This window comes from Anguilla anguilla, chromosome 8, assembly GCF_013347855.1.
Source record: "Anguilla anguilla isolate fAngAng1 chromosome 8, fAngAng1.pri, whole genome shotgun sequence".
Lineage (NCBI taxonomy): Eukaryota > Metazoa > Chordata > Actinopteri > Anguilliformes > Anguillidae > Anguilla > Anguilla anguilla.
In genome coordinates this window covers 18,150,356-18,727,071 of record NC_049208.1, presented here as the reverse complement: position 1 = coordinate 18,727,071, position 576,716 = coordinate 18,150,356, and the positions used below count along the sequence as shown (strand labels likewise).

Below are 576,716 nucleotides of genomic sequence, written 5' to 3'. Positions count from 1 at the left end.
GCTAACAGTACGAATGGGGTCTTTGGATTGTGCCACTAGAAATCGTTACAGACAGACACACAGAAGGCGGTGAGTGACAGGGGGATGCATTGGGACACGCATACTTTTGGGAGGTTCATACCAAAGCCAGGTCAGGTGCAGATGTGCTGTACAGCTGAACCCAGTATTTAACCGGGATGAAATATATACTCTCTGCTGCTCTGCCCTATAAGGCCAAGGGCACGGCTACCCTGAACCCAACCCCCAATATCCCCAAACCCTACATGGGTGACCTACTGACTCCCCCTCCTCTTCAAGGACAGGCTATTGTCTCTCTCTGCTATTGTGCTGCTCTCCTCCCTCTCTCTCTTGGACCCCATTGTGACTGTCTGGGACATTAGCCAGGAATTACAAATATCTGTCTGGTGAGTCATGTACCAACACACACCCTATGCCCCCTGCCCTCCAGTCCTCAATTCTTTCTCTTTATGGATCATCCCTCTCATTTTCTCAACCCCTGTCCTTATCGCTCATGGCTAGACTGTGGAGGTAGAGGCCGCACATCATCACGGTCGAATACCTGTGTCCCTCCTTCCTTTAAATCTTTCCTCCGCTCTCCCCCTGCTTTCCGAGGAACACAAGGCCATTTTAGGCAGCATGCCCGTTGGCAGGGCCTTGGTATTAAACACCTAGCGCTGTTGTTTTTATCTTCTCATTAATGTTTATTTTTAACTGCTGTCAGTGCATAATTTCACACATTCTACCCTGTCTCAGCATTGCTAAACAGAAACACTGGCGTGTTAACACTAATAACAATGATGCTTGAGCAGAACTGAATGACCTTTCCATAACTTCCAATTAGCACTATCTTCGTGAATAGATCTTTAGAAATTATTCCAGTGCACTTGTGTGTTCTCATCATCTTTACATCCAGAGTTGTGATGTTTCTAAGTATAACTAGTTGTATGTGTTTTATGGTGCTGAGCATGTATGTTTCACAGTGGTAGTGAGGTAGTCCATTTGATTCCCTTTATGCAGTAAATAGCGACATAGCTCAGGAGGTAAGACCGATTGTCTGGCAGTCGGAGGGTTGCCGGTTCAAACCCCGCCCTGAGCATGTCGAAGTTTCCTTGAGCAAGACACCTAACCCCTAACTCCTAACTGCTCTGGCGAACGAGAGGCATCAATTGTAAAGCGCTTTGGATAAAAGCGCTATATAAATGCAGTCCATTTACCATTTACCATTTCATTGATTGTGTGAATGCCCTCTGGATGCTTAAGTGAATCCAATACAGGGAACCTGGGACTGTTCTGAAAAAACACATTAGTGCACTTTCAATGGCACATGTGCACCACACTTCAAAAATTGTTGTATTAAATTTGTTTCTTCAAAATAATTTTTCCAGCATGGGTATTATTTTGCATAAGCTTATGACGAGACTGTATTTCAGCATACAGAGCATATTTACCTATTGGGATTTTGTTCTCCAATGCCGAAAGTGCTGCCAGAGTATAAGGCCGCTGTCCACTGTTGAGCCAAAGCACAAGCTAATGCAAAAGTAGGCTGCTACAGGGCTTACAGGACTACAGGACTTCTGACCTTCCATTGCATCGCCAGGGAGAAGAATTGTGGCATAGGTCCCCTCAGTACCATTCCCTAAAATGTGCTTCCATATGGCTCCTGTGTACTTCTACCACGATGGTCCAGTCATTCTTATGTGCACATATCACCTACAACAACATGCAATTATACAGCAATTATGCAACTTGCACTACAGAAGGAAAGGTGTATAAGAATTGAATTGTATCCGGAGGTACCAAGCAGAGGTGCGTTCAACGGCCTAGTATAATTGTGTGCTTACGTACAGCGCTTGCTTGCCCACCAAGAAGTGAAGAGTTGAAGGGTCCACGGTCAGACTGTAGATAGTTCTCATCAGGACCCAGCCGTGCTTTGTTGTGTCTGGAACCAGAGGGTGGTGTTCTGAGGAGAGAGCTTTCAGCAATGATCTCATACACTCCACACTGTAAGGTGGGGACATTATCTGTGACATTTACATGAGTGATAAGGGCATCAGGGACAGTATTATGCCAGGAGTGTTTAGAGAAAATGACTGGTTCGGAAATGTGAACCTGGGTTTAGGTCCCAGGTGGGAGGTTGTTTTTGTTACATGGAGAAGACTACCTGGAATACCTGTATAAATGCCACATTAAACCATTGTTTCTGCTAAGCAAGTTAATAAGACTTATGATATTGAGCTCTGATATGAGCATTTTAATGAGGTTCACTCTGAAAACACAAGAAGCCATATCTCTGTGAAGGTAATTGTTGGTGACTTACTCTGGTTATACCAGCTAGGATGTTTGTTGTTGCATCTAATTGAGCATGATCTTGAGGAACTGCAACAAAAAAAAACCCTGAAGTTTACTCTGTTGTTTATCGTGAACTGTGGAATGCAATTACTGCTATACATAACCATTTGGAATTTCACCATATCAATTTAGTTTGTGACCTTTCAGTGTAAAAATTTTGCTAACTCTGAAAAATCAAACCTGTCCTGTTGTTGCATGTTGTGATCTGCGTAGCCAGTGCCGACCAGTCCCATCCAGAACACAAGCCAATGACCTTCAGAGCAACACAGCACACATTCTCTGGTGGGGCAATCTAGTCACTCATGCCAGAATACCATGAGCACCTTTGAGGTAATGTCACGCCAACATGCTTGTGAGAGTGTGTTAATCTTTGAACGAATGTGGTCTGACAGATCTAGTGTAGTGCTTTTATAAATCTTGGGTGACCAGACATCCTAGACCTTTCTTCTTTTTGGGACTGAAAATATCCATCCAGGTGAGATTCCTTATTCCTAAAAATGTCCTGTCCAGGTTTTGCTTTGTTCCATAGACTGTATATAAACAAATAAAAAGACTTATGTCCATAACGCCCACTCACCCCTGTCCTCTTTTTTGAAATTCAATATATGGTCACCCTAATAAAATACAACATATTTCTGATGATGTTCTGGGATTTATGGGTTCATAACAAATTATTGCTTGAATTTACTTGGAAAATGAATGTCAGATACAATGACCAGTTCAAGACAAAACTTCGATTGGCATCAACATGTCTCCAATGAGCTAAAGCTCAGAAAAGTTAGTTGTCTTGAATTAAGATATTAGCTCAGTGAGCTTAAGGCTTTGTCGAAGGCATGTTACTCAGACCCATTACATAGTAGCAAACTTAGAAAGAAGGTTTGTTTAAAAAGGATATCTAGGCCAACACAATGGAAAAACATTTGTAGTTATCACATTTGCATTCACCTAAATTAGAAAGTGTGCATCAGGGTTCATTATATCAGTTTGTACAAAATTGAAAAATAAAGAAAGCCAATTACGTCTGTGTTTTAGAATATGAGTGTACAGAGGAGACAGAGACTCACTAAGAGACAAGGAGGGCATGAGGGGATTAGGACCTGAGAGGCAGACATCAGACAGAGAAGCGTTGAGCTGCTCGTGACATTGTGGCTCAAGGGTCAACGAGGCGCCAGATTAATTTATCAGCCCCATGAGGGCGATGAAAGAGGCCGTGAGAATGACACTACTCTCCAGCTTGCGCCTTCTTCTGTCCCCCCCTCTCCCTCACTCTCCATTTTCCTCCCTCCGTCACAGTCAGGATTTCACTTCACATCAGGGGACAGAGGGAACCAAGGCTTCAGCTGACTGTCAGTAAGGTGGATGTATTAGGAAGTCCATTCCTGCACTAGAACAGTAAGCTATAGAGCCTGGAGTTCCTTCAGTGTCTGTACAGCTGTGCTGCAAAATATTACTTTTGTAAGATGGTACAAGATAAGAATGTGTGCCTAATAAACAAATAAATGACATTGCAGGTCTCCTCTGTGAAAAAAAAAAATCTTTACATTTCCATTGAGGGCATTGTAGGGCTCAAATGCTAAAGTACAGACAGCAGGACGGGCATTGTGCCTTACTGCAGTGGGATGGCTCGTGCCATTATTATGTTTGTATCACCCTTTAGTCTGGCACCAGCCTATGAGCACTCGGTGGCTATTTCAGTTTCACACAGCTGTCCCTGCTGTCAGTCAGGGCCTTCCTGGGGTGGGTGAGCTGTAAGCTCTAGTGCTTAAAGTCTCTCCAGAGACCAGGTGAGATCTCACGTCTCTGATCTGATGACTTTCAAACACTACAGTTGTGGTTTGTGCAATTAAAGTTATGACAATTAAAAAAAAAAAAAAACTTTACAGCCTACTCTGATTTAACTGCCTTGAAGACACATTTATTATAAATATTATATATAATGATTTTTCATTTAAAATCCTGGTTTTAGGATCCACACTGTTCAGGATTTAGAGACACATTCAGCCATTTGAGACCTCCTCTCTTGTATGTCTACTATGTTTGTGGTGTGTTCCTCTTGCAGCTGTGATAGCTGCTGTTCCATGGTCACTGACAAGCTGACAAATTGCACCACATTACCACCAGTTGGCTTAAAAAAACAGCTATGCTTACTACAAGTGTTAATTTGCGATTATCTTTGTGAAGCAGACACACCCTGTATTGAGCCCCATTTGCATAAAAATTGTCATTTATGGTGGTGAAATTTCTGTAGATAACAGTTTAAATATGCATGACCTAGAGAGCGCACACTGTTGCAGTTTCCCTGCTAGTGCAATTGTGTGCACTCTGGATGCTTTGTGATTCGTACAAAATATTTTTCTGGTACATGTGGTGCTTTAACAGGTGCGATCCTTCTGCTGAGTCCCCCATATAAATTCTATCCATTACCTGGTAATTAATATTACAGGAGTAGGACTATAAGCTGAAAGATACAAAGTAAGGCAAGTATAAAAGTAAGTATAAAACTGGATTAATGAAGATTTGTTTTTCCTCTCTGAAGTATAAAGAAAAGAGAACAAACCTCATCAAACTGTTTGGCAAACAAGTAGCATGCAATGCCAAAGCCATTATTTTGGATGCTGAATATTGCCACCATCCAGTTCCAGGTACTGACTGCGGTCAGCCATGTGATATTTCCATATCACTTCTATTTATATCACTCTTTATCTTCCCTGCAATACAATATCATTGTTGCTTTGTTCACATACTTGGGTATAAGACCTTTGATGTGTGTGTAAACCATATGTGATAGCCTGATGAGGTCTGAGTGTGTTGTACGAAAGCTAATTTTTATTTATTCTCAATTTATTTATGTAATGTTTTTTTTTCCATTTCTATTTTCAGATAATGTATGTGTAGGTTTATATATATATATATAATCCTGTCTGCATCAATAAACATTTCACTGGCATTGGAATTTAATTTGGACTACCACAATGGGCTAATAACTCAAAAAATGCAATTCAAAAAATTATTTTATTAATTTTAATGAAATGGGGGTCTCCTCCTTTCAAAAATGATCCATACTAAGAAACTACTAGAGCAGGAGTGTCCAATCCTATTCAAAAAATGGCGATAGTGCAGGTGCTGGGTTTTGTTTTAGCCCAGCACTAAGACACCAAAGTCTACTTTTCAAGGTCTTGACTCGAGACCATGTTCACCTGATTTGTTGAAACGGGTGCCATAGTGTTGGGCTAAAACAGGGCACTACTGTATTAGAGCAAGGCAGCTGAAATATTGCAACAATCCAGATCTCACAAGCAATGGTTACCCTAAATTTGGGGGGCTTCAGTTTCTCCATTAGAAAAAAAGGTAGCTACAGGAAAAACTTACAATCAATATTGAACAGAAAGTAAGAGATAGAGTTACTGATTTTAAATGTTTGTCCCAACAATTGAAGGAATAAAAAAAAATGGAGCTAATGCATTAGAAGTCTTCTGTAAGTAAAGACGCCAACAGATTAAAATAGACTCCAGAGCTTCAGACATTCAGCACATTTCACCCTTTTCCATGAGGCTCAGAAGAAATATTATTTGCATTGATTTAAAATCACTGCAGTTAATTAGAACTGAATACAAGAACCAGGCAAACTGAGGCAAAAATAAATTCACTTTCTAAATGTGAGAAATGTGTTCGACACATGGACCATTTACTGTGCTAGGGTTGAGTCAATGTGAGCACTGTCACCGCTTGGCTGAACACTTCAGTGTATGACGCTTTGGGAGCCTGCACACCATGACTGATTCCAGGGATCGGAAACAAAGATAAACGGATCAAGGACGGGTGCTGACAGAAAGACGAGGGCTAGGGGCAGGATCAGAGATAGAGCAGGAAAGAGATCCAGAAATGCCAGATATTTAAGGGTACAGCAGCTGACCAACCCATGGCATTGTGAACATTCTTAGGGACTGACACAATGGGGGGTCTGCAGTGACACACACACGCTGCAACAGGCAGACTTTTAAATCAATTGTTTTTATTGCCTTACCAAACACACATCTACTCTTGACTGAACTCACAACTCGCAATGATTCTGGCACATAAACAGTTGATAGTCTGAGCCCTAAATACTAAAACCATGTGTGAAAAGACCCCAGGGCTTTAGAGTCCTTTGATCCAGCCACTGGCATGTGGAACACCAGCTGATTCCACTTCCCAACCAACCAATAGCTCTTTTTTTAAAGTTACGACCAGAGAAGGAATGAAATTGAAATCAGAAACTGATTCTCTCCCTATGCTTGAAGTACTCTGGGTAAGGTTGGCATAAATATATAAAATCTGAAATATACTGGACAGTCCTCACTCTGAGAATAACAATAATTAAGTCCTAAACTTGCACAGGACACAGAAAATGCAAATGCATTTTTGCTGAATATAGTCAACTTAAAACATTCAAATAAATTCTTGAACAGATTAAGTTCCCCTTCAAACAGTTCAAGGAAACTGGTTTCCACAAACCATATGATTAAACAAATTTTTTGGTTTAGTGTGGAAGCTGTAACTAGAATAAGTAGTCTTGATAACTAGAATTCTCCAGTAATGACAGCAGTCATAGTGACAAATACACTGCTCTTTACAGGTAGTTTCTATGGCGGGGCTGCAGAAAAGGCATGGCCCCGCAATGCCAGAAGAGGAGCAGTCACAGAAACTGTGCACACAAACAGCAAGATCCCAACGGGAAACTGCCAGAAGGGGAGCTAGCCCAATCACCCATGATAACGTTAAATAACTGCGACTTGCAGTTCACCCCAATGGCCACATGGTGGAGACAAGATGCTTCCGTTGAAAAACTTGTTATTTACCCATATGGCCACATGATGAAGACAAATTCACGATCATCACTGGTTGTTCCTATACAGTTCCTATACAGTTCGACAGCACGAGCCAAACACAAGAGCCACAAGCCCACGGGTTTTGAACACAAAACATCCATACCCACCTTTTTACACAAGGTCTTTTTATTTTTTTTAATTTTTTTTCTAATTACAGATTTTTTTTAATGGGTTAAAAATAAAATAAAAATAAAAAAGCAAAACAAAACTTTTTTTTTTTTGTTCAAATCCTCTTGTCCCCACAGAAAAACAAAAAAACAAAACACACCTCACCGCAGCCTCCCAAATAAAGGCCCTGCTCCCTCGGTTTTAAATAACTGCTGCCTTCGCCCCTTCCCCGTCTCCCCAGTGAGCCCTCAGGCCTAGCCTGCTCTGAATGCAGAGACGCGAAGGGCCTCAAACCCTTCTCTGTGCCAGCCTGCCTCAATTAAAACGGCAGCCGTCTGCTTGGATCCCTATACAAAGGGATGCCCTATTCTCTATACAAACTGTGGTTGTTGTATGTCCTGTGGTTGCACCTTGTGAGTGTGTGTGTGTGTACGCGCGCCTGTGAGTGTGGATGTGTGTGTGTGTGTACGTGTGTGTGTGCGAGTGTGTGCCTGTGTCCGCGTGTGCACGAGCTCAGCGCTTGTGGTTATAGTAAACCCCCCCTGCTGTGGGGCGGTGGTCGCCCTGCCCCCCGGCCCCACCCCCCCACATTGACAGGATTGGGTGAGTGTGGACAGCGGGAGCAGAGAGGGCGAGAGGCGCTGCCGAGACAGTAGGGGGCACGGTCGCCACAGGAGAAGGGGGGGTGCTCAGCCTCCACTGGTCCTGAAACCTGAAACGACAAGAAGTGGTCTAATATCCAGAGAAAGAGAGATGGGGAAGAGGAGGACAGGTGCAACCGCAGTAGCAGAGGTTGGGGGGGGGGGGGGGGGGGGGGGGATCAAGCCGTGCATTTGAGGAAGGGGAGGGGGGGGGGGACACTTTCCAACTAAAGACAAAACATGGAGCATCTGAATCCAGTATGACCTGTGGGAACACTGAGGGTTCTGCTCACTGCCAGTGACAAGTGGGGGGGGGGGAAGAAAAAAATAAAAAACTGGAGGGATGGAAGGAGAAGAGTAAGGGAAAGAAACAAAAAGAGAGAACACTGGTTATAACTGTTCAGAGGGTGAAGTGGGGGGGGGGGGGGGGAGAGAAAGGTTGATTTCAAGAAAGATACAAAAACACTCCCAATACAAAATATTTCAAAAAATGTAAAATAAAAACAAAACATTTTTTCATATATATGTATATATATGCATGTATGTACCGTGTATACATACATACGTAGTACAGCTGCACATGAACTTTCTGTGGGCGGGGTGAGGGGAGCCGCAGCCAGACAAGGACCCACATCTGCAGCCTGACATTTCATCGTCCCCCGACACACCGGCAATCTGTACCTTACCAGGGAGACTGCACCAGCGAGCGAGCGACACACACCCACACACACCCACGCTACGGCCAGTCTGTCTGTCTGTCTGCCTGCCTGTCCACAAGCGCTGCGGGAGAGGGGTCTTTTATTGGTCTGTTTTATCCTCTTGTTTGTCTTCCCTTTTTTTTTTTTCTTTTTTTTTTTTTATTGGGGACAGAGTGGGGGGGTGGGTCAGGGATTAGTAAGGGGAATACCACGATGTCGTTCGGCCTCGGCCCCTGAAAAAGAGAGAGAGAAAAAGAGGGTGAGTTTTTTTTTGGTCGGCTAAGAGAAGACGGACACTAATTTCTTTGCAGGTGTGTGCGTGCGGTGTTGCCATCTGAAGTATACAAATTACAATATGAATCATCACATATAATAACATACGTGATTTACCTTTTCAAGTGGACTCTCCAAGTTAAACTTAAGGTTTTTTTAAGCTTATAGTAATTGTTTTGCTAGAACAGTTGGTAGTGAAATGTCTTTTTTGTATATAAAGTAATTATTCATTTGAAGTGGGTGGGGGGGGGGGGGCGGGGAGAGTGAAAACACCCTCTCCTTCCCTCTTTCTCTCTCTCCCTCTTTCTCTCTCCCTCATTGTGAGGCCAGCTCTCCTGAGGTCACTGCTGGGGAGAAACTGAAGATGGACATTCCCCCACCCCGCCCAGCCCTTCCCAGTAACATGCACATACACATTAGCAGATGTTGCTGTTGCCTTCCATTCTCAAACGTATGCACACCCTATGGCTCTCACGCACGCACAAATGCACAGATACACACATGAACCAGGCTCTCTATTCGGTCCAATGTCAGGCTGCAGGAATGAACCCTGTGCTCTGGAAGTGACGGCTGGTGAGAGCGTGAACTGCACTTTGGAACATAGTGGCCGCTTTGGAACACAACAGCCTGTTATGATTGGCTATAGCTTTGCAGAGCAGCCCAGCAGCACCACCTGCTGGCACAGTTTCAGTATGACAACGCACAGCCGGCTCGCCTCCCACCAGCACCTTTCAGCTGTGACGGTAAGAGCAGTGAAAAAGGAGCCCGGAGAGTAAGAGGAGTTCAGCAGGTAAGTAAAGGCTGCCTATCCATGTGCAGCATGAGCAGCAACTCAGACACACAGACCGGAATAACAGCTCCAGTTTCTCTGTCTCTAGGAGGCAGAGATCGGCCATGTCAGGCCAAATACTCAGCAGATAAAGTACCAATACCAGCACTTAGCACAGGAACATGTCAGGGTTACTCCTGTACAGAGACATGCAAATCTATACAACAGATGGACATAAGCATACAGTATCTATGCAACATATAAATAAATACATTTATTATAAAATATAATGGTCCTTCCCTCACATCCTCTGAATCGTGTTTCAGATCTTGCAATCAGGAAAACATTTATTAAAACAAGGAGAGCCTTCAATGGATTTTTAACAACATCAGTTTGCCTCATCAAGGACACGGAACACAATGCATTTTAGGGTTTCCTGATTTTAAGTAATTTCTGTATGTTCCATGTAACTTATGTATGGATGTTCTAACAAGAACTTCATAGCACTTACCAATTTGTAGTAAGTTACGTAATTTAGGAATCTCTAAATCCAGTTTCTGTCATTTTATTTCTTTATGTAATAATGCAAATTGTTAATTTTATTTCTTGTATGCTGGCTACTTCACCTGAAATTCCCTTGGGGAAAAATAAAGTTACTCTACTCCATTCTGTCATATCATCATATCCTCTTCCCCAAGGCATACAGACCAAGGCAGCCTCTCAGCCTCCAAAGTTTACAAACTGGCCATGGAACCCTTGCAAATTCATGTCAAATTCACAGAGGCTATGGCAGCTGTATGAGCAACAGAAAACACCTGTGCCTAAGCCCAGTATATACAAGTCAAAATGTCTGTCAACCAGGAACTTCTCTGCATCTCAAACCTGTCATTAGACAGATTAACCTAAATTGCACTGGACTTGATTGGCCACCCAGTGTTGGGCGCCAGCCTGTCTGTGTCCCATTAAAGTTTGCACAAATAAATACATTTACTCACCCTGCTTCAGGTGCGAGAGCTCCAGCATGAGGACATGACTGCATGCGAGAGCACACCAGCGCTCATCTGAACGCCAGCCTCATCTACCACAGGATGTGTACCTGCAGTCATACTCTGCAGGGTGTGTGTGTGTGTGTGTGTGTACGCATTTATGCACGTCCAAGACTCTCAGTACGTATATGTGTCTGTCCTCTGCATTAGTGCAAAGAGACAAAACAACTGAGCTCATTTGCTGTCGTGAGACTGAGCGTGAGCTCATTGGCCGGGGGAGACCGTGCAAGTGGGCTCATTGGCTGAGTGAGACAGTGCAAGTGGGCTAATTGGCTGCGAGAGTTTAAATGTGCGTGTGCAGCGCTCACCGGAAGGCCCGTCCTCTTCCTCTAGGGGGCGTGTAGCCACTGTAGTAGCGCGAACGGGAGGAGAAGTTTCCTCCCCTCGATCGGAAGCGAGCCCTGGGAAAGCCGCGGTCTGTGGTGCTGATGCCTGGCCTGTTCGTCCGCTTTGCTCCCACCTGAGAGGGGGAGGAGCCTGTTAGCCACGCCCCACACCACTTCTCACACACTTCAATCTAACCCTCCCCAAAACATCAGAAAGGCCGGTCCTTCCTGCAGGCACACACAAAAGCCCTGCCCCCGCCCTCACCTTGATCTGTCTCCCTCTGAACAGAGACTCGTCCAGGGCCATGGCTGTCCGTACAGACTCTTTGTCTGAAAACTCAATGTAAGCAAACCTGAAAAAGAAACCAACGAACATTCAACAATGCGATTATAGTAACTCAAGACCTCCCATGGACCTCCCTCCCCTGAATTTGGTTTTACATTCAAGACACCTGTGCTACACAATGACAAAATATTAGAATAATAGACGTTTCACACCATTTACAAACTTTGTGATTCATAAATCATGATTGCTGCTGACTGTACCATAAACCTTAAACCTACTAAAGGGGATGCAGGAATGAATGGAGCTCCAGGTCCAGAACTGTAATACTTTAACCCCCATGAAAATATTTTTTGTTAACTGAAGGCCACTTCACACATCTTTTTCCATTTATTCGTGTTTGTAAAATGATGCCCTTTCCATGCCAGTGTGTCACCCTTCAGAAGCAGAAAGCAGGAGGCTGTGAGCCCGTACCCTTTGGGGTGTCCGGTGAACTTGTCGCAGAGGATGGTGACTCTGTTGACCGAGCCGCAGCCGTGGAAATGAGCCTCCAGCTCCTCCGCCGTGGCGCCGTAGTCCACCTGAGGGAGGCACAGGTGACAACAGACCCGGAGACGCCCCCCTCTGCCCAACAGGTGCCTCAGCTAGCCGGGCTGCCGTATGGGGCTAGCCTTCATTAGCAGTGCTAATAAAGTACCGCCATGTGGCAGTGTGGCCAGAATGCATAGCTTGAGGCAGAAACTCATGACACTTCCATTTAAATCAATAATGAGGCTGTTTACTACAATGCTGGATGCCTCTGTGATGCAGCAAGGGTAATGATCACTGCAACCCATCACTGTCACTGCTGACTGGGAACTAATGGGGATGTTTAAATGGCATCGCAACAACAGTCAAACAACTTTGTAAAAGCTTCAATGCACTGTCCTGTTCACTTCATACATGATGGTATGAAAACCCTACGCTGCACCGGTCACAGCTAGCACATGCGTACGAGAGAGCCTGTGCAGAGAGGAGTACTCACGTTTCCTACGTAAATAGACCTGCCGTCAGCCTCCATCTTCTCCTCAAGGGACATGATGACAGGACCAGCTACAGGGAAAGCGGGGCATCCACAAAGCACAGCCATCAACAGACTGCATTTTTCAATCTTTGGCACAAGTCAAGCACCAATACAGCATTTCCCAGGTGTGCACTGATTAAGCTGCAGGGAAAATCCTCTGACTCACTCATCTTCATTCCGCTTCCTGGAGGGCTGCAGGGTCTGCTGGTTTTTGTTTGCCTTACTATTAGCAACCAAATTAAATGTGTAATCAACAGCTTTAACTGATCAATTAAGTGCAGAGTTAACATCAAAAGCCAGCAGACCCTGAGGCCAGACAGGACCAGGAATTAAGATCAGTGCTCCAGCTGCTGCAAAAAGAGAGTACCCACAGTAGAGGGAGAAGAGTTTACACCAACTTCCTCCCCTCATTTATACCACACAAACACCAAATTCACCCCAGACATACGAGTGTGCACACACACTTACCTCCATACACAGACACACACCAACCTCACCCCAGACCTATAAGTGCACACATACGCATACTCACACGTGCACATACGCGCGCACCTCAACCCAAGGTAAGCACATTACACCCCTTCCTCCACTCTTACCAGGCGGAGGGCTGAGATTCATCTGTTTCTCCACCTCGTTTTGGAGCTCCTTCAGCTTCTCTGCTTCCTCCTCCATCTCTCTCACCCGGGCTTTGATAGCCTCCAGCTCCTGCAGAACACACCTCATTTACACACAAACAGCAACACTTAAAGCACCGCAAAATACAGCCACATGGACCATCAGTTAGAGCTTTGCCAGAAAGAGTCAGTCTCCAGCCGCAAGCTTCAGATGGCCTGGAGAATACTGGTCAGTACCTGTGCATCAGCCAGTTGGACAACTGACATTGCAGAACGCGCTGGAGGGGACAGCGTAAAAATGCGGGACACTGAATGAATTTCTGCAGTCAACATGTAATAACTCTCTGGGTAACCTGTTGGGCTGTTGGTGGGCCCATACCGTTAGGACACTATATCGGTGTGTGACGCACCCCACAGCAGCACTATGGCATGCGTACACATACAGACAGGCAACAAATTAACGTAAAAAAACAACATGGTGTCTTGGTAAGGTGTTGGGCCACCACGAGCCACCAGAACAGCTTCAATGCTCCTTGGCATAGATTCTACAAGTCTCTGCAACTCTACTGGAGGGATGGAACCATTCTTCCAAAAGATATTCCCTCATCTGGTGTTTTGATGATGCTGGTGGAGTGCGCTGTCTAGCACGTTGATCCATAGGCATTCTCCCATAGAACTGGGTTGAGATCTGGTGACTATGAAGGCCATAGCATATGATCTACATCATTTTCATACTCATCAATCCATTCAGCGACCCCTTGTGCCCTGTAGATGGAGGAATGGCCATCCTGGAAGAGACCACTCCCATCAGGATAGAAATGTTTCATCCAAGGGTAAAGGTGATCACTCAGAATAACTTTGTATTGATTTGCAGTGGCCCTTCCCTCTAAGTGGACCCAAACCATCCCAGGAAAATGCCCCCCACAGCATAACACAGCCACTGGACCCCCTCACTGAAGGGTCAAGCATTCAGGCCTGTATTGTTCTCTTGATGTACATGACTTTAGAAAATTTTCAAAACTTTTTTAAATATTCAACTTTTTTTGTGGTCACTCCATAGAGGATCACTCATGGACATTTAATGCGATGCTTTAGTAGGACACATGCGCAGGTAGTCACTCATTTACAGACTTTTAGTAGGATGCACTTCCAACGACACAAGATTTTTAAGCACAGCTTTATCACCTAACGTTACTTTAGCTAACCGTAACCCTAAAATATTAGCGTTTCACCTACTTTAGTTAACCTAGTTAGCGCGTACGGATGCTATCCTGCACGCATGAGTAGGAGCTACGGACACACAGCTACAACCCGCGTACGGATGCTATCCAGCACGCATGACTAGGAGATAATGACACACAGCTACAACCACCGATACAGATGTAAGGAAACACGGATGCTACAACAACCGATACAGATGGACCACACGGAGGACCACAAATAACGTTACAGAGGTGAGGACATGCCATAGCTAGCTAGCTATATAGGTGCGCCATGGGTCTGGACGGTTTCGTGCTTCTTCTGAGCTATGCGCCCTCATTGAAACGCATTGAAGCTTGAGGACAGTGCCAGTTGGAATTTGAAGCAAGGCCAGTTCCTTCAGGAATTGTAACCTTTCTAGTTGTTATTGTTATTATCGCTATTGTTACGTATGCCAGGCGGAAGATGCTCAACTTATCTGTGCTTTGCATGGGAGGACAGCTGCCTATTTTAAACTTCCCCAGTCACAGAGAAATGTGTATATTGAGTGTAAACCTCCACCGTGTTCATACATTACACTAGTCATTTAGCAGCTGTTAAAGCAACTTAGAGAATAAATTTATGAAGCACAAGCTTTCATAAAATTCTCATAACATCTCTGTAGATGGTGCACGGTTGTTGCTGAACACGCTGTCAGGTCTACCAAGCAGGGCTATACGCCACACACATTGTGTTAGGTCTACTGCCTGTAAAGGATGATCCCTCGGTATGACTGAGGTGAACATATCCCACAAGCCCATCACACATCAGCCTGGGACAAGGCAGCTTAGCGGCTCCGCTCTACGTTTCGGGGTAATTCTATCTCCCTTTCTTTCTGCTGCAGTGTCCTCCATCAGTGCAGCAGAGCAGACACACACGCTCTTCTGAAGGGCGTGTTCAGGGCCTCTGCCGTCCAATCAGCTCTCCTGCGCAGATAGAGGAAGACTCCTTGCGTGATGGAACGGGACGTGAGGCTACTGCTGCTTACATTTGGCTTGGCAGACGCACAGTCAGTGTGGTAGCCCACGGGTCTCACCGCAGCCCTGTATTGGTGCTTTAAGAGGACAAGTCACTCGGCCCCTTGGGGCCTGCCTACCCTTCCCAATCCTTGCAGCACACACAAGCGTTTTCAACGCTCCACAGCATTGTCCCTGCGGAGGACTTGATTGACTTAATTAGCTCCACTCGGTTACGCCTGGGGACCTCACGCCCCTGAAGAGGATCCAGACTCGTTTTACAGAGCCGCACTGCAGAATACGGTCCGGCTACAGCTGCTGCCAAGCCCCATGCATAGCCTGAAGCGGCCAGGACTTGAATTGTGCGAAAAGTACCCAACCCGGTCACCCATTCAAGTAAAGATGAGAGTGGCTTTGAATTACACCAAAAAAAGGAAGGCCCAAGATGGAGAATGCAAAATTGAGCACAGGTTCATTTATGTACCTGTTGCACACACATCTGTCGTGCATCTGTTTCTCAATAAAACATGGTGCCTCAAACAACTGCATCCAACACACAACTGCAGCAACTACCCTACCTTACTGGTCCAATCCCCTGTCTGTAATGATAAACATTTTTATCAAATGCAAACCACGATCAGCAACTCAACCAATCAGTGTAACGTAGCCATTCGCATGCACACAGTTTATCACTGCAACGTTAGCGGTCCAACAACTGTTGACGGTTAGTTTCGACGTGACGTTTAACGCACAATTCCCTATCAGAACTCATAATTAACGAAAGAAGCAGTCTTTCGGTTGTGGACGTTGCTAGCCAACGCAGAATGGCTTTACTCCACATGTATCAATACGGTCGGACACCAGCAGCATGCCAGCACTATACGTGCAGCTACTCCCAATAAAAGCGCACACAGACCGTCTGCCCAAACGTTTACGACCACAATGAAAAAATAAAAAGAACCACAGAACAGTGAAATTGTCCCGTCCAACGCGCTGCAATCAACTCTCATCTCGCCACCATGCTAAAATATTTTGCGTACACCTTGAAAAACCAGCTCTGGCTAACGTTACAGGTTATGGTCGAAAGAGGAGCGGCATGATTACCGTAGGCTGTTGTCTGCAGCTGATAGTCTTTCACTGCGGCAGCGACTAATGGCGGCCTGTCCTATCCCCTATCCTCGCCAGTCTCTTACATTTTCATCTGAGAACATTTTTTGCGACCCCCCCCCCCCCCTCCCGGACGGCGCAGAGAAACTGGCGCCACTGCTGCTCCAACATGGCTGCCGACGCCACGCTCCGTGACTGCACGCGCTGCAGCACAGCTGGAGCCGTAATGGCTGAGGATTCAGAGTGGAGGTGATTGTAGCTGCATGCAGAGTAAAATCTATAAGGAAAACACCACAGCTAGGTGATCTAACGAATTTTATTCTACATTCAGACACAGCGCCACATAAAGCCTCCTAAAGTATGGTCCTTCCTTTTTCGCTACAGCTTTTTACAAACTTAGCCAATGGCTACATTAGCTTGTCGACACTCACCGGGTCCTCAATAGCTGCATCTCCTTCTTCTAGTCCAGGCTCGTCATCGCCCACGCCAGTGTCCTCTAACTCTGGATGTCCTGGGTCTGAGTCCAGCAGCGATTCCTCTGCTAGCCCGTTTCCGAACTCGGCCATTGCGCGACTCCCTCCTGTCCAACGCGCTTCGTGCCTACAGGCCCCAACTCACACAAGGAGACAGACGGGTGGCGGAAAGCTGTCCAACACCGCTAAAATGGGGCCTGTTTCGGTTTCAAAGCTGCAGAAAACGGTTACTCTACCTAGAAGAGGATTCGTCCTGACAGACTTGGTCTAGTTTCGGTGGACGTGCTTTGATCCAGAGAAATTATATTTTACTTAAGTGAAGACGACGTGCTATAAATATAAAAACGAGGTTTCTCCCCTCCAGCACCTTGTGTCCTGAAACAGAAATGGAAGTAAAGGGGCGGGACCTAACGTCACTGCGGCCGCAAAATAGAAATTTCATTGGTCTGTTGAACATTTCAGGGTGGGTCTTGTCCTAATCTTTACTACCTCATTGGATTGTGGGTTGCTATTTTCTCCCTTCTTGCCGATTTAGCCTTGCTGTGTACACAATGATTCGACCAGACGAATGTCAAACATAGAGGTCTTGGGCAAATTAACTTTTTCGTCGTACGTACGTGTTTTTCAGTTCGATCTGTATTGACTGCTCGCTTTTTATCAAACGTAATTGCATGTTATGTTTGTAAAAATTTAAACACTTTGGTGTTGAACATTTTTTTGTACTTTTAAAAATGTGTAATACTTAAAAACATGAAGTCATTACTCACATTTCATAAAATTCATAATCGTTATGTTTTTATTTTATTTATTCAATCACTGGTGGTCTCGACCACCAGTGCCATCAGGGGGTTAAAAAGAGATCTGCAGCTAAAGAAATTCGACTGCGGCGTCCTTTCAATGTTAAAGGGCTATGGAACTATCTACTTCTGTCACCGCGGGCGTAAACTCGCACTAGTTTTCTACACCGGAAGTGAATGCAACTTTAAAATGTATATTACTAAATATATTTGAACACAAACATGGATCAGTAAGCACGTAAATGTAACCTGAAAAAATGCTTTAAATTCCTCTGTCTGTACAAATTAAGGGATATAAGTTAAAACAGAATTTATTTTCTGTCTTATCTCTATTCTCTTCTATCTTATAGCCTACGTTTGGCCGTGTTGGTAGATACATTCAAATGAAGAATTTAAACAAGATAGTGGAATGTGTTTGTTTTAAAAGTTGATTAGTCATTCACGTTATGTGACATTACACTGGTATGCAGTACAGTAGAAATCATGGAGCGGATTAATTTTTTGTAAAATGGTAGGCTGGCTTAACAAGCACATACACGAAGGCTTACTAGGCTACGACAATGCAGGGGAATTTCCAGCCTCCTTTATGATGTGGGAGTGTTCAAGCGTCCTTCAATAACACAGACTACTCACAAGTATAAATACGCAAGCGTGTCATGCGAAATTAGTCAACTATTCAGACTTAATAAGGGTGCTAAACACCGAAGGTGCAAGGCACCATATTGCTACTGTACATTTTACATTTGCAAAGCACCATAGATGCTTGACACCCTACTTAGGTCTGAATAGTTTACTCTTTTTGCATGACACACTGAGTAGCCTGTGTTAAAGGGTTGATCACTTTTTTGAAACTTGGCATACTGATAGAAGGTAAAGCCATTATCCTTTTTCTCCCATTTTGGTTTGATCGGACCAAGCTTCTAGCACCACCATCAGGGCAATTTACCAATTTTCAAAGGGCTGGTTCTCCCACACCATGTGACACATACTGTTGTGAAACTGTTATCAGAAGAAGCAACTGGTCCTTGAGAACAAATTTAACTCAAAGACCCATAACTTCTGCTATGATGTATTTTCTGCCAAGCTGAGTTCTCTGAAAAACCTACTTTTTGAACCAGTCCTAGGTTGTTTGTCCAATATGGACCAAACTTTCTTTATTGGATTTCTTGGACTTAATTATTTTTTTTAAATCAGAAAAATTTAAACCAATACAGTTGACAGACTTATATGTAGCTGCAAAAACTGACATGAAAGTTAGTTCAGTCATACACTCTGAAGTTACACCAGGCTACACCCACTTGTTTGTAGTTTAACTTCATGAGGGAACTATACTATAAAAATGACATTGACTACTGGTCCTAAATGGTGTGTCTGATTGAACAAACCCAACTTTGTGACACTCGTGGCTCGGTTGGTTTTTATATAATGAAGTTCATTGTCCAAACAACATGGCGGACACAGGACAACAACTGTCCAATCAGGACAGTTTTAGGAATCTTAAGGCTGGGTTTAGTTGGGCCAATTTGAATGAAACTTCTATGACTGTAGAGTGCTTTGGGCCAACACCAACCAGAAATTTTTTGAGTCTGACCAGCCTTTGGAAGACACTACAGTAGTTGAAAGAACACTTTGATCTTCAGCAGTGCATATCTGACATCATTTGACCGAACATCATCAAATTGGAACTATCTATTGCATACTGTTTAGTATGTGGCATGCAGGATGCAAAAATATCCTCCATATCATCTTCCAACCAAAGCTGTGCATCATTTGGGACAAATATGTTTGTTTACTTCCTGAAAAGTACGCTCCCGAAAGTACTCAGCAAAAACCTGGAAGTAAGTATATCATCAAAACATTTTCAAGTTTTTGGAAGTAGGCCAAACCCTATGGCTGCCAGAGGTCAAAGAGTGCACAGGAATCAATGCATGCAAAGCAATCCTCTCAGACCATTTGTCCTATTTGAAACAAACCTAATGTTTCTGACTCTTTTGAAACTGCTGATCACTAATTATCAAAAACATTTTTATAAGGCCACACATAAAGGTTACCAGAAGTCAATGCCAGCTGTGACTTCTGTGTAGGCCGTATCTTCTCAATGCAATGACTGATCTTGTTCAAATCTGACCAGAGTTGGTACGGATCGCAGTTAAAGGGCATCCCTCTTGTGCAATTTCCTGTCGAAACAGGAAAAGGAGACCTCCTTAACGCTTTTGATGACTGCAATAAAACTTCAGATATGTGTTAGGGATCAAACACAGAGCATCTCAGCATGCTGTACTGGACCCTTCCATTAGCACTACCGTGTGGCCACATTTAGAAGCATGCACACTGCTTGCGCTTTTCCTTTACAGCCACGAAACCTCTACTAATGCATCGCTGCTGCTTCACCCAAGGTCCAACGCTAGCAGAACTTGGTTCCCCAGGGGCGCAGTTTTGTTTGGTGCCCATAGTCGCTGCTTGCAGTTATATTTTTTTCTCATTTGAAAATTTGATAGCATTAAACAATGGCACATTCCCTTTTACTGTGACATAAGGAAATTGAATTGGTCATAGACTTGAGAACCGGGCAATGTTTGAGAGGATAAGTAATGCTGAATGGATTATGTACAAGTTTCTCCAAAGCATGTCAGGCAAACAGCAACAAAAGTGTGCATGCAGCCAAATCCAAACATGTTAAAATGCTCAGTTAAACTGACAAACTGGCGGGAAAATAGGGTAAATGAACAAATCAGTTTTGTTTTTTTTGTTTTTTTTTTTCAAAAAAGTTACAGGTTTTATTAATTTCTCTGAAAACCAGAAACATAATGGAGATAAAACACTAAATAAAGTTTACAAGTGAGAAAAAAGAAGCTTAATCAATAGCCATACTGTTCCAGATATTGCCAACACTGTCACCATTATTGTGGATTTTCACATGCATGCCATTTTGTGCAAGATTGAAATTGCCACAGAATAAACTGGTGCAATGCAATAATAATTGTGGCAGTGATGATAATAACAACAGATAACAGTAAAAGAAGTAGTACAGTTATTATAATAGTGATAACAATCAAGTGACATTGGAAAAGAATTAAAAATATATAGACCTTCATTGCTCAAATCTGTCCTGGACAGTACACCGCCATAAGATCATTCCTTCAGTATAGCCCCAGTCCTGATTTTATTTTATTTTTTCCACATGAGCTACCATGCCCTGTACATAGTGACTGACAGATATAAGGATATTAGACAAAATATCATTAATATTTTAATCAAACTTTTAATTCAAACCTTCTTAGCATGTCTGTGGTTAATGGTTTTGAAAAAGAGTGACAAACTGCATGTCAAACAGTCAAATGCATTTGTAGCTCATGAATTAAATCCTGGACTGGCTCAAACTGTCAAGCTGTAGGAATTTATTTGCAGTACACATATTAAAAACATAATTTCTCTTTCTCATAATCTCTCTCCCCAATTGTTTTTGGTAAAAAAAAATTAATGACAGAAAGTAAATGGAAAAAAACAACTTTGGAATAACACTTCTCATAATATATTTTTTTTAGTTTATCTTTAAGGTTTGCTTTTTTCATTAATAGTAACAACAGCATTAATAACAATAATATACAACTTTTAAACCAAAAGAAAAAAAGCAAAAATATCTTTAGTATCTCTTGATTCCACAAAAGCGCGCTTCCCTGTACCCTTCACCACAAGTGCAGTGTCCAGTCGCACAAACTGTCCCCTTGGCTAGCTGACCTAATGCACGTCCGCTGCTCTGTGTTCCACTCCTTCAGTTTCTGCCTTGCACAACTCATCTCATTAAACAAGCAAAGAGAAAGAAAGTGCTTCACCGACCTCTATCCCACCACTTCCTGTCTCGGTTTACGTTACATTACAATTTTTAATTTTAGGTCTTTTTGAGTGGTGTCATAGGGCAAAAGATATAAGTTGAAGTTTGCTTATTTTTCTATTTAGGTTTGGACTAATAGAAAGAAAATAACAGGAAAATATTTGAGTAAAACTGTGGGCTGACCAAGTCATGACCAATTGACAGTTAGGTAGACAGTTGCCACCTGGTCAGCAAAGTGCAATGTGTGATATGCCACACGGTTTGCGAGTTTCGCAACCAGGGGTGGACCATAAAGCCAATACCAGTTAAATACATAAATACTTTCACATGAACATAAGCACAAATCAGGACACAAAACCAACCCACTATCAAATGAAAAAGTCTTGGCATGAACTGTCTGGATAAAACAAACCAATCTTGTACAGTGTGAACAGGTCACCAGTTTAGCCATTACAGTCTTATAAAATGGCCACAAAATATTTTTCAGCAAATAATTTCCTTTTTTCCCTTTTCCAAATTGTCACTCTAAAATCCATTTAGCTTAGGCACCACAATATTGCTCCTGATGTCTCCCCCTAGTTGCTTAAAGCCTAGCCCAGATTAAAACAAAATAAAATTAAGTGTCCCACTGCGCAACAGTAAGGCCAGGCTTACAATGTGCGGCACAGACCCTTGTACACAAACTACTGGCGGAAAAGAACAGAAAGGATAGAAACAAATACTTTTATTTAGGGTGACAATAAGGTGACATCACAGAACATATTTACTTAAATCCAGCACCTAATCCTTTCAATCTCGGTTTGTATTTTGTGCACAAAGGTCATAGCTAGTGAATGTATATCAGACCAAACAGAAGTGTAGTGGGAACTGGGGCCTCTGCGTCTTTCAGTCTCACCCTTACCTCTCCCTCTCTCTGAGATTGTCTTTCAGACCGAGCGTGTGCAAGAGAGAAAGAGCATTTCCCACATTTTGGTTAATGGCCCAGTTTTAGACATACAGTTGAGGCCAAAAGTTTACATACACTTAGGCTAAAGACATTCAAACTCAATTTTTCACAACTCCACACATTTCATGTTACCATACATTTCCTGTGTTAAGTCAATTAGGGTATCTAATTTATTTCTATAAGGGGTCATTTCAAAATAATAGCGAAGAGACAGATTTATTTAAGCTTTTATGTACAATATCAGATTTTCAGTGGGTCAAAAGTTTACATATACTTTGTTAGTATTTGGTGGCATAGCCTTTTAATTGCTTAACTTGAATCAAATGCTTGGGGTGGCCTTCCACAAGCTTCTCACAATACTTTGCTGGAATCTTTGCCCATTCCTCCTGACTGGTGTAACTCAGTCAGGTTTGTGGGCCTCCTTGCTCGGACATGCTTTTTCACTTCAGTCCACAAATTTTCTATGGGATTCAGGTCAGGGCTGGCCACTCCAGTACTTTCACTTTGTTGTCTTTAAGCCATTTTGTTACAACTTTGGAGGTATGCTTAGGATCACTGTCCTGCTGGAAGACCCAGTTGCGACCAAGTTTTAACTTTCTAGCTGATGTCTTGAGGCGTTGCTTCAGCATTTCTAGGTAATCCACCTTCCTCATGATGCCATCTATTTTCTGAAGTCCACCAGTCCCCTTTTCCAGCAAAACACCCCAGAACATGATGCTGCCACGCCCATGCTTCACAGTAGGGATGGCGTTCTTCAGATTAAAGCCTCACCCTTTTTCTTTCATACATAGCGCTGATCATTATGGCCAAACAGTTTTTGTTTCATCTGACCAGAGAACACTCCTCCAAAAGGCTAGGTCTTCGTCCTCTGATGTGAACAAAGTAGATGCCCTAATTGACCTGCCAAAAGAAATGTATAGTAACATGAAATGTGCGAAGTTGTGAAAAACTGAGTTTGAATATCTTAGCTGTATGTAAACTTTTGGCCTCAACTTTAGCAGGTTCTTCCCTCCTTGTTTTAATTCAGGCAGTTCACCTGTCCATCCCTCCAGTCCATTTATCTGTGTATTCATATTCTATAGTGCATAACCACACCAGCCCCCCACCAGCACCAAGCCAATCTTTCAGCTTTGAAAGGGCATCCTGTTGCAACATCAACAGCAGCCAGTCATCTCTCTTGATTCATGCCATTCAACCAAACTAAAACCTGTTCCTGTTGCAAGTCCTCCAGCTCTAATTCATTAATCTCAGAACAGAGGCCTTTTTTCTAACTGTCTGCAGTCCATTAACCGTCAAGCAAGCAGTGGGGGCAGGATCCAGTTTATATTCTTCCAGATTGTCTTGGGTCTGCTTATAATGTTGCAAGGGAAGAAGACCAGGAACAGATCATCCACATTTGACCCAAAATAAGAGATCCGGCTGCATTGGTGGAACTGATTACTATTAGAGTTTCTGTGTAGACATGAAGCCTTTTTGGAGGAGTGGAGATCATTAGGGAAGGTACTAATACAAGGAAGCTCACTTAGGGCCCAGGGCAGAGAGACTGCTGGTTGGAGGCAAAAAAGGAAAAGACAACCACTGCCTTGACCAGATTTAAAAAAAGGTCCAAGCATTTAATTCTAGTGTTGCTCTCTCTCATACACTCTTTATTACTGTTAGTGAAGCAGTTTTGTCATGTCTATTAAAATGGGCCCCATCCAGCACCAAAAAATCAAAAGTTCTACAGACACAGGCCACCTGATGCCCAATGAAAAAGAAAAAGGAGAAAAGTTCAGAAGATAAGAGGTTTATGGCCTCACCCATAAACTGTTAAAGAACGTCTGTTTAAAGAGATCGCAACTCAGAAACCTTTTTGTCCACTCAAAGTGAAGAGCCAGTGGGCCCAGTGTCCATGCCAGCACCTCCAGATATGAGCTTTTAGCTGCTGCTGCTGGCTGCACTGGGGGAAGACTGTGTTGCCACTCCTGAGCCTGCACCTGACCCAGTGGCAGAACCGCTGTTGACAAGCGAGGGCGGATGGCCAAAGTTAGTGGATCTCAGCGTGGCCAGGTGGTGAGGGGAGAAGACGTGGGTCCTCCCTGCAGCTCTGGACTCAAATGTAACGCTGCACGCATCACAGCGGCCCCTCAGGGTCTCGCGGCTCGCTGGTTGCCCGCTAGCGGGGGGTGTGGAGGGCTCAAGGACCGTCAGCTGAACCGGTTTTGGTAGAATGGGACGATTGGCTCTGAGTGCACTGTAGAGCAGAAAGCTTCCTGAGCTGGTGTCAACCTTCTTGAGAGAGTCCGTTGTACCAGGAGACTGTGAGGGGAGAAACACATGACACTCTTCAATATGGAATGATCTTGTGATTGATACACAAACATATACAACATTAATATGCAATGCAATTAATCTGCCATTGTGGGTAGTTGTCTATTTTATTCTACATTTTTCTATGCGTTCAGGGAAGATGTATGCCCCAATACAATATAACTAGGGCCACCAGTTTGTCTCCCCTTGTTTTCTCTCATGGTACTTCTGTCCAAGTTCATGATAGCCTCTTTGTCAAGCCACTACTCAAACAATTATCTCATTTGCACCACCTCAGTAATGTAAGTTGATAAAGTAATTGCCTTGCCACTAATTAAGCACTGACAATGATTGACAGCAATGTTTACAAGCAACACTCACAACGAAAGCTAGCAGGTCCGGCAGCTTTCCAGGACCAGTAGTGAAGACCAGCAAAGACATGCTTTTCACAGCATTTAAACTCCCATTCACATTCACTTTCCTTTCTGATTCTCCCACATTAGATCAACTGTTTTTATAAATGTCTCAATTAGAAACTCAATTGCATGAATTGTCACCTGACTGTGCCGTTGGCGTGCCACCTGGAGGATAACCATTGAGATGCAAGTTTAAATCCCTGAACGTCACATGGTGGAGACAAACTGGTGGTCCTCAGTATAACATAGTTGTTGCGGTGAAGCTTTAACACCTCCATTCATACTACTACACTACATGCTGTTCTGAATTTAAGTGATAAATTGAGTCGCAGTGGTAATACGGTATTTGTTAACAACTACATTTTTTGCATGAGATAAAATAAATTAAATTTAATCCACATTAATGTACTGGTTAAAGCATGCAGAAGGAAACTAATGGAGCACAGATATAGAATGAGGATCCATCTATGACTCTTCCTGACTCACCTGCTTCTGCTGCTGCAGGCGCCAGCGCTTCTCCTTGGCGCGGGTGTTCTGGAACCAGATCTGTACTACTTTGAGCGGCAGTCCCAGCTCTGTCCCTATCGTCTCACACTCCAGCGCATTGGGGTGAGGGCATGTCTCATAGCACGACTGCATGATGGACACCTGCAAGGATGTCAGGTGCGTCCGTGGTCGACGAGGGGTTGAGGAATGGTGCTGGTAGGCCCCTTCCTGGGGGCTAGATTTGGCACTCGAGGAGGTGGTGGTAGTACCAGAAGGCCGGGGTGTTGAGAGACCTAGTTGCTCCCTGGACAAAGTGTTGATCTTGAAGGAACTTTTGGGTGTCCAGTCATTCAGACCATTCCGCTTATGAGAGCCGGGGGAGACAGGCTTGTTAGTGGGTGTGGAGGATATCTTCGGCACCATACGGTTTGTGACTCCTGGCCCCATTGTTTCTCTGCTGCCAAACTCATCTTCCTCTTTCATCCTCACTTTTTCATCCCCTCCCCCACGCTTGCGTTTCTGTGAGGAGTAAGATGAGGGGGAAGGCAAGCGAGTCTTCATAACAGGAACCTCAGGGGTAGTGGCTGTGGCTATGGCTTTGCTGACTGGTCTGACTGACCCTCCTGGGCTCTGTGTCTCTGGCTTGGGCTTGAGATTAGGCATTCGCAAGATGCCAGGACTTGTGTTCAGGAAAGATGTGGAGCTGGAAGCACCACTGTCCTTTGGCCGACCCTCTTCTTTCACCTTCCCTTGTTCCGCCTCTGGTCTTATCTTTGGGGCTGCAGCCTTGGGACTAGCTCCAGCTGAGTCCCCAGTGGTTCCACTGCTGCTGAGGGGGCTGGAGTTTGGGCTGGGGCTGCTGGAGAAGACTGGCAGTGTCAGGGGCCAAGTGAACTTGATGAGTGGTTTTCCCATTGCAGCCAGAGTACCATCACTGATGAAGCGGACTTCCCCCTTGCGTTCACGGGCTCGCATGTTCTGGAACCAAATCTGGACCACCTTCTTAGGGAGGTGGACCCACTCTGAGATCTGCTGAAACTCATGCTTCCCAGGATTGGGGTCTTTGAAGTAGCAGCCATACAGCACGTCCAGCTGCTCTGTCTGGATAATGGTCCTGGAGCGCCTCATGTCCCTGAACCGTCGTGCTTTGGTGGGTTTCTGCTCCTTCTCCCGCTCCTTCTCCTTTTCTCTCACTCTAGCCTTTTCTCTCTCCCTCTCATGCTGTTTCTCTCGCTCCCTCTCCACCAAGGAGGCACTAACACGCTCTGCCGCCCTTATGTAGACAGTGCTTGTACGGGTGTTGTTATTGCTGGCAATGCTGTTATTTGCGGTCGGGATGGCAAGGGCGCCCTCAGGCTTCACCCGGACCACGATGAGCCCACCTGCCCCAGGGACCCCGAGTGCTGTGGGCCTTAGCCCAAGACCTTCTGCCGTGGGCTCGGCCTGCACCACCGTCCTGTCCCCTGTAGAAGTAGAGAAAGGGGAAGTGGAAGTGGAGCTGTGTTTTTTCCCCATGCTGAGATCCAGGGCGGACTCACAAATGCCACCGTTAGACAGGGACCAGACGGGGGACACGTGAGAAGCAGGGGGTGGGGTGCTGTGGGGGTCCGGAAAGGCCGCAGAGCAGTGGGTGATGGCAGCGGTGTTAGGGAAGGTAGAAGCTCTCCCCCTATCCCGGTCCCCCTCAGCTATCCCTAGCCCAATAGCAGATGGGGGTATCGAGAGAACATATGGGTTTATGAACTGAGTGGTAAAGGGAGTGAGAGAGATTGACAGAGGGAGAGAGTGCAGGACGTTGGGAAGACTCTGTTGGTCGACAGAGATTGGCACGGGGGGGTCGGCCTGAGCCTCCAGCTCCAAATCTACATCGGGGTCCAGTCTCTCCTTCTTCACATCCACCTCCTCCTGTTCCAGTTCTCTGTTTCTCTTCCTCTTCCTCACCCTTGGGATCCCACTCTCCCCCTCATCCTCCTCTTCATCTGTGTCTTCAGCATCCGAGAGAAAAACAGTGGAGGAGCGGAGCACCTTCCCTCCCCTGCCCTTTTCCTCCTGCTCGCCGGATACCTCCTCTCTTGCTGGGGTACCCAGGTCCTCTGTCGCAGGACCACTCTGGCTTTCCTCATCAGTCACAATGACGGAGGTGTAGAACCCGTCGCCTTCATTGTCTGAATCTGAGGTCAGGCAGGGCTCCCCAGGGCTCTCTTTCCCGAGTTCCCTTCCTTTCCCTCTACCTCTACCACGGGACAAATCGATAGCATGTCTCCCACTGGCTTCTGGGCTCTCCCCTTCTTCCGCCTCCACTATGGTGAGTACACCTTCCTCCATCTCATCCTCCTGAGTGACTCCGCCTTCCTCTGCCATCTTGGTTGTCATCCTGGTTGAGGCACCTTTTGGTCTCTCTCTGGGCTCTCTCCGTGCTTCCTCCAGCCACCTCCGTACCTGTTGCCCACTTAAGCCCACCTCCCTTCCCAGCGCTACACAGTCAGCCTGTGGAGGGTCAGCTGCGTCTGCCTCACTGCGAGACTCCAAGAATGCCCACAGCATCTGGGACTGGAACTCCGACAATATGGGGGGAGCCGAGGTGTGACTCTGGCCTTTCACATTTGCACCAGCAGGTAAGAAGTCATTAGAGTGTACACTGGGTTCAGAGTTCAAGCGGCATGGTTGTGTGGGACCAGGTTTGAGCATGACTGCACTGCTATTTGTGGCCATTTTGGAATCATTGGTATGGTTTGGATCAGTGTGAGGCTGAGGGCTGCTGCTTATGCAGCCAGTACCAATGAATGCTGTGGTTTCACCAGATACTGGTAAATCAGTTGTGTCAGGTTCACCATGTCCATCACAAAACTTTTCAGAAGAATGGCTAATTCCCTCTCCCTGAACCACACAGTTAGTCTCCCCCTCCATTGGACTGTCTTTCCCACTTTCCTCTTTCCCCTGAGCTCCCAAAGCGACTCTACTCGACTGTTTCTTTTCGCTCTTTAAGGTGCAGTTAAGCCCTGTCTCACCCGATTCCTCTGCATCTTCCCCCTTCATTACCAGTTTCTCCATAGCTTCAGATGTGATCCCTAGTGCCCGGTCTCCCTCCTGTGTGATCTCATCTCTTCCCTCCCCCTCCTCCCCTTCCTCCTTGTCAGACTCCTTTTTCACCCTCTCCACCCCACCACTGTTCTCCTCTTTCTCTTTCTCTGCTGTGCAGGTATGCTTTGTTTCTGGGAGTCCAGCCGCCAGCCAGGGAACCTGGTGCTGGGCTGCGCTGAGCCTCTGGGCCAGGAGAGCCTGCTGAGCGGCGCTGAGACCCAGCAGTGGGACGGCCTGGGTCAGGACGGTGCTGGCAGACTCTGGGTTGGATCCCTGGTTCTGGGCCTGCAGCCCATTTAGGAAGAGGGGCAGGAGAAGCTGCTGCTGGGCTATGAGCTCTAACTGTGGGACAGCCATGCCGGTTGCACCGCCGGCCCCAGCTGACAGGAGAGATGGCTGGACAGAGGGGGGCAGCGAGGACGAGCTGGAGGACGTGAGCAGGAAGGCAGAGACAGCCTGAGCAGAGGCCACGGGGGAGGAGAGCAGAGAGAGGCCCGGGGCTGAATGGGGGCAGGGTGAAGACGCGGCCTGTGCGCCGAGTGCACTTTGCTCTCCATCTTTGGTTGGCCCTGACAACAAAGTTAGGCTACCTAGACTGCCACCATTGCCGGTGGGTGAGGGGACAGCCGCCCTTCCAGGCTGCGTTGCACTACTTGAGTTTATGGCTGCGCTTGTGTTATTTCCCACATTAGCACTCCCTTTCTTACCAGAGCTCCCAGCCGCACTGCCGGCAGAATTAACAGTGTTCCTGCTGCGAGTCTGATGCAGAACAGACTTCAAGTGACTCTCTAGTGTGAACGCGTGGTTGTAAGAGACACGACACACAGCACACTGGTAGGGCTTGTTGGAGAAAAAGGGGCGTGACAGATATGGTGCAGGGGCTGAAGTGGCTGAGGAGGAGGTTTCCTTTTCGTCACTCTGCATTGAAGAACCAGTTCTCATTCGGTGCAGATGGGATGTGGAGCTGTAATGGACACTGAGGGCACTTTTGGAAGTAAATGACTCCAGGCATGCGTTGCACTTAAAAGGACGGGTTGGATCGAGAAATTTCTCCAGTGCTGGGTCTGCGTGTGTTTTGCTGGTGTTAGTGCTGTTTGCTGTACCATCATTGCCACTGTCCTTAGTGGCAATAAGCTGAAGAGACCCCTTTTGGGTTGCTGCTGTGGTTGATTCTGGAAGTTGACTTGATTCCTGACCTAGTTCTGGGTGGTCTCTGCCCACCCCCTGCTTTTTCTCTCCCTCACCCAGAATCTCCTCTTCTGGGCAGGAATGAACTTTGACCACTGATCTCAGCATGCATGCGGTAGCTATGTCCTGCTTGGCTCCTGTGGTGTTTTCTGGTAGATCAGAGAGGGCCCCATTTGTTTCAGAAGGCATCTGCTGAGAGGAGTGAGTGTCTCCTGGAAGAAAATAAAAAGAAAGAGGTTTCACACAACTTGATGGTAAAAAAAAAAGAAAAAAAGTACAGTTTCAACAGATTAATATAAAGTTTAATAGAAATTCTAAGCTTGCCTTCACCAAGGGCCATTAACCTGGTGTTATCGGCACAACCATTTAGAAATTATTTTCATAAAAAAAGAAATTCAAAGGATAAATAGTGACACTGTAAAGTTACTAGTGATGTTTCTGAAGAAATTGCCTCAGCCCAATTTTGTGTGAACTATTATTGACTGACTGAGGACTCCTTGGATCTGGACACGGTGCCCTGTCACTGAGACGCCCAGATGGACAGAAGGCAGGTTAGACTTCAGGTGACTCAAGGGAAACTGGGTCCTGCTTACCAGAGTCACATTGAGTGCTGGCGTTCTCTGCGTTGTCTCCGCAAACAACTTTTACTGGGGTGGCCTGAACCAAGGAAACACACAGTATACAGAAATTGTAAATGCAACAATCAAAGAAACATTCAAGCAACTACAGCTATAAAATAAATAGCCATACATTCACTGTGTAGACACTGCGAGGTCTATTTTGTCTACCACATCATGACAGACTCTATCATTTATTTTAGAATCTGAGACAGTCCAACAACAGTTGTACCATTGTTGGTCAGAGATTACAGAAACTGGACTTCTACAACATTTGAAAAATGTCCAACTGAAGCTAATGTCTTTCGGCTCAAGCTTACATCTGACATTTTATCAAAAGTCTATAAAATGCATAATGATAATAATAATAATACATTTGATTTATATAGCGCTTTTCATCATACAGAGATGATCTCAAAGTGCTTTACAGAAGACAACAATAAAACAAAGTTAAAAAAAATAATAATAATAATAATTCTGAATGCAAACATCATGAACAGGGCCAACAATTAGTCTCCACCATGCGACCTGCAGGTATTTAAACTTGTATTTCAATGGTTAACCTCCAGGGATCCCCATAAGCACCCCAATGGCACAGTCAAGTGATTAATCATAGTGACAATTGAGCGTCTAATTGAGACATTTATTTATTTATTTTTTTTAAATAATTTATCTAATTTGGGGAGAGTCAGGAAGGAAATTTAAATGCTGTGAAAAGCATGTCTTTGAGTCAGTGGTCCTCACTCCTGGTCCTAGAGAGCCAAAGGCTCCACTGGCATTCGTTACTCAGCACTTGAGCAGTACAGAAATTGATCAGTTAAATCAGTTGATTACACTGTTCATTTAGTTCATTTAATTTGCAGATTCTGTGGCTCTCCACAACCAGGATTCAGTATCGCATCCATATAAAGCTGGCTGAATGTTACATAACTACTATTGTTCTTAATTTGGGAATTTCCAAATACTTCTAACAAAGCCTAACATGCCCCAGTACAACATTTAAAAATAATGAAGCATATGCACGATAGTAAGTAATCAAACTGAATTCAGCATTAAGTGTTTCTTGTAAGTGTTGCCAGCCAGTCAACAGCCATACCACCATGCACCCTGCTCTTGCCAAAGGCTGAAGCTAAGCAAATGTGGGCTTGGTTAGTACTTGGATGGGAGACCACCTGGGAAAACTAGGTTGCTGCGGGAAGTGGCGTTGGTGGGCCAGCAGGGGGCAATCTTACCTCTGGTCAAATAAACCCCAATGCCCCAGTGCAGTGACGGGAACTCCGTGCTGTAGGAGATGCCGTCTTTTGGATGAGATGTTAAAACCGAAGTCCTGACTCACTGTGGTCATTAAAGACCCCATGACACTTGTGGCAAAGAGTAGGGCGTTCCCCGGTGTCCTGGCAAAATTCCCAGCCTGGCTCACTCAGACTTGCCACCTAATCATCCCCTGATTTAATTGGCTAAAAAATGTTCCCTCCCTCTCCACCTTAGCTAATGTGTGGTGAGTGTTCTGGTGCAAAATAGCTGCTGTGCATCACCCAGGTGGGTGCTACACATTGGTGGTGGGTGAGATGAGTTTCCACTCATCACTGTAAAGCACTTTGAGCGTTCATATAAGTTCTGTATAAAGGCAATGATTCATTCATGTTTGTAAACATCGCTGTCAATCAATGTCTGTGCTTAATTAATGCCAATTACTTTATCAACATAGATTACTGAGGTGGTGCAAATCTGATAATTCTTTGAGAAGTGATTTGACAAAAAGACTATTGTGACCTCTAGCTGGTGGAGGACTGAAGTACCATGTGAGAAATCAAGGGGAGACAAACTGGAGGCCCTTATCATGAAATTTACCCAACAATGTCCTAATTTAAATAACATAAGTCATTCATACAAATACATTTTACAATTATTGCCATTACTTTAAGTGGGTGGAGGGAAATTGGTAGCGTGCATGCACGTTCACTCACACACACACATGCACACACGCACAAACACACACTCACAGTATCCAGCAGTCTGTCCAGACAGGCAGGCAGTACACTATGTTTTTCAGTCAGGTGTTGAGCGAGTATATCTCTGTCTGGTCGCTCTTGTTGACACAGTGGGCATGGCCACACCAGCACACTGCTGTCTTGGCAAACAGCCTCTCCAGACTCCTCCTGAGACACAGAAACTGTCAGTTAACATTATCCACATAACCACAAACTTGCACACTGATTACATTATACCACAGTATTCCTCAATTTGATATCAAGCAAACACAGAAATGGATCACTGTGCATCTCAACAGTTTAAAACATACAGCAGTATGACTCAGTGTGTCAGTGTTGCAGGGTTAGTCTGCCATTCAAAATACATTTCACTGTCGTTTTTATCAATACCGGGCCATGGCCAGGATGACCAGCGCCAAGAATGGCATCTGCACCAAATTCCACATCTTGTTCTCTAATCACATTAAATGGCAATCCACTTTTGAAACCATACAACAAACTTTGTAAGACTCCTATCTGAAATCAACTCAACTGTGTGCATGCACTCGTCTATGCTTGTCAATATTTCTTATAGAAATCGAAGATGAAATCCTTTTTTGAGCTCAATGATGCCAGATGACAATGCAATCAATCAAATATTTCACGAAGTGTAATTTGTATCAATCTTATTATCCATCTATAGTACTGGTATCAAAATGGTCCCAAAGCAGAGGAAAATGTAGAATTAGGCAATGAATTGTGCCACACTTTAATGTACTATGTGCAGCTCAAAAGTAAATGCTCCCTCTGCTCCCATAAGTGAAAAAATGTATGGACTTAGACAAACAGTCCTGAATGATTTCATGACATCCATGTCTAAAACTGGTTCAAAAGAAAGTAAACCTCTGTTGAGTTCCCATACACGTTGCAAAGTTGGAAAATACAGAGTACTAGCAATGACGCTGCGAATTAGTAGCCTACAGCATTTTTGCCATATTGCCAAATGCTGGGAGAAACAAAGTGCGACAATGCAGATTGGAGAATGTGTTGGGATGAGGATTCAAGTACGGGTCAGTTGTTATAGGCCTCTGATGAAATGTTTGACGGCCCCTAGTCGCAAGAGTTGTTGCTGAGCTCTCCTTCCCCCGTTATGGTAACGTTGTCAGTGACAACAGGTACTTCACCAAAGACTGAAACCTGGCAATGTACATGTTGTACCAAAACAAATATTAAAGAAATAAAAACGGACACACGGTAGCCCAACCCTGTTTTATTACTTTAGTAGACCTTTGAACATGAAGCGTTTCTAACAACGTTCTGTTAAATTAAAGGAAGAAAAGCATGTTCTTTCTTTCCGTGACGGACCAAAGCAAAATGCACCGGTCTATCAATGCATTTGACCGGCAGACCTATGTTTCTATCGCGGCAACTGTCCGCTGATGTTTTTGAAGCTTCAAGCACTTTACAATTGCGTATGTTATTTCAATTGTTTCGCGAATGAGATCCATTATATAATGTTTTTAAAACATTGCCGCTTTTTAAGTTTTCCCTGATTTTCAAAAACTGAGCTTGACTGAATGATACAGTAGCCTACGCTATATACCACACTGTGAGTGCGGTGTTGTCATTGTATAGCTATGGGCTCTTAGGCTAGTTTGCAAAAAAAATGAAATAATAATTAGCCACAGACAGGGCAACCGACAAATTCAGAAAATCAATAGTAGCCTATAAATATTGTAATATTGTCCTCGAGTGATCGCGCCCATCAGAGAAACACACATTTTAATGAATCAGATATGAAGATCAAGGTGGGAAACTCTATCTGTCTTCAAGAGTCCCTTTTCAGCCCAGACAATTTAAGCGCCATATGGTCTACCTCACCAGTTCTTTTTTCTGGACCAAAATTTATTTTGTGAAGGTCAACAACCTTGAACAATTTTATGAACTCCACTCCGATGGTACTGACCTCCAGAGTAGCTAAACTACTATCTTTATTTTTGTGAACATTGACTTGATACTTTTAATTACCCTGGAAATTAATGCATTTAGTCACTGCAAGCTAAGCATATACCTCAAACAAGTATTTCTGAAACAAACGGCAATTATTGTAGCTAATTCTCAGATTTATAAGACTTGATAAGTGAAAATTTTGTTAACAAGTAGCCATTATTTGTAATCATTATTTTGGTTAGCCTACACAATATAAACAACATTGATTCGAAATTCAGTCACAACATATACAAAGCGGTCCACGTCATAAAAAGTAATAAAAATAAAATAACCACAAAAAAAGTCAGAACAGACATCTCTCCAATTATCGTAAATTATTAACGGAAAGCTTACATTTTAGCAAAACAACAGTGACTGCAAAGCTAAAAGCACACCTCACTCCGACAGATCAGAGGTAAATGGGATGTATGCACAACAAGCACGTACTGAAACTGTGGCGACCAAATCCTACTGCTCCAGTCCCGAGTTATTCAGCGTTATGGCTGACAGGAAGGCTGGCTGGCTCCCAATTAGTGTGGCTAGCTAATAGCTATTCTGTAGCTAGCAAGCTACATTTCCTATGACACAATCAAAGTTGTTAATTGGGCGTCTGGTTTTTCAAATATACAAAATGAACATCAACAGCATCTCATATACCGAATTTACACTGTTAAATCGACAAAAATACACTCTGTTTTGCCAATTAACCAACACGAATTAGCTGACCGGGTTGATCAATTAGCTAGCTAGCTACCAACCGAAATCGCACACACAAAATCGACAGCAGCTAGCAATAAATTACCAAATAGCTATGGATATCGCAACAAAACAGTTAGCTAGAGACGTAACTAGTGACAAGATATCTACCTAACGTTGGATACCTTAAATAACTCCGTTTGGTGATTGATTTGCTAAGAATATAACACTAAACAAAAGACACCACAGAACCAAATTTGGGATCTGTGTCAGAATTGGCACGGTGCTAGCTAATCTTAAACACTTAATAACTTCCGTTTCAAAAGCAGTCTGCCCAGTAACACATAAAATGACGACAGAGAACAATAGACAAAGTTAAATGATAGAAGAGAGTGCACGTACGAAAAAAATATTATGCTTGTGCGCTTTCCTCCAAGACCTCGGTCTCGCGTTTTTCTGCTACCCGCAGCCTGTGTGCATTCAGGCACAGAAACCATTTTACACCGACCGCTGCTTGGGCATCGGAGACAGAGGCCTGTAGTCGCTCAGGCTCCATGTAATTAATTAGGGCTCCTTTTACAGATGTGTTTTTGAAAGAAAAAGACACCACACTCGCCACCCTGCTCCAGCCACATACATCCCCCTGCATTAGCCATTTAATGATCCCCCACCACTGAAACCCATTATATTACATTTACGATACTTTCGAGTGGGTTTTTATTCGATTAATATACTAATTAATGGCAAAATAAGAGCACTACGCTATGAAGCATTCGGCATGCATAGCAAAGCCAACGACGAAAGGGGTGGTGGGGGCAGAGGACGACGGACACGGAAAAGTTTGAGATTTTAAAGGTACAAATTCTGAGAAAATAAAGCCACGTTACTAAAATGAACCTGCAAAATAACGCCATCCATACGAAACTATCAAATACGCAACGTTAGACGCACAAGATCACGTAATTAACCGGGAACCAATATCGTTTCGTCAGCAAGGAGAGAAGCATGCAGGCTATATAGCTAATTAGGACCATTTCAATTAACGCGTTTACCTGCATGGTCGCCGCTCCAGCGCACGCTTCCTCTCGCTCTTTAATAACCCACTGAAAAGTTTTGTCTCTCTCCCTGCTCGCTCGCCCTCTCTCTCTCGCTCTCTCGCTCTCTCCCTCCCTCTCTCTTTCCCCCTCTTCCCTCTGTCGTAGTAAACACACGGCTCCCCCACGGCTGGCTGCTGATCCCACAGCCAATAAGAACTAACGCGTAGGCCGCCCTTCAAAGTGAACAATGTAAAATATGTCATTTTGTAAATATAATATAGCCTCCACGTCCTGTACGCTGAGCACACAGGCTTGGTCATCAAAAAAAATAAATAAATAAATGCTGGGTCTGGTCACATGAGGTCATGTTAATGATACTCCCATCAAAACTAAATCTGCATGCCTAAAGTTAAATATGCAATAAGTTAAGTGTGGCACTCTCTATTAGTGTTGTGGGCGTCGGCTTTTCAGCTGGGAGTAGTGCAGAGAAAATGTTGCAATGCAAATAAATTAATTAAATAGTTCATCCTTTTTTCAGTTACACGGAAGAAAAAAGACACCACTACCACTGGAAAAAAAAGACCGGCCTGCACAAGAGGTATGTACAAGAATGCTTATCAATTTAAAAATGCTGAAATCCACACAATTTTGTTTGTATTTAACAGTAATGTTAAGGAAATAGCAATTTATAGAATCCACACACTGCTCTCAATGCACTCAACATACTGTAACATATTGTCATTAAAATTATTTGAGGCACTCAGAATACTGAGGGATTAACATTTTCAATACTGCATGCAAATAGCAACTGTGTGGACTTTACCGTGTTGTGATATTTTAATTGTGTACTTTCAAATGGATGTGCTTACTGTTTACAACATGACAGAAAGTACCACTCTGGTTAACCACCACATGTCCACTAAAGAAAATTTTGTTTGTCAAAGGCTGCCTTAAAGAGGAGACTACACCAGCATAACCTCTGACGGTTCACTGCAAGATGCAAACCACTAGTTAGCCTCAAGAACAATACAGCCAGGCTAGAAAGAAAGAAAGAAAGAAAGAAAGAAAGAAAGAAAGAAAGAAAGAAAGAAAGAAATATTTAAAAGCTGTAGAGTTATGGAACAAAGTCCCCTGGACAGATGAGAGGAGTATTAACCTGTACCAAAATGATGGGAAGAAGAAAGTGTGGAGAAAGAAAGGAACTGCTCAGTGCACCCCTCATCTGCAAAACATGGTGGAGGTAGTGTCATGGCTTGGGCATATAGCTGCCACTGGAATTGGTTCACTTGTCTTCATTGATAATGTGACTGCTGATGGCAGCAGAAGGGTGAATTCTTAAGCGTACAGAAACATCTTATCTGCTTAGATCCAACCAAATGTCTCAAAACTCATTGGATGGTGCTTCACCTTGCAACAGGCTAATGTCTGCAAAAATACTGCTAAAGAATCCAAGCAGTTTGTCTGGGCCAAAAAGTGGAATCCAACTGAATGTGTTTCACTCACTGAAGACAAGACTTAAAGCAAAATGCCCCAGAAACAAACAGGAACTGAAGGCTGTAGTACAGACCTGGCAGAGCTCCACTAGAAAAGATACCCAGCATCTGGTGATATCTATGCATTGCAAACTTCAGGCAGTCATCGAATGTAAAGGATTTGCAACCAAGTACTAAATATGATGACTTTATTTATGATTATAAATGGACGAATGGATGGATGGATAGTTTGTCTAATTACTTTTGCTCCCCTAAAATGGAGGGACTATGTATAAAAAGTGGTGTACTTCCTACATAGATCTCCCATATGGATGTAAATACCCTCTAATTAAAGCTGACAGCCTGCCCTTTAACCTCATATTCATTGTTTCCTTTCAAATCCAGTGTGCTGGAGTACAGACCGAAATCACTGTCCAAATACTTATTTACTGCACTGTGTGTGTATGTGTGTGTGTGTGTGTGGAACATGATACAATGATTACTATGCAGTCAAGTAGCAGCAGATTTGGTGCTCCAGTTAGCCTAAATACCCATGTTAGCATGAGTTTTCTATAGTTGCTGTACCCAGCTAACACCTCTTTGTCTTGGTTGGCTTTTTAAAATCAGATTATCACCTGAAAGGATATTTATTTGACCAGTCTCAATATATTATGCATAGTATCTAGCTATCCATTGCTCAAATTTTATAACATAGGTGTTAGGAGGGGAACTATCTAAATTAAATATTGTAAGAAAATATAGGGCAACTGGGCATTGGAAGGAATGGATGCTATCTTTAGATGGGAGGCAAACTGCACACATTTGAACTTGAAATTCATACCTCAGTCATGCATGTAGGAGCCAATTACTAGCAATCCTGGTGAGGGTAACATTGCTGCCACCTGCCCAACTGGAGTGGGATATGAAGCTAGGAGGAAGACAAACATTTATGTATATTTAACTGACTATTAACATATTTATATTTATTGTAAAAAAATATATAATAATTTTTTTAAACATTAATTTGAAAATTAATTATCATGGGTTCACAGTGATGTCACTTTTCCTTTCAAAGAAATGAATAATTTAGAAAAGATAGCAAATCCAACGTTAATCTAATAGTGTGAGGAACAGAAATTTGTGTTTTACTGTATATTTATCTGAGAGAAATATATCCAGGATATTCCCTCAATATCCCCTTTCAAATTAAATTTACGTAATATCTCTGCTACTCCACAGAGAGATGTCAAATTGTTAGCTTCTTGATGCCCTGTTTTGGCCCAGGGTTGCAGTTGGTGCCATTTTGGATATGAAGTCCTTTATCCCTTTATTGCCTATAAAACCCGGAAACGCATGAACCTGCCTGCTTGGTTAATGCCGTGGGTGAAGCGCAAGCGTTTTAAAAATTCAACCCATTTCAATCGAGTTGGTTTGGATTTGTCACATGGAGATTTTTTGCCAATTAAAAGAGAAAGCCGTTCTGTGGTGAAAGCGTAGACAATTACTATCCGGTTTCCGCTTTCAGGACGGGGCAGTGATCATGTGACAGCAGGGCATGAACTACCGACGTCAAGCGTGTACACCAGAGGTGTACACAACATCGCGTTTTGGGGTGGTAAATGATACCTAACGTTAGGTATTAATAAGCCGATAAGCAAGGACTTTGTTATCAGTAATATAACTGGCTATATTATGTACCAGTTTAGTAGATATCTGTAATGTTGTGTTTTTCCCGCCACCCTTGAGAAAAGTTTAGTTTTTATTGCGTTAGCTATAAGCTAACGAAACTATATTCGTAGTTAATTACAAGTTCATGCAACATCTGGAAAAACGGCGCTAAAACGTCAAGACAACTTTACCACGCCAAAGAAAACGGTAATTGCTTTGGTGTTTAGTTAGCTGTTTGTTTGCTAGTCCAGTTACTTGGATATTTAGCTAGCGTACGAGCTGTATAGTGACAGCGCAAATGTTAGCGTAGTGAGCCACGCTGTTGGCTTATTTAGTCAATCAGCTGGTTTACAACTATGAACGTTAAAGATTATCGATACTGTTTATTTTGACAAGTTTTGTTGACACATCATATTAGCTGGCAGACTTCTCACAGATTAGACGACTCGGAGGTAGTTAATATTTACTTCAGAATTTGTGAAGCAAGAGATCTATCAAGATGAAGTAGTGTAGAAAATGTACTCTTAAGAGATGCTCTATCAGAACGAAGACCGATGTCAGTCTTTAAAGGTGATGATTGACCTTCTTCACTATGTTTACAATAATTTATTTCACACATATAGGCATGTTTTAAAGATGATAATACCCCATACCCCAAGTCATAGCCAGGGGTGTAAAGTCAGAAAGTAGAAGTCCTGTCATGTGTTTCTTCCACCCATGAACTCCAGTTGATTTCACTAATTAGGCCTGACTCCTGGCTGAAGAATTGCGCTTATTGTATTAGCAAATCCAGGTGATTAGAACAAAATACTGGGGAGGACCTTTACTGGATTTTCCACTTCTGGTCATAGGTAATTTGTTTGATGAATGTGATGCTAATGTTATGGCAACACTTTGACTTCTCACTCAGTCACCAGATCTGAAAACAAATGCCTGATGCATTTGCATTTTCCACATTTTTAATTTTGCGTGAGTTGATTTATTGTGGAAGAGTGATGTAGGCCAATATTAATGTAATTTTACAATGTCTAAAGGTAGCAACGTTGGACTCATGACTTTGGCCATGGTCATACCTGTTAGCTCTACATCATATTAGGCCAGAAACATACCCTACGTAAGTATGCTTAACGCAAATAGCAATGCCAGGCCGATGCTCTGCAAACGCATGGCTCTGTTGTGCATACACTGACTGGTATATACTAAACGTGCATTCTTATGTCCCTGTGGTGGTAATAAACCCGAGGCCTCAAGGGGGCAATCCAGGACAGTTTGGAGCACAAAATGAAGGAGACTGGTTCATCCCGGTGTGCAGTGTGCATCTCAGTATTCGAAAATGTATCCTCCTTTGCTCCACTACCACCTCAGTCTTTCACATCACCTCCTTGAGGTGTCTGGTTTATAAGCTCTGCAGGGATATAAGAACGCACGCTGAGTATGTACCAATCAGTGGTATGTTCCACCAGGACGTGCGTTCGCAGTGCACTGGCCTGCCATTGTCATTTGCGTTCACATACTTACGCAGGGTATTTTTATGGCCTGACACTGCAACTCGTGCTTGCGTTGTGTTAAGAATTTCAGGTGACACATTTTAGAACGCAACAACGCATGAAACCGACTTTGCATGGCAAAGCGTCTGTTCGCATACTTACGTAGGGTCTGTTTTGTGGGGTGGGGAACCTACATTCTCGGGGGGTGCGAGGTCAGGCTTTAAAAATTTTTTTTTAAATAAAGCAATTAAATGTTTATTTCTGATGACCTTTGAGAACAGAATATACTTATTACTGTGGTTGTAAGCAGGTCACATGGTTCTTGTGAAAAATGATAATTAATGCAAAAACTTTTCCAATACACCCTGCAAAGTAAACTTGACTACCATATTTTCTTGACCAGACTGCTGTTCTATAACATAAGACACCTCCAGACGAAAAAAGCATAGCTCTGTCTGTATTATTAGCAGGAATTAATACAGTTCAGTTTACCAGTGAATTGTAGGAAAGTGTTGCAATCATTGTGGCAGCAAAGATATCTTTCATGCAGTGATTTTATTACATAGCCAACATATAACACAAAAAATGTAATATTTGCCTTAATAATGCTATTAGTCAATAACAATAACAATCCCCCCATAAACTAGAATTATTTAATCATAAACCGAATTACATCGATATCTCCCGCAACTTAGTTGTCTTTAAGGTTGTTTTTAAAAGAAATTCCCGAATGTCTGGGCCCTTCCTTTTCACTTGCTGCATTATTTTAAGTCAAGCCATGCAATGACTGAAAACACAAGTAGATGAGAATAATGAAGACGGAGGAATTAAAATTCATTCTACAGTTTTGTGAAACTATTTACAGATTTGTGAATCCATTCTACAGATTTGTGACTTTTGCTACAGAAATACCTCCTACTGCCTCTGCAAATTAATTAGTGTGATAAGTAGGCCTAGGGAGTCTAACGGACAACTGATCCCGAAGTTAATTTGTCGGACAGATGTGCTCTGTCTTTGGGGGATTGAGCTTCTCGTTAACATTTTAAAGTTACTCTCTGTATAGTAGGTGGGGGGTTATAACTGTCGTCTGATTTGAGATTTTGAGAATTTGTATTTCAAGTTTTGCGGCATCGGCACTTTACGGTTTGTCAACTTACTGCTTTATGGAAATAAGCTTGCGCACCTCCTACCTGCCTCACTGTAAAATCTGCATATTTTAACGTCAGGTGTTACGTTGTTAAAGTTTGTTGAGACTTCTGACGGAGTTGGTAGCTACAGTCCTCGGTCGGCAGGTAATTATTAAACGAGTGAAAATCAAGTTCGCGTAAACGTTAACGTTCTGGTGAGATATAGCCTATAGGCTAGTGTTAGAGATAACATTACCGATTTGTTGGAAATGTAAGACCAGAGTGCCCGGGTAGCTACTTAGCTCGCTGCCTTGCTATCGTCGCTATGCAAGCTGCTCAGCAGTTTCCTGGATTTTATTTTCATGCTATAGACCACGAAACACTGAACAAGCCACAGTAAAACCGGTAGGTCGTTAGAAGCGTAAGTAAGTATCTAAATCCTGTATCGCACACAAAAACGGTCTGGGCCAAACATACAGTAGCCTAAACTTAAATTATCGATATGGAAATTCAAGTTGTTTTGAAGAAGTGTTAGTGTGGTGGCTGCGTGGATAATTTAAAAAAAAAAAAAAAAATTGGCACAAAACTCATAGGCATTTGTTGAAATAGTTATATGATTTGCTTGAGCATTAGTCAGTAGGTGGTACTGGTTTTGGGCAGTATATATATATATATATATATATGTATATTCCCATCCTGTTGATTTATTCTTCATTTGTTACACACACCTGTCACTGTGAAAGATAATAGGTCCAGAACGCTCCATGGCTTTAAACATTAAATACGAAAGCTTAGTTACCCAAGTAGCAAAAAAAAAAAAGTTGATGAGTACTGTGGAACATGATGTTATTTGACCTAATACTCTTGCCTTTTTAGGCAAAGGTTAAAAAAAAAAAATGTAAAGAATGTAAAATAGATGGAATATGAATATTCTGCAATTGCATAACATTTTACATTGCAAAAGTTTGCTCATATTACAGGAATAGAATGTTCACCAATTCAATTTGAAAAGCCAGAAAAAAGTTCTGAGGATGCAGAGGACCTGTAATGAGTGTAATCAGTTGATATTTTCTGTGTCAAGATCTTGCTCTATGGGCTCTCGGTACAGTTCTGGGATGTCTGGTCGGGGTTTCAGTGGCAACCCAGGCCAGTCAGAATCAGGCAGACAGCAAGCAGAGGAAGATGACGAAGACGTATCTCAAGTTGTGACTTACTTACTTAGCAGGCAAGTGACAGGCAGCTACTGATTTGTTTTATGAAACTACTTCACTGACATGTTGTGTTGTCCTACCATTGTAAGACTAATACACTGTGTAGCCCTGTGTTTGCATTGCACTTCAGCATATAGTGAATTCACACGGTTTTAACACATCAGAACTACTTTATTATCTTGTAAGTGTGCTGATTAATGAAGTCTGTATGCCATATCTGTGTGCCACTCTGTGCGTCTGTGAGTCCCATAGAGCTTTCCCTGTAAATCTAACTTTGAACTGATGTAAATGGTACTGCTACATTGCTGTTATAGTTCTTACTGCTAAATTAAGATAACCCCCATAAAGCCTGATTCTGTTGCTGTAATGGGCAGAATGCATGCTCTGAGCTTTGTCTTCTGAGTGGTTTACTGCATGGAAGGGGATCCTTGTGTCCTCCAGATGAACTTCTGAATGTAATCCAACTATGCTGTGAAATATTGCAGTAATTAGACATTACAAGAGTTCACTTGGTTTATTGTACAGTATTTTGAACTAACACACTAATTCTTTCAGTGAGAACATACTGTTTGTACTTCATTCAGACAGTATACACTGTCATATATTATTGCTCATATGTGACAAATATGATGTTTTGCTGAATTCTGTTTAATTCAAGTGATTGTCCATCAATTTTCAAGTTTCATATGAGCAAAAATACACCTAAAAGCTGCTAAGAACATTCATCTAATTTCAGAAAATAATCTTCTTTCACCTCTTTCATCTCCTTATACAATGGGTGTTATTATTTATGTATAAATCATAATGTTGATTATTCTCATTTTGCTAACAAGTTGCAAGAATAGATGGTGGACCCAAGAAACTACCATTGGCTTTTCTCCAGGACTGTATTCCACACTTTCTGGTAATACCTGTCTCCCCTCTGTTTTGATTGAAGGGGCCAGGTGCGTCTGGTCAGTGGAGGTGGATCAACAGGGTTGCAGTTTGTCCAATCATATTCTAACTCTGATGATTCTGATGACAGTGATGAAACCTGGGAAGGTGACCATAGAAGTCGTTACAGTCCCCCTGGTAAGCAGCTTTAACTGTACTGCAGGAGCACTGTAGTGCTGTTTAAATGTGAATTAAGCTTTCTGCTGTGGTACAAGTTGGTGTTTATACAGTATGACTGAATAGAGTGTGCTTGAAAAATGTCTACCTTTGGCCATTAATCTGTCGGACAGACAGGTTGGATATATTCATGCCCGTGTTCATGTTTGTCTTTGAGCTTGTCCTTCACTGAACTCACAACTGATTCTGACCGACCTGCATATTTACACCTTCAGTGGACTCCGATCCGGACACTCGGGATCTGGATCAGAGTGAGATCCGAACTCAGATCCTCCAAGCCACTGCCTCCTCAGGGTCAAAGGGCAAACAAAGTTTTACTCAAATGCTGAAAGAGGTGAGGGGGATGTTGGGGAAAAGGGGGGGGGGGGCGGGGGGGGTCAGGTGTGCAGCTACTTACTGCTGCAGACTGAAGGGGGAGCTGCTCAATCCTCCCATTTCTTACTTAAAGGTTAACTGAAAATAAATGGGTTGATCCTTGCCTCTTCTAAGTATGTATCCATGCTAAAAAGCTCCTCCTTTAAGTTAACTGAAATACTTCTATTTTATTCTCTGAAATGTTCATTCATTTAAAGCTTCGTAACCTACAAGCATCATGCTAATAGGAGACTAGCATCATGCTGCATTTTATGAACTGGAGACAGATAGGTGCAGAGTGAAGGTTTTGACTAATTTAAGAAATTATTGGTCTCAAAAAAAAGAGTGTTTAATAACAGCCATGGCTACATTCTGTGAAGTTTCATATGGAAATAGGGAAAAACATTAATATATTTGATACAGGCATTTGTAAATAAAGTGCCTGTTTGTAGCTCATGCGTTAGTCAGGAGGAATCTTGTGCTGATATCAATGTATGAAAATTTTGTAAGGAAATTGGATTTCTCTGCTTTGAAATCAGTTCATTGTCTTTCATAATGTGAACCTACTGAACTGTGGAGTAAGAAATATAAAATGAGGGTATTTGTGAATGTTACCTTTTAAATTAGATGAACAAATGATTTGTGTGTAATTTCTGTTTTATATAAAGGTTACTTTTTTGGGACAAAAGTGAAAGCAGAAGGAATTTAATATTCTTTTATTTTTGTTGATGTGTCAGTAGTGAATGTCTGCAGTGTAGTGACAGCACGCTAGAGTGAAATTTATTGGGCTTGTAGTTGCTTTAGATTCCTGTGTGGTAGCCCTCTGGTCATGTGTTGGTTTGTGGATTGTATTGTGGTAATTGTTTGGTTTGTCTGATTTCAGAGAGAGTGGGGCCGCTGTCTGGGTACCAGTTTCTCTCACGGAGAGTGCAGCCGTATTCGCTCGCAGTGAGTGATCTGGAATACTGCCTGCAAACTCCCTTCCCTCAGCGCTGCACACTCCTTCTCCTCTGCACTGCACACTCCCTCCCCTCTACACTGTACACTCCCTCCCCTGTAGACTGCACACTCCCTCCCCTCTACACTGCACACTCCCTTCCCTGAAGTCTGCACACTTCTTCCCCTCTGCACTGCACACTCCCTCCCCTCTACACTGTACACTCCCTCCCCTGTAGACTGCACACTCCCTCCCCTCTACACTGCGCACTCCCTTCCCTGAAGTCTGCACACTTCTTCCCCTCTGCACTGCACACTCCCTCCCCTCTACACTGCGCACCCCTCCCCTCTACACTGCGCACTCCCTCCCCTCTACACTGCAAACTCCCTCCCCTCTGCACTGCACTGTCCTTCAACAGAGGAGATGACACCGCAAACCACAATCGCAATGACACTGTCTGTAAAATTAAGAAGAATGAACTTTGGGCATATTCTTTCACTGTGAATCATCCCTTTCAGACATCTTGCATAGGTATTAGCAGCAGTGGTTATGGTCCTCTCTGCTCAATAATTCCCAGTTCATTGTCTTACATGGCTAACATCCTTTTCCAGGGCAACCTGGAAACCTTCTTGCATTTGACATATATTCCATTTATAAGGCTGAATATTTTATTAAGAAAATATACTGAGGGCCTACCTCAGCGATACGACTTTCTATCAATCAAACCCATAAAATTCTGTCATTTGCTGCCCCTGCCCCCAGTTTCTTACCCAATCAGGTAACACACAAGGAGATCTACCAGCAGAAGGCATTCTGTGGGGTCTACAGCGAGGATGGTGACAGCTTCCTTTCAGCATGCCAAGGTGAGCACTTATCACTGTATTTTTTAAAATGTGAGTTTTATTTTCAATTTGTTTTTTAAATTGACTTGTTTTGCATTTATTCATATCTACCCGGAGTGTAGCAGTTGGATATTGTTGTCTGCAATGACATGCAAACTCTGACCTAGAACTGTAGATGTGACTCATGGTAAATGGTAAATGGATTGCATTTATATAGCGCTTTTATCCAAATCGCTTTACAATTGATGCCTCTCATTCACCAGAGCTGTTAGGGGTTAGGCGTCTTGCTCAGGGACACTTCGACACACCCAGGGTGGGGATCAAACCAGCAACCCTCTGACTGCCAGACAGCCGCTCTTACCGCCTGAGCTATGTCGCCCCCATAGCTGATGTTGAGTGAATATGAGTGCAATAGAAAATAGGTAGTTCATTTCCATTGATGCATCTTTATTTGTAATAACTAGGGCCACTAGTTGGTCTCCACCATGTGACCTGCAGGGATTTAAATTTGTATTTCAATGGTTAACCTCCAGGGGTCCCCATAGACACTGCAACAGCACAGTCAAATTACTGATCATGCAATTGAGTTTCTAATTGAGACAATTATAAAGAACAATTAGTTGATATAATATGGAAGAGTCAAGAAGGAAGATGAACATGGAGGGATGTTTAAATGCTACGAAAAGCATGTCTTTGAGCCAGTGGTCCTCACTCCTGGTCCCGGAGAGCCAAGGAGCACAGCAATCGATCGGTTAAACTCAGGTCACATGGTTTCTTGAATCTGAATCGGTCACTGATCTCAAGGTAAAGACAAAAACCAGTAGACTCTGTGGCTCTCCAGGACCAGGGTTGAGTATCGCTGGAGTAAAAATGCAACTATATAAAGCAGGAGAATTCAGGATTAAGTAATATATGTTTAATTTCTTAATCCATCAGTTTTAACAGTTAACACCCTTGTTTAATGTTCAGCCATTTGAATACCTAACGTGCATCAACAGTTAAAACACCTCACTTATCAAGCATGTTAAATAAATATTTTTTAATTAATTAATTAATTAATTAATTAATTAATTGTCATCCAGCATATCAATTATCAGTTAAATTGCCGAATTTGTTGATAGGCAGAGCAACCTTAGGAAGTAATCCAGCTCAGCTATTTAATACCTCTAAAAAACATGGAAGTTTACTTCTGTTTCCAACAACAGAGATGTTTGTGGACAAATAATTGTTAAATCCAGCCAGTCGAAATCTCCACCTTCAGGCAGAATATTTTCCATGTAACAAAACCAAATTGCACCGCTTCAGCAGTCAACGATCTCAGTTCAGTGTCACAGATTGCAATCTAACTTAAAACCAAAAGGAACGTTATCTTTGTGTGTCCTGTAGCCGCCCCATGCCTCTGGGCCCAAAAATAGTGTTCTGTGTCTCACCAGGAGTAGTTAGATGCTCAGGGAAAGGAGACACCATGACACCTGTTGAGGGGAGGGAGAGAAAAATAGACCCTTAGCATTACTCTAATTGCCCCAAGGATGTTTCCTTTGTGGTGGGGGGCAGCAGGGATAGAGAGAGTTCCTATGGTCGAAACAGAGCAAGCTACTCAATCACAAGTGACACTGCGTGGTCTATGAGCAAGTTTGACTGATTAAAAATTAAATTGCCTATCTCTCAAAGAGGATAATGAAAAAACCGTATTCTACTTAGTCTTGATTGAAGACCATGATTAGTTTTATTATGAATGAACTTTTTTGAGCAAGTTAAATGTTAAAAACTGCACTTATTTTTAATGTGGGCATTTCCCACTGCTTCTAACATATCATGCCCCTATTTAGAAATACTGCTGCGTGTCCAAGGTAGTATGCAATAAAACTGAATTTAACATGTGAATGTCGCTTGTCAATCATCGTCTGGGTTTAATTAGAAGAAATTACTTCATCAGCTTAGATTATTGAGGTGGTGCAAATGGGGTAATTGTTTGAGAAGGAGCTTGGGAAAGAGGCTATCGCTACCTCTAGCTGGCAGAGGACTGAAGTGCCATGCGAGAAAACAAGGGGAGACAAGCTAGTGGCCCTACGTATAACATATAACTCTATTGTGACATTGATTGGTTGTTTCTGCCTTAGATCATAACATCCGCCTTTATGACACCAGCAAGGGGCGCTTTGCTCTGAAGAACATGGTGAAGGCGCGGGACATGGGCTGGAGCGTGCTGGACGTCTGCTTCACCCCTGACTCGCATAGTGTGCTCTACTCCAGCTGGTCGGACTGCAGTAAGACAGAACTTTATCCTGGTTGATTTGCACAAGCAAAATCCGCCTGGTGTTGGGAGAGGGCGTGGCCTCACAGCCTGGCTCCACCCATTAGGGGTGAGGCTAACCATTGTTTTGAGTCTTTTGAAATAAGCCTGTGATTAGCAGCACATTAGCTTCGCCCAGTATGGAAGCCTGGCTACATGGAGCCTGAAAACAGCCACTAGGTTGTGGGGATGCTTTTTACCTGCTACATACAAATAAATTGTTGTTGAATTTATTCACTGAGCTGCTGTTACATCATCAGTTCAGTGTCCTTCCTGCACCTGTCCTTGCAGGCCTTGGTGCTCCTCACCCAAAACTTCAAACTTTCTCTCTCTCCCTCCCTCCCTCCCTCCCTCCCTCCATCCCTCTCTCTCTCTGTATCTCTTTCCCTCCCTACCTCTCCCACCCCCTGTGTGTAGTTCATGTCTGCAGCCTAGACAGCACCAGTCAGACCCACACTGCTCTGCAGCTAAAGTAAGTGTTAATCCCCCCCCCCCTCCAGTGATAAATGAATGAGTTTTCCTTCTGGTTTGGATACATTTATTTCAGTGATGTTCACTGGAGATCCAAACACAGGTTTTGCTTTTCATTATAAGTTTTGCCTGCCTGTTGATCTGGATGTCAGTCAGATGATTGACAGACATCTGATCAGCATTTCAAAGGCAATGCCATTAGTGTATCATGTAATAATGATGCATAATCCATAAAAAAGATAATATTGCCAAACATTGTTAAAGTCTTGGCCCCTGCTGCTTCGGATCACATGGTGTTAATGATGAAGCGGTGGGTGGTGTTATAGATGTCTAGTAGCTTCAGATATGTGCACGGTTAATGTAAACTCTCTCTCTCACACTCTCTCTTGCTCTCTCTCTCTCTCACACGCACACATAGACCAGATGAGAGGAGGTTCTGTGTGTTCTCTGTGGCCACATCTTCGGATGGAAAGGAGGTCTTGGGTGGGTGAGTGATGACTGTGCATATGGAACCGCACAAGCTGTGTTCAGTATCTCTGAGAGAGGGTACAAACTTTTTTATCATGATAAGAGTCAATGTCATATTTCAGCATTATGAACTCATAAAACTAACCTCTTATCACCTCCCTCTTTCAAACGAAGAATGTTCTCTTTCTCTCTCTCACACAGAGCGAACGACGGCTGTCTATACGTCTTTGATCGCGAGCAGAACAAGAGAACGCTGAAGGTCAGGTGTGTGTGAGGACGTGTGGATGTGTGCAGTGCTGTCTGGGCTGCAGGGGTTGCTGTTTTCCTGCTCTGCTACAATACACTGCCCTGCTACAATACGCTGCTCTGCTACAATACACTGCTCTGCTACATTACGCTGCTCTGCTACAATGCGCTGCTCTGCTACAATACACTGCCCTGCTACAATAGGCTGCTCTGCTACAATACACTGCTCTGCTACAATACGCTGCTCTGCTACAATACGCTGCTCTGCTACAATACACTGCCCTGCTACAATACACTGCTCTGCTACAATACACTGCTCTGCTACATTACACTGCCCTGCTACAATACACTGCTCTGCTACAATACACTGCCCTGCTACAATACACTGCCCTGCTACAATACGCTGCTCTGCTACAATACGCTGCTCTGCTACAATACGCTGCTCTGCTACAATACACTGCCCTGCTACAATACACTGCTCTGCTACAATACACTGCTCTGCTACATTACACTGCCCTGCTACAATACACTGCTCTGCTACAATACGCTGCCCTGCTACAATATGCTGCTCTGCTACATTACACTGCCCTGCTACAATACACTGCCCTGCTACAATACGCTGCTCTGCTACAATACGCTGCTCTGCTACAATACACTGCCCTGCTACATTACACTGCCCTGCTACAATACACTGCTCTGCTACAATACACTGCCCTGCTACAATACACTGCTCTGCTACATTACACTGCCCTGCTACAATACACTGCTCTGCTACATTACACTGCCCTGCTACAATACACTGCTCTGCTACAATACACTGCCCTGCTACAATACGCTGCTCTGCTACAATACGCTGCTCTGCTACAATACACTGCCCTGCTACAATACACTGCTCTGCTACAATACGCTGCTCTGCTACATTACACTGCCCTGCTACAATACACTGCCATTCAAACTACAGACCTCAACCTGCCTCCACCCACTGTCTGTTCTGCTCTAGCATTTATTACGTCTCTAGCCACCGAGACTTTTCAAATGAATACCAAAAAAAGGAAAAAACCAGTTTGTGGGATGAAAATGTGATGCCATCAAGGTTAAGATATTCACAGAAGGGTAAAAAGATGTTATTTACTGGAAATCCTATCTCTCTGGAGGTGCTCCTGTCTCTGTGCCTATCTATCTGCCTATGGCTATACATTTGAGCTGCCTTCATAACTTAGAAGATTCATATTTTATTTCAGAAATCATTTTTGTTATAAAAACATACAATAACCACACTCTCGGTGCCTTAGAAGCCACATTAAAATTGCTTTGTACTTGTTTTTGCCATTCGAATGCATTTAATCCTTTTGAAAATTGGTTCCTTGCTTGATCTGTCAGAGTTCATCCTGGGCAAAGGCTTCATACACTGTAAGCTCAATCTTTCTCAGAGTCAACCCTTCAGAGAGATTCAATTTCTCTCATTCTTTCTCTCCCTCAGATTTATGCGCACGATGATGACGTGAACGCGGTGACGTTCGCCGACCGGTCGTCCCAGCTGCTGTTCTCCGGGAGCGACGATGCCTTGTGCAAAGTGTGGGACAGACGGACTCTCAGGGAGGACAAGCCGGAGCCCGTGGGACAGCTCGCCGGCCACACAGACGGCGTCACGTTCATTCACAGCAAGGTACCTGTGCTCCAGTGGCCAGGCAGGCAGGCTTCTAGGCTACACTCTCAGTCAGGAAGAGCCATGTATTGCTTTCTTTAGCATAACTATGCAGTCGTTGATGAATTAATTGTGAAAGAAAACTGATGAAAAAGCCATATCTCTCTGCAGCAGAGAATTAGTCTCATGTGAAAGCGATTGACACTGCTCGTTAAACAGCTCTGTTCTGTTTTTATTGCCCCCCACCCTCCACCCCCGCACCCTGTCCGTCTGTCAGACAATGAAACTTGCAATGTCTCTGCATTTACAGCCCTTCAGTCCCGTTCAGAAACCCAACACTGATTTTTATTCTCAGCCCTTACCTGTAGATGGCAGTAAATTGGCGCAGGAAGCAGTCTGTGTTTAACTACCGAGATTGTCGCCACCAGAGTAGTTTCATGGTGCTTTATTTAACATTAACCACCTAGCTTCTGTGAGAGTAGTTTAGTTGGAATAATTGGCATATCAAGTTTTAAAACCTGATTTGTAACTGCACAGGTAAGGTTTATAAAATTAGTGGAATCTTTTGCATCTTACATAAATGCAAGCCAGTCATTTTTCAGATGAAAAGAAATAGTAAGCACCTAATTATCATCACATTAAGCCTCATGTCAATGGAAAAATGAAAATGCCTGAGCTAGTGATGACCATTGACTGCTATTCAGGCTGTTGTGGAAACGGTCTCTGACACCCTTGCTCTAGTACATCATCCATCAAATACTTCTGAAGCTCCCATGAAGCCACTCAAAGCCAGTGGTACCAGTTTAACTAAGTCAAGGGAGCTGACAAATAGTTTCTCATGCTTTGTTTTTCATGAGGTTTTCAGTCTCTCTCCCCATCTCTCTCTCTTCCCCCTGCGGTCAGGGTGACGCTCGCTACCTCATCAGTAACTCCAAAGATCAGTCCATCAAGCTGTGGGATGTGCGCCGCTTTTCTTCCGGGGAGGGGCTGGCAGCCTCCAGGCTGGCTGTCACTCAGCAGACCTGGGACTACCGCTGGCAGCTGGTCCCCCGGAGAGGTGCGTCCGGGGGCCGGGGGAAGGCTGAGTGGGGAGAGTCCCAGCTGTCATGGTAACAAGCAGGCAGCATTTAGGGATGAGGAAGGTCCAAACCTTAGGCGTTATATGTAATATGTCACGACTGTGATCATGTGACAGGTACTTAACATTGTGGGGTTTGGAGGCAGGCAGAAGGAACATGACCTACCACAGGGTACATCTAGAGGCAGACAGGGGTTTTACGTTCTACAGTTTGAGGTAAAAGACCACAGGGAAAGCTCTCAGGTGTTTTTTTGGAGAGCTTCTGTAAGTTTGTGGTGTTCGCCCTTCTCCCTCCCTCAGCCCTGAAGAGAGACAAGCTGACGGGAGACACGTCGGTGATGACGTACCGCGGCCATGGCGTGCTGCACACGCTCATTCGCTGCCGCTTCTCCCCCGAGTTCAGCACCGGTCAGAGGTTCATCTACACCGGCTGTTCAACAGGGAGAATCATCAGTGAGTTTGTGTGTGTGTGTGTGCGCGAGTGCGCGTGTGTGTGCGCGAGTGCGCGTGCGTGTGTGCGTGTGCGTGTTTTTTTTTGTGTGTGTGTGAGTTTGAGTGACTGAGTGAGACAATCAGTAGACAAGAGCCTTGCAATCTCCTTTAGGTCTCTTGATCTTGTCATAATCATCTTTCTGTCAGGTAACAGATACAGGTAACAGCAGTTTTTTAACCTGGCCTTTGTATCTAACAGATAATAATAACAGTGTACCAGTGTGTAACTGTCACAATAAAATTCAATAAAATGCTTTACTGGCATAAAGTACAATTGTAAATATTGCCAAAGCGTAAATAGAGAAATATAGAAACACATGGGAAACACGGATGTAAATTAATTAGAATAATTGCCATATCGAACTGTTGTGACAACAACAACATAAAAAACATAATATTATCATTATTATTATTATTATTCGGGGGAAAGGAAATGTAAATAAATTAATAGTAATATTAGTATATTTTGGTGATGAATCACTGTATGTTAGATCATGACAGGCAATGATGTACTTTGCTGCTATTGGAGCTATTGGCCCTTCTCCTAGCAGGATCTGTAGTTTTTTTGCTTAGGAATAGAAGTCTTTTATAGTTAGAGGTAATGTGTTCTGTGTTACTCTCTCTGTCTCTGTGTTTAAGTGATAACAGACACAGGTAATAATGTGTGTAACTCTCCCTGCCTCTGTGTCTAAGTGATAACAGACACAGGTAATAACTGTGTGTAACTCTCCCTGTCTCTGTGTCTAAGTGATAACAGACACAGGTAATAACTGTGTGTAACTCTCCCTGTCTCTGTGTCTAAGTGATAACAGACACAGGTAATAACTGTGTGTAACTCTCCCTGCCTCTGTGTCTAAGTGATAACAGACACAGGTAATAACTGTGTGTAACTCTCCCTGTCTCTGTGTCTAAGTGATAACAGACACAGGTAATAACTGTGTGTAACTCTCCATGCCTCTGTGTCTAAGTGATAACAGACACAGGTAATAACTGTGTGTAACTCTCCCTGCCTCTGTGTCTAAGTGATAACAGACACAGGTAATAATGTGTGTAACTCTCCCTGCCTCTGTGTCTAAGTGATAACAGACACAGGTAATAACTGTGTGTAACTCTCCCTGCTCCCACTCAGTCTATGATGTGCTGACGGGCCGCGTGGTCTCCAGACTCTCTGGACATAAGGCCTGTGTGAGAGACGCCAGCTGGCACCCCTATCAGGACTACATCGTCAGCAGCTCAGTGAGTCACTGTGTGTGTGTGTGTGTGTGTGTGTGTGTGCACGCGTGCGTTTATGTGTGCATGTGCGTGTGTGTGCGCATGTGCATGCGTGTGTGCGCATGTCTGCATATGTAGTGTGTGTGCGTGTGTGTAGTGTGTGCATATTTCAGTGTGTGCGTATGTGTTTGTCTGTGTGTGTTTGGGTTTGTATGCATGCTTGCTGTAATCTGTCTGTTAAGGTACCTGCTGTAATCTGTGTGTTAAGGTATCTGCTGTAATCTGTCTGTTTATGCACATTTAGTTTCATAACAGGTGACTCGAGATAGTGTTAGTTGATCAGTGTCAATAGCGTAATTGCCTTTATCCTTTCATGGCTGCTGTTTTGCTCTCTCCCCCCTCCTCTCAGTGGGACAAAGCAGTGTGCATGTGGGAGCACAGGAAGACGCACCTGTTGGATGAAGAGAGAGGGATCAGGCGCCTGACATGAAGAATGAGGGAAGCAAGTGGAAGCTGAAGGACAGCTTGTTTTTCAGGGAGAGGGAGAGAGAGAGAGAGAGAGAGGGGGAGAACACAGACACATGCTGAACTCCTTAAATATTTATGCTGGGAATTTTCTGTGTGGTTGTGAGGTGCTGGGCTGCAGTCTTCCTATTTACTTCCTGTTTTATGGAAGCCATTGTGTTAGCTGGCCTATAGTAACGAAGCTACTACAAATACAGCAAAGCTGCAGCTTGTTAAGGACAAACTCCACAGCAGCATACCCTTAATACATTTTGAAATGGACAATTTTACTGATTGTCAAAATAAATGTGACTATTATGTAGCAGAATACTGTGACCTGTTCACAATCTGTTTTGTTGTTTTGGACAAAACCACGCTCTTAAATTCCAAAGAATACTGAATTGGTATTATTAGTAGAAATGCACATAAACACATTTTGAAAGTTCTTCCATTTTATTAATGATGTTTTGCAAAATTGCTGTAAAAGTTTAACGTGACAATTTGTGAGGTTGAGGTGAAGGGCTTGTGAGTATATTGGTGTAAATATGTTGGCTTATGTGTGTGACAGTGAATGAATGAGTATTTTACAATGAAATAAATATCACAAATTTGCTGGTATGTCTGTATTTGATGTTCATCACTAAACAAGACATCCTTTCTTAAGGATGTGAAAAGTTTTTACATTTTAACAGATTAAATTACTTGTTTCATAGATTGTGACAGACTCGGCAGTAAGACCTCCAGGCCCCGCTGATGGGGATCATAACGCGACTGAGGGCAGATCTGAGGCAGAATGGGTTCACAGAGGGTAGAGGTAGGAAGGACCCTGGTGGGGTTCGGGTTAGAGCAGAAGTGGGCAACCAGGGACTTTTTCTGGTTTTCATGTCAACTTCTGGCCTTAATTAGTTAGCCAGAACATTTACATCATCTGACATTTTAGCTACATTTCTTCTTAAGTGAGTGCATGACAGCTGAAGACTGAAGTTCTTGTATCCCTAAATGAAATGTTTTACTGCGAGTGAAGCAGTGTTGGTGTATACAGCCAATTAGCTTTTTTAACCAGGGTAACTGGAGGAAACCAAAATCTGCATGTAAATCTGCTGGTCCCTCCAGGACCAGAATTGGCCACCCCTTGAGTTAGAAGAAGAGATAGGGAAAGGGAGACACCCAAGCAGGTAAAGCAGATATAAATAGGTGTTTTTTATGTAAATGCACAGGTTATGGAGCAAGCAGAAGCAAAGTAGGGAGTGGGTTCTGTAGAAGAAAAAGAGGCGAGGGGGGAAGAGACACCCCCCACTCAATGATTGACAGAGACAGGCCCTGACACTAAACAGCTGAGAGAGAAGCATGGAGATTATGACTAAAAATAGCAAAATGGAGAGCAGTTTATTTAGAATTCGTTTGACCTTACTACAGTACATGTGTCTCTCCCAGCTGTAAGAAAAATACATGGCAGTTGACTGCATTGCCGCAACATGCACTGGATAGTTTTACTTGGATGGAAATGTACTGATTAATATTGCCAGTCATAGTAACAAAGTGTCACCAATCTCTCTTTGAATGGTACTGGTATTTGAATGTGAGAATGTGCTCTCTCTTTTTAACCAGTTCAATGGCAGTACTCTACTGTACTGAGTGTTTGTGGTGTCTTTTCGGAAATCTGTATACATTAATCCTTCAATGAATATTGCTTGAAGGCCGCTGCTAAATGATGTTTAATAGTGTGAATAACAGTGGCCTTTATTGAAGGGTTTTCAGTGCAGTAGGTCCAACTTGTGCTCCATTGTGCAGACGAACGCAGGCAGCTGCGCCTTTATGTCACTAAGACGCAACCCTTCGCACATTCACCCACTCACCTTTGAACTTTGTGAATGTGGGAGACATGATGCCTGCAGAGGAAAGGATGTGTCAGGGCAGAGCATGTGTCTGTTTCTGTAACTCCCCGTGGGAGGTGGGGCCAGAGGGGGTGGGAGTGGAGGGGCAATAATAACCACTGAGACTGGATCGAGGTGTTCGCGCGAGACGGACAGAGAGAAAGGAGTGTGTGAAGGGCAGAGAGCTGCACAAACAGGGATCTGAATATTTGGGGGTGACCGCTGGAGTGAGTTGATTCCGGAGGATGGGAAGGTAAGAGGTGGGGAAAGGGGTGAGCGGATATGACAGATAAGTGGGCTACATGCTTGTGAGAGAGACCCCAGCAGCACAACGAGCACTGCGTTGCAGGACTGTTGTATCGCCTTGGATGACTAAAGAACTCACAGGACCACAGGATTACTGCCTCAGGATCATTAACATCTGTGAAATCTGGACCACTGAAGAGAACACTGTTTGAGAATCTTATAAATTCACTTCATTAGCAGGCACACTGAAGCACTGGATTGCTCCACTATCATATAGACAGTTATCTGGATTAATTGGCATATATACCTTCAGGATTACAACAGCACTGAATGGCTAAAACATCAACAGTGGATTGCTGAAAAACATTGCGGAGTCACTTGATTGTTACTAAAGGGACCTTTTGTATCTTTTTAATTATTTGGTCACAAAGTCATTGGAGTTTTGAATCTCCATACCCCCCAGCAGATTGTAATTATCAGATTAGTGTCACTGGATAAACAGAATTAGAGATCATCCTCTGGATCTCTGGATCACCCTATCACAGGCAGGTGGTCAGAGGCACAAGCTGTCCGTCGAGTGCGAGCGGGAGGTGAGATCGGATCCAGGCACAGATGTTTCTGAACTCGGTTCTTGTGGCGGTGACCAACCTCGCTGCCGGGCTCCTCGGCAATGCCTCCTTCCGGCGGCACTTCCACCTGCTGCTGTCGGCCGTGGTTCTGTTCGGGCCCGCTCTCAGTCTGTGGGGGAACCAGTACAGCATCTTTGCCAAGAAGAGCCACTTCCTGTACAGGTGAGGAGAGTGCCCCCTGGAATGTGTGGTTGGCCAACCATAGTCCTGGCGCTGGTTTTTGCTGCTTTAAAGCAGTTGGTTACATAGTTAAGTCATTTCACCTTGTTTCTTGGGTATAAAGTGGTTTCTGATTTAACAGTGAATACAGAACCAGGCATAGCATAGGCCACCCACGCTCTTGCATATCAGTGCCATTAGTGTTACACTGGTCTTCTGCTGTCATGGTGTGTGTGAATGAACAACCTGAAATGTTTTAGCCAACAGTAAGCAGCAATTTTGCCTTTTCTGTTTCTGCTCTGGCCAGGTCTGCTTGTGCATTGTGCCGATCTCCTTCCTAATTTCATCTGCTGACACTGCTTAATTCTGTGTAAAATTGTTTAATTTAGCGTATTCTCTACAGCTTATCGGAGTTTTTCCCTGTGCAAACTGTATCAGTCTCAACCACTGTGACTGTGTCTGTGGCCCCTCCCCTTCCTGTCAGGATGTTCTTACGCTCTGGCTGGGGGTGGACCTGTGTCTTCGCCGGGTCCTTCGTCTTCCTCCTGTCCTACACCGTGCGCCAGTCCTTCAGTCTCTCCCTGAGACACGTGTCCCGGCTGGCAGTGGCAGGGGGGCTGTGGATGGGGTTCCGACGGCTGCTGGCGCTGCTGGGGGACGCCACAGGGAGCTGTTACGAGCCCCTCACGGCCCCCCTGGAAGGCCAGGTGACCAAGGGCCTGGCCGAGCCGGGGCAACCCCTGCTGCTGCTGAGGGAAGACCTGACCAAGGCCGTCTGCCTCAACAAGGGCATGCTTTGGCGCGGGTACGAGGTCTCCGAGGATACCTTCCTGCTGTGCCTGTGCTGTCTGCTCCTGGTGGAGGAGGTAGCCATATTCGGCCCCTACTTGGCCCTGGGGGGCCCCTCGGGGGCCCCGCTGCGCCTGCTCTTCCTGTTCTGCGTCCTCCTCCTTGAGCTCTGGGTCTTCCTTCTGCTCTGTCTGCTGGCCTACTTCCCGCAGTTCCCCAGCCAGCTGCTAGGAGGTGCTCTGGGCTGTTTGAGCTGGAGGGCGCTGTACCAGGGCTGGTATCGTCAAGGGCCCAGCTGGTACTGCCCCGGTCGGCCTGGGGTAGGGCTGCTCACCACTCAGGGTCAGAAAGATGGTGTGAAGGACAATGGCAGGCCTGCAGCTAACGGGGTGGAGACCCATTAAAAAAGAGGAGCGCCGATAGAGAGGGAGAGCATGAGAGGAGAGTGGGGGGTAACGTATCTCTGTAGGGAGTGTAGTGGTGAGGAACCGACGCAAACCCGGAGTAAGAGAGTGTCACGGTCCATTATAGCCACACCAGCTCAACACAAAGAAAGGAATAAGTATTCTGCTAGGTTTTACCAAAAACTTTGCCTTGAATGCAAAATAATGAATTGGAATTGAAAGTAAAAATGGAACACTGTGACTGAACGGGGGTGTGGTGGGAAAAGAGTGTGTGTACAGCATGAGCTTGGTTGAGTTTTCTGGCTCCTGACTGGTTCTCATTCATACAGTCTTCTTGACCACTTCTTATGCCTTAGGTTCATACTGTTGAATCTAAGACCTGCTAAAGATCACAGCCAGTACTGTTAAATAATGCCAAAAGGTATCTAAAAATGTATCTATAACTACTGTCAAAACTACTGTAAAACATCCACTGGATATAGTTTCATAAATTCCCTAAATCTGAAACAGTGTAGCTGCATATTATGTTTCAACCCAACCGTAATTAGATCACTACACTAATACTGTGTCAGCATTTCTGTGCAAGTAAGACCACAGTTCAGATACTGTACACATCTACCATCAGTGTGGCAGTGCTTCAGATTCTGTGCACATATACCATCAGTGTGGCAGTGCTTCAGATTCTGTGCACATATACCATCAGTGTAAAGCAGTGCTTCAGATGCCGTGCACATCTACCATCAGTGTAGAGCAGTACTTCAGATTCCATGCACATCTACTATCAGTGTAGCAGTGCTTCAGATTCTGTGCACATCTACCATCAGTGTGGCAGTGCTTCAGATGCCGTGCACATCTACCATCAGTGTAGAGCAGTACTTCAGATTTCATGCACATCTACCATGAGTGTAGAGGAGTGCTTCAGGTACAGTATACATCTACCATCAGTGCAGAGGACTGTTTCCTGAATGATACAATAGCATAAATCTATCTCCTATTGGAGTACGGTAGCTTAAATGCAACCATTGTACCCACACAAATTGTTTGCTCACACCAAACTCAGTGATATATCCATCCATCCATCCATTGTCTATACCCGCTTATCCTGATCAGGGTTGCGGGGGGTGCTGGAGCCTATCCCAGGATGCATTGGACAAGAGTCAGGAAAACTCAGTGATATAAGTAATCTCATTGTTAAGATATCAAGTGCTAATAATGACCAGATTCTATGGCACACTGTGATGCATATGCACTATGGGACAATGGGCTAAGCATGGGGTGGGGGTGGGGTGCAAGACCTGACAGCCCTTTCCTCACTCAGGGCATTATTGACCTTGTTTCATTAATGTTAATTGCCTTGAGCTTTATCTTGGCCTCCTTAAGATGTAATCAGCTATTGATTACAGGATTATACACCCAACGTTTAACTGGAAAATCCATTCCATTTGCACAAATTGGTACCTGGTAATTAAGGATGCCCTGGAAATATAACTTAAATCTACCTTGTTATGATTTGACAGGGAAATCCATTGATGTAAACATGGCAGTAAGATAGGAATGGTGCTATATTCAGATGGAACTCAAACGAAAAATTGACAAATATGGGACTAATCTGTTTCTTTCGGCACTGTGAAACACTAGGTCCACACTTTGTTGTGTAATGTGAACTTTGTCACAGATGGGACACAATCACAAATAAAAACTACCTTACAAACTGATTAAATTTACTTTCGTGACTTTATTTTGTAAAAGTGGATGAAACATTTACACGGTAGGTCCTCCACAGTATATTTGAGCTTTTGTGTTGTGCATCAATGTGCTGTAGTGGTGTGTTAAGTCACTCAGTCTTGATCTTGTCATAATTCTTGATGATGTCATGCAAAACAGCCTGAAGGCAGAAAGACCACAATAAAGACAAAGGACAGAAATATGATCCTGTCAATCATGCTCAAAGCAGTGAGTAGGTGGAAGGTGACACCGCAGAGAGTGTGTGTACAGATTGTACCCAGCCTTCTGCTTCTAAGGGTAGCTAAAGTACGCATACAGCACTTTCATCAGAAGCACCTGTGAATGGGCAGCAACTTCTCTATGTTCCCCAGATTAAATGAAGGCCAGTAGTGTGGGGAAAAAAACAGAATCAACCAGCATGAAAATGATTGTTCCCAGGGGAGCATTATTATTATCATACATGGATCGGTCAAAAGGAGAATTATTATTATGGATTAACATGCAGTAATTACTCATGGATGACTGGGCTTACTGAGACTATTACTCTGTCCATTTTACTTTGAGATCCGTGTCTGTAATCCCTCTATCTTGGTGTGTGTGTTGGTCAGCAATTCAAACACCTTTTCCTGTAACACAATACTGCTGGATTTACACACACATCACAATCTCATGTAACACAGTGTACACAATTTACACTCCAGAAATATCCCCTTAAAACACTGCTACATATAGCTACACCAACACATGAAATGTGAGATCTTGGCACTGACTTCTGTGGCACTTCAAATCAGACCGTTATAAACTCTGATGAGTTTGTTACTGCTAAGAGCTCATTAGAACAGTGGCTCCCAAACGTGGTCCTGAGCCCCCCTGTGTATGCTGGTTTTCTTTACAACCACAATTACAATCCAAGATTTTAACAAGCCATTCATTTTTCTTCATTAGTTGCTGTTCATGTTCAGAGGGATTATTAACACACATTATGTCAGAAATAGCTATGCACGCCATGAAGAATAAAAGCCCAATGTTCACATTGTATATCTTGTGCTATATTGCAAGCAATTACAAAAAAAGAGGTAAAAATATATTTCTTACTGATCAAATTAAAGACAGATGTGAATAAACTGTCTCCTAACTGGTGAAAGTGTGAACACATGGCCATGAAAATGAACAATTTCATAGATAATGAGGAATTCAATGACAAAGCAAATGACAATGAACCAGTCTGCATTGTGTTAATCAGTTTAAGGAAAGAATTATGAAAGAACTTAAACACGTGTTCAACAACCTAATTTGGAGCCTATTGATTCACCTCAGTCTTTCATTTGAACAGGCTTTTAAAATTCTCTGATTGCAATTGTAGTTGGAACGAAAACTAGCATACACAGTAGTCTCCTAGGGCCGAGGCTGAGAACCACTTCACTAGACTGCATGGGTGTGATCCAAACTCTGCAGCCCCTCCCATTGGACTGACTGCAATGCTGATAAAAACTCACTAAACACTTACCCAGTCTAGCTCAGAGTAGCTCTTTTTTCATCCACACGAACCAGGATTTTTGTACATGGATTTTCCTTCAACAATTTCCCACTGATCAAAGAAAGGCAATTAGCAGAAAACATCAGCCTTCCCTACTTTGTATGGCATCGCAGTGTGCAACTGGAGCAGTACCACAGCGACCATGTGACAGTGACACAACAGCAGCGGTCAAGCAGAAAGATGCTGGCCATTTGCGGTGGCCCAGGGAAGGGCAAGTTGCATGTGTGCATCCTGTCATGCTGTCCATGTTTCTCACACAGTTCTGTACCAGAGGCGCGATGTGCCACAGCAGCTTTTACACCAGAGAGCTGCAGGTTTAAATCCCATAGGACTCTTCTGTTTAAGTTGAGCTGCCCCAGCACAAATCTAACTGTATACATGTCAAATAAACCAAATCTAAGCTATGAAAGATGGTCAGGATAAATGGGTCTGTAGATCAGCTGTGTGGTTTCTTAATTCATGATTAAGAGGCGGGGGGAGATTCATCACACATCAAAGACATACAGACAGACAGGCAGGCACATGTTCAAAATGCAGGGAAAAATCTTTAAGACAGGCAACTCAGAGTTCATCTTCTCCTATAGCGTCTAGGTATGTGGGTTAATTTCCTTCAGCAAACACTCAACCCTGTCATGGCAGGCAACTGGGCCACAGTTTGGACCGAACAGATAATATACCAATTATACTCCAATCTGAACTACAGATGCAAAGAAAAGCAATCTGTCAACTGTGAACATGCCACACAGCACTATTAAGGAGTGGCTTGAGCACAGCATCATCTTGTGGACAAAAGTCAAACTGCAGTCACAGAAAACAACCTGGCACTGGAAGGTATAGGGCTATGAAAACCAATCTAATAAAAAATTGCCCTTCACCCCTCTTATTCAACCATAATTCCAAATACACGAAGTAAAAATACACAAACGAATTTGCATAAATACAAGGGAAACAGGACTCCAAGAATCTAGTCGAGTTTTCTGAAAACAATTTGATTAGGTTATTTTACGGAATTAAAAAAAACAGCATGGATTTACATTCATTGCCATTTTGGAGTATTGTATATTCCATTTCGGAGTACTGAATTCTCCACTCCGGAATATTTTTAATTCTGTTTTTTTCCCCTGGAGAATTGACATTGCAAGTAGTAGCTTTATTTGATATAGCCTACATTTGCATTACAACCGCGTAGCGTAATATGGACCGCGCAGTGCAGATAGTTTGACCGAGCTTTTTATGCAAATGGCGTGCGCGTGGATGCTTTTAGGGATGTTAGGCCATTGTATGCATTTGCCTGTAATACATTTAGTTTTTCACTAAAATTCACAGCTTTAATTATAGGTCGCATCCACTGTCTGAGAAATTCTATACATTCAGCATTTGCAACGTAAATACATTTTATCTGCTACCTGTTTTCCTGGCTCACAACAGATTAATGGATGGATGGATGAATGGATGAATGAATGAATCTGCGCGCCACGGGCAGCTGAACTGTCCCCTGTCTCCAGTCTCCAGAAGAGTACCTATGTGACACGAAATATGTCACAGCCCCGACTGCAAAAAATATATTACCAGATTGACGGAATAAGTGACACCATTCAAAAAATTAAAATGAAAGTAAGATAACGATAAATAAAACTTAATTACAGGCGTTCTGATTGTAACAAGAAAGACTAACATTTCCTGCGGTACTGCGGGAATTATAGTTTGGCATTTGCAGTGGCTTGGCCTGTCTTATCGTCTGAGCAAGAGACCTCCGCTGTCCCCGATAAATTAGTTCAAAGTAGAAAGTACAGAACAACCACTTTATTGTTTTGTATATTTTTTTTTTACCAGGGTATAGAATTAATGGGATTCATAACACTTAAATCTGCATATTTAAATTAAATTAAAAAATATAAAATTAAGCCTGCATATAAAAACAAGCAGTAAGATATTATGCCTTTCTTCAAATACTTCAGATATTAAGTAAACATAACCTTAAAATATTCCCCAAAGTGTGGTTTGGCTAGAAAAAAAAGCTAGAGAGCTCCAGACCAAATGCTGCAAATATGCGATTTAACGATTGTCCACTAGATGACAGGATGGCGCTTTTCTGTCGATAGACGTAATAGCCTATACCAACTTATCCGCCATAGAAAAACAGCAACGTCTATATATGGCAGACCTACATGTCGTTACCAGTTCATAGCATTAGGGACAGCACCTTGATGGTTAAATTTCACCATTGGCGTGTTTGTTATTTGTTTGTTCTTTGTGTAACAGGTGGGTCGAAATCGAAGTCTGACTGCGCAACTCACAGGAGGTGGTTAGGCTTATCACTGTTTGGAAATTTGTTTTAGCAAGTGAGGAATTCGCCCAAATAACTTCGTGCATCACCCTCCAAACACACTTAAAAAATCACCTTTAAAAACTAATCTAATCCTAGCTATGAGGGAGAATGCCTAATATTTTAATAAAATATACAGTATATCTATTGGAAAGGTTGTAAAAAGTTGACCAAGCACTTTGTAAACCAATAGATTGGCCAAGATAATGAAGGCTATGATGATTGCTGCTTTTGTCTTCATAGAGTATTGGAGGTTCGCATGGTCCTATAATATAACTGGCATAGAAAACAACAGAGGAATGAAAAAAATGGAAAGTTCATCTGTAGAATACATTTTATATATTGTCCCTTTACTGAAAGGTGCTGAAATAATTCATCACTGAATCACTTGACTGGTCTTTAAGATCTGATAGTTTAGCTAATGCACTATTGCTGGTATGTGTCTGATCATCCGGAGTATATTATACTAAGTAGTTCCTCACAGATCTTGCACGGGTCTTTGTCTCTGGGTGACATAGACACTTTGACAACTTATTGGAGCTCCTCATTAGCAGGTTCGTATTTCTAACATGAAAGATGATAGGAAAAAGAACACCACATCCTTGAAGGTAAGTCACAGCATATCATACTGTATTCTTCAGAGCAGTTTCTCTTTAAATCTATTAAATAGATTTCTAACAACTGATGACTAACAGTAATGTCATGCACAATAAACATGTATATTTTTTAATGTAAAATGTATTTGAATCTCAGAAAAATGACTATTCCCACAGAGATGCAAATTGTCCAGGCCTGGAAAAATCCTAAATGAACGTTTGATTCTTTCATTTGATTGGTTCTTGTTTCATAAAGTGAACTCAATGAAAAATAATCTCTGACCCTGACACCATAAATCTCTGGTACAGTACAGAGTGAAAATGAGGACAGGGTCATTTTCGAAACTTTCAAACAAACAGGTATAGGCCTATCAGTGGTTTCATTCAAGGCCCTGTTTCCATACTGTCCCTTGCCTGCTATGAGACCAATGTTGATTCCTGACTTTTACCTGTTGAAACTGTCCTCCGAAAATACTGGATGAATTGGCTTCTCTACCCATCTCTACTGCATATTGTATTGCACTGTGCATGCGACAAAAGACCTAAACACATATGATACCACAGCATGGATTGACTTGTGTTGCCATGCACAGTTTGGTGAAAGGGTTTTATTCTTGACACCCAAGGCCTCTTTGTGACTACCTTGAGAAAAACAGAAGCTCTCCAGCGGATAAAACATAACAAATCGATCTTTAGAATAAAATGAACAAACAACCTATTGTGATTGGTCAGCACATCTAACAAGGACCTGGCTCTTACTGCATTCTGGCCTGACTAAACAAACACCGCTCAACACGGCATGATAACACTGAATACTTACAATGTATATGATAAGGTAGTTGCATATGTAAGGTATTTATGTATGTTTCTTTCTGAAATATATTGAAATATAGTTTGACAAACTGTTGTTTTGGCTCAGGGAACAAAAGATGTACCTTTACAAATGACTTTTTCTGCATAAATAGAAGGATGGGTTGGAACTTCAAATTTCCCAGGCTTGGTTTCACGGTTGTCTCTTATCACTACTATGATGCACGGATTGCTTCCTCAGCTGTGCAAAATATATACTTTAAACCTTTCAAATCTGTGTATCATTATGCACTGAATCCATGAAGGTCAAAGTTCATCTTCTGTACAAGGGCAGACTGCTCCACAAGTCTTTGGGCAATATTAAGAGGCCATGAAATCAAACCTGAGGTTGTGTTCAATTTGTGCCAGATCTGAGCCAGCAATCAAAGGTCTCCTTTGGAAGCATAGAAGGGCAGAGGATGGACAGCGAGACAGTGAGAGCTTGAAAAACAGACAGGAGAGGAAATGAAAGGACAGACAAAATAAAATCACAGACAAAAGTGAGTTCATAAATATGAGTGTTTCTGGGGTAATGTAAAAAAAAAAGGCTAAACTCTGAGAGGACAAGAGAGGGCAAGAGAAAAGTTGACTAAAGTTCATATCAGGTTAATTAATCACATATAAACCAGTTTCAACAGACCAGCTCAGTATTTGTCTATGGAAATTGAGCAACCTTTTGAATGTTCTGTTCTGTGTGCGTGTGCGTGTGTGTGTGCTGTTGTGTGTGTGTGTGTGTGTGTGTGCGTGCGCGTGTGCATTAAAGAAAGAGAAGGCAGGGAGTTTGTGTAACAGTAGGCTGTGTTTATATTAAGTTACATAGTATTATTATTCAAGGTTTCTATGCACTTGTTGATAGCTGGCTTCTTAAGAGAGACATTCAAATTGAGACACTAACACTCATCAGACATATACAATTTTTTTTATGTGATTCTTTCATAATGTGAGTAAATGTATGTAGAAGTATGTATGTACAGTATAACCTAACATTTGACCCATTTAAGGCCAATTTGTTTTGTCCTATGTTACTGCTGAGGAAAGAGCTTATTTGCATGCACCTTGAGTATACCTAAATCTACTACGCCATACGTGCATTTTGAGTATACAGTGAGTCAACTAAAAAATATCTCCTGATAATACCCTCTTTCTCTTGGTACAGCACATTGGATATAAACACAACATGTTCTACACACTTGTTTGACTGCTCTTCTTCTGGAACTACCACAGGAACGCAAGCTACTGTCACCCTGGCTAAACAGTCCTGATCTGAAAAACCACAGTACTTGGCAATCTCAAAAAATTTAAATGATTATCCTTCTGTGGGCATACTCATTTGGTAAAGATTCTAGTCTCTTCATAAAGACTGCTCCCAGGCCTATTTTCAGAATGCTGCTCTCCTCAAACTCATAATCATACAAATAAACAGCAGCATAAACATAGTGTTTGCGCTGCTGTTTTTCAGTTCTGCTGTGTATTACGTATAGTAAAATAAATAATGAATTCTCAAATAATGTGTGAAATGTATACAAGGAAAACACACAAAGGATACACAATCAAGCATTTGTCCACAAAATTTTAAAGTAAAACATAGGATGAACTTATTATTAGTTAACCATTAACAAATACATAGAGTTTTTTTTTTATTCCAATAAGAATTGGCATTAATTAAAGTAATTAACATGAATTAATGATGTGCAAAAATATTAACAAAACTGTACAGATTAACTTTTCAGTAGTTAGTAGTTAGCAACTGCATTAGTTAATGCAAATTCATGTCACCTTATTGTAAAGTGTTAGCAAAAATTTGAACCAGCATGATGAGAAAGCTAACATAATTAAAAACCAATAATGTGCAAACTGTAGTCTTTCTTTTTTGTCTTGTTTTTTGCTACTGGACTTGGTATCTACCCATAAAAAGTGGGCCAGTACTTGAGTCAGTGAGGGCCACATCTTCTTATCACAGTTTTGTAGTTGTAGATTTCATAAAGGAGAATGAAACATTTTCCAGAATTCACAGTCATGCTGTCATGCTCAACGTGCCCTATGTCTCATTCCATTATAACTGCCCCTTGTCAGGTGAGTACACTTAGGACGTTGTCTTTGTGATGGGATACATGTAAGATGGGTGATGTGCTGCAGTCTGACACTTAATTTCCGTTAATGTAGAAGTCATGCTTTTGCTGTCAAGGCCAGTTCTTAATTGGGAATACTGAATTCCAGACCTCCAGAACTGCAGGACACAGAGACTTGGATCATTGTGGTCTTACCCAGGGCAAAGGACATGGTTGGTGGGTGTTTATACAGAAGTTTCAATCGGGTAGTAATGTAAATGTGCGTACCTTGAAATTGTATGACATATAGCCAGGAATAAGTTCTTTATCATTTAATTACAGCCTAGACTGACCTGTTTTTGGCCACCAATATGACCTGGTAACTCTTGTTTTAAACATTCTACCATATCTCTTTACAAACTTACTTGAACCACATCATGTAGGTGAGGTTACAGTGGCCAAAACCCATGGTACACAAGACAAAAAGAAAAAAAAACCCTAGCCTACTGTAATGTGTGTGCCTTTTCAGTTATTCCAGATCTAGCTAATGTGCACAAAAGCCCCTATAATGGCCTGTACTGACAAACATTAAGAAAATCAAAAAGGGTCATCTTTGGTAGGGGGAGGAGCTTTCATATGGGGGGGGGGGGGGGGGGGGAATCGGTATCACTGTTGTGTGGCTGGTAAGAAAACATTTGAGCACATTAAGGCATATTTAAGTCTTTCTCGAGAAATGACAATTAAAGAACGGTGTTTATGAATGTGTGAATCTTCAATCTTCCAAATAAATTGTATTTTCCAGCTTTTCGTCGATTCTCTCTCGGTCCCTCAACAGAAACAGAGGAGGATATTTCAGAGATCCTCCTCTTCTTTGTTTTTCCACCATGCCGAAATGATTGGCGTTTGCGCTCCAGCTGTGCACAGCGCGTACGCTATTACAAACTTGGCTAAAGTAGTTTGTTTGGGTGACAAAAAATGACGTTAATTGCGCATCATCTGGTCGGCATTTAGTTCATGGAAAAGATTTCGCTCCACTTTACCGCGATGCTGCCAACTAGCCCCGGAGGTTGGATAGGATATCCTTCCGCAGGTAACCTCATCCCTGATAGAGGTGTAAATAACGCTGGACTCCGCCCCATTTAGAGACAGCAGTTTCCCATAAAGCTGCAGTACGGAGTCAGCGGAGTGTGCGCATCACCGGCGAGAGTTTCATTCATACAGGAACTACAATCCGCCTGTTGTCAGAAGAGTCAAAGTTCGGGTTGCGTGTTATAAAGAGCTAGGCAGAGGGAGGGAGTAACATCAGGGTCAGGGCAGCAACGGAGATGGAGGAGTAGTCGAATCGTCTGCGTTGTCTAATCGATCTTTTAATTTCAGTGAATGTTAATGTTAGTATGACAGTAATTCAAGAAGTTATTTAGCCAGAAGTTCTCTGAACAAAGTTTGCATGTGATTGCTATACGCATGCAGACGTAGCCTAGCTTTCTGAAGTAGCTAGCTGGCTAAGTAGCCTAATTACATTGCACAACCGATAGTTTTATATAAAATGAAGTGTTTAATCAGTACCTGCAGACATTTATTTTTTTCACATGGGAGAACTTTTTAGCATAATCCAAATAGCTAGAAACAGCACAGGAAAAGATCGCTTACTACACGTGCAATTTAATCTACACGAATTCTCGAATCAACTGTTTTAAACCGGCGAACGTCAAGGATAGATTTTTTTTTATCATTGTACTAAGTTATAATTGAGTAATTTTTTTTAAACGCTCAGGAAGTCATTCTTTTGGAAATATCCAACATTCCAGTATTTGAAAACTTGTCCACGCGTAAAGAGCAAGATGTCCTGCCTTTTTCTTGGAGTTTTAAGAAGGTGAGTGGCTTGCAAAGTTAGCTGTACTGCAACGTCCAGCTGGGTACCAAATCAATGTAATGTTGCATATTATTTGAACTGTCTTGATGGCGTGTTTGCATCAGTTAAGTGTCTTTTTTGTAGTGTAGGCCTGTATACTTCATATTAAATCTACAATACGGCCTGTGACCAATTTCAGTCACGACGAGGCATGCCAGCCGAAGTTGTATCAAATTAGGCATCTTTTGCATTTTAATGAGCTGACCCAACGTAAACGTTGAAAAGATTGGCTGAATGGGCGACGTGGATGAGTACTTGTGCTGTGAGCATGTAACAGAGCGCGACATACTCGGATAGTTTCTTCTGTAGATGTACTTTGGGGCTTGGATTTCACAGAAATGTTTTCAAATAAGTATACGGTTTTCAGGCGTAGCTGGTAACCTGAGCGCTGATCCTGCGTCCTTCTGCATCTATTGATGCAAACCAAGTTGTGTAAATTTACAGCAGCCTTCGGGAGTAATGCACATCTAAGAGTAAACATGTATGAGTGTGGTACAGTCACCGCCGGCAGTGATATGGGCTTGGGTCGAGCCGCTGACGCTGTGCCTCCGTAGAGTAACAGGCTGGTGGTTTTACTGTGGCGTGGGAGCTATCACAGTGTGTAACAGAGGGGAGAGGGTGTATCGAAACATTCTGCAGCGTCACTCTGAGAATTCTTGAGTTCGCTTGGGTGTTATGTCATGCCCAGTCACCAGAAAAATTGTTTTTTTATATATGGAAACTACCGATACACGTTTCATAAAGACAATATGCATTACCATATTATTTAATTATTAAATAATCAATATTGATTCACAATATTTCATGCATGTATATGACAGCTAGCTAAAACAAATAGTGAAGATTAAGATCACAGCGGGTTGGCTTGATCGTGATGTGTGTATGTATATATATATATTTTTTTTATTTTTATTTTTTTTGGGGGGGGGGCGGTATTTTATTTGTCAAGGATTGCACATTTCAGCAGATCGAGTCACTTTCTTGGTAGCTTTATAAACCATCATTGTAGAAGAGGATATCTGTAACACAGAATACGTTTAGGTTTCTCCACAAGACATCAGTACTTTGTGCCTGTCTTCGCATTGGTCTCCTGGAACGATGATGCAAGACTGAGTCTGTATTGCAGGTTGCTGCCTGACTGTGCTTTTAGCTGCATACCTCTCTTCCTCCCATGTGCCATTCTTCCTCCTCCCCTCCCTGACTTATTACTGTCTTTGAGCCCCCACGCCACTCTGTCTTTATGATCTTTGTGTTGGGATTCCCCCCCCCCCCCCCCCCCAAATGCTGGGTCAGTGGTTTATTCTGACAGTGGGTCCAGAGGTGAAAAGTCCTGGGATGAGAAAGTAAAAGTCCTGCCATGTCTTTTTTTCCACCCATGATGAACTGAGCCTGCTGCTTTCACTAATTAGTTTTATCTCCTGGCTGAAGAATTGTGCTACTTGGCAAATCCACATGATTGGAACAAAATACTGGGGAAGGCTTTTGCTTTCTGAAACTGGATTTTCCACCTCAAAATGTGTCTCAAATTACTGCGATGGACACAAACTGCTAGTAGCCTGTATTCAGCAGACAATTGCTTGTAATTACACTGTGTGGCAGTGGTGGGTGTCATTGCGCAGGATGATTTTAGTAAGGGCACTGAATGAAGACCTGTTGGACATGTCATTCCAGCTTTAGGTGCTGCTTTGCTGTTTGTCTATGTGCTAAGTGCTATGAACCTAGGTGAGTGAGTTGGCGCTCTTGCACATAGTGCAGCAATGCCTTTAGAACAGGATGGTAGTTTGGGTGATTAAGGAACTGGTACAAGTACTATTCAGGGCTGCCAGTAAAGACACTATTGATCTGATAAAAACCGGTGTAAGGAAAGCGGTAAGGTGGGAAGGCAGACTAAACAACATGGGAATGTGCATTCTAGCTCTCTGCTAGTGTGTCCTTCTGTCCATCCATCTGTCTGTATAAGTACCTATTTTGTGTGCATTTGCTGTTGTATACATGCACGCATCTTTGGACCATGTCTGTGTAGGCCTGTATTGGTTTGCAGTACTCAGATGCTACATGCACATATACACGTAGGCATGCATAGCTTTGTCAGCCTTATTGGCAAATTAACAAGGAACTTTGGGACCTGGGAGGGAAGTGCCCCAGTGGGCGTGACTACTGATGTTGCGCAGTGATTGGTCCTGTTCGAGGGGTGTGCCTTTGACCCCATGCATTATGCTGAAAAACAGGATAGAGTGCAAAGGTCTACAGGAACTGAGACAAAGCTCCAGGTAGCAGCAGTGTTATCACTGCACTCTCACCCCTGTCTGTCTCTTACTCTGACCCTATACTGACACTCTTCTTCGCTTAGGTCTGCATTCCCATACCATGTGACCTGCACAGTGAGGCCCAGTCACTAGCATGCGCACACATGTATGTGCACACACAAAACACACACAGGTGGGGTTTCAATAACAATGCTAAGTAGAGACAAGCTGGACTCAGCAGAACAGCACAATGTCTGGGGGTTAAAGGCAGGTTAATGGGGTAATGCTTTTCTACAGTGAGTAGTGAGAGAGATGGTGGATGTTGTGAATGGGGTCGTTGACAGGGGGAATTAATGTGAGAGTGAAGGTGTTGAAAATGGATTGAATGGTGAAGTAAAAAAAGGCTTTGAGCACAACTGAAACGGTGGTGGTGTGTGTGCACATTTCCATGTGCATGGCCCGTGCTCAGTTTCAGATATGGGCAGGAGCTGTGACCACTGAATGTAAAACCATGAGAGAAATGGATAAGCCCCAAACCCTTGGACCTTTGTTCTTGTTTTGCCAGTGCACTGTTTCCCCATATTTGACACTGGGCTAAAGTTCACTCCTCTCTCCAGTTTAGTCCTGAAAGACTGTTCATTCTCTAGCCTCATGCATCCTGTGTAGTTTGTGCACTGAAGAGTCATGTCAGCCTTTTTATATAGTTCTGTTATGCCATGGAGGATCTCTGGTTTCTGATTGTCTGTACTCTGGACTGGTGCTTGCTGCTCTTGCTTCAGAAGCAGGGTGGTGTAGAACAGATGTGGAAAGTCTACAAAGAACAGATTTTCCCTCTGGTGTGAGTTTTAGCTTGGGGCTCAAGTGTGGCACCAGGCTATAATGACTGTGTTCTATTCAAGGTTGCTGTCTTTGCATGTGTTCATGCTGTTTTGGCCTTTCAGCCATCCATATCTCCCTTTAATCCTTCCTCTGACTTGTTGAAGATGAAAAACCAAAGTCAGAACTGCTCACAAATCACCTTATTTCGTGTTGCATACATAGTAAGCACTCTAACCCTAAAATATAAAATGCCCCTTTAAGCCATTTCTTCAGGTTGGGCAGGTTCATGGCTTGGTGCCATTTTTGATGCCAACTGTTTTGATTGCCTTTCATGTTTTCAGGATAAGATAAGAATTCTTGTTTTATAACTCCTCTGTTCAATCTCTGGTTATGTAGGCCTATTCAATATAACACTGTTAGACTACGATTGATGTTAATCTGAGAATTTGAACACAGTATTTCATTTGTATATAAAATTACACCCTTGATTATATCTGTGTTTTTTGTGTATATATGTGTGTGTATGTATGTATAATAATAATAATAATAATAATAATTTATTATTATCATTCATTCATTCATTTATTTATTTTTTATCCAGAGAAAAAAGAAATGCATTTCCACACTGACTATGAAGATTTAGGGAAATTGCTAAGAAAATAATATTAAAATTTATATTAAAAACGAGCCTCAGTTTTCTATAAGTTTGTCTCATAGTTTTCATTTAACTACTGGCTGTGTGTGTTTGGCGGTTCAACTTCAGTCTGTTTTCAGGAAAAGCTGATAAAGCCTATGTAGAGATGCCCATACTGAAGCCAGTAGTCTTTTGCAGGTTTCTTGTGTGTTTCAGTTTTCACTCGATACTACTACTACATGTCAGATCAGGAACTTTTCTTTGCTTCATATTTTCCATCTGGCCTGGATCTCATTGGTTGCATTCAGGGTTAGGTGCTGTTGTAAAGTGTGTCTGCTTGAGGCTGTACAAGACTGGTTGCATTTTTGTTGATTGAGAAATAGTGGGTCCATTATACCAGGGGTTCCCAAACTCAGTCCTGCATTTAAAGTACCTAAGTAAGAAAAATGAGCACTTTGTTAAATTTATAGGATTATGATTGTGGTTGGAATGAAAACCAGCATACACGGGGGACCCAGGACCAAGTTTGGGAACCACTGCCTTATACTATGTTCTATGGCATCATTATGCAATGGCAGCATTGCAGCTTATGATATTATAATATTTTCCAAAGTCACAGTTATTTCTCATTGGTTATATATTAGCAGCTGGAATGTAGGCCTGGACCAAAATAACTATTCTGATGATCCCCCTACCCAAGGTCTTGCAGCATTTTGCTTATAACAGCTAATTTCACAGCAAGCCAGTGCATGTTGTGCAAAGAAGTGAGCTGAGCTCAGCATGCCTGACTGCAAAAATTAACATCAGAATAGTAGACTCATGCAATTTTTAGACCTCTTGGTCATTTCCTGGGAAGATCCGTTATCCTGATTTCTGTGGGTCATGTTTATTAATCGTCTGTACAGCTGGAATCTTAGGGGTAGTGCCCAGAAAACGGCCTTTTCCAAGGGGACAGCAGCAGTGTCACAAATTAAGGCTTGAAGCTTGACCTTAAGGTTAAGTGTTCAGATCCCTGTGCATTCCTGTGCATTGCATGCCTGACTGACTTTTACTCTATTGTCCGGCTCTGGTTGCCACGGTAGTAGAAATTGCATCAAATGCTTTGAATGACTGCTGGACTATCCTCTCAAAAAATGTACTTTACTCCACAGGTATCATTTAATTTGATTCAAACTTAACTGACGTATTTTGAAAAAGGGCTTTGTTGTATCATTGTATACTTGAGACATGCTACATGCCGTATTATGTTCTTGACTCTCCAACCATACACTTTCCCTGGATTTTCTTTTTGAATTATACACCCGGTGTGATAAATTTCAAGTATTTAATCTCCTGTCACTAGGCATGAGAGAAATTATTGTTGTATTGAATTAGTGATGTAAACCAAAGGCAATAAGAAATTTGTCCCTGTCTCATCTTTCACAAAATTAAATTGTGCTTCAGGCACTCCCGCATAACTGCCTCCCACATAATGCCCTACTGGATTATCCCACATTTAAGCGTTACCCCCAGTTTCTATTTGAGATTGGGCCCTGTCAGAATGCCAACTTTTACACCCATGCAGTCCCAGTCCATCTATGGAAGGGCCATACTTGTGCTCTCCAGGCTCGGACTGCCCGCCCCCCACGTGTGATTATCAGTGTTTACCGCCCTGCGAAAACAAGGGAAAAATGGGAACAAAATGGTTATTTGTTTTAATAGAAATTTGTGTATTGAAATTTTGAAATGGCCTCCATTGCCATTTTTGGTTTCATTTTTACCTGTTAATCCCTGCTTTCATGTAGGCAGCCAGCCAGATGGGTTTGGCCCTGGGGGCTCTCTCAGAAACTTTGAACATGTTCTTTTAATCTACAGAATTTTACATTTAGGTCGCCTTTCTTGACATCACTACTGTTGGAAATTCTGGTTATAGCAAGGAGGTTTATAACTGTGTCTGTTGCACCCTCACAGTCTAAACCCTGTCATCAGCTGGAATGAGCCTCTATTGTCAGTATATGACAGTTATGGTCTGTCAGCCAACCTCCATGTGGATGTTTATTATAGTTTTTTGTCTCTGATCAGACGGAGTGGTTTGGGGGCTGCCGTAGGGGTGCGCTCCCTCTCCTCCCTGCCCTCCCTGCCCCCTGCAGTGGAGGAGTTTGTCTCCGGGGCGGTGAAGGAGTGCAAGCCGGCCGCGGTGCACGTGGTGACCGGGACGCCCAAGGAGACTGCCGACATCCTGGCTGGCCTGGAGATGGATGGGATGGTCAAGCGTCTGCCGAAATACCAGAACTGGTGAGTGGGGCCGGCTCCTCCACGGGCCACCTGTGCATACCTGTGCACGTCTGTCACACGTGTGTTGCACGTCACTGCATTCAGTTCCTCTCTGTGGCCTCAGGCATCCTGGAGCTTTCACACCACACGTGACGTTCTATTCCTACAGCTCTCTCTGCTTATATGACATTCTATTCTTACAGCTCTCTCTGCTTGTATGTGACATTCTATTCCTACAGCTCTCTCTGCTTGTATGACATTCTATTCCTACAGCTCTCTCTGCTTGTATGTGACATTCTATTCCTACAGCTCTCTCTGCTTGTATGTGACATTCTATTCCTACACCTCTCGCTGTGCTTCTGTGACGTTCTATTCCTACAGCTCTTGCTGTGACAACGTCACACCTTACCATGTTCTAGCCGCAACACAAAACCCATCTGTGTATCTTGCAACGGGAAGGACCTGGATAACCTGTTAGGCTGAGAGTTATTCATGAGTTAATCTGCCCAAGGTCCCATAGTGTATTTGTACTGCTATCAGTTTAATGGAGTTTTGTTGCCTGATTTTCTGTAGTTTCCAGACCCTGTTGGTTGAAAATATACTTTGTGTTTTTCTGAGCTAATCTGTCCTCTTGTCTTTGTCTTTCTTTTTTTGCTTTGTTACCTCTGCCTTTCATCCTGTTTTCCTCCTTTGATCCCTCTGTTCTACCCCTCCCCCGTGCTCCAGCTGGCTGGCACGCACAGACCCCAAGGACGTGGCCCGAGTGGAGAGTAAGACCGTGATCGTGACCAGAGACCAGAGGGACACCATCCCCATCCCCAGCGGGGGGGCCAAGAGCCAGCTGGGGAGCTGGATGAGTGAGGGAGACTTCCAGAAGGCAAGGGAGGATCGCTTCCCTGGCTGCATGGCAGGTGCGTCTGTCAGTCTGTCCCCGTCGGCCCAGATCCCAGTCCAGTGTGGATTTAGGGCCTGTCCGTCACTCATGGTTCAGGAGAATAAGGCTTTTTGTGTATTTGTAAAGACACCAGATTGATAGGCTTACGTTAGCCACAGACCTTATTTTGGGCAGAAAACAAAATCCCTACGGGAAAAAAGCATTGGAAATCCGACGAGGGAACCCATGGCCAAAAACGCGAACTTACAAACTGTAACACTCTATAAAGGGGTGGGACCTGACAGAATGGCGGATGTTGTAATTTGAAGCAGGGCCGTATCTTGTGAACACACATTAACCATCAAGTGGACAGTGGATCATATTTTAATTCCACTTAACAGTACTGATTCAGACTCCTCATACTCCTGACTCAGACTACCAGGAAGGTATCTCCAAATGTGCATTTACTCATATCTCTGCTCCACACTTTCTGCCCCCCTCTGTCCTTCCATCCTGCCTCTTCTACCCCTCTTAAAGGCCGGAAGATGTATGTCATTCCCTTCAGCATGGGACCTGTGGGCTCCTCCCTGGCCAAACTCGGGGTGCAGGTGACGGACTCGCCGTACGTGGTTGCCAGCATGGGGATAATGACCCGCACCGGCAGTGCCGTGATGGACAAGCTGGCCCAGGGGGCGGAGTTTGTCCGCTGTCAGCACTCGTTAGGAAGACCGCTGCCCCTCAAAGGTGCGTTCCTTTCCTCCTGCTCGTCAGTCTGCCTGGTCCTTGCTGATTGGACAGTTATTCTAACTGTCACCTCTCCTCCTTAGTGAAAATATCCTTTTATTTGTGCCTTCTCTGCTTACTTTCTCATCCACTGTTTCTTTCCCTTTCTCTCACACCCTTTTCCTCCTCTCCCTCTGTTCCTCTCTGCTGTGCCTCCAGCTCCCCTGATCAGTAACTGGCCCTGCAATCCGGAGAAGGTTCTGATCTCACACCTCCCGGACTCCCGGCAGATCCTGTCTTTCGGCAGTGGATATGGGGGCAACTCGCTGCTGGGCAAGAAGTGCTTTGCCCTGAGAATTGCCTCGCGCATCGCTAAGGATGAAGGCTGGCTGGCTGAACACATGCTGGTGAGTGAGGGGGCGCTCTGAGACTGGCCCGGGACACCATTGTGCTCCACACTGCACACCACTGCACACCACCCTGGCTCTGCACGCCACTGCACACCACTGTACACCACACTGGCTCTGCATGCCACTGCACACCACCCTGGCTCTGCACGCCACTGCACACCACTGTACACCACACTGGCTCTGCACGCCACTGTACACCACTGCACACCACACTGGCTCTGCACATCTGCCGCCTGCCCTCTGGGTCCCGGTGGGAACACCTGCAGCCACGCAGAATGGAGGATCACATTCAGGGTTTTACATCAGGAGGTCCTAGTGATATGGAGCTTGGAGCACAATGGCTACTGAACAGTCAGGAGGTAGCTTAGATTACTGTGTCTCACTGACCTGATACATTTTGATAAATTGTGTGAGTGTCCTAAGCCCCCCTCTCTTCCCCTACTGGTCAGATTCTGGGAATCACCAACCCTCAGGGAGTGAAGCGCTATGTAGCTGCGGCGTTTCCCAGCGCCTGCGGGAAGACCAACCTGGCCATGATGAAGCCTGCTCTGCCTGGCTGGACAGTGGAGTGTGTCGGCGATGACATCGCCTGGATGAAGTTCGACAGTCAAGGTCAGAGGTCATACTGGGAAACTGGGTGGGCTACAGGAGGCAGAGACAGACACGAGGCACGTGGGTGTTTCCGTTGTGAAGTCTATCAGAGTCTGTAATTTTGTCAGTGGCCTCTCATATGGCAGGAATTATATCTTCTGCTGGGCTTTTCTGTTTCTCTTCAGCTTGAGGATGAAGCCCTTTATTCTGTGGTTCTGTTGAGGAAGGAGGCAGGTGCTAAATGTTTGTCATCTGGAGACCTGAACACTTCTACTTTCTCCTTCACTAGGGAAACTCAGGGCCATCAATCCAGAAAACGGCTTTTTCGGCGTTGCCCCTGGAACCTCAATGAAGACCAACCCCCATGCCATGGCAACAATCTCCAGCAACACTGTCTTCACCAATGTAGGAGAGACCAGCGATGGGGGGGTGTGGTGGGAGGGGTTAGACCCCCCTCCAGCTGGAATCACGCTCACAGACTGGCACGGGAAGTCCTGGAAGCCAGGTAAAATTACGTTCACTGTTGAATAACATTTTATTGGTTTAATATATTAACACATTGCACAGTGCAGTTGGATAATCCTGGAGTGTTCCAATCAAGGCTAGTTTCTGATGTCCATATTGCACTGCCCTGTACATTAGCACTTTTGCTGCTGTTCAAGTGCATCTACTTCGTTCATTTCTTGTCTCCGAGCTCTTATAATCTAATGTAATTACAGCCACAGATGTGGTACTAAGCACCATCTGTTGAAAATGTGCTGTAGTTTTTCAGACTTAGTCAGTCACCTCACCCCAGCTCTTGTGTTATACGCTTTCATAGTTTAGTGTCTTGTTACAAACCTGTTATAGTGTTAATATTCACAGTATTGATGTTGGTGCCTGTTATTATTGAAAGAGAAACACACAAAACTAAATAGACAGTGTTGCTGAAGGAGAACAGCTGTAGCCTGTGATTACACACAGTATGGCCATTATAAAATGTGTTTTCTATCCAGGTCTCGTTCTCTGTTTCTCTCTGTTTTATGCTCTTTCTGCATAATTTTCTTTCTCTCACGCACTCTCACTTTGCCCCCATCTCTCCGTCTCTGCAGGTGACCCCACCCCCTGCGCCCATCCAAACTCAAGGTTCTGTGCCCCGGCAGCTCAGTGCCCCATTATCGACCCGCAGTGGGAGAGTGAGGAGGGCGTGCCCATTGATGCCATCATCTTTGGGGGCAGAAGACCAGAGGGTGGGTACATTACTCATGCTACACATGCTATGGGAATAAGCCCATACCTGTACACAGCCAGCGACTGTTTGCTTTATTCACAGCACCTTATATACCCTAGAGCCTGGTTCTGCACCTTACATACAGTGCACCAGAGAGGTTCTGCTGCTTGTATATAGTCACCCGAGAGCCTGGTTCTGCATTCGGTTTAAGATGATGTGAATCTGTGGAACTTGTAATGATTCTAAATCTTCCATTTTGGCTTGATCTTGCTGAAACTACTCACACCCTGTAAAGATCAGTGACTCTGTGGATTAGAAACCGCAACCCCTTCCCTCTGTATATGTGAACCTAGCAGCACATTGACTAGAAAAGTACTGAATGATTAAGTTTGATGGCACGTGAGTTTTCTGGACTTAGTGTATTTGTCAATATTTAACAATTCAGCTGAATGTCGGGTTCTCATCGTGATATTGAAATTATTACATTGATTCTGAAGTAATAGTTGTCTGGATTCAGATCTATGCTATTACATTTGTTGGCAAATCCACTACTCTGTACACTAGGTCCTCTATAGAGTAGTAAGTGTTATCTCCGTGTATCGCTGCAGTGATGAAGTGCTGTTTTATATTTCAGACTGCGCCCAAGGGTACTAACCGCTGCCAAGAATAGTGTTGCCATTTCCTTTAAGAGTACATCATTGTGAGAGCGCTGTTATATTTTTGACGCTCACCCACGTTTATTTAAAAAAAAAAAAAAAAAAAAAAAACATCTTTCCTTTTCTAGGCGTCCCTCTGGTGTACGAGACCTTTAATTGGCGCCATGGTGTTTTTGTTGGGGCGGCCATGAGATCAGAGTCTACTGCTGCTGCTGAACACAAAGGTACTGACCTGCAGAGGTCCACAAGGTGGCGCTATAATTCAGCGATTGAATGGTTGTTTGACTGATTTCTCAGTTGAATCGATAATTTACATTGTAATGCACTGAAATGGCTGGATGTGTTCTGAAGCTGTTCACGTCGAATACGTGCCCCATGGGCTAATGCCTCACTCATTGCAGATGTTTTCATCACGCTTACGGCATAAATGAGGAAAGGGCAATTCAGGATTCTGGTTTTGAAAGTGTTTTTCTCTCTCTCTCTCACACTCTCTATCTCTCTCTCTGTCAGGTAAAGTCGTAATGCATGATCCCTTTGCCATGCGCCCCTTTTTCGGGTACAACTTCGGGGACTATCTGGCACACTGGCTCAGCATGGAGCAACGGAAGGGCCCCACGCAGCTGCCCAAGATCTTCCATGTCAACTGGTTCCGGAAGGACCCAAAGTCAGGGGCCTTCCTGTGGCCGGGCTTTGGGGACAACGCCCGCGTGCTGGAGTGGATCTTCAGACGGTGCGGGAGGCAGACGGAGGACGAGGCCGCAGACAGGAGCATGGTGGGATGGCTGCCCAAACAGGACGCCATCAACCTGCAGGGCCTCAGCCAGAAGGTGGACATGGGTGCTCTGTTCAGCCTGCCCAAGGCATTCTGGGAGAAGGAGACCCAAGAGCTCCGGGCCTACTTCACTCAGCAGGTTGGCGCTGACCTCCCCCCTCAGGTAGAAGGAGAGCTGAAGGCCCTGGAGGAGAGGGTGAGGGAGTAACTGAAAGAGGGATCGAAGGTAGAGGAAGGGGGAGGAGAGGAAAATGAGATGATGAAGAAAGGGGGGGTGGGTGTGAATGGACTGATTGATGTAGCCAGATATGGGGAATAGAGATGGAAAAACTCAGAAAATCTAAGCTGAATGAGACTGTCCACTACAGCACAGTCTGTGAGCGAGTGCAGTCTCAGCGATCTCTGTGAGCAAGCATTCTGAGTGCAGTCTCTGTGAACTAGCGCCGTCTGTGAGCATACCTTATCAACACTATGCAATGAAGTGTCTCATTAATGGAATGTTTACAAATTAAAGCACAACAAATCACTTTTTAAATAATTTTAACCAAAACGTGGGCCTGTTTTCCTTTTTGGAGTCTACTGACTTCACTTGAAACCCTGGGGATACTGCATCCACATGGACCTTGGAGAATACCAAAGAGTTTTGAAATGTGACTTTGTAATTTTTTAAGCTAATTAAAGTTCATTTAAAAATGCAGATTTATTTGTTTCTTAAAATATGGGACCAGAGCCAATATTTGTGTATGAGTTTAATGGAAGGATCTGGGACTGTAATTTTCTTTCCTTTATTAAAAATAGAAATGCAATGATGTTTTGGTGTTGAATGAATAAACATCTTTAACATTACTCTGGCCAAGTGTGACTATCAAGTTACTAGCTCTGCATCACATTGGTAATAACTTAAAAAGAGGGCCAGTTGGTGCAGCTCAAATAGCCTACCGAGAAAGAAAGTAAGACTTGAAATTCATGTTAGAACTTTTGAATGTTAGCTTCCTGCCAACAGCACAGTATGCCGTTATAATTTTACTTTTGTTTTGTTAGCTATTGGCTGAGCCTCGTTCTTTCAATTTCCAATGGCCAGTGTAGGAGAACCTGACTTTTCCACATTCTTTGTATTATTCTTTCAGCAGTGAGAAACATTCATTTTTATGTTCTGGAAAACCTGCGAAGGCAGATTTCCATCACAGGCTGTTGGCAAAGCTAACTGGGCTGGAATCAGGATGATGTCACAGGTTGTCATCTTGTCATCTAAAGGCTCAAAAACACTACTGACCCATTTAGCACTGTGTATCATTCACTTATGTGTGCAAATCTATGAAAGGATTTATTGTTATTCAAGGTTTACTCTTAAGATGATAATTAATACTAATGAATAATGACTCTGAAGCAAACATGGCTTTATTGAATAATAGTTTTATGTTAATTCTTCTGGGTTTGCAATACTGGCTAGCCAGTTTACAGAAATCTACAAAACAGCCAAATGTTAAGTTTTAATTTGGTTATTTGAACACAAATCAAGCAAAATTAACTATTTAAACTTTGTGGTTTCTGAAACTGTACTCAATCTTGTGCTTATGGCTGGCCACTGAAATGGTAGCCAGTCAAATCATATTTCATTCATATCGCCTCTCTCCCTTCCATCCTTGCCTTTTATCTTTTCTGTACTGGCATTCACATTTCCTCAGTACTTTTTATGGATTTGGTTTCTTAATCTCACTCCTTCCCAATCTTAACTTCTCTCTTTCACTCCCTTTCCTTTCCTCTTTCTCTGTTCTGTTCTTAATTGTTTTGGTTTTTTTTTCATCTCTCCCTCTCCTTTCATCATCCATCTTCTTTTTCTCTGCCTCCCACAGTGTGCTCTCTCTCCTCCATGCCTCCTCTAATTCACTTCTTTCCCTCTCCATGTCTTCCCTCTGCTTCTGTATCTTTCTCTCTATGAACTCCTCCTCCTGCTGCCATAATGCTCTCTGCTTTTCCCATATTTCCCCCAATCTCTTTCTCTGTCTCTCCCTCCCATCCCTCTCTCTCTGCCTCCTGTTCTCCACCTCTAATGTCTCCTCCCTCTCTTTCCTCCTCTCATCGTCCATACTCTCTTTCTCCCTCTGCCACAGGTCTCTCTCCCTCTTCCACTCGTCGTCTAGTTCCTTTTTCTTCTCACTCTCTTCCCCCTCTTTTCCCCTCTCTCTCATCCACAGTATCCTCTCCCTCCTCCACTGCCCAAACTCTCTCACGCACTGATCTGTCTCCCTCCTCCATGCCTCCCTCTGTTCTTCCTCACTCTTCATCCTCTCTTCCCTGGCTTTTCTCCGCCCCGTCTCAAAGATGGCATCCTGCTCTGCCCATAGCCTTTTCCACAGCGTGTGCACTTCCTGGTGTTCACAGTTCTCCTTCCTTCTCTCTCTCGCTTTTGTGTATATCTGTTCTTCCAACTGCCCCTTCTCCTCTTCCCATAGAGACTGCTCCTCTTGAAATGCCTCCTCTCTGCTACGCACCTCCTGTTCCCTAAGCTCCATCTCCTGCCTCATCACTTCTATCTTTTCCTCTCCATGCCTGGTGAACTGTTTTTAAAAGAATAAAATACAAACCCTTGATTGTCAACAAGAGTTATTCAGCTTCAAAAAGTGTCTACAGCCACTCCTGTCAGAAGAAAGTCGGCAGCAGTTTTGTCTGCATTTAGGCCTATTTGTGGGGGGTTAAGTGAGAAAATGAGGCAGGGTGGAGCAGCTATGACCTGCTGAACTCGCATTTCAACTCCTGATGCATTGTGATGACATTCTACCTTTACTGGCTACACAGATGAATGACAAAACACCATGACTGGTTGCATAATGTATGCATTTAAACTCTAAAGCCTAAGCTCTAGCACATCACAAAAGCATTTTGTACACAAGGAAACCAATCATTTGTAACCGTAGATAAGCATGTATAAATTCTGAGATGCACGTCTTAACATTCCAGAATTTGAGAATGGTGTACATATGAAAAGGAGGCTGAGAGGGTGTAAATTCAGGGGCAGGGGTGTGGGTGAAAGGGTGCGTTTGGGACTGAGCTGTGGTTTGTCCCATTTTCTCTCTGCTCTTCCCTGTTTGTGCCCCAGGGGCTTTCTTAAAAAATAGGATTTAGGAGTTTGCAGGAAAACCTTTTAGAAATGTTGGCATTTATTAAATTTGACAGAATGAAAAGTTGCTTCAAAATAGACTAGTTAGCCAATTTTATCTTAAATCCCTCTTTTCAGAAACTACCCCCTTGGAGGAATGCGGTTTATGATCCTCAAAACAAGTGAATCTGGATTTTTTGTTTTTTTGTTTTATAGAAGCCCAAGTATAGATCTGAAGCCCTTAATAGATGATATGCACAAACCACAGTGAGATGAGAACAAAGAGAAGGACGAGGGAGAGCACAGAACAACAACAGTTCCTTGTTTTTTCCTTATATTAGCCGTTCTAGGCCTTGCCAAGCACTGGGATTTTGAACTTTTAACAAATACATTGAGTTTTTAAACGCCAAATAAACCAAACTAATAAAGCACGTCAAAAGGGCAGTACAACAAGCATAAAATTTTTTCACGACTATTTTGTAACTTACCCTACAACAGAAATGATTTCGAAGACAGTCCATGCTGTCTCTCGTCTCAGTCGGAAAATGTTACCAGTAATTCAATCTGTAGCAGTGTTAAAATGTGCAGTCCTTATAGAATTAGAATGCGTGTCCTTTCTTTTCAGGTCACAGTGTCTGATTATGACAGTGTATCTGTTAGACGAAGAAATGCCTTATGATGAATAATGGTAAGTGAAGATCCAATAATCACAGATCCCTAATAAATTACATATCCCTTATGCAAGGGATAAGCCCCAACGAGGCGGTCAGCTATCGGGAAATAATGACGAAGAACCAGGCAGCTGACAGCCTCAAAGGGGATTATCCAGTTTATTACACTGCTAAATACATTATACAACGGTTACCAACAATGATTATATATTGTTCACTTCTACCTTTATTGACTTAAGAATTTTAATATTCTTCCATGGCGTTGTTAAGCAGAACTCTGGTTCTTGCACCGTAGTTAGGTAAAAACCTCAGGTCGTTAATTCTGCGATTACATGAAAACAATGATTCTATCAGGAAAAATAGTTCATTCTCCGTAATGCAATTAGCACCAATTTTGGTTATTTTTGTCATTACATTTATGGCGAGAAAACTGCCATAAATGCCTCTGTCTTCCTTTTTAACATGGTCACACAGTGGACAGAATGTAGGCCTATTTCTTGTCCCTCTCAATCGGGTTAGAATGCAAAATAACGTTAGTTCCCCGTCATTCACTCTATACAAATTCAGTTGGGTTTTAAGCCAAGGTCGTCTCACGGCATGGCTGCATATTTTCGGGAGAATTGGCTAGTCTAACGGGTATTGGAGCACGATACGTGGAAAGTTAACGGACTCTTTGTCATACATTTGTATAAAATTTAATAACTGACTCTCCTGACGTCAATGGCATAATGGTAACCAAAACGGATGAACACAGAACAGTGCTATATCGACAGCCGAAAGACGACTTTTTTTTTTTCTTTACTCAGCGGCATTCATTTCCTCCCGGCATCTGATTGAACCTCGCACCTCTTGTAAAACATCGTCAGTTTTCGCTTCGCTGTTGTAAATCAGACATAATATACTATAGCTACCATGAATCATACACTAATAACGATTAGATTTACTAGGCACAAGCACGTATGACAGCAGATTGACTGATCGTCGAATTAACAGCGGCGGAAGTAATTTAATTTAATGAATGCACACCCTTGGACCAATCTATTCGAGCAGGTCTTTTAACGCTGTATGGCAATCTATTTTTTACAGTCTCTGATCGCAATTCAAAAATGGAAAGCTTACTGAAATTCTGAAAATGCAGGAAAATAAACTACTCCCTTCAAGAAAAGGCTATATCCTATTAGCAGTATTTTGTTGGGGGTTTCACGGCACTTCATTCTATTCTATGCCTTCTTTTTGGTTTTCTGCACATCAAGAGGCCTACTCAGAAAGTTCCCCCTACAAAGTGGGGAACTTGGCAGTCGGTAGGTCGTAGGGCCTACTATTTTGTTAAATGAGTAGCCTATTACTTTCACTACAGAATACGATTTACAACATGTTCTTTTTACTATAAGATAGCGATAGCGGCTACAAGTGTGGTCAGGAAGACAAAAAAAAAAAAAAAAAACTAAAGCGGTTGATTTGTTTATTACAGAGCTACATTACAGAGTTATATTATTACATTAATAAGCAATATCTTTTGTCACCATTGCATTGGCAGTTCAGCTAGCCAGTAATAAATAATTAATTTCGTACAGTAATTGAAGACAACTCAATAAAATAAAATAGACAGTAACCATGTTTCTGTGCATTTTTAAAGTAAGTTTTCATACTAAGAGAAATTTCTATCGTATTAATCACTATTCAGCTATCAAATAATTATTCAATCAAAATGTATTTATTATGTGAATGTCCCCAATTAAACAGCCAAAAAGTTCTGAACAATGTATCCTCTTCTGACCCTAAGAAAATGATTTTGATTTAACATGGAATCTAACAAGTTGTGTCAAGCAGTAGATCTGAAGCTGCAGGTTTGTCATCATTAGATTTGGCATCAGCACCACTGGGTGCACTACGGGTTCTGACCTGGAGTATATCCCATCTCTTCAGCAGGAAGCTTTTTTCAAACAGCATAGATGTCACATAGGAAATCAGGATGTTAGCACAGAAGGACACTAGTACTGACAGGGTTCGACAGGGAAAGTGCTGGACATAGACCTCGCTGATTAGCCTACAACCGGGGAAGTGGATGGCAGGGGGCAAGTGCAGCAGAGGTTCCCCGCTCAGCACTCTCAGCGTCACTCCCAGGATGTAACCCCCCACAGCACCGTAACCGTTGGAGACAGGAAAGAAGAGAACGCAGATGAGCTGAGGCAAGACCAGGGTGTACATCACATCAGTAGCCAAGGCCCAGAAGGTCAGAACATTGTTCCCTAAGAAGGCCAGCCCCATTCCTACCAGCCCAGCCACTGTCACTGAGATCTTGACCACCCACTGCAGCTCTCTGTCAGAAGCCTGAAGCAGAAACACAACAAAAACAAAAAATGTTTCTTTGTGTGTTACAAGGATAGACATTAGTTTTAGGCTAAGTTTGCTTTTCTTGTGGTTTTGTACAGATCAACTCACCTGTTTTCTAATTAAGGTCTTGTAGATGTTATTGGTAAATAAGGAAGCAGAGGCCAGGAGACAAGAGTCCATGAATGACATCACTGCTGCCGCTATCGCCCCAGTCCCCAAGATGGAGATATAGTTGGGAGTGAGGTGCTGCAGAGCTATTGGGAGAATTTTAGCAGCTTCACCACGGTCATAGGGGGATGGAGAACCATAACTGGTCATGTTCCAGTCTGGAAAAAGGAGACTGTATTAACCACAGTAATCCATATCCCTCCATACACACATGTGCATGTACACATGCTCATATTCCATACATATGCACACACATACACACACAAAGCTGGAGCTGTTTAATCAACATATAAAGATTGGGTTGGTAAAGAGGCAGAGAGCGGAAGTTCTTCTGACCTGTTGATGCAGCTACCGCCCCAAGAAGGACTGAAGGAATGCCAAGGATAAAACTAAATCCTGCTGCAGCAAAACATATGACCTAGGCCTCTTTGGATGAAAAGCACCATTTCTTTTTTTTCTTTTTTTTTTAAAAATTGAAGCGACAGTCTGCACTTCTTTTTTATTTTACTGAGAGGGTGTTATATTGATTGGATTACAATGTGGAAACTGGTACGACATGGATTCAAACCACTGGCCATATTGGGCTATTTGTAGATGGGCTGACAGTGGGCCACCTTACACATTGCACCCGCTGTCTCCGCCAGAACTACCTTTTAACTCAAATGTTGCTGCTCAGAGCACTTTCATTCGCTACATGCTATACAAACATAATTGAGGCACTTCAACCAGCATAGGTATTCTTCAGGAAAACTATCATCCCCATTGAAAAGCCCTCTGGATATATTGTTTCATATTTATTTATAACTTGCCTGTTGAGACCATCCTTTTATCAAATACTGTTGATTTTTACAAATTCTATTCTTTGGCAATTGGCATACATGCAATTTGTTTGTTGAGCCATCTGCACATACCAGAACCAGGAATTCATCTATCCACAGCCCCACATCCTCTGGCTCCAGTGTTCCCACCCAAGGAGCTTGAAAGGTCCCATTGAAAGCTGTGAGCGTGATGTCAGTGGACGCTGGATTCAGCATCAGGAATGGAACACACGTCCACTATTACACACAAAACAAAAACCAGATGTTTTTTTTTTTTTTGCTTTCGTGAGCATATAAAATTATGCAAATATGACAGATAAGAACAGTAGTAGTAGACAAGCTCAGTCTATGGGCTCAGACTATATACAATACAATTTCCAGCCTGCATTCCAAATTAGCTAAAGCTAATGCCATTTTGTCTGGTAAATATTTCTTGAAAGGGTGCACCTTACCAAACTAAGAAGGATGAAGGTTAGCTGTATGACATCAGTGTACGCCACAGAGAACATTCCCCCGAGAAGCGTATAGATTATTGCCACAGCAGCTGAGATGCATATTGAGTAGAAAGATGATATAACCAGAATGATGCTCATGGTTCCTCCTGGAAAACAACCCATGAGAATCACACAAAGGCTAATTCCTTTAAATCCATCCTTTCAACAGTTGGCATTACACTCACACGTTTTCATAAGTTTCAAAGGGTGTGTATTGTGGTGGTAGTGTGCTGGGGGAAGTGCTGGAGAACGACCCACTGGGATTTTGACTGTTCTGACTCTGGGACCTCTGAGCTCAGGATAACCGCCTCTTTGTGATGTGAATATTTTAATATGTACTAGAGGCAAAGTGAGGATTAAGTGAAATATGTTTTCTGAACCCAGCTCTTATGGTGTGTTTATGGAGCTACAACATATTCATATTATTCAAATAAAAGCTTTGAGAACCATCAGTTTGGAGAGTTGGACCATCGTTCAGCCAGGGACGGTACAGCAGGATAAGAAGAGGAAAGGATTTACTGTTTAGTGATGTTAAGACAGCTTTTAAATCTGTGTGCTTACATGAGGTCTGAAGATACAGAAGTTAATGTTGGTAAATTAGTGAGTCTGTGGTCATGGTTGTTTCTGTGAGAAAATGTAACTTGGTTATTAAAATAAAAAAACACTGTAAAATACAGCAGAAATGACCGCCCTTCAGAACCAGAGATACCTTACCAAGATCTCTTAGTATCAGGTTTGTCTTTACCTCAGCTCCTCATGGTACATCTACCACACGTCAACCGTCAGTGCTGGAACTTGCCTAAACTTGCCATGATACATGCGACAAACAGCACTTCAGCAATTGCTGCAGGAATCAGCAGAGTGCAGGTCACAGCATCCCCATATTTCAGCTGGAAGGGATCCATCATAGTTACATATTTCTTATCCCTCATGTGCTTGGCAAAGAAAATAACAGCTGGAGAAAAGGAGAGAGAGGTCCAGGTGTACCAAATGAAGGGGTTTCACACCCACAAAAATCACCAGAAAACAAATATTAGCATGTAAGTGCATTTAATAAGCAGACACAATGGTATTCTGCCTGTATTAGTGAATAAACTAAATAAGTTCCCTACACTTATACGGAAATATTTATTTAAAATATTTGAAATAAAATTGCAGTTTATTAGTAGTTTAATTAGGAGAAAAGGAACAAAATCAATCATTTTTAAAATTCGTTCTAACCGGTTTAGGAACCTTATGTTGTGGACGGAACAAAAAAAAAGAAACCTTAAAATTCAGATTCTGCATAGAGCCAACAGATAGAAAAAAAATTCAGTTTTCAAGCCCTGTTACTACCATTACCACCACTACCACTACCACTACTACTAATAATAATAATTTTCAGTTTTTTTCAGTTATTTTTATTATACTTTTAATTATAATTTTTATTTTTATTTATTTTTATTATACATTTTTATGTTTTTTCAGTCACTTGAAATTTTGATTATGATTTTATACATGGAGTGCCGGAGGGCACTTTGTAAGCCAAAACAAAACACACTTACCAACAACAAAGTTAGTTACATATTCCAATTTTCATAGTATTTTTAGATTCTATGTTCATCTGTTCATCATAGGAGACAGTCAGCACACTCACCCGTCATTGTGAATATTCCCACAAAGATATTTATATTTCGACCAGCGACCAGGGCGACTTCTGTCCCTGTCCCAGTGCATTTCTTCTCCTCTTGCTTGGACTTCCGAGATGCCCATATTCCTGTTGCCAGAATGATCATGTAAAACACAGCTACAGCTATCAGCCCTGGGATGTTTGCAGCCATTGTTTTCCTCTTCTGCAGTGATGTGGGAGCCAAAAATTTGGCTGGCAGGTAGTAAGTTACAAATGGGTTATCCTGGAAAAAAATTTGTATTGAAATACATAGCCAACTTCCGAACATATCTCCCACAACGCTGACTTTATGTTCAGTTTTCAACTGTTTAGTTTTTGCTCTTTTGTGCACAAGCATGCAATTTCCAATCATTTCATCAATCAGCACTGTTTTTGTTGTTGCCGGTGGCGAGAGATACCATATTTTCTGTGTGTTGTAGAATAAGTTCATTTGAGCTACGTCAAATCCCCAGCTGATAACAGGCTACACTCGTACACAGGTTTTCCCACACCAAAGATCAGGATCTGGGCTGATCAATGAAAATGTAAAAACCGGTATCAACTTCATTAAACCAGATGACAACTTTGGGGTCGTGGGACCTGGGGTGATTGTCATCACAGGTAGCATTAAAATTAAATGAAAATTAAATTAACTCACCCTAGTCCCGTTCAAGAAGTCTATACGTTGGATGAACTGAAAAAATGAACAAACTCAGAGGCTCAAACCACAATCCATTCTCTAAGAAACTCAATAAAGTTGGCAGAAAACCAAGAGGCAGAGTCATGTAAATTATCCACCCCAAAAACCTTGTCAAAATAGGATGTTCTTCTTTCCCAGGTAAGCCGTTAGCATAGCTAGTCGTGACTTGTGATAGCATAGCATCCTATTTAATATTGGTAAAGGAGAGCTGTGTGAATCTTATGGCAGTGAGCTGATAGTTTTTACCACCACTATTACAGGTTATAGTTAGCAAAACACTGAATTCCATTTGATATCTGTAAGTCAAGATGCAGAGGAAAATCTCGTCATTCTTTAAAAAAAAAAAAAAAAACGACAGAAAGCTCCAGCCCTGTCCTCAGTCAGGAGGTTTATAGTGCAAGAGGTAGGTTATCTTTATATATAGTGATAGGCTATTTTTCCTTCAGGGAAATGTATGCAGATTTAATTGTGTGGAGGTGTGGTTACAGGTTATATGTACTTAGGCTAGTGGTGATTATGGATCTTTCAAGGAGACTGAGCAGTTTGGAAAACAGGTTACTACTGCTCAGTCTGAGCTTTTATATATGGAGCAAACACTGCTATGTGATGTCAGCACAGCCTCATCTGTACTCATGCTGCTTCCTATGCAACATAGCTCAGGAGGTAAGACCGATTGTCTGGCAGTCGGAGGGTTGCCGGTTCAAACCCCGCCCTGGGCGTGTTGAAGTGTCCTTGAGTAAAACCCCTAACCCCTAACTGCTCTGGCGAATGAGAGGCATCAATTGTAAAGCGCTTTGGATAAAAGCGCTATATAAATGCAGTCCATTTACCATTTACCATATGCATTGTGTTTGAAAATACAACTATTACCATGTTGGCAGGTTCCTTTCATCTGTGGCTTTGTTATCTATGTTCTCTAAATTAATTTGCATTGTGGATATAGTTTTTTATGCAAATTTATGCCCCTTAAAATTTTTGGGTGAAGCAGACAAGATTTAGCTCTTTTTAAAGGAAAGTGGCAGCAGTGTAGAAGCTAGTGTAAAAGTGAGTGAATAAATGAGTGTCATTTTCAATAACCATAACAGCACAAATAATTGAAATGAAAATCTCCAAATAAATATACAGTATTTACCCTAATATAAAGTGGGAGATTACTGAGCTGCAAAAACTTATTTAGTGACATAATATAAAATAAAATAATCCCTTTGAATATATATGTCAAACTGCAGAAAATTGTGTCATTATATTCTTTTTTTTTCTGGGGACGGACCCCCATGACCCCCGCTCTAATTGTGTCCCCCCCCCAGAATTTTGGCTTACATGACGCCCCTGATCGTAACTTATCTTCTTTGAAACTTTAAACTGTGCGCAGATTGAAGTTCTGTGCACAGTGAAATGTCTAGTCTCTAACCCATTATGCAAGCTTATTTGCTTACTAATAATTGCCTACAAATGTAAATATAGCTATTGCAACCGTATAATCCTTCCCGGAACTCATTTATATTCCTGAAATCCATTGGCTATCATTTCACTTACTAGCTTCACATAGTATCTTCTTAAATTCATGACTACAGATGAGTTTTGTTTGTCTCCCACAGGGCACAAGACCGAATGCAGAAGGGATCAAAATAGGTTGACATGTTTTGGCATAAACGCACTAGGTTAGCTATATTTACCACTAATTTGCCTATGTTTCGCCCTGATATAGCCCGTCTATGTCCTAGCCGGTTCAAAAACTGTCACAATTCAACCAAATCTAGCTGGTCTTTCACCAAATGACTGTATTATGTCATACCATTTAGGCGTTTGGTTAATCGATTTCAATGTGAAAGTTTTCTAGCCGGCTAGGATATAGTCAGGCCATATGCAAGTAGAACCTGAGCTGAATTATGGTTGAATTCAGCTAACCTAGTCCTTTATGTAAAAACATGTAAACCTAAATTTCCATCAATTTAGTGTACATTCCATCTATATTCAGGCTTGTACTTACTGGGCAACCTTCTTTAAAAGCTTGAGCAAATGACTGCTTTAAGGACTGTCTTCTTATTTCAAAGCTGTTCATGGACATTTAACTAAGTAGGTGTTTATAACTTAACCTTAAACTTTTTAACCCTGCCTTAATCAGCACCATAGCCTCATTTGAAACATAATTTAAGAGCAAATTAAATATAGCTATTCTCATTTTTTAAATTTATGTTGGCCTGATTATTTTTCATATGTGATTACTAGTTGTCATCATCAGCACCTGTGACGGTACGGGTGCTGGGACCCAGGCGCAGAGTGGAAAAAACACGAAACTCAAAAGGGAGAAAATTAACAAAGACTTTACTTACAGAAAGGCAAACACACAGGGAACAGAAGAGGACACGAAGGGCAAAAACACAAACTCAAAAAATCTAAATAAGGCAAACAAACAGGGAACAGAAAGGACACGAAGGGCAAAAACACAAACTCAAAAAATATCTAAATAAAACAGAAAACAAGAGGAACTCACAAACATGGGCAGGGTAGAACACAGGCAGGTAGAGGACAAGGGCAGGTCAAACAAAACAGGCAGGTATAATACGGTCAGGAAACAAACACAAACAGGTAAAAAACACAGGCAGGTATAATGGGTCTGAACATTCATAGGCAACAAACACAAGGCAGAACAAACGCAAGGAACCAGCACCCGAGTCAAGGGAACAGAGAACTTAAATAGACAGGGGTAACAAGACACAGGTGAACTCAAAAAACAATCAAACCAGAAGGAGGGGATAAGACAGGTGGGAACAATGATGGGATAACGAGACAATGAAACAATCATACAATTAACAGGGGGGGAGCAGGACACAAAACAGAAGTGCCGCCATCTGGCGGCCCAACAGGGGAAACACAGACAGGAACACAGGACCATGACAGTACCCCCCCCCCAAGGGACGGCTCCTGACGTCCCAGGAGGCCGACCCGGGGAGGGAGTCAACAGAGGGTGGGGCTGGAGACCGGATTCAGGACTGGACAAGACAAGAACAGGGACAGAACACAGGAACAAGACTCTGGACCGGACTCTGACGGGGGAACAGGACTCAGACAGGAACAGAGACTGGACACAGAACTGGGGCAGGAACAGGACAGGAACGGGACAGGACAAGACTCGGGGCAGGAACAGGACAGGAACGGAACAAGACAAGACTCGGGGCTGGACTGGACAGGAACGGAACAAGACAAGACTCGGGGCTGGACTGGACAGGAACGGAACAAGACAAGACTCGGGGCTGGACTGGACAGGAACGGAGCGGGACTCAGGACTGGAACGGGACGCAGGACTTGGGACTGGACTCGGACGGGGGAACAGGACTCGGGACTGGACTCGGACGGGGGAACAGGACTCGGGACTGGGCAGGACCCGGGCAACACAGGGAGACTCAGGGTTGGGCAGGACCCGGGCGACACGGGGAGACTCAGGGCTGGGCAGGACTCGGGCGACACGGGGAGACTCAGGGCTGGGCAGGACTCGGGGAAACTCAGGGCCCGCACATCGGGCGACACGGGGGAAACTCAGGGCCCGCACATCGGGCGACACGAGGGAAACTCAGGGCCCGCACTCCGGGCGACATGGGGAAATTCAGGGCCCGCACTCCGGGCGACACGGGGAAATTCAGGGCTCGCACTCCGGGCGACACGGGGAAATTCAGGGCTCGCACTCCGGGCGACACGGGGAAATTCAGGGCTCGCACTCCGGGCGACACAGGGAAATTCAGGCGGCTCTGGAGGCGGCTCTGGCAGACAGGCGGGCAAACACGTTGGCCGATGGGCTGACGGCTTGGGGGGCAGACAAACAGGCCAACAGACAAACAGGCGGGCAGACAATTAGACAGGGGGGCCGGGGAACACACGGACACACGGTTGGGAGGACGAACACCAAAGGGAGAATGGACACCAGGGGGAGCGACGAGACCGGGGGAGGGACGACCACTGGGGGGAGGACGGACTCCGGGGAAGAGACGATCACTGGGGGAAGGACCGACACCGGGGGAGAGACGACCACTGGGGGGAGGACAGACTCCGGGGAAGAGGCGACCACTGGGGGAAGCGACGACACCGGGGGAGAGACGAACACTGGGGGAAGGGCGAACACTAGGGGGAGCGAGAACACTAGGGGAAGCACGAACGCCAGGGGGCAAGGTGTGGACACTAGGGGGAGCGAGAACACTAGGGAAAGAACGGACACTGGGGGGCGTGAGAACACTAGGGGAAGCACAAACGCCAGGGGGGGCACGAACGCCAGGGGAAGCATGAACGCCAGAGGAAGCACGAACGCCAGGGGGCAAGGTGTGGACACTAGGGAGAGCAAGAACACTAGGGGAAGAACGGACACTGGGGGGCGCGAGAACACTAGGGGGAGCACGAACGCCAGGGGGCAAGGTGTGGACACTAGGGAGAGCAAGAACACTAGGGGAAGAACGGACACTGGGGGGCGCGAGAACACTAGGGGGAGCACGAACGCTAGGGGGAGAACGAACGCCAGGGGGAGCACGAACGCCAGGGGGAGCACGAACGCCAGGGGGAGCACGAACGCTAGGGGGCAAGGCAGGCGGCTTAGCCTGCGGGGCGGCCAGAGCAGTCTGCGGCGGCCCCTGCGGGACAACACATGGGACCGTTGTCCTCTCCGGGGCTCTGGACGGCTCTGGAGGCCTCTCCGGAGCTCTGGACGGCTCCGGAGGCCCCCCCGGGACTCGAGGCGGCTGCGGAGGCTCCCCTGGGGCTTGAGGCGGCTCCGGAGGCCCCCCCGGGGCTCGAGGCACAAGTACAGCCCGAAACTTGGGTGTAGCAGGCGGCCTCCGCGGAAGGGTCAGAGCAGGCGAGGCCTCCGGGGCTGGAGGCGGCTCTGGGAGACAGGCGGGGCTCGAGGCGGCTCTGGGGGCCTCTCCGGGGCTCGAGGCGGATCTGGGGGCCTCTCCGGGGCTCGAGGCGGATCTGGGGGCCTCTCCGGGGCTCGAGGCGGATCTGGGAGCCTCTCCGGGGCTCGAGGCGGATCTGGGAGCCTCTCCGGGACTTGAGGCAGAGCAGGCCGTGATGGCCGCTCCGGGACTTGAGGCAGAGCAGGCCGTGAAGGCCGCTCCGGGACTTGAGGCAGAGCAGGCCGTGAAGGCCGCTCCGGGACTTGAGGCAGAGCAGGCCGTGAAGGCCGCTCCGGGACTTGAGGCAGAGCAGGCCGTGAAGGCCGCTCCGGGACTTGAGGCAGAGCAGGCCGTGATGGCCGCTCCGGGACTTGAGGCAGAGCAGGCCGTGAAGGCCGCTCCGGGACTTGAGGCAGAGCAGGCCGTGAAGGCCGCTCCGGGACTTGAGGCAGAGCAGGCCGTGAAGGCCCCTCCGGCACTCGGGGCAGAGCAGGCCGTGAAGGTCCCTCCGGCACTCGGGGCAGAGCAGGCCGTGAAGGTCCCTCCGGCACTCGAGGCAGAGCAGGCCGTGAAGGCCCCTCCGGCACTCGGGGCAGAGCAGGCCGTGAAGGCCCCTCCGGCACTCGGGGCAGAGCAGGCCGTGAAGGTCCCTCCGGCACTCGGGGCAGAGCAGGCCGTGAAGGTCCCTCCGGCACTCGGGGCAGAGCAGGCCGTGAAGGTCCCTCCGGCACTCGGGGCAGAGCAGGCCGTGAAGGTCCCTCCGGCACTCGGGGCAGAGCAGGCCGTGAAGGTCCCTCTGGGACTTGGGGTGGAGCAGGCCGAGGGCCCTGCCATCTGGGCTGGGCAGGGGACAGGAACACAGACCACAGCTGTAGGGAACCCGGCTGGGCAGCCGGACGGGACCGGCGGGACCCCCGCGGGCCGGACCCTGGGAAGATTGCAAGCCGAGACCCCTCAAAAGGGTCAGGATCCGCCGGCTGATCAGCTGGAGGTCTGGCCGACCGGGAGGCAGCCCGACCACAGCGCCTCCGCGACCGCCCGTCCCAGGCACTGGGAGGTTGAAGCTCCCACCACCCCGATGGCATTTTAAACAAAAAAAAAAAAAAAACCTCTGCTGGGTCCCAAACTGGCTGGTTCCTTCTGTGACGGTACGGGTGCTGGGACCCAGGCGCAGAGTGGAAAAAACACGAAACTCAAAAGGGAGAAAATTAACAAAGACTTTACTTACAGAAAGGCAAACACACAGGGAACAGAAAAGGACACGAAGGGCAAAAACACAAACTCAAAAAATCTAAATAAGGCAAACAAACAGGGAACAGAAAGGACACGAAGGGCAAAAACACAAACTCAAAAAATATCTAAATAAAACAGAAAACAAGAGGAACTCACAAACATGGGCAGGGTAGAACACAGGCAGGTAGAGGACAAGGGCAGGTCAAACAAAACAGGCAGGTATAATACGGTCAGGAAACAAACACAAACAGGTAAAAAACACAGGCAGGTATAATGGGTCTGAACATTCATAGGCAACAAACACAAGGCAGAACAAACGCAAGGAACCAGCACCCGAGTCAAGGGAACAGAGAACTTAAATAGACAGGGGTAACAAGACACAGGTGAACTCAAAAAACAATCAAACCAGAAGGAGGGGATAAGACAGGTGGGAACAATGATGGGATAACGAGACAATGAAACAATCATACAATTAACAGGGGGGGAGCAGGACACAAAACAGAAGTGCCGCCATCTGGCGGCCCAACAGGGGAAACACAGACAGGAACACAGGACCATGACAAGCACCATCATCATGCTAAGACAGAAATACTACAACTAATAACATTTTAAAGATGTTAGGTTAGGGTATTAGTAGCAATATCATAATGAGAAAGTAGTCAAAATAATATGGTGGAATCAGCATAATAGCATCTTAATTTAAGAGCCACATATGCCGCTTTATTCATCACCGTGAACAATGAGCACAAAAAAATTAGTAATATTAATATATCAAAATATCAATGTAATCAAAACAATAATGACGGTAGATTCATGTTATCCTATGCCAAGGTTTAATTTTCTACACATTCTGATACAGTGGTTCTTTGCAGGCAACTCTCAGTTCAAGCCTTCAGCATTGATGAGTCAATCACAGCCCAAAAATTCATGCGCTGGTGTGTCAGTAAGAAGTTGAGCGCATTGTGACGTAAAACCATGCGGACCAGATCGGAATTAAAAATTCTTATATCTTCTTCTGAGGTTTAGAGCTTAAACGTATTGTTCAAATAATTTAATTTGGTCAAGGTAAATTCGAAGTTTTGAACGTACTTCAATGGGTAGTAAATTTGCCTTTTGGAACCAGAGCTCTACTAAACTGCAATACCGCGACTAACCACTGGAGTTAATGAACTTCACGGAGAATGCAATCCCTAAACCCCTAGTGTCCTGCACAAGAAGCATCATAACTCCGCCCAACCCGGAAGTGTCTGTGAAAATGTGCAGTGCTCGATGACGTGTACATCTAGCCGTCCAGAAGTCGCCTGAAATCCTACGCTTTTCAGATCTGAAGCACATTCGGATTTGAAGGTAAATAAATGCGTTTATTACATACCGACAGTGACACATAGTACCGAAATACATGTATTAAAGCCTGGGAGCGCGCAGGACGAGAGCGTGCTGTAGAAGAGAGTGAAATGGGGCCTGGGAGCCTGTGTCTGGCGAGCAAAACCGACCTTCTTAGGTGCAGCTCTAAGTTACTGTAGTCGCTGTTATCACTATGCTATGAGATGTTGTTGTTTACCCGGTACAACAAACTGTGGATATTTCAGTACTGATCTATGTGAGAGGCCAGCTCGGTACTTTGTCAGTATTAACGGTTGACAAGATAATTAACGTTAATTAAAGTGCGAATTATATTCAGCAAACGAATGGTCTGCAATTTGGTCGTGTTACCCGCAAAACCTGTCATACTGCATTCTCACCACTCACTGCCGAACTTTTTTCGAACTTGTTTGATTGTGTGCAGTTTTATTTACGTTTCAAAATCATTATAATACAGTTCGCGTATACATTTATCAATTTATTAGAATTGATGATCCAAACGCATGGGCGCTAAATAATCCGGCAAAGCAAATATCGCGGTCACTGTATGTTCATCATTTCGTCATTTAAAAGAATTTAATGCCTGTCCTCGGATTGTATAGCTATTTTTATTTGAAGTAGCTAAGTTATTGATCGTTGCCTGGCAGCATGTTTATTTTCCTGTAAATATTCTTCCTGTATTTGATTGACAGAGATTGTCATGAGGCAGGAAGCCCCCATGCAGAGGTGCTCTGGTGGTGTACTGTGGGTATGGGCCTTGGCTGTGGCTGTACTGCCCTGGACTGAAGGAGCAGTGAACTACAAGCTGGGGGATAAAGTGACGTTGTATGTGAACAAGGTTGGACCGTACCATAATCCACAGGAGACCTATCACTACTACACCTTACCTGTCTGCAGGCCAAAAGAGGTTAGTGAACTGGGTGTAGTTTGAATGTGCTTTTGTGCAAGATGGGGTTTTTTTCTTCCTGTCTCTGAACCTGAATGTGGTTTGGTTTCTGACAGAATATTGTGACCATGTTCCCGTGTGTCCTGTAGGTACGGCACAAGGCCCTGAGTCTGGGAGAGGTACTGGATGGAGACAGGATGGCGGAGTCGCTGTATGATATTCGCTTCCGGGAGAACACAGAGAGGCGGACTCTCTGCCAGCTGACTCTGACTGAAGCCGAGGTGCAGCCCAGACTCTGTGGGGGTGGGGGTGGGTTAGAGAGACTTAACACTTCAGCTACTGTATTGCTAACTCACACTTTAGCTGCTGCTAACACTAGGTGCTCAGAAAGAAATGTTTTATTTTGTGCAAGTTTGGGTTGATACACTTATGAAAAAGTTTCATTCGTTTGAAGTGAAGAAATAAAGGAGAATCTGTCTGTCTGTTTTGGTTTTGACTTTGTCATTCTCTTGCTTGCAGGTGGAACAGTTACGGGAAGCCATAGAGGAACTCTATTATTTTGAGTTTGTTCTGGATGATATTCCGATCTGGGGTTTTGTGGGATACATGGAGGAGAGTGGCTTTCTACCCCACAGTCACAAGGTATCTGTCTGCATGTCTGTTTGCCTGTCTGTCTGTGTTAGATCAGTGAAATCCGCTGTTCCCTTGGTGAACTGCAGAATGGCTGGTTTTCTGTTTTCACCATAAACATCAAAAATTCAGACTCAAGACACCACAGTGAATGTTTGGCTTAGGGTATGGTAGGCAACTGCTTTCATGTACATGAGGTGCTCAATACAACATAATGCACTTTTGTAAGTCACTTTGGCTAAAACTCTCTGCTAAATTACTGAATTCTTGAGTACAGTACAGATTACATTTCATTTGGCAGACACTTTTGTCCAAAGCAACATACAAAAAGTGCATACCAAAGGTCATTGGAAAAACAGTTCAGATATATACAGTTCTTATAAAGTCACAGCTATCCATAGTCATGAACATCAAGTGTAGTTCACACAGTAGAGCTAGAAGTAAGCTAGAAATAAGGCATGATGCAATAAAAGACACAAAGGAACTGCAAGATCAAGATACAAGTGCAACAGGAAAGTGCTAGAAGATCAAGATACAAGTGTTACATGAAAGTGCACCTGATTGGGTATAGCCTGGCAGAGGAGTAACTATGGTGGAAAATGGGCAGTGACTGAGCAGTTCGTAGAAGAATGGGGAGTTTGTTCCACCACTGGGGACCTAGAGTGGAGAAGCTCTGCAGTCGAGCGAAAACCATCCTCACTGAGGGCAGGCAGTGCAAGCTGCCCTGCTGCAGCAGAGCAGAGCGGTTGGACTGGCGTGTGGTGCTGAATTATGTCCTGTAGGTAGGAAGAGGCTGTACTGTTGGCTGCAGTGTAGGCCATAGTCAGGACTTTGAACTTGTAAATTGTAATGAAAACCTGCATACCCTTCAGCTTTCCAAAGTTACTTGTGTTTAAATAGCAAAAATATCAGATTATAGGTTATATCGCCATTAGCACATACACACACACGCACACATAAATCTTCCTCTGCATATTTATGTGATCCCTGACCCCCTTTGTTCTTCTCTCTCGATTCAGGTGGGGCTGTGGACTCACCTGGACTTCAACATCGAGTACAACGGCAAGTCTGTGATCTTCGCTAACGTGTCAGTGAAAGACGTGAAGCCCGTGCCCCTGGAGGGGGGTGGAGGGGCGGGTCCTGGGGCAGGGCTGTCGCTGACCCACTCTTACAGCGTGCGCTGGTTTGAGAGCCACCTGTCCTACGAGCGGCGGGCAGAGCGGCAGCAGGACCACTCCTTCTTCCCCAAAACCCTGGAGATCCACTGGCTGTCCATCATCAACTCCCTGGTGCTGGTGGTGCTGCTGCTGGGCTTCGTCATCATCATCCTCATGAGGGTGCTGAAGAACGACTTCGCAAGGTGATGGGTCAGAGGGCGGGGCAGTGATGGGGGGTGGATGAACGAGGGGCTGGGACTCGTGGTTGGACGGCTCATATTTACACGGGTATCACTCCCGCCTGCAGGTACAACGTGGAAGAGGACAGGGGGTGTGATGACCTGGACCAGGGGGATAACGGCTGGAAGATCATCCACACCGATGTCTTTCGGTTCCCCCCCTACAGGAGCCTGCTGTGTGCTATTCTGGGTGTGGGCGCTCAGTTCCTCACTCTGGCCACAGGTAAGCACCACACTACACATGTGCCACAGCACAGGCAGCTTTCACACAGGTAAGCACTGCACAGGCAGCTTCCACACTGGTAAGCACGGCACAGGCAAACACTGCACAGGCAAGGTCCACACATGTAAGCACCGCACAGGCGAACACTGTACAGGGAAGTTTCATCCAGGTATGCACTGCACAGGCAGCTTACACACAGGTAAGTACTACACAGGTAAACACTGCACAGGCAAGCACTGCATTGCACAGGTATGTACCTTTCACATTTTGTTTGCTGCTAGTTTTCACACTGAAGAAGGCAACATGCCGAAACGTTTGTGCATGAATCTGCATTAAAGAAAACTAATAAAAAATAAATAATGAAATTTTTTTGAAGCTTTGTAGCCAATTTTTTTGATTGCGAACCAATTTCTTTTCAATTGACAATATTTCTTTGGTTTCTACGCACCAAACAAATTAAAACGGGTGAGCGCGGTGATTTCTCTTGTTATGAACTGCTCCTAGTTTTCAGAAATTTAGTGTGGGGAATGCAGTCTGCAGGGAAGAGTTCATGTAAATTGAATCTTCTTTCTCAGTTAATTTGCTTCCCTGTAATACTGTACATATGATTACTGTACTATTATTAAGTTGTCTACTGTCCAGTGACTGGGAAAAGAGTGGACATTTGTCCCACTGTCTCCTCAAGACACCCAAATAAAAACTTTAAGCGTGGTGCCTGTTTATAAGCGATGAAGAAGGGGCTTCCTCACAGGTCACAGTGCTGATCTCGCTCCTCATGGCTCTGAAAGATGATGTCCATCCATCAGAAATTGTACCGCTTTCTATTGTAATTGACTTCTTACCGCTCTCTCCTTCCTTTGGTTACCACAGCGATCATCATCATGGCGTTGCTCGGTATGTTTAAAGTGCATCGCCATGGTGCCATAAACTCTGCGGCCATCGTGTTGTATGCGCTGACCAGCTGTGTGTCGGGGTACTGCTCCTGCCACTTCTACACCCAGATCCACGGCCAGCGCTGGGTCTGGAACATCATCCTCACTTCCTCTCTCTTCTCAGGTACCTGTATGTGTGTGTGTGTGTGTGTGTGTTTGTATGTGTATGTGTGCGTGTGTATCTATATGAATGTATATATACAGTGAGTGTCTATGCTTGGGACATAGACATATTTGTTCTTGATTTAGCTCTGTACTCCACAGTTTTAGATTTGTAATCAAACAATTCACATGTGGTTAAAATCGTTAAAGCACTGTAATAGAAGTGCTGTAATTACTACATCATGAAACCATAGTGTATAAAAATACCCTTAAATAATAGCTGAGCATGGGCACTTTAACCACATGTGAATTGTTCGAAGACAAATCTAAAATCTGGAGTACAGAGCCAAATCAAGGGGGGGAAGAAAATCTGTCTTTGTCTCAAACATTATGTGTCTCAAACATTAGCTCACTGTGTGTGTCTATTTTATTTGATTTTATTTGATTTTATTTGATTTGTGCCCACCCACATTTAAGCATGTGTGGCATTATTATCCGTTGGGTGGTTCTGTGCGATAATAAAATCCATGGAAAGTATTTTCTCAGCCAGACATCTTCATATGCATGCTTTTTACTTCCACACTAAACTGTCCTTGTTTCATTTCAAGTACTTAGAGTTTTATCCTGACATGACTAAAGTTGTTCCTACTTCCTGGTAAATATAGTTATGAAATGGTGTGTATGTGGTGCAGTACAGTTTGTTGAGAGCAGTCAGTCTTTAAGTTTCGGCGGTTGGCCCTCTCCGTGCCCTGTCCTCTCTGTGCAGGGCCCCTCTTCCTCACCTGGAGTGTGGTGAACTCTGTGCACTGGTGGAGCGGGTCGACCCAGGCGCTGCCCGTGTCCACGGTGCTGCTGCTGCTGGCTGTGTGGGGGCTGGTGGGCTTCCCCCTCACCGTCATCGGGGGCATCGTGGGCAAGAACAAGGCGGGCACCTTCCAGGCGCCCTGCCGCACCCGCAACATTGCCCGGCAGATCCCCTCGCAGCCCTGGTACAAGCACACCATCGTGCACATGGCCATCGGAGGCTTCCTGCCCTTCAGGTTTGTGGAGTGGTGGCATATTCTCAGTAACTCTCTGTCTGTCAGTGCAGTGTCAGTAACTCTCTGTCTGTCGGTGCAGTGTCAATAACTCTCTCTGTCTCTCGGTACAGTGTCAATAACTCTCTCTGTCTCTCAGTGCAGTGTCAGTAATTCTTTCTGTCTCTCAGTGCAGTGTCAGTAACTCTCTGTCTCTCAGTGTGCAGTGTCAATAACTCTCTCTGTCTCTCGGTACAGTGTCAATAACTCTCTGTCTCTCAGTGCAGTGTCAGTAATTCTTTCTGTCTCTCAGTGCAGTGTCAGTAACTCTCTGTCTCTCAGTGCAGTGTCAGTAATTCTCTCTGTCTCTCAGTGCAGTGTCAGTAACTCTCTCTGTCTCTCAGGGCAGTGTCAGTAATTCTCTCTGTCTCTCAGTGTGCAGTGTCAATAACTCTCTGTCTCTCGGTACAGTGTCAGTAACTCTCTCTGTCTCTCAGTGCAGTGTCAGTAATTTTTTCTGTCTCTCAGTGCAGTGTCAGTAACTCTCTCTGTCTCTCAGTGCAGTGTCAGTAATTCTCTCTGTCTCTCAGTGTGCAGTGTCAGTAACTCTCTCTCTGTCTCTCAGTGCAGTGCCAGTAACTCTCTCTCTGTCTCTCAGTGCAGTGCCAGTAACACTCTCTCTGTCTCTCAGTGCAGTGTCAATAACTCTCTCTGTCTCTCAGTGCAGTGTCAGTAATCCTCTCTCTCGTCTCTCAGTGCAGTGTCAGTAACTCTCTCTCTGTCTCTCAGTGCAGTGTCAGTAATCCCTTCTCTCATCTGTCAGTGCAGTGTCAGTAACTCTCTCTCTGACTCTCAGTGCAGTGTCAGTAACTCTCTCTCTGACTGTCAGTGCAGTGTCAGTAACTCTTTCTCTGTCTCTCAGTGCAGTGTCAGTAACTCTTTCTCTGTCTCTCAGTGCAGTATCAGTAACTCTCTCTCTGACTCTCAGTGCAGTGTCAGTAACTCTCTCTCTGACCCTCAGTGCAGTGTCAGTAACTCTTTCTCTGTCTCTCAGTGCAGTGTCAGTAACTCTCTCTCTGAGTCTCAGTGCAGTGTCAGTAACTCTCTCTCTGTCTCTCAGTGCCATCTCGGTGGAGCTGTACTACATCTTTGCCACGGTGTGGGGCAGGGAGCACTACACGCTGTACGGCATCCTGCTCTGCGTCTTCGCCATCCTGCTGTCGGTGGGCGCCTGCATCTCGGTGGCGCTCACCTACTTCCTGCTGTCGGGGGAGGACTACCGCTGGTGGTGGCGCAGCGTGCTGAGCACGGGCTCCACCGGCATCTTCATCTTCATCTACTCCGTCTTCTACTACAACAACCGCTCCAGCATGAGCGGGCTAGTGCAGAGCGTGGAGTTCTTCGGCTACACGATGCTCACCGCCTTCGTCTTCTCCCTCATGCTGGGCACCGTGTCCTTCTGCGCCTCCCTGGCCTTCATCCGCTACATCTACCGCAGCCTCAAGATGGACTGAGGAGGCGGGGCGGGGCGGGGCCAGGGGACAGGGGACAGGGGGCGGGGCTGACTGCTACTGCGTGTACCACAGCCTTAAGGGTTTGACTGAGGGAAGGTGAAGGGGTGGGGGTGGGGGTGGGGGTGGGAGTGGGGGTGGGGGTGGACCGCTGTTGGAACTGGAGATTGCGGCAGGCTGGCAGTGAGCCTTTGGGCGAAATGTCTGGCTGACCTTCTGCATCGCTGGTTCCTTGAGAAGCAGCCCACGGTCAGCGGCATCTCCGGACTGCATTTGAGCATCAGCTCATTCACATAGCAACCTCAGATCAGTTTCTCACGGAACTACTTCCTCAGAAAATGCTGGCGGTCTTTGCTGTATATTCTAAGATCACAGGTGCATCGTTGGAGACTTATTTCTTAATTACAATCAGAGTGAATATATATTTTATTCTTAATACAAGACAGGATTGCAGAATTAGTGTTGATAGTGTGGAAGAACCAGAAAACTAAAATGGCATACTTGTCAGTTGTGGTTGCTGGCACTTATTTTCCAGCTGTTATTTAGATGGTGAAATGCTGAGGAAAGGGAAATTGGTGACAGGAGTGCTGGAATTTATTGTACTTTATACATCTGAAGACACGGTGGGGAGAAAAAAAACAGAATTTCTTCTATTAGTAGTGAAAGGTGCAAGGTGTGTGTGTGTGTGTGTGTGTTTGTTTTTTTGTTTGTTTGTGTGTGCACATGTGTGAGTGCATGCGTTCTTGTGTGAGTATTTGTGCATGTGGGTGTGTGTGTGAGTGTGTGTACCTGCCTGTGTGGGTGTGTCTGTGGGTGAGTATGGACTGGCTGTGCAATCATTCTCCATTTACTGTAATTTCATTTCATATGTAAATATCTTTTCAATAAAATCTCTTTTTATTAAAACAGAGAAATTGTACTTTGCTAATGTATATCTATAGCTGCCTGTGCACAGACATCATTGAGTAGGTCTGCCAGTCGCTGGCACCTAACTGCAATTTTCACTGACAGTGCTGTCGTCTTCTAGAAGGGAGTTTTTTCCTCTTGATTCCTGCCAATATCATGTTCAAGACCATCATAGGGACATTCTGTTGTATTTTTTTGTGTTGATGGTGACAAAAATATCACCAAATGGTTTGCAAGTTCAGCAGAGTAAATGGTAACTATAAAATGGTACCTCTCAGATGGTTTACAAACACTGTAGATCTGAGTCTCAAACACCTGTGACATTGGTTTTTATCTGTGCCTCTGTGGAGGTGTGGTCAGGGGGACAAAAAAGATCTGCTCCTTTCTTGATTTCTGTGAGTTTATATTGTACCCAACAGGTTGATTTAGAAGTTGATTTAAAAGATCTTCCTTCTCTTGCTTAGCCTTGTAGACCAGACAAGAGTGTGGTAAGTAATGCTGCGATCTGCTAGGTACCGGAGGTAATTATTGTTGGAGTTATATTTAGACTGGCCAGCAGATGGCAGCAGTTTGCCACTGGACATGGAGATGCCGCTACATTACATTACAGGCATTTAGCAGACGCTCTTATCCAGGGCGACTTACACAACTTTTTTACATAGCATTTTACATTGTGTCCATTTATACAGCTGGATATATACTGGAGCAATTTCGGTTAAGTACCTTGCTCAAGGGTACAACGGCAGTGTCCTACCCGGGAATCGAACCTGTGACCTTTCGGTTACAAACAATACTGCACAGCGTGAAGCTGGCTGTCACTCTAAGGTGGGGGATAATTTCTATATCAGGGGATACTTGGTGCCTGTGGTTATTTCTCTGTGATATCGCTCTTGCTTAATTGTGGAGTTGTTTGCCTGAAGGACATGGATAAATAAAATCCACCTAGAGTGCACCAGGGGGCTGTATCACAAAGCAAGATTACCGAGTTAGTGTGATAACTGGACTGAGTTTAATCTGGAACAACTCTCTTTCACTTCAGTCTATGTAACAGATTTGGAAGGGTTCCAGGTTTTACTTGACAGTTATCCAGCTAATTTAGTAATCCTGCTCCGTGATACGGGCCCCAGCATCCCTTAAGCTTCAGTGAACAGGAGGTGTATGGAGAGTTAGATTTGCAGTTTATAATGTTTGTTTACTGTGTGTGGTTGTTAATTCACAAAGCTATGATTGTAATGTTTGTGGAATCCTATGTGTTGCGCAACAGTAAAATATTGATGACAATACAATTGAGACCCTATAAATGCTCTTGCAATCAATTTACAAGTGAAGTTCAGAGGGAAGGTTTCTGTCTTAAAATATGTAACAACATTAAAAGAGATACAACTTCTTATTATGCAAATATTATTTACAAATATATTCGTCCTAAAGTGAAAGATAAAGGGAACATCAGATAGAATTGTTATGGCTACGGAAATGATTATATAAATAAAAACTATATCCATTGACAAACTTGGCTCTTTGGCAGAGTTTTATTTGACAAACAAATAATGTAGCTCAATTTGTGTACACTTTATTGGTCCTCCGCTCCTGACGACGGCGCTGTACATTGCAATAAGGCAGCAGTAGTTTATTGTTACTACTGTAGCTTTAATTTTGGTGTCAGGAACTGACGGCAGCTTGCTGCTTCTATGGTTTCTGCCCGGCGTGGCAACATGTGAGAGGATCTGGGGCCGCAGAGAGACTCCCGATTCCAGCCGCGGATGAAGCGTGTCCCCCCGGCTGACAGACAAGTTGAAGTCAGGGCTTTCCTTGCTTGTACTGGTAATTTGCTAGGCAGGGAATAACAGAAGCACATTCGACTGTACGGTGCCTTCCATTTGCTTTGTTTTGCTTTTTATACAGGTGGAAAGTTTCTCATAAGCTTGTATTTAAAATCAAAGAATAAGCGAGTCATAATGACAGATGAACTGGAGCGCATTCTCACCCAGCTAACGCAGCCTGACAACGCCGTCATTCAGCAGGTAATCAGTCGGTTATTTCTCCAGCGCTGTGCCATCGCTGAAACGAAGTGTGGAGATCGGTCTGGCTATGCGAGACTAGCCGGTTATAGACATGTTGTTCTTCGTGGTTTAATGAACTCAACATGCTGTGGTCGGGGTTTGAGGAATTGTTCACTGGAGTTAACACTGGACAACTGGTTCAGATTGCTTCGACTTCGATGTGTTCATTCGACTCTGAAGTTAGCTATGGTGTGAAGTTAGTACCGAGCCTAGTTTAGGAAGTTTAACTAGCTCCAAGTAACCGTGAGAGACTGTTATTTCCACCTGAGCAGTCTATATCCATAAAGTTACACTGTGTAATCTTTGTGTAATTTGAGGGCCTTTTCTACATGTAAAAGTCAGCCGTTAACAGGCTTCATTGTCTTGCTGGATTCATGTGGGACAGAGGAACCTCAGCGTCATTTAACGTGTACTTGCATTCCGTTACAGGCCACGGCTCAGCTGAAGCTAGCTTTCAAAGACCCGGCGGTGATTCCTGCTCTGTGCGCGGTCATGACAGGCTCCCAAAACCCACAGGTGAAGACCGTGTCTCCCCTGTATAATACACAGTGTGATGTAAGGCTACCCACCTGGTCTATTGCAGTTACATCTCTCTCCCTCCCTCTGCTTCAGATCCGCCAGTCAGCTGCTGTGATGCTGAGGATGAGGGTGGTGAAGTGCTGGAAGAAGATCAGCCTGGAACACAGAGAGAGGTGAGGCCTGCATTGTGTTTATCATACAGACTTAAATTATTTGCTCATTTATACTAATACATGCTGTCTGTAAGTGTGGCATTCTGTAGCCTGTAACTTCTTTCTCATTTCTTAGTTTGAAAGCTGTGGTCCTACAAGCCTTCCTGCAGGAAACAGAGTGAGTATCTTTAGCTGTGGCTGTAGTGAAGATGGTTTCCCTTATATTTTCTGTATATCCAATGATAAAGGTTTGCATATGCTGCAGTGTTAGACTTTAAGGGACAATTGTTACTCAAGAACTTCGTCTTGTGTTTGAACCTTCTTTGTGGTGGGCGCATGGATACTTTAAAGTGAAGTGTTTTGAGTTAACATAATGGTAACCATTATGGTAGCTAGTAGGAAAAACTGTCTCTTATTTACCAAGCCTTTAATCATCTCGCATCCTTGTGAAAACACATCCCACTGCAATGTGCAATCCTTTTGTTCCTGCTTACATCCCTGTTGAGCTGAAACGTCAGGTTTGTGGCTGAACTTGAATGCAGAAATGGGCGTGACCGTTCTTCCTCTGGGCTGTTGACCGTGGCGTTCTGCCTGCTGATCTGTCCCCAGGCACACGGTGCGTTACTCACTTTCCCAGCTCAGCGCAGTGCTGGTCAAGCACGAAACGCCAGACCGCTGGCCTGCCCTGCTGACTCTACTCAACCAATCCACCAAGAGCGACAATCCTCAGGACCGTCAGGTACGCCTGCAGTCTGGCTGGGTAGCTGTAAAGCAACAGTTTGTGTTGACTGTGGTGAAAGGAAATGTAGGGACATGGAAAATTTGATGTGGCTGCTACGGTAACTGTTATGGGGTAGTTGTGTTTGAGACTCACACTGAGATGAATAGAGAAGGTTCTTTGTCATTCTTTCTTTTAGGTGGGCTTACTCCTCCTCAGTAAGGTGGTGGAAGCCAACCCAGAGGCCTTCAAGCCTTATTACCGACAGCTGCTGGAGCTCTTCGGCACGGTTCTGCAGGACCTGGGCAACCCCTCTGCCCTGTACTACAGTGTCCGCACCCTCACCTCCATCACGGCCTACACTGGCTCTGAAGAGATGGTGAGCAACACCAGGCTGTCTCCATAACATATCTTTGGTGTTTGGTAGGTGCCAGGTGTAGGCTTGTGTTGAATCTAGTGCAGTCAGTTCAAGCCATTGGAACCATTCCTTTTTTGAGGCAGTAGTTAGATGAGGCCCTGTCTCTGAGTGTATGTGCAATGTACAGGTATATTGATTTTGTGTCTGTTTCTAGAATTTGATGCGCTCCCTCATCCCGAAGCTAGTTGTTGCCATCAAGCAGCTCATTAAGGCAGACCAGGTGAGTACAGTCTCATGTGGTGTCAGGGTTGGGCTCATCGGTTTTGCACCGTGCCTTTGGAATGCACCACTAAACGCACAACTAAATGCGCCACTAAATGTTGAATTATGATATTAATATAGTGATGTATTAAAATGAAATATGCTGTGCTATTTTTAACTATTAACTAAGCCATCTTAATAAAGTCACATTTTTCACTAGCTTTTGATGTCAGTTGCAGTTTAGCTTTTTTTAGTTTTCAGAGAAGGTGAGAATGGCTGCTGTTTGCACATGACCCTGCAGCTGGCAGGGGGATTGCTAGGGTGTTTCCTCAAGAAAAATCAACATGAACAGGCACACACATTCAGTTTACGAACAGTTGTCATTCATCCTCTGATACACCTGGGATACACACAAAGTTGAAGGTCTGTGCATATTTCATGAATCCCATGTTGGTTTTAAGTGGGAACTTTTTTAAAGAACAAAAGTAAGAAGAATTTAAGAGTAGTTTTCAAAATAAGGTCAATTGTGTTCATGTGATGACATGCAGGACCAGGCCAGCGAGGCAATGGAGGTGTTTGATGAGCTGATGGAGAGTGAAGTGTCCATCATTGTCCCCCACATCTCTGAAATCGTCCACTTCTGTCTGGAGGTGGGTCAGAAGGCTATGTGTGTAATATTTTGAGCGGGTCCATGTTCTATTGCAACGCTTACCGCTTCATTTTGTTTATATAGCAGCTGTCGGCTCAAATGAACTATATGCTGCTTGTTTTTCATATGTTCATAGTGGTGAGTTAATTAGTTTATGAAGTGCTTATTTGTTTGTGTTTATCATGTTAGATCAGTGCAGACACGTCTCTTAGCGACTCCCTGAGAGTTAAGGCACTCTCCTGCATTGCTGTCCTCATCAGACTAAAGAGCAAGGTAATTACACTTCCTCTACCTCCCACTTACTTTCATTTCCTCCTCTTTCTATCACTGTCACTATCTGTCTTTCAGTGGACCTGCTGTATTTTGTTGTTGACCTGAATGTTTATATCTCACAGGTGGTTTTAAAGCAGAAGCTTTTAAGCCCTATCCTGCAGACAGTGTTTCCTGTACTCAGTGCAGCGCCCCCTCCTGGGCAGGAAGACCCAGAGGACCAGGAGCCAGATGATGATGATGATGATAGCGACAGTGAGAGCCCCAAACATTTTGCTGCTCAGGTAAAAAATGTTTCTGATTTCACCGGTGGTTCTCTCTCTCTTTCTATCTCTCTCTCTCTTTCTGTCTCTCTGCTCGCCAGTCGCTCTGCCCTTCGCCATCTTGCTGTGTACTTACTTTACATAACATTTCACTATTTCACTGTACCTAAGATTTCACTGCTATTCACACTTTCCCAGTGTGCAGGTTTTGCTCTAGATCAGTTGGTCAGTGTGCCCTGTCTGTGTTAGAATGTGCTGGTTCTGTCTGTACCTGCAGGTGATCGACACCATGGCTCTGCATATGCCTCCCGAGAAGCTCTTCCAGCAGCTGGTCAGTGAACTTTTCAGTCCTGATATCTCCAAACGCACTGTGCTGAAAATGTATAAACTGAGAACCTTACTGGCATCATACATAGTGTAAACTACTACTTTAGCATGTTAGGGTATAATGAATCGTGAAGCATTATAGGTAGTAAACTGTATGAACCTAGTCTCCGTCTCTCAGATGCCCCTGACGCAGGCGTGCCTGGCCAGTGAGAACCCGTATGAGAGGAAGGGGGGGCTGATGTGTTTAGCTGTGCTAGCAGAGGGCTGTGCAGACCACATCCGCACAAAGTGAGTAATCAAGCGCTGTGTAACGCCGCTGCTAGCCTGTTCACCCTGGAGTCTGTGTATGTGTGTGTATGTGTGTGTATGTGTGTGTGTGTGTGTGTGTGTGTGTGTGTGTGTGTGTGTTACAGAAAGCCAGTGTGTGACGCCTCTGCTGGCCTGTTCTCCATGGAGTCTGTGTGTATGTGTGTGTGTGTGTGTGTGTGTGTGTGTGTTACAGAAAGCCAGTGTGTGACGCCTCTGCTGGCCTGTTCTCCATGGGGTCTGTGTATGTGTATGTGTGTGTGTGTGTGTGTGTGTTACAGAAAGCCAGTGTGTGACGCCTCTGCTGGCCTGTTCTCCATGGGGTCTGTGTATGTGTATGTGTGTGTGTGTGTGTGTGTGTGTGTGTGTGTGTGTGTGTGTGTTACAGAAAGCCAGTGTGTGACGCCTCTGCTGGCCTGTTCTCCATGGAGCAGCGTTTCTCTGCGTGTGCGCTACAGTATCCCCGCTGTGTCTGTTCAGGATGCTGTCCTCCGTGCTGCAGACGGTGTGCAGGAGTCTGTCCGACAGCAATCAGGTGGTGCGCAGCGCCGGTCTCTTTGCCCTGGGGCAGTTCTCCGAGCACCTGCAGGTAGGTCTTTGTAGGAGCATCTTTAAAAATTAAAGTGCACATTTTTATTCATTAAAAAGTAAAAAAGACAAGAAATAAAGTTTTAAATCATTCACGTATACCCTAAATCAGTTAATAGAGATTGCTTGGTTGTTGGGACGGTATGTACCTACCTTGTTTCCTCTAGGGAAGACTAATGCTTGTAAGCAACAAAATAAATTTATTTCAGTGAAGATTTTAAATAAAAATATTTAAGCCTGTGGTCTGCCTCTTGGCTCATCGTGGCTACAGTTGTTTGTATATATTTCTGTTCTGAACAGTCTTTGTATGTGAATTATCATTATTCTTTAATTTATTTCTTTAGACCTATTTTTTTATGTCAGTATGTGCTTGTGTTGGGTGAGGCTCTTTGTGCCTCTGAACCTTTCTGATATCTGTGCCCTGCAGCCAGAGGTCAGTAAGTTCAGCAGTGAGCTGATGCCCTTGTTGCTTGGATACCTCTCTGGGCTGAACCACACCAAGACTGGACACGTCACAAAGGCCTTCTACGCTCTGGAGAACTTCCTGGAGAACCTGGGTTAGATTTCACTTTTAAAAAGTAAAAAAAAAGTGTGTGTATATATATATATATATATATATATATATATATATATATATATTGCTCTTAGGTATTTTTGCGGTGTTAGGTTGAACTGGTGGCAGACAATGCTCAGAACTACACCAGTGTAGTTATCTCCACACCGTCAATACCCATATTTTGATACAAGTAATTTAAAAGTTAAAAATAACTAAAAGTGCTTTTACAGAGCTTGTTATTAGATGAATATAAGCATATTGTATCATATTCACGCAATAGGCTAGTTAATATCAGATATAACCAGTTCACCTCTATTAGGTGATGTCAACATGGTAACAACATGACAAGCGTTCTGTCTCTCTCTCTCTGTCTGTCTGTTTCTCTCTCTTTGTATCCAATTAATTTTTATAGTTTTTATGTGAGCTGGCTAACTGTATCTATGGAAGGATGTTTTGCTTGCAGGTGATACTGTAAATTATTGACACAACCCATATACAACCCTGATAGACACTGTTATTGCTCTCTCTCTCTCTCTCTCTCTCTCTCTCTCACACAGATGAAGAGATCCAGCCATACCTCCCCACATTAATGGAGAGCATGCTGGCTGCTCTCACCACCTCAGACAACCTGAAGATCAAAGAGTTAGCGGTCAGCGCTATAGGAGCTATAGGTAACACTGCTAACCTTTTTAATTCACTACATTTACATAAATGTGCATTTAGCATTTAACATACGGTGTTCAGGGTCATCAGGGTCACTAGAAAAGACTGTAGGGTTGCTTTCTCTGCTTGTTTAGAAAAACGTGCACTTGTGCAGGATCTCTTGCTGACTGTCGTAGTGGGGTATCGGTAAGAATACACTGAGTCCAGACATTCAGTCTGATTATATGGTCCTGGTCTTGGTGATTTATGACAAGCATTGTAGGTAACATGGGTGATGTAGCTGATGGGTGATGGGGGATGGTCAGCACAGGGAACAGACAATGAGATCTCCAACATATGGCCCTTTTCTACAGTCACAACTGATAGTAGCAGTCAGTAGGTAATCTTACAACATAAAGATGGATGGCATAGTAGATGTAATGGGGAAATAGAGAGTGGTATATTATTTGGAAGTCATCTTAAGGAAGTCATTTTGTCAGACTATATTTGTGAGTGCATTTGTGCCAGTGTGTGTTTCAGTCCTCCTGTGTTCTGGACTTAACTCCGCCCCTTGTGTATTTCTCAGCCAATGCAGCGAAAGAGATGCTGGTACCGTACTTTCCCCCTGTGATTGACAGCCTGAAGGGCTTCCTGACGGACATTCGCGATGAAGTGCGATCACTCCAGACACAGGCTTTAGGTACAAACTCCAGCACCACGCTCTCTATTTGTAACCTGGCTGGGCACAACCTTTCCTTCTGAATGAGTGATCCCTCTTTCTGATGTCTCTCTCCCTCTCCCCCTCTCTGTAGACACACTGTCAGTGCTGGCTCGTACTGTGGGGAAAGACGCGTTCGGGCCTCTTGCAGCAGAATGTGTCCAGCTTGGTCTGAACCTCACTGATGCCGTGGATGACCCTGACCTCCGCCGCTGCACGTGAGGGCCCTGTCTGTTTGCGTGTCTTTCTGAGTGCGAGTGTGCGAGTGTGCAAGTGTGCGAGTGTGCGAGCGTGAGCGTGTGTGTGTGTATGAACGTGTGTGCGTGTGCGTGTGCGTGTGCGTGTGTGTGTGTATGTGTGTGTGTGTGTGTGTGTGTGTGTGTGTGTGTGTGAGAGTGAGTGTGTGTGTCTGTCTGAGGTTTTGCTCTCTGCTCCCTCAGGTACAGCCTGTTTTCTGCTGTGTCCACAGTCAGTCCAGAGTGTGTGAGTGTGTGTGAGCGTGTGCGCGTGCGCGTGTGTGTATGAGCATGTGTGTGTGTGCGTTTGCGCATGCGTGTGTGTCTGAGGTTTTGCTCTCTGCTCCTCAGGTACAGCCTGTTTTCTGCTGTGTCCACAGTCAGTCCAGAGTGTCTGACTCCCCACCTATCTGCCATCACCACCATCATGCTGCTGTCTCTCAAGTCCACAGAGGGAGTCACGGTCAGTCTGTTTAAACCAAGGCAGGCCTGGTCACCTTAGGGTGAATCAGTCCAGAGAGTCACAGTTAGGGTTGGGTTAGGTAGTCCAGAGAGAGTCACGGTTAGGGTTGGTTTGACCAGCCAGTCCAGAGCAAGTCATAGTTAGGCTGGGGTCAACCCGTTCATAGACAGTCACAGTTAGAGTTTTCCAGTTCAGAGAGAGTCACTGTTAGGGTAAGGTTTGCCAGTCCAGTGAGAGTCACTGTTAGGGTACAGTGAGCCAGTCCAGAGAGAGTCACTGTTAGGGTAAGGTTTGCCAGTCCAGGGAGAGTCACTGTTAGGGTACAGTGAGCCAGTCCAGAGAGAGTCACTGTTAGGGTTAGGTTTGCCAGTCCAGGGAGAGTCACTGTTAGGGTACAGTGAGCCAGTCCAGAGAGATTCACAGTTAGGGTACGGTGAGCCAGTCCAGGGAGAGTCACAGTTAGGATATGGTGAGCCAGTCCGGAGAGTGTTAGGTTAGGGTTAACCAGTTCTCAGTAGATATTGTGGGCAGTGTAGTTTCAGCCATGTGAGTGTTGAGAGTTTTGTGTGACACAAAATGTTTAAAATTTGTCTGTGTGGTATTATTCAGACCCACCTTGAGGAAGACAAGCAATTTGTCCTGCTTGATGATGATGATGAAGAAGATGATGAAGCAGTGGATACGGCTTTAGATGAAGATGGGGAGAAGGAGAGCGACGCCAGAGACATTGCTGGGTGCGTTCGTCTTCCTGTCTGCCTGGTCATGTGACTGTACCGCTTCCTGTCTGCTGGGTAAAGTGGGTAAACTGGGTAACTGCTCTGGCGAATGAGAGGCATCAATTGTAAAGCGCTTTGGATAAAAGCGCTATATAAATGCAGTCCAAGTGACGGTGTAGCTCTTTTTGTCTGCAGCATGGGGTCCTGATTGAGTGAAGCTCATCACTGACCCTCTGTACTTTGCCTCTGTCTCCCCCTGTAGGTTCAGTGTAGAGAACGCCTACATCGACGAGAAGGAGGATGCCTGCGATGCTTTGGGAGAGCTGGCCTTCAACACTGGGTACTGAGCCCCATTTAACTACCCACTGACCCCTTTAACATACAGACTACAGAGGTACTAGTGTACAGCATAGAATTGCTGCTCCCTGACTCTTGTGCTCTTTCTTTCTCTCTTTCAGCGTTGCCTTCCTGCCTTTCCTGGAGTCCAGCTTCCAGCAGGTGTTTGAGCTGCGTGATGTAAGTGTGGTGCTGAGGCTGTGGTTTGGGTTGTGTTGCTGTGGCAGGCCTGCAGTGCTGTGGTTCAGGGCGAGATGCTGTGGTTTGGGGTGTCTTGCTCTGATTGGCTCGCTCTGTCCCGCAGTTCCCCCATGAGGATGTCCGCAGAGCGTCCTTCGCAGCCATGGGCCAGTTCTGCAGAGCTCAGCACAAAGTGTGGCAGGAGAATCCTACAGAGGACAACTACCAGGGTACCTGCTTCTCTAATGCGGAGTGCTCTGTCTGTGGAGTGTGTGTGTGCAGTCTGTCCCTCTCTAATGCATGGTGATCTGTCTGTGGAGTGTGTGTGTGCAGTCTGTCCCTCTCTAATGCATGGTGATCTGTCTGTGGAGTGTGTGTGTGCAGTCTGTCCCTCTCTCTAATGCAGAGTGCTCGGTCTGTGGAGTGTGTGTGTGCAGTCTGTCCCTCTCTAATGCAGAGTGCTCTGTCTGTGGAGTGTGTGTGTGCAGTCTGTCCCTCTCTAATGCATGGTGATCTGTCTGTGGAGTGTGTGTGTGCAGTCTGTCCCTCTCTAATGCACAGTGCTCTGTCTGTGGAGTGTGTGTGTGCAGTCTGTCCCTCTCTAATGCAGAGTGCTCTGTCTGTGGAGTGTGTGTGTGCAGTCTGTCCCTCTCTAATGCATGGTGATCTGTCTGTGGAGTGTGTGTGTGCAGTCTGTCCCTCTCTAATGCACAGTGCTCTGTCTGTGGAGTGTGTGTGTGCAGTCTGGCCTTCTGTCCATATTGAACCCCATTTAAGATGCAGAAATGCCATCCTCTTAAGGTGTCCATGGTTTATTCCACACTGCACATGCATAAGCAGGTTTAATTTTCAGTGATTTCAATATATTGTTTCAGTTGCAGCAAGTCCAGTGGCCATTTCAAGCCAAGTTTAGAAATGTGTGGTCCAACCAAATACTTTAGCGGGGTTTAGGTTATTTTAGAGCCCCAGCAGGAGTCCCCTGTGTCTGAGGCTGTGTGGAGCTGAGCGGTGTGTGAGTGTGTTATGGCTGAGCGAGAGATTGAGCGGGGGATCTCTCTTCCTCCAGCCCTGCAGAAGCTGCTGTCGGTGGTGCTGCCCTGCTTCCTGGAGTCCGTGCGTAAGGAGCGCGAGAGGCACGTGGTCATGGCCGTGCTGGAGTCCATGAACGCCGTCATCAAGTCCTGCCAGGGGGAGGCGCTGCAGGCGCCCGGCAGGCTGGCGGAAATCAGCCACGCCATCCGCGACGTGCTCAAGAAGAAGGTGAGTCGCCAACGTCAAGGAGAGCGAAGGGCGGCCTGGGCTTCCCCGAAACGTGTTGTGCTGAGCTGCGTCCGACGCTCCTGCTCTGACCCAAATAAAAGAGGCTGTCCTGCCCCCCGCAGACGGTGTGTCAGGACGGAGGCGGTGATGAAGGCGACGATGAGGAGCAGCAGGTAGGACTCTCGCTTTAACACAGCGTTGGGCGTTTGTTAAAGGCAGGCTGCCTTAGTGACATTCTGTGCGTGTGTGTACGTGTGCGCGCATGTGTATATGTGTGTATGTGCTTGTGCGTGTATGTGTGTGTGTGCGCGTGCGTGTCTCTTGGCAGGCGGAGTACGACGCCATGCTGCAGGAGTTTGCAGGAGAGGGCATTCCTCTGCTGGCGTCGGCCGTTCCTGCAGACACCTTCTACCCCTTCCTGAACGAGCTGCTGCCCCTCATCATGAGCAAGGCTGTGAGTCTGTGTCCCTCCCACCTTCACGGTTCAGACTGCCCTCATCCATATCACTCCACCCCTAATTTTGTCCTTTATCGCTATCCGTAGAAATCCTCCTGCACCGTGGCTGACCGCTCCTTCTCTCTCGGCACACTGGCAGAAATTCTACAGTCACTCGGGGGTGTGGCCGGTGGCAGGGCGGTTGCCGGGCGGTTATCCAATCGGTTACTGCCTGTGCTAGTGGCCGGGGTGAGGGACAGTGACGCAGAAGTGCGCAATAACAGTGTTTTTGGACTGGGATCCCTGGCTCAGGCTGCTGGGCCAATCATCACACCGTATCCTCCCTAGTAACCAATCAAATGCTCAGGACATTACTGTGCGTGCATGTGTTGCGTTGCTCAAAGTGAGTGTGTTTTCCCTGCTGTTGTTGTCAATCTGACATCCCCTTGACTCCGTGTCTCAGAGACTATCCCATGATGCTCTCCTTGTTCTCATCCCTTATGACCAAAGAGTCGGACAGGAGGGTGATTGACAATGTGTGTGCTGCCCTGTGCAGAATGATCATGAGCAACACTGAGTGTGTGCCGCTGGAGCAGGTACTGTCTTTCTCACACGCACACACGCACACACACACACACACATACACGCACACACGCTCTGTGGGGCAGGGTGTGACCCTCTGTCTCTCCCAGGTCTTCCCTGCGCTCCTCTCCCGCCTCCCTCTCCAAGAAGACATGGAGGAGAATAAGACCGTGTTCAGCTGCCTGGCCTTCCTGTACTCTAACAAACCGGCAATGGTACAGCCGCCTTGACTATTACACTACCAGCTGTACCACAGTACAGCTATAGATGCATAATAACATCCCTGTACTAAACAACTACCCCAAATTACTGCAGCATCAGAGTACACCTCCATAAACTAGCCCAGATAACCACACTATTTGTGATCTGTAACTACCTAAGATTACTGTCCAGGATTTTCTTATGCAGATGATATGGCTCTTGCTTGCATAATGGACATATAGAAATGGTTTGCACAGCAAAGTAAAGGGATTTTAATGGTGTGAGTGAAGGCAGCTGTAGTTTTCTGGGCAACACAAAATGCTGCTGTGTTTTTAGGTTGTGAGCAACATGAAGGCCATAGTTTCTGCATGCAGTCAGACCCTGGGAGCCAAAGGCCTGGATACAGGTGAGTCTTAATCTGCGTACACTTCAGTTACATTGTTCACTCTGCACACGATTGCTGACTGTCTGTCATGACTGCTGTTTTTCAGATACCCAGAACACCATGCTCCAGTTGCTAAGAGATATTGCTCAACATCACACTCAGGAGTTTCAAGGAGCTGTGATGTCACTGCCAACGGAAAAGAGGGCCATTCTCACAGCAGCCGTCACTCAATCATAGTCCCTCCTCTCACAGCTTTCCTTGTCAGAGAAAGCCAGTGGTATTGAGGGGGAGGGGTTTTGTTTTTCCCTCATGGACAGAAGGACAAGGACACATCCACCGCAAGTGACTTCAATAGGCCACAGACATTTACACTTCAGCACTTCAAACATAATACTGCAACTCATTCTCTCCTATAGAACCTAAGACTAGTTATCTTCTTTTTTTTGCTCCAACTTCTATACTATTACTAATAATAATGATGATGATGATTATTATTATTATTATTAACAACCATTTGTAGTGTTCTGTGTAACCAGTGTTGACAGGTGTGGAGAATTGGCTGAAATGCAATAGAGGTGGGTGTGTTTGTGTTAATATTGCCCGAGTGTACTATTTGCCGACTCTGCACTTGGGGTTTCATAGTTATGGAGTCTCCAGGTTTGAGAGGAGCACTTGATTTGAGCACCAGTGAGCTTCACTCCAGTGAAATAAAGTCACTTGTGAGACTCTCCTTCAGGCTTGGATTGGTCTTTTTCTGTGGCTCAAACCCTGTTTTTTATGGGTAAGGGGGTTCTTGGTGACTTGTATGTGGGCAGTGGGTATGTTGTTCTTTTTATTCTGCTTTTTATACCTGCTCCTGGTGTGGTTTGGCTACATACAAAGTTTGAAAAAGTTGCAGTTTTTATTGCTTTGAGTTAAGCATCTGTTGCCTAATGCCTGTGTTTGTCACACTAATATAATTGGGGACAACTGCCATCTACACACTGCAGGTTTCAGTGTCTGGTCTCAGTCAGATGGTAGGGTTGTCCAGTGCATGAGTACATTTCAAACCAGCGGGCCATTGATTCTAGGCCCAAGACAGGACATTCTTGCCAAGGAATTTGATCTGAATTGCTCCTGATGTTTATCCGGCGCTTCTGGGGAAAAGGTAAACTGTCAAAGTCTCTCTGGATATGGGCTCCTGGTATTGGAACAAAATTAAATGGGTAATGCTGCAAATGGTGTCTGAAGCTGGTGCTTATACACATGTCAGGTAGGTCAAGATATGATTGAGCTGGTTAAATAATGAAGAGCAGAAGCTGGCACAAAATCCTGGAACGAGTGGGTCCTTCTTCTGCACCCTTGGTGTAATGGAAATCGTGGGAGCCTGGGTTTGCCTGCAGGCAGGGACCGATGTGACCAAACTTGAAAAAACAAAAAGGATAGTTTCAAAGAGTTTATTTATTCTGTGTGCTGTCCTAGCACATAGATTAGTTTGAATAAAGGGGTTTTCAGCTTTGGTTCTCTGTTAAGTCCCAGTAATGTTACATAACCAAGCAACAGATGTGTGTGAGTTCTAAATACCTGCACTGTTGTCAACCCACCCAATCCCATTCCTGACAGATTCCACTGATTGTATTCTGGATGGTTCTCTTTTACCATTAGCGTTTCTTCCAGAAACCATCAATATTTAAATGCAAGTGTTTCTGTAACTCACTTAAAAGCTTCGGCCCTTCTGATTTGTGTGCTCATCTGATCTGCTTCCACACAGGAATGTGAGCAATATTATAAATTAAATTAAAATAAAAAATATAGCTTAGTTAACAGGTAGGGCTCAGCCATTACAACTAGGTAACTGTAACCTAATTTGTTTATACAATATTGCAGATGTGCAATATTAAAATGGGACCCACTAAAACCACGGCACTGTACCGTGAAAGGTGAAGATAACCATCTGGATTAACAATGCAAAGCTAGACAATGGTCATGGGTTCATTCTTCAACCTCCTGCTGTTCTTCTGGCATCTCAATCTCAGGTTGTATTTCAATGTCCAAGGAGAGTGTCACCTCCACTGGCTGTGAGTCTGCGAGAGAGAGAGAGCGAGTAGGAGATTATACTGCAAGCATATTAACACTGCTCTGTGAAATAGGGCTCTGTACCTCTTGACTGACGGACACAGGCCCCAGTGTACTAGCACATTTGAGAGAGGGAAGGCGAGGTCTGAGGTCATTACATGCTCATATTAATGACTGAATGACAATCATGATCTCATTAATGGCTGCCAGGGAACAACTGCTGTGGGTTCGAGTTTGTGTTGGGATGATGGTGTGTGTTTGTGTAAGGGCACAGTGCGGTGGGTGATTGCGCAGTGTGTACTTGGTGAGTGAACAGTGTGTGCTGGGTGAGGATGCGTATTGCGTAGTGTGTACTTGGTGAGTGTTTTATCTGGCCTGACCTGGTATGTTTATCCAGGGCAGGACATCCAGAGAGCAGCGGCCGAAGGAGCGGTCGGAGTGGGTCTCGGTGGCGTACAGGACCTCCCGAAGGTCGGGGTTATCAGGCCGCTGGGCCTTCACCCGCACCTCCAGAAGCATGATCGCCTTCTCCTTGATCTTCCCTGAGCTGCTCTGCACCGTGGTCCGTCTGCTGTCCGCCCACAGCACCCTCTCCTGCACCTGTGTCCTGCACAAACCCCACACAGGCACAGCTATGAGCGGGACCCCTCAACACGCAAAAACCCCACTCTGTTCAGAGCGCAGTGGTTCTGCTGATACTACACACCACATCTACACTTCCACACTCCGCTCCGTAACATACCCTGACACCCTCATACATCTCTGACACATATATGAGACTCATCCTCACTCCAGTACAGATCTTACACTGCAGAAAACAGAAAATAAGTTTGTCTCAAGAAGTGTTTTACTCTTATATTTAGACTTAAAATCTTATTTCTATTAGGTTTTTTCTAAATAAGACCAAAATATTAAATATTGCCAATGAGGTGAGACAGTTTGACTAATTTCAAGATTTACCAATGGGGAAAATAAATTTCACTTGTCATGCAAGCAGTAACTCAAAACAAGTTAATATTATCTACTTGGAAAAAATATGATTTTAAGTCTCATTACAAGACTAAAGCACTTTAGACATACTTTTACTGTGTAATAGACCCACGCTGCTTTCTTTAACACCCCTCATACTGCAACACTACTTAACTGCAGATGGGCAGTATCACTGAACCGTATACACCATATCACAGTACTGTATCTAATGTAGCTTTATTCTTTTGCTGAGGTTGTATATTTAGCATTTATCTATAGATCCACACATGTGCACTCTCTCAGCCACTCAGACTCACGGTTCGATGCCCAGGTTAGCCAGTGTGGCTTCCAGGAAGGGGAAGGTCGTTTCGGCGCTCAGGATCTCGATGGGCAGAGGCACACACAGGGGTATGTCGTACCACAGCTCGCCACACCGTGTGTCGCCCTGGCGCTGAGAATCCACCGGTTCGTCCGTTGCTGGAGGCGTCTGTTCCTCTGACAGCTCCACCTCTCCCGGATCAGAATCTGTCTCTCCAACCGCCATTCTGACTGCCCAGGTTGGTTCAATTGCAGTCAGTCAGTCTTGTATTTCGTCTGTTTGTCTGTCGGGGTACTTCTTTCTGCCAGAACACGTCCCTGCTCCTCTTTGGGAATTCCTCCCCCGTCTTCCTTTCTAAGATGATTATTGTTGCAGTCCTAATCCTCTGCCACCTCCCCAAAAAGTAAAATCAAAGTAAAGCGATGGGGAGACCAGCAAGCATCTCTCCTCTTGTGTGAATCTGACGTGATGGCCAGACACTGGCGCCGTCTGCCTCTCTCTCCCCCTCTCCACACGGTGATATAAACCCTCGGTGGAAACGTGTGTAATCTGTCGCCCGGTTGTGAATTTATTAAAATGTCAACGTCTGATGAACGAACCTGACATGTTTGTATCCCAGGATTCTCCTGCCCTGGTGTGTGTTAGGATGTAGGTGGGGTTCCACTGGGAGGGGGTTACCCTCTACAGATCACTGTGCTAACAGGTTGGCAGTGGTTTGTGGGTAAAGACCTTAGAATTTCAACCAACCTTTCAGATTCCCAGCCAGTAAACTTTCACCTACTGTGCTCAGTATGAGGTGAAACTATCACCATGTTGTATACTTAAATCTCCACTTTATTGTTTATTAAACTACATGCTTGTCAGGGTTCTCATTGGAAAATGTATGCCTGTTTGGGGTCTGTATCAGTTGCAAGCTTTTAAATTATATCAAGTATTCTTAATATGCTTGTGCAAGTTATGTGGTACTGTTTAAATAGCTTTTCCTGTTACCTACTTGTCTTTGAACTGCTCTAGTAACTCACTATTTCTTAGTTGTGGAATTTAATGTTTGTGTGAGAGCAAGAAAAGTGCTTAAACTGTACACATGTGGTCCCATGTCCACTTTCTTCTCAGTAATCAGCAAAAAAAAAAAACAGGTGTGAGATGCTGCTCTCCGCAGGGACCCCTCTCCTTGTTTCCGCTGTCCTCAGGCTTGTCTGGTGGCAATGTGGTGCTACATTTTTTCTGGATAACTCAAACCACCCCCACCCACCACCCTCCACCCGACACCCGCTACCATGGTTTAATTGTATGAAGTTATTCAGCCGTGAGATCAGATAGAACATTTGCCAGAGAAGCACAATGATGTCAGAGAAGGCGGAGTGCTGCCTGTTGTCCCACAGGGCTGCTGACTTTGCTCTTTAATCTGCAATTTGTGCTTCCACAGCTGCCTCCTTGTGGCCAATCTGACTCACTAAACAAATCTTTTTTCTTGTAATGACCCTGAAGGATTTTCTTATTTTATTCCAAATGACCTCAAGACCTGTCTGGCTACTGCACAGGGAAGCCAATAAGAGTTGAATGTTGTCACTTTCCAGAGACTGGAAATGGGCCACTAAAATTCCATAGAGTAGTTATTGTCAGTACCAGTGCAATTGGTGCGTCAGATTCCTCATACTGTAGGAGCGGTTTTAATGAATGCCACACAAGTGCACTGTCATGCATCGTTCTTATCTCTGCTTGAAGTACAAAGTGTGTTGCCTATGCCATAAACATTGCTATTTATCTGTGTATATCCTGGCAACACTGAATCACACTGTCTGTGTGTCTAATATGCCTGCTGAATCTGAGCTTTGTCTGTGTGTCCAATGTAGGCCTACCTTCTGAAAACTCATTAAAATAGGTTTGATTTGATTGTGATCAGTTTGGAAACAGAGGTACAAGGAGAGGATAAAAAGTAATGATGGTATGTGTAAGGATGGTTTGTTTGCGATTAATCAATTCCTTGAGATTACAAGAAAGTGCTTGTGTACAACTGACAGTAATGACACAAAAGAAAATATGGTGTTACAGCTTGAGTTCACTGTAATGCCACTTCAATGACCTGCAAATTGCTTGACCCTGGTGAAGAAAAAAAAAATCCTAACTGCATACAAATACACACTCACACACGCCCGCCCACACACAAACTTGACCACATAACAATTCTTCCTTCATGTCTAATCGATTTGAAGACTACAAGGGGGGGGGGGGGGGGGGGGACTTTCTGAAGCCCCTTGCTCGAGCTAACCCCTTGCTCCAGTTCTTGGGCTGTTGCAAGTGGCAAGTGTTGGCAGAGCTCCCAAAAATGTGTTGACGTCTTAGTTCTGATGAGAATCACGAAAGTTGTGGGGAAATACACACCATACTCAACAGTAAACATAGAACGTGGGTGAGAAACTGAAGGAGTAAAGCTGAATATTTCGCATTCCAAGACGCCTTTAAGACAAAATCTAAAATGGCATATCAGGCGTACCAAAGCGCTCAGCACAACGCCCCACCGGATCAAAGTTTCCTGTGGAATATATTTCAGAGGTGAGTATTGTAAACAATATTACCAAGTTAACGCACATTTAGCGACTCACTTTCAAATGAGTCGCGAAATGCAGTGCTACTTTATTGCTTTCTGGTGAATAAAATAGGAAAAACGTTATTTTTTCCATAACGTTTAGTTAAATGTTGCTGTGATATTATTTGACATAGTTGCATAGTTTGAACACGAAATCGCGTTTTGGTGGCATACGTAGCCTTGCAGTCCTAGCATTATACAATAATGCAAAAAAAATTAATTGTGTGCCAGCGTGAAGTTGGCATTTATTTTTTATCAAGCTGACAAATCGACCTTGGACTTTTTAAATATCATATTTGATATTTAGCTGGCGAGCTAACAGTAGCCTACTGTGCTGGTTCAACGCGGATTCGAGCATTAACTCGAGATTTAAAAAATGTAAAAATACACCTTTAAGCTTGTAAGAGAAAGACCCCATGAAAGCAGCGTGCTGAAGTTTTATGTACCCCCACCCTCCTACCCCCGCCCCAATCTACAGAGTAGACAAAGACCACAGCGGTGCGATCTCGGACACAGAGCTTCAGCAAGCTTTATCAAACGGTACTGTGAACATGCACCTGCCGGTGTGGTATTCATGTGTGCTTCAGTGTCTGTGGTAAGAGGCGTCAGGCCAGCCTGTTCCTTGTGTCCATGTGGTTTCAGATTCCTGTTCTATTTTCAGCCAGAATTCCTGAGACCCCTGTGGGGGTGGGGTCAGTAGGGCTACCCCTGTCTGTTGGGAGGGTACACCACAGCGCCCTCCATGTACCTTTCCTGGTACTGCCCTTAACTCTGCACTTTATTCATGTGTGTTGGCAGAGCCAGATGCAGTGGTTAGGTATCTAAACTTGTAACTAGAACGTTGTCTGTTCAGATCCTTGGGTGGGGTACTGCTGAGTGTATACAAGCTCGGGCTAGAGGCCTCTTCTCACACAACCCTATTCACCTGTTCCAGTTTACCCAACCCTATTCACCTGGTCCAGTTTACCCAACCTTATTCACCGGTTCCAGTTTACCCAACCCTATTCACCTGTTCCAGTTTACCCAAGCCTGTTCTCCTGGTCCAGTTTACCCAACTCTATTCACCTCATCTAGTTTACTCAACCCTATCCACCTGGTCCAGTTTACCCAACCCTGTTCACCTGATCCAGTTCAGTTTTCTTGCTGAAAAGTGCTATTTCTGAGGGAAATCTGTCAGCAGGTGAAAATCTGGTCTGTCGGGGAGGCTGTGTGTTGGTTGTCAAGTTGGCCAGGCAACCAGAAGGATGTCGGTTTGAATCCTGGGAGGGGCCCTCAGCACAGGATCATGGATCTATAGGTTCAAAATAATTCAGCCTTTCTGAATTCAGATATTTTCATCAGCACCAGTAGCTAAAATGTGATTGCTTTCCAATCAAGATGACAGTCCATTATGAAGGGCAAGATTGTAAAATCAGATCAACCTAACAAACCCATGTCATTACTAATTTCTTCATCCCTACATGTCATTTAGTAATACATCTCTCTTATTTCTTATAGGTACCTGGACACCTTTTAATCCTGTAACTATTCGATCTATTATATGTGAGTCTTACATTTTACCAGTTTATATCTGCTGTATACAAGCTTTGCACATATTTGGCCAGGCTCTGAATTTACATGTTGCAGCTGGCAGCAGTTGGTCCAAGTATAGTGCCGTGAAAAAATATTTGTCCCTTTACTGATTTCCTCTATTATTGCATATTTGTCACACTGAATGGTTTCAGACAAAATGTAACATTAGACAAAGGGAACCCGAGTAAACACAAAACACATTTAATGATAAAAGTTATCAAACACCCATATCACCCATGTGAAAAAGTATTTGCCCCCTTAAACAAAATAACTGGTTGCTCCACCTTTAGTAGCAATATCTGCAACCAGACGCATCCTATCATGTGATAAGTCTTTCACATCGCTGTGGAGGAATTTTGGCCCACCCTTCTTTGCAGAACTGCTTTAATTTAGACAAATAGGTAGGTTTTTGAATGGTTAATTTCAGCTCTCTATTGAGTTCAACTCAGGACTTTGACTAGGCCACCCAAAACTTAAATTTTCTATCTTTTCAGCCATTCAAATATGGACTTGCTTTTGTGTTTTGGATCATTGTCCTGCTGCATAACCCAATTACACTTCAGCTTCAGCTTTTTCACGGCACTGTACATTGTATACCATGATCAGATAATTTAACCTGTCCATCTAAGGACTTAACCCATCTGGATTCATCAGAGTAGTTTACTCAATGGTTGGCTCATGCTCTTCGCTTTGTGTAGCTATGTTTGACAGAGACAACAAAGGTGGGGTGAACTTCCAAGAGTTTGGGGGAGTCTGGAAGTACATCACTGATTGGCAGAACATCTTCCACACCTACGACACGGACAACTCAGGCTTCATCGACAGGAATGAGCTGAAGCAGGCCCTGACATGCTTTGGTAAGCAGTGTATTCGCTCCTCTTAGGCCTCGTGTTTGTTCGTTCCTGTGTGTCTTCAGCCTCGTGTGTGTTCAGCTCTGAGTCTGTTCAGCCCTGTGTGTCTTCAGCCTCATGTGTGTTCATCCCCAAGTGTGTTCAGCCCTGCGTGACTTCAGCCTCATGTGTGTTCAGCCCTGTGTGACTTCAGCCTCATGTGTGTTCAGCCCTGTGTGTCTTCCGCCTCATGTGTGTTCAGCCCTGTGTGTCTTCCGCCTCATGTGTGTTCAGCCCTGTGTGTCTTCAGCCTCATGTGTGTTCAACCCCAAGTGTGTTCAGCCCTGTGTGACTTCAGCCTCATGTGTGTTCAGCCCTGAGTGTATGCCTGTGACCTGTGGGCACAATTTGGATACGGCACAATATCGATAAAATTAAAAGAAATTGTGAGACCATGAGTTCATCTGTAATTCTGCGTAGTGAATGTACTGCAACATAAATATCCCTCTTATCCTACAAAGAAAGTTGACAAAAAATGACACAAGGCAACTTGGTCACTTTTATTCTTGAATATTATACTCATGAGGAAAAACGGTTTTGTGCAGACATCTGAAAACTGAGTAAATCTCAGGGTTAGTAAAGCTTTCAGACGCTGTATGCCTACATGTCCACACTTCCAATATCACATTTTCTGTACAGACTTCTGCTTCAGGCTGTGTCTCACCAGCGCTGCTCTGTGCTCCAGCTTCGTTTGCATCGGTTCTGGGCTGTTGGTGTCTGTAACGAAAATGAAACATTAACCTAACGTGAAATCCCTTTTAGGGTACCGCCTGTCGGATCAGTTCTATAGCATCCTGATTGAGAGGTTTGACAGACAGAGGAAGGGTCAGGTGGCCTTTGATGACTTCATTCATTGTTGTATTGCGCTCCAGGTAAAGTGTCTCCCTGTCATTTACACTCATTGAAATTATGTGTTTCATTTATGGTGTCTTCCTCACGTAAAATGGGTATGGTGTGTAAATGGACATACTGATGTTGGTACTGTATCTTGCTGTAGTTAACAGTGAGTAGCATTAGAGCCAGCCATTGGTATGAGAGCACAAACTGTTCTCTGCCAGTCTGGGACAGTGACTAGAGCTCTGCAGTCTGCATGCAAAGACTGTGGGCTGGAATTATGGGCTACAGAAGGGTTAATGGTATAATCATCATATAGACGTGCTGGTAGTTTTGTTGGAATTTGTTATGGCAAAATGTTCAGTTTTAGTCTCCTGAATAGTCATCGCTGATGTGGCTATGTTCTTTCTTTCTTCTGGCCGGGCCTTATGTTGTCGCTCCGGTGATTTGCATCTGAATATTACTGGCAAATATAATGGTATCCTGTTAACTCCTTTTTGAGCTGCTGTTGTTCTTCCACAGAGACTAACGGACATGTTCAGACGATATGACACGGATCAGGACGGCTGGATCCAGGTCTCTTATGAGCAGTATTTGTCCATGATGTTCTGCGTTGTTTAATGACCCCGAAGTTTGCTTCCACTCTCTGGGACAAAAGTCAAAACCGCTGCACTTATTTTGCTGGTAAACGTAGCCAGACTTGCAGGATGGACACGTTGTTTTGAGAAAGCAGTCCATGTGAGAAACTGACAATAAACTCTTGAGTAAAATCAAGAGCAATGCAGTGTGTACGGATTTACACTGCGAAAGCAGTCTATAGGCACAGAGCCTACTGTTCAAATGACTGACATTTTAATTTAGCCATATTTGTGTTAACAAATATAGTTTATTTACAGTAGTATAAAATTAGAAATGTGTGGTCTTTGATTTTGCAAGGATATTATCAAATTCAGCTAATTTTGCCTCGCTGTTCCTTCTGGGCAAGTGCCTTGAACTGTACTTTATATTAAAAAAATATTTTATGAAGAAGAGATGGAAACTGTTTTGAAAACTGACCAGAATTTTTTATGCAGGCATGTGCTAGAGCAGACAACAGGTGGCGCCTTTGGACTACAGTAAAGATTTAACATATTTGGAAAATCAGTCTGGCACTGGGTAGGAATCACTTCTTTGTTGCTCAGGAAGATCAGAACTGTGTTTTATTTAACCAAAATTTATTTGTAATTACAAAGCTCTTCCTTAATCGTGTTGTTTTACTGATCATTTTTTGCATTCTGTAATATTATGCAATGAGTGGACTTTGCTATTCCTTCAACAGTGAGATAAAATTTGGGCAGAAATGATCTTCAAGGCCTCATGTTAAATCCGCAGTCACTTCAAATGGGAGGAGGTCTCCTATAGGAGTGTATAGTATGCTCAACATTGGAAAAATACATGCTGAAAAAGTTAATTAGCCTGCACAGACAGGCTGAGATATGAACACGGGCACGTTATATATAAAATAAGCTAGCTTGTCACCATGTGTCAGGCTGGCTTTATTCAGACAGCCTTGCTTAGATATGTGGCACTACTGCATCAAGTCCCTTAATGATGTAATGTGTATGCCCACTGTGCAGTGATTGGGTGAATTTTGTGCTGCGTGTTTGTGCATCTGTACAGGGGATGGCATTCACCAGGCACGTTGGTACGTTTCACACACACGTGCTCCAAGGCACAGAAGGAAAACAGGTTTTCCCCTGAGATGTAATATCCCATAAATCCGACAGCTGCTTTGCTGCTACGCACAAAACACACTTTTGCCACAATTTCTGCTGCAGTTACTGTACACTTCACTTGCAAGAATCAGTTGAACTTGCTAAGAGCCACAGATTTACTGCTCCTCATTTCCAGCTCAGTTAGCAGTGCTGGTGTTAAATAGTACCCTGCAGGCTGAGCCATGTTGAGCGGTTAATGACCGTGATCCTTTAAGATTAAGATCACTTTATTGCCCACTGGAATATCACTCCTGGATACACACATGCATGATCCTGCTACATACGTGCACTGTATCATCAGAGAGGTCAGAGCGCAGGGTCAGCCGCAGTGCCACGCCCCTGGAGCAGTTACGGGTTCAGTGCCTCACTTGAGGGCTCTTCGTCAGTGTTGATGGGCGCCGTAGATGTAACTAGTGCTAGCCTGCTAGTTGTCAGTCAAATTCTCTACCCCTGAGCCACCTGCTGCCCCAGTTGTTTATCATTACTTACATAATTACATAATCATCACTTTAGTGGAGTTGTGTGATTTTAGTGGAGTACTGATCTAAAACGTTAGTTTTATTAGTGGTAGGAAAATGGCGAGCATTTTTGGATTGTGTTGTGTTGTGTTATGGTATGTTATGTTATGTGTCTGGATTGGGCCATCCAGGACTACGGTATAGTGCGCTATGATATTCCCCCTCTGCAGGTGGTAACCCCTGAGCGATTATATCTTACAACATGCAGGGATGTCCAGACCCTTTGATGCTGAAGGGCATTCTGCAGTTAAAGGGACAGGTCACTCTAGAGAGTGGAAACAGGCATGTTATTTTGAATGAGCAAAATCAGACCCACCCCAACCCCCACTCTAGACAGAAAGCAGGCCCTTAGTCTTGATGTTGGGAAGTTTGCAGGCTGTGAGTTTGACACTGGTTAGAAACCCCCCCCCCCCCCCCCCCCCCTCCAAATTGGGAAGGACAGAGAGGGCCGGGGAGGAGGGTGTTTGGTGTGGTGTCTCCTCAGATTAGATGTGCACCGGCTGGTTTTGGTGCTCACCCCTAACAGACGGGCCCTGCCAGACACGGATTGCTTTGTCACATGATGCCGGAGGATCTGCTGAGATGGCCGAGGATGCAGGCAACGGGCTGCAGGCAGAGAAACCCAGACTCCACACTGCCCTTAGGGTCCTGTCTCTTCCAGCTGGAAGTGACATCACCCATGAGGTGCCACATTAGCATCACAGGACAGGATGTTCTGAACAGACTTGGCCTTTTGGCACTATTAGGATCATCGTAAATCAGAATGGTCCATTTGTGTGTGTGTGGGGGGGATCAGGTTGTTAGGGAGATGAAGCAGGGTGTGAGCAGCACTCTGTAGGGACCTGTGCAGAAGATATGAGGACCGGTCATGTGATCATGTTCTGTGGTCCATGTCCCAGTCTAGTAACCCTAAATCTCTTTATCAGGTAGATTTTCTGTGCCACAGCTAATGCATATTTATTTATACTAGCAATGGTAATAGAGGTAGCAGTAATTGTAATAATAGTAAAAGCAACATTAACAATAATGATTATTTGTTTTGAAAATAATCACTTGTATACGGTATCTTACTCGTATACAGTTGTAGCTTCACTTAATACTACATAAAATAGTCACTCTGAGAGATTAGTCCAACAGGAGAGCAGACTGCAAAATAGGGTAAGCCAGTTACCGATGTACAAACTAACTCTCACCCACTCACTCACACAGACCCACACACATGCACATATGCGCTTGCATACACATACACACACACACACACACTCGCTCTCTTATGCAAACACATGCGCACTCTCTCTTTTAGCTGGTAAGGAGTGTTTCCCAGCACAAAGAAGTGTCTTATTCCATCTGTTGATTCTTATTGTGAGAACAAATGTCAAATTCACACAGGCCGAACTCCAAACACTTAGCTAAGCAATCAGCACTGTGTCATGTGCTGGTAAATTTAGCCAGAGAGAAAAAGTGTATTTATTTTTAATAATTCTCTGCTTTGAGGGCTGAGCTATCATGGAGGTATGAACTGTGTGTTCTCTGTTAATTAGCAAAAAAAACAGCATCGATGGCAGATACCCTTCCCCCTTTGGCCAAACTGTAGATGAGATGCTCCTTTCATCAAAGTACCTCCCAATACTTCAAAGAACATGTTTGAGGGAAGAATGTGCCAGCAATAGTTTGAGATTAAATTCTGTATATAGAAATGTAAAAAAAGCAAATTTGTCAGTGATTTTGAAGAACACATGACTGTGCTTGCTACACAGTATTCATTCAGTTCAGCTCTCATTGCATCTGAGCTACGATTTACTTTTCCATTTTCTATGACGATGCCAGTAAAATGCATTGGTATCTCAGACTCACGTTTTTGGCTGGATGTAAACGCCTGTATGTGCTGTGTGTAAATGTAAAAGCTGTAATGGCTTAGAGAACTGTCTCAGTGATAGGCTGACTGATGCAGGATGAAGAAGTCAAAATATGGCTTGAATGGTTGGTTTGAAATGCAAGCCGGTCGATTCTGTTGGACCAGCTTTGAAAGAGGAAACACTTTTGTGTAAAATATCGGTGCATATCTGCAGGGTCTGCTCTTTAAATGGAGAGAGGGCCCAGCACTGACATGTCAGTAGAATCCACAGTGGTCTGTAACTCATGCCAGTGACAGTAGGAGCTCATTGCCTGGGGGGCACACACAACGTGCAGAACAAAGACCCTTTCATTCAGAAATGCTCACGCAACCACATATGTGCTCACATGATATTACAGACATGCACACACACGCTCACTCACAAACACAGACACACACACACACACACACACACTCACACTTTCACACTCACGCTCACGCTCACACACATGCACATGTGTATACACACGTACAGTACATGCACATACTGTATAAGCATTCGAGTACTAACTTGCATTCTATCTAAGACAGGTCTGCCTGTCTCAGCTGTCCACTCAGAGCACCTACCACCTGCACAACCAGAATGGTGCTCAGCTTAATACTGTGTTCAGAAAGACGTTCACCCTGCACAGCTCAATGCTGTGTTCAGAATGGTGCTCAGCTCAATGCTGTGTTCAGACAGGTATCTTCATCCACTCAGCTTCATTCAGCCTGTAAATCTGAAGCTGAAGTTTCCCAGCATGTTTGCAGTGCTGTCTGTCTGTCTGTCAGTCATGTTGTTGGGTACAGTCAGAGGCACTTACATGCATGCTGTGGACTCTGTAGGGGACATGGGCAGGTTTTAATGCCGCTGGGACACACGTCCTGCTTCAGTCACCTCTGGACATTCCTCCTACGGACATGGCCAGGACGGTAGCCGTGCCGCCACTGTCCAGGAGTCCCCCGACGCGGTTCCTCGTCTTTCCCAGAATCCCCTATGGCCTCGTCGCACGCAGGAGGAGACCGTTCCCGGCCTGCGCCGAGTCACTTGACCTCTGGTCTCAGAGACCACGGGAGAGGGAAACAATTTAGCCTGAGCCCAGAGGCAGAGGGCCTGAATGGGGTCTCTGTGAGGGCCCCCGAGGGTGGGCTCATGAGAGAGAGAGTGGGAATGCACAGGGTTTATAAATCAGCTTCACATGGGCCTGCTGACTGGATGTGGGCTTGTTTTGGTAAGTCTTGAAATGTTCTTTTTCCATTTAATGCTCCTGTTAGATATGCATTGTGATTGCAAGTTGTCATTGAAAGGTCAATCGCGTCCCAGTGCTGGAAGATCTTCCTCATGTGCACGGATATGGCGTTTTCTCAGGACCAATTCTGCAGGGTCCGGCTTATAGAAATCAAGCCATTATGATGGATTGTGTCTCCTAGGCCACCTCTGTCACTGCATACTAACTAATAGTTTCCCTACTCTGTGTTTGACCCACTTTTGTTTTGTGTCTGATTGGTGATTCCTACCTTACTGTGAGTACTGACATTCAGCACCGTAGCCAATACACAGGCTCAGTTGACTCAAGCCATTGCACAACGTTGTGCTTAGGCCACGCAGAGGCGTATGATGGTGGCTGTAAGAAGTGAACTGTGGGTAAACCTAAAGAGGTCTTTTAGGGGAATGTAGAGACAGCATTTTGGAGGCTGGTGATGCAGTGTGTGCAGTGTGTGGGAGGCTGGTGATGCAGTGCTATGCAGTGTGTGATAGGCTGGTGATGCAGTGCTGTGCAGTGTGTGATAGGCTGGTGATGCAGTGCTATGCAGTGTGTGATAGGCTGGTGATGCAGTGTGTACAGTGTGTGATAGGCTGGTGATGCAGTGCTATGCAGTGTGTGATAGGCTGGTGATGCAGTGCTGTGCAGTGTGTGATAGGCTGGTGATGCAGTGTGTGCAGTGTGTGATAAGCTGGTGATGCAGTGTGTGCAGCTTGTGATAGGCTGGTGATGCAGTGTGTGCAGCATGTGATAGGCTGGTGATGCAGTGTGTGCAGTGTGTGGGAGGCTGGTGATGCAGTGCTGTGCAGTGTGTGATAGGCTGGTGATGCAGTGTGTACAGTGTGTGGGAGGCCGGTGATGCAGTGTGTGATAGGCTGGTGATGCAGTGTGTGCAGTGTGTGATAGGCTGGTGATGCAGTGTGTGCAGTGTGTGATAGGATGGTGATGCAGTGTGTGCAGCTTGTGATAGGCTGGTGATGCAGTGTGTGCAGTGTGTGGGAGGCTGTGGGCCTCAGTCTAAAAGCAACAGCACCTGATTTCTCAGGTCAAAGGACGGTTCTGAAAATGCAAAACTTGAACCATGAAATGTTCTTAATTTCTCTCTGTTTCACAGGCACCTCTGAAAGTATTATGTGCACTTATCTTTCATCAGGAATAAGCATACAGCAATAAACAAACAGTGGCCCTGTTACAGACTGACCGCAATGTGTCTTGTCCCCTCTTCAAGTCACAAGGCATGTTGCAATGACTAGAATACTATTTTTTTCTTAGAGGTCTATGTTTTCTAAAACAGATACCTCTTTATTTTCCAAAGCAGTTTGTCACTAAATGACATATGGACTGAATGTTTGAATCAAATTCCCAGAACCTAGTAAGGCGATCTATTCTCTAAACATAAGCAAACAAAGAACAGAAAAGTTCACAAGATGACACTTCACTTTTCAATGACCCTACTGGCCATGATACTGAATACCAGTAACATGATGATAGCATTTAGGCAGGACACATTTACCTGTGCAAGTCTGTTGCACAAGAGACTGAAATGGTGGTGCAACGATTACCAGTTCAACAGGGATATGCGCATTATTTATACAATACACGGTCAAACACAGACAAACACAAATCACGGGCAGAGGAAAGGCAGCAAGTTGGCCAAGACAAATAATAAAAAAGTGTATTTATTTTGGGCATTTCATAAGCGTGATTGTGGTGTGACTGTATTATTTGCCTGCGCATTTGCATACAGAGCACAAGCCCGGAGAAACAGGGCAGCTACAGCTGAGAGACATGCAACAGGACTTATTACCGACACATACAGAGCAGCAGAAGGATCTCTCCGTGCACAGGGTTCTCTAGGGATAAATACAGTAAAGCTGGGTTTGTGTTAGTTCTGAAAACTCAGATGGTCTCTGCTTAAGAACAGTGTCACTTCCATAAACTATACTGTATATACACACTGTATGCATGCATACATGTGTACATACACAACACATACATTAAATTTGTATTTAAACAATGATTTTTAAATGATTTATATTGCCATTATGTTAGGTATACTTCTTTATAGTAATTATTATAATTTAATCTTTTTTGTTTTGGGGAAGTCATGATGCTACAGTGAGAATTCACAACATCCTGCTCTCATAATGGTGTATAATTTGTTTTTTTCAACCAGCAGAGGGCAGTATGGCACTTTCTTCAAAGGAGCTTCAAGTCTGTTAAATGCAGTTTTTACTGCAAACAGTAAATGGACAGTTTTCCATTTACTGTTGGCAGAAAATGAAAAATCAGTTATTTAAAAAAATTCTGCTGCACAAGCATGTGAAAATATAAATAATAAATATTGTGTGATACTATTTTTACTCATATAATTATTTTGACATTGATTTGATAGTTTTTAAATCTTGTGATTATTAAAGTATTAAAGGATTGCAAAGGAGTAATGTTTGAAAATAGTATAGGAATTAGTTTTGTATGAGTCATTCTAGACAATGCTTTACCAATGTCTGCACATTTCAATGAAATCCTTCGGAACTCGGGGCCCAAATTAATCTAACTGCTTAAAATATTTCTAATGAAAATTTTTTAAAATATTGTGTATTATTTTGTGATAAAGGTCTTGGTGCAACACAGGGTACAGCATATGAAAAAATACTTGAACTTGCACTTAAACAGCTTAAGAACATGTTTAACTATGCTACTGTAAGCACGTGCTCATAAGCTGGTTACTGCAGTTAGCAACAGAAATGAGAGCTGGTTACTGGAGTCAGAAACAGGAATGAAAGCTGTTTGCTGCAGTCATGTAGAGAGAAATGAAAGCTGGTTACTGCAGTGGAGAGGGATGAAAGCTGGTTACTGTGGTCAGGAAGAGGGGATGAAAGGTGGTTACTGTGGTTAGTAAGCGTGGAATAAAAGGTTGTTACTGAGGTCAGGTGGAGAGCAATGCAATCTGGTTACTGTGGTTAGTAAGAGAGGGATAAAAGCTAGTTAATGTGGCCAGGAAGAGATGGATGAAAGGTGGTTACTGTGATCTGGAAGAGAGGAATGAAAGCTGGTTAAGAACATGGATGAAAGCTGGTTACTGTGGTCAGTAAATCAGGGATGAGTGTGGGATGAATGGGATTACTGTGAAACAGGCTGATTGTCTGTCACCAATAGCGCTTTAAAAATGCGGCTGTATGTAAAGCTCTTTTCTGTGAGAACACGGAGCTTTGGTGGTCTTGTCTCAATCACTGACCTGGGAACAGACAGAACAGCAAATGTCTGAAAATGCAACCATTTTAAATATCTCCAGAACGACCCAATTCCTGCCAGGTGCACTTGACTGTGGTTGTGGTAAGAATGCATTAACATTCCCCTTGATGTTGAAATAAGTCATAGCACTGGCATTGGAGTGTGAGATTAGCTCTTTGGCACCAAATGATTATGCTGTCCATTTAGCACTAGCCGATCAGTTATTTCATGGGCATGCTTCTTTCTCCCCCTGTCACCATCTTTGGGTAAAACACAGCATTTGCCAAAGAGTGACAGGTGGGTTATCGGAGTGAGTATGGTGTGGGCACAGGACAGTGGAGAGATACGCACCCACCTCACTCCCCTCCCCCTCCCCCCTTCCTTGTGACAGTTACACCCACATTTTAGCGGCTCCTGACCCATAAACTAACACACATTCATTTGATCACATCAAAGTCAATGTCATTTCTGTTGATCTGAGGCACCAGTAGCTGTGTGTAATTATTGCTTTTAATTGGACATTGGAGCCCATCAGCACAGCCAGTGGACGGAGGTAGTGACAAACAACCGCCCCCCCCCCCCCCCCCCCCCCCCTCGCCTCCTTTGGGAAACTGGGCCTTGTATCCCATCAGAGCCGATTTGCAAATGTCAGTCACGGCCTCCCAGGGTCCTGGAGGCCTGGTTCATTTACAGGATGTGGGGATCAGACTGGTGTTAGGCAGCCAGGGTCATGTCTGTCAGTCTGAGGGGTGAAGTCTGTCAGTCTAAGAGAGCCTGAGAACCTTGGCCGGCCCACACAGACCAGTGGAGTCACAGCCCAGTCCTGGAGGGGCTGCTGTTCATATTTCCTTCTGCCTCCCCTGAATCTCTGTGCTGAATCTTGTAATCAGCCAAATTATTTACTCAGATTCTGAAATAATACACTACAGCTGAAGACATTGCGCTAACTAACTGGACAAACAAAACTTTTCCTTCAGAAACTGAATTTGACATCCCTGAGACAGGTTCTGGCTTATTAAAGACAACAGAGCAAATGACATTTTTCTGCATAACAGAGATCAGCACCTGCTTCATGGGCTGAGAAACATTTCACAGAGCCAGGAACATGGCTCTACAGTATATCACGGGAAATATGGACAATCATAACTCACTGAAAGTGCGATGGTGTGTCTATCGAAACCAAGCCATATTGGGTAATCTACAGTTAGGCCTTATAGCTAAACTGGGCCATAGTAATGTACAGTTACTTCCTTAGACTGAAAATTGAAACTCATTAGATTATAATCTGCTCTTAAATCTTAATAACTATCTTGAAGAATATGCTGTGATATGTTGCAGATGTTTTCTCATTGTTGGAGGCTGATATTAAATGTAATGACACAAATTCATTCTTCCAACAAGGTCCTGTCAGTAGTGGCAGGTGGAAATTGGTTTATATTTCTGACTGTTGGTCAGTTGGGCTATAGGGAGCATTTCTTTACACAGGGATGAAATGTGACAACAGGAGACCCTAGGGCCTGTCAGAGCTGTACTTGGGGCAGTGGCAGGGCCAGACAGGCTGGCCACTGCTGGCTGGTTTTTGCCATTTACTCACTTATGCATTTGTTTCTTCTCTCGCAGTGAGAACTCTCCCGCCTTCATCTTTCTACACGTCTGTGTGAAGCAGGCAACAGTGGCTGTCAGACTGATCTCATCCACACTGACATTGCTCTATTAAACTGTTTTCTAACAGTTTCTCTGTCTCACAGGAGGAGGGGGCGGTTGGTCAGGGGTGGGGTTTGCTGTGCAGAGGGGCGTGGGCTGGGGGTGGGGCGTGGGCCAGGGGAGGGGGGCTGCTGTCCCTGCTTTCCCTAGCCCTCTCTGGCGCGGCAGCGATTAGTAGAATCCTCCCATTAAGATGATGGTACCTCCTGTCAGGGATGTCATGTTGAGGGGAGGTGGATCTCTGAAGGCCAGTTTCCATAGCGTCCAGGCTGGGGCTCTGGCTGGCATATCCTGGAGAGTGATTAGAGCAATTGCCCATCAAAAGCCTGTCAGAGCCAATCATATCGCTCGCCCTATTGCGGCTGTGACTAACTGGCCCAGACCCACTGGGGAGGGGGGGTAGCTGGGAAGGTTTGGGGAGACTGTATTACCCTGCAGATTCAGGAGAGAGGATGCACCACTGACGTGATGCCTCTACCTCGGGCCACCTTTCCCAAACATTTTTGGTCAGGGAACCTTCAAATCATCCTCTGTGTCTCCCAGCCCACTAAACCCCGAACCCCAAACTCCTATCCTTATCCAAAGCACTACTCTTCCTGAGCCAGCAGTCACCTCAGCAGACCTCCAGCAAAGTGGTTTGTGTCTTTCTGCCAGGAGCATGTTTTCAGTTGGAGAAACTTGTGAGCCGAAAAGATAAACAAGTTATCCTTGAATCCTTTCGAGAGAGAGAGAGAGAAAAAGAGAGAGAGAGGGAGGGAGAGAAGGATTGACTGACCAACAGATAGACAGACAGACAGAAAGACTTACTGACTGACTAACTTCCTTCCTTCAAAACCAGCTGAAGTATTTAAGTAAAACCAGGAAACCTCTTCCTTTGTCCCTGCAATACATACACAGGGGAGTTTGCTCTTGAATGGCTTGATAAGTAAAAGCTGGCACAAATGTTGTCAGTAAAGTAAATACTTGATAAGTAACAATAGCACAAACTAAGCCCTGTAGTGGAGGCAACATCAGCTACTTTGCTCACCAGTCAGAAGATACTTTTGAATGCATACTACCCCATAAGATGCTCCAATGCACTTTGCTTGTCATTTACTGTCAGTTATGTGTAGTGTTTACAAAAACTTTTACATAGCAACAATGGGCTATGCATGGATTCACTCAGTAATTCTAGTTGTTAAACATTTGAGGTTTGTTTCATAAGCCAGAATATGTAATATTTAATCTTGTGGGATTTAATATGGCCCCTGTGGTGAACCTTATCCCCTTAATGGTAACATAGAAATTTAACTCAAACAGTTTTGACATTTATTTGCTTTACAATTTCTGTTTGTTTTTGTCTGTTTACATTAGGTCATGTAGTATCCATTAAAGGAGTCATTCTCATTTAAAAACACTAAAAACAGAGGCTAATATTCATATCATAATATTTAAGCTTGCCACATGAGTTGTTGTTAGCATAATGTAGAGACGTACGAAAGGCCATTTTCAATGACTGATGAAAAAAGTATGAAAAATAATATCAACATCTCATACATGACTTCGTATTATCTTTGCCAGGTGAACTCGTATTATTAAATCAGATATATCATTTGTGAAGTTTCCAATCTAGCTGTCAGTGGCCTGAGCAGGGCTGCCTGGGGGGTTATGAGTTCTGGGTGCTGTAGTCCATCTCATCCTTCCTGCACTGCCCATCTGTCTGTGTGTCCTCATGCAATAGCGCTGCCGTTGCTCTGAGCCATTGCTCTGCTGGAAAAGCCAATAATGTCTGTTCCAGAGCCATCCGTTCCATTTCCAGCCCATGAGCGCAGAGGAGTACCCGCAGGAGATGGGCAAGCCTCTCCTCATCCGTGTGACACTTACTGATTTACTTTGGTTTGTTTGGAAGGAGATAAATGAAGATATTTTATAAAGTGTGGAGACATTTTGAACAGAGAAAAAGACATTCCACGGCCCACGATGTATTGACGATATATATGTAGACTTACACTGTTGTGTGTGTGTGTGTGTGTGTGTGTGTGTGTGTGAGAGATCCATTGGTTGACTTGTTAGTGCTGCTGGAGTCACAGATCCCTCAGTCCAAACCCGTCAGATAAGTGCAGTCACTTGAGTTGGCCTATGCACGCATGGTCTGTCTATTGTGTTGCTTGCATTGCAGGTTACAGTTTGGCTGCTTTTGAAGACAGGGATGATCTTTGTGAACACACTCAATAGAAAGGGCTGGTGCTCATATTCCCTCACATTCTAAAGCACAGCGCTTACCCTTTTCACCTAGAAACTCAGATTCACAACACAGGTAACTGACACATCCCTTGAACACTGGAGACCAGCGACAAGCTCAGCTAGTATGATAAGCATGACGGTTGAATGCCTGTGCACTGTGGTAACTCAGTTTCCCTAGGGGCAAAAAGGTGTGCTGGGCATTACTGCTCAAGCTGAAGACAGCAAGAGGACAGAGGATAATGGCAGGCATCTGCAATATTCAGAAAAATATGTCTCTCATATTTGGAACTCTGACAGCATTCATGAATGCCTTAGAAATCAAAGCCCAATGTTATGAGAGTATCCAGTCCTTTGACAAGACATTCTAACAATGAACACCTGAGTATCACTGTGACATTCTTTTAGCACTGGAAACAAAACAGATTGTTCTAATACCTTTTTATGATCTGCCCCGCAGAAGGGTTGGGTGACTCACGTCAGCCACTACCAATACATAGCATACATACTCGGTGGCTATTTTGTATAAACACATATACCACTGTGTGGTATATGGACAATAGAACAGAGAGCAGGTCCTGTCACTTCTGAGTTGGTCTCTCTGATCATGTGGGTCACTGATTGTCTCTCACCATTACTTTAATTCTGAGCAGTGCTGCTTTTGGCCACAAGGTAAAACGTGAATAAAAATCTATATGAATGCAGGAAGGGTACCAAAACTATTATCTGGATCATTTCATATACATCTTGCACATTTAAAGAGAACATTACAGAAAATCTCTGATTCTCTCGTACATTGTTGCATACCGTCATATGATTTTATATTATATTTGCAGATCATTGTAAGGATGATCTGGTTTCTATGAGATCATGTTTTATATTGGTACACTATGCTAATTCTTATTAACCCTTTGAACGTTAGGTTTATTGATATGTTTTTTCTTCAGGATTCTAATTCAGTGTTATAGAACTGCATTGCTTTCAATTACAGTACCAGCAGTGATTGTTACTTCAGCATTAGAATGCTCTGTTCTGTTAATCACATATTTGTGACCTTATACCTTAAAGGGTCAAATTGTTTTTTATGTTTAACCCTTTTAGGTGTAAGATTCCAAATATGTGTCTTAGAATATTCTTAACTGAACATTCTAATCCCCATGTCACTACTGGTAATTGTAAATGGTAAATGGACCCTTTTATCCAAAGCGCTTTACAATTGATGCTACTCATTCACCCATTTACACACACACACACTCACACACCAACGATGAAAGGCTGCCATGCAAGGTACCAATCAGTCTAATTGTAAGCAATGAAGTTCTAGAACTTATTTTGAATTAAGTCAGAATTTTGAAGAAAACATTCCAAAAAATCCGCTCTTCAAAGGGTTAAATAATAAGGAGCAGTCTTTCCTTTGATTAGCAGTCAGGTGTTTTCTACACCAGGCAGTCTGAGGGATATAACCGAGCTCAAGTGTTCCCTCGGGAGCCGTTGAAAGAGTAGAGCTTCCCCCTTTTCCCCTGAGACATGGGGGAAATCGCTGACTGAACACAACAAGCTTCACCTCCCTTCCACTGCTCCCGTTAGAATTCTACAAGTCAAGGCAAATCATCAAATGTGCTGCTCCTCGATTGCAAAGCTGTGGGAAGGCGCATAATCTCAGAGGAAGGGGACTTAGCGTCCTGTAAATTAGGTCAGTCCCCAGACCCCGAGCGCTACGCTACACACTTCATATTTCATGCTACATTAGGCTGATTTTAAAACCTAATCTCCTTCCTTGAATGTTTTTACGGGTAATTTCGCAGAGGTACAGATTGGGCTGACAATGCAGAGATATGAAGGACACGACCAGAGGATGGGCTCTGAACGAGGGGGGCATCACGCCCTGTCTTTTACGCTTCATGTATCACTGTGCAAATAAAGCCTTTCTATTATAATAATTATAATGGACATGTGGTCTGTTCCGCTGATGCAGATCTGCGTTTCTGCCCTTTACCACTGCAGATTAATGTCCTTCATACTTTTACCACTGCAGCCTCATACAAAATGATGCTACAGTGTTTACTGGTTTTAAATCCCAGGCCATGAATGTGTATGGCCTTGTATATGTAAAACCATGAGATGCATTGTAAAACAGAGGCTCCTTAATGTCCTTCATCCTTCAGTTCAATTCAATTCAGTTTAATTTTATTTGTATAGCACAGTGTACAGAGACACTCAGAACTATGCTTTACAGAGGAAACAAAAAGTAAGATTTAAAAAACCAGTAGACACTAGCACCACCAAGGAATGCCAGTGTCTACTGGTTTTAAATCTGGCATGCATGAGTATTGTCTTATACATGCAAAACCATGAGATGTATTATAAAACCATCAGCTTCTGCTGATGCCTAGTGTTGTTGCATTCTTTTGATTTAACCACTTACACCTTTGTAGCAAAACCTGGCGCAGATGTAGTGCGTGTGTGTGTGTTTGTGTGTGTGTAAAATCCCTACTAATGAACTGGAAGGCCAAGGCATTGCTTCCTTAATCTGGCTTTTCAATCAAGTGCTCATGAAAGCGATTGCTTTGAGACATTATCTGCTAGACGTAGCTATGACCGGGTGCTTATTTAATCTCATTAGAGGAGACTGTATTGATGTCTTCTGTGCTAACCATGGCTAATTTACTGTGAAGCTCAACTGGAGCTCATGCTGTTTGGGGACTTCCCTAATGGTACTTGTGTGTGCACTGTGATGCGCTTTAGCCTTTTATTAACACTGAAACACATAGAGGCTGAACAGGTGATGCGATAATATCACAGCGCTAGACAACGGAGACATTTGAACCTTATGTAACACCCTTAAATTCTCTGTTAATGACTGGCTACAGCTACAGTATACAAGACATATGCTAGGCGTAAGGACTTCATTTTGCTTCGGGAGCACCTGTGCTATAACTGAGTTGTGTGATTATGCAGAGTTCGACTCCTAAATGGTTCATCAAATTGTGCTCACAGTTACTTTATCAGAAACATATACCTGAATATACTAGCCTCATGACTCATGAAAACCTTCAACTGAAAAGGAGAGGCAGAGTAATGCAGTGGTAGATTGGAATGACTTTCTCTGTTTTTACTGTTATTGTTTTCCTTCCTCCGACAACAAGAAAAAACGGATTGCCTTGAGGGAAGAAATTTTATTTTCTCTTCCTGTTTCATCCTTTGGCTTCATCTCATTTTTTAAGAGTTCCTGTCCCCCACCTTCACTTCATCGCTGAAGAGTCCCATCTCCTTTATTCCTGGTGCGGTGGGGTGTCTCGGCACATATGGACATCTCCTAGAATCCTACAGTCAGCACAAAGGTTCCCGCTGATTTTATTAACCTTGACTGCAGCATATTCCTTTCTGATGGAGCCCTGGTATGGATCACATGCACTCCTCTGAGTAAGACAAGGGCCATGTTTCAGTTCTTCCTTCACATATGACATGACAGCATTGTTTTCATGAACAGATAAATATAAGCAGCAGTGATTCCCCTCCCCCACTGTCTCTGACTGTCATCATCTCCGTGATGGGTACAGGTGGACTTCCGTGTGGGATTCTTACTGTGGCATAAAGCAACAGAAAATCAAGGGGAAAATAAGCAACGTGCATGGAATGCGCAGAGAAACTTCGATCAGGAAACTCTTGCTGCAGCCAACCATTGGTCAGACAACATGTTCTCATACTCAACCAATCACATACACATATCACTACATGTCCTCAACTCAACCTATCACATGCACACATCACTAATGGAGTGCATTTGGTAAACAGACAATCAGACTTCTCCAGTACTGCTCATTACCTGTGCTGCTCTTTGCACGCTCAGCTTCCTACTGCTCACAGAATTGCTCACCCTTCCACCACCCCAGCTTCCACCTGTCATTTGGATCTGGTTTTATTTACTGGGGGCTTCGGTATTTCTCCTGTTCAGCAAGGGAGATGTATCATGCACCCTGTTTGATAGATAGGCTGGTCTGTGCACAGAAGTACCTAAAGCAGATCCATTCAGTGCAAAACAAAAATAATTACATTGCATATTCACTAAAATATTTAATCTAAATACGTGAATTATCCTTACTGAAAGGGTATTGATTAATACCTTTAACCAAACTTGAGAGGTTGTAACAGGAAACAGGTATTGTATTGAAAAGTGGCTTATCTCCTGTGCTCATAGCGAATAGCTTATAGCTCATCATTGCTCATAGCTCACAGCTCATAGCTCATGGCTCATGGCTCATAGATCATAATTCATAGCCACATCATACTGCTCTCTAGTTAGCATACCCTCTGAACGTGTCCCCAGCTTACAGAAGTGGGACAGGCCTGATATTCCTCCGCAGACCAGGGAAAGAAAAAAAAATGAGCAAAAATGAGCTTTACAAAAAGGCAGACTAGGTCAGGCAACATATTTCCCAGTGCGCCCCAAGCACTCCCAGGATGCAGTTGGGCAGCTGCAGCCATCTGGGGGTGGCCCATCCAAACACTCTGATCCCAATGAGTGCATATAAATCAGTGTTATATTTTGTCATTAGAATAACGCATGCAGTGATAAATAGTCAATGATTCAACGTGTGCCTGTGCAGGAGATTCCTGGACTGCCAGGCAGGGCTTTCATTTAATTCATTTCTTCATTGTGCATAATTCATTTGAACTCTGCTGACAAACCGCTATGCTGGTTTTTACATTAACAAACAAATAAAACATCACCTGCATTAAGGTTTTTGGAAGGAGGCCACAGCACCAAGATGTGAGGTCATGAAACATTGCATAGAAAATAGATATTGTGCCCTGAAGACAGCTACAGCTACCAGTCCATTAAATATTTAATATTTATTCATATATATTTCACATTATGAGTGACTGCAGAATATTTGCTGTCCTCAAGTAGACTGTCAGGAATTATATGTATGAACCTCATTTTTATCCTTCCAACTGAGCAGCAGTACCAATGTAAATCTGCCCTGAAAGATTAATCAAGTTACTTATTTATGAATAAATCTAGCAGCGAGGAAAATGGCCGGAGGTTACAGATGAGCACAAATCATTGACAGGCTTACAGAGTTATATCACTGTTATATCAGTTAATACACTGATTCCCTCAAATCACCTCAAAGCATGTCCCATCTAGCAAGATGGAAGTACCCTATGATGGAAATTCAAGAAAAAAAAAAGAAATTCAGGAATATTTTAAGGAGGCGATGTTTGTTAACTGCACCATTTTGTGCTGTGAATTTAAAGGGTGTTTTACACAGTGATCCACTAGTGTTTCTCGCTGGTTTTGACGCTGTGCTGTCTCTTACACTGAACGGGGACACCTGTCCCTTTGAACTGCTGGCTGACAGAACAGAGGTATCCTACAGCACTGTTAGCGGAACTTACTGAGAAACCCTTGGAGAGCACCCTGCTGCTTCTCTGAACACAACCTGTCTGCTTAATATTCCAGCTTCAGGCAGGTGCATGTTAGTCTTCTGCCTGCATCTGCAGCAGAGCATTCAAAGTTACAGTATTAAAATTAGCCACAGCATCCTGGAACATTTCCCTTATTTGTATCCTGTGTTTCACATCCAAGGCTATAAAACACAAGTTGAAGCAAACTTCAATTTTTTTCATATTTTAATGTGCTTTCTGTGACTGTCTGTTGTGCATTATTGAAAGTGCATTTAGATTTGAGTGAGACAGAACAGCTCAAAAGTTCTCTGGGGAAGTTTGATGTGTGTATGATTTCAGAACTTTCCACAAACCCTAGCCCCTTTTTCATACACACACACATGCAGACACACACACACACACACTCACACACAGAGCGGTGAACAGCAGTGCTGAGGCTAATTCTCTTGGGGGGGGATGCAGTTCCCCTGTGCATTGTCTTGAGGTGCTTTGATGCCTCCCTCTTTCGGTTCTGATGTGGTTCTGGGAGAAGGCATAGCTTCATTCCCCATATCCCAAACCCTGAGGGGACAACGGGGCCTGCATTGTGAAGCCCTCAGGACCACTCATTTTGCACGGAGATCTGCAAAAATGAGAGAGTGCTGAGATTTCTTTTTCCAGTTGGTCATTAATGCAGGTCTGGCCCATTCCACCGTTAAATGTAACACTAAGACCTTACCATACATATCGTGCATGACAGTATTGCCAAAGAACTGTTGTGCAGGTTTTACTCTGCCTGTGACAAAGAACACTGCTCCCTCTCTTTTTTAAATAATTGCTTGGTTAGCATAAATATTCCAGATATGCTCCGCCAATTTTCACTTAATATGTAGTAATATATGTAATAAGTATGTTTAGTTGTTAAACTGGATATTCTGAGTTAGAGTTCAGATTAAGTAGCCTTAATTAACCTGGGATATGATAACGGTTCACTCCTTCAGGTTCCAATGTAATTTCTCTAATACTCTGCCTCAGTGCTGAAGGCGTGTTCTTCACTTTCTGATTTTTACGAAACATACAAGCTGCAGTACTTAGAGAAGACCCATGGGAAGATTTCCCTACAGGGACAGAAGAGCATTTTTAAAGCCTGGCTTTCCCCTGTAATGTTGATCCGTCTTCACAAACGAAGCGCAGTTGCCTGGGGGTTTTCTCCCAGGGCACGCCATTTCGCCCCCTTAGAAAATCTCCCAAAACATTTGAAAGACTGGCAGACAGAGATTATGACTGTGGAGATGCTTGTGCAGTCTAAAGGGATGGACTTCAGAGTTCAACATCAGCATACTAGCTTATGTCATATGAGCATGATATCACTGATATTAATATGTGGGCTCAGGAGGAAATCAAGTAATATGTTTTTGGGTTGTATTTTCGTTATAGTGTTTCCAAAGGATGTTACACATTCTTAACTGCATAATATCTGCATTTAACATCTGACATTGCAGTAATTAATAATGCAAATGAACTGGAGTTTGGAAATTTGTGTTGATCAAAGGTGTCCTGAAAAGGGCTGATGTGGGTGCAGGTTTTGTTTCAGCCCAGCTCGAAGATTCAACTAATGACCTAATCATGCAACGGTCTGGGCTAAACAAAACCTGCACCCATATCAGCCCTTTTTGGATTAGAATGGACACCCTGAAAAAAACAAGGACCTATATGTTGTGAGTTAAACTACCAGTTGTGGGAGAAACACAACTGTTAATCGTAGTTAGAGCACCATGAAACCAAGAATTTGCCTTTCATCAGTTTAGATGGAATAGTTTTTGTTCACCTGTTTATTAGGACATGGGAATGCAAAATGCTCAAGTAAATCACAGAAGTTTATCATAAAGGTGTGCTGTAAAAGCAAGATGTAGTAGTAGCTCCCAACAAGGAGCCAACCAATGAGAGTCTTTTGGCACATGCTCAATGCAGTTTCCAATTAGAGGACAGAGGCCTTTCTACACATGCTCAGTGCAGTTTTCCAGCAGCCTTCTCACGCTCTCATTGCATCTGAACATGAAAACATATGGAGGGAAAAACACAGGGATGGTTCTCTTTACAAAATAATCCCATGCTTATTTGTCATAAAGTCTGAATCCTTTCCCAGCAATGGAAACCTGCCATGTGAAAGTAAACACTAATGCCATACTACCTGATATTAAACTGGGTTCCATTATAACCCCTCTGTGTTCTTCTTATCCAGGGCTCAGTGCCCTGACTGCTGTCTGTCTGTTTCCTCTTCTCTTTTTTATTTCTTTGGATTTTTGGGGGGATATTTTTTATACAGCTGCATTCTTGTTAAGTATTTAAGGCATGCTTGCTTCTTAACTGCTTTAAATTAATTTTATTTACGGGGCAGATCATACAGTGTGTATTTACAAGGCAACCATAAACAAGGACTGTTTATTTACACATTGCCCGTATTAGCAGTACCTACTTCGGAGGCATTTTTCCGAGGTAGGACCTCTCCTGGTGAAATACAGTCAGTGCAGTTAACTGAGGGACGTCGCTGCTTCTCCTAGCCGAAATTCTAACCTTGTGATATCACAGATGTTGGCGAGTCTATTAACAGATGAGCTTATGAAGCCCAGTGAGAGATAAAAACACCGAATGATTAAAAAAAAAGAAGAAAAAAAAACAATAAACAAAAGCAAAACAACAACCAAGAAACACAGACTATGGACGTTCTGCAGCTTCCGGATTCGAGTTGCATTGCGCTTAGAGTGGGAAGGGGGAGTGGGATCCTGGCCGAAGGCCTAAGAGGCAAAGGGGGGAAAAATATCAAATTGTTTAAAATAAATAAAAAAGATAATAGTCATAAAACTGTATCGTGCTTGGTAAGGTGCATAATCTTTCTTGTCCAATGAGTGAATTGTTCAACTTTTGATATGATGTTAGGTTTCCAATCATTCACACTCATGGGGCTGGGATAATGTGTTGCAAACTAGACAGAACAACATTATACAGGTAGCAACCTTAGCGAGATGGCTAGTTAGAATGGAGTCACTGGCACCATGACAGCTGAACACACACTGATGGTTAGCGAGCTGGCTCCAGCAATGGAATCTCAGCACCACAACCACCGCTGTGATCCCCGACACCCACAGCGGTAGCACCCACTGCTGGGTCACGAAAGGGCTGCCTGCTGCCATGCCAGAACAGACACGCTGACTTCTCAGCTTCTGAACAACAAAACGAACATCAAACGGGAAGCTATTCAAAAAGCGTTTTAATGAAAGTGTGTCAAAAGCGAACCTGTGCTCGGCAAGTTACTTCACCCTCAAAGCGTGTTGCGTTTTGTCTGTCGTTTGCTCCATGTAGCTGCTGCATTACATCTGCAGAAACATCGCACCGATTTGCAAAATGATTTTGCTGAAGACATGGACAAAACAGAATAAGGAAAACCAAACTGCACGAACATTGCTTCAGGTAGCAGTAAGGAACGTGCATATAGTATTTCCTACTGTGGACATAGCCTTTCACATAACCACGACGTGTCAGTAATCAACGCTTCTGGAGAACACTCTTTGTCCAAAAGCACAATGGTTAAGAAAATCATACAATCCTTAATGAGACAAGATGGACAAAGTCACCAAATGCTGATGTCCCTGGAAAGTGACATTTTGGGCCTTGGATTTTAGTAACCTAGTCGACGACGTTTCTTCCCGGAACAACAGCTTTCTAAAGGTAGGCCTTGTCTTTATTATAAGCCTGCCTTTGGACCGGTGAATTAGCACTTTTCTTTATTGCATTGATTGATTTGGAGAGCCCATTCCTGTTGCACACTGTATTTTATTCTTTTATAAATTGTGTTTTATTGCATCTCTTTGTACGTGCCTTTTCCCCCTTTCTTCTTGTTTTATTATTATTATTATTATTATTATTGTTATTATTATTATTATTATTATTATATGCTTATTGCATGCTTGCGATCATAGTCTGAGCGGTGCTGCGTACATGCCCGGTCTTGTAAGTTATACTTATATACTTATACTTATGCATTGGTATTTCTGTTCTGTTTATCTTGCTGTTGGTTATTAGGAGCGCCCACTCCTTTGTTTTTTGACTTGGTAGGCTGACCGTCACTTGTGCTCATCTGCTTGTGGTGTGGTTTTGTGTTCATTTGTGTATTTCATAGACCTCTTTACATTACGTTCTGTGCCTTTTGTTGACACAGGCTGATAATAGTGCACGCTCTACCATTAGACAAAATGAAACGATGTGCTTCTGTAACATAAATCCTGTGAAGTGTGCTGCCTGCATTCATTCCATGATCGTGGAATCTTTAGGAATTTTGTGGAGATGTTTTTTTTAAACAATCTACGTGGAAAATAGTTGTACAGGTTGTCTTTTGGATGGGGGTGACCGTGATTGTGAGCAGGATGATGGGTTACAGGTTAGGCGGGTGGCGATGGCTAGCCCCGGGGCCCACTGTCATTTTAATGGGGGCTTGGATCATGCAGCCAGGAGTGGGAAGCTTGTAACTTTGCAAGATGGACTCATTACTTCTGGAATATGAACCTTTTTAACGATTTTAACAATTTGGAAATTTTACCTTTTCTACAAATATTTTTTGACCCAACGCATGAGTAAAATTTGCAGGGCAGAACAGCTTTGAACTCACGCATATTTTACATATTTTACTTCTATTTGCGTGTTAATTGTTTTTTTTGTACGATGTCTGTATTTCCAAGTTCACTGTACAAATCTGTGGATTAGCCGCTCATAGTCAATACACCTTCTAATTTCTGTGTCCCTGGGTGTGTCAGATCTTGAGTAGCACAGTGTTTCTGCTTCCTGTTGTTTCCTGCTCACAGGCAGCTTGCTGCTATCTCTGTTTCTCAGTGCTGCGTAATCTCTCTTCACTGCCTGATGAATGAAGAGCAGTTAACCTCAGGCCTCACTGATGACTCAGCTCATGCGTATAATGTTTCATAGTTTGCCAAAGAATTCCACACCTGTGGCAGTCCATTAATCTAAGTGCACCTGAGGTGCCACTGCTGCTGGTAATGGGGTCCAAGGCACAAACTGGTTAAAAGGAGACGTAGGTGCCAATAACCACCCACAAAATAGCTTTTATGAAAACATTAACCTCAGTGGCCCTCATGTAATCCACAGAAACGTTTTGCATTCATATTTCCTATCACAATTATGCTGTTTGGTTGCTTGAGAATGGCCTGTTCGATAAACGATTTAACTTTATTTGTTGTACATACACAGCAATATCTATATTTGCTTTCGGACTTGAATGGGAGGACTGCAAACTATCATTTTCTTTATTCGCACTATTGTTTTCCAAATTGACTTTTTTATGTGAAAGTGATATTTAGTTTTTAAAGCAATCTCCATTTGTTTTAGTGAGTTACTAATTAATTAGAAATGTGCACCTGAGGGTGGTTGTTTTTTAATTCAGAAATGGTGTAGGTTATGTTTATTTGTTAATGTTCCTGAATGCGCATGTAGGGCAACTGGTTGAGTCTAATTTTTTAATTGCTTACTGCTAACTTACATTTGGCATGTCGTACCAAATCAGGAGTCAAAATTTGAGTGTTAGAAATTCACAGTATTTTGGAAACTTTGCTATCGAATGGTTGACAGTGGCTGTGATAGCTAGAAAAAGAAAGCAAATACATTTATTTGAAGATGATGACAAAATGTATTGTATTTTGTTTGAAATCTGTCACTTTCATCTTTTCCTTTCCGCATTGGTGATGTTTTAGCATGGCTCCGAGTGAAAGGCTAGCGCTGAGCGCACAGGAGAATGAAGCGCAGTAATGCCTTTTGCCTTGTCCCTCCCTGAAGGTTCAGCGTAACTGATTACACCTCTCCACCTGCATCTACACTGATGCGTCCACGCCTTTCAGGCCTAGAGCATGGAATTAGTCTACAATTACATTCACTTTCATATATCTGCTCAGCACCGTTAAACAGGCATCGCGTGGCCAGGAGGTGATTTGTCTTCCCAAGCCATTACTCCATTGAACATCTTGATAACCAAAGGTTGCTCCAAGCCATGTTTAAGCATTAAATAGCTTATTATTATTTCACATTAATCAAGCTGAGATGTGAGGATTCATAAATTTTGCATCTCTTACAGGCAGAGTTTGAAACACTTTCCCAGCATGCTAGAATTTCAGAGCAAAGAAATTTTAGTCCCTCTGTGCAACGTGGTCAGAGCCCTTTGATTTAGCAATACTAGTCCACAGAGGTCCGTAAAAAATACCGCAACACAGGTATTACGGTATGTATTATATGGAGTCTGTATGTAAGATTACTCATTTCCCTGGAGATAGGCTAATTGCCAAAAATAAGGTGGACATATGCAAAATTTCTAACTTCCATTCTGGTTGTAACCTTGCATTCACTATCTGTTAGTTTAATGGATGAACCAGTGTTTCGATATAAAGTCTTAATATAACGGTGTACAGGTATAAAGAAGTCTGTTGATCTTTATGGTCAGCTTTTTCTCTCTCTTAGTCTCTCTCTCACACACTCTCTCTCCCTCTCTGTCTCTTTTTTCTTTCCCTCTTTCTCTCGCTCTGTCAATCTCTTCTCTCTGTCAAATTAAAGTAAATGCATTTTTCGTGAAAGCGGTACGTATGTCACATTACACATATCTAAAGAATCTCTCTTAACAAATTCCAGCAAACATAACATTTAGCGGTTTCTCTTCCCTCTTATCTTGCGCTTCCTCTCTGCCCTTTGGTGAAACGTTCTCCTGGCACGCGAATCCCTTTTACTTTGATTTCTCCTCCACCGAACTGCCCTCTGCCATGGTTTCCATTTTCAGGCACTTCTCTACATCTTCAGCAAATGCTGAAATTTGTGCAGAGGAGCCTACCAATGTTGAAAAACCTTGAAAAAAGAATGTTCCCCGTAGACAAGGATTATTTCCTCACTGTGCAAAAGGATTATTTAATAGGCTTTCTGAATGTGGAAAACATAAAATATGAATGAACAGTAAAATGGTTCATTTATTTCTAACCACTTTACAATTAGCTCATGATGTTACTGAATATTTTATAAGATTTTTGTAAAATCACATTATGATATGATGTGGAAGCCATTTCTAAATATTATATTATTTATATGATATTTATTGTTAATAAAGAGTATCTATGATGTAGATAACCTAAGAACATAAACCTTTAATAATCTCATATAATATAATGTATAGTATACCGTCACAACATTTTAAATATTATTATTCCATGTTTACTAAATTCTTGAACTACAGAACCTGTAATTTTAGAGATGGCTGTATGTCCTGACCCCACTCCCCCCACCACAGACCGAAAATGCGACTTCATTTTATGGGGGTGGTGGGGGTCTCTATAAAATAGCTTGAAAACAGGAAAACCAATAGTGGGAATAGGCCTAAAACTCAATTAATTTTGGAGCTATTAATGCTTAATGCTGGAGGAAGAATTCAAATCAGTTGCAGATTCCTTCCTGTTTGGTTTGCGTGACCGTAACCAATTACAACTGAACTCTGCCACGGCTTCACTTCCTGTACTACCTCAGAGAGAAAGAGAGAGAGCGAAAGAGAGAGAGAGAGATATTTTTACAGATAAGGGAAAAAAATTATTCAAGACGCAGTGTATGTAAGTAAGGCCGGTTACAGTAAGCTAAATATGTCTCTGTGTTATGTCAATCTCATACCTAATACTCTGTCAGACACCAGTGTGGAGCTCAATGAATTGAAAATGCAAACAATTAGTTCCAACCGCAGCATGTTGTTCTCACTCTGTGAACCACACTGTTATGGAATCTCTCACAAGGGGCAGAAGTGTACCCAGATGTTTTATTGTCATAGTTCAGGCATTGGACCAGAAAGCAGAAAAAGTTGCAGAAACTATTATTTTCCACACTGAAAATCATTTTAATGAAAATAGGTTAGAACATATAAGCTATGTGAGTTACCCAGGATAAAGAATGATCTGCTTATGAAATTAATAATGTAAAATATGTCTGTCTGGGCATCAAAGACATATCTGTCCTACATCACAAGAAATAAATTCAAAACAAATGGGTGCAAGCTTTGCCTTTAGCCTGGTTCTCCTTGCCTTCTCTTTGGACTGTCCTCTTGGTTTTGGCATTTTAATAACTTTCCGCCCCATATTGGTAACTGACTTCTACCCTAGAGGTGAGTCTAATTCACTTTTCAAATGATTGTTTATATTATGTGGAATTACAGTTAAGCACTGTGGGATCCTGCAGATGTGATTAAATGAGCGAGGGCACCATAAGAGAGATTCATTAATTCTGCTCTGCTCTCTTTGGTAATTGGGTCTGCGTGCTCCATGTTCTGAGAGCTATCGTAATGTACAGTAGCCCTTACACAACGTCCAATGGCAAATATTTTCAGCATACAGGTGATGTTTAAAGCTAGGTAATCAATATAGGTACTATTCCTGAAAAATAATATTTTTGTGGTTCTATTACATTCCTTTTGTCAGCTTCTTTGTGCAAAACCAGTTTCTTTGTATTTTAATCTTGACTAAATAATGATGACCTTAATGAATATGTGCTCTGTTATTCTACACTGTAGACACTGTAGTTATGCCACATTGCAGGGTGGAGAAGGTTTTCATACTTACAGTAAGGGATCATCATTTTAAAATCATGATCTACATTTCACGAATTAATTTACGTAGCTCTTCACTAAAGCAAATGATTGTCAAATTAACAAGTTCCTAATGAACTTGCAGAAAGTAAGAAAAATTATAAAAAATAAAATAAAATGTAACTTTATGTACATTTTGTATTATTTTTGGTAAAAGGGAAGGTTGCATTTAATAAACATTTTAAAAGTTTCTAGAAGCTACTAAAAAGCTGCATTTTATTCTCCCAACAGGTGTTTATTGTATGAATATCCTCAGTATAACCATCTAAGACTGGACACACTGTTGAGCTATCTAAGTGAATGATTGCATTCATTAAGACGAAAGGAAGGGACAAATAGTCACAGATTTTTTTTAGTTGTAATGTGCTTAGGCTGCGTTTGTAATAAGGAAAACAGGCCAATATACGGTCATCAATCAAAGCCCCAGCTTAGCCGCCCAGTTAGTTTTTCACAGATCTGATTAGAGGCTTCACAGTTTATCAGCCTTGGGCTGTAGCTTTAGCAGCCGGGCCTTTACAAATGCTCACTGCTGAGCATCCACTGTAATGTGGCTGGACAGTGGAACAGGAGCATCGGCTGATTATCATGAAGCACAAACACACAAACATGCCACACCGGGCTAGCTGTTCACACATTCTTAATGCATATGAAAAGCTTTGCCACCCTGAACTGTGGCAAAACTACTGTGTATGTAATATATATATATATATATATATATATATATATATTACTGGGAGCATTTATATGGTGCCAAAAATATTGACTTTTCTTGAATAAATTATCTCTGGCCAAATTCAATAAAGAATGTTTTTGTTGTCTATGACAATGGAAAACCTTTTCTAATACCTTTTCACAGATGTGAAACAAATCCTTCATATTATGGAACAAAAGGCACAGGGTTGCTGTTACATTTGCATTCAGGTATTTAGCGAATGTTCTTATCCTAGTTACACAGATTATAACTTTAGATACAATCCATTAAGTACAGCTGGATATTTACTGTATATTAAAGCAGATCAGGTTAAGGGCCTTACTGCACAGTACTGCACAGAAAGCAGGCACTGTTTTGGCTGTGGCTTGAGTTAAAGGGGGACTATATCACACCAGGAAGGTCTAGTGCTCCACAAAGCACCTTGAGTGAATGAATCCGTAAGGCCAGCACAGCTATTGCTATTTGTAACGTAATAGTGTCGATAAAGGCCTGGATCAAATGTGCATTTAACCTATGACTTTCAAAGTATGCAGATGGCTTCCCTTCACAAAATGCATTTTCACAACCTTAATGAGTTAGCATTAAAGACATGTATTGATTAAATTCAGGCCATAGTCTGGAATACAATACAAACCATGCATTTCTGTATAAAATCCATCAAATAATGAGCACATGTTTTCCATACATAAGAATCCTTGTGTGTATGTGTGTGTGTGTGTGTGTGTGTGTGTGTGTGTGTGTGTGTGTGTGTGTGTGTGTGTGTGCGCGTGCGCGCGCGTGTGTGTGCACATGTGTGCGTGCGTGGGCGGGTGTGTGAGGGGGCTAAGTTCCACCCTTCCAGTTTTTAAGCAAAGCGCAGAGATGTCACGCCATCCTTCTGTTTTGAATGTTTTGCCTACAGCTGTTAGAGAGGAAGCTGGTTTACTCACGCACCACAGAACCTGACAGCCTGCCGCCGTCCACACGGCCATTCTTCAAACATGGCGGAACTCTTAACTAAGGCTTATGCAACACATGCAGATCCTCGGAGTCATTCATTTGGCTACATGCACATGCACACGCACACAGGCTGCAGCCGCCTGATGCACCACATACCTGCCAGTCTAATGCCACTGCACTTTCAGGACAGACATTTCGTAACATCATGGACTCAGTAATTAGCAAAAGAAAAGAAAGCACAAATAAAACAATTTAAAATTAAATATAGTACAAACATTTGTAAAATATTAAAGAAAATACAATAATAATAAATTGATTGAAACACTCTGTAGTCAGTCGCTTTTCACATATTTTCGGCTCAAAGGAAAAATCCAGTTTATAACACCAGGCTTTGTTTTTGCGCAGTCTTTGGAAAAACAGAAACATATAATAATGATAAATATGTAATGAAGTTGGCATGAAATGCTGCCTTGTTTATCCAGTAGCAGGCACTGGACCTGATGACGCTGAAAGGGTTGGGGTGGAGAGTGGAACAGGCTGTGGCTAAACATGTCTACAAGCTGTTTCCAATAAACTGTTAAATTTGATAAAGAGGGTGCTATTATATTACAATGCCCGGAAGGCAATTGGTCTCTCCATATCATGAATACGTTTTGGCAGATAATGACATTGAAACTTATAATTGCTTCAAAAACCCAAAACAAAACAAACAATGCCCCCCCCCCCCATAAAAATGCACAGGTGTGAAATGTGTAAAACAATGGTCCAGTCATATTATATTTATGCTGTTAATTATTGTTAAGAGGTTGCAGAACTAACAGAATTTTTAAAAAAGGAAACCACAAAAGATGATCAGTGGGAGGTCTAAAACAAAACATGGTGCGCTGCTTTCAATATTTGCATTGTTGTTTGTTTTGTTAGTCCGTAAATAAAGTCAGTATAATTCATCACTTGGTTCTAACAATAACCAATTGTGCTCAGAGGAAGACTCTTTTATCATATGACCACATTTTCCATGTGGAACAAACAACTATTTATAAGATGACAGTTGTTTATTCAAAGAGAAATGCTCCCTTTCAAGCGCTCGATTTCAAACATTCAAGGAAACACAGAATAGAATATATAACTGATTAAAAAGTAGTCGTTATGCAAGATGAGCTATTTCTTGTTAGAGGCCTTTAACCAGTACTTGTATTCATTAATACAGCTGCATATTTACAGAACAAGATAAGATTCTAAGCTCAACACACAGTCATATTTGACATTTATAGGCATTTAGCAGATGCCAACAAACTACACAGCTTACATTCTTTTTTACATACAATCATTTTATAAAGCTGAATATTTTACTGAAGCAATTCAGGTTAAGTACGAAGATCACAACAGCAGTACCCCACTTGGGAATTGAGCCTTTATACTACATTATACTACACTGATGCCGAGTAGTTAGAGTGCAAGCTTATGTGCATCTGTCTGCAGTATAAGAGCGAGGTACTGTTTAAACCATATTTACCGGATCATTTTACACGAAAGCTCACATATAATGGATAATTAAAAAGTTACATGGTTACACGCATGCTTCTGAGATACACTAAATATATGAAATATGTCTGAGATTTTGTGCATTGCTTACAAGACTAAGGAGCAAATAAGTAATAAATCAATTAAGTCAATAACCAGGGCAAATTAGGGATATTTTTTTACTTTTCCATGGGTCAGAGATGAAATATGACAAGATCATGGGAATGCCAAGAAGATGGAAAAACAGACAAATATTCAGACGGCAAGAATCTCTTGTTTTTAGCCATTAAATTCAATAAATATCCAGAATGCGAAGCACACAGGACAACCTCTGTTTATCATTTGGTTTCTTTCTTGGCTGTTTTCAGTTAGGCCTGAGGGATGAACACAGGAGGAAAATACAGTTGTTCTGTTCGGCGAGTGTGTCTTTGTATCATGCATATGCTTCCCTCCAATCAAAGACCAAGAGCTTTTCACACGCATGTATTTGTTTCATTGAATTACCTTTCTTTGCATTTGATATTTTTCAAAATCTAAAAATGGCCTAGTACTGTGGAATTTGCATGTTTTATACATGTTAATGGGATTTGTCATTGTCGCATTTTATATTTATTCCCAATCAACTGTATATCACAATGCATAAAGAAAAAAAAAATCTATAAATGTGCAGTGATTAAATTACTGGTTGAATAAGTGAGTAAACACAATCATATACTGTGATTTGCTCACATTACTGCCATTGAACCAGCAATTATGAAGAATCAAATGGGAATATTAATTTAAGTTGCCTGTGTATAAAATGATCTATACTTCATTCAGTCCTTTTTTATTTTCTCAGTAACAAATAATCTTCCTAAGGGAGCTTGCAGTTCCTTATTCTTCATTGATCCATAATGAGACAGTTGTAATTTAGCAAAAGTTGCAAAAATTCAATATCATTTCCTGACACCGAAATCCCTTGGTATGTAATTACAGCGGTGGTTAGCCTTATTAAAAATTCATTCATTTTGCATTTTAAAGGAATGGCAGGACCTGTACCCTGTTTACAGCTTGTTTTATAAAAAATGATAACAGGATATGAATGACTTTTACTGTGAATATGTCCACCACTCAGGTCTTTGACCTCTTGAGTAACACCTGCAGCAGGTCACACAGCACCAACATGTAGCATTGCGCTATTTCACCTGAGCACCTGAGAGAAAGATTGAACTCAGTGGAGATTTCATCATCATACCCGTATGTGAAGGCATCAGTACGGAAAGTTCAGTGACTTTTTTCACTCTTCGTTTATAGATTGCCTTTATATTTTACTTCATTCAACATAAATTGCATATGTTGTGTAATTTAAGGTATGTCTGGTTTAAACATTCATACAGAACAGGGAAAGGCCTAAAACCCTATGTTCACACACTTTTTAATTGCCTGAATCCATTGCATCGATGATTGTGTTGGAAATTTGAATGATGAATAAAGGTCAACACCTTTTCAGTAGCGCTTTTGGTAATTCCAGACTATCGATGTTTTATACACAGTAGCTCCCTTATTTAGACATTCGCTTAAACAGCTGGATATTTACTGATGCAATTCCAGTAACCAGGAACTTGATTCAAGAGTACAAAAACTGTACATCAAATTGGGATTTGAACATTTGGGTTCCTACCATCTCTGTAGTGTTACAATATACATATTGTTGCCCATAGTCAAACCATGTACATATACTTATGACTAATTAAGCATCTAGGAGGGTAACATAAGTGTAGGCCTACCTCTCTACAATCACTGACCTTGTCCTCATCTTGCCTCCATAATCTTCTGTTTTACTTTAACTGGGACTGTGGATAATGACTGAGCTGGTTAACTCACTGTAAAACATGTCATGAGGGAGACCATCTGCAAACCTGCACTGGGGCAAAAACAGGCGTTTCACTTTAAGAATGGCAAATTGCCAGAATAAATCACGCCTGACATCAGTCAGCTGTAATGTATTATATCAGCTTTACAGTAAACCTCCCCATTTAACCCCGCAGTTAATGCCCCGCACTGACTCATTGGTTAATAAGGATATCAATAAAGGGCAAAGCACTCAACAACAGCTCCCAAGTTACAATCAGTATAATCTGTACAATCAACACAACACAAACGATCCTTTGGGATAGCGAGGGAAAAACCTCAGGCTGGTGATTTCCTGTGGGGCTAACCTGGGATGTCATTAAATCAACATTAAAGTGTTATGGGATTTATTCTACAAGATATACAGTCCCCTCCACACTGTAAAGATAAGAAAGGAAGGCTGTATGAAATAACAGTATCACGCACGTTTACCAGACGTTGTGATTTTCCCAACAGTCCTCCATGTGTCAGTGAGTGTGTGCCACCAGTATGAAGCTCACTGGTCTGTCGTACCCCTTTAATCCTCCGTGAGCTGGGGGAGAACTCCCCTCCTCATGGATCACATTATATGCCATGCTAGCGCACGAGGTCCTAATACAATTTGTGACCCCTGTTCCAGCAGAGAGACAGGCCTGCAGGGATACCTAGACTCGGTCCCTCTTCCAATATTTCTTCTTTATATATTGTGTAAAATGTCCCCTTTTGGGAAATTCTGCAGTAAAATGAGTGTTATTTATCATTACAGAGCTCTTTATCATTTAGTCAATAAAAAGCAGCCTTTCCACCTGGCACCCCCCCCTTTTTTTTTTGACAGGACTGGGGGCAATGGGGGGAGCGGGGAATGGGGTGGGGAGGGGGTAGAGGCAGGGTGTCAGAGGCTGAATCATGACCAGCCTGAGCTTTCTGACTAAAATGTGTTCAAAGGCCTAAGGTGAAAATGGTGCACCATCTTGTCTGAAAAATGTCCTTTATCTTTATCCCATAATACCCAAGACAGTTTGTCGCCAAAACTTGCACGTGCATGTATGATTAGTTATTTTCTGCATATATGTGTATATACAGTACATTATAGTAAGTATTACTATTTAAAAAACCTGTGGTTTTAAATAAAACTTAACATAGAGAGGAATTCAGTTAATATATAAAAATTAATTGAAAGACAAGCCAAAGTAAAAACATTTTATTTTCAATTTATACCTACAAAAACACAAAAAGATGAGAAATATACTGAGCTTTTGGTGCGGGGATAGCCATCAAAGATAGTAGGCTACTTGTTAATCATGAACATTTTTACTTGATTTACGTGTTTTAGTTGAAAACATAGAAGTGTTCAAATAACCCACAAACTAGATTTGGCAGAGTTAAACAGGCAGGGCTGGTTATGAAAAGAAAACTACTTTAAATGATTTCAATTAATGAAATGCTATAGCATACCACAGTTCACGGTTCACGGTTTAGCTATTGGCTAAATGGGTGCGCTATATTTATAACTATATTTACATACATGTATAGTTATGTATATATATCTATGTCTATTTGCAATTGAAATTCGATGATATACAGTATGTAATGTTACATTTAAGTTTCCATGTTCCAAATATAGACTGGTACCGAAAGACAGGAAGGCATTGACCATAGAGGATTAGAAGGTGAGCGATATGATGGCCTAATACTACAGATTTATTTGCCCCATCAACAGGTACTGTACTAGTACAGATTCATACACTGCAATGTACTGTGGACCACTGGTACTGATTTGTATTTCATGATATTGAATTGTGAAAATGTTATTTCTTTTAAGATTTGACAAATGTAATTATTCAGTTTCTAGCACCATAAAAAAAAATTCTACAGTGTTCCCAAAATTCTTTCTCGTTTTCTGACTTTTCACAGGGCCAATGTCGCTAACTCTCTTCACTACAGGATTAAAGATGACCAAAACTATATCTGTGCTCACAGTGATAGATACATCTCTGTCTGCCGCAGGTTGATAAATTCTGGCAAGGCTCTCAGAGAGCAGACATATTGATTTTTCAATGATTAATAAGTGGAAAATAATTGTATTTTATTAAGATGGATGAGGTTTCATTTAGGCTGGTTTCTCTTCATTGGGAATCAAATTTTAGAACCACTCCCTTGGCAGTCATGACAACAAGGCCTCTGGTGATGGTTCCTCTGTGTGTGTGTGTGTGAGAGAGAGAGAGAGAGAGAGAGAGGGAGAGAGAGGGGGTTGAAGAGTAAATGCAGGTGCTGGTGAGTCTGAGAGGGTGAGAGAAAGTATCTGTGTGTGTATGTGTGTGTGTGTGCATGTGTATGCGTGCGTGTGTGTCTGCGTGTGTATGTGCGTCTGTATTCGTAAGTGAACGTATGCGTGCGTGTGCATGCGCGTGCGTGTGTGCGTGTGTCTGCGTGTGTGTATGTGCGTTTGTGTGCATAAGTGTACGTATGCGTGCGTGCGCGCATGCATGTGTGCGTGCATGTGCGTGTGTGTGTGTGTAAATGCAGGTGCTGGTGTAAGTCTGAGTATCAGTTTCACTTTGTAAGGAATGCTTGCTCTAAAGCTGTACATGACTGCAAGATACGATGCGTGGGAATTTGTTTCCTAAACATGCTGACATTGTTAATGACAAAGAATGAATTTTGAACAATTATTATGGGGCGTTCTCCTGAAACTGACTCCCAGTACATTTTACAGTGAAAATGTGTCATATGAATTCATTATCAAATTAAATTTCAAAATCTATACAGACTAAAAAAAAACTTACAAATGGCTTTAGAAGGATGATGTTCAGTGCATGGTGAGTCCAACCTTACCCAAACTCAAAAACGCTTTTATAGTGCTTCTTTCAAAGAATGGCTAAACACTGGCCCTTGTAAGAACCTTCCCAGCTGCGACCCCCCACCTCCCTGCCCCCCATTTGGGAAAAGGCATTTACACTCTTTTACAATGCTGTCGCTCCATGGATTGGCCATACAATCACTTTCACGTGTCGTGTATCATTTTAATGCTTATTTAATGACCATGAACTTTCAAATGACATCCTTTCCAAGTTTCTGTCATGGCCCATCAAAAATCGTAATTGTAAATTGATTGATTGTCAGCTGAGGGTGTGAGCATGGGGTTCTGTGATAGGTAATTGGTAAGAGAGAACAGATTCTTTTAATGAATATATCAATAACAACTGACAGCTGAGAAAGCACCCGTGCAATTGCAAATAAGCATGAGCTCTGCTCAAGAATCACAGGCTTCTCTCTTTTTCCTTTGCTTTGACATACACTGAGCTGTGGATAAGTGGGCGGGCGAATCGGCACAATTACTCAGCTGGAAATTTTAAAATTTTGAATGAAAATAGAAATAGAAAAAATAGATGGAAAAATTATAGTGGTATAAAGTATAATTTACAGAATTTTTAAAGGTTTTATAATTCAATGATTCTTTCACAGCATTCAGTTGGAATGTCTTTGCTTTTGAGGAGTTATATTCTGTATGATGTCATATCAGGACAACTGAATGTTTTCAAGTTGATTGTGTTCTCTGCAGAAAGGTGATGTTTTGAGTAGGTGCTCAGACATACGGTTTCTAGGGCGGGCTCCATGTTTCCTTCAGCAATTTCCGAAATTCTCTCCCCTTGTACCAAAAACATAATTCTCACGGATGTAAGTCTGTTCTCATGGGTAGAAAATTGGCTTTTTTGTTTATTTATTTATGCAGAAATGTGGATGGCGACTTTTACCAACCCCAGTTTAAGGTCTTGTCGGAGGGACAGTAAACAGATGTACATTTCTTGTTTATAGCAATTTAGAATACATGATTGCACCAGACAGATGAATGCAATTATCGGAAAACAATTAACATTCCGACACTATCCATATCCTTTTGCTATGGTATGTTCTACAGATCAGAACCAAGATCTGTGCACAGACAGCATTAAAATAAATGTTTCTCCGCATTATATCCGGATCCAAAGGGATTAACCTTACTACAGAATCATGGCACAATATCACTGTTTTTCTTACTATAAACTTAGTTCAGTTTAAGTGATATACTTGAAAAATGTGATAAAGATATTAAATTAGTGAGAAGTGTGTTTAGACACTATAACCTAATAAAGAATGCTCTTTACTGACAGAATTACTCGTGCATGGTTGAAACAGTCACACCTGGGATTTTTTTCTAGTATATTGTATTTGAAAATGTTTTTTTTTTTTATGATGTGAGCATCAATGTTCTATACGTATTAATACACATTTACAGTATGCTGGGGTAGGAGTAGAATTTGCCAAATTAATGTTCATAATAATAAAACTTCCTTAGGAGAAACATTCAAGATTTTCAGATTTAATTTTCAGCAGAAATGAAAGGTGCTGCTCGTGCTCCCAATTAGTTTAAACTAAGTTAGTTTATAGATGTGCCGCTAACAGTATGGGACATATTTCAGAAAGAAAAAATACAACAGGCTTTTGATATGGGACATGCATCATGTTAGATATAGAGTGCTCATTGTTTTGTTTATTGGCTTGTTATTTGCATGCTAATTGAATTAGGCAGTGTAGTTTGTGGCAAGTATTTACCAAAGACATGTATTAATCAGCATCTCTAATGGAGTAATGCTGTAAATCTGGGAGCAATTATTTCCCCCCAGTACACACAGTACTTACATCAGTTATATACTAGCTCCTGCATTTAATCTTCACATCAGGACCTTGCTCATTTTAACCTCTTCCTTCCCCTCTGGTTTATTTGTCTTTGTCATGCACGGCCTCCACATGCTGGCCTTTCAGTGGACGATTTATATCCGCAAAAACACAGACTCTCCGGTCTGAGGCTGGCTCAGGTTTAGACTGGCGAAGCCGACAAGTACTGTCGATCACCGTCAGGGAGAGAGACCAGCACATCTCTCCCAGAGAGAGAGAGAGACCAGCACATCTCTCCCAGAGAGAGAGAGAGAGAGAGACCAGCACATCTCTCCCAGAGAGAGAGAGAGAGAGAGAGAGAGAGAGACCAGTGCATGACTGTAGATCTCCCCCAGGGAGAGAGACCAGCACATCTCCCCGAGCAAGAGTCACTTATTTCAGAATTTATGTTCTTGGCTGCATGGTTCAGAAATATGGCCAGCTGAGATTCTGCTGTCTGTAAAAGATGTGCAAAGGCTTTCAGGCTCAGTCGGTGGACTACTCGCAAACAGCTGAGGCCAGATAGTAAAGAATGCAATATAGTTGGTGAGCAATCCTGCTTTTAGACTAGCCGATTTGTGAAACACTGGCAGACCAACAGCTGGCAGCCTGGCACTGAGGGTGGTTTGATATATGATTGCTATGGCTTGGCAAGAAATGGCAAGAATATGGCTTGCTTTGAGGTTTGTATAGCCCAGCATCACATAGGAGAATATCTTGGGTGCTAAGCCATTCCAAAGAAGAACTTAGCCAGAGCTCAAACAGGAAAATGGAATCTGGCCCATCACTGATATTCCCCAGGTCTCCTTCACCAGTGCAGCATCATGTTTAATTAGGTCATCGCTCCAATGCTCAACACCAAACATGGATAAACTGAAGGGTAAATGCTCAAAGGTAGCACGGATGTTTTCAGAAGAGGCCAGGGACTCAGTTCAGTGTAACTCTAATCGAGACTGAATTCAATCTAACTATGATGGAGTTTGCATAAGAATTTAAACAAGCTTAATATTATACCCAGTCAAGAACAGATTGATGCCTTTGTATTGAATGATAAATATGATAATTCTTCCTAAAGCCGAAGTTAAAGGCAAAGCAGAAGTTGATAGGGTATGTTTGATTGTGGAATTCTGCTGTCCACCAAACCTCCGGTCCTCCGGCACTTGGATATGCAAAGAATTACCGCATTAGTTTAATCTATTTGTTTGTTTATATGGGTAAATCATAGATTTGACTTTAAAACAGGCGGTTTTCATTTTCTGTTTGCTGAGGACGCACCATGACAAGCTAATCAGATCCTGCTGAACCTCAAACCATCTTGACTTACTGAGTAATGGTTACAAGCTAAGAAAAACCACGTTGCCTGACAATACATCAATAGTCAGATTTTATCATGAAACCATGTCCTCCAAAGACATAGAATGATGGTTGTGCAGCCGGCCCTGCAGAAGAACAGCACAATCCCCCTTCATCCAGATGTCCATAGGAGGCACGCCCCTTTCTTAAATTTCAGGGCAATAAATTAAGCCACCCAGCTCAGCATACCTCTATCTTGGCGCCTGCACTTGTTCAGACGAGCACCATAGGCATTGCGCAATTGAAAATGTAATGAATAATGTAACAGCTGCCCATTCTGGCTTCATTATCTATTTACTCAATCAGTTCCTTAATCAGGTGCAACACATCTACCTGGCTGCATATGTACTGAGCCATTAAAGGAGAGGAACAGCTGGGCCATACTTGGGTAACAAACCTGCAGCCGTCTGGTTTAACGCCATCTTCCTTACCCACCATACCCGTAAAGCTAAATTATGTAAAGCAACGCATTTCCTACTAAACTAATGAAGCCCATGTCTGTTACTTCTGTCCTCTCTGCCTCACATCATGTGGTCTTAGAGTTCAGTAGCAAAACGGAGCGAGCTCTGTTCTGTCCTGGCCGCCTGACGATGTGCCTTTAGTCCAAACCCGAGCAAACGACGCCTCAACTGACCTCAGAAATATACATTTTCAATGTACTTTAGATTCATTTTTATTTAAGCCTGTCTGTTAAGAGCAGTGCTGTGTAGATCAAAAGGATTTTACTGGTTAGTGTTGGACAATGTACAGATGAATGTGAAACAATACGCATTTCTACTCTCCATTCATCTTTCAAGAGCTATTTAGCACTAAATCCGTTTGTTATGAGACTTAATTTGAGTCTAATTAGTGTCTTGACCTATGATACTGACCTTATCCTTAAAGACACAGAACACAAACAAGAAAAATCAGCTTAATTGCTCTAAAAACTCTTTTTGTAGCAAAGTAATTGGACCTCTGTGAAAGAAATGGATCCTCAGAGAATTCAGTGCAAACAGCAATCAGACACCGGCAGTCTGACCATTGGCCCCTATTAACATTGAGGAAACCCAAATAAAAGTTGCAGCCGAAGTACAAAGGGTACATAAATCCCTCACAAAAGAAATGCAATGTAAGTGTGTAGCAGGGTGATGCCAAACAATCGCTTATAATTCCTATAAAGAAATATTGCATTTCAGGCAAATACTTTTAATATCGGCCATGCTCTCTCTAACAGAAGACTCAATCTCAGCAAAAAATACAATTTAAACAATAATAAAAATAAACAATATAACAATAAAAATAAGGTTTAAATGAAAGTGTGTCTTTTCCCGTAAATCATGTTGTATTACACACAAGCCACTCTAGGTCACATTTTATTCTCGCTTTCTCTTATCCCCTGATGCATGCTTGCGGAAATCATTGTGGTGCAGATACACTCAGCCCCCCCCCCCTCCCCCTGACAGGGTTAACACTCAGTGACACCTTTGGGACAGAATGTAGCAAGCTGGGAAGTCATGAGCTGCCAATCAACAGGGAGTGTTTGACAAAAGCTGACAGCTTCACTTGTGATAATCCAGAATAACTAACGTAATTTATTCTGAGTCACTGTAGCCAAATTTATACTGTGGTGGTGGTTACGTATTGACTGTAGTCACTGCAGGCCTCCGCACTGCAGACAGTGCTCTGGTCTTGGGGTATTTCAGAGTGATGCAATCGGACCCTGTAATGAGAGAGTGACCTTTTCGTGACCTATTCGTGACCCCCTATTCTCAACGTTCTACACATTCAACCTTTTAAGGTGTTCATTGTGATATCTTTTTTCAGGTCCTCACTAACCTGCGGTCATGATGATTTTTTTGAGGTATCATTATAGCCTGGAAAATGAAGACCTTAAGAAGAACATTATGAGTTATTTAATTTTCACACAAGAGGGTATTAAAAGAGGCAATGAGTGTAGATCGTGCATCTTCTTGAATAGCTGTGTAATGGTATTTAATGCCATAAAGTCCGTTATCAGCCTGGCTGTGGCACATATAGGGGCTATTAAATATAGGAACTCATCTTGAATGGGTAAAATCATTCACTGACTTCAATGCTGAATTCTTCGTGTATATACTGTCCTCAGTGTTTTCCAGTATATTCCAGTACATTCCAGTGTATTCTAGTGTTTCCCAGTGTTTTCCAGTATGTTCAAGTACATTCCTTGCAGCCGAGCCAGGAAAACTCAAGCTAACATCCTCTGTATTTATCCTGTTCTCACACCTTTCCTTTACATCTTTTTCACATGTGCTCCAAGGGTGTAGTTAATAATGCTCTGAAAATTTGGCAGCATTTTTGTGACTATGCAAGAAACGATTGCCTAAAGTTCCATTTCCTGTCCACAATGGTTTGGGAATATTCAACTGCTCTAGTTACACAAATGGCTATTGTTCTGTGCAAGGGGCTTAGAAAAAAAGAGAAATGGTCAGTTTTGCCATATTCTTCTTTAGTCTTGAAAAAGATTAATTATTTACAGGGTTATTCATATATTAATATAAACTGTAATTACAGTTTGTATAAAAGATATGGGAACTACAAACCCAGACAAATCACAGTTTAGTCCTCCAGTCACAAGATGGCGGTAAAATGCAAAAACAATGGGACTTTCTTTTAAAGTCACCATACTCTGCTGTGATAGTGTAGTACAGAATGCAAGTTTATGAGGCTAGTTGACTGAACCAGGGTCAGAAACTGACCCAAATCTATGTTCTTTGGTATATATTGGAATGAGTCAGTTAGCCATGGCTTTCAGAGGAAAACCAGTAACTGTAGCAAAACAAATGAATTGAAAATTATTGTTGAGAATTGTGTATTTTTTTCTTTGTAATGCAGGTGTGTAATTTGATATAATGTACCATGACTATCTAACATCTGATCGCAAGGGAATCTTTCGCGGCTGCAACTCTCGGGGAGGGAGGAAGTGGCGAGCAGGAATTCGGTTAAGCCCTCCGAGAGAGTTTTAATAGGCCAATTATTCATTGATGGGATGGAATTCTTTTAGGATGACTAAATGCTGCCGGAGACCAGCTATCGAGGGATTGGGATGTCTGCTGCATGATGCTCTTGCTTCTCTGTCTGGACCAGCTTATGTTGGTAGGAGACACAAACCATTTCCTTTATTTAAAAAAAAGGAGTTGTGACACAAGTATGAGTAAGGTTCAGGCTGGCTTTCCAAAAGAATGAAGAATGAAGAGCAGTTAAACCCAACGAGTAAGCACAGTTATAGTAGTAAAGATAAGCTGCTAATAAGTAATATGGCAAGACAAAGGCACAACTTCTGTATTGCGCTGGTGCCAGCAATACTAGTGTAGCAATGCTGGCTCTTTCCATATTTAAATATGGCAAATAAGAGTTAAGGAGGGTATTTGTGATTATACGACTTTCTTTGGCAGTTTTATTTTTATGTCAGGGTTGGTCTTCAGCTGTGAACACATACAGTCTAATCAAATAATTTTACAGATGCGTATATTTAGAGTGAACAGCCACTGATATGCGCAACATGTGGATCTATTTTTTGATGATCATTTTCATTTCTCAAAGCTGCTGTGGTACAGCTCAGAATGCCATTGCAAGGCAAAGAAATATTCTGTATATAAAAGCTATTCTGATTGAATCATATGTTATCACTGCATCTACAAGAAGTTGAGTGAAGAGCTTTCACATTTATCGGTGGTGGTGCAGCTGGAAGACATGCAGTCTGTTCTGGTATTAAGAGGCCATTCTCTGCAAACTGTCAGTGGTGTGTCCCTCAGAGAGCTACACTTCCTGTCACAAGTTTTTGACTGGCTGAAACGGAATTATGTAAAGCATGGACTTTATCAAGAATGAATTGTGTGTTTTTTCTTCATTGCCTCATAAAAATGAATTTCCACTATTTGTGATAAATGCTCTGGATTTTTTTTATTGTAAAAAGGAATTTTGAGCCTTGTGTTTGGGAACTAAATTTCTGGGATATTCATGAGGAATTGCCAGTATGCGTTTAGATGGATCTGCGTTTTTTATGGCTGTACTTTAATCTTTAGAAACATGAGTATGTGCCTTTTTCAAATCAGAAGTCAAAGGTCATGTATAGAGCTCTAAGGCTTATTACACCAGAGATGAATCTGATATTTACCAGCGACAGTGAAATTCTCGTTTCAAAAATATTATTTGCCTGTGTTCATATGTTTTTAATTAGTATTAGGACGGACCATTGATACTGACAGGTAAACACAATTTACTCACTTCCTGACCAAAAACAACCACAAATCTCATTACTTGTGTCCTACTTAAAATTTCTTTAATAAATGCAATAAATGAGTTGTAAGCATGCAATGTTTTGTGTTTTGTGTGTTTTTAGGTACTAAGACTCTCTGAACTGGAAAGAGTTGCTCAGTAAATTCATGAAGGCAGTAATTGAATCAAGTGCTCTAAGGGTCTGATGCAGAATAAAACCTATTAGACCATGACATTCCCTGAGAGAGAGAGAGAGAGAGAGAGAGAGAGAGAGAGAGAGAGAGAGATGGACACACTGGTCTAACACTAGGCCAGTGCTACAGTACATTATTTATCATTTTGGATTTAATGTTCACAAGTTGACTGGATGTATGGATTGGCAGTAATAATGGGAAAATATGTCTTCGCAGGACATTTGGGGAACCGTACTTCCCCCTTGGATGAGTGATATTAGGATGAGAGGGAGAGAGACAGAATGAGTGATGTGTGAAATGTAATATAACCCATGACCGTAGACCTCTCCTAAAGGTAAAATGCAAAATGAGCTCTTAAATCCTTCTGCATGCCAGTATTGGCCTGTATTAATCTGCTGTGCAATATTCTGTGCGGCACATTGTAGCGGGGCGTGCAGAGGCACTGCAGTCGTATCTCACGTTCAGGGGCTCCTTCGCTCCCAGTCATTTCTCCATTCAGTGGCATCCATCATTATTATTCATCTATTTGCACGTGTCATTTTTTATGAGAAATTCACTGCTGAATTTTCATTCTTTTCACATGCTGCAGTGGTCATGTTTTGACTTACGCTGCACCTTCCGTGCCTTACGTGTACTGTAGAGGAATGTGGGTTAATTAGTTTCAACATTCATTTCTTAAATGAAATTGTAAGGTGGGGTTTGGTAGAACTGAATTTTATGAGAGTCTGCAGAATTTGTTTAATAAGCTCATGTAAGTGTTACAGTGTGGTTCCCTGTAATAGCCCTGAGTGCTAGCTACAGTTCCTAGCTTCTATGCCACTCAGATGTGAACAGATTATAGTACCATTAGATGTTAATACCTGTGATCATTTTTATACAAATGTATAAATCCTGATAGATTCTGTACAACACAAAACATAAGCTATCCCAGTGAATCAGCATCCCAGAATACTCCCCCCAAACTGGTCCTCCCCCACCCCAACTGGTTTTTAGTATGAAATAGGGCCTATACTATAAAATGTAATTTTTATGGCTTTAAATGAAAAAAACAAAATTATTGCAAAAAATGAATGCGCCATATGTAAATATTGTTAATGACACCCCAGTAGTTTATAACAAATATTTATTGACCTTAAGCAGTATCTCGGTTCTTCTTATCAGGGAGATCTCACATCTTTTGTACTTAAACAAATTCCCCCGAATAACCCAAATGCTGGTGCCTTATCTGCCATCTGTAATTACAGCCTTTGCCGGGAGTGGGCAAGCCTTAAGTGCTGCATGGACAGATCTCTTTAACCACTTTGGCCACTCGGGGAGAAAAGCATGATCTTTCCTTTCAGCCGCCTGAGTTCACAGTTCTTTTCTCTGGTGACAATACAGCCATTGTAGTGCCCACTGACCCCACCCTCTCTCCTCCCTCCCTCTTCTCGTCTCTCCCTCCTCCTCCCTTCTTCTGTCCCTATGAGGTATATTACTCTGACCCCAGCCCATCAATCTGTTTCCACTGGATAATGATCTGTAATCGCTGTCTTTCAGAGGGAGTCTATAAAACAGTGCATCCCTCCCTGGAGAACACCTTCTGTTCACTCCCATTAGATGTAATTCTGGCCCGTCCAGGGGGGGTGAACACCCAAATGCACGGCCCAGGCCATTCAGCCAGCAGCAGGCGCAGCTCAGCCGATTCTTCACGCTCCTCTTCTTCAAAAGGAGAGCTAAACGCTGTGCGGAGGCGCTCTGTGGGCGCTCTGTGGGGCGGCTTTCAGTGCCCACGCTACATTACGAGCGTCTGGCACTCATTAATACAGACCCGTCCTTACCTAATGCACACAGACCCCCCACCTGAGAGAAGAGCAGCGGCCTGAGAGAGAGAGGGGGGGGGGGGAGAGAGAGAGAGAGAGCGAGAGAGAGAGAGAGAGAGAAGATGATGATGCCAGTGATGATGATGAGAGGGTGTGGCACTTAGGAACTGTACCGTGTTGTTTAAATATTATTTAGAATTATCATATTATTTTTTAATAATAAAAATTATAGAATAAAGAGAGCGAGAGAATGAGAGGGGGAGAGAGATAATATATTGAGAGAGGGATTAAGAGATCTGAGAGACGAAGAGAGGCTCTACCAAGAGAAAGAGAGAAAGAAACAAAGAAGAGCGTGATAGAAAGAGTAAAAGACAAACTCATTTGACAATATTGCAATGGTCTTTCTGGATAAGAGGTATGTGAATTATATCTATGGGTGTTATGGTGTGCATGGGTTGCTAGAAGGAAAGAACTGATTTCAACCATTTCAGTGTGTAGTGTTTGGTGTAAAGGGTCAATCTATAAGACGCATGTGAACCACAAACAATAAGTTAGTTGATGGATAAGGTGACTGTTTGGCAGTCGGAGAAAGGCCTGTCTGGTCTGTTTTTAGCTACGCTCGTTCCACCGTGGGCTGAAGGCTTTTACGCGCTGAGCAGATGCCTACTGCAGGGTTGGCACCATGTATGGGCGGCCCAGATGGACGCCGTCCGCCCCTTAATGGGACAGGACAATGGGGAAAGGAAGCGGTGTTAAACGGGCTTGTCCCGTGCCATTCAGTCTCCACAAAAGAGGCTTGTAGGAGGGGAGTGCAGGGGAGGGGCGCTGTGACTGCAGGGATGTGCTACGGCTGTAAACCAATGGCCTGGTCCAGTCAGTCACCCTGTCAGTACAGCTTCTTAGTCACATAATGACACCAAATGTAAGTTCCCTGCCAGAACTGCCAGAAAGTAACACACTTATTTCAAACCAAGGTTTATAGCTAGTTTATGCAAAAAAAACATGCTTTGATGAGAGTGAATAGACCAGTCAGAGATTATGCTAAGAAATGGCAGACTGCTGTATGAACAAGCCTTTCCAACATGTCCTAAAACAAACAAAACACAACCGGAAACAAAAGGAATTTACTTGTTACTTCATGACATAATCTTGCTTATATTACGGACCAGCAGTTAAGTAATGCTCGTCATAGCCTGTATTTTATATTCTTTTGTAATTGTGAATAAATAAACGTAGTTAGAGAAATAAATGGTCAGATGGAGCAGGAGATGCTAAACAAACATCTTGAACAAGTGAGTGCAGAACTTCCAGTCAGTCTCAGTGGACCCAGCTTGTGCAGGACAGAGCCAGGTGCTGCACTGACATTAAACCACATGGACCCATATGTGCAGCAGGATTGGCTGATTACTGAAAAACACAGTTGGGCCATTTTCACAAAACCAGAACCTCTCTGAGTGTTCTTCTGTCCTCCACAGCTGGAGCTCCCAAGCTGAGCAATGAGTGTGTGTCACAAGCCAAGCTGTGACCTCTGACCCTGGTGACATCACCAGCTGAAGGTCATAATCCAGCCTCCTCTTGAGGTGACCTGACTAATAAAAAGCTCATTTCCTCCATCAATGAAGCTGTCACAGCAGCCTTCTAGTGGCATGACTGAGAGGGGTCCCTCACCTACAGAATCCTAACCTCACAAACTTCCTAGATTCATTTTTGTGTTTTTTTTCTAAGATGTTCAGTTGTGAAATACACCAGTTGAATTTCAAAACACTGTGGCAATGTTTGTAATTGTCTGGAATTGTCTGTATTTCATTGTCTTCAGAGAGCAGCTATTTCCCATGGCCTATATGAGTGTGAGTGCCGTACTTTACCTGTTCATATTCTGTGCTAATCGCCCATTTGAAGTTTACTAATGTAATCACAAACCAAAGTTTCTCTACTGTGTCTGCTGATTGGTGTCACACACATACAGAGACACAAAGCCCATCAAATATGGCCATGGTTTAATTCCCACAGTTATTTAAGCATGGACTCCTACAGTATTCCTACAGAGACCCCATAATGCTGAGGTACAGATGAGCCCAGATGAGCCTTTAATGTTTCTGACTGCAGAGGCTGCTGTCAGTGGCCTCCTGCTTCACAGTGCTTAGATGTGGGCAGACCAGAAAGCCAGCGGCTACACAGCAAACCACCAGAATACACTACAGGAATAAACTGCAGGAATAAACTACAGGAATAAACTGCAGGAATAAACCAGAGAAATAAACTGCAGGAATAAACCAGAGGAATAAACCGCAGGAATAAACCACTGAAATAAAATGCAGGAATAAACTGCAGATATAAACCGTAGGAATAAACTACAGGAATACACCACAATAATGAACCTTAGGAATAAACTACAGGAATAAGCCACAGGAATAAACCTTAGGAATAAACTACTGGAATAAATTTCAGGAATAAACTGTCGGAATAAATTGTAGGAATAAACCACAGGAATTGGCCACAGATGATCAGCAGTGAATCAACCTCACTGATCGGTGCTTGCTCATGCAGTAGCCAGACCAAAGGAGAGGCTGCAGGAACATCTTCTCTGAAAAGGGCGCTCTGCGTGTAACAGGAAGTTGGGTCACAGGTCAAAGGCCTCGGTTCAAATCCAAAGCAGCTGCCACTATGAGAGCATCTGTATCCTAGGGCTGTTATGCTACTGACCAGCAATGCAACAGCTAGTCAGTAGGTTTAGACAGATACACACTGCATCTCACCACAGAAAGACTTTCAGCTTTACACTACATATAACCACAAAAGCAGTTTCCCCTTAACACTGCACCTTACGACAAAAGTACTTTCTGCTTAACAGTGAAACCAATCACAAAAGCACTTCCTACTTAACACTGCATCTAACCACAAAAAGACTTTCAGCTTTACACTACTTCTAACCACAAAAACAGTTCTCCCCTAACACTGCATCTAACGACAAAAGTACTTTCTGCTTAACACTGCATCTAACCGCAAAGCATTTTCCTCTTAACTTTGAGTGATTTCACATTTTAGATGTTTATTTTTTTGTGCTGCTTTCCTGGTCAGGCCAACTGGGATGTGTAGAGAGTTCATATTTAGAGTGTATAGAGAGTGTGTGATAGAGTGTACAGAGTGATATGTTAAGAATTCCCTGATGTGATGTGTACAGGTAAAAATAAAAACGCCCAGCGTTGCATTTGTTACTGGAGTTGAACCTTCAATAATGATTAGATGAATGCTCTGGGCCCAAGGAAAGAGCCAGTTTGTCTGAAGCAATTTTTTAGATATAGATAAGTTTGAGATCTAAAAAATGACTAAATAAATTTATTTTAAGGAAAATGCAATAACTGCTTGAGGAAGCAGGCTTTGTTTATCTGCCATGCCAATACAATCACCCATTATGTAATGCAGCATTGTATGGTGCAAGCCGTGATCTCTGGGCTGATTAGCTGGATTTGGTCTGGCCTTCATCATGTATACAATTCTATTACAAGTAAACAACACCCAAGGCAGTCTGAGACCGTTCCAGTCATCCCTTTTGATGTGAAGAGAGAGCTTTGCATCTGAAACCAGATGTTTTAACTGCTAAACGAGACAGTGGAATAAACCATCAAAAATCTATCCTCCATCAGAACCAAATTATCGATAGGAGAAATATTGAACCAATCTAATGAGTAATTAGGAAAAAGCTTGGTTAAAAACAAGAAAACCAAATTCACAGAAAATATTTGATTAAAATAAAAAGCAGACATTTACTGTCAAGTTCTTCAAATAGTAAGCAACGTTCCAGTAGGCCAAAATTCAGTCCTCACAAAGTCAAAGGTACATTTACTCTGTACTGAAACTGATATTAGGTCATTAATTAAAATTAAATTACACTGAACTAAAATGACTATGGGTGAAAATCACTGCCTTAAAAATTATCTTAGGAAAAAAAATGACAGGGCCCCTTACATGAAAGAACTGTACTACAAAAACGTTTACAAAGTAAGTGTGTTTGTTTTCATTACGCGGCGAACAGTGAGAACTTAAAGTAGTGAGAAGTATGAAGCTTTATTTTAGGAAAAAAGAAAAATGATGTTCTTAACATACTACTGATTTCATTACATGCCGAATAATTCATGCCTTCCATTAATGATGTATAATTTCATTTTTTTAAACTAATGCACTCACACGGATGATAACATTAATAGTCAATTTTTCAGTGGCATATAATTATAAAGCTTATTGCAAGAAGTTTGCATGAATCTTGAATAAATGTGCATAAAATTGTGTAATAGTTATTAGTCTGTTTTGTATTTCATTTGCCTTGACAAATCCAATGTGACACTTTGATGTAAAAGTTTGATCATAACCAGCAACAGTGACCCTTTATAAAAATGTAAATTAAATTGACACCAAAAAGTGTGGCTAATATGATTTAATAAAATGAGTTTCCCTGCGCCTGATACAACACAATTTAGTTCAGGAGGTGATCCAGGCTGATCGAGCAAATGTCTTGAAATGAACGGCTTGTCAGAACTGTGTATTTTAAGAGCACAGCACAAAGTTAACAGATGATTTGAAATGGAAAATCCTGCACATCATTACTGCAAACCTACTAAAGTTTAAACTGCTGCAATAAACTGCCCGGTTAATAAAGCACAAACTGTTTAAGATTCTGGAGATGTGACTGGTCATATTTCAGAAAGGCCTTCTCCACTAGGGGGCGCTTAAATACAGCTGTCATTGCAGCCACCAGCCATTCACACTTAAAAATAAAACAAAAACAAAACTGAACCTAACCTGAAAGTTTGTGCTTGCTGTCCGCTCTCAGATTTTCCTGTTAGCATATCACAAGCACCACGGGTGCAAGAAGATAAGCAGCTTTACACGTTCCAAGAGAAAACTGAATAGTGTGCATCTCCAGGCTAGAAAGATGAGCTACTGCAGCAATTCTGCAATTGAATGATTATCTAGAGGAAGGAAACATATACCTCTCTCAGCCCTGAGTCAAAAGGAGAATTAGGTTTGTATATCATCTTTGTTTTTGATATCACTTTCCTCAAATTCAATATCATCCTGTTATGAAAGAGTTTTGGTTGGTTACTCAAAATGGAGTCTTGTTAATACTGTAATGTATATGTACATAGAGGCAAACATTCATTTTCAAACAAAGGTTTGGTGAAAGCTGAAAAATGCATACCGAATGAAGCAAGTCATGGAGTTGGCATTAACTCTGTATATAGAAACCATTGTATGTGTATTAATGCTGCCATTATAAATGGCATATGAACTGACACTGTATATCGGATGACTACGTGAGAAATTTCTGTGTCAAGTCAGGCATAGAAATAAATTAAGAATTGATGGTGTGTGAATTAAGATTATTCTCATCGATGTTAATGTCACAGGCTGTTGGTTGTATTTTGTATTAGTTTCATTTCAGTATGAAATGAGTTTGCAAATGTGAACTTCTCACATTTGTATAATTCATCTTTCAATCTACTGTACCTTTCATTACATCTTTAGTAAAAGTGACCCATAAAAGAGAGGATGGTTTAATCACAGAAGAATGATGTTGTGCTGTTGTTCCCAGCTGTTGTGATCGGAATATTGTGATTTGTGGAGTAAATTGATTTCCTGTTGGTTTATTCCATCTTTATTATAGTGCTGGAGTAAAACCTCATTCTCATTTCACTTTGCAATGCATTTAAATGGACAGACAGGTTGCTCAGCAACAAATAGCAGCTGCAGCAATGTTTGACAGACTTTATCCAGTTGAAACATATTTAACATGTTGGGGGTAAGGCTTGCCAGTCAGAGCCGGGAGAAACAACAGAATCCAGGGTGGTCTCATGAGGTCTGTCCCTGCATCTGCTAGAGGAGAGTGGCTCAGTGCATCTGCTCTGCTGGGGCAGAGGGCCTGGAGCAGTCACAACCCCCCTCCCCCACCAACCCCCCAACCCACCCCCCAACAAACAGGAATTTTCAGACTCAAGTCTGACTGTCACTTGAAAATCTAGCAAATGCCTAAATGGGTCTTCCATCATAAGTATGGGAGCCGTGTGACAAAACAGCCTCTTGTGCTTCACTCCAGTGCTTTGGGTTTGGCCAAGGCGTATGGTGCTTGTCAAAAACCAGCTGGATCCAGATGCTAAAAATGTGGTGCCACAATACCATTAGGAACCAGACTTCAAATTCCAAACAGGGTATGCGTGGTTGTTCTCTCGGATGCATACACGTGTTTCTCTGGTAAAGCTGTCACTTGTAATAACTTTTTAGATTCTTATTAATGTGTGGGGTTGAGTGTGTCGTAAAGTGCTGCCAGTCCGCATTGAGACAGATTGCATCTGTGCACATGGTTGGTACACAGTGTGGAATAGTTTTACAAAAGCTATATTTTTCAGAGCTGACAGAGCTGCTTCCCGAAGTAGCAAAATTTAGCACAAGGGATTGATTATGCTTCACTAATTTGACACTCTGTTCTACACTGTGACTTGTGTTTTATGATTTTGTCATATTTTAAATAGGGCTCAGCTGTGGTAATCAAATGGAATTGCATAACAAGGAATTTTAATTAGATTAATTCACTGTTGTATGTGGATCAAAGGGGACCATGACGGCTCTACAAAGGGGACCATGACGGCTCTGTATTAGTCATTCCACAGTCTGATTTCCTGCACAACAACTCCACAGAAAAGCAGAAAAGGAGAATTTGATCCAGTTTCCCATTCAAACCATTGGTGAGGAAATGTCTACATTAAAACAGTGAGTCACTGTTTAAGCCCTCCGCATTGTCACTGATGGCTACATGTACAGTAACTTCCATGGACAAATATCATCCAAATGATTTTATGCGTTCTCTCCTTTTGTTGTAATTTTTGAATGGATGAAAGGATGACTATATGTAACTGAGGATTTCCCCCAAAATCCAATATGATTTCATAATTCTTACATTTTCAAAAAAAAAATTTAATGAAACAATCACATATAAAACTTGAAACACAAATAAAGGCAATACTTACTCATTAGTCATTTGACATAAAAGAAAGGGAGAAAATGTCATATCCTGTTAAATACAAATATTCTGTGAGTGCAAACAATGCATGTCATATAAATAAAAAATATGTATCTAATTTTACATTTCATGTAATTACCTTCTTCTTGGTGATGCGTGCCAGTATTGCCTAATAACGTGTGTTATTACTACTGTATAAGGTCCAGACCCATCACTGCATACCCCTAATAAGCAGCCAATACCAAGCAGTACACACTGTATGGGCGCCGATAGGGAGAGAGGCTGCGTTTTGTCAGGCCGTTAGCCGAGTGTTGCGCGGACAGGGCTCCCCACCCGCATCTCTTCCTCCCAATAGAAGCTGATTGCCTACAGCTGGGGCCCATTTAAGGCATTTTAATATTACACAGAAGATCAGAGTAAACTACATTATTCTCCAATTACGGCTCATTTTGTCCAACTGATGCCTTAATTTCCTTCCTCTTTGTCGATTAGCCTAATGCGAAAATTGGAACGTACTTAGTGCTGCTGTTCCGATTGCTGCTCGGCCGACTGGTGCGTTGCTCCACCATTAAGCCGGCCTTTCCTGGTAACTGTACAGAAAGTGATTACAGGCGGCGAACCGCAGATTTAATTTCACCGATCTGTTTATCGACATTCTTCGAAGGTCCGAGCTTGCTATTCTCTCTGGAGTGATTTTAATTAAACCCCTGTCTGAAGCTGCATTACAGCAGTAAACCTCAACTGTACAGAGCTACTCTGTATAAATCATGTCAAACAAATAAACCAATTAGTTTTGAATGGAAATGAATGTCTATCCTACTGGTTCAGATCACCGAATCTCTCGTGCCAATTGATATGACACAATGAGTCCAGCATGATTTCCTTGATCATCTTCACAAGTGACTTGCATTTAAACCAGAATGGTAAAGTTTCTGGTGAAACTTTGAATTGAATGTTAAAACAGTTTTCATAGTGTCCAATTACAATATTCAAAACATGTTTAAAAGTGCCCACTTTTTGTTTATTAGATTGTACAGCATTGTACAGATATGAAATAAGATTGAAATGATATATTACGGCACTTTGTGTTCAGGATGAACATATTCCAGGTGATGAACAGAAAGGGTTATGTTGGTTATTTCACAGCTCAGAGTAATAGTGTTTTAATCACAGCAACAAATCAGTTTGCCCTACTTTTGGAAATGCAAGGATAGAAGGGATGTTCAGATGCATCAGAGTGGTCAGAAAAGTGTGACGGGAATGACTTTAATGATAACCTTATTTTCCTTGTTTCTGGATTCATGGCACGTTCAGTCAATATTTAGTTGCTCTTAATAACTAAGTGGCTCATGATAGTATTTATTGCCTTATCAGGCACTCTTTTCCAGGATAACTTGCCTTAAATGTAAAATGTTTTCCATTTACACAGCTAGATATTTGATGAAGTAATTTTGGCTTAGTACTTTACTCAAAGGCACAATTGCACCTGCAACCTTTTTGTTGCAAGCTTCTTATCTACTATTTCACATAACCGGTTATGGTAATCCACAGGAGTTCATTCTGTGCATATCTGGACAAGATATCTATATCTTTCCAACCATGAATGACTTAATTTTTTTCTTTGGGATGGGTAGATTGTTTTTCTTTCCTTTTCTTCTTTTTTCACTTCAGAACAGTCTGTTTGTGATATATTTATTTTCACATCTTTATTATGATATACACTGGAGCAGAATCAAATACATGTATCAAAAGATCTATGAACTTGATACATGCCATTATGTTTTTAGCTTTGAAAATGATAGGAAACTAAATGCAGTTTGTCAAAGTTGGACATAGAGAGTGAATGGAAAATGTAATTGTTGGAAACATATTTCTCTCCTCTCCCTCCCACCCAAGTGAGTTAAAACCATAAATGGACCATATTAGCAGATGCATATTGCATAGATTTTGCTGGAATGTTTCGCTCTATTGTGCTACATGATTGTGTGATTTATGGTAGAATGTACAAATTCTATTGATGACATTGCTTCAGGTTCTCACCTACATTATATACAATGGTTTACTGACACAAGCCAAGGTTGTGTGTTTCATTAAAAAGGCACTGATTGATCGATCATATGGCGGGTACACCCTTCAAGGTCCACATGACAACCTTTGGGTGTCTCATGGAAACATGTTTTATTTTGGATACTTCACGTTCAATAAGGATTGTGATAGGTGTTTAAAGTTGATATCAGTGCTGTTGATACAACACAATTTAGCTCGGAACCAAGTCTCAAATGCAGCCTTTGTGTTCATACGGTACTGCGGGGTCATTGGTGATCCTGTATAGGTGGTGCTGCAGTCTTTTATGCTCTTGGATACTGAACCCTCCTGCCTCGAGCAGTACCTTACATCACCGTGCAGAGAACAGCCATTAATCACACAGGTTAGACAGCCGCACCTCTCTGGCTTTCCAGGTGTTCTCGTCGAGCCCTGCCGCCATGAATGGGGCCTGTGGTTGGGTGGAAAACCGCGACTCAGACACTGGAAACGGGATCTGGAGACCGATGGCTTATCTGGAAGCACGTTCCCACGCAGCTCTCAAGATGTGGCCATGGTGTCCCACTAAACTGGTGGGACGCTGGCCATGGTGGCATTCTGGCACTACAAGCCTGTTTGTTTATTGAACGTGCTTAATGTATAGAGGCTTTACACATTCAACGCACTGCAAGCCTATTTGCTTATTGAACATGCTTGATGTATAGATACTTTACACATTCAACGCACTGCAAGCCTGTTCGCTTAATGAACATGGATGGTGCGTAGAGGCATCACACATTCAACGCACTGGCTTTTGGTGAGGACTGGACACCCAATACTCAGTGAAGTTTTTTAGAATTTTTTCAAAGTTTTCAAGATTTTAAAGATTTATTTTTTAATTTTTATCATTTAAAAATAATGTGATAATTATAAATAATATTTAAACAACACAGTACAGCTCCTGAGAGCCACACCCTTTCTCATCAACAGTGGAAGCATCATTTTTCGTAACACTCTTTACATTTTCTTTAATCCTTCTATGTCAAACTTTTCTGAAAGGTGAGCCTACCTTTGGCACCCTGGATTATAATTTGTTTTGTCATTCTGTCTTTTTAAGTTAACCTGAGATTTCCCAGAGGGGGGCTGAAGACTGCCATGCAGAACCGAAAAACTGTCTTGGCTGCATAACACACAGTGTTAATCAGGAGGATTGTGTGTGTGTGTTCAGGGTCTGTCCCACCCTGTCCAGGACTGAGAATATTTCCTGAGAATATGTCACCAGCCCCTCACAGCACTGCATGTGACTGATGATATCACTGGTAATGCCCATAAGGCCACAGGGTACGTAAGTTGCCAAGGAAACAAGGTGCCAGACTGCTTTTGTGGAAATGGAGGATGGGGATCCTTGACCTTGGGGAGCATCATGGTCTAGAGGCAGGTTTGGAGCACAGCTGGAGCTGGGGGTCTCGTTGTGAGGAGCTGGGGGCACTGGTCTGGGAGTGAGGAGCTGGGGGCACTGGTCTGGGTGTGAGGAGCTGGGGGCACTGGTCTGGGAGTGATTATGCAGATAAGCAGTGACGGCGAGATACAGGAAATGCTCCGATAATATGGGCAGGAAGAAGCAAATGGCCTGGAGAACACGCCCCCCTCTGACCTCTGGTCTGCCAAACTCTGCAGGATGAAAAGACCCAGAGCCTTTCTTCTCCTAATAGTTTCCTCAGTAATCAGGTCAGAGGAAGTCATTGTGCACATTGTGAGTAGCTGGAAAGTATTTTGTAGTCATTTGGGTTTCAAGAAGGGCCAGAATGAATGATAGCATCCCTGAACTGAGCAGTGCTGGACCAGTCTGTGCAGACGAGTCTCCCACAGAATAGGGTGTCTTTGCCTGGATCACGCCACTTCATGAGGGACCTGAACTTCTCTCAGATGATTTTGGATTAATTAAATTTAAATGACCTCCAGGTTCAATCCAACTGCAGGGCAACAGTGAAGCTAGTTTTTGTATGGATCTCCATATACATGCTGTAGTATGACAACCAGTGACATAATGGTAATATAAAATATATATTTCCTCTGGTAAATGTGAAATGATGTGACAGTTGGATTGAATCTTTGCCAGAGCTCTAAAATCCCCCATGATTCATGTATTTTTCTCGCTCTTTGGCTTGCAGGAATACAGCGCATAGAACGCATAGCTGAGACTATGGAAACTAGACCAAAGGTAGATCACAGGTGTCCTCCTGACTCATTGTCTGTTGTTTTTTTTACCCACTGTCCCTCTATAGTTTGCAGATGTTTTAGAGGTGCTCATAACCTAAATCAGACGGCCATCCTAATCCTCCGTTTGAGTACACAAGAATTTGCCCTTTTGATCTTTCTCTGCCGAACAAAGTTGTGCCAGAGCTCCTGTCTGTGACTCCTAATTTCAAGTATGCAGTATAGATTTTTTAAATCCAGGGAACCAATTACACTCTTGCCCTGACTGTAGAGGGTGGCATCACTTTTGGCAGGTTCTTTTCAGCTTCATAGGGAGGCTGATACTGTAGACAGACACCCAGAAGATGAGGATTAACATTCAGTGCACTAGATCTAGCTGTAAAAAATAAATATTATCTGTACTAACTAGATGATAGCATATACTTGGTATTGAAAGATGTGTCTCTGCAGATTTTACTGACTTTCAAACTGTTAGGAATTTCTGTCTCGTTATGAATATTCATGAAGCGTTAAAGACAGAACATTTATAGCTGAATTAGCAGTGCAGACAGGAATATAAATGGATAGTGAGAGGTCAGCTGATGTATATGTCTCTCTAATTATAATCAATAATTATAGTCAAATAAATGTGTGCAACAACCAGTAGCAAGAACAGAGACGTGAAGCAGGGCGATACAGATGAGACAGGCCTGGGAAAGAAGGAAGGGGATTTCTGCACTTGTACACTCACCTGTGGAATGTGAATGAAGAAGGAGCAGAGGTCATCTGACACCTTCTCAAAAGCTCAAAAGATGGAGGTATTGCGAGAGGAATTAAAAGGGGTCCTGGGGTGTCATGGGAATAGTATACCTGCCTTTAAAAAAAGTTAGAATCTCTGGAAACGATACTGCTGTATCTGATTCCTCAGCCCAGTGCACTCTCCTTATTTTAGACTGTATCCACTTACAGTTTCAACAATGGAGGCCCACGGTAGCGCAGTCACAGCTTATTAATGTCACTACCCAAGTATGTGAGAATAGGGACCTGTTTGACAGCATATAGAATGTTCTGGGATTTCCCCATCTCTTCACTGACATTGCTGGACTGGGCATTGACTCTGACACCTAAGCTCGCAATTATGACATTTTAACTCTTAATCTCATAATTACCTTAAGGGGAATAACATGGGTTAGTCACTACAACAGAATCACCTTTTCTGTGTCAGTACTGAAGTTAAGCTGGGCTGGACTTGGTTAGCACTGAACCTAAGCTCGGGTGGCTCTGGTTAGTACTGAAGCCTCAAAAGTTTATGAACTGGTTCGCTCAGTTTGCTCGCAGAATCATCCCCCAGTTTCATTGGTTTATTTTTATTAATAATAATAATAATAATAATAATAATAATAATAATAATAATAATAATAATGCATTTTCTATTTTCATGAGAATGCTCTTGCCTGTGACAACCCTGTCAGGAAACCCTCAGATCAGCTTTTATGTGATGAAGACCAACTGGGTTCGCTAGTGGGAAAAAGTGTGTCAAGTTGCAGACATTGGAAATTGAGTCATGCCTGTCTACAAATTCAGTTATTCTGGTTTTCACAATGTGAAAACACTGAAAAACAAAGAAACACATAGAAACCTTCCCAGAGTGTACAGAAGGAAATTTATTTGTAATGTACTTCATTATTTCCTGGACATTATTTCAACTACAGGAATATATATTTTTATTTTCTTCTTTTGCCTTGTTCAGCAATAAATAATCTTCTTAAAATGTAGGCCTGTTGACCTACTGACAGGCAGCAACCAGTCACAATGTTCTTAATGTGCCCCTTCCTCTTTTGCATTGTACAGGTAAATGAGTATCTAAATATACTGTTGGTCAAGAGAAGTTATTCACTTTCACATTTCTGACTAAAGCTAAGTGTACAGTATGCACTCATAAATTCTGTTTTTAGCGGGTTCTCTGAAATGTAGGATTTGTTTGACATGCTTTACCTGCTGGTGCTTATATACTATTTGTTTTTACACACAGTCTGAATAATTTCCACATGTCACATGGGAATGTTTTCTGTGATTTCATCGCTCGAGAGTCTTGGCCCAGATGTTTCTCATGACTTTCATTTTTCTCGCAGACTGGATCGGCTCAGTGGTTTAGCCATGTTCCCTCCTCTTTAATCATCTGAAAAACCACCCATTTCTCCACCCATGCAGGTGGAGCTGTTTCCAGGCTAACAGCTGCCGTAGAGAAACGAGACAGATTCGGTGAATCAAAACAAGCTGGGTTCCATTTGACTCCACCCTCTGTGAGAGAAAGGGGGAATTCCTCCTCAGATGACCTCGTAGGTCACCTCCGCCCTGGGCTGGTGTGGAAATTTAACACTTAGAGCCAAAGGGTTGGAATGGAGAGAGAAAAGGGGCAAAAACCTCAGAACTGTAGACCTGGCAGGTACACTAACAAGCCGTGACATAAGTGAGCTCTCGAGTGAAAGGAACCTCATTTACAAAGCCTCAGCCACATTGACTTTGTGTGATGTCAGTTCATATTATGGCATGTTTGCAGCATGTTTTGTATGTGCTGAAGACTGTCACTGGAGAACTGGCAGCCATAAAAATGAAGGTTATACCTAAAGACAGAATTTTCTCTGATATGATTATGTGGAATATTACAGTGCCCTTCAGCTGAGTATGTAAGTACACGGTGCTCTTCTAATTAAATAATGCCTCCTCTTTGCCCTTTATCTTACTGTGTTCTCTGATCATGACAGCCAAAACATGGCTAAGCTATTGGACTGTCTATGTGCATGTCCAAATGCCCTCGCTAAATCCCTGTACAGCACTGTACTTTATGTTCCTTTGTGTCCTAACTGTGAAATTACAGTTGAAACAGCCAGTTTCCTCCTGTGTGTTGTTTGGCTTGAATACATAAACAATTATCACTAAGCTCTTGGTGTTGGTGAGAACAGTAGCACTGGTAACCAAATTGGTTTAATGGGTTTATTTGATGGAAGATATCCCACTCAGGGAGTCTGTAGTAGGCTCTGGTGGGGTGTACAGGCAGGGTGACTCCTATTTCTGTACCTCCCAACATGACTGTATGGGGCCTGATTATTTTTATAATTTGCATAAATTGCTTCTTCAGATTGATTTCTAGATTTGAGAACTCAGTGGTTGAGATGGTGAATGTTGAGGTTATTACTAGTTTGTGTCTTTGTGCTAGTATCACACTTTTGTTGTTGTCACTGAGAGACTTGCCTCTCTGTTGATAGCAGGTTCTCCTGTGCAACTGTAGGACTTGTGCTGTGGCAATAGGAGTCACTGTCATTTCAGACCTACTTATGGAGGGAGTGCATGTCCTTCAGCTGCAGTGCTTTTTATGCAGGTGTGTTAATTGGCACAGCCAGCATTCCGAATGGGACCACCCCTTTTCTCCCAAATTTGGAAAGATTTTCTTTCATTTTTCTGAGCCAATACCCTTCTGTATCTGACTTATAAATATAAGCTGCCATTTCACATATTATCAGTTTAAACAGCTGCACATTTATGACAGAAATGTGAAGTTAGGGATCTCTCTCCAGGGTACAGCATCAACACCACACTTGGCAACCGTCTGGTTATAAACTAATTTCCATAACCACTGTGCTGCACTCTCGTCTCTTACCTACCCCACATCTCGTCAGGGAAATATTAAATTCATAGTTCCGTTTGAAACTGAAATGTGAGGAGTTTGGTGGTGTGTTCATACACGAAACTAAGAAGGAAACTGAAGGCACAAACAGATGGAGATCCCTAAGGCTGTAGCTCTAGATCTATGGATCTCTTGGGACCTCTCAGATTTTCCTTTTAAAAAGGCCCTAAATATTCATCCTTCCCTGCTTCGCTCCACCTTTTTCACCCTGACAGTTAGTGTTTGATGCCAGGGACCCTATGGTATGCTAATGATTCAGTGTGAATGCAGAAACATTGTGTTTGGGGGGAGCAGGGGGCCGTTACTACTGATCCTTTGTTTTCAGTGTTTTGAAACCAAACGCTGAGGCCATTTTATACCTGGCTTCACGTGTGCCTGGTCTTCCGCCTTTCATTCTGTTGGGAAATATACGTCAGCCAGTCTGCTGATGTCTCCTGGTTAAGGTACATCAGAGATTAAATGGAGATAACATGCATGACCTGAAGAGGCTGCTTAAACTGATGAAAGTTAGTTGATTTCATTTGTCAACACGGCTCTTGTATCCCCTTAGTAACATGCTTCAGGAGCACAGACAAGCATGTTCTGTTCTCCGAAACACTCTCTGCCAATCAGCATTGCCATTCGCTCTGCAGCCCACTGTGCAGCTGCTGCAATTGTTTTGTTTTTTATCATACAGTCTTGGCTTCTTGCTAGTTTGCAACACATTTACGTTTGTGTACACAAAGACATTCAGACCAAAATGCGTGCACACACATGCAGGCCCGCATGCACACACACTATCACACACACACACACACACACAGTGCCAACCCTTCCAATCCTCTGACCCCATATTTTCATATGCTCAACTTCTGTGTAACAAAAGGATAAATATGAAATAGATTAAAGATACCTGAAAACATTAACCTCACAAATGTCCCAGTCACTCAGACCAAACCCTGCTTCTGTGACACCCGGCATAACAAGTACTCTTTTTGTTCTGAATACAGTGTCAGGGGGAACTGAGATAGCATTTAGTTGCTGTGAGTAATGGAATACTGTTATTAGCACCGACAGGGGAAAAGTGCAGTTTCACAAGAATGGTACATCACCCTGGCAAGGAATAAATTTGGGAGTTGAGTGACAGCCCAGGTCATGTGACCTGCTTTAGATAGATGAGATGGTGTTGACGAGAATAGTCAATGTCCTATGAAACCTGATACCTTGAGAAACTTGTTACAAGAGCTTTTCCCCCTTATATATTTCTCTTTCTGTGACCAGTTTTTGAAATAGTTTTGAGAGAAGGAGAGTGGAAGGGGAATGAAGGAAATGAAAAGGGAACAGGGGAATGGAATAGAAATAGAATAAAAGAGAATGGCTGGAATTAAAGGGGAATGGGGGATTGGAATGAAAGTGAATGGGGGAATGAAGGAATGGAATGAAAGTGGAATAAAAGGGAATGGGGCAATGAAAGGGGCATGGGGGAATGTAAACGGAATGATAGGGTAATGGAGTATTGGAATGAAAGGGGAATGGGGGAATGGAAATGGAATTAAATGGAATGAGGGAATGAAAGGGGAACGGGGGAATGGAAATGTAATAAAAGGGGAATGGGTGAATGGAAGGAAAGGGGTATGTGGGAATGAAAGGGGAATGAGAAGATGGAATAATTGTGAATCATCAGCTTTGCCCCATCAAAGTTAATGCCTTGGCCTGCGTCCATTGCTGCTGCCTTTTAGCCTGTGGCTCTGTGAATTTGAGCTGGAAGACTTTGTGTAAGAATTAAACCAAGGAAATGTCACACCCATATCAGCTTAAGAAAAGGTTAAAAGTTTCACCAAGCCCTTCGATTGGGGTTTCCTTTGCAGCCATCAGATAGTGCCCTGCTAGAATTAATCCTTTGGTGAAAGGAGCAAACGCTGAATGTTGGCACTCTTCTAAGCACGATTCCTCCTGCCTACAGTGATGTATGAGGATATGACACATGAGGATGTACTGTGTGCTAGTGTGTGTGTGTGTGTGTGTGTGTGTGTCTGTGTCTGTGTGTATGTGCGTGTGTGTAATATATACAGTACATGTAATTTTTCAGTGCTTGTCAGCTATTCACAGATTTCCTTCCTGAAAGCACAGGAATTATGCAGTAATTAACGGAGAATGGATTTTTATCTTGTGTTTTCATTTTCTTGATTATGTGATCCTTTCAGAAATACCTGGTGACAGAGCAAGAGACGCTGATTGTCAGCGGTTTGGATAAACAGGCCGTACGCTAGCAGAAGCGACAGAATGACAGCCTGGTTTTGGCAAAGGGGCTAGTTTACCGCTCTTTTTGCCGTTGCGTGTGAGCAGTGACCAGGAGAGGGCAGGCGGGGTGTTGAATTGCACGTGTAAGAGCACACACACTGCAGTATGATGCATGCGTGAGTGAAAGGTCTGGTCTGAGCAGGGTGGAGAGCAGCAGCAGCTCAGTTGCATCTGCATCTGTCTGGCAGGACTTCATAGAATCAGCAATTCAAAGTTCTGGATGACGGCTGACAGTTGGCTTTTTGTTTTTAATTTTTGTTTTTTGCAGAAGCTGTGGTGCTGTTGCTATAAGAACGCAGCTGCTACTGCTTTGCAGGAATAATTCAATCTAACTGCAATGCTGCAGTTTGTCCTTCGCTTAACCCTTATCTAGGAAAACTAACATAACATACCCTAAAGCTTGCTTTTTTATATGCTATCCATTCTTTTTGGCTACATATTTAAGTTAATTACTTTTCCCAATGGTTCAATGGGAGTGCCGCACCTGGGAACTGAACCTGCCGCCTTCGGGCTTCAAACCCAGTGCATTCACTGCAGCCTTGGGGCAGGTGTGCCTGGGGGGCAGACGAAAGTGAGTACTCCGCTTTCTGTACCAGATCTGCGCTTATGTGTGAACACACCCTGAACTCACAATATCCACACCAAAAAAACCTCATTTTATTTACATCTGTTGGACAACATGCTTCCTTTATTCACAGTATAATATTACTAGTATTTTAGGAAATTAAAAACATTAAGTACTCATTGTTAAATAAAGCAGAGATGAATAGTGCCCATCCATGGCACTTGGTTATAGTCTCAAGACTCACTTCCAATGGCTGTTCCTGAAGTTCACACTCACTTTGGCAAGAAGGCCTTTGTGTATTCTGTACTCTCTGCCTGGAATAGCCTTCAGAAAGAGCTGAAGCGTCAGGCCTTTGTCACTCTCAGTCAATTTAAAGCTATTGTAAAGAGGTTGGAAATAGATTCTGTTGGAAATGGTTTTAGCCGTGGTTTGAATGCTTTTGCGCCTGATTGAATTTTTGCACATTTTGCTTTTCCTTGTTCTTTTTGCATGTTTTTATGTTGTATTGTGTAAAATTAAATGCGTTGGCCTTCTTGGCCAGGTCTCTCGTAAAAAAGATTTTATTCACAATGCGACTAACCTGGTAAAATAAAGCTTAAATAAAAAAGGGAGTGCAGTCTTTTCTCCAGTAGAACTATAATTCTATATAACTGTTTACTGTAGAATATACAACAGCTTCATCTACTTCCTCTTGGCTGCATACATCTTATACATTTTTTATATGTGAGGAATTGGTTGGATGGTATAGACAATTTTTTTGAGGTCTTCTTCTGCACTGCCATTTAGTTAGAGGGGTTTGTTAATGTCACCTCTGTCTATCATTTCGATGACAAATCAGTGTTAAGTGAATTAGAAAGGACAGTGTGCAGGTTCTAGAGCCTCGCCACACTTACCCCACACCCTCATCCTCTCTCCTTCTCTCCTTCTCTGTGTAAAACAGCCGATGTTTCAGCCCTGCTCTCAGAACCATGTTTTTACACATTCCCTTTGTTCTCTCTCCTTCCCCCTCTCCTGCTCATGGGGCCGTCCATGCATCTGTGGGTGCTGCGCATTGCTTTGGGCAAGTGTGTTAGAGGAGAAGAGGACGATTCGCTGGGGAGAAAAAGGGCTTTGAGCTCATACAGTAGAAATTGGGGAGGGGGTGCGAGGGGGGTGGTGAGGCTTTGGAGAACTATGAGGGGAAAATTAAAGAAAATAAATATTATGTAAATAGTTTAACGCAGTCATTACAAGACCCTGCTTTTTCCTCATTTTGCTTTCTAGTACCACCTAGCCCCCTCTACAGCCCCACCCCCCCACTAAAAGCTTCAGCTTAAAGCCTGAGGGATGGTTTGATTTGCAGTGATATCATAAAATGGCCTCATGGTGCTAACAGGTTTAAGCTGAGCCTCTTTCTGTCTATCTGTCTGTCTTTTGGGAGGATGGGATGGTTGCCAGGTAACAGGACATGGCTCCTGTTTGATGCAGAAAGGTTGCCTTTATGACCTCTGCCCTAAGGCAGCAGCTTAACTGGCACAGGACTCGGACACCGGTGTGCCAGCCAAGGCCGTTGTCACACTGTGTATTATTGATGCGATTCAAACGCTGTTGTTGGATATATTCATAAATCCTTTTTTGCTGGTTCAGTTTAATTATCATTTTAATAGCATAGTCTCCTCATGAAATGAATTATTAATGAGATAATATATTGCCATGTTTAACACTCCAATTATAGTCGAGCTTTATGGTCACTAGAGTTCAGCTGGCCAGTCAAGATTAGCACAGCACCTTGATGCTGTGGTATAAAGCCAAGAATATAATGTAAAGTGCCATCTTCATTTTTTTCCTTTACTGAAAATAAATATATAAATTAAAATTCTGAAATAAATCAATAAAAACACAAGCAAATGTTCTGCACGGACCACTCCTGCACATCAGTATTTTTCCAGAATTTTCTCTCAGCTTTTTTAACAATCCCCATTCCTAATTTGACAACTGGCAAACAAAAACAGCACATGTCCAGAAATACTCTTGTTAAAGCTCGTTCCACAGTAAAATGCGCAGGTTCGTGGGTTAATAAAGCCATGGATTTAGTGGAGTCTGTGCATGTGTGTGAAAGCTTTGTGGCCCTGCTTGGATCCCCCACTCTCGCATGTTAGGCGGAGTTGAAGTCTGGGGGGCTGCAGATGCACAGAGATGCCAAGCTGAGGAATCAGGCAGGGGTTGATCCAGTTTAACTACCGTCACCTTGCTCACAGAATCCATTTTAAATTATCCTAGTGTGACTGCATAGTAAATGTAATCAGTTTGTTGCTATTTTGCTTGTAATGACTGCGTTATTTATTCTTCTTAATTCAAATTTCCCATTTCAAAGTTAACTTTAGAAATAAGAAAACTCGCCAAACTGAATATGTGGCCATGTACTGTGCACAGTGTGCCGCTTCTGCTGTTTGCCAGTGATTCTGAGGCTTTGGCTGAGGGTCCAAGAGGATTAAGCGAGAGGAAGGTCTTTACTTACCTCTGGGAATTCACCATTATGTTTAATCTTGTGGCTAATTGGCAACATCAGCGTCCTCCCTCCACAATACTGTACAGTAGCAGCTCATCCATATTTAACGCACTGCGCGTTGGGGGGGGATATCATGCTTCCCTGATGGCGTCCTTGGGGAATTCTCTCGTTCCAGCCCAAAGTGTGCACACACTTCTGGGGTCCAGCAGACCTCCAACCGCACCTTTGAGACGGGTCAAATAACTGAATCCATGCGGTAAATTTGAGAGGGTTCATTCATAACCTCATTGGTGTAAAATCTAATTTGGCAAGACAAGACTTGAGTGCATCCCTTTGAATTATAAATGATAAGTGTGAATTTAATTATGCAGCAGGGAATGTAAGACTTCATTCAGATAGTTACACACTTAATTTAACACTTGGTGTTAACTGCTAAGTAACGGCTTGGCTGTCAAAACAAAACAGGGTTCATATATGGTTCAGTTTATCCCCAGTCTTAGCAGTGCCAAAACCCCTATATTAAACTCCACATACAGCCAATATACAATATATATGCATATGTACATAGACATGTCATTGTTATGAGCTGAGATTGGTTTGTCATAAATGGCAGATATTCTTTTCAAAATTGTTGTGGCATTTATTTCCTTATAATCTCAGCTATGCATCAATACACACACACACACACACACACAGACATATATATATATATATATATATATATATATATATATATATATATATAGATAGATAGATAGATAGATAGAGAGATGACCAGTCAGAGAGAGTGATGATCCTTATTGACACATGTTGACACATTTTTTATCCTGAATTAGATGAGAAAGATGAATCCTAGTCTAATTGTCTAATATACTATTATTTTGATGTTTTAATAGTCTATTACTGTACTTAAAAACTGATACCAGCAGAAGCATACAACCTCATTGTCCGAATCTGTGGTGCTAAATGATTGTTCTTATCCTCACAGGGGTTTTCCGTTAGAAGCTCATTGGTGAGAAGGAACCGTTCATACTATTCAAAGGGTCATTCATCTGAACCAGAATGGAGAAACAGGCTGGGATAAGAGCCTGGGGTAACAGTCTGGGGTAACAGGAGCCACAGCATATCTGCCATTAAGTCATATTGAGGCGATGATCTGTTCACTGACTGATAATAATCAGCCACTTGGGCGTGTCTCAATAGCCCACACCCAGTCTAACTATACACCCCACCCCCACTGAGTGAAACCCTGGTATGCACCTATGACCACCCCACCCCCAGCCCAGCTTTATCCCCCTGCTTCCATCCAGCACCACCCTCTCCTACCACCTCCCCCATTCATTTCCATATCGTAAATATAACATTTGCATAAATTATGCAGATTGCAAGATATTTACCTTGGTTTATGTCACGGTCAAATAACTGCTGATCTTCCATTACATTGCAGTACACAGGAAAAGGTTGTTAATTCAACCCTAGCACACAGAGTTTACAGTGGTGTGAAAAAGTATTTTCCCCCTTCATGAATACCTCTATTATTGCATATTTGTCTCACTGAATGGTTTCCGATCTTTAGACAAAATGTAATATTAGACAGATGGAAAATGGGTACATTTTTTGATTATTTCATTTGAAAAAAGTTATCAAGCACCTGTATCACCCTTGTGAAAAAGTATTGCCCCTGTAGTTATTCAAGCAACCAAGTAATTGAAATTTAATTGATAATTAGATTCAGCTGATTGATCACAGCCAGGCTTGATTCCAGCCAGCCCTGCTGAATATAAACCTCATTCATATTGAATCTTATCATCAAAGTGAGGTAGTCACCACAAAGTTTCTACAAGCACAAAATCAAAGTTAATTCCATGAGATGACAAAAAACGTTGAAATATATCAGTCTGGAAATGGTTTCAAAGCCATTTCTAAAGCTCCCAGACTCCACCGAAACAGTGAGAGCTATTATTTCCAAATGGAGAACACTTAGAACAGTGGGGAATCTTCCCAGGAGTGCCCAACCTGCCATAATTTCTCCAAGGACACATGGAGAACTCATCCAGGAAGTCACAAAAGATCCCAGAAGGACATCCAAAGAACTACTGGTTTCTCTAGCCTCAAGTAAGGTCAATGCTCATGACTCCTCAATAAGAAAGATACCAGGCAAAAAATGGGATTTGTGGGAGGGTAGCAAGGCGGAAACCACTGCTAACAAAGTGAAGTATCAATGCTGGTCTCACATTTACAAAAAAAGCACCTGGATGATCCCCAAGCCCTTTGGCATTATGTTCTATGGACAGATGAGCCAAAAGTGGAACATTTAGGACAACACAGGTCCCATTATATCTGGTATATAGCACATATAGCATTTCACAGTAAGAACCTCATACCAACAGTCAAACATGGTGGTGGTAGTGTGATCGTATGGGGATGCATTGCTGCCTCAAGACCTGGATGGCATTATTGAAGGAATCATGAATTCTGTACGCTGTACCAGAAAATTCTTAGGGAGAATGTCTGGTCATATGTCAATGAGCTGAAGCATTCTTTGTGTAACGAAACAAAATGAAAATGGTGGAGTAGCCTGAAGTCAAAGTCCTGAGTTGAACCAAACCCAATAGAGATGCTGTGCCGAGACCTGAAGCAATAATTTGGGATTTCAGGATGGGGAAAATGATTTCCGCCCATACTCTATAGGAGTAAATTGACTCTATAGGAGTAAATTGACTCTATAGGAGTAAATTGACTCTATAGGAGTAAAATTTACATTGAATATTTTCCTATATAAGTGTTTAAATTCACTTTTGTTCAGGCATTCACGCAGGTATTATTATGTTGCTTTCCAATGTGCCTATGCCACAGTTCATGCACAATGTACAGTAGCTCTAAGACTTCTAACAATGCTGGAAAATCATTTTTTTTTTTTTTTTTTTTTGCTGAGACTGTAAATCTGTGGTGTGGGCTTAAATAAATCCTGAAAGGGGCTTTTGAAATGTGGAATGAGCCAGCAGGGTTATATCCAGGGAGTTTTGCTGTTTAAAAACCCGTCATTAATGCCGTCCTTTGTTTTGCCAATTTATAAGTTGTGATCTGTGGATTAGGATGAGTGCAGAGGCCAGGATGGTTTCAAAATGCCTCTCAGCCACAAAGGGTCTGCTTGTGCACTGCAGCAATAAGCCTTAAAAACAGAGAGCAGGAAAGGTTGCCCACATTCGCGATATCGTGAGAACTTAATGAAACTTTTATAACTCTCGAAATGTTTATGACCCCCCCTGCACTCGCCAGCTTGTCTCTCCAGTTAGTGAATGATTACCAGGGCATGCTGGCTGCAGCTGGGTGGGGGGCATTCAGGCATGCAGGCTCCAGTCCTAATGCCAGTCCACAGTTTCTCTTTCCCACACTTAGCCATTCTGTTCTTCCTGTCACATCGCCATGCTCTGAGAAGGAACCACCAGCACTTGCTGTCTCTAAGTTGTGCTCTGCAACAAAAAACCTCCATTCTCCACTTTTAAAAATATACGTTCTGTGGATGTATTTCATAATATTTTTAAAAGTGTATTGCTTGCAAATGCATAACATTAAGTTCTTTTAGTGTAAACCCAATTTCTGTGATGGTGGCTTCTTGTGTCCTGAGATTTTTGTGGAATGGTCTGTAACTTCCCATTAGGTCAAAAGACCAGAATGAGCCTTAACGATCCTAATTTTTGACTGACCTATATATATTTCTGGGCTGACCTTTGACCTCTGCTTTCAGGTCCTCTCAAGCTATCATTTTCTGCCTGCTCCCCCCACCCACTGCCATGTGTAACTGTGATCGCATTGTCTAGCTATTTGTCTCTCCGTGGGAGATTAATGTGGCTAATAAAGTCTACTTGAGTTCAGTTAATGAGATGCATTCCCCATGGGCCAGTGAAGAAACACCACAAACAGACTGTTGGCGTGTGAATATGGTTAGTGTGGAGAGGGCCTGACCCTGCTCAATCTGCATCACAGAGGATGGATGAGGCTTCCCTTTCCCGCTTTACACAGAAAAGTTGTTTTTTTCTGTCAATGTTTTCCCCTAGGAAAGGAAATAAGGAACTCCTGTGGACATTCCATTCCTGATTGGCAGGTGGCAGTTTCATTTCTGCTCTGCTGATGCTGAAAGATCACTTGCAAAATATCAGCATGCGTGAATGAGGCCAAGCGTATTGCTCGTTCTCTCTTTCTTTACAAGTGGGTGTCATTCTTTCTGAAATGAATCCCTCTTTTGTTTTCTTTCACTCCCTGTCTCCGTCTTTTTATTTCCCCCACTTTCAAGTTTAGGAATATTTTTGTTTGCATAGCATGAATTTATTTTTATTTGACAGTCAGGGTACAGAATGTGAGTGTATTTTTCACTGGCTAGCAATATCCCGGGCAGTAAAAAATCAGAATCTGCCTGCAAATCAAACATAAATTAAGATCATGCAAAAACAGAATGCAGAAGATCAGAAAAAAACTATGAGCTTTCTTACAGCCAAGAAAATGGCGATCTTATCCATTCATATCTATGTGAATATTCCAAACCAATGTTGAAAAGAGCAAGATTTTAATTAGAACAGAGATTTTAAAAAGATTGTAAATGTGTCATCTTCAAAAAACAAAATATTCCCATTTTAAAGGCATGTCTCTTTGTCATTTTATATAATCATATTTATTAGAATCTTTTTAAAAAATTAATAGAGGTAAACACATTTGTGTAAATGCCCAAGAAGGCTGCATTCACAATAATATTCCATCTATATATATCTGGAATCATGTTATCATTTGCATAACAATGTTAATATTACTGGAAACCCAGTTATGGAGGAAAACCTTGTCAGATAATTAGCACACTTTGGCAAAGGCAAGGCAGCCTTGCATTAATGAAAAGTGTATCATCACAACATTATATCACATGGTTTATATTATTCATGACTCTGATACAAATCAAATGTAAATACATAATAAAACATAATAATACATAATGCCAAGGTACTTCCTGCGCAGGTTATTGCTGTGATTATTATTTGCCATATTATTAATGTAATAACTATAATTATCAGTACATGATTAGTATTGACAATGCGGGCACTATGTCACTTTCTAGATTAATCATTTAACCAAATTAGGTAATGTTTTTATGACAAAAATTTTTTTATCACTCTTTTGTGTGGGCCAATGAGGAAGCGGGCACCACATCACAAATTCAAGATGGGGGACTGGTGGGTTCACAGTTTTGTGTTTTTAGCATGTGTTTTTTTTAGGATAAAGCTTATGTAATTCCTAAACCCAGAGAAAGGCACTCACGCCTCGGCTCCGATAAGGCCGGACCTGATGCAGCATATCAGGCCCTGTGAGGGTATTTAACACTACCCTGTGAGGGTATTTAACACTACCCTGTGAGGGTATTTAACACTACCCTGTGCGGGTATTTAACACTACCCTGTGAGGGTATTTAATACTACCCTGTGCGGGTATTTAACACTACCCTGTGAGAGTATTTAACACTACCCTGTGCGGGTATTTAACACTACCTTGTGAGGGTATTTAACACAACCCTGTGCGGGTATTTAACACTACCCTGTGAGGGTATTTAACACTACCCTGTGCGGGTATTTAACACTACCCTGTGAGGGTATTTAATACTACCCTGTGCGGGTATTTAACACTACCCTGTGAGAGTATTTAACACTACCCTGTGCGGGTATTTAACACTACCTTGTGAGGGTATTTAACACAACCCTGTGCGGGTATTTAACACTACCCTGTGAGGGTATTTAACACTACCCTGTGAGAGTATTTAACACTACCTTGTGAGGGTATTTAACACAACCCTGTGCGGGTATTTAACACTACCCTGTGAGGGTATTTAACACTACCCTGTGCGGGTATTTAACACTACCTTGTGAGGGTATTTAACACTACCCTGTGAGGGTATTTAACACTACCCTGTGAGAGTATTTAAACCAGGATAGTGGACGACTGCAGCACAAGCTTGTGTTGTGTTTCAGTGGTTTTCCCATTGGCCAATGTGATTTACTATACACTTTTATTTTCTTTTGTAATGTGTTTGTTATTGTGGTGAGTTTCTACATTGTTCTGACTTTGACTCAATGGAAAGATGCGTTGATCCCTAACAATTCAAGTGGCCAAGCTGTATTAATAATAGTAATATGAAGCATTTCTGTTATAAAGGAGGGTTCCATTGAAACAGCAAAGCATGTAAACTGAGGAGAATGGAAACTGTTGAATGCTGTGTGATGTAGAGGTACAGCAAGGTCTCGAAAAGATGACAGACTACGTCAGAGAAGTCCCTCTTCCCCACATGTTCAAATTTGCAGTCCTTCTGTTCCTGTGTTTTGGCTATCTCACCAGATAAATTATGTTACGTGGTCATAATAGTCTACAACCCGCAGTTCTGCAAAAACATCACTTACAGGCATCATGACTCTATGGAAAGTCTGGCCGGTGAATCATAAGATGGAAAGCTCTTGTTGTTTCATATAACAACGAGAGCATCTTTTGCATCTTTTTATCCGCACAGTTGTATGTTGTTTTTCTGCCTTGGTGACTTAAAACAGGGCATGTGCACAAACAAAAGACTCATGCTGCCTGGTTTTGCGGAGAACTGCATGGGCACAGCACGGCACAGCTTGCATATGCACTGTGTAGGCCGGCTGCATGCTGAGGCTGAGTTAATGTACTTCAATCCCCAGCATGGCGCTGTGGTGTGAACCAGCCGCCTGAGAGACGAGCAGTCTCAGCCTTGCAGCCACCGACTCATTTATCTCTGCCTGTTTCAAATACAGATCCGGTTCACCACAGTGACTGCCAGAAATCACAACCAAATTTCTCTGGGCACATCAATGCAGAACACCAGTTTTCCCACCTGTGAGCTTAAAGCTGGGATCGTGCCACAGTCTGGAGCCCCTTCGTGTTCAGTTAGGCCAGCTGGGAGCAAGCTCACATGATGCAAATAATATGTTAACATGGCCTCCAAATGCACCACACCTTCTGCACACAAACCTGTCTGTACAAGCAACCTGTCTGTGCTGTGAGCTCTAAATCAAAATAAGCAAATCCTTGTGAGATCAAAGAGATATCACAGTTTAGTTACGTCACGCTGATTAATCAATCAATCCTACTCTAGGTGATCCCTCATTTTAAAATTTGCGCTCTTGGAAAAACACATCAATATATCACTCAGTGAAATCCAAAATGCATGTCATTTCCATGTAATATATATTAAAATATACAGCATGAGTTAAAAGAACATTGTGCATGCAATTGTATATGCAATTTATTTTCTGTATATATTGTAGCGCATATTGCATTGGTAAACTGCATTGAATTTCATACATCAAGTTCCAGAATTGTCTTTTGTAAATTGAATACTACCCCAGTTTGGGTCAGCAGTTTACAACTATTATTGTGGCTCACATTTCTAAGAAGTAGAGGTCAAACTGTCAGTGGCTTATGAGCAGTGGCTTATCTGCATGATCCTGTACAAAGTGAGTAATGAAATGCCTGAACTTAGAACTCCTAAGTCTCCACAGTACTGTACATTTACATCTGGGAAGCAGTCTGCAGGTTTTGAATTAAAGGCAAATGTAGCAAATTTTGACGCAAATCATATTAACGGCATGTCAAAGATAATGAACATCAATAAGCACCAGGGACATCAAGCTCTCGGGTCTGTTATAGCTGTTAAAAATATATATCGCAGTGTGTGCTTAAAAGAGCCATCTGGTGTCCAGTATTTCCAGACCAGAATATCTGGTTTTGAAGGATGGGTTTTCAAGATACAGAGACAGGTGCAATTATGCTTCCCCCAACACCTGACAGTCCAAACACCAAGTGAAATGTGATATAGAGTAATGGTGTTGTGATGGATTATTAATAAACAAGCAATATCAATTCATATCATTGCTGCTAGATACTGCCATTATCACAGCTTGTGTAGGTAAACTACGGGCATCCAAGCAACACGAGGGGTCATCAGTGTGTAATAGGACAGGTGGCCCTGGACGAGACCATGGTCTCACAAATGATGTTACTGTTTTTCTTATACATTTACTTAACTTATGTTGTTGTCCACAACAACTCATAAATGGCATTTTACATAGTATCCATTAATGTAGGCTGATATTTTAATGAAGCAGAAGATGTTGGTTCCTTTCTCATTGCACAAAGGTACAAACCTGCAATATTCTAGTTGCTGTGCCATGTGCCACTGCCCAGTCTTGCTCTAATGTTGAGTAAACTCTTCTTATGGTGTGTTAATTACTGCTTAATGTAGTTATAATGATGTACAGTACTGGCTTGTGCCCTAGTGTAGTCAGAGGAGTTAGGTAGTCCTGCTGGGACATGTTGCACATGCCAAACATACAGCACATGACCAGACAACCTGTCCCCTGTAAAGAGCTGTCATGTTACCATGGAGATGGCTACGCTCCCACTCAGCTTATACGGCTTATAGAATTCTACAGCATTCAATCACAGGAGAGAGATGTCCAGAGAACTTACAGATTCAAGTCAGACTCTTAGGTGACAGTAATGAAAGCTCATTTGTTGAACATCAGAAATGAATCAAATTGATTTAATTCAGAATTCCTTCCTGTCATGGGGGCAAAAATGAGTAAAAAAAGATATTTATTTTTCTTTAGTGCACAGTTATTTTTATAAATGTAATTACAGATTAAATTTGGCTATATCCTCACAATACTTGATTTGGGACATCAAAATCAAAGACTAACCCTTTAGTTATGCTTTCCTAAACATAACCCTAAACCCTAACCCTAACACTAATCATAATTCTAACCCTATTCAAGGGTTAATCCCTTGAAACCTGCTTTAGTATGTGCATTTTGGAAAATGATGGATGAAAAATGATCAGATATCGATTCAACCAAAGAACTGCAAGGAAATTAGTTTGAAGTAATTTCTTGTGAGAAATATATTTCAGAGAAATGTTTTTTTAAATGCGTAAGGCCATTGTCCTACAAACCAAAAAGAAATGTAGTCATCTTAGTCGTCATTATCATTTTCATGAACCTGAAATTGGGTGGAGATATGCTGTGCTGTTGAATTACTCACTGATTTGAACCAAATGATTCTGATAGGTTCATATAAATCGATATATAGTGATTGTCAGTGTGTGATGCTTCATTGTGGGGTTCATGAAACGTTATTCCTCACTCATCTTTATACTACTCTTCTATTAAGCAAAAGTGTTCTCAATTGCATGCATAGAATTTTATCACTTGTTTTTCAAGTGCTGTTAGCATGTCCCACCGCATCCATAAACGTGTTCTTTTATTTTACCCTGACAAACAATTTTGCCATTGTTTCCTTGCTACCATTGGTCGTTTATTGATACTTTTTCACCAAAACAGGATGCTCTACAGACTGGTAACGCTTATAATGAATAAAGATGTCCTTCTAGTCACATTCATCCTCTGGGTTAACTGGAAGATCCTGTTGGGCCGTGTGTTCTGTTGAGAGCGCTTTTTAAAACTGTCAGGACTGTACGTAATGCCATTTAAGCCTCTGTTCCCGCCTGTGAGTGTTGAGATGAAAGAAGCTCTTGGCAAGTGTCAGAGGAGTGACGAGTTCTGCGGAAGAAAGCTGCTTTCAGGATGTAAACTTAAAACAATAAGACGCGAGTTATATTTTCCATCCCCTGCAATGCAGTGAGAGAACGGAAATGGTGTCACAGATGCGCTATTTGTGATATTTGGTTTCAAAACTTGGTTTCAAATCATTTTTATTATTTGTCAGAATTTTGTGTAATATGTGGAAAATCTAAAAACTAAAATATTGTTTGGAAATGAATCCCAATAATTAGAATGTGGGATATTTCCTTAAGTCTCTAGCATCATGGGATCTGAAATATTTCAGATTTCAGTCCAGTCTACTGTTTATGGGAAATTCTACAGGACACAAACTCTTTAGAGCTATAAATGGGTCCGTGGTCTGTGTAAGTGCAGGTAATTTCTATGGACACGCACTCTCATCTTTCTCAAGTGCACAGTTTTATTTTTTAAATGTTTTTTTTGGGGGGGGGGGCAGGGGTGGTGAGCTGAATTTTGAGAATGTATTTAATAATTCATGATCATCTTTCTTTGCGTTTGATCTTGGATCGAAAGCACATGGAATGATCCAAACACGGCTGAGATGTGCTGCATTTTCTAGTTGTGCGGATTTTTCATCGCTCCACAGGCTTTCAACTCAAGTTCATACACGTACCGTTAAATGGAAATATGGACTCTCTCCATAACAAGTGTGAGAGTCATTTAGTGTAATTAAGGGGAAAGGGCATTTATGCTTTATGATGAAAATAAATGGGTTGCACTGTAAAAATGAATCATCAAACTGAAAGGATCATTTGATCGTATCTATAGATTTATGGTTCAGATATGCCTCCAAGAAAAATTTTGAACACTACAAAAGCTTTGAACGCAATTGTGTTTGGTTGTGGAGGTTAATATTCCCTCGCTTGTGGAATGTGCATACCGGAGTCAAGACCTGTCAGTCAGCTTGTCAGGTGTACCAGATCTAAGCTTTACTGTACATGCAAATCAAGGACGTGAACCAATAACAAGGTTGACATTGTGTACTCAAATTGCTTCTAATAATTAAGCAATGGCTGGCAGTGTACCCTGATGTTTTTCCTCTTTAAAGATGAAAGAATTTTATCTAATGTCTAACACAAGGCCGTTAACCATGTTCAACATTTGGGGGGGGGGGGGATGGAGTATTTTAAAAAGATACATTTTTAGAAGTTTTAAGTGAATCTTAGTGTTAATGAGAACATGTTTGCAGTAATACTACAAGAGTATTTATTTAATAATTTCTGTTGATTTAGATATATTCTTACTCTGTTGAAAAACATTCAGCTGGTAACTAGATGATGGTACCCATAGCAACTATGGCTTATAGCAATTTCATCTTACACTATATGAATCGTTTGCGTATGTTGGTTGCCTTGGTCTATCATAATAAAGTGTAATTGTATTCATGTGTATTTTATGCCCTTCAAGATAAGACAATTTTTGGAGTCCTTAGATTTCAGGATCTATGGCAAGCATGAATAAACGTGTCTCCTTAACTTTGACAGGTACATTTGAGAAAGCTTTTTTTGTCACAAATGTAATTTTGAAGATGGCTAAACTCACTGTGTGTAAAAAGAAGAACAAAAATTTGCATACAATCATAAGTCAATGTTGCCTCAGAAAGATGGACTGAATCAGTCCCTTTGCTTCCATGGTGTTATTCTTTTCTTATTGTATTTGTCCAAAAAGATTTTTCTCGTGGCTCATATATTTTCAGTATTGCATGCACCAAATGTGTTCAGACCTGTTCAAACAAAGCAACATTGCATCTCAGAGCTATAAAATCAAACAACAAAACAAATGTGCCTCAAGTTTTACTCAGACATAACGTTAAATATTCATTTGTTTTCCTGGAAAATTATTTTCCCCTTTGAGTAGAGCTGCGGCTCTGAGAATGAAGTTTCAATAGAAAATAGATCAATAAACAATTGATCAATAATTGATCAATAATCAATAAAAAGTGGGCTGATAAGCATTGGTGTTCTATGTGGAAGAACACCACTACACTCACGCATGCATGCACACACGCACATGCGCGCACACACACACATAAGCATCCTCGAAGGTTACGCTTACACTTGTCATACCACATGATGTCATCATTTTGGAAAGTATCAGTGGAAAAACAAAATATGAAGCATCAAATTGTCTCTGGTTGCCTCTGTCTACTTCCCAAACAGGAAGACAAGACTAATTAATAACACTTTATTTAACTAGGACTGAGAAAACAGCTAGCAGAGGGAGATGGTGCTTCTTGATCTGTAGTAATTATGAAAGAAGTCAGTTATTTGATTTTATAGTTTTGTCAGGGGTGGCATCACCAGGTGCAGACTATGTCAAACTTTGTGCCTGATTCAGAATTGGCATGATAGTTATTTTGCAGATGCAAACAAGACCATCAATATGCATAGATGCAAATAAGACCATCAATAGAGCCATAAATAAATTGCATGCTAAAATGTGAAACTGCTTTGCTCAGACAAAAAACATCTATTACAGCCAAATCATTGATACTCTGAACACATCCTCTGGTATATGATGCAAAAAACACATGTTAATAAGATCACAACCTGTAATTATGCAATGTGCTAAAACAGGAATGCTGTGATTTGTAGTTCATTACACCAAGCCCCAGAGACAAGGAAATTTTCAATACAAATCAAGCCACCTGCGTATCATCCCCATTAATGTGTGTCCAATATTCATACTTTATTGCTGCTTCTGACTTATGACCTTAGATTCTTCGTTCTACCCTTTCCATTTAGTTTGGGGCCGGCAGTAAATGTCTAATGACCAAAATGGAGTCACTTGCTTACCCCTCTTCAACAGACTCTTGCAGTCACATCTTGAAACCTGCAGCTATAACTGTTCATTCCACACATATAATGCTTTCATACCCTTTCATACAGACACGCCAAGCATTCCTGTGAAATGGTTTTCTCTGATTAATCCCTCATAAAATAAGTGAAAACAGTGGTTTTTCACCACCCCTTTAATCTTACTTGGTCATTTTCCTCTTATGTCATTTTTTATTGGTTCTGTTGCTCAGCACCAATATCTTTTTAATTCAATGTTTAGCTATACATTTTGAATTCTTTGTAAATTATGTTGAGAACTGCTTTATTTTCTGTGACTAATGTTGATCTGGTATTAAGAGTCGGTTATAAGTAGTTTGTGGTTCAGTCATTTATTATTTAAGGATTAGCATGTTGTTTTCATACATACAGCAAAGGCTACATCATGGTTGTCAGGTTTAGCCTATTTAGTTAGGATCTAACATCACAGATAAAAGGCATATAACTCATTTGATGTCAAACTCAGACACAACAGGATCCAGAGTGTTTCCTAGGTTTCTTTCAAGCTTCCTTTCAGATTTTCTTGTAAATTATGTCATTTACATTTCCTTGAAATGACTCATGATTAGATTAGCATTATTATTAACATTATTATATCATTGTGGTGTAGTGGTCACCCACAATTAAATTCTGCAAAAAGAAAATCTGATCTTGGGTGTTTCTGTATGTGTGTGGGGATGGGATGGAGATCACAAAAATTAAGGTAGTATAGGTTCTTTTGTCCAGATACAGCAGCACACTGCCACCTAGTGAAATAAAAACTCCCACCTACCCCTGCCAATTCCACCTTTAATTAGGCACCAACAAGGGTGTTCTCACAGCAACCAGGTCTCTCTCTGTACAATAAGGGAGGGGGTGTGGGAGAGAGAGGAGAGCAAGGGAGAGAGGGAGGCGCAGAGAGAGAGAGAGAAAGAGAGTGAGAGGGAGAGGGAGAGAGGGAGAGAGAGAGAGCGAGAAAGAGAGAGAGAGAGAGAGAGAGAGCGAGGGGGAGGCTGCATTGACTCAGATCCTCCCACACCACACAATTACCTCCCCATACAGTTCAGCTCCATTAACAATGAAACAGAAGCTGACAGGCTGGTTAACCTTGGAGGCAGCTGGCAGTAATCCCCTGTCATTTGCTGTGAACTTTACTAAAGGTTACCAAGCCACCACTTTGCTGAATCCACAGCCTCTGCTTGGGCTCGGTCTCTCAGAAGTTTGGTAAAGAACACAGATCCAAAAATATTACGTGTGAATTTAAGTTATGTGAGGAATAACCGATATTTCCATACAATTGTCAAAACATACTATACTGTACATACCGTAGGATACAGCAAGCCTCATACATATACAGTGAGCTCCATAATGTTTGGGATATATATATATATATATATATATATATACACACACCCTCACCGGCCACTTCATTAAGTGACAGGAGTGGCACCCAGTGTGGTCTTTTGCTGCTGTAGCCCATCTGCTTCAAGGTTTCACGTGGTGTGCGTTCAGAGATGCTCTTCAGCTCGAACCAGTCTGGCCATTCTCCTCTGACCTCTGCCATCAACAAGGCATTTTCGCCCAGAGAACTGCCGCTCACTGGATATTTTCTCTTTTTGGGACCATTCTCTAGAGATAGCTGTGTGTGAAAATCCCAGTAGATCAGCAGTTTCTGAAATACTCAAACCAGCCGGTCTGGCACCAACAACCATGCCACGTTCAAAGTCACTTAAATCACCTTTCTTCCCCATTCTGATGCTTGGTTTGAGCAGATCGTCTTGACCATGTCTACATGCCTAAATGCATTTAGTTGCTGCCACTTGATTGGCTGATTAGATATTTGCGCTAACGGATGCAGTTTGCAGTTGAACTGGTGGACCTAATGAAGTGGCCGGTGAGTATATATATATATATATATATATGGCTCTGTACTCCACAATTTTAGATTTGTAATCAAGTAATTTGTATTTGGTTAAAGTGTGGATTCTCAGGGGTATTTTTATACATTGGGATTTACTGTGTAATAACCCCCCCATTTCAGGGCACCATAATGTTTGGGATGAATTGCTTTACAGGTGTTTCTTATTAGACAGATGTTTTCAGTTGCTTCCTGAGAGCTGGCAGTATCTAGTCTTGATTCTAGGCTTTTGATTGCATTTGGAGTCTGTTAATAGCATTTTCAACATGGGGACCAGAGTTGTGCCAATGAAAGTCAAGGAAGCTATTATAAGGCTGAGAAATAAGAAAAAACAGCCAGAGACATAGGCCAAACCTTAGATTCACCAGTATCAATAGTTTGGAACATCATTAAGAAGATGAGAACTGGTAAGCTCAGTAATCACAAAGGGCTTGGTAGGCCAAGGGATATCTCTATGGTTGATGACCAAAGAATTCTGACCATAATTAAGAAAAACACATACCGGTCCAACAGATCAGAAACACTCTTCAGGAGGCAGGTGTGGATGTGTCCATGAATTCTGTCCACAGAAGACTTCGCACAAAGAACCATGGAAGTTGCACTACAAACCACTAGTTAATCACAAAAACAGAATGGCCTGGTTACAGTTTGCTATGACTGCCACAGATACTGGTTCACTTATCTTCATGTATGATGTAACTGCTGATAGCAGCAGTATGCATTCTGAAGTTTATAGAATCATCTGCTCAAATTCAACCAAATGCTTCCAAACTCATTGGATGGCACTTCATTCTACAGCAAGACAATGATCCAAGCATATTGCTAAAAAAATAAAGGAGTTTTTCAAAGCCAAAAACTGTTTTCCAATTGAGTATGCATTTCATATGCTGAAGAGAAAAATTACCGTAAGGCAACTAGCCTCCGAAACAAGCAGGAGCTGAAGATGGCTGCAGTACAGGCCTGGCAGGGCATCACTGGACAATGTTCAGCACCTGGTGATGTCTATGGGTCACAAACTAAAAGCAGTCATTACACGCAAAGGATATTCAACAATGTACTAAACATGGCTACTTTCACTTGTGTAACATTAATATGTCCCAAATGGGGGGTCTTTGTATAAAAATGTGCTGTCATTTCTAAATGGAGCAAACAACGTATATGCAAATGGCCGTATATACACTTGTGAATTGTTTGCAAATATAAAATTGTGAAGTACTGAGCCAAATGAGGAAAAATATGTCTTTGTCCAAAACATTATGAAGCCCACTGCATATATTTTCCTAAATGACATATACTGTGAAATATATTTACATGTTTCTGTATCATGATTTTTCATATGCTTTGACTTACGATCAAAATTTCCTTATATTTTGATCTTGTACTTTACTTTTTATTTATGTGTTTTTTGATGAGGGGAAACCAGTGGGACGGAACACACATTTCAGTTTTCTTTTTAGGCCTGTGACCGATTACATTTGTATATCAGGGGACCTTCCTTACATTTATGATAATGGATGTTACTGAAACTCACTCGCACGTGCAGTGAGAGAGAAAGAAAGAGAGACAGAGAGAGCAAGAACAAAACTGGTTTTATGTAAATTAATTTGAAGTAAGATGACAGAGCACCATGCGGGCCACTTTAAGGTCCCATGATCCCCCCTCCCAGAAAACCCCAACTGTGCTGTGCGGCAGCTGTGCTGAAGCGAGCGTGGCCGTTGAGGGCAAACAGACGGCAGAGACACTCTCCGTCAGGACGCCGGCAGGCTCGGGCAGGCAGGAATTCCGTCAGATGGGGAGCAGGGCTGCGTATGGGGTGAGTCACTCCTAGCCGAGCTAGAGGAGTGCCTTTCCCATGTCAAACACAACTCACTGTGTTATTTATTAGCTTAGCATACGCCCTCATTCCGTCTAATATCTGATGTACTATTCGTCCATACAAGTGGATATTTACTGTTACCACAAGTGTTGATTGGAAAATATCCTGTTTGAACAGGCAAGCAATTTTATGGAATTCATTAATGTTCAGTGACTGTATCACGGTCATGCAGAAGGTGTGCACAGTGCCTACTCAGGAGAAGGAGCACAGGAAAATAACTAATTATTAGAATCATCATTGAAACAATACTAGATGCCATGATATGTTTCCCGGGATACTTTTTGAAAGGCAATTCACTTGCTTGTGCACTTATACTTTTACATACCAGCTGGATCTTTACTGAAGAATTTCAGCTTTAGCATGTCGCTCAAGGATACAACTTTGGTATCTCATGTGGGATTAAGGTGTGAGGTTAACTACAGATCATTTTGCAAACAGCAGCCCAAGGTGCCATTTAGATTAAATGAGATGAGTTCTGGAGGCCAGCTTTATGCAACAGGAAGAGGAAGGAATAAAATATCTTGCCTACTGAGAGTGCTTCCCTTTCAGAGAATATCAGTTTGTCCGGTGTACGTTCCTCTCTGTTATTACTATTATATCAATGTACATTAATTTAAAAAAAATGTAAAATCAATTATTGGAACCTATAATGCTATTCTTTGCCTTACTGAACTGTGTAAATATCTGGTTCAGCATTGATAAATTTTTTGATTTGTTAGGATTAAAATAAAACCGTAATAGTAATCCACAGTGTATTCCATTATTATTATTGTTCATAATAATAATAATAATAATAATAATAGAATTCTGTAGAATAATCTTGTATAAATGATTGCTCTCTGCATAAATTCCATATAAACAGATAAGGGTATGTGAATTTTCAATTGAAAATATTCAATTTGATCTCTCTATTGCTAGGGGTGTTCATTCATCAAGGGACAACTCAATATTTTCCCTGCCTTCTCACTTTGCCAGTCTTGTCCAAAACACAGTGAGGATCTACTGAAGCTAAAGACAGAGAGGAGTTCTTCTGCAAAACACCTGGCTCCAGCTTTTGCGATTCAGCCTTTGTGTATTTTGACAGCGGCTGCACAAACCCAGGTCCTGTGCTTGGGCACAGAGCTTACCAGCAACAGCCATTTTCTCAGCACATTAACAGCCAGTGCATTTGTGTCTGTATGTCTATGTGAATATAGAGAAGTCAAAGCCACTCTAGGTATAATAGCTCAGTAGCCTGGTGTTCTGAACTACATTGTTCTGTCTCTTCATCGTTCAATAGAAGACCAAATATACTATCAACATCACTGTCACAGTCTGCTTGCTGACTGGTTGTGTTTTTCCAATTGTCCAAAATATAAAATATGGCTATCCCATCTGAAGCCCACCTTCACAAATTCACATTTCTGATCAATGTACACAGCACCGAGGAGAGTCACATTCAGTTCTCTCACACAGAATCATTTAAACATGAGCGAATAAAGGCGGCCCAAAATGTAATTAAAAAAGGGTAACCCTTCATCCCATCTGCAATGTGCACGTAGCCCTGGGCTTTTTATTTTCCATAAAGAGGTCACACGCTGTGCAGCAACTCTTCCCCACAGCCAATAGGAAACTGTTACCCACATCCTGCAAAGACTCCCTGCCCTACATTTACAGCTGTGAGCGGCTGCAGGATCATTACACTGGGCTGCTGCCCATTCAAACACATTCAAACACTGTGCATAGTGCTGACATACATCTGGTGTCATCTTTCACATTAAAAACACATACTCTGAATTCAATAAGGATCAGCAGCATTGTTATTGGTCATATAGTGCTTCTTAGTGTCAGTAGGAATATGTACATTGAAATACTCAGGGGTACATAATGTGTATACATTACATTATATTACACACATATGCACACACTCTATAGGGGGATATGTGTTCTCACTGTTATCCAATTAGGCCTATGTTTTATGTACCGAACTATTACTAAAAGGACTGAATGAATGATTAATATTTTTATAAGAGAAAAAATGAATATTTTCTTGGACTTGAACTTGAATAATTGTCAATAATTGTTAACAGGGTTTCGCTGAGAAAACTGGTAACCTAAATCTCAAAATACTCGCCAGCAACTATTCATAATTCTGCCACGTCCCTTCTAGTGTAGTTCAGAATTGTGACAGTTTTGCAGCCACTAGGAAGGTCAGACACAAATTCAAAGTCAACATGAAAGCACAAAAATCATCTCTGGCGAAAAAATCTATATAAAAATCTATACAGTTGCAGGGGCAGAGAGACTAGAATCTAAATAGTTCAATCTGCACCATAGTACTATTCTGCCACTATTGGGGACATACTATTGGAACCAATCCGTTACTTTTCTTCGAGAATGTACTAAAGATAACCCTTTCTTTGAAGGCTACTGTACAGTGCACCTTCGTAAGTATTTCATGAGCATTGATACACATTCCATAGACAGGGGTTCATCAGACTGAGATTCAGGGACCTCTGAGGGTCTATGAAGGAGTCCCAGGGGATGCCATTTTCCCAGTGAATTAACTGTTTGTGTTTTATTGTTTCATAGAGTACATATTTTAGACATACAGGATATAATATGATCATTCATATTATTTAAACGGTATATTGTCCTAAAAAGAAAAATGACTTGTATAGATCAATCTCACTGTTGGCTCTGTATAATGTGCTTTACAGCCTGAAGTTGCCGAATGTGTTCAAATATTAATAAGGATTTGTTTGCTAGTTACATCCATAAATGGTATTATTCATATGGGTTTTAATAATACTCAAAAACAACTTTAATATAACAGCATATTGACCACACTTATGAAAATGTACCAAGGCAATAGCAAATTCATACATTGCTTGATACCTATTGCTGCTTACAAATAAAAATAGGTTATACTGAGGGAAACCATCCAAAATAACGCCCTAATGTAACAGAAAAAAAGAATTAATCTGGCTCTAACACACACACACACGCACACACACACACATATAGCCTTGTGTTTTGCATTCTCCATTTTTTAAGACAGAGAAAGCTTCTGTTTAATGCGCAAGTTATTTTAACTGACACCGCATCCACTGCAAATGCAGCCAGAGGGGGAAGCCCAGTCCACACTCCCAATGCCTCGATAAACTCTGACAGGAGGAGCGGCAATGAGACAAACATCAGCTGACAGCCCCATTCTGATCACAACCTGGGCTCAAGGTCAAAGAGCCGCCCACAGCCATGGCCACATCCGCTCATGGGTGTGAAGCAAGGGATTCTGGGTAACAGGCTCTGCAGTAAAGAGATTATTGCTAAGATCTTGGAAGTGATGGGAGAAAGTCAGCTTACTGTGAATCTCCCTCATTCTCTTATCTATGTCATTTAAAACATTTATTAATGTAAAAACAGAGTGGGGTGATTCGTTTAAATATCAGTCATAGTGCGACAAGCCCAAATATCATGTCATGTTTATTTAATTTCTGTACTCTTCAGTTAACGGGAACAGCTAGTGTAAATGCGTTCCCAGTAAAGTCTGCGTGATCGGGGTGACAGAGAACTGCTGATAGACAGCTGTGCACTTTCAGGAGTCTGGGCCATATTTCTGTCTTATGCGCAGATGTGCATCATGCATGCGCTCCCATAAATGCATTTCAGAGTTCATGATCATGTCCGTGTTACAGATGTGGTGGCACATGTCCAGTCGCTCTCCCTGGAAACCACATAAGCTCAGATGAGCCCTCTCTCCTTTCCGCTTACACTGCACCCATAACACAGCCTCGTCCTCCACATCATCTGTCCCAATGCACCGCCCTGCTTTTTTTTCCATCTTTTCTTTGGCAAACTTAAACACATCAGAGTTTTTTTCTGAAACATGTTTTTCAGACAAACGGGCTGCTGGGCCGTTCTGCTGTCACGCACTGTTGCCCCCAAAGACTCGCGCCCGAAAGGAATTGCAGGAAATTCCTCTCTCTCCTGGGCCTGTCGGAAGAGTCATCAGCTGTGCTGACTCAGGTGAGTCTTCCCTCAGATCAGAGACAGGAGCAGCCTAATGAAATGGAACCTTGCAGAGCCTGTGCAGTCCACTGACCCCAGCGCTGGCGAAAATGCATCCGATTGGCTGGTGTCGGATCAGCTGTATGAATGCACAACAACTCCAGAGGGAGATTTAGCAGAAAAAATGCCCTCTCTCCTAGTAATGTCACTGCTTTTTTAAAAATAATTTACTGCTATATTATGACAGAACAATGACACAGCTGAAAATAAATTTCAATAATAATAATAATGTATTTCATTTTAGGCACTCCTATTGGTAAAAATAATTCAGCCTGCGAGACATTCAACCCCTTTGTCTCGGTATTGATAATAGTTTTACAGCTGAAATGTAAAAAATGCAATGTTTCCAGGGTTTCACTTTCTACTGGAAATCAGCTAAAGCGCTTTAGAAATAACATGGATTCAATATCAAGTACAGACCTGCATAAGCCCATAGGTTCATAATGATGCGCCAATAGAGAAATGAGGGCTTTAAGTTCCAAGCAGATCTATTTTGGGATGACTATAGGGTATAAGTAGGGTATAAAACATGAAAGTAACCATGGGAAACACTTGCCATTGGTTAAGACCTTAAATCTGGAATGACTGCAAGAAGGCATTGTCTTTATAAAGACATTTGCATGAGAAGTTGTTACACCTAATCTGGGTGCTCCTTCATCTTCATGTTCGTCATCATTTAAAACAATGTTACTACTTTTATTACTGCTACTCATCATCATCATAATCAGCATATGTTATTTTATTATTTAAAATACAGTAAAACAAAAACAATAAATTCATCATGGATTTCATTTAATTTCATATAGTTTATTTGGTAGGGACAATGGAAGTTAACATAGTACCACTTCAGCTCGTTACAAACAAGTTGATGTAACTGATGTACCGCATACAGTGATTATAGCTATTGCTAGTTTCCAACTCCTGTCCCTATTTAGGCTTTTAATAAGAAAAAAGAAATTCAAAAACATACAATTATAGAACATTATTTAAAGAAGAGGAAAAAAATCAAATCATGAAGTAATTAAACATGCATACAGCTCTGATTTTGCTTCAGCCAGCCTTTAACATTTTTATTAAAAACCTTAATATTTTGAGTTAATTTTATTTTGGGTGGCACCATGTTCCACAATTGAGAGCCCTTTATGGAAAAACCTGACTGCCCAAAGGAGGTCTTGCGGCATGCGATTTTACAATTGCCACTTGCTGTGCCCCTGGTGATCGTACTACTATTTTGCCTGCTTATAAACTTGCATAAAATATCTGGTGCTAAGTTTTGTAAACATTTAGAAAACCAATTTAACGTACAAAAATTTAAAGAAATTATCAAAACTGAGCAAATTATACTGCTTTATTTGCTCTTTCCAACTACAAAAGATCTTTCAATGTAATATTCCACTCTGAGACACAATAGCAATACTACAGGCAGCTGAGAGTTGAGTCACATTAATCAAAATGGCTGAGAGTGCTATTGATTTTCTCATGCATTTCCCTGTGCTGTTCACAGTGGCTCTGCAGTACTTCTGACCTATAAGAATGCTGAGAATGAAGCAATGGGAGGTGCCCGTAGAGTGACCTCTGACCCCCTCAGCTGACCCTTAAACGTGTGCAATGCCTCTATCTACATAGAGCAATTGAGGCTGTGGGAAAACCAGCACATGAGCCTTTTGCTGCACACTGCCCACTTTTTTAGCACCACTCTTCCAGAGTGAAGACTGGGCCTTCATAGGGGCTGATGGTTTTCACATGTTCTGCACAAGCTTCCTGTCCATGTCTAAGATGCTAAAGGATGAGCTTCCTCCTGTCTCTCAGCAAATGATAGAAGCCCTAGGAGACACAGGTGAGCACACCCACCTTTGTCTGATGCATTACATCATAACCAATTTTAGTCGGAAGTGATGAACGTACAGTAAGAAGAGCAGGAACAGCAGCTTGTTTCTTCTTAACACCTGCCAACTGATCTGGGATCAGATTTTACAGTGGTAATTCTGTCTGTTAACCATGATGTGAGGCTGATCCAGGGTCAGTGGCTGGGGGCAGTATCTGGGCGGAGCGTCACGCGCAGTAAGCGGGATGTAAACATGAGGGACAGGCAGGTGTTTCAGGTGTTTATCACTCAGTGAGTCAACAGACTGTGTGAATGGAATGAACAGATGCTCACTGACAAAATGTTTTTAAGATAACAAATTCCCAAAGCAATGAAAAAAATCTGTTTCCACAAAACCATACAAATAAAGCACACATTCCTTTTATCATTTCTAAGTAATTGGACTGTGTGTGTGAGGGAGAGGGAAAAAGAAAGTGGAAAAAAGTACGTATATGCACGTATGTATACACACAAAAGAAATCTAAACTTAAGCTTATTTTCAATTGGATTTAGATGATAAAAACTACTCAGATGTTCAAACTGAGGCTTCCCATGTTGACAAAGTGCATTTGCCTGTTTCTACATCAGTCTCTACACTCTGTAGAGCAAGTGTAAAGCTCACATTTTTGTGCTGAATCCTGGAATACAGCAACACAATCAGTTTCAAACGGTGAAAATATTTTGACATATATAGCATGCATTATTAATACAGTCCTTACATAGAACATGCAAACTTACACCACTGTGTATGCCAGCACATGGGTGTGGTATTCACGTGATCTTTCCTGGCTATGGGAGATCCTCTGTAAATACTGGGATCAATATTTCCTGTATTACATTAAGCAGCCTGGTCTGGCTGACAGAAAAATGGTTTACATTTGAACAGTTTGAAGTTCTATCCCAATAAAAAACTCGGCCCTTAAAACAATGAATAATCTTGTGTTTGTTTGATCTACGTATGCAGATTAAACATCATCTTTGAGGAGTTACTGTTTAATTCATATTACATTTCCTGGAGGCAAATCTGAGAGCTTCACTGGCACATTTAAATTCAGTGCCTTTTTCCCTGCATGTGCACACCATTACTGTCTAAGGCACACTTTCAGAACCCCTTTCAAGTGTGTTACGGCTTTGGAATTGCTGTGGTGAAAGCAAATTAAAACGTAACTTAGCGTGCCATCACTTTAATCCCGCATTATACTGTAGCACCCTTTCATCTTTCAGAAGACATTCTCTGTGTCCCCCCAAAATGAATGTTTTAATTGTGAATCTCCCAGTGACAGAATGACTTTTCGATGAGTTTTTTTTTTTTATTCCATCAAGCACAGGCCTTTAAAGGGCTTATCTGAGAGGATTCCCTTCCAATTATGCCAAACTTAAGTCACAAGTTTGCTTTAAGGGTCACAGTTCCCCTTTCTGAAGGAGAACTGCAGGGCTCTCCTTTAAAGGAAAACTTCCATGTTCATTAGAGCCTGCTCTGTAAGTAGACTCCATAATGTGCACCCCAAATCTGCTCTCCTCCACCCCACCTTCCCTGCTTCACAAAATTCTCGGACCCATCTTTGCTGTTTCTGTGACAGAGTGACTCTGGGCAGTGGTGCTTGTGTGTGTGGTGCTGGTGGAGGGGGGGACTGTGCCCCTCCCATCGTGTTGGGGGCTTACAGATCTGAGGTGTTGCTCTCATTGTATGGAGACTCCTGAAGCAGTGTACGCACAGTCTACCTGCACAGTCTACCTGCAGTGGTGACGTATCACCCACATCACATATACGAGGTGAGCACTGCTACTGCTGGTACGGAAATTGCTACAACTCTTTACTTCCTTGGCAGGCACTTCCTGGAGCTCTCTGTTCATGTTTATGCACAGTTCACAATACCAACGAAGTCACCGCTGGAGTCAGTATAACTGCATGTAAAAAATTGTAATGTGATGTAATCTTTGCTGGCTACACAATGTGCTGTACATTCTGATGCCAGACTGCTGAGAGATGGGAAAAATAAATAGTAACTAAATTAAAGTAACTAATAAAAACTAAAGTAAATATATGTTTTGAAAGTCTCTTCTCTATCAAAAAATATGTAAGAAATTAATTAGTGATGGGAATGGCCTATGAAGGTCATCATTTCTGCAATAAGGTTCGCTTTTTTCAGAAAATATATGATTTACCCTTACTTTCCTTCGTTAACCTGTCTTTTAGCATCTAACACAACCTATTATATTATTGAAAATGAACATCAACACCAACATTTTTAGTATGTTTATTAAAAGCTTGGCTGGACATACACAGTATGTGAGTTTCCATAAAGGCAAGGAAAGGTATTACCTCTCAAACACTAGCATTTATATTCTGAGATTGGGACAAAAACTGAGAATATGCTGCTTTAAATTAATTAACCACAAGTCTTTGAGCTAATCCACGATCTACACCTTACATATATTTATCTCCCAATGCATACAGGGTTTAGGCACGCAAGGTGTCCGTGAACATCCGTTTGGCTCGTTGTACGATGACTTGTTGGGACTTGTTATCTTGGAATGCTGGATCAGGCCTCTGAATCGGAAAGTGGGAGCAGGAATGAATGGCGCTGCCACTCATTTGGAAGTTAATGAAGAATGAAACCTCACCTCTTGCCTTGGCAGGGACTCGCACCCCCCATTCATGCTGTTTTGTGAGATACCGGGGCGCTAGTTTTCCTGTCATGTCAAATGTTAAATTGCCATGAAGCCTGAAAGCTCTTGCGCTACAGCTATTGAATTTGCTCCTCTCACCATCTCCCATTAAACAGCAATACAAGGACACTAAATTAAAGTAAATAAGTAAGTGAATTGTTTACTACGTATGCACCCCTATGTCTTCAGTGAATGTCACAGAAACACAGTTATGTCAAATTCAATCTGAACATTGGCAGGGTAAAAATAAGAATAAATGATTAAAATAATTTCACATTGAAACATGACAAGCAAGAGCACCATATTACCCCAAGCCATGTGTCTTAAATTAGCTAATTAATCCTTACACCAATTATGAGCAATAACTCATCAGGCAGGGCCCAGCCATCCAATATTCAGCCCATTCTAATTTCTTCTGTCGGGACTTTTCACAGTTTCCTACTGGAGCATCTGGAGGGAAAAACTAAGTGAATAAATCAACTGTGGAATGAAGATCTGCCAACTAACATATCACTTATGATCTGTATCTAACATAGCATGTGCAATATTGGTGAAATCCAGAGGCGCTTTCATTTGTGCCCTTGCTAAAAGGGCCACACAGCAACTGAAAGGCAGAAGTGGTGAAAAAATGACACAGACACGCTATAAAGGACATGGCATGACGGTGGCATAGATGCACTGTGACAATTATATAGGTATTTCCGAAATTGTCTTGGAAACTGTATTGCATCATATGTGCATTTTTCTTAGTCATGTGCATTGTGGAATATGGTTGTTTATTCAATATTATAATACATGAGTTGTTTCTTAAACTGTGAAATAAACACCCCACTGCAACTTATATGTTATATGTAACTTATATATATCTTCGTTATGTTCAGCTGTACAGAGCATTAGGAGCTTCGTTATGTTCAGCTGTACAGAGCATCAGGAGCTTCGTTATGTACACCTGTACAGAGCATTAGGAGCTTCGTTATGTACACCTGTACAGAGCATTAGAGCTTTGGTCACATACCGCTGTACAGGACACTGGATGATGTCATTGCACTGACATCAGCATTATCTGTGCTTGTTCCTTTAAATAAACCAAAAAATCTATACATAATAAATAATAATTCTGTTGAATAATTCTGTAGGAATGCTTACTGTGTGGTTGCCATGTACCTTCACCTCTAAACAGGGGCGACATAGCTCAGGAGGTAAGACCAATTGCCTGGCAGTCGGAGGGTTGCCGGTTCAAACCCCGCCCTGGGCATGTTGAAGTGTCCTTGAGCAAGACACCTAACCCCTAACTGCTCTGGCGAATGAGAGGCATCAATTGTAAAGCGCTTTGGATAAAAGCGCTATATAAATGCAGTCCATTTACCAAATATAGGAGAGATCATCTGGAAGCCTGTTAGGACAGACAGTAACATGTGACATTAACGCTTCGTAATTAACAAAGACATTATCACGCAATTCTACAAGCATACTTCAGTGAATTTGACATTTTTCCAGCACAGAAGAAATATGTTAGCTTTCATAATACATACGTAATCATAAACAAAAAGAATGACGTGATTCGATGTCTGAAGGCTAGAAAAAACATTTTGTTGTCATTAATAATCACACAATTTCCTGCCACTTTTCTTTCAGCTGAAAAGAGATCCACATGAAAGTCTCACAAAAAGAAAAAGACTGGATCTCTCTTGATAAGAAGGCAAATATAAAGGACACAGTGTGGCGGGGGAATTGGGTGCAGCAGCTCTTTGCTTTCTTCAGCTCTTCTCTCTGCAGTGGCATGGCAGTGCGGTCCTTCGGGAAGCCCGCTCTAAAGGCTGCAGGGCATGGACCAGCTATAATGTGAATTTTGCATACTGTACGGATCATTGCCCAGTTCAGGACAGTCACATTGAATCTGTGATCAACCGATTGTGCTTCACGAAACCGTCAACCTTCATTTACATCAGCCTGTCCCCCCCCCCACTTCGCTGCAAACGGTCTCCACTCTGCTCGGTCTGTCTGTCTGTCAGCTCGCAATGGTCACGTAGGCGGGGCAAATTCATGGCACTGGACTTCAATATAAAGTCACCTCTTCTGGCCTGCATTAACCTGAGTGGTTTTAGCCAGACAGATTGCTGGTGTGACGCAGAGTCCTGCTTTTCCCACTCAATTTCATGTTTCAGGCGCTGTCCTCCTTTGTGCTACAAATGGAATCCCAGCAGCCACTGCAAGAGCTGTACAAGATGCCCCCGCAACCCACCCCTGCCCCAAGCTCACGAGAAGGGGCAGAATTGAGAATACAATGACATTTAGCAAACACAATTAGCTAACTTTGCCTCAGGACTACTGGACAAAAAAACCCCACAATGGTTTTTTCCTGCTCAGAGGAAGGACATTAAAGGCACAAATATGTACTTTTGTGTAGCCAAACTCAGCAAGAGAGGGTGAGCCAGACAGGGCTGTTTCATCGCTGTTCTGTTGACCTTGGGAAACTCCTCTGGAACTGAAAGGCCTTTTTGTTTCATATCTTCAAAATATTCCACACTGTTACCCGCAAAGATCTGAGCCGACAGTGGAAAGATCTAAATGCGAAAGGTTCTGGGACAACTCTTGAGACACTGCACTCCATTCCGGACAGTGGACTCCAGCCCAGACCTACCATCAGGGTGATCTGGGTGTGCACCCTGGGGCCCAGCATTCCAAATGGACTTTGCATATGCAAGGAAAAATAAATTTTTTATTGGGAACAATAGTGAGTCATTTTGCAAATCTTCCTAACGAACAAACATGGCGTTATCCCATTATCAGGCAGTGCACATTCCACGTGGCAGCATAGCTATCGCAGATAATATTTAGATAATATTTAGCTAACACACACACACACACATACATGTAGTTAAATGGAAAGGTATTGGCACAGTGACACAATTTTTGCTGATTTTACAATCACATTGTAATTAATGTTTATGATTATTTTGAAGTAAAACTGATCTTTTTGTGTTATTGTAAGTAGAAACAGAGAATAAAGTTTGTACTTTTGTTTGTTATTCAATAAATGCACATAAATTAACTTTATTCCCTACCTACTTTGAAAAGATAAAAAAACACAAGTGGCCCAAAGCTTTGGGTTTGTACTGTACATCTCACAAGTATTCCTAACAAAATCGAAATCAAAGGCTAACACTTGCCCTCATTTTTTCTTCAACTTCTAAACATTACACTTAGCTTACCTGAACCCAAACAATTTCTGTATTCCTAACGCTAATCATAATTTTACCTCTATGTTTAGCCCAAGGAGTCATTAAGATGGAAAAATACAGTTTAAATGACATCAATTCATCAAAATATGCAAGGAAATTTTTCTATGTAATTTTTCATTAAAAATATATTTCACAAAGGATGTGTTAAAATGCGTGTTATATCCCAACAGTGAAAAAATATGGATCATCCAAAATCAAAGACTAATCCTTGCCTTAATCCCAAGATCCTAAACATCACTCTAATCTTGCTTCAGGCCTAACACTAACCACATTCCTAACCATAACCCTAATTTGAAGTCTAAATCCTATTTCTAGCCTGAGGGGTCATCTTCTACCTGATTTTTCCATTAAGATGTGTGAGAAACAATGTACATTTGATCAATTCAACCAAATAAATGCAAAGAAATTACTTTGAAGGCTATGGTGTTCGGCCCAAATAGTGAAGAAAATAGTGTTTTGCTTGTCCATATCAAAGAATAACTACTGAACAAATATTTTCCCATGCTCAGAACCATAACCGTAATCTTGCCTCAACCCTAACACTTTCTACCCCTAACCCTAACCCTAATCATAAGTCATAACCCTAACTCTAACCATATCTATAACCTTCACTTTCACCCTAACCAAAAACATAATGCTCAAATGAACATTAGCTCTAACACTAACCCTTCTGTAATCTTTTATTAGGACATATTTCCAGCTGTCCAGTCTATATTTCCAGTAAACATGCTCCCTTATAAAATTTTGGATAAAATTACTTTTTATATGTAATAGTCTTTCTACTGACAAGTAGAAACATGCTGTTCTCTTCGCTATCACGAAAGGTCAATCACACCTGAGTCTGGAGCTTCTACTGTCCTCAAGCAAAAATGAAAAGAACACATAATTGTACATAATAACTAAATGTACCATTTAAAAATACTATGGCTTCTATCCCTTGTCAGCTGAAGAAATTCCTGTGCTCTGTTTTTCTGTGCAGCTGTAATTACTTGTATGAGATTCTTGGAACCTCATGATGTATGTCCTTTGATATGTAGCGTGATATGTATCTATTTTATATGTGCGCACGTGTGTGTGTGTGGGTGTGGGTGTGTGTGTGTTCGTGTGGTGGTGAGGGGGTTTCAGTGTTGAATAGTGGTTGGGGAACTTGTTTGCAGCTTGTTTGTATTAAAAGCGCAGTTAGGACGCTGCTGTTGTAGCCTGGAGCAACTATTCCTTAGACCTTTACCTTTTGTTGTGGATTGTTTTGTTTATGCTTTCCAAGAAGGTGGTGCTATTTCTATGGCTGAATGCTTCTGTTTCTACTTAATTACCGAAGCTTCAGGCCAGGTCATTATTCACTTCCAACATACAGACATTCACCTTATTGATTTATGAGTGGTTGAGATGAGCAGAATATGGAGAGACTCCATAAGCGGAAGGGGAGAGAAGCAAAACCCAACAGAGAGCCTTTCTTTTTATGAACAGTTTCAGTGGCTCCACATGAAAGGAAATGCCACACTAGGTCTGTTAAATTGTCACAGTGAATTAGCCATATTTGTGCTGGAAGCTACTCAGTTAAGATTTAAGGGAATAATTAAAACAGAATAAAAACAGAGCTTTGATATGTATGCTAATTACCACAATGTTTAATGCATCTGATAAGCATGCAAACACCACAACTATGCCTTCAAATAATTATCGTGAAATACTCTTCACTAATAAAAACATCCAGGGAAGGCACTATTTAACTGCAGTAGGAGGCCGACTTTATTACAAAATTGTATGCAATTAAACTGCACACATTAAATAAGTAGCTGGAATGCCTACCTGCTGTTCTCTTAAATTTGGATTGCTTTTTGTCATGTTCCCAGGAGGTAGCATGTTGCTGAGGGTTCTTTTTCACATAGTATTTGGAGCAAATTATTGTTTTTGGATATGATCAGTGTTGCTAGCATGAGAGCAAAAAATTGATGGGAGGAAATGGTAGAAGGGCAAAGAGGGAAATAATTAATGATAAATTATTTACTTACACTACAAGTTAATTCACTATTATCGTTATAATGTGTAATTGCACCAGTCAGTACCTGTGTAATTGATAAGGTCACCTCCCAATGTAGCCATGCCACTTCAATCATCAACTACTTCAACATTTCACTTTAATAGCCATTGCACAGTAAGTAAACATTAATTATGTAGTACTTACAGTGTACTTACTAAAGATAAACTACTGATGTGAAAAACATTCTTCCAGAAACACTGAATCTGGTGTGTTTGATGTTTACCCTGTTTCCCTTTGTCTGATATTACATTTTGTCTAAATATCTGAAACCATTCAGTGTGACAAATATACAATAATAGAGGAAACCAGGAAGGAGGCAAAAACTTTTTTCACAGCACTGTACTGTACTGGACTCTCTCTCTCTCTCTCATATATATATATGTATGGGAGAGAGAGAGAGATGCTATCTTCCTGTTAATCAACTGTTACAATAATTTGTTTTTCAGTCATGAATGGTGCAAAAAGAAAATTATAATCTGTTCTGTGTTTTGATTTGGTTTTGATGCTGCAAACAGTATTTTATTTTTAGCTTGACAATGACAAAATTTATGCATGCTGGGAATTTTTTTCAAGCTGAAAAATATTCCATTGTGAGATTTCATGTATGACAGCTAATTATTTTTACTAACTTGAATTATTTTGGAGTCTTAATAAAATAAATTCATTTCTCATTGTAATATTTTCATTTATCATTATAAGCTACACTTTGGTTTCTCTTGTTTTAGCTTATCTTATATTTTGATATGATTACATTTTAATGATTTTTTCAAAAACGACCTTGTCATTAAGTACCATGTATGGTTTTAAAAAGCACTGCTTGTGAAAAATAAACCAATTACCCTTATGCTCATTTTGTGAAATACGCCAGTCATACAGATGTATGTGGCTGATAACATACTTCCTCTATTGAAGTACATCTGTCATTTCAAACTTGCTTAGTTGTTATTTGTCAGAGACAAAGCTAAACAGAGACATAAAGTATCAGCACCGCAACCCTGAAAGCACCCACCAGCTGGCATCACTGTTTGTATGCATAAACATCATTCATTATTCATATGGATCTCCGTGTGTTAAGACAGGCCTTCAAAAAGATTTTACCACGGTACACACAGGGAGAATCTTTATTGGAAAAAAAGGCTTTGTGTCTTGCTACATCAATTAGAATGATGTCGCTGCAATGGTAAGACTTTACATGAATTTGTCAACATCCATTATGTAGTTTGGCAATTTGTATAAAGGTTACTTCATACATTATGCAGAGTGCTCTTCAAGATAATGTACATGAACAAAACAGGTGGGACAGTGGAGTGGCTGTGCACAAAGTAGGTAGGCCCTGTGCCACAATGGCTGTGGGCCATTCCTTGTGCTTACTTCACAATGGATGTAGACCAGTGCTGTACTGGTTTTAAATAAAGGTGGGCATGCTCATTTTCCACCCTGGCGTACATGGCTGGCAGGTGAATCGGCTGGGCCCACCTTTACGCAGGCCCAGGGCTGGCATCAATCCCTTCTTCAGATCAATTCAGACCCTTGGCAGGATGTATTCATGTAACTTGTTTCCCATTAAATCTTTTATTATCAATTTACTCGAATAAATTCTGTTCATAACTGTTCCCTCAGTTCAGCCCCCTCTCATAACTAATTCCTTAATTCAATCTCTTTTCAATATCACTTTTCTCAATTAATAACGCCAATCCCCTAAATTATGTAGTCTCTGTATTCCATTTACATTGATAATACTAAGGGAAAATAATCTAAATACAGTATGAATATGAATATTGCAAGTAATCAATGACTAACAATTGATTTTTAAAAAATAATGATTTTATATGTTTCTGTCTGTAATGCAATGTTCACAATTTTTAATACAAAGTGAAATTGTCATTAGCATGCTAAATAATAACCAGTAAAATTAGTTTGAACAGCCCCTGAACTAATGCTAACCAAAAGTTTTTTTCCACAGAGGAACAGGTTTATATGTAACAAACTGCTACAGAAGAATCAAACATGCTTACAATTACCCAAGGACAACAGCAGGGGAATCGAAGGGTTCATACAGTCTTAACAGCACTGTCGTCAACTGTATTGATTTCAGCCACTACTTGTAGTGTTTAAATGGCTTGAGCAATTGCACTTTTGTTTATTTGGTCTTTCACACTGTGGTCATAGATCACGAATGGAAATACAGTATCTAGCAAGCTAGTTGGCTAGCTTAGCCACCAAGCTAGCACTGGCATCGGAACCTCCACTATGAACCACAGGTGAGAGAGCATATTTGTTCCATTGCATGTAACAGTCTATATATAGCCTAGTCTGCAGGCACATGAATGATGTATAGGGGAGAGTGGGGAAGTTAACATTTTTCGTGTTTGGCTCAATTCTGAAAATATTACTAGAGATAGGTTAATCCTTTTTAATACAAACAACCTGCATTGCTTCGCTATGACTGCACACCACAATGAAATTTCTGGGACATACCATTCCCTAACAATCTGACCGAAAGTGTTGGGAGTAAAATGTTAGGCTACATTTAACCCTGTGGGTGGGGTAATATATAGCCTATATATTATATTATTATAATCAATCCTTTGTTGGTTGCAAAAAATTTCACAACTTGTCTTGCATCACCTAAGTTGCGCCCCTTTTATGTAACAAGATCAGGTCAAAACCTAGTACATGGCTGGACCGGCCGACCAAAGGTGTAACTTCAGAACTCGGTCACAGACATTTGTGTTTGTAGGGGTGGCCCCGCTGTTGCGGTCCAGCCAAAAATGTAGGCTAAATGGTACGCAAACATCTGTGAAAAGCCTAACAACGGTGTATGCTATGTAGAAATTCACCTACAAGTGACAGTAGGCGACTTATTTCTGAGCAGTTTTTCACTAAACCAGTTTGAGAATTAGCTTGCATGATTGATTTTGGTTCTTCCTTCAGCCACTGTGTGACTCTGATCTCTGAAGACTAAAGACAATAAATTATCTAAATGTAAGCAACTGGCATATGCCTACGGGAATTTTTAGTATTTGCACTGTAGGCATTGCAAATACTATTTATGCCATTAAATAAATGATAAGAAATCGCTTATGTACTACTGTGCTAGAGCGGAAGCCCGTCAGACTGGTCTTTTGTGTGTTTCTTTCAATTCATTCAAAGTTCGAAGAACTCAAATGAACAAGATGAACTGAGTGTACTGAATGACTCAAATGATTCAAATGAACAAAATATACTGATTTTACGGAATAACTCAAATAACTGAAATGAACGAAATGTACTGAATGTACTAAATGACTCAAATGACTCAAATGAGCAAAATGTACTGAATGTACTGAAAGACTCAAATGACTGAAATGATGGCGCTGAATGAACGGAACAATTTAATTGGTATGAAAACTTGAAAAGTAGTCTACTGAAAGACTCGCCGAATGTATAGCATAGGCCTACTAATGGTAGTGCCTTATGCGAGCAGAAACAGGAAATGCTATATGTTCGGCGGAAGTGTTTAGATTTGTGATAATCACATGAATGTTTGAAATATTTATAACGACGTTAATGACAACCTTGATGACAACTTGAACTTTTTAAACAGTGCTCTGAGAGCATATTAGGATAATAGGAAAATAATCAAAATTTAAATACAAAACCCCCCTGGGACTGATAGCCTTTCATTCAACTTTCATGCTGTAGCTAGCAGTTAGCGGCACCCACCTACCCAGAAGCATAGGCAGCGCAGCAAGATGAAGACTGATATTGCAGAATCAATGTCGTTAAAGTTGCTAAAAATGTTCAAGTGTTGTAGTCGTAACATGTGCTTAGCAGTAGCTTCTGTTTAGATATTTATTGAACTAAGGGTGAATTCACACCATGCAAAGAGTTGGCTGTGTGTGGGAAAGACTTTGTTGCTCTGACTGGAGTTAGCAACTTCACTGATTATAAGGCATATGGTCCAATTAAACAGGCATCTTGACATAGTAGTATCTAGGTGGTAGAAAAGAAATATAGTTTCTCTGATCTGTTATGCTGCAATGTTGTGTGCACCTATGTTTTTCCAGGAGCTGTAAGTGTATAATCGGAGTTGGAGCTGGAGAGGGAGGACTAGAACGTGAATATGATATTCAGTAAGTGAGTGTTTTATTAACAGTGAAGTACAGTATACAAAAATGATTCGAAGAACTCGAAAACTCGATTCATTTTGATTTACTGACTTCCCAACACTACCTTGTGTTACATTTTGGACTGCAACAGCGGGGCCAGCCCTACAAACGCGAATGTCTGTGACTGAGTGATGAAGTTACACCATTGGTCGGCCGGATCACGTTTGTTAAGTCCAGCCATATACTAGGTTTTAACCAGGTCTTGTTATGTGGAGTTGTGGGGTACAATAACTTGTCGCTCTCTAACAATAGCATTAAATGATGTAGAAAAACTAGAAGAATGAAGCATTTGTGCAACTTTATGGAAAAAAGCAAAAGTGCGAATGGTTAATCAACACAAATAGGTGTTAATCAACACAAATAATCTTTTTAAAAAGGTGGAGAAATGGTATTTACATGCATTTACCCTCAACTACAGCCCTGATGCAGAACATTCCTTGTGATTACCTCACAATGGATGCCAGCCATTCCTTTTGCTACCTCATAATGAATGCAGGCCATTCCTTCTGATTACCTCACAATGAATGCAGGTCATTCCTTGTGCTTACCTCAGGTTGGATGTAGGATATTTCTTGTGCTACCTCATAGTGAATACAGGATAATAATTCAATTTAATTCAATTTTTGGCTGGACCGCAACTAGGTACTAGGTTTTGTTTTTTAGTATAGCGCCTTTTACAGAGAACTTTCACAAAGACACTACTAATACTAGTAGTAATAATAATAATAATTATAATAATAATAATCAATATCATCATCATCATCATCATAATAGATCATGCTGAACGAATGTCATGAGGTTGAGGCAACTTGCAGTCTGTTACATTTTTGAAAAATTTATTTGCTGAAAAATGTGTTGCTTTTTAAATATACAGTATTTAATTTTAATGATCTTTTAGCTCCCACAAAATAACAACCTGTTTTCATATTCTACATAATAATCTATTTGACACCTTAGACATTGCAGTTAATATACAAAAAAAATGCTCACAATTATTCACACCACTGGTGTTTAATCCAGGAAGTAGTCTTCCCAAGTAATGTTAAGCCATCAAACCTGATGGTCGTAATCATTTTACACCATTTTTAAATGGGGAGAATCTAGTCCTTTAATTGTATTTAATATAGTACAAAAATAATACAGACATCAAAATGCATATGCATAATTCAGCACCATGGCAGTACCTTCAATGAATCCCATTTCTCATTAAGCAGGTTTTATACTTGATCTAAATAAGACATCGTAAGATAAGGACTTTTCGATCTTCAGCTTCAGACATTCATGATGGTTTAAATGATTAAAAATAGACCTGATTTTCCAGTCTGATACATGGCTCATCCAATTAATTCTTTACACTGGCCTGATAGTGAATAATGATGTTATCTTACCTAATTAACCTGTGGTGGAGTTATACTCCATTGCTGGAAGGAATGAGCCCTCATCTTTATCACAACAGTCTATGTAGTCTTTATATTAACTAACCAGGGCTGCTATTCCACAGAAAAATATTGGCTCTTTGATTTAAATGAAAGTACAGGCTATTTTCAAATGACACAGCAAAGTCCCCACCCACTATGCACATATCTGAATTGTTTATTATAATTTATTTATCCAGCTTATTCCAGTCATTGAAATATGAAAGAACAATAATTGCAACATTAACATACACAACACACCTTGTTTAAATTAAGGGCAGCCACCAGTGCAATTAGAGGATTAATCTGTTCTATGTCAGATTGTTCTTCTTGTTGACAGACCCATCTCAAGGGAAGTGAGAGGCAATCAGATTAAGAGCTGTCCTGGTATAAAGTCACTACACTGTCTTTTTACTTAATCCATTATACAACAGGACTTTTGCCCATATCACATGGAATAGTCATCAGAATTGGAATTAATTGCATTTTAAATGATAGAACCTGCACTGGACTCTCCTCAGACTTGCGTCCGTTGTTAGAAGCTCTTCTTTTTGGTTCACTGGCCGATGGTGTTTACGTTGATAAGTAATTATGATGCGGTGTCGGATACTCTATGGTCTGTATGTAAATAGAGAGAACCAGGTACTCTAGGTTATAGGTCAGTGATGGGCATAGATGGCTGAACAGCTTGTTCTTGTCAGTATCTGTTCTTATGTGAGTCAGTATGTGCTCACTCAGTTATACTGTACATGTAGGATTTGAAGGTTCCTGTTTCACCAGGTTGCAGAGGCAGACATGTGGGCACTGTAAAAACAGGTGGAATGTCTCCTAAGCGGAAATAAAATATTGCAATATATTTAAAGGCAGAGAAGATAAATAAGCCTGCTGAAGAATTTAGAACTTTCATTGAAGATATCAACCATATTGCATGTGATAGGTGTGATAATATGCCTGTAAAAAGATTATGACTATCAGACACGGAAAGTCAAGGTTTGTTGACTGTAGAGGAAATTGTGCAAAGAAGTGGAATAATAACTTAAAAGCCAAAGATTATTAAAAATAAGCCTGGGGTCATCATTATGGCATTGGGATTTTTCACAAACTGGGTCACCTTCTTGCATGGCACTCCCACATTTCTTGACAAAGATGTGCGGCCATGTGTGTCTTCACAGAAGCTAAGTTTTCTATTATCTTATAATTCTGAAGGAAAAGAGTAAAAGGAAGGTTCTAGGTTTAAATTGTTCTGCTGACAATACTAAATTCTGTTATATTCTGCTAATACTAAATTTGCTATGCAAATTTCAGAGCAGAAAATGTGACGTTGATGCTGGGTATGTGCTTCTCTGCTTGGTTAAATGCCTTTGGCTTCAGTTTAGACTGCTTGACTGAGTGAGGCTCTTGTCCAGATGGTGGTGTTCACTTCAGTGATCCGGATTATTTAAACAGTGACTTATTAATGGAGTGCTCCTTTTTTAAAGGGGCTTTTGACTTTCATGAGAAGTTAGCGCATCAGCTAACTGCTCAGCTCACTGATGGCACGCACTGAAGTTGTGCAACAGTGATGTTATAAAATGGCTGTACACTGAAAGTATTTCCTTTTGAAAAAAGAATTGCAATATACCTTTCAGTCAGCTGCCACCCTGCAGAAACTGGTCTGAACTTGTGTTTTTAAAGGTAAATTTCATTTTCATTTAAACACTTCAGGAAGTGTCAACACTGTGTGCAAATATCTAGTATTTCACTCTCTGGCAAATTTACCAGAATATTCTTTTTGGACTGTGTTCAATAAGTCATGAATATGTATGTGCTAAGTACTGCATAAATAGTAAAGAAGAGAAATTAGCTTTATTGCCCCAAGGTCAAGGGATAGTGTCCCAGATTAAGGTGTTTCAAATCTACAAGTGCAGACAATAACAATAATAAGTTTGAGAATCCCATGACCAAAAAAGTAATATTGACAGTGTATGGGCTGTTCCCATTATGCACTCACTACAAAAAAGTCCATAGAACATAGTGATACCAGACATCACCATAAAGTGCAGTTACATTCGTGAAAAGGGGAGAATTGCAGCTATGGAAAATATTGCCAATCTTTAAACTGGATTTCTGTAGAGATGAATTCGCAGTGTATAAATGATGATGCTGAAGATCGAATGACATCAAAGTGCAGCAGAAATGAACAAGAAGAACGAGAAGATTGTGGAATGCATTTTGTAATGATAAGAAATGGAATGCTTCAAAAAGTGCAACGTTTCAAATAAAACAGGTACATATTTCTAATTTAAACAAGGCAGACAATATTTTCTACATTTCTAGAAATGTTAATGATCTTCATTCTTATAATTACAAAAAATACTTTTCTCTTCTCTCAATTAAGAGACCAAGAAGATTCAATTATTTGAATTTTACAAGTAGGGTATGGCACTGCACTATACTTTGCATTGAGACAGCGGAATTCTTTCTGAACATTAACTTGAATAGTGTGATGACTAATGTGTCTGCATTTTCCAAAAGAAAGACACGTAGAGACAGACAGAGAGAAAATTTAACAAATTTCAGTAAACAGCAAAGAATGTTGATACAAAAAAAATGTTGAAACTGTAAAATGCATGCAGCTGTCAGTTAAAGCCAGTCCATTCTTACGGCGAAAGATTTTTTTGCAGACGCCAGTTCAAGCATGACCTCTGTGATCACAACGCACTGTTTATGCACACACAAGAACAATGAGGTGACCTGGCAGTTTGCTGGTTATACATTCCTCAATCTTTCAGGGTATGCCATGCTTAAAATCCTGGCGTGCAGGAGGGGAGGCCCCTGTGTGGAGTAAGTGCTCGCTTTTGCAGTGGAAACTGAGATATGCACTTTTCCCCAGGACTCACTGTCTATGCAATGCTGGGCTAGAGAGGGAAGTCCTTCGTGTTGGTCTGACAGTGCTGTGAGATTCCCTGTGGTGTCCTCCGCAGGGACCAGGGAGAGGAGACACAGGACCAGCTGCATCAGTACTGCACCCAGCAGAGGAAGCAGTTTTGTAGGTAGAGTACCATTTCCCCAAGACCCTATGTGTGACCAAACTGCAGGCTCCATCTCCACTTGGCTAAGATATTTTTAAATGAATGTACCAAGGGAGTTCCAGTGATACTATTTCAGATGAGTGGTGGGTGGGATTACTGGTAACCATAGATGTGTTGCAGGTTAGTGTGTTTGGATGTTCCTCTGCACTGGAGGACTGTCCTGTAACAGCTGCCTGCTTTTATACACACACATCTCCTGCATTTACACACACACACGCACACGCACACACACACACACACCTGCTTTTACACATGGGAGTGTGAGCGAATGAAGGGGTGTTCTAGAAGCTTGGAACTGCAGGCTGAAACTATGGGAAGATCCTGAGACAAAATATAATAAAATATTACACCATCACACTATGCCTTTAACAAGACGGGTCATGATACTTATGAAAATTATGATTAATATTCCATCTTGTATTATGCAAATGCCTGTGCCTGACACACAAGATAAAAAACCTGATATTTCTAAGGAAAACAAATCAATGTGAGTGTGAGGGCTGTTATGCAATTATGCCTGCACACTTTTGACTAAAATATTTATACATCATGAGTATGCAAGCTTTTATCCCGAAAAGTGAATTAGTTTAAAACAAATAAATTTCAATACTTCGTCTTGAAGCTTCGATGTACTGTAAACTGAACTTTTTTGTGCATCATTTAATTTCTTAAGTTCAGAGCCACACTTAGAGCCATTTATATATATAAGTAATAAAGCGAACATACTGAGTTAATCCAGACCACACATTTTCACATGTAATTCATGCACACAGGTGGATAGTCATTGAAACAGTCAGTTTTTGCACTTTACTGAGATAGAAGTGCCCCAATTGGTTTTATACCTGCAGTCTCCCTGTTCAAAGCACATTCTCTAACCACCCCACCCACTGCCCCCTATGCATTCTGATTTGCAGAGTTTCTGTAAACAAAAAGAATCCTTTGGTATGTAGAAGATCTTCCATGGTTTTTGTTGGTCAGGGCGTGATTAAAAGGTTTCTATGCCCAAGGGACATTTCAACCTCCTCACCTGAAATTTTAAGCCCCCTCCTGAGGTGCCCAAGGCACCGTGAGCCCAGGCCATAACCTGTCTCATTCCTGGCAAGGGAGGATCTCCAAGGAACCAGAGGTCCCTGCAAAATGCCACCACCTCATCTTGTGCTCCATGACAACATAATATATAGCTCCTAACCTCACTATCTACCAGCAGCTGCCAAAACGTACGCTTCGTCTATTCATCATAATCTATATCCCTTAAGCTTCAGGCATCTATCACAGCAAATGTTCAGTGTCAAATCAACTCTACTGATAGAGTAGATTCTGCTCTGATAGAGTGCATTTGATGTTCTGTCAGGCTAAATTAACACTGGACATTTTTCTCTCTGCCTGATACTGCTGAGATGGGAGCCGGTCTGCGAAACATTAACATGTCAGTCTATGTGGCCACTGAAACCATAAGATTTGAGTGTTAATCTCTTCCTCTTTGGTCCCGGTAACAGTAAAACCTCCTTAATCACTTGCGGGACATGGAGGCTTGAGAAGGGCAGAGATGTAAATATGAGAGGTATGAGAACAGGGCCTGCATAGTGGCTACTTCCCCATACCAAACATACAGACTGTCGTGGAGGGGGAGGGGGGGTTCTGACATTTTCAGCTTCTTTGTTTTGGTAGCGCAGCATTAGGGGGAGTTGTGGGGTGGAGGGTTATACAGTCGCTGCGGGAGAGGTCTGCAGGGGGGTTTGGAAGAGCAGGGAATAAGGGTGGGGGGTTGTGTGGTGGAGAGTTATTCAGTCACTGGGGGAGAGGCCTGCCAGCAGGTATTTCTGCTACTGTTCCAGTCTCATGCCCTGTGGCTGAGCCAGCTGGAGCTCAACACTTGATTATGCTCTGGTTCCCCTTTGCCCCCCCCCCCCCCAATAACCCCCCATAGTCCCCACCCCTTCCCCGTATATATAGCTGCAGGTAAAACAGGGAGTCGGCCTTCTGTTTCACTGTCTGTGAAGCCTTTGTCCTGTCTTCTCTTAGCTGCATCAGGCTCAGCGCATTGCATTGTGGGTTGTTAGGGCTGCGGTACAGAGCAGACCCTCCCTGTGCTTTTGGGCTAATATCTGACAGCAGGCCTCTCTTCCCCTCTCAGACCCTGAGAGGATTCTGATTTCTCCTCCCGCCGGGCCCTGGGGACGGCCGCTAACTGAGCCAGGAGTCGCGGGAGTTGGGCCAATTACACTTTTGGGATAAATGTAACGCCATGCAAGGGATGGTGGTGCTTAACAGCCTACGTGAATCCAGCCTTCCCCGGTTATTCTAAATGGAAGGGAATTTAAAAACAGATTTATGGGTCAGTTAAATATAGTTGATAAAATGATATATTCCTTTTGAAAGGGTGGAACTTTCCCCTGGTGGAACATTTAGGCATAGACTGAAAATACCTGAGGGTCACTTCAGTGGCCCCTATATTTCCCCCCAAAACAATAGATTTCCTACAACGATAGATTAAGTGAAAGCTCAAATGAGTTTGAGCTAATGAATGATCGTAGCACCTGTGATGTGATTATATTTGAATCCAAGAGCAGCACACCTGCTTTCCTCTGATGTTCTGTTCCATTGCCGTGGAGCCTCTACATCACACAGGGCTTCAGGCTCTTCTGCTGGGATCCGGTGCTCTTTCTTTCTCTTTGCCTTCTCTGAAATAAATCCGTGGCTGACATCCAATTCCTAAGCTTCAAATAGGTCTCAGAGTGTGCTGCGATCTTTTCTCTTTTTTTAAACGCAGATCTTTTACAGTGCAGTTGTAAAACGTGTCAGGAGATCGGGGCTGTCATTAACTGTGTGGTTTAGTTTCTCCAGTCGGTGAGTGTTTGCTCTGGGATGACAGGAGTCATTTAGCAGTCCACAGCGCTGTTTGTTCAGCGCTTTGTGAATGGCCGTACATCCGACATGCTCTGTGGCATTCGACTGCTGGACGCGGTTCGGTCCGAACGCCGCTTGGGCGCACTGCTGGGCGCGGTTCGGTCCGAACGCCGCTTGGGCGCACTGCTGGGCGCGGTTCGGAATGCGGCGGCTCGCAGAGATCACTGGCCATCGCTCAGCGACCTCCGGCCCGGCTCTCCCTGCCGGGCCACGGTCACGATCCGGTTAAAGAGCGGCGAACGTTGCGAAATAGGGCACCGGAGCATATTTCAAGACAGTTGTCAGCCATGTTTGCGCTCATCTTTGCTCTCAGTTACACGCAAGTGCCGGGAGGCCTTTCATCTGACAGCACAAAGACAGGTAATTACAGAGAGATTTATGCTCCAGAGTTCATGTAGCAGTGCCAATATGTAAAGAAGATTCCTGTGTGTTGCCTGAGATGATTCATGCTTTCTTATTCCTCTTTTGTGGCGGCTACTCGTGACACTGGAGAATGTTTTTGTTGTTGTTTTGAATTACATTTGGAATTTCATCTATTATAATTTAGTATAAGCAGCGATACATTAATATATCAATAGCACCAATGATGGTACTACAAGACTAATGTGCAGTTCTGTCTCCTTTTCTATTTTATTTTTTAAAATCCTGTTTTCATTTTCAATGTGCTAGTATTAAGAGTGTATTTTCACATGAAAGTCAATAAGGTGAAAGGGTCTTTTGATAGATTTATTGTATATTCCAAATGAAAGTGTTCAGGAAATCTTTTTTTATTCAGCTGAACAAATAGTTCATAAGAAACTTTGACCTGTGATAGTCTTCAGTTTATAGGTTTTGTTTTCTATTTTGACACGATTTTTAAACAAAAGCAAATGCCAGACAATGGTAAACGAACCATCAATGTTAAGGCGTCACACATACATAAACTCACATATGGTGATATGACATAGTAGATTAAAAATATCTTGTGATAAAACCTCTTTCCTGCAGCAGCGCCATTATATTGAACTTGCTGGCGTCTTTAGTTTGGCAGCGATGGCCCTGTTTCCACTGAATGTGTAGAAATATGGAGCCAGAAGCCTCTGCCCTGAGGACCCAGAAGCGTGTTGCTTTAATCCTACCTCCGGCAAGCACGAAACAACACTGATGAAAATGATTTTAATTAACAGCGCTGGTCTGGAGCTACGTGGCCTGGAGCTCCTGCTTTCTACATTCTGACTGAAACGCTGGCAGGATGTACATAGATGCAGTCAAATATGAAGGAGCAAATATATCAATTCGACCTCTTTTTTTTTTTTGAGGGGTCCAACACACCTTGCACTATGTATGGCGAGCCGATTTGCCCCAGTGCACAGAAGTGACAAATATTTAGTTTTCCTTTTGTTCCACAATCACAGTGAGCAGAACAAGCTGCAATTAAATATTACATCAACTACTACACAAACCACTGCTCTCACCACTAGACTAGCCACTTCTCTAACTGCTATTGTGACTAGTACTCCAGTGGTTACATTAGCCACTACAACTGCTACACTAATCGCTACTCTAACCACTAATCACTACTCAAACCAGTACACTAACAACTACTCCAACCATTGACAAGAATGGAAAGTAGTGTAATACACTGAACAGAAAAGTTTTTAATTAAAAAACTGTCCAGTATAAATAAAAAGTTCATATCATTGCAATTAAAGGAATTATGCAGTGATCAAATAGACTCAAGTAAATATTGGTTCCTATGATCTTAAAGTGTTTGTTTCATTATAATGCAACTTGACAATTCTGCATTTATTTGAGAATATTATGGGATGCTTTATTTTGTTGTTGTGTTAGTCCTCTGGACCCTCAGGACAAACACTTTGGTCGTTGAACAGAGAATACTCTCTGAAAGGAAAACCGAAGCTGAAGACCGTCCGGTTCAGCCTGTCTGTGGGGAATGACCTGACCATCAGACTGTTCAGAGGGAGTTAGAGGTCTGAGCTGAGAGCCAAGCTAGGGACAACGTGTTGCCCTCAAAACATATTTTAAAGGAGCATGCAAAGGCGCAGTGCTCGCTCTTAGGAAACATAGATAATCTTTTCAATACTTAAAACGTTTTGGCCATGGCACCATGGCCTTCATCAGATTCATCATAGTCTATGTCTTCAGCTTACCGTGGGACCCTCCTACCAGAAACTCTAGCACTCAAGCATTTTCAATGTAAACCCTTAATCATGGCAGATATGATGTAGTTCAACAAGATTTCAAAAACTTGAATCCATCCTTGAGTACAGAATGTATTATTATTATTATTATTATTATTATCATTATTATCATTATTATCAGTAGTAGTATAAATCTTATGTGTGAGCTCAGTGAAAACCAGCCTAGGATTGCGCTGCACTATGTGTGGGAGGACACAGTGGGTTTGGTATTGAACATTACTCATCCTGTTTAATCACAGCGCACCTGGAGTAGAAGGCTGACCTGAGACAGTGCACAAAACAGGAAGTCAGAGGTTAGAACCAGCTGTCTGGTGACTCGTGCGTGACTGTGTTTTACCAACAGACTGGAACAGACTGGTATCATTTTATTTGTGTGTGTGTGCGTGTTGTGCGTGTTTGTGTGTGTTCTTCCTATCAGAATCTATCGAGCCCTGCAAAACACAAATCTGTGGAGATGTAAACATGTGGAAACGTGGGGAGTGAGTCCGTCACCTGTACCTGGCTGTACTGTGTGGTGTGTGTGTGCTCAGAATAAGGCTCTTGTGATTTCTGCAGGTGTGGCTCTGTAGTGCCAGAGATCATCTAGCTGTAAGTTTGCTCCTCCAAGCTAATTATCATTTTACAAACTAATGCTGACTATTATTATGTTTTCGTACATATACACCTTTTAATCTTTGCTCAAAAAAGAATCCCTTTTTTGCATGGTATATTCAGTGTTTTTTTATTTTTGTTAGTTTCATATTTTATAGAATCAGTGAAAAAACATACGTAAGCCATCTGTCCAAAAGCCATACATGTCATTCTTGTCTCGACTACATGGAAGCAAGTCATTAGTTCAGTTTATATGCCTGTAAGAGCATATTTCCCAAAAAAGAGGCTCATGCACAGTATTCATTCAGAGTCTACCTAAATACATTCCCAGTCATTCTTTGACTAGTTTTGCAAGCATGCAGCAATTAAACAGAACTCCATGTTAGTTCTACACATTGAAATGATTTGTGTGGGTTTACAAGGTGTGAAACAGGGCTGGTGATTAACAGTTAAGTTTATCAATTTTTCTGAATTCCTGCAAGCATTGAACATGAAGAGGCTGAAGTATGTGACTATCTGTGAGAGCTGGTATATGCAACTGCATTTCAGTCAACATTTAGGAGGATATTGTTGCTCATGATGATCACTGAGAGGTCTTTCTGTAATGCTGCCAAGACCACCTACACCAACCACCCCCCACCTCCCCCTCGCCTTGCCACTGGCACACTTTATGGGCACATCCCATCCCCTCCACTAATAAGATAGTATCCATCCTCTCTCAAACAGAGTACCACAGCCCCGCTGAATTTTACTGTGGTTGTTCAGTCTTTAATCTGAAGACCACCTTCATCATGGCTTCATTCTCTGAGGCTAATGGCTTCCTGAGCTGCAGGTGTAGGGATGATACTGTGAATAATGAAGGCTCATCATTTCTCTGACCGGAGCCTTTAATCCAAATGATGATATTAAAACTATAGTAGCTTTTTCTGGCATGCTTTATCATGTATCAGTGTATACTCTGTTTGTCCAAACTGCCCAGGGCTCAGGGTGACATTCTCTCTGGAGGAGACTGCAGTGCTTCAACAAGCATCCAATATGCCAAGGTGACAACTTACAGAGTAATGGCCTCTAGGAAATGGGCGATGAACCACGAGGAGCCACGCCTCCTGGGTTTCACCCCACCCCCACTCTCCAATGTCCCTACGGTCTCAATCCCACACTGACACACACAGACATACACACACATACAAACATATACACATACACACTACACACACATAAACACACAAGCACACACACAAATGCATGCAGGATGTGACAGATGAAGTGACTGATAAGGTTTGATGGGCGGGGCCTGTTGATGTGGGGGGGGGTCAAAGGGCAGTAGGACATGACTCACTCTCTCTCTCGCGCTCTGCAACACGACTGACTAGTGGAACAGGTTTTCCGTGCTCCCGTCGGCCTGGCAAAGCCGCTTAGCATGTCAAAGCCACTTCTGTGGAAACAGACGGGAGGGCCCACTGCGTGCCCCGACTCGCCAACAAGCCCCAAAATACCTGCGCCTTCGACCAGCGGGGATCACCAGCTCAGCTTTATACCGTATTCTAAACAGGCCATTCTAGAAGATTCCAAAATTCCCTCTTTTCTGTGTAGAAATGATTCATAAATTCAATAAACTCAATAAACCCCAGGAAACCCCCAAAACCCAATACCCAATCATGCACCTCCTCTGAGGTTCATAAAAAAACAAAATGTTTTGAAGAACTTTACATTTATTTTGAGCCTTTTTCAGATATATACATCAAAGAAAAGTAGAAAGGTAACCTACCCATGTCAGAAATATAAATCCTTTATTAAACTGTTCAAATGCGATAAACACATCAATTGAAATCATTAGATGAAGCACATCTCATTTTTTCAGCTTTAGTTGGCCTTCTGTGTATGCTGGAGTTAATAACTGTAAAGTGGCACAGTGCCAGCCAGTGCCTGGGGGTGGGGGTGAGGGGGCAGGGGTGGTGGTTTGGGGGGGCTGCGCTGAGCGGAGCTGGCCCCCTGTACTCAGGCGTGTGCTTTAGAGAGCGTGTCGCCGGACCATGCAGCGCTACGGCAGCCGTGACCTTGCGCACGTGCACGTGCACGCTTGCTCGTCAGACGGAGCAGGGGGTCGGGAGACACCGCCTGGCCTCGTTACCCTCCGAGGGGAATGGATGCGCATTTCGGCGCATTAACGGGCCCCCGCCACGCCGCCTCTCCGCTTATTGAACCTGTCACTTCCACTGCCGGTCAGGCCAGCTGTTTGTCACGCCAGGGTCTCCTTTCCCCCGTCGGCAGCCTGATGCACGCTTAATGAAGCTCACAGGTGAACCGGTTCCAAGTAACCCGACAAGATTTGTGCTGATTATTTCGAGAGCTCGCCACTGAGCCCCACAAATGCACGCAACCACATTCACCCATGAGTGAACGCATAACAGCGCACTAAAGAAGACGTTGCCCTCCTGGGTAAGAACAAGAGAACTGTTGGTTACTTTGCTTGGTGACACTGGTCTTTAGCTCAGAGAGCTAGTTATATTTTTTCGATGTTGTGTGAAGACTGAGGGCATGGTTTAATACCTTTAACAAGCATCCCTCTGTTACACATACTGCCGTGACAATAACATTGGCTGGTTTTCTAGTCTTCACTTGAAAGAAAGAGTGCTCTTCTGGGTTTGATCAGCTCTTACTGTGAAGCAATTTGGCTTTCACAAAGACGAACACGTTCAGAAGCCTCATCTGAATAACCTTGTTTTCAGTTAGCAAATGTAACCTTTAAACATTATTAAACCATGCAAACGGTACAACGGCTATTAATTACTTGCTGACACTTAAGACCGAAGCAGTTTCCAGAAGGACTGCACTGGGCCAGAGATGCACTTTTGCACACTTTGTTACGGCTTTGACATTTTCAATACTGCAGTTTGTTATGGATTTGACACCATGTTTTTCTGCATTCTGCTAGATCTTTTTAAAACAGTCTGTGTGTGTGTGTGTGTGAGGGGGGGGGGGGGTGAGAGTCATCATTCTCACATCTGATTTATTTGACAAAGTGAGTTTATCCTCTGTACATTCCAGAAAAGCAGCTGCTTCTGTTGAGTGCTTTAAGACATAAAACTGGCAAATTCCACAAATCACTAAGGCAGGCTTCACCGAATGGGCAGGGCCTATCGATGCAAACTTCAGATTAGACTGGATTTCGTGCACCTGCATTATTGCAACACGACAGGCTGAGTCCTGGTGACTAAAACAGGCATTTATGTGTCATAGGTCCTGAATAAGCACCACTCCAGGTCTTGCTTCAGTATTTAAATACATCTGTTCCTCTCCTGACCAAGCTGCTCCAGTTTTATCCTAACATAGATTTTCATCAGAGACGTATCGACTTGGCAATGAAGCAAATAAGCAGAAAATATGTTTGACAACAGCTACTGCTCAGGGTACCAAGATATGAGAGATGAGATGGCTGATCACCTGTTTACTATTAATCAGGTAACATTATACTGTTAATGAAGCAATAATCTACACCTACACAGAGACAAACCCACTACTTGTAATTTTCTGTAACAGGCTGTGACATGAAATGACACTTCTTGAAAGTGTTATTGCTGGACCCAAAAACAAAGATTTCCTGGCAAATGTTACAAAACTCCTCCAAAAATGTTGTATTTCAAGTACAGGCTAATTCAGAAAGTCCTGGTTTCTCAGTTAAGCATCTCTCAGTTCTGTAGAGCACATGATCATTTCCATGGAATAACTCATTACCTGAGTACATCAGCAACATTTATAATATCCCCTGACTTTCTCAAATTCAGCACAGTTCCTGCTTTTACAGGTATATTTACAGAACTGTAAATGCTGGAAGACTTTACTGTGTGCTGACTACCCAAGCACACCATCTGTCCTAAACTGACTACTTTATACATTTTACACTTTTACATTTTATATAGAGATATCCTTACAGTTACCAAAACTGCGAGTCAGAGGTGAGACAAATACTCTAGTTGTAGGTGTATTGTTGGTGAGGGATTGGGGAGATTTGGAGTACAGGAGTTATGTTCATTGAATGTCTGACCTATCCTGCTGGCTTCATCTGCTGTTCTCACAGATCATTTTTGAGCTGAGTGTTGAATTTTTCTTTAAACTAGGGACCAAATGGTAAATTACATGCATTGTATTTGTACTAATAGTAATGACATGTGCACGTTGAGATTGGGCATGGTGGTCCAGTTTCATTTAGTGAACATAAAGACAGATCCACATTACATATATCATTAAAAAATACCATGATACAACCTATTTTTACAAAACCAATATTATTAGAAAAATATATCTGCCTTTTTCATTATCAGCTCTCAAGTTGGAATGTTTTTTTCCAAGAATGTCCATTTCTATTACCTGTCATGTGAGCCAGGTATAATATCCAAACTATAACTCAAACCGAAAGCCATAGGCACTCATTTCCACCTCCTGTCAAAGTCTTATATTTCAGCTGAGATAATTATTCCCTCTTCATATTTTCCTCAAATGCTTTCGTCTTAAGATTGATGGTTCCCTGTTCATGCGCATGCTAGCCTAACAGACAATGTGTAAAGGAATCTGACAGTGATGATTTTGAGCCAGTGATGTCATATCCCATAAAAAGACCTATTTAATTAGCCAGTTCAAACATGATGGACTGGCCGTTGTGAACGTTGACCCTTACCAGAATATATAATGCATACTCAAAATCTCCTTAAAATGTTAAGAAAACATAATCAAATGAAGTTTAAAATTAATAAAACACCTAAGCTTCAGATTATAGTTACTACACATCAAAAGGGACATAGATGTAATTACAGTAAGTATACCTTTGTGGTGACACTATACTAATGTAGGCTGGGGAAACAGTATACACTAATACAGCATCCACATCATTTAAACATCTTGCTTCTCGGGTTACTCAAATCATTTAAAGACTTACGGTTGCACAAATGCTTGTATTCAGTCAACATTTGTTCTTAATTTTCACTCTCAGTTAAATTTAAGAATGCAATTTACCTTAAAGATTACCAATTACCTTGTTGGAAAATTAGCTTTGCAAACACGTTTTGCCAAAAAATGTATCTGTGCAACAATCACCAAAACAACACGCATTTAATTGTGATCGAAAGTTGAGGACAGATATTGTTTGAATTCAATCCAGGCCAAAGTGCTCTCTCATAAACTGTAATATATTTTTATTTATATTTTTAAGGGAAGTGCATTTCTATAATAAGTAGTAAAAATGCCATATAACTGTGTATGCACACATCAATTACTGTGTGCCATGTTTCTGCAGAAATATGAATAGGGCTGGATATTTTGTTTGCGTTTGAATGTCATACAAACTGCATTATGTGAAGTTTGTCAATTGATGTAATTGACAGAGGAAGATATTCACAGATGTGATAAAAACAGTTTATTTGAATAATGAATTCAGTCAGCAATGAATGAATGGAATTGAGCCACCAATTGTTTGTCAGTTCAACTTGCTTTTTCATTTCCTTGTGACATAAATCCAACCTCCCCTCACCATCGGGAAAATATCTCACAGCTGAAATCCCAGCTGATTCTATTGGGAATGAAGTTGATAAGTGGATCTGTCTTTTGCTGCCGATGATTATTTCACAATGGACCACTCACACTGTTCCTTCAATTGAAAAGCTTATGGGCTCAGGAGAGTAATGTGTCATTATGGCAGTTTGACGGGAAGCATGTCATTCCTCCAGACATGGCTGTCCTCCGTGCCATGATCTCTTAGAATCCCTGTCAGCCACGTTATATCACGCCGTTTTCCTTCATTGCCATGGCGACAGCTGATCAGGGCACCTTGGCCAAGAGAAATAGTGATGCAGTCATGAAAAGAGAGAAAGGACACCACGCAGCATTGCTGGATGGATGGAGGTGAGAAATTCAACCACAAAAACCACAATTTTAAAAATTCTGCTTTTACAATGTTCTTGTCGAACATTTCCCTTTTCATATTTTCAATTGGAGGAAACATTTGACATTTTAAGAGGCTACACGAACTGACCAACAAGCCAACCAGAGCATGTGATTTAATTATTAATTGGGACTTAATCAAATTTTTTATTTTGTCAGTGCAGTGGTAAAGGAACCACAGATTCCTGATTGTACAGTAGGTTCACTTCCTAAATGGGGCACTGCTTTTGTGATCTTGCGTGAAGAACTTTTCTTCTGCAGCTGTAAAAATGGTTAACGTGTTAAGTACAATCAGCTATGTAAACTACTTAAGCCACGTAATTCGTCCTGTAAAAGAGCATCTGCTAAGCAAATATAATGTTAATGCCTTCCATTATACTGCAAAGTGTTTTTTTTTCTGTTAAGAGACTGCAGAGGAGTTGTTTGCCGGAGTGATTGAGGGACTAGGAATCTGTGCTTCACCCCATGAAAATAAATGCAGTCTGGAGCGTTTAGGGTGCAGAAACAGATCTCACGGTGTTTCACTACAAAGATTGCTTTCACCTGCAACCCCTCAGGCACCAATCTAGCACAGTTTCTTTCCATCAGTCTCCAGGCTCATAGTCACGCGGATTCAGTCGGGCTACCATGAAGTCCTATTGGTCTGCCTGCCAATTCACAAACATCCCGCATGGCACAGCACGATTAATGGCGTTTTACAGCTGTGTGCGTATGCGTGTGCGTGTTTGTGTACACATGTGCATGTGTGTGTATGTGTGTGTGTGTGGGAAGGGTGGGGGTGCGTGGGCTAGACTGTTGTTGGTCTTTCAAGTTTCAGCTAGAAATGAAAGTTAAAGAAAAAATGTGTTTTCAGTAAGACGGATATCCTTGTCTTGACAGACATATTGTGATTCTGTGCCTGCAGCAGAGTTTGAGAAAGGAATGCAGGGTTCCCATGAATCAGCGCACGCCTATTAGCTTACCTGCTTCACATTCAGAGGCCATCAGCAGCCGGAAGACGCCAGGAGGGAAAAAGGTGTGGGTGTGGTTTCGAATGTGTCAGCGGCAGCTACTGAAAGGTTTTGTGTACAAGGAAAGCAGAGGTGCCTCCCCTCTCTCACACACACAAACAGAAGCCCCCCCCCCCACCATGCTGTCAAACTCCAATTAGGGAGGAAGACAAACTGCAATGTGAAAGGGGAACACAATTTTACACGCTTCATAATGACATCATCTTTTTTATATGATATGAAGGGAGGTTAGGGGTTTAAGTGCTGAAGACCCCATTCTCACATATCCCTGCATGAGGGGCATGTGTAGGCTCTTCCTGATCTTACACAGGTTCTCCAGGAGATCCTGTTTCTCTCTATGCCTCCCAGAGCCTGGGGAGGGAGTCTGTAATTACTCATGATGTCATCCCACCACTGTTTTTTCCTGCAGGAACTAAACCATGAGGAAGTCCTGCTGGGAATCATTACAGCAGTTGGTACATATTGAGGAAGTCGGAGCCATACACACAGTATGTGTCATCTTTATTTACTTATAGTTCACATGGCTTGTAATTGCATGATAAACATCTCCCATTTATACAGGTTTGCAGCTAGCTAAAGTGAACTTCCGTAGTATCCAGCATGAAGTTTGAACCTGAAATCTTTCACTTGCTCTGCAGGTTACTTTCTCAAATTATAGCTCTGCAATGTCACCCATCTTTGCTCAATTTTAGTATAATGATTTAATAGGCACCATTATGCAGAGCTACTGCTGGTGTAATAAAATGTAAAACTACAGTGCAGAGTACAGGAAACCGCTGTTAACTGTTGAAGGTGCCACCCAGATCGAAGAGTCCGTACACCTTGTTTCCAATGCCTCAATTGGCTGCAGATCACAAAAAAATCAGACTGCGGCCTGGCAGGACTGACACCCCAGCAGGACTGTCTGTTCCCAGGAGCAGACAGCTGTGACAGGGTGTGCTTCCTCCGCGACGCTGCAGACTCGGGCGCTGATGTCCCAGTCCGCCACGCCGCTCACGTAAGCAAGCCACAGTGCGGCTGCTCCGGTTGGCCTCCTCTCCGCAAAGGTAAATATTTTCAGAGCCGTCACTCAGCGACCTCGTGGGAAACGCCTATGCATGCTGTGGCATGGCCTGTACATGCAGCCCGTGTCTTTGCCCTCTTTTATTTCACTGTGCCACGAGACATGCCAAGCCAATCGCTTTTCAGCATGCTGGTCTCGCAACAAATCATCCGTTGAGATATTGAGCTTTAAGAACAACTGCTCAGGTTATATATTTTTTAGGTTATATTATTTAAGTTAATTTCATTGCTAGTTTATGTTCAAAAGAGTGCATGGCTCCCAGCCTGAGATAAACAATATTACATCTCCTGCTTGAAATCATATAAAGGCTTCCTTAGGTCCGCTGCTCAGGGTTAAGGACAAAGTGGATAGAATTACTGAGCGCATTTCTGGTACAATTTCCTCCATAAATTTAAGAGCTGATTGGTTGGAGAGATATCAGCATTTGCATGCCGTTTATGGTCTTAAAAAAAGAACTGAATGTACCAGGGCATTGGCAATGTAATTAAATTCTGACAGACACATTTTTAGAGAGAGCAGTAATACCACTTCCGCCAGAATTGCATATTTTGAGGCTTGTGTCATGGTTTTCTGTCAAGGCTGTTGATGTGGCAATGTTCATTCAAAGCTGTAGTTTTCATTGCAGTGGTGTTCCCCAAAATCCTCACTGTGCCTTTTTTGAATAGGTGATCTATGGGTCAATGTTAAAAAATTAAAACCAAAAGCCAAAGAATCGCTCAGACAAAAACAGTGACCCCTCTGGTTCGTGAGGCACCTACAGTCAGGCTGTCTCAGCTGTGGAGGATGGGACTGTGCTGCTCCATTGGCATAACTGCAGAGAGAAGATAAGCTGCGCTGCCTTTTTTTTAAGCATGTTTAATGTTTAATAAGGTGAATTGCACTTTTTTGGGAATGTGTACAAAAATGTATATAAAATTGTGTTTTGAGAATGTGTTTACTCGTGGTTAAATACACATATTTAAGCATGTATTCAAATAAAAAGCTGACACACATATTAAACGTGAAATTTTTTAGCATGAAATGATTTTGAGAACGTTTCATTGCAAAAGATAAAATTCTGTTGTTTGTGAGAACATGTTTAAATATGAAAAGGGAAATACACATTTTGTGAAAGTATTTCAATACAAAAGCTTAAATACTTATGTTTATAAGGTAAAACGCATGTTTTTGACAATGTGTTCAAATACGAAAGATAAAATTCATGTGTGTTGCTGAAATGCATGTATTCTTAAAACACATAAAATCAAAAGCTGAAATGCACTTTTTTTGAGAATACCCTGACAGAACATTTAGCGTGGCCAATTTTGCTAATCATGTCTGAAATCTTGCTGTGTTCATAATAATACTCAATTCCAGTCATAGATGCTAACTCATAAAATGGTGGTCATTACCTTGTTCTTAGAAGAGGCTGAGCCAGGGCAGATTTATGCAAATGGAATAGTTAAAAATGGAGCTATATTCACAGGAGCCCTGATGTGATGTAGGAACTAGGGTCAGTTCTGAATAGACCATTTAGCCTGTGAAGTAGAACCAGGTTCATATTTTACCAGCAAATAAGTATCATGCCACACTGCACAATCGATGCCCAAACTAGATAAACTCCTATTTCTAAAATATGCAACCTTTAAAGATAATATTGTACATTTTTCAAAAGATATTTGAATACAAAACCTGAAATTCACTTATTTTTGAGGATATGTCTAAATATGAAAGATGAAATTCATATGCTTTTGAGAATGCTGAAATACAAAAGGTGAAATGCACGTTGTTGAGAATGTTTAAATACTAACAGCGAAATGCATGTTTTTCAGACTGCCATCAGATATGAAAGCTGAAATGCATGCATTGCGTTCTAGTATATAATTCATCTGGACATTTTAACCCCAACATGACTAAACACTCTCCTGGGAAGCTGTTTTCAAAATATAATTTTGATGCTTTCCCAGCAAGAAATCAAGCTTTAAGATGCAGATAATCTTTTTGAAAATGTCCCAAGGCATCTCAGTTTGAGCTTCGCTGTGTTGCAGGACTCCACACATTGCACCAAAATGGATTCCTGCCATCAAACGAGAGTGGATGATGTTAGGTGGTCGCAACCTGCCAGGGAAAGACCGTGTGAAGATGTTCATGATATGAGGTGTCTGTTTGTTGAATTTGACTTTATTGAATCAGTTATGCACCCACACGCTTATTTCTGCTGGGGTAAAAAATGTGTCTCACTCAAAGTCTGCAGGGCCAGTCCTCATTCTGAAAAAAAAATAAAAAATACGGCAGAGAGCTACTTGTGTTTGGTCTCCAGCTCAAAGCAAACCAGCATCCCTGTGATTGAATGATCTGCTCTGGTATCATGTGAATGAAAACACTCTCTGTTTTTAAAGCATTATCTAATCTCCAGAGGGTAGTTTGTCAATGGGGGCACTTCACCTCCAGGAGAAGGAGGCGTTGAGCAGAGCCTACAGTGGGTAGATGTTGGTGATGTGGATCAGTGGCTTAGGAGAGCAAATACAAATCTTAGCTGGTTAGACGATTTGTTACTTTCCTTTCTTGAGTAAAACAATTGGCATTGGGGAGTGTATGACTGAGCAAAATAGATTCAATGTAGACAGTGTGTTGCTGATGGATTGTGACTGGGCCAATGTATTGGAAGCTGAGCTGTATAAATAGTATCCGTTAAAAAGGTGAATGTTGCATTTAGAGAGAGAGAATAAATTCTCTATTCATTTTAGCATGCATGCGTTTAGCATATGAATATACTATGTTTTAGAACCTACAGTATGAGAATTATCTTAGAGCAGACATAAAGGTCCATACTGTACTGTAATAAAAAGATCACTGGTTTGGTAAGCACATGTGCATTGACTTTTCATACAATCACACAGGCATATATCTCTGAAATTAGTTTTCTGTCTTTTGCATCAGAAATGGTGTTATTAATAGCCGGAATATAATGAAAATATAAAGAAAATGGAAGCTGTCTGCACTTTCTGTTGCTGTGTCTGCTCTCGGCTCTTCGTATTCGGGGGACCGTAATCTGGAGCTGGGAGAAAACCTTGTAGTTTCTGCATTTATAACATCATCAAAGATCTGCCTGCTGGCGCTGGTTTGTTAATAATTTAGGGGGTAGGGGTTGTGTGTGTGTGTGTATGTCGGGGGGCGGTACAGCTTGGAAATAGCAGGAAGCCTACTTACTGAGTTTGTAAACCACCTGATGATTTATGGGAATGCCTTGTGTGAGACATAGCCATTAAAATAAAAGGCTTCAGTTTAATCAGCAACATGGAAGTAAACTGCTCTCACTTTTACAGGCTGACCAGGGGAGTTTTGTTCTCCAGAGTGCATTTGTATGTAGTATACATATGGTATAGTGCATTTATTTAGTGGACTTGTTATGTAGTGCACTTATTACATAGTGTGGGTGTTCTTTAGCACTCTAATTACATAGTGCATTTGTTATGTAGTGCACTTATTACATAGTTCTGTAGTGTCCGTGAATGCACTGTTTCTCCAGTGTGGCTGAAGTATTTGTAGAGAGGTGGCTTAGAGTAGATCGTCACATACTGTTCAGCTTGAAGAAATGTGTGGTACCTGGTAACAGGGTCAGGTTGAAGCAATATCATAGTATTATGATATTAGAGAATGGAAAATTAAAATATGTTGTTTATGTTGCCATTAGACAGTTAGACAGTCCCCAGTTTTCCAGAATCAGTGTGTATTCTAGGTCAGCAATATAGTGTGAACATGAACATATATCACAGAACTCTACATAATACTTAAATATGCTGCATAAAATCATTAAATACATTTCAGAACATAACCTAATCGTTATGTTCTTTTTTATTTATTCAATTCAACTCAACTACGAAACACAACTCCTAACCAGAAACACAATAATTTCAGTGTCCTCATTTGGGAACTGTCTTTAACCCAGGAGGTGACATCACCACATTTAATGGAATCATGTCACTTCAGTACATTCGATTTGGTGGCAGTGGGACAAAGGAGTATAGTACACATCAAACAGCTTTTCAAGTAGAACATCTAACATTGGTTATTTATAACAGTATTTTATGTAAGTAATCAGATAAAAGCCTTGATCATCGTAAAAATAATTTTGGACACATTCTACTGTTGAGGCATGCAGGGTCATTTAGTGCCTCCAGCTTATTTTCCAAATTTATTCTGTGACTTCAGCCCTAGCAGTGGATCACATAACATCTGCAGTAATGTGCATATAGCACACAGAAGCTGAACATAGCAGAACATTCAGTGGGAACTGGGAGTGCTGTGGCTTGTGTGTGTGTGTGTGTGGGGGGGGGGACGTATTCAGAACAGCATGTCTCAAATCTGTGGCATGTAACAGCATAACACTTCCAAAACTTCAATGAATCATCGCCTCGATTGGCCAAGGCCCAACAATGCCTGAACTGGATCACCTGGGAAAAGGATCAGCTGTTTCATAGCAGTATGTTGACCTTGATCAGTAATCTGCAGGACATGACCTGAAGATCTCATACATAACAATGTGAATGTCTGGTGTAAAAATAAAAAATAAAAATAAATAAACATTATGTAGGTACACACTATTTAAAAACACTATTTAAGCCTTTTTGAAATGACAATAGATATGAATTTAGAATTATCACAAAAATTGTATTTTAGTAATAGTAAAGCATTTCTTCATTAGAAGTACTCTGAGTATGTCAGAGACAGGTGGAATTATTTGGATTTTGCGACCTGTGGGAATCCGGAATGTTGCTTGCTTACTGTCTTCGGTGCTGTGGGACCGCCACCTGTGCTGCGATTCTTTTGAAAGATTTAAGAAATGTCTTTGAAGTGGCAGAGACCAAGCATCACCAGGGGCGATCTGGCCGTAGTGCCTTTTTGTTATTCAAAGCCACGTCCCCTAATTGCCGGTGCACAGAGGAGAGGTAACCTTTTAAAGAGCGACAAGAGGAATGGCCGTGTGAGAGGTCAGACCGGGGTCACTTAATGCCTGTAGGTTCTACACTTTCATCACAGACTTGCAGGTCCATGAGCAATAACGTGGGCTAATTATTTCTTCAGCAAAGGGCCGCTTCTTTTTCGGTTTAGGAACAGCTACGTCCTGAGACCTGCTGAATCAGGAAAGCAGATTCTCTTCTGACCCTCGTAATCTAAGGATGTTAGCCTCAATTTGCCCAAGAAAGCTCTGAAGTTAATTTGGCTGCAGATGTCTATTTTTAATGTGCTTTTTAATACAGTTTTTCTTTTAAAATACAGCAGTTTGAACATTTGAGGCAAATGTTAGAAGCGCACTTCCAAAATAAAACCTAGTCACCCAGAAGGAGCTTTACAATACCGATGCCTATTTGACTATTCGATCCACGCCATCCCATGCTTAATGTTTCATATGAATGGAGTTAACTCACAGCATTTCCTTATGCGACGATGTTGGGTGCAAATCCCAAGAAGCCCTTTTCCTTTGTATTTCCATTGTAAAGCATCTTTGTGACTGTGTCTCTTTAAAAACACTATACAGATAAAACTGAATGAATTAATATTGGAAGGAGCTGTGGACAACCCTCAGTCTACAGTAAGTGGGGAGCAGGGACAGTGGCAGCTCTGTGCGGTCTGCAACCGGTTTGCCTTCACCTGCTGTGCAGATGCCCCTCTCTACCCATCGCTGCTCCTTGTCTACACACCGCATTTACTGCCCTCTAGATGTAGCCCCACTGCACAGGGTCTGTGCGCTTGTAGTGCCCCTCCCTTGATTCACAGGGTCTTAGGGAAATGCTGACTATAGCGAAGACATTAGATGACTGCCAGCGTGCCGTGCTTCCGTTAAACACGTTTCCCAAACTCTCTGCCTGTTGTCCTAAATTAACATCAAGCACTGTTTTGGCTGCATGCGTATAAGGCATTAATGCATTGCTCTCGTCATTGAAAGTCTGTGGCTGCAGGGTCCTCCAGGCCTCATGGTCTTTAGATGAAGCACTCTCTCAGATTCACTGTGGCTCAGAAAAAGCACATCCCCACTTCTGTAGATTCTGTTACTTTTTGGTGGAAACAAACTGGACCATTTGTGTCGTTATAGATTTTTATTAGCTCCATAATCAAGTTAACAAAAAGCATTTGGAGGGTGGGCTGGAGAAGGGGCCTGTGTGAATAATGGACTGCTCAATCAGCTGAGCCTGTTTAAATAGACCTCTATAGACACCCATTGGGTGATGTCAGCAGTTGGCTGTAGGCGATTGGATGTAGACTCAACCAGCTGACTATAATGTTGTTTACTGGTGCTTAGCATCCCAGCGGGCTTCCACTTCATTGGTCATTAATGTCTCACAAACACATAAAGATGTATGAAAGGTCTAGTGGACAGAAACCACAAGTGACATATCAGCTTGGGCTCATTCTCACTATAAGGTACTTGGCTCAAAATGGATAAATGCAAGGGTCATATCATTAACACATTCCTTAGATCATTTCAGAAACTGCTAAACTTATAGTAATTTGCAAGACTTTTTTTAACAGTTGCAGAAACTGGTTTCCAGAACTTACAGACAAAGGCAGTTTGACCAAACCAAGTCCTCAGTGACAGTTGTGAGGCTTCTCTTCTCTTGTCCCTCCGCACTCTTCCTGTAATATTCTCCATTGAAAGTAAAGCTGTACACTCAGGTTCAAACTGTCACAGAGACAATGTGACAAAGTGGGTTTAAATTCCAGACCAACTGCAAAAGACTGTCACTGTACGATTGTGAGAGAACAATGGCGCAGGTCTGTGACTGTGGGACCCTTGTGGGTCTGCAGCAGAAATTCATTTTCCGTGACAGGTGCCTGAGGGGTCCCATGTGAGGCCGGTGTGTTAGAACGCTGGCCGGGCTGCACTGAGCCCGCTTTACTACAGCCTGCTACTCGCACGCCCTGTCTGAAACCCTTTTACACAGACCAGGGTTAGGTGCTCGGCCCCTGTTCAGCTTCCTGCCGCTCCCCGAGGCCTCATGTCACAGACATGTATGCCCCCGGTGACATCACCTTCCCCTGCATCAGCCTGCCAACCAGCTAAAGCTTCGTTTTTTTTTTTCTTGTGTTAGTGGATTTCCAACTCTACTCTCATATTTAATATTATCATATTTATTGTACCACATATCTTTTCAGATTTGCTCAACTAGTTTCCAAATGCTATACATATGAGCAGTTTTCTGCTGTGTCAGTGCACTTGTTTCCTTCTCAGTTTTTATGCAGTACAAGCTTTTCACTCCCAAATATTGGAAGCTACGCCAGTTTCCTGTAGCGCAGATCGCATGGCTATAAGGAATAGTTCCAACCGAAAATAAGACTAAACATACATATTTTATATCAATAATCAGGTAAAATGCACACGTGCAACCTCAGGAGGCCTACGTCATTGCAGAAACTGTTTTGCAGTTACCTAAAGTATATTTCCATGTTTTAGACCGCAAACCCTTAAATGCCCTGATACCCACCACTGTGAAACCAGCAGGTCATCAAAAACTGTAAATATCTAAAATATCCTTCGTTGCACACAAAACTATCTAACTATCTAATATACACTAAGACTGAAATCATACAGTAAACTATCCCTTTAAGCTGAAAAGAAGTGCAGACATTTATCTTTTTGTTTGCTTTTTCTTGCAGATTTTTTTATCGGGATGTTTGTAATTTTAGCTTGCATGGCTTTTTCAGCTTTAGGCTGATAAGTCGTGTGGCGGAACACCTGTCCGATAACATCTTACTTCAGCCCGCAGGGCAGCCAGGTTTATGTAAGTGTAATCATTTTAAGCTCCACTTTGCTCATACTGAAACTGAACTGATGCAAATCACTGAAGCAACCAGCCAATCAAATTCCAACTGCTTGCCACAGGTATCTTTGTCTGATTTTATTCAACTCACCCGTTCTTCCTAAACCATCTTGTAACGAGCCCTGCATCACCACACCCCAAGGTTTGTGTCTGCATGCCATGCGTTGTGCTTTGTCCTTAACGTTGAGAGCCAAATTTAAGGAGCTGTTCAAACACAAATATGAGTTTGGATGTTCTGTTCAGAAACAGGAAGTACAATACTTTAAGCTCCTTATACAATGGCACCATAGCTTATCTGACCTCTAAGCAGAAATACAGGCAATGTGGTGAGACATATCAAATCCCCTGGCATGGGCAAGAGTTTGGACCCTGCCATGCCATCTCCTGAGCTCTTATCCCTTCTGTGTGTTGCTCTCTCTCTCTCTCTGCTTTCTCCCTGTCTCAATAAAGCAAAAAGGTGGGCCTGGCAGTTTTTTGAAAAATGGAGCTAATGTGTAGACCCTTTTTATTCTGGGTCCAAGTGAAAGGAGGCATAGTTTTGATAGGAGCAACACAGATCAATCTTATAAATATGAGGGTTTTTTCTTTATCTGATCATTGCACCTATCATTTGAAAAATAAGACTGCTCTTTCCCTCCCCCCTGCCCTCCAACCCCCCTCACGCTGGGGTGTGTGGAGTCTCCACATGCCTTCAGGCCAAGGTCCATATCTCATGTGGGTGCAATCAGCCCTGACCAATCAGTAACGAGGGTTGATCAGCTGATCGATTAGCTGCCGCACACCGCAGCCCCGGCTCCTCTCTGACTGGCTCACCCCACCCCCCCACCCCCTGGGGGCAAAAGGGTTGGGCACTTTTAATTAGCAGCAGCTACTCCGCCGACTGAATGGTCAATGGTTCCAGCGCTGAAGCCTCGGCTTCTGAATAAGAATAGAAAGCAATGTGGGAGACACAGACCCACAAAACAGAGCAGAGCAGGATGTGGGGCGTGTGCACCGTTAGATAAGGAGCACTGTTAATTGCTTTACAGGGAGACGGAGTGCGGGGCACACAGGCCTCCATGAGATGAGCAGCCATCGGGGCCCTGGCGACAGATGCTTTCACGCTTCGTTCCCGTAAATGAACCGCTCAGGGCGGTTATCGGTCGGAGCGGAGCGGCTACCGCGTGGTCACAGCTGGAATACTTCCCGTGACTGATGACGACAGAAAGGCTTCACATTAAAGGGGGCAGAAACCAATGATCTTTTGCTACAATGGCTCAAGATGCTTTCTAAATCTTTGAGAGAATGAAGGCTAAGTGGTTTGGAGTGTGCGCATACCTTTGTTTTGTTGCTCTGAACCGTCTTGGTACATTGCCTTCTGCTAAAATGAAAACTGCACACATATGGTGCATAAGTGTGTAAAGCTGCACTGATGAATTTATGGTGAAAATCAGAACATGAGCACATAATATGAACTCAGAAATTAACATCAGGTAACTAGCATGCTATACTGTGTAATGATCATGTATAATAATTATAGGTTGAATGACACAGGTATAATAGACCAGTAAATATTGTTGGATATTATTTTTCTGGTTTGGTGATTTATTCACAGGAGACTTCTTTTGCTCAGAGTGTAATTCTCCATGAACACATTTAGATAAATAGCGGCCGATTGCAGAAAAGCTTTAAACACGTTTTTCGATGGACTGTTTATTGTCTCGCAATTCACCTCCATCCCAAAAGAACAGTATCCAAAAAGGAACTGATCTGTGATCAAAACGCCCTGAGCAAGCGATCCAAATAAGTGTCGAAGCTCAGAAGTGGTGTTTTTCAAACTGGCGCCAGTTGAATGCGGGACCCCTTCCTATGATCTCACACTATTGGACACAGCATGCAATGGAAGCACTGTGTCTCATTTACTATTTATATTACTCTTATATTACCGTCCCCTGGCTCCGTGCTCTCAATTCATAATTGTCCAGTTTTTCTAATTAATCACAAAAGATTTTTTGGTGTTTAGCCTGCAGCTAATTCAGGGTGGGGGGAGGGGTGGGGGGGTGACTCACAATGGACAGCCAGAACTCATACATCAAACACAGCCCCCCAAAACCCCCCTACCCCAGTACCAGCTGTACAGACTGAGGCCCTGGGGCAGAGGAGACGCTCAAGTCTGTCCCCTGCGTGTGACTTGTTATTTTTATCTGATGTCCCTACCCAGACCCAGACTGACTTCTGGATTCTTTGTCTTTGTGTGTGTGTGTGTGTGTGTGTGTGCATGCGTCTGTGTGTATGTGTGTATGCATGCACGCGTGTGTGGGTAGGTGCCGGCATGTGCATGTGTCTGCACACGTATGGATGCATATATGTATGTATGTATGTATGTATGTATGTGTGTGTGTGTGCGAGTGTGTGAGTGTATGATAATTTTGTAGGTATTAGTGTGTAGGTCAGTACAAGTGTGTACGTGTTGTGTGTGCATGTATTTTATGCTGAATTATATTTACCTCCCAAAACAGAGTGGTTGAGTGGTAACAACTGCAGTATGTACTTGTGTCATGTGACCCCATAACTACAGCGCTAGTCGTGGTGCAGTGTCGAAGCTCATCATCCAGAATCAAACCCTGACTATGCCAGTGCTAGCTGTGGTCCCTGATGGGTGATATTGGCTGCATCTCAAATGGCAAAAATGCTGCCTTCGAAGGCAGTAAACCAAGGCAGGAATGCATCAAGGCATATCTCATTTGAAAGTTAGCAAATAACGATGCCTGCTAAGGTGTCATTCTGACAATTTTGAAGGCAGCATCAGATGTATTGGCTATCCCATAGGTCTTCGCAATTACTTCAGGCTTCTTACTTCAACTAAAATAGTGGCGGCTGAAATGCTAATTTACAAATGTTAGTATACAGTGAACTTGATAATTCCTTGTAGTTGTACTTTTAAAATTACTTTTCAATTATTTAATACACTGGAATAGCATATTTAATGTGTTTAACCTCAGTGAGTTTTCCATAAACTAGCTAGCTAATTTTATTGTAATTACACATCGTAATCACGTTACTTTTCTGTGACATCATCCTGCCTTCAAAGTGTGTCCCAAATTCTTGCCTTGAATGTAGGCAGCGAGGCAGCTGACTTCTGTTTGAGACACAGCAAATTAGTTTCTTTGTAAAAATGAGGACATAAAATATGATTTGGGTGTGACATGTCAGGAGGGGAAAACCACAAGGCAAAGAAGAGGAACCTCCAGCAGCAATAACCTGATTGACGGCTGGAAAAGGGAAAAACGACTGATAACCAGTTTGTGCTCAAATGCAGTTTGTATGGTGGCCAGGACAATGAAAGGCTTTGTCTTCAATGCTGACCTGTCTAAGCTGGTTAGTTGCTGAGCTGAGTGCTTTAATTTTGTTAGATGCAAATAATGAAGAATCCATTAAGTACCTGCCAGAGCTGTAAAGAGCAGCCATGATGCATCTGACAGTGTCCAGTCCTGGTAAATTAACGGTCGTCAGGCTGCCTGTGTGAATGAATACCCCAAGTTAGAGCTCTTCATCACACCCTTTAGAGGTTTAAAGCAGGAAAGGGAGGCACCACCAGGACAGACCCATCCATCAAGAGTCAAGCAGAGTCATCGCTGCTCATCACTGGGCACTGTTTCAGTCTCCCGGGGTTCCCCCAATAAGCCTCCTGCCACTGTTACCCCACATCAGTATTTGATTTTTCTGTGCTTGTCCAGATTATGATTGTGAGTTTGGTGACTGGCAGTATGGTAGCACAGCAGATGACAGAGAACACACAGACACCAAGGCCTGGATTCTATAAAACTGTTCTGAGACTTTGATCAGTTTGCTGTAAACACTGACAAAAGAACTTATGCAAGAACATTTTTTAGTGCTTTGATTGTTGCTGTTAATATATAGACATTTAACAGACATTGTCATCCAGAGTGACTTTTGCATAGTTTTCATGCTTTTACATGTAATCTATTCATACTGATGGATATTTTGCTAAAGCAATTCAGAGTAAGTACCAAGGGTACAACAGCAGTGCCTCAGCTGGTAGGGGAATCCTCAACCTCTGCAGTTCTCTACCCATTACAATACACTGCCACCACAAAATGTAATCAGCCGCAAAAAATAAATAGAGATTTTAATGCCTTTGTGTTATTCTAAGTTCATATGGCAGTCAGAAATACCTCCTTTCTTCTAGCCAAGCAATAACATTGAAAATAACTGAAGTGTACACAGCCTCATTTATCTAAGAAGTTGTCATGCAATTGCAGGTATTTACAAAGCTATCAGACAGAACTGCATCAGTATCTTTAAGGTGTGCTTGCCATTTTTAATCATGGAGGACCACCTCACAGAGTTTGTAAGTCAATAGGGCTATGTGAGGAGCTCCAGCCTACACGTTTCTTACCAGAGCTGTAAATCCCTCCATTCCTCAGACCACCTCAAAGCACTTTCATTGACAGGGGGCACCATGTCAGAGATTCAGTGAAATTATAGCCTTCTTGAATTAGATGGGAAAAAAAGCACTGTTTTTACAACGAGCGAGCTTCAGTAAAATCTCCCTGATGGCTACAGCCGTGCAGGTGGAGATTTTATGGGAATTAGAGCAATCAGACCTGTGAGAGCAGAAACAACACGAGGTGTTTGGCGGTTTTGATGACAGACTCAGGCTCAGACTTGCAGTGATAAAATGCTGTTTGAAAGCACAGTTGCAGAAGAGCTTTGTTTGCTTTGAAGTGCATTAACACAGAGAGAGGGAAAGTGTTGGACTCTCTCTATGCTACTCAGAGCAGGTTTTAACCGTAACTTTCTGTTCTGGTAGACAAAATCAACCCAAACAGTTCTCTGGGACCTCCCGATGTAATGGTCAAGACTTCATGCATATACAGAAATATACTGTATTCACGGTGAGACAATGCTGAAGCACAGTTCCGCACTAATCCCACCGTTATTTCCTGTGTGACGGTGGCAGGTCCTTATGATAGGATTATCACACTCATATAACACAAAGGGACTGTGTGCCTGTGTGGCACTGGCCCTGGGCCAGTGTCTCCATTTAAAACAGTACCTCTCTTCAAAAGGAGACTCGCCCTGGAGTCTCACACAGACAGCACCATCCTGTCCTTAACGTGGTGTGAAGAATCTGAACGCAGAAGCCCTTTTGTTCAAAGCTGCCTGCCGCACGTTCATCTGCACAGGACAGCAGACGACCGTTCCTGTGTGCTGTAGGGTTAAAATACAGGAGGAGACATCCAAGGACAACCACGCACTGTCCTTTATTAATGGCTGTTCCAGCATGTGAGGCGTTGTGTGTCTGACTGAGCTACTGTCTTTTACCATTCCTGAAATCACAACATCAGCCATGTTACAAATAACATTATTACCGTTTTCTCATCCAGGGCTACGCACATTTTATATTTAATCTGGTTATACATCTAGATACCTCCTGAGGCAGTGCAGGTTAAGGTATAACAGGGAAAAAAGCTCTCCCTTACCTGGGATTTAAACCTGCAACTTTCTCCTCGTGGATTAAATGCAACTTAATCACAGCACTAGATAATATAGAGATGTTACAAGGTCACCCTTCTGCAGGGCAACAAGCAATGCATTGTGGGCTCTTCAGAGGGAGTTTGCCTCCTGTGGCACCAAGTCATTTCAGCACAGGATCCTCTACACTGCAGCCCATATGAAAAAAACGACTATTATGCTTTAACCGGTTATAATTTGATAATAAAGAGATATAGTATATTCTGAAGTTTATTACCAATAAAGACAAATAGTATGATTCAGAGGGTCAGCTCTCCGTGAGTAACGGACAATTTGTCATGACATAGATTTAGCTTACTGCACAGTGAATATCTTTTCAAAGCAAATCAAAGAATAACTTCATGCTATCATTTTTAATGTTTCAGGCCATTCAATTTTGGGGTTATAATGCTGGAAAGGAACCATGCCCTTTTGATGCTCCTATAGTGCTCTTTTGGAAACCATGTAGGCAGAAAACATTTATTAGTACTTTAGGTCACCCATTTTTATATCTTAGACTCAATAAAAAGACTGAACTGCTATCAAAAGGTAACTTGACACAAGGCCTTAGCCTTGGGCTAGGCTTGGATTTATTTTAATTTTTCTAAGCAAAAACTGTTCATATTTTCAGATCCTTACCAAGTGAATCAAATAGTTGTTGAGTTCCCAGTGCTCCAGTGGGCAGACGTATTGCTGCTTGGAGGATTTTTGAATGCAAGATGAATCACATTAAGCAGCGCTTTCCTGCAGTCTTAACCAAATTTGGTTTAATTAGGTCATCATGCATAATTCTTCATCACCCCATACCGTGAGGGCAACCATCTTGCTTATTGCAAGATTTTAAGTCATGTTAATTTTAACAATAAAGAAATCATATTAAAAGAACACTGCTTATTGACTAAAACATTATGGCTCTCCTGTTATTGTAACATAATTGTGACCACAGCGAGGGAGGGATGCATGTTGGATGGTTTGCATTTCCCTCGATTTGTAAGTTTTGAATAATCGCATGGAAAAGCTGGGGTTGGGGAACAGATGGCACTCTTGCGCCTCAGTTAGTGTTTATAAGTAACTCATGTAGGCCCTTCAGGAGGGGAAGTGGTCTGAGTTGCGGCTCGGAGGCCTGGGGCTGTTCTACCCTTTGTCTTCTCGCCCTGTTTCTGGAACTGCACAGACAGCAGCATGCGACCGTCCCTCCTTCACAGGGTCATTACATGCGTGTGGCTATTCCTGCTTTCTCATCAGCATTGAGCTGCTATCTCATCACCATTGTGCTGCCTGTGTTGACTATACAATTATAGTTCAACATGCAAGACCAACAACCCACCCCATCAATGTGAAACACGAGCATCCGTTAGCGTGGGCTAGAAAGTACGAAATGCATTCAACCAATGTCCTATTTTAAATATCAAATTGTCACCAGGTTACTATTCACTGATGTCTTATGACCAAATTTCTTTGTGCTCATGAAAAGATGATAGGTTTTTATAAACCCTCTGAGCCCTCGATAATGATTTTTCTTTTCAACAAAAAAAACTCCAGCAGCCAGATCAGTAACAGTACTTGTTTCTATACACATAGACGTGGCAAACAGATCACTGAATCTTAGATAAAGTTTTATCCAACGGACACTAACACACTAGACCTGTCCACCAGGTTCTATGCAGCCAGCATTCTAATGCTATTGGTGTCCACTGTGTCTCCACATTCACTGAAGATCACCGGTAGATCTGGTTGGATGGGATGTGTAAGTAATTACAGAGGAGGGGGCATTCCACAGTAAATGCACCTTCATGACTGACAAAATACTGTAGAACTCCCATGGGTTTTGTGGCCACAATGCTTGAAACAGTGAGATTGTATCTGGTTTCCATTGTTCTGTATTTTCTTTAATGTAGTCACATGGCGGTGGCTACGTTGCCACTGAACCACAGAATCTCTCACAAAAAGGTAGGGGGCCAAAAGGGCCCACCCTCTCCCCCCACCTGGCACCCCCATGGCCCTCACCTTCAGCAGAGGCTGGCGTTTGTCTGTTTGCTTGTCATTGCTTTTGCCAACAAAAAATGCATAAATTATGTATAAACAATATTTGATGTATACAGTTTATTATCATTATCCATCCATCCAATGTCTACACTTGCTTATCCTGGCTGATTTAGAGTCTCCAATCAGCCCAACTGCAGGTGGGAGGAAACCCATGCAAACACGATAACACGCAAACTCCACCTTCACTCGCAAAAACCATGCTGGCTATCCTTTAGGATGTTGTTATTTTCAAAAAACACTTCTAACTTGTCTCTAATGATAGATTCTAGTATTTTACTTGTGATGCAAGTTAAACTGACATGCCTGTAGTTTACTAGGTCCTTACGGTTCCCTTTCTTATATATTGGTATTAAATTACCTAGCTTCTTGTCCTCTGGTATTTCTGCAGTTTCTAAAGACTGCCTAAAATATCTTCCAATGGTTTAAAGATGATATCTCCTAACTCTTTAAGTACCCTTGGATATATGCCATCAGGGCATGCTGCCTTATTTGTCTATAGTTGCAGTTTATCCAGTACTTCTTTATCCTCTATTTCAATATCTGCTAAGACTTTCTGAGTATGAATATGCCTTCCAGTCTATTAGTAACCTCTTCTCTAGTAAAACTCTCAACATAGTTAATAGTTATTTAAGGCATCAGCAATATCTTTATTCTTATAAAGTAATGCTCCTTCTTTATTCTTGGTGCACCTGATATCCTTCTTCACTTTCCTTTTCCTACTACAGTACTGAAAGAAATGTTTGGGATTACTTTTTGCATCTTGGGCAATTTGCCTGTCAAATGTTTCATAGGGAAAAGAAATTCATAATGGTTTGTTTTTGCATGGTTAGATTTTTTATATTCATCTCCAAAAAATTACTACAATACTGGTCACAGTCATGACCTCAATCAATAACATTAATGGTCATTGCTGTCATATCTGCTGTATCTAGCTAGTTAGCCTCAAGGCCTTGTGGGTAAATTAATGTTAGCATTTTCTCCAGTGTGTCATGTCCCATAATGCTGTATCCAACCAGGTAAATTAACAATGCAAATTAACAGTAACATGTCATATCCTACACCATAGTGCTTTATCTAGCTAGCTAGGCTCATATAGGCTTTTCGAGGCAAATTATTGTTAGCATTTTCACTAACCTGTCATGTCCTATAGTCGTATCTAGCTCCATGTAAATAACATGAAACATACATATTTAATTTATAGAAACTCAATAAACTTATCAACACACTGCCAATATGCCAGTCCAGCCATGAGCTGTCTTTATATTTATATTGTACTGCACAACAACGGATGAGCACATTCAGTCTGAGGCACTATTATGTCAAACTGCAGTGCATTAAAAATTAAACTATGGTGAACTTTATCAGCAGACAACAGCTCTTTGTTTTGACAGACTACTATTGCACTGGGCTATGTCATCCACCAACAAATTGTACCCATACAGAACAGTGGCAGAAAGTGCACTTCGGATGGCTACCAAAATAGCAGCGCAAACCTTCTCATCTTTTCTCCAGAGTCTCTGCAGCTGGAAAAAGGAAAAGCTGGGCTGTTTCCAGTGGAGGGAGCTATGCATGGCCGAGCCTGTGAAGGCATACATCACTGCAGGCCCCGCCTCCCACAGTGACCTCGCAGAGCCAGCACATGTCACTGCAGTCCCCGTCTCCCACAGTGACCTCGCAGAGCCAGCACACATCACTGCAGTCCCCGCCTCCCACAGTGACCTTACAGAGCCTGCACACATCACTGCAGTCCCCGCCTCCCACAGTGACATCACAGAGTCAGAACACATCACTGCACACTCCACCCCCTACAGTGACCGCTCAGAGCCAGCGCACAGTGCAGACCCCACCCCCCACAGTGACCTCACAGAGCCTGCACACATCACTACAGTCCCCGCCTCCCACAGTGACCTCACAGAGTCAGGACACATCACTGCACACTCCGCCCCGCCCCCTACAGTGACCACTCAGAGCCAGCACACAGTGCAGACCCCACCCCCAACAGTGACCTCACAGAGTCAGCATACATCATTGATCAGTGACCTCTGGCTGATCAGCACTGAGCCACAACTAGGGCATGATCACTGCAGTTTCACAGTATCCTTCAGTTCCAGGGCTTGTCTAAAATATACATTTCTAAATTTAAATGTAATAATGCCTTTCTTTACCATGTTTACAGCATTGTTGATTTGGGCGAACAAATGAATCTGTAAAATATGATTGTAACAGGAAACGATAAAAAGAAACTGCAAGAAAACAAAAAATATGATGCTCACAAAGCGCCTTGCGGTCACACTGAGCTACATTATAGTTATAGCCTACTGAGTTATACTGTGGCATTGTGTTTTAATGCAGAAGAGAATGCAAAGAACAGTGTGTGCAGTTAGTGTTGTATTATTCCAGAACAATCTGTTGTGCTTTTCTGGGGCTGTATAATATTGCTTTCTTTTCTTTCTTTTTTAAAAGGCCATTTGAAAAGAATATAAGGAATAGAAGGAATATGTCTCCTGTGCTTTCAGTCAAATGCACTGAACTCCCCTGATGTTCTTCCCAAGTCCCTGTGGTGTGTTTCCCCAGCCTGTGAGGCAACCACTGCATTTGACTGTGCTGACATGGCTCTTACTTGCAAAGGCCTTTTAGGAAAGCACAGAGTAGTGTGCAGCTGTTCAGCCTAGCAGGACCAGCCACAGATCTGCAGACCATCAACAACAAAGACCTGCTTTTTCCAATGTGTAAATTATTGACAATAATATTTATACAGTATTAAGGTGGTCAGTATTAAGATGGATGCACATTGCCGTTAGAATGAATATGGGTCTTGGGCTGAAGCCTGTATAACTCCATACAGTAAAGGTGGAATAGATGATTACTGGCTTTTGAGGAGTTTTGGGAAACTCCAAAGAAGGGCATCAATTTATATGACGAACAGGTCACTTGTTTTCCATGCAGAACAGCTTTGGATAGAAAAGCAGGTAGGGATATTTCAGATGGCAGGTCCCCTACTGACCCAATATGCCACCAACACCCTATAGAAAAAACTAATCTCTTTGGAAATGATGTCCATTTTTATTGCAATGTTAGAACACATTTTAATAGAAGCAATGGTCCATTTTGAATGAAGTGTAAATAGTTAAAAATGTGTAAAATGTGGCGCACAGTGGATTGGTGACAGCTGATCTGTGAAACATCTGTTTCAAAAGGCTGAAAGTAACAGCCGTTACTGATCGGCCATAAATTGCTCAGTCCATTGTCCTGTCAACAAGCTGCAGGTTCACATTTTTGTTGTCCAAGTTTTTGTGAGAGTACTTAAAGCGTCATTATGGAGTTTGTAGTGGCATATCAGTTCCCGGTTGTCCTTATTTGCAAAGCCATTAATTAAATATACAGGTCATATAATTCTAGAAAGAGAACCCATGCAAAACACACTTTGTTTCTCATCTGAATAACTGTTGTTCTGCATAAAAGCCCACACATTCAAATACTCTCTGCTTTGAATTACAAACTGCTCGTGTGGTCTTTGAAGCTTGATGTTTATTCTATTGTAAAAAGCACCCTTTCAAAAAGTTGATTTTTCACAGCACTCAAATTTGTAGATTACCTCATAGAGAATCAATCATACACAACAAACTGTGTTATGTTAATGAAGAATAGATTGAGTCATGAAAGCAGCATAGCATTTAAAACAGTCTGTATTTAGAGCAGACTTTATTGATTGTTCTTTTGAAAACAACGGCTGTCCATTTTGACCAGGGGGCAGAGAGGACAGGACTACTGACCCAAACACACTGAGGGGTACCTGGATGTTCCCCAGGTAAACCAAAGCATGAGCAAAGATCTTTATAGCCAAGTATCTTGGGCCTTGCAGTGCCCCGCCTCTAATAAATAGGTGGGTGGAGAGATGTGTGGACCTTGTTTGGGCCACAGAGTACAGGAAGGCTGGACCCTATAGATAGGACATGGGCACAGAACTCATTTGAGGTCTCGTCATGTTTATGTGCTCAATATGAGTGATAGAGAAGTGAGTGCAGGAAGAGATGGACCACCAATGCCCCACACCAGGATCCAGCATAGGAAAAATGTAGTGTGCCCGACCAGTGGCCTTTAGATTAGGGTGATAAAGAGGGAGGTACACAGGACTCCCACCCCTTTACCCCACCCCGCCCAAAGCCCCAAGGCATAAAGATGGTGGGCTGAGCAACTGATGAGGAGACCAGATAATCTCCTCTCCCCCCTTCTCCCACAACCCTGTGCCCTGGAGCACCTTTTCCAAATACCTGCTCAGTATTCTAGAAACCAGGGAGAAGAAAGAGGGAAAGAGTGTGAGGAAAGAATGACTATGTGGGGGATGGGGGAAGGGGTCTGCTGTCCATCTGTAGTTGTGAGAAGGAAAATCCACTTAGACAAAGAACAGAGCATGTGCTATACAAATGAATGTGAGTAAACATTTTTGCCAGTTACTGTTTACAGTGAAAGGGGTTCTGGGTCAGCAGATTCAACCTCATTCGGAAATACAATCATGCATCTGTATGGATGTATTGCGTCAGCCCATTAATAAATCTCTCTTTGTTTCGGGTAGTTACTTTGATTGGCCATTTTGTATCAGTCATTATTCTGGATGATAATTATCATTTGTCATAAATGAGATAATTTATTTTCAAGGAATACAATGCTATAAAAACGAATTAATAAATAATGAAAATGCTGCTATCCATAGCTGATTCATATTAGTTTTTTTTTTTACTCTACATCACAGAGATGACATGAATGAACCACTGGTAATTATTTCCAGCATTTCTGCCAATGTATCTCTTATATTTTACTGCCCAGGAACACACTATCCTGCCACCAATAAGATAAACAAAGTTTTGGTCACTTAACTCCTCAATAATTTCTCTTTATTCCAACTCAGAGTGATTTTAAGAGTTTCATGATTTATTTCTTTACAGCACAAGTTGCTGACACCTTTTTATAGGTGAGTTTCTTATTGAATAATATTAGCAGATCATTTTAGATGCTTTTCAAATGTATCTTTTCAGGCTCACTTGTCTGCTTCCAACAGTACATGTAAAGCTATGCAAACACCGCCCTGTAAACATGCAAAGCATGAATTCCCCAAAAATTAACACTGGGTTAAGTCACGCATTATCCAGACATCGGGTTACACTGGTGACAGGGACTAAACTTTACAGAGGCTAATGAAGATGAACATATTATCTGCTGATTTTCATATAGCACTGTCCTTTCTAATTCATGTAATCAAATCTAGTGTAGTAGTCAAGTGTAAGAGTTTTTGGCCAGAGGATTGCAGGTACAAACAGCATTGCTTTTATACCATGGCACTTATCCTGAATCACTTCAGTAAAATGGGTATACAGTGCAATATGTGTAATAAACCATGTACGTCCACTCCACAGAAACCCCTGTTGTTATAATGGCATCTTATTAGAAACCATATGACTGCCTGATACAGGCATGCGAATGGGTGAAATAGATAGATTGATCTGTACAGAACAGAAACTGTACACACTGATGAACCTAATGACTAGTCGGAGTGTGTGACACATGGGCAACCCAAGGGCAATGTGCCCAGTTTGCCCTTTTCTGATAAACGCCATGCTCTGGTTCAGTCCTACCACTTTGGGTTGAAATGTTATTTTACTTTAATGTTTCTTAATCTTGGTTGTGGAGACACTGTGTCTGCTTGCCAAACATTCACTCATGCTCAGGTTCGTATGTGAAGACCTACCCATTGTAGCAGCCCCTTTTTGAGATTGCAGTCTCCTGTCCTCTGAGGTACTTTCAGCTGCAGCTTAATTTTCTCTTTGTAGTCCGTAATATGTGCTGAGCTGGAATGAAACATTTCAGAGGAGGATTGCCCATCATGCACAGCAGGTGCAAGCAAACTGCAGCCACAGAACTGACCAGAGGTGTCGCTCTTGTGTGTTCAGGTGTATTGAAGGCATGATATGGAAAAATGCTATTAAATGATTTCTCTTAATTTCCCCCCAAAATAAATTGGACTTTATTTTAGTGAGGCGAGAGTCAGATTTTATAAGATGTTATAATGCAGAAATAGCTTAAGCATAACTTTTTCTGTGGAAAACAGACAAGTACACCAGAGAAATGTTAAGCACTTTGGGGCAATTTGTTAAGTATGTTAAACCTTTCAATTGTTAAGAGTAGGCCAAAAACATGAAAGTAAGTAAAGTTGCAAATCAGGAGGTATGTCCTGTTTTTTTTAATTATTATTTGAGTAATCCTCACCTATCAAGTGCTTTCATATTTGAAAATAAATATTTGCTGCTTAAACTGCATGTGCATACACTAAATATTTTATTTTTGGTGGAAATGAAAGATCTGTTATCAATATTTTGTTAAATTAACTACTGGACCAGAACTTCCTAATACTTCGTTCTTTCCAGTCTACTTTGTTATTTTTTATTTATTTATGTATTTATTGGCAAACTTCTAGGCAGTACTGTTGCTTTACTTTACTGCCTTTCTTTAAAAACCAGTAAGATATTGGATAAGCATCTTGAATCAGAAGTTATCTTGTTAAAATGAACAATGAAACTAGCCTCTCTCTCTCTCTCTCAAAGTCCTTTATCACGCAGAGGCAGTGAGGCACTGGCGTTGCCTCGAGCTATTGCTTGCCTCTAGGCACGAGCTCGGGTACCAAACGGCATAACCTTGTCAGCAGCTGTCGCGTGACCCTTTTGTGATGGAACAGATATCTGCAGAATGAATATGGTGTCTTTATTGGAGTGAAATCATAACCTACATTAATTCAACCAGATACCGGTGTCTTCGTCTGTTTGTTTTTTCTTTCATTCTTTCCGACGATTTCTCATGGTTAATTTTTGCCAGTTGAAGCCATCGTTCGTAGTTGATTTTATAAGGTTAAGCTATACAGGAACATAGATTTTGCAGACAGATGTATCAAAATTTTGGCTATGCGCACGTGTTATTTTGTTAGATTAGCGCATTCCTTTTTCTTACAGTTTATAGTTTCTATTATTTATTTATTTATTTATTACTTTGGAATAGTTTGATTTGTCAAAAAGTTTAACGAAAAGTGTGATGCGGTTAAATTGAGTATTAAACGGCTATAGCCATGTTGAAAATTGAGGGTCTTGGAATTGAGACTCGTCATAAAATGTTTTGCAAATAATTGTGTAAGGTTTATTTACATATACAGGGTAGACATCTATGACCTATTATAAAGGTGTTTACATGTTACATTCGTTTAAATGGTTAAAATAGCATTTTAATGTTAAAGTAGCCTAATTAATATTTTCTATTTTTGTTTCGGTGGTAGGCCCATCAGAACTTTTTTAATCTTCATCACCAGTTGGTATTCAAGTTCTTCACACGGCCGATCTCCTAATTGATATAATGGGATACAGGTTAGATATGCAGGACATTTAAATTAATGTTTGAAATTAACTGCACAAAAGAACAAAAGAGTTCTGAGTTCACAAACCTGGTGAAATAAAATGCGTAGTTTTTGGGAGCTATTTTTCGATTTGAGAGGAAAGTCAATTATCAATTAGGCTATCACACGATTTGGTTGATGTAGGGCTACTTGTAAAAGTAGGAGATATGATGACGTCAGAAGGCATACATTTAAGACTGAATCAGAGCCTTTACTTTTACTCCCAAATCAAATTCCTGTCCCTGCTGCCCTCCATCTGTAAATAAAGTACATTGGTGTTTATGGGGCGTGAAGTCACTGTTATTCACGTAATTTGTAAGGCATAGGCTTTGAGAAAATAAAGCGACCGCTCGCAAATGCATTTGATTGAAATAGCTTGTGCTTGGTTGACGGGAGCTAGTGAGGGACAAAGCTCTAAGAAGCCATGGTCATTCGAACAATTACTGCTGCATGCTGAATTTGGATTAGTGCAATGGAAAGAAGCATATGTTTAGCCCAGGGCAACACTCCCTGGCTGGCTTTAGAGAATGCATGGGGAGAACAAGAGACTGAACCCAGAACTATGAACTAGCTATATTAAACGAAAGAGAAAAAAAACATTAACAATGTGTTTTTCCTCTGTGCTTTTGATGATGGCCTGAGGGGAAGAGGTAGTTTATAGACTGCACTTAACCCCCTCCCTCCCCCCACCCGGCGCCTGGTTCTAACATTTGCAGGTGATACTGGGGATTCTACGATACCAATAATTAATTTTGAATTACTTAGGTGAGTTTCAAGCTATTGCCTAGCCCAATTATACAAAAGAACACAACAGGATGGATTTGCTTCGGTTTCATATTAAAAGGCACGATCGGTCTTATTCTAATAAAACTTGGAAATGTTATGAACGTATGAATTGGATATGCTAGTGCATATTACTTTAATACTCAGACGTTGATTCGGGGTAAGATTCTATGGAAGCAAGCAGCAGTCTCCTTTAATTAGATTTTCACAAATTGCCTACATTTTAAGCCTACAATTTCCTATCAGAATTTTGGTACCTTAGATCAGCAGCTTAAAAAAATGAGCAGCTTAAGTAAGCTAAAATGCAGGCTAATACAGCGCTGAATTCGTATTTGAAAATGAAGGCCAAAGTATGATGCTTTTGATTTACCCCTCTGGTAAATATAAAATCGTGTGATACAACAACAGCATAGTAATATTAATAATACTTCCTATTATTATTATTATTATTATTATTATTATTAATAATAATAATAATAATAATAATAATTTATTATTATTCTTATTATTATTAATAATAATAATAATAATAATAATAATAATAATAATAATAATATGTGAAGAAGAAGAAGAAGAAGAAGAAGAAGAGACTTTTGCTGTCTACATGGGGTGTATAACGCTCCTAGATGTGATGAAAGACCCCTGGATTCCCTGCCTGAAGCAACACTGAAAACCTTGTTACTGCCATGAAACACTCTAAGTTTAAGTCTATTTTTACTAAATAATAAACAGCATTTCATTATTGTGATAAGGTTAAAAAAATTAAGCAAAAGATGATGTCGGAATGGTGGTTTGGTAAATTGGTATTAATTCATTTCTAATATAGATTAGACCCCCCTTCCCCCAGTGACGTTTGCTGGAAGCTTAGGGTAATTATACATGATTGAATGATATAATAGGACTCTTCCCAGAATGTGGGCTCCTGTCATAGGGGATGGGGTCAGCGAGAGGGATAAAAAGTCTGAAGTCGGGGTCGTGTGTAATTAGTCACTTTTCCGCATCGCTGAAAACTTCAGTTAGGGCATCACGCAACCGTCAGGACTAGCATTTATTGGTTCCACTGATGTGCTATGTTTAAGGGTGGGCAACTCGTAGAGGAGGAGTATTTAAATGACACAATAATGTGTTTAAATGATACAATAATGTGATTTTACAACGTGTAGCCTAACGTATTTACCGACAACCCAGTTTAATAACAAAGCATATCAAAGAATGTCGCTGCATAAGCTAATCGTTTTTTGCTTTACAGTAAATTCTGTGTTGCATTTGTAATTAAAGAATAACATTCCAAAATACAGGTGAGAAAGACTTAATTACTTGATTATTTTAAATATTTTTATCAATAATTATAGTACAAAAGATATAAAAAACCATACAATTTTCACGGAAAATTCAAACAGCAATATATTTTGAAGTTTGTGAGAAACTCGTGTGATATAGGCTTATTGAACATACACAGCTGGTGAGAACAAATTGTGAGAAAAAAATGGTGAGAACAGTAGACTGCTGATTTGCTCTGCAAACTCTTTTTGACACAAACTAAAAATCTGCTACTGTTCTCAATGGTGTGAGAGGCAACGCCAAGCCTCATAAGCTGCTTGGGGCTGCATTTCACATTGCCTACATTTCATGTGTAAAGATGGCATATCAGTGGACCTATTGTTCGCGAATAGGACTATTCCAGAAAATGCTGAAACGAAAATTTCTACATTTTCCCAGACGGTTCAGGTTTAAAAGACAACTGTCACAAGAGTGTATTACAGTTTAAGCTATGAATATCAAAAACTGTATGCATGTAGGCTACTTTAAAATCATTCCAGGGAAAATTTATTTTACATAGGCCTTGAGATACATAACTCACATTAAGGCAGGATTCTAGTTAAACATTTCGTGGGTTTATTGTCTCACAAAACAATCATTGGTCCCATTGTGAGATTCAAATAGCCTACATGTGGTTTTTATTATTATTATTATTATTATTATTATTATTATTATTATTATTATTATTATTATTATTATTGTTATTATTATTGTTGTTGTTGTTGTTGTTGTTGTTTCTGTTGCTGCTGCTGTTGTTGTTGTTGCTGTAGTTATCGTCGTCATTGGTCAGAACAAGGATAGTTATTTAATTCTTATTTATTTTATTCCTTGTAGAAAACGTCCATATCCAGATGGTTATTTAATGTTTATCTTAAGTCAAGTATATATCATTCTATAAACAAACAGATGATTAATCGAAAAAAGATCCACTCAATCTACAAATTATTCAGCAGACCTACCAAACACTAAATATTGCTTTAGGGGAAACGGAAGGGAAATACGCCCTTGTGAATGGAAGTGAAATCAGATGTAATTGATTTTTATCTCAAACAAGGGGGTTAAGGGGTGGATCAGCCAAATATATCTACGTACTTCAAGTCGCTGCTCAAATGTCAGACCTTTTTCTTTTTTCAAATATTATTTCAGCTGTAGAACATTATTAATGGAATTTCCACCAGTAAAAGATAACTACACTCTCGTGTTACAAATTCTATTGTGGAAAAAGTTAAGCAAGGACTATGCGCTATAGACCATCAATTAATATTAATTTAGGGAAATACTGGATTCAATTCTTTTAAAAGATCTCCATGATTCCGTACTTGTTATTCCAATGGCTGTATAAACATAATATTACGTTTAGAAAATAAATAAATAAATAAATACATTTTTAAAAAGAAATAGAAGCAAATGAAACCAGTCCTACAGCACATCCAACGTGAAAACCGTTCAAGGCGATTGTTCTTTCAAAAAGATTGAAGCCTAGAGACATCCTTATCTTATTGTTATTTTGAAGAATTTTGCAGAACGAAAAAAAAGTTGTCATTAATTAATTTTATTACATTTCTTGCAGTAGTTTCAGTTTGGCGTTCGCAGATTTTTTTTTAATTTTTTAACGTGTGTTCTTAAATTGAGAAACCGAACATGTGCTTTAAATTGTAATACACTGACAAGCACAAAGCAAAATTTTGGTTATACTGAATCTGGCCCTGATAAGGAGCAGCCGCGAGCCCATGGAATACCAATGTCCCTGGGGTTACAAACACACACACACACACACACACATAGAGAAAGAGGGGGGGGGGGGAATGAAACAATTCTTCGCTTCACCTGCTATGACACTTGCACCAGACACGTGTAACAGATGCTTTGTTCACCTTTTTAAGAACACTGAAAATAGAGTGACATGACGGTTGCGCTGATTGTTTTTGCACAATTTTCAAAGGCCCAAATTTCACATGGAAACGATCTTTCGCCAGAGACCGAAGTGTTGAACATTCTAATATTCAGACTATAGTCGACCTTAGCGGAGATTTGTTGGAGTGCATGCCACGGTCACGATTAAATTGTGATTTGTTACTTAATGTTACGGTTGTATTTTAATTCTGCTCACCAATGACACTATTGAATTCAAATGTGAAATTTGCTCGGGTAACACCCCAGTTGTGATCAGAAGACAAAAAACTAAGAAAAAGAGATACGATAAGCTTGCTGGATTTGAAATATTTCGGAGAAATAGTGCATATATCATTTCAATTAAATAAATAACATAAACATATCAAGGCATTCCATTATGGAAGCCTTGGTCGGGTGATCGAAGTGGAACAGGAGCACAGAGCATTTACCAAATAATGCCTAAGATTCACAGGCCATTAAATTCACATTTGTTTTAAAGGGTCAAATAAGTGAATTCACAATTTTTACTAGGATGTGCACTGATAAAACTTAACAGGTAATATAGTCTCTCTTTGTAGTCCTAGTTGGGAGTGGGGTTTCATTTAATAGGTTCCGTTGGTTCCGAAAGCAACTGAATACTAAATTCAGTTGCCGTTTCAATCCTGATTGCGAATAACCATCAAAAACTGAAATTTTACCTATGGCTTATCGTCCACAGAACTGTAAAAAATGTAATTCAAATGTAGGTGAATTAAAACAAAACAAAAGAGATATATGATTTGTCAACTCTCATAGTTTAAACGTCCCATCTTCCAGTTTAGAAACCGCACATTCAAGATAGTAAATACTATTTTAAACTCCTTCAAACAAGAAAAAAAAAACATTTCCAAAATACAATACAAATTTATTGCTGTGACTGTCCTTCCGGGGAAGAACATGGGGTTAAAAGTATATCTTTTCGTTGATACATAAACACTTAAAGGCTTGTATGAACTCAAGGCCGAACAAAAACACAAAACAGTCTCATTCATCCTTGGGGTCCTGTTCTTTGCCAGTTTGCCAGTTTAAGGGAAATGAGGAAGCGGATCACAGGACCTACAACACGGAGGGGTATTTTTTCATCAAAATTGCTCACTTCTGTCCATGTCCCCACAATATGCTAACTAACTGAAAACATCCCAGAGCAGAGTAGCACCCAAAACGCTTATGAATAATAAAACCACATCGATTATACAAACTCATTAAAACAGGAAGGACAGCGAGGGGGGATGGGGGGGCACTATATTTACAATTCCCATTAAATTAGGCATAAATAGACTACTAGTATATATATATATATATATATATATATATATACTTTTCCGTCACCGAAAATCCTGTTGAAATTCAAAAAGTTCAAGTTGGTCGTTTTACCTTAGGCGTGGAAGTCTACTATGAAGTCATGACATGGAACTGAGTGGATTCAGTTTTTCAAGTTTATTATTCACAATACTGATAGAAATGCATCCTCTTTCATCTTCTTTTATAGCTACAATCATAACTGGAGATACAGAAGGGCGGCAGAGCGTCAGTTTGTTGCAGCTCAAGAAGGAGGTGGTACATAAAGTCTCCCGAGTGGTCTGTTGGAAGGCCTTTTCTCTCCGTCTGGTTCCTTTGTTTTTCCCATTTGATTCTAGGGTGAAAAATACCTTACTTCCCATGATTCCAAAGTTGAAATGAATGTGATGTAAAAAGACTTGTAAAATCACAAGAGGACTGGCAAATATATCGCCTATATTTCATCACTTTCTGTGCTTCTCGTCTTTCTCCCCACTCTTAGTGCCGCTGTCGTTGTGACTGTTATTATTGAGGTACATTTTGTCCATAGCTTTCATAGCCTCGGTCAGATAGTTCTGCAAGGCCGTTATGGCTGCGCACATGGCTGGGGTCCCGAATCCGTGAGAAATTAGACTAAAGTGGCTCAAACAACTTTGAATCCCTGGTTCTAGAATGGGCTGTTGTCGAGAATTCCCCAAGGGCGTACGGTCCTGGGAAAGCAGGTCTGTGAATTCTTTGCAGATTTGTCTGAAAAAATAGCAAGATAAAACATTTGTGAGGTGTTTTTAAACAATCCCAGAAAAACTCAATCGCACTGTCACACAATGAAAAAGTGTCTTTTAGATGAAGGACCTATTTTGTGGTCAAACTGCTTGCATTAAAATAAGTCATTAAATACGCCCGAGTATTCTTAGAAATGCATCACGTGGTTGACAGCCGTATCAAGTATAATTGCAATTTATATTATCCCATATAGAATATAGCAAACATCTGGTCAAATTAATACCAGACATCATAATTCAAACAATTATCTGCACAAAATAATAAGTGCACCACTGCCTGTGTATATAGGCCTACGTTACAATCGAGTTTGTGAGGTAGTAATCATACAGATATGATTAAATTAATTAAACATTAATTAAATTAATTAAAAAATAGTGTAACTCTTCAGACACAGTCAAATTTGTGTGTTCGTTGTGTGTTAATGCAACTGTAACATAGTTTATACGAAACAGTAGGGACCAAAATGTATTTTAGCAGAGCTGATTTCACCCTGAAGGTGTTATCGTGTATAATTCTAAAAACACAACCCGAAGACTGCTTGTGGAAAACCTGACTGTGGACACTTCTCATCAAAATACGTATAATACTTTAATTGATTCATTGATCGAAGGCAAAATTATAATAACCACGTGGCATTTGCGGAGACTTAAATGAAGAACATGAAGAGTAAGCCCCATCGTGATCACGATTATTATTATTATTATTATTATTATTATTATTATTATTATTATGTTACCGTTCTATATAATACATTTCTGAATTAAATAATGCGATAAAAGCGTAGGCCTATAGGAACTTACTTCGTTGCCAATAACATGTTTTTTCTCTGGACTTGTTCATTTGGGTCGGAATGCTGACGGTTCATGTATTCCGCAATTGCCTTGGCTGGGAACTCTGTCTCACACACGTAACCAAAATCTCGGGCAAGATGAACGGCTTCGCCTAAGAGACAAAGAGAAGAGCGTGTTATGTGTTAGTCCAATTTATGACATCAATTTCTGAGCAACTGATACTTCCACTAACCACATTTTTTAATTAGCACTTGCAATAGCCTACATGCAAATATAAGTGAATAGATGAACGAATAAAGTATGAATAAAATAAATAAAATATTTTAAGGTCAGGATTTCTCATTGTAAAATGTGTTAAAGTATTAGTAGACTGTTAGTCAATAAACACCTAATGTTAGGGTATCAGTTACTTAACGTGATGTAAACACAGTGTTAGGCTATTGAAACAGTCCACGTTGTAGAAAAGCATCTTAACGGCGTCTAAAAAAGCTTAATGTTGCATGTTTTCAACCATAAGGCTAACTCGGTTGAGGCCTGTCTGTTATTTTGGCTGAGTCTTTGCTTTTAATTTCCTGAACCAGCCGAGTTTTTACTTCGGGGCTTCCTGCAGTGAGCTTCAAGCCCGGAAGGACGCATGTGCCAATTAAGCGCATCAAAGCGACAACCCAGTACGCTCATTTCCATAAAAATTAAGCGATCATAAACAATATTCCAGGATCAAGCTATCCCTTTACTGCATAACTATCCTGTAATGCTCTCAACTCCCAGCTCACTAACCAATCGGATAATTCTTCAACCTATTAAGATGCTAGCAGGCTAAACCATAATGAAGCGAAAATGAATATGGCCTTCAGGTCCTCTGTTATAATGATTAACAGGAACCAATGACGCATCCCGGATTTCACCAAAACACGCACCAGAGAACAGCCGTACTAAATCTGCGAGTACAATGAATTTATTCTAATCTTTCTGTAAGCCCTTTAATAATAATAATAATAATAATAATAATAATAATAATAATAATAATAATAATAATAATAATAATAATAATAATAATAATAATAGAATTCTAAGAAAAACTGGTCAAGAGCCAGAAACACTTTATTTTCAACAAGCATAAAATCTCATATTTTTGGTCAAGCTAACTGAAACCACCCTTAAGAACTCCGAAATCAGCTCCATGCATTAGGTTGCAGATCATATATAATGAACTGGGAGCTGTCTAATGTTATACATTATACTGCTAACATGAATATGAAAATACTGCTAGCTGAATGGTAAAATGCAATGCAAATTACATGGATGGATCCATATTCTGTCTCGTGTTAGTTTTGGGCTAGTTCTGAAATGAAAACACCAAATCACAGGCCATTGCATTTATATTATTCCCAGAATTTCTTACCCTCTACAAGTGATGTTAACAACGTGACATTCGCAGCCTTGCGTCTTCCAGCTGGGAGGTTTAATCCAATTTTGTCCAGTTTTTCTCTTAAGGACCGCCCTCCATTCTTAGATTTTGCCCTGAAACAAAAAAAAAGAAACATTGTAAAAATGTTAATTGAATTTTCATGTGTCAGAGGAATAAACATTCAACCAAATACATTAAAATACATTTAAACGTAAGTGAATAATTGGACTGCAAGCAAATTGAGCAACTTTATTTCTAATATGTGGGATGTAATATTCAACATCACAGCTGTGTGAAACTTATAGAAAAAAAGTTATTTAGAGCCAGCATGATTTGAATATAATCTTCAGCATGTTTGGTAGTGTAATCTTCAGTAAGATACATTATTGATATCAAAACTTGGGTGTTATTTATTTTACTCATTTATATACATTTTATGTCTGGAATACAGTGGACAACTGCAGAAAACTGTAAAAGCTTAGATCTACAGCATAGAGTTACCCACAGCATAGAGACATATTAAAAATGTATAGAAACATGATATCAGGTTGGACATGGATGTGTGGCAGGCCTGTACATTCAAGGTATGTACAAAAATGTCTTTAAAACTCGAATGAAACTGTTTATAGTTATTACAGTCAGTGAGGCGCTGTTGTCTTAAGTGGACGTGGGTCCCATTATTGGGTGGCTTATGTATGGTCTAAATATAATTATAGTGACATAAATGGCTGAGATTATTTTTCCAACTGGCATAGACACAGATACGCAGATATGCTTACAGTAATCAAAAGAATATCAAAATCTTACCTCCTCAAAACGCCTCCCAGCAGCGAGGCATTGAGACACTCGGGGGGCGAGAGGCGTCTCTGAACCTCTGAGACTGTGACCTTGTACTTTGATGTGGAGCTAAGCAGAGACAAGCGGCCCGGAACAGAACAGAACACTTCATTTGGGTTTATCACGCCTCCAAAGAGACCGTCCTTACTCATAGGGATTGTGGAGATGCTGTTGCTGTTGTTCTTGGATAAAGACACAGGACCTAAAACAAAATGAACGGTTCATTTACAATACAGCCTTCATTCACAGGCAATCATTGTTGTGTAAACTTTGTTGATTAAATAAAAAAGGACAACAGTGGTGGAAACTAAAGGAAGAGCCAGCAGTTCTCACAAACCGATTCCCATTCCACTAGATTTACAATTATTTAAATCTACAACTGGCCTAATGCTCTACCCAGATCCCGTCACAGCAAATCTAAAAATAGAAATATTGTACGCACAATTCACAAGAATGACAGTGTTCTAACAATACAATAAAAACAATAAAACAAAACCAGCAAACAAAAAACAGTGTCCAAATCTACTCTTGTACGGACTAAAAATGTAAGACTTGGACACTAAAATACTTCGCGCTTAAACTACTTTGTATTGGTGAGGGGTTTCTACCGGAGATTAAACGGACTGGACCCATTGGATATATCACTTGCGACATTAATAGCTCAAGGGAGGCTAATAGACACAATGCTAGTTAAACGAACTCTTGAGATTACTAATATAAAAGCCAATTACCACGCGGAGAGCAAGTCTCAAGATATATCCCCCTGTTCGTATAATTTGACATGACAAAGGCTGCACGTGCAGAACGATACGATGTAAAATAATCCTGGAATAGGCCCATCGTGGGTTGAATGAAAAACTGAATTCACATACAAACACACGAATTCACACGAATCAAGCCTATTCGTGTAATTCACTCAACCCATGACTGAAGACGACAAGCTAAACCTACAGAGCAAAAATCTAATAAAATGAAAGTAAATAGGTTAGTCTCAGTAAAACTGCACATAGATGGGCCCTTTCAATAAGTAAACTGTCACAGGTGACAGGTATGGATTCACACACAAATAACAGTTGTTTTAGACGGAAATGTACTGAAACCGTTGCGGACACAGCAAGACCAGACAATGAAAGTCTATTTCCACACATGTCTTTCTGCGTAATTTTGCTGCGCCTCTTCCCAACCGATTGCATTTAGCAAGTGGCGATATACATTGTATACGTGTACTCATGTCAATTCATTTTTACAGAGGAGCATAAAATATTATGTAACTGGGTGACAATTGCATTTGTCTCGCGTTTCATTCACAGTCAATATTTTTTTCTTACAGCCTAGCCCGCATTCACCGTAGCCCATCGGCGTCTATACGGCTCCAGACTTTGCAGAAGCCTGTGGTAACATGCGCGGTATTTTGAAGCAAATTGCTTACCCTTCTTAATTACAGTTTGGTCTTGGATGATGTTAGCTTGATCTTCAACGTGCTGAAAAGTCAATGCACAACAAATAACTTTACAATCCCAGAAAAAAATTACAGTCATTTTATGTACTGTTATTTGTAAGTCATAAAGCCTGTACTTTACTCTGTCAGAACTACATGGGGATTTTTAAATGAAACTGACAGCCATGTATATCGATGTGTTTATAGGCTAAATTGGACCAATAACTATTTGGATAAAGAAAGATGCATATGTATGCTTGATACAATAACAATGAATTTAATAGTTACAGTAATTAATAGTTACATTACTTAAAGCCAGCTGATAATGACAATACCTGTGTATAAATCGCATGTTAAACCATAGAATTTTCTGATTTAAAAAATCCCTATAATTTAAATGTATTTTTCATTTACTTGCTGAGTTGACGAGAAACAATTGTTTATTGTAGCCTACATCCTTCTTCTCTCAATTTACATTGCTGATGTTTCTGTTCTTCGCTCATACAAAAGCGTAAATAAACGTCTACAATATCAGAGACGTTTGCAGGAAGAAGTAACGTTCATAATGAAATTCCTGAATAAAAATGTAAATCCAGAGCAGTTGAGGAAATTGGGAGACTAACTTTCCATGTAGGCTACATGAATATCCTGATTGTACATGCTAAATCCTAAAAGTATCGTAAGTCATAATTGTTGACCTTATTTTACCGTCATAAATACAGACCCATGGTGTTCAATAGCACGGATCGTAAATTTTAACAAACCGCCTGTCCTAAAATAATTATTCTGTAGTTTTTATGTCATTGTCGGTCACTATATCGTACATGGCATGGCACAAATTTAGCATAACTGTATTATTGTTATTATTAATATAGGCCTAATATAATTTTATCAAAATCTCCCATCCACTATTAGCTACAAAATCCTAATATAATAATAATAATAATAATAATAATAATAACAACAACAACAATCATCATCATCATAACAAGCTGTAGTAGTATTATAGTTATTATTATTGTAATCATCATCATAACAATCATTCTTACCTGCATTTCTTCCAAAGAATGAGGTATTCCATGGATAGAGATAGAATCTGCTAGTCCAGGATCTAAGCCGTGTGCGGACTGCAGGAGAACGTCTCTCCGGTAGTCCCTGCACAGCTGGGGCAAGCCGCGATGCTGATGCAGAAGACTGCTCTCCTGACTCTGCCTTTGGCCCGGCCATCCTGGGTGCTGTGTTTGTGGCTGTGTGTGTAGAGAGTTTAGGGAATAGGGGTCGTGCGAGTAAGGGTCCTGTGACTGAGCATAGATGGGCTGGTAAGGTGGCGGAAAATATGGAGGCTGGAAGTCAGAGTTGGGAGTATGCGAGAGTGGGGGCGCGCTGGAGTACGGAGACTGACCCACGGATCCCAGCTGAGATATCCTGGCAGTCCCATTACTACCGTCATGACGATCCTTAAAAAGAGAATAGAAAAAATATATATGAATGATGAATACGTATACATTTCCACGAGTCAACATTTTACCAGGTTAAAATTGTGTTGTGGAAACTGTCTGCATACTGTTTGACGTATTTTCCGTATAATTTAATTGTCTCAAAAACAGAAAAACAACTGCATTGAAACATAAACATAGCAGAGACAAATGTCAGTATTTGTAATCATAAACACAAATGAGACTGACAGATGAATCCAATGCTAATACAAGAAATAAAACAAGAAGAAAACCCAGATAATAGGCGAAATTAAACAGAAATAAATATTTCGTTTCATACGATTCAAAAACAGACCGGGATTGCCTTACGCCCACTCGTAAATGTGGCTATCAAATTCGTTGCAATTCCAATTGTATTGCCAAATAATGACAGACTGGGTACATAGCCAAGCAAGTAATAAAATATGCCAGCAGAGTCGAAATGTTTAACGAAGTTTAGCAATTTTAGTCCACTTTAACTCACCATAGCAGAAAAACTGTGCACTAACATTTGGGTAGTGAATCGAACAAGCCGAGGTTAAAAAATCATTAAAAATTAAAACCTTGATGAAACGACGAAAAACAAATTAGACCGAATAAAACCCAGCACAAAAGCGCAACATCAATATTCATATATGAGTCACCGAAACACGGTAATCCATCAGCATTCGGTTACAATTCCTGATGCACTTCATTTGATTGCAAAATGCTGCAGATTATTATTAAAACTTTCGTATATCCGTCTTCTGCCATCCAGATCTGACGTTGTGTATCTGCATGATAGCAGAGTCTGTCTTCTTTCCTTTGACTCCTAAAAGCCGATATTCCTAACTATATCACAAGAACATTTCATAAAGGAACAAAGGTCGAAAATCAAGTGTGAAGCGAAGAAGCAACTGAAGGCAGCTCTTTACTAAATGACGTCCATTGCAAGAAGAATCAGTGCATCTAATCAGAGAGGGAGAGACACGGAGAGAGGGAGTGAGGGAGAGAGTGGGGGATACAAAAAGGGGACATTCTTTTGTGTCTGACGAATCAGAAAGAAGGGGGGGACATTTTAAAAGACTCGGGGCCAAACGAATGTGAAAGACCGATCGCATGGAAGGACAGAACAGTAAGAGGAAGAACGAGGAAAACAATGGGCACCTCTGGTTCGTCTGAAAATCCAGTGAAGGCCAATGACATCTCGACTGGCAAAGTATGACTGCCCGGAGATCGGCTGCTTGCCCGCAGTGTCGTCTTGTTTTTTAGCTCATCTGATGTTTTCAGATCTGTACTTCTTCGAGTTTCTCTGACATGATCCATGACAACTCGGCCTTCTGAATACGTGAACGAAGTTTAGATTATTGCCTAAGGCTTAAAACTGGCCTATCCAAAGTCTCTTAGCAGCTTCCACTTTCAGCCGTAAAACTTCCTTGCCGACCCATTTGCGTTCAAATGTGGAATAAAAATAATTCTAAATTATTTTCTTAATAAGGACCATGGTGTATGCTATTCCTCTTGAAAAAGAACGTGCCAGAGTCGAACAAGAGTATAAGTGAAACAGTCTAACATTTGTTTCTTCCAACTCCTAGTGTTCCTGCCCCCAGACGCAGGCGTAACCAGTTTTACTGGCTGTACAACTCCAGTCAACTCCAAAATATAAAAGACGAAGAGACAGAGCGACCACAGCACAGTGTGTAGCCTAGGCTACTCTGCAATTACGCGGACAGACGATAACGACACACACAAGCAAATATACCTATTTATTGTTTCCACGGCACCTCCCTTGAATTAGCCTAATGTTAACACTGTTGGCTGGACTAGGCATACATCTTTCAGCGCGACAACAAACATGTCCTAAATTGCCTGTCTCCGAATCGTAATACTGCCAGCATTTACAGTGAATAACAACTTGGCAAGGGTGAAACTTTTTAACAGAATTGGTTTATTTGCCTTAACGTAGCTTATAGCCTACACAAACACGCTTCCACAACTGTAGACAAAACCTCATGTTCTATTATTGGGCCTACTGCACTTTTCTGTAAGAATTATTAGTCTATTATGAGTAGGCTATAGGGTATATTTTGTTAAAACGGAATATTTTGATATTCAGCTTTCTTTGTACCTATATTTTGTACATTTGGTCTATCAAATAAATTTTACAATTTATAGTAAAATCCAAACATATTTTGGCCAACAATAATATGGTACACCTTCTCAGCGGTCTCTTACCTCGCTGTCTTCATGCTTGATATTATCAATTAATTTCCAAAGCATTTTGAGTGAGCACTGGGAGTAGATACTCTCTTATTTACAGAGTACGGCTTTATCGCTGGAAAACTGCTGGTAATTCAGTCTGTGCTCTGCGATCTCCCTCTAATGGTGAAAGTAAAATCTCCTGCTGTGTAGCCTTCCTTTCTATAATAACGTTCATTCTCTCGTCAGCGAAAAAGCAGACTGAATTCGGTGTTTTCAGTACGACCAGACACAGATAAAGTAATCCGCGTAGCCTATAGAGCGTCCTCTCTACATGGCAAGACTTTATTTGTGTTTTACCAGTTACATTCCAAAGTCATAAGCATTGGCGGACGCGTCTATTACAAAATCACATAATCAAATAAACAACAATTTATAAAAATAGCCGATTATTTGCAATTGCCGAATGCATGGACAATGTAGGCTATAGCCTAGACATCGCATTTTGATAAACAAATTCGTGCGAGTTATTTTGAAAATAATGATATACAGTAGCCTATTTATTCCTTAATTCTTAAATTAGGGCTGTATTAAAAATAAAACTGTCACACAAATAATAAATATGTTGAACTGTATCTCCCTCCTTCTGTCTCTATTTTCAGCAGAAAATATTTGTTTTGTGGTTTCCATTGAAGAGCCTATCTGATTATCTTTAAATGACAACAGAATAAACAGTTGTTTTAGTCCCATTGAGACAGGAGGGTCCAATACTGTTATGCAAAAGTTCGCCATTCAAAGTGTGGGCACAGGACTATTGCCGAGAACAGAGTCCTCCGTTTTCAAATTAAAATAATTAACACAACAAAATGGGCTGTTTTCATTTCAATGGCACGCCGCAAAAGGTGAGCCAGGCCTGGCCCCTGGAACTAGCCAGCGCCCCGAGTTTGTCGATCGTAAAAAGCGGGCAAACGACTACTAGGCGTTGGCCTTCCTTAATCTCCATTTTTGGTGGGGTAACTTTCAAAGGAGGTTGTCAGGAGAAACTAGCCCACTCATATGATTATGTCACACAGGTTGCAGTTATTCAGTGGGTCTCTCTTCCTCCCATGTGACATAATACATGATACACGTTTCACTGAAAACTAAAAATAAACCACACATTTGAGCGACTGTTTTCCTATTTACGAATAGGTTCACACGGATCTGTCAATTTTATCAGTGAAATATAGCCTACATGATAATCCACACGACTCATTAGGGAACACTAGGGCGCTATATGCAACCATACTCTGGGTGAATAGAAATACCCTGATCATTAAAATTCAACGAAGCAATTTGAAGCTGCTTATGAATGTATTCCGGCCATGTCACCAACTCATGAAAGGTTATTGACTAAACAGGTAGGCTATGCAAACACGTTATCTATTACTTTTATGGCAAAAACAAACCCGACTTGTTAATGCAATATTTTGTTTTGGTGAAATGTAATGAAATAACTCTAATATAAAGTGACGACACTTAGGCCTATTAAAAAGACAACACTTTCCTGATATAATGTCTTTCTCTTTTTATTACACGCACACGTGGGACGTGGCGTATCTACCATCGCAGGCAAACAACAAAAATAAACTGAAGATTTCTACAAACCCCATATGGGCCTCGTTCTAAAATATGAAATCAGTATAAGAACAATTTAAAACCGAAACAAGTCAACAGTGAAGTTTCAGTAACCACTTTCACGGAACTAAAGTGATCTTTCACACTCTTTGCAAAAATCATCTGTTTGCATTATAGCCCTAATTGTATGATATGTGAAACATAAATAATTGATTAAATTCGTGTATGCTATTTTATACTTCCTAAACTTTCACCTGTCCATTACTTAAACATATTCTGGTGATTTTATCCAGAATAACGATTATATCGTTCCATCTTTAATATACTACCACTTCATAAGTTCCATATATTTATCCGGATCTTAAGACAAAATTCAAACATTTATATGCTTTTATGTACTAATACATTCCCAGAAATGCTCCATACAAATTTTACACGATCTCAGGGAGACTACTTAAATTACCAGTGGTGCACATTACTGTCAATGAAAAGTTGATGAGGATGGTCTTGTTTGTTTTCATGTTTAAGTATCCGTGGGTTTACCTGACACTTGCAACACCTGCATACATATATACACATGCCTTAATTTAAACATAAATACATACCTGCCAATCCCCCATTTTCCCCATTATTGACATTCTTTTGTCTTCTTACTCTATATGGCGACTCATGCACGGTGTAATCGCATTGATCCTCCGATCACAAAGACAATATCTGCTTTTACCTGCGCAGGATCATCTCACCTGCCCCTAAAAACAGGGTGCCACCTCGCTACGCATGCGCACTAAACCGGGCGTGTAACTTCAAACTATCCGAAAATGATGTCCCTATCGATAACAACCACCGAGATCTTCTCAGTGTGATATGCTGATCATCACATTAAATAACAGCCGCGTCTGATTTATTATAAGAAACTGACCCTTCACGAGTTTCCTAAACTTGACACTGGTCCTTCAGAGGGAAAACGATTAGTATTTGTTCAATGCAAATTATTTCCTGTTTTCATTGATGCATTCGCTTTTTCAAGGCTATATATACAATCATAGCCACTGAGACTGAATTTCAAAATTCAGGAAGGCCTTTTCGCCTTATTGCCTGGAAAAGTGCCGCGAAGCGCATGCTGTGTGTGGCGAACGCATCTTCCTGTCATATTTATTGCTGTCTCATGTTTATTTTCCTTTCAAAAAGTATTTTTTCGAGCGATTCCTGAAAGCAGTTGAACCATGTCTGTGTCACATACACTTAGTCTCGCGATGCAAAACATTCAGACTTTTGAGGAGATTGTGACCTTTCAAACCTGCATGAGTCTACTTATAATTTTTTTCGCAAGGTACTAAAACAAAGATCTAGGCCAAATTACATTTAAAACACCTTTTAATAACATGTAGTATACGTATCAAACGCCATCATTAAGGTTTATTAGCCTACGTTTAAATGCAATGCCGACTTTTACTTTGGAGAAAACCTGGTGCTCGGTTACCACATAAACAGTGAACAGCCCAGATATTGCCGAGCAAAACATTCGAAATGATTTAACAAGAACATCACCCAAAGCCTCCATGCAACTCCACTGGCAGGCTATAAGAAAGTACTTTAATTGCATTGATGGGTAGCATACAATAAAAAAGTTCTGAACTGGCGGACACAGAAGTGAGCACTGGGCCCTCTGTAATGAAGCGTGAAATGGGCGTTTCACTCGTCAAACAAGAAACTCTATACATTTGGGATCAAATTACATTTCTTAACACAGAAAACGCAAACAGTGTAACATGTTGCCAAATAACTGAGATATACAGTTCGTCATAGTTACAAGCTATTCAGATTTTCAAAGGCTAAAAATATAGTGTCAAGAAAACATTATTACAAATTAATCCATTATTTTAAAATGACATGCGCTTCAAGCAGAATAAATAAGTAATCTTGAGACAGTTTGCCTAAGTTAAATGTTTTAAAAAACACAACAGCGTACAGTTTTATTAGGTAGCCTTATACATCCAAATCCTTTACTTAGGAAACTTGATTAATAGCCTGTGATACATTGACATATGGTCAAATTTAAAACGCCGCCCTATGACGGAAACATTACATTTTTATAGTATTTACCTTTTTATTCAGGGATTTTAAACATGGAAGCAATATTATGCTAAATGAAAAATGTCACTGAAACGTGACCGATTACATTGCAATGTAACATAATCGAAAGTTATGTTTGATATCACATGGGTAGCCTACCTCAATCTATTCAGAATTCAGGACAGGACAGATCAGACAACATTGCGTCAGCAGCATCTCCACCTAGTTTTGAATTTACAGCCAACTAATCGGCAAAAATGAAACGTATTAAATGCAAATTTGTAATAGCTCTTATTTTCTTGTTATACATTATGGTTATAGTATCGATCATGTAATTGTTCCCGTATGAAGAATGAACGACTGTTTTTTTGGGAATATTTAAGAGCAAAACAGACATCACTTGATCATAAAAGGGAATAGTTGTATGAATTTAAAAAATTAAATAAATTTTTTTTTTTTTAATCATGTTGATAACAGGCAGGTAAAGCACCAGTTACAGCTTAAGGGCAGGTTATTTCCCCCCACATAATTGTCCAGTAAAACCTCCGAAAATGTTCCTATATATTAATAAAAATGTTTCAAAACTGTTTCAAAATAATAGCAACTTCTACTGGAACTTCCCTGTTGTGAAAATGAAAACTGTATGCTGCAGCCTATTTTAGAGCAGGCAACACTTAAAACAGAATGTAAAACCCATGAAGTGCATTTACATGAATGATTATTATCATCAATAAAAAGAATTATTTATTTCAGTCGCATTAGTTTAGATGAAATTAGTTAATTTTTCCACGGTAACCAATTTTATTCAGGATACAAAACAGAAGTAAAGGACGAGTCAATAATCTGTCCACTGGCGCCATCATTCGACAAAGGAAAATGGCCTACTCTAGGAGGTCCTAGAAGATATGGGCTGAGTTTTTGTATTCAGTATGCATGCCCCAAACAGGGGTGACTCCATTGTTAAGACACGTTTTTTTCTATTATGCAAACACACTTCCACATTTCAAGAAAGTCGAAGGTCTAGGGACTTTATAAAGTCAACGTAGTTTTCTTTTTATGCACAGTAAAAAAGTAGGCTACATACCGGATACTACTAGCGCTTCCTGAGCTTGAATACCCCTTCGTTGTATAATTTAACAACCAAACATTTACCAACCTAAAGGGATATACCTTTAACATCAAAGAGGCCAATTAGTTCGTTAAGCATAATTACATCGTGCCGACTCATTTAACAGCTTGATAAAGTTGACTAGCGTATGCTAGTATTGACATATAGTGTCTCACGCGCAAAAGGGAAATAACTGTAGTTCTGGCGCCCTCATGCGGCACTATACCGAGTGCCATTGGGACTGGGAAGCGTACACCCCATCTCCATTAATCAGTATTCATAACAAAATATCATTTTTAACTACAGCTCTGCAAAAAACGAAAACGGAACAACCCAGAAGAGGACAGACGATTCTACGAAAGTGGAGGACTATTAGTTTTGGAATGCATAAAGTACCAACTCGACACAACAAACTTATAAGCATTTAATCTTCACGCAGCCTATCATTTTTTCCCACAGCGCGCAGGAAGGACTGCCGCCCTGGGCTATGCATGGCAAATTGTGGTCACTCACTCGTGGACGTTTAGTCGGACGCATGCGCAGGTGGTTTCAGCTAAAATGTGTCTGCGGAAGTGAGTTGCGCTGTAGGTCTGGACGGTTCCGTGCTTGTTTCAAATGTACAAAATTGTTGCAAAGAATGAGACACCCTTTTTATACAACACTTCAAATCCAGTAAAAAAGCCTCTCCTCTTCAATGACATTAAGGCATAATGCAAAACATATGTAGACAGAAGATATAAATGTGCAGTAGTTAAACAGAGATCAGCACTGCAGTTGTAGTGTGACTCAGAGGCGATTCACGTGTTTTGGGCACCAAACAAAGGATTTACAATATTCCTCTAGCAGATTTTCACCATTTTGGAGTTTCTACCCAATAACTTATTAGCAATCAAGACCAAAGTATTAATATATTTATAAAAGTGTCAGATTTTTGTATAATAAAAAGCAATGACGTAAGATAATAAAGTGATCACTTTAGTAACTGTGAAAGCTTAGCAGCCAAGTGCCCTTTTTTCCCCACAGAAGAAAAAAAAAAACGTGACAGGGTACCATTTTTGATTGGGAGGAAATAGAAGAGAACTGCAGTGATGCAGACTGTGTTTAATGTACAAGAGACCAGGCATCCCTGCATTTTCCTCATGTCAGGGCACTGCAGGCACCTCATCCGCATGACTTTAAACAGCGATCTCACATGGACAGCATTTCTGCTGAGTTACAGTAGCTCCAAGTGATACGTTTCCAAGGTCAACTGCAAAAACAGCACATTTTTGTATGGCTTTACAGAGCTGTAATTCATTTTCCAGTATAAAGAAGTTAACATGAAATCTTCTCAGATTCCAGTGCTAGAACTGGTGCAACAGCTTTATAAGGTAAGGAATAAATACTGGTCAGACACCTTTCCACTTTGGGACAGAGACGGTATACAATGGAGACTGACCAACAAAACCCAGCAACACAGAGGAATAATGTCACTGTTCACACAAGGGGAAAAAAAAAAAACACGATTGCTAGTAAGGAAAAAATAATACAGTGATGGAGGGGGAGAAGAGGAGAAGATCCAGACTCAGGTAAAGAACGCTGACATTAGGAATAACATAATTCATCAGATAAAAACGGGAGGCTTGCGAGAGCAGTTCGGTCACGTTTAAAAAGGCGTGTTGTGCGTGCCGTGATGCAGGCGTGTTGTGCGTGCGTGCCGTGACGCAGGCGTGTTCCGCGGCGGCGCGGAGCCAATCAGCTGTGGGCTTGCGCTGGGATGGTCGAGGTGACGCTGTCCAGAGGCTGCCAGTGGCACTGCATCAGCGAGTCGTATAGCTCCTCGCTGCGGTCCATGTACTGCCTGTTCAGCGCGTCCACGTCAGTCATGGGCTGTGGGTCTGCAAGGAGGCCGCACAGCTGTGAGTGAGCACATCTAGGGGGCATGACACAACCTCAGGCAGCTCTGACAGCCCTGGACTTCAGAATATTAACACCCAAATTTAAGCATCTACTGGCCCTATTCGCCAATAGTGAAGGGTTTTCCACTTGAACGTCCAGGTCAAGTGATCATCTAATCCTCCCCGTGTCCAACTGGCTACATATGCCTTGGACTAATGTTGTTCTACCTGAACTAATGTAAGGTGAGTGCCCAAGTACAAGTACAGTAATAATGTAAGGAGAATGCCCAAGTACTAACACAGTAATAACGCACAGCAAGAAGGCTAGTACAAAAACATTAATAATGTACAGCGAGTGCCCTAGTACAAATCAGTAATAATGTGCGACAAGTGCCCTAGTACAATGTGCGCAACACACTGGCTCTCGTCAAGCACTACCATTGTGTGTCTATTTCCATGCACACCATGAATGCGTTTAATCATTACAAGAGCTTACCTTCAACAGGCTCTTCAAGACCATCTTCAGAAAAATCCTGCATTTGCTGTGAGAACAGAGATGGTCATGGTTAGCTGATAAATCTAATTGTCGCCACAGAAATGAGCCTTAAATCATATACATAAAGCAGTTAAATATAAGTTATATTCATAAAATAATTAATATACATATGTTGTATACACAAAACAACATACACACCCATAGTCATGTTTTCACCATCTTTAATTAATACACAAGCTCAGCAGAAGCATTCAGGAGCCCAACTCTAAGCTCAATTTTCCCGTTTTCCTAAAGGATAAAATTATACAAAATTCTTGAGCGAATACAGTGGCATTGCTACATACATTCCCAGCTTCATTTATTCATGACTCAAATATAACCACGAATTTGCCAAGTAGACACTAGCTGAAAGCAGACAACTCACACTTTAACTTCCATTCGAACATCTGAATATTTACCTTCCCTGTAGTTGCCTCGCTACAAGTGTACATCTGAATCTAGAAGGTTCTGGCTCCAAGCCCAACCTGTCCCTAACGAATACTCACTGACAGACCCTTACAGAGAGAACGCCCAGCCTACAAAGGGCAGCGCAGCCAGGATGCAGGGGCCCTTACCTCAGTAGTGTGGTGCGCATCTGCAGGTACAGGAGGCATGAAGGGTGGCGGGGGGGCCATCATTCCTGGCCCTGGAGGAGGGGGGCCCATCATACCAGGTCCCGGAGGAGGGGGCCCATAGGACCCGTAGTTGTAGTTATAGCTGTTGTACTGGTCGTAGCCCCACTGTGGGTAGTAGTTCTGGTACGGCTGTTGGTAATAACCTTGCTGGTAATTGCTGTAGTTGTGATTTTGCTGGTAATTATTCCCCTTGTTACTGCAATGCAAGAAAAGAAAAACTTGAGGTGACGGAGCAGGCCAATGAATGTAACACTGAGATGGTAAAAACAATATTCGATTAGATAAACATGAATATGGTTACACGTGTATATATTTATACGTGAAAAATTACCATAGAACAATGTAACGATCCAGCAGCTGTTTCCTTTGGAGCCACGGAGCTTTAGTTGCAGATTCTATGATATTCACAATATGTGGATAGCTCACCCATTTCTCCATGCCTACCTAGCAGCCAATTGTGATAATATACAGATCAGGCAATCAGCACAGAGTCCTTGCAGCATCAGGGCAGCCTTATGCACTAAAGTAGGACCACGCAAGTTATTTAATGAAGCAGTTTACGTTACAGCAGGGTGCCATGGGGGGAAATCACACCTGCAACCATTATAGATTCATAACCATTATACTTCACCGTCATTCAAAATCAAGACTCTTCAGATTGACAGAATCTCACCTCTTGTTGATTGCGATGCTGATTCGGATTGGCTTTCCTCCGAGACCCGTGGCATTCTGACACTCCTCCAGGGCTTTGCTTTGCTCTTTCTCATCAGTGAACTTGACAAAGCCGTAGCCTCTGTGTGAACACAACATTCACAACCCTCAGCACACCTGCTGCAAACACTTCAAACATGCCATCATGCAAACCAGGTACTTTAAAGTAAATATGGTATATATTTTTGGAAGAACTGAAAATGTTTTTTTACGTTTAAAATGAAGTAGCATCACTTCAATTGTGTAGCGCTCGCTTATTCCTATATGGGGAAGACAATAGTTTAATAGCACATTTGTCTGAACTAGAACAGAAGCACAGCACATCAGCATTGTCAGTTTCTCTTTGATGACATCTTAGATTTGCTTAGATGACAACTGCAGATGACTTTAGGGATTCCCATGTAATCGCTCCTCAGGTCAACATAATGCAGTAAAAGCATTTCCCAACAGAAAAGACTGAAAGAAAATAGTACCGAAAACATTTATAATATAGCACAAATCATTTTGTGATTTATAAACCAATTTCATTTAAGTTTCCAAGAGAATTTAATATTTAGTCAACACACACACAATAGCCTAAACAAAACCAGAGTTATCACTTCCCGTTCGGCATAGCCATTTAGAAAACATAATTGCCCAAAATGAAGACCGCTATTTAATTCCTATCAAATGTTTTCATTCTGTCAACACAACAATGCTACTCGCTAAAAACAAGTTGACAGAAATGAAGAGACAAAATCCAAAGTCTGCCTATTTGTCTAAAGAAGTGTTTGAGGGAAACACTATGCTCTTCTACCTGGAGATACCACTGGGATCTGTGACCACTTTTCCGGATTTGCAGGAGGCGTACTTCTTCGCAAAGAACTCATGAAGCTGCTGATCATCCACATCAGGAGAAAGATCTCCGACAAAAATTGAATACTCAGGTCTGGGGACAAATGTGGAACAGAGTTATACAGACATACTAAATGCACATTTTCTGAGGTAAGGTAATTGCAGACCAAGTAACTAATCTGAGCTCCTTAGCCAAGAACATCCACAATTAACTTGTCAAACTCATTCACCAAAATGAGACCACTACATATTTACCAAATATTGTCAAGTATTGTCAATGCGCCTTTTGTTACTGGTAGATTAGTGTTTTTCTTGGGAGGAAATCAAGACAACAGTATTGTGTTGACAGTAGAACGGCTCTTAAGACACAGCTGGCTGAAGTTGTTGGTTGAAGTCAAAAGTACTGGACAACCTGTGTGATGACAAACCTGTGAGATGACAACTGCTTAACTTAAGCTTGTAATAACAAAGTGCCAATGTTTCCAAAGCCATGAACTTTCTTTACTCTTTAACTTGAATGACAAAGAAGGCAGAGAGTGGCTAAATGACTCACCCTGTATCTGTTCGTTTCCCATATGTAGCATAGTTCAACTTAAACTTTCTGGGCTGTATCGAGAAAAGACAAACACACAAACAGTCAGTTTTTCCATATTTTTCTTCTTTTTTTAAAAAGTATATTACGAGAATATTTTTTTAAAATGTTATTTGCACTAAAATCTTTTTAACTGCTACACTCTACCCCTCTATACAAAGAGCAGGTAAACTTCAGGAGCCAGTAGTTGGTTTTATACACATTTACAGCTTCTAAGGACATTGACAGTGACACTACTTACTGGATTTGACCCTGGGACAACCTTCCCATTAAGACTGGAAACACAGCGGTCTACACTGGCCTCGTCTGCCAACTCCACAAAGCAGTATCCAGCTGCACCACTGCAAAGAGTAAGAGAACAGGATGACTCAATATGAGGACAAAAACAACATATCCTCCCCTCTCCCAGAAAACTGGCAACAACATTGAGTTCACCACAAAAACTAATAGAGTACTGGCTTTCATTTTAATTGCAGACATGGTTCAAACATTACAATCCACATCATTGCTTGACCCCTGAGCCAGGTAACGCAAGAGACTTTCGCGTTTATTTCACCGATACATTGGAATACCACTTTTACACTGTACATCGGCTTCAGAGAACGTAGGTCTAAGATACCGGACGTGGGCGAGCGTTTGCGGAGCAAGCAATGGTTTGTGTGGCAGAAAGTCTGTTCACGCATTGCTACTCACCCAGTAACTCTATTGTATATTATTTTAACGGCAGAAGCGGTCTCCCCCATGGTGCTGAAGGCTTGCTTTATGAAATTCTCGTCCATGTATAAGTCCAACTGTAGGAAGAGCACAACTGGTTTAACAGGAGGCGAACACTGGCAACCAAAGGAAAGCTTTGTACAGGCGCTTCCTGTGTAATTACGGCTCGTCTCTAAAATATTACGTGATCTATACGCCCAATCTAAAGTATACGATTATAGCTCTAGCCAACATTTGTAGGAGAGTGCAAATCTAGAGAGTATAGGAACTTAGTGCTGCAGATACAACTTTAGCTATCAGATGACCAAACGCTACTTTAATTAACTCGTAAATTAACTTCAAATACGTACGCAACACAGGCTTCTGCTAGCCAGCTAGTTAGCCATCTTAGCTTGTACATTAACATAATGTTAAGATACTAAACAAATTGATACATTATAAACATAACTTACGTCACCCATCCATACGCTGGTCAAGCGATTAAACATTTTGATATGAGTTAGCTAACACACCAATTACCTCGGTTACTACAAAATACAAACAAAATTTCACACAAACCAAACTAACTATTGACTGCTAACCACAGCACACAAGCGACATGTACCAAGCAACCCTGCCTCTTCAATCTACTGCGTGCCTAGAGAGTGCCTGAAGTAGTATAATCAAACAGATTCTAATACCTTGGTATAATGAAGCTGTGTTCTACCTCTCTCCATAAATAATTGTAGGAAACGGAAATGCATAATTATTATTATTCGTAACTACATTTGAAAAAGAATATACAATGTAAAAAGTTATCTGTTAAACAGGCATATCTCAGGTCTCCACGTAAGTGTCGTGACGTCATCAACAGTACAGTATTGCCAAACGTGAGTTTTCAACATGGAACATGAGGTGGAGCTGATAGCTGGAAGTTATGAACAAATTGTTTTTGGATATAAGGTGGACATAGGTGAAAAGGTAGTGAAATTATTTGAGTTGTGAGACTTTCAGATCCATACACGAATTAGTGCAGCTAACTGCTTCACCAGTCGGCTGCAAAATGGCACATTGTTTGATAGCAATAGCTAACACGCAGTGTGTTAAACAGTTTTAGATAGTTAGCTTCCTGCTAGATAGTAGGCTTCAGGCATACTTCAAGGATAGTACGACTGAAATTATGTCGAGACATTAATTACTGCTGACAAATTATGGCAGAAAACGAATGTAGGCACTGAACCGGAAGTCGTTCACACGTGGATTCATGGTTTGCTTTGCAGGAATGGTCACTGAAGGCTGACTTCACGCATCACTCACACACAGCATCCTTGTCTGCTCTCGCCGTCAGCGACAGATTCGTGGCAACGGGCAGCAAAGACGAAACCATCCAGTTGTACGACTTGAAAAAGCGTGTCGAACACGGCGTATTGCTTCATCACGACGGTGAGGAGCTGCTCGCCAGACACTGGCGACTCTTTTTCGTTTTACGTGCATTTTTAGAAATGCAACTCAATCTTGATTTTCTTGTGTGAACAGGTACAATTTCATGTCTGGAGTTCTATGGCGCTTCTCACTTGCTGAGTGGAGGAGAGGATGGGCTTCTGTGTGTCTGGAGTACCAAGAAGTGGGAGTGCCTGAAAACCATTAAAGCTCACAAGTAAGTTGTTAACTTAATGAATCAGATTCACAGCCAAAAGCTGCAGGTACCTGTCTGAGTGGGTAACTGCTGTATTTGAGCTGTTTACTCAATTGTTTTTTGAGACTCAACGTTTCATGTGGTACTTCACCTGTTGGTAATTAATTTGTACTTGGAGACAAGTAAATCAGTGGTGTGCTCTCCTTGTCTCTCTACCAGGGGTCATGTCACATCTCTGTCTGTGCATCCGTCAGGAAAACTCGCCCTGTCTGTGGGAACGGATAAGACCCTCAGGTGAAATCTACTGTATGATTTTAACAACTCTGCCTCGTCTGCCGGTAATCATGTGAAAAACAGAACATGTGGACCTTGAATGTGCCTTTGTGGCTGCTCTCTGGAGCTTGTGTCATGTGGGACTGTTTACATTTGTTGATTAAAATATGTGTTTGTCTAGAAGGATGTCACTGGCCCTTCAGCACTGAGGCTTGTGCTCTTAGTCTACTGATCTCAGAGTGTTATTATATGCATAATTTTTCTTAGAAATTCAGTCTTGAATTTGTTGTTTTTCTTACTAGGACATGGAATCTTATAGATGGCCGATCAGCATTCATCAAAAACATAAAGCAAAGTAAGTGATTTCTGTCAACTGTCTATGTATATGTATTATATGACTGCATTCTGTAGGCATTGGTAAATGTTTGCCAATACATACATGTAGGATTTATTTAACAACCAACCTTAAAAAAGACAACTTTAAACAAATGCATTAAATAAACCTTTGACATGTCTCTCTCTTTTAGATGCACATATAGTCATGTGGTCCCCTGCTGGAGATAAGTACATTGTGGTTGTGAATGGTAAAATAGATATTTACAGCGTAGAGACTGCATCAGTGACTGCAACCATAACAAACCCAAAGAGAATCTCCTCTGTGAAGTTCCTGAATGTAAGTGTCATCTCTCTCTTAGTTTTCTTCTTTCTCTGTTGGGTGTGGTTTTTGTATAATTGCTTTGTTTTTTTGTTCCTTTTTTTAAAGAAAAAAGACTCCAAATGCTTATTAGAACAACTGTTCCCAAACTAGGACCCATGTCCCCAAAAGTATACAAGGATTCTTAAAAAAAAAAAAAAAAAAAAAAAAAAAAACCTTTTATATTTAAAAAAATAAAGGGTTTAAAAGAAAAACATTATTGGGGTAGCCACAGCCAAAGGCAGCTGTTATGGGTATTTGTCTTTAATTCACTCAGTATTTCTACTCTTGAATGTGTTACTGTGATTACAATTCCTTTTTTTTTTTTTTTTTTTTTTTTTTTTTTTTGCAATGTTCTGTTACACAGGATGTCATTCTGGCAGTTGGAGGCGATGAGGAGACTGTGAGGCTGTATGACATCGGCACTAAGAAGAGCATCTGCGAGTTCAAGGCCCATGAGAACAGGTACACTGGCAGAATCTCTGTTGCACATGAAGTACTGACCAATTCCCCTAAAACAGTGGTGGAATATTGTGATCACAGTGCTGTGAAAAAGTATTTGCCCCCTTCCTGATTCTCTATTCATATTTGTCACCCTGAATGGTTTCAGATCTTTGAACAAAAAGTAATATTAGACAAAGGGAAACTGGTTGTACCAACAATAACTGCAACCAAACACTTCCTATAAGTTTGATAACTTTTTTCATTAAATTCAATCATTTAAAAAAAAAATGTTTTTTGTGTTTACTCCGGTTCCCTCTGTCTAATATTACATTTTGCCTAAAGATCTGTAACCAATTAGCGTGACAAATGTGCAAGGAAGGGACAAATAATTATTCACAGCACTGTATCATTCAGTGATGGGGTTGAAGTTTGACATCCCAGAAATATTATTATTACTATTATTGTTATTGCTCTTGTTATTATTATTATTATTATTGCTATTGTTGTTATTATTGCTCTTGTTACTATTATTATTATTATTAGGCATTTATCCTTTTTATACTTTCATCTAAGAACTGCCTCCATTTTCTCCCTGTATTCAACCTGTATAGAGTGAAAGCACTGGACAGTTTCACAGTGGAGGATTACTGTGTCCTTGTGTCAGCCTCAAATGATGGATTCATCAAAATTTGGAAACTTCATCTTGATCAGGTATTACAGATATAGGAACATGCTAGCATCCCCTGTGTTTGCCAAGTAATAGTAAATCATTCTTTAAATATTACCCAGGTACACTGCAAATCTCTATATACAGCCGCATATAGTTCCAGTAACTACCATAAAAGCTTGTATGACTCCAGTCAGGTGTGTGGATTTTTGTTGCTGAATCCTACAGACACAGATGTGATGGTTGTGTTTGTGCGCACAGGTGCTGGAGCCACCAGCCCTCCTGGGGGAGGTGAACAGCACAGCGAGGTTAACCTGCCTGGCGGTGTGGCGGCCAGGCCCGCTGCAAGAGTCCACAGGAGAAGGGAAAGTGCAGGCCTCAACCTCCCAAGGTACTGCACCAAAGACAGCGCTTTACAAACAGTTTGCCTACCTTGTGAGATACCCAAAATTTCTTTACTTAGTTACGTTTTTTTTGTCCCCCCAACATACACTACATGGCCAAAAGTATGTGGACACTTGCCATCCAATATCTCATCCAATATTGTGGGCATTAATATGGAGTTGGTTAACCCTTTGCTGCTATAACAACCTCCACACTTCTGGGCAGGCTTTGTATTAGGCGTTGCTGCAGGGATTTGCTTCCATTTAGCCAGAAGAGCACTAGTGAGTGCTAATAAGAGCACTGGGCATCTATTCTGGCTCTTTGCAGGCCAGTCAAGTGCTTCCACACCATTCTCGAGAAAACCATTTCTGTTTGGACCTTGCTGTGTGCCCCGGGGAATTGTCATGCTGAAATGGCAAAGGGTCTTCCCCAAACTGTTGGGGAAGCACAGAATCGTCAAAAATGTGATTGTTTGCTGTAGCGTTAAGATTTGCCGTCACTGGAACTAAGGGGCCTAGCCCAAATCATAAAAAACAGCCCCAGACCAAGGGTGTCCAGATACTTTTGGTCATATAGGGTAGAAGTCACCCTTTACTTTGCTTAATTACGGTCTCCATTGATTTAGTGATACAGCTGCTTCTTTACAAGAGAACTTTATTAAAAAAAAATAATTCATAATGCCAGTGCCCTTCTCAGGATTGTAAACTTTCAGTTTCCCCCCTGCCCCTCAATGTTGAATCACTGTCAAACTTGCATTCATTTTTCCTTTTCAACAGCCACGGAATGTGAACTAGAGCCCACAAAAACAAAGAGGATCAGGATTTCTACAGAGGAAGTGGTAATTGAAGACGACAGCTGCACCAAGAAGACAAAAATGGAAAATATCAAAAAGAAAAAGCAAAAAACAAAATAAAGCTGTGCCTGTTTTTAAATATTTTGGTTCTTATTTTGGCTTTGAAAAGTTTTCAGTTCTGAGAAAATGGATCCGCTGTTGAAAATTACAGCTTCAAACTGAAGCTGGCCAGAGCTGGTATCTTAATGGTTAAGCTGGTAAGACGATTACTAACTGCTGTGAGTTCAAGCTTGTGGATTTCCTTTTTATGTAGCAGTAGGAAAAATGTTCACCAGTCTTGACCATCCTGAATAGAAATTGTTAGTTTTCTGCAGTCTTCTGAAAAAATGTATAACACTGCCTATTATGTCTTACTAAATGTTTGTCAATCATCAACACAACATAATAAAATTAGGATTTAATAATGGTTCTGATAAAAGTCTGAATTAAAACAGGTTATTACAATTTTGTATAATTCTGCATGTATTTTTTTATTCATGTATGGGACTTTGATCCAGAACTGGGTTGGTTTCAACTCAAATTGACAATATAAGATTAAACTAAGTTTCAGTTGTCATGGAATTAAAGTCAATTGTGGTTTAGGATGAAAACTTGTTTGAACCATAGAACGATTTGAACCGATTCTGAAGCTAAATAAATTCATGACGTTTTATTGTCGTGTCAGACATATCTGACCAAGAGCCGTACGGCTCTGGTCTGACCGTGGCAGCACTGTAGAAGACGCAGCTCCTTCCGGATCATGTGGCATCCACAGATCCAGGGACCAACCTGCGTAAATTAAACGCTATGGAATTAGCTTGCTGCTAACGTCATCTAACGAGTGTATTCTTTCCGCCTATTTTCGAGTGCTGGCTGGCACGGACACTGTAGCAAACACTGAACCCTGCACTGAACTAGTTAATTGGTAGCAACGCATGTATTTTGGCAAACCTAGCGTTATGGGCGTGTTTGTTCCTTAGTGCAAATTCCAAGAAAGCGCCAGCTAGCAGGCTAACAAATACTCTGAAGGTAAGTCATGTATTTAGATGAACAAGCCATCTTGCTTACTCAACGCTGAAATTGCTTTGTATTAAAAAGCTATCAACCACCACCAAAGTTCAGTGGAAATGATGTGCATGCAAGCGCTTCCTAGCACGCCGTGAACATATTCATTGGCTAGTTCCGTAGCTAGCTCAGTATTCTACTGGTTATTTCAATTAATTTGTTTTTCTTTGGGATAAAAAATAACAAAAGTATTAACTTTTTGGCAGTGTGAGTTTTTACAAGATGTATCACTGTTTGCTGGGTAGATTTATAAAGCTCATTGCGTGTTTACAATCAAGTCATTCCTGGTTAAGGTTAAACTTCTGACGTGTGGCCTTATTCTAGGGGCTCTGCTTCCGTTGTTTCCTCCAGGTGTCACGATGCCCGTGGACTGGTTTGGATACGGCTACGCAAGTCTTGTTGCTGCGGGTGGGATTATGGGCTATGCTAAAGCAGGTATATTATTTAAATTGGTAGAATTGTAGAACACTACTTGCTGAAGAGCCTCTCATCGTATTACCTTTTAAGTGTTCTGCGCCGGCTTAAATGTTAAGCATGGGGCGTAATGTCCGTAAACGTTATTTTAGGTGTCAAAACATACGGTTCATGACGTTCTATAACATCATAAACCGCATTCTTAAAAACGGTTTTTTCACTTTCCCCTCTTTGCCCTGCAGGAAGCTTCCCTTCCCTGATTGCCGGCCTTTTCTTCGGCCTGCTGTCTGCCATAGGGGCGTATCAGAGATCTCAGAATCCTAAAAACATGTCGGTTTCTCTGGGTGAGTGAAATAGGGTAAATGTCTTATGGTAAATGAATAAAATGCATGATTTGCAACCGAGATGACAATATTCAGTCAGGGACGTATACTTGATAAAAAAATTTTTTTGCTGAACAGCTGCTGCTGGAATCCTTGCTGTGATCATGGGAATACGATTTTTAAACTCTGGGAAGTTAATGCCGGCGGGAGTAATGACTGGAGCAAGGTAGTGTTGTGGCACCCCCCACCCACACCCACGAGACATTATAACCTGTCTGCCTGTCATCATCGCAACATTCCAATGCAGTTAATCAAGCTTATTCTATTCTATTCTAACCCCAAACAAGTGATTAAAAAAATTACCCATAAGAATTTCTCAGCAAACCAGTGTGATATCTACTGAAGATAAAAAGGTTATTATAGTTTACATACTATTGTTTGCTTTGTGTTATGTATTTGGCTGAAGAATTACTAATGTCTTGATTTTCTGTGATTCAAGCTTTTAATTATTTCCTATCAATTCAAGGCCCCCCTGGCAGCTCCCCGAGGCCCCCCTTTGGGCACTGGCTCCTCTGTTGAGAACCACTGGCCTGAATGATTGTCCATGGAGGAATTTAAAAATAGTCACAATGACTGCTCATGATCACTAGATGATCAAATGGCTTAACCCTAAAATTCTGTTTTCTTCCTTTGACAGTATACTGATGTTGGTGAAGATTGGTTCGGACCTGTTATAGATGCATCATAATGAATCATGGTCATCGGGGACAACTCTCTTAAACGCAGTAAAATCATGTCTTTTCTTTCAACGCATTCATTCTCATACAGAACCTACCTGTTATCACAGAGAAACAGTTTAATGGGTCACATTTTGTTAACAAAAAAAAAAACATAGTAAATAAAATGGCAATTATTTTCTCTAAAAACAACAGGAGACACTGGTCCATTTCTTTTGGCATTCTGCAGGTTTTATAAACATGGCATGCCTGGTTCAGTCAGTTAGCTGTTTAGATGTAAGCTTGCACCCCAGGGATTTATTCTGAAACATCGGAGTATACAAAGTTTAGATAAATGTGTTTATACATTTAATTATCTAAAGAAAATGTAAGGTTATAGTAATGTTACTTTTCAAAAGGTAAATATAAAAATATTAATACCAAAGAGGAAAATTCCTCTTTAAATGCTTCTATGCAAAAACACATGCATGTATTAAGCATACCAGTCTTCATCTTTACACATCTGGTCAGACGGTTTTCAGATTTTTCTTTGCAAAGAGTACATGTAACTGATTGAAGTAAATATGTAATGTTTAAATGGACATTAAGATCAGACGGGTCTGATGTTCATTTCAGGGTAGTGTTAGGGTGTAATTATCCTTCCTTCCTCTTTTTAGCCGGTTTGTTTAAAATGCCTTTTGAATGTGGGAAGGAGAGCCACCCAAGTTCTAAACTAATTATGCCAATGAAGTAGGACCCTGGTCAATGCTGTGCAGCAAGAAACACTGAACTTGGACAAAGAAAAAAGACCAAAACTTAACATTGGACATAAGAGGGAATAGAACCTCTGCTAACACAGCAGTGCACTGTACTTCCCTGCATGAGTGCGTATCTACTTCACACGTGAACATCACATAAAACATCCTGAAACCATCTCTGATTATTTAATGCCAAATGAAAGTCTCACGCTCTTTTATATAAATTTATCGTAGTAAAAGTTAAAAATAATATGCAAGTAAATTTGTTTAAATGGTTAATCAAAAAAAGTTTCCAAAACTTCCCTTAATTACAAAACACTTGTGTAGCGAGTATAAATGCCAGCCTTCGTGGCCGGAAGTCAATTTCTTTTTTTTGTTCCATCCCCATGACCTGCTTTTCAACATAAAACATTCTCATGTTGAAATCACCTGAATCAAAACAAATGTGGCTAACAGATTTTTGTTTTTAAAACCCTCCCCAAAAAAAAAAATCCTTTCTTGAGACGAGCATGACATCATCAGTCCAAAAGGAACCACAATTTGCACTGTCAGCGGACGAAGCATCAGCAGTCATGATGGCCTCCATAAGATGGAGAAGCCCTCCTGAGCAGTGGACAGGTCCTTCCCTGTGCAGCCCACAGGGTAGCCATGCATCTGTGAGTGAGGGGTATGAGGAAACAGTGTGTATATGTCTTTCTGGGTGGGGCTAGGAAGGGTCCAAGTAGGCAGAGCTACCGATGGCTTCCATATTTGGCTGCCCAGTCTACTCTTCCATGCACTGGCTGTATAGGGGGTGCTCTGGACAGAAGGGACTTTCCTGGCATCGTAAAGCTGGATCCAGGGATTTGGGATTTTGCCATCTTGCTCTTCCACCCTTCATACTCTGCAGCAACAATACATAAATCAGAATGTAAATGCAGAGATGTCATCTGTATAGCCTTATTAATATACTGTATGAAACAAACAGCATTTCAGGACAATCTACACAAATCATGCACCCTTGAAAACAGCTTTAAAAGGCATTGGGGTGGTTCTAGAAGAAAACGTGTTTGGTATTATTTCTACTCTAGTACTGAGGATTTGCAGTGTCTTGGGAGAGAGACCTGTTGCCTTTTTCCTCTCTCTAAATTACCTTCAGTTGTTTCAACCAAGGCCTTATTGGAAGTGGACTTAAGCTTGGATGGTCTCGGTTTATCAGTTTTAAGTTCAGCAGTGGGAGAAAGGTCAACTGAGAGCATGGGGAAAAAACATGGAAAACAAGTTACAGGAAAAGCAAAGACAGGCAGAAAGGAAAGAAGGATAGTCCACAACACAAAAACAAACTGAGAGACTGGACAGCTCATAGTTCTCTCTGTTGTCATTTTTACTTGAGTTGTGGCCAGGAAAGATGCACTCTGTCACAATGATTGTTGACTCTTACTTGCAGACGTGCTTCCAAGGGGGGCAAGCTGAATCCTCTGTCCTGCAGATCCCACCTCCTTCTTCTGAAAGGAGGACACATAACCTCCACCTGGGTTGTAGTTTGAGGTCATAAAGTTTCCTAAAGGGAGGGAAGAGGAAAACACTGAATATGTACAACAGGAAAAAAAGACTTCATGCAGACTGACTTAACATTATTCAAAACAAGTTACTGTAAGTACATATATAGTCAGTACTGCATATTTAATCACAATAAGAACTATGAATTTTATTAGTTTTACAGATGCTGTGAGCATGAACTTAATTTACTCACTCAGAGTGAAATGACAGGTACCTTTGGGCAGTTCTACTTTGTCGAGAGTCTTTTCTCTTACAATGGATTTATCAGTAGGTTTAGGATCTTCTGTCCCCATGGCAAATGAAAGAAGGAATGAAGGATACAGGTGGAAAGGAATAAAAAGAAAACGAGGTGAGAGAAATGGAGAGGAAGAACCTGAATGATTAAAGACCACCTTGGGCTGTACTCTGAACAAGAGAACGACAATGAATGGTATTTATACCACACTTTTACTCAAAGCTCTTTAAAGAGACCACACATGTCAGTGCACAGGGAGGGATTTCCTCAGCTGGTTAAAGTGGGGGTGATTGGGAATTAGGCCAGGACAGCTGAGCCATTCCTCTCTGTGATGAGCACCGCGGGATTTTGTTATGACCACAGCATGTCAGCACTTCGGTTTAACATCTCATCCAGAGGGTGGAACTTCCTATGGCCCTATCGTCAGCTTGGAATCTTGGGTTTTCCTATTGGGTTCAGACTGAACCACTGACACAGGTTATAACAGCAGTCTGGTTTGGCCTGGAGGTCTCTCCTCTCATGTAATGGTTTAATTATCTTAACTGTCTGAGTGTCATTTTTACCTGCACTCAACATCAGTTTCATAGAGCAATCAACAGGTCATCCGCTACATAGAAAGCACATCCATGTGGTAACAGGGATTAATATATTTTTTAAAAACGGGTAATATCCAAAGGTGACCTTCAAGAGAAATACGCTAGCAGACAGGTAAAGGAAAATGAGAAGAGATGTGAACAGAGGTAAAGAAATGAGATGGAGGGGAAAAGAGGGCAAAGTCTTTGGTGCTGTTTGAGTTCTATCTTTGATGAAGCAAGTGATCTGCAGGCTGCAATCTGAGGCGGCACCTGATCTTCAGCTCCTGTCTTAACTGTCCTCCTGACCTCATGAATACAGAGCTGACAGAAGCCAGATTCACTGTGCCTATGCCAACTTAGTGTGTGCATGAATAATACATGCCTGGACCCTGCCAGAGCCTGCCACAAAAGCACTTCAGGGCAGAGTGAAAATAAAAGCAAACAGGTGAGCTGCCAAATTAAGCCTGAGCAAATATACATTTCTGGCACCTGTAATAGTAACTATAGTGGTAAGTATGCTGGCTGAAAGGAGTAAGTACCTGCATTAACTCTAGAGACGGAGAGATCAGATCCAATGGGCCCCAGTGGTTTATTCACTAGAGAGGTAGGATTGCCCCATAGACTTCGGCCTGGCTCCTTGTTCCCAATCAAGGATGTGTTCTTAGGATTCACTCCTGAAATAGGAAAACAAATTCCATACTGTACAGTCACACTCTCCTAAACCTGCTTCACCATCAGAAAGAACAGCTCAAAAAATTTATACAAGACTCACTACAGCTGCCAGTCAATGTGCTGTTCCAACCGCAAACTGCATGCACACATTGAGCTGTGCATGATCACATTTAGGTGTGCATGCTCACACTAAGCTGTGCATGCTCACATGGAGTTGTGCATGATCACATTTAGCTGTGCATGCTCACACTAAGCTGTGCATGATCACACTGAGCTGTGCATGCTCACATGGAGTTGTGCATGATCACATTTAGCTGTGCATGCTCACACTAAGCTGTGCATGATCACACTGAGCTGTGCATGCTCACACTAAGCTGTGCATGATCACACTGAGCTGTGCATGCTCACACTAAGCTGTGCATGATCACACTGAGCTGTGCATGCACACACTGAGCTGAGCGTACATATGCTGAGCTGTGCCTATTCCGGCAACAAAACTTTATATTATCCGTTTGTATGTAGATTACACTACAGAAGCGGCAAAATATGACACTATAACAATTTGTACACCTCAGTAATGATGTGACAGGTGCCTAAGCCCAGCCCACAAGGAAAGGAAATCACAATCATTATAAAGAAAGTGAGAGTAAAATAAGGTAGACATTACAGTTGGTTGTATATTACAAAACTACATTGTCAGCCCTCCATAGTTTCTCACATACATTTTCAATTAATTCCACACTAGATGCAGAAAAATGTTTGTCCGAAACTGCTATAACCGATAACATACTACACATCATCTGTAAAGCTCTGCACTGAAAACCCAAGTCGGTGTGTGATTTACCTGGCAGGTATCTGGACTGCCGCAGGTAATGCTGTCTTGCTGAGGAGTTGGAGGTCTCAGAGTCGGTCCTGTTGAGGGTGGTGGCAATGCTTGGCAATTTGATCACAGCAGTGTAGGTACTAAGCGGCTTTGGTTCCAGTTGTCTGAAAAATCAAACATCATAGATGATGAATGAGCTTTAAAAAAAGCACATGCAATGTTTCACTAATGGTTGCAAAAAACACTGGAAAAGCACTATAAATGTCCTCTATTGCTTGGATTTGCAGAAGTACTGACCCCTCCAGCGCTTTCTCCTTGATGGACACCATGCTGGGTTTTTTGGAGAAGGACACTCCCATGTCTGAGTCATCAAACTCATCCCAACTATCGACCGTTTTCACGGCAGTCTGACCCCAGCGTCTCCGGCCACTCTTGACCCCGACAGCGCTGTTCTCAGTCCCCGAAGGAGATGGTTTCTGAAAAAGAAAAGCAAGCGTTTCCCGTCAGCAGAACACACTATGCCCAGCAGAGGTGGAACACGCAGGTTCAGACCATAAAAACCCACCCCAGTATTTTGTTCTAATCATCTGGATTTGCTAAATAGCACAATTCTTCAGCCAGGAAGTGGAAGCAACACATGGAAGGATTTTTCCTTTCTGACCCCTGGACTTTCCACCTCTGGTGCCCAGGGTCTCCTGAAGCACGTGGCAAGGCTTTTAGACATACCATGCAGCTGAACATAAGCTCAGAATGCACTTAACACCATCGCGGCAATAGCCAATGGGCACTCTGCAGCTGCAGGCACTGACCGAGTGCGTCTTGCTGCCGGCTAAAACACAGCAGCACAACCGAAAGTGTGCAGGCTCCTGTTCTGCACTCACCACAGGGGGGCTGCTGTTCTTGGGGGTGGGAGAGGCCGGCTGCTCCTGCTTGTGGCCGTGGGACTGCAGGCTCTCCTGGGGCAGGGGGATCTGCTGCAGGGGCTGCTGGTGGGCCCTGGCGGGAACCGGGGCGGGGATCGAAGTCCTCCGAGCTGGGGAATGCTGATCTGGCTTGCCCAGGGGGAGGGGCTTGGGCTCCGGGGCCTGGACCGTCCTCACCTGGGCCTTCTGCTGCCCTACGTACTGTGGGGGAGGGCCCAGCACCTGGCCCACCTGGAAGTAGGGGTACCGCAGAGCCTGCAACACGCCCGGAGCACAGGGCTTTAGAACAGGGCGTCAGGCCGAAGGACCCCTGCCCACCGCCACAGTGCTTTCCACTGCAAGCTAACACGACCCTGATCACTCGAGGGTTAAAAACAAACAGAAACAATAATAAAATGGCAAAACTGAGGCGAGATAAGAACACAGAAATTAAAAGTCAAAGAGTATAACCTAAAAATACAATACTGCAAAAAAGATAAAAACATTATTATGAAAATTGAAAAAGTTGCAAAAGCTAGCCTATAAAATATGAATGAATGTGGTTTGTACGACGCGAGGAGGTCAGCCAATCAGAGTGCCGTACCTGGGCGGCTGTGGGTCGCTTCTGCGGGTCCCACTGCAGCAGGTCTCTCATCAGAGATATGGCCTCGCTGCTGGCGTTGGGGATGAGGGTCTTCAGGTTGGTGGGGACGCACTGCGGGAAGCGGAAGTTCATGGCCGCCGCCAGCTGGTAGCCCTCCGACCAGTCGCTCTGTCGCACGGGGAGGGTAAAACACCAGCGGCGTGAGCAGGAAGCAGGGAGGTCAGAGTCTGAACGACACACCTGGGGTTGTGTCGCTTCTACATACTATGCACAATGAGTTAAAAGTATGTTAGAGCAAAAGCAACACTTGGAATGAAATGATCCGTTGTTGCGCTAATAACAATTTCTTCTTATTCCTGAACCCTCACTATTCCTTGAGGAGTTTTTGTTGTTAGTTTTTAAATGTCAATTCATTCAAGACAATTGCACATTTTCATTTGCATACTCATATTTTATGAGGTTGCTTATATTCATAAAACATTTTTAAAATCCCTATTAATAAAATATAACAACAAAACGTATGACTTATAGGCTGACAACATCAGGAGGCACGGGAGTTTGAAAAGCACAAACAAAACACTCAAGGACCATCTCAGAACGAGACAGCTTGCTGGGGCGATGTGGTGCCTCTGACCTTTTTAACTGTCCCCAGGACCTGGCAGATCTTGAAGATCTCGTCCACCTCGCTGTTCCCGGGGAAGAGGGGCCGCAGGGTGTAGAGCTCGGCCATGATGCAGCCCACCGCCCACATGTCTATGGGGGAGCTGTACACCGAGGAGCGCAGCAACACCTCTGGAGCTCGATACCTGGAGGGAACACCACAACAGACACTGCAGCACAGACTCACTCCAGCACAGACACCGCAGCACAGACACACTGGAGCAGACACACTGCAGCACAGACTCACTCCAACACAGACACTGCAGCAGACACCCTGCAGCACAGGCAGACTTCAGAACAGACACATTGATGCACAGACAAACTGCAGGACAGACACTGCAGCAGATACACTGCAGCACAAATACACTGCAGAACACACACTGCTGCACAGACAGACTGCAGCACAAACACGCCCAAGTCAGCAAAACCTTAATTAATATGAAGCCTAGTGCACATATGTTCAAATATGGAATTAAAACATTTGTATTGCCAAATTATTGTCAATAACTACACATACACTAAACTAGTGCAGTTCATGTAACTACTGCAGCGTTTCTATCTGCTGTCTCTATGGTATGTATATAATACACAGTAAGTAGCCTAATATTTAACACCTTCGTCCCGCAACCCACCTACAGTCCCCTTATGACCACTGAAGTGCAAAACTGTTTGGGAATCACTGAATAAGGGTCCAAAATCATCCCCACCCAGTATTTGAACTCACAGACCTCCTTCAGATCTCCTTCCAAACCATAATGCCACACTGGCTGTGTCAAACAACAGCCTTCAACCCGCAGCTGACAGACATTAGTGAAAAATGCTGGGAAACGTCAGACATCAACAAGACGCCAACCTTCTTTGAACTGTATTTTCCTGATGAGCTCCAATGTGTAAAAACGGATCATTCCAAACGGTTTCTGCACATTTGAGGCAAGCGGGGAACGCTGAACCACCCTTAATCCCAGCACTGTGTTTCTGCTTTAAGCCGCACGTGAGGGGACCTTACTTCACGCACTGGGGACGGTGGAAGATCTGCAGGTAAACCCTGAGAGGCTGAGCTAATCCAGTTACCTTTGCCACAGTTACCTTTTCATTCCCCTGCAGAGTTTAAGCAAGACTAACGGCGGACAGGGAAAAATGTCAGAGCACACTGATGCAGTACCTCAGTCAATTTCATAAGTAATGATGCCATTTGCTCCGTTGCAATCTTTCTAGTTGAATAAGTGTATCTCCACTGTTATTTCTAGTCATCTATCCACCAAATCTTATTAAATATCTGAATTATCATTTAGGGGAAAGCAACACATCCTAGGGATGGTGATTTTCAATTTTTTCACAGATCGAGGGATCGCATAATGTGCTCTATTCCAAATCGATTCAGAGCATGAGGAAGAACCTATTTTTAGAATGTATCCTGGTCTGCCAGCACCACTTGTTGTATAGCAAATACATGAAAACATAACGCACATAAGTTCCAACACATAGTTGTAGGTTACATACATAGCCTTTATGAGAACATTTAAAAAGTAGGAACGTATCCAACAAGTAATCGATCAATCCATTACTCGTACCAATCCCTAACACATGCATCAGACACACAACCCCAATGTGTTCTGAAACACCACAGGATAGCACCGTTTCCATTATTTTTCTTGGAAAAAAGGTAACAATCTACTTTTGAATCAGATAAAGTCTGAATTGAACAGAAGATTATGCCAGAATAAAATAATCAGAGACACATATATTCCTAATGCACAGCTGATAGATACACATTTTTCACAGACACTCATAGATGGCTATTACATTTAACTCTAACCTTCTGCAAGATATTTTTATTCACTAAACATCCTGCTACATAAATGTCTTGCGAGGAAAGCTTCATCTAAGCAAACTACATAATTTGCCTTGGATGAGGGCAAGCAGCTAAGCAGATGACTAATGTAGCATAAAACTGAGTACACCTGCTGCTGCCAGATTACTCACCATCGCGTGGACACGTAGTCAGTGTACGGCGGCCGAGAGCGGATTTCCCGCGCTAATCCGAAGTCCGCGATCTTGACGAGCTCCGGGCCCATGCAGAGCAGGTTCTCGGGCTTCATGTCCCGATGGAAAAAACCTGCCCCGTGTGACATGCAGTTACTGCTCAGGATACAAGCCCTGCACACATTTACTGCAAGTGCTGTCAACGTGCTAACGTGCTAAACCCCCTCATCCATCAATCACTACTACAGTAATGCTAAACGCTACCACCATGCTAACAAAACGCTTTCAGTATCAGTCCAAAGTCCAGCCGTGCCAAAGCAGAAGGAATAGGAGAGAAAGACAGACAGATAGAGACAGGAGCCCTACCATGCTTGTGGACAAACGCTAAGCCAGACAGCACCTGGAACATGATGTTCCTGATCTCATTTTCAGAGAACATCTTATTTTCCCTGGTAGCAGAAAAATGAAGGAAGGGCAAAAAAGAGAAAAAAGAAATAAGGAAAACTGGGCAGAAAGAACAGTGCATGCCATCCTCAGGGGATGTGATACCAGGCCTCTGGGCATTGTTCAACTCAGTTACAGCCACAATAGTGTCAGACAGACAGGCTGTAAACAGGGAAATGTGCTGATCAATGAAGGACTTCTAAATGACCAAATTCAAATTTTACTGGACACACAGAGTCAGATTTAGAGCAGACAGCTGGTATCACAACCTCCGCTGTCCCAAAAAGGAACCCCACAGTAGCAAAAAGGAACAAGTATGACTGAGATCTCCACACTCAGCATTTCTGCACAGTGGTAGTTATGTACGAAATATTAATACTGACCAACGCTAACCAGTCGAACCAAGTTATTTTGGCCTGACTCTAAGTGCACAAATAGATAGCTCAGTAATCAAACGCAGTAGGATTCAGCAGTGCCGGTGTTTTGGGGGGATGTGGGTGGTGAGAATTGGGCTGGATGAAGTCACCAGGCTTTTCCTAGATCTTGTGCACGATCTGAATTGACCTTGTTTGGGGGATATGGACTGGCACCACCGTGGGCACAGTACTGCCTGCATGGCCTTCAGAATCCACAGACCTGTGATCTTTTACTGTATGGGTCACAGGTGCCCTTTCGTTCTTAATCACTGGACCTCAAATACTCAAACTGGTTCGAACACACCTTTTTTATCAGTTGCAACTTGTACAAAAACTGTGTTTGTGCCACTGATGTAGGGCCTGTGCTACATATGTGTATGTGTGTGTGTGTGTGATGTGTATATTCCTTCAGTGCTGTACGTGATTCCTCTATAATTGAAAGAAGCTTTTAAAGATCCTATGTGCAGAGTGCCGATAGGTGCAGACTCAGTGATTCCTGTTCCTTAAACCAGGGCCTAGAATGAAGACCTACCATGTTTATGAATAAATGACAGCCCCTGTAATATCTGATACATTATGTTTCTGATGACTGATTCAGGGAACAACTTGTTTCTGTAAATGAAGAATCAATAAATCAACTGACAAACAGACATACCAAAAACTTTACATCATCTCTGCAAAAATTTGTTATTTCAGTCACTGAAGGGAAAGTACACCTGTGAGCTCATTCAAATAAAAACGACTGTAATGACTTTCAGTATTCTGTCCTGTTCAGTCATATTCCACAGATACTGGAGTCATACCTGTCCTTCATCAGCTGGTAGAGATTCTCTTTCATGTACTCAAAGACGAAGTAGAGATGATCGTTCTCCCTGATGACTTCCTTTAGTTTCACAACGTTGGCATGACTCAGCTTCTTCAGAGACTGCGAACAACATGTGGACAGATTGGCTCAGGCAACACAAGCAACTCAAACTGCAACAGAAACATCTCAGTCACAAAGACCTCAAGCCAAACCCTTGCCCGTGTAAAGATGAACAGCTGTTGAAATATTAATTTTAAATGTTATGTCTGGCCTATGCTGTGAGGCACTTTGGGCTGCAAATTCATTGTATGAAAGGTGGTATACTCATTTTTTTAATTATTATTATCACCCTTGTGATCACTGAATGTCCCAGAGCCCCAAAAACACACACCACGTTATTTATGCAAGACTCTTACTTTCACTTCTCTCAAGTTCATACATTCTTCCCAAGAGTAGAACTTTCTCTTCATCCTGAGAAGTAAACAGAAAACGTTACATGCAGTAAACAGAACAACCTCCCTGTAAAAGTAAAAGCACGTGGTGTTTCTGAAGCTTATCACTGATTTTACAGAACCACAGATCAATGTTAAAGTACTGTATGAAGGGCTCATGGTTAAAGCCACATTGGGCCTTACTGACTAGCACTATGAAATTAACCAGGACCACCTGATATGGATGTAGGTATCCTCAAATTAAAGCTGACAGTCCACGCTTTAACCTCATATTCTTCGATTTGTTTAAAATCCAATGTGCTGGGGTACACAGCCAAAACAACAAGAAATTGTGTCACAGTCCCAAAACTTATGCATTTAACAGTATATAATATTTGACCAGTGAAGGTAATGCTGTGAGAATACCAGTTACCACATGACAAAACTGAGCTAAAAATGATCTAAAAAGATGATGAACTTTGACACCAGTCCTTGATCCAATAAGGAAACTGGGATTGAAGGCTAATAGACTACAGTTTGGATATACAATTTTAATCAGCACTAATTATACAGTGTTCATTCTCTTCACAGACAAGGATAATTGGAGCATATGAAAGTAACTATATAATAACGCATGTCCATCAGGAATTCATGTTTTTCAGGGTGGAGGCGTAAGAATGGGTGTTAGGGAAGCGGCCCTGAAACACAAAGGTACTGAAATGTACTGCAGTGAAATAATGGCTCCTATGCTTTTGATAAGCAGAGGAACTAAAAGGCAGGGGGATCTAAGAACTCAAATCCTCAATAATTGATTAGCAACATCGACTGTGCCTGTTTGAGGCTGTAAAAAACACAACAGCCTAGAGGTTACATAAGTGAATTATTCAGACCTGAAAACAATACCAACACCAAAGTGAAAGCACAACATCATCATTTACTCAATTAATTAATAACTCCTTTACCAGAGATAATAGTAGTAAAAAAAAACTGCATCCAAATGAGCCCTTCCAAATGGGATTTTAATGTCTGTACATCTAAAGTGCGTCACCATGTCACTGATGAAGGCAGTATGCTGAAATACTTTCATTTTTTAGCCTCATCTTAACTAACCATGTTGAGAATAGACCTTTTCTGCATATGATACAGGCCTATGCAAGGGAAAAAGTCTTCGGCATTGGCATCCAAATCAAAGTTAGTCCTTTCTTGTTGCAATTATTTTATAACAGCCACAAGTTTTTACTTTTGTGTCCAAACCACAGTCCCCTAACAGGAGTTATTTTAGATAATCAGCAACAATAAATCCTAATGTAGCCTGGCTGCACAGCCATGTGCGGATCACACAGACAGCGATGTTTTATAAGATTAATGGTTCAATAATGTGCCACACAGTAACAGCCAGGGTGGGGTGGACACAATTCCACACAATAAATCACACAAATGCACTGAACATGCATTTGCATCCTGTGTGCAAGTAGGCGATGCAACGCAGAAGCTCTAATGAGAAAAAATACAATAATCATCTGCAATTTTACAGCCAGGAATGAGGTTATCAAATTAAATATTAAAGACCATTTGAAATTCAGTAACTGCAGCATTATACATGTGTTTTTTATGTAGCCTGAACCCCTGTGGAAGCACGCAAGCTCCCTCAGTGATAAGCCCAGACTCAGGGGTGACAGGGCTTCAGCGGTGCACTGACGCTACAGAAGCAACACGACGCTCCGCACTTTCACTCCTTTCACTGCGTCAGACGGATCGCGTTCCCCAGATCCTTCCACTTACGGCCATGCCAGGAGACTCCCTCACCCCATCCATTATTCATCCCCGCGATGAAAACTCCTCCTGTAAGCCCCTGCTCCAGAGCCAAGCTCACACAGCATAAGAGTGGCACGGGCGGGGGATTTTCTCACACATGGCGCTCAAAATGGGGAGGGGTTTGGAGGCAGTGGGGAAGGGTCTGGAGGCAGTGGGAAGGAGTTTGGGGGCAGTGGGAAGGGGTCTGGAGGCAGTGGAAAAGGGGTTTGGAGGCAGTGGGGAAGGGTCTGGAGGCAGTGGGAAGGAGTTTGGGGGCAGTGGGAAGGGGTCTGGAGGCAGTGGGAAGGAGTTTGGGGGCAGTGGAAAGGGGTTTGGAGGCAGTAGGGAGGCGTCTGGGGCAGTGGGGAGGAGTTATAGGCAGTTGGAAGGGGTTTGGGGGCAGTGAGTAGGGGTTCGGAGGCAGTGGGGTGGAGTTTAGAGGCAGTGGGTAGGGGTTTGGAGGCAGTGGGGAGAAGTTTGGAGGCAGTGGGGAGGAGTTTGGAGGCAGTGGGGAGGAGTTTGGAGGCAGTGGGGAGGGGTTTGGAGGCAGTGGGGAGAAGTTTGGAGGCAGTGGGAAGGGGTCTGGAGGCAGTGGGAAGGAGTTTGGGGGCAGTGGAAAGGGGTTTGGAGGCAGTAGGGAGGCGTCTGGGGCAGTGGGGAGGAGTTATAGGCAGTTGGAAGGGGTTTGGGGGCAGTGAGTAGGGGTTCGGAGGCAGTGGGGTGGAGTTTAGAGGCAGTGGGTAGGGGTTTGGAAGCAGTGGGGAGAAGTTTGGAGGCAGTGGGGAGGAGTTTGGAGGCAGTGGAGAGGGGTTTGGAGGCAGTGGGGAGGGGTTTGGAGGCAGTGGGGAAAGGCTTGGTGGCAGTAGGGTGAGGCTTGGAGGCAGTGGGGCCTGGCTGGTGTGGGGTGATGCGTGGGCACATCGCAGCGAGTTAAGCCTCCTGTATATCAGCGTCAGGAAGTGACCAGTGATCACACAGCTGATAACTGCACAAAACGCAGGTCTGTTCTGAGCACATTACTGAAACATTAATCTTATCAAATATTGCTGTCTGTGTTCCTGTTTGAACCAAATATAGCACAATCGCTCCAAGCCTCTCACAGCAGGCCTGGCTAACAACACATGGTGTTTGTCTAACTCTCATTATCAGTGCTACAGCAACAGTGCTTCCTGGTTTCAGAACAATCTGCATAAGGTAAGGCATTGTCTTATCAAAGACAACATAAGGGTTCCTGTTAAACGCAGAAAGCATCCATGTATCCAAACAGAGGTTTTATCGCAGGCATTTTAACGCCACTTGGACACTGCAGAAAAAATGCTGTGATTACCATTAGAAATTTGTCTGTATGAAATATTCATTTACAGGATAGAGAGACAAAAGCTCTCTGATTTAGTTTCAAGGGGCACTTGAACATATTAAACAGCTTCTTTTTTAACAACAGCACGCATCTCTCACATACCTCTTAATGGCCACCAGTTCGCCGGACTCGTTGCTCTTGCCCATGAGCACACTGCCGTAGGTGCCGTCACCCAGCTGCCTCAGGGTGGTGTAGCGGTTCATCCTGCCAGGGAGGAAGGCAGGCTCGCTGCTATGCTCAGATACCGTTCTCCCACTCAGAACGCCCGGTCCCTGGACCATGAAGCAGCGACAGTTTCACGAAGGAGCTCACGCCAAGCAGGAACTCCAGGAGCGCTTCACAGGAAACGGAGCCATCTCAGCTCTAGAGCATCCTGACAGAGATCTGCGCTGAGCCACCGGCTGAGTGTCCCTCCATCCCTGCATATAAACACCAGAAGTGCGACCGTGAGGTCTGTTCCAAAGCACACTCAGACAGAACGGGCCACTGACTCTCACTCTCCCATGCTTTCAGATTACATGTTTGCAGAAGGGCTGAAATGAGGAGGGCTGATGCCCCAGTCTCTGCAGCCCTCTAAGAGGAAGGGGATTAAGGACAGGATCCGCCCTACATGCCAGGAAACGCTCTCAGCCAAGGCGCTGCCTCAGAAGCTTCTGGTTATTACTCTCGTCTTGGCGAAAACAGCGTCTGACGTGGTCTATGATACTACAGCGCTCTTGGTTATTTTAAATCTGTCGCTGCCAATCGGATTTCAGCACTGTGATGGTACTGGTACAAAACTGAAACGTCTGGCCACCAGCTGCCAGCCACCAGTTAGACATCAAAGGAAATAAGTTAATTTACCTTTTTTTTATAATAAAGTGTGGAAGTGAATGTAACCACACGTCACAGGGAAGTGAGTCTGGGTGCGACAGTTCACATCATCTAGCTAGCTCCTTTCCAACAGCTGGGTGACCACCAATCCAAGAGGGAAGAACACCAGCCAATTTTCATCTACTCAGGGCCTGTAGCCGTAGGGCAGCTCTCATTGGAACTCTTTACACTGGAGTTCCCTCTAAGAAGCAGCCCTTTCTTTCTGAGGAGAACTGAAAGCATTAAAGCCAAACTGGTTTATCAGGGGTTATGAATGAATTCTGCAAAGTATTCCGTTTTGTATTACAATACACCATAATTATTCTGTCAGTCAGGAGCCAATCCAACCATCTAATCATAGTGCTACTAATTGTTCTTATTCAGACAGTTGGCCATTGGCAGACTGTAGCCCGAATAAGATTAGTGTAAGACAAAATATAATGACCCCTCTGAATAAAACTCCATCCGGTCTTTAGCGCCAATAATTGCCATATTGCCGGAAAATGAATTTAATCTATGAACCGGAAATAAAAATTCAGATAGAATTTCAGATTTAACATTTAAGATGGATCCTTGGCAGATTTCAGATATGTGATGTCAAAGCAACAGTCAACTCAATAAATCCAGTAGATCTGATCTCACCTGTTCAGAATCTGTGGGTGCAGAATGAATATTACCATGGTGCTAGTATGAACATGTGTATGTACTGTCCCATGCTGTAAGCGTCACCACTACTTTACAACGTAAGATGGTAGCAAAATTCAAATCCCTGCATCTTTCAAGTGTGAAATATGCCTCATCAGCATAACATCCTTATTATACAAAAGATTTCAGCGTGTGAAAAAAATATTGGATAAAAAGCAGGTTGTTCGTTTAGCACAAGAATACGTGAAGTAGCCTATTGCCTACAACAGATTGCTTGCCGTACTAAGCTTCTGTGGAGAGTAATCTGAAGCAAATGCGTTTAGAAGGAATTAGCTTAGAGAGATGAGTCCGGGGCGAATTACACACAAAGAAACTGTTCAAGGTCACAGCAGCATGCGGTGAGACACACATGCTCGGCATCCCTTGTGTGCTAATATTAAGTTCCCATCTACTTTTGTATAACTGTTACCCGTTTTATTAAAAGCATTAAGCATCGGAATAGTTTGGAATAGCAACAAGACACAGCTAACTTTTACGGCATCACATATTTTCACTCAAATACTCTGAATACGCAGGCAACCTAGGCAAAAATAAAAATTATATTACGTAGTGAGAGCTTTTAGCAGGTCTGCATCATAGCATCATAATTACTAACGTCATCAACTACAAACTGGTAGAGACCCAAGGATCAAACTTAGTCAGGTAATTTGTAACAAAATAATTCACGTGAATTATGCATAATAAAACATTATTATTACAATGTGACAAATTAAAATATCAAAGGGATGCACAAAAACTCACGAGTTAACGATAGGGTGGTCGATAACGTAGCTAGGACGAAACAAATCTGAGTTAACGGTGTGGCAAGCTAATTTGCTAGCACTCGCTGCCTCTCGTAGCCTAGCTAGATGGCTAGTTCGCTAAAACGTCTAAATTATAAACAGTGTTACACTTGCACATATCGGCACTTAGCTAAACCTTGTACACTAGCCACACGATTTTCTGCCTGCGATTTTAATTACAGTTTGGCTCCACTTAACGTTACCGACGTTAACTAGGCAGAGACTCAAATCGGTTTCCTATTCTGAGCGTGTGTATTTAGCGACACAGCATGATAGCACCAGAGCAATGTTATAGGTAGCTACAAAACAATGCACAGTGGCTAATTTACTAGCCAGTTTTTTCCATTTACTTTGACTGCGGTTTCAAATCGTTAGCTAGGAAAGGCCCATATTCAAACCTTTGTTGTTCATTTTCTCCTATACAGTGGACTTACCCTCTTATCGATGCACTTCCCCACTTTGTTGTCAGCGAAGCGAGATAGCATTGGCGTTTATTATGACAAAAACGCAGCCTCTAGCCCCCCTTGCTACGGGAAGGGATGTAACTCTTTTTCCATGACAACGGAACACACCAGACTCTCTGCCAGAGAGAGCGAGAGAAAAAGAGCAAAGCCTCATGGGACTTGTTGTGTGCGCGACGTGTATGCGGTCAGTGACTACAGAGCTGGAAAGTTTGGCTCTCTACCTCCACCGTGTGGCTGTCTATAAATAATACAGAAACAAATTAATTGGGAAACAACAATTCCCGCTTCCACAGAGAAATTAAGGGTTTAAATCGACATGTATAATATTAATGGTACAAGTGAATTTATGTAAAGTTGTGTAAGTCCGTCTGGATAAGAGCGTCTGCTAATGCCTGTAATATAATGTAATGTAATGGGAATGTTGGTTTCGCGTGTGGTTTAAAATGATGGTTTAATACCCTTTGTTTTATTGGTATTATTCGGCCTAATCATAGACATGCATATTTAACCAAACAGGCCTTCAGCTAATCTGAGCTTGCGAAGTCCGGGAAGTAAACAGGTACCACGCATGTTGACGACAAAACATTGGAGCTCCCATTAAAGTGAATGGGGAATATCAAACTTTTGAAGGAAAAACACAACGTCCCTGATGGCATTTTGAAATCTCTATCAGCTTCCATGTACGCTCTATGGGCCTAATGGTCAAAAATAAAGAGTGCCAATTGACTTGTACCCACAAGATGGCGACATATCATCAGCTATGACACGGAGGATCCCTCTAGACTGTGATCGTATTTTGCATGTTATGCAACATAGTTTTTGTATTAACCGAGAGATAAATAGGTGTGCAGCTTTTGTTTAAAATGTACAGTCTTTTCGTAGATATAGTTAAGCTGGATAGCATATGATAAGTAGAAAATAAAGGCTATTTAAGTCAAGGAAAGAACTGCAGTGAAAAATTCAAGTAGCCTATCAATTAAACTGCAGAACGTGGTAATTGACAGAAAATACAATTGTGGGAATTGACTCTGTATGCAATCACGTAAAGCATTTTCTTTTTTATGTTGAACTAAAATGAGTTTCCAGTTAAAAGCAGCAAATATCACAATACCAGCAGGGAAAAAAGCAGTGCAAAGTGAAACTTTTGGTCTAGACTCTCACCTTTCGTGTTTGTGCGTGTGAATGTGTGCAAACGTGTAAGCACGTGTGCAAGTGTGTGCGTGTGTTTCAAGGTATATAAGATTTCAAAAGCAGACAATCCTTGGGAGAAGGGGCTATGATTAATGTTGATTAAACATTGTAGCGTTGCAAGCAACAGCCTGAATGACAGACGCAGATGGACAGGCCCAGCCAGATGGCCAGGCTGCCATCTACGGGCCAATTCCTGCTCTGTTTGCAAAAGCCTGGCAGTGTTTTCATTATCTGCCTGGTAGCCAGGTGCAAACCATAGTTCAGTGGTGCAAACAAGGTTTTCAGGCTGCCGGACTCTGGTCAGGCACTGACCTTAATGCCGTGCCACCACAGCCAGTTTTTTCCTGTGAATCTTCTCTCACCACTAGAGGGCGATTAAAACTCATGTTATCATTTCCATTGCTTGTGGTAACAAGACCAGGTCAAAACCTAGTTTATGGCTGGACCGAACACATGATCCGGCCAACCAATGGTGTAACTTCATAACTCGGGCGACCAATGGTGTAACTTCATCACTCACTCAGTCACTCAGTCACAGACATTCGCGTTTGTACGGCTGGCCCCGCTGCAGCGATCCAGCCAAAAATGGAAGCTGCAGTTAATAACAGCACCAGTATCACTGGTTCTAAGCCACTGCAGACCATGAAACACATTAAGTAAGTGTTCTGTAAGCAGTAGCTGTGTATGTTGTTTAGTGAAATCTCCTTCTGTACCTCATGGTTTACTTTTTTTGTGATTTGTGATGTAGCTAGATATGCATGCCATCTCTTAAAATCAAACTGAAATGCCGTGGGTATCATTTGAATTTCTATACAATACATTGTGTCTGTCAATGGATTTGTTACAGAATGCTTTTACCCCATATATTTTAAACAATAAAAATTTTTAAAGAAAATTTGCACTTTAAAATTTATTTAGATTCCTGTAATAACAATGCTCATTAAAAACCAAAAGCTTGCTCCTGAGTTTATCTATGGCAGGGGTATGTAACTGGATTCATTTTAATTAATACAGGTGATGGAGGTGCTCTCAGACTTCTAATCATCCATCAAACTCCTGTAATCAAGCTCAGGTGAACAAAAACCAGAAACATAATTGGCACTCTAGGAGCAGGGTTGCCTACACCTGATCTATGGTGTCACTCAGCAAAACCATCAAAAATGTCACCTTGCCACATCTTATTTCAATGGCATTGAAAAAGTTATACTACACCTTGAAATGTTCTTACTGGTTAACAACAGTTGGATAACGTGTAGACCAAAGTCATTCCTAAACCATAGGCTACATTACACATCCGATCTAGTGGTTCTAAATATGAATACCTTGTGCAATTTTTATCCTATGCGTATTTCAGTAAACCTGCATAAAATTACTTGAGAACGGCATCAGCCGTGGTTTCAAAACTTCTTCAAAAATAGGTTTTAGGTTATATAGGCTACATTTTTGTGTACGTATGAAGTTTGTTCAAAGGTGCAATTTAAAGATTAATCCCCTGAAAGATGTCAATGTGAAGGGCTCTGGGAGTTGATAGATCACAGGCTCTTTTTTGTCAGAGAAATATTTTAGTTAAGTACACATTAAAGCCCTCTTTCACTGCTCCACCGCATCATTCCTCTCCGCGCGGTCGCGTCATTGTTCCGTCGTTATCCTTTAATCCCCTACATCGCGCTACTTCCATAACGCTTCCATTCCGTCTGGTTCAACAAAAACATCGGTGTTTTCTGGGATCATCACCACATACCACGCGTGTACAGAACAAGCCATACTTATCATATATATACTTATTTTAATTTTAAGACAAACTCTGAAGCAATTTTAGGGGATAAAGGCTTCATGTCCACTCAGAAGGACTTTCCCCCTTTCTTTTCATTCTTTGGAAACCTGTTGAAAACTGATGAAGACAGTCCATTTTTTCTGCTGTCAAACAAGATGTAAAGTAAAATTACAAGACCAGGAGTAAAATTGCATTGCTTAGGTTGTTATTTTACCACTCTCCCTAAGAATTTGCATGTAGTTGTTCAGTATTGACTGAGAGGGCACTACACCATTGCCACTACTGGAATGCTGTAATTTTCTTTTCAAGCAGTCTGGCCATCTTGAGGTTCAAAATTCTAGAATAATGTCTTGTTATCTTTCTCTTTCTCACTAAGATACTGGCCCGATTGAGTTTATATTAATCCTAAACTTTGATTCCAAATTAAATGATTCACAATTTTTTGACAAACATGTTTTGGTGAACAGTGTTTTTCAATGAAGGCAAACACGTTCACCGGGGAAGATATCAGCAGTCACTGATTGGTAAATTTTTAAACGTTTATGTTGTCATCCTTTATAGCTTTTATAGACTGAATTGCATAATGCAGCTCATGTACCTCCCTATAAATAAATTATACTGTGATCTTACATGCAATTAATTGTATAAATGTATATTGTCATTATGCACCACACTCAAGATGGGGCTGGTATTGCGACAGTTCATCTAAGACAGTGGTTCCAAACCTTGGGCTTGTGTATGCTGATTTTTGTTCCAAATACAGTTGCAATCTCAGAATTATAACAAAATGTAAAAACATTTTAAATTAGGTGCTTTTCATGTTGAGAGGGATTATTTACCCACTTAAGCCACATTGTCAGAAATAGCTATGTATGCCATGAAAATAGAAGTCCCACGTTCACACTATAAAGACTGAGGTGAATCAACAGGCATATATTTGGTGAAAGTGTGGATATATGGCCACCAGCACTAACCATTTGGTAGATAATGAAGAATTCAAAGATAAAGCAAATGATAACAAGCCAAGCGTGCATTTTGTTAGTAAGGTTATGGAAATTATGAAAGAACTGAAACACGTGTTTAACAACCTAATTAGGAGCCTATTGATTTACCTCAGTCTTTATTTTGATCAGTTAATAACTTTCATTATCTCTCTTTTATGTAATTATTTACAATATAGCACATTAAGCATGATCTAAACATGGGATGTTTATTCTGCATGGCATGCGATGGTATTTCTCAGATAATTTGGCTTAAGAGGATAAAAACATCCCTGTAACCATGAAAACCACCTAATTAAGAAAAATTAGCAGCTTGGAAAAATTCTGGAATTGCGTTAGAATCACATTAGAATCTGTGGTGTGGGGATGGCTGGTTTAAGCAGCCATCCCCACACCACAGAATCCTTTAAAGCTTGTCAGCTTGGGTCTCACTAAAAGCAGGAAGGTATGTGCCTCAGTTTGCTTGTGCTGGTGTCTTCCTGTTAATCTCTAAATAACAAAAAATCTAATCACAGTCAGATGAAAGACAAAAAAGAGGTGAGGAAGGGGGTATATCTGTCGTTTAACGGACATTCCTGCTGCAACAAATCCTGCTCCCTTTGAGAAATGGGTGTTCTTGCCAGCAGTGCATGACTGAGCAGTGCTGAAGCTATGCTATCTGTTCCTCACTTCTCCCTGAGTCTCATGTGAGAATCGCTCTCTGGGGCATGAGCGTTAGCGCGCGAACCCGTTAACCGCCTCTATGTATCATCAGTGCCTGCTGATTGGAAGGAGGCACAGCAGCTTTTGTTCCCCTAATGTAACGCTGGCCTCTGTCAGCACCCAGCCTCCTGATCCCATCTCCCTCACCCACTGCCGAGCCTGAGCAGCATTGCTTACATGCTTTCTGCACTTAGGAGAAAAAGTTTGAGTAATATGATAGTTTGTCTCTTCCTTAAATAGAGCCAGACTTAATTCATTCTTAGCATATCATTTCTTTCCTCCATTTTTCATTTCTCAGCATTTTGAGGAAGGCTGAAACTTCATTTTTCTATTTAAGGTTTGCAATTTTATGTCCTATATGTTATTAATCAAGGACTTGCTTTTTTAAAAAAAAGTGTTACTCTTATTTCCTTAAATGCCATTACTGAGTCTTTGCACAGTGGATTGATAGCAATCAGTACTGAACTGCACTGTATCTGAGTCAAGAGGTGTAATCGATGATATGAATGTTAATGAAATATATTTTCTCAAATCAGCATAATGAGCTCATATGAGCATTATATGTAATAATAAATCTATGAAAAGGAATTGTAGACAAAAATAATGGCTATTCAGAGTAATCCATCATTCAGGAGAAATGTCAAGCTTCATTTTGATTGCCTTTGTGTTCATAAACCATTAAAGGTTGGGGGAACCCTGTGAAATGCATGGGTTACATTTCATGCGGGCATTCTTTCCTGAACAAGGCGCTGGATATTTCAGCTGTACTATCAAACCTTACATATCAGGGCCCCACACACAGAATACACTGAGATAACCTGGCACCTGTATTCAAACATTGCACTGTGTTCTCTGTTGCACTTAGTAATAATTCAGGTATTAAAGTAATACAAAGTGTTCATACTTACATTAGAATGTCATATCCTGTTCATTACAAGTACCAGATTTTTTTGATTACACACAAACAATTGCAGGTAAGAGAAGCAATACGTGCCACATGCTTACCTTCTACAACTGAGCATAAGACATTGTAATTCAGTAAAGGTATCTTGCTGAAGAATGTTGAAGAATGTCTCTTCAATTCTGCATGAACTTAGCAAACAACAAGACAAACTGTATGGAAGTTATTTTTACAGATAACTATATAAATGTCCATTCATAATACTCATAAAATATACAATGGTGCCACCTGGTGAACAATAAAAGATACTGCAAGTACCTGGAGACCAGTACTTGCGGATGCTGATCATTTTCTTTGATGATCAACAAGGAAACAGATAAAAATTATCATGTCCAATAAGGAGAGAAAGGAGAGCTAAGGTGGTAAAAGCCTAATCTGAGTGGCTCACAAACGAATCATTTTACATGTAATGCTTAAGCATGCCTCAGAAGACACACAGCCACGACTTAAAGGGTAAAACTTAGCCCAGCAATAAGAAGGATAAAAACCTTCACCACACCAGTAAACTCAAGAGGGAAAGCACTCACCTGACAAGACATCACTGGAGTAAAACCAGGGGGTTCTCCTACCATATAAATGGTAAAAGGAAAGTTTGCTGTTATGTAGAGATTTTTTAGTCCCTTTCCCTGATTCTCTGTAGGAATTCTCAGATCATTCAGATGGATCCTCCACAAAATACATGGCATTACTCTGACTGAAGAAAGGTCCAAGGATTTTTTGACTGTCTACAGGAAGAAACTTAAGATTGTAACAGCACTAAAGAACAAATGGAGCATACAGTGACGATCAGTGAGCAAGGTCACATTCAGATCACAGTAGCTCATACAAAACAAACAATAAAACCACATCCCCTGGAAAGCCTCAGGCACTTGTTTCCTAAACAAGAGACAAATATGTCCCTGAGCCAGTATGTTTGAATGGTTTCTCCCCAGTGTGTGAAACTGATCTATTGCACTCTCTGACACACAAACACACAGATGGACTCATTTTCTGTTAAATTGTAAATATTTCTTCTAATGGGCAGCTAAACATTTTCAGTAGTTCCATGTACAAATATGATTCAACTTGTTCACCTGATTAGATTAAAGCTTGGAATAAATGTGAAAAAGTCTAAATAAATATACTAAGCTACTGTGGCACAAATCTGGATGAATTAAACACATTTTGTATGTCCAACCTTTGAACAGGTTTGGTTTTTTTCATAAATCCACCTGACTAACCTTTTAGAATTAACAGCAAGTTGGAAATATGCCTGGTCCGTGTAACATAATTATTTAATTCTATGTGACGTTTTGTGACTTTTCCATACAATACCTTTTAAAGCATTAAAAAAAATCTTTTAACAAGATTCCCCCATTTTTCTCTCTTTCTTTTGAACTAATTTGGAGCAGACATCTGTGCCTGTGAGGTCACCAGCACACGTGTGTGCTATCAGCACTGCAGCTGAGGATAGGTGCGTTTGTCACCTCTGCTGACTACAACACCCAGGAGCCCTGCAATCCTGGGAAACTGAGCTTGGCTTTATCTCAGAGCTGTATCAATTGAGGGGAATCCTATGTTTGTTAAACAAACTACAGCCTGATTGTAATACTTAAATTAAAACATACCCACAATTAATGATTTTGTGTTTAGAGTATGCTAGGATGACAAATTCCACAAATTACCCCTCGGCACTATTGAAACTTACCTATTGATCCATTTGGTAACCCCATTGAGAGAGAAATGCAGACATCAAACTGGAAAATCCCTATAATGATTTAGGTTCTTCTCATGCCTGTGGATTAAGCATTTGATCCCTTATACTGGCAATAAATCACATGATTTAGCCAATAACACCATCACAAGGGTGGTGCCTTCCTTTCCAAAAGCACATGGACATGCTTGTGGTTTGTTACCGGGGGAGAAGGTGGACAGGCCCCTGGTGTAATTTGTTACCCGAGGAGAGGATGTAAAGGTCCTTGGTGTGTGTTTTTTATCTGGGGAGAAGGTTTTTACCTGTTGGTCCCAGGGGCCTATATCACAAAGCAGGGTCACCGGGTTAGCGGGATAACTGCTCTGAGTAAAACCAGGAACTTCTATTTTTACTTCAGTCCATGTTCCATATTTTGGAGGGTTTTGGGTTTTACTGAGGCTAACTCAGTAATCCTGCTTTGTAATACAGGCCCCTAATAGGTGATATCTGATTGCTTCTGATCCTGGCCTTTTCTCCTCGTCTCCTGAGTTGTGCTCAGAGATTTCAGGCAGGCAAGTAGAGCCAAGGTGTGCCCCTGCAGTCTAGTGCTAATCAGCATGCAATCTGAACAAAGTACTTTCTCCTGTGTTTATCCCTTCTTTGCCCTTTTCGCTTCCTTCTTTCTCTGAAGACAGAGAATTTTGAAGGTAAAAAAAATGCCTTTAAATAAATTAGTCTGCCTTAGATACAAGTCAACTCATGTTTAAATTACATAAACCATCTCTCCCAAACAATAAATACATAAATACATAAATAAAATAAAACAGAAAGTCAAGAAGGAAGACACAGTCTATCATCTTGAACTGTACATAGCAAATTACATGTGCATGAAATAAGCAAAAAAACATCCAGGTTGCTAATCAGGCTATAGTGAGCAAGTTCAATCCTGAGTCTAGCTACCAGCATCTGTGTCATTGTCATAACACTGATGCTATACTCTGAATGCAGTTCTTTCTTGTTTTACAAATGGCCAGTCCTTACAGGAAATTCAACAAAACATGAACACACTTCTTCCTTACTTAATACTGAAATGGGCTGAAAATGAACATCCATACATCATCCATTATCTATACCCGCTTATCCTGCTCAGGGTTGTGGGGGTGCTGGAGCCTATCCCAGGACCTTCTTGCTTTCAAGGGAAAACATCTTTCCCAACCCTTGACACCCTAACCTTGGGCACTCAATAAATATGATAGAGATTATGTTGCATAACAGAAAGGACACTCCTCTCCAATATCAGGATCAAAATGCATGAAAAAATGGTAAGGTGATGGGAAACTGTACTCACACTCATCATCCCATTGGTCACACACAGAGAGAGAGAGAGAGAGAGAGAGAGAGAGAGAGAGACAGAGAGACAGAGAAAGAGAGAGAGTGCAATGCGGGATCCTCAGAGCAGGGCAGTTGGGAGGTTGCTCAGGATTGACTATGTCAGGAGGGATGAGGGTTCTGGGCTGTATTCAATATAAACATCACTTTGTTATCAACCTTGTGTTTTGTAAAAATGTTTTTTTTTTTTTTTTTTTTTTTCCAAATTATTCTCTTATGTAGATATTCACCGAAGCAATGAAGGTTAAGCACCGCACTGACACAATGACATCACAACAGGGAGCTGAACATATAGCCTTCTGGTTACTTATATAGTATTCTGGTCACCTTTATAGTCCCTTATCCTAATATAGGACTACATACCTTTTCAACGGAAAATACAAATTACTGCTGCTAACCTTAAGTGCATTGAACTCTTTGTTCCCAGAGTTCACTATGAATAATCTCAAGTTCATCCTACCTCAGAGATACTTGGAGATAGCAAGGTCTTGTGACGGCCACTTCGCAAGAAACCAGAACTTCCTGTTCCCGGGAGTTTCAATAAAATGAAGTCCTGCTAATGCGGTGAAGCTTGGCTTGTGTTCTCAACACAATGTGCATTATTAGTTCATTTGGGGAAAATGATGAAAGAACTTAAACACAAGTGATTAAAAATCTTAATTGAATAAGATACTGGCTGTAACGAAAACCGGCATACACAGGGATCCCCTAGGACTCAGTTTAAGAACCAGCGCTCTAATGTAACCAAGAGAACGAGCCGGTCGCTCTCGGCGCCGCTGCACGCTCGATCTGCACGCAGGCGCCTCTCCTGCCCTCGGGACCGGAGCCAGTCATAAATAGCAATGATTTGCTCATGCTGGTAGCTGTGATAAAGTATCTGTTTCTCTACTGTACGTCGCCTAAGCAGGTAGGAGAGATGCATCAGTGTGGAGATGACAAAGAATGCAGATGTAGTCCTATTCCCCCTCCTTACTTGTAAGACTGAGCATCCAGTTTGGTTTCTGTGGGCTTAAAGCCAAACTCCTGGAAGTAGCTGCTTATAAAGTGTCTTATCACATTTGAAAACGTGCCTTTATGATTTCCCTTTTGTCCCTGTATATAGGCCTACCGTATTTCTGTATCATTATTAATAGTTGCATGGTGTCTAATTGTTCAAGTGAATTCAGTGACACACCTGCTATGTTCAGAGTTATACACATAGTTGTACACACCCAGGTATACACATTAAAATGGCAGCATAAAGTTTCAAAATTCAGAGGAATGGCGTTCTTCACAGTTTTGTATCCGGAGTCATATTTGCCATTCTAACAATGTTTAGACACAGCTGATAGATGGGTTTTAATGCGAACAAGGTGAAATCGTTTAAAATATCTGGGCCACTGAAAGAGTGGCATTCCCTCTGTGGCTCTGTCCTGGCTGACGTGCAGCTGCTGGGCGTGATTTATGGGGCGGTGGTGAGCAGAGGCTTTGAAGTGACCTCAGCTCCGATGTGACGGTCACGGGTCAGCGCCCATGTTTGGGAAGCTTTCGCCTGGTCGGGCAGCCAGTCACTGCTCCAGTCTCCGGAGAATTCCACGGGGGTGCCCCTCCCCGGCAGGGGGGGTACAGGTGTAACCTGAGTCAGTCTTGATTTGGCAGCAGGGACAGGTCTTCACCACCCACCTCAGACCAGCGACTCTATACTATCATCACAATTTAAGCACAACATTCAAGCATCTAAGGTTTCACAGTGTGGTAAAAAAAAAATTATTTGGTGCCCTTCTTGCATTTATTTGTATTGTTTTGTGAGACAGACCCTTTATCGGTGACAACTTTCATACCACTGATCTCATCCACATAACTCAGGTGAAGGTGAAGATGAAGATGCGAACGGGTGGAGATCTGGACGTGCTAATGTTTGTGCATTAGCCGATGAGTGTTGCTGATAGCACTCACATCCTGGCACTGATCAGTTCTTGCACAAGCTGAGTTATAACAGATCATCACTGGGCATCGTGCCCCTCTGAATCACAATAACTATATATTCTATTGAGTTGAAACCTATACTTTTATTATTATAAATCAAAATGTAATAAATTAAATATATATATTTTCACAGCAAAATATTTCTGTCATCAAAATCACTACTGTCAAAAAATGAAAATACTTAAAACTTTTAAAAAATTTTTGTTCCTTTGTTCTGTTTGTGGTACATGAATGAATGAATGAATGAATGAATCAATCAATCAATCAATCAATCAATCAATCAATTAATCAATGAGCAAATTCAACATCAGACCAATAGAATGTTTGGTCCAGTGACCAGCAAACAAGTTGCTTTTGAGAAAGTGCTATTGGACACTTCATCTGTGCCCTTCAGTAGAATCCTCTCTGTGGGTGCCCGCACTGAATTAATTTTCTAAGGTACATGTGCGTGTAGAGAGGCCTCCTTCACGTAGCCACGGGTCCAATGCAAAACATTTTTACCTCGATCCTCTTGTTTTTTTTAAAGAAATGTCCCGAGGAATGTCCGTTAGCGCTTTGCCTTGCTGCGCAGACACAACACTGCTTTGCTCTTTCTGTGAACCAGGAAGCTGTGCTGGAGATGGCTGAAAGAAAGGCTAAGAGCCAGGTAAGGTACAAAAATGACCTCAGCACACTCCAGCACACCTGCCTTCCTTCTCATGTTACGCAAAGCGTGTTCAGACTTTGGAGTGGCTGTTCTCACCCGCTGACTGACCTGGGATCAGCTCGCTCTCGCGGTGGGTCCTGCAGGACTCAACACCTCTCCCCAAGGGGGGACCCCTAAAATCACACGGCCCTCCTAATCCAGTTACAGTTTTTGGGATTTCACAAGGGGCTTACTGATACCACCGCCTTACAGGCCCATCAGCATCCTTCTCCTCAGCGCAACAAATCACTATCTTAAGAAAAAGATTAACCTTTGCTGGAGGTCATTTCTGTCCATTTAGTGTGAGAACAAGCTCATTTTAATTACACGCCACCCCTTACTGGATTTCAATCTCTGACATCAGATTTCATCTCAATAATAGCCTTGTAAGTGCACCTTTAAATTGATTGAGTGATAATTTAATAAATCTCTACAAATATTTGATAAGCAGGGTCTCTGATTTAGGCATACTATTTCATATTCACCTTTCTTCTCCTAACTATTGCAATCTGAAATATTTTGTGCAAATTCTTCTGTTGTTTTAATTACAAAAATGAATGTATATTTGTTGTACCATGCTAAAAGTTTTATCTGTATGAATGATCTTATGTGTCTAACATTATAATTTAAGTCTGTGTTTAACACGTTGCTTTCTGTATCCTCAAGTTAAAACCTCTGAACTCGTGTCATGAGTGATACCTTTCCACGGCATCCTCTAACGATACTGGAGGACTTTCATGGGTCAAAGGAGCTGAATTATGTTGACTTCCTTGCTTCAGCGAGCAACGTTTTTCTTACAACAGCAAACGTGACAGGATATGTTCTGCCATTCATTTTCCTTTCTTTCTTTTGGTATTTGTGTTTCTCTAGATGGCTAGGTGCCCTTAAAGAGGCATGTAGTAGCTGTATCTTAATGATTTCATGCACTTTTTTGTATTTTAGTGAGTGGATTTATTCATCCTTTACAGATATAGTGATAACCATCTCCTAGCTACCGTGACTTTTTACAAGGCATATAAGTGAAGCAGGCCAGGGAGCAGGTCTTGATGGTCAGATAAGAGACTTTTCAAGAGTCTGTAAATTACAAAATCTCATTGCTTTTATGAACTGATGATCTCCACGCTACATATCTGTTTAACGTGGGCTTGAATAATCAAAAATGCAATCATTCAAAAGATTTTTTCTTGTTTTCAAAGTTAAAAAATAATGATTAAATGAACAAGTGTTTTAAAATAAAGACCCATTTATATGTTAGCTTTATAACAGCCATTAAATTGAGAAATAAATAATATCCTGCAATTCCCCTTTCAAACCTGTTTGAAATGTCTGCCATTCCATAGTACTCAGGTGAAATGTTGACTGAATCATTCTGCCAACGTTTCTTCTTGTTTACCATCTAATCCTCTAAGTGTTTTTATGACAGTATGATGTGAGGTCTTTCTGAACTGTAACAAAAATATTACATTGAGGTTTTTCCCCACAGGGCAGGCAGAGAAAAGATTAAACTGTCCTCCTGGCCTGCTGCTAATGGAAACATCTTGGCTGCATGACCCCAGAAACTTTTATGTAATGAGGAAGGTTCAACCTGGGGCCTCCCAGAGTACAGTAGCGGGTGCTGCGGGGCCTCCTACCATACAGTAGTTAATATTACAGGGGTCTCCCACTGTAGAGTAGATAATAGGCTATTGCACAGTTGATATTGTTAATATTGCACAGTTGATATAGCTGATACTGCAGGGCCTCCCACCATACAGTAGTTAACATTACAGAGGCCTCCCACAGTAGAGTAGAAAATAGGCTATTGCACTATTGTTAATATTGCAGTTGATATAGTTGACACTGCAAGGGCCTCCCACATTAGAGTAGTCGATGTACCCAGTACTAGATAGTTGTACCTAATAAAGTTCCCGATGTCTGCGTATGTGTGTGTGCGTGTGCATATGTGTGTGTGTGTGTGTGTGTGTGTATAACATAAAGCAAAGTTCCAGACTTTTCATGAAAAGACTCAAGAAGAACCATCATGTGGTTTCGTGGAAAAGCTTATGAAGCACACACACGCACACAAACATCAGTAAAAGTACACCCACATGAAGTACAACCAAAACTCGTACGGTTAAAGGAAAAGTACACAGACGGAAGCTCTTTCAAGTGAAATAAGGGTGCTTAGCTTTAAAACACAGCACCTTCCTGGTGTTCATAAACAAATCCTCTTCAAGAACCATGCGGATGATGAGGGCTGGGTGTGTACATCAGGGTGATAGAGGCTTAGGTTCATCCATCACACCACTATTGGTTACAAGCTATAATCAGGATAAAAACAAGAACAAATAAAATAAGAGGAAACTATTTTTTCATACGTCACATTTGTGTTCTTTCCGACTACAGTATGACTTGACTTTGGATCATAAGCATATCTATTGAGTTGACTTGCATGACGTTGGAAACAAGTGACCTGTTTAATTATGTAATGCAATGTTAGAAACAAACTGCACTGGCGTTAAATTGAGTCCTGCTTCATTCAGCCAAGCTTTTATTTATCCTTGGGTCTTGGTGTATCTGGCCTTTAGAGAGACAGTTAAAACGAGATTAGAATCATACATTTTCCCTGTCTTATTCATGAATAAAAAGGTCCGCATCTGTTCCCACATCGGGGGAATGTTCCATACCTAATGCACCGTTTGATCTGGGTTTATTTGGATCTTTCAGGTCAGCACAGCTCCCTTTCTGGTGCTTTATATCTTATCGCGAAGTAATCGGCGCGTGTTTTGCGCTGAACGCGGTACAGATAGAAAAACTTTAAAGAGGTGAAACCTAAGGCTGGTGCTCAGGGGTTCGGTGGCAGGCTGCCTTGTTATTCACAGTTCGTGATTTTTGCTTCTTCACATCTTCACAGATTGTGAGACTTAGGAGGGTAGTATAGGGGCTGTATGATCATAACAATGAAGACACCACCTGTGTTCGTCCGTCCCACCTTCCCTGGCATTGTAACGTCCGAGCGTTATTTCGATCATATTTCGATCAGCCTATTAAACTCTATAAATTACAGAAATATGCAAGAACAGTTGCGTAGACAAAACGGAGCACTAACTTTATTTTCTTCATCTTATTCTTTGAATCTCACTGGAGCATATTTTTATACGGCCAAGAACACAAAAACCATTAAAAAAAATAATTTAAAAAACAATAGCGGTAAATAATTGCAAATGTGTACCATATAACATATATGTATACACTGTCATATGTATACATACACAGAGCTGACGCCGGTGGTTGTAAATTGTGTACCTTTGTGGGTTTTTGCAACAGTTGCAGAGCCACAAAGCTAACCCATGGTATCATTCTCATATAGGCTACTGGAATATGTTGTTGTTGTTTTCATTTTTTTTATTTAAATAATGCACTTCAAATCATGCTTTTAAAGCGCAATTAAAAATATTTAAGAGAAAATGTAAAAATGCAGTCTTCTGACCATAATGTAGCCCGTTAAGCATTTTTGAACGACTTTGTGAGAAAGAAGTCTAAGATAAAGGTTAGATTCGAGGGCACGGTTTACAAATCCGTGTGCATGGATTCGTAATTCAAGGGCACGGTTTACAAATCCGTGGGCATTAATTCGTAATTCGAGGGCACGGATTATGAATCCGAGAGTACAGATTTACACACACATCTTTCTTTTCTCAGCTGACCCCAGGGGGGCTTCGTATATCGCTGCTGAAACGTCGCGTGAAAGAGAAACGGTGCCTTTGCCTGAGCAGTCGCTGAGGAAAGATTCTGTCAGCGGCGCGTTTTACCGGCCCGTTCAACGTTTGGACCTCCTAGTCATTATCCTCCCGAAGCATAAGCTCCAGAGACCGCACAAATGGAAAGCACTTTGCTGACAAATTCGGCATTAATTGTACGTAAGAACAAGGCAGTGCAATTCAAAGAAACCTTGGTGTCCTTCTGATACAGTTACATCCCCTCCATTTGGGAGAAAGGGCGGGGGGTTCTCTTTATTTGTAAGATGACTGATAATTGGACAAGCATGTTATCCAGCATATATACTGTCATGATATAAATCCTTCGCAATCTTCTCCCTGTATTTAAGGATGTAGGAATAGCTCATCTTGTAATTTTGGTTTGGAGTTAAGCAAATGTGTTGGCCATAATAAACATGACATGGTATAACGTTTGATTTTCTTATGACTTTTTGGTTCAAAACAACAAAAAAATGTCTTGTAATAGAACTGAAATAAATCACATACTTACAATGTAACATTACACTGTTTTCATATGAACTTTTGATTAAACAAGACTCTCCAAAAACTTGTGAACTTTTAAAAATGAATCTCACAAAATAAGCACTGAATAGTCTTAATAATTATCTCCTCAGTAAAATGAGCATGTGTCTGTGTATTGTGTACGCAGATTAATTTAGTAGAATGGCACACAAAATGGTAACATGAATTTTAAGTTTTTATGGCTTTTTAGAAAAACAGCAAAGGTGTTCATCCAAAATCCTTTACACAATTTAAGCATATAAATAAGATAAATTTACACTATGCATTGGCAAACTCTGGGCCAAATGTCAATGACTTTTCCTTTTGTTTGAGTCTGGAAATTAGCCCAGAAACAGGCCTACAGTATTTTTTCCTTTGTACACTTTTTCAATAAATATCTGCAACCACTTAATATACAACTCGCAGTAATGAAAGGAATGACTGGCCTTTTTTCCTTTTGGTAAAAATTTGTTGAAATACAACTCTTGTGGACTCTGCAGCTTTAGGTGAAAAAATATCAGTACTCTCCACCATCGTATTTAAAGGAGTGCAGCATGCGTTCTGGGTAGCTGTAGGACGAATAACTCCTGCACCGATAGGCCTCCAGGCTCTCCGCCCTCTCCAGCTTGGCAGCCAGTGATTCCTGCTCATACGGGATGGCGGATTTGATGACTCCAGAGTCCTCAGAAATTTTCAGGTCGGGGTAGGAAGGAGGCGAGTCAGCTTCTTGCAGCGAGTCACAGCTGGTGGCGCTTTTGACGTCGTAGAAGTTGTCGCCGTACTTGACGGCGGCGGGATTGCAGGGCTGGTAGGAGACCTTGGTGGTGGTAGTGATGACTGTCTGCAGGGGGCCTGTGGCGGTCGGAGAGGCAGTAGGCCCTGAAGCACCCCCGGGGTACCTGTACAGGTACTCGCTGTTGTAGTAAGGGTGGTTGGACCCTGAGGGAGTCTGGACATAATCCCCCCGGTCCCCGTGCCCCACCCTACCCAAGGCCGTCTTCCAGCCCTGGTGTTTTCCAGGGGGGGCGTAGCCACAGTCATGAGCGCTCAGGGGGGCAGCCCCATGCTGGGATGGGGGCAGCCCAGCCCCAGCTTTACTGGAATCCCCCTCCCCCATGGGGGCGCTGCAGGGCTCCTTGCAGAGCGACGCGTAGGAGCCTGAACCCAAGTAGCTGGGCATGGTGAAGTCATAGCCGTACGGCGGGCGTGGCACGTACAGCCGGTGGCTGGTGCTGTTCTGCAGGGGAGAGACAGGCTCTGTGGCGACAGCAGCGGGGTCGTAGCTGAACCTGTATGGATCCGGGTTCGGGAAGGGCGGGTAGGGCTGAGCCTGCAGGGGGAAGCTGTGCTCCACTAGGCTGAAGCGGTCTGGGCCGTCCGCATAGGACAGGTGCTGCAGGCTCGGGAAGGGGACGCCCGGATCGTGGATCCTCCCCACCTTCAAAACAGTTAGAAAAACACTTTTTACGATGGTGCTCTGACCTCGTACAGACACAACCTTATTTGGAAGTGCTGCGTAATGTTTTATGTTAGCTACCTCTGATTCCAGGAGCCTCTTTTTATGATTGAACTGTGGGGAGGACATCCTCCTTTTCAGTGTAGTTCTCCTGGTCTCAGTCTCAGATTTGCTTTCTGGCCTGGGGTGGTCATGCACTCCTTTAGCCTGAGCCACAGCAGGGAATTCACAAAGTACAGCATTCAAAGCCAGTCTCCACAGAATGTATTCAAACCCATACAGCAGTGTGTTCAGTAACCCCTGCTTTACAGCCAGGGGTGCACAGTGGATAAACATGGCTAACAATGCAATGTATTGATAATATATACCCATAATGTATTAAGGTGGGGATTATTGGGCACAAGACAGCCATTTTAGGACACCTTGAGACTAGAAACTTGGGGAACCTCTGGACCCACAATGCCATTAATCCAAGTGAATTTGTAGTGGATCTCCACCTTGCCTTGTGCAACAGATTCAGAGCTGCAATACCAGGAGGGTTCATAGAACCACAGTTTTAATATCTAAATTGAAATATTAAAACCAAGCATTTTCCTATCCTGGTAACAGATATTTCATACCTGAAAAAACACAGCCTTTTCCTCTAACCTCCAGAAGTTTGTGACAGGGTAGCCACTGTGTCCCCTGCAGGGCATGAGCTCCAGAGGCGAGTCACAGCTGGGGCAGACCTTCTCTGCAAATGATATAATGGCTTTCAATCTTAATGTGCAATTCCATACAACAACAGTGTACTTAACAATATGAGTGTAAATTTGCCAGTACTCCTTCAAACATAAAAAAGGAGGAAAGCAACTTCTGTGCTGAAATGAAACTAGTTGTTAAACTGTTTAAACTTCCCAAGCCATTATTCTCGGTGCATGCACATTTCTGAGTGAAAATCTTCAGGCACAGCAACTTTGCAACAAATGCAATATACATTATCATAACTGTGCATATAAATATCTAAAAATATATGAAACAAAATTCTGTTTTATTATTATTATTATTATTATTATTATTATTATTATTATTATTATATATGTATTTTGCTGATAAATCATGAAACATTGTTTTTGGTTTATCATTATCATTCAGATTTTATATTACAATGATAACAATAAATTTTAAAATTACATGATCAGACCTGTTCACAATTCAATTGGAACCTTATTAAAATATTTAAAAATATTTATTAAAATATTTTGAAATCTTTTTATACTGTTCAAACAAATTTGGGGCAATATTACTGTATGGCATAGTAATTTGGAAAAGATTGTTTTCATTTGATTATTTAGCTTTAGCATGGTATAGCTTGTCATGAAACAAATGATTACTGAACACCATATGCATTTTTCCTTTGGAAAAAGTTGCATTTTTTTTTCAAATTCCTTCAAAATACTTAGCTATCAGAAGAAACGGGTTATTTTAACTTTTGGAGAATAAGGTTTTGTAGTTTCAAAGCATTGATAGCCTGTCATCTTATTCTTATTTTTATTTGCAGGCTTTTTGATAACTGCCATTTAGACATCATCCCCTCCTGACGCGGGATAATGACACTAAATTATGCCTAAATTCACAAGAAACTGGAATTCAGTTAATGGTATCAGTATTTCAAAAAACAAAAGTCCTATGAGATGTCCAGCTATGGGACAAATTTGCACTCTGATGGTGGTATGGGTATGTACGATGTAATCAGACGGTCTTATACTGATTAATATGAATATGAGTAACGGATAAAATATATTGCCAATGCTTACTCTGTTGCTTTTGGCGTGCTTTGTCGCAAATAGCTGGTCTGAGCTGTATTTTGCTGCCGTCGGCGAGCGTGCAGTTCCTGCCACAGACGACAACACCAAGGCACGACTTCTTGAGAATCTGGTAGTTGTGGTTGTTCGTGTTCCGCATCGCCCAACCGCTGAGGTGTCTCTGTGCGTTCTTGTCCTCACTGTTGTATATGAACCGAACATAACCGTCCGTCCATTCCTGGAATGTGTCGTACTGTTTGATATCCTGTCAAAGATAGAATTCCTGTAAACTTATTACATTTATTGGACACAGTTTTTCAATTAAATGATGGTATTAAAAGTATCGCTTGTTGTATAAACGATTGCGTGTTTAAAGTCGACTCATTATTAGGTAAATATAAATGAAATGATTAGACTCCACCAAATAAACTAAGTGTAACGAAACGAAACCCAGCGGTATAAAAATGCAACCCAATGTTGCGTATTAATGCGTCAACTTATTTCACCTGTCATCTTATCGCTTGTGTGTATGTGTTTAAAGGAAGGCACTACATGAATAAATTCATTTCAATACATAAAATGTATTACAGCCTATGCTACAGGTCAAACATGTTATTAAATCATAGCCTGCATATTTAGTTTTGATGGTCAGGTTTTTTGGGGAAAAATTAAATCGCTTACCCGGGGCAGCTTTGGATCGTTGATATCCCAGGTTAACTTCATCCCAAAGGAACAGACACAATCAGAGTCGTCAAATGAATCGGCTGACTTTGACATGTTGAAAAACTTACACGAAGAAGGACGCAGCAATTACGCGTTACTGAGTCGGCCTAACAGATCATTAATGTTGGGAAGGAAAACTACCAGCCTTATGCGCGGAGGGTGCGTAGAGAATAAACTATTGGAAAACCGGTGTGCTGAACGCGAGATTTGTGATCTATAGGCTAATTCGTGTAAGAAAAACAATAACTGCCTACGATAACTCAAATAACAGTGTTAAATTTGTATTCTAAATTTGAAATGGGAAAACGATCCCAACTATGCGCTTCCAACTATTTTCTTATTTGTCCGAAATAAATCCAGGTTTCAGGTACGTCCCTGTGACGCACTGAGTGCGCTCCTTGGGGCCACGGAGCATGTAATAGCTGCAGGTAAGGACTCGTATGTTTATGTTAAACAGGAGGGTGGATTTGTAGTCGGTCTTATGCTAAAGTCAAGCACCTTACAATTGCATTCACCCGATCCGTAACTCTGACACCCTTCAACCGCAACTCAATGTTTCCAAAAGGTTGTATTCCAAGATCGTGCAAGTGAACAGAAATATAAAAATAATTTAGACGTGTCTTTAGACGTGGCTGTAAGTCATGGTGTGTCGCTCAACTTAAATTATTTTATTTAAGAAATTAGCAAAAGCAGTCAAAATGTTATGGTTGTATGGTTCTTCTTAGTAGTCCATGAGAAATGTTAGTAAAGCAAGCCTTCACGAGGCTTAAAAAAATCTGAATAAATCTATCAGAAACATAGCCAAAACATTGGGTGTGTCAAAATCAACGGAAACATTTTTAAGAAGCAGAGCATACTGGTGAGCTCAGCAATAGAAAACTATCTGATAGACCTTGGAGGACCACTGTATTGGATGACCAAAGAATACTTTCAATTATGAATGAAAAACCATTTTTCTTTTCTTTCTTTTTTTTCTTTTTCATTTTTCAACTGTCGAACAGATCAAGATCACCCCAGGATATGTCAAAGAATAATATAAAGAGAAGACTACACCAGCATGACCTCAGAGAGTTCACCAAAACCACTGCCAAGCCTCAAGAACAGAACGACCAGGTTAGAGTTCGCAACAACAAAAAAAGGACATGTAAGAAATGTATAGTTCTGGAACAATATCTTGTGGACAGATGAGACATGCATTAACATGTAAGAAAGCCATTGAAAGAGGAAAGTACGGAGAAAGAAAGGACATGCTCAGGATCCAAAGCACCTCCCTAATCTCTGAATCATGGTGGAGGTAGTGTTATGTTGATCATGTATGGCTACCACTGGAACTGGCTCACTTGTCTTCATTGATGATATGCCTGCTGAGGCAACAGGATGAATTCTAAGATGTTCTTGGAATGTTCTTAACTGGCCAGGTCAATCACCCAATATGAATCCAACTGAATATGCATTTCACTTGGTGAAGATAAGACAGAAGGCAAAAATCCCCCAAACAAACAAGAACTGAAGATGTATGTGGTAGCCTACTGGCAAAGCATCACCATGGAAGATACCCTGTGCCTAGTGATGCAGGCAGTCATTAAATGTAAAGGATTTGCAACCAAATGCTAAATATGGCCACTTTATTTAAAATTATGTTCATTTGTTTAATTACTTTGGTCCCCCTAAAATGGGGTAACTAAGTTTAAAAAGGACAATTCGCCCAGTACGGATGTAAAATACCCACAAATTAAAGCACTTAAACCTCGTGATAGTTGTTTAATTTCAAATCCAATATGTTGGAGTACAGACCAAAAACAACAAAAATTGTAGGCTACTGCACAGTATAATAGCCAGTGTTAATTTAACTTTTAACAGGTAACGTTTGATCCAACTCTGGGAGTTTAATTAACACTGGACGTTTACTGTGTGACGGGCTGCACTGTATGTAAATGGAACGTCTTTCACTTGGCTAATTTGAATGAAAAACAAACCGACCGTAGCCTATTCAAAATAAACACTATACGAAGAGTTAAACACTACACATTTCGCAATAACTCTCGGTTTATCCCGTTGAAACAGTATTTGAGTAGTTTAACGTAAACATCTTGTCCATTGTTTAAACGGTGAAAAGCTGTAGGTCTTGTGTTTATTTATTTATTTTGATAGTGCTCGATCATATTGATAGCCTATCTGATATTTCTTACGAACTCTTCCGAGAAACGCAGGAGATTAAGTTTTTTGCACTATTTACAGTATTTAGTAAGTCTTGTGCTCGCTGTGTGTGTACAATGGCAATGTGCCCTGCTATTTTGCTATAAAACGGGAACCAATGAACTTGATATGATTAACTCATAAAACGTCTGGAGGATACTATATATATATATATTTATATATATATATATATAATGAGGGGCCAAACAGGAAATATTTAATGAAGTCTGATATATATATATATATAATTAATAAATAAAAGCATCTTTAGTGGCAGTGCGAGCCCAACTTCCATCAGGGTGCGCTGTAAACAGGTGTGCGTCCTTAAATTCGTCAATGTAGCCTACAATGCACCAAACCACTAAAATTGAAAACAGATTTATGTGGCTGAGCAGACATTTATTTCTGAATGTATGCTATTTTGTGTGTATTAATTTGCATGGTATTGCGTATTCGAAACTGTTTTCTGTCAATAGGCCAGATCTTTACAGTACAGCACAACCCAAAATAATAAAGAAAGAAGGCTCTTCATCAAATAGTTGCGTCATTGTGTAACCTAGATGTGCTCACAGAAAACATCTAGATAATATCCTTGTCTGTAAACAAACAGTGACGCGCCTGCGAGAGCATTTTCATTTTAACACAAAGCTTACATTACGTAGCTCTAGCAGTTCGTGCGGTGATCGGGAAAGTAGTGGAAAAAACGACGTTGCAGTCATGTTACTCATGAAATCCCCCTGTTAATCAATGAGTTGCAATGTAGCAGGCTGCACGCAATAATCTATAAACGCTCAGAAAGCCTACATTGGAAATGATAATGATTAGGCCTATAGGTATAAATCAACCATATCTACCATTATTGGCTCTAAATAGAAATTTCACGTGGGGATCGACGAAAATACAGGTCATTACACGTTTATTAACGACACGTTTTATTAATATTTTCAGCGTATTTAATACATAAATATATCAGAGGTTCATAAATCGATTTGTTAGATTTATTATAGTGCTTGATTTAATAACTTTTCAACGAAGTTCCAAATTCGTTTTAAAGAAACAATGTAATTTTGAAGTATGCTTTAGAATCCACATATTTATATGAAATCTAAATATACATAAATGAATTGGGAGACATCTCCGTTAATCGGACACAATAGCCCACACTTATTCCCACCACGACGTTCTGTCACAATATGGGCGTATTATCGAGCCCTCATTGATGGAATAAAATAAATAAATAAAGTGTATTCTGTAGCCTACTGTCATGTGGAATATACATTTTAGAGTAATTGGATTATAATTAATTTAATTTATTTCGGTTATTTTGAAAGTTTTTCATAGCCCCAGGCCTTTCCATACTCAGATCAACTAACTGATTTAAAAGAATACAAACTGACAAGTAAAATAGATAATATCCAAACTTTTTGTGTGTTGACACCAGGTCACTGAAATAAAATCAAGGAGCAAAATCTGCATGAAATTAAGGCACTTAAGTAAAACATTATCCAAACAACTTAAACACGTGTTTTTAACAATATTACTTGATAAAGAGATTAAATTAAAAATAAATAAATAAAATAAAAAACCCCAGCATATTCAAACGTTCCGCATCAAGTTTGAAAACCTCTGCCATACACAAGGCAGTCTTGAAAATTATCTTTTACAATTGCACCATCTACTGTTTGAAAGAGAATAAAGCCAAAGGAAAGGTAAATCTTCATAGTACGTACAGATTCATATCGAATACATCCACAAGATGGCGATAAGTCACTTTTTACTTTCAATTTCCAACAGAATTTTTTGCAAATGGCTGTCATTTCAAATTCGCGTGGGGCTAGTATAACGCCCTTACTCACTTCCACACAAAAACACGATTTTGTGTCCATAACTTTTAAAAAATGCTCTTTTCACTTGAATGGCCAATAACAGCAGGCCATACTCTGACCACTTCTGTGGATCCATACTATCATGGTCCTTTCCAGGAACTGCCTCTTGGTTACTAATTAATGGAGCAACGAGAGACACACAGAGTTTTCAAATTGGTCAGATAAGGGGGTTGTCACGCTTGTTCCTTGTACTAATGAACAGACTGGCTCAACTGTTCTGATTCCCTGAAAATCACAACATGGACAAGACCTTGGTAACAGAGCGCCAGACAACCTTCTTCACCTAATTAGCAGAATGGAGGCGCATCCAAAGTCCAAATGGGTCAGAGGGCCAGACTTTATTCCGATGCTTGTGGCTTGAATCACAGTGATGTATAAACATAACCCCTGCACATGATACTGGTACGTTACACGGCCCTTAACCATGATCGCTTTCAGTGCTGAGTATCACACAAAGTAGCAGTATATACAATTAAAATTAAACAATATACCAATGAGTTATAAATATTTCTGATACTTTCTAGTATCAGGGGCAAAAAAAACCCGAATGCTCCTGTTCTTCAGTATAATTAGTTACATTTATTCAAATGTTTGCCAAGTTCACCTTGTGATCAATGCAGAACTTAATATAAACCAAATCACTGATGAGCTATTGCATCTCAGGCAACATGGAAGAAAATTACAAATTTATTAATCTCCAAGATTGAAATTCACTGAAAAGAAAAAATTGTGGTTCCAGGGTGGTCTGTCAGGAGATACATTTTAAATTTTCACCAGTCATTTGCAAACTTTCTTCACAAATTATAAACAATTCATGACACAGCTGAGATAGAACACAATCAATATCCTGCCTGAGTTCATTCACAATGCAGCCAGCCTATACCTATCAGCTGTTAAATTATACTTTATGTTGTAACAAAACAAAAAAATCAAGTCTTAAACCATATACTTCAGTCGGATATTCAGTGCATAGAGATAAATTAGTTTCCTGTGGATGGCTGACGATTGTGAAAATACCCATATTGTTGCCACATTCCCTCATTTTTGGATATATTGTATATTACAGTAAATAATACTTTATAATGCACATTACATTTTCACAAATTATTAAAATACATTCACTATGTGCTTTAATGTTCTATTTCCATGAATTAAAAAGAGCCACTCAAAATGCTTATGTTTTATTAAACTATTGCCTCAGGATGAGGCATGCCTTTACCCAGGAATATTCTGTTTATACATTTACATTATACATTGTTCATACATTTACATAGATCACTGCTGTGTAAACTATAGTACTTTGTTCATTGGTTTGTAACATCTCTGATTTCTTTTATTCAGTCTTAGGCTTTGCTCAGAGAGGTGTGTTTTGTGTGATGATGGTGATTTGATGATAACCACACCATTGATAGCTGGGGGACTTCGGTAAGCGCTCTTATCTTTATGGGCCCAAAGGTTGGTGCCATAAACATACCTTATGCAACCAGAGATTCCCTTCACGGACATTTTATCACTGCTGAATTCAAGTGGCATTAATTGAAAATACACAATTTCAGACACAAAGAGTGGCAGCGCTATCAGCGAGAGTGTAGGGAAGGCAAACACTCTTCTTTCACTACTTGCCCCCTCACCCCAGTCTCAACACTGCCACCGTCTAGCTGCCATTACCGCCAAAGAGATTTACTGGCGTTTGTTTCCCTGGGAATCAATAGGGCGTTACTGTACTGTACACTCCAACCTTAAGCTTCAGCTGCCAAAAAGGATTTTCTTTCTGCCTCATTTCCAAATAGGACTATCAATGTCTTGATTGTTTTACATTTCCTTTTGTTTATCTGAGTTATAAAAAGGGGGAATATTCTTTTTTTCCGATGAAAAAAGATTAACAATTAACCGAGAGTCCACTTAGTAGGCAACCATTGACACACAGTAAATCTGAAGATTCCAAAACTTCTTATCAGGCATCACGTGAAAAATAAGACGCAGACAGGCTCCGTGTAAATTGCCCCTTAATCTCTGTCCAGGTTTGCAACATGTGGAAGATGCTATGCAAAGCTATCGGACCTGTGCTGTAACAAGGCTTTACGACAGAACTGGCCAACGTAACATCCACACCCATGGACAGGATATCTCTCATATGATCCACGAGGATTTGCAGCTGGAATCGAAAAAGTTGACAATTAATCGTTCGCCCATGTAATCCACGTAAAAATGCCTTTGTCTTGAATATTCTCACAAAAGAACTGTACAAGTCTAAACTAAAACAGTAGCAAAACGTCGGGGAAGGTAGTCCAGTGGGGGAACAACGGGGTCTAAAACGACTATCTAGGAGATTAATAAAAAAATATTGCATAATAATAACAACTGTATTGGGTGGTTGGCGCGCAATACCAGCTACTGTATTTGCGCACAAAATAAGTAGTTGACGCCCACATTCATCACAAAATATGGATTTTAGCACAATAACGGCAAGTCATACATTCCCATGCGAAATGCAGCCGTGCTGCAATGTAATTGTTTTCACAATTGATTTACTAATTTAAATGCACCTGGGATCCATGATATTCTGCCGCCCTGTTTCCCTTGGGAAAATGGGGGAATATTTCTCTTCCGTGTCTTGTCAGTGAGTGCGGGTGTTTATTCTAGAGGTTGCTCTTTTGGATTATTTACGGTAAGGTGGACCAGCAATGTCCACTAAGCGATCAGGTGATCTACCAACCAACTACGGCACGCGAGACAACCGACTGGGGAAAATGCAAAATGGCAAGTAGCAAATGTGGGAGCGTAATTCGTTCACCTTTTCGACCCACATTTGGATTGAAATTCTATTTCTGGAGCTTCGTTGAGACGATGACGCGTTGAACCTGCCGCAGAGACAGTCTATATAGAGAATATTTTATTTTGCAATTTCATTCATTGAAATAACATAATCGAAAACATTGCAACATGGGGCTGTGTTATAGTCTACGTCCGCGTCTCTTTGGTGATCTAAGTGGGTCCATCTCCAATGCTACCTCGGATTCGGACCAGCCACCGGACTCATCTGTACCGTTGCGCGCTGGGGGCCTTCGCCACGAAGAGACTGGGGGATACAGCGAGACGGTGCCGCTCCGCGACGGTCAGATACGCCGCGGGGACACCAGCAAGACGTCCGCCGGGGAGGTCCGCCGTGGGGACACGAGCACCGACGGTGTGGTGATACAGAATGGGGGTGGCGGAGGAGGAAAGGGTGGGGGAACGGACCGCAACCGACGACTACAATTACTGCAGAGGCACAGCACCCAGAAACAGAAAAACTGGGATAAACTGCTAATGGAGGAAAAGGAGGCCGAGAGGGAGGCTAAGAAAGTCAGTAAGAACATTGACAGAGCGCTCAAGGAGCTGAAACGAGAGTACAAACAAACGCACCGGCTGCTTTTGCTGGGTAGGTGTGATAGCATTAGCTATCTTTCTGCATCTGTATGGTCATACAATTCTAATTATATGAACAGTGCAGATGTATTCGTTCGATATGTTTCCTTTAATTGTGTATCGTCTTTAGCAACAGGAAATATGATAACGTTAAGTTTCATTTGGGGTTTGTTGCGTTGGTTGTTTATTCTCCTTAACGCTGTGAATTAAATTATCGAGACTCCCTCTCTCCACCAGTCCACGTGAAAGGGTGTATCCTGCTGGCGGTAGAGTGAAGCAGTACCAGACTTGTCCGGTCGGATAGTTGTCAGGGTCGATGCGTCTTTTCAGTCAACTGGTATATTTTCTTAACACAAATTCTTAATGGGCCTGCAGGTTTTTTATTTCAATTTCTTTGGACAAACTAGGAGTGGACCACGTTATATTGCAGATACGCGCATAACCCGCGCAGTCTGTGTTAATGACATGCATCTTCAGTGTTGTCTAACTACTTACTGATGGGCCTTGAAATGAGTCTAACTGCTTGTCATTATCTCGCGATGAGACCAGTGATGAAAAGAACCGGTGAAACAAATATTACTCAACGATTCATCATGTCATGTCTCCTCAGGAATTTTAAGCAGTTAACACATCCTACGCACATTTCAGATTAAAAAACACTGTATATTATTTATTGGTGTGTGTGTGTATGTGTCTGCGCGCGTGCACGGGTTGTGTGAGTGAGTGCATGTGGGTGGTTGGATGTGTTGGGGGTGTAATGTGGTCCTCCTCACCTCAAAGACTAAACTGAATTATTTCAATCTGAAATCAGGAGGAAATGTCGATCTTTTGTGCACTGAGTAGAACACTGTCTGACAGTGGACTATTAGTGCATTTCCCAGGAGTGATGTCCAGTTACCCAGGATGTGGCTTGCTGTAAGAAGGTTGGCAATTCAATGCAGTTTCATCCCTGAGCAAAGAACTCAACAGCCCCCCCTCCCCCAAAAAAACATAACATGATGACATGAAAGATGTTGTGCATAAATTTAGTCTGACTAACCTGTGGGAGCGTAATACCTTTTGCAGTTGTAAGGTATAGTTCCCTCCTTACTCTTGTTTTTGGGAGGTTTTATGAAATGATGTGCATCCGGCTAACCTGTGCCGCATGAAAGCTCCTAATTACGGACTGATAGGGCTATTTACTGATGCCATTTATGTAGAGGATAAGCAGTCGCAGAAACTGATAGATTGGAAGTCTAATACGCGAAATGGAAAACATGAGTTTCAGCAGAACATTTTGACAAAAAGGGCACCCCCATCCTCCCCCCCCCCCCCCACACACACACACTCTCATTCACTCACTCACTTACTCATTTATCTCTTCAATAAACTGACTGCAGTTTCAGCAGGTGATGATAAATTGATTGGAGTTGATATGGTCTGAGATAATGAGATGGTGAAGGTTCTACAATATGAGCAGTTGGATCATGTTGACATGGACACTATGAACACAGTTGTGATTCTGGAACGCTCATGGTGAGCCTGCCCAACTGTCCTCCACCTGTTGCCCACCTATGTGCTGCAGTCAGGTCAACGCCCCCCCACCCCCCCATTTTAGCTTGTTTTTATTTGTTACATGTAGCACACCGCTGTTACATTATAAATGGTTTCATATTAGAATCTTCCACATAATGAACAACCATTGCAATCTTTATGGGCCATGAATAACAGAGACCCTTACATTTTACTCTGTGAATGGGGTTGGCAGTGAAGTCCAGGCTGCTTAAACTTGTAGATTGGGTACACTGGGGGGGGGGGGGGGGGGTGGCGGGGGATTTGCGTATTTGTGAATCTGTGGTAGAGCGAAGGAAAAGGGTTGTGGTGAAGGCAGGGGGATTTGTGAGTGTTAGGACCCATTCCTGGGAACTCAAATTCTACATTTCTTAGCATTTTAACCCTTTAAGTTGTAAGATTACAATGTGTGATTAGAATGTTCTTGACTGAACATTCTAATGATGATGCAACAATTGCTATTGGTCATTGAAAGCAATGGAGTTCTAGAACACTGACTTGGAATTTTGAAAATGCATTCCAAAAATAAGACTCTTCAAAGAGTTTAATTGCTGAAGTGATCTCTTAAGTGAGAACATGCTCACTGGGGCAAGGGGAAACTGAGGGCTGGGGAGGTTTGGGTTTTTGTGCCAAATGAGGGAAAAATAATAGAAATGCCAAGGTCTTCTGGCTTGCTTTGGTTTTATGCAAGAAAATTTAGCTCCCTCAAAGACTGAAAATGAGGGAAAACATCATATTAAAATGATGAAATTCGAATCCCTAAAATTTTCAGTTCTCTTAATTCGACTGGGTGTAAATGCTGATCAGTCGTCTTTGGGTAACCAAAGCCTCCTTTGGGTAACCAGCCTTTTAGGTCACCGTCCCTGTCTATTTGTGGTACTCTTTTCAGGGGAAATATTCACCTAATTCAGAATATGCGTCATGCAAAAAAGGAATGTGTAGGGGTATTGTCTATTTGTAGCTGCATAATTGAAAACTTTTTGCCCAGCCCTTGCAGACCTTGCCTCCGCAATTAATTTATGTCCAGCGTCCGATGGAATGATCCTAGACTCTTGAGCCAGTTTTATACCTGAACCCAGGTGCACTCTGAATGATTGATGGACATTGAGTGCAGGGAGGGGCTTTCATTCCATTAAAGCTGTACCTGGTTCAGTCACGTTCAGCACTGCCATCACTGTATTGCCACAAGTAAGACAATAGCTTCCTGTGATGTTCAGGACTATAAATGACCTGATCGAGACTTTCGTCTCTTGATTGGCTAAGCCTCCTTTCAAGCAATATGGGCATGTGCAGTACTCCCACTCTTTTGTGATTGGCCTGAGATATCTGTTAGCTTCCTGTGTCTGAGGAGAATTATGTGGTATGCCATTCAAAAACGGACGGAGTGTGGCGCAGTGGGTAAGGAACTGCGCTTGTAACCGAAAGGTCGCAGGTTCGAATCCCGGGTAAGGACACTGCCGTTGTACCCTTGAGCAAGGTACTTAACCTGCATTGCTTCAGTATATATCCAGCTGTATAAATGGATACAATGTAAAGTGCTAAGTAAAAGTTGTGTAAGTCGCTCTGGATAAGAGCGTCTGCTAAATGCCTATAATGTAATGTAATGTAATGTAAAAAGTGTGTGTCTGTGTTCATGCATGTGCGTGTATGTGTACGTATGTGTTTGCGCATGCATGTGCATACGCTTATGTGTGTGTTTGTGTGTGTGTGTGAATGCATGTGTATGTATGTGTGCGTGCATGTGCGTACGCTTATGTGTGTGTTTGTGTGTGCGAGTGCATGCACGCGTGTCTTTGCCGTTGAGGTGCAGGGAGATGCAGCGCCGTGCTTCAGGTTAGTTATCATGCTGGATCAGCGTAGCCGTGGTAACCCTGAGAGGCAGTCTGGCAGGGCATTGCTGTTTATTTTTAGCTCTTGCTAAAGCAGAATCTGGGTTAAGGAATTTTGAGAAAAAGAGATGGGAGCAGGCCCAGCTCCTTCAGGACCCTGCTGGGGAGAAGACCCTGCCTTTCTGCAGGGGCCATTTCATATGCCACCCCCCGACATCCCAACCACAAAAATCCTGCCTCTCGCCCCTCCCCTGTCCCTCCAGACGGAAGGTGTGGCTTGAGATTGCAGGTGGGGCTCTGTTGTGTGCTCAGCCTGGACTGCTTCACTGCATGCGTGGATAACGCTGCCCATTCAAAGTCATGTGGGTCTCCTTGGAAAATTGCATTGGAGGCCACTAAGCCAGCGTGCAGCCCAATATGAGGCTTGTCCTCTTCTGTGTTGGATATGGAAAGACTGCGCTGTGTTCTGATGTGGTGTCTGGTCTCTAAAGCTGAAGGATAGACGCACACTGAGCGTGCTCCCTCAAAGCGTGCTTTGCATAATTAGTGTGGGACAGTTTACTCTGGATTCCAGTTGTTCCGCACCCAGCAGAATTGATACAGGGCTGCAGCTGCAAGGCTTCATTTAGAACGCAGCCCACTGTTCAGAATCTGCCCTCAGAATGGTGGGAATAGATGCTTTTGCAGGTATGCTACTGTGTGTGTGTGTGCATAATTGTCTCCATGTATGTATATGTAGGTATGGTTCTTTATGCACTTGTGCATGGATATGTTTTTATGTATGCCTGTATGTTTGAGTGAGAGAGAGAGAGAGTAAGAGTATTTGTATGTGTGTGTATATATCAATTTTTAGGTATGGTTTAGTCTGTGTGTTCTGTGCAGGTTGTTTTGTAATATCTGTGTATGTGGATGTGCAGACCAACAGTGAGTGTCGTGTGCAGTTGTGTAGTTTTGGGTCAGTTTGTGCTGCTGACGTGTTGAGACGTGTTTATAGTCTGCCGTTGCGCTTCCTCATGGATGAAGTGCGGCATGGTCAGAGGGGATCCAGGCAAAGGCCAGTCACACCGGCCTTCCGGAAACGAGCAGACTTTCAGCTCCTGGCTTCCTTTTGCACTTCAGCCCCTCTTAGCACGCGGTCCTTACACACTTACACACACACTCAGTATATACTTCAGCATGTGCAGGTATTGAAAGATAGGGGGCAGTGCTGCACGCATGTGTACAAACTCTCCCATTGTCTTACTACAGGAGGGATACAATGCCTCTTCCACAATAAATTCCATCACTGGTGCTCTGACATTCTGTGAAGATGGTCATTGTTGATCAAATTGGATGATCAGATAAACATGGACATTCACTGGCCTTATAAGGGTGCAGTTGTACCCCAAATCGGAACAGGAAGATGCACCCCACAGTATTTTCTGTCTGTGCTGGTGTGACATTTGGGACTGACATTTGTTACTTATGTCCCTTTAGTCTGATTTCTGTCCCTGACTGCAGCTTCAGAGAACACACTACAGTAAATTGCTTATGTGAGCACATTTGATTTGATCCAATTTTTCTGTAAGGATTCCACAGCGCTAAGCAAAAGCCCTAAACAATAACCTTAAACAACTGGCCCAAAAAACCCACCCTAAAAACTGCTGGATCTAGAAGGTGGCACATAGGCCAACCGGCGAAGTATCCAAAAGTGCCATTTTCTTACCAGAGCTTGGTAAGTGAAGTCCACGGCTGTTGAGGCTGTTTTGTATGTTTCAGAAGTTCAGGACTACAGTCCCCATCAGTCCATGCTTTTATCATTTTGTGGTTTTCTGCAGTCTGTACCTTGCACCGGGTTTATAAAAAGCTATTCACATGATATTGTGTTGTTTTGTGGGTCAAAAACCATTTAAAGCGACCAAAGTTACATGGAAGAGGTGGAACTTCACTGTTCCATTGTCAATCACAGCACCTGGCTGCAGCTTCAAGCCCAGGTTAGGGAGGCCAGCCAGAATCCAACAGCAGGAAAAAATGCAGCAAACAGAACTATGAAGGTCATAACACAGTCTTAATCAACTTCTGATGATGAGTGACAGATGTTCGCCTGTCACTTGTGTGTTTATGCTATATTTCTGTTTTATGAAGTTATTTGATGAAGTAAAACTTAGAGAAGTTGATTGGCCAAATGTGAAAACTGCTTTTATAAACAATCCATTTAAGGGTCAATGGGCAGCTGGACGTATTCAGCCATGCTGCTGTTGCTTATGTGTGTCTCATGATGTCAGCAGAAAGAGTCCTACGCTGACCTCTCAGCCGCACCACATTATGACAGAAGTACAAAGGCCACCACATATCTACTGCATAAACAGGCCACTGTATATCTACTGCATAAACAGGCCACTGTATATCTACTGCATAAACAGACCACTGTATATCTACTGAATAAACAGTCCACTGTATATCTACTGAATTAACAGTCCACTGTAGGCTATATCTACTGCATAAACAGACCAGCATGTACCTACTGCATAAACATACTACCATGTATCTACTGCATAAATGGAGCCCACTGCATAATAGCTGGAATTTAGATACATACAGTGCATGCATACAGTGAAGACCCAGCTTTATAATGTGGTAGTAGTGGGTATGTACAGTAAAGATCCAGTTTTATAATGTGGTATCAGTGGGTATGTACAGTGAAGACCCAGCATTATAATGTGGTAGCAGTGGGTATGTACAGTAAAGACCCAGCTTTTTAATGTGGTAGCAGTGTGTATGTACAGTAAAGACCCAGCTTTTTAATGTGGTAGCAGTGGGTATGTATAGTAAAGATCCAGCTTTTTAATGTGGTAGCAGTGGGTATGTATAGTAAAGATCCAGCTTTATAATGCGAGAACTCAAAACCTGTATGGGAAGTGGCATCTACTTGCGTTTTTCCATGTACTACTAAAAAGCTGGATGAATAAGGTACATTGTACATACGCGTAAGCAAGGAAGATACATTCTTTAAGTATGCATAGCCACGATTTATTATGCATTATTCTGTCACCAGTGGGTGGTGTGCTAACACTGATGATGGAGATCTAGGCATAGTCCCTTATTTTGATGGATCTAAATGACATTTTTTCTAAATAATACTGCTTTTAAAATTGTTTTTGTTATCAATGACGAAAGGGCCAAAAGTATGTCTTAGGTGGGCCACATATGGCCGCCAGGCTACCAGTTGAATACCCCTCGTCTATATAGTTCCAGCTAGACACATACATACTTAAATATGTATTCCCCCAATCAGACATAAGAGGGAGACAATTCTCACTCTTTGTACAACTGTCTGGAGGCTAATACTATTACAGGATTCCTCAGAAACTAATATCAGCTGAATGTGATGATGGTGTTGTTCACATAACCCAGTGTTTCCCATACAATTAATTTGTTTGGGTGACCCGCCCAAATAGATTCCCCCTCACCCAAAAAGATTTTTGGTATTTAGTTGCTTATTTCTATATGCAACACACTATGCTTTTGTATTTGTTATTTAACAATGATCAAAATAACGATAATACAGTTTAATAAACAGTGCCCCCCTGAACGTATACACAAAGTCGACTGCCGCAAATACATTCTCAACCTGTGGGAAACCCTGTAACCGTGACTTGATTTTAAACAGTGTTTAATGTATCAGTAAAGTGTTTGGATTGTATCTTGGTTAGGGACAGAGAACTGGTTACACACAATACTGTAACATAATTATTCAGATCTTGTACATAAGGAGTGTGAAATTTTGTGTTTTACAGTTCTGTTAATATTTTGCTAGCCTTTCTTTACATCACTGAGTTTTAGTCCCACTAAAATGAATGAGTATTTTTTTAATAAAGCATGACACATAGCATGAATAAATTTGGTGCTCAGAATAAAATAAAAAATCGGGCCCTCTGAAAGAACTACTGCAATGGCATGGTATTCCTATAATGGCCACTAGAGGGAGACATATGCATGCCACTGGTTTTGACCTTGTGTGTCAGAGTCAGGGAGAGGGGTGTAAACTCCTGATCCAGCGCAAGCACAGTTAGGGGGAGGGGTGAATTCTATGTGTCTGTCTCAATTTGCATTCACATATCCATAGGCCACTCATCTACCAATGTAAAATAGCATTTGCATCTAGCTTTCATAACTCTCACTTTAGATCTCGGGTAGATCTCACTTTTTCCGGGGTGAAACAAATAATGGCCGATAATGATCACATTGCTTTTCAGAACTTTGTACACTAGTAGCTCTTTTTTTATTTTGGCATGCATGTTAGCTTGGTGAGATGTAAAATATGAATAACAGATCAAATTAGTGACCAAGCTCAATAGAGTAACTTAAACATCTGATATCCAGACAGTTAGTGAGTAAGTCAGGCCAGTTTCACTTCCGGTAGCTGCCATTACAGGCCATCTAAACAGGGAACTTATGTAAATTATAACTGAAATGGGATCAAATGTGAGTGTGGGCAGCTTATGTATTGATCAAATGTAGCATCAAATATTATTTAGATTAGGCCACACTGTTCTTCACGACACAAGTTCTTCTGTATAATGGTACCTTCCCGGTAAATCATAGTATACTGTTATAAACTTTGACTGCCATACAAATAGCATTAAAGTAAAAATGGCATCTTCGGAAAGATATGTCTGAAGCCTCTGTTTGGATTGCGTGTCCCTTTGCTGGAATATTTACTGGCTTCACCAGGGACTTGCCATTTAACGTGTGTAACCAGCATGCTTGTGGATGCGCAAATACGCAAATCCTCTGAATGATTTGCATTTAGTACACACATTATTTGCATTGTGCCTTTTACTATGTTTTTTGATAACTGGTTGGATGCAGTACCATGTCCACAGTTGGGTAGTGTTGAAAAGCAAAGCAGCTCTTTTAACTATTTACTTGATCTGACCAATATTTAATTCAAAGTTTAACTGTCAAGCTTTGAGACAAACACGTTGTTACACTTTACATAAAATATACATGTTGGATATACCAACCAATTGTTTATCTGCTTTCAAGGGACAATGACTTGGCAGGAAGTATATATGCATACCCTACCTACAACTATAGGCTTATGTCTGCCTGTGAAATGCCAGGTATAGTACTGGTCATTTCTCAGATGACTGGTTTTCTGTGCCTTTAAGGTGAAATGCATGTGAAATGCAAGTTGACCCAGGATTGGTATAACTGGTCTCAGTCAGACTGAGAGATGACCTCATCAAAAATGAGGCTATTATGCATATTATTATTTGTTTATATTTTAAGGCATTTCGAAAATGCTCTCATCCAGAGCAACTTGTGCAGTGAGTACATGCAATCCATTTACAGAGCTGAACATTTACTGAAGCAGTACCGCTGCTTCAAGGGGTACAATGGCACTGCCCCACCCAGGAATCAAACCAACACCCTTGTGGTTGTGAGGCCAGTTCTCTTATTGCACTATTCTGCTTTCACACTAGTAGTGTGGGTGGTGATTGTAGTAATAGTGTTATAATTATGTAATTTATTTGACCACCATTGGTATACACAGGTTTTATTAATTAAAATGTATTTTTAGGAATTATCACATCTGTTATTAAAGCTATATATAATATTTTGCTTGAAATCCACTAAAATACGATATGGTGCATACTCAACAATAATGGCAAGTTGTTTAGGTTAAAAACAGATCGCTATCAGTCCGAACTGACATGTAAATATGGGCGTGAGTGCAAATGGTCATAACCTCATACTGCATACTAACACCAAGGTGTTTAAACAGACTGGTGACATTAAAAAATAGCCTAAATCGGCCTCATTGTTTAACTGCAATATTGGGTATCCCAAAACAACTTTTTTCAAAAGCCCCCAAAAGTCCTAGTTCTGCACGACTCTGAGACCTAGCAAAACAGGTGAGAGCTTCTCCTGAGACCACTGACTAGCATGCACACAGTAAGTACAGGGTCAAACTTTCAAACACACAGGGATTCTGTCTTAAATTGCTCTAGATTCTCATTGGCCTAAACCCTCACCTAACTGACATGTCCTACACTTCAAATTCATTTTAGTATTTTAAGCAGGCATACAGCTACTGGGAAGGAGCCATGATATTGAGGTCATTAGCAATGATTTAAAATTTTGAATTTAAGCCTGTTGCTAATTGACAGTATTGGCATTTACAGCCTACCTGGTCACCTACCTTTGTAAATAAAATTAGTGAGTTAGGCAAGAGTCAAGTAAATGTATGGTATTTTACATGTGAAATGAGCTCTTAAAGAAAGAAGATAAAGAAAAGAAAATAAATGAATGTAATAAAGAACGAGAGAATGGATAAGTATTATTTAAAGAGACGATGGCGTGTTTATCATTAATTACAATTGGGAATTTGGAGGTAAAATTATATTGGTCATTTTAATTTCCCATCAACTCTGTTCCTGTAGCTGCGCGTTCATGCGAGGAGTGATTGTGAACCCGCTTTCACACGGGTGCCCGCGAGCGCTCGTGATACGATTGGAGAGAGATTTGCACCGCACATGCGCGGGGGACATTTCCACCGAGAACTTTATTCGATAAAGCAGCAGCTGAGCGAGCCTAATGAATTCGAATGGAAGTGGTTAATATGCCGCAGAATCGTCACCTGGGAGTACTTTATAAAGTTTTTAGAGTCTAGTTTTAACAAAAATTAATTTAGTTAATCTATTAGTGTTTGATTTTGTTAAAATGTTGTATTATTTACATTTCTCACGGAGTTAGTATAGTGGAGAGCAAAGTTTGTCGTTTTTTGGTAAACTGTTCGCAAGCTAGCTACAAATACCGACTAAATGTACTAGCCTGTTCTAGCTTCCTTATTACAAACCGACAAAAGCTGTGGTCGGTTCGTAGAAGAGTTTACAAAAACCGCGACAAAGTGGGGTAGGCTATTTCATACGGACGGGATCTCTGTTGTGTGTGCTCGAGTTGGAGGACCCAACCCTTCGTTCTGCACCTAAGACAGATAATTTCGGTATTTATTGACCTTTAGGTTTTTTTTAATTGCAAGGTCGTATGATACAAGTAATTTGAGTTCCCACCGTACCGTTCGTGTATAGGCTAAATCATGAGATAATATCCAAACGAATTCTAGGTGTAGGTGTCATTAGGCTACACTGTAGCTGTGGTTTTTCTTTCTGCGCTCAGGGTTACTTCCTGGTGTGACAGAGAGAGGCAGTGCTGAGTTAGAGAGACAGAAATACAGATAGAAATTTAGATAGAAAAATACTGAGCGGAGAGAAGGAGTGAGTGAGGAGCAGTTGGCTGGTTTCCAGAAACAGCCCCGCTCCACTCTTTTTGTGTATTTATAAAAATTATTTTATCGGTTATTTTTATTTATAATACATGTATTTATTTGGATTATCTGAATCTCCGACGTCCTGCTGCCCGAGAGGTTAAATCGAAATTGTACTAGGCAACATTTTTTTCGGAGCGACGGAGAAGCGTCGCGCGGATTTTTCGCACCAATCGTTCCTTTTTTATTAACATTAAGATCACTGATTTTTAGCTATTATTTCAGACCTTCAATTTTAGAAAAGAGGTTAACGGAAGATGGGTTGTTTAGGCAACAGCAAGACCGAAGATCAACGCATCGACGAAAAAGCACAACGAGAGGCGAATAAAAAAATAGAGAAACAGTTGCAAAAGGAAAGACAAGCATACAAAGCCACTCATCGACTGCTTTTACTGGGTAAGGGTGAAAAATGCCTTTCCTGATACATTTGTACAATCTATTCTGTTTTCACCCTCGTATTTGACAGCTCTTGCTATATGTCACAGAGGTGGGTAGCCTATACTCGCTTACGACTCTCTTGCTTTTTAAAGCTTCTCCCCTTTGCGGCGAATGCCGTCGTCGTTTATGCCTCTCATAAATGGCAATTGTATTTATTTATTTTTGCTTTATTTCGAAGGGGCCGGAGAGTCCGGAAAAAGCACTATTGTGAAGCAGATGAGGATCCTGCACGTCAATGGTTTTAATGCAGAGTGAGTGCACTGTTATTTTTAAACCGCAGCTACAGCCAAGACGACATGTTTTATAATATGTTTCACATTTTCATTCTGTGTGTGCCTTTCTGTATTAATACGTTTATTTCACCGTGACAGTCGATTACTTAGCCACCCAAGGTAGACATACATTGTCGCTTAGCTGGATTTTGTCTTAACACTGCAGCGCTTACAGGGCCCATAGCAGCACCAGCATGGCGACGAGTTCCCAGCGCTATCTCAGCACTGACAACATGAAAGGCGAAACAGTTCAGGGATCACAGTATAGACACTGTCGTTTCCTGATTCATACAATTTCAGAATGTACACGTATTTAAATTGGCCGATTATATTCTGCAGTAGGCTAATTCCCGTTTTCACGTCGCCGACAGACTGAAGCATTCGTGTGTCTGATATCTGACGCATCATTACAATCTGAATTGTGTTCATGCATGTACAAGCATACGGAGCTGCAGTTTGTAATGTGGCCATGTCGCTGGTTATATGTTAGTTCCACACAGTATTGATTCTAAGTAGGAAACGATTTTCTTGTTTTTTTGTGTGTGTGACTGCAGTTACATGCCCGTGTCTGTTTTTCACGCAGGGAAAAGAAACAAAAAATCCTGGATATTCGGAAAAATGTGAAGGATGCCATAGTGGTAAGTCGCAGTTTAAACATGTGTTCTCCTTTTTGAATTAAAATGGTGTTTGGACACTTCCTGCAAGATCGTAATGCAATCTAATTTAGCCGATTATACAGGATTATGATTAATTTGTCCGGTATTTATCCAGCTTAATTACTACTTTTGTTTTATCCCATTTCTAGACTATAGTTTCGGCGATGAGCACTTTAATACCGCCGGTTCCACTAGGCAACCCCGAAGACCAGTTCAGACTCGACTACATCAAGAGTATAGCTCCGCTCTCTGACTTTGAGTATACACAGGTAAGGCCGATGGGCTTCTTTCTCTCCCTCTCTGCCCTGTTCTCCATTATGGGAGTAGGCTCAAGGGTTTCTTTATTCTGTGTAGGGTTTCCTTCATTCTCCTCTAATTCGACATTTTCTAGTTTTTGTCTGAATACAGGAATAGCAGATGACAGTAAATGTAGTTGCATGTTTATAATCTCTTTTAGTGAATCTTTGCGTAGTTGTGGTGGGCTTTGTTTGGTGATCATCTCTTATGAAGTGTAGAGGCTTTGAGGCAGTTAAGGTTGGCTGGAAGTATTTTAGTGCTTGAAAAGATGAACTCTGATAAATAGGCATTGCTTTGAAACGGCCACGAAGTCTGCTGGTGTTGTGCTCTGTCTGACTAGCTCCGAATGGGGAAGAATACGCTTTGAAGTCCTCCATTTTCACTATTGTGTGAATGTGTGAATCTGATGTCTGAGATCAGCTATCATAGTTGGCTTGACATGTTCATGGGAGCCCTCAGAAGCTGAACTGTGGTAGAGGACACCTTGCTGTGAGGTGTGTGTGTGCGCGCGTGCAGGGTGAGGGTTGTAAAGGGACATAAGTTTCCTGCTTTATCAGTTATCCAGTGATAAGTGACATACTGCAGTCTTTCTAAGCAGTTTTTGGGTTGTTATTTAGGGTGTCACATTTGTAACTGCTATTTTGCTTTTATCTTTAGTTCAAAAAATGTCTATGGTAAAGCCACCTTTTAATCTTGAGTGAAATATTGTCTAAAATGAATTCCTGCTTGTGGACTTGACAGGAGGGCTGGTGTAGCACACTCATTTTGGGTTATTAATTAGTGTTAAACTAAGTTGTGAATACTCGCTCTGCTGCCTGGTTGAATGGTTTGTGTGTAGCCTAACTGATTATCTTGTATATCCCTTAAGTTTTTATTGTGTATTTATTTTTATGTTTTGCTCAGAAGGTGAACTTCAAACTGGAATGGTATTATTTTCCTAGTTACCCACTAAAAGTTTGAAGGCTTTCTGTGTATCTGTGATGTTGCCTATCTGTGTGTCTGGTATCTGTTTGTCTGGATTTAGGGGTACAAAGGTTCTCAGCCAGTGCTGCTTTCGGTTTCTCAGGTTTAGCAGTGGCTTGCCACGGCTGTTGGCATGCTGCGATTTAGACGTGAAAACAGCCTTGGAAGTTCCCTATTTACGGTATAAGCATCGGCTGCGTGCGTGTGTGCGAGCGTGCGTGCCTGTGCGCGGCTGGGGGTGTGTGACAGGATGTGTTCTCGTGGCTGCTGTCTGTGAAACCGCAGCACCGTGCTGATTGGCTGAAACGGGAGGGCCAGGACGGTGCACCAGCAGGGACCCGGGACCCTCAGGTCTATCCTACCTCTCCTGGCCCCTGTCTCTGTCCCTGGCCTGTCCTGACTCAGTGCTGGTGACCAGGGTTCGATCCCGTCCTCGTCTGTCCCGGTTGTCACCCCCGTGGTGTCACCCTGTTGCCTGCACCCAGGGGCCATAACCCCTCTCACTGTCTGCCGCTTGCCACCGTGAGCCAGTCCTGCCGAACGCAGTCCCACCGAATTACTGGGGAACGCGTATACATCCCTGATTGCCATTAACATGATAGAACAGTTTTCACTGAAAACACAGAGGCAGGTATATGCTGCCCTGAATGTGTTCTTCAGCTTTTCTGTCAATGAAAAGAATTTTCTGTTTAATGATCATCTGCCCCTCAGTACAGGAAGTGATAGTGGTCATTTAATTGGCATCCCCTGGAAATGCTTGGCTTCATAGTGGTGTTGCATGTGCATTATGGGAGTTGCAGTTTTTTTGGGCGAGGTCACATTTTTTTCACTGTCTGGTTTGCTTTGGGCTTCAGGTACAGTGAGCTATTGCAGGATTACAGCCTCTCAATATAGCAGACTTTTATTGGCTTCAAGCATGAACAAATCTTTGTGTAATATCACAATACTGCACTTAGTGTAGGTGATTCTGTCATATGCAAAAAGTGAATTCCAAAACATGGATTTCAATTTCAATTCAATAATCATAAATGCAATCCTTTAATCACTTCTCCGAGCTATAGCGTTCACCTGCAGTCTTACATTTTTCAGTATATTAAACTGAAACCCAATTTAATTGTGGACCTTGGTTTAGTCGGTTAAGTAAGTGATCATTTATTGTAAAATTTGTTTTCTTAATTACTTTACAGTAGCCTGTGACACATTGAAGAAAGATCCTGTTGGGAACCAAACTTCAATTGAATATTAATTGGAGATTATAACAAAATACTAGTAGATTAAAGTAGCTAAATTCTGTTCGGATACTAGCCAAAATGCTTTGTTAAATCTGATGCTGGCCTCTGTGCACGTCCTGTACATGAACTCTATACTTGAGTAAAAACTTTACATTTTTTGACAAGATATTGTCATAAATTGCAATGTTGTGGCTCTGGTGTAATATAATTATGGAAGTCAGTGTCTCAGTGTCTGTCAACCACACTGATGCACATGAAGAGCACATGTCTGTTAGTGGTTTACAGAGCTGTCTAATTTACTCAGTCATGCAAACCTGGTCCGCTGCTCTGAAACAACCTGCAGTGAGTCACGTATAAGGTTAGGGGGATTAAGTTTTGGGCAGAAACCTCAGCGTGGGGTTCAGTTCATGTATGAGTACGAGGCATCAGATTTCAGTTTTTACTCTGGGGTTATGCATTTTGTTTAAGTAGCAGTAGCCTGCCCATGTTTGGCCTTGCAATTTCAGATGTTACAAAGCATTTCTTTGTTTTTAAAAAATATATATTTTAAAGTTACAGTATTTGAATTGGTATACTGCAGTGCTCTGTTTTCCATATAGCAAACCTACATTTATAATACCCTAGAAATTCTGCATTTGAATAGCTTATATGTAATCAGAAGCCACCAGCAAGTTCTAACTGTTCCTGACTTAGGACTTGTCCACTGGCAGGTGTTTTGAAATGAAAATATTGCAAAATTTCCATGGTTCATCAAAGTAAAGTGATTCTATTTACTGTCTCAGTACAAAATTGAATCATCCTAACCTGAAGGATAACTCCAGTGAAAAATGTGAATTTGATGGACTGTATGCTATTTGTGGAGCATTTTCATGTACTGTAAGTAAGCAATGTAAAGCGCATCCTGTACAGAGCTCTCGTCCCCGTCAGTAATGAAAACTAACTTTAGTGCCAGACAGCGTTGGCAAACAGAAATACAGAGGAATGCAAATAACCATCTTAATGAGTATTTTTTTCTTTTATAACATAGACAACACATCATGTATGAACGTCTTGTGATTACATCGATGTGTTTGTACACCGCTATGATTTCATTTTGCAGTAATTAAGTGAAAAACAAGCCGAAGTTAAAGTCATCGTCCATTTAAAACGCCTGCGAAAGTCATGTGTTTTCATTGTATTTACAAGAAGTGAAACTGTATAAATGTGCTTTAGAAATACTCTGTCTCTGTTGCTAAAATATTAGGGAAATACTTAATGTGCACTTTCCCTGATGATTATCTGTAATTGTGGTATTTGGGACAGTATACATCATCAGTACGATTACAGTACGTGCTGCCAAACACCTTCTGATATCATGGTTGAAACAACTATTCAAAAGAGTGAAACCGTTCTCGAGCCCACCTTTTCAAATTTTAACTTTTGAGAGTTGATTGGCTGCAAGCGATTTAAAAACTTGATCAATAAATAAACGGAGTTGTCTGAAGACAACGGGGACCTGCAGGTGGTAAATGACCGGAATATTGTTTGGACATGACGTCATAAGCCTTGTAAAGATGTAAAGTACTTCATAAGCCAATTGGACGGAGGGGAAATGCCCAGTACGTCATTCGGGCCACAAACCTGGACTTTCACCCATGCAGTAAGAACCTATTATTTAGTATTTCCTGTTTTACAATTCCCAACCTGGTGAATTACCACTGAGACAGGGCATGTAAATGAATGGGCACCTGTGCATCTAGGCTACATTATGCTGAACTATTCACATGGTGGCGGAAGTTGGTATTAAATATCAGTTATATGATATTTCTGCATTTATCGCCTTTATTGAGATCATCAGTACAAATACTTTAAAGGATAATTCTGGGTTTTTTCTACCCGTCTTATTTGTGTAGTATTTTCCACAATTCTTACCTAGTAGTATTTTATGCTGCTGCTTCCTTGTCAAGGTTTTTTTATTTTTTTAATAGATTTTTTCCCCTGCATATCAGTAGCTTCATGCTATCATGTGACACATTTCAATATACAGGTTCAATTTAGCTCAAACAAGTCCAGTTTATGAGCTTTTATTCAGAAGTGAAAATAAATGAAATTTGAAATCTATTCACCAAATCTAAAAGTAAAAATAGTTCTGATTGAAGTTGTAGAATTGACGACAGATGATGAGGTCCGTACTCCAACAAAATATTTTTAAAAAGAGTCTCTCTGCAGCTTGGCTTGTAAACAATGCACCGCGACACACTGGAGAAGGCTTTGCGGCCAAAACATCTGTGTACCCCTTTTTTCCCCTGGTGCATAATAAAAACATATTGAAATTTCACTGAGAGGCTTTTTGAAAATATATTTTTCAGTGCGAAGCTCATAATTTTTTGTTGTCATCTGAGAACTGAGTGCAGCGCACCAACTAATCGTTTTTTCCACTTTGCTTTAACTGGGAAGACGCGATCGTTCTCTTTCAGTGAACACGCAGGACTGTCCTACCGTACCTACCTATTGGGCACGCAGGATCGTGCCCACAGCAGTAGGCCGGGACACATGATGGAACACTGCAGACGGGGCTCATTGTAGGTGTGCAGGGGAAGCCGTGTCCGATCTCACTAGTGCGCCTTCGGTTTCAGTAGTATTGAAAACGCCAGACGTCCTGAATCGCCGTAGCGGTGTGCTCGCGTCACGCGTGCTAGTTTCTCCTGCGATCGAGACTAGCGTCGTAAGGAACGGTTCCAGTGCACGTTGGAATACGTGAGCCCAGTTCCTATGAACAGACATACAGCACTGTTACTTTGTTTTGAATGTGGAAATCACCTCACGCTGCGGAAGAATGAGCTGCTGTTTGGAGACGGTATGTGGATCACAGCTGAAGTGCTTGTGAACGCACACGCTGCCTAAATGCGGTGCAGACAGGCTAAACGCGCTGCCCTTGCGTGTACTTGAACACGGGAAACCCGCTACCCCACGGCTTAACACGCCATCCGTGACCATGACTTGGTTTTCTCTCAGTTATTCAGCCGTTTATGCTCAGATGAGGTTTTGCTGTAGAGATTTACGCTTTGGCTCTGAAGGAAGTTACCATCTCATCTGAACTGGAGTTCATTATTGGCTAGGACTCTACTCTTGACGACCATTTTCTCTGAAATAAAAATAAGTTTTCTGTAACATCTTTTTCACTGTTTTCTTAGTGTCTTTATATCTTCTGCCTTGTATACAAAAAGGAGCTTCCTTTTATGGTACGACAAGTGAATTCTGTCTGCCCCCAAATTCCTGTCTTTGATATTGTTTGTGTAGTTGAAGCTACAGGGAGATTTTGATAGATATTTGTTGGCATGGCAGATGACTCATGTTTAGGGGTGGGCTGGCATTTGCATTTCAGCCAATGACCATCCCTTTATTGCGATTGCTCCTCACCCTAGACTTCATATTTCATTGACATGGCCTGTACTTTTTTGATATTATGTATTTGACTTATAGTTTGCTATGGCTGTCCAGTCTAATTGTGATTTTATAAATAATTTGTAGGTTTGTACTGATGCGTTGACACATTGTATCATTTACAGTATTATAATAGGTTATAAGTGTTAGATAATGTTATATTCACGTTTATTTTAGAATCTCAGTTTGAGGCCCATGGGCAGGTTGATCGAAGGAATCAGAAACCTTAGAGTATTACGTTTTTGGACTTATCCGGCTTCATTTGTGAAGTTTTTTTCCCATCCATAGCATGAGATTAGCTCTGTCGGACCCATAGCGTGTGAGTACTGCTCTGTTATTCCCATAGCATGCAAGTAGTGCTTTGTTAGACCCATAGCGTGTGAGTACTGCTCTGTTATTCCCATAGCATGCGGGTAGTGCTTTGTTATACCCATAGCGTGTGAGTACTGCTCTGTTATTCCCATAGCATGCGAGTAGTGCTTTGTTATACCCATAGCGTGTGAGTACTGCTCTGTTATTCCCATAGCATGCGAGTAGTGCTCTGTTATTCCCATAGCGTGTGAGTACTGCTCTGTTATTCCCATAGCATGCGAGTAGTGCTTTGTTATACCCATAGCGTGTGAGTACTGCTCTGTTATTCCCATAGCATGCGAGTAGTGCTCTGTTATTCCCATAGCATGCGAGTAGTGCTCTGTTATTCCCATAGCATGCGAGTAGTGCTCTGTTATTCCCATAGCGTGTGAGTACTGCTCTGTTATTCCCATAGCATGCGAGTAGTGCTTTGTTATACCCATAGCGTGTGAGTACTGCTCTGTTATTCCCATAGCATGCGAGTAGTGCTCTGTTATTCCCATAGCGTGTGAGTAGTGCTTTGTTAGACCCATAGCATGCGAGTAGCGCTCTGTTATACCCATAGCATACGAGTAGTGCTTTGTTATACCCATAGCGTGTGAGTACTGCTCTGTTATTCCCATAGCATGCGAGTAGTGCTTTGTTAGGCCCATAGCATGCGAGTAGCGCTCTGTTATACCCATAGCATGCGAGTAGCGCTTTGTTAGACCCATAGCATGCGAGTGGTGCTTTGTTAGACCCATAGCATGCGAGTAGTGCTTTGTTAGACCCATAGTATGCGAGTATCTCTCTGATATACCTATAGCATGCGAGTAGTGTTTCATTAGACTGTTCTTTTAGACCTTGCTTTGCAGTATAGGATAATACCACATGCAGCCAGAAGTATCAGCTCAATCTATAGTGCTGCAAAATTCTAATTTGTCAACTGCCTCTATAACTGCAGCTGTTGAGGATCTGTATGAATGTAGCTCTATGTGTTGAAAGCCCTGTTAAAAAGACAGAAAAATACCGTACAGATTATGTATAAAATCTCATGCACAGTTATGAGGAGCATTGCCCTGAGCCACTGGGCACGTGCAGGAAATAATCGATTATAGCTGTAATGATGCTTTGGCCACCTGTGGGAGCAACCTGCCTGAATTTATAACAGTGGTCAGGTTTTGTCAACAACGGCTTTGGATGGGGATCCCAAAGACCTTTTTTCTGGAATATTGTAGAATGACCTCCAGATTACTGGGAAACAAAGGAATTTGAAAAATAAACAAATGCCATTTTAAATTCGTTATTGAATTGTAATAGTTTCCCATTGGCAGCAGTAATGGCCCTTACTCATGCCAAAGTGTGGCACAAGCCTCGTATGAGATCACATGTAATCTTGCTCACAGATGTGCATTTCTTAGTTCTAATAAGCATTTCTTAGTTCTAATAAGCTTTTAACTTGGAAAGGGGACATATTCAGTTAATTTACTCAGAATGTTCTGTGTTGCTGGCTTGAAACCTGCATGAGGCACACTTCTGTAAACTTGGTCATTATGTAGCCTATAAGCAGAGAAATTCATAATGTGTAGGCCTAAGTTGTGTAAAGAGCAGGGCCTGTGTTAAAAAATGTATTTATTTTTAAATTTTGGCCTGAGATGGTCTTGAAAATTTTGCATCAGAAATGTATCGGCAAAATAACAACAGCTGAGCGTTTAAGCAGGAACAATGCATCATTAGTGTAGTCTTACATCAGCATAAATGAGCAAATGCATCGCACTGCTCCCAAGCTGAGGTTGGCGCATTTCGGCAGTCAGCTCGAGCAAGCTAAAATTGGATGAAAATATAGGCTACCCATCAGTATTTAATCAGCATTTTACTTATTCAAGTGCCTTTTAAAATGGCTTCCTCTTGGTCTTTTTTTATTTAGGATTATTAATGGAGCACAGAAAGTGATGTATTTTCAGAAAAGACTATTTAAATGAACTCTCAGGAAATAAGTACTGTTTGTTTTCGTGATGGCGCAGCCAGTTCGTGGTTGTTCTGCCACCAGATTCTCTGTGGATCCAGTATGCAGCTCAAGATTTCCGATTTAGTATTGTGTTAGTTTGAGAGAAATATCTCTGGTCACAGAGCGTGGTTCAGACCTCCCACCCCTTCTCTCTGAGATGGTTTCTTCCCGTCTGCATTGGTGCACCTGCAGTACCTGCATACAAATATAAGTGTTATTTAAGGAGAAGTTCAAACCGCTAAACACTCTGGGCTTGGCAGGGAAAAGTATAATGCAGTGTGTCAGCTCAGTTTGCTAGAGGGAAGTTTGCTAAGATATGTCTGCTGGTTGCTGTTATTGTCTGTTTCTGCTTCTGCCATTTTTAGACTGCTGAAAATGTGCATATTTCTGAACAGATTGTTTGTGTTAAACTGAAATTATGATCCACATTAAATTACACCTCAGTGGCTGTTAATTAGGCCTAATGTGACCAAGTCTCTTTGTCTTGATTGTTATTAAAACCTTAAATGAAGGACAGGGTCCCTTAGTGTGTGTGAACGTAGTGGAGATCAGGCCTGGCTGTTAGCAGCCAATATGCTATGAAAGAATCTGAATAGTCTCTTTTCTTTCCTTTTTTAACCTAAAAATGGCCATTTTCTGTAAGTAGCATGTAACCGTAACACATGAAATTGTGGCTGCGCTGCTGTGCTTCTTGGTTGTTATCTAATGCAGAGCTTTTTAATCCAATAAAAGTCGTGATGATTGCGGAATTGAAAGCAGCTTTCTGTGGGATTCGGGGCGGATGTTGTTCGCAGTGGCTGTCGTACTTCAAGACGGTAGAGAGGGGTCGTTCGAACAGTTCAACAAATTTGGTTTTGGTGCTCCTGAAGCATCACCTTTCAACTTCAAATGGAGTTGTCTGTGTGATTGACACACTGACATTCATTGCTCAGCACTGGAGGAAGTGTGTCCAGTGCGTGCTGCAGTTTGGCCTTTTTAAAAGGAAGTGCAAGTATGGAACCAACATCGGTGTCGTTTTCAGCCAAAACTCAGAATAGTTCCCATGTGAACCAGAGTTTGGCACATACTTGCCTGTGTGAGCGTAGTTGTCTGTCTGCACAGTCTGTGGTACACATGTCTGTCTGAGGGTGATATCAAAAGGTGTGCTTGTGAAGTCAAGGTCCATTAATTACAATGCAATCCAACTTTATTGTCCACACTAAGTGGAAAATAGTCTTTGGCTTCACATGGCCTTTTATGTAAGAGGGCATTGATTTCTGTCCCAAACACAGGACCAAGTGCTGCGAAGAGACCCAGCCTGTGCTTGCACAGGACGCTCAGCTCAGTTAAAGCCTTTTCCAATTCGGATCCGTTTCGTGTCATAGGAATAAATTAAGTCAAAATGTGCGGAATTGGCGCAGTGTAGTTTATTGTAGGCCTATTTGTCTGGTGAGGCCTGCTGTACTATGCTTCTACTCCAGGGTAACCGCCAGAGCCACAGTCAGCTATGCAAATGTTCACTACCGTTTACTCACAAACCCAAATATTTTACTAACAAACTCACACATTTTTTTCTTTTGGCTCCGTTTGTGGAAAAAAAACCCCGCTGTTGCTGAGGAATGGACTGTACCTGAGCAGAGTAGGTACATGCACAGTGTCAGTGTTTCTATTAAACAGACCCAGAGTGCCTTACTGTCATCAAAGTGTGGCATTTCACACAGTTTCGCAGCAAAAAATTGTGCAGCTTATGGGGCATTGGTGACAGCAGTGAGACAAGCCTGTATATAATGGCCTATTAGCTAGCTAACCGATTGTTATGTTAGCCAGCTAGCTACTTCTTGGTTGTTCTAACATTAGCTAGCTACGTGTTGGTTGCGCTAATTAGCAACCTGCCAAGGTAACGAGTTTGGTAACTAGTGAAATGGCTATGTACATTCATCTTTTCTAGGAGGCTCTTCAGCCAGCAAGCTTGGTGTGTGGGGGGGTCAATTGGGGTAAACCTCTGACCAGAGGTTTACCCTAATTGAAAGCCGCATGTGCTGCTGTGTATAACTTTTCACTATTTCAAAGTGCAGCTCTGACTGATGAACCTTCCGCTGCAGTACCACTTCAGAACTGGAACTTTTTACTGCAGAGGTTGGATGTTCTAAACCATTGGGTTCCTAAGACTGTCTGAAGTCCTGAAGGTTTCAGGCATTAGAACTGATTAGGTTTTTTTGTCAAATGCATGTCTATATCTTCATTTGACCTACTGCAGGTGCGGTGCTCGAATGCAGTGTCTGTGATTAGCATTATCGCTGCTGTGCATGGAGTGTATGTAGGAGTGATCAGCGAGGCAGGGGAGGGCCGGTGACAGAGTGAACTCCTCTGCTTGTGCCTTGCTGGGCTCCACTGTAGGGCAGTACATCTCGCACACTGCACTCATTCAGCCTTATTCAGCTCCCCTGTGTCACAAGCCTCTCTGGAAAAGAGCCTGGGGGGCCCTGCTCTACTTTATTCAGCTGCCCCACCACACATCAGGAGACTGCAGGAGTAGGGCTCCGTTTCACCAGTGCAGTGGGATGGCAGAGGAGGCACCAGTGCAGTGGGATACAGGCGCCAGTGCAGTGCAGTGGGATACAGGCGCCAGTGCAGTGCAGTGGGATACAGGCGCCAGTGCAGTGGGATACAGACGCCAGTGTAGTGCAGTGGAATACAGGCGCCAGTGCAGTGCAGTGGGATGGCAGAGGAGGCACCAGTGCAGTGGGATACAGGCGCCAGTGCAGTGCAGTGGGATACAGGCGCCAGTGCAGTGGGATACAGGCGCCAGTGCAGTGCAGTGGGATACAGGCGCCAGTGCAGTGGGATACAGGCGCCAGTGCAGTGCAGTGGGATACAGGCGCCAGTGCAGTCCAGTGGGATACAGGCGCCAGTGCAGTGCAGTGGGATACAGGAGCCAGTGCAGTGCAGTGGGATACAGGCGCCAGTGCAGTGCAGTGGGATACAGGCGCCAGTGCAGTGCAGTGGGATACAGGAGGCAGTGCAGTGCAGTGGGATACAGGAGCCAGTGCAGTGCAGTGGGATACAGGCGCCAGTGCAGTCCAGTGGGATACAGGCGCCAGTGCAGTGCAGTGGGATACAGGAGCCAGTGCAGTGCAGTGGGATACAGGAGCCAGTGCAGTGCAGTGGGATACAGGTGCCAGTGCAGTCCGCTGGGATACAGGCGCCAGTGCAGTGCAGTGGGATACAGGCGCCAGTGCAGTGCAGTTGGATACAGGCGCCAGTGCAGTCCGGTGGGATACAGGAGCCAGTGCAGTGCAGTGGGATACAGGTGCCAGTGCAGTCCGGTGGGATACAGGCGCCAGTGCAGTGCAGTGGGATACAGGCGCCAGTACTGTGCACTGCATTTAAAAGCATCAGACTGAGGTTGTGACGTTGAGACACCTGTGCAACAGAATTATAGCCTATATTTTTTATTAATGGAGACACATTTGAGCAGCATTGGTCTGTATTGACTGACCATAGCTCCAGCATTGCATTCAATATAAAGAGAAATATCAAAGTATAGCCTACTGCTTGACTTCTAAAAGAACTTCTAAAGCGGCCCACAAAGCAGACTGCTCACTGTTAAGTCTGTGGTGCTGTTTGTAGGGAAAAGAAAAGCAGGTGTGAACTGAGAACTTTGATACACACTATTCAGCATCAGTGGATGGTGTCGACAGGAAGTGCATCGGGTGGCTAAGGGTCAGCTGATCAACGCTAGCCTGTTGGGGCTAAGAGGAACGTTTTTGCGTGCGTGTGTGCGTGCGTACACTGATACGTTTGCACACTTCTCTCTGTGTGACCTGCGCGATTGCGTCCCAGTGCGTTTGTTTTGCTGGACATCCAGCCCCCCATCACCCGCTCACCTGCCAGCTCTTCCTCTCTTACGTTAGGAGCTGCGCAGCCCGTCCCATTCAGCAGACGGCCGCAGACCGAACTTCACTGCAGTCACTTAATACCTAATGCCTGTTCGCCTTACAAAGCGCAGACCTTAAAATGCAGTTTGCTTTTGTTCCTGTGCTGAATGATGAATGAGTGGGCAGCGCTGATTAACTTGTGTACTCCGGCGTAGGTGCCTGCCCTCTGCTTCCCTTCAGTAGTTTGACATGGGCTGATTTGGGAGGAGTGCATGTAGCTGTGATCATCTTCATGCTTACATACAAAACACTTTAAACAGCATGTGTGATGAGACGCAAAATAAAGGCCTTTCCAGGGAAATCTTTTCTGGAAAACGTCGCATTTGCATGAAGCAAATCAAACCATTTAGCGGTTCAGGGAACATTTTTAAAAGTGAACTATCTAAACTGTTAGTTATCAGCAGTTTTTTTTAATTAACTTGTGGTTTTAACATGCAAGTTACTTCTAAATGTCATGCAGGAAAAATTAGTTGTCTGAGCAATTTTATTTTCTTGACTGAATTCTAACTGCATACGAAAGAACATGCGCACCTTAAAGTGGAATTATTAATAGGTTAAAGGGTGAAAAAAAGCAGCGTCTGGTGCAGTTTCTGTGCTTAGGATATGCTCCTCCGTCAGCACATTTAACCGAAAAGCTCCACACGCTTCAGGCCTGCAGCGCAGGCAGTCGCACGTCTGCTATGGCCGCGTTTGACTAATCTGCTTTTGCTCCGTCTGAGCTTTCAGTTTTGTTTCCTCTCTTTGTTGTCCTGTGAGCTCTTTGGCTCTCGGCTCTTCCACAGGTTCTGAAGGCAGCCATTTAAACTGGATCGGCAGACCGAGCGAGCAGGAAACGCACGGGGCGGGCCACGGTCAGCTGATCGCCGCTGGCCAATAGGAGCAGGGAAGCGTCTGATGTCTGTGTGTCTGTCAGCGTGACGGGAGGAGGCTGCCGTTTCCACACATTGGCGAGCTCTTTCCTGAGACGCAGCCGGGGTCTAAAGATAGTCTCATTTTCACTTCAGCCATGAGTCATCGCCGGCCTAAATGTGACACAGGGCTAAACATAGATCAGAATGCTAAAACTATCACCGGCTTGTGAACACACGCACACACGCACACCCGCACGCTCACATACATGCACACACACATGCGTACACACACACATTTACGCACACACGGTCGCATACATGCGCACACACATGCGTACACACACATTTACACACGCACGCACGCACTCACACACGCTCGCATACATGCACGCATAGACATGCACAAACAGGCGCACACATACACACGCGCACAGACATACACGCACAGACGTGCACACACACACATACACGCACGGACATGCGCACACACACACACGCGCACAGACATACACGCTCCCCTCCGCGAGCGTAAGTGTTGGTCTCTTGTTGATGGCGGTCGGCGGTGGAGTTGGGTTTCAGCCGGTTTTCAGGCAGCCGCGGTCTGGGTGTTCCATTACGCAGCGTTCCTGCGGCTGCATCGATCTGCAGGGCTCCAAATTAAAACCATCATCTTCATTTCACTCATGGGTATTCTCCGTTTACCACAAAGGCCTGTTTGAACAGACAGGGTCTTTTTAACAACTGTTAAACATGAATGTAGAAGCAGGCTGTGATTCATATGGCTAGCTGACCGCACACTAGCCTGTACTGTGAGTTCGCGGGAAACACGAACAGCGTTTGCCGAACAAAGCACAAATCTCAAAGTTCTATACAGTTAGGGATGGTGTGGAGGGATTTATCATTTAAATATTACATATGTATATGGTATGTAATATTTTATAGATCGGCCTTATTTAAGTACAGGTGCCCTGTGGTAATCTGGGAACACACAGCATGAATGAAAGGCATTTTCATTCAGGTCTGCAACGTTGTGTTTTAGAACGAAGAACGTTTGTTGTATACAACAGGCAGGAAGGCCTAAGGTACACATTAAAAGAGCAGAGTTTATGCCAGGGACCAGACTGTAGCGGTGTGTTTCTAATACGCCGCACACACTCCTGTGCACGTGTGGATGGCTGTGGGTTTGCTACCCCAAAGCATATTCATGGCTGCAAGTGTTCCTTTGAACACTTGCACTTGGAATTGGTGTTGCCTTCAGTTCATGTATTTTTACATTTCTGTACCTGTAAAGTGTAAATGCTGCTGTTAAAGGAAGTGTATGATGAGATGTAGAAACAAAATGGTGGCCTCACTTCTTATAAATGACCTCCAACGAAAAGGAGATGTTATTGTCCTTGTACATCACTACAAACGCATCAGACACACACCCACATGCGCCCACTTCACAAATTATTATACTTCAGTAATGGATACACTAATCGTGCATTCAGGGACTATTTTGAAAAGCAGACTGTAGGTTCAGGTGGAAGATGGCAGGGATTATTCGCCCACCTTATATCAGGTAGTTACACCAAGGAGATTTTAGCCGTGTCCTGTTTTAGGCCAAGGGTTGGTGTGCAGATTAATAGTTGCTGCCTTTTCAATCAGTGCATTTGTGTACGTGCGTGCGTGGTGAGCACTGAGAGATGCACTAGTCAGAGTGAAGCACTCTGGGTGTGAAGTTTGTGTACTGAAGTGTGTTTGTTGTTAGATTGGCACCTCTGACCTGCTTTGGCAGGTGAATATCCGCCGTTGCGCTTTGGAGGTGCAGTTGCTTGCCTGGATATCCTGCTTACTTGCTTGGGCCCTTGGCCCTGATGGGGGTGGAGGTCTCCCTGAAAAAAACATTTTAACTGCAGCATCTGGCTGGCCATCTTCAAGAACATGGAACACACTGGAAAAAGTTGCATCATGACAGGTGCACATTGGAAATCTAAGGAGCCTTTAGTTATCCCAGCCTTCTGACCGGCCTTCATTAATCAGCAACTCTGTGTCCTCTGAATGTGTAAAACACAAAACACCTGGTGAAAAAGTGGTTATTTAAAGCTGTGGAAATGGAAGAGAGGCTTGAAGACTATTGTCGCCTTTGGAGTCTTGGGCTTGGTCGGTCGGTCTGTCTGTCTGTCTCTGGTGTGTGGTGTGCGTGCTATTGTCTATTATTTTGGGGGAGGTGATTACGCAACAGTGTGCAAGTGTTACAGCACACTAATGACCATGTACTCTTTATCGCTGCTTGTTTTGACAGAGGTAGTTACTGGTGTCTCAGGTGACCGCCATTATCGCTCTGTTTGCCAGGATCCCCCCTGGGACCCGCTTAGGATTCTTCATGAACACCAGGGCTCCGGCCCACCAGGGATATTCCCTCAGCACTGCCCTCACCTGTTCCTGCTCTCATGTTCCTGTTCTTCCTCCCCTGTACCTTCTCACCTGTTCTTCCTCTCCTGTACCTTCTCACCTGTTCGTCCTCTCCTCTGCCTGCTCCTCCATTCCTGTACCTCCTCACCTGTACACAGTTACAGAAGGTACGTGAGGAGACCAGCAGCCCGTGAAACTGATCAGCGCTGGGTCAGAGGGCGCTGGGTCAGAGGGCGCTGGGCCTGACGGACTGGACGTGTGATCCCGGCTGCAGCTCCGTCTGCCCACACGCTGAAACTTTAGCCTGCGTAATTAGCGCATTAGCGCTCCCTCCCCAGGCGTGGCCCCTCCCCCTTGGGCAGCGCAGCCAGTGAGCCGCGCCGGTGAGCCGCGGTACTGGGAGGCGTCCCAGCGCAGCGGAGGCCGTCATTAAGCGCCACCTCGGGGTGCGGCGGGGGCTTTTTTAACACACTCTAATGGCTCCTTCGCCCGCGTCCTGTCACTAATGATGTCGCTGATCAAGGACCTGTTTGCAAATTGACGGGACCTAACCGTCATTAGTTTTGTTTTTATTTGGTGAAGCCGAGGGCCCCGGGGCCCGCGCGCGTCCCCCTGGCCCGTACAGAGGGGACCCCGAGTCTCCGCGCGCCGTCCCGAAGCTCCGTGTCATCCTGTTGTTTGACTCGCCGTCCCTCTCCGATCGCGGTCGCCTCTGAACCCTTCCGCTCCGACCTGCTTCAAAATCCCACAAGTCTTTCCGCATCCGACCGACACTGAACCGGCTTCACCCTCATCTCCCTGACATTTGGCAGAGGATGGATGTTTGGCAGATTTTTACATTTATATCTAATTTTATAGCAGATACTGTTCGTTTAATGCGGGGATGCTGTACAGTTTCTGGGTCTTGTCAGGCTACATAAAAGACTAACTTTTGAAGAGGAAGGAAGTTGTAATATTTAATATTCAAACCAGTTCCTGATGATAAATGATTTTACACATTAACTTGTATTCCCCTAAAAGCATTCTGAGCCCACACAGTACGTTTAAGTCACTGCCATAGCAACAGTACCCGTTTCGCCATAGTAATGGTATCGGATCTTATTTTAATAGTAAAAATAACGTCATGGTGCTATTGGGCTCTGAGTGACCGAAGGCGTTGGTCTGCTGTGTGCTCCCTCGATGGACGTCCACACGACGGTCCAGGGAGGCCGAAGCGTCAACGTTGCATCAACGTTGCGGAAAGGAAAACGAGGAGGTCCGGCTTCAGTGGCCTTACAGCTGTGAAAGTGAACCTCCTCTGTCATCCACTGGTGCTCATCGCCACGCGTTTCCAGTAGCGTGGCCTCACCACCTGCCAGTCTCTCTCTCTGAACTGACATGATTCGGCCGCAGACCCTAACAGGGAGCTCATTGTGCACCATCATCGCTTTCTGCAGAAATGGGACTTCAGGCAGTAGCGACAGATACACAATCTGCAAACGCTTTCCTTTCACAGTACTACCACAGTGTCACCTCGCATGCACATAGGAAATGTGTAGTAGCTCCCACCATACACTAGATAGGCAAGTACTCTATAACCGCCAGCAGGTGCTGTGTAATTAGAGCTAGAGTAGGAAAAGGTTGTGAAATTGCACCGGGTCAATGTTGTGGTTCGAGTTTAAATGTTACAGTGGCATGTGGGAATGGTTTATGGGTGAGGCACAGTATTTTTAAAGAGAACAAAAGAACCAACCAATCATAGCCACACCAATTCCCTTTCGCTTTTCACTACTAACTTTCACTACTGGAACCTTGGGTGTTTGATAATACTGCTGCACAAAAGCACATGACAGGGGCTGCTGTTTGTATTGTCCCTTTGAAGAGTAGGTTTTTTTGGAATGTTCTTGTTCTAAATTTGAATGGAATTCTGTTCTAGAACTCCATTATTTTCAATTACCAGTAGTGATCCTTACATCAGCATTAGAATGTTCAGTTAAGAACATTTTAATGACGTATTTGAGATCTTATGCGTTTTAAAGGGTTTGGAGTTTTTAATGTGTGTTTGAACACGCTGGCTGTGTGGGTTTCCATATGCAGAGTGACCTCCCAGCTGGATGCTGTGAAATGCGTCTGTATGCGCGGGTTAATGCACAGGCTAATGAACAGTCTAATACGCGGGGATGGACAGGGCGTCTGAGCGAGCGTGTGTTGTGTGTTTGGGTTGCCGTGGGCTTGTTTTGTTTCGTGAGCGAGGCGATCCCCATCTGGGACCGGCCTCCGTGGGCCCAGAGCTCCTCAGAGTCCCCCACTGCCTCTCCGGTGAGGAAACCCGGGTGAAAAACAAGAAACACGCTGTCCTGCCCAAAGGTGTGCGTGTGTGGGTTTGTGTGTATATGTGTGAGTTTGTGCATGTGAGAGTGTATGTGTGGGTTTGTGTGCGTATGTGTGTGTGTTTTTGTGTGTGTATGTGCGTGTGGGTTTTGTGTGTGTGTGTGTGTGTGTGTGCTGGTGTGTGTGTGTATATGTGCGTGCGTGGAGGTGTTGTGTGTTTTCAGTCCCCTAATTTTCCTCAGCCCTACGTAATGATTTTCCATGGCTGCAGTCTCCTGCTACTCTATGACATTTTACCCCATTCTGTTTACAAACACCACACACAGCACTGAAAGGATATCAACACCACACGGGCCTTCAGCTGCATTTCACTGGCCAAGATTTCCCGCGACTGAAACCTGGTACCCAAAAAAGAGAAACGTTGAGCACAATGAATCCTGTTGTACTGCCTGCTGGTCTCCACGCATTGTGATGTGTGGTGGAATAACACAGTGGTTGTGTTTGTTTAGATCTCTGTAATATTAATAGAACAATGCACACTTTCGGGTGGTTATAGATAAATTAGCTTACACACTGTCAGATGTACAGACAACACGCATTCAGGCAGCAGGGGCCTGTGGTCATGCGTGTTATTACACTAGTATGTATCACTGATCTTTTCAGAAAAGAATGCAGCAGTTCCTGAGACATTTCAGCGTGAAAGGCGTCTCATTGTTCGTCGTTAAGAAGTGATGCTTGAAGGGACCATTGAATTTGAGTTTGTTGTTGAAATGACGTAGATATACTTTAAAGAGACTGCTTGGATACATTAGCCTGCATGGAACAGATATCGACTGGCTTTGCAGCTGCATTGGCACTGTAAATGTTGGCGAGCCATGATGTTGAGTTGGAGCTTATGCATGAATAAAAGTGGGGTTTTAAAATGGGGTTTTAGCTTTCAAAAGTAATAATTTTTGCCCTCTGAAATTTGTGTTGTTCAATTTAATTCATCAGTAGACCAGTCTGCGCGTAATCTCGTTAGGTAGGTGTAAAGTGTGGACGGTTGGAGTGTAGGCCCTGGGTGGAATCTTTGGGCTATCTTTGAGCGGTAGCTCTGCGCTCAGCTGTGGTGGTATCTGTGGTGGTATGTGTGCTCTGAAGGTTTTGTGCTGATCGCTCACCTCTAACACCCCATTCTTTTGCGAGCAGGAGTTCTTCGAGCACGCGAAGAAGCTGTGGGACGACGAGGGGGTGAAGGCGTGCTACGAGAGGGCCAACGAATACCAGCTCATCGACTGCGCGCAATAGTGAGTTCCCCCCCGCCACCATTCCTGTTTCACCCCTGAAAGAGTACGTTTGATGGTTACAAATGGTCCCAGTCTCCAGATGGCAGCGTTGTGGAATTTCTCTCCTGTCGTTTTAAGACAGAACTGAAGTCGTCCTGTTGGTGGACTGCTTGAGAAAGGCGTCCAGTTTGAGAAGTTGTGAAGCACCTATGTAAAGTGCCAGTGTTTGCATCCTGCACATTTTGGCTCAATTGGCATTTTGTTACATATGCATATTAATTTATTCATTAATTTCATTTATTTTTATTGATAAAGGTTCTAGTCATGACTAGTTTAGTTCCAGCTGATTTTGCACACTCTCTTTATCACCATAAAGAGAAATTTAGCATGGGATGGTAGTGCTGCTGTTTGCTTATTAGACAACACATGGAATTGTGACATTCGTGCTGGAAACAAGCCTCGGTGCTCTTTAAGTGTGTCCTTTCACAGCATCTCAAAGTACTGAGGTTATACGATGATAATTACGCCATTCATTATTTCTCCTGCTGGATTCCTGGTGTGTTACGACACTGGAACGGAAGTAGTAGTTGCTGAGGGGGTGTTCCCACTCATACTGTGGCTGCACGCTGATTGGTCAAAGTGGGTAGGCCCCTTGTGGGTAGCCATAGCCACCGTAACCCCCAGCAACCGGAGAGAGGGCGTTGGCTGACCTTGCTGCCAACAGTAGCTGGCTCCCCGGTCTTGTGAGTTGTTCCTGGACTGAGCGATTGACTCCTGCTCTGTTTTGCCCAGAGCTGACTGGTGACCTAGAAGCCGGTAGAGACGGCAGCCGCCCCGCTCGGCTCCCCGCACGGCCTCCCACCCCCCCGTCAGTTTAAAAGTTTGGCTGCCGTGCGAAAGGAGCCGCTGGAAGAACATCGATTTCTCCTTTACCTCAGAGCGCGTTGCTGCATCTTCTGCGACAGACATCTTAGGTTTCGGCGTTCTTCCATGCGTGCTACAGGAACTTTTTAAGCAGGGACTCAGATGAACTTTGTTCTCCACTAGCCGCTGTGGTACACATTCAAGTTTCACCCAACCGCTCAGATTTTTTTGCCAGCCACTTGTGAAAGCCACGTGAAAAACGTTACAATTATGAACATTACAATATTTTTTTTTGAGTACAAATAGTAAAGTCTGGTATAAAATGCATCCGTTGACTTTGGGCTTGTTCTTTTTTCTGTGAAGTCACTTGAAAAATGTTTGACGGGTTGTGTTGCGTTTTTTCATGCTTGTTTGGAAATCTCACAAGCGATTGTTTATGGCTCGTGTTGTTCACTGACACTAGCTAACATGTTAGTTCAGCTCTCTCTATCGCTCTCATCTCTGATTAATACTATCTGTTTATATTTTAGAAAAGGCCTATTTCATTATCAGTCAACCAAATGAATTTCTTCCTGGAACGTGCAAGTTGTTTCGGTACACATTAATTAGTTGTCATGGCTGTCCACGTATCAACACAGTATTTTCAACCCTCTGTACAATAATTGTAATGTATTTTGATAACTGTATGCTGAATCATATCATGGTAAATTGTATGCAGTAGTGGGTATATTTGCAGAAGTAGAACTTGATTTTGTTGCATTGAAGTGTGACCTGTAAAATGGCCGTTAAGGTTATTGTCAGGCAGCACCGTCATTGTATAGGCTACTTCCCAGCTGCAACGCAGCTATGTACACAGCGGAGCTGAGGTGGGCTACTTCAATTCAGTCAACAGGCAATTGTCTGAATGCGGATATCTTAAATATAAAAGGAATAAGGGTACGATGTGGTGAAGACTTGTGATAGAATAGCGTGGCCAGCGTTACCGTTGCCTGCTCACTTTGTGAGGCTGCTCACAAGGCTGAACGTTCCACTGCGTAGTTTTAATCACACTCGTTTAATTGTACACATGAGAGGGGGGAAAAAAACAAAACCCCACCAATGTGGCGGGTGACAGTTTCCCCCGCCACAGCCCACAGTTCACTCACATTTGCCTGGTGGCGGGTGTTTAGTGTCAGACCCTGCTTTTACGTACTCGGCCGTGACGCCATTTACTGTTCCGCGCGGAGACTTCCTGTTACGTCATCCAGTCGCATCTTCACGCGTGCCCAACAGATCTGATTAGCAGGCCTGTGTCGCGTAGCTCCTGTGGCATCGTGGTGGCAGGGCTTTCCCCATGCGCTGGCCCGTGCCTGTAACTCACCGAAGGGTTTGAGTGTACAGCTTAGTCTCCTCTGCTGAACGTGCCAGGGCTTTATTTGATGTACTGTACCGTACATGGAAACACCGATCTTGTGGGGACCATTTGACTTGGTTTGTGTTCAGTCAGGCCAACTGCACACTTTCTGCGGGTTTATTTAGCTCTACTGGGGGGCACCGGGTAGAGGTGGTCTTTTTATAGCGCCTCCCCCAGTGGCTGAACCCCACCCCGTCCCTCAAATAAACTCCCTCTCAACCCAGAGAGGAAATGGCTGAGGATTCCACGGCGTGTGGATTAGCCTTTCTCCCCACACACAGACGCTCACGGTCACATGCGTTCCCCGCTCGTGCAGAATGTCACGGTTCTGGACGTAGGAAGGTATAAACCAGGGTTGTTTCCTTTACAGCAGTACCGTGTTTCTCCCTTATCACCGTCTCCCCCCCCCCCCCCCCCCCACCCTCTCTCTCGCCACCTCACTGGTGTGGATCCATTCCTCCCCTCTCAGCTGTTCCTGTCATTTCTGGAATGGCGCGTCCCTCTCAGACAGCAGTTTTACTCCTCTTACACACGTGCACGCGCACACACACGCACGCGCACACACATACACGCATGTACACACACACACACACACACACACACACACACACACACAGACGCGCGCACACACACACACACACATGCACGCGCACACACACACACACATGCACGCGCACACACATACACACACGCACGCGCACACACACACACACACACGCGCACACACATACACACACGCACGCGCACACACATACACGCATGTACACACACGCACGCGCACACACATACACGCATGTACACACACACTCACAGACGCACACACACACACGCACCTCTTACTTGATATTGATGAATGGCAGGACGCACACGCACACACAGTATATGAGCCTGTGTTGGAGACTCTTCCCATTTGCAATTTTTAACCCTTCATCCAACAGATCACTGAGTCCTGCAGCAACAGGCCATTCCCGTTCCCGTCCAAATCAGAGTTAAGAGCAGAAGAACCTGAGCACAGCCTACATAATACTGAAGTTATTTAACGTTGCCCATAGCTCTCCTCCATGAGTCTGTAGAGAGGATGCACGGATTGAGAGAGAGGGGGTGGTGATCAGAGAGGTGGAGAGGCGAGGTCTGGCCGGGTTCTGCCGGTGCCTCGTCCCGGGCGCAGATCTGGGGCGCGTCCCACAGAGCGCTTTCCGGGAGAGAGATTCCAAGGAGAGAGTGGCAGGGCTGTAAATCAGGGCTCCGGAATGCTGGTCAGGAATACTGCTGGAATTACGCTGCCCGCGAAGCGCGGAGGCAGCCGGTCTCACACGGTCAGGGACACAACGGGCGTCAGAGAGCGAACGTATGCGCAGAAGGTGAATTCCAGAAACAGAGGTTTGGTTTAAAGAAAAAAAAATAGTGCCACCGTTAATTTGCTATTTCTGATACCTCCTGTCGTTTTTATAGATCATTCGTAAAAAGAGTTGCGTTCTATGAACAGTTAACGGTTCGCTGGACGCAGGAAGTGGAAATGAGTATAGGCAGATGGCTGGCGGTCCTGGCACCAGAGAGCATGTTGGTATCGACGCGGTGCGGTTCCGTGAGCGCTCGATGCCGGCTGCACATTGAACATGTGTGTGCCGCTATAGCGGAGGTGCGCGTCTGCATGTTAACCCTTTGTGGCCTCAAGCACTGGACATGGAGGCAAGTCCTGTCCCGGTGAAGAATAATGGATGATTTACTTCCCTTATTTTGCCAAACAGTATGTAATATTGTATGCACATGCATTGGTTACCAGCCATTTATAGGTTTCAGTTTTTGCAGCACATTACCTTTAAGTTTCACTGAATAAATGAGCAGCAATTGTTGACATTCGCTCTTTTGACTGTTCAAAGTACTGGTGCAGTTATAATTAAAATTCTCGCTATTTCGATTTGCGACGAAAGGAATTGTGCTTGAAAGCAACGCACGGGGGGACTTTTAGGGATTTCAGGATTTCTGCTTTTTCTTGAATATGAGATCTTAGGTATATTATTGTTCATATTGATGAATCGGATACTTTGTTAAAATGTGTTATCTGTATTTTATGATAAAATTCTGTTGTGTGATGGGACCCGATGAACCCATGCTACCCCTGACATAGGGGTTTATATAACTTGCACGTGCATGTAAGATGCACCTAATAATCTACAATGTGAACTGATTGCATTAGAGCCTGAGTTACGAGCTGAGCACAGTATGATGCTGAAGCAGCACAGGCAATTACACCTTATCCAGCCCCTTATCACTGACGCACAAGCAAGCATTAAACGGAAATGAGTCACTTTCTATTGATAAAAACCTGAAATACTATCAAAATATACGAAGGGGCGTGTCTTAGCACTACCGCTACAGAACGCACTCTGGGACATCAGGCGTTTGACATGCGAAGGGCCAGAACAAACTAAAACTTGTGAAGATCGAAGCCTCTTCTGAAGATATGGTAAGGATTGTGTGTCAGAAAATGGATGTATTGTTCAGAAAGTTACATTAAATGACATTCTAATGAGACCTAATTATCTTTCAATCGATTATTGGTTTTTTTCTTAAAGGAAGGTGTATATAGCTACAAGGGTAGCCTGTTCAAAATAAAGCTTCAGTAAATATAGTGTATATTTCAAATCAAGTGCTGTAATTTCTACATAGTGGAACAAAATTTAATAGAAGCTGAGAATCTGCACTTTAATTACGTATGAATTGTTGTAGAATCTAAAATAGTTGAGTTCAGAGCCAAATCGAGAGAAAGTTTTTCTCCCAAACATTATGAAGGTCACTGTACATTTCTATATTTCTAGGGTAGAAATGATCCTTCCTAAGTGTTCCTGTTTAATATTTTAACAAGTTTGGGTTTTACATGATAGTAGAGCAGAGTGAAAACAGTGTTTAGTTTAGTCAGAAGCAGACCACAGTTTAGGTTTTACGCTGTGGTGGAATAGAGTCTAGGTTTGGCTGAAGCAGAGCAGAGTTTAGGTTTTACGCTGTGGTGGAATAGAGTCTAGGTTTGACTGAAGCAGAGCAGAGTTTAGGTTTTACGCTGTGGTGGAATAGAGTCTAGGTTTGGCTGAAGCAGAGCAGAGTTTAGGTTTTACGCTGTGGTGGAATAGAGTCTAGGTTTGGCTGAAGCAGAGCAGAGTTTAGGTTTTACGCTGTGGTGGAATAGAGTCTAGGTTTGGCTGAAGCAGAGCAGAGTTTAGGTTTTACGCAGTGATAGAATAGAGTCTAGGTTTGGCTGAAGCAGAGCAGAGTTTAGGTTTTACGCTGTGGTGGAATAGAGTCTAGGTTTGGCTGAAGCAGAGCAGAGTTTAGGTTTTACGCAGTGATAGAATAGAGTCTAGGTTTGGCTGAAGCAGAGCAGAGTTTAGGTTTTACGCTGTGGTGGAATAGAGTCTAGGTTTGACTGAAGCAGAGCAGAGTTTAGGTTTTACGCTGTGGTGGAATAGAGTCTAGGTTTGGCTGAAGCAGAGCAGAGTTTAGGTTTTACGCTGTGGTGGAATAGAGTCTAGGTTTGGCTGAAGCAGAGCAGAGTTTAGGTTTTACGCAGTGATAGAATAGAGTCTAGGTTTGGCTGAAGCAGAGCAGAGTTTAGGTTTTACGCTGTGGTGGAATAGAGTCTAGGTTTGACTGAAGCAGAGCAGAGTTTAGGTTTTACGCTGTGGTGGAATAGAGTCTAGGTTTGGCTGAAGCAGAGCAGAGTTTAGGTTTTACGCTGTGGTGGAATAGAGTCTAGGTTTGACAGAAGCAGAGCAGAGTTTAGGTTTTACGCTGTGGTGGAATAGAGTCTAGGTTTGGCTGAAGCAGAGCAGAGTTTAGGTTTTACGCTGTGGTGGAATAGAGTCTAGGTTTGGCTGAAGCAGAGCAGAGTTTAGGTTTTACGCTGTGGTGGAATAGAGTCTAGGTTTGGCTGAAGCAGAGCAGAGTTTAGGTTTTACGCTGTGGTGGAATAGAGTCTAGGTTTGACAGAAGCAGAGCAGAGTTTAGGTTTTACGCTGTGGTGGAATAGAGTCTAGGTTTGGCTGAAGCAGAGCAGAGTTTAGGTTTTACGCTGTGGTGGAATAGAGTCTAGGTTTGACAGAAGCAGAGCAGAGTTTAGGTTTTACGCAGTGATAGAATAGAGTCTAGGTTTGGCTGAAGCAGAGCAGAGTTTAGGTTTTACGCTGTGGTGGAATAGAGTCTAGGTTTGACAGAAGCAGAGCAGAGTTTAGGTTTTACGCTGTGGTGGAATAGAGTCTAGGTTTGGCTGAAGCAGAGCAGAGTTTAGGTTTTACGCTGTGGTGGAATAGAGTCTAGGTTTGACTGAAGCAGAGCAGAGTTTAGGTTTTACGCTGTGGTGGAATAGAGTCTAGGTTTGACTGAAGCAGAGCAGAGTTTAGGTTTTACGCTGTGGTGGAATAGAGTCTAGGTTTGGCTGAAGCAGAGCAGAGTTTAGGTTTTACGCTGTGGTGGAATAGAGTCTAGGTTTGGCTGAAGCAGAGCAGAGTTTAGGTTTTACGCAGTGATAGAATAGAGTCTAGGTTTGGCTGAAGCAGAGCAGAGTTTAGGTTTTACGCTGTGGTGGAATAGAGTCTAGGTTTGGCTGAAGCAGAGCAGAGTTTAGGTTTTACGCAGTGATAGAATAGAGTCTAGGTTTGGCTGAAGCAGAGCAGAGTTTAGGTTTTACGCTGTGGTGGAATAGAGTCTAGGTTTGGCTGAAGCAGAGCAGAGTTTAGGTTTTACGCAGTGATAGAATAGAGTCTAGGTTTGGCTGAAGCAGAGCAGAGTTTAGGTTTTACGCTGTGGTGGAATAGAGTCTAGGTTTGGCTGAAGCAGAGCAGAGTTTAGGTTTTACGCTGTGGTGGAATAGAGTCTAGGTTTGGCTGAAGCAGAGCAGAGTTTAGGTTTTACGCAGTGATAGAATAGAGTCTAGGTTTGGCTGAAGCAGAGCAGAGTTTAGGTTTTACGCTGTGGTGGAATAGAGTCTAGGTTTGGCTGAAGCAGAGCAGAGTTTAGGTTTTACACTGTGGTGGAATAGAGTCTAGGTTTGGCTGAAGCAGAGCAGAGTTTAGGTTTTACGCTGTGGTGGAATAGAGTCTAGGTTTGGCTGAAGCAGAGCAGAGTTTAGGTTTTACGCTGTGGTGGAATAGAGTCTAGGTTTGGCTGAAGCAGAGCAGAGTTTAGGTTTGGCTGAAGCAGAGCAGAGTTTAGGTTTGGCTGAAGCAGAGCAGAGTCTAGGTTTGGCTGAAGCAGAGCAGAGTCTAGGTTTGGCTGAAGCAGAGCAGAGTCTAGGTTTGGCTGAAGCAGAGCAGAGTCTAGGTTTGGCGGAAGCGGTTCTGCAGCGGGTGCTTGTGGTGGGATCAGATGGGATCTGTGGAAGAGCAGTGCCTGTGTGTGAGGGGCCCCGCCGCACCCTGGCACTGAGGCCAGAGGGCCATCATGAGGACGGGGCCCGGGCGGGAGGGAGGCAGGGCAGTGGCAGGGCGCCGCGGTCACGGGACCAGGCCGTCGGCCTTTGGGGGGGAAGGGGAGAGACTCTGAAACGCTCATCAGAGGCAGCAGTGCTCAGATAATGGAGGCCATTGTCACAAACCCAGGTTCTGCAGGGCCTGGAGCAGCAGCCTTTACATTTTCAACAAAGTATAGAAGAGCTCTCTCTCTCTCTCTCTCTCTCTCTCTCTCTCTCTCTCTCTCTCTCTCTCTCTCTCTTTCTCTCTTTCTGCCTCCCTCTCCATCACTTTCTCACTCCCTCTTTCCATCTGTCTTTCTAACTGTCTTTCTCCCTCTTCATTTCTCTCCATCTCTCTCCCTCTCCCTTCCTCTCCATCTCTCATCTCTCTCACTCCCTCTCCCTTCCTCTCTCCATCTCTCATTCCTCACTCCCTCCATCTCTCTCTGTCTCTCTCTCTACTCTTTTCTCTCTTCCCTATTTTTAACTGTATGTTTAAAGTGTAACAGGATTTATCGTCATATGGTTTCCTTGCATCAAAATGACCTTGAGATTTTGTGCATGCATTAAATTTATTTTTATGGCCTGTAGAATTGATATAAGTAACAGTGTAATTACACTGCAAAAGCTGGTAACAGATATGCCACGGGCACTCAGGTGCTGTCTACTTTGGGCAAGTTTCTGTTTAGCGCTCATGCTAGTTTAGCCTTTTCAGACAGTTGTGCCTGTGCACACATCTCTTATAGATGTAAATGGGCACCAGCCTGGTTTACATTATGAGCACCACTGGCAGCACATGTGCCAATGCCACCCAATTTGAGTACAGCTCACACTTTTCTGGTCACACACTCATGGCATGTTTGTTAAAGCAGCTGCTGGAGTTAGTATGGGGGAAAAGCCCTTTCTGGCAGTGATATTTTACACAGGATAAACCAGCCAGACCCTGCGTCTAGTCTAACAAGCATATAACATCCGCAGAAAGAGAGTGGTTTCCTGCTGTGGTAATGGAACACCGCACTGCAGCGGTAATGGAACACTCTGCACTGCAGCGGTAATGGAACACTCTGCACTGCAGCGGTAATGGAACACTCTGCACTGCAGTGGTAATGGAACACACTGCACTGCGGTGGTAATGGAACACTCTGCACTGCGGTGGTAGTGGAACACTCTGCTCTGCAGTGGTAATGGAACACTGCTCTGCAGTGGTAATGGAACACTCTGCACTGCGGTGGTAATGGAACACTCTGCTCTGCAGTGGTAATGGAACACTCTGCACTGCAGTGGTAATGGAACACTCTGCACTGCAGTGGTAATGGAACACTGCACTGCAGTGGTAATGGAACACTGCACTGCAGTGGTAATGGAACACACTGTTCTGCGGCGGTAATGGAACACTCTGCACTGCAGTGGTAATGGAACGCTCTGCTCTGCAGTGGTAATGGAACACTCTGCACTGCAGTGGTAATGGGACACTGCACTGCAGTGGTAATGGAACACTCTGCACTGCAGTGGTAATGGAACACTCTGCACTGCAGTGGTAATGGAACACTCTGCACTGCAGTGATAATGGAACACTCTGCACTGCAGTGGTAATGGAACACTCTGCTCTGCAGTGGTAATGGAACACACTGCACTGCGGTGGTAATTGATATCTGCACTGCAGTGGTAATGGAACACTGCACTGCGGCGGTAATGGAACACTCTGCACTGCGGTGGTAATGGAACACTCTGCACTGCAGTGGTAATGGGACACTGCACTGCAGTGGTAATGGAACACTGTTCTGCGGCGGTAATGGAACACTCTGCACTGCGGTGGTAATTGATATCTGCACTGCAGTGGTAACTGGTGCTGGTGGAGGCTGCGCTCCTGCCCAGGCTGTGAGGCCAACCTTAGTGTGCAGAAAATACAGTGCATGTTGTTTTCTGATAGAGCCTATATATAGCCCAGTGTGACTATAAAGGGAGCTCTGTTTTAGGAACAGAGTCATTATACATATAAAATGGGTTCCCCGTCACACTAATCTGCCTGTTCTCTGTGCAGTGTAGCCAGTGGAGGCTTGCAGCTTGCCTCGTTTTGGTCTGCTCGCTTTAACTCTATGTGTCTGAACGCTGCACACGTGGATGATGGATGGTGCAATGCACAGGGGGAGAAAAGAATATAAAGTCATTTTTGCCGTTTTATGCAATTTCCCCCCCTACGTTTCACAATAAGGAAAAGCGTTGACATTTTCAGAACATTGTCCCTATAACGTGCTTTGTTTTTCAAGTAGATGTTTCTGTCCTAACTGTCTTTTGATTTGTCCATCACTTTGCATCACAGGGCACTTTACCCTTTGAACCTATGATGTGGGGTTTAGTGTCAGCTGACCTGAGAATGGATAAACTTCACAGAATTAAAAATCAGTACGTGCCACTATTGTGTACTGATTTGAATGTTTCTGGCTCTGTGATGTACAGTAGTCCTGTTGAGCTTTTGCAATGCAAGTCCAGGATAGAAGGCATTGGGTCAGATGGGTTGACTCTGTGGACTCTGAGAACTGCCTCCATTAAAAGCACTGGAGGCATCAGAGAGAAATCTGAATCATGAAGGGTGATTATTTTGCTCAAGTGGTCCAGATCTCGGGTCAAAGTATAAATCTGTCAACGAGTAAAGTTCATAGTCCACAGGTTAGTCAGTCTCAGACTCGCTTTCAGTTTGTTGTTCCAGTTGAGATCTTATCTCTCTCTCTCTCTCTCTCTCAGTTTATGAGTATTCAGAGTCTTTCTGGTGAAGGTTCTATCAGAGCTCCTTTAGTCACTGAAGACTCTCGCAGCCGCATCAAAACACAATCCAATCACAAATAAAACCTGAGAGAGTTTGGTGTTTGAAAGTGGCCTGTACACAGGTACCCTCAGGTATTTCAGTGTGCCAAATCTGACACCTTTCTGTCGTGTGGGGGGCTGTGTGCAGAATGTTCCAGAACAGCTCCCTTTCCCACGAAGCCACTGTAAGTTGCAATGTCCAGCCAGTCAGGATTTTACATTTCTGCCACATTTTTCATGTTAGTATATTGTGCCCTGCAGACCAGCCAACTAAATATATTGCATAACGGAACTGGAATTTCATCCCACTCTCGTTTTGCCCTGAATGTTGCCTGGCAACGTTTTGGTAAAATTACAAAGTTAAAGTCTGCAGGGATCTACAAATATAAATATATGTGCATTTTATTTCTTAGTTCAGTGCTTGTCATTCGACGTGTGGATCCTAATTAGCAGCTGGAGAATTACATGTGTAAAGACACTGTAGAAGATTATGGGCGGAATCCAATCTGGGGTTGGCCAGAATGCATTTGGGTCGCTATATATACAGTTTTTGGTTGTTTTGGCTCTGTACTCAGCACGTCGAAAAGATTGCATTGTGCTTATACTGCACGTTTTTTTCATATGGCCGAATTAGTTCTGAAGACCCGGCCAGTCGACTGTGTAACCACGCGGCAAGCAGTGGGCGTGTCTGTTTGGCAGACATGGCGGACGGGAGCAGTGAGCTAGCCTCGGCTGGAATCACAGCAGAAGTGGCGTGTGTACGCGTAATTGTGTAGCGGAACTGAAGCATGCCAGTCACAGCATTTTGGGTTACGCCAGAAGCATGTTTCTACGCGCTGTGCACCGGCGTATTCATGTGGGCTGCTCAGAAACTGTCTTAGAAACATTGTTAATGCATAATGCGCATAATTGTTCATTCGATTTTTCAAGTCTTGTTCATTTGTACTACTGTTAACACTGCATGTGCTGCTAGCATGTTTTAAATGGTTTAAAGTACTTTTTCTACGTAATTTTAATAAAACTATTTCTCTTGAAGGTATTTCATTTGCTGGAGTGTAAAGGCATACTGTGTAGGATATAATATTGAGATATGTATCATATATCAACAAAAAACTTTAAAGAATTGAGTTTTAAAATTTTTTTATTTTTAGCCATAATGCCCAGTCTGATTTTATCTGTGGGTATTTACATCCGTATCAAGTGATCCTTGTAGAAATTACAGCGCTTTTAGGCATAGCCTTATTCATAGTCTAGTTTTATAGATTTAACTTTATTGGACAATGTATATATAGATTATATAGGCATGAGACAATCTAGTTTTTGATTAATTGGCATTAAGAGCGAGAGGTAACACCACAGGGTTAATTTTAATATTACTCTTTATTTGGGGTTTACAGCAATATCAGTAATTGAAAAAAGCGTTTCATGTTTGGCCTTGTTTGTATAACTTTTACAGCATGCCGAGTAACAAATGGCTTTCTATCAAATAAGGAAGTCAGGAGACCCATGAATGGGCAAGAGAAGTCAGCTGATGGAAGAGTCTTTTTTGGAATGTGATAAATCGATTGAGAAAAGGAGTAGATGAAGTTTTAAATAAGGCTTCTCCTCACTGCTGAGGAGGTGCAGAAACGGATGACACTGAAGAAAAGTAAATGAGTATTACGTGCATTATGGGACCTCCTGCCCCACTGAAAGGCCAGTGTTCACAGGGTGCTAGCAGGTAAACTGAACAAACTGATTTGGGCAATGTTCATTTTATTCCTAATGAATGTACTAAGCAAAAAACACAATGCAGGAAAACTTGAGCTTTTAAATACTTTCATTTGTATACTGCAGGAGCCAGGCCTGTGTGATGCTTAAGATGGACACTGTCTGCAGGGGTCAGGCCTGTTTTTGGGGGTCAATAGGTTGGAGACACTGCAGGAGTCAGGCCTGTTTGTGGGGGTGAATAGGTTGGACACTGTCTGCAGGAGTCAGGCCTGTTTGTGGGGGTGGATAGGTTGGACACTGCCTACAGGAGTCAGCTATGAGTGTGGTTGTGGTTAGGATGGACACTAGAAGTCCTGAACACTGGGATACTTCACCTTGGTGCCAGATGCTGAAACTTCAGAACTATAACTGAACTCATTTTAACTACAAATTAAATTATTTGTGATTTTATGTTACTTTCATGTGCCACATTCTGTTTAGTGTGCTTGCTTTTGTGTAGAGGTGTTTGTGGATGAAGTTCCAGTGGAAATCAAAATGCGTTCAGCAGTCCTCGGTGGTGTGGTCCTATGGCACTATGCATATTATTTTGGCGCCGTTTTTAATTGCTTGTAAAGTAGTCATTTTTTGGATTTTCTTCGCCGTGATTGATTTTACGAATAGACTGTGAGATGGGTGCCCTCACAGTGGTTCAGCAGTCCTCCCCAGGAGGGGTAACCTGTAGGGTGTCTCCTGGCCTCACTCAAACTCACAGAAAGATGATTTCAGAGTTTGCACGCTTGGGCCATGTCTGAAGCGGCCTCTTTGAGAGCGGCAGTCTTGTGATTCTGAGAGCTAGCCTGCAATGCACGAGAGTCCGAGAACCAGTCTGTAATGTGTGCAAACGTCCTTTCTGAGGGACAACAGCATCCCCTCTTCAGCAGGTTGACAGCAGCCAAAAACAGGACAGTTCTTACTCATTCCTGAGTAGTTTTAGTGGGTCAGAAAGTCTTTTTTTCCTTTGGGTTTATTTGCTCAAATTTGTCCCTCTTAAGTTACAGGGAGCATCTTTTTTACATTACTGCTGTCATTCATATTTACACAGTATGTTTGAATACATATCATAATCGTCTATTCAATACAGGTTAATAATATATATTTTTGTTCTTGGGAAATGTTAGGCACATTACACTTATTTTTATTTTCCATAATAATTTTGTGTGTGAGTCGTCCTCTGCTTGTGTGCTTGAGATGAGCCTCTCGGTCCAGTTTATTGCTATGAAGTGATTTTAAGCCAAAAAAAATAGATTTATAGTGAAATAGCTTTATCGTGAAAGAAAGAAAAATCCTTTCCTGGTCAGGAAAAGGCTCGGGGCAGTATCGTGTGTGCGTGCGTGCGTGCACGCATGTGTGTGTGTGTGTGTATATGTAATATGTTTGTGTATTTAATTTTAAACGCAGACCACTGCAAACAGTGTACGTTTCCTTTATCAGGGCCTTTTCTAAGCTTGTGACCTGGGAAAATGGCAATTTCCTCCCCCTCGTGAGTGTTTTGAAAATACCCAGCGTTACTGCCGGACTTGGCAAATAACTCGCATGTAACGTGGATCTGCCCGACCAGTTAACTTCCATCAGGCCACCGCAATGGAAAAACCGCAGAATGGCTGTGGTGACGGCATTCGCCCCGGCACCATAAATTCAGTCATCAGCGCCGCGCGCGTCCGTCTTCACACCGTCACCGGGCTCGGAGCGGCGCGGGAGGGCAGCTTTCCTAATCTGGATCAGTGAAAACTATTCCGAACTTTAGACTCACCCCTGTCCTGTCACTGCCAACTTGTCTGCGCTGAGAGTGGCGCACAGATACTGGAATCATCCCCACCGAGGGCAGTCTGAGATTCGTGCTTTGCCCTGTAAAGATTTACAATGGCAAGTAGCTGTTTTCCTCCAAAATATCTCGCCTCATTATTTGTTTGCTCTCCTCTCTAATCTCCGAGGTTACAATATGTACCGTAAGCAATAAAATGAGCGTGTGCGTATTCGAAGTTGTGTCATTGGATCCAGCGTCTTGGCGAGACAGTGTTGGGGGGGGTGGGGGGGGGGTTGTAAACACTGAAAGGCGAGCCGCTGAAATGCACGCCGCCCAATCAGAAAGCCGTCGGCGGCTAGGACAGCGGAGACTCCGCCGGCTCACCGTGGGACCGCGGTGCCATCGCCGCCGTCCGTCGCTCTCCCTGGCCCCCCCCTCCCTCCCCCCCGATGGGGGCTCGGCCCCCCCAACGCCCCCCCCCCCCCCCCTCGGAGAGCTTATGTAAACTAGCTGTGGAGCTGGGGCAAGCTGGAGCTATTTTTAGCCGCAGCACTGCAGAGCGGTAGCAGGGGGTCACGTGTACAGAGCTGAATCAAAGGGAGTATCCCAGCAATGGACTGTAAACAAAGGAAGGTCAGCAACCAGAAGGTGAGAGGCGACATTAACTGGGCGCACACACATCACACGCCGCCATACGTCAACCAGAGAAAACAGGCGCTTCAGAAACGACGCGCTCGTGTTAAGAACCGTAACCGGGCTCGGTCCAGTGTGCGGTCACAAAGACCACGCGTGTGTGGCACGTCCGCTCACCGGCCATTCCTGAATCCGCACGGTTTTGTGCCCTTATGCCTTTGCCCTTATAATTCTAATAATTACAGCTTAATGTACCTCATGTCCTGGCGACCAGCGTACAGTGGTCGCTGGAGGAGGAAATATACCGAGTGCAAATGGATAGACCTGTCTCCCAAACCAGGGCTGAATATGTGATTGAGTTGTTCGTGTTTTCGCACCCGCTCGGCTAAAGGCTTGGAGTGGAGGTAGCGCCGGTGAGAACAGGCCCCGGAGTGTTTTGCATATGGGGCGCTTTGCATCCCAGAGATAACAGTCGCAGGAGCCGGCATGTTACCTGATGGCTGCGGCCTGGAAAAGAGATCATACCGCACGCAACTGCTCTGTCTGAGCCCCTGTGGAATCAGTCTGTTGGTTATGAGCCACCCAGCAAATCTGTTTGGGTCACTTCCCTCTGTACCGGGGGATAATTATTTTCTATTCTATTGGAATCTTCCATTTTAGATTTTATATTGCAATTTTCTGGATTGGAATGTTCTGTTTGGAACGAATCTGAGTTCGTTTGTGGAAAGATGTGACATGGAAATTTATTTCCGATCAAACATTCTGTCCATGTGTCGTTGAACAGAATATTTAATCACTGCAGCTCTCTAGATTCAGTCGTAGCAGTTTGAGTACCGAGAATCCTGAGCCGGGCCTGGGGGAGATGCTGAGCTTCTAAAGCCGTTAACCCAACCCCGAGTTCGCCCGCGGTTTGTCATTCGGTTAAAGTGCACGCTTTCCGGGTCTTTAATTGTCCATGATTTTTACCCTTTGATTTGGTACCGTCTTTTTCAGGTCGCCCTGCCATCCAAGTTGGTCCAAGATTAAGTGCAGCCCTAGCCTGGCATCCATTTCCTGTTCCCCATAATGCCTCCTGCCTCTGCTAGACGCAGATTACCCCTTACCCAGATTATCAACCTTTTAATCCCTACCTTTCTGTAACATTACAACAACTGCTTAATATCACCGTTTGTGTAATTTTTGAAAAGTGGGGGATTGCTAGTCTGAATAATGTTGACACATCTACATGTTGCATATACGTTTTTTTTTTTTGTCTGATTTCACCATTTACTTTCTAAAGTATGAGATCACAGATTATTATGTAATTAGAATGTTCTGAATTGATCATTCTAATACTAATATAATAATCATTACTGGTAATTGAAAGCAATGGAGTTCTAGAACACACATCGAATTTTGAAAAAACATTCCATAAAACCTACTCTTCAAAGGGTTAAAGCTTTACTCGGTGTTCCAGACTGGTTTTGCTCCCACGTTTCTGGTTCAAATCCTCTTGTTCTGGCCTTTGCACTAGTAAGTCAGCATATAAGCGAAATGCTCCCTGTGACAGAAATGTTGTGGTAATCTCAGGCTCCCCCACTCAGCACCCAATAAAGGAGGGGGGGGGGAGGGGGGGTGGAATACTGAAGATTTATTTACTTGGGGTGATCTTGTTCTTGGACACAGCTGCTGACCTCCAGTTGCAGAACTTTCAGGTGACGTTTGCGATCTTAAAAGGCTCGCGTGAATTTACGACGAACACTTTCATTTGTCAGCGCCTTCCGCAGTCGTTCAAAGTCAGAGGCCTTCTTTAGGCCCACAGAATGCAGTTCCCCCAGGCCGGAGGGCTTCCGTGGGCATGCACGCCGCATGCTCCTGCGCATGCTTCTGCGCTCGCATTCCCAGGGCTGCAGGTACCTCGCTGGCCCCAGAAAGTACAGTACAGTCTGTGCGCGAGGGTCTCTGATGAGGAAGAAAAGTAATTCCACCCTCAGGTCGCTGACTACAAGTTCCCTTGTGTGGTGTGGCGTAGTGGTTAGGAAGCTGGGCTTGTAAACCCCAAGGTTGTGGGTTCAATCCTGGCTGGGACACTGTTAAAACCCTTGAAAAAGGGACTTAACCACCAGGCCCTGCGGGGTAAAGAGGGGTAAAGAAGTGCCCTTGGTCACATGATCAGAAAGGCCGGTGCGTATGCCGAGGGCGGGGTTGTCGAGGGCAACTCTGCTTATACAGCACTGAGAGTTTGTCCCTCTTCCGGGTTTCCAAGGAAGTGACCTCACTGACCAGTCTCTGAGTCCTCAGAGGATCAGCACGGCACCGCCTGGCCCAGTTTAGGCTCACAGCTTGGATGCAGCTTTGTGTCTCTCATAGCGAAGGCCTGAATCTGGACCGTCTTTCTGTCTTTTACTGCTTACGTTTACTCCAGTCCCCCTAATGTTACGTCTCCTGATTGGTCTGTGCTGTCTAGGCTTCATCCAATTGAGCGAGTAGCACCATCTGCTCTGTGCGCCAGTGGCACCTTTTGTTGTGAAAATATTAGCTCGTTTTTAGTTACTTTTTGCTTGGCCAGTGAAATTGTCTTCGCCCATTGGAAATCTTTAAGTCTTATTTAGGAAAAAAGGTAACATAAGATTTTAAATCTAAATATAAGATTAAAGTACTTGTTAAGATGAACTTTTTTTGTTTTTGCATTGTAGGGGCTGATTTTATTTAATCGGCATAGGTGCCAGGACACCCTGCGCCAACACTAGCAGCGGGTGTTTTATGTCTTGCTCATATGCAAAAAACACAAATCACATTAAAAGCACAAATTGCACAGTGCATGTAACAACTGTATCTCTATCCACATAGTTTGCTTTTAATCAGTGAGGAACTATGTCTTTGTCCGAATACCAAAATATTAATGTTTTATACACTGCCTGAGCAAGTCCAACAATGAAATTAATCTACACTTTCAAAGACCCATCATAGACCTAATCCTGCTTTGCTACTGTTGAAATTCATATAACTTTCTGGGAATGGAAAGAAACGGACTGCACATGTGAAGCCTAACCAAATCACTGTGCCTGTATCTGCCTATATCTGTAGAAATCTCTTAGATGAAAATCCTGCTAGCGTCTAAACCAAAGGAGTTGTGTACGCGCACACACACACAAACACGCACGCGCACACAAACACGCACGCGCACACAAACACGCACGCACACAAACACGCACGCACACAAACACGCACGCGCACACACAAACACACACACAAACACGCACGCGCACACAAACGCACGCACAAAAACGCGCACACACAAACACACGCACAAACACGCACGCGCACACACAAACACGCACGCGCGCACACAAACACGCACGCGCGCGCGCACACAAACACGCACGCGCGCACACAAACACGCACGCGCACACACAAACACGCACGCGCACACACAAACACGCACGCACAAACACGCACGCACACAAACACACGCACACACAAACACGCACGCGCACACACAAACACGCACGCGCACACAGCCGAAGAGCAGAGACAATAGGGAGACTCCCCCACTGGTTAAATTGTGGCTGTACCTGAGAGACGGGAGAGAGAAAAGGGCGAAGCTGGTATCTGGAAGCGGAGGGAGCCGAGCGTGGCCAAGCTAAGGAAGAGGAGTGGTATCGCGCGACTGCCGAGGTTTCCATGGGAACCCAGCTGCTGAAAGCAGGCAGGGTCAGCGGAAGAGGGCTGCGTGCTGCAGGGAGGACTTGCGCCCTCTGGTGGCAGTCAGAGGAACTGCTGTATCACTACTGTCAGTGTCAGGAACTCGGACAGTCCTGTTTTTTAAAAAAGAAATACATAAAAATGTATTAAATATGAGCAAGGGCACTTACATTGCATTGCAATGTGATCTTGTGTACAGGTTTAGCTTGTGATATTATGTACAGAATAGTAGTGAGAGGTGCTGTTCAGTGGCCTTGGAGGTCACTGTTTCTGAAGCTTTTGGTTCAGCAGCCAGGACAGTGCGACTGTACAGAGCTGATTATCAGGAAGTCAGCTGCTGCTCATGTCTGTTTCCCCTGTATGGTCAGAATCTTACAGCAAAGGCTTCCGGAAGAATCTGAGGCCAGTTTCACAGGCACAGGATTCAAGAACTTGATGAAAGATACTTTTTCAAGTACAGTTTTTATATTTATTTTTTTAAATAGCCAAAATAATTCCCTCAGATTTTTTAAAAGTACTTATCGGGTTAATTTGTGTGGAATTATTTGTCTTTTGTAGGTTTAAAAAAATTTAATGAATTGAGACAGTCAGAACAAATGGTTTCAGCAATGTAGATTTCTTTGTGTTGCAGTAGACTAAACATTTGTTAATGTTCCTTTTAAACCGATGAAATAGAATGCATAATTATTTAGTATTTTGGTCAGCCTAATAATTGGCATTGTCTGGGGTTGGAATCAGTTGTATTTATGGAAAATTGACATTTTGGATAGTAATTTATAGAAATGACTATCTGTAATATGGTGTTATGACACAACGCGTGCTTTCCAGAACAACTTTCCAGTTCTCCGCAGTAGTTTTCTAAACCAAGACTGCTTAATGTATGTTTTGAACTATTTATTCCTTCGGCTGAGATAGAGCAGGTACGTTTGTTTATACGATTTTGGTTTGTATAATCAGGCTTTTAGGAGGGTATCCATTCTCTGGGTTATATTTAGAAGGCTCCTCTCCAGCTGTGGACGAATATATCATTTTTTGCCATGCGTATTTAAATCTGTTTAATGTTTCTGTCAGGTTGTTAAATAGCTGAGCCTTCCTGGTGTAAACTGGGTCTCTTTACTCGGGCCCGGGGACGAGCGAAAGGGGGGACGCGCGGCGGCGGCGAGAATTCCTCGCTCCGCGCTGAGCCAGTAAATCAGCGCTGGCGCTGGCCTCCGAGCTCTTAGCGCAGGCTAACGTAGCCTGCGATGCCGAGGCCTGCTAGCAGACCCTGATCGATGGGAATCGGTGAGCGGCTGAGCATCCCTGCTCACATGCTCTCGTATCGGAGGGGTTGAAAGCAGCAGAGATGAGACTTCGCTCTTTTTCACACCACGCAGGAGAAGGACGATGTTCCACTGCTGTGCTTTTTTAAACTGCTCCATTCCTTTACTAATTGTTTTGTGAAGTGAATTATATTTTGCCGTTAGACATATTTTTGTGGCGTCAGCCAAATTTTAAATATCACAAGAATAAAAAGTGTGAATGGGGAAAACTGATTAAACATAATGAAATGGAGTGCTTTACCTTTGTTTCCCCAGCGCTCACCATGTTAAACTGACCTCATCACACTGTTGCTGTTTTATGTGTCTTATCAGAGGCACACCACTAGTATACTTACATACACAAGTAGGCCAGCACCAAATATCAAACATTCCCATGGAGCTCTGCTCTCTGTTTAGTGAGTGCTTTGTATCTTGTGAGAATGTGCACTTGCAGAGCAGACATACGACAGCAGATTCACAGGTCCTGTGCATTAGAACACCAGAGATGCACGGGAGCTTGCCATTGTACTTTAGAACACAAAGGAAGATGGCATTTATGAATTTCATTTTTTAATGAAATGTTTTACATAAATAAGTAGCGTGCGTGTGAAGACGCTGGGTTCAGGGTTTCCTGGCTGCTGCAGCCGCGTGCTGCGAGTGCAGCTCTGGTGCGCAAACAGGCCGCTCCGCACTGCCATTCAAAATATGGAAACTATCGATCCCCTCCCCCCGCCGCTAATTAAAGATGCTCCGCTGTTTGTAAAAAGTCAACACAATTATCAAATGAGCACACGGGTCTCCGCCCACTGTCATTGCCATGAAGGTTGTCTGAGTCACACAGCTGCTGTCAAAGGCAAAGTTAAGAGTCAAAGCTGGAAAGCAAATCCAGGGAACGTTCTTTTACACGCCAGGCACTGTTCAGTCGGCTCTGTGACGAGCATCAGCTGCTGTATGTGCGCTTCCTCCCATCAGACCGTCTCAATATCATGTCTGATCAGCATATCTATAACATGTGTTTAGATTGTCCGGATTATTAATCTGGATCACGTCCATTCCATGACTGAAGCCATACGGCCCAGGGTTCAGAGAGCAACCCAAAGGTCACGAGTAATGAGTAATGACAAGGCTGTGCAGTCAGTGGCCGGAATGGGGGAGTGGCTGGAGCTCACCAGCTGTTTGGGGGAGGGGCGTGTGATGTGTCCCCTAACCGCTGCCCCCCCCCCCCCCCCCCCCCCACACACACACACACACACACACACACACACACACACACACACACACAGTAACGAGTCATCGTGGTTTCATGCGGCTGGGCCTCCGTCAGGGGCTAGGGAAGCTGCGGAGGCCAGTGGAACATCCTGGGCCCTGGCCGCCTCGTTTCCACGGTAACCCCACAGGGGGGTGGGCACGGTTGACCTGGAAACCCAGCGCGACCCTCAAACCAGCGGCGGGGTCACGCTGGGGGCAGCGACGTGAGAGCTTCCCATCTCTCTCTCCCTCTCTCTCGCTCTAGCTCTCTTCCCCCCAATCCCCAGCCGCTGCACACCAGCCCTCCCTGCGATGGGTGGGCCCTGCCAGCGCCGGTCCTCCTGGTCCTGCAGCTCTCTGACTGTGACACAGTGGAGTCTTATGTAATCGGGCACATGGAGACGGACAGAAATAGCCTGGCCTGTGGTAGCCTGCCCTCTGCTGGCGCAGCACTCCACGCGTCACAAAATGGCTCCGCTGGAGTCGCAGTGCCCGATGCCGTCCCCGGGGGCGCCTCAGACACAGTTTGCGCTTTTGATGCAGCGTGTATCTGGTATACTACCCCTCACCCCGTCTCACTACAGAGATGTGCTCTGACTGCTGGGGTGTCATGGCACATTAATTTGCTATGCTGATTCCGTTTACTTACACATTAATGAAGGAGCTGTATTGTCACCGTTACGACGCTTCCACATCCAGGATTTGAACCCACACCCTGTGAGTGCAGAGGGCCTTCAGACGGCACGTGGCGGGATTTCGGCCTCCTTTCCCACCTGCTCATCTTGAGCCTCGTAGCCTGATGCGGGCCCAGGCGGCAGCGACCACCATATGGTGACGCTCAGCTGAAGGCACGCTGGGGGAGGGGGTCTAAGCAGTGCCATGGTAACAGGCCCTCACAGCCTGTGTCTCGGTGCTGTAGCTCTGCGGGCTGAATCCAAAGCTCTCCATTCACAGCGCCCACATGAGCCCGGGTTTGGAGCTTGACCAGGACACCCCCTGCCCCTCCCCCCCAGCGATGAGTGCCCTGGGATCTGTTAATGACTGTGCTGACTCAGAACCCCGCTCTTGTGTCTCAGCTGAAAGCCATCACCTCCTACACCACAGTGTCCCCGTTGCTGCTCCGGGATCTTCCCCAGGGATATTATGTATCCAGCAGTCCTTCTGGGTCAAACGTAATCGATATACACAGTGGTTTTGGTGGGCCTTTCCATCCTGCCTGGTATCAGAAACATTCACATGGCATTGTGAAATGCATTATCAGCCTTTTTCATCTGTTTGTGTAATTATTATGAGGAATGCTGGGATGATTTTTGGGCTGTCTGGTGTGCGATGGTTATGTTCTGTTGTTGAAGAACTCAGCCTGGCAACTTCAATAATTAGTTAGGGTAGCTAATTGGCTGAGGAATTGTGCGAATCCATTTCTGAACCCGTATTTTCCACCTGTGCTGATATCCCTTTCTGTTTCTGTTCCCCCACAGCTTTTTGGACAGAATTGACTCTGTAGGACACGTTGACTACACACCAACAGATCAGGTAAAGTTGTTTTCTGAAAATGTTTGCCTTTGTAAGAATAGTATATTTATGGATTTCACATCTGATGTGTACTGGCAGGTTAGTTATTTATGCTCTGTCTATTTTGATGTCTTAACATTTATCCGCAATGGATAAATTGCACAGCAGACTTCTTCTGCAGTCTGAAGAATCATCAGTTGTCAATCAGTTATTAAAATGTGTCATTTAGCATGCATGGCTATGTCACAAAGGCATGAAACCGATCAATTAACAGGAAGGAACTCCAGGGAGTTGGGTTGAATGTAGCAAGCTCACTCCAAGTTGGTTACTTTTAAAAGACCCATTCACGAAACCTTGCTAAATCTGACCAGACTTTTGGTAAGTTTGTGTGTTTTCCACAGAAACTGCTTCAGTGGATTTTAAAGCCAGGTTGTAGTCCTTGCTCCATGTCTCTTGCACCACTGAGAGAATTAGCGTGTGGATAACTCCTCTCCTGCCTCTCCTCCTTCCAGGACTTGCTGCGATGCCGAGTCTTGACTTCAGGGATTTTCGAAACGCGATTTCAAGTCGACAAAGTCAACTTTCAGTGAGTGTGTTTGCTGTGTTCTTATTCCCATGCAGTAATATCCCCCCTACTAAAGAGTTCCTTAATCCTGGAAACAGGTCTTGTCATACACGGATGTGAATCAGCATAGGTTCAGCCCAGCGTATAGGATTAGGCTGGCAGCTTTGACTGGTCCAGGGAACAGGTTCCGTCACTCTGAGACAAACCTCCATCCACGTTCTTGCTTGGCATTGTGTCAAATTGAATTCTTCTTAACACACACATCCTCCATAACTGCTTAAATGGCTGCTGTAACGATTTTCGCCAAACATGTCTTTTGGCTGGAATTACCGGAAGACAAATTAGTATCTTAGATTCAAGTTTCATAAATCAGGGTGTGTCTGAGAGGAATGTGACTGGTAGTTTCATAAAGGAACAGTGGTATTTTTTAAACATTAACGGCATTATGTAAACCTTTTATTGTTAATGTTTTGTCCTCTGTAATTGTTGAGTATGTACACAAGAGGGCGCTAATGTAATTTTACAACCAGGAAAAGAGTACAGCCCTTAGTAGCTTCTAAATCATAGTTAATTTTTACCTGTTTTTTTGTCAAGGAAACCATTATAATTATTTGGAAATGGTAAGCAAAGCTTCTGAGTAGTGTAAATATTCATTACAGGTTGAGAACTGAAATGGTGGCTCTATGTCTTGCACTCATTTCTTTATAATCATCCAGATTAAGCAGCCACATTTCCAACAGTCTTCCATTGGATAAAGACCTTGAGAAAGTAAATCAGTAACATCAGTTTGAATGGATTTGAATTTCTGGAATAACTGGAATCATGGCAGACTCTCAGATGGAAATAAGCCCTGATTGGCTCGCCTTCCAGATAAGCCGTGTGATTGGTGGATTGTGTGCTTCTCTGTTCTCAGCATGTTTGACGTGGGAGGTCAGCGAGACGAGAGGAGGAAGTGGATTCAGTGCTTTAATGGTGAGTTGGATCCCCTCACCTCTCACAGGTTTTTCCATGCGTCCTTTTGGTACTAAAATTAACTTCCTTGTTTTCCACCTCAAGCGCGTTTCACATTCGGTATTTAAACACATGACTGGGTTTTTTTGCGTTTTCTCTTAAATGGAAACTCATAAGCTAGAGCAGCATGCAAAGGTGAGGGCAAGCCCCGAGTTCCCCGGCGATTAACGTAGCGACACGGTCATAAGGCTGCCCAACCGCCCGCGGTCAACTTCATCCAGAGCATAGCGGTTAGCACGACCGCTCCTCACCATGACAGGCCGCTCCCGGCCAAATCCATAACCATTTAGAATTATTTTATGCATCACGTTCAAACTAAGGGGGCTAAACGATCTGATTGGCCGGGCCTTGCCCCCGGGGTGGTCGTATGGTGCCTACAGTGCACCTCCGGTTCTGAATTTCTCAGTGGTATGCAATACGAAGTTGCTATGAAATGAGTGCTTGGTCATGACTAAGTCTGAGGATCCCTTTGTAACTCTCCCAATTTATGCGTGCATAGCTTGTCTTGGCTATTTTACTTGAAGTACTATTCAGTCGTTACTACTGAGAATGCCTGTTCTCAGAGGTTTAAGCCATTATTGCTCTACTCTCCCCCCCTTTCTCTCCGTTCCTCTCTGTCACTCTCCTCCTCCTGCTTATCTCCCCCCAGACGTCACGGCCATCATATTTGTGGTAGCGAGCAGCAGCTACAATATGGTAATCAGGGAGGACAACAACACCAACAGGCTACGGGAGGCGCTGGACCTGTTCCGCAGCATCTGGAACAACAGGTGAGGCTCCTTCACCCCGGGCCGAGCCGCTAAAGGGAGCCGCTGTCCCCGGCGACCGTCTCGCGCCCGGCGTCGCCGCCGGCGACCACGGCACGCGGCCTCAGAGGAGAGAGAGAGGAGTGGCGTAACTGTGGCTTCTTCTGTCTGACAGGTGGCTACGGACTATTTCAGTCATCCTCTTCCTCAACAAGCAGGACATGCTGGCTGAGAAGGTATTAGCAGGGAAGTCCAAAATCGAAGACTACTTTCCTGAATACACCCGCTACACCGTACCAGCCGAAGGTACGTGCTCGAGGGCGTCGGCTCTCTCCCAATGAGGATATGGGGGTGACCACAGGTTCTCTAGGGGGGTGACCACAGATTCTTCAGGTTAACCACGTGCAGAAATCATTTTCTTAACGCTGAAAGTGGCGTCTGTCTGTCGTTGAAGCTGAAGCTTTCTAATTGGATAATGCTTATGCATAGTAATGAAGGGGATGAGACCAAGGCCAGTACCGTAGCAATGGATGTTTAACAGGGCATGCAGTGTCCCTTATAAATGTTTATAAACCAATATTTCATATTTCACATACATTTTCTGTGACATTTTAAGTGTCAAGACTCCTCTGATAGTATGTAATTAAATTCTTTTGACATCAATTATTTTTATTGGAGTAAGCAAGAGAGTCAGTAGTGCAGAACAGAAATATTTAAAACTGCCTTCACTTGCCCATGAAGAATAACAAAAAAGCGTGGGATGATGTCAAGCTTTGATTTAAGGTTTTTAAAATCCCCTTCCTGTCATCTGTGGACACACAGCAGGGTTCTCTCCTCCGCTCATTTGCTGGGTTTTTAATCGCTGGCCTTTCCTCCTTTGCAGCGACCCCTGATCCTGGTGAAGATCCAAAAGTGACGAGGGCCAAGTTTTTCATCCGAGATGAGTTTCTAGTATGTCCTTTCCTTTGTGTGTGTGTGTGTGTGTGTGTGTGTGTGTGTGCGCGCGCGCGATGGTGCACGTCTCTGTGCGCAAATATCTGCATCGCGTGTGTGCAAGTGCGTGTGAAACCGCGTGCCGAAATGCCCACTTCCTGTCTGTGCGACCTCATAGCGCGTGCCCTGACTCCACCTCTTCCTGTGTGTCACAGAGGATCAGCACGGCGAGCGGCGACGGCAGGCACTACTGTTACCCCCACTTCACGTGCGCGGTGGACACGGAGAACATCCGGCGGGTCTTCAACGACTGTCGCGACATCATCCAGAGGATGCACCTGCGCCAGTACGAACTCTTGTGATGGAGGAACGGCCCACCTGCTTTAAAAAATCTGAGCTCCTCTCCCAAAACCGACGTCCGCTGACGGGGACACAGTACTACTGAAGTGTGTCAAACCCTTCTTTTTACTTTTGTTTTGTTGGTTGCTGTTTTTTTGGGGTTTTTTTTTCCTTTTTTAATTGAAGCCATTCTCAGTCCCTGTTCTGCTGAGTTAGAGTGGGGAAAAGTTGTTTGCTTATTTCTTTACCACATCTTTATTTGTGTCATTCCACTAAGCCTTTGGCTACCTCCTTTTTTTGCTTTTTGTCATTTGTGATGTCATTGGACTTGGACCAGAAGCATTTTTGTTTCTTTTTTTTCCTTTTTTTTTCATTTTGACCAGCGGTTGGGTGTGTTTGAGGAGCACCTGTCGGACTCCTCCCCTTTGAGAGGGGGGCGGGACCTTGGGGCCCGCCCAGCCTCCGACCTGGCACACCTAGTGACCTACAGTAACCTCGTGTGGGCTCTGCATCTTTAATCGACACTGAAGAGTACTTAATGGGGCGGGGGAAGTAAGAAAGAAAAAAGATTGAATGCACTTTGCATCAGGTTATTTAAATACTGTTGCAGAAGTATACACACCATGTAGCACCACAATATTTAATACTGTCACGGTTTTTAGCGCTCCGAGTTGCAGGTCGACTGTGAAGTTACCGACCTCCTCTTTTAAGCTGACTCGAGGCACAGAAGTGAAGTGGGGGGGGGGGGGGGTGAGGGGTGTGTGTGGGGAGGGGGGGGGGGGGGACAGGAGGTAACTGGGACTCTGAAACTCTGTACCTCGGGCCTTAGAACAGTCGCTGCTTTCTGCCTATTGTGTCTAGGAAAGAAAAACTACCACACTCACTTTGACCTGTCCACAGATGATCCTTTTAGCTTAGATCTTCTTGGACAACAGTCCTATATATAAATATAAATATATATATATATATTATATTTTTTTTGTTTTGTTTTATCTTGTACAGACTGTGCAAGGTTGATTTATCTTGTACAGACTGTAAAATGTAATATTATTTTGTACAACTTTATTGAAGAAAAAAATCTACTTGTAGAAGATCTTTGTGCCTTGATTATGGCTGTACCTGTACAATGAGCTCAGATGTAAGTATGTTTTTGACTGCGCTGTACAGCTTGATGTCACTCTATCAGCAGGAGAGACTGCGGTAGGGATTTTCTCTGTAGAGTTTAGTTTTTTTCTGGTTTATAAAAAAGGAAATGCTCTTTAGTAAAAAAAGAAAAGTTTAAAAAAATTAGGGAAAAAAGATCCTGTATACATTATGCAAATGAACCACTTACCTACAGTGACGACCAGATGTTGCAGTGACATGCCTTCATTTTTTTCCTTTTGTTTTCCTTTTGATTCTCAGCTTTAAAACATTGGAATCCATTTGAAGTGTCCAAATTTGCAACCTGGTGTTTTAATAGGAACCAACTTTTCCATATGAAGTACGCCAGAGAAATGTACACGTGCTCGCGAGTGAGTGTGTGTGTGTGTGTGCGTGAGTGTGTGTGCGCGGGTGTGTGTGAGTGCGTGCACGTGTACATGAAACATACATACACTCACGGCACATCGTGAGTGTACGTCTGTGCTTTTTATAAATGTGTGTACATGTAAATTTATAGATCTATATAAATATATATGTACAATTTCACATGTTTAAATATGTGTGTGCCTAGGTGTATACATACCTATGTATGTCCACAGAGTAAATGTGTATACATACACACATACATAAGCATGTCTAGAGTGAGAAGAATAAATGCAAGTGAGATTTGGTAATTCTTGGGTCATTCAGAGACATTGTGAATGTGCGCGCGCCCCTAGATAGGATCTTCATTCCTAGAACCAACAGCAGCTTTTATTGTGCAAGTATATAGTAAGAGAGAAAGTGAGGTGTGTAAACCTGAGAATTACAAAAAAATGACATTTTTATTTTCTTTTAATAAAGCGGCACATTAGAAGACTTGATTTTATTTTCAGTGCAGAATTTGATATTTTGTGTGAATATTTCTCTTAAACCATTTTATGCAAATCCTACACAGCATAACAACTGATGCAGTTTGGCTTTTAAGAAAATATATAAATAACTTTTGGCACCAATATTTTTGGCACAATACATATTCACCATGATGCTTCATATCCACCATGATGCTTCATATTCACCATGATGCTTCATATCCACCATGATGCTTCATATTCACCATGATGCTTCATATCCACCATGATGCTTCATATTCACCAGGATGCTTCATATCCACCAGGATGCTTCATATCCACCAGGATGCTTCATATCCACCATGATGCTTCATATTCACCATGATGCTTCATATTCACCAGGGTGCTTCATATCCACCAGGATGCTTCATATCCACCAGGATGCTTCATATCCACCAGGATGCTTCATATCCACCATAATAAATAATATCCACTGTGCTACTTCATGTCCACTGTAATACTTCATATCCACCATAATGCTTCATGTTGTACATGGGTTCATTGTGTCTTCATGCTTGTCTCTCACTTGTGTTGGTAATTAGCTGGCCATTTTGTAGTATTAAGCTGAGTTGTACAAACCCCAGTTTGGCATTTGCCTCTATTAGTCCGGTACCCCCAGGGTCCAGAGTACCTGTCTGAAGTGGGTTCATTAGAGGCTTGTATTCAGCAGGTGTGTGGTAGGGCAAACTCCCCTTTTTCAGATGCTGAATATCCAAACTGGATAGGGAGGGACCACTGTCGTTCCAGGCTGATGCTCCGCTGTGCAGAGAGAACAATGGGGGCCCACGCAAAGCAGTGGACAGGATCTGGGGATCGTACTCGCTTTGAGGCTAGAGGTGCTTGTTTGCTTTCATTGGTTCCCTGCATTTCTGACCACTGTTTGAGTGGCATGTGCTCTTATTGGTCCACAGGGAGGAATGGGGAAGGGTACGTGTGCTTCTATTGGTCCACAGGGAGGAATGGGGAAGGGTATGTGTGCTTCTATTGGTCCACAGGGAGGAATGGGGAAGGGTATGTGTGCTTATTTTGGTCCACAGGGAGGAATGGGGAAGGGTTTGTGTGCTTAATTTGGTCCACAGGGAGGAATGGGAAGGTACATGTGCTTCTTTTGGTCCAGAGGGAGGAATGTGTGAGGGTATATGTACTTCTTTTGGTCCACAGGGAAATAGCTGGTAGGTATGTGTGCTTTTATTGGTCCACAGGGAGGAATGGGGAAGGGTACATGTGCTGCTTTTGGGCCAGAAGGAATAAGTTGGGAGAGTATGTGTGCTTTTATTGGTCCAGAGGCCTGAGGGGCGGAGTCAGACAGTCTTGTGCTTGGCCAGCAGGCAGCCGGCGAGCTGCAGGGTGCAGCGGACTGTGTGGAGGTGCAGCAGCAGCAGTAGCAGCAGGACGGCGGCCCCAGCGCTGCAGTAGATGGTGATAACCGTGCTCTCCTCGGGGAGGAAGCACTTGGACAGCATGTAGCTGGCAGAGGAGAAAGAGCCCTGCAGGGGACACAGTGATATTCAAGATCAAATCCGCAAGCAAGCCAAACCTTTGCTTTCCTGACCCTCTGCTATAGAATTGATATCAGTAATATCAGGTGTCCGTGGCACAGTGGGCAGGTTTAATGGCCTTTGTTGTGTTTTTGGACCACTGATTGGATGTCTGGGGCTTGCTCCTTCAGGCATGTTGCTGCGGTCTGTTAACTGAAATCCTAAACTCATCAGGGAGCTGCTGTACTCTGTACAACAAGGCTCTTGCAGTTAATTGATCGCTACATGCAAACCGATTAAGAGACCACATACGTTATTTTCATTTGGACTGTCTGTCACTGGATAGTCTCTTTGCCTCTTTACTTTGGCCCCACACCTGCTATGGTTCTAGTTTTAAAAAAGCCTTACCAGGAAAAAGCTGTAGTTTAAATTGTCTTAGTAACCAGGATGAAGCTAGTGTTGCAGTTTTAAAAGGCTTAGTTAACAGAATGAAGCTGGGGTTGTAGTTAAAAAGTTTTAGTTACCAGGATGATGCTGGAGTTGTAGTTTAAACGGTCTTAGTTACCAAGATGAAGCTGGAGTTGTAGTTTAAACAGTCTTAGTTACCAGGATGAAGCTTGGGTTGTTGCGGTTTCTCCAGCTAAAGGAGGGAACGCTGATCTCGGGGTACTTGTTTGCATGGAGAAATTCACAGGCGCTGTGGGTGTGGCCACTCAGTATGAGGCGGGGCTGAAACCACCAGAGAAGCTGCGGGAGAGGAGATGGGTGGGGCCTTTTGAACGGACACACCCCCGCTCGCACTGACATCCTGCAAACCTGCTTATGCTGAGATTCCTGTAAAATTAACAGCGATGTTCAATCTTGAAGTGTATTTTTATTGATTAGTTTATTTTAATAGTGAATTCTAACCATAAAATCACTACCAAACACATTTTATTCAACTTTTCCATCGCAAACATTTACTGAATGATGGCATGGCTAATTTTTTAAAAAAGTTTAGCTTAAAAACAATTTCTGTATCGGAGGGTGGAAATGGTCATTCTGGTTTGTCATGGGAAGATTTTTCCATTTTATTTATTTATATGTACTTCTAAAAATAATTCTCAAGGATCAGAATACCGAATTTAAAAGGAAATTGTTAACAATATATTCTTGTGTCCTCTTCCCTGAGCATCTTACCTTCCGAGAGGCTTCCTGAGAGAGCACGTCATACTGCTCTTTGAACAGCAGGTGGCGATGCTCGGGTGGGGTGGCATCTTGTCCTGTGCAGGTGGCGTCACTGACTCGGTACAGAGGGTAATGCTGTGAAGCGGAAGGGCACAGGGACAGATCTGCGAGTGTGAATGTTCCAGAACATATTTGGCTGACGCCAACGTTCTGAACAAGGAGTCTTTAGAGTTGGGGGGGGGGGGGTGTTAATGCATGGGATATCTCCTTAGTTGTACACTGTACAACATGTGCATTTGTGAGGGAAATGTTTCTAATACACAGCTAATTAATGGCAAATACAAAATCCATTCTTTGTCTAGCAGACAGGCTTATTCTTGGCACCTTAACAGAGCAGGCCCTTTATTCATGTACACTGATATTTACTGACAGTTTAACTGAAGCACAGGGGCACAGCAGCACTGCCCCCTGGGAGTTTCAATCTGCCGCCTTATGCTGGTGAGGCAGGGCCCTTACCGGGACTCGAAAGTGTGCCAGTTCCCTCCGCTGCCCTCTGTGCAGCCCTGCTGGCCTACCTGCAGGATGACAGGCCGGGAGAAGGGGAGCCACCGGGCATCGCTGCAGTCTTCTGCCATGGGGGCTGCCTGCATGCTCTGCTAAATAACAGAAGTGTGTAACACTAACAAAACGCCCTGAAGGTGGTCTTCAGTAAAATCTCATTCCCCAGAGTGTCTTTGCTCCCTGCAGATTACCTTAAAGCACTTAATTGAAAGTCATTTATAGCTTCATTGTTCTCGCGCTGGTGTTAAAATAGTGCATTATGTCGTTACATAATTTATGTGCTCGACAGAAGCCTGGTCCAGTGCGGCCTGCGTGGCTTAATCCTTTATGTCCCGAACAGTGCACGTCTTAGCTGGATATTTACTGTTCACAGACTCACCAGTGCACTCCCTGCAGGTCAAACATACTGCCTTCATGGAGCATTTCTAGTTACCCAAACATTATTGGGTTCCCACACAAATTCAAGGACCTTCTCAGCCATTTGAAGGTCCCATAATCAGCTCTGGATATGTGTTGAAGTTCCGGTGAAAAGCAGACACAGTGATCCATGATAGTAAAAGGGGTTTTTGTTAGTCTTCTGTGACATCCAGAAACATAAAACACTATCTGCTAATCTACAACCCTCACCCATCCAATCACCCTTTTTTGTGTGTCTGTCTGTCTGCATACATGTATATGTGTTTGTGTGTATCTTGGTCTGTGTGTGTGCGAGCATGGATGTCTGTGTGTGTGTTCATGTGTATCTGCGCCTGCGTGTGCTTGCATGCATTTTTGTGTCTATGAGTGTATGTGTCTATCTCAGCATGCTTGTGTGCGTGCATGTGTGTATGTGTCTGTTTGTGTGTGCTTGTCTATGTGCGTGTGAATGTCTGTGTGTGTGATTGTGTGTATCTCAGTCTGTGCGTGCTGGCATGCATGCATGTGTGAATGTGTTTGTGTGTGTGTCTATGTGCGTGTGAATGTCTGTATATGTGTGTTTGTTGATGCCCACCTGCAGAGAGCAGTTGAGGTCCTGGGAAAGGCGAAGGAGCTCACTCTCTACTGTCTGGCAGATGGGGCAGCCATCCCCGTGCAAGGCCACACTGTTCACCAGCAGGAAACTGGCTCAAAAAGGATTATTATTATTATTATTATTATTATTATTATTATTATTAATAATAATAATTTATACTGCTAACATACATAACGATGAGAACAGGCCATTCAGCCCAAATGCTTACCATTTTACCAACTAAATTGTACCTAGTGCTCTGATTACCTATGGACTAGTGAGTTTCTGCCTCTACTACGTGGCCTGGCAGGCTATTCTACACATTGACTGTTCCCTGCATGAAAAAATTCTTCCTAATGTCTGTACGGAATTTAGCTTTTGCTAATTTCCATGTATGCCACCTTGTTCTACTAACAGAACTCAACCTAAATAATCTCTTGTAGACCGTTGATCCCCTTTATGTATTTAAAACCCTCTATCAAATCATCCCTGAGTCTCCTTTAACTAGAAGAGATTAAGCATCTTTCTTTCCTCATAGCTATTATCTTTCAGGAATCAATTTGGTTGCTCTTCTTTGAACCTTTTCCAAAGCCTCTATATCTTTCTTGTGGTACTGTCTCCAGAATTGCACACAATACTTTAAGTGTGGTCTAACAAATGTATAACTTCCTTGGATTTGTACTCAATACTTTTGGCTATATATCCCAGTGTCATGTTGGGCTTTTTTTTTTTTTTTTACTGCTACAGCACAGTGCCTAGAACCTGAAAGGCTTTGATCAACCATTACTCCCAAGTCTTTTTCAAGTTGAGCACATTCCAATTTTGTTCCTCCCATGAAATAATCCTGCCTAATGTTTTTATTTCCCACATGCAAAACTCTACATTTGGCTATACTGAATTTCATTTACCAGGTTTCCGCCCACTTGTGGATTTTATTTAAATCTTTTTGGACTACTGCTATACTCATACTGACTATCACACTTCAGGATACATCAGTACTGCCCTGAGTTTGATTTGGACATTTGGCCTTCTGAGAGGAAGTTTCCAAACTGCTGTGCCTGTGCCACACTGGCACTGTCATTTCTGCATTTTGCGTGACCAACTCAGGTGAGCAACTGAGTAAAATTACTGCAATCTGTCCTGTAAAATCTCAGCTGTCTTTAGAATGATTAAAAGCTAAGTGCAGATGGTTTTGACAGCTGAGTTTAATGTGGGTTTCAAAAGTGAGAGATTTTAAGAGTTTTGAGGTCAGTGCACTCACTTGACTCCTTTCCTAGTGACTATTCTGGCAGAGGTGACATTGAAGACCTTCTCGAAGCGCTGCAGCTTATACCAGTTCATCCTGATGGAGGGAAATGAATGGATGCAGTCAGCTGCCATATAGAGAATATACTGCAAATACAGAATATACAGCACAGAGAGAATATTGCATGTACAGCATATACTATTTATAGAGTATACACTACATAGAGAGAATATAATGCATATTATGAAACTATACTGTACCAAGCAATTCATTATCTTTGGCTCCAAACCTTCACTCTATGAACAACTCTGTGGAGTACTTGCTAGTAGTTAATAGTCACGGAAGTCCAAGGGCCAGGAATTGTATATCTATTATATGAAGTACCATCATATAACAGAATTGTACTATTTAATAATAAGAATTATTATTATTATTATTATTATTATAAATATGTATTTATATAGCTCTTATCAAAAAAATGTTACAAGGTGCTTCACATGGATTGCAAAACATTCAAAACAATTAACAAATAAAATATTAGGACCCAGAATTGATCCTAGGGGAACCCCGCATGTCAGAGGGGCAGAAGGGCATGCACAGTTACCAGTAAAACATCTGTTTGATGAGTAGGAGGACAATCAATCAATGGTGAAACAAGAGAATGCCCAAGACTATCCGGTAAAATGGAATGGTAAGTGGTGTTGAATGCAGCACTCAAATCAAGTAGCACTAAAATGGATAGCATCCATACTCATAAGTAGTTAGTCAACTTAAGCAGAGCAGTTTCCGTGCAGTGCAACTGGTGGAAACCTGACTGGAATTTGTCAAAAATGTTATTGCTGACAACAATAGCTAGAAGCTGCAGAGCAATAATCTTTTTAGATGCAAAAGGAACCTTTAAAATCGGTTGATATTTAGATAACACAGATAAATCAATGCGAGGTTTCTTTAAGAGAGGCTGAGCTGTGGCTCACTCTAAAAAACCTTAAAACCAAAAAACTATTTTAAAAGCTATAAAAAATATTAAGAACGGTTTGCAGTTTCTCTCCTCTTTCGCCTAATCACAGAGGACTTCATAATCACATCTCCTCAGAACGGAAATTCAGATTTCCACAAATTTGGGCTAAAATTCTTGTTCCAACAAACCACACCGTCGAATTATTTTTTCCCGACCAAACTCAGAGCTATTTACTCATTTGAATTTTTACTTTTTTACTTCAAACTTACTCGGAATGGAAGCCGACATCGTGGTTCCCAACAAGAACAATCAGCTCTGTGTCTCTTGGGTGACGGAACATCTTGTGAAAGCGCCGGACGTCATCGTCCCAGTTCTGAGGAAGAGGTGAGAGACATTTCTTTCATGTTGCTTGAAGTAGCTGCACCAATTCTGTCTAATATTTCAGCCTATATGCAACTTTAGCCTTGAAGATAATTGAAAATGATAAAGACTGTCATTTTATGAAACGTTTCTTCTTTAACAACTGGTGTCAAGAGCTTTGCTCTAATGTAATTAAAATCGATTGATACCTGATTGTGTGATGTCATTTACATTTATAGGAAAGAAAGAAGAAATCAAATCCTGCCAAAAGTACACATAGAACTTTTATAAGTGAAGCACTTGAATCACAGATTATAAGGTTATTATATACTTCCTCGCATCAACCATTTTTCATGTTTAAAATTGGTGATTTTCATTTGCACATTTGGAAAGCCCCTTCCCCACCCTTGTTCTGCAGAGCAGAATCGTTTTGTTATTATAGTTTTGCCATTATTAATTCAGACCATATTAAATGCATATCCTGTGTAGCATAAATTGTTGCCTTTACAGTCGGACATTTAATTGAAACAAATATCCAAAAGTCATTGGATATTTAATTTAAGTACAGGCTAATATCCATGGTCGAGGATATAACAGCACACATTACACCAACCGTTATTGGTAACCCTCTAGCCACAAGTCCAGTTCTCCAACCACGTCACCATAACTCTTGTACGTAAGTTATGTGCAACCAAATTCTTCCATAAACGTTTTCTGTATATCTTCTGACTGACATCTACGTACAGTCCTATGCACGCACATTCAGTGCATAACACAGATGCGATAAATATTCAACACAGAAGAACGCACCTTTGTGGAACTCCACTTTCCCTCGTCGAAGACGTCTCCAAGAATGAAGACCACCTCTGGCCGCAGTAGCCACATCGCCGTCTGGAAAGCCCTCTCCATCTGCCACTCCCTGGAGTACCCAAGACCCCTGTCAGTCAGGCCCTTCTGTTTTTCACACAGTCAATTCCAATCAGTTTGCTTCCCATCTCTGTTTAAGCGCTTACATAATCACTCCGATTTATCTCTTTTATAACCATTCAGGTTGTCGTCGCTTCATCACCCCAATGAATGACCCTCACTTCGGTCGATAATTTAGTTTAAAACTGATTTCTGAATTCCTTAGTTTCGCGTGTGTCATTTTCTGTATTTTGTAGCTACACTATTAGGCGTCTAACGTTCTTTAAAACTGTATTATTTCTGTCATTTCCTCCCTTTTTAAGATAGGCCTTACAGCTGAGCCACCCTCGCTGAAATACATCGTCGTTTGAAGCAGGAGCACAAAATAAAAATACTGACAAGATACAATGTGTGACTGCCATGCCGTGCATTATGCTCTGATGAAAAGTAAACGTGCGTCTAATTCAATTGCGCATCGATCTTCTCTGCCTCCTGCCAAACGCTGTAAAAGAGATGTAGACGTATGTCAACGCATTGATTGATTTATTGTTTTATATTTGACACAGACACGAACTGCTGCAAACTAAATAAAATGTTATTTATTTACGTCATTAAGTCAAAATCACAGACGACTAAATGTCCTCGTTCCTGATTAAATTTCCTACACTATCTCTTTGAACGAAATAATCTGCGTGTATTTGATAGTCCTGAACATGTGAATACATACATAGTGAATATGTAATTGCAGACGATAGATATATTTCTGTTGCAATGTCTAGAGAATTAAACTGAAACGTTAGAAACAATAGCGCGAAACACCTTCAAATATGTTTCCGAATTGCTTTGTCGGGTAAAGTGGAATCGCGTTGTATGAACTAGATTTGTGACTTGAAATAATCTATTACTAGAATACATTCGAATTTACATTCATTGCAACTAAATCACGATTTACGCGCGGATAGGCTGGTACATTCCACAATCTACTTCGTGTTCCACATGATTGAATTTCATTCCAATATTTCGACCTAACGCATTTCAATTATAGAAATTTATATTAGGACACAATGATTGCTACACGTGTGTCTATTTAAAAAATAGATTAATCTAAATCTATGATCCTTTGCTTAACGGGGTAGCTCGCTACTCCCGTTAGATTTCTAGCCAAAATAAATCTAGGAGGGGGTTGTCATAGAGCTTTTTGTACAGCCACTGAGAATAGCTGAGGGAGCTCATCAGATCTACCAAAAAGGCAGGAAAAACGTTCGGTAGCCTACTGTCAGTTGCGTTTTATGTCAGACCTTTCTTCTCGCCTTTTCTAACCTCGGTAGGTTTATACCTAAATTAGAGCCGTGAAATGTCATGCGAGTGAGATTACGCGCGTACTGAAAGTCTGAGTAGCTGTCAATTTCACAGACTGACCTTCGGAGTTTGTCGAACCAGTGTCCCCTGATAGCTCCCAAGAGATGTGTATCCGAAAGGATCAAAGCGCGGAGAATTGGAACAGGCTCCCGGTCTCTGCTTTCTCCGCTTGGTGCACGATCCATCTCCGGCCAAGCACACTGAAAAATTGCTGGATAATATATCAAATACTCACAAAATATAAATGCGCAACTGACGGTCCAAACGACAAAAATGAGGGAACTCCATTTGCCATTCAGTCCTGGCATTATTTTTAGCGACTATAATGTTTCACGAACGCATAATTGCCTGGATACAATCGAGAGACTTCAAAATAATTATTGTGGGTGAATGTTCGATGTTGACTGCTGTCATGAATGTCCATCCGTTGAAATGCATTTTTAGACTGCGCTCATTTTTCTGCGAAAATCATCTTCAGTGCGGTAGCCAGTAGGTAGACCACTCATGAGCCCTCAAACGAATTTAGAATAAATTGCATGACCCAGATTACAAACAAATCCGGATGATTCAAAGCATCTTTTCTCACCCCCAAGCCTCAAAATTTAGGTCAGTGATAATCGTGTAAAAAGTGACAGGCGGGCTAGATTTTGCTTTAAAACATCTCCATAGTATTGACATAGATGACGCCTTTGTCACATGGATCTATTGCTCGTCACTTAAAACCCATATATGTATATAATTATGTAAAAGTAGGCTAAACGAAGAATGATGTATTGGTGTTAATATGATTCTCCAACTCGATGTCAAAGGACGATATAAATTAAGAATACATTTTCCAGCTAAGGGTTATAACATCAGCAGGAAAACCGGTGCTTTTGTTTTTACCTTCTGCTAATGATGAAACTATCCAAAAAGTCAATGCACCTGTCAGTCAAACTAGCGGTTCAAATCTGTTGTCAGCAATTCCAGCTAAATGAGATAGGGGCGCTACCATCCACGGCCGCTTCAAGAGGCTCAACTAAGCGCATGCAAAAGCTGTAAATGACGTTTTACGAATGTCAAATTACCAAACAGTTCTGAAGCACTTTCATCGTCAAATCCAAACACAGCACACGAACAAGGAAAGCAATGCGCACTAAGAAAGAAAAAATGCCAGCTCGAGAACCTGTTGTTTTGCGAAGCGGAACGAGGCTGCAGCCTTATAAAGCTTAAACGCTTAAACGCTTTAAGTGGGATTCATCCAATCAGACAGTTAATGAGGCCCTATAGAGAGCTGTATTTGTGCGTGCTCCTAGATTCAAATCTTTGGGACCTAACAGGATTATAGGACAAAAGAAATTAGGAAAGATGTCCTCCTTAAAGATAATGTCGATTTACTGCTAAATTGGAACATACTTTGACATCAGTTTAATGTTCACATAAATGTTTATGCTCAAACCAATACACGTCTAGGGGAAATAAATTCTAACAGCGAGCAACTTTGTTATAGCGCAAAAAAATAAAGTCATGCAAAAAGACGTCTTGATCCACTATTGATCACCTTGTTAGGACAGTTTGTGGAGGACAACTACCCAATCACGGGTGCCATACTATAACAACCACGTTTCTTTTAACCAGTTATGTCAGGAGTAAGTTATGTTACAGTATATCCTTGAAACAGAGCAGGAACGGCAGAAAGTCATCTTCATGGGAGTGAGAAGGACATACATTTCACTATACTGAAATACCCTGTACGGGCCATTGATACATATAAAAATGATAAACCGTAAGTTGCGCAAATAATGTATCACACCCACAAATAGGATCACAAAAACGAATGGCTTGTTTTGCTCTTAAACGGATAGAGACAAGCTACATTTTCTAAGCGGATACAGTGTTCATGGATAGTGTTCAGTGTTCAAGTGATCTCACACTTTGTGTGATTAGAAGACTAGAACGGTTCTGATCCTCAGAGGAGATGCCAAAAGGCCAAATATTTTCTTTCAACATTGCTAGAAATTTTATAAGTCACCTCATAGGAAATGGAAACATGCAAAATATCTGGATGGAATTTGGTATAGTTTTAATATCTGTCATTAATTAAATATATATATATATATATATATATATATATATATATATATATATATATAATTACCTGTATGTGCTTTTTAATTAAATGGGTTTGCATAAGAGAAAGCTATTTACAGCTATACTAATCCTGCTATATTCTCATGTTTACTGGATCTTTGTTGTAGTTTAACCCACAAATTCTTTAATCTGTATGGGAATAACATGAATTCACATACACTGTACATATTCACCTTCATATTTAGTTTAAGCAAAATCAGGCCATCATTACAGTACCGTTGGTCACAGGCTAGAAAATGTGAGTGTTTGTGAATATATTATATTCTCAAAATAAAAGGTTATTTTAAAGGGCCAACAATTACAGATAGTTGTGTAGTACACAGTGAAGAATCATGTTGACTGGCTGTTCAGGTTTTAGTGATACACTGAAGGCAGGATTGTTGAAATGTGTACTACAGTAACAATACATTACATTTATTTGGCAGATGCTTGTATCCAAAGCGACGTACAATAAGTGCATACCGAAGGTCACTGGACCAACTACAAAACACAGGTTCGATAAGGTACAGTAACCATTATGTAACAGTTATTCATAGCCATGAACACAGTAAGTCCAGTTCACACAGTAAGCATAGGCTAGGTCAGAAAGTAATGTTAAGTCAAACTAGGAGGCATGAGGAGTTACATAAAGACAAGCGCGAATCCGCAATAGCTGCGACCGCACACGTGCATGCATCCATGTATGCATGCGTCCACGCACACAACCTCAAACAAACACGTGACCTCTTCTTTGGCTCATGACCAACCTTTCCACAAAATCTTGTGCAAATCTGTGAATCCATTCGGGAGTTATGTGCATTTTTGTGATAGGCCACGCCAATCGCCATGCCCCCTCTTGGTCAATCAGCCTGAAAAGTTACTCAGCTCTACCTTCGGTCATGACCAACCTCCATGCCAAATTTCAGCCTCCTGGGGCGAAAACTGTGGCCACTACAGGGTGGGACACTTTTGTGAACCAACTGGCCAACCGACCGACCGACCAACAGACAGAGCTATAGACCTGCGGTCGCAGCTAACAATAATAACAAGTGCAATGTAAGTGGTGGATGGGGGTACATGTGTAACATGAAATTGCTACAGGAACAAAGAAGAAAGGTACAAGTGATAAGTGATTCTATATTGGGAGTGCCCTGCAGAGTAGTGATAGTTAGTCCAGGTAGTCTGAAGAGATGCGTCTTCAGACTATGGCAGAAGATGGGCAGTGACTGAGTTGTTCATAGAGGAACAGGGAGTTCGTTCCACCACTGGGGAGCTAGGGTGGAGAAGCTCCATGGTAGGGACGAGCAAGAACCATTCACCTGGATGGCAGGGAGTGCAAGTTGCCCTACTGTAGCAAAGCATCGATCGAGCTGGCGTGTAGGATTGAATCATGTCCTGTATGTCCATATTGTATTTTCATGATTTATATTTTACTACCACCTGAATAAAGGGGTTTTTGAATACGCAACACACAAATGTACAAAACAGAAATGCTAAAACTCATTTATTATTTCAAGTGAATGTGTTAAATTATTTTTTTTCCCTCAGTTAACATTGGAATATATGTGGGATTTTTAAACACAATTCTGAATTCCTGAATCTTAGATTCTTAGATTGTTCTTATCAAAATAATAGAAAACCACTATATTTCAGAAAAATAAAAATTACTTTGACACAGCAGTAATATAAATCAGAATATAGCTGGCTGTACTTTAAAAATTGTTCAAATGTCTCTAGGAATCCAAAAGGTCAAAAATCAATAAACATTTGGCCAGCGTTGTTAAATATTACTTCAGTCACAATCTTTTTTCTTTCACAAATACAAGGCTAAATTTGAGGGAATAGTATTACCACTTCCACTCAAATCTGTGCTCGTAGCTACTATAATAGCATCTACCTGTGAACGACTGGTTCATATTTTAAGACCGCGTACAATCAAAATCATTTTTAAATATCAAAAATGGCAAACTTTATATACAAAGGAAATGTCATTATTTTCCTGTTCAGTGTTAAAAAAGAAGAATACATTTTTATCTTTCAGAAGAAATTGACTGCACAGGGTCTGTAAGTTGTGTGTTGATGGTGGTCAACTTAGGACTACCTGACAATGTTCAAATTCAGTAGATAGCATATTATGATTAAATAGGGCATGTTCAGACAAGTTAGTGTTCATTTTAATAATGTTTTAACAAAGATAATGATTTTTTTGTTTGTTACAAATGCCTAATAGAATTAATAGGTATGTCTCATCACTTCAACGTCCTCCATCTTTGCCAGTGATTTTCTTTACACCAGCTCATCCATCAGCTGAGCTGCTCAGTCTTTGTGTCCGAGGCATACACATGCACAGCTCTCACAGGCAAACTGACGGTGGCCAGGCGTGTAATGAGACAGTGACCCAGCATCACTTCCAGCTCAGGGCAGTGATCAGACTCAGCTGGAAAGGAAACTGTATAAGAATGACTGCGTAAGTCAACCCGCTGTTCAAAGACATATTAGTGTTACTAGCCTATGAGCTATTTTTCCCAAATCATATTTATAACACTGTAGATATCATTTCAAAATCACTGGATGATGTACAATAACAATGAGCGATGGGGTGGCATTCCAGTGTAAAAATGCAGAGAAATCTGCACACATTTCTCTAAAGATCAAACTATCAAACTTTCTCTAAAGATCATTTTTCCAGTGTTCCACTGTAATAGAACAGCACCAGTGGAAAACCAGCAGTTTAAATGCTGACTTTGACTATGATGAAGCAGGATCTTGTATGCCACATATATTTGATTTTGTACTTGATTGCATGCTCTTATTTCAGTTTAAGATTTTTTCCCATCCTGCCCCTCTTTTGCTGCAGAAGTATGTCCACAAGAACCAGACATTCTTCCTCAGCTTCCCATGATTCACTCAGCAATTTCCAAAAGTCACGATCCAGCAGCTCTCTTAAATGGAGAGCTGATGCTCTGAGACAGTGGACAGGAAGTGGACTGAACCATTCTACAGAACGATGGGGTCTCCATATGCACAACTCTTCTCAATGGCCAGGTTGTACCAGTTTCCCTTCCCATCCTTATATGCACTTGTGACGATTCTCGCCCATCCATCTTCCCCCTATAGTAAATATAAAAATAAGAATATCAATAGAGCTGCATGCCTGTTACTTCTTCTTTGGTTCTACCACTGCTAGGGACCATTTTCAAGCAATCACAGTGTATTTGCAAAGCAGGTACTAAAATTCGACTCAAAAATTATGTCTTGTACGCATGCCAGAGTATTTGCCATGGTGTATATAGAGAAACCCTCTTCCTCCACTAGGTGGCACCAGCCAGCCATACTATCAGTTTAAGCATTCCAGTGAGTGAAAAATACTAACCAAGGTCAGAATAAAAAGATGCTTGTTCTGTGGCTTTCATCACTTAAAGATAACAGGAATCACATAAAATGTCTTGTGACCATATCATTGTGTTGTTGGAATGATGATTATTTCACAATCATTGTCCAGGAAGGGAGTTTGATTGGTGCTCTTTCAGCAAAATAACCTACATTTAAAGAAATGTTACTGTTTAACAGATCCGCAGGTGTCATCTCTAATTTTAAACAGGCTAAACCTTTTAAGGTGTCTGATCAATTTCTTTCCCTTTTTTTCCCTTTTTAGTGTTTTTCTCCTCTCTTTTCTGCACTTTTCTCCTGGAATTTCTCCTGGTTGTTCCTCTTTATTTGGCCATGTATTTATGAAGGGAGCGGTGAATCAGACGAACCCATGGCTGTCCCCAGGAGTTCCTCATGATCCAGTACTCGGTTCCATCCTCAGACACGCCCCAGCCCGCCACCGATACAATATGGTTCATGAGCGATAGGGGGTGGAACTCTGCAAAGACTCCGCCTCCGTAGGACTCCAGACCATCTGTAGCCATTATACCGCAGCTGAAGGACAGGTGCCAGTCATAACCATTATGCGAGAAACATAGAGCAAATCAAGCCTGATATACAGTTAAAATAAAAAGAAATGGACTGTATTTGAGATTACAGAAATATGTTTCCTACAGTATACAAAAACACACTTATATTGTATACACATACATGTCATAAAATGTACTCATATAAAACCCCAAGAATCTATAGCCCTTGCCTCTGTGGCAGTACTGCTTATTAAGAGCACTCCCACACATAACCAAATATAATAACTGGGTTTGAAGGGTTAAATAAAAATCAAGCTAAATAAATAAAAATTAGGCTGGAAACTACCACCCGTGCAACTGATCAGGCTTCCATTCATATTTTTGAATACATTTGCTTCTCAAAATACAACAGGTAAGAGCGGGGCTAATAAATGAATATACTCAGTCTCTGAGCACCAAAGATAGCAGCACTCACCTTATGGGCCCATTGGTGTAAATCTCTGCTTTCATCTTCTCTCGTCCGGAAACCTCCCCATAGTCGCCCACTTTCCACAGAGTGTAGTTCTTCACTGTGCTGCATTTTCCAAAGAAGGTGCAGGTCCCACACTGATTGAAGAGGTCACAGGCTACAATCACAAGGAATACAAACAAGCAATATTGATGATTTCATCAGCTGCTAAAATGGCCAAGCACATGAAATAAAAATGAGAAAGGACACGGTAGCTTGTATCCATAACCACAAAGTGAGTGGCCCGACAAACTGAGGAAAACAGTAGTGGTCCCATGGAATTGTCGATTAACAGCACTGCTCTATCATCCAAGATGTGACCTTTCAATTCAACTGACCCGCCAGAATTTCCAGGTAAATACAAAGGATAGATTTTAAGAACAAAATCACATGGTAAAGATGTTGGAGACGTTGTTGTTGTGATGATCATATTACAATACAAATAATGAAATAATGTCCACACGCTACTCTAACACTTTCAGGATAGAGTGTATTCATAAACATACAGGACAACATTTGGATGCATGCATCAAGGAAAACTTTTCAAGAAAAACACATTCCTTGGGGGGCATCAAAACAGTGTGTTGACTTTTATTTATTTCTTGTAAAGTAATCCTTCACACCTTTAGTATTCTTGTCATTTAAAAAAAATCTACCATATACCAGTAGTTTACCATTGTATGGGTATAGGTGTAACCAAGAGAAAAATTATTGACAGATTACCAATCAATTCAGAGAAACAGTACCTTGGTTTTTAGCCTGGTAATTGTTGCAGGTTTCATCAGGAATGCCCTGTCTGTGCGCATACTCATACACCATCAAGTGGTCTCCGCCAAAACAAGACCCCGCCTTCCCACAGTCTATGACATTCTGGACAGACAGGTAAGCAGAAGGCCAGGCCCCTTTCCTCTTGATGTTGATGCGATCTTAAAAGATTAATTAAAAAGTACCCAATCAGATTTCCGTCCAGCCTTTTACGACATATAATTAACAACGTTATATTAATAAACAAAAAATAAAGGTATTTTAACAAGCTAGCCCTCCTATGGTTAATTTAAACATCCAATTTGACACGGCTAGACCAATCAAGGAAGAGTGTGCTTTGTTAGAAGGAGTGACCACTGTTAGCCGGAGTGTCTTAAACCTGCGAGAGCGCTGGTGGCCCCCATGGCCCAGCAGGAGCCGCAGTACTGCGGGATGTGCTGATTCCGAGTGGCGCTCACGTAGTTCCGGCCATCAATGTTTCGCCAGTCCCATGTCGTGGGCAGTTCCGAGACGTTCAGATATTCATGGGGTCTAGGGTAAGTTCTGAAAGAGAGAGAGAGAGAGAAAGAAAAAAACACGGACCATTGTACATTGACAACTCTCGATCTCCTTCTGTTGTGTTCGTCCCAAGCGTTGTTCGAGTATGAGCAGCTTTGCAAGGAGTTACACACTTAAGCGAATGGCTCAGTTAAAGTTATCAGGTTTAAACGAGTTGCAGCTGGCTTGATAGCTAACCTTACGTCAACGCACAGTGCATTAACCGGTAAGCTTGATGAGAATCATTAATGTAAGACTTTAAATAGACTCTCCGTCCTTCTGTAAATTCCACAAGATTTCTAATTAATAGTCAAATTTCACTCGTTCAGGCACCGTCTCCAGCTAGCTAGCGTTAGCTACAAACAACTTTAGATCTCGCCCGGTACCTAGCGCACAAAGTAGCATAGGCTGTATAATGCAACACCAATTTTAAGGTAACACTGTGCTTACTTAACAATTGCAGGTCTCTGGTCCCTTATAGGTTTGTAGCATGAATTTGCGATTTTGCGTACGTCGTAAAAAGCATTTTCCCACAATACAACGTTTATCAAAAACGACAGACTGAATAAAGCTACTGCGGCAGACGCCATCGTATTTAGCCATATGATACAAATAAAAAACACACGTGGGAACTGCGCGTGCGCAGTGAGTGTGCAGCGGCCCTGATGTTTCAATCGTGGGATACCACTGGTCTGTGCGAAATCACTGTTACATTACAGGCATTTGACAGACGCTCTTTATCCAGAGCGACGTACAACAAAGCTGTTGAGTTCACTAAGACTAATAATTACACTCCACGAGTACCCAGTCTTAACAAAGAAGTCAGATGATTATTTCAGCATTAAATTTATTTTACATAAGTTGGTGGAATAACACTACTAATAACAGGACAATCGTGATGGTATTTCTTAACTTGTTGACAGTAGACTTGTTTATCATTTTGTATTCATCTGTACGACGTCATTAAAACAGACTGGATCAGACTGAGTCACTGAACTAAATTCATTGGACTGAATGGATGCTTTTTTCGAAGTATTCCCACTGACATGCTTTTCTTTGGAAAATATCTCGTTTATGCACTAGATGGCAGAACAGTCACGTAAAACACAGTCCGTTCATTATATCATTATATAATTAATTATTCGTAATCTCGCTCTTATGTTTATAAATGCATTCTCAAATTAACTATAATATAACACAAAATCCCGTACACCGTTGATCTCACGAAATCATGTATTGATTCTGTTGGTACCATGTAGGTCTATTTAATTCATTAATATGTTGATTCCTTTTGCATTTTTATTTATGATAGTATGTTCTCTTTGTAATGTATACATTCTTCTACACAAAATGTTTGAATTTTACTGCTAGAAATATATGAATAGTTAGCCTATTTATACTGAGGGGTTGCCAAAATATCAACACCCCAGCCTGAGTGTTTTGCACTGTAGAATAGAAAACTAACACCAAAAAGAAGAAGAAGAAAACAGTGATTAAAACAGTTTTACTAATTGGTAAATATACCCATTTTTCCACAAGTTAGTTTGGCCTAATGTTTGGCTGTACATGGAAACAATTATGTTTTAACAATGGCGTCAAAGGCTTTTCAAAGACCACTTTGTTTCATTGTTGTTATTTGGCTGATTGATACCAGATAGCATTTCCACAGTTGTTTCTACTTTGAATGAGAGTATCACAGTTATGTGGAAAATTGATTGGATGGATAAACCCATTCCTAACTGCTAAACAAAAGAAACAAAAACAACAATTGCCTTTTTGATTATGTTTCTTCTTCAAATATTAATAAGTCTATGAGTACATTAGCACAATGCCCTCAATCATAAAAGTATGTCTTGATAAATGTTTACTGGCCAAATAAGAGGGAGTCGGATGGCCTTTAGTGAATAGCAGGTCCGTCATATGCATTATTCATCTTCACTTGGATATGTCATTATGCCCATTTCCCCTTTCCGTTTTTATCATTAGTAGACTACTGAAGTATAAGAAGAAAAAGATCAATAGTTACAGGCTGAAGGAGAGAGTCATCATCTTGTGAAGTAACGATAGCCCACACTGTGAATGAAACGGCCTTTGGTTGTCTCGGAAATCAGAAGAACTCAATGTCAGCGGAATTTCCTCAGGTTTGAGGTTCATTTGAAGTGTTACAGCACTGGCCCACAGGATGAATTAATGACAATCCCTCAAGCTGTCAGGGATTTGTCTTGCGGTTAGACTGAGTTATAGGCTTGTGGTTCTAGAGCAGCTTTTCTTCCCCTTGCTTCTACAGATGTGCTGTATGTGCTGTTATTTCATATACATGATTTTGGTTTGCTGAACGTGTGCATATCCAGAGCATAAGACTTCCTTGAGGTGAATGGAATCTGTTTCAGGGGGTGTGGTTATTTTTAAAATAATTACTTTCACTGACTGATAAATATAAAGAAAATAATTATATGTATTTTAATCTCTATTAGTAAAGGTGGCAATATACAGTATGCTCTAAATACATTCACTGAATGCACAGCACACTGAATGTAATAATATTTTATTCCCATGCCTATAGGAGGGGCTGTTAGAATGCAGATGTCAGTGCTATGGACACATAAGGCCCTTGCAACAGTCAGAGATGTTATAGTTTATCCTTGGCTGCACCAGTGCCACTGTTATTGTTGTAAGAACTTGCACTGCACACAGTGAGTAATAAGTTTAAGCTCACAACCACAATGTTATCTATGTTTTGGTCAGTTTCAGTCCGAATTCTTCTTTGTCCTTAATAAAATAATTATGTAAACCAGATTAATTTTGTTAGGACATCTAAAATTGGAAATTTAAAACATAACCATAATGTTCTAAAAAGGTTTTTCTCATTTTGCTGAGGCTTCCCTGACAGACTTCTGCTCAGACTTCTTGCAATCCAGGGATCACTCAAGATCTTCAGTCAAGTAACCCATGGAAAGGAAGCATAGAAAAGGAGTTAATAAAAAAGATCCTTCCCTGCTCAGCTGTCAAACATATAAGAGGGAGTAAAAATGCATCTGGGTTTGTCTTTCCCTTGGAAAGCCTGAAATTCTTTGAAATGTTTATTGTGCTGAAATGTGAAGTGGCCAAGTCAAGGTTTCCTCATACAGTTCACCGAAAGAAATGAAAATAAAAAATGGAACCATCCCTAATGATGTATCCTGATTACACTTTATGAGAGGCCATTTCTGAAAGAGTGATGAGACCAGCAGTAACTAATGCTGCTTTTACTAAATGTACCCATTTCTTTTAAAAGCTTCTGATTACATTAAATTAAGGGTTCCTCTGCCAGGCCGATAATTAGAATCTCATTAGTATTTGTTGTTTCTGGAAAGGATGTGTGAATTTTTTTGGACAGTGAGTAATAAGGCTGTAAATATTTAGCTTCTCAAAAAATGTTAAGTATGAACATCTAGTCAGTCCCTCAATTCCAAGATGATGAATATAACTATTTGATGCTATACCTTCTTTTAATTCCAAATCAAAGCCAAAAATGGTGGGTAGTTTGTCTGGCGTGTTGTTGAATAATAAGGTGTGCGTTGCAGTGTAGTATTATGTGTTGGTTGGGGGAGGGGAGGGGAGGGGGGGGGGGGGGGTCTTTTACCACATTTACTGCTATGCACCGGGGAATATCTCTCCTCCTCTGAACCCAAGTGCTTCTGTTGGTGTTTTGTTTCTTAAGCACTTGTTTGTTTGAGGAACAGGATGACCTTGCTCTTTCATTCCTGCTTGAAGGAATCAGTTTACCACCTAGGGAGTACTTATGTGATAATTCTGTCACATCAAATATTTAACATTAAAAGACAGATCAGCAGGCCCTGGTAAAGCTCATCAGGAAGTTCTGCTCAACTCCATCCAGGGACAATTAGTGTCTTTGATCTGGGCCTCATGCAGAGCCCTTCCATTCTGTCAACAGTAGTTAGTGGTGCTAAAGCGATGTGCTGAAAATCTATATCAGGGAGTTGAGTGGAGAGCATTCTTCTTCTGCTCGGACCAGAAGCGTAGCTGTCTAACCTGGCGTCGTTGTGTTCTATTCTTTCTATTGCCAATATTCTTTTACACCCATCACTGAAATGTATTATTTTATGTGTGTGTCGTCAACCACTTGATGCTTTTTTTGGCGCACAGTGGAAGTTAGCATGTGGTGTTTAGGGTTTGTGAGCGGAAGGTTGCAGTTTCATTGATTTTTCATACTTCTGTTCATTATTTGGCTCCAGTAAAAAAAACTGAAAATACAGTTTGTGCTTCGCTAAGAAAATTACAAATCATTTTTGTATTCTTAGATTAACCCCACTTGGGTAAACCGCATTTCCCCAAACTGGATAATAAATCTTTAGAAAGTCACCACCACACAAGAAGAATTATATCCACTGATTATTCATTTTTTCATTGTGTCTTCAGTCTTATGACCCTTATTGATCACTCTGGGTAAATGTAAAATAATTAATGTAACTTATAGGTGATAAAATAACCAATAATTATGACTTGTAATATGCGGCATAGATGTCGGCCATTCATCCATTATCAGTGTACACACCCTGTGGACGTTTACAGTAAGGTGCAATCAGACAGGTCTGGCTCTGGTACCACACCCTAGACAAGAAGCCAGTAATGCATTGTTCAAATAGTGTTTTGACATTTTACAATCTGAGGTGTCCAGCATGCAGTTACGTGACAACATTAGCCGGGACATGAGACTAACACCTTATCATTCATAACATTTTTCACGAAAAATTCTGTATTGCATTTTTAAAAATTGTAACTATAATAACATTTAGTGCTGTTACGGTACCTTCGTAGCTCCTCACAGATGTTCTTGTTCTATTACGTGATGCACAAGACAAACTGAATGCCTCCATATAGTATGAACCACATTTTGAACAGTCAGCACAAAATTTTGAATTAGATATCATAATCACATTTAAATGCATAATGCATCCCCTAAATACCACTCTAAACAAATAATCTGTAAACAGACTAAGAAGTTTATATCCAGGTATTGGGTAACTTCATTTAAGTGATGTGTATCATTTTCTCTTCCTATACATGATGGTTTAGGGAAGGGTTTACTTGAAATCCTACACCAATTAAGCAGGATGATTTTTGCTGAAGGAAGCACATTGCTCAGTTTATTAATGTGAATTAAAATAAATTGGATGCACATTAGTTTGGACAAAATGGTAGCGGAAGTTTCGCTGTAGAGGCCATTCACTGGCTTTGCAGAAACGACTCCTCTCAGCCTTATGACTGCGATCCATCTCTCTTCTGAGGTTTGTGAAATGATATTCCGCTCTTAGCTTTGTTTAGTAACCTGAGCACCTCACTGCTTAAGTTGTTGTCATTATTGTGAGGAACTACTGATGCTCTGGAAGGGTCAGTTGCTGTATATGTGGAAGACATTGCTCATTCCAGGGTATACAGTATATTTTAAAAATACTTCTCATAGCGAGAAAAGGTAAATTATCCACTTTTGAAATCATTATCCTCATATAGCTTTATCCATAATGTGAGTGTTGTTTTGACAAGCTGGTAATTCTCACTATCACTCAAACTTGGACCAGTTGCATAGCAAAGAATATTTTCACCTATCGTTCATATTCATATGTGGACTGTAATATGGCTATATGAGAGAAAAAACTTGTGCATGGGTGAACAAAATTGTGAATACAAATCGGACACACTTGTCCTCTCATGGCCACTCAACATAAAACATGTAAAGACTGATATATAAATAAAATATACCTTGATGGGAAGGAAATATAATTCTAGTATATTTAAGTAGTGCACATTGTACTGAAACACTATTGTATGCCGTACGTGTCTCCCAAACCAAATTTTGCCTGCGATGCTTCAATTGTAATAGCTACAGCCATTACACTGTGTTTCCATACCTAATCATGTTACTGGAGGGTCTCTAGGCTGATTTATGAGCCTACTGCTGAATTCTATCCCTCATAGTTTTCATCACGTAGCGAGATGAAGTAAGCTGAGAGACTGAAGTGGGTAATCACACAGGAAGCAAAATGTTGCATGGGATTAGTGTGGGAAATACAGAAGATGCTGAATTTCTGTAATCCAATGAAACGACCATTTGTGTGGAAGGCAATCCATACACCGACTGCACTGGAGTCACCTGACTTATGTAGCCTGCTGCAGGACCATGGACAGCGCAACTATGGGTCTTTTTCAGAGAGATCTCAATTTTGTGTCAACTTTTCAGAGCCATTTTGCTTCCCTTGAGCCTCATACTCTAGTTACCAATCACTGTTAAGTGACCTATCCCAGTGTAGGTAGATGGTAGCACTGGTATTAGGAGCGCACACATTTCCATTGGCACTCTAAGGGTAGTGGCATGACGGGTTAACAGATGAACTGGTTACCTGTAAGACGATGGGGGAGAGCGTGATGGCCAGTCCTGATGGTTGATGGCTTGAATCCAGAGTGGAGAACTAGCAGCACGTTGGTGAAGAATTGTTTTGTTAGCCATTTTTTGTGAAAGACATTTTGTGTTTTGCGTACGGGGGTTCCAGACAGTGTTGACACTTTTGGGAAATATCTGTAGAGGTGTGTTAGGGGTGATGTTAGGACAACTGGCTTTCCATTGAGTTGCAAAGTACGATTAGGATGCTTGATAAGAGGCAGTTTTATGGCCTCAGTACCATTTTGTTTTCCATTTTGTATATTTTTGGGTTTTCATTTTATAATTTCATGAGAAAATAGACCTGAAGCTGGAACCATCAGATCAGGTGAATCAGCTTCCACTCACCTGTTTTGTGTTTGGGACCGTAGCTCAAAACATAACATTTCCTTCACTTTCAAAACAAATTGTCTCAGCCTACATGCTCTTCATCGGACAAAATAACCTAATAAACACTTTTATCCTGAGAGCAGTATACAGCCTGCAGACTCTACTTCATCTGTTATATTTAGCTAGCAAGCATGCAGCAATTCTACTGTAGTGGAAGCAGTGGGTGTAAAATCACTGTGGAGATGATGAAGACAGGAGTGTCCATTTCCAGAGTCTTCCAAAACATTTGTGTGAACTGGCTGGGAATATTCTACCAAAAAATATCTTTAGCAGTCTTGTTTTTGCACAAGTTCCAGTACTGTTCCTATGCTTGCAGAGTGACCATACCCAGACCTTAAATGTGCATCTACAAAGCATCGTAAAGAAAACCCTCCTTTCCAGTGCTGCAGTTTAAAATGCAAGGGGTGGGGGGTGGAGGGTGGAGGATGGAGGGGGGGGGGGGGGTGGCTAGAGGTCCCAGGCTGCTGGGGTCATCAGTACAGTGTTTAAAAGCTTTATCCCCCGAATTGCCCTGTGAAAGGAAATACTCAGGGCAGACGAGTAAACAGCCTTCAATAATGCATGCCCTCATTGGCCAGTCCGGTCCCCTGGTGAGGTGGGGGGGGGGGGGCTCGTAAACGTTCTAGGATGTGATGGTACATGCCAGATGATGCCAGGAAAACGGTACATTCCAGATGAAATCAGGTGATCGCTCGGCTTTACACACTGTGCAGACCTGAGATCAATGCTCTTAACACAGAAACGTAATTATGATGATCACGTTTGTTATAGGTATTGCCTGTACACAACATCATTGAGTGTGTGATAAAGAAACAGAATGCAGAAGTTAAACAATGGTAAATGCAAAGCAAAAAGGTAGGTTGATAAATTTGTACTCAGCAAAACATTTATTTTAGCAATTTCAAAAATGATTTCACCTACAGCATGAAAAAATGCAAATTTTGCCATTATATTAACTGTCAGCCCCTTTTAACAAATGCAGTTTCACTGGTTTACGTGTTATTTTCATGGAATTGATTTTTTGCCGCTGGATATGAACTGAAACAGTCCGAGTCACTCAAGGCTGCAATAGTAGTTAAGACCCCCTTCCCCAGCCCCTTTTATTTATATCCAAACCAGTTAATGCCTTTACAGTTTGATTAGTTATCCAGTTATTGTTTATCATAAAAGTTATTTTATTACTATAGCCTACACTAGCAAGGCTGAACATCATTCATATTGAATAACAATTATTTTGTCATTGACATGACGTTCAAGTTTATCAATTGACAGTAAATAAAAAAGGATTTTACTGTCTGATCAGGATTTTGAAAATTAGATTCAGCTGCTGTAATCTTGATATTTCATTATTTTACTGTGTTGGAATGAAAGCTTTGTCCAGTCCTTCAGTGCAAATTAGACATGTTACACCATGTGTCAGGTCAATCCCAGGTAATTACTAAATATATGTTTGGACTTGGACTATGCCAATACCCAAGCTGATCATAAAATTTAATAAACATAAACCTGATTATTTTATTTTGAAAAGATGGTACAATGTATTTATTATCGTATCACAATATCAAATCCCTACTTTCTACGCGCACAGGAATCAGACAGGAAAAATGAATGTCTGTATATCACACATTTGCACAGAATGAAGCATAAAATGCTTGAAGTATGTCCATATTGACATTGAAAGTGCTGGTGTGGATTTCACAACAAATCAATATCTGAAGCAGTCTACAGACATAATTGTTTTTACACCTTCGGTTTTCATCGAATCAAAAACATTTTTCCCCCAGTTTCCCACACTTGAAACACTCGTCGAGGTCCCTCTCTGATTACACTCTGAGTCATGTTCCTTTCAAAAGAAAAAAAAAAACAACGAAAAACCCCACCTGTGCTCTCCTCAGTGTTTTGCTATTGATGATGAAACATACTGTAAGGCATTAATATAACATATTGCCGGTGTATAAAAGCTTAGGCACTAGATGCCAATGCAGTACACACTCTGCACAGTGTTAAGTCCTGCTGTGGAAGAATCTGTCTTACAAGGCTCTGTCTGCCTTGCTGTGTTCAGGCCTAACAAAAGACTGCAATTGCTATTAACTTGCAATATGCTGTATAACTATATGAAGTGAGTATGTTCGTGTTTGAGCTGGCTAGTGAAATGTTTGGAGACATTTGCTATTTACCACAATACTTACTATGTTTTTTTATTTTTTATTTTGCAATGTCATACATTAAAATGGTTCCCAGCTTAATGCACAATGTATGAAGATATGTTAAATGTCACAATATGAAGCACATATTACAATTTCACATTCTTTAATATAGTCACAGACTGCCTACATGTAAGCCCTCTTTGATAAACATCCAGTCATACATTCCATGTATCGTTGTTTTGTATGTCAACATCAATTGACTTGTAAATGTTTGTTTCCCTCTAAGACAATTTGCCTAGTATTTTCAATAATGGTAATATTCCCATATCACTTTTCCACAAGGTACATGGTATCAGTACTGATGATTTATACATATTTACCTTAGATAAAAAGGGGGATGTGTATCCTAATCCAGACTGTTTATAATAAAATGGTAACAAGAATCTTAAATGCCAGGAAGTGCTTTGTAGCTTTGTTCAGTGCATTTATCAGAAAGACTTGACACACAGAATGACAGCGAGTTCCTGGCTGTAATAGTTGGCACCAGATATTTCAAGATGAACTCAATAGTCAGTTACATATAATCAATAACATACATTGTAGAACATAAAAAAGACATTTTAAACGCTAATGCAGTTTTGTGATTGGAATCATCCTTTATTGTGACCATTCATCTTAGTTGGCAGTTGATTATGAGGTCTGCTTTACTTGTTTTTATTGATTGTAAAGAGAATGCTGTACTGTTTATGTGCGTGTGTGTGTGTGCGTGTGTGTGTAAGTGGGGTTGTACCCGTTCACAACACCACAAGGTTCATAATTTATAAATATCTTATTTTAATTTCAACCCACACACTCATCAGTTGTAGTGACCTTATCGTTACAAATAATTATTGGATATCATAATATCATCATCAGGTTCATGGGCAGATAGTTATCACTCTATATACACTTGAGGTTATGGCACTTAAATGTGTGTGTTGATTTAAGAAACTGAGTTCTCGGGGAGTTCTGATTCACCATGATGGTAAAGATGAGTACCCGGACTCTACTGGAGTCAGGGTAGGCCTTGATGCAGCCTGAACTGATGTCACATAAGTAGCAGAGATGCCTGGAGACTGACAATGGGCTGTACCAACTGAACAGAACCATGGAACCACACTGATAACGTGCCACTTTTGTGATCTGGATTGTGAGAAATGATTTGTCAGAATGAAAATGCATTGACGTTAAATTTCCCAAAAAAGAGCAGGGTATTAAGCATCTGGGTCCACCCACCGTCATCCAGAAAAATATGCATCACAGTCTTGATTGAAAAAATCTGAATATTCTATTTGCTTCTGAAACATCCCCCAGCACCTAATCCCACAACTAAGCAATTGATTAATAATTGACAAAGGATACCATATAGTATCCATGAATCTAAAAAAGAGAAATCAACAGAAAATAATGCTTTTACCTTGTATTTATTAGTGAGATAGCAGGCCAGCTGCCATAAACCATCTCATTTTCTTGTGGATTAGTCCTTTACAAATTTAGGCCTCGATCCAATGTCCTGTTGGATTGGGGCTCCAACTTCAATGCACTTTGTCCCTTAATTTTTAGTAATTCATTTTAAGAAGGAAACAAATTTTTAACCCCCATAGAAGGCATTGTAAATTTCAATGATCAGCAAACTTATAAGGCAGGATATTAAACAAAATATTTCCTTGAGTGGATTAGAGCTGAATTAAAGACGGTTTGATCTGCAGAACTGCAAGCCTGCTGAGTGGAGCTCGCCACACTGACACATGCTACACCAGAAATAAACGGAAGAGGGGCTAGCATGCCAATTCACTGGCTAATGCTGTTCCTGTGCCATGCCATTAATGTGTCATGTCATGTAGACCTTTTCAGTCCCCTGTGGATAAAAGTGCCTGCCAAATAAATGAACAAATTAACAATTATTAAAATCCTAATAAAGACCAATGGATAATTTATCTAATTAATGCATATGAATATCTATGTGTAGGACTGCCTAATCATACAATGGGACACAAAGAACTGAAAAACAAGGAAGGGATCCACAAATAATTAGACTGGACAAATGTCTTTACTGGACATGGCATTATTCCTGGCTGAAAGTGGATGTTTTTTGGAAAAATAAATAAAATTGGGTGGGAAAAAAGGTATTTTTAAAGGTTAATGATAGTCCTTGATTGAATGATTATGGTGGGTTCTTGAGGTCCATCAAGCCTCACTCTCAGTGCTGGTCCACAGCTGTCTGTGTAAAGGCACCCTAGTCCAGGCAATCAAAGCTCCTGCCACAATTATATCATCATTAAAAGGAAGGAGGGTGTGACCACCAGCTGATAATTTGGATACATAAAGGAAATCATTTTCCATTGTTTTTCGCAGCAGGCAACAAACTTTTCCCTCAGGAACAGGTTGCAGACAACAAAACATTTAGTCATGGCCCTTCCCAACTTTGCCTCCAGTCATAAAATGAAGATGTATTATTTTACTGCCATAAACAGTTCATTGCACTTTGACAGGAAATAAAATAACTCAATATCCATAAAGTATGACTTGGTTCAATGCACACTGTGCGCTGTCATTTCGCAAATGTGGTTGTGCTCAGAATGGAGCAAAAAGACGTTGATGAAAGCAAATGATGGCGAGAATAAAACTAGATGAACTCTACCAAAATATAATCTAAGGTTGAACACTTTTTACCAAAATGTAACAGATCAACCCATCTACAGTAGTAAACATAGCTCGGGCGATAACTTGATTCTTTATGAATTGGATTAATTTGCATTGAGATTTTTCCGTTTTGCTTTTAAGATTATTAAATGCCAGTGCCACAATTTCTACATTTACGTTCTTTGAGGAAATAAAACGTGAAACAGCTAACATTTACTTGTATTTCTAACAGCTTATGAGGAGTTACATGAAACATATGACGTTGCATAGGTATGGTATGAAAATTACCCATATGTTTTAGGAAATATGCTGAGGTATTGACATAGATAGGGTTACACGTTGGCCTGCATGATTATTATATTTCTAGAATCGTAGAAATACATTTATGGTGATAACTGCTTATTATTATTAGCGGGGTTTTTTTGCATTCATTTACATATTTACGGTAGGTATCCTGTGAGCAGCCACATCATCGACAGATGGCGCTGTTGTACAATCTCTTATTGTACCGTAGCAAAGAACCCGTCGAATAGCCTACAGTTCGGTCTTGAAGGGCCTACACAGTAGAGTCGAATCTCCTTTTCCTTTTCAGACTGGCCTCGATAGCTTAAATATAGCTATAATCTCCTCTTATAGCACGTTATTTATGGAAACAGAAAACAAATCTAATGTTAGCCTACTACTGTGTCAATTTAAATAGATTCCTGATAATTATGAATTCAAAGTGTATGCTCTATTAAAGGCTTTTCTGTTTCTTAAAGTGTACATTATTTCTATCAAATATATTATGATTATCTTTAGGCACTATATAAATAAAATGATGTACAAATGACAGCAGAAATACTAACAAAACCTAAGTTCACAAGCCATTTTTATTAACCGTTGCATACCGCCCAATGTGCAACTCTGGAATCTGTATTTTTTTTTTTTTTTTTAACTTTTTGTCATGTTGCGCTATTTACGCAGGGTTCATTTAATTCCGTTCTCCCGTTTTCATGATTTTTTTAAAATGTAAAACGAATGAACATATAACATGTTTACAGAAACTACGAGTATCCATCAAATTTGGATACCAACATGCAATGCCAAAATATCCCCAAAAATCTACAATAAATGCCATTGCCATATTCTATACATGTCAGTGCTGTTACTAAAGACTCACCCCCGAATTTTCAGGGGTTAAGATTTCTGACCCGAGGAGCCCACTGAATTAGGCAGTCCCGCCCGCGGCACGCGCCTGGGTGGGGAAAACTGTTGAGCACAGGAAACGGTTCCACCTCCTGCTCACTCTCACTGGGGCCACGTCTCCAGTGTCGGAGTTTAGACTGACTTCTGAATGGTTACACAGTTTGTCAGTTACAGGGTGGTCCTGACAAGTGCTCATTGATTGAGGAAGGACTGCGGTCCGGTTAGATGAAGCGCGAAAGCAGGTGCGAGTGCACGGCTGCGTCAACTTGAGTGGCTGTTCCAGTGCACTGTGAGGAGTTGCAGTTTCTTCAGCAGAAATAACTGCGAGTGCTTGATGCTAGACCGACTGCGCCGTGCCCGGCTTCTTCTGCGCTGCGGTGCTGAGTTCGGGATTCAGGACGACAGTTATGACTAGAAAACTTGTTCACCGCTGTCCTTGATCGTATCTTTGCTTCGAAGTGTCAGAACTTACATCCCAGAGCAGCGCAGAAAGTAAAAAAAACTCACACTGAATGCCAGCCTTTTGACGGTAACAGAGGAGGGAGGTTTTTTTAAATGTTACATTATGGGCTGTCCAAACGCATGCACAGACTGAAGAGAGGCGATTAATGGGTCGTCAGGAACATTTTGCTGGACTGATGTGCTGCTGTGAAAGCGGGATGTAAAGCGAAAGAGGCCGGAAAATGCCATCTTATGTGGAGTTCGGAAAAGGCTGGACTTGAAGCGAACGGAGATTTAAAACATTTGAACGAGAGCACATTTTCTTTAGAAACGTTGCTGTATGTTTGATTTGCAGAGAGGACCCCAAAGAGATGGCTTCTCAGGTTGTATGTGGATTGATCTTCAGATTACTTCTCCCAATATGTCTAGCAGTAGGTAAGTTGGCATTGCGTTTCGCCTATAGCCTGATACCGTGTGTACGTGAATATTAGTGACAGCGACATGCCACAATTGAACGTCCGAAGTTTTTAGGTTTAATGAATTAATGTCAGTGTTCACAAGAATTAAGACCGGAAAGAGAGACTGCCTGCGAATACGCTTTTATAAAATTCTTCCTCTTAATAATAATAATAATAATAATAATAATAATAATAATAATACCTTGATAAATGAATACATATTAAAGAATAAATTAAGAAAGTAGCAGTAGCCTACTACTTGTTTCTGCCACTAATACTAGGTCTAAACTTGATTTTACTAAGTTATCATAGTTCGTTTCTCATTTGAACAGTTTCAAATGAGATATATGAGGGCAACATTGACTTGATAGTAATGGGACGATTGAAAACGGTATGAGTTGTACGAAGTCATATACACGTAGATAAACCACGATGAAATAACACGACGGTGACGTAATAATCCACATCTTTTGTATTTTCTGTTGCCATAGGTATGGAATGCATTTAACCTTGTGAACTGGACAGTTTAATTACATTTTAAAATATTGACAAAATTACTATTACTAATATTCTAGTATAATACTACAAGAATGTCACAACCCACAATAAAGTCAGCCAAATGTTTAATACTGATAATGATCATGATAATTCTGATGTGTATTATTGTTACAATGCCTACTACTACATATTATTATTATTATTATTATTATTATTACAGCTCTAACCATGGTCTAAAATTATTGTGTGTAGGCTGCAATTCCATTTTTGAATGAAGGGTCAACTACGGTTGATATTAATTTTTTAATGAAGTAGGCCTACTGCGGTTAAACACCTCAGAACATCAGATGGCGTGAAGATGAGTTCCAACTTTTCATTTCAGCTGTTATGTAGCCACAACCTCAGTTTAAACTGAAGATTTGAGTGGTTGCAACCTTCGACATTCCATGCCTCAAAGTTCATGCGCATCAGCAACGTCGAATTTCTCGAAATGGTTTCAATATCTGATCAGTGTAAGGACACAAAAGTTTAGTAGTAGATAATAGCAAAAACATATATTTTTCAACCATATAATTGGTTAATTTTCAACCATATAATTAGTTAATTTTAAAATCGGAGATGGGTAAAATAAATCTCAGAAAAACCACACCATTTTTTGTTTTTAATTTACTTTTCTCGGCAGGAAATTATATTTATCCGTATCCTCGTAAATGTTATCATTTGTTGTTAATAAATAGGTAGTGTAAACAGCATGTGTTCCATGCGATTAGAGTAGGTTGGCGTTGTATTTTCGGTTGTAAGGACACAAAAGAACCTAACAGCGCTGAGTGACAGATTGACATTTTCGGAACTGAAGTCTTGACTTCCAGCAAACCCCTACCGAAGATACATTGCTGTGCATACTACTTTAAACTATTTTAGCAAACTGCAAATCAAAAAAGCATATGTTATTAATTAATACAAGGTCCGCGGTCTGACAAATTTAATTAAGCGAGCTATTGACCGTAAACAAGGCTGGTTAGGTCTATGCCAATGTAAGGGTTGACCAGCGCTCGTTAGCCGAAATAGGTAGCTAACTGTTCAATGAATATTTATTTCCGTTTGATCTGAGTTGGAAATGTAGTTAATTTCTAACATACAACTTTTCACATTGCTGTTAGCCGAGGTCATATCTTGGCATTCCTGTGATAGGACTATCCATGTGTTTCAGAGTAGCTGAGAGATAGTAGTTCAAGAGTCCTATTAGGACTGTCCGTAAATTATGTTTCTATTGTTGAATTATTCAGATGTACTTGGCTACTGTTACATAAGTCCACACTGTATGCCTTAGTACCATTAGAAGAACACCATAGTATCTGAAATTTCCTTGGCAACTTTTTTTTCTTGTAGATTCTTTTAATGTTCTGTCAGCTTATTGAAATCGAATGCATGGCGTGCATGGAAAATAAAACGGTGGATAGGAATCTTTCTCGCGCTGCAAATTCTAATGGAGGCAGGTCTGTGCTAAAATACTTCCTTCAGACGGACGCCTCTCATTGTCTCTTAGAAAGTGAAATGGGGCAGTTGCAACATACAAGCACAGTGAGTCTGAGCTGAACTTCCATCGGCCTTGAGACAGTCAGGATCGCCCCCACATTGCTTAAAGGCCCAGACGGCTGAAAGAGGCCTTGGTCTGCAACTTAATGAATTCATTCAGCCCTATTGGTGGTCTCCATCCTTACAAGTGTCAAATGGAGATCTTTCTTTTACAGTTAAATCTGATGACACAATTGGATTAATACATTCTACAGACTTGAGTAGGGACTTTACATAAGGTCTACACGGTTTTCAGATTGAGGGCATCAGTGTGAGTGAGTGAGGGGGAAGCCTACCTTTGGGGCGAGGCAGTAATAACTGTCCTTATAACCGCACCCAGAGCTCTCAGACATGCGAAGCGTGGTGTACGATGGCCTTGTCCGTGTTCTGTCCTTTGTTTCACGGCCACTGTAGCCCACGCTCATTGCGTCACAATCCAGCTTGGCAGGGCGTATTTTAGCCCTGGCTTAGTGATTCTGATGCACCATGAAACACAACTGCCACGGATATTCCTGTTTACATGATGATGAGTGTATCCCTAATTGTTCCTGTAAAGGACATGTGGAAAATGTCATAACTCTGCTTTTTGGGGAAGATGCTCACTTTTGCATTGTATTGTGTTATTTACTTCTTAAAAATAGCTTGTTGTGTTCTTATCTTCCGAAAGACTTGCTGTGGCGGTGCCTCCTTCTGTCCAGAAATCACAACATATTCATGATTTTCATTTTATGTACAGAGACAGAAATTGGTCTCGCAGTCACTGAACGCACATGACAACAAGCCAGTGAGCAAATTACGACCTAGGATTCGGTGAAAAATAGGATACATAAGTGTTTATTTCCAGGTAGGAGGTATATGTATTGACTCCTTATTCCATTTAACTATGGAATATTGCATGTCTTTTACTAGTTCATAACTGGAATACTTGAATCATAATATTAAGATCAGAATATTAGTGTGCACGTAAACATTCTCACTGTTCCCGGGCACTAGTGATGTTACTGTATGTCTGCACCCTTTCAATGTAAAAATTGTTTCACTGCGTAGACTGTTATAGTTTTTCTCCGACCTAATTGTTAAGCAGTTAATGGGTCTGCTGGTCTGATTATGTGTGCTTTCCTCTCTGTACTCTGATAATTTGTAAGGTTACAGTCCAATTTATGTTATGGCCTAGCTTCTCCTTGATTGGCCCGTTTAACAGGATATTCATTAATTCTATGGTCCAGCTGCTCTTTGTTTGGCCAGTTAACATGATATTAATGAATGTCACGGTCCTGCTGCTTGTTTATTGGCCAGTTAATAAGAAACTGTGAAGGATGAGGCAGCCAGGGAAGAATGTACAGTACTTTGTGGGAGCCTGCATAAAGGTGAAGTCCCATTAAAAGACAGAAATGTATGCACAATGTCATTTCAGCCGTTTGTTGGTATTGATTTGTAGTATTTGACATTCACCATTGAATTCAGGTACCTTGCATAGTGTATTGTTAAACTGCTGAATACTGAGCTATTTGAAAGGCATCTGGAAATAGCAATGAAAGCCTGCACTATTTTTATATTCATATTAGATTATAACTGATTTTTAGTACTTTGGCTCTGACTATGAAATTATATTCCTGACCACTTAGGAAAAATAAAGGTCAGACAGAATGTCCACAAGATGCTTGATGAAGTCAGTGAATGGAAAGTTGAAATCCATGCATATAATGCTGCCTCTAGCAAGAGCGAGGGCTTCCTCAGCCACTTTCTGGTTAGTGAATTGCCGCTGATTTGCTGATAAGCTGCCGGGAGCGTATTTACCGCGTTTGCGATGTAGCGATATTTGGTGTCCTTCAGCTGAACTGAGCTCCTCCTGCCCATGCTGCCTTGGGGACAGTTTAAAGAGATGATCCCATAAAAGGCACAAATGGGCTTTATGAGGAGACCCGGCTCTCATAATGTGACCTGACCCGGGCAGATTGGAGGAAGCAGTCTGACCTGGGTGTACCGCTCTGCATCGCTGCGAGTCCAGCGTGTGGAAGCAGGTCCATTCTAAGCTGTTTCAGGGCGCATTTCTCTTGTGAAGTAGACACATGCCTTTACCCTCGTAAATGTAATTCTGGCCTTCTATTATAGATTAGTCTTTACATTACATTACACGCATTTAGCAGACGCTCTTATCCAGAGCGACTTACACAACTTTTACATAGCAAATATCCAACAGTATTTGCAAACAGTGTGAAGTGTGTACCGTATATATTTTCTTGATGTCATACTTGACCATATTTATAAAATACCTGTTGACAAGCATTTTTCATGCAGGTAGGGAAGGTGTCGCATTGCATAGTTTTCTTTATTGGTGACTCTTTATAGTGGTGGGATTAGCCCAGAGCCAGAGCTCCTGAATGACTCTATGGTGATGGGATTAGCTTGGTCTGTGTGATGATTCCTTACTTATTTCTTGGCTGTTCCAGGTGAGCCCTCTAGGAGCTCACAGTCTCTGGGTGACGCTCTGGGAGCTCACAGTCTCTGGGTGATGCTCTAGGAGCTCACAGTCTCTGGGTGATGCTCTAGGAGCTCACAGTCTCTGGGTGATGCTCTAGGAGCTCACAGTCTCTGGGTGATGCTCTAGGAGCTCACAGTCTCTGGGTGATGCTCTAGGAGCTCACAGTCTCTGGGTGTGAGCTCTAGGAGCTCACAGTCTCTGGGTGATGCTCTAGGAGCTCACAGTCTCTGGGTGATGCTCTAGGAGCTCACAGTCTCTGGGTGATGCTCTAGGAGCTCACAGTCTCTGGGTGATGCTCTAGGAGCTCACAGTCTCTGGGTGATGCTCTAGGAGCTCACAGTCTCTGGGTGTGAGCTCTAGGAGCTCACAGTCTCTGGGTGATGCTCTAGGAGCTCACAGTCTCTGGGTGATGCTCTAGGAGCTCACAGTCTCTGGGTGATGCTCTAGGAGCTCACAGTCTCTGGGTGACGCTCTAGGAGCTCACAGTCTCTGGGTGATGCTCTAGGAGCTCACAGTCTCTGGGTGATGCTCTAGGAGCTCACAGTCTCTGGGTGATGCTCTAGGAGCTCACAGTCTCTGGGTGACGCTCTAGGAGCTCACAGTCTCTGGGTGACGCTCTAGGAGCTCACAGTCTCTGGGTGATGCTCTAGGAGCTCACAGTCTCTGGGTGACGCTCTAGGAGCTCACAGCCTCTGGGTGATGCTCTAGGAGCTCACAGTCTCTGGGTGACGCTCTAGGAGCTCACAGTTTCTGGGTGATGCTCTAGGAGCTCACAGTCTCTGGGTGTGAGCTCTAGGAGCTCACAGTCTCTGGGTGTGAGCTCTAGGAGCTCACAGTCTCTGTCCTTATTGAGATGGTTATGATGGTAATGGTAAAGATGGTAATGGTAATGATGGGTCATGATTGTGTCCAGAGCGTACGCTCCCTCCTTTTTCCAGAGCAATTGTGCGACCCCGCAACATTTCCATTAATTCACGGAAAGTAGTTTTAACCTCATGAATTGATAATGATCCAGCAAGCCAGAGGAATATTGGCTTCCCGTTATCGTAAACACGCTTTTAATATTTTATGGCTTTTTTTCGCTTTTCTTTTTTTTTTTACATGGCGATGAATGCAAGTCTGTCACTGGATTATCCCTCAAAAACCAGAAAATGATTTAGATGTGGGTGAGTTAGCAGGCTAGTGCAGGACATTGAAGGTGCTGTGGTGCTGTAGTTGTAATTAATGTGTGTTTGCGGTTGTGGGGAAGACAGCGTGGGTGGGTGTGGCTGTAGGTCTGAGTGATGGGGGTGGTCTGGCCAGTCTGGTTTTCAATGGGATTAGTTATGATCTCTGGACCACAACCGCTATAGATAACTTCCATGAAAAAATCATGATAAATGAGAAAATTACATCAACATCAGCACAGCATGATTACAGTGTTGGAAATAAGCTGCAGGGTTATTTGACCTCTGCTCCACCACATTGTTTACAGTCTGCGACTGATAAAAGTAGCAATAAAATGATCCCTCACTCAAATAGTCTCATAGATTCACTGACCATGCTGCCCACTCACTGGCCAGCCTCCCTGGAATGCTGGCAGTGGATGGGCAGCTGATGCAGTTTCAAAAAAAGTCCACTAGAGGCACTAGAGAGGAAAGACTTGCTTGTGATTTTCCCAGACGTTTGAAATAAAGAAAGCAGAGCATGTTTGAGGGATCTTCTTTCCTTGTGGGCAGCAGGCAGTTAATCAGAGGCTTCTGTACATAAAATGAATTTATGGCAACGTGGGTAAAAACAGCTTTGTTGATAATAGTGGTGAGAGCCTGCATTAATCACCAGCCCCAGAGAGAGAATAAACTTGATGCTGACAGGAAAGGAATCATTAATGAGCAGTGAGAGATGTGGTAAAATGGACAGGCTTCTCCCTTTAAACCAGACATTGACTGGCAACCCTTCGCTTACCCTCGTATTCCTTTACCCACTGAAGGTGTAGGTCTGAGCATGTAGCCTCGCGTATACTTTCACTAAGGGACATACATTCACTGGCTGATAAACTGAATAGAATAGAAAATAGTGTCCCCCTTTTATCAAATATTTTTTTAAATGATTTAATTATACTTAAAATATTTGGTGTAACTTGGAACTCTGGAAAATATGTGAGCATTCAACTGAATATTTAGCTTGGTGTATGTTTTTTTATGCTTTTAAAATACTTTGGATTTTTATTTCTTGCCTTTAGTGCTGGTGCAGGTTCTATAAAAAATAACCTTATTTCCCCCAATCAAGCATTTTCTCTGGTGTTGAACTGAATTATTCAATGGAACACGATTTCTTCCTGATGTAGAGTTTACATGTGAAGCAGTAGCAGTGTAACAGATGCATTAGACACCAGGTACATTAAGCAGGGATTCACTAAAGGTGAAACAGTGCTGGAACTGAGGCATGTGTGTGTGACCTGATCAGAGAGCAGCTTTAAAAAATAATAAACCAGGGAAAAGTGCAGTTACCTTTTAAGGTAAATAAATAAAAGTCAATCATTAAAATACCCCAAACCTGTGATCTGCATACAGTAGACAGCCTGTAAGGGTTTATTATTTTTCGTGATGACATTTCGTGGACATTGACAGTTTAAGTGCATCTCAGGCATCATTTTCATCTGATCTTGATCATCATTGACTGCACGGCTGCAAGGTGCTCTAAGGGATTAGTGAGTCCTCTCTAGAGGATATGTCATGGCTGACTTGCACATAGTTGACTCTCTTATTCATCCAGTTTCCATTGTGTGGAACAGCCGGATAATGGCGGGAACACGGCAGCGATGTCCTGTGTCACTTTGCCCCGCAGGGTAACCAGCAGGAGGCTGCAACTAACACACAGATGGACTCTCGCTGTAGGCCATACAAGGCAGGGCTGTTATAAGAGACACGGCTAGCCTTTGCTCAAAAGCGCCCCTCTTACAGGTCACATGTATTTCTGTGGACTGGACTGTTCTGTGATGTCTTTCTCTTTCTAATTTTCATTGGTATTAACTAATATAAATATTAACCAATAACTTATGTTAATTTTATAGTTTTATTTAATAGTTTTTCTTGTAGACGGCCATTAATTTTTGCTGGCATTTTACATTTAGTGAAGTAGTGACATTTGGTCGCAGCGTCTATCCACCTCGTCAATGCTCCTTAACATTTTAATTTTGTATTCTCTGTGCTCATAAAATAATAATAGCACAAATTAAAATTAATAAACAAAAAAACTGGTATGTCTACAAGTGCAGGAATGAGTGATTACAGTAGCAGATAGGTTTGTCCAGAAGATCTGATTCCCTCGATAAGATTGCCCCTCACCTCCCAGCTGCAGCTCAAGCTTACTTATGGGAAATAATTTCTTTGTGATTACTGGGATGAGTCACAGCCATTAAATTGGCCATTCTAAAGTGGGGATAGACATCTGTTCACTTTCAGCGGTAGCAGCTCAATCCGTTTCCTGACATTTTCATTTTACCTTCTGTAGCTGGATGAAGGATAAGTTAGGCTTTAGCAATTGTTTTTAGGTAATTAAAAGGTTTTGCCCAAAAAGAACACTAAAATTCTTTTTTTTTAAATTTCATATTAATTAAAAATCCATTAAAGTATATATTTTTTAGATTAGATCCCCAAAATTATTTTGTATTTTTAGTTCTGTCATCTACATGAACATGGACTATAGTTTACATGGTTTTATGTTTACTATTTGCTGTGCAGGTCAGGTAGGTTTTCATATTGCGTGCTGTAGGTATTCTTGTGCTGTTAATTGGCTTCCTGCAATTGCTGTACTGACATAAAGTCTTTGCCAAAAAAAACTCTGCTGCTGGCTGGGAGTGTATACTGCAAGCTACTCAACTTACCTGCAGAAGCCAATGGCTTCCTGTTATTTAAGAGATGCTTAAATCCTCAGTTCTACTTTTTATAGCTCAGGTAATTATTCTTCTTTTTTATGAGAGCTGCTTGTTTTGTAAGATCATACGATTCATTGGCAATTGAGCAAGCAAGCTCCTGTTAAGCTTCACTTGCTTAGAGAGACATAATCTGCAATTCTGCAATAAAGCAACGTCACATGTTTTGCCTGTTTAAATGTTTGATGACCAGAACAACAGCCAAGATGACTTCTTTTTTTGCGACATTTATAGATTTCTGACCTTCAAAGCAGGTGGTTAATATGAGAAGATCTGGTCCAGCACAGATCCACTCCAAGAGTCACAGAATGAGAAGCTAACTGTATATCAGAAACAGTTATGATTTGATTTTTAAAAATGCATTCTGTGTTTATATTGTTGTTGTAATCAGTCCATGCAGTCACTCTCCTGGATTACATGCAGCCAATCAGCTTTCTGTTTTTCCAAGAAATTTCCCTTAATTCAAATTAATTCTACTACATATTTTACTTGGTGCTTTAGGTCTCACACTTTTGTATTTTGCATAAGGGCACACTTGATTAGAAACAACTATTTATGTCTCCACACAAACATCAATAATGTATCTAATTAATATCCAGCAACCATAATGGCAGCTCTGGTGCTGGTTTTAAATTTGTTTGGCTTATTTCCCAGACCAACAAGATTTCAGTACGTTTGTAATAAATGTTCTATCAACCTACAAAATATACATCTTATGCAGCAGTACATGTCGTTTAGTAAAGATACACGTGATAATAATGACATTCCACAAGCCACCTGTTTTGTCATCGCACATTTGGACTTAACAGTTGAATGCAGGAACGTTTTTATCCTTATCTGCTCAAAAGCAGAAGCGCATAAAATTGGACTTAAATGTGGTGGGGCTGATGGCTGTACTCTGGCTGTTTTACCGATAATGGACTAAGATGAGCTGGGTGTTGAGAGGGTGACTGGAGCAGCATCACTCTGGCCTATCTTAATGCAATCTCCCCTGGCCCAGGCTGCGCAGGGTTTCATTAACCCACCTCCCTGCGTTCAGCAGAGCAGCTCAGGCACTTGTGTTACTCCACTCTGTGTTCAGTTAAACGCCGCTTTGCTGCTGTACATTGATTATCATTACAATACATTTCAGCATTTAGCAGGCACTCATATCCAGAGTGACCTGCACAGATTGCATTATTGTGATCCATTTGTGCAGCTGGAAATTTTACTGGAGCAATTCAGGTTAGGTACCTTGCTGAAGGGTACAATCTTTGAGATACAAGCCCAGTTCCCTAACCATGGAACTGCCCTGCTTTGTTTAAAAAATGCATTTACATTTAAATTAAAACATTTAGCCGACACTCTTATTCAGAGCAACTTGCATAAGTGCTTACATAGAAGTTTAGGCAATGAGCAGTGCTGATGCGAAGTCATCAGGGTCACAACTGATAGTAGCAGTCAGTACATAATCTCACCACATACTATAACTTTTAGTTAGATGCAATAGCATGTGCAAGAGGATATAGAGAATATAGTATTAAGAAGCATGTGTGATAGGATGAAGTGTCTATCAATGTAATGAGTCATCAATGACTACATTTCCCAGCTCATAGCACACCTCTCAATGACTACATTTTCCAACTCTCATTTCGGTCCATGTGATCCTTGTAGTGAAGAATAATCCATCCTTTTCAGTCTTAACACCAGTTTTGTTTTGGTGAGTTTGTCATCTAGTGTAAGTTCATTTTGATTGGAGTTGTTTATAGTATATGTTCTTTAGCACCCAAAAAACCTAAAATGAAAAGTCATGAAATAAGAGTTGAAACCGTCTCTCGGGTGAATCCCTGGTCCTACATCCTAGCAACTTATGCCCACATAAATGTACTGAATTTGGAGTGTCTGCCAAGGTAAGATAGAAGGAAAATCCGGGAATACATTGATAGGAACTCGTCCATTTATCGTGCAGCAGTCTTTCCTTCAGCGATCATGGTTATACAGTTTCTTTCATAAATTACCTTTTTTCTTGTGAAATGTTGTATTAAATATGTGTGCCAAGTGTATACCTGTATTATACCATGTGTATCTCCTGTGTACCTTGCATATGCAGTGTGTATGTTGTGCATACCTTGTGTATTTTGTGTGTATGCAGTGCGTGTGCTGTGTGTATATTGTGTGTATACCATGTTTATGCTGTGTGTATGCTGTGTATTTATAACCCTAATGTGTTCCTGCAGCCTGCATGTTCCGGTACAATGGGCTGTCCTTGGTCTACCTCATCTACCTCCTGCTCATCCCCCTGTTCGCAGAGCCCACCAGGACGACCATGCAAGGTAAGAGAAGGCTGATTCACCTCACTGGGGCTTCGCCGGGGCGCCAGAAATCAGTCCACCATGTCATAGGTTTCACCGACAACACTGGAATATCACTCGTCTTCAGCAGCCAGGGGTTATAGTTTGTGAATGCAGCATATGCGTATATTTCGGGGGGGGGGCGCAGGGGATACGACCCCCTCAATATTTAGAACAAGTGCACTTGTCCCCCCCCAATAAAAACATGAAAGAAGCAGAGGACTTTTAAGTTGATGCAGAAAAGGCACAAATTGGTGCATAAAATTTTTTAAATTGCCAGGTTTTTTGGGTCTAAATTGTGATGCATGTTAGCATCACGCTAAAGGGAGTTACTGTATGTGTACTGACGTGCATTAGCATAATGATAAAGGCAGTTACTATAATTTGTACTGATGTATATTAGCATCACGCTAAAGGAAGTTACTGTATGCATGTTTTCATTATTCATGAGCAGGCTTGTCATCATGTAGTACCACAAAGGGCACACATCCTGAAAGCACAAGTGAATCATTATGAGCTCTCCCTGGAGTCTATGGTTATTACCACAATTTAAAACAGAAAAAAACATTTGACTAGAGGGAATTGAAAGTGATCGGGACAGAACTTTGGAGGGTCGATACTGAATGGTAAAATGGCTTCAGTAGCAGTTTTCATATCATATCTTTCCTGTTTCTTTTGAACATAGTGATTTTTCTATCATCAGTTTTGTGTCGTTTGTTTTACACCTGAAGTTAGGAGAACTGAAGTTGTTCGATCAAACAGTTGGACTCGGGATGGTGGGTCCCTTCAAACTCATTACGTTCAGGGCTGTGCATTCAAAGGAACTGAAAGCAACATGTTTTTGTCTCCAGCCAAACCAATCTCATGTTCTCCTTGTCCTTTTCACTGCTAAAAAAGGTTTACAGAGGAGCGTGTGCCGTCAAACAGCATCATTCATCTACCGCGCTGGCTTCATCCCGGTGTGTTTAGGCACTGCATGGAGAGACGACTAAAAGGGGCTTAAGATCCGTTTCGCTGAGATGTCTTGTCAGATTCTTTATTTTGTAGGGACTGGAAACATTTGTAAGGCAATTTAGCAACAGTGTATTTGTGCTGGGGTTTTTTTTGGCAGAGAAGCATGTCATTTGTAAAATCAAGTTGCTTCGATTTCAGCCCCCCTCCTCCTCCCCATGCGTAATTAAATTTAGCAAAGGAACACTTGGCTTTAATGGATTCCTGCCCTCTGTCGTGAATCAGTGCAGAAATCGGGGCTGCTTATGCAGAACGTGCATGGTGCAGCGCATGCACCGGTGCATGGAGCGGCGCATGGAGTAATGCAGGGTCCAGTTCATAGTGAAATGGATGACGCAGTGGTCTACTCTGTCCACCATCCTGGCAGTGTGACAGCGTGGTGAAAGTTTGGAGTTATAACCAGGATGTTACTGGTTGAAATCCTGGACAGGCCACTGCTTTTGTACTTCTGAGAAAGATACTCTACATAGCCTGAATCACTTTACTATAATAAATCCAGCTATGTAAATGTGTTATGACATGTATTATGTGATGATACAGACAATGTGCGATGTATCAATGTCAGTTACTCAATAAAATGGCTTGATGCAGCGGAGTTGTGGGAAGCATGACTAATGTCCCGTCATCCCCGTATTATTTCTAATCAGTCAGGCGAGTGTGTCAGGCACAGATGTTACCTGTTTACTGCTCGGAAAGAGAAATTGACAACAAAGAAAAATTAAAATTGCTCAGCGACAATGGCGTCAGGCAAGAAAGGGTCTTTGTGATGCTGGTCTCAAATTTACAGAATACTGTCAGCCTGTATTTAGTCACACTTTGTACATGCACACCAACACACACGCACATGCACACAGACACAAGCACACACCCACATGTGTTTGGTGTGTCAGCCAGCACTGAGGCAGAACTGACTGGAAGCAGCATTCAGGTCACAAACTGTTTGCTTTTCCATTCAGGCTAATTTCTCTCCTGTAGACTGATGGAACACGCAACTCCAAACAATGGGCGCTCTCCCTCTATTTCTCTCTCCGTCTCTCCCTCTCTTTCTATCCCTCTCTCACTCCCTCTTTCTCTCACTCTCTCTCTGTCTTTGTCTCTGTCTCTTTGTCTTTTTGTCTCTTTCTTGCTCTCTGTCTGTCAGTGTCTCACAGTTCTCTCTCTGTTTTTTGCTTTCTCTCTTTTGTTCTGTCTCTGTCTCCCTCTGTCTCTTGCTCTCTCTCTCTCTCTCTCTTAGAGACAGGTAACATAGGTAACATCTGTTTCTCTGCCAATAACAATAACCTGTTTCACTTTATTTAATGCCTAGGGCACCTTGCCACCCATTCACTCTCTCTATCACACCCTTACCTGTCAAAAAGGCTGAGGCATCACCATGTAGACCAGCCATTAATAATCATTCATGTATGGTACTTCCAAGCAAAGAAGATTAACCCTGATATAAGTGTTAATATATGAATTATATATTCAGTGCCATTGAATAAAATGTTTAATGAAACTTAAAAACATTTAATTTATCCTTGTGTGTAAAATTCCATCGCACTTGTGTACAGTTATAGCATACATAGAGGTAGTCTAGGAACGTGCCTTTTAAGATCTCTGTTTTAGTGGTACTTGCAGTGCGTGCATTAGCCAAGAATGTGTACTGTGGAAAGGATGTGAGAGGTTTCTACACGCTCTCCAGAGGATGCGTAGTCTGTTACCGTTTTCCACATTTCTTTTGAGTACCCTCGGAGTGCAAGGTGTGATGGCCGGAAGCCTGTGAAGTCAGCACCCCTAATATAACTTAAACCAGATACCATGCATCAATTATTAAACTGGCGCTCGGTGTGAGCAGTGATCGGAAACTACTGAAAAGAGGAGAGGAGAAACACGGATGTATGCGAGGGAAAAGATCTCACATACATCCGTGTGCGTGTGTTGTGACAGGTAAAAATGGTTGTTGTAGCACTGGAAAAACCTAGCGTGGGTAAGTGGTTAAAGTGGACAGATGCAGGAACAGATGCTAACAGAACACAACATACAGCCTGTTTCTCTTATGCATTCAACCTTTTCTGATCCCCTCTGATGTCCAAAGGCATCCGGGGGACCCCATCATAAGTTAATAAGGGTTATATTTTTTAAAGTTTAAAATATTAAGTTTAATATTTTAAAATATTTTCCCAAATCTATATGTAGTCATTCCATATCATGTTTGATCAGGGATCCACTACAGTACCTGCCACAGACCGCCTACTTGAAGAAAGTAGTGTGAGACCATGGGACAGGTAGGGGAGTTCTGTGTAATGGAGTAATATTCCCCTTTTGATCTTGGTTATGTGTAAAAAACCGTGTGGTTTACTGGAGTGCATCAACACTGCGAGTCTGTAGGCACACGGCTTTTTATAATTAGTGTTAGTGCAAGATTCTCTCAGCCCTGTATGGCATTAATGTGGGCTGTGTGATGTTAAGTTGAGCTGTGTGGTGTTAATGTAGGCTGCATGGCGTTAATTTGAATTGTGTGTCATTGATATAGCATGTGCAGCGTTAATATAGGCTGTGTGGTGTTAATGTACGCTGTGTTGCATTAATGTGGGCTGTGTGGTGTTAATGTGGCTGTGTGGTGTTAGGCTAATTGGAGATGCTAAATTGCTCATAGGTATGAGTGTGTGAATGAATGGTGTGTGTACCCTGGCAGGAATACACCCTGGAGGCCTGTCCAGGGTGTATTCCTGCCTCTCGCCCAATGCACGCTGGGATAGGCTCCAGCACCCCCCGCGATCCTGCCCAGGATAAACGGGTATAGATAATGGATGGATGGATGCTGCATCAGAGGAAGGGAACATCTATGAAAATGTGTTCTTCTCCCCATAACTACTAACAAATTACCCAGAAGGTCTGCAGGTGCATGGAGAGGGATGCATGTGTATTGCAGCTCTACCTCTTAATATGAAACATGCTTTCTGATTAAAAGCAGAGAAATATCCCTTCCCTCTCTTTACCTCCCTCAGTCATTTGGTTCAGATCCTGCACCAATCTCCTGGCTTTGCAAGTGCATTTCAAATCTGAAGCTCACGGTAATTTGGTTTTATGGCTTTATTATGAATATGTGGCGAAATGATGACTCCACAAACATAGGTTGGAAATATTGTGGACTGGCCATTATGAAGTATAGTAATAGCACTTTCAACAGATTCCATACATTCAACAGAGGATCTTTTCTGAATGTATTGTAAGAGCTAGGCAGGTGCATTGGGTGGAAATATTGACATAGCATTTCTCCTTTTTAATGTGGGGGAGGGGGATAAAATCCAAATATGCATGTATTATACATGCAATTGTTTTAAATGTCAACCTTGAAGATGTCATTGTCTGAAAGGGAACATTTAGTTTGCCTGAGTGCTCTTTGTAGCTACTGTAAGCCAGTCATGCCACTTTGTTTCCACAAAATAAGAAATTTGCTTGTCATTTTTGCTTCTTGTGCAACTATCAACTTTCTATTGTGTGGATATTTGCTGGGTAATGCATTTCAAATTTATGCCCGATGGTTTTGGACTCCAGTAGAGCCTGGAAAACATTTTTAACAGCCTTATAAACTGTTTCCAAATTACATGCTGCTGAGGGTTGGTAACAGATGCATTTGATTTCTTTTGATGGATTTGGAAGGTGTTAATTTCTTTTTATGCATTCGTAAATCTTATCTGCAGTAAGCAGAGATTCAGCCACTGTGCACTATAATCTCGAAGAATCCCAGCACAAATGTGTGGATTGGAGGTGCGTTGCCGTGGCTGAGACTGTAGACTGCAGCAGAGAGTCTGAACAAACATCCCATAAATTACACCCAATGCATTAGGAACATTAAACATTAATGACTGTTGTCTAGGTGTGTCCTAAGCATTTCATACAGGATAAAGATTATAAACAGCTTTGTGGCCAGTAACATTTATATGGGTGCCACTCTTTCATCAGATTACTCATCCTTCTCACTGCAGTTCTGTGGGTGTGAGCCATCAGATTACTTAATCACCCTCAGTGTGGTTCTGTGGGTGAGACCAATGAGTCTGATTAATAATCACCCTCAGTGCGGTTCTGTGGGTGGGACCAATCAATCTGATTAATTATCACCCTCAGTGCGGTTCTGTGGGTGTGAGCCATCAGATTACTTAATCACCCTCAGTGTGGTTCTGTGGGTGAGACCAATGAGTCTGATTAATAATCACCCTCAGTGCGGTTCTGTGGGTGGGACCAATCAATCTGATTAATTATCACCCTCAGTGCGGTTCTGTGGGTGTGAGCCATCTGATTACTTAATTACCCTCAGTGCGGTTCTGTGGGTGGGACCAATCAATCTGATTACTGATCACCCTTAGTGCAGTTCTGTGGGTGAGATCAATCAATCAGATTAATAATCACCCTCAGTGCGGTTCTGTGAGTAAGACCCAACTGATTACTAATCTCCCTCGGTGCAGCAGGCCATAAAGATACCTCTATAGAGATAGCTTGATGCAGGGCTCTGTGATCTTTGGCTATAAGATAAATGTGGTGTGGGGGTACACAGGGAAGTTCCATGTAGATATAATTAGTTCATGTGTTCAAACAGCCACAATGTAATTTCATTGTAGAGTTATCTACAGCTGTGCTGTAGCAGTTGCTTCCCCAGAAGACCACACCAATGTGCACTGACACTTCTGCCACACGCCAATGACTGGTTCCCAGTCAGCTGAGGAGTAGCTGCTGCATGATCAGGCTGGGACTAACCTGCGGGCTCTGGGTGGCACTTTCGCTGGAAGCGCCACCTATGGGGTGCCTTTGGTCCGCTAGATTTCTAGTTACTGTAGCTAGTTAACAATGTGAAGATCTGATTTAGGTACAGTATAGTAGCCAACACTATGATCTACTGCTAATTATTTACATTATGATTTAGTTTGGTTTGTTTAAATGTGCAAAACAAACCTCCTGATTACTTTCTGGACATGTTATCTTTGAATTATGAGAACAAGCTGCCATTTTATTATTTCAATACTTTATTTCACAGAAAACGTTTTTAAAAAATGCTTGTGCTGTTGAACTGCATTGAGTGATGTCTCGAAAAGAGGGCCAATTGTACTTAGTTCAACAGAGCTGTCGCGCATATTTTAAAGGAAATGAAACCTCTTGTAAGTGTTTATCCTCTCCTTGGAGTGTTTGCACAAAGACTCTGTTTCCTGTCTGTGGCTTTTGCCCGACAAATCCTCTGTGTCTGTGGTTTAAAAAAAATGTCTGTCCCCTGAGTGCTGTTTGAGTTATAGGGCAGTAACTATTTTTCATGATAGATTACAGGTTAGTGGAGTCATAACGCTTTAGCGGGAATTACTGGTAAGACTTGAGGAGTAACTGTGATGTAACCCTGTAGTAACGAATGTCAGTTTTGCTGGAGAGCAGCCGTATAAAAGACATCATGGGGAGATGACAGAACATCACATAGAAAGTTCAAGAAATTACTTTGATGTGCAAACATATACATATAGATACATATTGTAGCTCTTAGCTTAACAGGTATATCATACATAATACAAATGCCATGTCAACTGGGTATTGGTAAGACATTAATAATTAAGCATTTGTGCCATAAGACCAATAACAACACAATGCATCTGGCACTGAGCTTTTCCTTTGTGCTTTTCCAAACTGTAAAATCAAGGAAGAACTTTGTAAAACTACCTCTACTTCATTTTAACAGTTACATTGTCCTAAAGGGTATTACTAAGACATTTGGCTTTTAACGGAAGCAGCTATTAATATTCCCTATTGTTTTATTTTCTTCCAAACAAGTGCCAGTGCCTGCTTTGGCCTGGTGGTATTGGCAGTATTGAGGTTGCTAGGGTTAAACCAGTAACAATGGTGGTTCCCTTTTCCCTCTGAAATCATTCCCACTGAGTCCCAAATGCAGCTGTTCTGCCAAACACTTATCCAGCCACCTTCTGCCCTCTGGATCCATGTCTATCAAATGCAACACAGGTACGGAAGGAGCAGGGGAAATCAAATGGATGTTTTTTCTATTGAAGTAGAGAGGACATTTATGTCAGAAGTGGAATCGTTTGTGCAGTCCTGTGTTTTCAGTAATGTGCACATTGTGTTCTTTAAATCGGTACTGCTATGATGGCTGTCACTTCTGAAACCACAAACAGGATATTGCCGCTCACAGCGCAGCTCCTCTTTCAGCACTACACCATTACTCCTAAATCACAGACAGACAGGTGGCCCCACCCGAACCTCCTCTCTGACAGCCGAAACCTGGGGCCTCGTATCAGTGATTTGCTCGAGCACCTTTCAGCTGAAGTCAGTAATAATTGCCACGCTGGCCATGGAGGTTGCAAACCCCAGAGCCTGATGGGAATCCAGGGCTATTATGATGTCACGTAATGGCACCTGCAGTCGCGCCAAAGAACCATTAACAGGGAAACTGCAGAGAAGCGGAAAACCCAGAATGCACTGAGAGGAACTGCCTACTCTGTAAATTGGAGCAGTGTAAAGAGAGAGCTTCAGTCAGACAGTCTGAGCACTGTACAGTGCCACGGGGTGTGGACTGTACCAGGGTTTATATCAGACCTCATTCGGTGTGTTTCTGTCATGCTGTTAATACTTTGGAACTGTAGAGCTCATCCTGTCATCTTGTCATTTCTCCTCCAGGCCACACGGGACGCTTGCTGAAGTCGCTGTGCTGCATCAGTGTGACCTTCCTGATACTGCAGATCATTTATCAGATCACTATAAGCAGCCTGCTTGCCAGGAAAGCCATTGACCCCCACTTCAGCTGTGAGTACAGGCCTTACACCTTACAGAACATCGTATACTGACCAACGCTCAGTCCCCATAAATCTTACTGACATATGCCAGTCAAATCCCTGCCCCACAGTGAGGTATGGACAGGGGCTTCAGAATACTGGATGTGTAACTATAAATCCCCTCTCTCATACTCCGAAATAAATATTTTATAAAAACCTAATACAAATAGTTTCAGAGGTAATAACACTGTGGATATAAAAGCTCATCAGATCAAACCATTGGCTAAAAAATGTAATAAAAATGTACTAATACTGATGTCTGACACTAGTGCTGACTGAAATTGGCTTCTGCAGAACTGTGAGAATTATTGCATATTACTTAAAAAATAAGTGGAGTCATATGAAAGAAGAATTTTTATTCTTAATTTTGGAGTTTGAAGATTCAAAGGGTAAAAGTACCTAAAATACAAGGGACCAGATCTCAGGTCTTGACCTTTGTCAACACAATGGGCTGAGGTCTCAGACATCCATTCCTATATCCACTTATTCATTGGTGCCTGGAACCACCACCCTCTCAAAAATGTGAGTGTTTTTTGAGAGAGAAGAAATACACATTTCCTCCCCATGGTCAGCAAAGCACACCTCATCTCAGGGCTGTGTATCTGTACCTAAAGATGGGTATCAACGCACGTCTGACCAAAGTAGTGGGGAAGTACCAAAAGCATTTATTCTGTCAGAGTTCCCATGATATGGGGGATAAAATCTCTGGCAGTTAGCAGTGTTTAAGAAGCACTAAATAGGCTCTGTCCTTCTTATTTACTCCTTCATACCAGGAAATTGCCATGCAGACACTGCACTCTCTTCCTGCTGACAAATTAAGATCCAAATCAACCTGAAGAGAGCTGAAGACCCTTCTGAGTAGAGTCTGAGGAGCTAATTTCCTCCTTGGTCCTGGAGAACTGATGTCCAGATGTTTTCCTCTGTTCTGTTTATACTGCTTATACTTTCAGAACCTGGGAACGGTCCAGAAAGGAGACTATCATAACAGCAGTTACTCAGATGTTTAAGTGTCTGGGGGAGGAATCCCTGTAGGCAGGTCGGGACTTGAACTGAGCCTGTCTACCTGGCACAGTGACCAGCGTTGTGCTCACCCTACATGCACAGACTTAGGTTAGGTTGGCACTCGGGTACTGTAGCCCTATAGGAGCCAGATTCTAACCTCAGACCTGTCCGGGGTAAAACTGGGCTTCTGTATTCTGATGCTTTAGAAATTTCTGTCACATAAAACTGGTCTTTGACATTGCTTAATGTCTAGTTGCCCCTTATCTGAAATTGGGAAATTAACTGTCATTTACGCTTCCAACGTTCATAACTCAAAATATGGAAGAATTATGGTGTTATAATTTACCGTGTAGTGAAAGAAACCTTGTAGTCAGAAGTAGAAGTTGTAGTCAGAGTGCATGCGTGAGAGAATATAGAAATAATGAGGCAATCTGTAGATTTTGGCTCCTGGGTGTAACAAAAATAATTTTATCCTATTATAAAATTATAAAGGAAAAAATCCCTAACATCTGATGGCAATAACCAAAGATCCAGCTATGGATTTCATTTATCTGAATTTCAGATAATTAAGCAGCTGTGTGCAGCTCAAATGCATTACACCTACCTTATAAATGTTCAGAAGGTTTCCCACAAAGTAGTGTTAAATAAGCTATTTTATGAAATGTGCATTTGAAGTGTAAAATCATTGCTTTCTGGAATCAGTATTACAATTTTAATTAACTCACAATTAACTTAATTTTTTTGTAATATGTAGTTTTTAGCAGGTGCACTTAATACAATTTGAAATAATAGTTACTTTTCACAAGGAAGGTTTAAAAAATATTAATTTCAGGTCTTATTGTTAATTTAGCAGAACTACAAGAATATGCTGTTTCAAAACTAAATCTGCTGAACAATGAGTAAAAGACAGACATGCATGAATATCTTATTTTCTTTCTAACATTTCCCCACCCTTTGTTTCTCCCCTTTTCTTCATCCATTCTTTGAGTAGTTGTGCCATCTTTTCTCATCCCTACTTCCTCCAGTCCACCTTCCTTTTTGGTTCACTTGTTCTTTCTACAGGACATAAAATGGCAGGTGCATCCTATAGAGTGTTAGGCCCAGATCCTTAGAGTCAATGGGAAGAACAAAACCAAGAGACAGCACTGAGATCTGCTGTGTGTGATTTACAAAGCAATTGCTTTCAGTGGCTTTAATGAAGTCATTAAAGTGACAGTTTCTATTTATCAGTCACAATTAACAGCACGCAAACATAAATCTGAACTTTCCACCCTTGTAGATCAGATTAATTAACATTTTCACTTGGATTAGGTTTTATTTTTCTTCAGTTTAATTAAACATTTAATTGATAAGGAAATATCTTCATCGTCTCTCGAAGGAAGTGTACATCCTGTTTCTATGAAAGGCTTATCTTTTGTTTCACCGAAGACATGCTTATAGTATGTATATGCACTGTACACGGACGCGCACATGTTTGTGTGTGTATGTCATTTTTTATTTAGTTTGTATATAAATTATAAAGGTATAACCAAAAAGCAGCTACGCACCACAGTACATAACCCAAAGTTGCTGTAAAATGCTTAATATCTTCCTATCACATTGCTGTAATGCTTTTCCTTCTTTGGTGCTATTGGCTGAATGCAAGCCAGTTTTCAACAAAGAACAAGCTCCCAATATGAGTACAGATTGGGAATTAATTAGCATTAGCATCCTTAAGAACAACAATTGCAATGTTTTGTATGGTTGAAGAATTGTCATATTTGAGCATTAAAAATATATAATTACGTTTCAGTTACTTCTATGTAATTGTTAGGTAGCATATTGATTTTATAGTGAGGTAAAGATTGCAGTTAGACATTCTGTAATACATCAGTTTGTAAAGACTTAATTTATTACTGTGTTAATTTCTGTTGACTGCTGAGGTTTATGTCTTACAGTATTTCTCCCTGTGACATCTTTGTGCCCTAGAAAACTAAACAAATGAGAAGTGGTTCTTCACACAAAGAGCTACGAGTGTTTGACGCTCAACACCATTTCCTTCAGTTTTATATTTACTGGAGCCAAATAGCCCATTAGAGCCTCAAAGGGTTTAACTAAGAAACATTAGTGAGCACAGAGCAGCCGCGTGTTAACTGGCCAACAACCAACACGGGTTTTCATCAGATATGGAGACAATGATATTTCCACAAGACGCGTTCAGCCGCAGTGGATCAGTGACTTTTCCGAAACTGAATTCTGAACTTCCTCCGTCTATCTATTCCTCGCTGTACATAGTGCTGATATTTGGCAGTCAGGGTGAAAAAGGCCTCTCCCTCTCCTTTTGACTGGAAATAGAACTGTATCGCATTAAACTGTTTGCAGCACACCAATGGCTGCCCGTAAAAACAGGCAAGGTAGATTAATGGGCACTCAAGTACAAGAAGCCCTTTCTGTAAGACATTCTGAGCTGAGGATTCACATGCAAGGAGATGAAAAAGGATTCCTTTACTGTACAAAAAGTGTGTTGAAGCATTAAAAGAAGTGAGAGTTCTCAGCTTTTGAGAACTACAGCTGGGCACAGGAGTAGTCTCAACCAGAAAGATGCAATTAAACTCATATTAATGTGAAATAAAAAAAAGTGTATGTTATTAATTCAACTCCACAAAGTGAAACTTCAGTCTCTGAAACTTCAGCTCTTTTGAAAATGTTGAATCAATTTGTTTATTCTTAGAAAAATTACAAATATTTTTATTATTAATTGGAATCTGATGTGTAGGATACGTTATCAGATTGTATTATGCAAAATTATGTCATGCAATTTTAAACACTGGAGCTGTTACAAAAGGTCAAATGTTACTGTATAATTGAAAAGCTGTGCTTTCAGCAATGGAAGTGGTAGTTAAGAAACAGCATGGTTCTTATATCTATGTTTGGCTCATTGTGTGTCTGAACAAGGGTTCTGCAATTATTTCAGAAGTGTCTGGGTCCAAACACAGAGTCCTTCGTTACACAAACATTTCACATGTAACTTTTCTGATTTGTAACCTTTTTTTATAACATTGAATTATCAGTGCTAAACTGAGAGATGAGAGACTGGTTAAAATTAAAAACATAAACGACATAAACAACAAAAGTGAGGGTGTAAAAAATAGTGGTGGGGGAGGGGGCGGGGGGCTTTCCGACACCCCCCTACGCTGAAGAGTTCGAGAAAAGGCGAGACTGAGAAAGGGAAGATGGTGAACATTAACAAGCTTAGCCCATATGGTTACTGTGATATTTCAGAGCTTGTAACAGCTCTTCCTGATATGAGTTTGGCTCGGATCCCTCTCCTATGGTGACACTATTGTTCTCTCCATCACATTTCAATTAACAGCCTTTTATTTTCTCTGCTGACACGCTGACCACGTAATGATTCTCTGGAGATGCCGAGCGCAGAACTCCGCAGAACTGCCAACAATAACACCGAGCGCAGATGTGAATTATTACTGAGTGGCTTTGTCAGCCAGCAGCCGCTTTGTTGTGATCAGGATTTCCTTCCTCAGGTCGTGCAGGTTAACTTGTCTCTAAAAATGAGCGCTTTAACATGAAATACGAAGCCAGGCCCAGGGCTCAAAGCAGCTATTTTTGGCTGTGTGAGAGGGAAAGCCCTTTGCTCAGCTGAAGTGTGAAATGGGTGTCATTACCACTGTAAGGTCAACAGTTTGACAGAAGTTCAGTTCAGAGGTTAACCTTTAGGGGGTAGGGCCTAGTTAGAGGTTTTTGGCCGGCATTATGCTTATTGAAGACAGGCTTATAGGTTTTCCTATGCTTGTAACACCACATAGTTATTAGTTAGTCTTTATTTAACCAGGTATTAGTCCCTCTGAAAAATGCTTCTTTATAAAGTCTGGTTAACCACTGCCAGTGCTAACCAGACACTAAGGTAGTTCAGCTTTATTCGTATAGTGCTTTTCACAAAGGACAGGTGTCTCAAAGCACTAGCCGCAAACCATGTTAGGATAAAAATTTGACCATTATTTTTATTTGCTCTGTTGAGGTAATTGTCAGTGTCTAATGAGCTGTTGTATTATTTAGGGTTGTGTTTCTCCAGAATATATCTTGATGCATGCTAAGAGAATTCCTGCACAACTGTGTCCGTCTTTGTATCTAAAGCTATCAGGTACTGTGCCTTCATCTGTAACAAAGTACTACTGTGAAGGTTAATGCTGTATGTGTATATAGACTGACTGAGTTATGCTTTCTCTTAATTAAGTTCTCTTATCGCTCAAACCCATTTCATGCATATGATTTCAATTGCACATTTTATATCATTTTGCAGTATATTTTGTGGTGTTTCATATTGCGTATATTTGAGAAATGAGATATAATTATGGGAATAATGTATCCCTTTGAATGATGACACAATTCATTTCAGCAATATGGAACCATCTCTGTGCCTCTATTTAAGATAACAAATCAATGGGGCTAATTCCATCTAACCGCTGAGAGGCAGCCAGCTCTCCAGAAAACATTTCAGTGTAATAAGCCAGGTTTCGTATGAATGAGTAAAGGATGATTTGGTATCACCATTAAAGATGTTACAGTTTTGCAAAGGCTTATATGGGTCTGCTGCATTAAGTCGCCTAGTGCTGCTGAAGTCGAAACTTATGCAGCACAGCAACATAAAGAACTGTGCTTCTCAGGCAACTGATTTAATAGGCTCCTAAAATAATTCTGCTTCTGCTGGCGCATAGGTTTTTATTGAAATATTAATCGCTACAGTGAATGTCTCTGTTAATGACTTAATAGGCAATCTAACTTAAAATCGTCACAAAGCTCCCTTGTGTTGATCCATCTCTGCTGGATATCATAAAGATCACTGCTGGTAACACTACTCAGAAGAGATGGAAAGCTTTGGACTTGGTAACTCCGAAATGTTCATCGAATGGAAATTCAGAGAAGATCTACAATCTCCTTTGCTTATGCAGACTCATCTGCCGGTTTACTTTTACAAGAACCTGTGAATGTGATCCTCTGGTTTGTGTATTCCTAATTCTTTAAAGGCACATGGGCATTTGATCAGATGTGTTGCACATCTGTAACCTAGTCATGTAATGGTATCAGTGAGAAGTTGAGTGCTGGTACATCAGCTTGTGTTTTAACCTTTTTCCTGAGAATGTCGCATGTTAAGCTCAATATATTGTGCTGCCATCCCAGGAAATAAAAAAACTATTTTTATTTATTTATTTAAACATGTAGGTGACTAATATAAGCAGCACTTATAATTGAGGAGTAATTAAATAAATTCCCTTACAAATTAAATTCAAAATTACATTTTCATACCAAAGTTAATGAAAGTCAAGAGTTGAATGTAAGGTGTTCAAAGACATAAGAAGATATCTCAGACATTAGAATTTCAAATAATTTTTACACCCATTTTTTGGTTTTTGAAATGTGCACTAGTTTGCCAATGCTATGGTTCAACTTTAAACTACTCAATAGGAGTGTATCTTTTAGTGTGGTAATTCAACACCTAATTGTTCAGCTAATTAACTTATAAAAGACTCTGACATATTGATTTCTCATCAAGTTAAATGGTTTCGCGACGACTTTGATGATGGATTTGCCTTGGGGTTAAAACAAAGCTAAAATTGGCCGTGCAGTTTCCTGCCTTGGAAGTATAATACCTGGAAATATACCTGTAAACACCATTTGTAACGCTGCTACTTCTTAGTTCATCCAGGCTGTGCAAACATGCTTGTTATGCTTTGAAGAGAGTTCAAAAACCTGGAACATTTGTCGTCTTTCACAAATTTTACTGTTAATACCTGAATGCTATTACAATATATTCTGCTAAAACTAACCATGCCGCAGTTACATTTCCTCCCCCATGAAAGACAGAATGTAATCCCTGACTTTCTTCATGCTATTTTATCCATAGGTACAACCTGGGAGAAGTCTATGCGACAGCTGGGCTTTGACAGGTAAGGCAGAAGATTCACTATGCAGTTGAGGGTGCTAAGAGTTTAAGCCGAAACTGCTGTCATTGCAGCAGTGTTCTTCCTGTCAATGTCCGGCTGCGTAATGTGAAATTGTGTACATTCGACAGTAATTGACAAAATAAATCTGTCTGTTGCCCTGTGACTCCTCTGCGAAATCTCAGATACTGTCTGCCATCAAGATATTCTGCAAAAATGGCATTTGTTTGACATGCTGTTGAAAAGGTCAGACACAATCGAGCTTCCAGCATCGGCGCTTACTCATACTAGTTCCCAGCAGATACTCAGCACAGACTTCCTGGCCTCTTCTGTTGCTGAAGGCTGAAAGCTTTTACACAAATGAACAGACATTTAAATATCCAGTTAATACAAGCATACCATTTGAGCGCGACACAAAAAGATTTTCAGAGTCTGTCTGGCAGAGGAAGTTGGATAAGAGACCGTGGAAATGGGCATCTCTGTGGTGAATGAAGTGACTGGGGGTGTTTGGTTAAAGGCAGAAGAAAGCCTCACCCTACAGTTTTCATTTCCCCTAAGGTCTGTTATTAATGTCTTTATTTTTAACACCAGGAACATAGGCAGATATGCTTTATGGGGTATTAAACTGAAACAATTCTGCAGGCCCTGTGTCTGAGTGTGATTCTCACGGTCCCCTCCCTACAGCTGTCCTTTTTGTGGGGACCTCTTGCGTGCTGACAGCATGATTAATTAAAGTGGCCCAACCTGATGAAATGTACCTTGCGGGCTAATGATCTGGTTGAAGTGATCTGACTCTTTTTGGGTGGCCATACAGCCTGTCACCCTGAACTGTCAGTTTCACTGCGCATTTATCAACTTGTCCATTATTTTTCCTTTCATCACATTAACACATTATCCATAAGATCAAACATCTTCGTGTTTGAGGTGTGGGATTTTCCACAGGTACTGAATGGGTCAGTGCCAGAAATGAGCTGTGAAGGTAAGCTTCAGAACAGTCATTCTAAAGACAGAGACTGAAAGCATTAGCATAAATATTAATCACTTCATTAAAGATGGAATGTTACCCTTGTAGTTCTTTCTAAAAAATTGTTTGGTAAGTTGTTAATCTTGCACAATAGTGTTACTAGCATACTGATGATGCAGAACTGTAAGCTCAGTTCATTTAGCATGTTTCAGTTTTCCACATATGGGAGAGATTTTCATGTTTCATGTGTGACTCCATTACAGGTAATTACACCGAGGCCAGGTCCTTCAAGTATGCAAGTTAGAGTGATGCATGTTATGGTGGAGTATTCTCAACAGTTATAATGGTGGAAAAGGTGACCAGTTCATAGTGTCAGAGGGAAGAAAACTATTTTAAACAGTATTGCCTGGTATGCCACATGTATTGTTCTTCTTTTAACAGTGGAAATTTTATATAAGAAGTTACGGTCCTGCACACAGTATCTTACACAACCTTTTATTAAATAACAACAAAAATGTCTGATACAATCCTTTCACAGCATCTTAAATGAAACAATAAAAAACTTGCCAGCCTTCTTTTCAATTAACAATGGAAATTCTAGTTGGTTTCCCTCATATGTTTGCACTTTCAGTTAACACAGCCCTATCATGTGAAAATTGAATCTTTATGAGAAGTAAATTAAGATTTTACAATCCTGAATAAGCTCTTGTTTTCTTCACTTCACAAAACAAGAGGTTATTCAGGATTGTGTTGTTTGAAACAATGTGAAATTCCTTTTTTTTTCATTTAATTTTTCCATGTTGTGAACCTCATCTTTCAGTTGATGTTTCTACACCTCAGTAAAATGTATTTTTGGTCGAGAGCCTGCTGGTCATTTTCTTAGGACTGATGCTAAGGCATAGTGCTAGTAGTTCTGAATATGTTCATTGTCTTATATACAAATACTCAGCTCATGTGACTAAAACATTTCTAGCTACTGATGTCAGATTTAAAATACGTATGTGCTGTACTAAATTCCTTTGGTGTCTTTGATGTCATATGTAAATCTGCTGATCTGCTGTAAATCTGTGGATCTGATGTGACTCCCCGCATGTGCTGTGAATCCTAGGATCTGCTGTGAATTCCCGTATCCGCTGTGTGTCCGTGGATCCGCTGTCCTTTCCCCTGCTCATTCTCACAGCTGTGGCTGAGGGAGCTCTCTCTGCTGTGTGGAATATATTTTCCACTGTCACAATGTGCATTTTTATTCTGGCCTCTTGCAGTTCCCCTTAAGCACAGGAAACTATGTGATGCATGTGACTTGAACCTCCCAGCATCCATACACACACACACACACCCAGTGAAAGTTCTTTACCACTCTGTACTTTCTTCTTTTATACACACACACACACACACACACACACATACACACCACAGGAGGCAGTGCATTGGCTGCCTGGTTATGTGATTTTATGAGCTTGCCAAGATGAAAGGAGATTTAGAACAGCAACACTGGAATCATTGTGATACAGGGCGGCTTGTACTGAGTGGGCCGGAAGAGCAAGAGCCAACCAGCTCTCAGGCGTTTCCACAGTGCGTTAACTAGCGCGCTTCGCCACTCGTAAAATTTATGCAGAAAATATCTGCGCTTTAAGGTTTGAGCACTTTTCCACTATGGAACCTCTGAAAGTTAACATTCACGAGGAGCAAACACAGACACCACACACCAACAGGACAACTACTTTTGTTCACTTTTTTGTAAACAGTTTTCTGAGATCTGATTCCGCTTTAGTTTGAAATATATTGGTGCGGCTACGGAGTTTGCCTCTTGTTGTGGTTGGCTTTCCTAAAGATCAACACTTCCTCTGTTTACTTGATGGACAATTTTCTGAAACAATAATAAATACAAAGTAGGTGATTATATCTAAATTAGTTTTCCTTCTCCTGATGTTTCAGTCTACACACATTTATCTCAGGGCAGCTTTTTTCCCTTGACATAATTGCAAATAATAATTGTTACTTTTTCATATTTATTTTACACAGAAAACATTCTTGTTCATTTCAATTACAGCCAAATGACCCGGGGGGTTAATGCTTGTGGAAAGTGGTTTGTGGAAAGTCTTGGGGAGTCTTGATCGTAGAGCAGGCTCTGCTGACTCCACAGCCAGAATGCCGCTTCCCTCCTTGTCTCATAGAACAGAACGAGAGCTGGATCTGCAAAAAGCGCTTCAGAGCTCACCGGCCTTTAGGGTGGAAAATAAACCACATTTTTACTGAGGGGCCAGAGGTCACTGAGGCAGCTTTTAAAACACAAGTTAATCTCAGCCCTTAATTACGCTATCAGTTGGGTTCAGTGGGGTTTGATTTCATTTTGAAAGACAATATGTTGAGTGAATATGGGGAAGGCCTGGCTTTGTTAAACGCGTAAATAGATCTCATTAGAAACACTGTTCAGTTCAGCTGGGATTTCTTGGCTTTTTGCACATTGTACAGCCTTTTTTTGATGCTGGCCTCTGGCAATGTTGTTTTCTGCTTTGTTTGTTTATCAAATTGAATGTTTAAAGATTTAAGCTTAGTCAGGCCGATGAAAATTTGTGCATTTTAAAATCTTGCTGTATGATTTGCTTGAGTCATATTTTTATGAAGCTGAAGTCCTTTGTCTCCTCATATTGTTTTACATTTTAATGTAGAAAGTGGTGTTCTTATCTGCTAGTGAAATTGTTATTATTTCACTGTAACTGTTTGTCCTTCACTGACAGGATCTGGTCCAATAACATAATGACTTTTGCTCTCTCTCTCTCTCTCTCTCTCTCTCTCTCTCCCTCCCTCCCTCCCTCCCTCCATCTGCAGTGTGGACGGAGCAGACGCGGGTAATGGCATACGTGTGTTTATCCCGGATATCGGCATGTTTATGGCAGGAATGGGCACCTGGCTGCTGTGCCGCAGTTTGGTTAAAAAGCCCCCCAGCGAGGACATGGCAAAGGACAACATCCACTTTGAAAGCGAGGATCAGGTCAGCCAATCCAGCAGCTCTTTTCACACACTGGTCGCTGCAGAGACCAATCACCTCTTTCCTCTCTCAGATATCCAGGTTTTCTTCATGGGACAGTGTCCTTGTTCGACAGGCACTGGTCACTGAAGCAGCCAATCACCCTGCTCTACACATAACACAGTTCTCTTTGGGAGCAAATCTACTTCTTGGATACAAAGGCTTTTTAAACACCTGGGGTCATGTGACGTACACATCCAATCAGGGCTGGTTTACTCTTCACAGCAGCGATTGTGGCTGTGAAGATAAACCAGTCAAGACCTGTGGTTAATATGAATCAGCATTTTCTCTGTACTGATCCACATGTAAAAACATTTAATTTTTATCCATATAAAATGTGAAGGAGCCAAAATGTTAACAGGTTGCAATAAATTCAATAATATATTTTTGTTTGATCACTGAAATTAAAAACAGTAATTCACATTAAAATTATTGCAGGAAAGATGTTATTTCAGGGAAACCTGGAAAAACAAAATATAGATGCATTCCATTTAATGACAGCTTGTTTGGGATATTTCATTTAACGCCTTAAAAAAAATGAACAGAAAACAGATACAGTATGAAAGAGAGGTGATGCGGGTTAACGACTAGAAAAATGTCCTGTTTGTTTTCCTCCAGAACTAGGCAGCTGTTCAAGCCCCTGAGCAGCTGTGTGCTGGTACAGATAGCATGTTGGATTATCATTAAATATGCAGAGGCTGCAGCCTGTGGGCCTGGCTGTCTGACCCGTGGAAAGATCCTCATCACAGGTGTCAGGCTCCACCTCTGAAGGCCAAAGCCCAGTTTTCATTACGAGCGCTTCCCTCAGCCTGCTGGGTCGATCTCGTTTTTCAGCCTTATGTTTTCCATGCCCGTGCACTTCTGCAAATGGTGTTCACTTTGGATGCTCAGGACCACAGTGCTATAAGCAGGCGGAACTTATGGCGTGTGCAGTTATTTAAAAGCACTTCAAGGTCACCGGTTTCGAGAGGAAAGCAGCTCACAGTGCTGCTCTTGACGCACCTGCACTCCTTGCTTTAGCAGTGGTGGCATTGATGAATCCTGCCCTTCAGGTCTGAATCCTAAATCTAAAAACTAAGGAGCAAACCTTCACTTTTCACTGTTCATCACAGATAGACTGCACCATGGCAAGCTCTTCTGTAGCCCCGTTGCGTTCATGCATGTGACCGAGACGTGTTTTTCAAGTCCCAGTCAAGTCTTCTGTCAATGTTTGAACTGAAGACCGCTGAGTTTGTCTCTCTTGCACCCCCAAGTATCATTTTCCTGTAGGGAAAGCACTCACGCACACACACAACACACACACACGCACGCACGCACGCACACACAAACACATACACACATACACAGATCAAACGTTAAAATTCTATTTACTGTATTGAAATGTGAGCGTATTTTTATTGAACATACAGTATTGTGGAATTACACTGCTGGATATTTGCTTATCCTGTTTAGGTTTGTACTTTCACACATGTGCCCTGGGAATGCAAACATCCAATCTTCTATTAAATATTCCTTCTGCAGCCATTGTTCTACTCAATATCACTAGATGCTGCTCATAATGTTTTCAGGAGAGTGTTTGAATACCCAGTATCCTGGATATATACCAAATATGTGGGTACACTTGTACAGTGCTACACAATGTTATGTTTTTTTTCATTATCTTTCAACAACTTTGAGAACCAGGAGAGCACAATTTCTGCCCTAACAGAGCTGACCATGTCTTTGTATTAGAGCTGCAAGGGAGGTTATAAATATCAGAGAATAAATGTTTTTAAATATCTGTCAGTTAACCCTTACAATGCACCACAAAATAAACATGTAATCAAGACTCCCGTGCGTCACTGACATTATCGAGGAGGATGTGTCTGTCAGCGCCTTGGACAGATCACCAAACCTGTTGTGAGATTACTGCTTCCTCAGTCATTTACAGTGAAGCCAGGTGTCCTCAGGTAAACCTGCTACAGCTAGTGCCAGGGTTTTCATATGTTGCACACACAGCCATCTATCCCTTATTTGGTTAGATGTTTATTTTGGCAGGAGTAAAAATGTTTTTTTTGTTTTGTTTTTTTTTAACCACCAGTGGGGTTGTGCTGCAGATAAGAATTGGGATATTACAGTTGAAAACGCTGAACCTTCATTCGTGGATTTTTGTGCTCATTTTTGCATTATGCAGCCCAGAAAAAAGACTGGAGCGACAGTCCACACCAGCAATATTAGATATGAGATTGGTAGAACACAATAGTTTGGCAGTGAGGTGTGAGCCTTTCTTGAGTTGTAGGCATAATCTATTTGCTTTAATCACGCCCCCAGGATGAGGAAGAGGATGAAGAGGAAGAGACTGAGGAAAAGCTGGATCTGGAGGAGAACATACTGCTCGATGAGGACTTTGACGCTGAGGACGAGCGCGAGGAAGATGATGAAGATCTGGACGAAGAAGAGGAGGAAGAACCAAAGGAGAGCACAAAGATGAGGATACTTCACCTGGTGGCAGGTGCAGCATCCAAAGTGAAGGACATCATCGGCAATCTCATTACCACGGCTGGACAAGTTGTTATAACAGTATTACTGGGATTGACAGGTGTGTGTGTATGTGTGTGTGTCCATTTCAAATTAAATATTATTTATTTACATAGCCCCTAGTCAGTATTACTTGCATAGCCCTTATCTATCCATGGATCAACTACTTATAAAGCTAGATATTAATTGCAGTCAAGGTCAAGAAGAACTTATAAGCTTACAGCACATTTAAACCCAACCCCTGAGCCCAACTGCAGATACAGTGCTGCTTATTTCCCAATAGTGGGGAAACACAGGGGAACTGGCTGCTTCCGGTGAGCTGGCAGGCCGATTGCTGTCATACGGTTCCTAACGTCCTCTCCGCCGTTTCCGCCATTTCTCCCAGGGATCATGCTGCCCTCCGTGACCTCGGCGGTCTACTTCTTCTCCTTCCTGGGCTTGTGCACCTGGTGGTCCTTCGGCCGCACGTTCAACAACCTCATCTTCAGCTGCCTGTGCGTGCTGATGGCCATCTTCAGCGCCGGACACCTGACTGTGCTTTATCTCTACCAGTTCCAGTTCTTTCAGGAGAGCGTTCATTACGACAGAGCCACCAGGTGAGGGAAAAGGGTAGGCCGGGGTATGTGTGCTTTATCTGGACTGATGGCTGACTTTTTGTTGACTTTATTTAGACTTTTAGTTGGCTTTTCAATGTCATTTTTATTTAAAATTTTAACTTTCCCTTTCAGAGAGACAGGGAGTGAATTCAATGAGACATTCTAGAGAAATGTGCTGATATTACTGCTGTGTCCTGTCTGTAATAGTGTGTCTCTTATTAGCCTGCTGATATATCATAATAATAATTAGACACTAAGAAACATGTGTGATGCATGGTATTTTCTGGAAGTGCTCTGCGCTGGGGCCCCTATGTCAGCAGTGGGACTGTGTGAGGCTGGGGTGTGGTGGTCACTGCAGCTCTCGCCATTGTGTTCTGCCCTTGATGTTTCAAGATGCTATTGATTTGCAGGCTCTAATTTGGGTGCTTTGGAGTACAGACTGCAGAGCGATGGTTTTATGCCTATTATAGCCTGGTCCAGTATTTCCTCCAGTCCACCCCTCACTCAGGGACAGGACAGGCCATTCAATCATAAAACAAAGCAGTGACGGTGTGTTTAAACAGGCTGCACGCACGTTTTGCAGTGACGGTGTGTTTAAATATACTGCACGCACATGTTTAGCAGTGACGGTGTGCTTAAATATGCAGCACGCACATGTTTTGCAGTGACTGTGCTTTTAAATAACCATCATGCATATGTTTTGCTGTGATGGTGTTTAGAAGCATAACACACACACGTCTTGTGGTGGTTCTGCATTTAGATATGCAGAACACACTCATTTTACACTGAGTGTATTTTAAAAATGAAGCACAGCTTACTGTAGTTTATGGAATGATAAGAACCAACTAGGAAATGTCACATGGTCCTTCATGCTCATAAAGACTGACTTGAAAAAGATTCATTATTCAACAGAAACTTACCACTTGTTTTTTTACAAAGCTGTTTAGGATTTTTATTAAAATAAAATTTTAGCATTCGTGTTTTCCCTATCCTGGCTTAAAGGTTTTTCAGTTTTGTGTGGAGTTTTTCTTGGTTTTCCCCATGGCTGTTTCCACACTTCTGTTACAGTTTGTGAGCAGCACATTTTTGATGGACACTGTGGAAATCTTGGAACATTCTGTGAGGGCTCCTTTGCTGAAGCCGATGCTAAACTATGTCTTGTAATGTAAAAGATCAATAAAATGTGCCTTTTGCACTGGTGTGGGTCAAGTGTGTGAAAAAGTTAAGTGTATTTATAAGTATAGATCCAGTCAGACAGTGGCTATTGTTTCCAGAAGGTGTTTGTCATTGTGAGCAATGACAGGGACAAGGCTTTAGTGAGTACTGACCCAGAGGGACCATGGTAATGGGATTTAGCCCTCCACCCTACTTCCTGAATGACCTCACAATGGCTTGGTCATGTGACGCCACTTGGAATTCCCAGCTGCTGGAAAGCTTCCTCTAATGAAACCACCATCACTCCACTGTTCCTCACTCTCTGGGGAATTTCTTTCCAAGGTCCAAAATTTTAACATCAACAGACCTTATACGTAAGTATGAAAACAATGGGAAAACAATTTTCTTTTATGCTATGCCTCAAACCTGCCACTCACCCCACTGGTCCTCACAGACCTCAGAGACCTGGTGTTTGCGGGAAGCCACCGTCCACGCTAGCACTGTCATTTTGGCTGGGGGTCTGGCCGCCATGACAGAAAGAACTCTCTCCTTTTGATCTCTGGACAAATAGGAATCGATACTGGGCAGTGAAGAACTCAAAAGCTCCTGACAGTAATTCCTCTAATGCATTGTGTTCTAGGAGGAGTCTGATACATTATTAATGTGCAGGTAGCTGAATAAAGAACCTGTTCTCCCAAAAGCTCCATGGGAAATATTGTGCTCTAATTAAAAAAAAAGGGGTTATTAAAGATAAACTAAAGAGCTGAGTTTATAGCATATTCAACGCAGGATTTAAAAAATTATTTTAAGGTGCAAGTTCATCGAAAATTCCTGAAAGGTATTCATGACTGATCTCCTGACTATTATCATTTGACCCGTAAGTAAAGTACACTTCTTCCTGTTCCTCTGTCCAGGGCGTTCGGCATTACCACCGTCATCCGGAGCAACTGCTCCTGCACGTGGGAACTGAGCGTGCACCCCAAACTGCTGTGGCACCACTACATGAACCCCATAATGCTGCTCGTGCTGTACTACACCTTGGCCACGCTCATCCGGCTCTGGCTCCAGGAGCCTATCGTGACGGTAGGTCCCTGCTGCCTGGTCTGCAGCCTCTCTCGCATGTACAGTACAAGCCCTGCACTTAGCACTCCTCTATGTAATGGGCTGCACTCGGTCATTTTATAGGTGATTGATTTCCCCATACCCCCCACCCAAACCTCTTGGACCAAATGCGTTATTGATTTGCTGTGGTGAGATTTTTCCTCTTGTATTCACATTCCACTAATAATAAAATTTCATTATAAATATATCATATTTATGATCATATATATATATATATATATATATGTAAATATTTCATACAAAATAAACAAGGCACAGACCTCAATCCAAGGTGCAGCTAACTCTAAAAAAAGCTCCTGCCAGGTAAAGTTGTAAATTTAATTTTGAACGCACACACACACACATGCACACACACACGCACACATGCACACACACACACACATGCACACACACACACACACACACACAGATGCGCACACTGGCATGCAAACACACGGGCACACACATACATAGAAGGGTGTGTCCCTTGTGCCATCCAACCGCATATCTCTCTGTACTAGTATTTATTAGTGACTGAACACAACTACACCATGCTGAAAATGCATTCTGAATATAGAAGTTAATGAGCAATCAGACATAATTAAATTTATTTAATTAATAACAGTTGACCCTGAGCACACATAGCTGCTATATACTTTCCATCAGCTAGAGGATAATAAAATGCATGTATTATTTGCCTAGACAATCATTACAAACCAATATTGCTTTGGAATATGTGAAATTATATTGCTTGCCTTGTTATCAAAGACAATAAATGTAATAAACAAATTATTCCATTTAAGAGAGTGGTCAGCTATGTGATACATTTATGGGCAGCTGTGTGGTGCAGTTATGGGCAGCTGGGTGGGGCAGTTATGGGCAGCTGGGTGGTGCAGTTATGGGCAGCTGGGTGGGACAGTTATGGACAGCTATGTGGGGCAGCTGTGTGGTAGTTATGGGCAGCTGGGTGGGGCAGTTATGGGCAGCTGTATGGGGCAGTTATGGGCAGCTGTGTGGGGCAGCTGTGTGGTAGTTATGGGCAGTTGTGTGGGGCAGCTGTGTGGTAGTTATGGGCAGCTGTGTGGGGCAGTTATGGGCAGCTGTATGGGGCAGTTATGGGCAGCTATGTGTGGCAGTTATGATCTGCTGTGTGGTACAGGTGTGTGCTGCAGTTTCACAGCTCTGGCTCTGAACACTGTCTTCCTCAGGTGTGTGAGGAAGAAGGAGGATGTGAGGGCAGAGAGCCTGAGTGCATCAACACAGAGGACAGTGTGCAGAAGAGGAGGAGCCTGTGGAGGAAGGGGCGTTACAGCACTGAGGAGCGAAACGTGAGCCAACCATAAACCGGTCCTCTTGCATGGTTTCCCTCCAGGAAGCTCGGAATTACTCCAGCAATGTGTGATTCATTGAGCCTCCTTTGTGCTTCTGGCTTTGATCAGAGACACAGTCTGATTATCTGTTGGGGTGGTAGTGCTTCGGTTTTGCCAGCACCTGCTGTGGCTTTCTCATTTAGCATCGATTGAAACAGTAGAACTGCTTTTTTTTTCCACCTTTTGCATGAGCCCCAGTCTTTCTGTTGGAAAGGGTGGGGGAATATCTTCCATATTTTTAAAGGACTCCCACACACTGCTTTAAAATTAATTGTTAAGAATCAATGTGGACAGATTTCTAAAGGTTAACATCTTCAGGAATTCTGCAGAAATGGTATGATACATTTTCAATATGGAGCACCCATATTTACACATATATTTTCATAGATATTTGTATGCATGACACAAACACACACACACACAGCATGTATTACAGAATATGAAGTTTCATCCTGGATCTGTCTGGAACTCTAGAGGTTCTTTTTTCACTCCACCATAATGATGGGCCGGGACTGTTTGCATGTCTGCTTTTTCCTCTATCTGTGAATGTAATGCATTGACTGATCTCAGCTTGGTTCAGTGATAGTAAAGATTTGGCTGATATCTGCTTTGATCAGTGATGGTAAAGGATTGGCTGATGTCTGCTTGGTTTAGTGATAGTAAAGGATTGGCTGATCTCTGCTTTGATCAGTGATAATAAAAGATTGGCTGATCTCTGTTTTTATCAGTAATAGTAAAGGGCTGGCTGATCTCTGCTTTGATCACTGATAGTAAAGGGCTGGCTGATCTCCGCTTTGATCAGTGGTAGTAAAGGGCTGGCTGATCTCCGCTTTGATCAGTGGTAGTAATGGGTGTAGTGGGTGTAACGCGGGCTGATCTCTGCTTATAGTGCACTAACCTGCCCTGCATTCTCTGTTCTTTTCCAGCTTCTGTCCACACTGGATGGGTACAGCATGTCTGAAGTTAGTACAGAAGTCCCTCTCTGCCCTTTATGCTTTTTAAGGAGCTCTGTTACATTAAGGAATAAATTACTATTTCACTCTTTATTTGCTTGGTAATTCCCCCTCCTTCAGGGTGACAAAATGTGTGTGTATTTACATTTTTGTTGGAAATGTTGAGGTATGGTGACTTGCTGAAGGATATAACAGTGTCCCAATTTGGAATGAAGGCCTTCAGGGCTAAACTTCAAGGAATATTTGATTCATACATCATGTGAAGACCTGAAAGTTGTGGTGAGCCAGTAAATTTAAATGGGATCCGTGGCACCCACTCCTGTTAGCGGAGAAATTATCCTTCATTTGTTTCAGGTTTAGAACCACACTTCATAATGTTCAGCACACTTCTTTAAATTCCTAAAGTATTTTTCACACTTGTGTATAATAAAAAAATAAATTATATTATATAATAATAAATATTATTATTATTATTATTATTATTATTATTATTATTGTCATCATATTTAGTCGTTTTTAGCACAGTAGCTGTGCATCTTTGTGAGCATGCCATATTGTTCCCCAGGCAATGGTAGTGACCTCCAATGGGAACTCCTTTGGCTTCCTCTCCTCCAACCTCTCCCCTGACCACGGGCCGGGGGCACTGGACCTCTACTCCACTCCGCAGTACAAAGTGGACCGGGTGGAGAATGGGTCTGGTGAGTTTCACTCCAAACACTCTTCTGCTCACCTTGCCTTGAGAGAAGCTCCTTCTCCTGAGCAGTACCTCGTAGTGCCTCACAGAATACAAATGGATAAACACACCAAACTATGGCCTATCGTCCAATAGCAGCATGTCTTTGCCTCACCTATAGCTGTGTTATTTGCCAGCTATGGCCAGAATTTGCTGGTCTCTCAACCATCCCCTCTCCCAGCAGAGTGGATGACCAGTACATTGTTTCCTCCTAGTGACATGGCAGGTGTCCACAGGTTACCAGTGGTCCTCAGCCCGGGTCTCATTGCTACCAGCTCCCCTGTAGGGCTGTCTTTGTGGAGAATACTGTGGGGAACAGTCAACGCTGCAGTCCTCCTCAGTGCATACAGTGACTGCATATGGGAAGTGACTTCAGAGGCAGCTCTATTAATTCAGAACAAAACTGTGTTATTTTGCTCTCTGTGCCCCCATACAGAAGAAAAAAAGGACAACAGCACCGTTGAGGTCAGCGAGAAGTCTGTGGAGTCCGAAAAGCCAGTGGAGGGAAAAAAGCGCACTCTGGCCACCATTTTCAGCTTCATCATGGCGCAGAGCTACATCTGCGCTCTCATCTCCATGATGGTGGGATATTCTCTGCACTGTACATGTAAAATGGCAAAGTGCAGATATTCTGTTTGCAGAGGAAGCATCAGTGCCCTCTGACTGGTGGGTTTTGTGGTCGTTTCGTGTTTGAGAGAGCATTTTCCCTCCCTGGCAGGCCTGGAGCATCACCTATGTGAGCTGGTTCACCTTCGTCTTCCTCATCTGGTCCTGCGCCCTGTGGATTGTACGGGACAGGCGGAAGTATGCCATGCTCACCTCCCCCTTCATGGTGATCTACGGTGACCTGGTGCTGGTGCTGCAGTACATCTGGAGCTTTGAGGTCCTGAAACCCATTCCTGGGCTCTTCAATGAGGTGCTGGTGCCTTTTCCAGAGCTGGCCTCAAAGGTAGGTTCCACTTGGACTGTCATAAGAAGGTTTTCACAAGATTACTGGATTAAGGACTTAAAATACGGGTGCATGTCTACAGTACTGGAGAGATATAGACTCTACTTTATCTATACATTATCAGCATCTATACACCTTATCTTTGGTTGAACTGTGGACTGTGGGTTGAACATGTGCGGTGAGATGTCTTTATTTGGGTTTAGTGGTTTTATGACATAACATAAATTACAACCTAAATGATGCATTTGTATTCAAACATAGTTTATAAATGTTCTATTCAATATTTAGATGTTTTAGGACATATGTCTCTTTAGGCTCCTGACTATCTGGTGAAATTATGGCTCCACAAACATATTAGACATTTAGTATTTCACTTGCTGCCGGTACACTAAAGCTTCCAATGGTTCAATCTGAGTCCTGCGAATATGAGTTATTAGAATGTGAGTTATGTGAATATGAACTATGTGAATCTGAGTTATGTGAATATTTGCTGGGTTAAAAAAAACAATTGTGTGCAGAGATACTAGGAGACCCTGGCATTATAGGGATGTCTGCACATTTAAAACAAGACAATCGTTTTCCTGATTTTATTGGTCATTTGTAATTACAGCCTTGTCATCTGTTTTGCTTCCAGAATTATTGATTGTCATACATTTATGAGCAGAACTGTTTTCCTTATTGTAATGGCTACAGTTACAATCTGTTTTTACAGCATTGTTACTGCTGTTTAGCGATTCTACTATAATGTGTAGATGTCAATAGTACTTTGATTAAAATGAGTTGTAGCAATGCTTGTGATCAATAAAGACTGATGAATTTTCAGTTCCTTAGATGAGTGTAAACAGTATCCCTAAATAATATCCTAATTAAAAGCTAAATTGTGCTTGATTGGTTAGAATTATTACAATACATGTGAAAAATTTACAGTTTATCTTGACAGGCCTCATAGTGTTAACTTTGTATCTGCATATGCAGGTTATTGTCCATTAAATCCTAAAATATGTTATCAGTTTTATCTGTGTGTTTGCCAGATCAGTGACGTCTATGTGTTTTAGCACAGTGCAATCTATCACTCATCAGTGTGCATCTGTGTCTGTTTTTGGCTCAATTAGCAAATAATTTCATCGATAAAACATGAATGTATTTTCATCAGAAGGTTAGACAGTGAAACACTTTACATTGGGACGCATGGTTTACTGTGGTTTCTATTGTATTGCAAGATGTGAAATTATGCTTGGCTGTGTGTAAATATGCTCATTGCACTGTGCTAGAGCAGCCGCGGGTGGTTTCCATGATCAGACCTCGTTGGTGTGGGGTTCATGTACGTGTTGTTGACCCTCCTTTACCTGCTCTCCACAGATGCTGTACCTCCTGACCTTCTGGCTCCTGTTGAGACAGGCCCTCACAGAGAGGAAGGAGAGGCAGGACATGGAGAAGGAGCCGGCCACCCTGTCTGATGTCATCGTGGAAATCCCCCCAAAGGGTGAGTCCAGGACAGTTGTGGCATCACATCCCTGCAATTTCCCAGCTGCTTTAGATTAGGGAAGATGCACTTCCCACCCTGTGATTGATTGGTTGATTGGTTGATTGAATAGGGTGATTTACTGGGAGATTTATTGATTGGCTGGTTGAATGTGCAATATTTTGTTATGCTGCTGTTGGCTGATTCAATAGTACTGAATAAATATGCTTATGTATCAGTCTATGAACATGGGGTTGATGTATTGTGCATATCAGTCTGAATATAGGAGTGATATTGTGCATAGCAGTCAATGAAGCTACAGTAGGTTTGATATATTGTTCATATCAGTCTGTACAGGGGTTTGAAATTGTACATATCAGTCTGTACATGCGTTTGATATATTATGCATATGAGTTTGTATATCAGTTTGAAATATTGTGCATGTCAATCTATACATGGGTTTGATATATTGTGTGTATCAGTCTGAACATGGATTTGATGCCCTTCTTGAATAATTCCCTGTCTTTAGTTTAGTATATTTGACAAAATTAAAACACATGTATCAAAAGACTTGCATGTGAAGAAATTGTCAAGGGGTTTAAAAACGATTCCATTTCATGTAGAGGAGGAGGAGGAAGAAGAGGAAGGTGAGGATGAGAAGCAGATCATGCAAGTCCTTGGCAACCTGGTGATGTCCCTGTTCATCAAGTACTGGATCTACGTATGCGGGGGGATGTTCTTCTTCGTCAGCTTTGAGGGCACGATGGTCATGTACAAGATCGTTTACATGATGATGTTTCTCTTCTGCGTGGCACTGTACCAGGTACAGACCTCCTCCTGCCTTTCGCTAACCCTAACCCTAACCCTCTGGCCCCTGCCTAACCCTAACCCTAACCCTGACCAAACCCTAACCCTCCCTCCTGGATCACCCTGCTCTGTCAAACATGCCTAATGAATTTAAAAGAGTTTTAACTCACTTCATAGGAAGCCGTGCTGCAGTACAGTTTAAAGTACTGTATGACATCATTAAAGTAATGGTATCAGTCTACTATCTGTGGTTATGATATGTTATACATTTTTTGCATTATTAATCTTTATGGTGATGCATACATTCAGACTGTGGCATGTGTTTGTAGGTGAACTATGACTGGTGGAGGAGGATCCTGAAGTATTTCTGGATGTCTGTGGTGGTTTACACTATGCTGGTGCTCGTTCTGATTTACACCTTCCAGTTTGAAAACTCTCCTGACATCTGGAAAAATATGACTAAGCTGAAAGACCAGAGGTTAGTGACTCTCATGCCATCAAACCCAGAACCAAATGCATACATTTGTGCAGTCAACTGGTCCAGTTCTTTTGGATGGGTGGAATCTAATTGCTTTAGAAAGCAATTACTTCATAGGAATTAAAGAAGTCGACTTCTCTACCTCCTCTTTCTTCCCCTGCCTCTCACCCCCCCCCCCCCCCCCCCCTTCCCTTTCTCGGTCCCCCTCTCTCCTCCTAGCCTGGAAGACCTGGGGCTAAAGAGGTTCACATTGGGGGAACTCTTCAAAAGAGTGTTCATCCCCACCTCCTTCCTGCTGGTGTGCAACATTCACTTGCACTACTTCCACGAGCGCTTTCTGCGGCTCACCGACCTGAACGCTGTGGCAGCCAAGCAGGAGAGCAGCGTTTACAGGTGACTTTACTGGGGTCCTGAGGCTTGGGCCCCCTTGTGTCACAAATGTTGTGTTGGATTATAAGAGGTGTCCACATACGTTTGGAAATGTAGTGTACATTTCAAAATATATTTATCCCTCATTCATATCCACATCTATGCCTTCGTTGCTGGATATGATGTGCTATGTATGAACATTGGAGCTTTCAGTAAATGCTCAAGGTAACACCTAATGTATGAACTGTAAATCATTTTATTTTTATGTTTAGTTTTGATTTTCTGGTGTATTTGGTGATTTTTCTGGGCTATCCAGAGAAATAGGAAATGGTAAGATATATAATAAATTTTTTTTACTGTGCTCCTTTTTAAAGGTTTATGTTTCAATTTGTTCTGACAGCAAAGAAAAGGAAAGATGTTTGTTCAATTTAAAAATAACACAATAAACATTTATTATACATTTACAGTGCCCTCCATAATGTTTGGGACAAAGACATTTTTTTCTTCATTTGGCTCTGCACTCCACAATTTTAGATTTGTAATCAAGTAATTCTCATGCAGTTAAAGTGCAGATTCTTACTTTAACGACATGCTCTATTAAAGGGTATTTTTATGCATTTGGGTTTCACCATGTCACCAGAAATTCACTTTTTTTAGTCTCCCACATTTCAGGACTCTATAATGTTTGGGACAAATGACTTCACAGGTGTTTCTGATTAGTCAGGTGTGTTCAATTGCTTCCTTAGTGCCGGTTTAAGAGAGTTTTTGGCATCTAGTCTTGATTCTAGACTTTTGATTGCCTTTGCCGTCTGTTACTGGTGTTTGAGAACTTTGGCTGTCAAATGATGGTTTGATTTTCAAATTCTATTCGAATTGTAAAAAAATGTGGAGCCAAATCAAGAAAAAAATGTTTTTGTCCCAAACATTGTGAAGCTCACTCTATATAATATGTGCTGGGAATTAGGAGCACGAGTAGTCAAAACTCTGTGCAGCAAATCCATGAGAGGTAAGCTTCTCTCATCTACCTCATTTTTCGTAACGTTCCATTTGTCTGTGAAAGCATTTCCTGTCCATCGTTTTCCAGCCTCTCTGCCACTTTCTCCTTTGTCTCTGTAACCTCCTCATCTCTCATCTCTCCTCCTGCACCTCCCCTCTTGCTCAGCCATGCCAAAGTCAATGGGCGTGTCTATCTGATCATAAATAGGTGGGTATTGCTTGCTTACTGGCCTCCATGGATCTCCTTAACGGACTGAATCGCCCTCATTCTGTATCCCTCCCCTCTCCCTGTCTGTCACTCTGACGTCATCTCAGGTGCCTGATCCACTCTTTATATGTTGAATGAACCAAGTTCATGATGACTATGGCGGCTTGTGCGTATGTTACAGCTGTTTTTAGAGCGCCTTTGTCAGTTTTGAGTTCATTTGGCTTTTCTTTTTAACTTCAATCGCCTGGAAATGTTGATATTTTTCCCCTTCTGCATCTCCTCAACTCACAGATCCTTTTCTGATCCTCAACCTAAGTGCAGTCCAAACCCCACGTACATCAGTATTTATTCCAGAAATACTACCCATAATTCCAAGCATGCCATGTGTATGCCACTATGCCCCTGTTGCAGCCATCTCTAAGCAAGGCATCCAGCAAACTTTCCCCAAAAGTTATGTTCTCCTCCTCTTCCTATATTGCAGCATCATGTATAACCCCACAGAGAAAGTGTGTTTGGACTATCTCCTGTCTGACCTGCCAACTGTGTTCTCCTTCTAATTTCTCCTTTCTGTAATTTACTGAGCAGCCTCAAGCAAAAATTACCCTCTCAACAGAATGAGTAAGTGTTACTGAGGACATGAAATGCCTGCCTGAACATGCTGCCATTTCATGCTCCCTGACCTTAAACTTTGACTCATTTCTTTCCCCTTGAGGAGGGAGATGTCAAGTTTAAGAGTCAACGTCCTTTATGACTGCTACTCTACCCTTACGTGCTAGCTGCAGGAAGCGGACATTTGTGACATCAAGACGTTTTCCCAAGAATGCAAACAAAAACAAAAAAAACTCTGCCTTGCTTGTTTCTGAAGTAAATGCTAGTTTACAGAGCCCTATGCAGAAACATGTTAGCGTGTTATTGCTGCCCAGGGGGGCATATCCATAGCTTTTGCTTGTGGGACAGGTGGCGGGGGATTCTTACAATACCATGGTCAGAGCCACTGGTTAATGGTGTGGTGCTACGTTTCACAGACTTGCGCACCCGGACGGTAGCCTGGCTGACATCACCATGATGAGCTCCTCCCCGGGGGCCATGTCAAAGGAGGAGGAGGCAGGGGCAAAGGTTCAGCTGGACCAGGAGGTGGAGAAGGAGTCCCTGGAGCAGGACAGCAAGGACAGCAAGGACAGCAAGGCAGGGAGCCGGGAACACAGCATGGGGACAGAGCCGCCCTCTGACCAGAGCTCAGGTGCCTCTGGGGTAGGGGGGTGGGAGAGGATCCACGGGATACCCTTAATCACATAAAAATATTAACAGCCTTTGGTTGACACAGTGTCCAAGGCATGCAGTAGGTTAAAGGTTAATGGTCATAGGCTCAATTTCCAGGTTGGACGTTTGCTTCTAAAAATATATATGTTCAGTACAAGCGTATAATGAATAAACATTGAATTTTGTATACTAGTTCTAATAATATTATGAAAATATTTATTTCAAAAGTAAAAGCATTTAAAGGCTAATACATCCCTTGTTTACCGATATGGTGAACTGTAGCTATTCTTTTTTCAGAACAGCTATTGCTGTACCTTAATGGTGTGAACTCAGTGGGTGCATCTGCTTGATCTCACTCTGCAATTAATTCATTTTATCATGAGTTTAAGCCCAGAATACGGCTCCCTTCTGAGCAACATTTCTAGGAGGCCATTAAGCCCAGCCCAGACAGTATAGCCAGTGTTTTAGCGGCTACGACCCACAGCCTTATGCTTCTGAGTCACAGCCTTATGAGTACTGTTTCTGAGTCACAGCCTTATGAGTACTGTTCCTGAGTCATAGCCTTATGAGTACTGTTTCTGATTCACAGCCCTATGAATACTGTTTCTGATTCACAGCCTTATGAGTACTGTTTCTGATTCACAGCCTTATGAGTACTGTTTCTGAGTCACAGCCTTATGAATACTGTCTTTGAGTCACAGCCTTATGAGTACTGTTTCTGAGTCACAGCCTTATGAGTACTGTTTCTGAGTCATAGCCTTATGAATACTGTTTCTGAGTCACAGCCTTATGAATACTAGCTCCAAGTCACAGAATTATGAGAACTGGTGCCCAAATCACAGCCTTATGAGTGCTGGTTATGCAGTGGTCCAATTTGTCCTTTGAAGCCCAGAGTTAGAGAACAGCGATTTTGCCTTTCTGTGTTCACACCCGGGATCCACTCCTGTCACCAAACATCCGTCTCTCTTTTTTTCCCTCAGAATTAAAGAACAAGTGGCACCTAGTGGTGGATCGGCTGACGGTGCTCTTCCTAAAGTTCCTGGAGTACTTCCACAAGCTCCAGCTCTTTATCTGGTGGCTGTTAGAGCTGCACATCATCAAGTTCTTGTCCGCCTACATCATAGTGGTCTGCATTGAGGAGGTGAGTTCACTGACCCCCCACCCCCCCACACACATAAACAAGGTATGAGCTATTTACTGTATGTTCAAATGGTTCAGCACCATTGTGACACACGTACGTTACTGTGGTCATACGTTGTATTTTTACATGACAGGTCATTTGCTGTTCAATTGCCACAGCAATATCTCCACTTCAGAACTACTGACATTTTTCTTACGTTTGGAGTCCGGTGCTCCACCGTCTTTAGATTTTCGTTTAGGCATTATTGACTTCGTTCGCTCTGAACTTTTCTTTTCGATTTCTGTGTGTGCACACGGCCCTGCAGTCTCATGCCCTTTTATGCGGATTGGCGGGGCGTTTACCTATGCTAATTAGGAACAACTGGCACGCGGTTTCCCTTTACGAGGACAATGAGATTCATCATTTTAAGAACACATGTGCAAACAATTCTGTGGTTTAAGAACACGTCGTGAATCTGACGTAGACGTTTCTTAGGATCTTTCTTAAGAACAAATTTAAGAAAAAACTTAGGAAGATATTGGTGAATGAGGCCCTTTGTGCTTTGTGATAGTTCTCAGAGCTGATACAGTAAAAGTGGTTAATGTGTGTTATTGGTGTGAAGTGGAGTAGAGAGACATGCTTTTATCCCTGTTGTTTCCAGGTCTCTCTGTTTAATTTGGTTTTTCTGGCGTGCTGGGCCTTCGCTCTCCCGTACAGCCAGCTTCGTCCTTTAGCCTCCAGTATCTGCACCATCTGGACCTGCATCGTTGTCGTCTGTAAAATGTTCTATCAGCTCAAAATCATCAACATTGACACCAGACCCTGTCCAATGGTGTGTACCTGATGCCAAACCACTGTACTCGTCATAAAAGGAACTTGTTCTCTACTGTAATCTCAGGATTTGGTTCAAATCAGCCAGTTGTGTAGTATAATCACAAGTGGGCTGGGTTCAAGTTAGCCAGTGCTATATGATCATCACAGGATGTTTGGGATTAACTTAGTCTGTGCTGCAGTATAATCACAGGATTGGATTTAAGTTAGCAGGTGCTATTTGATAATCACGGGAGGGTTGGGCTTAAGCTGGCCAGCAGTGTAGTATAATCACAGCAATACTGGGTGTTTTAGCTCCACCTAGTAAAATGGCAGGTGTCCATAGGCTCCTGGTTATTTATCCAGAAATGACACTGTTCAGGCTAACTTGAGACAGTTCCACCACAGTGCAGCATCCCCATTGCATGTGTGAATTGAACCTTTGTTTCCACAGAGATTCAACTACACAGATGACGAGAGGAAAGAGCTGAACGACTCTATCCTCTACCAAACTATGGACCCTGGAAAGTGGGTGGGGCTGCAGAAAGCAAGCCCTTTGCTGCCGTACCTGAGGGTGAGAAAGCTACTGCATGCATTACAGGTGGCACGGCTGTCCTCAGTACATATCAGGGTCCTGTGCTGCAAGCTCATTTCAGCAGTATTACTGGAAAAATACTCCAGAAAAAAACTCCATGAAGACAGATTGGTTCTGTAGAAACATGACCTTCAGTGCTGTTAACTTACACTGGAGAATTAGATGGCCTTCATGTGTTCTTTGTGCAAGCTCATGAGGCATGTCAAGGTTCACTTCTGTATGTTTTTATTTCTTTGTTGTTCACACAATGCAAATGTCATCTCCAAGTTACTAAGGAAAATACTGACCTTATCTCTGGGTCAGTACAGAATGTACCCCTATCTATCCTCCATTTACCTGATATATGCTTCTGCTTGTGCTGTTGTTTCAGCACAAGTAGCTTTTCCATATGTTGGGTGATGTTCTTTTATGGAAGTTGTTGCTCTTTAAAGGGAATTTTAGGATTAACATGATGGCATGAAGGAATCAGTCGACCCTCTCTGTTTTCCCCTGTATACTGTGATCAGAACCACCTGTTGATGTTGGCCTTCTTGGCTTTTGAAGTGACCATTACCCGGCACCAAACATACTTCCGACTGAGGAACAACCTCATCGTTCCCCCTGCAAGAAATATCTTTCATGACATCGCTCATCAACACCTTGACGATGGCATTGTTAACTGTGTCAAGTACTTTATCAACTACTTCTTCTACAAGTTTGGTCTGGAGGTATGTTTAGTGTAAACTAATTAATCAAGTATGCTAATTTTGATTAATAATACTTATAGGTCTCATTATGTATGATATGTCTCTTTATAGTTATATTTTATATGTTTTTATTACAGTATCATATTTTTATTATTGTATATTAAACTGCATCACTGTAATTTTATCAGTTTGTTTATTTTTATATTTTGTTTCTGTTGAAAAAATTGGCATGCACTCATTGTAAAGTGAGGTCTAGCATCATGTGACATTACTCATTGCTATTAGTGCCAACTGGAAATGAAATTACTGGCATTTATATTTCATATAATGAACAAAACATGTTCATGTCCTGTGGTTGTTTAACTTTAGTTTAGGTTAGTTGGAGCTAGACAAGTCTTATTCTCTTTGTCTCTCTGCCTTTCCATCTCTCTTTCCATCACAATGTCTTTGTCTGTCTTTTAAAGACATGCTTCCTGCTGGTGATCAATGTGATTGGCCAGCGGATGGATTTCTACGCTGTGATGCACGCATTCTCCTTGGTGGTGGTCATGTACCGGCGTAGGAGGAAAGCCATTGCTGAGATCTGGCCCAAGTACTGCTGCTTCCTGGCCTGTATGCTGACCTTCCAGTACTGTGTTTGCATCGGCATCCCTCCTGCAGCCTGCAAAGGTGTCCTCATTTCACCACAGTGAAGAGTCCTCCAGCACTGCCCTGAGACGAAAGGAGTCCCATTAGAATAAACTGTGATGTTACTGGAATGGGAATCTTCCTTTGGCTTCATCTCAGATTATAAAGTTAATAAAATGTCTGTATATTATAGTTGGTGGTTAACTCACAGTCTGTGTGTCTGTTTCCAGACTATCCGTGGAGGTTTCCGGGTTCAACCTTGGACTCCAACATGGTAAAATGGTTGTATTTCCCCGACTTCCACACCAGGCCCACTTCCAGGTTTCTGATCTGTAAGTTAGCATCTGAAACGCTGAGCGACCATTGAGGCAGCATTCCTGTGGGCGCTGCTAAGCGTCACGCTCCCTCTTTCCTCTGCTCCACAGACGACTTCATGCTCCTCCTCTGCGCCTCACTGCAGAGGCAGATCTTCGAGGACGAGAACAAGGCCGCAGTGCGCCTGATGGCTGGCGATAACGTGGAGATCTGCCGAGACCTGGATGCTGCTGCCTTCAGCCTACAGAACCCCGTCCCAAACTTCATCCACTGCAGGTCAGGCTCACCCGCTGCTGGCCCAACAGCTTTCACTAGCTTTCACTTTCACTGCATCCCGATCAGCGTACGCTAGCCCCTCCCGCTGTACACCCAACAGCTTTCGCTAGCCTCTCCTGCTGTACGCTGGACAGCTTTCACTAGCCGCTTCCACTGCACTCTCAACAGCGTACGCTAGCTTCTCCCACTGTACGTCCAACAGTATATGTTAGCCCTCCCGCTGTACGCTGAATAGCTTTCGCTAGCCTCTCCCACTGTACACTGAATAGTTTTCGATAGCCTCTCCCACTGTACGCTGAATAGCTTTCGCTAGCCTCTCCCACTGTACACTGAATAGCTTTCGATAGCCTCTCCCACTGTACGCTGAATAGCTTTCGATAGCCTCTCCCACTGTACGCTGAATAGCTTTCGCTAGCGTCTCCCACTGTACATCCCACAGCTTTCACTAGCTGTCCTTTGCGTAAGATTTTCCTTAGCAATTTCCCTGCAAGGTGGCGACTTGGCTGTAGATGAGTTGCCAGATGAGCTATACTGTAGCCATCCAGGGCACTCAGCCCCAGTGTGTGTGGGGTTCTACTGTCAGTCAGTTGGCTTGCGTTTCTGTTTGCGAAGCGCTGAGGGAGATTTGGGCCACTCAGCTCAACGGTAGACTGCTCTCCCACTGCTGTCTGCGTCTCTAAGTGCTCTCCCAAGCACTTCAGTTTTTTGTCTTTTTAAATATGGTGGCTTTGATCTCTCTGCCGTTCATTCCCACTCCAGTAAAGCGTGTTTGTGAGCCACTTAGGGCCTACGTGATCATGTGATCACCACACCGTCCCTGCCGTTTGATGTGTGAAGTGTACAGGTTTTATTACGTGACTCTCAGTCAGCAGACCAGGCAGGGATCTTTGTCAGAATCTGTCCAGCCGATGCCCTCCTTCCTACCCTCTGCTCAGCATATCAGGTTACAGACAGCAGAGAAAAAAATCCATATTCCACAATGGCCCTGTCTATCGCACACCCGCATTCTTCGACTCAGCGGCTATTTTCTTTCACACAATTCAATAAGTAGCTTTTAAGTATGGAAACAGAATTTCTCCCTCCCCTCCCCCCCTCGTCCTGACGAGGCAGGGCCCGAAGGAGAGTGACGTCTAGGCATTTTGGCCCATCAACACAAGGCTGTACTGTGACATCCTGCCATTTCATCAAAGCAATTTCCAGCATGCTGTTGTGGTACAGGCCCTTCTCAAGGTTTAAAAAGCCGATTGGAGATAATGGATTGTAATAGTAAGGACTGGGCCCTTCTGAGGAGTGCTCTTTTGTTAGAGGATCCTATCTTACCTAAGAATGGACTGTGCAGTCTTCTCTTAAATACTGCCTATTGTTTCCTGCTTCTGATGCTCAAAGGCCTCTGACAACATCAACACAGTGATGCTTTATTAAAACATATATATATATATATATATATATATATATAATAATATAGACGGGTGACAAATTAAAGAAAAACCCAACATAAAGTGTCTTAATAAGTTGATGGGCCCCCATGAGTGCCTTGGCATAGGTTATACGAGTTTCTGGAACTCTACTTAAGGGATGGATCCCCATTCTTCCAAAGGATATTCCCTCATTTGGTGTTTTGATGATGGTTAGTGGAGAGCGATGTCCAACATGTCAGTCCAAAATCTTCCATAGGTGTTCAATTGGGTTGAGATCAGGTGACTGCGAAGGCCACGGCATATGATTCAAATCATTTTCATACTCATCAAACCATTCAGTGACCCCTCATGTCCTGTGGATGGGGACATTCTGGAAGAGATCACTCCCATCGGGATAGAAATGTTTCATCATAGGATAAAGGTGATCATTCAGCATAACTTTGTATTGATTTTGAAGTGACCTTCCCCTATAAGGGGACAAGTGGACCCAAACCATGTCAGGAAAATGCTCCCCACAGCATAACAGAGCCACTGGACCTCCTCACTGTAGGGGTCAAGTATTCAGGCCTGTACCGTTCTCTTGGTGTATGCCACACATGGTGACTCATCTGATCACTGATCATTTCACTTTTTTCCACATCTCTGTAGACCAGTGCCTATGGTTTTTGCACCACTGAACTCGCAAATGTGCATTTGTCTTTGTAATGAGGGGTTTATGCACTTACATATCGCACTAATGCGGAAGCACGTCGAATGGGTCATCAAATGTGTGGTAACGACCACAATTTCCGAACGTACGGTTCAGCATCAGTCATTTTGACTTCAAATGCCACTCTGTATGTGACGTGTGGGGATTATTCCTAAGTCAAACTGTTTGTATATATTTCTACTGGTACAATGTTTCATGTCTTCTGGATGATAAACCATTTCTAAAGTACTCTGTGTTATCCGATATGATTGAAATTGGGTTTTTTCCTCCACTTTCTGGATTTTCCCAGTTTTCCCATTTCCTGTTTTCCTGTAAAGCATCTTTGTGACGGTTTCTGTAAAACATGTTATACAAATAAAGTTTAATTGAATTGAACTCTATTAGCTCAGGGTCCATGTATGGGTTCATGTTTTACAGTTTCATGCTTTCAATTATGGTTTAATCCAGAGATATCAATGTCAGGACACTGGCTCCTCGTGTAATACTGTTTCTCTTGAGCAAAACTACAGCTGTATTTAACAAAGCCTCTGTCTGTTGTCATGCGGGCATAGGCTGGAACCTCACCTGCTCTCAACAAGTTCATGTTCTTTCTATTCTATCTGGGTATTTGGGCACCCTTTCCTTTTTATCTGGGTACTTGGGTACCCTTTTCTTTCTGCCTGGGTGTTGGATACCCCCTGTAATTGTTGATATGATTGTTTTCATATTGCTGTTATAGTTTTATAAATATTTGTTTTGTTTATTATCTTGCCGTGTTTATTATCTTTCTGTAATAGTGTGCAGTTGTCTTTTCAATATTTTTCATACAAAGAAAATTCATTTCAAAAAGCTTATTCAAAAAAATGTCAGCTACTGAGACAGGCTCTTCTTTGGACCCACAGGTCTTACCTGGATATGTTCAAGGTGATCATGTTCAGCTACCTGTTCTGGTTTGTTCTCACCATCATCTTCATCACTGGCACCACCCGTATCAGTATCTTCTGCATGGGCTACCTGGTGGCCTGCTTCTACTTCCTCCTGTTTGGCGGGGAGCTTCTGCTCAAACCCATCAAAAAGATCCTGCGCTACTGGGACTTCCTGATCGCGTACAACGTGTTTGTTATCACCATGAAGAACATCCTCTCTGTGAGTGCTCCCCTTTACATATTGCACAGGTTTCTGTCTGTGAGTGATCCCTTGTACATATTGTACAGCTTCTTATCTGTGAGTGATCCCCTGTACCTATCACACAGCTTCCTATCTGTGGGTGATCCCTTGTACATATTGCACAGCTGTCTGTCTGTGAGTGCTCCCCTTTACATATTGCACAGCTTCTTGTCTGTGAGTGATCCCCTGTACATATCACACAGCTTCCTGTCTGTGAGTGATCCCCTGTTCATATCACACAGCTTCCTGTCTGTGAGTGATCCCCTGTACATATCACACAGCTTCCTGTCTGTGAGTGATCCCCTGTACATATCACACAGCTTCCTGTCTGTGAGTGATCCCCTGCACATATTGCACAGTTTCCTATCTGTGAGTGATCCCTTGTACATATCGCACCGTGTCCTGTCTGTGAGTGATCCCTTGTACATATCACACAGTTTCCTGTCTGTGAGTGATCCCCTGTACATATCGCACAGTTTCCTATCTGTGAGTGATCCCCTGTACATATTTCACCATATCCCATTGCCTATATACATAGCAGGCTGTGGCTAGGATGATATAGCTGCATGGCTTATATTTTAACATTACTCATTCATCCAGCTACATCTATACTGAAGATGGAGTCAGAGTACGGATACGAGCACAAGGTATAAAGGCTACATCCTTCAGGTGGCAGCTGTGCTGTGTCCAGATGAATATCAGTGGTCCTGAGAAGAGAAAAGCGAAAAATGGCTCTCCTGAGTAGATTATGCATTGAATGATGTTGCCTGTTTACTAGGATGTTGGTGTGTCTGTTCATTTCTTAGATAGCTGCCTGTGGCTATATCAGGACTCTGGTGCAAAAAAGCTGTTGGGTGATTCAGTTGTTCAGTCTTGCCTGCACTATAAAAGGATACTCAACAGGTAAGTAACCCAATGTAAATTATTCAGTATCTTTCAGCGTATACTGCCACACTCAAAAGCATGTTTTGCTAGTGCAAGCAAATGTAGATCAGCCTTTCTTCTAATTTGACTGATGAGCTGTTTGCTGATTAGCCTATAAAATATCTTGTGATATATGATCTAAATTCTCATAAGTGAATTTTTAAAAATTACTGCACTTACTAATTACAACTTACTAATTTTCTGAGATATACAGAATAATACTGTTTATCAGCAATGAGTGAAACATTTGCTGTACATAACAATAACAGTGAGCTGATAATGTACACTGTATGGTGAATATCTTGGGTAGTTTAATTAGCTGTCTTTACATCATTATTTTAGTAGTGGGTTGTAGGGAAACTTTGGAATTAATTTTTAGGGGAACTTTCATGTATTGTTGTTAGTTGACGCAGAAATTCTTCACAGGAATACATTGTAAGCATGTGTTTTCAGAGCACGAAAGGGTTAATCGAGTGCATTCCCAGTGCAAAGCCAGGAGAGGTGTTGTGAGTGGTGGTGTATGAGTAGAGTGATGTGTCCTGTGCTGCAGCTGTGCAGAGTGAGGATTGTGAATTACCGCGTGACGAGGCCGGGATCATCTGGGATAGCATCTGCTTCGCCTTTCTGCTGCTGCAGAGGCGTGTCTTCATGAGCTACTACTTCCTGCACGTGGTGGCCGACATCCGTGCCTCTCAGATCTTAGCATCCAGGTACTGTACTGAGGATCACACACACACACACACACACACACTCACACACATACACACATGCACACACGCACGCACGGATACACACACACACACACATACACACACACACACACTCACATATACTCATACACACATACACACACGCACGCATACACCCAAATGCATACACACACACACATACACACACGCATTACATTACATTACATTTATTTGGCAGATTCTTCTATCCAAAGCGACGTACAAGAAGTGCATAGACACATGCACACACCACATGCACATGCACACTCACACACTGATACTACTCATATGCCTTGTTTTTGCAGAGGGGCTGAGCTGTTCCAGGCCAACATAGTGAAAAGAGTAAGGGCCAGACTGGAGGAGGAGAGTAAGTCCATGGACCAGCTTAAGAGACAGTGAGGCCCTTTTCATATTTCATATGATATGTAGACATGCATATGCACATTTTGTTCTGTTATAGCCAATGGCTGTGATCCATGATCTGAAAGTCTCTACTGCATATTGATGAAATACAATAACATTTTCTAAATAGGAAATTGGCATCTCATTTTTCCCTTTCAATCAGACCAGTGTCAATGACTGAATTAAATGCACTTTCTTAATATAATAAACAATTATTATTATTACTGTTATTTTTAGTATTACTATTTTTATTTGTTTATTTATTTTTATTTCAGCTGAGTTCCTGTTTCCATGTTTTTTGCCACGCCCCATTCAGTGTCCAAAATGATGAAAAACCAGTTCCTCTGGTTGACTTCTTCTCCTCTTGGCTATTAATCAGCTCAATATGTGTAAAAAGCAGGGGTCTGATAGTAGGCTGGCTGACTGGGTCTGTCCTGAACTCTCCCCTGTTTAACCTCAGGATGGATCGCATTAAGGCCAGGCAGGAGAAGTTCAAGAAGGGTAAACAGAAGATGCAAACCGTGGCTGAGGAGTCCGGGGAAGGCCAGAACCTGGTCCAGGAAGAGCAAGATGCAGAAAGTATGGCTGTAATATTAATATGGTTTTATTATGTCTTTCACGTTTCAGCTTAAGCCAGTAATATGTAGGCAAAGTGGTGAAGCAGGTGCATGGATCTACTGGTGCCAAGCAAAGAGGATTTTCAAGTGGGAGTGTTTACACATTTGACACATATTACTGTATCTAAACATTAGAGAATACCTTTGGATGTGGACAGATGGTTCTGCAGCTTCTCATGAGTGGTTTATACTTTGCATATTTATGATTCAAATCCCGTCAGCAAATACACAATCAAATGAAATATTGTGGAGTGCTTCAAAAACCTGTTTTGTGTCTTCTCATATTTCATTAAATGTGCATTAAGCTCCCCAAACACAGAAGTTATTTGGGAATTTCCACAGTAATCTGTGTTGTTTATTGTTTGAATCAGAATTTGAGATGTAAAATGGCCATACAAAGTATTGAGGACAGCTGGGACACAGAACCATTCTTCCTCTCTTTCTCAAAGTGGGGAGAGAAATAAACAACACACACATTAAAGAAGTGTGTTAATAGTGTGAATAAAGCAAATGCAGTCATGTGAGGCAACGGGGGTCCACATGAGGAAGATTTGTAACAGCAAGAAAGGTATTTTTCAAGTTTAGTGGTATTCAGACATTTTGTTGTAAGCATGTACAGTATGACTGGTCTACATTTGTGGTGCATTTGTATAATATGCCTAAAAGTCTGTTGCTGATTTCAAAAATCCATGTTCAGAAAAGAAAGAACATGGCTTAAAATCCAGACAGCCATATAAAAATGTTTCCACTAATCGAGAGTATTGATATTTTGTTTTTGTCCTTTAATGTTTAGCAGCTTGCTGATGTTCCTGAAGATCTTGTGTGTGAAGAAATACATTTAAAATTTAATATTAAAATAAATATTGATATTAATATTTGTAAATATTTTATTTTAGGGAAAGCAGACAAAGAGAAACCCAAGACCAAAAAAAAACTCTGGTGGCGGCCGTGGGTTGACCACGCTTCTAGTAGGTTCTCCATTTTTTCAATCACCATATACCTTATATCCTTGACCAGAACTCGGAGGATTCTCACTGTTGCCATTTGGGCTCTACAGATTCCAAAATTCATAGGCTTTCCATCCAGCCTTTATTCATTTTCTATCTCTATTTAAGGTTCATGCCAATCTGAAAGCAGCATTTTAATGTATTGGAGACCCTTGTAAAATGAGGGGGGGGGGGGGGGGGGTTTGTGGTAATGGCAATATTAAAAAAAAAATGTGTGTTGGTATTAGGTGGAGATGTGGGAGAAAATAACCTTAAATAGAATGTGTATTGGCAAAAAAAAGAAAACTAATAAGACTGGATGCCTAGATTTAGTGTCTGGTATATAACGCATTTTATTCAATCGTAGCTGTAGTTCATTACTCCCGTTACTGAATGAATGCGTATACAGCCTGTCCGATTTGATTAGTCGTTCTGAAGAGTCCACAGTAGAGAATCACTCTGTTTTGTTGTTGATAGAGATAAAGTCCTTCCCTCATAGTGTGTCCAGAGAAATTCCACTCTATAGCAGCTAATGGCCCACACCAGGAGAGCCTGATGCAGCAGGGGTGTGGTGTGGGGGTGGGGGGGGGGGGGGGGCTTTGGGGAAGGGGGGGGAGTTGGTGGGTGGTTGTGGGTGGGAGGGGGGATCTTGTCTCTTGGTTCGTCACATTATCCTGTAGGGGAACCTCCTGAGGAACTTGATCACTGCTGTTAGTGTGCATCCACAGAATGTTCTAGGAGAATGTTGATTGGTTGGGACGTAAAGGCACTATTGGGCTAGTACTTAACTAGATTGGCTGGGAACTGGAATCGCTTGTTGCTGTAGATGTCAGCCAGCTGCTGGCTGAGGAACATCTTTAAAACCCCTCTGTGGATCTGCAGAAGCAGGAGTGGGAAGCCATTCATGTCGCTTCTCACTTTTGCCTGCACTGATCAGTTCCTTTTGGTTGAAGTCTCAACCAGTCATCTTATAATATCCCCCACCATGCCCAACTGTATCATGTCATTCTACCTGTTGTTTTCTCACTGTTCATCCAATGATATAGTTTTGACCCCCTACCCTTCCCCCACCCCTCCTCATGCCATGCATACATTTCCCATCATGCTGTTCTGTTCAAGGATACAAGGATACAGTTTTTCCTATTGCAAGTCTTTCCTGCAATGTAATTGTGTAGGTCTGGGTTTTCCGCTGAGCTGTGCACTGAGCACTGCTCAATTTAACACTCCATTATGATCACGTCTGCAAGTCTGTTTTTCTTTTTTTAAATCTATGGTTGCCTTTACCATATCACCCTTTGTAACATCTCTGCAAGCAGCAATACTTTCCTTGAAAATACAAGTAGGCTTTTCAAAAGATTCTGTCAACTACACCTGACGCAACCTGACGTTTACCACCTTTTCCATTCGCTCTTTTACTCCTGCAATTCCACTCAGTTTATCATAGATATTTTTCTTTCACCCTCTTCATCAGCTTTGTTTGTTTGTGATTGCAGTAATAAAGTCATGTGAATTGTTGGAGGAAAATGGCTGTTAGCATTTCTGCACCCTACTGGCATCATAAGAAGTTTTCATTCAACCGCCAAACAAAAGTTTTCCCTGGGATTAGTTGTTCAGATGCAACCCCATAACTCTGTGTCTAACACTTTACCGTTCAGTGGTGAGAAGTGGGGAGTATTACTTGTTTGAATCAGACAGTGAGGAGGAAGAGGAAGAGGAGGAGAAAAAAGATGATGAAGGTCCAAAGAAATCCGCATTTCAGGTGAGTCTAAAACAAGATGGATGACCGTGTGTCCACAGTGGTCACTTTTTTTCTTTTTTTTAACTTAGCTCTTTATATTTCATTTTCACTAATAGACCTTTGTATCAAGATAAATAGGGTTTTTTACAAGGGTGCAGTGGTCCAAGGTTTGATGTCAGTATAGGTTGTGGATGGAATTTGCACCAGGAGCCACACAGGCATAACTGTTCTTTGAATCATAATTTGTGTAGTATTAAGTTGCCATCTAAAGATTTCCTTTTTTAACTTTCAGTGTATAAGGAAATTAATCTAAATGTTATTGTTGTGTTATTCTTAAAACAAATGTGTTTAAATTATTTACAGATTCAAACCACCTATCCCACAAGTTATGATTCTTTTTTTGTATTTAATTATTACTCAGACTGAACGTATGTATGTTTTAGCACAGCGTTTGACACTTATGAAAACCTGATTATGTTTATTGTGTCCACAGTAAATCATTAAAAAATGAATGTAACAATAAACTTATTTTCTTCATAAAATGGATCATTAACACCTTTAAATGGCTGTTTGGTGGAGCCTTGTAACTGCAGCAGGACTGCACTAACTCTCTCTCACTCACACTTTGTTCTTCTTTGTAGCGAGCAATTGGAAAATTTGTCTCCGCTATATTGGCTTTGCCCAAGTCTGTTGTTAAGCTGCCAAAAACTGTCCTTCAGTATGTAATCAGGGTAGCAAAGGTATAACCTCAGGCTTAAACTTAAACCCTGTCTTGTCTTGCATGATGTCCTCCATTTCCTCTGATTCAGCATCATACCAAACTGCATCTTCATTTCCATGACGTCAATGTGAAAAAACAGACTGATTGGCTTGAAATGTGCTAAACCTCATCAGTGTCATACACCGACATAGGAAATGGAAATGCGGTTGATTTTCCTCGCCTCTGTTTTGATGGCTGTCCTTTCTGTGCATGAGCAGATGCCTGTCTCAGGCTTGACCATCAGGAGTGCCTCTGTCTTGTCTTCCTCTGTCACCATTTGTGTTTTAGACCCATTTGTTGCCTTGGGGTTGTTTTGCTCTATTGTGATCTTTTTGTGTTAGAATGAGTCGTTTAAGCGTAAAACAAACTTTCATAGTAAGTACTGTGTTTAGATCCATTAACAAAAAGGGTTTCACACAATGTTGGTCAAAAATTATTTTATGGAGTGTCAGTGGAGCAAAACACACACCAGGCATGGCTGTCGGCATTCCGTGAGGGTGAACTCCACCCTGTCGGACTTCATGTGGGTCCCTTCAGCAGAATCGCTTCTGTTTGCGTATGTAGAGTTTCACTGGTGTTCCCTCTCCATAGTTCATATACCATGCCTGGATCACAAACCCCAAAACTGCCCTGAAAGAGCGCACCAAAGGCAAGCGCAAGTTCTGGAAGAGGTACACTGGCGGGAACTCGAAGAAGAAAGACAAGAAGGACGGTAAGGGTGTGGCCTCTCTGTAGCAGGGAAACAGGAACTGTTCCTCCTGACTTCATGCCTCCAGGTGTTCTCCTCATTCATGTTCACCTTTGCTCTTACAATAAACATTATGTACATCTTTATGTGCTCTATCTTTATGTGCTCCAACTCTGTACAGTATGTTAATAATATGTATTCAGAATCTCTGTGTGTATTTTTTTTTTAGCATGTTAAATATTTTGATGTGATATTTTGCCACGTTGAATTTGTTGCTTTTTCCAAAGGCCAGTGCAACGCTGTTTTGATGCTAGAGTATATTTCAGTCTCAGTTTGACTTGTGTGGTCAGCATGTTAGCCATGAATGAGGTGCTTGTGTGCATTATGAGCCAAGCTGAAGGACTCACTGATGTCTATTGGAAGCTGCACTGGGACTGCCCGGTCCCCACTGCGGTAAAGGCCTTCATCCCTCGGCACACAGCGGCCTTTGATTGACAGCTCTGGCGGTGGAGGCGGTCAATCAGTCCATCAGAAAGGGTGGAAATGGCTCAAGGCTAAGCTCACCGCAAAGCTGGGTGCTTTAACGTTATTGTTGAGCTGAAGGATTCTCATGCTGAGTGGACAGTGCTTTAAAACCTCCTTTGTGACACTGAATCATTTATGAATGTGAGTGTTACATATTTAAGTGTGGTTAGACCGCAGGGCCTGTCCTGTCCCTCTAGGTTCATCTACTGGTTCAGTATAACAGGAGACCACAGAGCTGGTCCTGTCCCTCTTGGTTCTGCTGCTGTAGAAGATGAGTTTGAGTCCTGCACCTCCAGAACACGTCTCCTGTCTGTTCTGGCCCCACGGTGGTGGAATGACCTCCCTGTGGAGGTCAGAACAGCTGAGACACTGACCCATTTCAAACGACGACTGAAGACTCACCTCTTCAGGCTGCACCTCTCCCCATCCCTCCCTACCCCCCTGTAAATGACTGTAAGCTTAGGGTTGTAACTAGGCAGCTGTTTCGCAGGTGACTTAGGTGCATTAACTGTCTTAACTACTACTTGTAGTTTTTCCATAGACTGCGTTGTTGCCGTTCTCGTTGTTAGTGTTAATCAGTTTAACCTTCAGGGTCCAAGTTGAAGCGGTTGTTCCCTGCACTTGGACCGGTACTTCTCTCTAGGGGTTTCGTCATACTTGTTCCTGGTTATGGTTATACACTTTGCTGTACGTCGCTCTGGATAAGAGCGTCTGCCAAATGCCTGTAATGTAATGTAATGTAATGTAATGTCTGTAAGGATAGACAAAGCTATTGTGTGTCATAATTGAAAAGCAATAATTTAACATAATGTGCTATATGTTTGGGGTTTGCGGCTAGTAGTGGAATGACCCTTTGTGTTGCTGTATGTGTGTATTCGCACACACACGCATGTGTGTGTGTGTGAGTGAGTGTGTGTGTGTGTGTATGTGCATGTGTTTTGTTGTTTATTTACATACAGCTACTATCCTTCACAGAACATGTGGCTATAGAGGTGGGAGAGCTTGAGGATGAACAAGAGAGCTCGGAGGCGGGAAAGAAATCAGATGAACCAGGTTGGTATCTATTCTTACACTGCACTTAGTGTACTGCACTAATATTTGTACTTTGAGTGCCATTATACTATACAAAACTAAAACTTATACTCAATTATTGTATACTGCACTAATTACTATTCTGAGTGCACTTACAGTGCACAGAACTAATATTTCTCCTCTGGTTGCACTTAGAGTACAGCACTATTATGATGAAGTGTTACATACTTGTGAGTGCACTAATATTTTTATTCTGGAATGTTCTAATAGGTGTGTTTTCAGTGTGCTTTGACAGAAGTGCTGTAGTGGTTAAAAGCCACTTTAATGAGTGCATCATTTGTCACTAATAGCTCTGTTTAAGAATGCCAGTGGTGCATTCATTGATTCTTGTTTTCGCAATTGGAATTTGTTTCATTTCATTCAGTCGTCTAGTGGAAATATAGAACAAATTGAAATTTTCTAAAATCATGAAAAAAGAAACAAAAAATGCCTCCAAATTGCTGATAATGCAGCAAAGAATTTGTAATTTATAGATGATTAATTGTGCACAAGTAGGTCTCTTCTGAATGCACTAGTAGTGCAATGGTAGCTCATTTTTAAATACAAGTATCAATTATTAAAATTTTCAGTTATCAGCATTATGCCGGTCATACATGGCTAAAATTATGTGTACACCTGACATCAAACATCTTATCCAAAATGATGGGCATTAGTTGGTCCCCCTTTGGTGCTATAACAACCTCCACTATTCTGGAAAGGTTTTATACTAGATGTTGGAGCATTGCTGCATTTATTTGCTTTCATTCAACCACAACAGCATTAGTGAGGTCAAGCACTGTTTGGGCGATTTAGCCTGGCTTGCAGTTTGCTTTCCAATTGATTCCAAAGATGTTGAATGGGGTTGAGGTCAGGGACCTGTGTAGGCCAGTCAAGTTCTTCCACACTAATCTTGGCAAAACCATTTCTATATGGACCTCACTGTGTGCCTGGGGGCATTGTCATGTTGATAGTAGAAAGGGCCATCCCCAAACTCTTGCCATAATTTTGGAAACAGAATCATCTGGAATATCATTGCATTAAGATTTGCTTTCACTAGAACTTAGGGGCCTAGCCCAAACCATGAAAAACAGCCCCAGACCAATCGGTGTCCAGATACTTTTGGTCATATACAACTCATTACCTTTCTGCATTGTCTACATGAAAATCGCACTGTGTTCGTGATCAAGCTTGTGGAGGAGCACGCAGGGTCAGCCCAGGTCATAGACTTGGAGGCATTTGGTAATCCTCTGTGACTCTCTGCTCTGCTGTTCCTCACAGACAACATCATCAAGCGCATCTTCAACATCATCAAGTTCACCTGGGTCCTGTTCCTGACCACGCTGGAGAGCCTGACCACCTGGCTGAACTCCATGTGCCGTGAGCACATCGACATCTCCACCGTGCTGCGCATCGAACGCTGCATGCTCACGCGGGAGGTCAAGAAGGTACGCGTACCGCGGTGTCGCATGGTGTCGTCTCGGCCGCTCTAGACCCCACGTTCCCACACTGCTGGCCGTTTGCTACATCAATTTGGGGGGTAAAGACCATGCAGTGCTCCATCCAGGATTCAAGCCCACAGACCTCGCAGTTGTCCAGGCCAAATCCAGTGTTGTTCTTCCATTCCAACAGAGACCAGGGTTTTGAGCACAGGGCGGGTCTGTGTTTCGCCTCATTATGGCAGTCAGGGAGAGATGAGGAGGGGTGTAATACTCTGGGGTCCATGTAAGGTATGGTGGAGGTCACCTCCCTTGGAAAGAGGGGCTCAGACCTGTTCGTTCCTTGCCTCAGGGTAACGTGCCTTCGCGGGAGAGCATCCAGGTGTATTACCAGAAGCAGCTGCGTCTGAACCTGTCCAGGGAGTCGGGCCTGGACCAGCTCGACGAAGAGGACTCGGCCTCCGGCTCGCAGAGGGTCCGGCGCCGACGGGCCGGGTACAGAATGGAGAGCCAGGACTCCATGGCCTCACGGGACAGCATGTCCAGGTGTGGAGGGGAGGGGGGTTGTTTTCGGGGGGGATTTCTGTCAGAACACACTGCTCTCACCTACACCCCCCCTCCCCCCCACCCCGGGCTGGGCTGAAGGCTCACCCCCGGTGGGGAGTGTTTGGGGTGCCGCCTGGATAAACATTATGCTATGTCCCTCTCTTCATGAATCGTAAAACACATTCATATCTGAAGCCGAGTTGCTGGGGGAGAATCAGTCATACGTCACTGTAGCAAACTGAGTGCTACCGCTCGTTTGAGAGATGAGAGAGAGACAAGTTCTTTTTCAGGACGCGACTGCGTCTTTTTATTTTCCGGCCGCCACGCGGCTTTCTGTTCGCAATACGCAAAACACAATACACAATACACAAGGTATGTTACAATTCACGGCTGACTGCCCGTCAGCTCTTCTTCCTCCTCCAGTTCTCTCCCTTCTCTCTCTGTCGAGCCGCTTTTAAACGTCCAGGCTCACTGTCGAGGTAATCAGCACATTGTCAATCAATCAAACAATTAACTATCCGTGCTGATTAATAAACCCCAACAGCCGTGGCGCAGAGTTCCGAGAGCCGCCCCGCCCACTCTCTCTCTGCAGCCAACGCAAAAACCACGCCCACCTTACCACATACCCCCACCGCCCGACTTAGGCCGGGGAGCCATCCGGCCGATGACCGACCCCCCCCCCACCCCCTTCGGGGCGAGAGAGGAAGTCCGCCACCACCATCTGCGCCCCCGGCCTATGAACCACCTTAAAATTAAAGGGTTGTAGAGCCAGATACCACCGGGTGATTCGCGGGTTGGTATCCTTCATGCGGTGGAGCCATTGGAGGGGAGCGTGGTCCGAACAGAGGGTGAATGGGCGACCCAGCAGGTAGTAGCGCAGGGACCCGACCGCCCACCGGATGGCGAGGCACTCCTTTTCTACCGTGCTGTACCTCGCCTCCCGCTGGGATAGTTTGCGGCTGAGGTACAGCACCGGGCGGTCGACTCCCTCCACCTGCTGGGTCAAAACAGCCCCCAGCCCTCTGTCCGATGCGTCGGTCTGCAGGATAAAAGGAAGAGAGAAATTAGGGGTGAACAAGAGCGGCTCCCCGCAGAGGGCTTCCTTCACCCTCTCAAACGCTCGCTGGCACGGCTCCGTCCACTGGACCGGATCTGAGGCACCTTTGCGAGTTAAATCAGTCAAGGGGCTGGTCAGCTGTGAAAACGCCGGAATAAACCGTCTATAGTAGCCGGCCAACCCCAAGAACCTCCTTACCTCTTTTTTCGTCTTGGGTCGTGGACAGGTCGCAATCGCCGCGGTTTTATCCACCAGAGGTCGCACCTGTCCACTTCCCAAGTGGTACCCCAAATACCGTACCTCCGCTCGGCCAATCGCACACTTCTTTGGGTTAGCCGTGAGCCCCGCCTGCCTCAAGGACTCGAGCACCGCCCCCACATGCCGCATATGCTGTGCCCAGCTGCTACTGTGGATGATAACATCATCCAGATAGGCAGCAGCATACGCAGCATGCGGACGCAGCAGCCGATCCATCAGGCGCTGGAAGGTGGCTGGGGCCCCGAATAACCCAAACGGAAGTGTTCGGAATTGGTACAAACCGTCCGGAGCGGAGAAAGCCGATTTCTCTTTGGACTTTGCAGACAAGGGAATCTGCCAATAGCCCTTAGTCAGATCCAGTGTCGAGAAAAAACGAGCCGTGCCCAGCCGATCCAGGAGTTCGTCGACCCTAGGCATAGGATAGGCATCAAAATGTGACACAGCATTCACTTTCCTATAATCCACACAGAACCGAATAGAGCCATCCGGCTTACTTACCAGCACGATGGGGCTATTCCAGGCACTGTGGGACTCCTCTATTACACCCAACTCCAGCATGGCCTTTATTTCTGCCTGCACCAATTTCTTTTTGTGCTCCGGCAGTCTATAGGGGCGGGAACGTACCGTTACTCCCGGGGGGGTGTCGATATGGTGGTGTATGAGGTTCGTGCGTCCTGGTAGGGGAGAAAACACATCCGCAAACCGTTTTTGCAACATGGCAAGGTCTGCTCTCTGACTTGGCGAGAGGTGGCTATCTGAAAGGGGTGGGGTCTGATTGATTGAATTTACTACCTCCGGCCCCAGCTCGTCCCTCTCCTGATCCACCGTTACCAGAGAAACAGCCACCACCTCTTTCCAGGCTTTTAATAAATTGAGGTGATAAATCTGTTTCGCTCCCTCTCTATCAGCACGCTCCACCTCATAGTCAACCTCCCCAACTCGTCGTGTGACCACGAAGGGCCCTTGCCACTTGGCGAGTAATTTTGTACTGGAGGTTGGAAGTAATACCAGGACTTTATCTCCCGGCGAGAATTGACGTAGTTTCGTCCCTCTATTGTAGTGCCTCTGCTGACGTTCCTGAGCCTCGAGCAAATTCTCCCGTGACAACCGACCCAGTGTATGGAGTTTTGCTCGCAGGTCCATAACGTATTGCAACTCATTTTTGCTGGGGCTTGGACCGTCCTCCCAGCTTTCTTTAACTAGGTCCAATATTCCCCGAGGTTTTCTACCGAATAACAGTTCAAAGGGAGAAAATCCCGTGGAGGCCTGGGGAACCTCCCGCACTGCAAATAATAGAGGGACTAACCACTTATCCCAATTTCGGCTATCGTCGTGAATGAACTTTCGAATCATGGACTTCAGAGTTCTATTAAACCGCTCCACAAGCCCATCTGTTTGGGGATGGTATACACTGGTTCTAATAGAGCGGACGCCCAGTAATCCGTATAGCTCATTTAGTGTACGTGACATAAACGAAGTGCCCTGATCAGTCAGAATCTCTTTCGGGATTCCGACCCGGGAGATAATTTGAAACAGAGCTTGCGCAACACTCTTAGCTGAAATATTGCGCAACGGCACTGCTTCGGGATACCGGGTCGCATAATCCACCAAGACCAACACGAAACGGTATCCCTGGGTGCTCCGTTCAAATGGCCCGATGAGGTCCATAGCAATTCGGTCAAAGGGAACCTCTATTAAGGGTAGTGGGCGCAACGGCGCTTTTGGGGTGGCCGGGGGGTTCACTAATTGACATTCGGGACAGGACGCACACCACCGACGTACGTCCGCCCAAATGCCCGGCCAGTAAAACCGAGCCATTATTCGGTGTAGTGACTTATCATACCCTAAGTGCCCCGCCATGGGGTTGTAATGAGCCGCCTGGAAAACCATTTCCCGGCGGTTTCTGGGTACCAACAACTGGGTCGTTTCTTCACCGGTCTGAGCGTCACGACACACTCGATACAACCTGTCCCTAATAATAGAAAAATAAGGGTGAGAGAGTACTGCATCGGGGCGCACCTGCTGACCATCAATCCGCATCACTTGGTCATAGGCAAAGCGTAAGGTGTCGTCCCGAGACTGCTCGAGTGGGAAATCCTCCGCGGGTTGGAATACAGGACCCCGGGGAGTCTCAACCGGAGGCTCGCCTGGGTCCCTCCCCGCCCCGGCCGTGTCGGACGGCCCTGCGTCACCACCGTCAACAGCACACACGTCACACTTCCCTATCGGTCGTGATCGCAACCCCAGTATGTTTCTAGAGATCTCCCTAAACCCCGCCCAATCAGTACCCAAGATTAGGGGATGCGCAAGCCGGGAGCTAACCGCAGCCATCACCATATGCGTTTTTCCCTGGTAACAAATTTCCACGGGTACTACCGGATACTTGTGCACATCTCCATGCACACACCGAATGGAAACCCAGGGTGCCTTTACCAATGCCTCGGTTCGAACCAGGTTTTGCTGGATCAGGGACTGCATAGCCCCTGAATCCAACAGCGCCCGGTGTTCACTCCCTTGCACCCTTACCGGGATGCAGTACGCTCCCTCCTGATCGGGAGCGGAAGTGGGCGGCCCGACCACCCGGACCACCTGCCCCACTTCCATAAGTGGACAATCGCGGCGCAGGTGACCCAGCTGTCCGCACCGCCAACACCCCGGTCCGAGCGTCTGAGGCGCCCTCTGCGAGCCGGAGCCCCCCGCCACTGAGCCTGGACCTGGAGAGGGAATCGGAAAAAAGGGGGGATTAGTTTGAGGCAAGGGAGGGGGCAGAGCCCGGGGGACAGGGAAGGGGCCAGCACGAGGAGGGGGTCTCCTCCTAGGCGCCGGTTCCGGCCGTGCTTGCTGCTGGGCGCTGGGGTATAGCACTAGGTGGTCTTCCGCCAGGGTAACCGCCCCCTCTAGGTTGGTCGGGCGATGGCAGCGCACCCAATTGGCCGTTCCCTCCGGCAACCCTTCCAGGAACTGTTCCAGTATAACCTGCTCCACCACGCCCCCGGCGGACCGGGTCTCTGGTTGCAGCCAACGCCGGGCCATGTGGGTTAGCCTTTGGGCGTATGCGAAGGGACGGTCCTCCGCCACCAGTTTCGCCGTCCGGAACCGGCGCCGGTAATCCTCCGTGCTGCAGCCCAGTCGGTCCAGGATCGCCCTCTTCACAATCTTGTAATCCGCCCGGGCTCCGGGCGGCAGTCCATGCGCCGCCTGCTGGGCTTCCCCGGTTAAAAGGGGCAGGAGGTGTACAACCCACTCCTCGTGGGGCCACTGACACGCCTCCGCTGCCACCTCAAAACTTTCCACGAAGGCCTGGATGTCATCTTCGGCGGTCATTTTTGGTATGTGGATCCGGAGAGGGGATCGGGACGGCGGGTCCCGGGAGCTGGTTTCCCCGGCGGCAGCCAGCTGTCGCAGCGCCTGGGTCTGGAGGGAGGCTTGTGCACGCAGAGCCTCCATCTGCTCTGCGTGTACGGCCGCCTGCCGCTCCTGCATCTGGGCCATCCCCTCCAGCATCCTCGCCAGCGCTACGAGAGGCTGCGCCGTCTCGCTCCGGTTTGGGTCCATCTCTGACCTTCTCTCTCTCTCTCTTCCTGCCGTCTCCCCGCACGGGCCACCACTGTAGCAAACTGAGTGCTACCGCTCGTTTGAGAGATGAGAGAGAGACAAGTTCTTTTTCAGGACGCGACTGCGTCTTTTTATTTTCCGGCCGCCACGCGGCTTTCTGTTCGCAATACGCAAAACACAATACACAATACACAAGGTATGTTACAATTCACGGCTGACTGCCCGTCAGCTCTTCTTCCTCCTCCAGTTCTCTCCCTTCTCTCTCTGTCGAGCCGCTTTTAAACGTCCAGGCTCACTGTCGAGGTAATCAGCACATTGTCAATCAATCAAACAATTAACTATCCGTGCTGATTAATAAACCCCAACAGCCGTGGCGCAGAGTTCCGAGAGCCGCCCCGCCCACTCTCTCTCTGCAGCCAACGCAAAAACCACGCCCACCTTACCACAGTCACATACATGGATTTTACCAGTATGCCTTTAGGATATCGTTTTAGGTTCATCATGCAGTTCATTGTGCTTTTTTGTGATGTAAGTAGACATTCTTATGTCCATGCTTTGTTTACTAAGCTGGCATGTGCTTGTTTCAGTGCCGTAAATGTTTGGCAGTGGAATGCTTCTTTACCGCAGGGCGGGAGAGAGTTGAGTAACGGCATCCTCTGACTCTGCTGTAACTCTAATCTTCTATTTGCTTCTGTTTTTAACAATCTACCTGTTATTTATGATGCCCAAGAATTTTTAGATATTTGTCTTAATAATACAGTATATGAATCCTATGTCTATATGGATGAACTATTCCCTTTTATTCACAATTTGATTCATCATACTCTAATCATATAGTTCAATTTTAATGATTATGCTCGATATATTTCCATTTTAATTGTTACGCCCAAATCATATTGTTCATTTTGAATATCTATGCAGTATTCTCTAAGGCAAAACCGTTATAAAGTAAATAATTCACTCACGCTACGGATGAATTCATTTCTTGGGTAGTCATCTCTCATGTGCTCACATCTCTGTCCATCTCTGTCCGTCTGTTCATCTCTCACTTCATCTCTAACTGCGTGCCGACGGCAGCAACTACACAGAGGCCACCATGCTGTTCTCCCGTCAGTCCACGCTGGACGACTTGGACGGGATGCCTGAGAGCATTCCCAAAACCAGCGAGCGCGCCCGTCCCAAATTGCGCAAGATGTACAGCCTGGACATGTCCACTGCTTCCACTGACAGCGGCAGCAGCGCTGTGTCAAGGTGCCTGGCACTGCACTCTCTTCCCCATAACCTCCATAACCCTGTCACTTACATAACCCTGTGACCTTGCCATCTCCATAACCCTGTCACCTCCATAACTGTGTCACTTCCATAACCCCATGACCTTATCATCTCCATAACCCTGTCGCCTCCATAACTGTTACTTCCATAACCCCATGACCTAGTCATCTCCATAACCCTGTCACCTCCATAACCCCATAACCTTATCACCTCCTTAACTGTGTCACTTTCACAACCCCATGACCTTATCACCTCCATAACCCTGTCGCCTCCATAACCCTGTGACTTCCATAACCCCATGACCTTATCACCTCCATAACCCTGTGACTTCCATAACCACATGACCTTGTCATCTCCATAACCCTTATCACCTCATTTTCCTCGGCCCTACGTCACCCCATAACTCATCAATTCATCACCCCCCTCCTCTCTGCTGCTGTATTATCTCTCTTCACCCATTGCTTAATCTGCCATGTCTCTGAGTGGAAGTTTCATTTAACCCTCCTGCTCCCTCTCTCCATGCTGGTTTTTATGCTAAGGCGGCACAGATAGAATTTAAAAATCTCAAATAGAAAAGAAAACAAGATGCCATGTGGCCTAAGTGCATTCCACACATGTGGGTCTCAAACCGACCCCCCCCCCGCCCCTCCCCACACTGTACACAAAACACCCTTTTTTATTTGTTTTCCACCCGGTATTGAATGTGCCTTGGGGAGGATTATGGCCTCTGTTCAGTTGAACAAGAATATACTGTACCTTGGCATTGAGAATCAGTAACAAAGTAGCTATTTAAGTATGTAATCTATACATGTCTTAATCCACATAGTGGTGGAGGAGTAGGCAGTGTCTCCATGCTTTACAGAAAGGGTTATTATTTTTCCTGTATTTTACATTTCTAAATATCTTTCTGAATTTACCTTCTAAACTGTATCTTCATTTTAGATATTTTGTAACTGTCTGTTTCAGTAGAAGCAGATTCTGGGTGGGATGAAATAGAGTTTAAGCTGTGAAAAACTGCCTCCTAGTGAACAGCTGTGGTACTCCTACTTTATAAACAGCCTTTACTGTACAGTTATGCAAAGTTGGTAATGGGAATGATATAAGACTCTTCAAATACCTCTTTTAATTGATGTCGTTGACAAGAGTGAATTCTCCCCTTATAGTCACCTAGCAAAACCATGTATATTCATAGAAGAGATAGGATTTATTTATGCAGAAAGAGTCTAGTACCTACACACAGCAAAGTGGGTAAGTCTGAACTGAGGAGTGGGGGCAGTCATCTGTCATTTTACCACTAACATACGTAATTCTATATCTGATTGGTACATGGTTAATACATAAGCATATAGTGAAATTTGACAAAATAAATTATTTGCTTTGTCTAACATATATCATGAATACTGATTAAGCACACAGCGACCTCTAACCTTCAACATTCTCTATATCAGGTGTCAGCATACACTGTCAGTTAGTTCTTATCTAACATGTTTTCAGAATTCTAGGGAACATGGCGTGCAGCACGATTCCTCCCTGGTATGGCACGGGGGAAGGTAACGAAGGGCCAAGTCTATCTATCCGGACTCCTGAACAAATGAGAGATAAAAAGAAACCACACACACACACACACACACACGGACACACACACACACTCCTGTCACAGAAAACAACTTGTTGCCCTTGGGAAGCTGTGTGCCTGGAGAGCCAGAGGCCCCAGTGAAAGGCCTGAGAATTTAATGCAGTATATACTTTAGTCAAAATAAATATTTACTCCACCCTTCAATAGGGAACAAATATTTCAGCTTTTGTGATGGCAATATATTGAAGATAAAACTCAAAACTGCTCATTAGAAATGCTTGTCAGAACAATGCTGGCCTGTCAAGGAAAAGTGGTAACTTCCAGATTTCAAGGACCAGTCACAGTTAGCGTGCATCCACCATACCTTGATAGTGTTAGAGGGCTAGTGTAGGCTTTCAGTAACTTTCTGCTGAAAATAATTTATCGGAGAAGACTGGTGGATGCTGGGTGTAATTACTGCAGGAAACTGACGGGGGGCACTGTACAACTTTTCCCACGCAGCGAGGCCACGCAGTCCATCATGCTGTACTCCCGTCAGGGTACCACCGACACCATCGAGGAGGTGGAGGATGAGCAGGACCAGGAGACGCAGGGCCCCCGCTCCTCCTCCTCCCCTGGTGAGAAGGCGGATGAAAGCGAATGGAGGGAGAGGGTGGAGGGGTGTGAGTCTGAGTCGGAGAGCGAGGGGCTGGAACAGACAACAGAGGGGTGCTTCCAGAGCAGGGACGGGGAGGCGGATGAGTCCGGACCGGACACGGTGGAGCTTGCAGTTCAGCTCACCCCTGATACGGATGGGCCCGCCTCCTACCCCACGGACGGCGAGGTCCCGCCATCCTACAGCAAGGCCGTGAGCTTCGACCGCCTCTCCACCAGCTCGGACCGCCTCTCTGTCAGCTCGGACACGGACGACGACAAGCGGCTGATGATCATGACCCCTGACAGCCGGTCTGACGGCTTGGATGAGCCACTGCTGCCGTCCACAACCCTGGAGCTGACCGCCAGCGAGCTGCTGCTCAACAAGTGAGCCACTGACCCTGCAAAATACAGCAAAATTACACATGGATATATCCATGTTTAAAGCCACTGACCCTACAAAATACAGCAAAATTACACATGGATATATCCATGTTTAAAGCCGCTGACCCTGCAAAATACAGCAAAATTACACATGGATATATCCATGTTTAAAGCCACTGACCCTGCAAAATACAGAAAAATTACACACGGATATATCCATGTTTAAAGCCACTGACACTGCAAATTGGAGTATAATTACACATGGATATATCCATGTTTAATGCCCCTGACACTGCAAATTACAACAAAATAACACACGGATATATCGATGTTCAAAACTGCTGACACTGAAAATTACAGCAAAATTACACATGCATAGATTCATGTTTACAGACAAATAGATATTAGATACTGTAGATGGATGGTGGGGTGGATAGAACCAGTAGAGGAAGGATGGATGGGTGGGTAGATAGATTGGAGTACTTATTGATGAATTAATAGATAGTCTGGCGAATTTCCACAACATTTGATTCTTCAGTTACTGTGCAGTCCTGAAATGACTGTGGTGTTGAAAGACAGTATCTGCTCCGGTCATCTTCTGAGAAACAGCTTCCTGTGAAGTTTGACCTTTTATGTGAGAGGGTGAAGTGCTAAATGCTTTTGATATGAGTTTGAGAAGCACAGGAGAGGAGAGACAGGAAAAGCACACTGACCTGTACAGCCGTGCTTCTGCACCTTCTCACCTCCGCGCCTCCTCACCTCTGCACCTCCTCACCCTGCCTCATTCTCCTCTGTCCCTCTACAGGATGTTCTACGATGAGGAGCTGGAGGGTTCTGCGAAGTTCTACAACTCACAGCCTCAGCTTCTGCAGCTCTGCTATGCCATCTACAACATGCTGGTGGCCCGCTCCGAGATGGTCTGCTACTTGGTCATCATCCTCAACCACATGATCTCCGCCTCATTGGCCACCTTGATTCTGCCCGTGCTCATCTTCCTGTGGGCCATGCTGTCAGTGCCACGGCCCAGCAAACGCTTCTGGATGACCGCCATCGTCTACACAGAGGTAATGCAGCTGTCCACAGAGCACAAGTAGTCTCCGAATGGTTTACTGAGCGTAAACCTCTTTAGACTTCAGCCTCAGCAGACTCAGAGTTTAACTCCAGTCTCATTGTTAATCTCCAGCCTCAGTGTGTAACTGCAGTCTTAGTATTTAACTCCAGCCTCAGTGTTTGTGCTTCTTTGTTTTCAGGTTACCATTGTCATCAAATACTTTTTCCAGTTCAGCTTCTTCCCATTCAACCAGGATATTGCACTAAGTCAGGGCAAGCCCTACCATCCCCCCAACATCATCGGTGTAGAGAAGAAGGATGGCTACGTGCTCTATGACCTGCTGCAGCTCCTTGCCCTGTTCTTCCACAGGTCCATTCTTAAGGTGCTGACCTACAAGCGTAAACACATTCAGACTTCTTTGTTTTTCTTAGTTACCACATGGTTGCTTTGATGTTTACCTCTCAGACCTCTTTTTAATTTTCTTCCATTGTTCTGCTAGCCATTCTTGCAATGTACTTGAAGCGCTTTGTTCAATGTGTACCAAGATCTGAACACTCCTAGGATTCAAGTGCATGCCCTTGAAGTCATTGGACATGGTTCGATGGTCTCATCGGTTAATTTCCATACAATCAATTAATTATTTAAATTCAGTTTGTTTCTGTAAGCTGAGTCTGTGATTGGCTATGAGGGAATCACTTGTTAATATTCTTTCCTTGTCTCCGCCCCCTCCAAATGGCAGTGCCATGGGCTGTGGGATGAGGAGTCCCGTAGCCAGGAGCAGAAGGATGGCCTGTACACGGATGAATCCGAAGACGAAGGGCAGGTGCTAGTACCGTCGCCAGAGAGGAGGGGCTCCGCCCACTCGATGAAGTCCATTAACCTGGCAACCTCACTGGAGTCGGTGCAGGTGTGCGTACCCGAGCATCGGACATACCAGCGGCGCAAGAGCTCTGGAACAAACTCCCACATCACCCGCCGTTCCTCCCGCTCCATCAGAGGTAACAATGGCTGTGGGGTTATTTGGATGTTGGGATGTTTATCATTACATTACATACAGGCATTTAGCAGACGCTCTTATTCAGAGTGACTTACACAACTTTTACATATCATAACATTACATCCATTTATCCAGCTGGATATATACCTGTGACCTTTAGGCTACAAGACCTGTTCCTTGTTCCCATTATACAACACTGCCACCCAGTACTGTAAGCTACCATAAAAAACCAGACATGTGACACACTATTCTCAGATTGGATGAAAGGGAAGGGGTGGGTCATTTGCACCATCTAAAGTGAGCAAACAAGACCAGGTGTAACAAAATAAGGACAGTATGTTGGCATATATATGATTGGCCAGCAGCTGATTGGTCAGTCACACCCGTTACCATGGTTTCCGCAGGCAGCACGAGCACGAAGACCAGCAGCAGGAGGGGCAGCATACCAAGCATCCAGATGAAGACCCGCAAGGAGCTGCTCCTGGAAAAGCTGAAGGAGCAGCTGATCAAAGCGAAAGCCTTCACTATAAAGAAGTTAGTGTCCAGTGAAGGCCAGTAGCTCCGCTCTCATATATGTAATGTTGTAAAGACATTGTAGCAGGACTGGGCTCCCTAGGCTAAAGGCTGTTGCTAATTCAGGTGATTCTGGGATGTAGCTCTGTTGTTGTCAGGAGTAATTCCAGGTCCTTTTCAGTCATACTCGCTTGCTTCTTTCCAGGACCCTGGAGATCTACCACCCCATCCGGCAGTTCTTCTACAACCTGATTCACCCTGAGTACAGTGCTGTGACGGACGTCTATGTGCTGATGTTCCTTGCCGACACGGTTGACTTCATCATCACTGTGTTCGGCTTTTGGGCTTTTGGGGTATCTTGATTTTTTTTTGTTCAATTTCTTCGTGCATGTGTTTCACCCAATCATTGTTACCTTTAGTAAAGCGAAAGTGCCTGTGGATTGATGCAAATGAGGTAAAGCTTAACTGAACCTGGCTTCTCAGATATATTACAGCTTTAAGAGACATGATAGGCAATGTTCCAAAACAAAAAGAACCATGTCATATTTCTTTCATATTTTCCTGTCCTTCATACAGAAAAATTCAGGGTCTGCCGACATCACTTCCTCCCTGTCAGAGGACCAGGTTCCTGGACCTTTCCTGGTCATGGTTCTGATACAGTTTTCCACTATGGTAGTGGACCGAGCCTTATACCTCAGGAAGACTGTTATGGGAAAGGTCATTTTTCAGGTCATCCTTGTCTTTGGAATCCATTTCTGGATGTTCTTCATCCTGCCAGGAGTCACAGAGAGGTAGTGACACAGAGGAACCCCACCTACCACCAATGCAACTATACCTATGACACAAGCTATTCGACCTTCACTGGAGTTGTTATATTCAGATGGAAATGTACAATAATAGGCAGTTCTGTGAAATTATAAGTAGATGGCAAGGAATTCTACCAACTGCAGCTATAGAAAAAAATGTAAAAGAAAATATATAATTATTATAATATGTTATCAAAGTTCATATTAAATAGTGAATAATGTACTGTTCATGAATAAGGTATTCCTGTAATTAGGCAAATAATATGTATGGAAATAAATGGTCTATACTTATTCTCAGTCTAGCTGATGGCTCCAGACATTCTGGGATTGTGTTACTTCACCTGTGTTCTTTTCTTTGCCTCAAGGCGTTTCAATCAGAACAGGGTGGCCCAGATCTGGTACTTTGTGAAGTGTATTTATTTTGGCCTATCGGCCTATCAGATCCGCTGCGGCTACCCCACCCGTGTGCTGGGCAACTTCCTCACAAAGAGCTACAACTACGTCAACCTCTTCCTCTTTCAAGGGTGAGTGAGTTTGGGAGACTTCTCTCTATCATTGTAACAGGATGACATTTTAGGATGGTCATACGGGGGTTTGAGTCTAACCCTGCATGGGGGCTGTAGTGTGCTAGATCAAGATATTTTACCTGAATAACATCCATAAATAACCAAAGACATAAATGGATGCAGATTACTCTGACCAAATGATGTAACAAACATCAGGTGTGTTCAGAAGGTGGTTAGCATACCATAGCATACCTGGCTAAAGCACCACATCTAAAATCACACCTCCAGCCCTGCTAATGCTGTCCTGTGGAGTTAGCCATCGCTAGCTACACTACCCCAGGGAGTGAGAGTGTCTGTCAGTCCAATCTCCCCACCTGATCAGGGAAAACAGACTTGTATGGTCAGTCAGGCAGGTGTGATCTTCCTGCACCAGCTGCAAAGCTGTAGCTGATGGCCCAGTCAGACAGGACACTGCAACCAAAGCACAGACATACAAACAAAACCTGTCATCTTGTCCGAGGAGAAAATGTAAAATCAAAACGAGGTAATTGGATGTACGCTGTTCTAAGAAGCCTGCTCTTTTGGAATGTCTGTTGATTGTACATTGGTTTATTTGGTTCAGATTGCACATTAGTGTTGTTCTAGACCTGAATGCATTTCTGCCACCGGGCAATTATGCATCGCTGCATAATGGACTCCTGTGACTGTGTGTGCTCCTAAGGTTCCGCCTGGTGCCTTTCCTGATGGAGCTCCGTGCAGTGATGGATTGGGTGTGGACAGACACCACGCTCAGTCTCTCCAGCTGGATCTGCGTGGAGGACATCTATGCCCACATCTTCATCCTCAAGTGCTGGAGAGAATCAGAGAAGGTAAGGACTACCAGTACCCAGTGTTGTGGCACTAACTAACTGAATAACTGAATACAGCTTAATTTGGTCTCCAGAAGTTACAAAATACCATTTTAAAACTGCTTGGCTATACCTTTTTTTGATTTTGCATTACAATACAATTCCCATCAAGCATTTCACCCCCATCTCATAGAGATGATAGGCTAAGACTTTGTGTGAATTATAGGAGCTTGAGGAAAGGAAAACACAGAAATGGCCTGGCTCATTTTCAAGATTAAGTTTGAAAGAGGAAAATTGCTTATTCACAGAGACAGTACTAGTATGAGCCTGTATCAAGTGGATTTTGCAATCATAAACATAATTAACAAGCCAGTGAGTGCATGAGCGATATACATGTAAATATCTCATATTAAACAGGAGTGGAGATCCTCCATCTGAAGTAATTGGTCTTCCCTTTTAGCAACACTGTTTCAAAAAACTGTTTTTAACACACATCCTGCTCTGGGAGTTTTTTTATTATTATCTGCAATACATAAAATACATTTCTGTGAAAACACATTTCTGGGTGAATTATCCTGTTGTCTCAATGCGAGTTCCATTTTTTTTTTGTGAGCAGGGCTCCCCTATGATTGAGACCTTGGCCTCAGTGGAACTCTCCCTGCCAAAATAACATAAAATAAAAAGAAAGTACTTCCTTTAAACTGCTTAAATATTTGTCCAGAATATTACGAGCTGGCTTTGATTGTGTAAATCAATGACCAACTCAAAAGTAGTCATCAAACCCACAGGCCTCTCGATCTGGAAATGCAATTTCCTGCCATAATCCATTATGCATGTAAAGCGGTTCATTGAAGTGCCCTTTCTCAGGCCAAGAGGCCAATAACAGTCACAGTAATATAGTATTGTAAATGCAGGAGGTGCTTATTACTCTGATAAATTACTATAATTTAATAATTTAATGCATGGGTCACATTGAGCCCATAGTTTTGTTGTGTGTCTTGAGTAATGACGCCGGTAAATGGACCGGTCAGTGCCTGTGGGTTTTGTAGTAAAACGTATGGGTTTTGTAGTAAAACGTGTGGGTTTTGTGGTGAAACGTGTGGGTTTTGTAGTGAAACGTGTGGGTTTTGTGGTGAAACGTGTGGGTTTTGTAGTGAAACGTGTGGGTTTTGTAGTGAAACGTGTGGGTTTTGTGGTGAAACGTGTGGGTTTTGTGGTGAAACGTGTGGGTTTTGTAGTGAAACGTGTGGGTTTTGTGGTGAAACGTGTGGGTTTTGTAGTGAAACGTGTGGGTTTTGTAGTGAAACGTGTGGGTTTTGTAGTGAAACGTGTGGCTTTTCCTGTGCGGTTGTGGTCGCTCAGCGGTATCCTCAGCCTCGCGGGCAGAAGAAGAAGAAGGTGGTGAAGTACGGGATGGGGGGCATGATCGTGATGCTGCTCATCTGCATCGTCTGGTTCCCCCTGCTCTTCATGTCTCTGGTCAAATCTGTGGCTGGAGTGGTCAACACACCCCTCGACGTTTCGGTCAAAATCACCCTGGGTGGCTTACAGGTAATGAGGGTCTTAAATTAGGGTCAATCACCAGTTGAAGATGTAGGGTTTTAAAGGACTCAGCATTCTCAATGAAACTCTGGGAAAGCGTTTGATTGGACATGAGAAGAATTAATGTCTCCCCCCTTTAGAAGGGTCACTTGTAAAAGCCCTAACAGAATGCGTAAGGCAGAGACTGATAGAGAAATTGCATTTAATGAGTGTCGCGAATATATTAATTCATGCAGCATTAACACATGTATTTGATGGTTTTGTGGATTAATATATTTTTTACTGTATTTTTCAGCCTATTTTTACCATGAGCGCACAACAGCATCACCTACGTAACGTTACCAGTGCGCAGTTTGAAACATTCAAGAAGACATGCAAATGTCACACAGTATGTACAGCGCCACCAAAACATTTTTCTAAGAATCTTCAGGGGATGATAAGCACATTTTTTGTTCTGAATATGTAATCTAAAATATTTATAGCAGCAGTGCAGGGTAATGATTAATGGGCTTGCTTGAAGTTTGAAATGCTGTTGGTGTTAGTAGTGTGTACATGACATAAGTGCTCTTTGCTACCCGAATGCAGGAGGGTTTGCAGTTCCTCGAAACTTACACTTATGATGACCTGACCATTGCTGTCCTGGAGGGCAGTTCCAGCTCCCTGTGGACCATCAGTCCACCCAGCATGAGCAACCTGAAGAAGGATCTGAACAGTCCAGGCGTCACCATCACCATGTCCTGGTCTATCCAGAGGTATAGCACAGTGCAGCACAGAAACAGCACAGCTACTGTCTAGCACTGCACAGCACAGCTACTGCACATCTACTCCACAACACAGCTAATGCACAGCTACTGCACAGCACAGCACAGCTGCTATGCACCACAGCACAGCTACTGCACAGCACAGCGCAGCTATAATACAGCATAGCACAACTACTACACAGCACAACAGAGCTACTGCACAGATTCAGCACTGTACAGCACAGCACAACTTCTGCACAGCATGTTGACGCTCAGCCAGGCTAACTCCAGCTCCAATACAGCCAGGAAAAATGCCCATGATCTCATAACCCTCACAAACGCGTTGTCTGCTGTTATGGCTGTCCTGTGGGCCTCTGTGTTGTCTGAAGTGACTTATGCGCTTGTTGTTGTCATTGTTGTTGAGCAGGAACCTGTCTTTAGGAGCCAAATCCGAGTTTGCATCACAAAAGCATACCGTCCTGCTTGGTATAAAAGTACAGGAAGAGCTCAACGGTTTGTTAAATGGAACAAGGTCTGATCCTGTGTAAGTACTGTAGGTGCTAAGCTCTGTGCAAAGCGTGGGCATACTCTAGACCTTCGAGTCTGTTTCTGAAAAATGAAAAATATATAAAGTGTTTTGTTCATCACAAAAACCATCTCTCAAAATGGACTTTTAAAAACCATCCTGTCTGAGGTCATCTTTTTCTTCTCTGCTTGGACAGGGTTATACCATACCTCTTCCCGCGCTACCTCCGAGCTCGCAGCGACGCAGAGGCCAATCCTGTCAAACAGATGTACTCTGGAGGTAGCACATATATGCTTTGCATTCACAGCATGTGTGAATTCAGCCCATCTAACAGCTGTACCCTTATGGTAGTACATATGCTTCACATGCATAGCGTGTGTGAATTTAAAACAGTTTGAAAGGCCAAAGTTTATCCTGAGGAGGGAGACACAAACGGGCATTCCCAGGATTATTTTTTAGAATGTGTTCATTGTGTGTGTGTGTGTGTGTGTGTGTGTGTGGTATGGGGTATGTGTGCATGTGAGTATGTATGGTATGGGGTGTGCGTGTGTGTGTGTCTGTGTCTGTGTGTTATGGTGTGTACTCATGTGTGTAAGCACTCATACAGTCGTGATGTTTCATGGGTCCCTGTCCTGCATCTCAGACAGCAAGTTCGACAACATCTCTCTGAACCTGCACAGAACAACCAACAGTTCCGGCCAAACCCAGTTATGGTGGATCGTCAATCAGATTAATCCAGGGAAAATCAGCCTTTCCCCTTCAAAACAGGAAAGAGTGAACGAGAAACTGGAGCTCTATGTTTTCAGCGATAAAGTCAGTCCGCCTAGTTTGGGCTTCTTGGCGGGATATGGGTAAGTTTCTCTTTGTCCCCTCATTGCAGTTCAGTTGTTCTTTATTGGTAATGTCTTGGAAAACTTAATAAGCCCCAGCATGGAGTTACCAGAGGAAGGTGTGTGCTCAATCACATTGAGTACAGGGTATTCTCTGCGGTTGAGCACAAACTCCCCTTCTGCTCATCAAATTGGTCATCTTGGCAACCCCAGTTAAGCAAAATAATCCTTCCCTCTCCCACTTAACTGATGTTAACACAAGCATGCAGTCAAGATAATTTAAAAGCATGTAAAGGTGATTAACGATGTCCTCCCCCGTCCCCCCGCAAACGCACAGGATCATGGGTCTGTACACCACAGTGGTGCTGGTGATTGGGAAGTTTGTGCGCGAGTTCTTCAGCGGCATCTCCCATACCATCATGTTCGAGGAGCTGCCCTGCGTGGACCGCATCTTCAAGCTGTGCACCGACATCTTCCTGGTGCGGGAGACGGGCGAGCTGGACCTGGAGGAGGACCTGTACTCCAAGCTCATCTTCCTGTACCGCTCCCCAGAGACCATGATCAAATGGACCCGGGAGAAGGACGAGTGAGACCCAGGGCTCCAACCCCACCCCGGCTGAAGAGTAGGTCAGTAATAAAGAAAAGCACAATCCTCTAAGCAGCAGCTGCTCTCTGAGCGGATTGGACCTTGCAGTGGCCAGACGAGCTCCCGCCCGCGCATTCCCACTGCCCCGTACAACTGACTAATCCGCAGCACAGCTCGCTTGCAGTGTCCAATGCAGTTGTTTCCTTCGACATTACACTGAAGAATTTACGGCCGTCAGTCCACTTAAGGTTAAAGGTCTTCTCAGCCACGGAAGAACACAAGGGCTCCATACTGAGCAGGTCTTCTCTGGCCCAGATTCTGCCCTGTTCAGATTAGAATGAGTACGATCCCTGTGAGGTTAAATTAACGGTCCTGAAAGGCAGTCTGGTATTTGAAAGAACGCAGGTGTTTCTGCAGTCCAATCATGGAAATGCAAAAGTGCAGCAACTGGTGGAGTGACACAACCCACTTTTCAGATTGTTTTTCTTTTCATAAATCCTGAAATCCTTAAAATGGTTTTACGAGCAAATAAATTACCTTTGAGACATTTCGAAAAACAACACGACAATCTTTACTTGCCTTACTTTGTTTCAACAGTAAATTGAACACGTAAACCAGATCTATTGCTCAGGAAAAAACACCATCTCACCAGAACTTATTCTTCACTTCCATTTTGTTTGTTGGACCACATAAGCATTGGCCAATTGGGATGTAAGCATTAGCTGTGATGAACCAGGATGGCAGAATGAGTATTTTTCAGGATGAACATCAGTGAAGATATTTGTAGTAGGTATTTGTAGTGTTTCACTGTTGGTCAGGACATATGTATCTCCCAGGGGAGACACTTCCAATTTTAGAGAAGTGTGCAGACACAGAAACGGCCAGTCTAAGGAAAGACTACAGACTTCTGTAGGCTACTGCACTAAAGCATTTATCATACTGGGATTTCCAAAAACATTTCAAGTCCATTTCAGACTTTCAAGCCAACATTCTTATAAAATCACAGGAAGGAGGTGAGGAGGTCAAGTTAAATTAATTTACTCTTCAGAACAAGTGAAGATCACCCCTTTAGCATAACTCCAACCGAAGGAACCTATACGTCAGAATACATTGTTGCATGAAAGAAAATTAAATTAAATATTGCTATGAAGAATTTTCATTCCATGTACATACGTTTTTCTGGAAAAGAAATGTGAATATCTCTGACTGTATCTGTATGTAGGATATGTGGTTTAGTCATGGTCCAATGACCTGAAAATAAAGCACATGTTGGAAATTTGTGTGTGGTGGTTTTTTTTCCTTTTTATTCATCCATGTAGATATAGCAGTACAGTATAGCTTTGCAACCTAACTCATCTGTTATCAAAAGCAGATGGTTCTGATTTTACTAGTAGGCTTTAGTGGGCTTAGCTACCACCTCAAGCTTTCATCCAGTCAGATTAGCCAAATCATTTTCAGGCATGTTGAGATTTAAATCTAGATGAATTAAAACACACTTAGTCAGTTTAAAAGCATATGCAATTGAATCAAACCCAAACAAACCTTATTGGATTAATCTAGTGCTGCATCTCAAAGTCTGCTTTTTTGGCATTTGCCAATGCAACTCAGGAAGTAAGTTTGTTCACACTACTGTTACTGTACTGTTAAAACTACACTTTGCTCTGAAACTCACCAATGTTTGTTTATCTAACTTATCTAATTTTTACATAAAAACATTTTCTACAAATCAAGCCGCAAATATTATAGAAAAGTGGGAAATGACTATATTAGTTAATTGTTTTATTCCTCAAAAGTTGCATAAATAGTGTGATGACTCTCCTCAATTTAGAAAAATAATCTCTCAGATTATTTATATTTATTTAATACCTATAAAAAGTGCAAGAAAGTTACAAGCCGTGCTATATCAGTGTTTCTTTACTATTTTTGTCACTAGCCCAGATGCCATTATTTTAAGGCCACGCGTCTTCCTGTTTCTTGGATTTTTCAGTCTTTATCAGCATTGAAATTCAGTTGTTTGGAGCCAAAGAAACAGAACTGAATTGATTTGCTATCTTAATAGAACTGCATATGCTCTTAATCTGACCAAGTGTATCTGACTGAATCCCATTGTTAATTTCAACTAATTCACCAATACAATCTCAAAGCTAAACACTAAAATTTATTTGGTGAGTTTTTATTTACAGCAAATTTGAACCTTCATGTTTTGCCATCATGACTGAACAACAAAACTCCAGGTACATGACATGCAGGACAACTGTGAATCTAGCAATCTGCCATGATATGTTAAAACAATGTCATTTTTTACCAGAATCGTGTCAGATATTTATAACAATGATAAACCTGAACTAATCTGATACACAGAAATGACCTAAAATGCACTGGGAATTGGTAACAGCTTTTCTTCATAATGTTTCATAAAAAAAGATGAGTAAATAAATTGACAAGGTTTTATTTTCAGCAGCAATATAAGGATTCTGTTTCTTTTCTAACACACTGACACATCACATGTTTTGGGAGACACAATTTACAAGACCATGTAATTTGTGGCTAGATACAATAGCAACTCAACAAGCAGTGTTACAGTACAGTGCTTAGGATGTACAGTACAAGGCTATGTTCTCACAAATCAGGGGTGACATATGAGGGAATGCCCATTTAGCCTTTACCCAAGCTCCTGTTGTAAATATACTCAACAATTACAGCTCTTGTGATTTAAACTGACAATAAGTTGACAATATGTACAAAACTCACTGTGGAATGATTCTACAGATAACCCACATATAAAATAAGAATTAAAAAAGGAACGTGACAACAGAAAACATTTTATTGCTGAGCTTTCACTAGAGGGATGTTTCTCCTGTAGTTCCCATGCTGTAGCCCTCAATCAAGCCATGCCCTCCATTTCCACAACACTAATGTTGCCTTAAAGTACTTATTATTATTACATGATGGCTAAATACATTGACTCACACCAATTACACATACGATCTGATGGGATGCATCACATCTGGGATGGGCTGGCACTAATCAACTGAAACGAACACCAGTTGGTGAGTGGCTATTTTTGAGGGGGAGGCTAAAAAAAGAAAAACATTTTACAACTTGTTAAAACTCTCATTGCACTGGTCCCCACATTGCGTTTTTTTGATGTCATTGACTAACATCAGTCTTTCTGTATGTCTGTCCTACCTGCTGGACAGCAATCCTGAGGTAGACAAATGGAGATTGCCTACACAAGGTTAAAGGGTCTCTTCAAACTCCCCTGATACTGTTAATAAATAACTCTCATATATTACACACGTTTTGCCTATTTTCTCCAAAACAAGTTGGAACAAGACTGATAATCAAATAAATAGCAATACAATAATGCCTAATACTGTACAGATAGCAGGAAATACACTGTTTTCTATATTAAGGGAACTCCCTTAAGGAGGCCTAAATGGGAGGGGACAGTATAACTAACAGGGCTCCGCCTCTCATACAGGATGGGTACTGTGTGACTGGGGTTTTAGGGTTTATGGTTCTGTGGTTAACACAGACCTCCCTCATAATCATCATCCTCTTCAGCTGCACCTCCAGCTCCCCCCTGTGGAGCGGTGGGGGATTTCTTCTTCTTTCCACCTCCAGGGACTCTGAGACTGATAGCCAGCTTGGCATACTGGGAAAACAGGATGAGGGGTCATTAATGCTGGCACCCCAGCCCTCAGAACCCACCCAATACTGCACAGTGATCTACCCTGCCCACCCAGAACACAGTACTGAACAGTGCTCTACCACCACCCCCCCCCAGAACCCAGAACTGTACAGTACACTACCCCCCTCAAAACCCAATACTGCACAAAGCTGTAGCTCCCCAGAACCAAATACTGCATAGTGCCCACCCCCCCGCCCTCACCCAGAACCCAATACTGCAGTGTTCTACCCCCAGAACCCAATGCTGCACTCAGCTCTTCCCCTCAGTCAGAACCCAATACTGCACAGTGTTCCTATATTTACTACATATTCAAATTATTTAATTGTCAATGTTGCGCATACAGAGGGCCACAAAAATGCTTTTAGCACTTTTCTAAAATACTCACGTCGTTGTCCATGTACTTGAATAGAGCGGAGTTACAGACACGATATGCTTGGTCCTCATCTTGTTCATCATACCCCTGCAATAACTGCTCCAGAGCAACACAGTCCTCACTCCCACTGAACCCTGGGATACTGGAAGAATAAAAAACAAAGTAATTCATTTTGTACAGCTAACAAAACATCAAAAGAATGTCAAAACATACATAAGTCAAAATAAGTCAAAACATGTCAAAACATTCTCATTTCTAATTTTATCTGATTTCATTTTCATTTCTAACAGTGCATGTGGAGGTGTCTTTTGAACAACATACCTGTAAGTCTCTCTGACACACTTATCTGCAGCGACAAAGTCATTTCTGTGAAGATGTACCAGCACCTGCGCAATTGTTTTCTAAAACAAACAAAATGAAGTCATGCTGAAAACATCCATCTGGGTGATAAAAGTCCTGTTGTACTGAACAGCTGCAATATCAATTCAAAGCAAAAGTAACCAGTGAAATCACTGAGTTTTTGAGTGAGCACCCTCTGACTGATGTAAAATGTCATTATGCATAAGCTGTATTCTGAAATCTGACAGAAATTATGAAACATTTCCTGCCATTCCAAACTGGCTCATACCTTAAAGCATGTAGGGTAGTTCTCTATCTCTTTGTACATATTCTTCTCCTTCTGAATGGAAACGGCAGCTTCATCGAGTCTGATGGAAACAAGCCACAGTTACTGAGGAGAGAAGTCAATGTGTGAGCTGGTGGGGTGGGCGGGGTTCGACACTGAGGAAGGAGCTACGTTTTTAAACAGGAGGAGAGCTGTGGTGTACCTGCGTAGTCTAACCAGGAGTCTTGAGGCCTTCCCCAAGAGCTCAGCAGCCTGTCGCAGACGGTCCTCATTCTGTGCACACATGCACACATACACGTGCACACACACGCACACACACGTGCACACACGCGCACACACACGTGCACACACGCGCACACACACACACACACACACACACGCAGACGCATAAAACATCAAATCCCAGGCTGCCAAACCACCGTTTATCGATTCGATTATCATCAGTAACACAGTGGCTGCATTTCATTTAATTACCAAAACAAAACTCATTTAACTGCAGCAAAATCTTCTATAGAAATTGCCATACAAGCAGGTTGAATTAGTAGCTGCAATTACAAACTTTCATCTTTTTTCATCTTCTTTCATGCAACGCCCAACTCACCTCAAACACAGAAGCAGCCTTCTGGTAGAGATCCACAGCTTGCGCTACATTTGTAGGTTCTACGAGCCTGAGACAATGGACACAAGCCACAGCACCAGGTTCAGCACCTCTCTCAAGGTTACAAAGGCCTCAGTTACCAGTTGAATCTATTTTTACATTTATATAAATGAAATGTTATGCATACTAAATGATAATTATAAGTTAAAACTTCAGCCACATAAAACATCAATTCCCCTCTTTATTAATCTATGTGGGGAAGGATGAGGTCATAAACAGATGAACATACTTTCCAGCCCGATCCAGAGCCATCGCTGCGGTGTCTGGGGTTCCATTCTCCACATACATCATACTGGCTTTCTCTATGTACTGCACGGCTTCTGGCATGCGTTTCATATCCTGCAGAGAACCCACAGGTATGAGCCTCACCTACACCATCACACTGCTACCATCACTTCTGGTCATATGACTGTTGCTACACTGTAAAGTGTCTTTGTGACAGTTCTCTGTAAATAGCGCTATACAAATAAAATTGAATTGAATTGAACTGAACTGAATTGACTGTGGTGAGCACATCGCATTTAGAAAGGTGTTGTATCAATCCGGTACACCTTTGGAAGGGTTGTAATCATGCAGAATTCTCCCAGAAGCTCAATGCCATTGGCTGAGAGGATGACTGGCAGAATGTCTGATGAGTTAAACATCACTCTCTCCATACACAGCCAGTATAATTCTCATTCTCTTTTCATCAGGAATTTCCATTCCATCCTACACAGATGCAGCCACACTGTTTACTGCAGCTTTCCCACTGACAATGGGACTCTTAATAAAAGTACACTTACACATGCATTATTGATAGTCATCCCAGATATCAATATTGAACATCAAGAAAAAATATCTGCAACATAACTCACCTTCATCATCATACCTGCTTGTTCAAGTGCCCTGCAAGAAAGCATAATATGCTTAAAACTTGCAACAAACAGCATTAAGTATTAATGTTCTGTGACTGATGTGCAGAGTTGATACTTACTTAGCAGCATGGAATAAACTGTAAAGAATAAAGTTAAGTACATAACTATTATAAATGCACAAATGTTCCCAATGAACCTTGAGCGTGGTATAAATAAACGCACTATTAGTAAGAATATAATTGAGAAGGCAAATGTACAGAAAGTGCAGATCTTCAGTTATTATCAATGTTTAATTTAACCACCACATGTACCCAGAAGTGCTTTACACTTTTTTTGTGCAAATGACCATCTGAATTCTAATCCACCTCAAATTTTGGTGGTGGTTGTACAAATCACACCATAACAAATCCTCACACTGAAATTGGCAAGTCTGCAGCAGGGGCATCCTCTGTTGAGCCACATACAGCTAGTGAACCAGGGCTGGTTAGTTTTGTAGGAGCACAGTTTTGGTTAAAGTTGCACGATTAGGCACGCAGAACATGGAAGGATACGCTTTATTTTCAGTGTGGTATTCGGCTTCCTTCAGGTAGGCATCCTTAGCCTGCTCAAACTGTTTGGCATTTTTGAAAGCCACAGCTTGAAGGAGATACAGAAGCAGCAGAACACCAGGTTACACATCCATCCATACTGTACATTATCTGTACCCACTTATCCTGGGCAGGTGGGGGGGGGGCAGCGTGCATTTGGCGAGAGGCAGTTATACACTGCTGCCAATCTATCGCAGGTCACACACACCATCCACTCACCATTAAATCTTCACCAGGTTAAACATGTTACTCCTAATTATATTTTCACTATGCCCCATATGTTTCAGAAAAGGTACAGAACTATAAACATAAATAGCATCGTAAGGACCGTACTTGAAATAAACATTACAAATAGGTACAGTAAATTTAAAAAAGTAAGGACCCCTTGTGACTACATGAGGGTACTGCACGCGGAGGATTGAAACCCTTGCGTCACAAAATTTTGTAATCAACACTTCTACACATCAAAACTGTGGCTATGAAATGTTTCACTGTATGTCACTAATGTTCATCTCTCCTTACCTGCTTTTGCGTACTCTGATGCAGCGCTGTCAAAGTCCGGTTTCCACTTTGTCAAACTTGTTTTTAAACTGAAATGCGAAACGTTACAATAAAACAATGTCAGATAATACAAGTGCATGCATAACAATGAATCACATTACGATTAGTGAAACATAAACATTTATACGTGTTTTCCGTTATTACGACTAATACACGACGTGATACTTGTTTCCTTCTGATTGTATATTTAAAATAATGGGCTATTTGAGTAAAAGATAACGTGTCTTAAAATCGTGACGTTATAAAAATGGGTACAGTCGGTCATAATGACATGTTGTCCCTAATTTAAAGAGCCGAGGTCTCTGTCCCAAACCTGATAAATGGGGAAAGCATCGTGGATGTTGCACTTGAGATATTCCAACTATCACTGTCCCTATAAAGTTAGCAATAACCACAGAACAGACACCTCGCTGATCATGAATGCTGAACCAAATATATCTATATACATACCACAGTGGACATAATAAATAGAGCATAACAATCTTGGCACCCCTTTTGATACCGTCACGTTATTGTGTCAATAGTTACATTTTTGCTTGGTGTACCGTGAGAACATATCGTGCTATCCAACAAGAAAATAACGGGATTTCTGGCTTGCTACGGTACCGTTACCGCTAGGTATTTACTGGGACAGAAACATAACTGTTTAGCTAGCAAAGCTAGCTAGCCACTAAATATCCAGTCTGATTAATACAGCAGTGACACCAAATAACGGATAGCAAAAAGATGCCGATCTACATATATCTTAACTGAGGTAGCTATTTAGCTAAGGTTAGCTGTATGACTGGTGCCCATGCTTGTAAAACTAACGGTTAGCTAGCATTAGCTCCAGATCATACACTAGTCTATACCCTCAGCCAGCTAACCTTGGCAAAATAGCTAGGCTAATGCTTATCCGAACATCAACAAAAATATCCAACGTTCATTTTTAACGTTACCGTTACCATTTTTCAGCTTTGGCGATGTGCTCATGAGCTTCATTTATTTTCTGAGCAGCCATGACCCGGGGGTAGACTTAACAGTGACGTTAAATAAAAAAAATATCTTTTTAAATAAAATTCCATAGGATTATCCTATTTGTAGACGTGCGCTTGTCCTTGGTTACGGAAGCCCAAGAGGCTCTTGCAGTGCACAGGTTTGCGCTTCTCGGGTTTGCATTTTTCAGTCAAAATAAGCAATGGGTTCGGTAACGTCAAATAATATAATAATGATAGCAATAATGATAATGAGTCATTTTAATTGCATTTTTGTCGTTTTAATTTCCATGTCTAATTGTAAATGATGTTCAGTTCCTTCAAATAATACAGCTTTGATGACATACCACTGATGTTCAATAGCGAGAGGGTGCAACTTGGAACTTGCAAATTAATACAGGCAGATAATGTATTGAAGCACCCACGCATTTCCATATACACAAATTAACAGAATCAACGTGAACTTTTCTGCAAACCAAAGCAAGCTTTCAATGTATGCGTACAATACCAGCAGGTTGTTAGCCTCATTTTTTAAACTGACTTCAGTAAAAAGCTGGGCGCTTAATACAGGGGAGCTAATGAAAGCTGATGTATGTTGTTAGGCAGGTAAACAGGATGGTCTTTCTGTAAATGACTTGATAGTTTGTAAATTTCTTATTGGCATGTTAGATTGTATGACACAATGAATGTGGAAAATGTCTCAGACAGAAATTATTTTCCTCAAAAATATATGACATACACAATCTTAGGACAAGTGGTTGTGTTCTTGTTCTTCAGAATTACCCCAAGATTACACCAAGATGGGGATACCACGGCCACCCCCATACTACTGCTAGGAAACGCTACCAATGGGCTGTAAGATAATACCACCGACTGTGTCTGAAAACAAAGAGCAAATCATTTAATTTTTCTGAATGGTGTTAAATTCCATCAGCTGTTTGTAGGGAACCGGAAGTGGATCCCGGACATGTTGACGCGCTTTGCGGTTTCCCTTTCCTATTGTATAAGACCAGAGGAGAGGGGAACTTTAGGAAACTCAGAACGACACGCACAACAAAGTTTGTAAGAAGTATTCGAATAATTTTCGGACACTTTGAAACGTGTAGCAGGTAACACCAATGTGGAATTACTGATGGATTCGAGGTACGAGATCCTGAGGAGGGGCGGTGGGGGTGGATTTAGCGGGGGCTCTGCCGGTGGGTCCCCGGCTCTGACTGGGGCTCAGTCGCGCCGGAGGAAGATGCCGCCGCGGCCAGCCGATCACAAACTGCAAGTGATTATCATTGGCTCCCGTGGCGTGGGCAAGACTAGCATCATGGAGAGGTTCACAGACGACACTTTCTGCGAAGCTTGCAAGTCTACAGTGGGTAAGGATCACACACATACCGCCAGCTATGTGATAGCCAGGTGGGCACAATATCTGCTCGCAGTCAGCTGCTGTGTGGTTACCTGGGTCGCAGTTAGCGATCGTCATTAAAAATGTAGTTACACTGGAGTCACAAACAGTGTTCTACCATTGCGGGATAGATATTTAGCGAGTGGATTCATTTAAGAATGATAACTCGTTTTTACATTATTTCCTCAAACGGTGGCTCGTAGTGTTGCCAGTGAGTTTAGCTGACGCTAGCGAGCTAGCTACTAATTTGCTAGTTGTTTAACAGACTTGGTTTAACTTCCTCTGAATCCATGTATCACGATAACAATGAAATGTCAATCTCAAGGGCATTGTCTGCTCAGTTGCTGTGGAAGAATTTCGTGAAATTGTACACATTTTGAGGTTATTGTACTACAGTGCTTTTGAATTTCTTAGTAATTTTATGAACACCTTGCAAATTCACAAAAGCAAAACAAGTCCTGGTCTGGATAATGCGTTCTGTGGTCTGTTTAGAAGTTCAGAGCAGGTGTTTATCAGATTTTAATGTTGTATAATGAAGTACGGCCCCTGGTTTGAACTGCTGCCACTGCATGTGCAATGTTGGTGTTTACAGTACTTGTTTTCGAACACGGAGTAGCGTGCTGGTAACAGGAGAGCACCACACTCAAAACAGATATGTTATAAGCAACGCATAACGTGCCATTTTTTAAACACACCTTCATGTCTAGTTAAGGAAAACACATTTTGCGTTACTTTCAACACAGTCTTTGTTAAAAAGTATCCCTTTGTAACACACAAACTGTATTTGTTAGGCAAAAGTAGTAACTTTGACACGAAAGTAGTAACGCAAACATGTGTTGGATATTGACACATCATTTTTGAGAGTGTAGAGCAGTCTTACAGAGTAAACAGCTGGGCCCAGGGCTTAGGCTGCAGACGGTTCTTCAGTGAGGAAAGACATCAGAAACACAGTATAAACCATATGCCTTTACTGCTGTAAGATCCTTCTTATCATCTTCATAGTCTGACTGTATGACTCATTAACAGATGGGTGGAAAATGTGTGTGTGTGTGATTGTGCGCATCTGTGTCTCTGTGTGTTCCTGTGAGTGTGTGTCTGTCTTCATCTGTCTTTGTCTGTGAGTATGTGAGAGTCTAGGTTTCTGTGTTTATGTGTGTGTCAGTGAATGTGCATGTTTATTGGTGTGTATGTATGTGTGTTTGTGTGACTGAGTATGAGAGAGAGACTGTATGCTTGGCCCTGTTAAGTTCCCCTTCATATCCCGGGGTGTATATTTACAATGCATGGTATAAATAGAGAGCTCGTGTCGCTGTCTCTGGGTTCAGCCGAAGAGGTACAGCAGTGGCAGCTGTAGAGCTTTGACAGAATCACAGTTTGGAAGTGCTCACAGCTCCTGAGGTAGTTATTTTTGAAGCAATACAGTGAGCTCGGTTTAGGGATCCCTTCTAGGAAACAAAATATAGCAAATCCCACAAGCTCTGGATGGGATGGGTGTGTGAACCTTAATCATAAAAGACAGAATCACAGTACTTGTTCCCAAAATAGTCCTGTTACTTCAGACAGCCCAGTATGGAACAAATATGATTCTTTTTAAAAATTTTATTTGCCATTGCCATTTAGAATTTTGTGTGGCTTTAAGAAAGCCATCAGCTTATGGGAGATGCCCAAGTGTGTTTCTCAATTCCTGGGACAATTCCAGGATCACACTACCAGTCTTAGTGTTACAGTCTGCACTTTTCTGTTCCCCAGTATATTATGCCTTCCAGGTTACTCCATTCACAAAGTGATTCACTTCGGGTGGACAGACCTTGATGGGTGAAATGACTGATGTAGCCCATATAATGTGTCTTTGTTATACTCAATGTCTGGAAGAATTCCCAGGGGAGTAAAGGCTCTTCAGCTAGTTTTCATAGATGGTCTATAAATAGGGTAGGGTGGCTTAGTTCCTGTCTTTTAAATTAGAATATAGGCCACCCTTCTGTGAAGGGTGGTATGGCAGTCATTTCGCCTGGTTCTGTTGAGTCAGGTGCTGATGCAAGCAATCAGATCCAGCACCTGTTATTACAGAGATGTGCTGCAACAACTTGCCTGTCCTCTATATGTGTAGCCTAGATTATAATATCAAAGCTGTGCTGTAATAGCACGTCTGCCCCCTGTATGAGTACATTTTAAAATCAAAGTTGTGCTCTAACAACATGTCTGTATCCTATATGAGCAGATTTTAAAATCAGAGCTGTGCTGTAGCTTGTCTGTCTCCTATTTAAGTTGATTTTGAAATCAAAGCTGTGCTATAATAATGTGTCCGTCTCCTGTAGGAGTTGATTTAAAAATAAGCTGTGCTGTAATAATGTGTCTGTCTCCTGTAGGAGCTGATTTTAAAATCAGCTGTGCTGTAATAATGTGTCTGTCTCCTGTAGGAGTTGATTTTAAAATCAAAACGCTGGAGCTGAGAGGGAAGAAGATCAGACTGCAGATTTGGTGAGGAGAGGAGCTCCATCCCCTGATTGCGTTGCCTGTGATGGAGGACTGGCTGACCGCACTAACACTGACTACCCATCTCTGTTCTTTCGGCCTGCCACACGACCGCCTCATCCAGCATCTCCTGAGTTCCCTGTGTGTTTACGGCCGGCCTCTATGCCTTCAGTGCGGAATGTTCCAGCAGTTTCCCTGCATGGAGTGGGTGACTCACTTCTGACAGCCACTGTAGAATCTATGCAAACAGTAATGGCGGGTATTCAGCTCTGAATTACAGTGCAGATCCAGTTACATGCTCTGCATCCCTTCTGTGGTAAATGGGTGATTTGTCTCATTAAGGATGACTCTGAGTTTGTTGCGTTTCCATTCAGACGGTATGAAGTTAGCCGCTACCAGATTAACAGCAGGCTTTGGGCTCTGTTTTGGTGTAGTGATCTCTAAGCATATTACTAATTCCATATTGGGTCAGTAGAAATAATAAATTAAATGCTTACTATTTCAGAAAATATAGAATAAAGAGAGAATGAACCCCAGAGGCAGTGTTTTGGCATAGCAGACATTTGTAAATCTTTTGTCTGTGTGTGTTTTTTGTGTTTGTACATACTGCTATGTGTGCCTGTGTATGTCTAGGTTCAGCTAAATAGGCTGCTTTCCCTTTGGGTAAAATACCTTTTGACTCCAAATAATATTTTATTTATTTCAGGATTTCAGAGTTGGGTTTTCATGCTGAAAAATAATTGTGCAAAGAATAGTGATGAGGTTTCAATGATGATCTGCAGACACCCTTAAGACAGTGTAAGTATGTGCAGAGAGAGCGAAGGCCAGTTATTGAGCTCTTACTTTGACTCAAAGCTCGCCTTAAATCTGCTGTGTTATTGTGAGACTGACTAGGGAATTAAGGACGGCCTCGATATCAGCTTGAGGTGTGAGTGCTTGACTGCGCTGGACACTTTGCTCACATTAACATGCCACTGCGGTCACCTCACTAATCTCTCACCCAACCCTCCGCACGCAGGGACGGCCGCTCTGAACGTGTCACGTGTCTGTGTGTCGCCCCTGGTCCGGCGTCCCAGCACACTCGCCAACGTCGCTGTGCGCTGTGCGAAGCTCAACTGCGGTTAGTTTAGCTCACGTATGCTGCATGTGTGATTGCGTACAGGGACACGGCAGGGCAGGAGCGGTTTAACAGCATCACCTCGGCCTACTACCGCGGTGCTAAAGGCATTGTCCTGGTCTATGACATCACCAAGCAGGAGACGTTCGAAGACCTGCCCAAGTGGATGAAAATGATTGACAAGGTAGTGTTCTGGAACTATGAAAGGATATGACCTCATGAAATGGTTTATTTTCATTATGATTCACAAGAGTCAATAATCAGCTTTTTCATTCATTATTTTTAATCATATTTGTCAATATTTCATATTTTATGTTTTCTTACAGTCAGTATTTTAACGATTACATAAAATGTTTCAACTTGTAAATACTTCATTTAAAACCAAAGATGCAGCTGGCTAGTATAGAGCATTACAGCTTACTTGCTAACGATATTTAGCTTGTTAGCCAGCTATACTGATTCTTAACCAGGAGGTGGGAACCTCTGATTGTTGGGAAACATTTTTGGTTCCTATAAGGAGCGAGTGATTCTCCTGTGACTTGGCCTGCTCTTCTGCAGTATGCTTCAGAGGATGCAGAACTCCTGCTGGTTGGAAACAAGCTGGACTGCGAGGCTGACCGTGTAATAACCCGACACCAGGGTGAAAGGGTAAGCTGGAGAGGTCCTGATGAATTCCACAGGGAGCAGTGACTTTGGAAAAACTTCACAGCTTCAGTGTGGACAAAATTGGTTGCCCATAATTACAGTGTGGAAGGTATCCCACACTTTTTTTTTTCAGAAGAAATATTTCATCATCCCTCCACTGGGTGGCACTCATGTCACCTTTCTGATTGACTAATAACCCCACTCTGCTGCCTTAGATATAATCAGTTCAGTTACTTTGGAAATTTAAGATCACTTGTGACATGATTACGCAGTGAAAATGTGATCATCTGCTCTCTTGATGGGATTAAAGCAATCTCTTAGAAACAGCACCTAAACCCAGAAATATTCCTACAGGCACTTTTCTAGATACTTCCGCAAGGGTTTTTGCTCATTCTGTACCACTCCCAACAGAATCTTTTCATGATGGTGGAGAGATTAAGGTCAGGAGACTCTCATAACCCCAGAGTCTCTAGGTTTAGTGTACCGCAGCCATACTTATAGACTTGGGAGAAACCTCCCACAGTGCCAGACATGGTTATAATGAAGCTCTTTTTCTCTTTTTCTTTTAACAGTTTGCCTCACAGATATCAGGGATGCGCTTCTGTGAAGCGAGTGCCAAGGACAACTTCAACGTTGATGAGATCTTTCTCAAGCTGGTGAATGACATTTTGAACAAGGTCAGTTCAGCAGATGAGTCAGTTCTGCTGTCACATGAGTAAAAGGAGTGGCCCTTTACATGTGCCATTGTTAATATGCTCTGTACTTAATAGAAGGGTCAGGTTTAGATAAAAAGTAGTGCTGAAGCCACTGTGTGTGCACATGTCCAGTGTTCCTCACCTATACCATCTGCACTTAAATCTATGTACGAATCATATGGATAGACAGAGCACAATTGACCAGGCGTATTTATTGAGCATATTCACTCCACAGCCTGTACAGGTGACCTGACCAACACAGATTCACGAAACATCAGCAGACACGCATGAATGGAAATGCTGCTGTTTTGATTGACAGACGCAGGCAGGAAGGTTTCCGTTCTCTGTCCCCTCACCGCTGTGTCCTTGCAGCTTCCCGGGGAGATCCCCACCAGCCAGCTGTCCAACAGTGTCCTGAGCCTACAGCCGGAGCCGGAGGTGCCCCCAGAGCTACCCCCACCCCGCCCCCGCTGCTGCTGAGGCCCCACCCCGCAGTGAACTCTTCCGCCAGGAGGGGGCAGCGCAGAGCTAGTCTGGAGCTACAGGGACCCTATCTGCCCTCTGCTCTCAGGCTGCACACTCCGAACAAATTGGCACTTCCTCCCCTACATAGCTCCCAACTGCACCCCTGGGACTACCTCGTTTAGGATGGCAAGGACAGCTGGGTCTTTCTCACGCCTCTGCAAAAAAGACCCCTTGGCCACCCCTGCAGTGATGGGTAGGAGTAGTAGAGCTCATCAGTCAGGGTGCTGTAACTTCCTGTTCTTTAATTAATCCCATGAAACGGTGTGTAAGCATCCATTTGCTGCACCACCACAGTAGTCTAAAGCCTCAGCTTCCCTGATCATGTGACAGAAAGGGGTAGGGGGTGTGTGGAACGCCCTGTAAGGTCTGTGTGTGTCCTGGAATTGATGAAAATCATCATATAATGTAATTTTCATTATTATTATCCTCATTAGTATCAAGTGATGAACACATTTAATTTGACATTCATGGGCTCAGACTCCATCCGTCTGTCTTCCGGTAATTGAAGTTCCACAGACCTGCTTCCCCCACCTTTGTAAACTGAAAGTACAGAGATTGAGTACTCACTGTGCAAGCCCCTTTCTCCATAGAGCCTTTTGAAAAATAAGGGACTAAGAATATTTTCAGTCTGAACCTTACAAGGATCATTTCATTGTAGTTTTTAAGTTTACAGTTATTTTGCCTTACAGCAGTATTACTGACTGAGTCAACTGGCACAAATCTTTTGTGATATGCTTGTTTTGAGTTTTTGTGATGTTTTTGTAATGTTTTGCACTATGGTTGTTTGAAGCTGGTTTTGAAAAGGTAAGAGTCCACTGTTGGAAAAAATAGCATAATGAGAACAGAAGATTGTCAGCACTAAAAACCAGGAACCATGTTTCTGTTCAACACATATATCCAGTCCAGGTCTGGTAGATTATATAGAAATAATTTTTCTGGGCTTCAAAACTTCTAAAGAATTCAGAAGAACTTTTTTCCTAAATATTGACAGGGCTGCCTTTCTCAAATACACTGAGCAGTAAAGTAGTTCATAATTATTTTCACCTCCTGAAAGGGACAGTTTTCATATGTACAGTACAAGTCGGTGTACAGGGGGCAGAAATCTGAAATTGCTGCTGCATCAGCCTGCACTCTGTCTTCTGTCCTTCATTTAAAGGGCTTGTTTGTTTGTTTGTTTGATATCTTTTGTTCAAGGTTTAAATACCACTTCGACTTGACCTTTAGTGGGCACTCTGAATTCCTGCTTTGTCTGAATAAGCTGGCTTTGAGGACAGAGGGTGCTGGTTGGGTGGTTGAGAGAGCGGAGCACTGTTTGTTAGCCTTGAAAAGTGCCCACAGTGCCACGTTTGTGGCGCCCTCTCTTGTGTCTGCTGTGGCAGGTTCAGAAACTCAGTTCAGGAACACCACCCTTGTGTACCATTTACCTTTTTTAACTGATCATTTAAAGAAATACAGGAACTGGAGACCCATAACGGGCAAGGTGTGGTTGTGTGGGTAATTAGGAATTTGGATTAGGAATAAGAGGAATTAGGAATAAGAATTCTTATTGATAACAGAACCGTGTCCTGGCAGTTCTTGTTTTTGTCATGTTTATCGATGACAGGCCACAGCTGTTGGTTTTATTATGGTGTATTAAGGACCCTGGATGTGCCCAAATGCAGATGGTTAATTGTCAGTTAAGAAATTGTTACCAGGAAGCATGCAGCAGTAATTATGGCCTAATTGCATTTGTACACTTGAGCAGCAGGTAGTCAATTGTTTTGATTGGATCTCAACAGGAACTGAAGTTAGTTAGTTTCAGTATCCAACCTAAAGGCTTTTTTGTCAGGTGCCAGTACTGTGTGCATTTATTTTCTTCAGCTCCATGAACACATGAAGCGAGTGCCATTGGAGGCAGTAAATCTGCCTGAAAGTCAAGTTACTGTTTAAAACTATGAGCCCCAAGTATTTTAAAGGATGGTATTTTGATCAGCCTGTTTACAATCTGCTGTCTTATGAATGAACCAGACACTGATGCAGGCTTCCATCTTGTACAAGTAATTGTTGTTTTCTCCTGTTTAATTTAAAGCAAAAATATTGATATTACAGCAATATTTTGTCATTTAAATAGCCAACTGGACTTTGTTTGAGTTACTAAACAAGTTTTAGTTATTTTAGTAAGCTGGCATGTTTTGAGCAGTTTTTGTGATATTTATAACTTGTGGCATTCTGAAACTAATGAAGTGCAAATAAAAGTTTTCTATTTATTACCCAGAAACTGAAATGTAGCTTTTTAATTTCCTTTTTGCTCATTATATTTCAGTGTATCCATGCCCGCTATATAACTTCTGAGGTGTAACAATTATGCATAATAATAAAAAATAGCGATAATGCTACTAATAAGTATCAATTTTAACATTGACAATAATAATAAATTATTTAGCCACCAGGTGGCACTATTGGACCATCTATGATGGATTCACCATCATCTGCAAGGTGGTGTCTTTATTCAGAATGTAGTATAACACTAAATGGGAATGAAATTGTCACACTGAAGTAGATTTGGCTTAATAGTAATCATATTTAACTGTACATGCTAATCTACTTTACCATAGTAACTCAAAACCTCCAGTATGAATAATGCTTAAAAGGCATGATGGATCTGCTGGTATCTGTTGGTATTATGTTTGCAATCTGTGCTTTATCAAAGACAAGTTAATAAATAATTATTCCAGCTAGAAAAAGAAGCTCAAGGCACTAGACAGCATGGTTTTGAAAGGTCAGCCACAGTACCAGCTACAGTATTTTTATGGGTGCTAGTCCCTAGTCACCACACAATTTAAGAGTTCTTAGGAGCTCACGTCAGTATCCTGTTGTAGTATTTGATTTACTGTAAGGATGGAAGGGAAGCCTAGGTTTAACACTGATTGTGTTGTGTCATGACACCTGCCGTGGCTGCACAGACATCAGATGCCATCAGTAGGTAGGCAATGTGCAAAACTACATAATCACCTGACATCCCTTTATCTTTTCACAAGACTGTAATGTCACTGCTATAGTACCTAAACATAAAGTTTGAATTCTTTCTTTAATTTGCTCTTTTTGTTTGGTAACGATAAGTAAATACATTGGAAAGGCCATTGTGTTGCTTGTACTTATTATGGCCGTCTTAACCTTCATTTTTACAAGAACTCGGTTTTTGTGGAATCTCAGGGAACTTGTATTCCGTGCGTTTGTAGTTTTAAATACATTTCACTTATTATAATGCGGGGAAGCAGACGGTGTCCCCGGACTAGGTGTGCGAGAGCGTTTTTCAGAGACCCAGGCGCATGCGCTTATGGGAATCCACGGTCGTCAGAAGCTAAGACCGCTGCGTTAGCAGAATTTACATGTCAGATCGAAACAGAAGGGGTATAGACTGGAAGCGATTAAGCGGGGTGGGGGAAGAGGGTTACGGAACTGAAGAGAGGGGGGATGTTATCTTGAAACAAGCGGACAAAATGAAAAAATAGAACATACAACCTCCCGGCGCCAGATGATGTGATTTGCACCGTATTGTTCCTCAATTTCATAAACTGCAGCAGTATTTCCTTCAAGGAGAGCACGAGGTAGTCGATACAAGGGGTTAGTCGTATTGTAAAAACTGACCTGGTTCCCCGCTGAGATGTAAGTCGGTAGCTACAAACAGGTGTACACCAATCCGGAGTGATGAACAGGACAACTGAAACGCAAGACTGTATTGCCAATGGGATCTATCTGGGTTATTCGCCTGGACTGAGGATTGACAATTTTTTCCTTCGCCCTCCCCTGGCCGGTGTGTGTAGATAATGGAGAGTTCTCATGGCTCCACCAGTGAAACCAAGCAGCAAAACCACCAGTTGGAAAAGAAACGACTGAACAGAGCGCCTTCACCCGCGAGACCTTTCATTAAGGATATTCATTCCAGGTCTTCCAAACCGCCGGCAATCGCTCCAAAATCCCCCAAACTGACAAGCAAGCAGCAGCCGTCCGTAGGGCTCTTAGCCACTCAAAGCCGCCTCTCCAGACGCGCCGCTCCTGCAGCAAAAGACAAGACAGCCCCGTTAAAAAGTACCACTAAGCCTACGGTAACTAAAAAGGGAGTTAAGCTCACCCAACATGGTACTTCAGAACAGAAAGTCATCAGCAAGCAGGGCGATTCTAGCCAAAATATTACTAAAGGTAAAAAGGTTAAAATCTCCCATCTAGTTCATGGTTCGTTCGGCCATGGCTCCCCAGTCCGTGTTCCAACGGGAGGCAGCCTCGGAAGGATCAGTCACACTGACAGCAGTTCGGATTTGTCAGACTGCCCCTCCGAGCCGCTGTCCGACGAGCAAAGGCTCGCTCAGGCGGCAAGCAGTGATGCCGAATCCGGCTCGGGCTCCGGTTCCAGCGACCGAGACCAGCAGGCGGTGGATAATCCATTGCCGGGAGCCTCATCTTCAGAGACGCCGGAAGGTGCTCACGTCTCGCCGCGTACAGGGGAACTGTGCACGGCATCATCCGGTGTGGCGAAGGAGCGATTGTCCCACGGGCTGCCTTTGCAAAAAAAGTGCATCACGGTGGAACTGACAGACAGATTAAAACTCGGTCTTAAATCAGAAAATCAAAAGGCGCCGTTACAGTACACACCAGAAAGCAGCAAGGAGTTAATTGAAGAGGATTTGCTAAGGGAAATTGAAGATCTCCGTTCAGAAAATGACTATCTCAAGGTAATTGAAATAAAGGGATAGTCCTTTACGTGGTTTTTCTGTCACATCGGGTGAATGGCTACAAACTATAGTATGGTGCTTGGCTATAGTGTAATAGTGACCACACATTTTCGCTCAGACAGCTTATCAGCCTTTTGATTATGAGCTTATTAATATTCACTTGCTTGCGCGTGTGCATACAGACAGTGAATGGAATGTGGTGTCTCACAACCAGTGAATCCTTGGTGTTTTCTTGCGCAGTGGTTTTTAGACAATTAAAATAAATAAATAAATAACAGTCACTGTAATTTACTATGCTCGGATGCCCTTCAGGAATACAACCGTACCTAACCTTTTCATGATTAATTTTTCAATATCCAATTTACTTTCATCGTTTTCACTGACGCAATAACCGGTCACCTCTTCCAGTGCATAGCTATCCCTGTTTAGATTTTGATAATGGTGCAACATGGACATGGCTTCAGTCATTTAGTTCAAAGCCACGCGACCAGACATACTCTTGCAGGTGCGAATGGAATTGAGATTTAGATAATATTCAGCTTCATAAGCGTTTGGAGCCACTATCTTCTGCAAAGCAAAGCACCACAATATATAACGTAACCAAATAAAAAGCTACGTATCTCACAGCACTTCAAACATTTAAACGTAATATGGCACAGTAGCCTACGTTGGATTTATTTGCGACCAGTAAGTGTGCATGCGCGTGTGTGCCTGTATGTAAAATTTCCATAGATTTCACTAAAGCGCTCTGTACAGAGAAGATGAACGTCTTTCATGCCCTCATTATGAATAGCGGCTCCACACATCGCCTCTTCGACAGCTGGCACCACAGTACCTCCTTATGCAAACGGAGGCACAACGGGGTCATTTTGCCCTCAAGCAGGGCGCTGCAACACTAGAGACCTCTGTGTCGCCGTCGGACGACACCCCGAGTCAATCTGTGCGTCCCCTGCTCATCTATATCTCTTTAACAGGATGAGACTGTTTTCACTGCTTGCGTCGCCTATTGCAATCTGTCGGATATGTCTTTAACCAGAGTTATTATTGATGCTGGTACATTTATTATGGCAATCCCGCTTGAGGTGAGACAAAGAGCTTCCCTGTTCCCTTAATAACCCTGTGAATGGCTCGTATTTGAATTAAACTGATACGTGACTGCTTTGTGGCCAATTCTTGTATGTCGTGCAAAACTATTGCTCTTGTAGTCGGAGAATACACTACATATACAACTGCACCTACTCCAGGCAAAGATAAAACTGGCAGACTTTGCTAAGACAGCTCCCAGCGTGGAATGACTCTAGGCATGCAGACATGGGCATTAACTGAGCTCGAGGGACCTGCTGTTTTGTCTGTTCACCGGGCTGTGCCAGAGTGAAAGATGGCAAAAAACACTGCCCTTGCGACCCATAGTTTTCTCAAACAGTCCTTACACTAAATATGAATTTAGTGGGCTAAATCCAGCGTTTAATATCGTGGACAATTCAACTGGTGCAGGATGCAGCAGAATCACATTTTGTATTAGGCCAAAATGATTGTGCCACCTGCACTGTGAATGGCCCCTCGTGCGCTTTCAGTGAATGATCACATGAGAATGTCAAGAGACAGGCTTGCATGTCTGAACAATAACACACACTAATGTCAGCCTGTAGACTTACTCCTGTCAACAGCTTGTTCTGTTTTTTAATAAGACCCAAACTTTCTTGATGGGAAATAATCAGTGACCAGGGAGGAGTTAACCAGTGACAAAATAAACAGAAGGAATATTCAGTATCAGTCCTCTATAAATCTAATTCAGCTGAACCACAGCTGCCAATATTTATTTTGTAAAGAAACGTGATTGTTTGTGATATTGAGCAAAGCCATAATTCTCTCCACAGCTTCCCCCAGCAGAAATGAGACTTGTGTGTTTAGAGGAAATTTCACTTTATGGAAGGAAGCCAGCATCGCCTCACCATCTGTTCATAGCAGTGTCAGATTAGCCTGGTCTCTCAGCGTTTAATGTTACCAAGGGGATTCATCCATGTTTCACAGGGCTTTATAAAGGTGGAGGAAGAGAGGCATTACATTGCCTGCCTGTCAGCAGGACAGGTGGAAAACAAGGTGCCCAGTTATCCATAAAAAGGAAATTAGTTTTGGTTCAGGACAAAATATGAAAGCCTATTCTTATAACATCCCAAAATTTGTTTTCTTATCTATCATCACCTGCATAAACAGCATATTGCTCCCTCTGTCTGTCTGTCTTGGTTTTTCCAAAAGTAAATTAAATTCACAACCTTACCGCAGCATATAACAACGTAACTGTTATGAGCCTGACAAAGGATTTGCGCACACAGCCTGCCCATAGGTTTACACAGATGGCATTGCAGGAATAAGGGTCACGGTGCAATAGTTTGGGGGACATTGGGTGGTAACTCTGTCTCTGTGTTCCATCTGTCTACCTGTCTGTCCTGGTTAGGATGAGGTGGATGAGTTGCGGGCGGAGATGGAGGAGGTGCGGGACAGCTACCTGGAGGAGGAGGTGTACCAGGTGCAGGAGCTGCGGCGGGAGCTGGACAGAGCCAATAAGAACTGCCGAATACTGCAGTACCGGCTGCGCAAGGCGGAGCAGAGGAGCCTCCGCGTGGCCCAAACCGGACGGGTGGACGGGGAACTGCTGCGGAACCTGGAGCAGGACCTGAAGGTGTGTGTGTGTGTGTGCGTGTGTGTGAATGTGCACGCGTGTGTGCATGGAAACTAAGACATATTTCATGTAACAACAGCAAAGCCAGACAGTAGCTGAATTGTTGTTCCTTTTGAAAGGTCACTCATATTCAGTCAGTTGACGGACTAGCCTTCTGTAGGACTGCTGGAATGCAGCCGCATTAAGGAATGTGCTTGTGCCTGACTACAGGTGGCCAAGGACGTGTCGGTGCGTCTGCACAATGAGCTGGACAGCGTGGAGGACAAGCGCTCGCGAGCGGAGGATGAGAATGAGCTGCTGCGGCAGAAGATCATCGAGGTGGAGGTCTCCAAACAGGCCCTGCACAACGAGCTGGAGCGGGTCAGAGAGGTGAGCGGGCCACACCCTTGCTGGGCGGAGCTCAGGTGTGCTCACCGTCAGGTGACCATCATAAAGCCCTGCCTGGGCACCTGCCATGGTGGGTAAACCTGATCACCTTCCCCAGCCTGAGCTGATGTTTGGGTCTCTATCACATTTACCCTTCCATTGCTTTAGGAGCAGATACGCTGCATTTATCTACAGGCTGGGTGCAGCTTTGGATCCCAGTTAGAATGTAGGATCAAAATCACTGCAGGTGTTTGGTTTGAATAAGAATTCGCACTCACTATTTCATGCTCACCAGCGATGTTATTACATGAGTTCCCATTGGTCTTAACCCCTTCTGTAGCACGTCCTTTTTTAACACAAAAATGACTATGGATTTTGTTCGCTGGATCCGTGCCACTATAAGGATACTGACTTTACTGTGATTCATGTCGTTTATGGATTTCCAAACGAAAAAATGGTGAGGACCCCCAAGCTTGTTTTGCCACCCCACGTTACAAAATAAGGAACCATTGTCCCTAAAACACTGGCTGTGTAGAATACTTTATAGAGGAAAACCATGAGTTTTAACACTCTCAACGGTGTATCTTGTGACCAGATTGATTGAAAATTTCATTGTGAAAAAATGTAATGAATTAAAATAAAGCCACGGGCCAAGATAAAAAAAAAAAGCATTAAACATACTTTGTCAAATGCGATGAATGGCTTTGGCAGAGTGTTGCCACGGTGTGGAAGACGAACCTCACTATGCCACCGTTGCGGTAACATTGAAATTGTGTTGTTTGTTATGTGGCTTGGGCTGCGGAAATTTAGTGTTATTGGCAGGGCTGTGTGGTGTCTGAATCTTGTCTTTTAAAGAGATGAAGAAAACTATTCTGGGTCAGTTTGGGCAGATTAAGCTAATGGGACATGATGGTATACCAGGTAACTGTGGAACAGCCAGGGAATTGGGTCAGAGCAGTGTTAGACTGACCAGAAGTTCGAGGGCTCATCTTAGATCAAAGCAAATCCTCATCCTGGTTGGTTGTTGTGACTCCAAACTTGGCCCTGCTGGATAGATGTTCTGAGAGGCTAACACACATGCTAGCCTGTTTGCATTCCATATCTGCGGCTAAGTGCGTGATGAGCCTTAGCTGCAGTTTGGATCCTACGGTTGCTATGTTAGAGACTTGTCAATAATTTGTGTGGGGTGACTGTGAGGCCAAACTCCGTCATTGTCATTTGTGACCGGGGGAACCTTAGTCTTTGAGAACTCTGCTTTTGTACCTCAGGTTTGGCTGGGTTTCTTTGCACAATATGCCAGAGCGGAGGTGACTGCATCAACTATTAGACACCATTTATTTAACTGTAAATGCTTGAGTCATTGTTCCTGCTGTTAAAGGATTGTGACCCAAATAAATTCCAAATCCGTGAGCCAATAGGAGACCTGGACTAAAAGGATTGTCTCTGCCTTTCACATCCAGTCGACCTTTAAAAGTGGTGAATTAGTGGGGAGCGTTTCTCCGCCAGAGTCATACAAGTGAGGGCTCAGTCTTTGCAGCTCTATTCCGAGAAAGTGTTCGCGGGTGATCACACACCCCCACCCCCCGATGTATTCCAGAGTGACTTATGGTAAAGCATGGGTTTAAATCAGGAGGGACTAAGGGGAAAAATACTGCATTTGTTATGGCAACTGAAAGTTATTCTGCTCCCCAGAGATTTGTGTCATTGAGCTGGTGTCACATGACTACACAGGTTGAGATTGTGATGTCTAACATCACTGATTGACACCCCAGATGCAGCATGCTCTTGTGCTCCACTCACTATGGTGTGTGTGTGTGTGTGTGTAGGGGGGGCAGGGGTGGGATAGGGGGGGACAGGACATTAATTTGTGGTGTCTGGGAACCAGCCCCAAGTAATTGGTTATTTTTCTTTCTGGAATGTAATTAAGTTGGAGGATGTTTGTAGCATGAGCATGTCTCTGCGAATAAAGCAGCCAGTGATCCCGGTCTATTTACGGTTGTCTAACTCCAGAGACAGCACAGCTTGCACTGACTCCGTGGACTTGTCAAGCGGGTTAGTAAATAATCTCTGTGCAGCCAGGCTGGCTCACAGAACTGATGTGGTGTCCAAGTGCACACTTTGGAGAGGCTTGCTGTATGTGGAGAGGCTTGCTGTATATGTGCACAATTTGAAGAGGCTTGTTGTTTAAGTGCACACTTTAGTGAGGCTTGTTGTTTAAGTGCACACTTTGGAGAGGCTTGCTGTATAAGTGCACACTTTGGAGAGGCTTGCCATGCAAGTGTGCACTTTGGAGAGGCTTGCTGTATAAGTGCACACTTTGGAGAGGCTTGCTGTATAAGTGCACACTTTGGAGAAGCTTGCTGTCTAAGCTCACACTTTGGAGAGGCTTGGTGTATAAGTGCACACTTTGGAGAAGCTTGCTGTCTAAGTTCACACTTTAGAGAGGCGTGCTGTCTAAGTTCACACTTTGGAGAGGCCTGCTGTACAAGTACACACTCTGGAGAGGCGTGCTCCAAGTACACACTTTGGAAATGCTTGCTGAAAAGTATACACTAGAGAGGCTTACTGAAAAGTGCAGACTAGGGAGGTTTGTTGTATAGGTGCACACTTTGGAGTGGGTGCCAGCGGCCCGTTCTTCCTCTCCTCTTACAGACTGATCTTCCTTTTTTACTCCGCAATCAACAGCCCTACTGTGTCCCACATCTGCAGAAGCCAGGCAACAGTAGCCAGGTTTTCACCTGTTACTACAGGGGCCTGCAGTGGATTGAAAGACTGGTAAACTGCGAGGTGCGTGGTATACACTGAGAGCCGATACTAAGTTTGCCCTCCCTCTATTACATAGTGCAATTAGCTCTCTGCCAGCAGATGCTACTGGTCTTGTCCTGTGGGTTACAACTGCTTCACTCTGCTATAGCTCAAACTGCAGTGCATTCTCTTAGCTGGACTCACAGGCAGAGGGATGCTTTCACCGACAGAAGCTGAGGCCTTCTATTTTGAATTGCTTGCATGTGTTATTTGATTTCTTTTTTTGTATAGCTGTATGCTCTTCATTCCTTTCGACTGAGCAGCGAGTGGTGGAATGAAAAATGCATTGATTTAGATTGAAATAGAAATGGCTGAGAGGTCTCGCCCACGGAAGGTGTCTGGATGCTGTAGAGCAGTATCACAGCACTAGAACTTAATGGGAGCAGAACTCAGTGTCCCGTGGCAGCTGAGGACGTAGAAGCGGTCTGTTTGGTGGGGGGGGGGGGGGGGGGGGGGGGGGGGGTAGAATGAAGTGCATTCCCACTGCTTAGTTGTTTGAGCCGTTCGGTATTTTACCAGAGGCAGGTAAATGTCACTCAGTGCGCTAACCATCTTCAGGTAAAGAAGGAAGTCTTTACGCTCAAATGCTTTTGGAGCGCTGTTTCCATCCTGGGGCCTGGGGTGTGGGATTGTAGTCACTCTCGGCCCAGCATGATTCCTGCCAGGGCCAACAGCAGAAGGAGAGGCCACACGCTGCTGTTACGAAACTGCCTGGCACATTTCTTTGTTGGAATTTGGAAGAAGAGCAGGGAAAGGATATTTGTTTCCTGTCAGTCTGCGATATTGGTGGCAGCTGATAGCCGCTTTATTAACAGTTGGTTTCAGTAAAGAGAATCTATTTTGTTAGCTTATCAGCTGGCAATGACAGCTGCAGTTTTTAATTAGCTTGTATAATAATTCCACACAGACTATGGAACTAAATTATATTTGCACTTACATCATAATGTCTGGTCATAAATCAGTTATATGATTTGTATGACATTGTTCACATCAAATCACATATTTGCTCCTCAAATATTGGTGTTATTGTTCTGTAGAGGGGACAGATTGAGATTACATGATGCAACATGGTTTTCAGTCTGCGTATTTGAGGCAGATATTGTGGCTGAATGGAGGAGGTTTATTAGGCTTTAGTTTTATTTTTATTTATTTTTCCCATACCGCTTTGGAAAACCTGTTCATATTTGTGAGGTGGTGCACCCATCCTCTGTCCATTGACAAGGGAGAGTACACATGCTAGCAGCCACCACTTTTCACTCTGCAATCCACTGGCTCCGCTGAGCCATCGTCATTTTAGAATGCTCTTTATTGCTGTTTTAGTGTGCTCGTTATTGCTGTGTTAGCGTGTTCTTCATTGCTCTGTTAGCATGCTCTTCATACTTTGGTACCCCTTTGGGCACATTGTTACCCCTGGGGCACATTGTTATCCCTGGAGCACATTCTTAACCCTGTGGCGCATTGTTATCCCTGGGGCACATGGGCATCCCTGGGGCACACTGCTACTCCTGAGCACATGGCTACTTTAGAATGGAGTCCTGGCAAGGTGAGCCACCAGGCTGCGCCCAGGTGTATTTTAGTTCTAAGCAATGGGTGCATGACTGTGCACAGCTACACTTTCACATGTTCACCAGGCTTTCATTTGTAGCTGTTGGTGTCTCCATCGGAAAAAAACAATTCTCTGTTCTACTGAATGACTCTAGCTGGCTGTAGGACTGGCTTGCGTCATCGACCGGAGGAGAAGCTCATTTCATCTTCAAATGCGTGATGCATAACAGGAAAAGTATTTTCTTAATTAATTAAAAATTCAAGTAGATAATTAGATCGCCGGAGGAAGAGGTGTTTCTCCCTCATCATCAGCTTGTGCTCTTCATTACCGCAGCCCCCCCCCCATGTGGGAAACGCAGGCGGATCCCAGGAATCTCATTGACCTAGTTAGCGTCTCCGCTCTGACTGCGCTGGCGGAGAGCGGGAGGGACGCGACGCGGCGCGGCTGCTGCGCGTGGTGCTGACTTCACTGCGGCTGCGCGTGGTGCTGACTTCACTGCGGCTGCGCGTGGTGCTGACTTCACTGCGGCTGCGCTGTTCACCGTGGCTCAACGCTGCCGTATTTCGGCTTTAACATCGCCCCGGCTGCAGACATATCAGGCTTAGCGCACTCAGACCGGTGCACCTGTGAGCCTTAACAGCATGACATCAAACCTTAAAGGGGAAGTCTGGCCCTGCTGTGTCATAGTATATGGAATTGACCTGGGCTTCTAACCGGAAGCTTCTAGGTTTCATTCCCAGGTGAAGTACGCCTGTTGGTCCCTACAGGGGAAGACTTAGTTTGAGATGCCGAGTAATTAATGATGTGTATTAATTAGCTTACACGTGTCTTTCACCAGATCTGATTTTATTTTATTTTTAAACTGTTGAAATAATATTGGACTGAGGACAAGAGTTACTTTACGTCCGAATGGCTGAAATGAGGTTTGACCATGCTTATGGTCACAGAGTGGGGTAACTCTGTAACAGTAACTGCGTAAGTGCACCTGTCCACTCCCATTCTCCTGCCGACACAGAGCGTGTGTAATGCGTGTGTCATACGTGTGAAATCAGGCAATGTTTTTCACATGCTTAGGCTTGAATATTATCGTGATGCTCACATTTTTAAATCAGTTGAACTTGCACAAAGCAAAGAGAATCCCAGGGCTTTACTTTAAACAGAAAGAACTATCCAGCTAGAATGGACAGTTAGGAGGAGGAATTTAATCTGATCTAAAAAGACAGTGTTCGGCTATATTTGCAATGGGAGCTTTTAGCATTGAAAGTCTTGCAAATCCTCTTAAAGGGCATCAGTGCTGTTTATCTACAGATATTAGTATTTACCTCACAGTTTAGCACTTAACATGTGCATGTAGCTAGGACAAGAAATTAATTTGTCGTTTTGTTCATTAAATGTAAATTGCTCTTAGTCGGGTGTACCAATCACACATCAGGAAAATGGGTTTGCACAAGACAGATATTATTCTTGAAGCGAGAAAATCAAATACAGTGAATGGTTTATTGGATTTTCAAAATGTGCACATCTAGCAGCCTTTAAGTTCAGCAATGAGGTGTCAAGTGGCAATCATTACCGTCAGTTGTGGGAATGGGGGTAGGTGAGAGGCAGTGTACAGCGGGAGTAGCACTGATACTTGAATGCAAATTCAGAGGGTTCAGTTAAGTGCAGAAAAGCATTCTGGAAAGGTATGAACTGAGGGTGTTGAAACTAAACATTGGGTTTCAGGCGTTACACATTGTCTTTTTCAGGTGTTTCCAAGGCATTTATAGTTATGATCATGTTTGGAATTGTCACTGTTGCCTCAATAACCAGAGCCTCGTTGTCCAGACAACCTACTACTCCCAGGTAACCCCACCCTTCCAGTTGCTTGGTGTCTAAGCCTTAGTATCAAGCCCCTGAAGGTCTTAGTGGGGGGGATGGCTTTTAGAGCGGCTGAGACATCTGCTGCAGTAGCAGCAGCTTCCTGTCACATGACCTCCCACCTGCTTCGTGTCCCCTCAGAGTAGCTGCATAAGCACAGGTTATGTCACACGCAAGTAGGCCACCATCTGGACATCAGGAAATGTACTGAGGTGGGGGGGGGGGCTAGCAGGTGCTTAAATGTGTGGTCAATCAAAGCGTTACTCTTATGTTTGGAGTTATGACACATGCTGACCTGTTGGCTTCAGTGAATACTGGTGCAAGTAGGTATACACTATCAACCAATATCCTGTTGCGCTTCAGTGGGTTATATCAGGGCTGTATATAACTGGGACCCATGAAGACTACTTTCTCAGCAAACTGGAATAAACTGAATATATTCCCTTTTAAGATTTTCTTTTAGGGGAATTTTCTTTGCAGATGCACTCTCTCTGTCTCTCTCTCTCTCACTCTCTCTTTCTCACTCTCTCTCACGTACACGCACATTTACATTACATTACATTTATTTGGCAGACGCTTTTATCCAAAGCAACGTACAAAAACACATTACACACACATTATATTTATATACCATTAGATATAGAAGGATATTTTATCTTTCTCTGAGCCTACTAAACACACAGGTGTGCACATATCCTCCCTCTCGCTCTAAAGGGAAGTGAGGTGCCTCCCAGGAGCAGCGTTAGCCTTGTCCCGCCCCGCTGTCCCGCCCTGCAGCCGCAGCTGTGGAGGAGAGGAGCCGTGGAGACAGAAATCCCACCTGCGTCTCCATCTGTCTGCATTAGCACCTGTCTGTCTTCACGCTCCGCCTCGGGATGTCGCATCTGTCATCGCAGGCGAGGCGTCACAGGAGCGGCGCGTGTCGGGGTGGTTTGGGAAGTGGATTGGCAGCCTGGCGGTTGCTGGTTTGAAACTCGGACGGAGCACTGCAGCTGTGCCCTTGACCAAGGCACCTTATATGAATTGCTTCTATATATGCATGACAAGCTGTTTGAGGGTGGGGCTATGGTTCTTTCAGTGAGTCATATGCTACCTGTTTTTCACATCACAGTGCTTATCCTTAGTTTTATTATAGAAAATCTTCCTGACAGCAGGAGGCTCAAATTTCCCGCTGTTCATGTATACTGAATGAAAAAATGCTAATTCAGTTATGAATTTGAGGAATGAGATCATTTTCAAGTTAATTCCAGATAGGTTCACCCCCCCCCCCCCCCCCCCCCCCCCCCCCCCCCCCCCGCCAAGGGTCTCAATATCTAATCAAAACTCCCAGTAGCTAATATCAAAACACAAGCCCGGCTGCAGTGTGTTACCAGTAAGCACTAGCATTTCTATACCGTCACAACCTGCTAGCCTCTCTCTGATTGCTCTGTCTCTGTAGACTGTTGCTCTCAATCTCTGGAATTGACAGGAAACCATTCAGAACATCAGCAGTGAAAATGTCAGTTCGCTAATCTTATCAAAATCTAATTGCACGCGTCAATGGGTGGACAGACAGGCGGGCATACAGTCAGTACTGTCAGGACAGAGGGATTTAATAAAGGGGTGCACTGAAGTGTAAAGGGGTGCACTGAAGTCTGGGGCGTGGCAATGATGCTGATGATGCGTCATGATCAGCATCATTGCTCATTTCTCTTCTACCTGTTATTCAACCTGTTAGACATTGCTTAGTGCATGTGACAGACATAAAATATAGTTCCCACATCACTGGTCTTGACTCCTGAATAAGTTCATGTTACGTGCATAAGAGAACGTAAATGTGTTAACCTATAGCAATATGAGCAATAGTACCATACCTGGCACTGGAGCAAGTGAACTGTGCTTTCCAAAAAGCAAAATACAAATCCTGAATACATACAGATTACACCCATAACAAGCCCTAAAAGCATGAACCCACAAACATACCATGATAACCTGAATTAATACAAATAGATTTTTTCAGTGTGTTTGAGTGTACAGTAATGCAACAAGCAGAGAAAATGCATTAGTGGTCCTCTCCCTTGATTTATTATATATCACATTGTAAGATGTCCAAAATAACCTTTGCCATTTTACCAGCCATAAGTTGGGAAGCATCCCAGCCTCTGTGGGCTGAGAAGCTCTAAGTAAATTCTCTGTGTAATGAACAAGCTCATTATCTCTTGTTTTGGTCCTTTCGGTGTGTCCTTTCCTGTAAATAAGACTAAGCTATTTTAAGTTTTAAGCTGTTTTATAATTTTCTTGAATTGAGGCTTAAAATGAGGTACCCCACACTCATGTACCTGTGGTCTCTGGCTTTGTATTGTACACTAATACGGGATTCTAAAGTGCAAAACAACAAATCTGACCTGGATGCCATCTCTGAGATTTAGGAGATTATAGTTATATTGTCAAAATGCTGTGCAAGTGATCATAAAGACATATGTTGACTATTTTCTTGTTTAGTTTTGATTAGATTTTTACATCTTCCTAATTGCGATGGCTTTTATGTCCCCTATGCGCGTGCTTTTTCATTCAATTTAATTACTGTCATGTATCATTAATGGACTGGGATATTTATGGGTTGCACCCACAAGTCAAATGGGCTTGGGGATAATGGGTGCTTATGATAATGACTGAACCTATGGGTCAAAGTCATACTGAAGCAATCCAGGCTCTTCCATTTCCCATGAAAAAAAAAACAATCACATCTGTATGGAAAAAGCATGTATGAACCACCTATTTCGGGAATTAAGTGTTTGTTCTTATTGAACACTTTCTATTTCACACACAAAACACAAAGCCACAACCCCTGTGGCTCTCATTCTGTTAGTTTCAGGATGCAACACACAAAGCTGCTGCACATAAAGAGTGTAGGTTGAGGATTATAGGAAAACACATCAATCACACACACAAGCCTGTGTTTGATGAACTTACACGTGACCTCTGAAGCCAATATGCCCTTTAAGACCGGCCTTTCTGGCCCGCCCAACATATCTTTTTCCTCTCGTGCTACCTAAGAAAATGTGCTTTGTTAGCCTGTGGGCTGTGTAAGGTGAAAGCTCATTACTGGACAGAGTGTCACTGTTGGGGAGAGAGGGCAGACTGTTAAAGAGCAATGGGCCTTCTCCGTGCCCTCCTTTGTGGTCGCAGCAGTGCTGCTGGGGGCTGGTTGAACCGGAAACCCACTTCCTGTCCCGTGGGAAACCTTAGTCAGCACTCTGCTTGAGTGGAAGTAGTAGATGCTGGGATTTCTGGCGTGACAGCCAGTGAACCGGGCCAGGATGGGAGTGGGAGTGGTTAGGATGACGGACATGGTTGGATCCAGTGCGGTGCACTTGCACAGAGAGTGTGCGGTAAGCAGAACCGTCTCTGAGAACAGCTGAGCGCTTCCTGTGAATGCATTACCGGTGTCCCCTGAGATCAGCACCTGTGCCAGGCTACACTTTGTTCTCTGGATGCGCTTATGATTTTGACAGTGCTGTTTATTCATCTGCTGTCATATTGCTTAGTGGGTATTTCTATTGTAAGATATTTTCCTACAGATACTGCTCTGCAGGTCAAAGGTAAAAGATAGTGCTAGTCCTAAGTGCTTGGTACTCCTGCATCCTGCTATACCTCCTGTATGATTTCTGTATTAAAGATGGTTGCCTCAGAGTAATTACTGCCTTTGAAATAGAGATACTGATTTTGCAATAGAGGTACTGATTTAGCAATATAGCTACTAGTTTTATAATGGAGTTACTGCTTCGGTAATAGAGCTGCTGCCAATACTGCCATATTGAGTCTGTGAGAACCCCTGGCTGATTGGCTGGTGTAAAACAAGGCTGTTATAAGTGCAGTCCTCACAGTACATAGTGCCCTCAAAATGCAGGTGATTACATATGGCCATATTACCTGTAAATAAAAGATGAGTTTAAAAAGGGAACAGTGGAAACTGATTAACAGCGCTGCATATGAATTAATCAGCCTCCTGACCCCCCAGCTTATGGCAGGGCTTTCTGCCTGCCTCACATAATCCATGGGCAATGCTTTCACACAGCCTCAGTATCAGACTCCCCCTTCTGCATGACACAGAGAAGAGAGAGAAAATATTCACAGGCCAAGCAGACGTAAGAAATGCTCTCCTTATCCAGTGAAGTTTGGGAATTTGGGAAATGTTTCATTTGGATCTTTTCATCTTGTCAGTGAGAGCATGGGCAGCAGAGAGCTGCTGTGTGGCGCTGGGATGGAGAAGTTCTGCTCTGTGCTCTCATGTAAAACAGTTCAATGCCAAGTGTATTTTCACACAAAATGAACTGGTTCAAAAGGCTTGTGATCAAGTGATCAAACCACAAGTGCTTCTATTTAGGAGTTTCTGTTAGAATCTCATGACCAGGCCCTTTGCAGCATGGTGAATGATGTTTTTTTCAGTCATAACTATGTCCGTGGGGTGATGTCATCATCCTGAATGCCCAAGGTCACACCAGACTCCTGTGTGGTAAAGCATATTTTTACTTGCAGAAATGGGTCGGGTTTTAACCACGCATCTTGTCAGAATGGGGTGAACATAAGCAGTGTGTCTCTGAGATACATCTTTGGAAGTGTTGTATAACTGCAGTAAAGTCACAGTTTATTTCCACACAGGTTTTATGTACCATAAGTACCTCATCTCTGTATCTGACAGGGAGAGTTCCCCTGTGTGATTTTCTGCTAACACTTAGTTAACTGTCACATTTCACCAGTTAGACTGAATTAAGCATATTTACAGTGCATTTAGAGGATTAGGTGAATGCTGTTTTGCTTGTATGATAGTCCTGCTCCTCACTACCTAGTCCTATCATCATCACCACACACATGCATGCACACACACGTTCACACACACACACACACACACACACACACATGCACAAGCACACACACACAAACACACACACACATTCATACCTCTCCACCTACACAATAACATGCCTTAGTACACACGAACGCACACCACGTCCAACTGTATTTCAGACCCACCCACGCCCACCATCCATGAGTAGGCAAAAACATTTGAAATGCTTGGTGCTAAATTCCCTTTTCAAAATGTGCACCAACACAAGCCAACAATCTCAAAACTCCCACAAATTAGTTTTTCTATCTGTCAGAATAACAATACAAGGCTGTGCGCTCACCAATTCATTCTAAAATAAATTCTTGGTTTTCTGCGACAGTGATGTCATTCTCCAGTTTCTTTTCTTTCTTTCTGTGGTCTGAGGAAATCTGTGGTGGTTTTACTGTCTTACTTTCAGCACACAGATGCCAAAAACAGTGAAATGAAAATCCCTGTCCTCTCTCATTTCTGCCTGAAAACAACAAATTTAATTATATTCTTACGCACTGTTAATATCATCCACAGAAAGTTGTGTGTCAATAGTAGTGAATTGTATATTACCGTGTTTACATTTGTAATTAAATTGCCATTAACATTGCCTTGCATTTCAGTTTGAGACCATATGCTCAGATTTTGCAAAGCTGCATGATTATTTATCATTTGAATATGGGAAGAACTGAATTAGCGCTGTAGATTAATGTTGGGAGATGAAGATAGCTGCAGGAATAAAGGTCGTATCGCATGCTGTGTGCATGTCTCTTTGATGCGGCTTTAATCGGATGCATTCAGTGTTGCATAATGCCATTTTGCAGATTAATTTTCATGCTATCGGCAGTCGTTTCAACAAAAAGTGAGAATTTGCATGAAGAAATGCTTCTTCCATGACAAAGCACGCTATTGCTCAAACTGTCCTTGTGATTGGGTTCCACACCCTTGACATTGTGATGAATCCTCAGCACTGTGTGTGTGTGTGTGAGCATGTGTGTGTGTGTGTGCTCAGACCCTAAACTGAAAAATCTCAGCTATAAAGTACAAAAAAAAAACAGTTAACAGGCTTACATCCTTGTTAATTAAAATTCATTGTGTTGTTTGTATTGAAACCTAAATTGATTTGAGATATTCTGATTATTCTTGTGTGTTTTTGAGCTGTTCTAATATTGCATTAGTAGTCTAAATAAGTCTCTGCGGTGGATTTATCCGGCCTTTAGGGAACGGTCTGCTTCTCTGCAGCTGCTAATCCTGCTCTCTTCTGCTTTCTCGCAGGGCACGCTGCGCAGACGGGCCAGCCGGGAGATGTTCAAAGAGAAGAAGTCTGCGGCCCAGGTGAGCTCTTTACTTTACCGTCATGAAACATGACATCAGTGTGACAGCCAAGAAACCGAGGTGCTTTGCAGTGGGTAAAGAGCAGAACTCATGAGCCCAAAGGGCTGTGGGCTGGATTAACCGATAGGACGCTGCCCTTTAAATGGACATTGTGTGAAGCAAAAGTAAGTTACTTTGGATATATGTCTGCACTAAATAAATGAACGAGTGATAAGTTGTATGAAGGCGCCCAGATGAGGGTTGCATTTTTTTTGAGCAATTTTACCCCTCTGAGCAGCAGATTTCACACTTCTTTGGAGGTCAAAGCAAACTGTGAATTATGGGTTGGGCTGTATAAAAACAGTATCATATCCAGTAAATATTAGACAGTGTTTCCCAGGGGAAAGGACCCCATTAACTCTCCCCATTATCATGCATCCTGTCTGTGCACAGCTGCGGTATGGGCCAGCTGCTGTTTAAGCTCCTTCCTCCTCTGTAGCTCATCCTCACAGATTACCTGCCCCCCTGCCGCCCTGTCCCCCCCCTCCCCCCACATGCCCCCCCTTCCCCACAGGAGGACAGCGCCGACCTCAGGTGCCAGCTGCAGTTTGCTAAGGAGGAGTCTGCGCTGATGCGTAAGAAGATGGCCAAGCTGGGCCGGGAGAAGGACGAGCTGGAGCAGGAGCTGCAGAAGTACAGGTCCGTGTACGGGGACGTGGACAGCCCGCTGGCGCCCGCCGAATGCGGCGGCGGCCCCCACACCACCCGGGAGGCGGAGCTTAAGCTGCGCCTGAAGCTGGTGGAGGAGGAGGCCAACATCCTGGGGAGGAAGATGGTGGAGCTGGAGGTGGAGAACCGGGGCCTGCGGGCGGAGAACGAGGACCTCCGCTGCCACTACGAGGAGATCTGCCTGGGGAGGGAGCCGCTGTCCTGCCCCCCCGCCTCCCCCTACGGCGATGCGCTGGAGTCGGGGGCGGAGCTGCGGCGCCACCTGCAGTTTGTGGAGGAGGAGGCGGAGCTTCTGCGGAGATCCATCTCGGAGATCGAGGACCACAACAAGGAGCTGACCTCCGAGCTCAACCGCTTCAAGTTCGGGGTGCGGCCAGAGGACGACGGGGCCCCCAGGCCTGTGGGGGGCAATGGGGCGGGCAATGGGGGGGCCTGCGGTGCCAGCGTGGGGGGGCTCCCCCTGCAGGAGGAGCTGAAAGCCGCCCGTCTCCAGATCAACGACCTGAGCGGGAAGGTGTTGAAGCTGCAGTATGAGAACCGGGTGCTGATCTCCAACGTGCAGCGGTGCGACCTGGCCTCTCAGCTGGGCCCGCGCGCGGCCAGCCCCCGCGACAGGGACAGCGACGCCGAGAGCGACAAGCGGGAGAGCGAGGACGAGGCTCCGCCGCCCCCCCAGCCCAAGAGGGAGGGGCCCGTGGGCGGGGAGAGTGACTCGGAGGACCTCCTGGAGAGGACGTCCGGGTTCAGCAGCGGGAAGCCCTCGGAGCTCAGCCGCCTCAGTCCCATGGAGCCGCCCCAGCGCCGCAGAGACGACGGCGAGACCTTCGCCAATGTGCGGCGGGAGGCGGAGCGCCTGGGCCGGACCGTGGACCGCCTCATCACCGACACCGACGGCCTCGTCCACGACGGCAGGCTGCTGGCGACCGCCGGGGAGCCGCCGGGGGCCGACTCGCGAGGCGACGGGGGCTCGGCGGACGGCAGGTCCGAGCCCCGGGTCTTCGACGCCATCAACACCCGCATGAGGGCGTTCAGGACGGAGCTGCACATCTTCATGGAGAAGGTGGAGCACCTGGGGGACGGGCTGCGGGACCGTGGCGATGACCTCTCGCCCATGCCACACCTCACCGAATCCAGCAGCTTCCTCTCCGGAGTCACCTCCATGTCCCGCGACTCGCCCATCGGAACTCTGGGGAGGGACGGTGTCACCGACTTCCAGGTGAGCCTCCGCTTCACCTTTCACACCTGCGATGTTACCATACAAAAAAGCGCTGCCTCTATCCTTATTTCTTCTCATTTTATTTTTGCAGTATAGACAAATTGAATACAGCATCTGTTTTAATATCTGAATTGGCTCTTGGCTAAGCAAATAAAACACACTGATCATCTGAGCCTGTGAAGATAGTGTGGGTGTGTGTGACAGACATATGTATGCTCAGGATAGTATCAAATGACAACATTTTTTTAACCATCATATATTAAAATGTTAGTTCCTCAAGTATGTGGTTGGAAAAGTCAAGAACCCAGCTTTTAAAAATCACTTTATTTTTGAAAAATCATTTTTATTAACTTTGTCACCTTTATTTGAACTTTATCCAAGTAATCAATAGAACACTGACTCCCTTTTCACTCGCAAAATGCCAACCGTTCTGTGAATTTGAGGGACCCAGAAATAGTGACTTCAGTAAATGAGCCGTAGTCAGTGTCAGGGCTGTCATTCGTTATTAGTATCATCTGTTCACCTTTATGCTAGCAGAGCCCCGTGCCATTGAAGATCACCTGCTCCCACCAAAAACAGTCAATATGTCATTTAGAAATCATATATAACAAAGTATTCATCACCTTTAGTTATATATGTACGTATGATAGCATACATATAATACATATCATCCATTATTATGAACCTTATTATATGTTACTCTTTCCTTTTTTTTGAAAGGTTTTATGGTTTTATGAAAAGGCTTCATTAGAGTTTACTGGGCCAGTAATATTTGAGTGCTTATTCAATACCCAGGGTTGTAGAGTAGAGGGGCGGTGGGCGAATAGGAATATGAACAGCGGGGGCTCAAGGGATCCATGCACCAAGTGCCACCCAGCTCAGCTTCACTCCCAACCTCCTCCCTGCCCCCCCTCCAGTCACCCCCCTGCGACTGCTTCTGCTGCTGCTACATCTAACCTCCCCCCCCCCCCAACGCTCTCCACCCTTCACCTCACCAGGGTGGGGGTATACTTCTGCCCCTTCTGAAGCTTAATGCTCCCCAGTGCTGTGTAATCTGTGTTCTGTGTAATCTCTGGGTAACCACCAGACTTTTTATTATAAACACAGTGCTTTAGTATGCTCGCCTGCTTCTGAGGTGCCCTTAAGTGCAGTGCGTCAGGGGATCATGGCCATCTCTTGAAGGTGATTAATAAAATTTGGTGGCACCATCTGGACTTTGGTTCCATCCCGTCACAGAGCCATATTCAAAGAACAGCACAGTCACAATCACTGTTGGTGAATAAGTCTGTTTTCACTGGTGCTCTGGAGAGGCCCTTTCACCAGCATGCTTTGTAAAAGCCGAGGGTCTCTTAATAACTGCTTCATATTTAAACTTTAACTGCCTTGACTTGGCCCTGAGGCGCTTGGCTGCTTTGCTGAAGCTTTAATTGCAGCTCTACTGAAATGAGTGAGGAAACTAATGGCATAAATCTAATGGATGCTAAACACTGGCTGTGAAAGGAGGGAGATGCTGCATGTGTGTGTCGCGGGGTCTGGGTGAAGTGAAGCTTCTCTGTGTAACTGGTTTAGCCGCAGGGCTGTACATACGGACCTCCTAGCTGGGACATAGCAGACACTGCAGCTGTTTGGTTTGACTCTGGGGTCCCACATCGCATGCGCCTCATAACCACGGGTTTGCGTTCTTTTTTTCCTCCCCCCTTCCTCTTTTCCCCACTTTATGTTCCGCTCAGCTGTGCCAGCCCATGGTGGTGTTGGTCCTCCTCCTCCTGCTCTTCTCATCTCTCTCCTACGCCATCGTCTTTAAGTTGGTTTTCCTCTTCACACTTTTCTTTGTGCTGTAGTTTTATTTTAGTTATATTTTATTTTTACTTCTTTCCTGCTGTTTCTCGTCACCCACCATGCCCTTCACCTGTGTTTTTCCTGTTGTTGCTTTATTCGTCTTTGTTTCTTTCATCCTTTGTTTTTGTGCGCTGGTCCGCTCATGCATACACACCCCCTGTGTCGCAAGCCCCTGAGCCCCCCCCCCACCACCACCACCTCCCACCCCCATCCACACGCAGTCCAGTCAGAGGGATGAGCCTTGGTGGTGTCTAGGACAGGAGCGTGTGGGAGAACCTGAGACCCAGCGAGGTCATCGGGGCACTGACCAGAGCAGCAGAGCCGCTGGACACAGTTAATACCACAGACCAGAGGGTTTAAGTGTGGAGGTCAGTGCCTCGTCCATCTTCCTTTTACAGTGGCCGCACCCCTTACACTTTCTATGCCGCATTTTAAGCAGGGGTGTATTGGTATTTTGTCCTCAGCTGGTCTGCAGTGAAAAGACAACCCAGAGCTAGATGGGTTCTGAGTGAATTGTAAATCTCACACCCAGGTTCATCTCCCCAAAGAGGTGCATTTCATTACTGTTTTGTCCTGACAAGTAGTTGAGAAGTAGTTGAGAATTGAGAAGTAATTGAGAGGTAATTGTCCATCCCAGGGCAAGGTGAGTAGTGTACTTTAAAACCATTGGAAGCTTTCCAGCTGTTTCTTGAAGCGGCCATACTGTGATCTAAGATGTCCACTTCATCTGTCCATGGCTTTTAAAAGCTGTTTCTCATGTGCACTCCCCGACTCACCCGCTGCTTTTTATCACAAACTCTTGTTATTTATGATTTCATTACCATACCCATCTCTTGCCATCGGATGTGGACGTGATGTGACATTTTTGTTCCGTGTGAATTTGAGGGCTATGGTGATATGATTTTAATTATCTCCCAAGAAGAATCTGCATGATTTACTATTCTACAGAACAATCACATTAAAAATCTTTCTAGAGTTTATGACAATGCAGTCCCGCCCCCAGGCTATCTGTAGGTGCACTGTACAGGCTTGGTACATTGATTTTGCAGTGAACATTGCCTGTCTGCACTGTGGTTTATGGAATGTAAATCTCAAAGGTACAGAGGATATGGTCAAATGGTCATTGAGATGGTGTGTGTGGTTTGTTTGTTTTTTGTTATTTTAAAAATGGAACCTTAACATTATATGCAAAAGCCACAAATTCAAAACCAAATAACTAGTGTTCTAGAAAACATGTTTAGCAGTAATCTCAGGTTGAAGTGCTGGCTGTGTATCATGAAAAGTGTTCCCTCTAAGCAGATGCATCTTGAAAGCAGATCTAAGCAGATGCATCTTTAATGTTGTTTTAACTGAACATCTATAATGCATCCAAATGAAACATTTTTGATATAAATCAAGTACTCACAGTGAGTATGTACATAGGTACGTTCTTTAGAACTTGCCTTACAGTGCATTTTCTCTCTCCTAATGGGTTCGGAGGTCATCGTGCGCTTGGCTCCTGAGGAGAGCTCTAAGGCTAGCGCTCTGTCAGAGATGGTGGCACACTGAGTCCTCAGTGAAATGCTAGGATTAGCCCCAAAGCGTTATGCGTGTGAGTAGTGCTCTCTCATCTGAAGCTGGCAAAGCCCTCTCTCTTTCTTTTCAGTTTTTCCGTTTTTATTGCAGGATTGTCTTTCATGCGCTGCAAATAGATGATGGATATTCTGCCATGCCTGTCTGAACACTTTATTCCCAGCTCTGTATTGACATAATTGGCCACAGGAGAGAAAAATACTCCTTTTCACGCACACTGCACGGGTTTTCTTTTGTCGCAGTGGTGGAACAGTAATTGACTGAGTGCAGGGGAGAGAATTGGGGGTGCACAGCAGGGCTCTGAAGAGCAGCTCTCATAATGAAGACAGAGAACACTCTCATTATAACTCCGCTTTACAGTCAATTCAACAGAAGGACCGAAATTAGAAACCCCAATCTGAGGTGGCTTCCATTTTCTGATAATAACTCAGAAAGAAGGAGTTGGAGGTCTTTGTTCACGTGAAGCCATGGCTGGATGGAGAGACTGAAGAGAGAGAGAGAGAGAGAAAGAGAGAGAGAGCGGTTTCACAGCGTTTTGCATTCTGGTGAAAGTTGGGCCAGTGGCCTTGCAGGTGTGGTCCTTGTGTTGACTTCTTTTTTCTGGAGTCTAACAGAGCTATGCATGACCCTGATCTCTCTAACCCAGGGGTGTCCAATCTTATCCAAAGAGGGCCGATGTGGGTGCAGGTTTTTGTTTTAGCCCAACACAAAGACACCTGATTCTACTTATCAAGGTATGGACAGAAGACCATGATTAGTTAATTAGCAGAATCAGGTGTCGTAGTGTTGGGCTAAAACAAAAACCTGCACCCACATCGGCCCTTTTCAGATAAGATTGGCCACTCCTGCCCTAACCAGTCAAATGCTGAGCATGTCGGTCTGAAAGAGTAAAAGAGTGAAGCCGCTCACTGTCGGCTCCTTAAATCAGGTCTGACATGCCCTGGGACTCTGAAATGGAGTGGCGGAGAATGACTGGAGGAGAGTGAGGCACTTAGAGTAATCATTTGACCTTTCCGGGGGGTGGGGGTTTTTGTGGGTGTGGACACAGCTTCGGGACACACCCGTATCTGAGGCCAGCACCCCAGCACGGGAGGTCCAGGCCCGGCTGGAACAGGAGAGGAGGTGCAGACAGGAGGAGCAGGAGGTCTACCCTGGCCTCATTGTGCAGGTACAGAACAAATTATTTGTTGACTCATTCACAACCCAGCAAAACATAATCAACCAATCAGTCAACTCACCAACTAATTCATCAACCAACCAGCCAATCAATCAGCTGATCAATCAGTTAATCAGCTAATCATTCAGTCAAATTTTAATTCACCTTTTGTCAAAACACAGCATGTTCGGCTGTTATCAATTATGATGAATGAAACAAAATTAATGCAATCTGACATCTATCAAATTTAATACCAAAATTGCCTTAATCTAATCTAATATGATGCAAGACATATTGCAGTCTGTTTGGTGTGCTGGGTTGGTTTTGGCCTGACAGACAGCGATCAGTGAAGCACACAATGTCTCAGCAGCAGGAGGAGGAGCGGAGGGATGGAGATTTGGGGCGGAGCCTCGACCAAGCCTGGACCCAGGAAAGGCCGATGCTTCAGCAGGAGCTCCGCCTCCTCCGGCACAGCACGGTCGTGTTCTACGTGAAGCTCCGGTCGCTCCTGGCGCACTGGCGCTTGGGCCGCCGGGCGGATGCAGCCGTGGAGGGCGCCCTCCCTGAGGTGAGCCCTGCATGGTGCAGGACTGCTGCAGCCCTGAGGGCGGCGATAGTGAGCTGTGTGCTAGTCTCCCAAGGCTGCATTTCACATGCGGGGGTATGAAATCTTTGCTGTGCTGTACAGCCTGCGGTGTGAGCCTATGTGTGGTAGTGTGTGGAAGTTTTGAATTAAAGCATTGTTCCTGTAGCTGTGTGTGAGGTAGTGTGTGGCAGGTTTGAATTAAAGCACTGTTCCTGTAGCTATGTGTGAAGTAGTGTGTGGCAGGTTTGAACTAAAGCACTGTTCCTATAGCTGTGTGAGGTAATGTGTGGCTCTGTTTCAGTGTGAGACTCTGGAGAACCCCGAGCTGGGTCTTGTGGCAGAGCAGGCGGAGGGAGGGGTGGAGAGAGGGGCAGAGAGAGGGGAGCAGCCCTGCCTCCAACATGGTGTAGGCGACGCCTCCTCACCAGGATACCCTACACATGCCCTTGAAGTGCTCCCACCTCAGACCCAAGTACTGATGCCCTTTTACTCATGTGATCTCTCACAGCACCTGTGTACATGTGGAATACGCCTTGGGATGAGGTTAAGTTACTTGGATTCTTCTGCTAAAAACTCAGAAGTCTGAAACTTGTTACTCAATACTCAGAAGGCCCTTCTAACTTGGAATCTAGTGTTAAAACGCAGAGTACAACTTGTACACAGCTCTGAGTGAGGTGTTCACGCTCATTGCAACTCTGTTCAGACACAGGAGAGCCCAGATAGGCATGTGCTTTACTACAGTGCATTGCACTTGCTTCCAAGTATTGTGCTTTTTTAAATTTCATACTGAATATTTTAATTAACTTTTATATTTCCATTTTAAATGTTGTGAGATTAAATGTATTAGCTAAAATTTAGGGCAAATTGGTAAACAGGAATATTAAATGTCCCCCTAAATATCACCTAGCATTCTCATGATGGCTGGTAAATTGAAGGGCTGGTACTATACTTTAAAAACACTTGCTGCTTCCGCAGCAAGTTAATAGCAGCTAAAGGGCCGTGTTCTGCCTTCCCTGTTGTCATATTTAATTCATTCTGTTTATGTTTATAAAGCGTAAATCTGTGCACAGATTCAGGGTTGAGCTTTGTGCCCGCTTTGTGCCCGCTCTAATGCCTTGCACTGCCTCTCTCCTCTGATGAAAAGCACCACAGATGTCTCTATGAAAGAATACATGGTTTAGAGTTCAATGCATTATTCAGGAGCCCAAAGTGCTGGGCTTGTTGGCTGCTTTGATCTTGGATGCTGCAAAAAAATGTTACAGAAATGGCTGGGAACATTGTTTTACACCTTTTAATTGAATTAACCATTTCTGAATGCGAGTTTTATTTAGAACTTGTTTAGCAAGCATTTTCAGTCCAGGACATTCACTATAACGTATTGGGTACATTTTAAACAGAATTTATTTATAACGCTTATAATTCTCACTGAGTGTTTTAAGATGTGCCTTTAAGATTAGGTTGCTTTACTAATCACAGTGATGGTATTGAATTCCCTTGTTAAGTGAGGTACACCTGTGATCCTGTAGACGGTTTATGAAGTGTTCTATTGTGCTGTGCCCTGTAATTCCTTCAGGTGAAACATTTTCAGACGTGCACAGCTGCAAATGAGATTTTTTAGATTACCTTCATTTTGTTAGCCTTATCATTCATGGACCGAACACTGACGAATCCTGACACTTTTCATTTTGCTATAGCGGCAGATGCAATTATTTAAAAGGGATTCAGAATGTTCTCTAGTTAGTGGATGGAATAACCACTTTGAATCAATTATTTTTCTCTTCTTGCTGTTAAGGTCACATGATAAACAAGACCAGGTCAAAACCTAGTATATGGCTGGACCAAACCGGCCGACCAGTGGTGTAACTTCATCACTCAGTGACTCAGTCACAAACATTAGCGTTTATAGGGCTGGCCCCGCTGTTGTGCTCCAGCCAAAAAATAAATGACTCTTGATAAACCTAATTAAATATGATGTTGTGTGTTGTAGTTACAACAATGTTGCTCTGCTCATTTTAAAATTGCAACTTGGAGTTACTGTAATGGAGTTTTGTAACCCTTTTTTGAAGTGTCGTGCTTTTCTGATGTGGGGAATTGCAGGGGTAGCACACCTGAGCCATTTGTAAATTACTGCAGGTCAGCTCCCATGTGGTACAGGAAAGGGCAGGACTGAGAACCTGACAGAGGGATTGGGAAACGGAGAGCTTTAGCCATCGGTTGAGAGGGGAGAAGAACTCATCAGCTTCAGTAGAACCAGCTTGAGCGCCGATGCAATGGGACTTATTATTAACGTTCTGAGTAGCTGCATGAGTTTTTCATCGGGGTGCCACTATGCCTGCAGCAGACTGTTCTGATGCTGTCACTCAACATGATTTCATCTCTTGTTATTTTTTTTAGCTATTTTTCCCATTTACTTCATGTTGAGTCAGTTTTATCTTCTTGAATGATTTGTGTTTCTGTTTTTGTGTGAAGCGCTCAGTAACAGAAACAAAAGTCAAGAGCCAGGAGCTTCTGGTTAAGATTTCTGCAGTACACTAAATGTAGATGGTTGAATGGGGGGGGGGGGGGCGTGTCCTTGTCCATCCTCAGGTGAGTGACAGCCGGCGGGTTCTGCATGCACTGCGGGGGCTGCTGGAGGAGCTGCGCTCGGAGCTGAGGGAGGAGGAGCATCGGCGCTGCCATCTGCAGCGGACCTACGCCAGCGAGAGGGCAGCATTTGAGCTGCAGCTGGCCGAGCTGAAGAGCCGTGCTGATCAGGTAACCAATCAGCACCTCCTATGGGGGCAGGACCCGGTGACACTCTCCTCCCACAGGGCTGGATTGCTCCACCCCTTGAGGTGGAGCCAGTAATTCTGAAAAGAATGATAAAGACTGGGTTAGCCAAATCTGACTGTAGGTTATAGCAATGTAGTAGCGTGTCGCCTGGTGTGTTAGCGCCTGATGTTATTTTTGGTCTGATTTAGATGGAGTGTATGTGTGAGACAGAGAGATGAACTATAAAAGTTGATCTCCTTCTGCTGGAGTTTCATTGTCAAAGTACAGCACAGAGATTCCCTGACACTGAACACTTGTATTACAGTACAGTTTGTACAGATTCTTTGGATTCAGTTTGATGTGGCTTCTATTTGTTAGTCAGGCTGACAACAGAATGCAGTAGAACTAGAAAACCTGGTCCAGGAAGAAAGTTGGGAAGGAGCTTATGATTATCCATTTGTTTTTCCCCATTTTTCCCCCAGTTTAAGACACCATGAATGGGCTTTTCCCATTGCTGATACATCCTCTCTGCACTTGGGAGGACAGGCACTGTAGTTAGTTTCCCCTTCTTTTTAGAGCCCTTGACATTCATGACCACTATAGTCTAAGTTTTTTGTCTAGACCACAGGCTGCAGCCTTGCAACAGCTCATGTTCAGGAGAGATCTGTGCTTTGTTTAATTTAATTTCTGAATTTTTAGTTTAGCAGCACTGGGAGTTCCTCAGTGCCCAGATGAGCTCACACTATTGGGCAGATCAAAGATCCTGTGCCATCCAACCAGTGACTGAATACCACTTTCCTGCCAAATGAGGCTCAGAATGAAATGTCAGACCAGACCAGGCTTTGGGCAAACTGGGTTTAACTTGGTGTGTGCCTGGATAACCAGCGCTCAGTACATCAATATCCAGAGATAAAGGTTCCAGATGGAGTTGTTGACTTGCAGCCCTTTTTAAACAATTGCTGTGCATCCTTCAGGTGCTGATTGGGCTGAAATGGCATTTCATGGCCACTCAAGATGATGGGTATTGATCTGAGCAGATTCTGAGAAATTGGCGGAAGAGTTAATGTATGCCACTGTATTGAGCCTGTGCATTGTGGGATTTTATACAGTTGTACCTTTGCAGGAGTAGATGAATCCTGCAGGGGAATGTAGAAGGAATGGCAGAGATAAGATAGGTGTCAGGTGCTGGAAAATTTAATGGAACAGAACTGAGTGAAGTGAAGTCCCAGGCCAATTGAGGTTTTTGAAATTAGTAGATTGGCACAAGCTAGGTTTTGCACAAGCTGAAGATCCTAGTAAATCAGGCCCTGTATGTCTGAAATATTATGGTTGGTCTTAGTCTTACACACAATATACAGCTGTTAGACTTATACTCAATGTACAGCTGTCATTCATGCTCAGTGAATAGCTGATGTCTGAGTGAAAAGGTGGGATAGCTGTCCTGTGTCTGCTGATCAGCTGAAGGAGGCCAGAGGGGAGGAGGTGCCGGGAGAAGATCTGGAGCTCGCCGACCTCACTGGGGCTTTCCAACGGGAGAGAGAGGAGCACCAGAGGCTCCTGGCAGAGAGCCACAGCACCGCCCTGGACCTGCGCTGGAAACTGCAGCACGGGGAGAAGAGATGGAGTCGGGAAAGGGCGGAGCTTCTGGAGCGCTTCGATCGCGAGAGGCAGGACTGGGATTGGCATCTCAGGGAGCTACACCGCAAGATGGAGAGGGTAGGTACTACAAGATGGAGAGGGTAGTTCCTACAAGATGGAGAGGGTAGGTACTACAAGGTGGAGAGGGTAGGTCTGAAAAGATGGAGAGGGTATGTCCAAAAAAGATGGAGATGTAGGTCAGAAAAGATAGAGAAGGTTGCTCCTACAAGATTTATTAGGTAGGTCAGAATAGATGGAGAGGGTGGATCCAAAAAAATGGGGAGGTAGGTCCGAAAAAGATAGAGAAGGTAGGTCCTACAAGATTGAGAGGGTAGGTCTGAAAATATGGAGAAGGTAGGTCCAAAAAGATGGAGAGGGTAGTTGTGACAAGATGGAGAGAGTAGACCAGTAAGATGGAGGTCCAAGATTTGGCTGGGCACTGATTTCTGCTCCACGTTGTGTGTCTCTCAGCTTCAGAGGGAGTTGAACACCAGGCGGGGTGAGGGGTCCCCTGAGGTGAAGGATGGGGGTCACCGGGCGTTCTCCCCTCAGGACAGCCCCCGCACCCCCAGATCTCCCAGATCTCCCTGCATTGCGGCCCCCGCCCCCCTCTCCGCCCGTTCCCATTCGGACTCGGATGCACCCCTGGAGGGCCGGCCAGCCATGGTCAGGGTTAAAGGGGCAGAGAGCTCCCGCCCAGAGGAGAGCCTGTTCCTGGACGCCCTGTCACTGGACCCCCTCAGCGAGAGTGAGGTGCCACCCCTATCCCGGGTCGAGAAGGACAAAAGATTCCCGGGTTTGAAAGAGGTGCCGTCATCTCCTGATTTTACCCAAATACGTCAGCTCAACATCAAGACATACCACCATATCAACTGAATATTTTTAAGTAGACCACAGTCTATCAACTTAAATAATTTGATAATTTAACAGTCCTCTTCGCTCAGTTTTGAGATTCCCTTTGAATTGTCAGTGTTTATGAAACACATGTATGACCACTCTGTAGAAGTCTTGAAGGCTTGAAGGTTTTCGCTTATAATTCTGCCCTGAGATCCTGCAGTTAAAAATGTACAGGCTCTATTCGATACTCTCTCCAGTTCAAACCAAGCTTTATAAATGGACTCTGGAACACAATCAAGCTGTGTGAAGATGAAATCGTGTATCACACAATGCATTTCATGTTTAATGATAGTTCTGCTTATCTAGTTACTGACATCTGTGACATTTTGCTTCAGGTGCTGAACGAGAAATCGGACCGGAAGAGCCCGATAGCGTACCACGAGGAAGAGATGACCAGCGGGAACCTCCTCAGGTACAGACAGATCTGTGGGGGTGGTGGAGTGGGCGGGTATGAATAAGGGGTAGATGTGGTATTTATTTTTTCATAGAAAAAACATCCATAACCATTGTGTTCATGTAACTGTAAATACACCAACAAAAACAAGAAAATCTCATTTTGCAAAAGCCGAAAGATTTTTGGGTGATTTCACATGCTGGGAAGCACTAGGTCAGGCATTCCCCTCAGGCACATTACCAGGTCAGCCTACAGACATCCGTAAATGAATTACAAAGAGAGTGAGACACCTAAGGGCAAAGGATAATGTTGCATTTCACACACAGTCAGTTTCATCATGTCTTAGATATTAAAGTATCTATGGAGACTGCTCAGAGCAGTCAGAGGAAGCCAAGACTCCTCTAACATTCATCACAAGAAATTTTTAATGTTACACTTTCTTGATGAATAATTGAACGACTAAATTTACATAGGATTTTCTCCTGACGGATCTTAAATGCAAGTTAGGAATAATTTTTAGGCTAAAGACTATGGATACACAGCTCTCATTCTTCTTGGAGTACGAGTAAATTTCCACGGTTTGTAGAAATTGTGCTGAATTAAGTACATTTTCACTTTTTTTCAGGAATGGGAGTTTTGGATTTTTTTATTGTCTTACTTTATTGTCAAATAAACTAAACTAAATGAAAACAGATAGATCAGGATAATTGTGGGACAGCAGATTTTTCCATAACTGTATAATGCAGGGACCAGCTAATTTGGTGGCTCATGCTGAATGCAGGGTTTTACTGTAAGTAGCTGGGCTAATTGATCTTGTTTGGCTTTTCAAATTTTCCTTGGAGAGTTTCAAAAATGATGCCCTTTTGGATGGAACAGGGATCAGGGAAGTAATCCCAGTCTGCAGTTAAATAATGTAATCAGTTTAAAGTGGCCCCTGGGAAAGATTAGGAAAGTCCCCATTTTAAGGAATGATATCCTGTCTGGTGTATTTTGGAAAATGGCTGGGAAAACCAGCTGGAAATGATGAAAATGATAATCATTACTCTATATAAACATTAAATAAAATGAACTACAAAAATCTGTAAATGGATTATTGCAGCTGCTGGGTAACTCATCCTGTTAACTCCCAATCTGGAATCTGTTAGTGCACTGTTCCAATGTGCTTGTCTGTAGACCGTGCGCTTGCGTGGGCTTTCCGGAATTGATAGTGGAGGTTGCAACAGTGGGTGGTGAATACTGCTGGGAGAAAAAGTGCTAAAGCATTAAAAGTCTTACAGAGGTATAGTCACGTCATTTCTCCCTCAACTGCTCAGACTCAGGAAACTGTTTTACTGATGGACTGACTGGTTTTGTCACAGGGCCAAGTCCGTGTGCTCCATGAGTGAATTCCAACGTCTGATGGACAGCTCACCGTTCCTCCCTGACAGAACCACACACGGAGACGATGGAAGGCGGGACGAGGTGACCCCACCCTTGTCGCCGGATGACCTGAAGTACATCGAGGAGTTCAACAGCAAAGGGTGGGACTTCCAGAGTGGCCAGAGCCTGGGGTCTGCGGCGGAGGCCTGGCCAGAGGTGCACAGACCAGAGCAGGCTGCAGACGCGTTCCAGCCGGCTTCCTGGTACCTTACCACCAGCGCTACCCTGACCACCAACACTATGAGCAGCCCCGAGCCCTGCCAGAGACCGACCTCGCGGAATGGCGGGGGTGCCGATCGCTATGCAGTCCGCGTCCTCCATAGTCCCCCCCACAGCCTCAAGCTGGACCCCCCGTCCCTCCCCGCTGGGGCGGAGAGGCCTGGGGCCGAAACCGAGTTCATGTTCTCCATGACCAAAGCCAAAGGGGGTGACACCGTGGGAGGTGCGGACGATGTGTTTGGGAGGTGGCCGTGCGACCTCTTGGAAGCGGGGCTGCGCCCCATCGACCGCCCTGTCTGCTCCGCCGTGGGCTTCGCCTCCTCCCTGGAGCTGGAGCTGTCCAGGAACCTGAGTGACGACATGAAGGAAGTGGCCTTTTCTGTGAGGAACGCCATCCGCTCCAGTCCCGTCGACCGCCAGCTGAGGGACTCCGCCAGCCAGACCAACACTTTCACCACCAGGGGCACCCAAACCACCCAGACCATCAGCGTGGGGCTCCAGACGGAGGCTCTGAGGAACATCACCAGCAGCCCCCACAGGTGCCTGACCCCCAAGGGGGGGTCCACCCCGATTTCCTCACCATCCCGTAGCCTAAGAAAGATGCAGTACTCCCCTGTCATCCAGACCAAGTTTGAGCGCCCCTGCTGCTCGCCCAAATACGGTTCCCCTAAGCTTCAGCGGAAACCCCCCACCCCGGCCAAAGTGGACCAATCAAATAGCCGGGCCCCCACCCCAACCACGCCCCAGAAGGGCTACAGCGAGTCGGCCTGGGCCCGCTCCACCACCACCAGGGACAGCCCAGTCCACACCACCATCAACGACGGGCTCTCCAGCCTCTTCAACATCATTGACCACTCACCTGTCGTCTACGACGCCTTACAGAAGTTCACCAAGTCCCCCAGCCGGTCCCGGCCCGCTGAGGCCAGTTCCGCTGAGCCCAGGTCCACGGGCTTCGGCGTGGTTCAGGAGTTCCTCAAGAACGTGAGGGGCAGGTCCCCCAGCCCCGTCCAGCTGATTGTAGAGACCCAGGGGGACAAGAACGCAGAGGTCATCAGCATAAGGCAGGACCTCTCCGCCCCTCCGGGGTACACCCTCGCCGAGAACGCGGCCAGGATCCTGAATAAGAGGCTGATGGAGCAGGACGCTGAGGAGGAGAGGAGAACCCCCTCAGGCAGTCAGACCGGCCAGGCCAAGGAGGGGAGGCCCAGTGAGGGGGAGAAGGGAGCCATGGAGGTAAACTCACTTTGGGGCCCCCATGTATGCCCCATGGAATCGCCCCTTATTGTAAGCGCCCTGTTATCATGCTGTGTGTCCTGGTTTTAATTATCCATCTGAGACTGTGCTGGATCGATATGCAGTTAAAATGCTCCAGGATGACTGATTGCTTGCATGCCATGATCTTGCATTCATGAGTGAACATGATTTATGGGTCTTATAGAATAGATATAATCTGTTGATTGTCTTTACAATGCTTCAAAACCAATGAAAATCACATCGTTTTGATCTCTTTGTAGTGCTTGCTGTTTATGGCTTAAATAGCACTCACATACTTCTGTTCACCACTGAGAGATTAAGAATCAACTTGAAATATGAAATGATGAGAACAGCTTGGTATGTTCTGAGGATAATGTACAATGCTGTGTGGTTAAAATGCTCTCAATAAATGTCTCATGAAGTGGATACTAGCTGACCTGTATCTCTTATACTACTTTCTGTATGAAGGGTCAGTATATATCTCCTAAATGGTTTCCTCTATGGAGTGTCAGTATACTGTATATACTGCTTTCTCTGTGGAGGGCACAGAGTTGCACCTATCTCAGCATTGCCAGCTGAGTCAACTGTTGAACTTTTGTTGAGGAGATCAGTATATTTGTATTGCAGCAGTGTTGAGTTTACCACAAGCACGTGATCTCCAGCCATTTGCTGTCCAAAAATTTGCCATATATAGGTATGGTTGTTGCATAAATTATCTACTCGTGCAGCACAATATTGAGTGCGTACTCCGCCCCCTTTTCACCTTGCAGGTCTGAAAAGTTGAGAAGTTCCAGATGATCGCCGTTCTGTTTATTGCTGTGCTGCTGGGGGTCTGGGCAATGGAAACATTCACTGACAGCACAGATTCACTCTCCCTTCTTTTGTGACAGATCTGTTTCGTTTGGTTGTTTTTGCTTTCTCTTTCTCCTCCTCTCTACCCCTGCCGTGCTCCGATCCTCCCTCTATCTGGACTTATCCAGAACCACACTGTCTTACTAACCACTCCCTGGGGGCTCTGACCCAGCTTGTCTGGATGCAGTAAGTCCCTCTACCCTTCTCTGAATTCACCGGTGGAAACCATGCGTTACACAGCGTCCAGTCTGTCATTCACACACCACATCTGCTGAGCATGTTCTAGACATGAGAGAAACCTGGGGGCCATTAACATAACTGCGTGTGTGTGCATTTGTACGTGCATGAGTTTGTGTGTGGGCGTGGGATGTTCACATTGTATTTCATGCTTCACAGTGGAAGCACTAAATGTTTATCTTTCAGTTTTATTTCTTTTGCTGCTAACGGAGTGAAAGCCATTAAATGCTGAAATGCTCATTTGGCAAACAAAATTTCTCTCCTGAATTCCTTGTTCAATTTCTCTGAAATCAATTACATTACAGGCATTTGGCAGACGCTCTTTTATAGACGCAATTATAGGTCCATGTACTTAATGCAGTCCTATTATAAAACTCTTTTATGTCTCTGTTGTTCTCTTACTTTGCCATGGTTTGTAAAAAAAAAAAAACCATATTAAAATGGCCCAGTCATGCTGGGCAGCAAATTCATTTTGGGGTGTGCTGAAATAAAGGGGTCGGCACTCAGTGGGTTACACGGCCTTATTAAGTATATGGAACAGTGAGACAAAAAAAACATCTAATGAAATGACCAATTCTGTTTGCCGAGTAACCAATAATGATGATTCATTTCCTTGTAGCAGTGCAGAGATTAATACTACTCTCCTGGGTTCTCTTTATTCAAGCCATCATCACCAATGAGAGCTGCTGTGCTGTTGATCCCCTCTGTGTGCAGGGTAGAGAGTGTGCTGGTGTTAGGATCTGTGAGGGGGTTTTAGCACAGTGTTCAGGGTAGGGAGTGGACTGATGTTAACACTGTAAGAGTTAGTTTTAGCACAGTGTTCAGGGTAGGGAGTGGGCTGGTGTTAGGCTGTGAGAGGAGGCTTTGGTGCAGTGTTCAGTGCAGAGAGTGGACTGGTGTTAGGGTGTGAGCGGGGGTTTTAGCACAGCGTTCAGGGTAGGGAGTGTGCTGGTGTTAGGATCTGTGAGGGGGTTTTAATGCAGTGTTCAGGGTTGAGAGTGAGCTGGTGTTAGGGTAGGAGAGGGGGTTTTAATACAGTGTTAAGGGTAGAGAATGGGCTGGTGTTAGGGTGTGAATGGGGGTTTTATTGCAGAGTTGAGGCTAGAGTGGGCTGGTGTGAGAGGGGATTTTACAATCATTTCTTACACTTTCATTATGTCCCAAATAGGTCCACATTCAATTTGTAATTGTATTCCCACACCCCCACTGTTTGTGTATGAGTTTGTGTGCATATTGTGTGCGTATGTATTTGTGTGCATATTGTGTATATGTGTTTGTGTGCATACTGTGTGTATGCGTTTGTGTAAATACTGTGTGTGTGTGTTTGTCTGCCTAATGTGTGTGCATTTGTTTGTGTGCATACACAAACCCCCCTGCACCCCAGACTCATTTTATTATTAAGGCTCAAGAATGCACCTCTCATTTGTCTTATTCTTGTCACCTTTGTAGGTTTTCTTTATAACTGCCTTTCTTAAAGATGACCTGAATGCTAACAATATTTTTTTAATATAATTCTGCATGCTAGCAGTAGAAAAATATGTTACATGTGACGTTTCATCATTTGGTGTTTTTTGTGTAAAATTTGGATGGCACCTGACTGTACTGAAAACTAACTGCTTGTTACTTGCATGTGTGGAGACAACTCTAATGTTTGTGTTATCATTTTGTTTCTGGTGTGCTCATCTATATGGGAATATTACCATTTCATATTTGTTATACAGTATATTGCTATATATATACATTATATAGGTAATGTATTTGGGACAAATGTTTCTGACCAGCATTTCAGGATTAACTCTGATTTTACACATTTACAGAACAGCCCTGTTGAAAAGCCAAAAACATTTTTTATTTTATTTAAAATGTCTTCCTGAATTGCAATGCTAATGTAGCACAAATCTGGTAATCGGTGTAATAATCACTCATTCCTTGTGTGCCTGCATACACATTGTGTTTTGTGTTGTTTCATTTTGTTGTTTGAGGAGATGCTTAACCTGAATGCTGCTTTTGGTGGCTCATTTTGTTTTTGCGGTCAACAGCTCTTGTCTCCTAAATTTCCTTGTTTTGTGAATGCCCCTGTGCTTATGCAGTGTCTTGGTAATCAGACTGCAGTGTTTCTATAGCACAGGGAGACCGGGTATTACCTGCTGGGTTTCTCTCCTCCATTGAAAGAAACAGAACCTGCAGAAATGCATTAATTATGACTCACAGCTGTAGACGGTTGTGAGTGTTCACTTACCCATAAACTGTTGCAATTCCATGATTCTTACTCTTGTCTCTGCTCTGTGAGGAGATAATTCACACGCAACAGGGCATTGAGCAATCTGGCAGTTTTTAGTCACAGTGTGTGTAACTGTGTCACTTGAGTTTGTCCCACACCACTTTGGTCCATATTCATCTGTAATATTTGTGAAGTTCATGTTGAAAAAATATTTTCTTGTATAAAAGTGGTACATCTAAAAAACATACAATCAACAAACCTTCTTCAGCCATTCCATATCCTGGGTGAGAATTGTAGGAAAAAACTCTAAAAATAGCCTCAGAGGTTCGGTTCAGAATGCTGTGATCCAGAACTGTGCCAGTTCAGAGAATCTCTGTGGGCTGATGCCTGATTGGCTGTGACTAAGAGGGAGGGGGTTTCCCCTCTCAGTGCACTTGCAGCTCGGCTGGTTAATCAAGTGCCTGTTGTGTGCTTGCCCCCCTGAATGAAGCGCAGCTGGAGCACTGCAGGGTGAAACAGACAGTGCGCGGTACAGTATGTTGTTTGGAGGATTTGTGTTCTAGTTTGCAGCCCTCTTGAGTTGACAGAAGATGTGGGAGCACATTTGCAATTGGGAATTCTAAATTGGGGCAACAAAATGTGACTCATTTTGTATGAATTTTTAAGTTATGGAGGGGCTTCATATTTCTAATAGGAGTAAATACTGAAAAGCTTGGAGGTGGAGGTGTTACTCTGCGATGGGCTCTCTCTAACCTTGTGTGTTGTGTCTCTGAAAGGAACTACCACGCTCTCCTGTAGCTCCGCCCCTGGACTCCTGCTTTTTGAGACCCGCCCGTCCAGCCAATCAGCGACCGCCTTCTCGCTGGGCGGCCCGCTCCCCTTCCTCCTCTCCGCACTGGTCCCAGAAGCCCGAGAGGAAGTTCCACTTCCCACCGATGGAGCCCAGTCAGGTGCTGCCGGAGGCCGAAGAGCCTGGTCAAGGACAGTAGCCAAGCTCTGCAGAACATCCCCCCTTTACACCCACCAAAACCAACTTCCCTTACCAGTGCCACAGACGACACCTCCCATGCAAACAAGGACTGAAACCAAGGAAACCAGCCTGACAGAAACTATCCTGGGAGAAACCAGAAGTGGACGCCACAGAAACACAGATCTGGAATGTGTTCAAATGATAAACAAATCTGTTAAAGGTGCCTGCGTAAACTTCTTGAGTTTTTGATTGTACATATATATACAGTATATACATATATACATAGTATATATATATATTTATTTATTATATATATATATATTTTAGTCTCCATCTTATTTTTTGTGGATTAATCAGATGTGTTTATCAGGTGCAAAGGAAGGCTATGGTTTGGTAGCCTCTTATTTCAGCTGCCTCATTGTCAGGACTGCTTCACCTGGAAGTTTCCTGTTTTTGGCACATTTAACATGTTTTTCCCCTTCCGGTGTAAACATTTATGTCCAGTTTTCTTTTAAGCGTCCCCGGACTTCCTGCAGTGAAGCTTGAACTAAAAGAAAGCCCAATTGTGATTGTAGGAAATATGAAAATGTTTTCTTTTTTAAACCTGCTTAATGTTGAACAAGGTAAGAGAAAGCATGATGTCAACAAAGGTGGACATTTTTGCTTTAATGAATGAATGTTTTGCTCTGTAATGGATGCACTACAGTGGTTACACAGCCAATTAAAATGACAGGAAATGGCCACAGATTGTCAGGCAGTTGTGCACATCAGTGTAATATTTGATCAGCATGCCTCTTGAATACTAGCACTTTAGTGCATGTATGTATACAAGCTAACGTGTGTCACCATCACCCATAGTGTGAGCCACAGAACACCAATTTAAAAACTTTGTGAGGGTATTCTTGTACTGTAGTTTTGTTGTAACCTAATTTGCATCAGTTTAATTCCAAACGATTTTTAAAGTAAATGATTGTACCTAAAAAATGTATTTGTACAGCTGTTATGAACAGACCAAATTTTGTTTTGTTTATGTTTTCTTTTAGAAGAGCAAACACTGATTGTAAAAATAAAATGAGTGTTGTCATTGGAATGTCAGTGTAAGACCTGGTATTAAATGAATGTATGTTTACAGCAAGTGTTCTGCGGTTACTTATTTTTTGTGAAATCTGAAAAACAATTTAAAAAGTGTTTTTTTCTTAAATCCCCTTCAGCCCTTTACATTTGTTCTACATTTAAATTTAAATGTAGAACAAACTTTTGTTTTTAAGTATATTGTTATAGAAGTATATCTTACGTTATAGAGGTATTTTGTATTATAGGGTATTTACAATATGCCTAGTCATTTGTCAATCTTAAGGAATACTCATGTTTGAAGTAACATTGCATGTGAAATAAAGCTATTTTTATTTAGAAAACAAAATTTTGCACAAAGATTTGCACACTACCGTTGTAGTCCTGCTATGAATTTATTTACACACTTCGTTTTGACCTACAAGGAACTTTTCAGGAAACAATTATTTTACAGATTTTATTAGGTTTTTATTTGCACCTTTTGGGGCTTGTATTATGGTTGTTCAGCACAAATGGACCTTTTAGACTGAATGGTATGTCCTGATAAGGTGTAATATCCCAATAAGCTGAAACTGATAAGGTGAATGATGTGTTTCACTGTAACATTAGAAATGTTAAAATTGCTTGAATCTTTAGTCACAGTGCTAGCTGTCATCAAACATTTTCTAAATCCTGAGAGTGGTCAAAAATACATTTCCAGTTCCAGCAATTTCCAAAACAACATGGGAATTCCATTTCCTACAGTTTCCTATTCTTTGAATTCAGTGACCCATTGTAGACACACCTAAATTAAAATGTAATAAGAAACATTTTTAATCAACAAGCCTAATTTTATTTATATATACAATTGCATCACCAATATCGATGCCTCTAGCAGGTGAAAGTCAAAAGATACAAAGAGGTCATTGTAACCATGGAGAACTGGAAAAGTGGTGTTTATTATGCTATTCATGTTAATTCAATAGGCTGGAATCACGGTTTGGAACACATCCTGTGGATTACAACAGCCAACCTGAACATCTTTTGCGGTCATTCAGAACATCCCAGGCCCACAAAATGAGTGAGTAAGGAGATTGTGGTGCGATCTCTACAATCTATAAAATCCTACAGCATTACTATTGATATATATTGAAATGTTAACAGAATTCATGATGATGGGCATACTTCAAAAGAAATATTCAGAAAAGGTTCCTGATCCTCAAAGAGATTTCCCCCCATTTTATGACATTTTTATTTATCAGGAATTATGGAGACTCTGTGTAATGTTTGAAAAAGTGGCTGTTAGCCAGTTACAAAAATGGCCAGATTGGAACAAACATTCAGATCCTGGCTGATTGGGCTCAATACCCTGTCATAATGAATAATGGCAAATTGTACAACGTTTGATTTTAAAAAGAATGATGTGACTTTCCTGTTTGCTTATTCCTGTTTGCCTATTCCTTTTCAATCTGTGTTCTGTCTTGTTGGCTGATGGGTTTTAGATGCAAGCTGCCTTTCAGATTGCTACAGTTTTAGAGCTAACACCGCACTGGCTTAGTTTCCAAGCAGCAGAACATGAAGAAATAAAAATCGATTTGAAATGGTTGTACTGTGGGTATGCTACACTGAGTCACTAATATTTGATTCTAGAAACAACTGAAAATTTCTGAAAAATGGGCCTTTGTGTATCTTATATAACCACATAGCTTAAAATTAAAATTAATTACTAAAATAATTTTAATATGTACTGAGTGAATCCAGGAGTGAAAACTATCTGATCTCTGGATCTAGATTAGGACACAGTATGACTATTGGAGGGTGGAAAAAAAAACCTGTAATTTTGACACTGTAAATTTGCCTGTTTTACTGAAAGCTGATTTATGGCAGTATGATACAGCATAGTACACAAACATGCTGCTGAAGATTGGCCCCTATATTTGGATCCCTTATTTGTGCATTTTCAAATGTTTTATCCATGTATTTTTCACAGAAAGAGCTGTGCTTTTGTCCTTCCCTGGTATTTCCCTGGCTCACTGAAAGCTCATGTGTGGTTTATCTGCAAGTTGCAGGCCGTGCGTGACACAGGAGGATTAATGATGTGAAACAGTTCTCTCAGATCGGGCTCCAGCGGCAAATTACACTTTATCAGTGCCAGCACCACGTCCAAGTCTTTCCACTTCACCCATGTTTAATATAGAGATGTAGAATATTCTGTTCAGTTTGTCTCTACACATTCATTCTCTTAATTATTGGGTAACATGACACATCTTTCTACGTACAGAATTTTTTTTTTTTTTTTGATTGACGTAGAACACAGCAGTGATGGGACCTGTCTGGATTTGCAAATGGGAATTCCAGAAGGGGGACACAATAATAGAGAATAGCATGCGTTCAAATATAGGGTTCCTTTTATTTCATATTATCAGGGACTGTTTCCATCATTTTTAAAGGCTCTTGGTCATTATCACTTCTTATGGTTTCCAGACCCACCGCTTATCTGCTGTATTTACTCATTCCCACAGTTCCAAAGGTTTTCATTGTGTGAGATTAGTTTCTCTAGGACAGCTTGGTGGAAGAAAGGCGATGGGAAGAGTTGGATTCTCATTCCTCAAAGTCTGACCTTACAGATGACCCAAACAAGGGTGACTGTGGCCAGATGCCCACTTCCAATGTATTGCACAAGCTCAGCAGAAATCACAATTCTACGTAATTACCAGAGAGAATATGTGTTAATCCATCTGTTTCAGCTGTAATACCCAGGGTAGTTCAGTGAGAAGATACATTTTTCATGTAGAGTGTTAAATACTTAATATTCCCATGGCTAATATCTGCTGTACTTGCCTGTAGCCTGCCTCAAGCAAGCAGCATTACACATGTGCATGTAATGAACATTTAATTCAGACTTTTTTGTAAAGGTGCATTGCATGACATAAAACCTTGTCACTGTATGTCCTTTCACTATACTAAACACAGTTTTATAAACATTCATTCATCATTTGGAAAGGGGTGTTAACTGAATGCAGCCCAGATTTTGCCACAAAAACTGAATTTCATCTTCAAAATTGCATGCCATTTAGTAGAGCACATAATGACTTGGTGGCAAGTGTTCAAAAGCTGAGTTGTCTTTTTTCTGAGTACGGTCAAGATCAGTTGTTTATAAGTAATCTTACAAAGGCATGCTTTTTTGCTTAGCAAATATATCAACCAGTTTCTTTCATATCTCTGCCTTCAGTAACGTGGACAGCAGCAGTATAAACCTGCTGAGAAACCACTGGCCAGCAGTAATCTTAATCTGCAGGAAAACGCAGCTCAAACTTAGTTATACTCTGGGAGAATATTCTCATGTACTTTGTTTTCGAAACTCAGTTTGCCATTGTAGTGGAAATGGTGCTATTTCTGGGACAGCAGTGTTTTAAATAGTGTATTTACTATGGCCCAGTACTTGTGTCAGTACACTTGTTGCATTGAACTTACTCAGATATGGCATTCAGCTTTAAAAACCACAACCAATACTGTTGTTCAGAAGGCATTGGGGGGGGGGGGGGGGGTTTGGGGTACCTTCTATTCCCATTCACTGGTTCTGTGATTAAAGCAGCTGGCAGTGAGTGAGTGAGTGAGTGAGAAAGACAGTGACAAAGACATCTGCAATGTAGTCTCGGCAGGTGAAACCTGAGTAAATAATCTATGTAGCTGCTAAATAAATGCAACAAAACGCTGATTGCACTGGACAGGTGGCTTTTGCACTGAATAATTTAAAGCGCTGCGACTCTTTGAGCATAACCTGTCTGATAGTACAGACCACATGGTAGAGATCAATTCAGAAAGAAGGGACATGGCTTTCAGTCCTGAGACTAATGACACTTCAAAGGTGCTTTATTGAATACAAAACTAGACAAAGTAAAGATGCAAAAGAATAGAAATTAAAGCGACAATGAATTGATGTGTTTGTGGATATGTGTGCTTATGTTACTGAATTTTTCTTGTACTTCCAGACAGGCCAGAGCAGACTGAAACCTGCTGGGGCTGTGCTGGCAGTGGCTAGTGTAGGTCTGTTCCATCAGCACTAAGCTAAAGCTAGTTATCCTGTAACTTTCTCAGTCGTGCATTTTGGCATACTTGTGACTGCCGGACTAGTATGAATGCAGCTATTGCTGTATTTTTGAAAGAGACTTATTCCAACAGTCTGAAATATGATGTCATAAAGCTACCGACATATGGCATATTCTGATCAAGACATCTGTCATATATTATTTGGGTTATTGGAGCGCTATTTGGGCATTTATGCTGCTTATTCCGAATGTCCATCTCAATATGGGTTGTCATGACAGTTTGCAGCTCATACGGCCTGCGGGTGTTGTTTCGGTCAGCACTGCTGTTACTAGGCTAGCCATGGCGTTTTAATATGAGCCAGACAGCTAGCAGTTTGCAGGCCACAAGGATGGAAGGCCCTGCAAAGAAGAATGATACAACATTTTTGGATGGAGGGAGAAATTATCCTACCTTTAAAAAATTTTGAAAGGTAAATAAAGAGCATAAGGAATGTAACGTTACATGGCCCTTTTACATTTAATCAGACTATGCATGGCAGCATGTGAATATGAAAATAACATTTCTCACTAGCCATGTAGACCGCTTATTTGAAATATTGTCTTATTCTGAATTATTGCAATGACCAGAATGTTGTGTGCATGAAAATGTAGTTATCGTTATAGTTGATGATTTGGTATATTGTACTTACATACTAAAATATTCAATTTAGATGTGTTGGAAGTTTAGATTTTGTAGGTAGGTTGGGAATGGTACCAATTTCCTGATGTCCAGATTTTAGTGAACTCCAGGCTTTTAGCATAAGGCAAATGGTACTATATTTGATGCAGATTACATTTTTCCATTATTTATGAACAGGAGATAATTTATGTATGCATTTATAACTGTTGCTTGATCTTAACTGTGTCATTATTCAAATCACTTTAATCATATTTCAGGAGATTGTGAAAACATGAAAAATATCCTTTTGCTGAAATCATTAATGATGCACCGGAGTTTTCCAGGCTTCTCTGTCCTAAGGAGTTTTCAATAAGATCTATACTGTATGTGTTCCTATCTGGAAAGACACATCTTACTGGGTTTAGTAATGTGACCTGACACACAATTTTCAATTTTCAGGGCAAACGTGTAGCCTAAATAATATTGTCCATAATGGCACCAACCTAGAGAACATTTCTTTGGTGACAACAGTAGCACAAAGGGTGTTAGAGTGTACTATATTAATATTTTTCATAGCCTATATCAAGTGGAATTTAGTGATCTGTACGGCCTTAAAATATGTTGGACAGCATGGGTTGAAACAAGTTCTAAATGGATGAGATTTTCTAAACTGTCCATGTTTCTGAATACTTTAGAAAGCCACTGCATGTGGAAGGTATAGCATGACATACAGGAAAATCATTCCAATTTATTTACGGATACATTTAGAGGATTACAATGTTTTGATAATATTCCACAACCATTTTCAATTTACGCTGGATCACGGCAATTTCACAGCATAGTCTATGTACAAAATACAATTCATTGCAAACGAGGGCACGTTTGTCGATTCTAAAGGCTGTAAGAGTTTGCGCAGGCTGGCCTCCACTGACTTCACAGGTACAATAAAAGTTCCAGCGCCTTTTCCTTTCCTCTGGCTTCCCACTCTTAATAGTTAAAACACCACCCTAACTAGATGTTTTTTAAATGCCAATGTGTGTGATAGTTGGTTGTTGGAGAAGACATAACGCAGACAGACGTACAATATTTTAAAATTCCAAGTGAAAGCAAATTAAACGCATGCGAAAAAAGGAGGTGCTTGTGGAGGTCTGAAGCCAGTCGTTGGTAGGGCCTTTCCTTGGACGAGTTGCTGTTTGCTGTAAGCATGCTGTTCAAGGTAAGGTCAACATTAATTTACATGTCAATGGTTCAGTCTCGTAACTTGTTGACTAACGTTGTAGTTAACTCGCTCAAGCTTTTGAGGTTAAGTAATCCAGTGATAGAGATAGGTAACGTTGAGTTAACTAGGCTACGTAGTTTGCCACTAAGCAAAGAAGAATATCTGTGATTGTGAATTAATTTTGTTAGGTAACATTAATTAGGCTGCCTAATAGCAGTCTTAGTAAACCGTATAACATTGACATGCAGGTAGTGTCGACGTGGGTAATTTAGGAACCAGGGCTTGTAATTAATGTATTGTATGCCTATAGGCCCCTAAAGTGTAGGCTAACCAGAGACGGTCTCTGATACAGCCGTTGTGTTTACAAATCACTGTGGATGGAGTAGCCTATAGGTCTACGCTCAATGAAGAGTAGGCTAACACGAATTTACGAGTGAACCTGGGTTTAA

General features: G+C 42.5%; 23 protein-coding genes, 1 long non-coding RNA gene and 1 pseudogene across 70 annotated transcripts in view; 13 read left to right on the top strand and 12 right to left on the bottom strand.

The window, feature by feature from the left end:
• Positions 1-168, bottom strand: part of LOC118233064 (myosin-7-like) — a 17,752-nt gene extending 17,584 nt beyond the window's left edge. The window contains exon 1 of one of the 2 annotated variants that reach the window (XM_035428389.1): positions 122-168. The gene's annotated coding sequence lies outside the window, so the exon portion shown is untranslated. Of the gene's footprint in view, positions 1-104 lie in introns of both variants that reach the window. The other variant, XM_035428391.1, reaches the window with a different exon arrangement.
• Positions 169-7,447: 7,279 nt separating this feature from the next.
• Positions 7,448-17,227, bottom strand: LOC118233068 (polyadenylate-binding protein 2-B-like). 4 transcript variants are annotated; one of them, XM_035428408.1, is made up of 7 exons: positions 16,772-17,227; positions 13,021-13,142; positions 12,386-12,453; positions 11,836-11,942; positions 11,344-11,431; positions 11,061-11,212; positions 7,448-8,037 (listed from the first exon to the last, which is right to left on the bottom strand). In XM_035428408.1, the coding sequence occupies exons 1-7, from the start codon at positions 16,789-16,791 to the stop codon at positions 7,839-7,841; spliced, it is 756 nt and encodes a 251-aa protein (XP_035284299.1). In that variant the 5' UTR covers positions 16,792-17,227; the 3' UTR covers positions 7,448-7,838. The 4 variants fall into 4 exon arrangements, with proteins under 4 accessions (XP_035284299.1, XP_035284298.1, XP_035284301.1 ...); XM_035428407.1 differs by having other exon boundaries at positions 13,021-13,129; positions 16,772-17,224; XM_035428410.1 differs by lacking the exon at positions 16,772-17,227 and adding an exon at positions 16,338-16,474 and having other exon boundaries at positions 13,021-13,129.
• A 6,375-nt stretch (positions 17,228-23,602) lies between these two features.
• LOC118233964 (serine-rich adhesin for platelets-like) lies at positions 23,603-38,494 on the bottom strand. Of its 4 annotated transcripts, none has more exons than XM_035430149.1 (5): positions 38,471-38,494; positions 32,469-32,624; positions 30,442-30,505; positions 25,580-30,060; positions 23,603-24,686 (listed from the first exon to the last, which is right to left on the bottom strand). In XM_035430149.1, exons 1-5 carry the CDS (start codon positions 38,477-38,479, stop codon positions 24,306-24,308), a joined length of 5,091 nt encoding a protein of 1,696 aa, XP_035286040.1. In that variant the 5' UTR covers positions 38,480-38,494; the 3' UTR covers positions 23,603-24,305. The 4 variants fall into 4 exon arrangements, with proteins under 4 accessions (XP_035286040.1, XP_035286041.1, XP_035286044.1 ...); XM_035430150.1 differs by lacking the exon at positions 38,471-38,494 and adding an exon at positions 36,173-36,347; XM_035430153.1 differs by lacking the exon at positions 38,471-38,494 and adding an exon at positions 35,523-35,918.
• A 674-nt stretch (positions 38,495-39,168) lies between these two features.
• LOC118234402 (DDB1- and CUL4-associated factor 11-like) lies at positions 39,169-55,392 on the top strand. 6 transcript variants are annotated; one of them, XM_035430911.1, is made up of 15 exons: positions 39,169-39,504; positions 43,020-43,136; positions 44,060-44,193; positions 44,448-44,566; positions 45,470-45,534; positions 46,286-46,386; positions 48,486-48,632; positions 49,076-49,130; positions 49,548-49,616; positions 49,799-49,856; positions 51,324-51,509; positions 52,392-52,545; positions 52,867-53,019; positions 54,188-54,294; positions 54,680-55,392. In XM_035430911.1, exons 2-15 carry the CDS (start codon positions 43,027-43,029, stop codon positions 54,758-54,760), a joined length of 1,539 nt encoding a protein of 512 aa, XP_035286802.1. In that variant the 5' UTR covers positions 39,169-39,504; positions 43,020-43,026; the 3' UTR covers positions 54,761-55,392. The 6 variants fall into 6 exon arrangements, with proteins under 6 accessions (XP_035286802.1, XP_035286796.1, XP_035286799.1 ...); XM_035430905.1 differs by having other exon boundaries at positions 42,993-43,136; XM_035430908.1 differs by lacking the exon at positions 39,169-39,504 and adding an exon at positions 39,516-39,867 and having other exon boundaries at positions 42,993-43,136.
• A 487-nt stretch (positions 55,393-55,879) lies between these two features.
• Positions 55,880-59,382, top strand: LOC118234403 (fat storage-inducing transmembrane protein 1-like). Of its 2 annotated transcripts, XM_035430914.1 has the most exons (3): positions 55,880-55,949; positions 57,440-57,685; positions 58,167-59,382. In XM_035430914.1, the coding sequence occupies exons 2-3, from the start codon at positions 57,507-57,509 to the stop codon at positions 58,873-58,875; spliced, it is 888 nt and encodes a 295-aa protein (XP_035286805.1). In that variant the 5' UTR covers positions 55,880-55,949; positions 57,440-57,506; the 3' UTR covers positions 58,876-59,382. The 2 variants fall into 2 exon arrangements, with proteins under 2 accessions (XP_035286805.1, XP_035286804.1); XM_035430913.1 differs by lacking the exon at positions 55,880-55,949 and having other exon boundaries at positions 56,754-57,685.
• Positions 59,383-69,797: 10,415 nt separating this feature from the next.
• On the top strand, positions 69,798-81,895 carry pck2 (phosphoenolpyruvate carboxykinase 2 (mitochondrial)). Its single transcript, XM_035430873.1, has 10 exons — positions 69,798-69,829; positions 75,629-75,841; positions 76,547-76,731; positions 77,232-77,438; positions 77,637-77,824; positions 78,277-78,439; positions 78,708-78,923; positions 79,510-79,647; positions 80,413-80,508; positions 80,795-81,895. Exons 1-10 carry the CDS (start codon positions 69,798-69,800, stop codon positions 81,262-81,264), a joined length of 1,908 nt encoding a protein of 635 aa, XP_035286764.1. The 3' UTR covers positions 81,265-81,895.
• A 4,609-nt stretch (positions 81,896-86,504) lies between these two features.
• On the bottom strand, positions 86,505-90,458 carry LOC118233582 (annotated as a pseudogene).
• A 7,867-nt stretch (positions 90,459-98,325) lies between these two features.
• Positions 98,326-105,199, top strand: LOC118234752 (transmembrane 9 superfamily member 1-like). The gene is made up of 9 exons (XM_035431548.1): positions 98,326-98,446; positions 99,154-99,368; positions 99,497-99,628; positions 99,867-99,989; positions 100,997-101,337; positions 101,442-101,596; positions 102,467-102,652; positions 103,397-103,670; positions 104,767-105,199. The coding sequence occupies exons 2-9, from the start codon at positions 99,162-99,164 to the stop codon at positions 105,158-105,160; spliced, it is 1,812 nt and encodes a 603-aa protein (XP_035287439.1). The 5' UTR covers positions 98,326-98,446; positions 99,154-99,161; the 3' UTR covers positions 105,161-105,199.
• Positions 105,200-107,711: 2,512 nt separating this feature from the next.
• LOC118234397 (importin-4-like) lies at positions 107,712-119,975 on the top strand. The gene is made up of 31 exons (XM_035430899.1): positions 107,712-107,884; positions 107,966-108,084; positions 108,553-108,639; positions 108,736-108,815; positions 108,931-108,972; positions 109,404-109,533; positions 109,712-109,891; positions 110,085-110,150; positions 110,680-110,781; positions 110,970-111,053; positions 111,176-111,334; positions 111,591-111,644; positions 111,819-111,928; positions 112,427-112,535; positions 112,962-113,091; positions 113,648-113,761; positions 114,319-114,432; positions 114,545-114,668; positions 115,038-115,149; positions 115,759-115,883; positions 116,128-116,205; positions 116,324-116,381; positions 116,506-116,611; positions 117,448-117,641; positions 117,764-117,814; positions 117,970-118,095; positions 118,186-118,412; positions 118,541-118,673; positions 118,770-118,874; positions 119,197-119,266; positions 119,352-119,975. Exons 1-31 carry the CDS (start codon positions 107,824-107,826, stop codon positions 119,480-119,482), a joined length of 3,381 nt encoding a protein of 1,126 aa, XP_035286790.1. The 5' UTR covers positions 107,712-107,823; the 3' UTR covers positions 119,483-119,975.
• Positions 119,976-124,815: 4,840 nt separating this feature from the next.
• Positions 124,816-129,814, top strand: LOC118234399 (programmed cell death protein 6-like). Of its 3 annotated transcripts, XM_035430900.1 has the most exons (6): positions 124,816-125,141; positions 125,654-125,715; positions 126,673-126,717; positions 127,446-127,604; positions 128,400-128,509; positions 128,994-129,814. In XM_035430900.1, exons 1-6 carry the CDS (start codon positions 125,065-125,067, stop codon positions 129,090-129,092), a joined length of 552 nt encoding a protein of 183 aa, XP_035286791.1. In that variant the 5' UTR covers positions 124,816-125,064; the 3' UTR covers positions 129,093-129,814. The 3 variants fall into 3 exon arrangements, with proteins under 3 accessions (XP_035286791.1, XP_035286793.1, XP_035286792.1); XM_035430901.1 differs by lacking the exon at positions 125,654-125,715 and having other exon boundaries at positions 124,848-125,141; XM_035430902.1 differs by lacking the exons at positions 125,654-125,715; positions 126,673-126,717 and having other exon boundaries at positions 124,847-125,141.
• A 19,581-nt stretch (positions 129,815-149,395) lies between these two features.
• On the top strand, positions 149,396-247,577 carry LOC118234400. 2 transcript variants are annotated; one of them, XR_004766662.1, is made up of 8 exons: positions 149,396-150,156; positions 212,780-212,908; positions 226,817-226,882; positions 231,297-231,365; positions 243,942-244,052; positions 244,457-244,535; positions 244,946-245,093; positions 247,138-247,577. It is a non-coding gene; the product is annotated as an uncharacterized LOC118234400 (long non-coding RNA). The 2 variants fall into 2 exon arrangements; XR_004766661.1 differs by lacking the exon at positions 226,817-226,882.
• Positions 247,578-272,783: 25,206 nt separating this feature from the next.
• LOC118233016 (transcription factor AP-2-alpha-like) lies at positions 272,784-284,437 on the bottom strand. Of its 3 annotated transcripts, none has more exons than XM_035428315.1 (7): positions 284,350-284,437; positions 279,524-279,931; positions 278,466-278,517; positions 277,007-277,238; positions 276,194-276,312; positions 274,801-274,942; positions 272,784-273,964 (listed from the first exon to the last, which is right to left on the bottom strand). In XM_035428315.1, the coding sequence occupies exons 1-7, from the start codon at positions 284,380-284,382 to the stop codon at positions 273,682-273,684; spliced, it is 1,269 nt and encodes a 422-aa protein (XP_035284206.1). In that variant the 5' UTR covers positions 284,383-284,437; the 3' UTR covers positions 272,784-273,681. The 3 variants fall into 3 exon arrangements, with proteins under 3 accessions (XP_035284206.1, XP_035284205.1, XP_035284207.1); XM_035428314.1 differs by lacking the exon at positions 284,350-284,437 and adding an exon at positions 281,096-281,532; XM_035428316.1 differs by lacking the exon at positions 284,350-284,437 and adding an exon at positions 280,434-281,001.
• Positions 284,438-287,879: 3,442 nt separating this feature from the next.
• LOC118234521 (tRNA selenocysteine 1-associated protein 1-like) lies at positions 287,880-293,444 on the bottom strand. Of its 2 annotated transcripts, XR_004766676.1 has the most exons (10): positions 293,276-293,444; positions 292,803-292,900; positions 292,351-292,450; positions 292,071-292,123; positions 291,480-291,611; positions 290,646-290,765; positions 289,913-290,168; positions 289,497-289,586; positions 289,299-289,344; positions 288,728-288,802 (listed from the first exon to the last, which is right to left on the bottom strand). XR_004766676.1 is itself a non-coding variant. In XM_035431110.1 (9 exons), exons 1-9 carry the CDS (start codon positions 293,309-293,311, stop codon positions 288,660-288,662), a joined length of 984 nt encoding a protein of 327 aa, XP_035287001.1. In that variant the 5' UTR covers positions 293,312-293,444; the 3' UTR covers positions 287,880-288,659. The 2 variants fall into 2 exon arrangements, 1 of the variants encoding a protein (XP_035287001.1); XM_035431110.1 differs by lacking the exon at positions 289,497-289,586 and having other exon boundaries at positions 287,880-288,802.
• A 188-nt stretch (positions 293,445-293,632) lies between these two features.
• Positions 293,633-298,207, top strand: pak1ip1 (PAK1 interacting protein 1). Its single transcript, XM_035429356.1, has 10 exons — positions 293,633-293,783; positions 294,083-294,245; positions 294,339-294,459; positions 294,658-294,732; positions 295,014-295,066; positions 295,239-295,384; positions 295,773-295,870; positions 296,461-296,560; positions 296,778-296,907; positions 297,677-298,207. Exons 1-10 carry the CDS (start codon positions 293,706-293,708, stop codon positions 297,811-297,813), a joined length of 1,101 nt encoding a protein of 366 aa, XP_035285247.1. The 5' UTR covers positions 293,633-293,705; the 3' UTR covers positions 297,814-298,207.
• Positions 298,208-298,412: 205 nt separating this feature from the next.
• LOC118233588 (transmembrane protein 14C-like) lies at positions 298,413-300,463 on the top strand. 3 transcript variants are annotated; one of them, XM_035429359.1, is made up of 5 exons: positions 298,413-298,525; positions 299,149-299,232; positions 299,454-299,555; positions 299,673-299,760; positions 300,232-300,463. In XM_035429359.1, exons 2-5 carry the CDS (start codon positions 299,157-299,159, stop codon positions 300,269-300,271), a joined length of 306 nt encoding a protein of 101 aa, XP_035285250.1. In that variant the 5' UTR covers positions 298,413-298,525; positions 299,149-299,156; the 3' UTR covers positions 300,272-300,463. The 3 variants fall into 3 exon arrangements, with proteins under 3 accessions (XP_035285250.1, XP_035285248.1, XP_035285249.1); XM_035429357.1 differs by having other exon boundaries at positions 298,487-298,761; XM_035429358.1 differs by having other exon boundaries at positions 298,493-298,761; positions 299,122-299,232.
• A 27-nt stretch (positions 300,464-300,490) lies between these two features.
• On the bottom strand, positions 300,491-317,180 carry LOC118233585 (serine/threonine-protein kinase MAK-like). Of its 11 annotated transcripts, none has more exons than XM_035429344.1 (16): positions 317,022-317,180; positions 314,351-314,667; positions 311,083-311,137; positions 310,665-310,786; positions 309,368-309,450; positions 309,002-309,134; positions 306,993-307,164; positions 306,359-306,526; positions 305,734-306,030; positions 305,150-305,328; positions 304,874-305,016; positions 303,897-304,031; positions 302,741-302,830; positions 302,429-302,548; positions 302,141-302,236; positions 300,491-301,891 (listed from the first exon to the last, which is right to left on the bottom strand). In XM_035429344.1, exons 2-16 carry the CDS (start codon positions 314,527-314,529, stop codon positions 301,740-301,742), a joined length of 2,124 nt encoding a protein of 707 aa, XP_035285235.1. In that variant the 5' UTR covers positions 314,530-314,667; positions 317,022-317,180; the 3' UTR covers positions 300,491-301,739. The 11 variants fall into 11 exon arrangements, with proteins under 11 accessions (XP_035285235.1, XP_035285239.1, XP_035285237.1 ...); XM_035429348.1 differs by having other exon boundaries at positions 302,762-302,830; XM_035429346.1 differs by lacking the exon at positions 309,368-309,450 and adding an exon at positions 310,394-310,473 and having other exon boundaries at positions 317,022-317,179.
• Positions 317,181-332,730: 15,550 nt separating this feature from the next.
• On the bottom strand, positions 332,731-337,026 carry LOC118234468 (chorion-specific transcription factor GCMb-like). The gene is made up of 5 exons (XM_035431012.1): positions 336,572-337,026; positions 335,903-336,155; positions 334,727-334,857; positions 334,188-334,313; positions 332,731-334,088 (listed from the first exon to the last, which is right to left on the bottom strand). The coding sequence occupies exons 1-5, from the start codon at positions 336,665-336,667 to the stop codon at positions 333,168-333,170; spliced, it is 1,527 nt and encodes a 508-aa protein (XP_035286903.1). The 5' UTR covers positions 336,668-337,026; the 3' UTR covers positions 332,731-333,167.
• Positions 337,027-343,414: 6,388 nt separating this feature from the next.
• LOC118233743 (guanine nucleotide-binding protein G(olf) subunit alpha) lies at positions 343,415-401,859 on the top strand. 2 transcript variants are annotated; one of them, XM_035429642.1, is made up of 12 exons: positions 343,415-344,116; positions 355,412-355,484; positions 356,089-356,143; positions 356,311-356,430; positions 375,075-375,172; positions 397,491-397,545; positions 398,037-398,110; positions 399,003-399,061; positions 399,750-399,870; positions 400,022-400,152; positions 400,730-400,797; positions 400,995-401,859. In XM_035429642.1, the coding sequence occupies exons 1-12, from the start codon at positions 343,639-343,641 to the stop codon at positions 401,139-401,141; spliced, it is 1,479 nt and encodes a 492-aa protein (XP_035285533.1). In that variant the 5' UTR covers positions 343,415-343,638; the 3' UTR covers positions 401,142-401,859. The 2 variants fall into 2 exon arrangements, with proteins under 2 accessions (XP_035285533.1, XP_035285534.1); XM_035429643.1 differs by lacking the exon at positions 343,415-344,116 and adding an exon at positions 354,020-355,191.
• A 952-nt stretch (positions 401,860-402,811) lies between these two features.
• LOC118233744 (metallophosphoesterase 1-like) lies at positions 402,812-412,874 on the bottom strand. Of its 4 annotated transcripts, none has more exons than XM_035429645.1 (9): positions 412,238-412,874; positions 410,723-410,831; positions 409,822-409,925; positions 408,610-408,690; positions 407,349-407,457; positions 406,372-406,452; positions 405,809-405,931; positions 405,236-405,376; positions 402,812-404,638 (listed from the first exon to the last, which is right to left on the bottom strand). In XM_035429645.1, exons 1-9 carry the CDS (start codon positions 412,483-412,485, stop codon positions 404,453-404,455), a joined length of 1,182 nt encoding a protein of 393 aa, XP_035285536.1. In that variant the 5' UTR covers positions 412,486-412,874; the 3' UTR covers positions 402,812-404,452. The 4 variants fall into 4 exon arrangements, 3 of the variants coding, with proteins under 3 accessions (XP_035285536.1, XP_035285537.1, XP_035285538.1); XM_035429646.1 differs by having other exon boundaries at positions 406,372-406,449; XR_004766560.1 differs by having other exon boundaries at positions 404,501-404,638; positions 406,313-406,452.
• Positions 412,875-415,768: 2,894 nt separating this feature from the next.
• LOC118232826 (cathepsin Z) lies at positions 415,769-420,615 on the bottom strand. Its single transcript, XM_035427965.1, has 6 exons — positions 420,446-420,615; positions 419,838-420,001; positions 419,440-419,619; positions 418,661-418,811; positions 418,045-418,210; positions 415,769-417,397 (listed from the first exon to the last, which is right to left on the bottom strand). The coding sequence occupies exons 1-6, from the start codon at positions 420,583-420,585 to the stop codon at positions 417,284-417,286; spliced, it is 915 nt and encodes a 304-aa protein (XP_035283856.1). The 5' UTR covers positions 420,586-420,615; the 3' UTR covers positions 415,769-417,283.
• A 12,425-nt stretch (positions 420,616-433,040) lies between these two features.
• On the top strand, positions 433,041-515,257 carry LOC118233933 (piezo-type mechanosensitive ion channel component 2-like). The gene is made up of 54 exons (XM_035430094.1): positions 433,041-433,714; positions 444,422-444,517; positions 452,192-452,317; positions 459,248-459,290; positions 463,078-463,240; positions 465,587-465,854; positions 466,179-466,389; positions 468,459-468,627; positions 469,854-469,973; positions 470,942-470,977; positions 471,534-471,666; positions 472,138-472,283; positions 472,420-472,650; positions 474,010-474,133; positions 474,736-474,935; positions 475,249-475,397; positions 475,617-475,790; positions 477,996-478,210; positions 479,211-479,371; positions 480,012-480,182; positions 480,615-480,734; positions 481,262-481,462; positions 481,906-482,110; positions 482,299-482,400; positions 482,494-482,659; positions 485,668-485,911; positions 486,739-486,835; positions 487,407-487,566; positions 487,890-487,979; positions 488,447-488,565; positions 489,500-489,571; positions 491,245-491,348; positions 491,969-492,067; positions 492,679-492,799; positions 494,276-494,353; positions 495,650-495,816; positions 496,160-496,353; positions 502,301-502,474; positions 504,573-505,091; positions 505,894-506,152; positions 506,339-506,521; positions 506,879-507,137; positions 507,541-507,670; positions 507,855-508,002; positions 508,226-508,440; positions 508,821-508,979; positions 509,683-509,830; positions 511,172-511,360; positions 511,647-511,739; positions 511,937-512,103; positions 512,519-512,635; positions 512,814-512,896; positions 513,261-513,468; positions 513,785-515,257. Exons 1-54 carry the CDS (start codon positions 433,651-433,653, stop codon positions 514,035-514,037), a joined length of 8,643 nt encoding a protein of 2,880 aa, XP_035285985.1. The 5' UTR covers positions 433,041-433,650; the 3' UTR covers positions 514,038-515,257.
• LOC118233934 (zinc finger protein 174-like) lies at positions 496,785-501,394 on the bottom strand. 2 transcript variants are annotated; one of them, XM_035430096.1, is made up of 2 exons: positions 500,195-501,394; positions 496,785-496,824 (listed from the first exon to the last, which is right to left on the bottom strand). In XM_035430096.1, exons 1-2 carry the CDS (start codon positions 501,221-501,223, stop codon positions 496,822-496,824), a joined length of 1,032 nt encoding a protein of 343 aa, XP_035285987.1. In that variant the 5' UTR covers positions 501,224-501,394; the 3' UTR covers positions 496,785-496,821. The 2 variants fall into 2 exon arrangements, with proteins under 2 accessions (XP_035285987.1, XP_035285986.1); XM_035430095.1 differs by lacking the exon at positions 496,785-496,824 and adding an exon at positions 498,703-499,640.
• A 1,209-nt stretch (positions 515,258-516,466) lies between the features above and the next one.
• napgb (N-ethylmaleimide-sensitive factor attachment protein, gamma b) lies at positions 516,467-522,515 on the bottom strand. The gene is made up of 12 exons (XM_035430097.1): positions 522,330-522,515; positions 521,347-521,414; positions 520,789-520,873; positions 520,357-520,374; positions 520,238-520,268; positions 519,613-519,722; positions 519,327-519,393; positions 518,928-518,998; positions 518,729-518,807; positions 518,422-518,501; positions 518,113-518,242; positions 516,467-517,691 (listed from the first exon to the last, which is right to left on the bottom strand). Exons 1-12 carry the CDS (start codon positions 522,383-522,385, stop codon positions 517,563-517,565), a joined length of 924 nt encoding a protein of 307 aa, XP_035285988.1. The 5' UTR covers positions 522,386-522,515; the 3' UTR covers positions 516,467-517,562.
• Positions 522,516-523,296: 781 nt separating this feature from the next.
• LOC118233859 (ras-related protein Rab-12-like) lies at positions 523,297-531,466 on the top strand. Of its 2 annotated transcripts, none has more exons than XM_035429901.1 (6): positions 523,297-523,726; positions 526,173-526,233; positions 527,390-527,528; positions 527,903-527,992; positions 528,562-528,666; positions 529,057-531,466. In XM_035429901.1, exons 1-6 carry the CDS (start codon positions 523,492-523,494, stop codon positions 529,162-529,164), a joined length of 738 nt encoding a protein of 245 aa, XP_035285792.1. In that variant the 5' UTR covers positions 523,297-523,491; the 3' UTR covers positions 529,165-531,466. The 2 variants fall into 2 exon arrangements, with proteins under 2 accessions (XP_035285792.1, XP_035285793.1); XM_035429902.1 differs by having other exon boundaries at positions 523,639-523,726; positions 526,173-526,431.
• A 1,064-nt stretch (positions 531,467-532,530) lies between these two features.
• On the top strand, positions 532,531-570,422 carry LOC118233858 (microtubule cross-linking factor 1). 10 transcript variants are annotated; one of them, XR_004766577.1, is made up of 15 exons: positions 532,532-533,918; positions 536,374-536,598; positions 536,809-536,967; positions 549,303-549,362; positions 549,916-551,286; positions 555,734-555,865; positions 556,221-556,421; positions 556,741-556,911; positions 559,026-559,193; positions 560,649-560,906; positions 561,300-561,635; positions 562,061-562,137; positions 563,478-564,990; positions 565,782-566,049; positions 569,098-569,186. XR_004766577.1 is itself a non-coding variant. In XM_035429898.1 (15 exons), exons 1-14 carry the CDS (start codon positions 533,016-533,018, stop codon positions 566,028-566,030), a joined length of 5,613 nt encoding a protein of 1,870 aa, XP_035285789.1. In that variant the 5' UTR covers positions 532,532-533,015; the 3' UTR covers positions 566,031-566,049; positions 569,098-569,236. The 10 variants fall into 10 exon arrangements, 9 of the variants coding, with proteins under 9 accessions (XP_035285784.1, XP_035285788.1, XP_035285790.1 ...); XM_035429898.1 differs by having other exon boundaries at positions 565,992-566,049; positions 569,098-569,236; XM_035429893.1 differs by lacking the exon at positions 565,782-566,049 and having other exon boundaries at positions 532,531-533,918; positions 556,747-556,911; positions 569,098-570,422.
• The last annotated feature ends 6,294 nt before the right edge of the window (positions 570,423-576,716 follow it).

What these genes read in the sequence shown, in the direction of transcription:
- LOC118233585 (XM_035429344.1), bottom strand. Translation starts at nt 314,529, where the DNA reads ATGGTCCAGGGACCGGGCGTTCTGAGTGGGAGAACGGTATCTGAGCAT. An exon ending in TCCTGGGGACAGTTAAAAAG is followed by an intron (nt 306,527 to 306,992) that starts GTCAGAGGCACC and finishes CCCGTGCGACAG; the next exon opens with AGCGACTGGTCGGAGGGCTA. An exon ending in CGTCTCTAGAGTTAATGCAG is followed by an intron (nt 302,831 to 303,896) that starts GTACTTACTCCT and finishes CCATGGGGACAG; the next exon opens with AAGATCCTAAACCTACTGAT.
- LOC118233933 (XM_035430094.1), top strand. Translation starts at nt 433,651, where the DNA reads ATGGCTTCTCAGGTTGTATGTGGATTGATCTTCAGATTACTTCTCCCA. An exon ending in TCTCAGATCTTAGCATCCAG is followed by an intron (nt 487,567 to 487,889) that starts GTACTGTACTGA and finishes TTGTTTTTGCAG; the next exon opens with AGGGGCTGAGCTGTTCCAGG. An exon ending in GGAAGAGCAAGATGCAGAAA is followed by an intron (nt 488,566 to 489,499) that starts GTATGGCTGTAA and finishes ATTTTATTTTAG; the next exon opens with GGAAAGCAGACAAAGAGAAA.
- LOC118233859 (XM_035429901.1), top strand. Translation starts at nt 523,492, where the DNA reads ATGGATTCGAGGTACGAGATCCTGAGGAGGGGCGGTGGGGGTGGATTT. An exon ending in GGATGAAAATGATTGACAAG is followed by an intron (nt 527,529 to 527,902) that starts GTAGTGTTCTGG and finishes GCTCTTCTGCAG; the next exon opens with TATGCTTCAGAGGATGCAGA. An exon ending in TGAATGACATTTTGAACAAG is followed by an intron (nt 528,667 to 529,056) that starts GTCAGTTCAGCA and finishes GTGTCCTTGCAG; the next exon opens with CTTCCCGGGGAGATCCCCAC.
- LOC118234752 (XM_035431548.1), top strand. Translation starts at nt 99,162, where the DNA reads ATGAGGCAGGAAGCCCCCATGCAGAGGTGCTCTGGTGGTGTACTGTGG. An exon ending in CTGAAGAACGACTTCGCAAG is followed by an intron (nt 101,338 to 101,441) that starts GTGATGGGTCAG and finishes TCCCGCCTGCAG; the next exon opens with GTACAACGTGGAAGAGGACA. An exon ending in GTTCCTCACTCTGGCCACAG is followed by an intron (nt 101,597 to 102,466) that starts GTAAGCACCACA and finishes TGGTTACCACAG; the next exon opens with CGATCATCATCATGGCGTTG.
- LOC118233588 (XM_035429359.1), top strand. Translation starts at nt 299,157, where the DNA reads ATGCCCGTGGACTGGTTTGGATACGGCTACGCAAGTCTTGTTGCTGCG. An exon ending in TATGGGCTATGCTAAAGCAG is followed by an intron (nt 299,233 to 299,453) that starts GTATATTATTTA and finishes TTTGCCCTGCAG; the next exon opens with GAAGCTTCCCTTCCCTGATT. An exon ending in AAACATGTCGGTTTCTCTGG is followed by an intron (nt 299,556 to 299,672) that starts GTGAGTGAAATA and finishes TTTGCTGAACAG; the next exon opens with CTGCTGCTGGAATCCTTGCT.
- LOC118234521 (XM_035431110.1), bottom strand. Translation starts at nt 293,311, where the DNA reads ATGTTTAATCGCTTGACCAGCGTATGGATGGGTGAC. An exon ending in AGCATCGCAATCAACAAGAG is followed by an intron (nt 290,169 to 290,645) that starts GTGAGATTCTGT and finishes CTTGCATTGCAG; the next exon opens with TAACAAGGGGAATAATTACC. An exon ending in TCTTGAAGAGCCTGTTGAAG is followed by an intron (nt 288,803 to 289,298) that starts GTAAGCTCTTGT and finishes GCCTCCTTGCAG; the next exon opens with ACCCACAGCCCATGACTGAC.
- LOC118232826 (XM_035427965.1), bottom strand. Translation starts at nt 420,585, where the DNA reads ATGGCGTCTGCCGCAGTAGCTTTATTCAGTCTGTCGTTTTTGATAAAC. An exon ending in GGCCACCAGCGCTCTCGCAG is followed by an intron (nt 419,620 to 419,837) that starts GTTTAAGACACT and finishes TAATCTTTTAAG; the next exon opens with ATCGCATCAACATCAAGAGG. An exon ending in ACTCCTGGGGACAGCCATGG is followed by an intron (nt 417,398 to 418,044) that starts GTTCGTCTGATT and finishes TATTTACTATAG; the next exon opens with GGGGAAGATGGATGGGCGAG.
- LOC118233068 (XM_035428407.1), bottom strand. Translation starts at nt 16,906, where the DNA reads ATGGCCGAGTTCGGAAACGGGCTAGCAGAGGAATCGCTGCTGGACTCA. An exon ending in ATGCAGCTATTGAGGACCCG is followed by an intron (nt 13,130 to 16,771) that starts GTGAGTGTCGAC and finishes TGTGTTCTGCAG; the next exon opens with GAGCTGGAGGCTATCAAAGC. An exon ending in GAATCTCAGCCCTCCGCCTG is followed by an intron (nt 12,454 to 13,020) that starts GTAAGAGTGGAG and finishes CTTTCCCTGTAG; the next exon opens with CTGGTCCTGTCATCATGTCC.
- LOC118233016 (XM_035428314.1), bottom strand. Translation starts at nt 281,254, where the DNA reads ATGGATCATGTCAGAGAAACTCGAAGAAGTACAGATCTGAAAACATCA. An exon ending in CTGGGAGGCGTTTTGAGGAG is followed by an intron (nt 276,313 to 277,006) that starts GTAAGATTTTGA and finishes TTTTTGTTTCAG; the next exon opens with GGCAAAATCTAAGAATGGAG. An exon ending in AACATGTTATTGGCAACGAA is followed by an intron (nt 273,965 to 274,800) that starts GTAAGTTCCTAT and finishes CTATTTTTTCAG; the next exon opens with ACAAATCTGCAAAGAATTCA.
- pck2 (XM_035430873.1), top strand. Translation starts at nt 69,798, where the DNA reads ATGTCCTGCCTTTTTCTTGGAGTTTTAAGAAG. An exon ending in AAGACCGCTGCCCCTCAAAG is followed by an intron (nt 77,439 to 77,636) that starts GTGCGTTCCTTT and finishes CTGTGCCTCCAG; the next exon opens with CTCCCCTGATCAGTAACTGG. An exon ending in TGCTGCTGCTGAACACAAAG is followed by an intron (nt 80,509 to 80,794) that starts GTACTGACCTGC and finishes TCTCTCTGTCAG; the next exon opens with GTAAAGTCGTAATGCATGAT.
- LOC118233934 (XM_035430095.1), bottom strand. Translation starts at nt 501,223, where the DNA reads ATGGACCCAAACCGGAGCGAGACGGCGCAGCCTCTCGTAGCGCTGGCG. An exon ending in AGGGAGCGTACTGCATCCCG is followed by an intron (nt 499,641 to 500,194) that starts GTAAGGGTGCAA and finishes TTCTATTATTAG; the next exon opens with GGACAGGTTGTATCGAGTGT.
- LOC118234402 (XM_035430905.1), top strand. Translation starts at nt 43,003, where the DNA reads ATGGGCTCTCGGTACAGTTCTGGGATGTCTGGTCGGGGTTTCAGTGGC. An exon ending in GTGACTTACTTACTTAGCAG is followed by an intron (nt 43,137 to 44,059) that starts GCAAGTGACAGG and finishes TTTTGATTGAAG; the next exon opens with GGGCCAGGTGCGTCTGGTCA. An exon ending in TTCAACAGGGAGAATCATCA is followed by an intron (nt 53,020 to 54,187) that starts GTGAGTTTGTGT and finishes GCTCCCACTCAG; the next exon opens with TCTATGATGTGCTGACGGGC.
- LOC118233744 (XM_035429645.1), bottom strand. Translation starts at nt 412,485, where the DNA reads ATGCCAGGACTGAATGGCAAATGGAGTTCCCTCATTTTTGTCGTTTGG. An exon ending in TGGTTCGACAAACTCCGAAG is followed by an intron (nt 410,832 to 412,237) that starts GTCAGTCTGTGA and finishes TGGGTACTCCAG; the next exon opens with GGAGTGGCAGATGGAGAGGG. An exon ending in ACCTCAACTGCTCTCTGCAG is followed by an intron (nt 406,453 to 407,348) that starts GTGGGCATCAAC and finishes TCTGTTATTTAG; the next exon opens with CAGAGCATGCAGGCAGCCCC.
- pak1ip1 (XM_035429356.1), top strand. Translation starts at nt 293,706, where the DNA reads ATGGAACATGAGGTGGAGCTGATAGCTGGAAGTTATGAACAAATTGTT. An exon ending in GGAACGGATAAGACCCTCAG is followed by an intron (nt 294,733 to 295,013) that starts GTGAAATCTACT and finishes TTTTCTTACTAG; the next exon opens with GACATGGAATCTTATAGATG. An exon ending in CATCAAAAACATAAAGCAAA is followed by an intron (nt 295,067 to 295,238) that starts GTAAGTGATTTC and finishes TCTCTCTTTTAG; the next exon opens with ATGCACATATAGTCATGTGG.
- LOC118234399 (XM_035430900.1), top strand. Translation starts at nt 125,065, where the DNA reads ATGGCATATCAGGCGTACCAAAGCGCTCAGCACAACGCCCCACCGGAT. An exon ending in TCAGCAAGCTTTATCAAACG is followed by an intron (nt 125,716 to 126,672) that starts GTACTGTGAACA and finishes TATTTCTTATAG; the next exon opens with GTACCTGGACACCTTTTAAT. An exon ending in AACTATTCGATCTATTATAT is followed by an intron (nt 126,718 to 127,445) that starts GTGAGTCTTACA and finishes CGCTTTGTGTAG; the next exon opens with CTATGTTTGACAGAGACAAC.
- napgb (XM_035430097.1), bottom strand. Translation starts at nt 522,385, where the DNA reads ATGGCTGCTCAGAAAATAAATGAAGCTCATGAGCACATCGCCAAAGCT. An exon ending in ATCGCCAAAGCTGAAAAATG is followed by an intron (nt 521,415 to 522,329) that starts GTAACGGTAACG and finishes TTCGCATTTCAG; the next exon opens with TTTAAAAACAAGTTTGACAA. An exon ending in ACTACCCTACATGCTTTAAG is followed by an intron (nt 518,502 to 518,728) that starts GTATGAGCCAGT and finishes TGTTTGTTTTAG; the next exon opens with AAAACAATTGCGCAGGTGCT.
- LOC118234403 (XM_035430914.1), top strand. Translation starts at nt 57,507, where the DNA reads ATGTTTCTGAACTCGGTTCTTGTGGCGGTGACCAACCTCGCTGCCGGG. An exon ending in AAGAGCCACTTCCTGTACAG is followed by an intron (nt 57,686 to 58,166) that starts GTGAGGAGAGTG and finishes CCTTCCTGTCAG; the next exon opens with GATGTTCTTACGCTCTGGCT.
- LOC118234397 (XM_035430899.1), top strand. Translation starts at nt 107,824, where the DNA reads ATGAAGCGTGTCCCCCCGGCTGACAGACAAGTTGAAGTCAGGGCTTTC. An exon ending in GGCTTTCCTTGCTTGTACTG is followed by an intron (nt 107,885 to 107,965) that starts GTAATTTGCTAG and finishes CTTTTTATACAG; the next exon opens with GTGGAAAGTTTCTCATAAGC. An exon ending in GCGACGATGAGGAGCAGCAG is followed by an intron (nt 117,815 to 117,969) that starts GTAGGACTCTCG and finishes GTCTCTTGGCAG; the next exon opens with GCGGAGTACGACGCCATGCT.
- LOC118234468 (XM_035431012.1), bottom strand. Translation starts at nt 336,667, where the DNA reads ATGTCAAAGTCAGCCGATTCATTTGACGACTCTGATTGTGTCTGTTCC. An exon ending in AGCACGCCAAAAGCAACAGA is followed by an intron (nt 334,858 to 335,902) that starts GTAAGCATTGGC and finishes TAAGATTGAAAG; the next exon opens with CCATTATATCATTTGCAGAG. An exon ending in AGAGGCTCCTGGAATCAGAG is followed by an intron (nt 334,089 to 334,187) that starts GTAGCTAACATA and finishes ACTGTTTTGAAG; the next exon opens with GTGGGGAGGATCCACGATCC.
- LOC118233858 (XM_035429891.1), top strand. Translation starts at nt 533,016, where the DNA reads ATGGAGAGTTCTCATGGCTCCACCAGTGAAACCAAGCAGCAAAACCAC. An exon ending in CAGAAAATGACTATCTCAAG is followed by an intron (nt 533,919 to 536,373) that starts GTAATTGAAATA and finishes TGTCCTGGTTAG; the next exon opens with GATGAGGTGGATGAGTTGCG. An exon ending in ACCAGCGGGAACCTCCTCAG is followed by an intron (nt 562,138 to 563,477) that starts GTACAGACAGAT and finishes GTTTTGTCACAG; the next exon opens with GGCCAAGTCCGTGTGCTCCA.
- LOC118233743 (XM_035429642.1), top strand. Translation starts at nt 343,639, where the DNA reads ATGGGGCTGTGTTATAGTCTACGTCCGCGTCTCTTTGGTGATCTAAGT. An exon ending in GCACCGGCTGCTTTTGCTGG is followed by an intron (nt 344,117 to 355,411) that starts GTAGGTGTGATA and finishes TTTATTTCGAAG; the next exon opens with GGGCCGGAGAGTCCGGAAAA. An exon ending in CTCATCGACTGCGCGCAATA is followed by an intron (nt 375,173 to 397,490) that starts GTGAGTTCCCCC and finishes GTTCCCCCACAG; the next exon opens with CTTTTTGGACAGAATTGACT.
- LOC118233964 (XM_035430149.1), bottom strand. An exon ending in TGGACAGACTGCTGGATACT is followed by an intron (nt 30,506 to 32,468) that starts GTGAGTGTGTGT and finishes TCCTTGGTTCAG; the next exon opens with GCCACCCCAGTAAAAGTTGT. An exon ending in GCCTGCAGCAGCAGAAGCAG is followed by an intron (nt 24,687 to 25,579) that starts GTGAGTCAGGAA and finishes CTCCCCTCACAG; the next exon opens with TCTCCTGGTACAACGGACTC.